At 48.6% G+C, this 493,495-nt stretch overlaps 1 protein-coding gene across 4 annotated transcripts; it reads left to right on the top strand.

Moving 5' to 3' along the window:
- Window positions 1-27,654: 27,654 nt before the first annotated feature.
- On the top strand, window positions 27,655-436,706 carry LOC119952085 (gamma-aminobutyric acid receptor subunit gamma-4-like). Of its 4 annotated transcripts, none has more exons than XR_005457758.1 (9): window positions 27,660-28,443; window positions 76,337-76,482; window positions 203,446-203,513; window positions 322,116-322,336; window positions 332,460-332,542; window positions 336,392-336,529; window positions 369,163-369,315; window positions 389,609-389,878; window positions 436,379-436,563. XR_005457758.1 is itself a non-coding variant. In XM_038775632.1 (9 exons), exons 1-9 carry the CDS (start codon window positions 28,391-28,393, stop codon window positions 436,655-436,657), a joined length of 1,341 nt encoding a protein of 446 aa, XP_038631560.1. In that variant the 5' UTR covers window positions 27,667-28,390; the 3' UTR covers window positions 436,658-436,706. The 4 variants fall into 4 exon arrangements, 2 of the variants coding, with proteins under 2 accessions (XP_038631561.1, XP_038631560.1); XR_005457757.1 differs by having other exon boundaries at window positions 389,609-389,922; window positions 436,379-436,542; XM_038775632.1 differs by having other exon boundaries at window positions 27,667-28,443; window positions 389,609-389,808; window positions 436,379-436,706.
- The last annotated feature ends 56,789 nt before the right edge of the window (window positions 436,707-493,495 follow it).

Genomic DNA, 493,495 nt, shown 5'->3' with positions numbered 1-493,495 from the left:
ATTTCCTTAGTTTCCTGAGGAAGTATAGGCACAGTTGTGCTTACTTGGTCATAGCATCGACGTGGGTGGACCAGGACAGATTTTTGGTGATGTGCAGCCCTAGGAATTTGAAACTGCTCACCATCTCCACCTCAGCCCCGTTGATGCTGACAGGGGTGTGTACAGTACTTTGCTTCCTGAAGTCAATGACCAGCTCTTTAGTTTGCTGGCATTGAGGGATAGATTGTTGTCGCTGCACCACTCCACTAGGTTCTCTATTTCCCGCCAGTATTCTGATTCATCGTTGTTTGAGATCCGATCCACTGTGGTCGTGTCGTCAGCAAACTTGTAGATGGAGTTGGAGCCAGATTTTGTCACAGAGTCACGTGTGTATAGGGTGCATAGTAGAGAGCTAAGTACACAGCCTTGCGGGGCCCTGGGATTGAGGACTGTTGTGGAGGAGGTGTTGTTGTTTATTCTTACTGATTGTGGTCTGTGGGTCAGAAAGTCGAGGATCCAATTGCAGAGTTAGAAGCAAAGTCTTACTGACCTCCTCATCTCTTACTGGCTGAGGCCTGAAGGACATAGAATCATAGAATCCCTACAGTGCAGAAGGAGGTTATTCAACCCATTAAGTCTGCACTGACACTCTGAAAGAGTATTCAGCCCAAGCTCACTTACCTGCCCTATCCGAATAACCCCTTAACCTAACCTTTTTTGAACACTAAGGGCAATTTAGCATGGCCAATCCACTTAACCTGCACATCTTTGGACTGTGGGAGGAAACCCACGCAGACATGAGGAGAATGTGCAAACTCCACAGAGACAGTGACCCAAGTCTGTAATCAAACCCAGGTCGCTGGCGCTGTGAGAAAGCAGTGCTAACCACTGTGCCACCGTGCTGCCCGTTAACTGCCTTACAATGCCTGTGGCTGCTGTTGAGGGACTCAACATAAGAGAAATATATTTTTGACCTCATAGAATTCCTACAGTGCAGAGGATGCCATTCGGCCATCGAGTCTGCACCGACTCTCCAAAGGAGCCCTACCTAGGCCTACTCCCCCGCCCCATCCCCATAACATCACCTAACCTTTGGACACTTAAGGGAAACTTTAGTGTGGCCAATCCACCTAACCTGCACATCTTTGGACAGTGGGAGGAAACTGGAGCACCCGGAGGAAACCACACTGACACGGAGAGAACGTGCAAAGTCCACACAGACCGTCATCCAAGATCGGATTCAAACCCAGGTTCCTGGCACTGTGAGGCAGCACTGCTAACCACTGGGCCATCGTGCCGCCCCTCACCCCTGTCTTGTTTTTCTGCTGCACAATGACCAACATTGTCATTGTAAACACACTTCAAAACCCGCAATCTTTACCACTTGGACATTCCCCTCCAAATCACTCACCATTCTGACTTGGAAATATATCGGTCATTCTTTCACTGTTGCTGAGTGAAAATCCTGGAAGCTCGGCCTGCACAGCACGTGCAGCAGTTCAAGGAGGCAGCTCACCACCAACCTCTCAAGGGCAAGTAGTGATGAGCAATAAATGCTGGTACGGCCAGTGATGCCAAATCACATGAAAGACAAATCAACCTTCGAGTAAAGATAGAGTCAGTTCTCTGCCCTTTGGTGACTTTTCAGCAGGGTCCTTCTTTGCTGGTCTCCTTCTGTCTGACTTGACTCACTGATTACTTGTTGCTGGTTTCAAAGTTGTATTGTTGATAAATGTTACAGATCACAACCTGGTTCCTAGCAGGTGATCATGTACGTAGGGCGGGGTTCTCCGGTCGGCGATACCAAAATTGCGTTTGCCGATCGGCCGGAGAATCCCCGTTCACGACCAAATCGGGGGCGACGCCGCTTTCGCGATGCTCCTCAGCTCCAAAGTGGCATACTCGGAGTGTACGCCGCATGCGCCGTATCGACGGCCTCAGGACATACCCTCCGATTGTCCACCCCCGACCGGCCAGGTTCCCGATGGCATTGGTCGCGTGTCGTCTTATCCTTCGGGAACACAGCGTGGCGGCTGCGGACTCAGTCCAGTGCTGCCACAGTTGGGGGTGGGCTGATCCGGGGCAGGAGGGACTTTGGCAGGGGCTGGGGGCACTGTTATGGGTTGGTCCGGTGCACACGAGCCGGCCAAAGGGGAGGCACTATTTCGCAGGCCGGGTCTGCGAGCGGCTGGCGCCATGTTGCACGGCTCGGCCACTGCAAGCCGCCACCATGCGCATGCACGGCCATGGGCCCGGCAATTCCCCAGGTCATATCGACAGCTAGAGCCGGGTGTTCTACGCTGCCTTGCTGCTAGCCCCCACCAAACGGAGGGTCGGTGGCCGTTTTATGCCATTTTATCTGTCGTAAAATGCCACCGTTCCCATTCTGGCGTGGGGCCATATCCTCAAAATCGGAGAATCCAGCCTTTGATTTCTATTGTCCATACAAATGGTTACTGACAACTTGAGTATTGACGCACGCTAGTGTTTAACTTTTATTCATTGATTTTTCCTTGTGATAGAATGGATTTCTCCGACCACCATTTCTGTGGAATTCCATTTTGTAAACAAGAGGTTTAGGGGCAGGATCCACCACTTGAGGCACGCCCGAATAGCAGCATGGCTCAATGTGACCAGTAGATGTCGGGAGATCCCACTTCCTGGATCTACCTGGCTCACCACACCTTGCGAGATCTAGGGGATCTCACAAAACGTCGCAGTGTGAATCACGCCATTGTGGCCATGATCACTTTCTGGCAAATTAGAGTGAGACAGTTAGTCAAAAATGGGGACCAGATGGAATGGCACTCGTGGTAGTCTCCTCTGAGTAGGGTGGTGCCCCGGTACGGCTAGTGCCACCTGGGCACCCTTGAGTGCCAGCCTGGCACTGCCAAAGTACCCAGGTGGCACTACCAGCTGGCAGGGCCATTGCCAGGGTTCCAGACTGGCACTGCCAAGGTACCAAGCTGGCATTTTTTGCTCGGCAGTAATCGGGCCAGGGTATGCCCTGAGCAGGTGTGTGGGGCATGTGGGGGGCCCGGGGACCTCCTTATAGTGAGTTGGAACTTGGGTTGGGTTCAAAGGTCGCAGCAGGGGTGTCCTGATCTCTCATTGCATTGAGGAGTTCCAGCAAGTGCAGCTCCTCAATGCAGAAAACAGGGGAGTTCCCTGTTGAGGACCCCGATCTACCTGGATTGGCGCTAGTTAGCGGGGTGTTTCTTGGTGCTCTGAGCACCAGGGTACACCCTGATAATCTTGTTCGCATTGGGACTCTGCCCCCATTCAGGTTGATCCTAGAAACTCCTTGTGAATTAGGCATGTGCAGTTAGTTGTTCAATGGTATCCATTAAATCCACAGAAAAGAGCTGTTGTATTCTGATGTCTTCTCAATAGGATATTCCAAAAGGATGGTGACAGTTTAATATTGCAACCAGGCAAGCAGGCTAATTTTCAACCTTGTATAGTTCCATGAGCTTTGGCAGAAGCAAAAAGAGGTCATCTGACCTGTCACCTCTATTTGTTTCAATGCAGCGTGTCCATTTTCAATTCTTGTTTTTAAAAGTAGCACAACAATTTCCCATAATGATGGCACTGCTGCCTCACGGCGCTGAGGACTGGGTTCGATCCCGGCCCCCGGGTCACTGTCCACGTGGATTTTGCACATTCTCCCTGTGTCTGCATGTGTTTCACCCCCATAACCCAACAATGTGCAGGGTAGGTGGATTGGCCACGCTAATTTGCCCTTAATTGGAAAAATAAAAAAAAACAGTTTCCCATAAATCCATGAATATAACTGCGTGGGTGTGACAACATCACCGTATAATAACTTTATAAAATGTAGGAAATGGATTAAATATTATTGAAATATTTATCTCTTATAATGAAGGCTCCCATAGAAGTTTCCTGGGCTGCCAAACACAAGATAGTGGAGAATGTTCTCTCTGTCAAGGACAGAGTCAAGGACTGTCTCTAAAACAGTCACTGGACCAGGACATCTCCAATCCTGACAGAGGGTGGTGGGGGATTGTGTGTGTGTGGATGTGTGTGGTGGTGAGGGCTGGAGGAAGGTGGGGTGGTTGCGCTAACCTCATGATCATGATCCATTTGTAAATAAACAGTTTTAAAGCAAGCAAAGACCCACAAGATGATTTAATGGCCGTCCTAAAGAAATAGGAGGGATTATCTCAAATATCTGTCCCTTTGTCAATGGACAATTGAATAAATCATAGGCATAAGACATCTATTATTGAAAGATATAAACAAAGTATTGAGAAGGAAAAAACACTTCTGATAGAAGAGTTTCCTGAGGAGTGCCAGTGCAAGGTCTAACAACTTGGTTTGCTCAAGAAGACTTTGGACAGGTAAGAATTACGTTTTTGAAGTGATCCCGCTGGCCAACTTTCTTCAGATGGAGGACAATTGGGAGAGAGAGCTTCCTACATCTTGGTTTGCTTGAGGAGATGTAGGGCAAATGAGAAGGAGGCTGCAAACAGAACAGACAAGAGATTGCCTCCCCAGCTGCAGAAATCATCCATCTGTTCGCCCTCCGCGACTGGTAAACCACCTTCACATGTCAGAGATCATAATGCCTTTCCTGTCCATTCACCTCATGCATCATATTCAAACTACTTAATAAACTATTCTAAAATTGTTGATGAGCAACACCAGGCATACCGACAAATGATGTGTCAACCTGGTGAAGGTACAACACAGGACTACTTGCGTGCCAAAGAGCATAAGCAACAAGTAGTAGACAGAGCTAAGTAATTCCACAACCAATAGATAAAATCACTGATCTGCAGTCCTACCACATCCAGTCATGAATGGTGGTGGAGAATTAAAGAACTAACTGAAGTAGCAGCTTCTACAAATATCTTCATCGTCAATTATTAGAATAATTGGGTGGTTGTTCTTGACTGGCGCAGACACAATGGGTGGTAGGGCCTTTTCTGTGCTGTGGACCGCTGTGACACTATAACCGTGATGTACCTTTAAGGGATCCACCTAAACTGCTGTGCATCTCCAGACAGGATGCAATTTATATAATTCATGGATAGATGATAGGAGCAGTCCGTATGACCAGATGTGTTACTCAACCATTCAGATATTATTTTATATAGTTTAATTTATTCATTATTAGCTAATTCAGTTACCAATCCTCTTGGTGTGGTTAATGTGTTTGTGCAATGTAGTTAATACAGCAGAGAATCCCAGCATATCAGTGTAAAAGACAACGCTGAGGCATTTGCAACAATCTTCAGCCAGAAGTGCCAAATTAATGATCCGTCTCGGTCTCCTCCAGAGGTCTCCAGCATCACACATGCCAGTCTTCAGCCAACTCCATGTGACATTAAGAAACAGCTGAAAGCACTGCTTGCTGCAAAGACTAAGGACCCTGACAACATTCGGACAGTGATAGAGAAAACTCCAGAACTAGCAGGGCCCTTAGCCAAGTTGTTCCATTACAGCTACAATACTGCCAACTATCAACAATTGCTCAGTCATGTCCTGTCCACAAAAATCATGATATATCCAACCTGACAAATTATCTGTCGGTCTATTCTCAAAAATCAGCAAATTGATGAAAAGGTACTAACAGTGCTATCATTGCAACATTTCTTTACCAATACACGGCTCAATGATGCTCGGATCAGCTCTTGACCTTCTTACAGCCTTCATCCAAATACAGAAACATATAAAATTGTGAAGGCACTTTACAGGATAGACACTGAGAGATTGTCTCCACTTGTTGGGGAATCTATAACGCAAGTCTCATGATAAGTTGTTGATTTAGAAGCCATAGAATCCTAAGAATCCCCACATTGTAGAAGGATACCGTTCAGGCCAGCGTGTCTGCACTGACCTTCTGAAAGAGTACACTACCTAGGTCCACTACGCCACCCGATCCCCTGTAGGGGATCAGGGCCAATCCACCTGACCTGCGCATCTTAGGGCTGAGATCACTCAAAGTGTTGTGAATCTTTGCAATTCTCCATCCACAAAGGGGCGTGGATGTTCCATTGTAGAATATATTGAAGACTGGGATAGACAGAATTTTGGTCTCTCAGAGGATCAAGGTAGGTCATGAGCAAGCAGGAAGCTAGAGTTAACATAGTAAATCAGCCCTGATCGATTGAATGATAGATCAAACTTGACAGGCCGAAAGGCTGGTTCCTGCTCCGATATCTTGTGATGTTATGTAAACAATCTGGGGTGAGATTCTCCGTCCCGCCACACCCGTTTTCTGTTGCGGCAAGCCCCCGCCGGCAGCGGATTCTCCGCCCCGGCAGACAGCCAATGGAATTTCCCATCGTGGGCACCTCCACGCCGCCGTGAAATCCGTGGCCATGAGTGCATTGCCGGCGAAATGGAGGATCCTGCCAGCGGAGAATCCATCTTCTGATTTACATCAATGAGATTGGAGTAACCACCGTTGACATTAACACCGGAGTTTGTGGAGTGTAGCACTAGGAAACCAGAATAAACTTGAAGTCAATGGGAATTTGGGAAAACTCTCCACTGATTGGAGACCAATCACCTCAGCCACAGAACATCGCTGCAAGAGTTCCTCAGATTAGTGTCCGTGCCCTGACCATCTTCAGCTGCTTCATCAATGACCTTCCCTCCATCACAAGGTCAGAAGTGGAGATGTTCGCTGATGATTACACAGTGTTCAGTGCCATTTGCGACTCCTCAGCCTGCATGTGAAGAACTTGGGCAGCATTCAGACTTGGGTTAATTAGTGGCAAGTAACCTTCGCGTCACACAAATGCCAGGCAATGACCATCTCCAATAAGTGAGAGTCTGAACACATCATTTTGACATTCAACAGTGAATGATTATGATCTGGAATGCACTCCCTGAGAGTGGTGGCAGTTTCAATAGAGGCATTCAAGAGGACATTGGAATATTGTCTGAAAAGGAAGAATGCACAGGGTGATGGAGAGTAGGTAGGGGAGTGGTCCTGGGTAAATTGCTCCTTCGAAGAGCTGGTGCAGACACAATTACTGAATGTCCTCCATCTACGATTCTGTGAACAGCAGTACCATCACTGAATTCCCCATCATCAAAATCCTGGAGGTCATCTTTGACCAAAAACTGAACTGGACTGGCTATATATATACTGTGGCTACAAGAACAGGTCAGAGGCTGGGAATTCTGTGGTTAGTATTGCATCTTCTGTCTCCCCAATGTTTGTCCAACATCTACAAGGCACAAGTCATGAGTGCGATGGAATACTCTCCACTTGCCTGGGTGAGTGCAGCTCCAACAACACTCAGGAAGCTCAATACCATCCAGGACAAACCAGCCCGATTGATTTGCAACCCATCCACCATCGTCAACATTCAGTTCCTCCACCACCGACACAATGTAGCAGCAATGGGTACCATCAACAAGATGCACTGCAGCCACTCACCAAGCCTACCTCCTTCCAAAGTACCTTCCAAACTCACCACCTCTACCATTTAAGAAGCAAGGACAGCAGATACAAGGGAACACCACTACATCATCACTTTCAAGTCACACCTAATCCCATCCTCGCTTGGAAATATATTGCTGTTCCCTCACTGTTGCTGGGTAAAATCCTGGAATTGTCACCCTAATGGCACTATACTACATGGCCTGCAGTGGTTCAAGAGGCAGCTCATTATCATTTTCTCAAGGACAATTAAGAATGGGTAATAGATGCTGGCTTAGTCAGAAATGCCTGCATCTCACAAATGAATAAGAAGTAATGTTAGTGCTGGAAAATGAAAATCTTTGAGAAGATGTTGTCATCCATCATAAATGGCTTTGTGAAGCTTTAATTTGTTCATGATTTCTAGTAAGAATATTAAAATGAAAATAAACAAAAGTTCTTTATGAGTTCAAAGTAATCGGGTAGATTGGCATCTTGAAAGCATGAACGCGAAGGCAGCAATGAGAAAGGCCATTGACCATTTGCTTTGCATCCTTTGAAATAAAATCTTGCCATAGGTAACCACTTTGACGTGGTTCTATTGGTTAATACCAACAGTGGACAGTTGAGAATTCTATGGATAAACCTGCCCTCATGTTGCCCGATATCTAATTGTACGAAGCATAACCATAAGTTGTGTCTGCAAATGAGTTGAACTAGATATGTGTGTCTCTCACAGATAGGATCCTTCAATCCTTTCAAAGACTTTTGGAAAGCATACTGTTTAAAATAGGCCCAGATATGAATAGTTAATCTGAACTATTTCACAACACATGAATGCATAGAGCAATAGTTATAATTAGATCCAATTCAATGAACACAATTTGTCACGGTATAAGGATATAAAATGATGAACATGTCAAGCTTCCCCACATCAGTGGATCATCTTAATTGACTTAAATGAAGTAATTCCTAATGACCCTCTTCATTCTCCTCTGGACTTGACCAAAACTTTCCTTTGCAGTTTTCTGTTTTTAGACTTTGACTCCAATGTTCCTTGTTTTGAAGATCAGAAGGAAAGGCCTACTAGACAACCAGTACTGAGGAGTCAGGATCAGAAATTACCCAACACAATTGAGGGTAGGTGTGTATTTATTACAATGGCAAGCTAACTGACATTTGTAACATTGATATCAGTGATTTTCTTTAACCTTGTGTGTGAATACACTTTGCTTTAAAAGTACAGTATTTAAATCTAACTAATTCTGTAGAAATGTGGTCAAAAATCCCAAAGCAAGAAAGTATAATATCCAAATGTATTTTAAGCATGCCTAATGTTTTATCTCTATTCCAAATGGTCTCCAATTGAAAAAGTCCTTTGCAAAATAATAATAATAATCTTTATTCTTGTCACACATAGGCTTACATTAACACTGCAATAAAGTTACTCTGAAAATCCCCGAGTCGCCACACTCCAGCGCCTGTTCGGGTACACAGAGGGGGAATTCAGGATGTCCAATTCACCTAACAAAACCATGTCGTTCGGGACTTGTGGGAGGATTTTGGAGCACCCGGAAGAAACCCACGCAGATATGAGGAGAACATGCAGACCCCGCACAGACAGTGACCCAAGCGGGAATCGAACCCGGTACCCTGGATTGGATTGGATTGGATTTGTTTATTGTCACGTGTACCGAGGTACAGTGAAAAGTATTTTTCTGCAAGCAGCTCAACAGATCATTCAGAAAAGTGGATCTGTTGGGGAGAGCTTGCAGAGAGTCGCCTCGCTCCGGCGCCATCTACAGTGATTCAACAGTGTTAACCGCGGTGCTACAGTGCCGCCCAGGTTTTTCTGCCAATCAAAGTGGAATGTTAATTCTGGGAAATGCATCACTGTGCATTCCAGACAAATACATTGTGAGTGTATTGCATTGTAAGTGCATTTCAAGTCTATAAATCTAATGTACATGAATTATGTGCTTCTTAAGAACATTGTAAACTATTCTGAAGCGTTGAAGGTGTGTTGAAGTTCATTGCATTATAAATATCATGTATTTTGTATTATAATTATAAGTGCATTGTGATTTCATGAAAAGGAATGCAAATCATGCAAGTATATTATGTGTATGTATTATGAATTTATTGTTAAAATGCATTCTAAGGCCCAAAATTCTAGTCGGTGTTGGAAATGTTGTATCCACCGGTGAACAGACGGAAAACTGCCCACTTATCGGGATATGTTTCTTCTGGTCAAGCTTTGAATCCACAAGGTAGTAAAATTCCCTCAGCACAGAAATGTTTGGAGAGAGCCAGCACAGAGGACATGCCCCCTTTTCTGTGGCACTAGTTGCCCTATTCAGGGAAGTGAGTTTTAAGTATCACAAAGATTTTCAGTTGTTAGTGAATCAGTGAGTGTATGTGATTGGGTGAGCAGGTGAATGGGTGGGTGGGTTAAGTTGGTAATATTACAATATCACTTTAAGGGAGAACATGCTAATAAGATGTGCAAGAGAGGTTTTTTACACAGAGGGTAGTGGATGCCTGGAACCCGCTGCAGGAGGAGGTGGTAGAAGTAGGTGTGATAGTGATGTTTAAAGGTGTCTTGACAAATACATGAATAGGATGGAATAGAGGGATACGAATCCTGGAAGTGTGGAAGGTTTTAAATTAGAAGGGCAGCATGGCCGGCGCAGGCTTGGAGGGCCGAAGGGCCTGTTCCTGTGCTGTAATTTTATTTGTTCTTTCTTTGTTCTTATGCAGCCAGAATGTAAACCGCGTAACCAGCCGGTATATTTCAGAGAAGCTTTGAGTTTAGCTAGCAACATGTGATGTGAATAAGTTGCAGCTTTGGTTTCCAGTTGACAATAGCTGATGAACCTTTAGCGGTAAATCTGTTTTGCTGAACAATCTTCAAATAAGCTGGGACAATGTTTACTTTACTAGTCCCGTGTGAAATTGGTAAGTTTTTTTTAAACAAACATAAAATACTACATGGTGAGCAGCAGTGCTTCCTCTGAAATAAAACAATGAGTTTTGATATCTGCACAAAGACTATGGGCGGGATTTACCGGCTGTTCATGCCGACGGGAAATCCGGTCCCGCGAGAGTTTCCCGGCGACGAGGGGTGTTATCACCAGGAAATCCGGAGTCGGTAGATCCCACTGGTGGGCCGCTTCCGCTGCCAAAAAACATGCGGTGGGCTGGTCAATAAATCCCACCCACTATCATTGAAGACCCCAGGAGGCAGAGTCCCTACACATGCAGTATTTGACAGGGCGCTGAGTACACGATTTTCAGGGTAGGTGGAATGGTGGTGAATTGGGAAATCCATTTTTAATTGGGCAGTTGGTTTTAATTTGATCTATGCAAGTTACAGGGCCATCACAATGTACTCGGGTGCCATTCCCACACAAATGATAAAGTCTAGGATTTTCCGAGCCTGCGGCGGGTCGGAGAATCGTCGGTGACGTGGGAAATTTCCGCCACGCCGCTCTGATGCCGGGACGCGATTCTCTGACGATCGGAGTATCGGCGGCAATCGGGCCTGCGTGGTCGACGCGGCGCCAGTCGGGGGCCGCTAAAAGAGGCCCCCGTGGCAATTCTCCGCCGTCGACCCAACGAATTCTGCCGAGCACCGCCGGCATGGTTCCAAACTTGTACCACCCGGCGGGAGCTGAGACCCGCAGCCGCGGTGGCTGTCCTGGTTGTGGGGGGGGGACCTCCACTGCGTCCAGGTCTGCAATCGGGGGCAACCGATCGGTGGACGCCCGCGATCTGGAGGGGGCCTACCTCCTTCCGCGTGGGCCCGCAGTAGGGCTCAGCCAAGTTGTCCTGCGCCGACACAGAGACAGCCACCACGTGCATCCGTTGGCACATAGACGGCTATCATGTGCATGCGCGGACACATGCCGGCAGTGCAGGGCTGTGTATCGGCGCTGGAGCAGTGCGCAGCACTCCGGTGCCATGCTGGCCCCCTGAGGGCCGCTGAATCGCTGGGCCAGTGCGCCCAAGCCTGCGGTTTTCTCCTTGACTGGCTGCGGGAAAGGAGATTCCCGCTACCGGCGAGTGAAGGTGTGCAGGAAAATGTGGCTGGTGGACAGGAGAATCCCGCCCAGTGTCTCTCCAGAAAGATAGAGGCCTGAATGAGAACCTCATGCTGAAGGCCCAGTCTGAAAATAAGGGGCAGGAATCTCTGGTACTCCAGCTGTATTTTCCTGGACACCGTGGCCCCGCTGCCAGCTGGATTCTCTGTTCCTGCCATCTGTCAATGGAATTTCCCATTGTGGCAGCACCACGCTGCTGGGAAACACGTTGCAGGCACAACGGAGAATCTTCCTGGCGGAGAATCCAGCCCAAGCTGTCTCTCCAGAAAACCTGCTGCCTGTGAGTATTGCATTTTCTGAACTACAGGGACCCTAAATGAATGAATTTACAAAGAAAGCCATTATTGGCTGCAAACCAAAGGCTCTAATCTGCCAACGTGCTGTGAGGAAAGTGTGCTAAAAGAATTACCATCTGAAGCAAAAACTGTTGACTCTTGACTTTCATTCTTCTTATCCTTTCACCCCTTTCCCACTCCCCCATCCCCAGAATCAGAATCACAGAATAATAAAGTGCAGAAGAGGCCAATGCTACAACCTACTAAACACAAACTAAACACAGCCAATGGTCATCTACTCAGTGAATTGCTACATTCACTTTGAAATGCAGATACGGCAAATCTGCATGGAAACCACAAGTGTTTAATGTGGTGGACACAAGTAGACCAGCAGGAGCAGGGTTACCGGTGTGTACAGAACATAAGAACATAAGGACTAGGAGCAGGAGTAGGCCATCTGGCCCCTCGAGCCTGCTCCGCCATTCAATGAGATTATGGCTGATCTTTTGTGGACTCAGCTCCACTTTCTGGCCCGAACACCATAACCCTTAATCCCTTTATTCTTCAAAAAAACTATCTATCTTTATCTTAAAAACATTTAATGAAGGAGCCTCTACTGCTTCACTGGGCAAGGAATTCCATAGATTCACAACCCTTTGGGTGAAGAAGTTCCTCCTAAACTCAGTCCTAAATCTACTTCCCCTTATTCTGAGGCTATGCCCCCCTAGTTCTGCTTTCACCTGCCAGTGGAAACAAGCTGCCCGCATCTGTCCTATCTATTCCCTTCATAATTTTATATGTTTCTATAAGATCCTCCCTCATCCTTCTAAATTCCAATGAGTACAGTCTCAGTCTATTCAACCTCTCCTCGTAATCCAACCCCTTCAGCTCTGGGATTAACCTAGTGAATCTCCTCTGCACACCCTCCAGAACCAGAACGTCCTTTCTCAGGTAAGGAGCCAAACCTGAACACAATACTCCATGTGTGGCCTCACTAACACCTTATACAATTGCAGCATAACCTCCCTAATCTTAAACTCCAGCCCTCTAGCAATGAAGGACAAAATTCCATTTGCCTTCTTAACCACCTGTAGCACCTGTAAACCAACTTTTTGCGACTCATGCACTAGCACACCCAGGTCTCTCTGCACAGCGTTGTCACCATACACAAGATCACCAAGATAACACCCGCAGCAGAAAAGGTTCAGAAATAAGGCACTGAGTCTGTCTTTGACCCATAACAGACATACCCAAGCAGATTTGATGCTGGAGAGAACTTCAGAGGTGATAATGTACAACACCTCACAGAAGGTATAATTCCATCGATCAACCGTTCCTGAAAGTGGAGTATGCTGGTCCAGAGAAGCTGTACAGAGAAAATGATGTGAAGCATATCGGCATTATACATTGTGTGTATCAGCACAGCAGCTGGTGCAGTTCTGTCATGTGCCTACTGCAAAATGATGACACAATTCGGCTATGCTTGTACGCAAGATGTTACATCTCGCTCTAAGGCGATGCCCACACAGGATTCAAAAATGAGAAGAATTTGTCAGACACAATGGATAATGGTTCGGCTGATGCCGAAATCAGGAAAGGCGACTGGGCAGAGAATTCATTCTAGCGCAGAAATCGTGGCGGGCGAAGGTTTCATGCCTAATTGTAATTCTCTGGTACCCAAACGGCGGCGTCAATTCGTTCTATTCCGCATGTACAGTGAGCACCGTTTGCATATCGTTAGTGGGTCTGACCCAGTTTCTCCAGGGCATCCACGAGTCTTCGCCTCCACTGGGGTGAATTCCCAGCTTCAAGGTTCACTTGTGTTTTTACAAATCGAGAAACAGAAACAGGCACCGTGGATGATGAGGGAGAGGAGTTAGGACACGGTGAAATGCAACTGTGGACTGCCGGTCCTGATAATGGCCGGGCTGGCAGGCGGGGGGGGGGGGGGGGGGGGGGGTGGGGGGGGGGTGCTGCCAGGGCCAGCTGGGAGGTGACAGGGTGAAGGGCCGTTGGGCATGACGCTGGGATGCTTTCCATTTATGGACCACCATTGCAAGACAGCCATCTAGCTGCGCACCCCACTGACCACCCACATTAGCCCAGGCTTCTGCAGAGTGCCAACGGCTATATGGGTGCCCCCATCTCATCATCGCCCGCACCCCAGGCCTGACCCTCCACCCCACCAACCCCGAACTCCACCCACCGCCATACCGCCCCCATCGGCTGCCCATGCCGGCAAGGCATCACGCAGCGTTCCCAAGGGCAACGCCCACATACACCTCTACAGAGGTGGTGCCGGGTGGGGGCCATGGAGCATATCGTTGGCAAGGGCAGTACCAGCCAATATTACTCCAGGTAGTAGGGACGGGCACCAGGGTTAACCATGGTGATGGCCAGGAGTGTGGGGATCATAGAATTTACAGTGCAGGAGGAGGCCATTCGGCCCATCAGGTCTGCACCGGCTCTCGAAAAGAGCACCCTACCCAAGCCTACACCTACACCCTATCCCCACAACTCAGCAACCCCACCCAACACTAAGGGACATTTTGGATACTAAGGTTAGGTGGATTGGCCACGCTAAATTGCCCCTTAATTGGAAAAACTAGTTGGGCACTCTAAAATTTAAAAAAAAAGGAAATCTGCCATCCTTATCTGGTCTGGCCTACATGATGGGCCAAATGGCCTCCTTCTGCACTGTCAATTCTATGATTCAATGATGCATGTGAATCCAGACCCACAGCAATGTGGTTGACTTTTAAATGCCCTCTGAGATGGCCGAGCAAGTCACTCAGTTGTAATCAACCATTACAAAATCACAAAAAAGGAATGAAACTGAACAGACCACCCAGTATTGACCCAGGCACTGGAAATGACAACGGCAAACCCAGCCCAGTCGACCCTGCAAAGTCCTCCTTACTAACGTGTCAAAGTTGGGAGAGCTGTCTCACAGACTAATCAAACACCAGCCTGGCATATTCATACTCATCGAATCATACCTTACAGACAATGTCCCAGACACCATTATCATCATTCCTGGGCATGTCCTGTCCCACCGGCAGGACAGACCCAGCACAGGTGGCGGCACAGTGGTGTACAATCGGGAGGGAGTTGCCCTCGGAATCCTCAACATCGACTTTGGATCCCATGAAGTCTCATGGCTTCAGGTTAAACATGGGCAAGGAATCCTGCTGATTACTGATGAATCAGTACTCCTCCATGTTGAACACCACTTGGAGGATGCACTGAGTCCATGTTCAAATGCAGAATGACCTGGACAATATCCAGACGTGGGCTGACAAGTGGCAAGTTACATTCGTGCCACACAAGTGCCAGGCAGTGACCATCTCCGACAACAGAGGATCTAACATTCGCCCCTTGACATTCAATGACATTACCATCGCTGAATCCCCCATAAGCAACATCCTGGGGGTTAACATTGATCATAAACTGAACTGGAATAGTCATATTAATATTGTGCCGACCGGAAAAGTTAAGAGGCTAGGAATGCCTCGCCGAGTAACTCACCTCCTGACTCCCCATCTACAAGGCACAAGTCAGGAGTGTAATGGTGGAATGGAATACTCTCCACTTGCCTGGGTGAGTGCAACTCAACAACTCTCAAGAAGCTCGACACCATCCAGGACAAAGCAGTCGACTTGATTGCCAATCCTTCCACAAACATTAAAAACCCTGCATCACCAATGAACAGTGCCAGCCATGTGTACCATCTACAAGATGCACTACAGTAACTCATCAAGGTTCCTTCGACAGCACCTTCCAAATCCAGGACCACTACGATCTAGAAAGACAAGAGCAGCAGATACGTGGGAACTCAATCAGCAGTCTGACAATAGGCAAGTAACCATCACATCTACAAGTCAAGAACCCTCAAATGAGTCTAGATCTCAGGGAGGCCATACCATCACAAGATCTGGGAGGTCTGTTTAACCACCCATGCATTACATAGATTCTTAAACACTTTTATTCTTAAACTCTTGAACAGAGATCAATTTTTTGGACAAATAGTTTTCACAACTACCCTCATGTATATGAATTTTCATTCTTAATGTTATCGTGGAAAAGAAGGGAAATTGTGATACAAATTTCCAATGCAGAACATAGAAGAAATCCCTCAGATCAGGAATCCTTGGAGAGACCTGAGACGAGAATCAACGCACAGGACATGCCTCCCTCTTTATTGCACTAGTTACCCAATTCAACAAAGTATTTAAGTATCCCAAAGTTTTACAGTGCGTTAGTGAAGGAGTGCATGTGTGTGATTGGGTGAGGTGGGTGAGTGGGTGAGGCTGGTGGTGTTGCAATATCACTTGATGAGAGAATATGCAATTAAGTAAGTAGCCAGGATGTAAGCCATGTGACCAGCAGACAGTGTTCAGAGGAGCTTTCAATTCAGCTCGCAGCATATGGTGGGAAATAATTGTAACTGTACTTTCCTGTCAACAATAGCTGTTGAATTTTGAAATGAAATGAAATGAAATGAAATGAAAAATGAAAATCGCTTATTGTCACGAGTAGGCTTCAATGAAGTTACTGTGAAAAGCCCCTAGTCGCCACATTCCGGCACCTGTCCGGGGAGGCTGGTACGGGAATCGAACCGTGCTGCTGGCCTGCTTGGTCTGCTTTAAAAGCCAGCGATTTAGCCCAGTGAGCTAAACCAGCCCTGACAGCTGAGCAATCCTGTACATCTTCCAATAAACTGCACCTATGTTTCCCGAAGGATATCCCGAAGCGTGGTACATTGGCGAGACCATGCAGACACTGCGACAACGAATGAACGGGCATCGTGCGACAATCACCAGGCAGGAATGTTCCCTTCCAGTTGGGGAACACTTCAGCAGTCAAGGGCATTCAGCCTCTGATCTCCGGGTAAGCGTTCTCCAAGGCGGTCTTCAGGACACACGACAGCGCAGAATTGCCGAGCAAAATCTTATAGCTAAGTTCCGCACGCATGAATGCGGCCTCAACAGGGATCTTGGATTCATGTCGCATTACATTCACCCCCCACCATCTGGCCTGGACTTGCAAAATCCTACCAACTGTTCTGGCTTGAGGCAATTCACACCTCTTTAACCTGTGATTATCCCTCTCTCAGAATCTGTAACGATTTGATTACCTGCAAATGCTCGCATTCCAAGCATTGTCCAGCATCTCTGACTTTGTCTATATAAATGTTTCTGGAACATACCTCTCCATTCACCTGAGGAAGGAGCAGTGCTCCAAAAGCTCGTGTTTGAAACAAACCTGTTGGACTTTAACCTGGTGTTGTAAGACTTCTTCCTCTGTTTCCTGTTTACCAGTCCTGTGTGGGATTGATAAGGTTGTATCAAGCAAACAGAAATACAACAGGTAGGTGGGTGGATTTGTTCAAAGGTATGTGAGGTGCTTGAGTGGGTAAGGTGAAGGAGTGGGTAGCTATGTCAGAGGGAGAATGAACTAGACAGGGGGCTGGTCCGATGGACAGGAGTAATAGTGTCTTGTCCGAGGCTAGTCAGACCAGATCAGAAAGGTGGGGGGGGGGGGAATTGTTAGGTGGTCAATGGGTACAGTAAGGGGTGCTGATCGGAAAAGTTTGAGGGATAGTTAGATTGTCAGGTCTGGGGTTGGTCGGGTGGTCGGGGGTTAGTCAAGTCATAGGAGGGGCGTGGGGGTGTGATTAGGAGGCCGCTTCTGAAGTTACCCAACTGTCTCACATCTTGAGGTTTACTATTCAGGTAAATCGTGCAGAACTGTCCAAAGTCCCTGATCGTAGCTCAGAGCTGAAGCCATGATCCCTGGGAGCAGCGGAATTGAGCAGAGGGTTCAACTTCCCAGACAATTCCTACAGATGTCCGTGAGTCAGGACTTCTGCAGGTTCACACCTCTGGTCACCGATGATCTGGAATATATTATAGAGGTATGTTGTAGACATCTGTAAAGAGACTGGGAGTTATTTTGGCTGAAAGATTAAAACAGGCATTAAATGGGTGCTGTGCTAATGTGAGATGCCCATTTTAAAGTCAAAGCCTGTCACACAATTTTGGTTCTAATTACTAATAACATAATTTAAATTTGCTTAAAAATGTTAAAAAATGAAGCCTGCAGGTTTTTCACTCAGCCGCTGATTAAATGTAATATTCATGAAAGTTCTCTCACTCACGTGTGCAGTGAGTGTGGCGTGTACTTTACAAAGAACAAAGAAAAGTACAGCACAGGAACAGGCCCTTCAGCCCTCCAAGCCTGCACCGACCACGTTGCCGTCTAAATTAAAACCTTCTACACTTCTGGGGTTCGGATCCCTCTATTCCCATCCTATTCATGTATTTGTCAAGATGCCCCACTGAGCCACAATGCCATGTTGCACAATAACTCAGCAACCAAGGGAGATTTCACAGAATTTCATAGAATTTACAGAGCAGTAGGAGGCCATTCGGCCCATCGAGTCTACACTGGCTCTTGGAAAGAGCACCCTACCCAAGGTCAACACCTCCACCCTATCCCCATAACCCAGTAACCCCATCCAACACTAAGGGCAATTTTGGACACTAAGGGCAATTTAGCATGGCCAATCCACCTAACCTGCACATCTTTGGACTGTGGGAGGAAACCGGAGCACCCGGAGGGAACCCACGCACACACGGGGAGGATGTGCAGACTCTGCACAGACAGTGACTCAAGCCGGAATCGAACCTGGGACCCTGGAGCTGTGAAGCAATTGTGCTATCCACAATGCTACCGTGCTGCCCTAATGGTGGTGCATGGGTTCCTGGGAAGCGCTGAAGGTTCTGCTGGAAGGGGGAATGTCCTGTGAGCACAGGGCGCAAAGGATCCTCCGAGTCCCCTTGTCCCCTCTCCTGCAGCAGCTGATGCTGCTGTATGTCCTCATGTTCGTCTCCCATTCATCCTCGAGAGAAAGCACACCCCTTCTGCTGGTAAATAATAAAGGTGCTATTGACACAGCACTCACTCCTTTTTGATGAAAGACAATTTCCAGAATAAATGTCACCTAAGTGGTGGTGAAGTTTTGATATAGTGGTTAGCACTGCTGCCTCACAAAACCAGGGTCCCAGGTTCCATTCCAGCCTTGGGTAACTGTGTGAAGTTCTCCCCCGGTCTGCATGGGTTTCCTTCGGGTGCTCAGGTTTCCTTCCTCAGTCCAGAGATCATGGATCACAGAATTTACAGTACAGAAGGAGGCCATTCAGCCCATTGAGTCTGCACCGGCCCTTGGAAAGAGCACCTCACATAAGCCTACACCTCCACCCTATCCCCGTAACCCTACCTAATCTTTTTGGAGACTAAGGGCAATTTATCATGGCCAATACACCTAACCTGCACATCTTTGGGCTGTGGGATGAAACCAGAGCACCAAGAGGAAACCCACGCAGGCACGGGGCGAATGTGCAGACATTCGCACAGACAGTGACCCAAGCCAGGAATCGAACCTGGGACCCTGGAGCTATGAATAAAATGTGCTAACCACTGTGCTACCGTGCTGCCCAGAGGTTTGCAAGTTAGGCGGATTGACCATGCTAAATTGCTCCTTAGTTTCCAAAGAAATGCCAGTTCGGTGGGGTTACGAGGATAAGTTGGGGAATGGGCCTAGGTAGAGTCTTCTTTCAGAGGGTCGGTGCCAACTCGATCGGCCGAATTGCCTCTTCAGCAGCATAGGCATTCTATGGATTCTATGTTTCAGAAGGTTTCTCAATTTGTTTACTCCCAGGATAGTTTGTCGCTGTTTGGAGAAGTGTTACTTGAAGTGTTAGCCACTTAAATGTCATATGGCCTCATTCATGAGCATTGGCAGGTAAGTAAGTGCCACTTACCTACAGCTGGCTTCTACTCTTTTATTAATGTGGTGTCTTGGATTGCACACTGGCTCCATCTTGGCCACATTAGAAGCTCATTAGTGCCTAAACAATCTATTGAAAATCACCCCCCAAGTATTCACTTCTTCTGTGATATGCTCCACATTGAGAGAGATGAAAGGCCTGAATATCTTTTGTCCTGCTGCTTCACTGGGCAGGCAGTCCACAAATGTGGATTTCACCCAGGGTTTCCAACAATGTAGCAGCAACACGGAGACATAGAACGGGATATTGTCTTTTGGGTTGGGGTCACAACTTTGGGGTCAAAGGGGAAGTGGATATTTCGCTACATGAATAGGCTACCTGCAACTTGTTGATGGGCAGACCTCCCCCCACCCCACTTAAGACAGGATAGTGCTAGTAAACCAGCACACTGGCTGGTGCTGTGAAACTGCGACCCGCCCCTCTGCAAGAATCACCCCATTTGGAGTAGAAATTCTGCCCACAATATCCAAGGAAATTCAGGTCTGGCAGCATCCCTGGAGAGAAAAGCTGAGCAAACATTTCGAGTCAATTTGATTCTTCAGAGCTGAAGAGGGGTAGAAATGTGATGGCTGATGTTGGAGGTGAAAATATTCACACAAAGGCCTTTGGATGAGTAAAGAAGCAGTTTATTATATCAGAATTCTGGGAGAAAGGCCTGGGGCTCCGCAGCCTTTAGACAGTACTCTTTCTCACTTAAGCTCAGGTTCACACGGGTTAATATACAGGTTCAACAGCAGCACGATGGCGCTGTGAGTTAGCCCTGCTGTCTCATGGCGTTGAGGTCCCAGGTTCGATCCCGGCTCTGGGTCACTGTCCGTGTGGAGTTTGCACATTCTCCCCGTGTTTGCGTGGGTTTCGCCCCCACAACCCAAAAATGTGCAGGGTAGGTGGATTGAACACGCTAAATTGCCCCTTAATTGGAAAAGAATGAATTGGATACACTAAATTAACAAAATATATGTATACAGATTCAAAAGCGAAATCAGTTTTTAATCTCATTTACATACAGCCAATCACCTTTATTCGTGTCACAATTCATTACATGCAACTAATTAGTCCTCCATTATCTCAGTCCGTGCCATAAATGGTTATTAGTTTGTAATCTACAGCCTTTTCCTGTTGTTGCTAATTCTTCAGCTTGTGGCTAGCCGGACAGAACAGGGATATCTGAAAGGCATTCAGACCTTGGGCAAAGTTTGTTAATAGTCCATTGTCTCTGAGTCCACACCTGGTGATGAGTCATTTGTTTTGCACACAGGGTTGTTATTCCAGTAGCAGACACAGAAAGTACATCGAAGTGCAGAGTTAGATACAATTTTCAACATAGTTAAGAATTAGTTATCTATTGTAAAAACAGGATTTCCCACCAATATGTCCCACAGTTGATATAATTGGAGAGGAGCGTAGAAAATGTGGAGCAGAATGGAAAGTCAGGGATAGATGAGAACTAGGAGACATTTGAAAATGCTGTCATTGACACAAGATGGTGGTTAATGACTGTATTGAAGACTAAAGAAGGTGTTAATGATGGCATAAAGGTAAGGTAGCACGGTAGCATGGTGGTTAGCATATATGCTTCACAGCTCCAGGGTCCCAGGTTCGATTCCCGGCTGGGTCACTGTCTGTGCGGAGTCTGCACGTCCTCCCCGTGTGTGCGTGGGTTTCCTCCGGGTGCTCCGGTTTCCTCCCACAGTCCAAAGATGTGCGGGTTAGGTGGATTGGCCATGCTAAATTGCCCGTAGTGTCCTAAAAAGTAAAGTTAAGGGGGAGTTGTTGGGTTACGGGTATAGGGTGGATACGTGGGTTTAAGTAGGGTGATCATTGCTCGGCACAACATCGAGGGCCGAAGGGCCTGTTCTGTGCTGTACTGTTCTATGTTCTATGTAGCAGAATATGTTACGAGCAGATCAAGGGTCAGCTCTTTGTGAAAGCAAAACAAGTTGAGAACTGTACCTGTGGAGGAATGTATTGGAAAAAAAAATCAAAATGGAGGAGAGTGTAATGATATGCAGACATGTAACAAATGGGTAATCAGAACAACACCAAACGGATGATTCTGATCAAGGTAGTGCAACAGATCCAGACGACGTCTACCTGGATAAAACATTCCGAGTAGGCATCATCACAAAGTGCGAAAACGCCATACGTTGCAAGTCAAATCAATCCTTGCCGTTGATTCCGAGGATGAATGGAACGCAGTGATGGATGTCAACCGATACCCCATCCAGTTCAAACTGGACACAGGTGCCTCTGCCAACCTGATCTCGAAGCTTGACTTCACGAAAATCAAGAAGGCTCCCAAAAACCTTCCAGCTGCCTGCAAACTCCAGGGTGATCTTACCCTGGGGGGTGCCCCCACGGTGGCCTGGTCCGCGATCAGGCGGTGGGCCTGTGCTGTGGGGGCACTCTTTTTCTTCCGCCTTCGCCATGGTCTTCACCATGGCAGAGGCGGAAGAAACCCCGTCCCCTGCGTATGACGTCAGCACCCACTGACGCTCCGGCGCATGCGCAGACTTACGCCGGCCGGCGAAGTCCTTTCGGCCCTGGCTGGCGTGACACCAAAGGCCGTTCACGCCAGCCGGCAGAGTGGGAACCACTCCGGCGTGGGCCTAGCCCCTCAATGTGAGGGCTTGGCCCCTAAAGGTGCGGAGACTTCCACACCTTTGGGGCGGCCCAACGCCGGAGTAGCTCACACCACTCCAACACGCCGGGACCCCATGCCCCACCAGGTAGGGGAGAATCCCGGCCCAGGTACCCGAAGATTGAAAAGGAGTGCTTTGGTCTCACCGGCATTTTTAAATTCCATGACTACGTCTACGGACTGCCAACATTCACCATTGAAACAGATCACAGACCTCTGGTCCACATCATCCAAAAGAACCTGAACAACATGATGCCCCGATTGCAGAGAATTCTGCTCAAACTCAGGAGGTACAATTTCAATCTTGTGTACACGCCTGGCAAAGAGCTCACCATTGCAGATGCATTGTCCTGCTCCATCACCTCACCAAGTGAGCCACTGGAGATCATCCAGCACATTGAATCACAGGTACAAATGTGCCCAAGCAACCTCCCAGCAACGGACAAAAAACTCGTTCTCATCAGAGAAGAGACGGTCAAAGAACCCCTGCTGCAGCGAGTCATCTACAACCTCAAGAATGGGTGGTCGAAAAGGAAATGCCCTCAATTCCATTACGTGAAAGACGACCTTATGCTGATCAACGGAATCCTGCTAAAGGTGGACAGAATAGTGATCCCGCTGCGTCTCAAGCACATGGTACTGCAGCAAATACACGAAGGGCATCTGGGCTTAGAGAAATGCAGACGCAGGGCCCTACAAGCCGTCTACTGGCCCGGCATCAACCAAGGACTTGGTCCTGGACTGCGAGACCTGTCAGAAGTTCCAACCAGCACAGAGTAAGGAGACGCTTCAACAACACGACTTGGAAACCATTCCATGGTCCCAGGTCAGCATTGACCTATTCCGCGTGAATGGTCGCGACTACATCCTACTCATTGACTACTTTTCAAACTATCCTGAGGTGCTGAAGCTGTCCAACCTCACCTTAAAGACCGTCATCAAAGAGACGTTTTCATGGCATGGTCTCCCAAATACTGCCATGAGCGACAATGGACCGTGCTTCCACAGTCGAGAATGGATCACGTTTGCTGAAGGCTACAACCTTCATTTACCTCCAGTCCGTACTACTCGCAGTCCAATGGCAAATTCGAAAAGGGGGTGCACAACTTATCCACAAAGCCTCGGACTCCGCCTCCAACATACACCTTGCGTTACTTTCGTACCGGGCGACTTCCTTATCAACTGGCATGTCACCAGCTCAACTGCTGATGAACAAGGACCTGAGAACAACACTTCCGGCCTTACACCTGCCCAACCCAGATCACCTACAGGTACTACAAAAGATGAGCTTATTAAAGACTACACATAACAGCTGGCCTGAGCAGGGCCCAGAACAAGGACTGGATTGGGAGAGAGTCACTGTCATGGGTAGAGTATTGTACATCGTTCAATAAATCCTTATTCCACAGACACTGGCTTCCTTAAGTTACTAAACTGGCGATGAGGACAAATGACAACTCCGCTCTCTCTTGGAAATTGCCAACTGTACCGGTGATCACTATCCCGAACCGTGTGGAAATAAAAGTTCAAGATGTCACTGTTCTGTAAGCTGGACATCACCGATGCAGGCCTGGAAGACTGGAGCTACTATGCTGAACACATGAGGCATTTCTTCAGGCTAATGGTACTTTGAGGGAAGAAAGTCAGAAAGTTATCCTCCTGCCTGCCTGTGGGGCCCTAACCTTTGTAATTATAAATAGTCTCACTTAACCGGCCACACAGAATTCCAAGTCGTTTGATTAGCTGGTCGCATTGGTAGCTGAACATTATGACTTTAAACTTTCCATGATCATGCATCGATTTTGGTTTAATATGGCGATGCGGTCTCCAGGTGAATTGGTGGCTGACTTATCTCATCTGCCTTAGGTGACTAGTTGAGCACTGCGAGTTCAGGCCGTCCCTCTCCAAAATGTTGAGGGGTAAGCTGGCTTGTGGAATAAACAATACAGCCATTCAGAAGAAGATGTTGGCTGAGTCCACCTTCGACTTAAAATGCGCCATCGAATTGTCACTGTCCTGTGCGCATGCAGAGAAAGGAGTGCAGGAACTGTGAGGGTCCATGGACTATGGCACCCATAGTTTGGCCCACCCAGACCTCAGGGCAACCCAGAGGAAATATTGCAGCTGGGCCAAGCACGTGGGAGCCACCGGGGTACCTCCGCTGAGGACAAAGGGGAGAGCCAACCATATTGTCAAATGTGCAGCTGGAGGACAGGTGATGGCCAGAGGAACCAAATTTGGCACAGAGAATATTATCCAAGACAGCCGGCTAGATCACCGCATGCCAGGGCCTTACACGTGGACCCTGGATGAGGAGGAGTAGTAGGATGCAGCTGAATTGCATCATGGCACCAAAGATAGTGCCAATCTGGGTCACGTTACAAGTAAATGCAGCCCTTAATGGCCATCTTAATAATAATAATAATTGCTTATTGTCATGAGTAGGCTTCAATAAAGTTATTGTGAAAAGCTCCTAGTCACCACATTCCGTCGCCAGTTTGGGAAGGCTGGTGCGGGAATTGAACCCTTGCTGCTGGCATTGTTCTACATTACAAGCCAGCTATTTAACCCACTGTGCTAAACCAGCCCCATGCAACCCATCTTTGTAGATCCATTATTTCAGATACTCTGTGGTTTATGAATGCAGAATTAAAAAAATAAGAATGGCAAAATAAAAGAAGAGGGAAACACAGGTAATAAACAGGAAGCACTCTTACTAGGTGTAGAGGGGTTAGACGTACATTGTGAGATGAGGTGGTTAGGATGAGGAACCAGGAAATTGTGATATGGTGGAAGGCATCAGAGGAATTGTGAATGGAGGTGGGAAGAGACTGGACAGGAAAGAGATAATAAGGGGGAGGTAGGAAGTCTAAATTTGGTTCACAGTTCATGTATCTAAACATACAAATGTGGTAAATAATGTTTATGCGATCCAGATGAAGGTAGGAACATGAGAATATGATGTTGTGGTCGGGTAGGACTTAGTACTAAATATTTCTGAATACAAGATGTTGAGGAATTGGAGGAAGCTACAGAAAGAAGGAGTGATAGCAGGAGAACTATTTGATGTTGGAGAGAGAGAATGTCCTGGAGAGCACAAGGAGAATCAAGAAAGAATCAGTAGTATTACGCTACCTGATGTATTCTATAGTGGGAATAAATTTGCAAGGGAATTGCAGAGAAGTGCATAAACTATAACATAGTAATCACATTATCCTAATATAGACTGAGATCATAATAGTATAAAGGGCAAAGATGGGGAAGAGTTTCAGAAGTGTGTTCAGGAGAGTTTGCAGGAGACTTTTCTTGATATGATACTCAGCCTATTGTACATAACAGTATGATATGGCACTCAGTGTCATTGTACACAAACAGTTTGATATGGCACTCAGTGTTATTGGATATAAGTGATATAACACTCAGTGTTATATAGAAACAGTGTGATATGGCACTGCGTTACTGTATATAAACAGTGTGATATGACACTCATTGTTATTGTACATAAACAGTGTGATATGGCACTCAGTGGTATTGAATACAAATGCTGTAATGCGGCACTCATTAATATTGTATATAAACACAAGGCAGCACAGTGGCGCAGTGGTAGCACTGCAGTCTCACGGCGCCGAGGTACCAGGTTCGATCCTGGCTCTGGGTCACTGAGCGTGTGGAGTTTGCACATTCTCCCTGGGCGCGATTCTCCGCCCCCCACGCTGGGTGGGAGAATAGCGGGAGGGCCTCCCGACATTTTTCACGCCCTCCCGCTATTCTCCCCCCCCCCCCCACGCCCGACCCACGCCATGAATCTACGCTCGCCGTTTTTTTACGGCCAGCGGCGATTCTCCGAGGCCAATGGGCCGAGCGGCCGGGCCTTCATGCCCGTTTCAACACGGCAGCAAACACACCTGCTCGCTGCCGTCGTGAAACGGGCGCCAGATGCCCGTTTGGGGCATCTCGGGGCCCGATTTGGACGGGAGCACCGTGACTGTACTCGGGAGGGGCCAGCATCCAAAACGGACGCACTCTTTCCCCTCTGCCGCCCGGCAAGATCAAGCCGCCATGTCGTGCCGGGCGGCGGTGGAGAAAGATGGCACCACGCATGCACGTGTTCGTGCCGTCTGCGTGATGAAGTCATCCGCGCATGCGCGGATTGGAACCGGCAACCCGTGCAGGCGCGGATGACTTCACATTCTCGGCACGACGAGGTCACGGCCGGGAAAGACGGTGGCCCGCTCCTAGTCCTAGGTGGGGGTGAATTAGGTGCGGGGAGCGGGCTCCGAGGCCGTCGTGAACCTCGGCCGAGTTCACGACGGCCTTCACGAATTCGGCCCCCTGCGGAGAATTCCATCCCCTATGTTTGCGTGGGTTTCGCCCCCACAACCCAAAGATGTGCAGGGTAAGTGGATTGAACATGCTAAATTGCCCCTTAATTGGGAAGATTGAATTGGGTAGTCTCAATTTATATATTTTTTAAATTGGATATATAAACACTGTGATATGACACTCATTGTTAATCTAAACAAACACTGTGATAAGACACTCATTACGATTACGTCCGGTGTGGAATGACACTCCACAATATGATATCTTATGTGATATGAAACTCATTATTACATACAGTGTTATATGATGCTCATTAATTTATTTCCCGTGTGATATGACACTCATTCCAATTATATCAAATGTGATATGACACTCAATATCATTATATCCAGTGTGATATGACACTCAATATTATTATATCCAGTGTGATATGACACTCAATATTATTATATCCAGTGTGATATGACACTCAATATTATTATATCCAGTGTGATCTGACACTCAATATTATTATATCCAGTGTGATATGACACTCAATATTATTATATCCAGTGCAATATGGCACTCAGTATTGTTATATCCAGTGTGATATGACATCAATATCGTTATATCCAGTGTGATAGCACACTCAATATTATTATATCCAATGTAATATGACACTTAGTATTGTTATATCCAGTGTGATATGACACTCAATATCGTTATATCCAGTGTAATATGGCACTCAGTATTGTTATATCCAGTGTGATATGACGCTCAATTTCGTTATATCCAGTGTGATAGCACACTCAATATTGTAATATGGCACTCAGTATTATTATATTCCGTGTAATATGGCCCTATGTTATTATGTAGAAGCAATGGGGTGATTATTTTAGAGCAATGTGCACATCACAATGTCTAGGTGAGTTCGCTCTCCCAGGAGCATGACTCGCCCAAGATAACAAATACTCGAAATGTGGGTACCTGTGGTCCACGATTGCCTGTCTATTAATTCATAAAATTACTCCTTGTGTTCACAAAGCAAAGCTAGTCAGAAGATGATGGAACAGCCCTTCCCCACTGACCCCAGCTGGACGTGGTATTGCCCTCAGCTCCCACACAGGGTAGCGGGCAGGACTCTGCAAGGAGAGGAGGCAAATTCTTAGCGCCAACGCCAGTGAAACTGACCCTCAGGAGGATGCTGCAATTTCACCTGGAATAGACGCCCAGTTTGGATCAGGACGCAGTCAGTCCAGACCTGGGCTGGGGAAGCAGCCGCGGAGGCATCCCAAAATCAACATGAACTCTCTCTGAATTTTCTGGAAGCATTCTCAGTGACGGGTTCGCGACATTAAAAAAAACGCACACACCAGGCAACGTCAGGCGGAGAAATGCAGAGAAAAGACAGACGTGTAATCCTTTCCTCACAAGAGTGAGCAGAGAGAGGGGGGCATTCAGACCTCTCTCTGCACTTAGTGAGGATCTGGGGGGGAAACGGAGATCAAAGCAAAATTTAGAGGACTTGGGAATTCCGAAGGACATATTTTAGAGTGGGAAACTGGAATTTAAACAGAAACCATTAAAAAAAAATCACCAAGCGGTGAGTCGGAATCATCTGTAATTCTTAAGTCCTATGTGGAGGAAAAGAAAACATTCCTGCTTAAACAAAGTTGGTTTCCTTGGCGAATGTTGGACGGTGATCAGTGGTGTGTCAGAGACTGTTCTTCTGGCGATTTAACTGCTGTTTGTGTTGCACTCGTTGAGATTTGTGCTGGAAGCCAGTCTGTGATTTGTTGAGACATCAGAGAGTTTCCAGCTTGTGGACCAGGCCAGAGATGTCCCCTAAAGTTTTCATTCTCCTCTGCCTTCAATCGGCCATTCAAGCGAGGTAAGTTATCATGGTGCCTGCGTGTGTGCAGTTTTTGTGTGTGTGTGTCATCTCTCTCACTCCCTGCCTCCCTCTGCCTCGCGTCTCTCTCTTTAATGGAACTTTCAGTTAATATTGCTGAAGTGATTATGGCACCGGTCCCTGACTTCTCCCAGCCCCCCTTTCTCGATGTCTGGGTCGGGCCACTCTCCTGGAGGGATTTCAGTTGCCGGGAATCAGCAGGAAGTGCTGGTCAACTTCAGGCGATGGACGTCTTAAAGGCACAGATCCCTCCAAAAAGATGCCAGTCAGGATCCCGTTGTGATTGGTGGCGAGCGGGTTCAGTGTGCAGACTTTCACAGTGCTGGGTGTCCTGCTTATTGTTTAACTCTTTTTAAATTAATATCAAAGCAGTCGTCCCATTGCTATGGTCACAGTGAGATGGGGGGCTCTGATTTGAAGCCTTTGCCTTGCATGCCCCTTTTAGGCAATGCTGCTTTCCAAGTTCAAGATCTCCCAGGATTTACCTGTTTTACATGGAACATAGAGTGCAGAAGGAGGCCATTCGGCCCATCAAGTCTGCACCGACCCACTTAAGCCCTCATTTATCCTTATCCCCGTAACCCAAAACCCCTCCGAACCTTTTTGGTCACTAAGAGCAATTTATCATGGCCAATCCACCTAACCTGCACATGTTTGGACTGTGGGAGGAAACCGGAGCACCATGCAGACACGGGGAGAACGTGCAGACTCCAGACAGACAGTGACCCAGCGGGGAATCGAACCTGGCACCCTGGCTCTGTGAAGCCACAGTGCTATCCACTTGTGCTACCATGCTGCCCTTTTTTGATCATCTTTCTGAAGATACAATTGTGGAATCGTGCAGAAATGACGGAGGACATTCGGCCCTGTTTGAAAAGACTGTCCAATTAATTCCTCTCCACCTGTTCTTTCCCATAACGCTGTGAATAATAACAATCTATATTAGTGTCACAAGTAGGCTTACATTAACACTGCAATGATGTTACTGTGAAAAGCCCCTGGACGCCACATTCCGGCACCTGTTCGGGTACACGGAGGGAGAATTCACAATGTCCAAATCACCTAACAAGCATGTCTTTTGAGACTTGTGGGAGGAAACCGGAGCACCCGGAGGAAACCCACGCAGACACGGGGAGAATGTCCAGACTCCGCACAGACCCAAGCTGGGAATTGACCTTGGGACCCTGGTGATGTGAAGCAACCGTGATAACCACGGTGCTACCGTGCTCCCTGCTCCAATAATATGTCCAATACCCTTTTGAAAGATATTATTGAATCTGTTTTCTTTTCACTAACAGGCAGTGCCGTCCAGATTAGAAACATTCGCTCAGTATAACTAATCCTGCTTATTGCCCCTCCTTGTCTTTTGTTAATCACCTTAAATCAGTGTCCTTCAATTGCTGTCACTGTACCCTCTGCCTAAAGAAAACATCTTATCTTTATTCATTCTATCAAAACAGCTTAAAGTTTTCAACACCTCAAGTAAATCTCCCTTGAAATATTTATGTTGCCAGAAGAGCAACCCCAGTTCCATTGGCAAGGTAGTGAACTACTTAGAGAGTGTAGTTTCAGGTGACACGGTAGTGGCTGTCTGCCAGCGCTGAGGTCCCGGGATTAATCCTGCTCTGGGTCACTGTCTGTGTGGAGTTTGCACATTCTCCCCGTGTCTGCATGCGTCTCACCCCACAACACACGAAAAAAGACTTGCAGAGTAGGTGAATTGACCATGCTAAATTGCCCCAAAATTGGACAAAAAGACTTGGATACTTTAAGTTGATAAAAAAAATAAAAAAATAAAGGTCAGTTTCCTCAATGTCGCCACACATGCATTAAGATTCATTTCCTCATTGTCACTACGCACATGTGAAGTGCAGTTTCCTCAGTCTCACTACACATATGTAAAGCATAGTTTCCTCAATGGCACTGAACATGTGTATGTGTAATTTCCTCAATGTCAATGCATACATGTAAAGTGCAGTTTCCGCAGTGCCGCTACACATGTGTAACATGCAGTTGCCTCAATGTCACTACATATGTGTAAAGTGCAGTTTCCTCAGTGTCACTACACACGTGTAAAGTGCAGATTCCTCAGTGCCACTACACACGTCTAAGTGCAGTTTCCTCACTGTCACTATAGACGTGTAAAGCGTAGTTTCCTCAATATCACCACACACATGTAAAGTATAGTTTCCTTAATGTCACTACACATGTGTAAGGTGTGGCTCACTCAATATCACTAAAGATGTGTAAAGTGCAGTTTCCTCAATATCACCACACACATATAAAGTGAAGTTTCCTCAATATCGCTGTACATGTGTAAACTGCAGCTTCCCTAATATCACTGCACACGTATAAAGTGCAGTTTCCTTAATGTCACTACACGTGTGTAATTGCAGTTTCTTCAGTATCACTACAAATGTGTAAAGTGCAGTTTCCTCAATATCACCACACACATGTAAAGTGCAGTTTTCTCAATCTCACTACACATGTGTAAAGTGCAGTTTCCTCAATGCCACTATACACGCGTAAAGTGCAGATCACTCAATATCATCACAGACGTGTAAAGTGCAGTTTCCTCAATATCACTACATATGTGTAAAGTGTAGATTCCTCAGTGTCACTACACACGTCTAAGTGCAGTTTCCTCAATGTCACTACACACATGTAATTGCAGTTTCCTCAACGTCACTATAGGCGTGTAAAGCATAGTTTCCTCAATATCACCACACACATGTAAAGTTTCCTTAATGTCACTACACATGTGTAAGGTGTGGCTCACTCAATATCACTACAGATGTGTAAAGTGCAGTTTTCTCAATATCACTATCCACGTGTAAGTGCAGTCTCCTCAAAATCAGTATACAAGTATAAAGTGAAGTTTCCTCAATATCGCTGCACATGTGTAAAGTGTAGTTTCCCTAATGTCACTACACATGTGTAAAGTGCAGTTTCTTCAATGTCACTACACATGTAAGTGCAGTTTCTTCAGTATCACTGCACATGTGTAAAGTGCAGGTTCCTCAGTGTCACAACACATGTCTAAGTGCAGTTTCCTCAATATTACTTAACGTATTTAAAGTGCAGTTTTCTCAATCTCAGTACACATGTGTAAAGTGCAGTTTCTTCAATGTCACTACACACGTGTAAAGTGCCGATCACTCAATATCACCACAGACGTGTAAAGTGCAGTTTCCTCAATATCACTACTCACGCCTAAGTGCAGTTTCCTCAATGTCACTACACATGTGTAAGGTGTGGCTCACTCAATATCACTACAGATGTGTAAAGTGCAGTTTCCTTAATGTCACTACACACGTGTAAAGTGCAGGTTCCTCAGAGTCACGACACATGTCTAAGTGCAGTTTCTTCAGTATCACTACACATGTGTTAAGTGCAGTTTCCTCAACATCACCACACACATGTAAAGTGTAGTTTCCTTAATGTCACTACACACGTGTAAAGTGCAGGTTCCTCAGAGTCACGACACATGGTTAAGTGCAGTTTCTTCAGTATCACCACACATGTGTAAAGTGCAGGTTCCTCAGTGTCACTACACACCTGTAATATGCAGTTTCCACAATGTCATTACGCACGTGTAAAGCGGCAATTTCTCAATATCACTACACAAGTGTAAAATACAGTTTCCTCAATGTCACTACGCACGTGTAAATTGCAGTTTCCACAATGTCATGAGCCACATGTAAAGCACAGTTTCTTCAATGTCACTATGCACGTGTAAAATGCAGTTTCCTCAATGTCATTACACACGTGTAAAGCGATGTTTCCTCACTGTCACTACCCATGTGTAAAGCACTGTTTCCTCAATGTCACTACGCACATGCAAAGCGTAGTTTCCTCACTGTCACTACCCATGTGTAAAGCACTGTTTCCTCAATGTCACTACGCACATGCAAAGCGTAGTTTCCTCAATGTCACTACCCGTGTAAAACACTGTTTCCTCAATGTCACTATGCACATGTAAGCGTAGCTTCCTCAATGTCACTACCCACATGTAAAGTGCAGTTTCCTCAATGTCACCACACCTCTGAGCTCCACTGTCCAGTATTCAATCATTAAACTTTCTGCAGCAGGGATTTTGTCACTGTTAGCTTTCCAACTCAATGATTTTGGTTTCAGAATCATTTTGCTGTGTGAAGCAAGAGCTAAGTGCAGGGCTGAATCTAAAGATGCAGGGCACACACCAGAGGTGAAGACAAACAGAAGCGTTCTCCTGAGGCCTTGAGCTGTGATCTGGGGACCTTGGTGTGAGAGCATGTCAGTGATGCTTCATACTCGAGAGCTACAGTGATCCTTAGTATCCCAGCTGGGACATCCAGGACTCCTGTTGCGTTTCCTATTTCTGGTTTCTGTGAGAGTGAGTGCACATTTGTGAGTGGGAGTCTATAAGTATACTGTAATATGTGTTTATATGTATATATTTTTATTCAATTATGGGATGTGGGCAATGCTGGCTGAGTGAACATTTATTACCTATCTATGATTGTCCTTGAAATAAGTGATTTGCTAGGTCGTTTCAGAAGGCATTAAAGATTCAGACACCTGGCTCAATGAGTGTGTGTTTTGAAGACAAGGATCTCAAACCTGAGATTAAAGTCATGGTTTACGGGACGACAGCATTCCCTGGATTGCTGTTTACTTCAGAGACTGGTTCAATCTGCAGCCAGCAGCTCAAAGCACAGGGGAGGTACCACCACTCAGTCATGGCAGGACATGCCCAGGAGGACAGTAGGAATACTTTTGCAATGTCCCCAAAGCATCATTGAAGACATCTAACATGATCCCCACTCCCTGAGTGTTCATGGCCTGTGACTGATCAAGCTGGAGAAGGTTCATTTAGGAAGGTACTGAACACATTTTGGTAGATCAAATCAGGGCAGGACCTACTCAGTTAATGGTAGGGAGTTGGGGAGAGTTACAGAACAAAGAGATCGAGGGACATAGGTTCATGGCTCCTTGAAGGTGGAGTCGCAGGTGGACAGGGTGGTGAAGGCGGCCAGGATTTAGAAAACTCCAAAGTATATCATGGAGTTCACCTGACCTCCAAATGTTTATCGATCTTGGTTACGATTAGCACAAGGGCCTGCCTTTCAGGTGGTATTCAATAGAGGCCTTAAGCACTTTTAATCAAAACAAGCTTTATTCTACAAATTTAGCTAACATTTTTATAAACATACACAGTAAGCATTTTTATCAAATACAAACATAAATACCCCACACAGCTACAGTAATCTATGTATAACCCTTCATGAATTCCCCCTTTAACTGTTCCAATTTAACAACGAGATCCCATAAACCAGAAACCCCTTTTCAAAGGTGTGGCCCAACACATGGCATTCTTACTATCTTTAAGGCTCGGTATGGATACACTGTTTCCTTTCCAAAACAGCAGGTTTGAATCCTTCCAGAAAACAATTATCACTTTTAAATTATCAAGTAATCTGGAAACAGCTTTTAAACTGACGATAGAGAGATACTTCTTTCCAACCTGTGCAATACAAAACCAGATCAAACTCAAAGCGACAGTAAAACTCAGAGCCACAGCCAGCGCCCAACTGAAAAACAAAAGTGAAAACTCAGTGCCTGGGGTGTGGCACATCACACTGACCAATCTGCTCAGCCAGTTAAACTGTGGGTTACCAATTACTGCTGAATTCTGTCACCTCTGCTATTTGCCAAAGCAGTGCTGGTGCTAGGTTGAGACCTCTCACATTCAGACTCCACTATCAGTGCCACAAGATCATCAGCACAGCCTGAGCTACATTTCAAAGTCTCAGAGGAGATGCCTGATCAAAACGTAATTGTTTGAAAGTTCAGAAAGCAGTGACAATGTGAAACCACTCAAGTGATCTGAGTTCTGATAGTGCACAGAGGTCTATGATGGTCGGAGCTCCTTTTTATCAGAGCACTTTCATAGAACATAGAACATACAGTGCAGAAGGAGGCCATTCGGCCCATCGAGTCTGAACCGACCCACTTAAACCCTCACTTCCATGCTATCCCCCTAACCCAATAACCCTTCCTAAACTTTTTGGACACTAAGGGCAATTTAGTATGGCTAATCCACCTAACCTGCACGACTGTGGGAGGAAACTGGAGCACCTGGAGAAAACCCACGCAGACACGGGGAGAACGTGCAGACTCTGCAGAGACAGTGACCCAGTGGGTAATCGAACCTGGGACCATGGCGCTGTGAAACCACAATGCTAGCCACGTGTGCTACTGTGCTGCCCAATTTTTATGCAAGATTTTTATGATCAGGCCTCTGTAAAATGGAGAGATCTGTGGTTAGGGTGCTGTGAAGGTGTGAGGCCCCTTGTGGTGGGATGAGCCGCTTTTAATCAGGGGTTTTTATGGGAGATGCCTGCGACAGTATTAAATCACTGAATGACAGGATGATATTACAGTAACTAGCACTGTTTGATGATCCAAGATGCTGTGATCAGGGATTTCTGATGCTGCAAGATGTATGGGATCAGAACTCTGTGAAGGTTTGAGTCTCTTTTTGAATAGAGTTCTGTGATGATGTAAGACACCTTATCGTCAGAGTTGTATGAGGGTGAGAAATCTTTATTGATCTGGAAATATCCATGAACCTCATGTGACAAAATGTATATTGTATGGTAAATGAAGGGTTAACAATTTGATGTGAATGCTTTCAACCCTACATGGAGATCGAGAGCGTTCATGCAAATCGCATGATATTTTAATTCTGGGAGTAGTTGATTGGGTGGGATAGAGAGCCGTCATGTTTTCAGAAACTCTGTAGATAGAATAATAACCTTAGTGTATTTTGTAATAGTTTGTAATATCTTAGTAAGTTGGTTCGAATCTAGTTAGTTGTAATGTTAATAGAGTAAACTTTGTTTGAAACATAGCTTGATGTACTTTATGAGAAAGTACACTTTGAAGCCACCCTCATCCACAAAGCAGGAACATCACATGGTACCAGGGGTGGATACTAAGACAAAAAGAAAGGTTCCGTGAAAGGAGAATTTTGAAAATAAAATAAAACTTGAAAAATTCAATAAGCACTGGCAGTTGCAACAAAACAAAACGTTTGAATGGTATGTCTTCCAGCAAAGGGCGCAAAAAGCAGGTGAAACACTTATGCTTCATCACAGACTGGAGACTTGAAGCACAGACATGTAATTTTTCCATTCTCCTAGACTCACTTCTGCTAGATCAGATAGTCTACGGAATAAAAAGGGAAAAGCTGCGGGAAGAGTATTGAGACAGTCTGATCTAATGTTAGAAGAGGCAATCAATTTGTGTAGAGCAAACAATCTTGCCAGAAATCAGTTCTCTGAAATGTTGATCGGTGAAAAAGGCGTGAAAACTAACACCGTAGCCGACGCCATTAATGCTGTGGCACAACAAAAAAAGAAACATGCTCCAGACAGCAGCCATAATGGTTAAAAATTCAAGTTAATGGCTCTATATCTTACTACATGAAGCATTTGTAACAAGATAGACAAGTCAGAGCCACAAATAGAGAAAAATGCAGGTTTGCTCAAATTGGTCAAAGATATATGGTTGGAAGGTGACCAAGATTGGAAACAAAATATTCCAGTTTACTTAACCTTTCACAAAAACAGGTAGAATGGAAAAGGTAGACCTGATAAAAAAGAATCTTGGGCCAGAAAATTAAAATTAGAAGTAGGCGGCATGGTGGCACAGTTACCACTGTTGCCTCGCAACGACAAGGACTCAAGTTCGATTCCAACCTTGGGTCACTGTCTGTGCAGAGTCTGCACATTCTCCCCGTGTATGCACGAGTTTCCTCCGGGTGCTCTGGTTTTCTCCCACAGTCCAAACATGTGCTGGTTAGGTAAATTGGCCATGCTAAATTGCACCTTTGAGTCCAAAACATTCAGTGTGGTTACGGGGATGGGGCGGGGGTGTGGGATGAGGTAGGGTGCTCTTTCGGAGGGTCAGTACGGACTCAATGGGCCAAATGGCCTCCATCTGCACTGTCGGGATCTTTTAATCTATTAAACAGTATGGGTGGAGGTTAGGAATAGCAAGCAGCAGAATCACTTGTGAGAGTAGCCCCTGTTAGCAGCTATTATATTGAACAGAATATAAGAAACAATCAAGCTTTTAATAACAGAAATGCACTAAATCAGGATGGGGAAATGCTTGAAACTTCATATAAATTAATCAAGTATAATTGACAAAGATAGTTTGGAGAATGAGTTCCTGGAATGCATTTGAGACAATTTCCAGATGAACCACCATGGAACCAACCAACGATAAGGCTATTTTAGATTGTTTATTGTGTAATGAAATAGAGTTAATCAGTAATCTCATAGTAAAGGATCCTCTGGGGAAGAGTCAAATTTATAAATTTGGAGAATGAAATATTTAATCCAAAACAAGACTCTGAAACATAAATAAAGCCAATTATTTAGGTATAAGGTGCAGTTTGGCACTCTTGGTTTGGAAAGTAGTTATTGAGATAGATGAATATAAAAGGAAGGCAAATTCCCAATGAAAATATACATTTTACAAAGAAGCAGTTGCATGGGTGAAGAGATCCACCTAAAGCTTAATGATGGAGGGACCAATTAAAAGAAGAGGTTTTATAATGTTGAAAATGAGAACTGAATTGATAGTGAGGATCTGATTCTGAGAAGATGCCAACCAGAAATATAAAGACAGAGATGGGGATTTTCCACTCCTGTTTCAGAGAGGCGGGTATGGTGGAGCATCAAGGGGGTGTCCCAAAATGGCTTTTACGCAGGTGGGATTTCTCCGCTCAGTTATTTATTTATTTTTATCATAGAATTTACAGTGCAGAAGGGGGCCATTCGGCCCATCGAGTCTGCACCGGCTCTTGGAAAGAGCACCCTATCCAAGGTCAACACCACCCTATCCCCATAACCCAGTAACCCCACCCAACACTAAGGGCAATTTTGGACACTAAGGGCAATTTATCATGGCCAATCCACCTAACCTGCACATCTTTGTGTCTGTGGGAGGAAACTGGAGCATCCGGAGGAAACCCACGCACACACGGGGAGGATGTGCAGACTCCGCACAGACAGTGACCCAAGCCGGAATCGAACCTGGGACCCTGGAGCTGTGAAGCGATTGTGCTATCCACAATGCTACCGTGCCTCCCGACCCTCTGCAAGTGACTGAATGGGGCTCATGCCATGCAATGACTGGAGCCCAATTTGAACACATTTAAACACAAATAGCGACCCTCCCTGCTGTAACACAGGAAATTCCCCACATCTCCCCCAACCCAGGCGGCCTGACGCCTGTTCGTGGCGTTTGCAACCGTTTTTTATAGACGGGGAACAGGTGAAGAGAAACCGCTGGGGTGCACAGGGACACCCCCCCCCCCCCCCCCCCCGCCGACAGGGGAGAGGGTCATGCTTGATCAATATCCTGGCAGTGCCTGGGAATTGACCCCTGGCACTGTCCCTACTGCCGGGGACGTTGTCCGGGTGCTGACAAGGTTAGTGCCAGGTGGCCTCCTATCTGGGAAGCTTCTACTCCATGAGTCCTACTGGGAGATCAATAATGCTTTTCCAACAACCCCCACCCCCGCCGCGCCACCCCCCTCCCCGCCTCATCAAAATCCAAAAATTCCACTTCAGTTGCCAATGGTGGGGGGGCCTTCAGTGCTGCTTTGCCCGCAGCTCTGCTTCCGCCTATAGTAGCTCTGGGTTGGGTAGAGTGTATCGGTTTGGCGACCGCCATTTCCTGTCTCCGAAGAGCTATTGCCGGGACCCCGGAGGCGACGTCCTTCGATAGTTTGGACATTTCAGTATCCACCTCTGATCCGGACCGGGCGCCTTGACCCAGATGGCTGGGTTCCCATACTGAGGGGCAGTTCATAGCGCAGAGGAGATGGCAATGCTGCAAGTTGGCGTCTTAAAGTGCAGGTGCTTTCACTGAACTCTCCCCTGAACCTGAGACTGGACCCGTTCTCTCCAGCGACAGTGATCCATTGCTTAAATTGCGGACATAAATTGCATCCCGAGAGAGAAACGTCCGCCCTAGCGTTCTAAAGTCTTGGTGCCTCTCTTGCATCTCCTGTTACACCTCCACTTTCCTACTGAGGCTCGGAAACGTGAAGCTCAACCGGGTTCTCAGTCCTCGACCCACCAACAGTTCCTCAGGAGCTATTCCCGTCGTCATATGCGGAGCCATAATTACAAAGGAACTGCTCCAGCTGCGTGACCATAGAACCCATGGATTTTTTTTATGGCTCTTTTGAAGGTCTTGCCCCACCAGGCAATTAGAGGAGGGATGGTATGGAGCAGTTTGAATACGCCAAATGCCATTTGGCTTCGTAAACGCGCCAAATTCCTATTTAGTGAACTGTGTCCCATTACCTGTTACCAAGACCTCAGGGATACCATTGGTGCTATATGAGACCTGGAGCTCTCTTTTCTGGCTCTGGACATTGTTGAGGCCATCTTTAGCCACTTTGAATGAGCATCCATGATACCGAGGAACATGGACCCCATGAATGGTCCAGCAAAATCTGCATTTAGACACACTCACGAGCGTCCTGGTCATTCCCAAGGGTGAAGGGAGGCCACCGGTAGGAACTTCTGATACTCCTGGCATGTCAGGCAGCTGTGCACAAACCTTCGCTATGTCCATCGATGGCAGGTAACCAGACATAACTACGGGCCAACATCTTCAACTTAGAGGCCACTGTGAAGTTGGCAAGGATTCCTGACCCTGTGGTGGGATAACCACACAAGCTCCCCACAATATGGTGCCGCCTTCTATGCTGAGTTCTGAGAACTTCTGGGCAAAAGGCCAGAAAATTATAGTCAGGGTCCGCCTCTCTCCGCCGCTCAACAGCATGAGGCAAAGCTTTGTTAATCCTGGATTTTGCTCCGTCCATGCGCTCATCTGAGTAACCGTCACTGGCAAACTGTCTATAAAGTTGAGAGTTGCACAACTTCATCCGCCACCGGTGGGTATGAGGCACTCATGGGCTGAGGGTGTCGGCATGGGCAATACCCGGGTGATGTAGAAATGAATAGCAGAAGCGCCCAATGCGGAATTCTAGCCGATGCAATGGGTGGGGCTCTCTTATCCTCCCTGAAAATGCTGAGCAAAGGCTTGTGGTAAGTCATAATGGGGACATGCCTCCCATAAACATAAGTGGAATTTATTGACACCAACAATAGCTGCCAAGCCCTCTTTCTCGATTTGAGAGTACCTGCATTCATAGAACAGTACAGCACAGAACAGGCCCTTCGGCCCTCGATGTTGTGCCGAGCAATGATCACCCTACTCAATCCCACGTATCCACCCTATACCCATAACCCAACAACCCCCCCCCCCAACCTTACTTTTTAGGACACTACGGGCAATTTAGCATGGCCAATCCACCTAACCCGCACATCTTTGGACTGTGGGAGGAAACCGGAGCACCCGGAGGAAACCCACGCACACACGGGGAGGACGTGCAGACTCCGCACAGACAGTGACCCAACCGGGAATCGAACCTGGGACCCTGTAGCTGTGAAGCATTTATGCTAACCACCATGCTACCGTGCTGCCCCCTGCTACCGTGCTTCCCCTGTGTGCCAGAGTATTTGAGAGAATGCAATGGGGTGTTCTGTGCTGCCATAGTAGTTATCCAGGTCTGGGAATGACTAGATCTTCTCACTGGCATTCTTTGAAGTCGGGACCCCTTTTATAGCCCAAACCTTATCTTCCATCTGATGTAGACCATCCGTTTTCACCTTGTAACCTAGATAGGTCACTGGTCTATCACGGAAAACAACCTTGCTCCTTTTTCATAAAAGCACATTACTGTGGATGCTTTGACGAAGGGTCATCTGGACTCAAAAAGTTAACTCCTTTATCTTCCTTCCAGATGCTGCCAGACCTACTGAGATTTTCCAGCATTTTCTCTCTTGCTCCTCTTTAGCCAAGCACCTACTTGGGAAAACCGCCAAAGTACTTCCCACAGGTTATCCATATGCTCCTTCTGTGTAGAGCCTGTGATGACCGCGTCATCCAGGTAGATGGCCACCTTCAACAGATCTTGCCAGATATTCTCTATTACCTGCTGGAAAATCACCGGGACCAATGAAACTCCAAATGGGAGGCCGGTGTATTCAAACAATCTGTGATGATTATGGTTGGATCAGCCACGAGCTCCACCTGTAAATAAGCATGGCTCATTTCAAACTTCATGAAGAAGCAGCCCCTAGCCAGTCTTGCATACAAATAGAACATAGAACATAGAATATTACAGCACAGTACAGGCCCTTCGGGCCACAATGTTGTGCCGACCATTTATCCTAATCTAAGATGAATCAAACCTATACCCCTTCAATTTACTGCTGTCCATGGGCCTGTCCAAGAGTCGCTTAAATGTCTCTAATGACTCTGACTCCACCACCTCTGCTGGCAGTGCATTCCACGCACCCACTACTCTGTGTAAAGAACCGACCTCTGATATCTCCCCTATACCTTCCTCCAATCACCTTAAAATTATGTCCCCTTGTGACAGCTATTTCCACCCTGGGGAAAAGTCTCTGGCTATCCACTCTACCCATGCCTCTCATCACCTTGTACACCTCTGCAGCAAAACCTCACGGCTCTTAAACTCAATTCCCCTGTTAATGAAAGCCAACACACCACACGCCTTCTTAACAACCCTGTCAACCTAGGTGGCAACTTTGAAGGATCTATGTACGTGGACCCCAAGATCCCTCTTCTTCCACAATTCCAAGAACATTTGACCCTGTATTCAGCTTTCAAATTCGACTTTTCAAAATTAATCACTTCACATTTATCTAGGTTGAACTCCATCTGCCACTTCTCAGCCCAGCTCTGCATTCTGTCAATGTCCTGTTGTAACAGCCCTCGATACTATCTACAACTCCACAAATCTTTGTGTCATCGGAAAACTTACTTACCCACCCTTCCACGTCCTCATCCAAGTCATTTATAAAAACCACAAAGAGCAGAGCTCCCAGAACAGATCACTGCGGGACACTACTGGTCACCAACCTCCAGGCGGAATACTTTCCATCCACTACCACTCCTCCACCCTCGGCATCTGGTACAAATTCAGGTATGTAGCTCTGTTAACAGTGAGCTTGAAATCTCTGCAGAGGTGGACAGATTTGTCAGGCTTCATTACCGGCACCACAGGTGTGACCCATTTTGCCAACTGCACCAGACATATGACCTCCAGATCCTGCAGGCGCCGATGTTCTGCCAGCTTGGCCAGCAATATGTGTGGGACTAAAATACCAGGGTTGCGCTTCAGGATCCACGTAGTAATGGACCTTGGCCCCCTTTGCCCTACCCAGATCCTCCTGGAGCACTTTAGGGTATTTGCTGGGCACATCGTACTGATTTCTGATGCCCATCAGAAAAAAGATGTTGACAGTTGACACAGAGGACTCACAACCACTCACATCCCAACAAATTGGGCCCCGGTCTCTGTAGCACAAACAAGGGAAGACGGACCGACTGTTGCCCATGCATTACCAGAGTTACACTGGTTCGCACCTTGTTCAAAGGCTCACCGGTATAGGTTCCTAATCTTGCTCTGAAGTCGTGTAATGTCAGGGGCATGATTCCCGCATGGAGACGCCGAAATGTGCGATGGTGCACAATGGAAACGGTCACTTCTGTGTCCATTTCCATTATCACGAGGTGACCTGCAACATGACCCAGATTGGTGCTATCTTTGGGGCTGTGATGCAGTTCAGCTACATTAAACAGTCCTCCCCATCTTGGAGCCCTTGTGCAAGGCCCTGGCTCGCAGTGATCTCGGCAACTGGTGGCTCTGACTATCTGGAGTTCTCTGTCCACACAGTTAACGATGTGGCCATCTCTCCTCTTCATCCTTGGGGGCGGTATCTCACCGGTCAGTGTTAGCTCTGGTGATCCTGACCGGCTGTGGAATTGTCTCTGAGGCTGTCCTTTCGGAGGCGGCCTGGTCAGACCGGCACTGTCCCATGGTGCAGAGGGAGTTCAGAATGAAGAGTAGGCCAGGGTGCGGTGCCATAGTCCACGGACCCGTGCAGCTTCTACACTCCTTTCTCTGCATGTTCTCGGGACAGCGAAAGCTCGATGGCCCATTTCAAATCCTAGGTGAGCTCTGCCAACAGCTTCCTCTGAGTGTCCGTGTTGTTTACGCCACACACTCGTCTCAGCTTAGTAACTGAGTAAGAGAACAGGTTTATTTAACTATTTACAATATTCGGCTCGCAACTCACTACCAGTACAGTACTTGTTGTGAGAACTAACCGCACCAGGCCTTGCTTTGGGCCAATTTTTCATTTCTAACAAGCTCCAGTTGGATGTGCTCTGCCCCTATCTGGGAAGCTCGTACTCCACGGGTCCTACAGGGAGATCAACAAAGGTTTCCCATGGTCCTCGTTGAGTTATAAGAATATGTTTAACACTTAACGTGTGCACATTGGACCAGGTAAGGGAATGTCTAAAGCTGCTAGGTTCTTTGGAGTGGAAAAATGCCCTTTTGGAGACCGATGGTGCCCTTTAGGATTGTTAAAATTAGATGTGAACGTGTGGAAGAAGTGTATAAACTCAAGATAGCTTGACAAGATAGCCGTGGGAAGCACGGTAGCATGGTGGGGGAAGCACGGTAGCATGGTGGTTCGCATAAATGCTTCACAGCTCCAGGGTCCCAGGTTCGGTTCCCGGCTGGGTCCCTGTCTGTGCGGAGTCTGCACGTCCTCCCCGTGTGTGCGTGGGTTTCCTCCGGGTGCTCCGGTTTCCTCCCACAGTCCAAAGATGTGCGGGTTAGGTGGATTGGCCATGCTAAATTGCCCGTAGTGTCCTAATAGTAAGGTTAAGGGGGGGGGGGGGGGAGTTGTTGGGTTACGGGTATAGGGTGGATACGTGGGTTTGAGTAGGGTGATCATTGCTCGGCACAACATCGAGGGCCGAAGGGCCTGTTCTGTGCTGTACTGTTCTATGTTCTATATAGCTGTCAAGAGAACTGTCAAGGCAGCTGTTAAGTTATCCTGTAAAGCAGTCTGCAGGTCAGTAAAAATCAGACCTTGTTATGTTACTCTATTGAAGTAACAGTGAGGGTTATCATTAAGGGATTATTCCCGCATGGCTGATTTTGAAACCAGTTATTATCACGGTGGGGTATTTGTCAGTTGACAGTTTGATTGACATCTCCATGTTGTTCTAAATTCTTTGAAGTGGGACGATACTTGTTTTCATTAGGTTTTATAAGAAGTTAAATGTAGTGAATGGGCTTGGACAATGGGAGTTTTGTTCCAACAGTGAATCTATCAATATACACTGAAGAATTTAATTTAATCTCAGCATGGATCTTGAGGTCTTCCCAGGTTGGGTACTGGGTGAACTGGCTTGGTAAGGGCAAAGGCTGGTGGGTGCGTGGGTAGGGGTTGGAGGGGGTGGTCATGCAGAAGCTTGATTATTATAACAAATATCTCGATCAGATCACTTCTCAGATTCTTATACTCAATGGAATACAAGCTCAGTTTATTCCAGATGCTTATCATCCCAAAACAACAAAAGACCTTTCATGCAATTGTGCATGGTACTTTACAGTAATATGATAAAGCAAATTTTGACACTGAACCACAGAAGGCAATATTAGGGCAGGCTTTGTGAAAGAGGTAGGTTTTAAGGAGTGTGGTAAAGGAGGAAAGTGAAGCAGAGAGGTGAAGAGGGGGAGGAAGGGTTCCAGAACTTGGAACCTTGGCGACTGAAGGCTAAAGGCAGTGACAGAACGGTGACAGAACGATTAAAATCAAGAATGTGGAAGGAGCCAGAAATATAAGAGTGTAAACATCTTACTTAGAGGGTTGTGGGAGCATATCAGAAAAGTTAAGAGGGAATGAGGCCATGGAGGGATTTTGAAAACAAGGATGAGAATTTAAAAATTGAGATATTGTTTCACTGAGAGCTAATGTGGTAAGTGAATGGTGCAGGCTAAGACAGGGGCAACAAAGCTTTGGATGACCTGAGGTTTATGGAGGTAGAATGTGAGAGGCTTGCTATAAATCTGTTGGAATCATTGAGCCTAGAGGTAGCGTTGAGATGGGAGAGGATTTCTGTAGCAGATCAGCTAAGGCAGCAGTGGATTCGGGGAATTTTATGGAGATGGAGATGTGTGATCTTGGACATGTTTGGATATGTCTTAGATATGTTGATGGTCCCTTCTCCTGGGGTTAAGTATGACACCAAGGCAGCAAACAGACTGCTGCCTGGGAGAAGGATCGAGCCAATGGATAGGGGATGGGTGATTGCAGTGGGGGACCAAAGACAATGGCGATGATGTTCCCAATATTTAATTGGAGGAATTTTCTACTCCTCCAGTACTGAATGTTGCTGATTTGGAGAAAGTGGAGGGTGGTCCTGGGAAGGTAGAGCTTGGTGTCGTCAGTGTACACAAAACTGATGGTGTTTTTTGGATGTTGTTGCCAAGGGACAGAATGTACATGAGAAATAGGAGAGGTCATGGATAGATTCTTGGGGGATACTACAGTAATGGTGCAGGAATGGGTGAGGAAATTGCTGCATGTGATAATCAGATTAAAATAAGATAGATAAGAATGGAACTCAGTGAGTGCAGTGCCACCCAGCCACATGATAGTATTGATGTCACGGTGCTGTAGCATATTGAGGAGGTAACTGAAGGGACAGAAGTGTGTTGTTTCTTTGCCTGCAAATTGGTTCATGCTCTGGAATCCTTCCGTGGGACTTTTCTGCCTGTTCCTATGATTTAAAAGGAAATTAGATAGATACATAGATACAGAGAAGATAGGAGCAGGAGGAGGCCATTTGGCCCTTTGAGCCAGCTTCGATCATGGCTGACCATCCAACTCAATAGCCTAATCCTGCTTTCTCCCCATAGCCTTTGATATCATTCTCCCCAAGTGCTACATCCAGCTGCCTCTTGAATATATTCAGTCTTTTAGCATCAACTACTTCCTGCGGTAATGAATTCCACAGGCTCACCACTCTTTGGGTGAAGAAATGTGTCCTCATCTCTGTCCGAAATGGTATACCCTGAATCCCCAGACTGTGACACATGGGGCGCGATTCTCCCAAAACGGGAGAAATCGTAAGGCTGGCGTCAGACCCGGGCGGGTTTGACGCCAGCGCGCCCCTTCCCGACCGGGAACCGATTCTGGTCCCCGGTCGGGGCTAGCAGCCCGACGCCGCAAGCTCCGGCATCACGGGCTTAACGAATTTCGTTAAGCCTGCTTGCCGGAGTTAGCGCCGGCTGACGTATCATATGACGTCAGCCGCGCATGCGCGGATTGGAAGACTCCAACCCGCGCATGCGCGGATGACGTCATCGCGTATTTGCGCGAAACCCGTGCATGCGCGGGCCGGGATGCCCCTCAGCCGCCCCGCGAATGGATACTGCGGGGCGGCGGAAGGACAAATAGTGCGCGGGCATCGGGCCCGCTGCCCGCGATCGGTGCCCACCGATCGCGGGCCCATGGCACCCTTGGCACGGCCGTGGTACTGCCGTGCCAATCGGTGCCATGGTTATAAAAAGCGAGTTGTTCCCGCCGTTTTTACGAACGGCCAGACCAGGTCTGTTTGCCGTTCGTAAAAACAGCGTAAAGGGCTGGGACTTCGGCCCATCGAACAGCTGTGAATCGCTGCCGGCCGTAAAAAAAACGGCGGCAGCGATTCGTGTCGGGAGTTGGGCGGGGGGGGGGGGGGAGAATAGCGGGAGGGCGGGAAAAATGTCGGGAAGGCCCTCCCGCTATTCTCCGACCCGTCGTGGGGGTCGGAGAATTTCGCCCATGGTTCTGGACACATCCATCATTGGTACCATCTTCCCTGCATCTACCCTATCTCGTCCTGTTAGAATTTTATTAGTTTCTAAGAGATCCCCCTCATAGGGTTGGCAGGAGAAGCTAAAGTGGAGATAGGATGTATAATCATCTGGAAAGGAATAATTTGATTAGAGATAGTCAACACATTTTGTGAAGGGTAGGTCGTGCCTCACAAACCTTATTGAGTTCTTCGAGAAGGTGACCAAACAGGTGGATGAGGGTAAAACTGTTGATGTGGTGTATATGGATTTCAGTAAAGCGTTTGATAAGGTTCCCTACGGTAGGCTATTGCAGAAAATACAGAGGCATGGGATTCAGGGTGATTTAGCAGTTTGGATCAGAAATTGGCTAGCTGATAGAAGACAAAGGGTGGTGGTTGATGGAAAATGTTCTGACTGGTGTCCAGTTACTAGTGGTGTACCACAAGGATCTGTTTTGGGGCCGCTGCTGTTTGTCATTTTTATAAATGACCTGGAGGAGGGCGTAGAAGGATGGGTGAGTAAATTTGCAGATGACACTCAAGTCGGTGGAGTTGTGGACAGTGCAGAAGGATGTTACAGGTTACACAGGGACATAGATAAGCTACAGAGCTGGGCTGACAGGTGGCAAATGGAGTTTAGTGCAGAAAAGTGTGAGATTATTAATTTTGGAAGGAATAACAGGAAGACAGAGTACTGGGCTAATGGTAAGATTTTTGGTAGTGTGGATGAGCAGAGAGATCTCGGTGTCCATGTCCATGGATCCCTGAAAGTTGCCACCCAGGTTGAGAGGGTTGTTAAGAAGGCGTACGGTGTGTTAACTTTTATTGGTAGAGGAATTGAGTTTCGAAACCATGAGGTCATGTTGCAGTTGTACAAAACTCTGGTGCAGCCGCATTTGGAGTATTGCGTGCAGTTCTGGTCGCCACATTATAGGAAGGATGTGGAAGCATTGGAAAGGGTACAGAGGAGATTTACAAGGATGCTGCCTGGTATGGAGGGAAGATCATATGAGGAAAGGCTGAAGGACTTGAGGCTGTTTTCGTTAGAAAGAAGAAGGTTAAGAGGTGACTTAATTGAGGCATACAAGATGATCAGAGGATTAGATAGGGTGGACGTTGAGAACCTTTTTCCTCGGATGGTGATGTCCAGCACGAGGGGACATAGCTTTAAATTGAGGGGAGATAGATATAGGACAGATGTCAGAGGTAGGTTCTTTACTCAGAGAGTAGTAAGAGTGTGGAATGCCCTGCCTGCAACAGTACTGGACTCACCAACACTAAATGCATTCAAGTGGTCATTGGATAGGCATATGGACGATAAGGGAATAGTGTAGAGGGACTTTAGAGGGGTTTCACAGGACGGCGCAACATCGAGGGCAGAAGGGCCTGGACTGCGCTGTAATGTTCTATGTTTTATGTTCTTAGGCCTAGGCAACACAGTAGACATTTTGTTTGTGGCTGTAAATACCAATTCACGAATGCTTACAATTCAATGCCTACATCTCCTTTGACCATTAATAACTTTAGAAAACTGTCCTTTCCCAAGGAGGTTTCTGAGTTGTATCGACTAATGATTAAGAACCAACTATTGACTTCCGCCAGGAGAATAACACTGTTTATCCCAAAGTCACCAGTGCTTTGAATATTTTTGCAACTGGATCCTCCCGGAAACATTTGCCATTTGAATAATTTCACCATTGTACTAACGCTGTCCTGAAATGTGTCTCAGACTTCTATTTCATTCCTGCTGCAAACATAAAGTCCTTGAGCGAAATAAATCACAGAATGAAGGATCAGCAGCAGGGTAGCATGGTGGTTGGCGTAGATGCTTCGCAGCTCCAGGGTCCCAGGTTTGATTCCCGGCTGGGTCACTGTCTGTGTGGAGTCTGCGCGTCCTCCCCCTGTGTGCGTGGGTTTCCTCCGGGTGCTCCGGTTTCCTCCCACAGTCCAAAGATGTGCGGGTTAGGTGGATTGGCCATGATAAATTGCCCGTAGTGTCCTAATAAAAGTAAGGTTAAGGGGGGGGTTGTTGGGTTACGGGTATAGGGTGGATACGTGGGTTTGAGTAGGGTGATCATGGCTCGGCACAACATTGAGGGCCGAAGGGCCTGTTCTGTGCTGTACTGTTCTATGTTCTATCAGTATTGACTCTGCCCCGCATAAAGTGAGACCAACATGAGTGCTGGTGGAAGGAACAAAGTGAAGGAAAAAAGTTTGTGTTTATGTAGCAACTGATACACCTAGAAACACCTCAAAGGCTCCATTATCAACAGATTACTTTGAAATTTGACAATGTGTTGGATATAAACCCCACTAAGCAGTCATCAAACAATCATTTTAGACATTTTGTGTTAATGGTTGAATATTGACAGACACATTGGGAGAATTGTCTGCCCTTTGGACCGTGACATGGGATCCTTGCCATTGATCCACTTTAATTCAGTTTACACTCTCACCCAAAGATTCCACAATTAGAAGCTATTATTCAATCGTAGAATGGGGCTCAAACCCAGACATTCTAACACGGAGAGGAGAGCTAAGTTCTCCAAGTATCGTCAAAGGTCCAGTCACACATCCATTTACTTCATAAAAGAATCAGATTCAAACACTTTGGAGAGAAGCTAGATTAGTCCTTCAGGATTTTGAGGGATTTTGACAGCATGAATGAAGAGAAACTATATCCATTGGTAGGACACAGATTTCTATAATTGGCAAAAGACCCAGGCGATGGGGGGGAATGAGAATTGTTTCAGCAGCAAGTTGTCGCATTTGGAATGCATTACCTGAATGGGCTCAATGGGCTGGATTTGACTGGCCACCTTTGGGAGGGAAAGCAGGTGGGTGGGCCCGAACATATGCTGCCAAGCCATTTGCGGCGCACCAGCTGTTGGTTTGTCCGCCTCACTCTGACCTTGAGTTAATGGGCAACGAGAAAGGTCTGCACCCAACTTGTAGCCGAGCAGGTTTGACCCTGTGGTCGACTGGCATGTACAAGGGGGCGAGGGCTTGCCTACTTTTCAGCATCCCCGGTGCTAATTAGAGGCCCCCTCCCCCAAAATTCTCCCTCACTGTGTCCACCCTACCCCTACTATCCTGTCCAACCTGTGCAGCATGGAGGATGGCACCATGCCAAAGGTCAGGGGAGGTCCTTAAATGGACAATTCACGGATCTCACCCTGCTGCAAATGAGAGTCGTATGCCATTGAGGAGGCCCAATGAAACTGGTGGTCTAGCTGAGGCCTGGGGGCACTGAGGGTCTCCAGTTTGGGCACCTGGTGGAGGGCTCCCTTGCTGGAATATCTGCTGGGACAGAACAGCTTCCAATCCTCTGATGTGTCGGCAGGCTCCTAGAGACAGGACTTTCACCTTTTTTGGAGCAGAAACCCTGATTCCAGGCTGTTAACAACCTGATTGACATTGAATCCCACCGGGGCTTGTGAAAATGGCCAGAGTGGCTATCCTGCTGGTGGATGGAGCCTCTGCCGCAGCCATTACATTCAACATTTGTGCAGTCAGGAGGACTGGGAGACTGAATCCCAGCATTGGAAAGATCCCACAGAAGGGCAGAGCATAAACCAAGGCCCGTGGAGCTGGAAGACTGCTTTGAGTACAAAGTAAAGGATCGTGATGGAGACAGACTCCTCGACATGTCGTGAACATCAAAGTAGAGGTTCAAGCTGCAGAGATAGATCAATGTGGAACCTTGAGTACAGTAGGGAAACAGTTAAGGAGAATAGAGATCAGCAAAGAGACTACATAACTTGACATCTATTATTAATGATACAAATCACTGTTCTGAGCCCATACATTTTTATGACTTGAAACTTTAATAAACAGCAACAATGACGAAACAAATTAATAGATGAGGGACCCAATGACAGCAGTTATTAAAGAAACTTTCATTTGTGTTAAGGCCAGTGAGTGGTACTCTTAATAAAGCCTGACAACCAATGACCCCATATTTTGAAGACAATTTGATTTGTTTTATTTTGAAACTGCAACACACGAGGCTGCACAGGAAGTGCTTTTGACACCCACAGCCAGATCCCAGCTGGCATCCGATTTCCAATCCTTTTATTGCTTCATTTGGAAATGAGTCACAGACTGTAAACGCTAAGGTATAGGGGCAGGAGAGATATGTCACAAAGAGTTATTTTCTCATTGCCATTAGTGAACACAGACACGTTCCCAATTTCAGTTTGAAATCTAACTATAAGGAGAGATATTGTAGGCCTCGTCAAAAAGAAAAAGGAGGCATTTGTCAGGGCTAGAAGGCTGGGAACAGACGAAGCCTGTGTGGAATATAGGGAAAGTAGGAAGGAACTTAAGCAAGGAGTCAGGAGGGCTAAAAGGGGTCACAAAATGTCATTGGCAAATAGGGTGAAGGAAAATCTTCAGACTTTTTACATGTACATAAAAAGCAAGAGGGTAGCCAGGGAAAGGGTTGGCCCACTGAAGGACAGGCGAGGGAATCTATGTGTGGAGCCAGAGGAAATGGGCGAGGTACTGAATGAATACTTTGCATCAATATTCACCAAAGAGAAGGAATTTGTGGATGTTTAGTTTGGAGAAGGGTGTGTAGATAGCCTGGGTAACTTTGATATCCAAAAAGACGAGGTGTTGGGCGTCTTTAAAAATATTAAGGTCGATAAGTCCCCAGGGCCTGATGGGATCTACCCCAGAATACTGAAGGAGGCGAGAGAGGAATTTGCTGAGGTCTTGACAGAAATCTTTGGATCCTCACTGTCTTCAGGTGATGCCCTGGAAGACTGGAGAATAGCCAATGTTGTTCCTTTGTTTAAGTAGGGTAGCAAGGATAATCCAGGGAACTACAGGCCTGTGAGCCTAACGTCAGTGGTAGGGAAATTACTGGAGAGAATTCTTTGAGACAGGATCTACTCCCATTTGGAAGCAAATGGACATATTAGCGAGAGGCAGCACGGTTTTGTGAAGGGAAGGTCGTGTCTCACTAACTTGATAGAGTTTTTTGAGGAGGTCACAAAGATGATTGATGCAGGTAGGGCAGTGGATGTTGTCTATATGGACTTCAGTAAGGCCTTTGACAAGGTCCCTCATGGCAGACTGGTGCAAAAGATGAAATCACACGGGATCAAGCGTGAGCTGGCAAGATGGATACAGAACTGGCTAGGTCATAGAAGGCAGAGAGTAGCAATGGAAGGGTGCTTTTTTGTTTGGAGAGCTGTGATGAGTGGTGTTCCACAGGGATCAGTGCTGGGACCTTTGCTGTTTGTAGTATATGTAAATGATTTGGAGGAAAATATACCTGGTCTGATTAGTAAGTTTGCAGACGACACAAAGGTAGGTGGAATTGTGGAAAGCGATGAGGGCTGTCACAGGATACAGCAGGATTTAGATCGTTTGGAGACTTGGGCGGAGTGATGGCAGAATGAATTTAATCCGGACAAATGTGAGGTAATGCATTTTGGAAGGTCTACTGCAGGTAGGAAATATACAGTGAATGGTATACAGCATGCTTGCCTTCATTGGCCGGGCATTGAGTATAAAAATTGGCAAGTCATGTTGCAGCTGTATAGAACCTTAGTTAGGCCGCACTTGGAGTATAGTGTTCAATTCTGGTTGCCACACTACCAGAAGGATGTGGAGGCTTCAGAGAGGGTGCAGAAGAGATTTTCCAGGATGTTGCCTGGTATGGAGGGCATTAGCTATGAGGAGAAGTTGAATAAACTCGGTTTGTTCTCACTGGAATGATGGAAGTTGAGGGGCGACCTGATAGAGCTGTACAAGATTATAAGGGGCATGGACAGAGTGAATAGTCAGAAGCTTTTTCCCAGGGTGGAAGAGTCAATTACTAGGGTTTAAGGTGTATAGGTTTAAGGTTTAAGGTGCGAGGGGCAAGGTTTAAAGGAGATGTACGAGGGAGGATTTTTACAGAGAGGGTGGTGGGAGCCTGCAGCTCGCTGCCGGGGGAGGTAGTGGGAGCAGGGACGATAGTGATTTTTAAGGGGCGTCTTGACAAATACATGAATAGGATGGGAATAGAGAGACATGGTCCCCGGAAGGGTAGAGGGCTTTAGTTCAGACGGGCAGCATGGTCGGTGCAGGCTTGGAGCAACGAATGGCCTGTTCCTGTGCTGTAATTTTCTTTGTCCTTTGTTGTTATACGCCACGGAGACCTCACCTGCAGACGTCCCGCCAATGACTGAGGAAGTAGGTCAGTTGCAGAACTTTGCAGCAACAACACCTGTAACCAATTTGTAAAGTAGGACTGGCGCTGCCAAGTTGTCTGCAATTAGCAGAGGAACATCAATAACAGTGCTACTCATGTCCCCACCGGCATTGACAAATGAAATAACTTTTTTTTTCTTTTTGAAACATTTTTCCCAATTAAGGGGCAATTTTGCTTGGCCAATCCACCACCCTGCACACCTTTGGGTTGTGGGGGTGAGACCCATGCATACACGGGGGGAATGTGCAAACTCCACATGTACTCGTGACTGACCCGTGAGGCAGCAATGCTAACTGCTGCACCACCGTAACAACTTACATTTATATAGAGCCTTTCGTAACCTCAGACCGGAAAACAGTTTGGGCGAGGTCTATCGGCAACACCCAAAAGGCAGCACCGGCATGGCGCAATGCGACCTGAGGCTGCTGGAAGATTCCTCTTTCGGGGTCTACCCTGCTCACCACACGCACCACGAGACCGAACACGATCTCACGAGATGTGAATCTCGCCCATTCGTCAGCAGGATCATGTTTAGCAAATCTGCATATTAGAGCGAGGCAGCTAGCCTCACTCTAATATGAATTCCCATGATCTACCCGAGACATGGGATCTAGGCGTCGGGGGGGCTGAGAGGTTGGGACGCCATTTTTAAATTGCATCTCAATCTCATCCTGCACGAAGGGTTCCGGTGAGCAGAACTCCTTAGTGCAGGAAATGGGTCTAAGTATGGCCTTGGTGGGGAGTTCCCCTAAAGGCCCCCATCTATCCGAATGGCCATTCGATAGCGCGGTGTTTCTGAGCGCTCCGAGTGCAGGAAAAGACCTGGCTAATCCTGCGCTATGGGACTCTGTTCACATTCGGGTAGATCGCGCATCTTCTTAGCTAATAAAGCTCTTTTGAAGCATAGTTATTGGTGTAATGTAAGAAATGTACACAGCTAGTTCTCACAAACATCGGTGAGTGTATAATCTGTATCACAGACAGTTGTTGAGAGTAACTGTTGACAAAAATACCAGCGAGATAATCTTTTAATTTCTTTGGATAATGTCATCTGGGAGAGCAGACATGGTCTCATTAAACATCACATCTGAAAATTGGCACCTCTGACAGTGCAGCACCCCTTCACGACTGATCCTTTGACAGTGCAACACTCCCTCAGTACTGACTGTCTGTTAGTGCAACACCTTTTCAGTGCTGATCCTCTGACAGTGCAGCACCCTCTCAGTACTGAACCTCTGACAGTGCAGCCCCCTTCACGACTGATCCTTTGACAGTGCAGCACTCCCTCAGTACTGACCGTCTGTTAGTGCAACACCTTTCAGTCCTGACCCTCTGACAGTGCAGCACTCTCTCAGTACTGACCTAGACAGTGCAGCACTCCCTCAATACTGACCCTCTGACAGTGCAGCGCTCCCTCAGTACTGACCCTCTGATAGTGCAGCATTCCCTCAGTACTGACCCTCTGACAGTGCAGCACCCTCTCAGTCCTGATCCTCTGACAGTGCAGCACTCCCTCAGTACTGACCCTCTGACAGTGCAGCACTCCCTCAGTACTGACCCTCTGACAGTGCAGCACTCCCTCAGTACTGACCCTCTGACAGTGCAGCACTCTCAGTGCTGACCCTCTGACAGTGCAGCACTCCCTCAGTACTGACCCTCTGATAGTGCAGCACTCCCTCAGTACTGACCCTCTGATAGTGCAGCATTCCCTCAGTACTGACCCTCTGACAGTGCAGCACCCTCTCAGTCCTGATCCTCTGACAGTGCAGCACTCCCTCAGTACTGACCCTCTGACAGTGCAGCACTCCCTCAGTACTGACCCTCTGACAGTGCAGCACCCTCACAGTACTGATCCTCTGACAGTGCAGCACTCCCTCAGTACTGACCCTCTGACAGTGCAGCACTCCCTCAGTACTGACCCTCTGACAGTGCAGCACCCTCACAGTACTGATCCTCTGACAGTGCAGCACTCCCTCAGTACTGACCCTCTGACAGTGCAGCACTCCCTCAGTACTGACCCTCTGATAGTGCAGCACTCCCTCAGTACTGACCCTCTGACAGTGCAGCACTCCCTCAGTACTGACCTTGACAGTGCAGCATTCCCTCAGTACTGACCCTCTGACAGTGCAGCACCCTCTCAGTACTGATCCTCTGACAGTGCAGCACCCTCTCAGTGCTGATCCTCTGACAGTGCAGCACCCTCTCAGTACTGACCCTCTGACAGTGCAACACTCCCCCAGCTTGGAGTATGTACCCGATCCTCGCAGTGAAATTTGAATCCACAAGCCCCAATGTAAGAGGTGAGTAACCCACTGACCCAGTACTGGGACTTCCTTGTGTCTCTTTTAATAAGAGACTGTTCGCAGAGAGAGTGTACAGTGCTGCTGGAGTGTGAGACTGTTCCCAGTCCTTGAATTCTGAACACCTGGGTCATCACAGGGTACCTCAACAAAGCCGAGAGAGGACTGACGTTGTTTTAGAAAATCTAGGGTTTGTGATGTTGGTCCAACTGCATCATCCAATTTATGGATGTTAATCCTTTTTGGAATGGCTTTGTGATGAGAGTCACTGACAAGGGCTAGAATGCATCTCTGTGCTTTAATTAAAACTCAATACGAGGTTGAATCATCTCACCACACAGCTAGAAATTATTTGCTAAATTATTCACTGTTAATTTGCACAGAATAATGAATAGTTACCCTCTTATTCTTAAAGACTTCATTCGTTTGCATTTCTTATCATGTTGCTTACGGCAATTTGGAGACGATCAGCTGCAAGGAGAAGTGTTATACTTACAGTTTTAATGACATTTTTATATTTACTCTTGAGATGTGAGCCAGCATTTTTGCCCTTCCCTAATTGCCCTTTAGAAGGTGGCCTTTATTACAATACAGGCGATATAATAAATTATTGTTGTTGTTGTTTACGGAACCGCACTCCTCCAGGCAAGTGGAGAATATTCCAACAAACTGCTGACTTGTGCCCTGTAGATGATGGACAGGTTTTGGGGAGTCAGGTGGTGAGTTATTTGCCACAGGCCTCCCAGCCTTTGACCTTCTCTGATAGCCATAGTATTTAAATGGCTAGTCCAGTTCAGTTTCTGGTCAATGGTAACCCACAGGACGTTGAAAATTGGGGGTTCAGCAATGGTAATGCCATTGAATGTCAAGGCAGATGGTTAGATTCTCTCATGTTGGAGATGGTCATTGCCTGGCACATATATGGCATGAATGGTACTTGCCACTTGTCAGTCCAAGCTTGGATATTGTCGAGGTCTTTCTGCATCTGGATGCAGTCTGCTTCAGTGTCTAAGGAGTTAGACAAATGGCACTGAACACTTTGTAATCATCAGCGAACATCCAACTTCTGACCTGATGAAGGAGGGAAGGCCATTGATAAAGAAGCTGAAGATGGTTGGACCAAGGACACAAGCCTGAGGAACTTTTGTCGTGATGTCCCGGGACTGAGATGATTGACCTCCGACCACCACAGCCATTTTCCTTTGTGCCAGGTATGACTGCACCCAGTGGAGAGTTTTCTCCCTGATTTCCATTAACTTCAGTTTTGCGAAGGAGCCTTAATGCCACACTTATTCAAATGCTGCCTTGTTGCCAAAGGCAGTCACTCTCATCTCACCTCTGGAGATGAGCTCTTGTATCAATATTTGAACTAAGGCGTTTTGTGTACAACATTTTCACATTGGCAACACTGTAGCTAAACTGGAACAGTTTGGCTGGGGGTGTGAAAAGACCTGGAGAAAGTCTTCAACCCTGTGGCCAGGATGTTGTCAGTGCCTTCAGCCATTTCTTGAAATCATGAAGAGCAAATTAAATTGGCTTTCCTTGCTGGTAGAACTTGCTGCAGTTTTCAGGAGGTTAGCCATGTGATCATCATACACTCCTGGAATGCTGGCAATGAGCATAGACTGTGAAAACAGCAATTGAGCACTACCACTCACTAGGAGCCTTCTGATTCTTGTCGAGCTGCTTTGAAGTCCGATTGTTCACGATGGAATTAACACAAAGACTTTTCCTCCAAATAATCCACTTTGATTCAAATTTTAAACACAAGGGATCAAGAAAGCAGAGCAAGTAAATGGCTTTCTATCACTTTTATTAAATAGTATGATGCAGAGTATGCCCAGTATGGAGGGGAGTTGGTGGTTTCTGGGTGGAGGGGAGTTGGTGGTTTCTGGATGGAGAGGAGTTGGTGGTTTCTGGGTGGAGGGGAGTTGGTGGTTTCTGGGTGAAAGGGAGTTGGTGGTTTCTGGGTGGAGGGGAGTTGGTGGTTTCTGGGTGGAGAGGAGTTGGTGGTTTCTGGGCGGAGGGGAGTTGGTGGTTTCTGGGTGGAGAGGAGTTGGTGGTTTCTGGGTGGAGAGGAGTTCGTGGTTTCTGTGTGAAGGGGAGTTTGTGGTTTCTGGGTGGAGGGGAGTTTGTGGTTTCTGGGTGGAGAGGAGTTGGTGGTTTCTGGGTGGAGGGGAGTTGGTGTTTTCTGGGTGGAGGGGAGTTGGTGGTTTCTGGGTGGAGGGGAGTTGATGGTTTCTGGGTGGAGAGGAGTTGGTGGTTTCTGGGTGGCGAGGAGTTGGTGGTTTCTGGGTGGAGGGGAGTTGGTGGTTTCTGGATGGAGGGGAGTTGGGGGTTTCTGGGCGGAGGGGAGTTGGTGGTTTCTGGGTGGAGAGGAGTTGGTGGTTTCTAGATGGAGAGTTGGTGGTTTCTGGGTGGAGAGGAGTTGGTGATTTCTGGGTGGAGAGGAGTTAGTGGTTTCTGGATGGAGGGGAGTTGGTGGTTTCTGGGTGGAGAGGAGTTGGTGGTTTCTGGGTGGAGAAGAGTTGGTGGTTTCTGGGTGGAGGGGAGTTGGTGGTTTCTGGGCGGAGGGGAGTTGGTGGTTTCGGATGGAGAGGAGTTGGTGGTTTCTGGGTGGAGAGGAGTTGGTGGTTTCTGGATGGAGAGGAGTTGGTGGTTTCTGGGTGGAGAGGAGATGGTGGTTTCTGGGTGGAGAGGAGTTGGTGGTTTCTGGGTGGAGAGGAATTGGTGGTTTCTGGGTGGAGAGGAGTTGGTGGGTTCGGGGTGGAGAGGAGTTGGTGGTTTCTGGGTGGAGAGGAGTTGGTGGTTTCTGGGTGGAGAGGAGTTGGTGGTTTCTGGGTGGAGAGGAGTTGGTGGTTTCTGGGTGGAGAGGAGTTGGTGGTTTCAGGATGGAGGGGAGTTGGTGGTTTCGGGCTGGAGAGGAGTTGATGGTTTCTGGGTGGAGAGGAGTTGGTGGTTTCTGGGTGGAGGGGAGTTAGTGGTTCCTGGGTGGAGTGGAGTTGGTGGTTTCTGGGTGGAGGGGAGTTGATGGTTCCTGGGTGGAGGGGAGTTGGTGGTTTCTGAGTGGAGGGGAGTTGATGGTTTATGGGTGGAGAGGAGTTGGTGGTTTCTGGGTGGAGGCGGGTTGGTGGTTTTTGGGTGGAGGGGAGTTGGCGGTTTCAGGGTGGAGTGGAGTTGGTGGTTTCTGGGTGGAGGGGGCTGGTGGTTTTTGGGTGGAGGGGAGTTGGCGGTTTCGGGTGGAGGGGAGTTGGTGGTTTTCGGGTGGAGGGGAGATGGCGGTTTCAGGGTAGAGGGGAGTTGTGGTTTCTGGGTGGAGAGTTGTTGGTTTCTGGGTGGAGGGGAGTTGGTGGTTTCTGGGTGGAGGGGAGTTGGTGGTTTCTGGGTGGAGAGGAGTTGGTGGTTTCTGGGTGGAGGGGAGTTGGTGGTTTCTGGATGGAGGGGAGTTAGTGGTTTCTGGGTGGAAGGGAGTTGATGGTTTCTGGATGGAGAGGAGTTGGTGGTTTCTGGGTGGAGGGGTGTTTGTGGTTTCTGGGTGGAGAGGAGTTGGTGGTTTCTGGGTGAAGGGGAGTTGGTGGTTTCTGGGTGGAGAGGAGCTGGTGGTTTCTGGGTGGAGAGGAGTTGGCGGTTTCTGGGTGGAGAGGAGTTGGTGGTTTCTGGGTGGAGGGGAGTTGGTGGTTTCTGGGTGGAGGGGAGTTGGTGGTTTCTGGATGGAGAGGAGTTGTTGGTTTCTGGAAGGAGAGGAGTTTGTGGTTTCTGGGTGGAGAGGAGTTGGTGGTTTCTGGGTGGAGGGGAGTTGATGGTTTCTGGATGGAGAGCAGTTGGTTGTTTCTGGGTGAAGGGGAGTTGGTGGTTTCTGGGTGAAGGGGAGTTGGTGTTTTCTGGGTGGAGAGGAGTTGGTGGTTTCTGGGTGGAGAGGAGTTGGTGGTTTCTGGGTGGAGAGGAGTTGGTGGTTTCTGAGTGGAGAGGAGTTGGTGGGTTCGGGGTGGAGAGGAGTTGGTGGTTTCTGGGTGGAGAGGAGTTGGTGGTTTCTGGGTGGAGGGGAGTTGGTGGTTTCTGGGTGGAGGGGAGTTGGTGGTTTCTGGGTGGAGAGGAGTTGGTGGTTTCAGGATGGAGGGGAGTTGGTGGTTTCGGGCTGGAGAGGAGTTGGTGGTTTCTGTGTGGAGAGGAGTTGGTGGTTTCAGGATGGAGAGGAGTTGATGGTTTCTCGGTGGAGAGGAGTTGGTGGTTTCTGGGTGGAGGGGAGTTAGTGGTTCCTGGGTGGAGGGGAGTTGGTGGTTTCTGAGTGGAGGGGAGTTGATGGTTTCTGGGTGGAGAGGAGTTGGTGGTTTCTGGGTGGAGGCGGGTTGGTGGTTTTTGGGTGGAGGGGAGTTGGCGGTTTCAGGGTGGAGTGGAGTTGGTGGTTTCTGGGTGGAGGGGAGTTGGCGGTTTCAGGGTGGAGGGGAGTTGTGGTTTCTGGGTGGAGGGTTGTTGGTTTCTGGGTGGAGGGGAGTTGGTGGTTTCTGGGTGGAGGGGAGTTGGTGGTTTCTGGGTGGAGGGGAGTTGTTGATTTCTGGGTGGGGAGGAGTTGGTGGTTTCTGGGTGGAGGGGAGTTAGTGGTTTCTGGGTGGAAGGGAGTTGATGGTTTCTGGATGGAGAGGAGTTGGTGGTTTCTGGGTGGAGGGGTGTTTGTGGTTTCTGGGTGGAGAGGAGTTGGTGGTTTCTCGGTGAAGGGGAGTTGGTGGTTTCTGGGTGGAGAGGAGCTGGTGGTTTCTGGGTGGAGAGGAGTTGGCGGTTTCTGGGTGGAGAGGAGTTGGTGGTTTCTGGGTGGAGGGGAGTTGGTTGTTTCTGGGTGGAGGGGAGTTGGTAGTTTCTGGATGGAGAGGAGTTGTTGGTTTCTGGAAGGAGAGGAGTTTGTGGTTTCTGGGTGGAGAGGAGTTGGTGGTTTCTGGGTGGAGGGGAGTTGATGGTTTCTGGATGGAGAGCAGTTGGTGGTTTCTGGGTGAAGGGGAGTTGGTGGTTTCTGGGTGAAGGGGAGTTGGTGTTTTCTGGGTGGAGAGGAGTTGGTGGTTTCTGGGTGGAGAGGAGTTGGTGGTTTCTGGGTGGAGAGGAGTTGGTGGTTTCTGAGTGGAGAGGAGTTGGTGGGTTCGGGGTGGAGAGGAGTTGGTGGTTTCTGGGTGGAGAGGAGTTGGTGGTTTCTTGGTGGAGGGGAGTTGGTGTTTTCTGGGTGGAGGGGAGTTGGTGGTTTCTGGGTGGAGAGGAGTTGGTGGTTTCAGGATGGAGGGGAGTTGGTGGTTTCAGGCTGGAGAGGAGTTGGTGGTTTCTGTGTGGAGAGGAGTTGGTGGTTTCAGGATGGAGAGGAGTTGATGGTTTCTTGGTGGAGCGGAGTTGGTGGTTTCTGGGTGGAGGGGAGTTAGTGGTTCCTGGGTGGAGGGGAGTTGGTGGTTTCTGAGTGGAGGGGAGTTGATGGTTTATGGGTGGAGAGGAGTTGGTGGTTTCTGGGTGGAGGCGGGTTGGTGGTTTTTGGGTGGAGGGGAGTTGGCGGTTTCAGGGTGGAGTGGAGTTGGTGGTTTCTGGGTGGAGGGGAGTTGGTGGTTTCAGGGTGGAGGGGAGTTGTGGTTTCTGGGTGGAGAGTTGTTGGTTTCTGGGTGGAGGGGAGTTGGTGGTTTCTGGGTGGAGGGGAGTTGGTGGTTTCTGGGTGGAGGGGAGTTGTTGATTTCTGGGTGGGGAGGAGTTGGTGGTTTCTGGGAGGAGGGGAGTTAGTGGTTTCTGGGTGGAGGGGAGTTGATGGTTTCTGGGTGGAGAGGAGTTGGTGGTTTCTGGGTGGAGGGGAGTTGATGGTTTCTGGATGGAGAGCAGTTGGTGGTTTCTGGGTGGAGGGGAGTTGGAGGTTTCTGGATGGAGAGGAGTTGGTGGTTTCTGGAAGGAGAGGAGTTGGTGGTTTCTGGGTGGAGAGGAGTTGGTGGTTTCTGGGTGGAGGGGAGTTGATGGTTTCTGGATGGAGAGCAGTTGGTGGTTTCTGGGTGAAGGGGAGTTGGTGGTTTGGGTGAAGGGGAGTTGGTGTTTTCTGGGTGGAGAGGAGTTGGTGGTTTCTGGGTGGAGAGGAGTTGGTGGTTTCTGGGTGGAGAGGAGTTGGTGGTTTCTGGGTTGAGAGGAGTTGGTGGGTTCGGGGTGGAGAGGAGTTGGTGGTTTCTGGGTGGAGGGGAGTTGGTGGTTTCTGGGTGGAGGGGAGTTGGTGGTTTCTGGGTGGAGAGGAGTTGGTGGTTTCTGGATGGAGAGGAGCTGGTGGTTTCTGGGTGGAGGGGAGTTGGTGGTTTCTGGTTGGAAGGGAGTTGGTGGTTTCTGGGTGGAGGGGAGTTGGTGGTTTCTGGGTGGAGAGGAGTTGATGGTTTCTGGATGGAGACGAGTTGCTGGTTTTTGGATTGAATATGGATCACTGCAATTATTTCAGTATTATCCAGGATTATACAGTAATCAAGAATGAAATGTAAAATGTGAAGAGTAAGAAACCGGTCCTGTCAAGGTAAGAGAAGAATGATAATTTGAAGCACCATTGCTGAAATATCCCAGTTGGGGAAGAGAAAGGAAAGAACAGCGACCCAGTTACCAATGTGTGTGAAAAAGAGGGAGGAAGTGGCCTGAGCAGGACTGGAGAAAAGATTGTTGCATCTAGCCCACAAAAAAGGCTGCCATGGCTTGAGCCCATGTGGGTGCCGAGAACAACACTTTCTCATTGAAAAAAGAGAATGAAGTTAAAGGAGAAATTGTTGAGTATGAGAACACACGCTGAGGCAGGCAAACAAGGGCGGTGCCTAATGTGGTTGGATCTCTGTTTGCAAAAGAAGCAGAGAACTCTCAGACTGACCATGGAAGTGTAGAGGGCTTGGACATACATAGTGAAGGGAAGACGGTCAGGCCCAGGAAAGTGGAAACTGTTGAAGTGATGGAGGGTATTGAAAAGTCACAGTAATAGATGGGAAGCGATTGCACAGGGAGAGAAAAAAGTAGAATAATGATACGATGAAATCAGTTAAGTGGGATATGGATAGGCTGAAGTGATGGGTCTCCATCTCCAAATGATGGGATAGTTTTGCGTATGGTTATTGGGAAGCGGGTGTCTGGGGTTGGTGGCTACAAGCTATGGAGGAAAGATCTACAGAGGAAATTATAACAGAAATGGCATTGGAAACAGTCGCTTGATGTTTATGTAATGGGGTCTGGTCCATGGGAGTTAGGAGGAAGTTTGAGAGAGTTGGCCTGTGCAAAGCAGAGGTTAGTTCACCAGACAACAACAGCGCTCTCCCAGTTTGAAGGTTTTGTGACAATGTTAATTTTGAGACTGAGAAGAAGGGGTTTAGCAAGTACAGAGAGGGACTGGTTGGAGTAAGTGAAAGGAGCAGAGAAAAATGTGACCAATGATGTCATGCCAACAATTCTCATTGAAAAGATCAAGAGCAGATATGAAAATAGATGACATACTAAATAGGTCAACAAACGAGGCTTCATGGGTTGAACTTAGAAATAAAAAGGGGCGGTCACACTACTAGGAATATACTACAGACCCCCAATTGTGAAAGGGAAATAGAAGAGCAAATATGCAGACAAATTTCTGCCTGTAAGAACTAGAGAGCAATAGTAGTCAGAGAATTTAACGAGCCCAATATCTGGGGAGGCAGTGGCATAGTCGCTAGACTAATAATCCAGTGACCCAGGATAATGATCTGGGGACCCGATTTCGAATCCCACCACGACAGGTGATGAAATTTAAACGCTATAAAATATCTGGAATTAAAAGGTGACAATGAAACCATTGTCGATTGTCGGAAAACCCCATCTGGTCCTTTAGGGAAGGAAATTTACCATCCTTACCTGGTCTGGCCTACATGTGACTCCAGACCCACAGAAATGTGGTTGATGCTGAACTGCCCCCTCAAGAGGAATTCGGGATGGGCAATAAATGCTCGCACAGCCTGCGATATCCACACCCCATGAAAGAATTTTTAAAAATCTGGGAATCAAACAATATAAGGGGAACTGAGGGAGAAAAAATTATGCAGTGTGTCCTGGAATTTTTTTTTCAACCAATCAGTGACAAACCCATCAAGAAGAGATACAATTCTGGACTGAGTCTTGGGGAATAAAAAAGGGCAAGTGGGTGAAGTGCCAGTTGGCGACCATATCGGGGACAGTGATCACAATTCAGTTAGACTCAGTATTTCCATGGAAAAGGACAGAGATAAAGCAGGAGTAAAACGTTTGCACTGGGAGAAGGCACATTTTGTAGAAATGTGAAGGGACTTGGCTGTGGTGAACTGGCCAGCCGTGCTGGAGGATAAATCAGTGGAAAACTAGTGGAAAGCAATAAAAAGCGAGATCCTAAATGTACAAAGTCGACATGTCCGTTTGGCACAGCCAAATCTAGACCCCCCCTGGTTATCGAGAGGAGAGCAGAAAAATAAAGTGTACAATAGGCATAAAGAACGAAGCACTGCACATAGCCTGGACGAGTATAGAACGTGCAGGGACAAAGTCAAAAAGGAAATAAGGAAATGAAAGAGAGGCCATGAAGGAAGGTTAGCAAGTAAAGTTAAAGAAAACCCAAAAATGTTTTCCCAATATATGAATGGTAGAAGGTTCGTGAAGGAAAAATTGGGACCGATCACATGTGAAGATGTGTGGTTGCAGAGGCTGTGGAAAAGGCTTTAAAATTATATTTTGTCATCCGTGTTTACAAAGGAAATGGATGATGCAGATATAGTAGTCCGAGGGGAACACTGTGAGAAACTGGATGGAATAATCATAAAGAGAGAGAACGTACTCAAAGGATTGAAATCCTCCTTGAAAGTTGATAAGTCGCCAGGGCCAGATAGATTGTTTCCAAGGCTACTGAAGGAGTTCAGGGAGGAGATAACTGATGCATTGAGGATGATTTTCCAATCCTTACTAGACACAGGGGAGGTACCAGAGGAATGGAGAAATGCAAGCGTGGTACCATGGTTTAAAAAGTGATCAAAGGAAATGCCGAATAATTGTAGGCCAGTTCATCTTACGTCGATGGTGGGCAAAATAGTAGAATCAATCCTTGGAGATAGGATCAACTGTCACATGGAAAGGCATGGACAAGCCAGGGATGGTCAGCATGGATTTGTTAAAGGAAGGTCTTGCCTCACAAATTTTATTGAATTCTTTGAGAAACTGTTGTTAGGTGAATTGGTCATTCTGAATTCTCCCTCAGTGTACCCGAACAGGCATCGGGGTGTGGCGACCAGGGGATTTTCACAGTAACTTCATTGCAGTGTTAATGTGAGCCTACCTGTGACACTAATAAAGATTAGTGCAGTGGATGTGTGGTGTACATGGATTTTAGGAAAGCATTTGACCAAGTCCCACATGACACATTAGCCAAGAAAGTGAAAGCCATGGGATACAGGGCAATGTGGCAAACTGGATAAAATGTTGGCTCAGTAACAGGGAATACAGGGTAATGGTAATGGCTGCCTTTGCAATTTGAAAGTTGTTTCAAGTGATGTCCACAGGGCTCAGTGTTAGGACTCTTACAGTTTGTGTTACATATTAATAATTTGTATGTGAACATGGGGAGCATGATTGTGAAATTTGCAGGTGACACAAAAATTGGCCGAGTGGTGGACAGTGTAGCGGATAGCCATTATCTCCAAAATGCTATCGATGGATTGGTGGAGTGGGTGATAAAGTGGCAGAAGGAATTTAACACAGTGATTAGGGAGGTCAAACAGTTGTAGAGAGTACACAATGAATGGGAATATACTAAAAGAGGTAGATGAAGTAAGTGATCTTGGCGTAGAGATACACAGGTCCCTGAAGGCAGCAGTTCAAATATACAAGGTTGCTAAGAAAGCATATGGAATGCTCTCCTTCATTGGCAAGAGGTATGGGATATAAAAGTAAGGATATAATGTTAGAATTGTATAAAACACTGGTGAGGCCACAACTAGAGAATTGTGCGCAGTTCTGATCGCCACATTACATTGCTCTGGAGAAAGACAATGGAAATCCCATCGGAGAGCAGAGTAAAACTCCTTAATGGTAAACAGTTCTGCTCGAGAAATGGCAGTGAATTAAACACGACCACAAAATGAAAATACTGCTGATGCTGGAAATTTGAAATGCCAGCAGAAAATGCTGGAAAAATGTGAAGATGTCAGGTCAATGAGCTTTCATCAGAACTGGGAAAAGTTATAAATGTAATAGGTTTGAAGTAGGTCAGATGGGGGAGGGTGGAAAGAGAACAAAAGGGAAGACCTGTGTGAGAATGGAAAGCAGGAGAAATTAAATGACAAAAGTATTGGTCATTCAGGGACAGGAAGTAATAAGCATAGAGCAGCATGGTGGCGCAGTGGTTAGCCCTGCTGCCTCACGGCGCCGAGGACCCGGGTTCGATCCCGACCCTGGATCACTGTCCGTGTGGTGTTTGCACATTCTCCCCATGCCTGTGTAGGTCTCACCCCCACAACCCAAAGATGTGCAGGGTAGGTAGATTGACCACGCTGAATTGCCCCTTAATTGGGAAAAAAAAAAAAGAATTGGGTACTCTAAGTTTATTTTTTAAAAAGAAGCAATTGGCATGTCTGTTAATGTTAGAATGAGAAATAGTTGCCACCTGAAACAATAATTATTTATGTAGCACCTTTGAAATAATAAACTGTCCCAAGGTGCTTCACAGGAGAATTATAAAACAAAGTGTGACACTGAACCATGTAAGGAGGTTTTAGGTCCTACTTGGTGGCTGAGGCAGCATGAAGGCACATCCACCAATGGTGCAGTGATCGAAATCAGGGAAACCTAAGACTCCAGAATGAGAGGAGTGCAGATATTGCGGAGGGTCATGGTGCTGGAGAGGATTGCAGAGATAGAGAGGGGAAAGGTCATGAAGGAGTTTGAAAGTGAGGTAAAGATTTTAAGTTCAGACCTTTTTGACCAGGTGCCAAAGTAATCAATGAGCACAGGGGTCATGGAGAGTAGGCCTTTGTATGAGTTAGGTTATGGGTTAGAACAAAGAACAAAGAAAAGTACAGCACAGGAATGGGCTGCTCATCCCTCCAAGTCAGTGCTGACCATGTTGCCCGTCTAACCTTCTACACTTCCGGGATCTGTATCCTTCTATTCCCATCCTATTCATGTATTTGTTCAGACGCCCCTTAAAAGTCACTATCGTACCTGCTTCCACCACCTCCTCCAGCAGCAAGTTCCAGGCACCCACTACCCTCTGTGTAAAAAGCCTCCCTCACACATCTCCTCTAAACTTTGCCCCTTGCAACTTAAACCTGTGCTCCTGGTAATTGATACTTCCACCCTGGGAAAAAGCTTCTGACTACACACTTTGTGGACTTCTATCAAGTCAGCCCTCAACCTCCGTCGTTCCAGTGAGAACAAACCGTGTTTATCCAAAGTCTCCTCATAGCTAATGCCCTCCAAACCAGGCAACATCCTGGCAAACCTTTTCTGTACCTCCTCTAAAGCTGACACATCCTTCTGGTAGTATGGCGACCAGAATTGTACTACATTCCAAGTGTGGCCGAACTAAGTTTCTATACAGCTGCAGCATGACCTGCCAATTTTTATGCTCAATAGATTGGAGAGTTTTGAATGCCTTTAAGCTTACGGAGGGTATAATATGGGAGACCAGCCTGGAGGACATTGGAATAGTCAAGCTTAGAGGTAACAAAGGCATAAATGAGGATATCAGCAGAATGGGCAGCACGGTAGCATGGTGGTTAGCATAAATGCTTCACAGCTCCAGGGTCCTAGGTTTGATTCCCGGCTGGGTCACTGTCTGTGCGGAGTCTGCATGTCCTTCCCGTGTGTGCGTGGGTTTCCTCCGGGTGCTCCGGTTTCCTCCCACAGTCCAAAGATGTGCGGGTTAGGTGGATTGGCCATGCTAAATTGCCCGTAGTGTCCTAAAAAGTAAGGTTAAGGGGGGGGGGGGGGTGTTGGGTTACGGGTATAGGGTGGATACGTGGGTTTGAGTAGGGTGATCATTGCTCGGCACAACATTGAGGGCCGAAGGGCCTGTTCTGTGCTGCACTGTTCTATGTTCTAATGTTAGAGGTGAAGATACGGAAATAGATGGTTTTATGTAACCAAACTCACAAACAGGCTAGCTTTGTCCTCAGATTGTTACAAGGGACAGAGATGAAGTCGGTAGCTGGGGGATGAAGTTAGACCTAAAACAATGACAATAATCTTACCAATATTTAAGTGGAGGAAATTTATTCTCCTCCAGTACTGAATCACAGAATCACAGAATAATACAGTGCAGAAGAGGCCCTTCGTCCCATCGAGTCTGCACCGACGAGTGAAAGACATCTGACCTGCCTACCTAATCCCATTTGCCGGCACTTGGCCCATGGCCTTGAATATTATGATGGGCCATGTGCTCATCGGTGGACTTGTTAAAGGATGTGAGGCGACCCACTTGTACCACCTTCCCAGGCAGTGGAATCCAGACTTTCACCACCCTCTGGGTAAAAAAGCTTTTCCTCAATTCCCCCCTAAACCCCCTGCCCCTCACCTTGAACTTGTGTACCCTTGTGATTGACCCATCAACTCAGGGGAACAGCTGCTCCCTATCCACCCTGTCCATGCTCCTCATAATCTTCTCTGCTCCAGCGAAAACAACCCAAATCTATCCAACCTCTCTTCATAGCTGAAATGTACCATCTCAGGTAACATCATGGTGAATTTCCTCTGCACCCGCTCCAGTGCAATCACATCCTTCCGATAATGTGGCGACCAGAACTGCACACAGTACTCCAGCTGTGGCCTCACCAATGTTCTATACAACTCCAACATGACCTCCCTGCTTTTGTAATGTCTGCTCAGTTGATAAAGGCAAGTGTACCATATGCCTTTTTCAACACCCTATTATATTGACCTGCCCTTCCACCTTCATAGACCTGTGGACAAATACGCCAAGGTCTCTTCCTCGGAGCTTCCCAGTGTGAGGCTATTCATTGAATACTTCCTTGTCAAATTACTCCTTCTAAAGTGTATCACCTCACTTTTCAGGGTTAAATTCCATCTTTCACTAATTTGCCAGTGACCCATCCCATCTATATCTTCCTGGAACCCAAGACACGCAACCTCACTGTTAACTATCCGGCCAATCGTTATGTCAATCCGCAAACTTATCGATCCTACCTCCCTTATAATAGGGGACCCAGCATAGATCCCTGTGGTACACCACTAGCCACTGGTTTCCAGTTACTAAAGCAGCTGTCTGTCATCACCCTCTGTCTCCTGCAGCTAAGCCAATTTTGAATCCACCTTATCAAGTACCTTGCATCCCATGTGCACTTGCCTTCTTTATACGTCTCCCATGTGGAACTTTATCAAAGGCTTTGCTGAAATCCATGTAAACGACATCAACTGCACACCCCTCATCTACACACCTGGCCACATGCTCAACAAATTAAATCGATGAGCTTCACTGGAAAACTATGAGTCATGTTTTTGAATTGATACATTCAGGGATGTGGGTGTTTGCTGGCGAGACCAGAATTTATTGCCCAATCCTAATTGCCCTTGAGAAGGGGTGGTGAGCTGCCTTCTTGAACCTCTGCATTCCATATGCTGCTCGGGAGGGAGTTCCAAGTTTTAGACCTTCAATAATGATGGAACGGCAATATATTTCCAAGACAGGATGGTGAGCGACTTGGAGAAAAATTTGCAAATGGTGGTGCTCCCCGGTATCTGTGCACTTGTTCTTCTAGGTGCTGTCGAAGAAGCCTCAATGATCCCACCTCCACTGCCTTCTAAGGCAAAAAATTCCAAAGTCATACAGCCCTCTGAGAGAAAAATTCTCAACGTCCTCAATGTTTATTTCCTCAACGTCAATTCAGTCATTCCGTCATTTCACCCCTCACACCCCTTCTACCCCACTGTCCATACAGACACAGAGGATTCAGAAGAAAGAGTTGAAATGAAATGAAAATCGCTTATTGTCACGAGTAGGCTTCAATGAAGTTACTGTGAAAAGCCCCTAGTCGCCACATTCCGGCGCCTATCCGGGGAGGCTGGTACGGGAATAGAGTCCAATGCAAACAAAATGTAGACGAATATATGGTTAAGTGCCCTTTAATTTTCCTTGAGGTACAGATGTCAATGCTGCAGCTGATTTAGGTGAGCTAATTTCTTGCATGGTATATACGATATTAAATTAAGAGAAGCTGGTTCACTGGCAGGTTTCTGATAGAGTTGTCTTCTCAAACCGGGCAATGCAATCATTAGAACATAGAACATAGAACGATACAGCGCAGTACAGGCCCTTCGGCCCTCGATGTTGCACCGACATGGAAAAAAACTAAAAGCCATCTAACCTACACTATGCCCTTATCATCCATATGCTTATCCAATAAATTTTTAAATGCCCTCAATGTTGGCGAGTTCACTACTGTTGCAGGTAGGGCATTCCACGGCCTCACCACTCTTTGCGTAAAAAACCCACCTCTGACCTCTGTCCTATATCTATTACCCCTCAATTTAAGGCTATGTCCCCTCGTGCTAGCCACCTCCATCCGCGGGAGAAGGCTCTCGCTGTCCACCCTATCTAACCCTCTGATCATTTTGTATGCCTCTATTAAGTCACCTCTTAACCTTCTTCTCTCTAACGAAAACAACCTCAAGTCCATCAGCCTTTCCTCATAAGATTTTCCCTCCATACCAGGCAACATCCTGGTAAATCTCCTCTGCACCCGTTCCAAGGCTTCCACGTCCTTCCTATAATGAGGCGACCAGAACTGTACGCAATACTCCAAATGCGGCCGTACTAGAGTTTTGTACAACTGCAACATGACCTCATGGCTCCGGAACTCAATCCCTCTACCAATAAAGGCCAACACACCATAGGCCTTCTTCACAACCCTATCAACCTGGGTGGCAACTTTCAGGGATCTATGTACATGGACACCGAGATCCCTCTGCTCATCCACACTACCAAGAATTTTACCATTAGCCAAATATTCCGCATTCCTGTTATTCTTTCCAAAGTGAATCACCTCACACTTCTCCACATTAAACTCCATTTGCCACCTCTCAGCCCAGCTCTGCAGCTTATCTATGTCCCTCTGTAACCTGCAACATCCTTCCGCACTGTCTACAACTCCACCGACTTTAGTGTCGTCTGCAAATTTACTCACCCATCCTTCTGCGCCCTCCTCTAGGTCATTTATAAAAATGACAAACAGCAACGGCCCCAGAACAGATCCTTGTGGTATGCCACTCGTAACTGAACTCCATTCTGAACATTTCCCATCAACTACCACTCTCTGTCTTCTTTCAACTAGCCAATTTCTGATCCACATCTCTAAATCACCCTCAATCCCCAGCCTCCGTATTTTCTGCAATAGCCGACCGTGGGGAACCTTATCAAACGCTTTACTGAAATCCATATACACCACATCAACTGCTCTACCCTCGTCTACCTGTTCAGTCACCTTCTCAAAGAACTCGATAAGGTTTGTGAAGCATGACCTACCCTTCACAAAACCATGCTGACTATCCCTAATCATATTATTCCTATCTAGATGATTATAAATCGTATCTTGTATAATCCTCTCCAAGACCTTACCCACCACAGACGTTAGGCTCACCGGCCTATAGTTACCGGGGTTATCTCTACTCCCCTTCTTGAACAAAGGGACCACATTTGCTATCCTCCAGTCCTCTGGCACTATTCCTGTAGCCAATGATGACCTAAAAATCAAAGCCAAAGGCTCAGCAATCTCTTCCCTGGCTTCCCAGAGAATCCTAGGATAAATCCCATCCGGCCCCGGGGACTTATCTATTTTCACCTTGTCCAGAATTGCCAACACTTCTTTCCTACGCACCTCAATGCCATCTATTCTAATAGCCTGGGTCTCAGCATTCTCCTCCACAATATTATCTTTTTCATGAGTGAATACTGACGAAAAGTATTCATTTAGTATCTCGCTTATCTCCTCAGCCTCCACACACAACTTCCCACCACTGTCCTTGACAAATAAAGGAATAGAGAGCAGCCTGAAGACTGTACCCGCTGCTGACCTTCTGGAATCTCCTTGTGTCTCTTGCAATTTCTCTCAAGTGGCTAGAAGTCTTGACTTGATGTATTTCACCTATTGTGTATTTCCCAGAAGATCTAGGGGTCACTTTGTGGCACCCATTGTTATAACCACCAGTACTTGAAATTTTAGACTGTCAAGAGTTTCAGTGACTGGTTTGTATTATAGGACATTTCTCTTCCTTCACACTCCCCCTCAGGGTGCTTTGTTTGTTTCTCACCTTCACATTGAAATTAGTCCTTGAATTTTTAAGCAGTTCAGATTGCAAAATTTCCAGTCGGTTTAAAATATATTTTCAAAAACAAAGGCGCCTTGCCTCATGACAGAGTAAATGATGAAGGTGGTGGATGGATTGCAATCACAGGGGATGCTTTCTCCTGGATGGTGTTAAACTTTCTGAGTACTGTTGGAGCTGCACTCATCCAGGCAAGTGTGGGGTGTCCCAACACACTCCTAATTTGTGTCTTGTGGATGGACGACAAGCTTTGGGGAGTCAGGAAATGAGTTACTCAGAATTCCCAGCCTCTTGCAGTCTAGGTATTTACATGGCTAATCCAGTTCAGTTTCTGGTGAATGGTAACCCCTCCAGGATGTGGATAGTTGGGGATTCAGCAATTGGCAATGTCATTGAATGTCAAGAGGAGGTAGTTGCATTCTCTATTGTCGAAGATGATCTTGTGTTGTGCGAATGTTACTTGCCATTTATCAGCCCAAGCCTGAATTTTGTCCAGGTCTTGCTGCATATGGACATGAACTGCTTGAGGGTCAGAGGAGTAGTGCATGGTGCTGAATATTGTGCGATCATCTCTGAACATCCCCACAGGAAGGTCGTTGCTGAAGCAGCTGCAGAAGGTTGGGCCGAGGACACTGAGGAACTCCTGCAGTGATGGCCTGGGACTGAAATGATTGCCCTCCAACAACCACAACCATGTTCCTTTGTACTTGGTATGATTCCAACCAGTGCAGCTTTCCCCCTGACTCCTACTCATTTCTTTTATCGGGGAATAGTCATAGAGTAATTTATGACACAGAAGCAGGTTATTTGACTCATCAAGCCTATGCTGGCCTGCATTTAGAACTCATTTCCCTCACTCTACCAGAGGGCAGCGGGGTCATCATGGCGGGAAGGTGGAGAAGTAAATTGAGAGGCTACTGGAAGCTCAGGGTTATACCTCCAGAGGTAATCTAAAATGTGGCCATCCAATCTATGTTTAGTCTCCCACGAATAATAATCTTTATTAGTGTCACAAGTAGGCTTGTGACACGAATAGGGAGAATTCAGAATGTCCCATTCACCTAACAAAAGCACGTCTTTCGGGACTTGTGGGAGGAAAACGGGGCACCTGGAGGAAACCCACGCAGACACAGGGAGAATGTGCAGCCTCCGCACAGACGGTGACATAAGCAGGGAATCGAACCCGGGTCCCTGCCACTGTGAAGCAACACTGCTAACCACTGTTCTACCGTGAGGCTCACTACAAGGATACAAAGATATGGAGAATGATTTGGCCTGCACAATTAGTTTGAGATTCTCGCAACAGGTTCTAACAACAATGGGTGGTACGGTGACGCAGTGGTTAGCGCTGTTGCCTCACAGCGGCAGATACCCAGGTTCGATTCTGGCCTCGGGTGACTGTGTAGAGTTTGCACTTTCTCTCCTTGCCTGCGTTTGTTTTTTCCCGGTGCTCCGGTTTCCTCCCATGGACCAAAGATGTGCAGGTTATGTGGATTGCCCCTTAGTGTCTAAAGGTTAATCGGGGTTACGGGGATATTGGGATTGACCCTCGGTAGGGTGTTTTTTCAGTGCAGACTTGATGGGCCAAATGGCCTCCTTCTGTATTGGTAGGGATTCTATGATTTTTCTTACAAGTTCATACAGACACCCTGGGCTGGATAGCATCCATCTCACTGAACTTTTGTTTTTTTATCCAAAGGTTTTCAGTGTCAAACTTGATGATATAGCTTACTTCCAATTTGCAGTGGGTGCTTTTAGCAGTTGAAAGTGTGACAGCCTAATTTAGGCACCAGTGTTAACCAGGAAGAAACTATATGTATATATGTTTTTAAAATCCTGGGTGCACCAGCTGCTACCTCAGTGGGGAGCTCTGAATGTGAGACTTCCAGTCGAACAAAGTGTGCTTTAATGAATATTCTATCACTTGACAGCATCAAAACCTCGTTAGTTGAATGAAAAGGCACATCAGCAATGCGTTGATGGAAAGGGCAGCGGAAGGAGATTGAATCATAACTTTGAAAAGGGAATCAGAACACATTTGAAGGGAGAAAAGTTTCACGGCTATGGGGAAAGTGTGGATGAGTTAAAATTATTGAGTAGCTCAGTCAAAAAATCTGCATGGACATGATGGTCTGAATGTGAGGCAGCAGTGCTAACTAACCATTGTGCCACCGTGCCGCCCATTGTTGCTGGAACTTGTTGCTGGAAGATGCTGTAATATGTAAATTAAAGTAACCAGTGTATGCGAAATGAGTTCCTGTTTTTGCAGGTATTCAATCAGAAGAGGGTTGATGATGCAGTGTAGGCAGCACCCACTCAGTGTTGGATCTATTCTATTGCTCCATGAATATTACAGTGGAAGCTGCTCATTTTGGTCATTCATCTCAATGATCATCTATAACTGAGAGGCGAACAATAATCTGTAACAGCAGCAGTGGCTCACTGGTTATCGTGCCATTCTCTGAGTTAGTCAATTGTACACTCATGACCCACACCAAAGACTTGGATACAAAACATAGGCTGATGTTCAGTGCAGTAGTGGGGAGTGCTGCACTCTCAGGGGTGATGTTCTTCGATGAAACTTTAAACTGAGACCTCGGGCTGGATTCTCCGGGCCCCAAGCTGGCAGCGGCATTCCCTGTTCCAGCCACTTGTCATTGGGATTTCCCATTGAAATACACCCCACTGTGGCGAGAAACCTGCGGGCAGGGGTGCACTGCCGGCGGGAAAAGAGATGGTCGGAGAATTCCATTCCTTGTCTGTTCTTTCAGATGGATGTCAAAGATCCCACATTACTATTTGAAGAGGAGCAGGGAAATCTCCTCAGTACCAATATTTATTCCTCAACTGGTATCACTATACAGAGTGCGTGGTGATTAATCTCATTACTTTTGGTGGGAGCTTGTTATGCGTAAATTGGCTGTGAAATGTTCCTGCATTACAACAGTGAATACATGTCATTGGCTAACATGACTAGAATTTCTCAACTGGGTCAAGGGTGGACCAGCCCGGATTGATTGAATAAATTACAGGTTAAGCACCACTGGGAAATATTTCCCCGAGTTGACAGCATAATGATAAAATACATCCATCTATAAATAAATTGTAACAAAAATGCTATTAATAAGAGGAATATGATAAATACTCGGAAAGGGAGTAATGCAGAGAGAAAAAACGCAGAGAAAGTGCAAAAAATATGGAAGGTGTAATTCTGTGATGTTTCTGTGCTTCTAAATATCCACTAATAGCCTATATCCAATTTGGAGCAATTTACCCTGAAGAATTCCTTATTAACTCCATCGAAACTCTTCATGACTTTGAACAAAGTGATTAAATTGTCTCTTAACCCTCTCCACATTAACCATGTTATCTTTGTGTTCGTCTAACATGACTTGCATTAATCAATCTGTCATTTGTACTTTCATTTGTTAGTATTGGATTATTGTCTCTGAACCTTTCCCCGCCATTGCTGTTAGGCAAACTGGCCAGTTGTTGTTGGGTTCCTCACTCCCTACCTTTCAAAGCAGGTGTGTAATATTTTGAGTTCTTCAATTCGCTAACCCCATCCCCATACCCAAGGAGGTTTAGAAGATTGTGAACAAGCCCTCCGCAATTTCCACCCTTGCTTCCCTCTAACCAAGGATGGATCCCATCCAGACCGGATGACTTTTCTACTTTCTCATCTTTATTTTGATCCCATCCAATGTCATTACTTCCTCCTGCTTTACTGTAAGATTGGCAGCAACAACTTTCCCAGTGAAAACAGATTCAAAGAGTTAATTTGTCTCACAGACATGTCCTTCCACAAGAGAAGCGCTTTGGTTCTGAATTGGCCAAGCCCTTCAGCTCTCAGCCTGGGTTAGCACTATTCCATCAGCAACCTGTTCCCTGCAGATACCCCTTTATCCCACACCCCCTCCAATCGCTCACACTTCCTCCCTTTCCCCCTCCACTCCCTCAACTCCTCCATCCCCCTCACCCAATCACACACTCAATCCCTCACTCTCCACTCTCCACTCTCAAGACCCTCATCCCTTCCACCCTCTCTCTCTCTCCCTCATCCTTTTCAGCCACTTGCTCTCTCACCCCTACTCCACCCCCATCTGCTCACTCTGACCTTACGCCTCAGCCTGAGACCAGTATCATTTCAGTGTCTTAAAGAATGGATTATTCCTTTGCTTTAATGGGGGTAAAGGGAAGGGGTGGGGTGTTGTCCCACATACAGGTTAATAATCTTGAGGAAGAATGTGAAGGCAGTAAAGAAAGTGTGCAAAGGGTTCATGAGCATGGTTCCAAGGTGAAGAAACTTTATTTGTATGGGCAGATTGGAGAAGCTTAAACTTTTCCCCTCAGAGAGGAAAAAGTTGAAAGGAGATTTTATAGAGGGGTTTAAAATTATGGGGGGTCTGGTGGTCTGGATACGGAGAAACCTTACCCATTGGTGGAATGATCGAGATCCAGAGGACACAGGGAGATGGTGGCACAGTGGTAATGTCACTGGGCTACTAATCCAGAGGCTCATGGGTTCAAATCCCACCGCACAGCTGGTGGAATTTAAATGCAGTTAATAAATATTGAATTGAAAGCTAGTCTCAAAAATGATGACCATGAGATTGTCATTGATTGTTTTAAAAACCCATCGGTTGAAAGGAAGGAAATCTGCAGTCCTTGTCTGGTCTGGCTTACATGTAACTCCAGACCCACAGAAAATGTGGTTGACTCTTAACTGCCTTCTGAAATGACCTCAAGTTTAGTCCAAGGGCAATTAGGAATGGTAACAATGGCCTTGTGATTGACACCCAGGACTCATGCAGTATGCATTTTGAAAACACAAATTTAAGCTGGTTGGCAAGAGAACCAACAGCAGCAAGAGGAAAAGCTTTCTTACGCAGCGAGTGGTTAGGATCTGGAATGGACAGCTTGAGATTGTGGTGGAAGCAGATTCAAGTACGGCTTTTGAAAGAATATTGGATAATTAGCAAAAGGGAAAAAATGCAGCGGATGTGGAAAAGGGAGGGGAGTAGGACTAAATGAGTTGTTCTTGAAGAGAGTTAGCACAGACATGATGTGCTGTAGCCATTCTATGAGCCATTGATGCATAGAGTGTCTCTTAAAATTGTTACTAGCCAATCAGGAAAAAGCAAAGACATTTAACTGAAGCAACGCAGTTTGTTTTTGAGCTGGAGTTGTGACTGCTGTCAGCAAGAATTTACTCCAAAAAAACTCTTCCGTTCCTAAAATATTCAATTTCCATCTCCGTTCACAGCAGCAGAATTGAAGATGAAGATGATGATGAGATCGGGGTGAACAAGACATGGGTTCTGGCTCCAAAATCTCAAGAGGCTGATGCAACACACATTCTGAACTCACTGCTGAGCGGGTATGACAACAAACTGCGGCCAGATGTTGGAAGTAAGTGAGAGACATGTTAGAACTGAGCATCAGGCAGACACACCCAGTTCTCATCCTATATGTAGTACATGGAGACAAGGAGCAGCATTCATACTGGGAGATTGATAGGCTTGACTGGCACAAAAGTAAAACAGGAAAGATGGCCAAACCAAGGCTTACAAGTAAAATTATGGACAATATTAGATCCAAGGAAGAGGCATAAAAATTGGCCAAGTAAAATAGCAGACATGAGGATTATGGAGAAGTTTAGAATTAGCAAAGGAGGGCCAAGAGATGTATTAAGAAGAGGAAAATAGAGTACAAGAGTAAGCTTGCAGGGAACATAAAAACCGATTGTAAAAGCTTCTGTTTATCCGGGAGGAGAAAAATGATTGGTGAAGCAAATGTAGGTCCCTTCAGTCAGAAACAGGGGAATTTATAATGAAGAACAAAGAAATGGGTGACCAACTAAATACACATTTTGGTCCTGTCTTCACAAAGGAGGACACAAATAACATATCAAAAATGTTGGGGAACACAGGGTTTGGTGAGAGGGTGGAACCGAAGGAGAAATGGGTTTGGGGAAATTGATTGGATTGAAGGCTAATAAATCCCCAGGGCCTGATAATCTACATCCCAGTGTATTTAAAGAAGTTACCCTAGAAATAGTGGCTGCATTGATGGTCATCTGGGATTCTATCTGGAACAGTTCCTGAAGATTGCAGGGTAGCTAATGTAACTCCACTATTTTAAAAGGGAGGTGGAGAGAAAACAGGGAATTATAGACCAGTCAACCTGATATTGGTAGTGGGGAAAATTCTAGAATCCATTATCAAATATTTTATAACAGAGCACTTGGAAATCCGTGGCAGGATCGGACAGCGTCAGCATGGATTTATGAAGGTGAAATCATGCTTGACAAATCTACTGGAATTCTTTGACAATGAGGGGGAGCCAGTGGATATGGTTCATTTGGACATTCAGAAGGCTTTTGACAAAGTTACATATTGGAGTTAACATGTAAAATTAAAGCACGTGAGATTAGGGGTAGTGTATTGAGATGGATAGAAAACCGATGGGCAGACAAGAGTAGGAATAAATGGGTGCTTTTCAAATGGCAGGCAGCAATTAGTGGGGTACCTCATGGATCAGTGCTGGGGCAACAGCTATTCACGATCCTCCGGGTGCTCCGGTTTCCTCCCACAGTCCAAAGATGTGCGGGTTAGGTGGATTGGCCATGCTAAATTGCCCGTAGTGTCCTAAAAGGTAAGGTTAGGGGGGGGGGGGGGGGGGGGGGGGGGGGGGGTTGTTGGGTTACGGGTATAGGGGGGATACGTGGGTTTGAGTAGGGTGATCATTGCTCGGCACAATATCGAGGGCCGAAGGGCCTGTTCTGTTCTATATCAATGATAGAGATGAGGGAACGAAATGTATTTTCTCCACATTTGCAAACGATACAAAGCTGGGTGGGAGGCTGAGCTATGAGGAGGATGCAGAGATTCTTCAGTGTGATATGGACAAGTTGAGTGAGTGGGCAAATGAATGGTAGATAATAATAATAGCTTATTGTCAGTAGTAGGATTCAATGAAATTGCAGTGAAAAGCCCCTAGTCGCCACATTCCGGCGCCTGTTCGGGGAGGCTGGTGTGGGAATTGAACCGGCGCTGCTGGTCTTGTTCTGCATTACAAGCCAGCTGTCTTAGCCCACTGTGCTAAACCAACCTCCATACAGTATAATTTGGAGAAATGTGAGGTTATACAATTTGATAGCAAAAACAGGATGGCAGAATTTTATCTGGATGGCTGTAAATTCGGAGAGAGGAATGTGCAACAAAACCTGGGTGTCCTCGTACACTAATCGCTGAAGGTAAACATGCAGGTGCAACAGGTGGTAAAGAAGGTAAATGGTATGTTGGCCATCACAGCGAGAGGATTCTAGTCCAGGAGCAGGGATATCTTGCTGCAATTATACAGGCAATTGTATAATGAGGCCACACTGAGAATATTGTGTGCAGTTTTGATGTCCTTCTCTGAGGAAGGATGGTCTTGCTATAAAGGTGCCAAGAAGGTCTACGAAACTGATTCCTGGGATAGAACAAAAGAAAGAACAAAGAAAATTACAGCACAGGTACAGGCCCTTCGGCCCTCCCAGCCTGAGCCAATCCAGATCCTTTATCTAAACCTGTTGCCTATTTTCCAAGGATCTACTTTCCTCTGTTCCCCGCCCATTCATATATCTGTCCAGGTGCATCTTAAATGATGCTATCATGCCCGCCTCTACCACCTCTACTGGCAAAGCGTTCCAGGCACCCACCACCCTCTGCGTAAAAAACTTTCCACGTACATCTGTGGATAGTGCTGAAGGATGTTATAGGATACAGAGGGACATAGATAAGCTGCAGAGCTGGGCTGAGAGGTGGCAGATGGAGTTTAATGCGGAAAAGTGTGAGGTGGTTCACTTTGGAAGGAGTAACAGGAATGCAGAGTACTGGGCTAATGGCAAGATTCTTGGTAGTGTAGATGAACAGAGAGATCTCGGCATCCAGGTACATAAATCCCTGAAAGTTGCCATCCAGGTTAATAGGGCTGTTAAGAAGGCATATGGTGTGCTAGCCTTTATAAGCAGGGGGATTGAGTTTCGGAACCGCAAGGTCATGCTGCAGCTGTACATAACTCTGGTGCGGCCACACCTGGAGTACTGCGTGCAGTTCTGGTCACCACATTATAGGAAGGATGTGGAAGCTTTGGAAAGGGTTCAGAGGAGATTTACTAGGATGTTGCCTGGTATGGAGGGAAGGTCTTACGAGGAAAGGCTCAGGGAATTGAGGTTGTTTTCGTTAGAGAGGAGAAGGCTGAGAGGTGACTTAATAGAGACATATAAGATAGTCAGAGGGTTAGATAGGGTGGACAGTGAGAGTCTTTTTCCTCGGATGGTGATGACCAACACGAGGGGACATAGCTTTAAATTGAGGGGTGATAGATATAGGACAGATGTCAGAGGCAGTTTCTTTACTCAGAGAGTAGTAGGGGTGTGGAACGCCCTGCCTGCAATAGTAGTAGACTCGCCAACTTTAAGGGTATTTAAGTGGTCACTGGATAGACATATGGATGAAAATGGAATAGTGTAGGTCAGATAGGCTTCAGATGGTTTCACAGGTCGGCGCAACATCGAGGGCCGAAGGGCCCGTACTGCGTTGTAGTGTTCTATGTTCTATGTTCTATCTCCCTTAAACTTTCCCCCTCTCACCTTGAAATCGTGACCCTTTGTAATTGACACCTCCACTCTTGGAAAAAGCTTGTTGCTATCCACCCTGTCTCCATACCTCTCATAATTTTGTAGACCTCAATCAGGTCCCCCCTCAACCTCCGTCTTTCCAACAAAAGCAATCCTAATCTACTCAACCTTTCTTCATAGCTAGCATCCTCCATACCAGGCAACATCCTGGTGAACCTCCTCTGCCCCCTCTCTAAAGCATCCACATCCTTCTGGTAATGTGGCGACCAGAACTGCACGAAGTATTCCAAATGTGGCCGAACTAAAGTCCTATACAACTGTAACATGACCTGCCGACTCTTGTACTCAATACCCCGTCCGATGAAGGCAAGCATGCTGTATGCCTTCTTGACCACTCTATCGACCTGCATTGCCACCTTCAGGGTACAATGGACCTGAACTCCCAGATCGCTCTGTACATCAATTTTCCCCAGGACTCTTCCATTGACCATATAGTCCGCTCTTGAATTAGATCTTCCAAAATGCATCACCTCGCATTTGTCTGGATTGAACTCCATCTGCCATTTCTCTGCCCAACTCTCCAATCTATCTATATTTTGCTGTATTCTCTGACAGTCCTCCTCGCTATCTGCAACTCCACCAATCTTAGTATCATCGGCAAACTTGCTCATCAGACCACCTATACCTTCGTCCAGATCATTTATGTATATCACAAACAACAGTGGTCCGAGCACGGATCCCTGTGGAACACCACTAGTCACCTTTCTCCATTTTGAGACACTCCCTTCCACCACTACTCTCTGTCTCATGTTGCCCAGCCAGTTCTTTATCCATCAAGCTAGTACAACCTGAATCCCATACGACTTCACTTTTTCCATCAATCTGCCATGGGAAACTTCATCAAACGCCTTACTGAAGTCCATGTATATGACATCTACAGCCCTTCCCTCATCAATTAACTTTGTCACTTCCTCAAAGAATTCTATTAGGTTTGTAAGACATGACCTTCCCTGCACAAAACCATGCTGCCTATCACTGATAAGTCTATTTTCTTCCAAATGTGAATAGATCCTATCCCTCAGTATCTTCTCCAACTGTTTGCCTACCACTGACGTCAAGCTCACAGGTCTATGATTCCCTGGATTATCCCTGCTACCCTTCTTAAACAAAGGGACAACATTAGCAATTCTCCAGTCCTCCGGGACCTCACCCGTGCTCAAGGATGCTGCAAAGATGTCTGTTAAGGCCCCAGCTATTTCGTCCCTCATTTCCCTCAGTAACCTGGGATAGATCCCATCGGGTCCTGGGGACTTGTCCACCTTAATGCCTTTTAGAATACCCAAAACCTCCCCCTTCCTTATGCCGACATGACCTAGAGTATTTAAACATCCATCCCTAGCCTCAACATCCGTCATGTCCCTCTCCTTGGTGAATACCGATGCAAAGTACTCATTAAGAATCTCAGTCAAAGAACATAGAACAGTACAGCACAGAACAGGCCCTTCGGCCCTCAATGATCACCCTACTCAAACCCACGTAACCCGTATACCCGTAACCCAACAATCCCCCCATTAACCTTACACTACGGGCAATTTAGCATGGCCAATCCACCTAACCCGCACATCTTTGGACTGTGGGAGGAAACCGGAGCACCCGGAGGAAACCCACGCACACACGGGGAGGACGTGCAGACTCCACACAGACAGTGACCCAGCCGGGAATCGAACGTGGGACCCTGGAGCTGTGAAGCATTTATCTCTGACTCCACGCATAAATTCCCTCTTTTGTCTTTGAGTGGGCCAATCCTTTCTCTAGTTACCCTCTTGCTCCTTATATATGAATAAAAGGCTTTGGAATTTTCCTTAACCCTGTTAGCCAAAGATATTTCATGACCCCTTTTAGCCCTCTACATTGCGCGTTTGAGATTTGTCCTACTTTCCCGATATTCCTCCAAAGCTTCATCAGTTTTGAGTCACCTTAATCTTCTGTATGCTTCCTTTTTAATCTTAGCTAGTCTCACAATTCCACCCGTCATCCATGGTTCCCTAATCTTGCCATTTCTATCCCTAATTTTCACAGGGACATGTCTGTCTTGCACTCTAATCAACCTTTCCTTAAAAGACTCCCACATTTCAAATGTGGATTTACCCTTAAACAGCTGCTCCCAATCCACATTCCCTAGCTCCTGCCAAATTTTGTTGTACTTGGCCTTTCCCCAATTTAGCACTCTTCCTTTAGGACCACTCTCGTCTTTGTCCATGAGTATTCTAAAACTTACGGAATTGTGATCGCTATTCCCAAAGTAATCACCGACTGAAACTTCAACCACCTGTCCGGGTTCATTCCCCAATACCAGGTCCAGTATGGCCAGAATTGGATGGCAGAACTAATGTATGAGGAGAGATTGAGTCAGTTAAGATTGTATTTGTTGGTGTTCAGAAGAATGAGGGGTTCTCATAGAACCTTATAAAACATTACCAGGACTAGACAGGTAGATGCAGGAAGGATGTTCCCGATGGTGGGGGTGTCCAGAACCAGGGGTCACAGTCTGAAGATATGGGGAAAACATTTAGGATTAAGATGAGGAGAAACTGTTCCACCCAGAGAGTGGTCGACTAGTGGAATTTGATACCAGAGAGTAATTGAGGACAAATCACTTTGTTTTCAAGAAGCAACTAGATATAGCACTTTAGGCAGAGGGGATAAAAGGATGGGGGGGGGGGGGGGGGGGGGGGAGAGGCGGGATCAGGCTATTGAGTTGGATGATCAGCCATGTTCATAATGCCTGGAGGAGCAGGCTCGAAGGGCTAAATGGCCTCTGATGGAACCATCAATTCACCAGACACGTGCTTTCAAATATGAACAGTGGTTTTAATCTACTTACTACAGACCCAGCCTGTTACCCGTTGATGAACTCTCGATGAACTGCAGGCTGACTCTGGACAAGGGTATTTATACAGCAGCACAGGGGGGAGGAGTCGTGGGCGGAGCCAAGGATGGAGCCCTGTACAAACTCCTGCGCATTCCCAGAGCTACTCCCCCTAGTGGTCGGATAATGCTACTGCACTTACAAAGGTATTGGTGAATACAGTGTGAATTACCAAGTTACATTCACCACAGCCTTCCGTTGCTCCTATTTTCTATTTTTCTATGACTGCAATTAGATTGTGTCCCCTTCTAGGTGAAGCAAAGAAAGAATGCAATGGAGCAGGGATAGAATACCAGGGCATGTGGAGGTACAAGCTGTGAAGAGTGTTCTGAAAAGTTCAAATTACACATTTGGAAACAAATTACACATCATAGCAACAAAGAACGATAAAGGAGGATAGAATAAACGTACTTTACACGAAGGGCGATAAGCATGCAGCATTCTTTCATGCAAACAGCTGTTTAAGGCAAATCTATGAGTTATTTCTTAAAAACAATTAGATCGTCACATTAAAGGTAGAATATCAGATGATGTGAAGAGTGAGGAGACTGGAATAAGACTGGGTGGGATATAAAATCATGTGGGGAGTGAGGGGGAGAGTGGGATTAGACTGGGTGGGATATTAAAGGTTGTGGGAGTGAGGGAGAGTGAGGGATTAGATTGGATAAAATATTAAAGGCTATGGGGATTGAGGGGGAGAGTGGTATTAAACTGAGTGGGATATTAAAGGGTGCGGGAGAGAGGGGAAGAATGTGATTAGATTGGGTGGGATGTTAAATGGTGTGGGGAGTGAGGGGTCGATGGTCATTAGACTGGGTGGGATATTAAAAGCTTTGGTGAGTGAGAGACAGAGTGGGATTATAGTGGGTGGAACAATAAATGATGCGGGGTGTGAGGGGGAGAGTGGAATTAAACTGGGGGAGCTATTAAAGTTATTGGGGAGTGAGGGGAGAGTAGGATTAGTCTGGGTGGTATATTAAAGGGTACACAGGAATTTAGGATTTAGGAGCACGAGTTGATCATTTGGCCCTTCATTCAATAAAATCATTTGGGTGGCCTCAATTCCACTTTCCTGCGATCAAACATTTATATAACGGCCTTGCAAACATTCACTGACCCAGCCTTCACTGCTCTTTGGGGAAGAGAATTCCACAGAGAGAAAACATTTCTCCACCTTATTGCTGAAGTCCCCTCACTCTAGTCTCTCCCACAAGAGGAAACATCTTCCAGGTCTGCCCTATCAAATCCCCTCCTTATATGTTTCAGTAAGATTATCTCTCATTCCTGTAAACTTCAATGGCCCAACCTGTTCAATCTTTCCTCATAAGATAAGACCTTCATCCCAGGAATGAGTTGGGTGAACCTTCTCTGAGTTTTTTCTAAGGCAATTTATATATATATATTTTATTTTCAAGTAAGGGGTCCAAAACTGTGGACCGTATTTCAGATGTTGTCTCGCCAAGCTGCAGTAAACCTTTTATATTCCATTCCCCTTGCAGTAAGCACTAACTTTCCATTTGCCTTCTGAATTACTTGCTGCATCTGCCAACTAAAGTTTTGTGACTCATGTACCAAGGCACCCAGACCCCTCTGTACCGTAGAGCCCTGCAATCTCTCTCCATTTAGATAATGAGTTGCTTTTCTATTCTTTCTGCCAAAGTGAACAATTTCATATTTTCCTACATTTTTCTCTATCTGCCAGATATTTGACCACTCTCTTAACCTATCTATATCTCTGTGTAAACTATTTTCCTCATTTTGACAACTTACTTTCTGACCTATCTTGGTGTTGGCCAGCAGTGGTTAGCATTGCTGCCTCACGGCACTGAGGACCCGGGTTGGATCCCGGCCCCGGGTCACTGTCCATGTAGAGTTTGCACATTCTCCCAGTGTCTGCATGGGCCTCACCCCCACAACCCAAAGATGTGCAGGGTAGGTGGATTGGTCATGCTAAATTGCCCCTTATTTAGGAAGAAAATTGTGTACTCTAAATTTATTTTTTTTAAACTTGCCGTTATCGGCAAATTTAGCGACCATACATTCAATCCCTTCATTCAAATCATTCATACAGATTGTAAATAGTTGAGGCCCCAGACCCCTGCGACACTGTACTAATTACAGCTTACCAACCCAAAAATGACATATTTATTCCTATTCTATGATTGTTGTTAGCTAACCAATCCTCTATCCTTTCTAATACATTACCCCTCCTCCTCCCACACCATGAGCTCTTATTTTGTGTGACAACTCAAAGTGGCACCTGATTTTTTTCGAATTCCAAATACACCACAACCATGCGTCCTCCTGTATCCACCTTGCTTGTTATTTTTTTCAAGAAACTTGAACACATTAGGTCAACGTGATTTCCATTTCACAATGGCATGCTAACTCAGGCAGATCCTACTATGATTTTCTGAGTAACTTGCTGGAACCTCCTTCATAATGGTTTCCAGCAATTTCCATATGACGGATGTGAGGATAACTGGCCTAGAGTTTATTGCTTTCTACCATCTTACTTTCTTGAATAAAGGTGTTACATTAGCTACTTTCCAATCCATTGAGACCTTTCCGGAATCTAAAGACTTTTGAAAGATCATAACCAATACCTCTGCTATCGATGCAGCTGTTTCTTTTAAGGCCCGAGGTTGGAGGTCATCTGGTCCTGGGGACATGTCAGCCTTTAGGTCCAATAGTTTTCTCAGCAACGTTTTTTTGGTTATAGTGTATGTTTTACGTTCTTCCTTATTGTTTATCTCTTGAGTTTCAAGTATCTTTGGTGACTTTTCTAAGTCTTCTACAATGAAGACAGAAAGAAAATATCTGTTCAGTGCCTCTCATTATTTTCTATTATCAATTCCTCAGATTTCCTCTCTAGAGGGCCAGCACAAGCTTTAGTTACCTTTTCCTATTTAAATACTTGTAGAGACTCTTACCATGGCAGCATGGCAGCACAAGCGGTTAGCACAGTTGCTTCACAGCTCCAGAGTCCCAGGTACGAATCCCTGCTTGGGTCACTGTCTGTGCGGAGTCTGCACATTCTCCCCGTGTGTGCGTGGGTTTCCTCCAGGTGCTCCGGTTTCCTCCCACAGTCTAAAGATGTGCAGGTTAGGTGGATTGGCCTGTTCACCATCCTTTAAGAAATGCACACAGTAAATATATTTTTTTGTTTCAGCAAACCACACACAAACAGGTATAATAATATCGTCCATTTTTGTTCTCCTTCCTCCAACTGGAATCCTCCTCGATTGACAGTCTTTTTGGACAAGAATCTGCATGATCTGTCCATTGCTCTACACCTCAGCATTTCCCTTTACAGTCAGATATCCAACACAGGAACATTGGGTATCACAGCTTTCAGGCTTTCAACTGCCTGTTGAAAGTCCGCTGTCCCTTGAAATTTTCGACGTTTCTTCGGCAATTCAATCAGTGGGGCAGTCACGCTCTAAAACTTCTTTTACACAAATGTTCGATCAAATCCACTCGTGCCAAGAAATCGCATTATTTCCCTTTGTCTCGAGGGTATCGAAAACTCTTTAAGGAAAGTAATTCGGGTTTTTCCAAATTCACTTTTGGCGAGGTTTATCACCAAACTCGCCTCCAGAAGTCGATCGAATAACTCCATCAGATGTTTCAAATGTTCTTTCCATGTCAGGCTGAAATTTACCAGATCGTCGATGTATACTGCACAATTGGGTAATCCTGAAACAACTTTGTTAGTTAACCGTTGAAATGTGGCTGGGGCGTTTTTCATGCCAAATGGCATAACTTTGAATTGGTATATACCATCTGGAGTCACAAAAGCTGAAATCTCCTTTGCCCTTTTGGATAAAGGTACCTGCCAGTAACATTTAGGTGAATCCAGTTTGTAAATAAAATCTGATTGTTCCACTTTCTCAATGCAATCCTCCAAACGTGGGATAGGATAAGAGTCCATTCTTGTAACTGCATTAGCCATTCTATAGTCCACACACAGTATTTGGGTACTGTCTGGTTTAGGTACCATCACTATGGGTGAGCTCCATTGGCTGCAACCCACTTTAATTATGCCATTTTTAAGCGTTCTCTCAATATCTTTGTTAACCAGTACCAATTGGAAAGGGATAAGTCTGTATGGATGTTGTTTGATTGGAACAGCATTTTCCACATCTACATCATGTATAGCCATTTTAGTACTTCCCAATTTTGCCCATGTGATATCAATAACTCTTTCAGGTCAGTTCGTTTTTCCTCTGGAAGAAAACTCAACAATTTATCCCAATTTTTAAGAACATCCTCATTTTCCAATTTAATTTGAGGTATGTCAAGTTAGCACGGTAGCATGGTGGTTAGCATAAATGCTTCACAGCTCCAGGGTCCCAGGTTCGGTTCCCGGCTGGGTCACTGTTTGTGCGGAGTCTGCACATCCTCCCCGTGTGTGCGTGGGTTTCCTCCGGGTGCTCCGGTTTCCTCCCACAGTCCAAAGATGTGCGGGTTAGGTGGATTGGCCATGCTAAATTGCCCGTAGTGTCCTAAAAAGTAAGGTTATGGGGGGGGGTTGTTGGGTTACGGGTATAGGGTGGATACGTGGGTTTGAGTGGGGTGATCTTTGTTCGGCAGAACATCGAGGGCCGAAGGGCCTGTTCTGTGCTGTACTGTTCTATGTTCTATGTCGAATTCACAATCATCTGGATTTGGTTCGTCACTTTCATCTGGATTTGGTCACTTTGAGTTAGAATCATTAAAACCTCCTTTTTCTCTCCTTCCCTGTGAAAGTACCTTTTAAGCATATTCACATGACACACTTGTTGATTCTTCCTTCTATCTGGAGTTTTACCACATAATTCACCTCACTTAATTTCCTTTCAATCTGATAAGGTTCACAAAACCTAGCTTTTAAAGGTTCACCAACCACTGGTAACAATACTAAAACTTTACCTCCACTGGCAAAACTACGAACTTTGGATTTCTTGTCCGCTATCCATTTAATCAGATTTTGTGCAACTTTCAAGTGTTGTCTAGCCAATTCACCTGCTCTATTTAATCGTTCCCTAAACTTTGACAGATAATCCAATAATGTAATTTCCGATTTCTCACTCACCAATTTTTCCTCAATCAATTTAAGTGGTCCTCTTACCTCATGACCAAAAATTAGTTCAAAAGGACTAAATTTGGTTGACTCATTAGGTGCACCCCTAATTGCAAACAGTATGAATGGAATTCCTTTATCCCAATCCTCTGGATAATTGTGACAATAAGCCCTCAACATTGTTTTTAATGTCTGATGCCACCTTTCCAACGCTCCCTGCGATTCTGGATGGTATGCAGTTGATTTAAATTGTTCTATTCCTAAGCTATCCATTACTTCTTTGAATAACCTCGAGGTAAAATTTGATCCTTGATCCGATTGTATTTCTGTGGGTAGTCCATATCTAGTAAAGAATTTAAGTAACTCCGCCACAATCTTTTTAGCTGTAATATTATGTACTGGAATGGCCTCTGGAAACCTAGTAGACACATTCATTATTGTCAAAAGATATTGATTCCCACTTTTTGTTTTAGGAAGCGGTCCTACGCAATCAATTAGGACTCTTGTAAAAGGTTCCTCAAATGCTGGAATGGGTATTAAGGGTGCTGGTTTCATCACTGCTTGAGGTTTCCCTCTCACTTGACATGTGTGACATGATTGACAAAATTTAACTACATCTTTATGTAGTCCAAGCCAATAAAAATGTTTCTGGATTTTAGCTTGAGTTTTCCTTATCCCCAAATGACCTCCCACTGGTACCTATGTGCAACTCACAACATCTCCTTTCTATACACGACCGGCAATACTACTTGATGAACTTCTGCCCACTTTTCATCCGCCTGCATATGTAAAGGTCTCCATTTTCTCATCAAGACATCACTTTTACGGTAATAACACTCTGGTATACATTCAGATTCCTCTTCCGTGTATGCTTTCTGATACATCCGTTTTATTTCTATATATTTTTGTTGTAATTCCACCAATTTTCCTGAACTAAAATCCGCCTCATCCTCCACCTGTTCATGTTCTTTTTCAACCATCTGATCAAAACTTTTTTCTGATTATTTCACTTCAACTTCATCTTCATTCTTTGATTTCTCCTCTTGTCTTAACCTGTGACTTTGCGACCTTGTTAGTACACAATCCGGAAAAATCCCAGGATATTCGTCCTTCAACACTTCAGTTGTCTGATTTTCCATTGGCTTATCAACCACAGTAGGCATCACTCCCACTTGTAATTATATCATTACCCAAGATAAACTGTATTCCTGGACAATATAGCTTCTCTATTACTCCTACTACCACTTTACCACCCTTCACTGCACTTTCCAACCTTACCGTATATAATGGAACACTACTCCTCTCACCCTGAATTCCACGTATTACCACCTTGTCTGGCAACATTCTTCCCAAACTACATAACTCCTCATCTCTTACCATTAAAGATTGACTAGCTCCTGTATCTCTTAAAATTGTGACTTCTTTACCTACTCCTCCTGATACACATGAGTAAACTTTACCCACACAAGTAAATTCTTTAAAGACATCTGGCACTTTCTTATCAATCACCTCTTCATAAGGCTGTACCATCTTTTGCACCTCCTTCGCTTTACTTGGGCTTTCCTTTACCACTTTCGCAAACCCCACTGTCTTATCCTATTTTATCACATCAGCCTTCCCAGTGCTTTTCTTCAACCACCAACACTGTGACTTTACATGGCCTAGTTTATTACAGTGAAAACATTTGAAACTTTTCATATCTCTTCTACCCTCCTGGATTTGTTTTTTTAATCTGCGGTACACTCTCCTTATTATCTCCCATCAGATCACCTTTACCTTTACCACTTGAGTATTTCTCATGTCCCCAGTTTCTATCCCTCACAGGCTGAAACTGATGTCGGAAACCAAGCTTTGATTTATTAACTAATTCATAATCATCTGCCATTTCTGCTGCTAACCTCACAGTTTTAACCCTCTGCTCTTCCACATGAGTTCTCAATTCATCAGAAATTGAATTTTTAAACTCCTCCAAAAGTATAATTTCTCTGAGAGCTTCATACGTTTGGTCTATTTTCAAAGCCCTTAGCCACCTATCAAAATTACTCTGTTTGAGCCTTTCAAACTCCATATATGTTTGACCAAATTCTTTCCTTAAATTTCTGAACCTTTGTCTGTAAGCTTCAGGCTTATGGGTTCATATGCACCCAAGATGGAATTTTCCACCTCCTTACATGTCCCAGATACCTCCTCTGGTAGTAATGCAAACAGTTCACTAGCTCTACCTACCAGCTTTGTTTGAATCAGTAATACCATATGTCCTGTGGCCATTTCATTTGTTTAGCTACCTTCTCAAATGAAATTAAAAAGTCTTCTACCTCCTTTGCGTCAAACCTTGGCAATGCTTGGACATATTTAAATAGGTTCCACCAAACCTTCGACTTTGATGCTCTTTCTCACTATCCTCATCACTATCATCCAACTGTACGTTTCTCTTTACGCCTGCCAATTTTAACTGACTGTCATGTTTCATGGCCATCTTCTGAAGTTCAAACTCTCTCTCTTTATCTTTTTCCCTGATCTGTATCTCCCTTTCTCATTTTGTTCTGCTAGGGCTATTCTTTCTTTTCTCCTTTCTTCTCTCTCCTTTTCCTTTTCCTCTCTCTCTCTCTTTCTTTTTCCTCTCTCTCTCTTTTTCCCCTCTCTATCTCTTTCATATTCAAGCTGCTTTAATTCTTTTTCATGTTCAAGTTGCTTAATCTGCAAGTGGATCTTTGCCATTTCTGAAGTCAGACTGTATCTCAGGTAACTTTAAATGCTTTGCCACCGCCTTAATTACCTCATCTTTTCGCATTTTGTCAGGTAATGTTAACTGCAATGTTTTTGCCAAATCTAACAGTCTGCTTTTAGTCTCTGTCCGTAAAGTACTGCACGTGACCGTCTCCACCCCCAAAAACATCTGAGCCTCTGAAAGAGCCATTGTCCACAACACACACCCCACTTAACTAAAATGCCACACCTGAAAAGCAACCACAATATGCTCACCCCTCACTGTCTCAGAGTACACTAGTGCCTTCTCCCTCTTTATTTTTTGTGTCACCCTTTGCTGATTCTTTAAATCAGACAACCTTCGAACCTATGTTATGGACCAGGGTTCAGAGAATCCCAAAGTGTATCACGGAGTTCAGCTGACCCATAATTTTTAATAGATTGTGGTGTGGGAACACACGGCTTACTCTACAGGTATGGTAAAGCAGAAAATGGACCCGTAGTTTTTTAAAACAAAACAATGTTTATTCTATGAACTCAAGTCAACCTTTCTAAAACAAACAGTGAGCATCTTTGCAACCAGTAAATCAAATACACCCCCCAAAGAATAAAACACTTAGTAATCTGTATGTTGTCCTTTTACACCCAAAAGACTTAACAGGAGCACATTAGGGTTTACATTCAAGACTGAAAACATTTATAATTCTTCTGAATTCACCAAGTGATCCATAGATAGTCTTTGGATGGCAGAGATCACAGCAGTGCAACTCACTTTTAACTTCAGATTCAGCTCACTGAAAAAAACACACACACCCAAACTTTCTCAAACTGAAACTAAAAAGCAGAAGTGGAGCTCAGCTCCACCCACACTCTGACATGACTCCAGTAACATGAGCAGCTCCATTTCTTAAAGATACGTTTCTTAAACACCTATTTCTAAAAGGGTACTCTCACATGATACTTATCACTATCTTTGCAGATTGGTGTTCCTTTAAATTTGGTACTTTCCTTCACATCTTTCTTCAGCCATGGATGATGCACCTTTCTCAAAGAGTTTTTCTTTTACACTGGGATAAATCTTTGCTGAAAGTTATTAAATATCGTCATAAAAGTCTGCAACTGTATCTCTACTATCCTACCTTTTAACCTTGTTTCCCATTTCACTTTTGCAAGCTCTGTTTTGATATTCAGGTTTAAAACATTAATCTCAGAGTCACACTTCGCTATTTCAAACTGAACATGAAACTATCATGTGAACGCTGTCAACTGGAGACTTCTCTACCAGAAGGCATTTTCCTCTTATTACTCGATAGCAGGTCCAGAATAACTTGCTCCCTGGTTGGCTCTGGAATGCTCCAAGATATTATCCTGAACAGACTCCTTGAACTAATTTGTCAGGCTTTCTTTACCAATCTGATTCGCCCAATCTACTTGCAGATTAAAGTCACTCATGATTATTGTGGTACCTTTCTTATGCACCCCATTTACTACTTCCTCTATACTCTGTCTGGCAATGTAACTACTGTTAGGGGTATACAACTGCCTCTGCATATCCTATTTCATATTACTACAAGCTAAGGCAGCGCTGTGCAACCTGCTGCCCTGAGAACCACGTGCAGCCCATCTGGGTTCTGAGTGCAGTCCACAAGACATTTCGTTGCCCATTGCTCACCCGCAAGTTTGACACATCCTGCTGATTTCCGCCCGCATAATTTTTCTTCCTAACGTTGTGACTGAAATGATATGCACGGAAAATAAGGGCTAGTGAAGTGAGGTGTGTGCTGATTGCATTAACTGTGAGAGACGTGCGCTCCCTCTGCATTTAAAGTGTGAATACTGATTTTGTTTCTCAATCACTTGAAGTCGATGGTAGTTCCATTAATACATAGGGGCTGGTTTAGCACACTGGGCTAAATAGCTGGCTTGGAATGCAGAACAAGGCAGCAGTGTGGGTTCAGTTCCTGTGCCAGCCTCCTCGAAAAGGCACCAGAATGTAGCGACTAGGGACTTTTTACAGTAACTTCCTTGAAGCCTACTTGTGACAATAAGTGATTATTATTAGGGGCTGGTTTAGCACAGTGAGCTAAATATCTGGCTTGTAATGCAGAACAATGCCAGCAGCGCGGTGTCAATTCCCACACCAGCCTCCCCGAACAGGCGCCGGAATGTGGCGACTAGGGGCTTTTCACAGTAACATCATTGAAGCCTACTTGTGACAATAAGCAATTATTATTATTATTATATTAATGATCAAGCATTTTCTACAACTTGGTTATGAAGTATTCGGCATGTACTCAATGTGTTTAATCTTCTTCATGAGGTCATAAGAATATAAGAACCTCGGGCAGGAGTAGGCCATCTGACCCTTCGAGCCTGCTCCACCATTCCATTCAATGAGATCATGGCTGATCTATTGTGGACTCAGCTCCACTTTCCTGTCCGAACGTCATAACCCTTTATTCTTCAAAAAACTATCTATCATTATCTTGAAAACTAGTGGAAACTTATGGTTAGTGAACAAGCCTGGTTTCAATCTTATGGCCCATTGAGATGAAGAAGAGCCACACATGCGGCCCACTCACTAGCCTAGGCTGCTCATCACCTGGTCGCTGCCGGCATGAACATCGCGAGACCGCTGCGTGTGGGGCCTGTGGGGGGCGGAGGGAGGATCAAGCACCAGGGGGGTGCTCAGGAGGGGTCTGACCCGCAATCGGTGCCCACCGATCATTGGGCCGGCGTCTCTGAAAGACGCACTCTTTTTCCGCCGCCCCGCAAGATCAATCATCCATGTCTTGCGGGGCAGCGGAGGGGAAGACGGCAACCACGTATATGCGGGTTGGCGCTGGCCAACGTGCGCATGCGCGGGTGACGTCATTTAGGTTCCGCCGGCCGCGTCATTCAGGCAGCGCCACTTTGACGCAAGCCGCTCCTAGCCCCCTGGGGGTGGGAGAATAGGGGGTGAGGAGCGGCCTCCGACGCCGGAGTGAAACACTCCGAGTTTCACTCCGGCGAGGCACTTTGTCTCCCTTTGGGAGAATCACGGCCCATAACTTTGTTTTTATTAGGAATGTGGAGGAATGTTAATGAACAAATGCACAGAGGTTTGCTGATGAACTTTTAGCACAAAGAATAAAGCATTTATTAAATAAGAAACTGAATATATTACACCAAACATAAAAGTTGGAAAGATCTCAATACAAACACAAGAAGATAATTCAAGATACTCCTTTACCCCACCAATATATTTACAGACTCATAAACCAGTGAAGAGTTACCCCTAACCTATTTCAAAGGCTTCTTGCTTGAGACTGGCACAGTTGCAATTTTGTTTATTTCTGGAGGATTCCTGAGCGCTCACTTGATGCTTCTCACCCAACTTATGTCTCTCTGCAAGTCACACAAAAACCCCACTCTAAACTTACTATTGCTTCAACTGCAGAGAAAGCAAATGAGTTTGCTGAACTCAGTGAGTGATAATAGCAAATAACTGCGGAAGCTCGAATCTAAAACAAAAACAGAAAATACTGGAGCATCTCAGAAGGTCGGACAGCATCTTTGGAGAGAGAAGGGAGTCTACTATTTGTCGAAGCTTTGACAAAGAGTAATTCAGACTCGAAACGTTAGCTCCATTCTCTCTCTACTGCTGTCAAACCTGTTGAGTTTGCTCAGTATTTTCTGTTTTTGTCTGTAAACTCAGTATTCCAGTAGCACCTCTGCTAAACTGGTCAATTTACTGAGTTCTATAACCAGTCAACTACTATCCCTAGTACAAAGAACAAAGAAAATTACAGCACAGGAACAGGCCATTCGGCCCTCCCAGCCTGCACTGATCCAGATCTTTTATCTAAACCTGTCGCCTATTTTCCAAGGTCTACTTCCCTCTGTTCCCCGCCCGTTCATATGTCTGTCCAGATGCATCTTAAATGATGCTATCGTGCCAGCCTCTACCACCTCCGCTGGCAAAGCGTTCCAGGCACCCACCACCCTCTGCGTAAAAAACTTTCCACGCACATCTCCCTATAGTCTTTCCTGTCAGAGAAGTTGGAATTCCCGTCCCATCTCTCTGACAAACACTGAACTTTCTCTTTTTTCTGTCTATTCCCTGTATCTGTGCCACTTGACAACTGCCGCTAAAAATATTTTGCTACTTTGTCTTTTACTCCCACAATGACTAAACTTTTAACCCATCTTTTTTTTAATTTCAGGGTTTGTGAAACCTCATTAAAATGTGTACATACAAACAAACCCACAAGACCTGGGGCGAGATTCTCCTCATGCCGACATCAAAATCGTATTCAGCGATTGGGCGGAGAATCTCTCTTGTCACCGGAATCAGGGGAGCGTCTGTTTTCAGATGCTCCGCCCCCTCCAAAATGGCGTCATCAGTGAGTATGGAACACACCGATGGGAAGGCCTCAGGACATCACCTGAAGGCCCTCGCCCAATGCTCGGCCCCTGATGGGCCGACCCCGATGGTGTGGGACACGTCTGCTCTGAGTTTTCATCAACCTCGCGTAGCGGCTACGGACTGTGTCCAGCGCTACCAAAGTCGGGGGGGGGGGAGTCGATCCCCTGGCTAGGGGGGACTTCAGAAGGGGCTGGGTGCACTGGTGGGGGGGGGGGGGGTTAGTCCGGGGGGTGGCGAGGGGCCGTACATGGGTGCACTATCTGGCAGGACGGGTCCATGCGCGACTGGTGCCATATTGTATGGCGCGACCGCTGCAGGTCGTTGCCTTGCGCATGCGCGGCCACGGACCCAGCAATTCTCCGGCTGTTTCTGTCAGGAATACTGGGGGTCCTTTGTGGCGCGGCTGCTAGCCTCCCACTGGGCAGGGCATCAGTGTGGGGACGGCGCCAACTTTTTCATTGTAAAACTAGACACTTCCTCCGGACATAGCCTCAAAACCGGAGAATCCAGTCCCTAACCTTTTCATCAGGAGACTATCGAGACTCTCAGGCACTAAGTCTCACACATAATCTCAGTGCAACTGAAACGTTTTAGCTTTCTTAGCACACAAATGATTAAGCATAAGATAATTCTACTAAAAAATCATATTTTCCATTACACTTCCCACAGAGGGAAAAATGAAAATATATCTTGAAAAGGTGTTTTCATTTTCTATTTAACAATTTCCTCATCACTATCTCTCTTATACAGACCTTACTCTAGCAATAACAATGTATATAACATCAATTATACAAGGATACTTGACTTTTTAATAAAAATTATATTCCATACAATTCTGTTCGATCTTGACAGCCATGTTCCTGTGCATTTAAACTGTTGATAAAGCATCTGCGAGGATATTGTCTCTCCCAGTTAAATGAATAATTTTCAAATTATATTGTTGTAGCATTAAATCCAGTAAAATAGTCTCAGATTCTTGACTGAAACTTTGCTAAAAAGGTGAAAGGATTGTTGTCCGTATAAATAACAGTCTCTAACATGCAGTTAGAATGTAGACTTCAAAATGTTGTTGAGCCAACACCAAATTCAAAGGGCTGAATTCTCCATTCTGGAGACCAAGTGTTGACACCGACGTGAAGACTGTGGAGTTTCACAACGGCAAGATCAGGTCCACAGCTACAGCAGGGCTGGTGGCCAGGACTGGAGACCAGTGCAGGAAAAAGATGCACAATCTCCTCAGGGCGACCAGGGTGAGTACTCAGTGAGAACACGCACCAAGCACCCTACGGGGGATGGCTGGACTCCCACCCTCAGCCACATGCCAGCACCCATGCCAGCCGCAATGGCCGTGTGCCCTGGCCACTGATGCCATCAGCTACCCAACCCCTGGACTGCATGCGCTGGACTGTCTAACACCGTCGTTGTTTGTGTTTTCCACACCCCCACCACGAACAAGGACGAGCACAGCTGCCAGGAGCGGGAGAAGACCGGAGGGGAACCACCTGACCTGCGTCCCTTCACTGTGCCCGAGCAGAGGGCACTAGACGTTGTCCGTGGCCCGGAGGAGAGGGAGATTGCTGACGCGGAGGTCGATGGCACGCAGCGAAGTGAGATCCCCCTGCCTGGTTGTGGGTCCCCACGACAAATGTGTGCCCAGCCGAACCCCCACACCCCAACCCCACTCACCCCACTCGCCAAATCCCCTCACCCCACTCCCCAACCCCCTCACCCCAGCCCTCACCACCTTGCGGCTCACCCGCACCCCGCTGTCTAACTATACATGCCATCTTGTATCTTACAGGAACAAACCAGGATGGGCTCGGCCCATCCGGGAACCCCCGCCCCCAGCCACTGCCAGAGCTGGTGCCCCCCAGAGAGCCGAGCACCGACGGGGAGAGCAGTCAGAACACCAGCCCTCTGCCTGAGACCCATGACACCCCGGAGTTCGGGTCAGAGGAGGTCACTGACTTTCCGTCACTGCTTTCTCCAACACTGTCCACCATCTCAGACACTGTCACCTCGGTTGGGCAAATTAGTGAAGAGACTCCTGGGACACTCACGGACATGGTTGGTCCGGTGCAGCAGGTGGAGATAGGAGCAGCCGAGGCGCCGGACAGTCGGAGGGCAACCTGGCCCCAGGGACCAGCTGCGGCCCAGATTGGTCTTGGGCTCCTGGAACATCCAGTCCCACCCACAGTGCAGGTGCAGGCAGAAACCCAGGGACTAGAGGAAGAGATGATGGCTGGCTTCCAACACCTGCAGGAGCAAGTGGAGGAGCAGGGAGTGAAACCACACCGGTGGCATCTGTGGTGGAGGCAATGGGGGCGATGGTGTTGGACATGGGTCAATGGTTGCAAGGCCAGTGGCATTCTGTGCAGGCGGGGCCAGGGCCCAGGTCAGGGCTTCCCTCTCACAGGCAATCATGTGCCGGAGCCAGCTGGATATTGCAGCGGCGCTCCTCAGCGTGGCCCAGTCACAGCTGCTATTGCTGAGAGCATCGGCGGCATTGCCCAGGTGCCGGCCGGTGTCTCACAGACACACAGGGACGTGGCCCACTCACTGGCTGATGTGACACAGACCTTCAGGGTGATGGCACAGTCCCAGGTGGAGATGGCCCACTCCCTGTGCTCCATGGCTTCAAACATTCAGACCCTTGTTGATACCAAAGCGGGCCTCCAGGACTGGCAGTGCCAAGTGGCGTGGGGGCCTCAGGGGATGGCTCTGCTTACACCCCTGTCCCATGGAGAAGCCCAGAGCCCACTGGGCACCACGGTGGAGGAGGAGGGGGTGAGACCCATGCTGGTGACCCCTGCAGGGGAGGTGCCAGAACACCGCAGCACCTCGGACTCCCCCCCCTCCTGTCCCTGGTGGGCAGCGGGCAGAACAGGGAAGCATCATGCCACCCGTGATGTCCGAGGAGCAGCTGGGGCGATCCAGGCCGGGCTGCCCCAGGACATGTGTGCCAACGGCAACTCTCGTCACAGGCCAGGAGTCACAGCAGTCAGCCTCCACTGCTGCTGTGCCGTCCGGGGAACCGCAAAGACATAGTGGTAGGGCCCATAAGGCCAGAGAGTTTGCAGGATGTAGCTTGGATATAGGGGCTAGGGCACAGACCGTACATACTTATTCAGAATAAACACATGTTCACACCGTTTAAACCAGCCTTGGTGCTCTGCCTAATGTGTATGGGGGGTGGGGTGGTCAGTGATGGCCACTGGGAGTGAGGGGTGTTGGACGAGTGAGGCCCAGTGGGTGGACCGTGCAGCCCCCCCCCCCCACTCCCACCTCCCCCAACCGTCCCCATCACTCCGTCCACGGTTCGACAGGACCATAGAACATAGAACATAGAACATAGAACACTACAGCGCAGTACGGGCCCTTCGGCCCTCGATGTTGCGCCGACCTGTGAAACCATCTGAAGCCTATCTGACCTACGCTATTCCATTTTCATCCATATGTCTATCCAGTGACCACTTAAATGCCCTTAAAGTTGGCGAGTCTACTACTATTGCAGGCAGGGCGTTCCACACCCCTACTACTCTCTGAGTAAAGAAACTGCCTCTGACATCTGTCCTATATCTCTCACCCCTCAATTTAAAGCTATGTCCCCTCGTGTTGGTCATCACCATCCGAGGAAAAAGACTCTCACTGTCCACCCTATCTAACCCTCTGACTATCTTATATGTCTCTATTAAGTCACCTCTCAGCCTTCTCCTCTCTAACGAAAACAACCTCAATTCCCTGAGCCTTTCCTCGTAAGACCTTCCCTCCATACCAGGCAACATCCTAGTAAATCTCCTCTGAACCCTTTCCAAAGCTTCCACATCCTTCCTATAATGTGGTGACCAGAACTGCACGCAGTACTCCAGGTGTGGCCGCACCAGAGTTATGTACAGCTGCAGCATGACCTTGTGGTTCCGAAACTCAATCCCCCTGCTTATAAAAGCTAGCACACCATATGCCTTCTTAACAGCCCTATTAACCTGGGTGGCAACTTTCAGGGATTTATGTACCTGGATGCCGAGATCTCTCTGTTCATCTACACTACCAAGAATCTTGCCATTAGCCCAGTACTCTGCATTCCTGTTACTCCTTCCAAAGTGAACCACCTCACACTTTTCCGCATTAAACTCCATCTGCCACCTCTCAGCCCAGCTCTGCAGCTTATCTATGTCCCTCTGTATCCTATAACATCCTTCAGCACTATCCACAACTCCACCGACCTTCGTGTCATCTGCAAATTTACTAACCCATCCTTCTACACCCTCTTCCAGGTCATTTATAAAAATTACAAACAGCAGTGGCCCCAAAACAGATCCTTGCGGTACACCACTAGTAACTGAACTCCAGGATGAACATTTGCCATCAACCACCACCCTCTGTCTTCTTTCAGCTAGCCAATTACTGATCCAAACCGCTAAATCACCTTCAATTCCATACTTCCTTATTTTCTGCAATAGCCTACCGTGGGGAACCTTATCAAACGCCTTACTGAAATCCATATACACCACATCAACAGCTTTACCCTGATCCACCTGTTTGGTCACCTTCTCAAAAAACTCAATAAGGTTTGTGAGACATGACCTACCCTTCACAAAACCGTGTTGAGTATCGCTAATCAACTTGTTCTTTTCAAGATGATTATAAACCCTATCTCTTATAACCTTTTCCAACATTTTACCCACAACCGAAGTAAGGCTCACAGGTCTATAATTACCAGGGTTGTCTCTACTCCCCTTCTTGAACAAGGGGACAACATTTGCTATCCTCCAGTCTTCCGGCACTATTCCTGTCGACAAAGACGACATAAAGATCAAGGACAATGGCTCAGCAATCTCCTCCCTGGCTTCCCAGAGAATCCTAGGATAAATCCCATCTGGCCCAGGGGACTTGTCTATTTTGACATTTTCTAAAATTGCTAACACCTCCTCCTTTTGAACCTCAATTCCATCTAGCCTGGTCGACTGAACCTGAGTGTTCTCCTCGACAACATTGTCTTTCTCCAGTGTAAACACTGACGAAAAATATCCATTTAATGCTTCCCCTATCTCCTCTGATTCCACACACAACTTTCCACTACTATCCTTGATTGGCCCTAATCTTACTCGAGTCATTCTTTTGTTCCTGATATACCTATAGAAAGCCTTAGAGTTTTCCTTGATCCTATCCGCCAACGACTTTTCGTGTCCTCTCCTCGCTCTTCTTAACTCTCCCTTTAGGTCCTTCCTGGCTAACTTGTAACTCTCAAGTGCCCTTACTGAGCCTTCATGTCTCATCCTAACATAAGCCTTCTTCTTCCTCTTGACAAGTGCTTCAACTTCCTTAGTAAACCACGGCTCCCTTGCTCGACAACTTCCTCCCTGCCTGACAGGTACATACTTATCAAGGACACGCAGTAGCTGTTCCTTGAAAAAGCTCCACATTTCGATTGTACCCATCCCCTGCAGTTTCCTTCCCCATCCTATACCTCCTAAATCTTGCCGAATAGCATCATAATTGCCTTTCCCCCAGCTATAATTCTTGCCTTGCGGTATATACCTATCCCTGCCCATTGCTAAAGTAAACATAACCGAGTTGTGATCACTATCACCAAAGTGCTCACCTACATCTAAATCTAACACCTGGCCGGGTTCATTACCCAGTATCAAATCCAATGTGGCCTCGCCCCTTGTTGGCCTGTCTACATACTGTGTCAGAAAACCCTCCTGCACACACTGCACAAAAACTGACCCATCTATAGTACTCGAACTATAGTATTTCCAGTCAATATTTGGAAAGTTAAAGTCCCCCATAACAACTACCCTGTTACTCTCGCTCCTGTCAAGAATCATCTTTGCAATCCTTTCCTCTACATCTCTGGGACTATTCGGAGGTCTATAGACAACTCCCAACAGGGTGACCTCTCCTCTACTGTTCCTAACCTCGGCCCATACTGCCTCAGTAGACGAGTCCTCAAGCGTCCTTTCTACCGCCGTAATACTTTCCTTGATTAACAATGCCACACCCCCCCCTCTTTTACCATCTTCTCTGTTCTTACAGAAACATCTAAATCCTGGAACCTGCAACAACCATTCCTGTCCCTGCTCTACCCATGTCTCCGAAATCGCCACAACATCGAGATCCCAGGTACCAACCCATGCTGCAAGCTCACCCACCTTATTCCGGATGCTCCTGGCGTTGAAGTAGACACACTTCAAACCAGCGTCCTGCTTGCCGGTGCCCTCTTTCGAACTTTTAACCCTATCCCTGACCTCACTACTCTCAACATCCTGTACACTGGGTCTACAATTTAGGTTCCCATCCCCCTGCTGAATTAGTTTAAACCCCCCCGAAGAGCACTAGCAAATCTCCCTCCCAGGATATTGGTACCCCTCTGGTTCAGGTGAAGACCATCCTGTTTGTAGAGGTCCCACCTACCCCAGAATGAGCCCCAATTATCCAGGAAACCAAAACCCTCCCTCCTGCACCATCCCTGTAGCCACGTGTTCAACTCCTCTCTCTCCTTATTTCTTACTTCGCTAGCACGTGGCACGGGTAACAACCCAGAGATAACAACTCTGTTTGTTCTAGCTCTCAGCTTCCACCCTAGCTCCCTGAATTTCTGTCTCAAATCCCCATCTCTCTTCCTACCTATGTCGTTGGTACCTATGTGGACCACGACTTGGGGCTGCTCCCCCTCCCCCTTAAGGATCCCAAAAACACGATCAGAGACATCACGAACCCTGGCACCTGGGAGGCAACACACCAACCGTGAGTCTCTTTCGTTCCCACAGAACCTCCTGTCTGTTCCTCTAACTATGGAGTCCCCAATGACAAGTGCTCTGTTCCTCTTCTCCCTTCCCTTCTGAGCAACAGGGACAGACTCTGTGCCAGAGACCTGCGCCCTATTGCTTACCCCTGGTAAGTCGTCCCCCGCAACAGTATCCAAAACGGTATACTTGTTATAGAGGGGAACGACCACAGGGGATCCCTGCACTGCCTGCCGGTTCCCTCTGCCTCCCCTGACGGTAACCCATCTACTTTCTTCTTTTACCTGAGGTGTGACTACCTCCCTATAACTCCTCTCAATAACCTCCTCCGCCTCCCGAATGATCCGAAGTTCATCCAGCTCCAGCTCCAGGTCCCTAATGCGGCTCTCGAGGAGCTGGAGTTGGGTGCACTTCCCGCAGATGTAGTCAGAAAGGACACGAGAGGTGACCCTTTCCTCCCACATTCTGCAGGAGGAACATTCAACTGCCCTAGCCTCCATTCCCACTGAACTAACTTCCCAACTACTGAAAAATAAAAAAACCATGTGTTGGACTGGTCAGCTCGCATGCAGGGATCACCCAGGTGGGAGGTGCTACTGTAGGCATGAGTCAGATATTGTCTAACGATGTGGAGCTCGGAGCTCATCGCAGAGCGGGCTGTCATCTTCCTCCATCCCATGGACCAGACCCGCTGTCACTGCCAACCCAGTGCCCCCAGCTCGTAGTGCTGCAGATTGTTATATAACAGGGGGGGGCATGCATGCGGGCGGTCTGGTGGTGTGGGAGGTTAAGGTGTTGGGTGGTGAAGGGGTGTGATATTGTGGTGTCCATGCCCTTGCCCAGCAACCCCCCTCCCCACTAGTTGGTGAAATATTGATTAATGTGTCCTGTGCGCACTGGCCCTGCCGATAGCGTAGTGCGGCCTCCCATGCATGGCCAGCCCCCATGTCCCGCTCATTGTCCCCCTCATTCTCGTTGCCTGACTAGGCCTGCCCTTGCTCCTCATCCTCCTCCAGCTCATCGCTCCTCTGCTGGGCTATATTGTGGAGGATGTAGCAGACCACCACAATGCGGCCAACCCTCCTAGCCTCGTACTGGAGGGGCCCTCCAGAGTGGTCCGGGCACCTGAAGTGCATTTCCAGGACCCCCAAGCACCTCTTGCCAACCCCCCTGGTCACACAATGGGCATCACTGTAGCGGTTCTCCGCATCAGTCTGTGGCCTCTGTCTAGGCGTCATCAGCCACAACCGCAACGGGTAACCCCTGTCACCCAGCAACCAGCCCCCGCAGCCCGGGGGGGGTTGTCCTTCGAACATGTCGGGGTTCACAGACTGTGTCAACACAAACAAGTCATGTACACTGCCCAGGTACCGAACGCAAACGTCCAGGATCCCATCTGGTAGTCACAGACCACCTGAACGTTCATGGAGTGGTCCCCTTTCCTGTTCGTGAATAGCGGCCTGTTATCCGCCAGTGGCCGCAGGGCTGCACGCACCCCGGGGCATCTAGGTGTCAGCAGCAAAGCCCACTGCCCGGGTATCCTGGTGGCCGCAGTCCACTAGGTACTGTATGTGCCGGTCCACAAGGGCATACAGGGTATCTGTGATGGCACAGATGCACCCGTGCACCGATGCCTGTGAGATGCCGGAGAGGTCTCCATTCGACGACTGGAATGACCCCGTCGTGTTGAAGTTGAGAGCAACCATCGCCTCGACGGCCACCAGGAGCGGGTGTCCTCCCCCATTCCCATCTGGTGCCAGGTGTGCCATCATGTGGCAGATATGTCTGACAATCTCCCTCCTCATCCGCAGTCTCCTCCTGCATGCCTGGTCCGGAAGGTTCTCAAAAGACATGCGGTCACGGTAGATGTGGGGCCTCATCCAGCGCCTCCTTGGCACAACCTCCTCCTCGGCTTGTTGGGCGGCCAGCCCTCTAGCCTGAGCAGCTGCCACCTGTCCCTCTGCAGCCCGCTCCTGCGCTGCAGCCTCCACCTCCTCTCTGAGCCGCCCCCGCTCACGCTGCCACAGGGCTGCCTGCAGGGCAGCAGCTGCCGCCACGGCGGCCAACATCATTGGTGATGACTGAATGCCATAATTATCTGCAGGGGTTGAGAGGAAAACAGGTCATCAGGGTGTTTACACCCGTGCCCAACCATGGGCTGTACAATGGCCTCGGTTGTCACCACGTGTCCCAACCACGCATGCCCCCCCCCCCACCCCCACACACCGACCCCGTCGGTGCCCCCGGTCCTGGCAGCCATCCCTGCTGCCAGGGGCACGATTTGATGGCATTGCCCTCGCTGAGGGCTGCTATCGGTGCGGCCCTGGGTTGTCCCTCGGAGGGTATTCGCAGTTGAGTGAGGTGGCTGGGGAGGGGGGAGGGCACTGAACCATACGGCTGTTTTCTCTGCGCCCACCCAGGAGCTGGTGTGGGTGGCCAGCAAGATGGCCGCTGTAATGGCGCTCGGGATGTGGGCATGGGCATCGCCCCTGTCCTGTTGCGGGCCGGCGGCTGCTTGGACTGTCCCCTTTCCCGCTCCTCCCCCAGCCCTGGCATGCTCCCCCCCACCGCCCTGCAGAAAGCATGGCCGGTGCCTGATCGGGGATCCCGCACTCTACCTCCTACCTCCTCTTGCAGCCGCCTCAGCCAGCACGCCATCTTCACGATTGTTTATAGGACATTAGAAACACGGCGTCGGGAAATCGCCCCAACTGAGGTGTAGAATCAATGATCACTGCGGCCCCAAAAAATCGGTCGTCGGGACAGATAATGAGATGTGTACTGTACTTCCAGGCCGCGCGGGGGTTGCCGTGATTTTGCTGATTTCGGGTGGGGGGGATCCGGAGAATGTCGATTCGGCGCAAATCCAGCGCCTTGCCCGATTTCGGCATCGGAGCCGATTTCCCCAGCCGATCGTGTTTCGCAATTTCGCCGTAATGTCACAGAGAATCCACCTCACAGTCTCTTTCCATAGTTGCAGACTCTTGTTGACAGACATACAACTTCCAAGAAAAGTAACTCATTGGCTGCACAATCCCTATCACATTGTCCTATAACCGCAGTAACACTGACATCGGTGGCATCAACAGTCAGTTTAAACAGTTGATCATAATTTGATGCTGCCAAAACCCGGTGCAGTAGTCAGTACAGCCTTCAACCTGTCAAAGGCATTTTGACACTGCTTTGTCCATTCAATTATCCTGCCCTTCTTCAACAGGCATGTCCGGGGAGCCACTACAATGCCGAAAATCAGAACAAACTTTTGATAGAATCCACTCATGCCAATTTTCTCAGAAAAATCTCTAATTTTGTCTTTGATACTGGAACATCCAAGATAACCCTTAGTTTTGCTTTTCTCGGGTTAACTTAGCCTTGTTCCACAGTGTGGCCCAAATAAGTTACTTTTGCTTTGGCGGACACACTTTTTGCCAAGTTTATGGCCAAATTGGCTCTTTGTAACCAATTAAACAACGTTCCTCCCAGGTTTGACTGAAAGTAACCAAATCATCAATATAAGCAACATATTGACATAATCCATCAATAACCTTGCTGGCTAGACTTTATAAAATTACTGGTACATTTGTCGTTCCACAAGGCATGGTTTTAAATTGATTTTTTTTTAAATTTATTTTTCTTTTCTATTTAAGGGGCAATTTAGAATGGCCAATTCACCTATCCTGCACATCTTTGATTTGTGGGGCTAGACCCACACAGACATGGGGAGAATGTGCAAACTCCACACGGACAGTGACCCGGGGCCCGATTTGAACCCATGTCCTCAGCGCCGTGAGGCGGCAGTGCTAGCCACTGCGCCACCGTGCCGCTCTATGGTTTTACATTGATCGAGTCCACCCGGGGTTACAAAAGCTGTTAATTCTTTGGCCATATCAGTCAGTGCAACTTGTCAAAATGCCTTCAATAAATCAATTTGCCTGTCCAATCTTCTCAATGAAAATTGCTAATCCTGGAATCGGGTATGAATCGATCTTTGTTACCATGTTAATTTTGCAACAATTTATATGTAATTGTTACAACCTGTCGAGTTTCAATACAATTACAATCTGTGAGTTCCAATTAGTGTGACTCAGTACAATAATGCCATTTTTCATCATGAACCTGACCTCTTCCCTCATTTGGGCTAGCTTCTCTGGATTTTAGTCTGTGAGGACATTGCTTTGTGGGTGAGGCGCCGCCTTCAACTCTGTCGCTATGATCCTCCGCTTTGCCGGAGCGCACCCAGGCTCGCAGGTTTCCCAATGCGTGGGGGTGGCCACAATGGAAACTTCATTGGCCGGCTGTGGGAATGAAGGATCCTGCTGCTGGCGGGGGCGTATCTCACAGACTAAGTAAGATCCACAGGAAAATGGGTCTGGTAGGATGGAGAATCCCACCCTAGATATATTCCCAAGCCTAGTCACACAAATCAAAAACTTTAAAAGTCACCTTGCCAGTTTTCTAGAATATAGCTTAATATTATACTGAAATCTCTCCAGTATTTAGTCTGATTACTGGAGGGGAAATTTTAGAATTTTTGTCTTCTGATTCTTTCTCAGATATTTTTATTTCACTCCCTACTTCGAATGCTGCAAATACACTCCTATCCGAACCATCTTCCCTGTTATCGTATTGTGTTAACATATTAACATGGCACATTTGCTGACTGTTCCTCCTTTCTGGAGCACTCACAATATAATTGAAATCATTGTGCTCTTTTTGATTTGATAAGGTCCAGTGAACCCCACTTTTAACAGTTCATCAGAGACGGTAACAACATTAATGTGACAAATCGAGCTTTGGCATTTTCATCTCTCTTCTAGCTTTCATTGTTTGCTGAGCGATTTTAAATGCCCTTTGGTCGATTCATACACTTTGGTTAATCTCTCGTGGAAATTTAACACATATTGTCAACAGTGTAATCTCTGAATTTAGTTTTAGAATTCTTTCCTTAATTCATTTAATGGGTCTCCTGACCTCATGCCCATAAATCAGGACTGACTCCCTGTTGATTCATTCAGGGTATCCCGAAAGGCAAAGAGCAAATTGGAATTCCATTACCCAATCATTTCGACATTCCTGAATCATAGTATTTACAGTGCAGAAGGAGGCCATTCGGCCTATTGAGTCTGCACCAGCCCTTGGAAAGAGCACTCTACCTAAGCCCACACCTCCACCCAGTCCCCGTAACCCAGAAACCGCACCTGACCTTTTGGACACAAAGGGGCAATTTAGAATGGCCAATCCACCTAACCTGCACATCTTTGGACTGTGGAAGGAAACTGGAGCACACAGAGTAAACCCATGCTGACACGGGGAGACAGTCACCCAAGGCTGGAATTGGACCTGGGACCCTGGAGCTGTGAGGCAGCAGTGCTAACCACTGTGCCACTGTGCCACCCAAAGTTTTATCGAATCATAGTCTTCAAAGTTTGAAGCCACCTTTCTAAACGTTCCTTGAGACTGTGGATGATTAGTTGCAGATTGAATTGTTTTATTCCCAAACTATTCATTATTTCTTTGAACATTTGTGACATACAATTTGAGTCCTGACCTGATTGTATTTCCTCATTAGCTCCAAATTAGCTCCATTTTTTTTAACAATGTCATGAAGTACTCATGACATTGTTAAAAAAAATGGAGCTAATTTTTCCACTTTTGCTGTAATTTCCCTCAAATACACTGCCTCAGGAAATCTTATTGAAACATGCATGACCGTTAAAATATATTGGGCTCGATTCCGGTGAGGGGCTAGTACCGGTACCCAACTGAAACTCCCGCCTCCCGTGCCGAAATCGGCTCGGTCCCGGGCCATGCATACGCAAAGCTGATGACCTACAGCAGTCACATTGTACAACATGGCATCGGTCGTGCGCAAACCCAACCTGCCATCAGCGCCTCCCAGCCCACACCCTGGTCACCCCCCAGGGCCGGCTCAAGGCACCGGCAACTCGGGCAGTCGCCCGGGGCGCCATGTGCTCGGGGGCGCCAGAGACTCGGGTCCCGCGCATGCGCAGTTGGGCCAGTGCCAACCAGCGCATGCGCGGTGGCCGCCCGCCCCCAGGGCGGCCCCCCGGCTCGGTCCGCCCCCCCGCTCAGTCCCCCCCCGCCCCCCCACGGGTCCCCCCCCGCCCCGCCCTCGGGTCCGCCCCCCCGCCCCGCCCTCGGGTCCGCCCCCCCTTCGGGTCCGCCCCCCATGTCCGCCCCCCTCTCGGGTCCGCCCCCCCGCCCCCCCCTCGGGTCCGCCCCCCCGCCGGTCCGCCCCCCCCTCGGGTCCGCCCCCCCCCCCGCCCCTCCTCGGCCTCGCCCCCCCCGCCCCTCCTCGGCCTCAGCCCCCCCCCCCCTCCTCGGCCTCGCCCCCCCCGCCCCTCCTCGGCCTCGCCCCCCCGCCCCTCCTCGGCCTCGCCCCCCGCCCCTCCTCAGCCTCGCCCCCCGCCCCTCCTCGGCCTCACCCCCCCGCCCCTCCTCGGCCTTGACCCCCCCGCCCCTCCTCGGCCTTGCCCCCCCGCCCCTCCTCGCCCCCGCCCCCCCCCCTCGGCCCCGCCCCCCCGCTCGGCCCCGCCCCCCCCGCTCGCCCCCCCCCCGCTCGGCCCCGCCCCCCCGGCTCGCCCCCCCCCGCTCAGCCCCGCCCCCCCCTCTCGGTCCCACCCACCCCTCCCCCTCGACCCCCCCCCTCAGCCCCCCCCTCGGCCCCGCCCCCCCCTCGCCCCCCCCCCCCCTCGCCCCCCCCCCCCCCCTCGGGCCCCCCCCCCCCCCAGGCGCCGAAGTTCAGCTTGCCCGGGGCGCCAGCAACCCTAGAGCCGGCGCTGTCACCCCCCACCAGTACCCCAGCCCGAGCAGAAGTTGTTCCCCCCCCCGCCAGAGGCATGGATCCTGGCCGAGTGTGGCGCTGCTGGACACTGTCCGCAGCCGGCACAATTCTCCGACCCAGAGCAGAGTCGGAGAATCGCCTGGGGCTGCCGAAAATCCCGCCCCTGCCGTGGTAGAAATTCTCTGCCACCCGGGAATTGGCGGGGGCGGTAATCCCGCCACGTCGAGTGGCGAGGCCCCTGCCGTGATTCTCTGGCACGTGATGGGCCGAAGCCCCGCCGCTGATGTTTGAACCAACTCTGGTAGCGGCGGGATCGGCGGCGCGAGTGGGCCTCCGGGGTCCTGGGGGGGGTGCCCCCACGGTGGCCTGGCCCGCGATCAGGACCCACCGATCGGCCGGCGGGCCAGTGCTGTGGGAGCACTCTTTCTCTTCCGCCGCCGCCACGGTCTCCGCCATGGCGGAGGCAGAAGAGAATCCCCCAGCGCGCATGCGCAGGTGATGACATCAGCGGCAGCTGCTGCCGACGTCACCACCGGCGCATGCGCGAACTGGCGAAGGCCTTTCGGCCAGCCCCGGCGCCGGGCGGCGGGCCTGAAATGCCGCTGGTGCCGGTTTTGGTGCCAGTCGGTGTGGTGCCAACCGCTCCGGCGCCGGCCTAGCCCCCAAAGGTGCGGAGAATTCCGCACCTTTGGGGAGGCCCGACGCCGGAGTGGTTGGCACCACTCCCCTACGCCGGGACCCATCGCCCCGCCAGGTAGGGGAGAATGCCGCCCCGGGTTCTTGACTGCTGGGATCACACGTGCCTTCGAGAAGTGGCCCATCACCAGCGGAGAATCGTGGGTGGTCTGGCCAATGTGTTGCCATCATCAATGATGATGCCAGTTTGGAGGGGGCGGAGCATGGTGGACCATGGTAAAGTCGGCAAATCCATTCTCCGTCCAATCACCGAACATAATTTTGGCTTCAAGCTACGGAGAATCCCGCCCAATGATTCCCACTTCTGGTTTTAGGTAGATGTCCTATGTAATCTATCAAGATCCTGCTATGCGGTTCTTCAAAAGCTGGTATAGGAATTAAAGGTGAATGTATTGAAGACTGGGGTTCTCCCACCACCTGACAAGTATAACATGCCTGGCAGAATTTAACCATGGGTGTGATTTAACCATCGCAATGCACCCAGATCCATTCCGGTTAAATAGCGGAAAAGGGCAAAATCGAGAATCAGTTTGCCCTCTTACCGGCCCCGGACCATGCCCAAATATGGCGAGCATATCATTAACCCTCATTTGCATTAATGTCTATCTCAATAGTGAGATTGAAGTCGAATGCAATGGCCTCCCAGGAACTAAACAGCCCCTCGGTAAGGACAGGCTTGGTCGGGCCGCTGATGCTTTCCAGGTTGAGGGTCGCCCCTGCGGCAGGGGGGATGAAGGGCTGTTTGTCTGTGACATCTTTCAATATTGTGACAGCTGTAAGCCAGCTTTATATCTTGTTAGGCCACCCTGGGCAAGTGTGCGGTCAATTCCAGCCCGACATGCCCTGGATTCATAACTAATTCTTAGAAAAATACCTGAAATCATTGGCCCTTGGCTGCCCAATAATTACAGTCATCAGGTTTGTATGTCAAACATGATTACTGTTTATTTATAACTAGAACCAGTCTGAAATATACAGTAAACACAACTGCCTAATGTCAAGATAATACCTGACTCCCCTTTAACTGCCCCACCCTCGACCCAGAAACACAAGTCGGACAACACAGAAGGAAAAATAAGAGTCCTTGCTTTAGATGATGAGTCCTTACAACACTTCCTTCACAGTTCGAGTGTAGATTAAAGTCTCTGGAATACAGCCAGTGCTGTCATCGAACAATGCATTGGTCTGCTGAAAATGCGGTTCCAGTGCCTGGATGGCTCTGGTGGTGTACAGCAATGCACCCCAGGCAGTTTCCTGCATCATAGTGGTCTATTGTGCCTTCACAGCCTGGCAAAGCAGCGGGGTGATATGCTGGAGGAGGAGGAACATGTGGCCTTGACTGAGGAGGGCTCGGAGGGGATGGAGGAGGAGCCTGGGGAGGACCCAAAGAGGAGCCGGAGGTCGGAGGACAGGCAGAGGCAAGAGTCCGGCATGCCCAGAGGACTAGGAAGGCCCTCATCCTCATCTGATTCTCATAGGACCATGCTTCATTCATCAGTTCACCCCATCCCTCCTTCCCCGCATTCCCCTCCGTCACATCCATCTCCCTCCTTCCTCCCCCTCCATTCCCTGACCATCCCATACCCGCCCCCTTCCCCATCTATCTTGTTCCAAGGCTACATTACATTACATTACCCCAGGGTGATTTGGCTGTGCTGGCACTGTCAGCGGGTCAATATACAAGGCAGGGGAGTGATGATAACTCACTGTGAAGTTAGCTCTGATGCTCCTCAGTTTATGCCAAAGTCTGACTCCTGTCTTTCTGCAGCGAGGGCACTCGCGCCCATCCTGCACGGGTTCTGCATCAGGGGTGTTTGATCTTGGACCACTGTGCCCGGGGAGGGAGCAGAGGGCAACGATGGGTGGGGGTACAGGAAGGCCCGCTTGAAGAATAACGTGACAGAGATTTCACATGTATCCGGGATAACATATTTTAATTTTGAACACTTGACATTTCCATTCCCTTAGTTGCAGATAATGCACCCCCTCCCACCCACACTCAGTGATCCTTTCTCTTTTTGATCTTTCTCAGTCTACTGGTACGCCTAGGTGTGCCTCCAGGATGCGCATCAAAGGTGGAGGCAGCCTGCTGCTTTCCACACCCTGTGGCCTTTTATGCCCTTGCTGGACATCCTCTGGAGGGTTTGGAGCCAGAGGACTCCAGCTGACTTACCGATGTCACTGGCATCACTGTGCTACCCTGTTCTGCCTGCTGTCATTGAGATGTGGTGTCAGGAGGATTTGGAAGAACCAGGGAACACTGTCGTCTCCTTGGGGGCAGGCTTTGGGTTGGCCTCCAACGCTTCCTCCTACGTGGGGCCTTGGACGTTTCCATGGGATGGAGGAGCAGCTGGATGATCTCCAGAGGCCTCTGAGTCACCTGGCCATGCTAGTCTTTGCAGTTCCCCATTGTCTGGCAGCACGGTAGCATAGTGGTTAGCACAATTGCTTCACAGCTCCAGGGTCCCAGGTTCGACTCCCGGCTTGGTTCACTGTCTGTGCGGAGTCTGCACGTTCTCCCCGTGTCTGCGTGGATTTCCTCCTACAGTCCAAAGATGTGCAGGTTAGGTGGATTGGCCATGATAAATTGTCCTTAGTGTTCAAAATTGCCCTTAGTGTTGGGTGGGGTAACTGGGTTATGGGGGTAGGGTGGGGGTGTGGGCTTGGGTAGGATGCTCTTTCTAAGAGCTGGTGTAGACTCGATGGACCGAATGGCCTCTGCGTCCTAGTGTTGACTCAGTAACTGGGCCACGCTCCGGAATGCCTCGGCAGTATCCACCTGTGCCTGGGATCTGTCCCTCAGTGACTGGGACATGATGTTGAGGCCCTCAGCCATGGTCATCACATATTGAGCCATGCCTTGGGAGTCACCATTATAGATGCTGATGTCGTGCTCCAGGCTTTCCACTGTGGTCGCCACCCTAGTAGTGTTGGCCTCAGTGCCACGCATTGTTGGCATCATCCCCTGTACCTGTAGCCTTTGGGAATCCTCCAATTGGCCTTGAAGTTGTTGAATGATGCTGACACCCTTTCCTGAATGTCACGAATGCGTCCTATCATCTGCATCAGCTCTGGGAGAACCTGGGTGGCACGGTAGCACAGTGGTTAGCACAGTTGTTTCATAGTTCTAGTGTCCCAGGTTCGATTCCTGGCTTCGGTCACTCTCTGCGCACGTTATCCCCGTGTCTGCATGTGTTTTCTCCGAGAGCTCCGGCTTTCTCCCACAGTCCAAAGACGTGCAGGTTAGGTGGATTGGCCATTATAAATTGCCCTTCGTGTCTAACGGGGTTAGGAGAGGTTGCTGGCTTAAATGGGGTGCTCTTTCCAAGGGCTGGTGCAGACCCGATGGGCCGAATGGCCTCCTTCTGCACTGTAAATTCTCCGTCTATGTGGTCAGTATGAGGGAAGGATCATTTTGTCTAACATGAACAACTCATTTGAGACAGGTCACCTGGGTGAAGGGGCAAAGGATCCTCACCTCTGTGGTGCAGGCTAACCTCGCTGTCAGTGACTGCTCTCTCAACCCCGTGATTTTCAAGTCCTATTCCTCATAGGGGATGGGGACTCGAATCTCCAGTACTCCACCCCGTCTTGGCCCTTTAGCGCTTATTGTGGGCCATTGAGATGCGCTGGTGTCAGGAGGGGGGGCGGACATTGTGAGTGCACGTTTGATGAAGCCGGGGGTCTATATCAGATGCATGTGTGAGCACCGCACCTGGACATGAAAGAGTTGTGCTGGTGGGTGCCAGTGGGTTCTGAGGAGCAAGCATGAAGATCACATGTGGGGACGGTGTAAGGTGTCAGCCAGTGATTTGTGAGTGGGCGGGTGGGTCGTTGGGAATTTGACGGGTGGCAGGCTGAACTGATGCCAGGAAAGCGGTGGCAACTTACCCGTGCAGCTCAGTGGAGGTCGCTTGTCTTCTCCTGACTTTGTACATGGTCCTTCTGGTCATGCGGCCCGCACTGACAGCCGCTGCTGCTGCCTCTCAGGCGGTATTAGTGAACCTGCTGCTGGACCCCGACCCCCTTGGGGGAACAGGATGTTCTGTGTCGCATCGACAGTGTCAAGAAGCCTTGCCAGGTGAAATTAATGAAATGAAATGAAAATCACTTATTGTCACGAGTAGGCTTCAATGAAGTCACCGTGAAAAGCCCCTCGTCGCCACATTCCGGCACCTGTTCGGGGAGGCTGGTACGGGAATTGAACCGTGCTGCTGGCCTGCCTTGGTCTGCTTTCAAAGCCAGCGATTTAGCCCAGTGTGCTAAACCAGCATCTCCAAAGCGAGGTGCAGGTCTGCAAAATGCTGTACTTGTGTGTTGACTGGGAGTGAGTGCTCACAGGGAGAATTTAAAAAGCAGATGACCCTTGTTAGCGGCGAGACAGCTCAGCGCGGGTCTGACGAATCAGATGCTGAGACAACCAGTATTGGCGGGAAGTTTGTGGGGACTCCCTTCTGACACTAAGTGCCAATAAATGCGGGCCGTGATCTCACCAATACGGCCATCGAGAAACACCCTGCCAATAGTGCCCAAAATCACACCGAGTAATGTTTCCTTTAAACCACCCCATGTCTTTATGCAATCCCCGCCAATAAAAATGTTTCATTCTTTCAGCCTGTGTTTCCTAATACCCAAGTGACCTATCATTGGGATTTCATGAGCCACTCGTAAAATGTTGCCACGACACTCAGGTGGAACTATCCAGCAGAGGGCAGCAGAGCAGAGCTACTGATCAGCTGTTCTGGGGAAATTTGCATACGTGCAGTGCGGTCAGCCTAAGTTGAAGGTGAATCTGCGAAGGGGACCCGAGGAGTTCGAGTGAAGGCAATCATCCAGCAGAGGGCAGCAGAGCAGAGCTACTGATCAGCTGTTCTGGGGAAATTTGCATACGTGCAGTGCGGTCAGCCTAAGTTGAAGGTGAATCTGCGAAGGGGACCCGAGGAGTTCGAGTGAAGGCAATCATCCAGCAGAGGGCAGCAGAGCAGAGCTACTGATCAGCTGTTCTGGGGAAATTTGCATACGTGCAGTGCGGTCAGCCTAAGTTGAAGGTGAATCTGCGAAGGGGACCCGAGGAGTTCGAGTGAAGGCAATCATCCAGCAGAGGGCAGCAGAGCAGAGCTACTGATCAGCTGTTCTGGGGAAATTTGCATACGTGCAGTGCGGTCAGCCTAAGTTGAAGGTGAATCTGCGAAGGGGACCCGAGGAGTTCGAGTGAAGGCAATCATCCAGCAGAGGGCAGCAGAGCAGAGCTACTGATCAGCTGTTCTGGGGAAATTTGCATACGTGCAGTGCGGTCAGCCTAAGTTGAAGGTGAATCTGCGAAGGGGACCCGAGGAGTTCGAGTGAAGGCAATCATCCAGCAGAGGGCAGCAGAGCAGAGCTACTGATCAGCTGTTCTGGGGAAATTTGCATACGTGCAGTGCGGTCAGCCTAAGTTGAAGGTGGTTTGTGGAGAGGCTGTTGGCAAGTGACAGTTAAACCCGAAACACTTCGTGAGTGTTTCCCACCCTACCTCCTCCTCTAACCAACCCCCCCACCCTACGGTGGTTGGGAAGCGGGAGTAGGGGCCTGTCGTGAAGGTGAGTGAGTGCCTTTAAATTTGCTTACCTTTGAGCGGGAGCAGGGTTTGAGGTAATATCAGGTAAGCTCTTCCTTTCTTTTTCTTTTTCTTGTTATTTTTTAAATCTAGAGGTGATGTCAGGGAAGGCAGTACAATGCTCCTCCTGCAGAATGTTTGAGGTGAGGGACGCCGTCAGTGTCCCTGCTGATTTCATCTGTGGGAAGTGCACCCAACTCCAGCTCCTCAAAAACCGTGTTAGGGACCTGGAGCTTGAGCTGGATGAACTTCGGATCATTCGGGAGGCAGAGGGGGTCATAGATAGGAGCTTCAGGGAAATAGTTACACCAAAGACTGGAGATAGATGGGTAACTGTAAGAGGGACTGGGAAGAAGCAGTCAGTGCAGGGACCCCCTGCGGTCGTTCCCCTGAGTAACAAGTATACCGTTTTGGATACTTGTGGGGGGGACGACTTACCAGGGGTAAGCCATGGGGTACGGGCCTCTGGCACGGAGTCTGTCCCTGTTGCTCAGAAGGGAAGGGGGGAAAGGAGTAGAACATTAGTAATTGGGGACTCAATAGTCAGGGGCACAGATAGGAGATTTTGTGGGAGCGAGAGAGACTCACGTTTGGTATGTTGCCTCCCAGGTGCAAGGGTATGTGATGTCTCGGATCGTGTTTTCCGGGTCCTTAAGGGGGAGGGGGAGCAGCCCCAAGTCGTAGTCCACATTGGCACTAACGACATAGGTAGGAAAGGGGACAAGGATGTCAGGCAGGCCTTTAGGGAGCTAGGATGGAAGCTCAGAGCGAGAACAAACAGAGTTGTTATCTCTGGGTTGTTGCCCGTGCCACGTGATAGTGAGATGAGGAATAGGGAGAGAGAGCAATTAAACACGTGGCTACAGGGATGGTGCAGGCGGGAGGGATTCAGATTTCTGGATAACTGGGGCTCTTTCTGGGGAAGGTGGGACCTCTATAGACAGGATGGTCTACATCTGAACCTGAGGGGCACCAATATCCTGGGGGGGAGATTTGTTAGTGCTCTTTGGGGGGGTTTAAACTAATTCAGCAGGGGCATGGGAACCTGGATTGTAGTTTTAGGGTACGGGAGATTGAGAGTATAGAGGTCAGGAGCACAGATTTGACTTCGCAGGAGGGTGCCAGTGTTCAGGTAGGTGATTTGAAGTGTGTCTACTTCAATGCCAGGAGTATACGAAATAAGGTAGGGGAACTGGCAGCATGGGTTGGTACCTGGGACTTCGATGTTGTGGCCATTTCAGAGACATGGATAGAGCAGGGACAGGAATGGTTGTTGCAGGTTCCGGGGTTTAGGTGCTTTAGTAAGGTCAGAGAAGGGGGCAAAAGAGGGGGAGGTGTGGCGCTGCTAGTCAAGGACAGTATTACGGTGGTGGAAAGGATGCTAGATGGGGACTCTTCTTCTGAGGTAGTATGGGCTGAGGTTAGAAACAGGAAAGGAGAGGTCACCCTGTTGGGAGTTTTCTATAGGCCACCTAATAGTTCTAGGGATGTAGAGGAAAGGATGGCGAAGATGATTCTGGAAAAGAGCGAAAGTAACAGGGTAGTTGTTATGGGAGACTTTAACTTTCCAAATATTGACTGGAAAAGATATAGTTCGAGTACATTAGATGGGTCATTCTTTGTACAATGTGTGCAGGAGGGTTTCCTGACACAATATGTTGACAGGCCAACAAGAGGCGAGGCCACATTGGATTTGGTTTTGGGTAATGAACCAGGCCAGGTGTTAGATCTGGAGGTAGGTGAGCACTTTGGAAACAGTGACCACAATTCGGTGACCTTTACGTTAGTGATGGAAAGGGATAAGTATACCCCGCAGGGCAAGAGTTATAGCTGGGGGAAGGGCAATTATGATGCCATTAGACATGACTTAGGATGTGTTGGTTGGAGAAGTAGGCTGCAAGGGTTGGGCACACTGGATATGTGGAGCTTGTTCAAGGAACAGCTATTGCATGTTCTTGATAAGTACGTACCAGTCAGGCAGGGAGGAAGGGGTCGAGCGAGGGAACCGTGGTTTACCAAAGAAGTGGAATCTCTTGTTAAGAGGAAGAAGGAGGCCTATGTGAAGATGAGGCGTGAAGTTTCAGTTGGGGCGCTTGATATTTACAAGGAAGCGAGGAAGGATCTAAAGAGAGAGCTGAGACGAGCAAGGAGGGGACATGAGAAGTCTTTGGCAGGTAGGATCAAGGAAAACCCAAAAGCTTTCTATAGGTATGTCAGGAATAAAAGAATGACTAGGGTAAGAGTAGGGCCAGTCAAGGACAGTGGTGGGAAGTTGTGTGTGGAGGCTGAGGAGATAAGCGAGATACTAAATGAATACTTTTCGTCAGTATTCACTCAAGAAAAAGATAATATTGTGGAGGAGAATGCTGAGACCCAGGCTATTAGAATAGATGGCATTGAGGTGCGTAGGGAAGAAGTGTTGGCAATTCTGGACAAGGTGAAAATAGATAAGTCCCCGGGGCCGGATGGGATTTATCCTAGGATTCTCTGGGAAGCCAGGGAAGAGATTGCTGAGCCTTTGGCTTTGATTTTTAGGTCATCATTGGCTACAGGAATAGTGCCAGAGGACTGGAGGATAGCAAATGTGGTCCCTTTGTTCAAGAAGGGGAGTAGAGATAACCCCGGTAACTATAGGCCGGTGAGCCTAACGTCTGTGGTGGGTAAAGTCTTGGAGAGGATTATAAAAGATACGATTTATAATCATCTAGATAGGAATAATATGATTAGGGACAGTCAGCATGGTTTTGTGAAGGGTAGGTCGTGCCTCACAAACCTTATCGAGTTCTTTGAGAAGGTGACTGAACAGGTAGACGAGGGTAGAGCAGTTGATGTGGTGTATATGGATTTCAGTAAAGCGTTTGATAAGGTTCCCCACGGTCGTCTATTGCAGAAAATACGGAGGCTGGGGATTGAGGGTGATTTAGAGATGTGGATCAGAAATTGGCTAGTTGAAAGAAGACAGAGAGTGGTAGTTGATGGGAAATGTTCAGAATGGAGTTCAGTTACGAGTGGCGTACCACAAGGATCTGTTCTGGGGCCGTTGCTGTTTGTCATTTTTATAAATGACCTAGAGGAGGGCGCAGAAGGATGGGTGAGTAAATTTGCAGACGACACTAAAGTCGGTGGAGTTGTAGACAGTGCGGAAGGATGTTGCAGGTTACAGAGGGACATAGATAAGCTGCAGAGCTGGGCTGAGAGGTGGCAAATGGAGTTTAATGTGGAGAAGTGTGAGGTGATTCACTTTGGAAAGAATAACAGAAATGCGGAATATTTGGCTAATGGTAAAATTCTTGGTAGTGTGGATGAGCAGAGGGATCTCGGTGTCCATGTACATAGATCCCTGAAAGTTGCCACCCAGGTTGATAGGGTTGTGAAGAAGGCCTATGGTGTGTTGGCCTTTATTGGTAGAGGGATTGAGTTCCGGAGCCATGAGGTCATGTTGCAGTTGTACAAAACTCTAGTACGGCCGCATTTGGAGTATTGCGTACAGTTCTGGTCGCCTCATTATAGGAAGGACGTGGAAGCTTTGGAACGGGTGCAGAGGAGATTTACCAGGATGTTGCCTGGTATGGAGGGAAAATCTTATGAGGAAAGGCTGATGGACTTGAGGTTGTTTTCGTTAGAGAGAAGAAGGTTAAGAGGTGACTTAATAGAGGCATACAAAATGATCAGAGGGTTAGATAGGGTGGACAGCGAGAGCCTTCTCCCGCGGATGGAGGTGGCTAGTACGAGGGGACATAGCCTTAAATTGAGGGGTAATAGATATAGGACAGAGGTCAGAGGTGGGTTTTTTACGCAAAGAGTGGTGAGGCCGTGGAATGCCCTACCTGCAACAGTAGTGAACATGCCAACATTGAGGGCATTTAAAAATTTATTGGATAAGCATATGGATGATAAGGGCATAGTGTAGGTTAGATGGCCTTTAGATTTTTTCCATGTCGGTGCAACATCGAGGGCCGAAGGGCCTGTACTGCGCTGTATCGTTCTATGTTCTATGTTCTATGTTCTATCACTTGATGAACTATTGCCCAATTGAGGTGGTCTCCATTTCCTCGTTAGCACTTTGCTTTTTAAATAATTTACATAGAATTTACAGTGCAGAAGGAGGCCATTCGGCCCATCGAGTCTGCACCGGCTCTTGGAAAGAGCACCCTACCCAAGGTCAACACCTCCACCCTATCCCCATAACCAAGTAACCCCATCTAACACTAAGGGAAATTTTGGACGCTAAGGGCAATTTATCATGGCTGATTCACCTAACCTACACATCTTTGGACTGTGGGAGGAAACCGGAGCACCCGGAGGAAACCCACGCACACACGGGGAGGATGTGCAGACTCCGCACAGACAGTGACCCAAGCCGGAATCAAAGCTGGGACCCTGGTGCTGTGAAGCAATTATGCTATCCACAATGCTACCGTGCTGCCCACTTAATTCTGATTCAGTTTCTGAGTAGCTCTCTCAACTCAGGATCATTTCTGCTGAAGACGGTGGGCTGAACATGTCAGCTTCATTGTCTTTACCCTCCCCCTTTTTATGCGGGATTTGAAAAGTAGTATCGGATACTGAATTTCTACTTCATTTCCATTTCGCGTAGATTCCTCCTCTTCCTCTCTAATTTTATGGGCCTGAGATCTGGTTCCAACACAGTCAGGGAACAATCTAGAATGTTCGTCCACTTGCATTTCTTTCACTTCCACAGGTTGAGCCAACACCCTCTGTGAGGAAAATATTTTTGAACCACACTGTTCATTCCCCAAGATAAAATCAATTCATGCTGTTGGAGTTTTACTCCAACCGCACAATTCTCCATTTACTAAATCACTCTGTAATCCGATTCTATTTAATGGAATTGATTTATAACATCTGTGGATGCTTCCAATTAATATTCTTTCCTTCATTAATCCCTCTGGAAGACAAATTGTATCATCAGCCAGCATCAGTGGCTGACTTGCTGCAGTGACCCTCAATATCTTTATTTGTTTGCCCCCCTTGATAAGAACAATAAAGGAATATATCTACTCTATGAAAAAAAATCTTAGACCCTTCCATAATTTGCTTTTCCACATTTATTGGACTAGTCTGAGGAATTATCCTCTTCAGATAGTCAGAAGCTTTTTCTTCCCAGGGTCAGTTACAAGGGGACAAAGGTTACAGGTGCAAGGGGCAAAGTTTAGAGGAGATGTGCGAGGGACGTTTTTTTTACACAAATGGTAGTGGGTGCCTGGAACTCGCTGCTGGAGGAGGTGGTGGAAGCAGGTATGATAGTGATGTTTAAAGGTATCTCGACAAATGCATGAATATGATGGGAATAGAGGGATACGGACCCCGGAAGTGTAGAAGGTTTTAGGTTAGATGGGCAGCATGGTCGTCGCAGGCTTGGAGGGCTGAAGGGCCTGTTCCTGCGCTTAGCTTTTCTTTGCTCTTTCATTGATAGATTCTGAGCCTTCCCTGTGCACCTGCACTATGGCTACTGTTTTGCCAGTTGTCTCCTTCCCTAAGTTAGTTTTTCCTAAAGGTTTGTTAAGCATCATCATGACTGAATAGGGGCGGCATTCTCCCCTACCCGGCCTGACGGATTGTGCCGGCGTAGGGGAGTAGCGCCAACCACTCAGGGGTCGGACTTCCCCAAAGGTGGGGAATTGTCCCCACCTTTGGGGGCCAGCCCCGCACTGGAGCGGTTTACACCAGAAGACTGGCGCAAAAAACCGGCGCCCCCGGCAGCGGGGCTGGCCGAAAGCCTTTCGCCGTTCGGCGCATGCGCCGGCAGTGACGTCAGCGGCAGCTGGCCGCTGACGTCACTGCCGGCGCATGCGCGATGTCGGGTTCTCTTCCGCTTCCGCCATGGTGGACGCGGAAGGAGAAAGAGTGCCGCCAGGGCACTGGCCCGGAGTCTGAGCGGGGGCCCCGATCGTGGGCCAGGCCACCGTAGGGGCACCCCCCGGGGTTTGATCGCCCCCCCGCCCCCCCAGGACCCCGGGGCCCGCTCGCGCCGCTGATCCCGCCGTTCCAGAGGTGGTTCAAACCTCGGCGGCGGGAGAGACCTACCAGCGGCGGGACTTCGGCCTATCCTGGCCGGAGAATCACCACAGGGGCCTCTCCGATCGGAGTGGCGAGATTCTTGCCGCCGCCACTTCCCGGGTGGCGGAGAATCTCTGCCACAGCGGGGGCGGGATTTTCGGTGGCCCCAGGCGATTCTCCGACCCTGCTGGGGGTCGGAGAATTTCGCCCATGATCCTTTTCACATATGTAACAGTCTGTGTGATATCAAGGTATCAGCCAAACCTTCAGCTTCTCATATCTTTCAATCTTGCCGATCATTTAAAAAAGTTGTAATGGTTACTGGAATGCTATTTTGGAATTCTTCTCTGATTATAATTTGATCAAAACCACTGGTCCGACAACATTTCTTTCTCCTTAGGAAATTCTACAAATGCAGCATGGTAGCATGGTGGTTAGCATAAATGCTTCACAGCTCCAGGGTCCCAGGTTCGGTTCCCGGCTGGGTCACTGTCTGTGCGGAGTCTGCACGTCCTCCCCGTGTGTGCGTGGATTTCCTCCGGTTTCCTCCCACAGTCCAAAGATGTGCGGGTTAGGTGGATTGGCCATGCTAATTGCCTGTAGTGTCCTTAAAAGTAAGGTTGGGGGGGGGGGGGTTGTTGGGTTACGGGTATAGGGTGGATACGTGGGGTTGAGTAGGGTGATCATTGCTCGGCACAACATCGAGGGCTGAAGGGCCTGTTCTGTGCTGTACTGTTCTATGTTCTATGCTTGATTCAGCTTTTTCTTTAAAGTCGGATATGTCAACTGATAGGCTTTAGGGACAATCTCATAAGCATTGAGTAGTAGTACCCTTCTCTCTGTTTCATAATTTGCAGATTGCTCTTCTGACAGACTAGTGTACACATTCACAGCTGTACCTGCTAGGATATTATATCCGATACTACTATACCTGCATGCTTACCTGATGTATGAGGACACCCAAGTCTCGTTGGCCCCTCTCCTAATTTATGGCCATTCAGATAATAGTCTGCCTTCTCGTTTTTGCAACCAAAATAGATAATCTCTCATTTATCCAAATAATACTGCACCTGCCATTCATTTGCCCATTCACTCAACTTGTCCAAATCACACGGAAGGATCTTTGCATACTCCTCACTGCTCACCCTCCCACCCAACTTGGTGTCTTCTGAAAATTTGGAAATATTACATTTTGTTCCCTCATCTAAATCATTAATATGTATTGTGACTAGCTGGGGTCCTAGTACCGATCCCTGTGGTACCTCATTAGTCACTGCCTGGCAATTTGAAAAAGACCCATTAATTCCTACTCTTTGTTTCCTATCTGCCAACCAGTTTTATATCCATCTTAATACACTACCCCTAATCCCATGTGCTTTGATTTGACATGTTAATCTCTGAAGCGGGACTTTGTCAAAAGCATTCTGAAAGTCCAAATATACCACAACCTCTGGCTCCGCCTTGTCAACTCTACTCGCTACATCCTCGAAGAATTCCAATAGATTTGTCAAGCATGATTTCCCCTTCATGAATCCATGGTCACTCTGTCCGATCCTGCCACTGTGTTCTAAATTCCTGGCTATAAAATCTTTGACAGTGGATTCTACAATTTTCCCCACTACCGACATCAGGCTTACTGGTCTATAATTCCCTGTTTTCTCTCTCCCTCCCTTTTTAAATAGTGGAGTTACATTAGCTACCCACCAATTTGCAGGAACTGTTCCAGAGTCTATTGAGCCTTCCTTATGTACTCTAGGATGTAGATTATCAGGCCTTTGGGATTTATCAGACTTCAGTCCCATCAATTTCTTGACACCATTTCTCTACTAATATTTATCTCCTTCAGTTCCTCCCTCTCCCTGCATTCCCCAATATTTCTGGTATCCAATTGGTGTCTTCATCTGTGAAGACAGAACCAAAGCATGTGTTTAATTGCTCAGCCCTTTCTTTGTCCCTATTGTACATTCCCCTGTTTCTGACTGTAAGGGACCTATATTTGTCTTCACCAATCTTTTTCTCTTCCTCCACCTATAGAAACGTTTACAGTCAGTTTTTATGTTCCCTGCAAATTTCCCTTATACTCTATTTCACCTTAATCTTGGTCTTTCTTTGCTGATTCCTAAATTAAGCTCAATACTCAGACCTGGGGCGGGATTCTCCCCTACCCGTCGGGGCGGGCCGTACTGGCGCCGAGGATTGGCGTGAACCACTCCAGAGTTGGACCGCCCGGAAGGTGTGGAATCCTCCAGATCATGCCGGCCGGCGCGAGTTGGCGCATGCGCGGGAGCGCCAGCATGTGCTGGCATCATCCCAGCGCATGCGCAGAGGGGTTCTTCTCCGCGCCAGCCATGGTGGTCTGTTATACAGGCCGGCACGGAGGGAAAGAGTGCCCCCACTGCACAGACCCGCCTGCGGATCGGTCGGCCCCGATAGGCCACCGTGCCCCCCCCCCCCCAGGGCCGAATCCCCCCATGCCCCCCTGAGGACCCCGCAGGCCGCCCGCAGAGCCAGGTCCTGCCGATACGGACTTGGTGTACTTTACGCCGGAGGGACTGGCCGAAAACAGGCAGCGACTCGGCCCATCACGGGCCAGAGAATCGCCAGGGGGGCCACTGCCAAAGGCCCGCGACCGGTGCGGTGCCATTCCCACCCCCACCGAACAACCGACGGCGGAGAATCCGGCAGCCGGCGGCGGGGCGGGATTCACGCCGCCTCCCGGGGATTCTCCGGCCCGGCGGGGTGGGGGGGGGGGAGGTCAAAGAATCCCGCCCCTGTTGTCTTTCTTGTCAATTTGTATGCTTCTTCCTTGAATTGAATACTATCTCTAATTTCCTTTGTCAGACATGGATTGGCCACCTTTCCCATTTTACTTTTGTACCAGACAGGAATAAACAATTGTTGCAGTTCCCCTATGTGCTCCTTGAATGTTTGGCATTGCCTATTCGCTGTCATCCCTTTAAGTAGCACTCCCCAATCGATCAAAGCCAACAGACACCTCATAACATCGTAGTTTCCTTTATTAAGATTCAGGACCCTAGTTTCAGAATCAACTACCTTACTCTCCATCTTGATGAAATATTCTATCATATTTTGATCGTTCATCTCTAAACAGTGTTGTACAACTAGATTGCTAATGATTCCGTTCTCATTACGCCAGCGTCGGATGGCCTGTTCTCTTGTTGGTCCAGAAAACCATCCAATGTACACTCTGCTAATGTAGCACAGGGCTAAATTGCTGGTTTTTGAAGCAGACCAAGGCAGGGTAGCAGCACGGTTCAATTCCTGTACCAGCCTCCCTGAACAGCCGCCGGAATGTGACGACTAGAGGCTTTTCACAGTAACTTCATTTGTAGCCAACTTGTGACAATAAGCGATTTTCATTTCATTTTTTTTCATTTCCAGGAATTCCTTCTCTATGGTATTGTGGCTAATTTGATTGGCCTAATCTACATGCAGATTAAAATCTCCATGATTACAGATGTTCCTTTATCGCAAGCGTCTCTAATTTGTATGTTTAATGCCATCCCAACATTATCATTGCAGTTTGAGAGTCTATATACTACGCCCACTAATCTTCTTTTGTCCCTTGGTGTTTCTCAGCTCTACCCATACAGATTCCAGATTAGCAGACCTAATATCCTTCCTCACTATTGCGATAATTTCCTCTTTAACCAGCAGTGCCACACCACCATCTTTTTCTATTTGGCTGTCCTTCCTAAATACTGTACAACTAGATTGCTAATGATTCTGTTCTCATTATGCCAGCATCGGATGGCCTGTTCTCTTGTTGGTCCAGAAAATACACCCCTGGAAGTTCAGATCCAAACCCTGGTCACCCTGCAGCCATGTCTCCGTAATCCCGATTATATCATATCCGTTCACGTCTATTTACGCGATGAGTTCATCCGCATTATTGCACATGCTCCGCAAGTGAAGACACAAAGCCTTTAAGCTTGTCTTTTTAACATTACTTGTCTCGCTCTCAATATATTTCACTGTTGGCCCTGTTTGAATCTGAGTCTTGGTTTCTTTGTCGATCACTTTTCTTATTAACATTTCTGTCTTTTGCTTTTGTCCTTGTTTCTACCTCCTCTGACTCCATGCATAGGTTGTCATCACCCCACCATTTTAGTTTAAACCCACCCTTGCAAATATTTTAAAAAGAAAAAAATAAAGAGTAAAATATTTTTTTCACAAGAAAAATGAACAATACAGTATTACACCAAACGAAAAGGTTGGAAAGATCTCAATACAAACTCAAGGAGGCAGTTCCAATTCGTACTATTCCTTAACCCATCAATATATTTATGGAGACATCACAGAATTGTTGAACCACAGAATCTTCGCAGTGCAGAAGTAGGCTAAACGGTCCATCTAGTCTGCACTGGCTCTCTGACGAAGCATTGTACCTAGTCCCAATCCTCTGCCTTATCCCCGTAACGTTGCACACTCTCTTTTCAGGTAACAATCAAACGGATCATATTGATCGGACCAGCCTTCACCTCTCTCCCAGGAAGGCTGTTCTAGACTCCAACTGCCTCCTGGATGAATTATTTTTTCCCTCACATCACTTTGGCTCCTTTGTCAATTATTTCATCCTGTAGCCTCGGGTTCTTGATTAACTTTTGAGTGGGAACAGTTTCTCACTAGGTACCCTCCCCATCTTGAATATCTTGTATCTTGAATACATCAAATCTCCACTCAACCTTCTTTTCTCCAAGGAAAACAGACCCAACCTCTCCAATATAGCATCATAGCTGCAGTTGTATGTCCCTAGAATCATTCTCCTCTTCCTCAAGAAACTTTAAAAAAAATACTGTTCAGGGAATGCTGAGCCAGCATTTATTGGCCATCTCTCATTACCCTTAAACTGAGTGTCTTGCTTGGCCATTTCAGAGGGCAGTTAAGAATCAACCCCTTTGCTGTGCGCTTGGAGTCATCTGTAAGACGTTATGGGTTTTTGCAACAACCAACAATGGTTTCAGAGTCAGCATTAGACTTTTAATTCCAGATTTTTCGTAAGTGCTATTTTATTTAATTCTATTGAATTAATGTTCCACCATCTGCCAGAGAGGGATCTGAACCCAGGTCCCTAGCGCATTAACTGAGTTTCTGGATTACTCGACCAGTGATAATCACTGTCCCACTGCCTCCCCCATGCTGAACTCGGTATCCAGATGAGGCCTAATTAGTGTCTTATACAAATACAACATGGTAGCACAGTGGTTAGCACAGTTGCTTCACAGCGCTAGGGTCCCAGTTTCAATTCCCGCTTCGGTCACTGTCTGTGCGGAGTCTGCAAGTTCTCCCCGTGTCTGCGTGGGTTTCCTTTGGGTGCTCCGGTTTCCTCCCACAAGTCCTGAAAGACATGCTTTTGTTAGGTGAATTGGACATTCTGAATTCTCCCTTTGTGTAACCGAACAGGCGACGGAATATAGCGATGAGGGAATTTTCACAGTAACTTCATTGCATTCATAATGAAAGCCTACTCGTGACAATTCTAAAGGTTATTATTAAAATAGTAAGAGGCGTATTTAAGGTAAATTGCCAACATTTTTAAAAATTCATTTACGGATGTGGGCATCACTGGCTATGCCAGCATTTATTGTCCATCCCTAGTTACCATTCAGAAGGTGGTTGTGAGTTGCCTTCTTGACCCGCTGCAGTCCTTTATGTGTAGGTACACCCACTGTGCTGTTAGGGAGAGAGTCCAGATGGTGGCTTCCCAGTTATCTGCTGCTCTTGTCCTTCTAGTTGGTAGTGGTCATGGGTTTGGAAGGTGTTATCTAAGGAATTTTGATAAGTTACTGCAGTGCATCTTGTAGACGGCTGCCACTGTTCAACGGTGATGGAGAGTTTGAATGTTTGTGGAAGGGGAAGCAATCAAGCGGGCTGCTTTGTCCTGGATGGTGTTGAGCTTCTTGAGTGTTGTTGGAGCTGCACTCATTCAGGCAAGTGGAGAGTATTCTGTTAAATTCCTAACTTGAGCCTTGTAGATGGTGGACAGGCTTTGGGCGGTCAGGAGATGAATTACTCGCCGTAGGATTCCTAGCCTTTGACCTGCCCTGGCAGCCACACTATTAATGTGGCTAGTCCAGTCCAGTTTCTGATCAATGGTAACCCCAGGATGTTGGTTGTGGGGGATTCAGCGATGGTAATACCATTGAATGTCAAGGGGCAGTGGTTAGATCCTCTCTTGTATGAGATGGTCATTGCTTGGCACTTGTGTGGCGCGAATGTAACTTGCCACTTGTCAGCACAAGCCTGGATATTGTCCAGGTCTTGCTGCATTTGGACATGGACTCCTTCATCATCTGTTTGCGAATTATGCTGAACATTGTGTAGTCATCCACAACCATCCCCACCTGACCTCATGAAGGAAGGGTGGTCATTGATGAAGCAGCTGAAGATGTTTGGGCCGAGGACACTATCCTGAGGAACTCCTGCAGTGATGTCCTGGAGTTGAGATGATTGACCTCCAACAACCACAACTATCTTATTTTTTGCCAGGTATGACTCCTACCAGCAGAGAGTTTTCCCCCTGATTCCCATTGACTCCAGTTTAGCTAGGGCTCCTTGATGCCATACTCGGTCAAATGCTGCCTTGATGTCAAGGGCAGTCACTCTCAGCTCACCTCTGGCATTCAGCTCTTTTGTCCGTACTTGAACCAAGGCTGTAATGAGGTCAGGAGCTGAGTGGCCCTGGTGGAACCCAAACTGAGCGTCTGTGAGCAGGTGATACATAGATACATAGAAGATAGGAGCAGGAGGAGTCCTTTTGGCCCTTCGAGCCTGCTCTGCCATTTATCACGATCATATCTGATCCAACCCTTATCCTGCTTTCTCCCCATAGCCTTTGATCCCATTCTGCCCAAGTGCTATATCTAGCCGCCACTTGAATATATTCAATGATTTGGCATCAACTACTTCCTGCGGTAATGAATTTCACAGCCTCACCACTCTTTGGGTGAAGAAATGTGTCCTCATCTCTATCTGAAATGGTTTACCCTGAATCCTCAGATTGTGACCCCTGGTTCTGGACACACCCATCATTGGTAACATCTTCCTTGCATCTACCCTGTCTAGTCCTGTTAGAATTTTATAAGTCACTATGAGATCCCCCTCATTCTTCTGAACTCCAGCGAGAACAATCCCAACAGCCAATTTCTCCTCATATGACAGTCCTGCCATCCCTGGAATCAGTCTGATTAACCTTTGCTGCATTCCCTCTGGAGCAAGAGCATCCTTCCTCAGAGAAGGAGGCCAAAACTGCACACAACACTCCAAGTGTGGCCTCACCAAGGCCCTGTACAATTGCAGCAACACATCCCTGCTTCTATACTGGAAACCTCTCACATTGAAGGCCAACATACCATTAGCCTTCTTTACCACCTGCTGCACCTGCATGCTTACCTTCAGTGACTGGTGCACAAAGACACCCAGGTCCCGCTGAATACTCCCCTCTCCCAATTTACAACCATTCAGGCAGTAATCTGCCTTCCTGTCTTTGCTTCCAATGTGAATAACTTCACACTAATCCAAATTATACTGCATCTGCCATTGCTTTGCCCACTCGCCCAACCTGTCCAGATCATGCTGTAGGATCCCTGTATCCTCGTCACAGTTCACCCTCCCACCTAACTTGGTATCATCTGCAAACTTTGAGATCTTACATTTTGTTCCCTCATCCAAATCATTAATATATGTTGTGAATAGCTGGGGTCCCAGAACCGATCCCTGAGGCATCCCACTAGTTAGTGCCTGCCAATTTGAAAAGGACCCATTAATTCCTACTCTTTGTTTCCTCTCCACCAACCAGTTTTCTATCCACCTCAATACATTTCCCCCAAACCTGTGCGCTTTAATTTTGCACAATAATCTGTTATGCGGGACTTTGTCAAACGCCTTCTGAAAGTCCAAATACACCACATCGACTGGCTCTCCCTTGTCAACTGCACGGGTTACGTCTTCAAAGAATTTCAGCAGATTTGGCAAACATGACTTTCCCTTCATAAATCCATGTTGACTGACTGATCCTGCCATTGCTTTTCAAATGTTCCGCTACAAAGTCCTTGATAATGGATTCAGAAACTTGCCCACTACCAATATTAGGTTTACTGGTCTATAATTCCCTCCCTTTTTGAATATTGGAGTGACATGAGCTACCCTCCAATCTGCAGGGACAGTTCCAGAGTCTATAGAATCCCGGAAGATAACCACCAATGCATCCACTATTTCCAGAGCCACCTCCTAAAGCACTCTGGGATTCTGATTATTAGGCCCTGGGGATTTATCCACCTTCAATCCCATCAATGTTCCCAGCACCATTTCTCTACTAATGTTGATCATCCTCAGTTCTTCCCTCTAACTAAACATTTCATTCTCCAACATTTCTGGTGTCTGATTTGTGTCCTCATTTGTGAAGACAGAACCAAAGAACGTATTCAGATGCTCAGCCATTTCATTGTCCCTTAATATACATTCCCTTGTTTCTGTCTGCCAATCTCTTTCTCTTCACATATCTCTTAGTGTCAAGACTTTATGTTCCGTGCAAGCTTCCTTTTGTATTGTACTTTCCCCTTCTTAATCAATCCCTTCGTCCTTCTTTGCTGAATTATAAAGTGCTCCCAATCCTCAGACCTATTATTTTTCTTGGCCAATCTGTATGCTTCTTTCTTGGATTGGATACTATTTCTAATTTCCTTTTTAAGCAATGGATTGGCCCTCTTACCCATTTTCCTTTTGTGCCGGACAGGAATGAACAATTGCTGTTGTTACCCCATGCGTTCCTTGAATGTTTGCCATTACCTATCTACTGTTACTGCTTTAAGTAACTCTCCCCAATCTATCAAGGCCAACTCATGCCTCATATCTTCATATTTCCCTTTATTAAGATTCAGCATCCTAGTCTCCAAATCAACTACTTCATTCTCCATCTTGATAAAAAATTCTATCATGTTATGGTCGCTCATTCCAAAGGGGTCTCGCACAGCCAGATTGACAGTGATTCCCTTCCCATTGCACAATACCCAGTCTAAGATGGCCTGCTCTCTAGTTGGTTCCTCCATATATTGGTCAAGAAAACCATCCCATATACACACCAGGAATTCCTCCTCCACGGCATTGTGGCTAATTTGATTTGCCCAATCTATGTGCAGATTAAAATCACACATGAACACCGATATTCCCTTATTACATGCATTTCTAATTTCTTGTTTAATGTCATTCCCAACATCATCACTGCAGTTTGGGATTCTATATATGACACCCACTAATGTTTTTTGCCCCTTGGTATTTCTCAACTCGATCCATACAGTCTCCCCATTGTCAGAGCTAATATCTTTTCTCACTATTGTGTTAATTTCCTCTTTAACCAGCAGCGCCACACCACTACCTTTTCTTTTGTGCCTGTCCTTCCTAAATACTGAAAACCCTGGGACATTCAGTTCCGATCCCTGGTCACCCTGCAGCACTGCCTCCATAATCCCAATTGCTGAGTAAATGCCGCTTGATAGCATTGCTGGTGACTTCTTCCATCACTTTGCTGATGGTGGAGAGTAGACTGTTTGGTCGATGATTGGCTGGGTTGGATTTGTCCTGTTTAGAACATAGAACATAGATCATTACAGCACAGTATGGGCCCTTTGGCCCTCGATGTTGCGCCGACCCGTGAAACCATCTGAAGCCTATCTGACCTACACTATTCCATTTTCATCCATATGTCTATCCAGTGACCACTTAAATGCCCTTAAATTTGGCGAGTCTACTACTGTTGCAGGCAGGGCGTTCCACACCCCTACTACTCTCTGAGTAAAGAAACTGCCTCTAACATCTGTCCTATATCTACCACCCCTCAATTTAAAGCTATGTCCCCTCGTGTTGGTCATCCCCATCCGAGGAAAAAGACTCTCACTGTCCACCCTATCTAACCCTCTGACTATCTTATACGTCTCTATTAAGTCACCTCTCAGCCTTCTCCTCTAACGAAAACAACCTCAAGTCCCTGAGCCTTTCCTCGTAAGACCTTCCCTCCATACCAGGCAACATCCTAGTAAATCTCCTCTGAACCCTTTCCAAAGCTTCCACATCCTTCCTATAATGTGGTGACCAGAACTGCACGCAGTACTCCAGGTGCGACCGCATCTAGTACAGGCCACGTCTGGGCAATTTTCCACATTACCTGGTAGATGCCAGTGTTGTAGCTGTCCTGGAACAGCTGGGCTAGGAGTGCGGCAAGTTCTGGAGCACAAGTCTTCAGTACAATTTCCGGGATATTGTCAGTGCCCATAGCCTTTGCAATATCCAGTGCCTACAGCCATTTCCTGATATCACGTGGAGTGAATTGTATTGTCTGAAGACTGACATTTGTGATGCTGGGAACCTTCAGAAGAGATCGAGATGGATCAACCAGTCGGCACTTCTGGCCGAAGAGTTTTGCAAATGGGGATATTTGTGGAGCCTCCTCCTCCAGTGAGTTGTTTCATTGTTCACCACCATTCATAGCTGGATGTGGCAGGATTACAGAACTTAGATCTGATGCACTTGTTGTGGAATTGCTTAGCTCTGTTTATTGCATCTTTTCTCAAAAGTAGGGGAGTCTAAAACTAGAGGGTATAGGTTTAAGGTAAGAGGGGAGAGATACGAAAGCGTCCAGAGGGGCAGTTTTTTGGCACAAAGGGTGGTGAGTGCCTGGAACGAGCTGCCAGAGGCAGTAGTAGAGGTGGGTACAGTTTTTATTTTAAAAAGCATTCAGACATTTATATAGGAAAGCTGGGTATGGAAGGTTATGGGCCAAATGTGGCCAACTGGGACTACCTCAGTCGTAAGAACTGGACGGCATGGACAAGTTGGGCAGAAGGGTCTGTTTTCATTCTGTAAACCTCTAATCAGATCTCCTTACTTTGCACCCAATGCCCCTATTAATACGCCTAAAGCACTGTAGGTTTTATTAATTAATCCATCAATAGTCCCTGCCCTCTTCAACGACTTACTTATACATAGAACCAAAGTCCCCCTGTTCCTGCACTTCCTTTAAAGTTCTCCCTTTATTTTATACTGTCCCCATGCTCATCCAAAATGAATAACCTCACACTTTTCTGCATTGAACTTCATCTGCCACGTGTCTGCCCACTCCACCAGTGCCAATGACCGTTTGAAGATCAAGACTATCCTTACAATCATAGAATCCCCACAGGACAGAAGGAGGCCATTTTGCCCATCGGGTCTGCACCGACCCTCCGAATGAGCACCCCACCCAGGGCTACACCCTCATTCTATCCCCATGTCTGCGTGGGTTTCCTCCAGGTGCTACAATTTCCTTCCACAGTCCAATGATGTGTCAGTACAGTGGATTGGCCATGCTAAATTGCCCCTTAATGTCCAATAGGTTAGTTGAGGTTACTGGGTTAAGGGGATACGGTGGAGGAATGGCCATAAGTAGGGTACTTTTTCCGGTGCAGACTCGATGGGCCGAATGGTCTCCTTCTGCACTGTAAATTCTATGATTCTATGATTCCAAGAGCACCTGTGCTAATCTGATTACTGAGTTCTATAACTGACTGTTCAGTCAACTACTATCCACAATAGCCTTGTAATCTTTCTTATCAGAGCTTAGAATTGCTGTCATCTCTAACACGCAACAAATGTTTTCCGTTATCTGTCTTTTCTCTGTGTCACTTGACCACTGTCGCTAGGCAACAGTAATGCTTTCTCTACTTTGTCTTTTTCTCCTCACAGTCACTGAATATTTAATTTTACTCACTTTCAACCCATTCCTTTAACTTCAGGAGGTGTAAGGCCTCATTAAAAATGTGTGCATATAAAGAAACCCAAATGACCTGGGGCAGGATTCTCCGCCCACATCCCTGTGAGCAGCGGATTCTCCATTCTCGCAGCTGACCAATGGGGTTTCCCATTGTGGCCACCACCACGCCGTCGGGAAATCCGTGGACGTGGGTGCGCTGCCGGCGAAGCGCAGGATCCTGCCGATGGAGAATCCCGCAGCTGACTTTTTACTCAGGAGTCCATCCAGGTACCAAGGCTCACAAACAACTTAAATGAAACTGAAACCATTTTACCTTCCTTAACACTCAAATACATGTATACTGATCAGAGAATATTCATCATATTCAACTTAAAAATAAAAAATTGTAAGGACAATATTTATTTCTATCTGTGCATCAATTCATCCATTTTGTTACGAGTGCAGATTCAGATGCAGAGGGCTGGATTCACTGTTTTTGAGACTGAGTGTTGAATCCAACAAAGGAACTGTGGCGTTTTACTACAAAAGAATTGGCGCCGAACCCTCACCGATCCTTCGACTGGTGGGGGGCTAGCAGCCGCACTGAGTAAAACTCCTGGCTCCCACGATATAAACAGCTGGTGAATGGCCGGGTCCGTGGCCGCGCATGCGCACGGTGACGACCTGCAGCAGTCGCGCCGTACAATATGGTGCCGGACCTGACCTGCCAGATAGTGTCCCCCCTGGCCACCCCCCACCAATCCCCCTCGTCTCTGTCTGCAGCCGCCACACTGGGTTCCCGACCACTGAAACTACAAGCGCCAAGGGAACTCGGCCCATCAGGGGCGGAGCATCGGGATAGGTCCTTCAGGTGATGCTCCAACAACGTTCCAATGGCGTGCGGTGCGCGACGCGATGACACCATTTCAGAGGTTACGGAAGATACAAAACCGGTGTCAAACTGGCATCGCTCCTGATTTGAAAGAAAAGAAAAAAGAAAATTACAGCACAGGAACAGGCCCTTCGGCCCTCCCAGCCTGCACCGATCCAGATCCTTTATCTAAACCTGTCTCCTATTTTCCAAGGTCTACTTCCCTCTGTTCCCCGCCCGTTCATATATCCGTCCAGATGCATCTTAAATGATGCTATCGTGCCCGCCTCTACCACCTCCTCTGGTAAAGCGTTCCAGGCACCCACCACCCTCTGCGTAGAAAACTTTCCACGCACATCTCCCTTAAACTTTCCCCCTCTCACCTTGAAATCGTGACCCCTTGTAACTGACACCCCCACTCTTGGAAAAAGCTTGTTGCTATCCACCCTGTCCATACCTCTCATAATTTTGTATATTTTGTAGAATTTTGGGCATCAAAACGGATTCTCTGCTCGATCGCCAATTACGAAATCGGCGTTGAGGAATGGTGAATCACGCCCAGAATTTTTCACTCTGTCATTTCATATTTTTTGCCATCTCTGGGCTTATGATAGTCCGCTTCGCTGGGACATTCTGAAGTTTGTATTCTCTGTCCGTATCATTAGCCAAATTGCTACACTGCTCTATTACATCACTGTTTCCTTTTGATTTACTAAGCGTGCAAGTCAGTGGTTGCATCGCTCCTAACTTGGTACGAAAGGGAAAATGCTGGAAAATCACAGCAAGTCCGGCAGAAAAGAGCTAATGTTTCGAGTCCGATGACTCTTGTCAAAGTTAACAGACAGAGAGAGTGGGAAATATTTATACTTGGTGTCGGGATAAGGCTATTGGATCACATGAGAGGCCTCTCGTGACATTTGCAATGCTTAAACAGATATTGTGATCTGGATCTCACCCTCACTGAGCGTGATCCGGTCTGCATATTTAAATATGCGGGATTCTCACGGCAGCCGGGCCCTAACAACCAAGCCTGCCAAACCTCATCAGGGCACCATTTAGTACCAGTTTCCATAAACGTGGACCAGTCATAATGGCACCTGGGAGTGTCACCCAGGCCATCAGAGACCCCCGGTTGGTGAAGGACATGACAGGGTGGCACCATCTGGCACCTTGGCACTGCCAGCCTGGCACTCTGGCAATATCAGGGTGGCACTGCCAGAGATTGGGTCCGGGAGGGGACTTAGCAGGTGGAGGGGTTTGAGAGGGTGTTCCCGGGGCCTCCCTTAAGATGGAGGTGGGGGGAGAGAGGGTTTTAAAACAGGGGGTGGGGCTGAAGGGGCGTGGGAGAAAGATCGGGCAGTCAGACAAAATGGCACCCTCTTCTGCAAGGAGCCTTGCCTGCTGGTCTTTCCAGCAGGAAATGACTCCAAGTACGGCCTTAGCGGGAGAAACTCCCTGAGGCCTGAATAAACGGCAAAGGGGCGTTGAGTAGCGGGATGTTTCTCGGTGCTGAGGCTGCTAAGAAACACCCACTCCCCGATAGGCACCTAAAACCGGACATATATTTTATTCCGTTGATTCGCACCCTCTGTCTTCTCTTGTATAATCCCTTCCTCCCACTAGTTACTTTATCACCCTCTCTAGCGGACGAGCAATACTACTTTAGCACCCTCTCTAGCATCCGAGCAATACTACTCACCAGAATATTGGTCCCTAGTTCAGTCTATGTTGTGGACCATGACAACTGGATTCTCCCCATCCCACTCGCAAACCGCCATCTTAAGCTCTGACGCTGGGTGGGCAATACAGCCATCTGGACTCCCACTATTGGCTGCAGAGAACTGTGTCTGTCCCCCTGACTATATTACCCCAGCTACCACTATGCTTCTGTTTACTCTCCCCACTGGAATGACTTCTTGTACCAGGGTGCCATGGTTAGTTTGGCCATCCACCCTCAGCCCCTGCTCTCATCTATACAGGTTAGAAAAACATCAAACCTGTTGGACAATTATAAGGGCTCAGGCTCCTCTACCCCCACCTCTTGATCCCATTACCTGACTGACTCGCAGTCACATCTTCCTGTCGCTGACCACTGACCAATTTAGGTGACTCTGTCCTCAGTGTCCAGATAACATTCCCCCTCCCTGATGCATCATCATGTCGGCTGCTCAGCCTCCAGAGCAATGACTCTGAGATGAAGCTTCTCGAACCGGGGATATTTACTGAAGATATATTTGTCCTGGATTGCGATGGCTCCAGGAACACCCACGTGCTGCTGTGGCAACGCATCACCTGCCCTTCTATCTTTATTATGTGTTAATTAAGTTATTTTTCCTCAATTAAGAATGAATAAACCTTGCTCCCAGTAAGCTTTACTACTGCCAGTATACCTTACTGCTACAAGCTTATAATTATTCATACATTACCTGAGCTCTGAAATATAAATGAGCCAATCACTTGCATGTTTCCCTTTGCCATCGCACTCTGAATTTCTCACAATGCGGATGGTCCACAGGCTTTGTTTACCAGCTTTCAACTCTTTCTAGGTTCACCCTCCCTCCGTCTCTCTCCATCTCTCTCCCTCCCTCCTTCCCGCTGCCCCCTCCTTTCCCTCTCTCTCCCTTCTTCTCCTTTTCTCTCCATCCCTCTCCATCACTCTCCCTGTTTTTCCTCTCTCTCCTGCCCTCAACCTCTCTCTCTCCTCTCCAACTCTCTCCCTGCTTTTCCTCTCTTTCCTTCCTTTCCTTCTCTCTCTTCCTTGTTTCTCCTCTCTTCCCTCCCTCTCTCTCTCCCTCTCTCCCTCTCTCTCCTTCTCTCCCTCACTCACCCTGTTTCTCCTCTCTCTCCCTCCATCTCCCTGCATCTCCTCTCTTTCCCTCCCTCTCTGCTCCTCTCCCTCCCTCTCCCTCCCTGCTTCTTCTCTCTCTCCCCCTCTCTTCCTCCCTCTTGTCCATCTTTTGAACGGGGCAAAAAATATTTGTCAGAGTGGTATAGAGACCACTAATGTTGGGAATAGCATTAGACAGGACATCAGAGATGCATGTGATAAAGAAATATCTGTGATTATGGGTGACTTTAATCTGCATATAGATTAGATGAGTCAAATTAGTCACAGTCCAAAGAGGAGGAATTTCTGGAGTGTATACGGGATGGCTTTCTGGACCAATATGTTGAGGAAGCCATCTTGGACTGGGTGTTGTGCAAGGTGAAAAGATTAGTTGACTTTCTAGTTTTGAGAGAACCCTTGGGAATGAGTGACCATAATATGATACAACTCTTTATCAAGGTGAATAGTTAGGTAGTTGATTCTGAGACCAGGGTCCTGAACCTCAATAATGTTAACTATGATGGTATGAGGCATGAGCTGGCTATGATGGACTGGGAAACATTACTGAAAGGAAGGACAGCAGACAGGCAATGGCAGGCATTCAATGACTGAATAGCTAAACTCCAATAGTTGTTTATTCCTATTTGGCGCAAGAGGAGAAAGGGAACTTTGGCTTACAAGAAAATTAGACATAGTATTAAATTTAAAGAAGAGGCATACAAATTAGCAAGAAAAAGCATTAGATCTGAGGATTGGGAACACCTTAAAATTCAGCAACAGCAGACCAAGGGATTGATTAAGAAGAGGAATATACAATATGAAAGTAAGCTAGCGGGGAACATAAAAACTGACTGTAAAAGTCTCTATAAGTATGTGAAGAGAAAAAGATTGATAAAAACAAATGTAGGCACCATGCAGTCAGGAACAGGGGAATTCATAACAGGGAACAAAGAAATGGCTGAGGAACTAAACTCATACATTGCTTCTGTCTTCACAAAGGAAAACATGAATAATGTACCAGATGTTCTGAGAAACACAAGTTTTAGGAGAGAAATGGTTCTAGGAATATTAATGGGATTGAAGACGGATAAACCTCCAGGGTCTGATAATCTTCATCCCAGATACTTAATGAAGTAGCGTAGAAATAGTAGATCCATTGGTGGTCATTTTCCAAAACTCTTTGGACTCTGGAATCGTTGAGCTTCCCCGGTCGATATTTGATGTCGTAATTGTAGGTGGAGAGTTAAATCCTCCACCGAAGAATTTTGTCATTTTTAATTTTGCCCCTTTGCGAGTTGTCGAATATGAAGGCGACCGACCGTTGGTTGGTAATGAGGGTGAACCTCCTACCTGCGAGGCAATGCCTCCAGTGTCGGATAGCCTCCACGATGGCTTGTGCTTCCTTCTCGACTGAGGAGTGTCGGAGTTCTGAAGCGGATGGGGTACGGGAGAAAAATGGAACGGGCCGCCCTGCTTGGTTTAAAGTTGCTGCTAGCGCTACCTCTGAGGCGGGAATGGGACGTTTCGGTGTGACCAGTTTGGCGTAGCCAATTCGACGGAGGAATTATTCGGCGCGGGACGTTTCGGCGTCAGATATCGTGTTTGTGCACCAAACCGGGTCTTTTAAAGAAAGGCACCAACATTAAACCAGTTCGCCAGTGATCTACACTGCTGTCTGACTTTACACAGCCGGTGTTACTGAAGGTATATATAATAAATCTTTTAGACAAGTATAGTGCTTAAATAGAAATTAAATAGAAATTAAATAGAATAAAGTGTGGAGGCGGCTCACTGTCTGCACGGATCCCGGCTGAGTGTGGGGGCGGCTCACTGTCTGCACGGATCCCGGCTGAGTGTGGGGGCGGCTCACTGTCCGCACGGATCCCGGCTGAGTGTGGGGGCGGCTCACTGTCTGCACGGATCCCAGCCGAGTGTGGAGGCGGCTCACTGTCCGCAAGGATCCCGGCCCACTGTGGGGGCGGCTCACGGTCCGCAAGGATCCCGGCCGAGTGTGGGGGCCGCTCACTGTCTGCACGGATCCCGGCCGAGTGTGGAGGCGGCTCACTGTCCGCACGGATTCCGGCCGAGTGTGGAGGCGGCTCACTGTCCGCAAGGATCCCGGCTCACTGTGGGGGCGGCTCACTGTCTGCACGGATCCCGGCTCACTGTGGGGGCGGCTCACTGTCCGCACGGATTCCGGCCGAGTGTGGGGGCGGCTCACTGTCCGCACGGATCCCGGCCGAGTGTGGAGGCGGCTCACTGTCCGCACGGATCCCGGCCGAGTGTGGAGGCGGCTCACTGTCCGCAAGGATCCCGGCTCACTGTGGGGGCGGCTCACTGTCTGCACGGATCCCGGCTCACTGTGGGGGCGGCTCACTGTCTGCACGGATCCCAGCCGAGTGTGGAGGCGGCTCACTGTCCGCACGGATCCCGGCTGAGTGTGGGGGCGGCTCACTGTCTGCACCGATCCCAGCCGAGTGTGGGGGCGGCTCACTGTCTGTCTCTATCCCGGCCGAGTGTGGAGGCGGCTCACTGTCCGCAAGGATCCCGGCCCACTGTGGGGGCGGCTCACTGTCTGCACGGATCCCGGCCGAGTGTGGGGGCGGCTCACTGTCTGCACGGATCCCGGCCGAGTGTGGGGGCGGCTCACTGTCTGCACGGATCCCGGCTGAGTGTGGGGGCGGCTCACTGTCCGAACGGATCCCGGCCGAGTGTGGACGCGGCTCACTGTCTGCACGGATCCCGGCCGAGTGTGGGGGCGGCTCACTGTCCGCACGGATCCCGGCCGAGTGTGGGGGCGGCTCACTGTCCGCACGGATCCCGGCCGACTGTGGAGGCGGCTCACTGTCCGCACGGATCCCGGCCGACTGTGGGGGCGGCTCACTGTCCGCACGGATCCCGGCCGAGTGTGGGGGCGGCTCACTGTCCGCAAGGATCCCGGCCGACTGTGGGGGCGGCTCACTGTCCGCAAGGATCCCGGCCGAGTGTGGGGGTGGCTCACTGTCCGCACGGATCCCGGCCGAGTGTGGGGGCGGCTCACTGTCCGCACGGATCCCGGCCGAGTGTGGGGGCGGCTCACTGTCCGCACGGATCCCGGCCGAGTGTGGGGGCGGCTCACTGTCCGCACGGATCCCGGCCGAGTGTGGAGGCGGCTCACTGTCCGCACGGATCCCGGCCGACTGTGGAGGCGGCTCACTGTCCGCACGGATCCCGGCCGACTGTGGGGGCGGCTCACTGTCCGCACGGATCCCGGCCGAGTGTGGGGGCGGCTCACTGTCCGCAAGGATCCCGGCCGACTGTGGGGGCGGCTCACTGTCCGCAAGGATCCCGGCCGAGTGTGGGGGTGGCTCACTGTCCGCACGGATCCCGGCCGAGTGTGGGGGCGGCTCACTGTCCGCACGGATCCCGGCCGAGTGTGGGGGCGGCTCACTGTCCGCACGGATCCCGGCCGAGTGTGGGGGCGGCTCACTGTCCGCACGGATCCCGGCCGAGTGTGGAGGCGGCTCACTGTCCGCACGGATCCCGGCCGAGTGTGGAGGCGGCTCACTGTCCGCACGGATCCCGGCCGAGTGTGGAGGCGGCTCACTGTCCGCATGGATCCCGGCCGAGTGTGGGGGCGGCTCACTGTCTGCACGGATCCCGGCTGAGTGTGGGGGCGGCTCACTGTCCGCAAGGATCCCGGCCGAGTGTGGAGGCGGCTCACTGTCCGCAAGGATCCCGGCCGAGTGTGGAGGCGGCTCATTGTCCGCACGGATCCCAGCCGAGTGTGGAGGCGGCTCACTGTCCGCAAGGATCCCGGCCCACTGTGGGGGCGGCTCACTGTCCGCAAGGATCCCGGCTCACTGTGGGGGCGGCTCACTGTCTGCACGGATCCCGGCCGAGTGTGGAAGCGGCTCACTGTCTGCACGGATCCCAGCCGAGTGTGGGGGCGGCTCACTGTCTGTCTCTATCCCGGCCGAGTGTGGAGGCGGCTCACTGTCCGCAAGGATCCCGGCCCACTGTGGGGGCGGCTCACTGTCTGCACGGATCCCGGCTGAGTGTGGGGGCGGCTCACTGTCCGAACGGATCCCGGCCGAGTGTGGAGGCGGATCACTGTCCGCACGGATCCCAGCCGAGTGTGGGGGCGGCTCACTGTCTGCACGGATCCCGGCCGAGTGTGGGGGCGGCTCACTGTCTGTCTCTATCCCGGCCGAGTGTGGGGGCGGCTCACTGTCTGCACGGATCCCGGCCGAGTGTGGGGGCGGCTCACTGTCTGCACGGATCCCGGCTGAGTGTGGGGGCGGCTCACTGTCTGCACGGATCCCGGCCGAGTGTGGACGCGGCTCACTGTCCGCACGGATCCCGGCCGAGTGTGGAGGCGGCTCACTGTCCGCACGGATCCCGGCCGAGTGTGGGGGCGGCTCACTGTCCGCACGGATCCCGGCCGAGTGTGGGGGCGGCTCACTGTCTGCACGGATCCCGGCCGAGTGTGGGGGCGGCTCACTGTCCGCACGGATCCCGGCCGAGTGTGGAGGCGGCTCACTGTCCGCACGGATCCCGGCCGAGTGTGGGGGCGGCTCACTGTCCGCACGGATCCCGGCCGAGTGTGGAGGCGGCTCACTGTCTGCACGGATCCCGGCCGAGTGTGGGGGCGGCTCACTGTCCGCACGGATTCCGGCCGAGTGTGGGGGCGGCTCACTGTCCGCACGGATCCTGGCCCACTGTGGGGGCGGCTCACTGTCCGCACGGATCCCGGCCGAGTGTGGGGGCGGCTCACTGTCTGCACGGATCCCGGCTGAGTGTGGGGGTGGCTCACTGTCTGCACGGATCCCGGCCGAGTGTGGGGGCGGCTCACTGTCCGCACGGATCCTGGCCCACTGTGGGGGCGGCTCACTGTCCGCACGGATCCCGGCCCACTGTGGGGGCGGCTCACTGTCTGTCTCTATCCCGGCCGAGTGTGGGGGCGGCTCACTGTCTGTCTCTATCCCGGCCGAGTGTGGGGGCTGTGTAAAGTCAGACAGCAGTGTAGATCACTGGGCAGCTGCTTTAATGCCGATGTAATTTCATTTTGTACAAAACAATTCGGAACTTCAACAATGAACATTCCTGCAACGTAAGAGATTTTCATTTTACAAATGGCAATTTCAGGGCGTAAAATTGCTGTCATATTGTGTTGAGGATAGGTGAAAGAGGGTGAATGAGCTGGGGGATCTTCCATTCGGCTCCACCACCCGCACCTCCTCCTCTTCCTCTCCATCGATCCTGTCCTGATTCTCCACATTGATCAGCTTTCTGTAACACCGCAGTCAGACAGCAGTGTAGATCACTGGGCAGCGGCTTCAATTATGGACGTCAAAATGTCCTGGCGCCGAAACGGCTGCGCCGAATAGTCCAATTATTTCCCTGACGCCGAATCGGCCACGCCGAATCAGCTACGCCAAATGGGCTACACCAAAACGTACCAAACCCCTCTGAGGCATCGCTCTCAACCTGAAAGGGAGTGGATGCACCCACCGCCCGCATGGCTGCTTTGGCGATGTCGTCCCTGATGCAGCTGAAGGCCTGGCGCACCTCAGCAGACAGGGGAAATAGTGTGGCCTTGAAGAGTGGGCAGGCTTTGTCTGCATATTGGGGGACCCACTGGGCGTAATACGAAAAGAGCCCTAAGCACCGTTTGAGGGCCTTGGGGTCATGGGGGAGGGGGAGTTCATGCGGTCCGGGTCTGGGCCCAGGACTCCGTTCTCCACGACGTAGCCGAGGATGGCTAGTCCGTTTGTGCGGAACACGCATTTATCCTTGTTATATATAAGGTTTAATTTTTGGGCCGTCTGGAGAAAACGGTGGAGGTTGGCGTCGTGGTCCTGCTGGTCATTGCCGCAGATGGTAACATTACCCAGATACAGAAACGTGGCCCGCAGCCCGTACTGGTCTACCATTCGGTCCATTGCTCGTTGGAACACCGAAACCCCGTTAGTGGCGCCGAAGGGAACCCGGAGGAAATGAAAGAGGCGGCTATCGGCCTCGAGCGCCTTGTAGTGGCGGTCCTCCGGTCGGATTGGGAGCTGGTGGTATGCAGACTTCAGATCCACCGTGGAAAATACCCGATATTGGGCGATCTGGTTTACCATGTCTGAAATTCTGGGGAGGGGATACGCGTCTAGGAGCGTAAAGCGATTGATGGTCTGGCTATAATCGACGACCATGCAGAATTTTTCCCCGGTCTTGACGACCACCACTTGAGCTCTCCAGGGACTGTTACTGGCCTCTATGATCCCCTCACTGAGCAGCCTTCGGACCTCCGTTCTGATAAATACCCTATCCTGCAGGCTGTATCGCCTGCTGCGGGTGGCTACTGGTTTGCAATCCGGGGTGAGGTTGGCGAAGAGAGGGGGGGGGGCGATGCGCAGCGTGGCGAGGCTGCAGATAGTGAGTGGGGGCAGGGGCCCGCCGAAGCTGAGGGTGAGACTCGAGATTACATTGGAAATCCAAGCCTAAGAGGAGTGGCGCGCAGAGGTCGGGCAAGACATACAGTTTAAATTTAGAATAGCTAGCGCCTCGAATCGTTAGTGTTGCTGTCGTGCGGCCTTGGATTTGGATGGAATGGGAGCCCGAAGCGAGGGCGATAGTTTGGTTGGCGGGATAAATAGGGAGGGAACAGCGTCTTACCAGCTCTGGGTGTATGAAGCTCTCTGTGCTCCCGGAGTCGAAGAGGCACGACGTGTTGTACCTGTTGATCTGGACCTCTGTCATCGAATTTCTCAGATGCTTGGGGCGAGATTGGTCGAGGGTAACCGCGTTGAATTGCGGGCCGCATGGTGGCTGCCCGGGGGAGTCGAATTCTTCTGATCGGGCGTCCTGTTGAGTAGGTGCCGCTGCGTTCTGGCGAGCTTGATGCAGGAACACTGCACTGAGTTGCGGGCCATGTGGTGACTGCCCGGGGAGGTCGTACTCCTCCGATGAGCTGTTTGAGTCTGGGGATGCAGCTAGGGCCCGTGGATTGCACGTGGAGGGTGGTGATGAAGATGGCGTCCAAGATGGCGGCCCCCATGAATCGCACATGGCTGGCCGCATGGTGGAGAAATCTCCACCATGCGGCCAGCCATGTGCGATTCATGGTGGCGGCCCCGCATGGATTGCACGTGGCGGGAAGGGGCGGAGCTTGAGCGTAGGCCGCAACGTTTTGGGCCCCGCGGGCCTGTTGGTGCTGGGGGCGATGTTTTTGGACTGTTGGGGTGTTGAGGGCTGGGGCACTTCTGCCGAGGCACACTCTAACATAGTGGCCTTTCTTCCCGCAGCTGCTGCAGGTCGCGGATCAGGCTGAGCAGTGCTGCCGCGGGTGCTGGCTTTGTCCACAGAAGTGGCATGCTGGAGCAGTTGAATAACTGGTTTGGCGAGCTGAGTAGCTGGCTGGGGGAGCTGAGTAATTATCTGAAGCAGCTGGATAGCTTGAGTAGTTGACTGGGATAGTAGGGCGACCGGCTGTGGCAGCGCGATAGCTGGGTGGCCTTGCGGCACAGGCTTGGGGGGTCCTCAGGTCGGGGGCCCATGCGGGGTTAGCGGGGTCTGCGGGAACCGAATTGAGGCTGTGGAAGGAATCTTCCATTGTGATAGCAGCCTCTACGGTAGTCTCTAAGCCCTGGGCCCCATTTTCTAATAGTCTCTGGCGTACATAGTTAGATCGAAGGCCCGCTACAAAAACGTCCCGCACAGCAAGCTCCCTATGTTCGGCCGCGGTTACGGCTTGGTAATTGCAGTCATTTGAGAGATTGTTCAACTCGCGTGCAAATTCAGCCAAAGTTTCAGTAGACCGTTGTCGGCAAGTCGTGAACACATGGCGGGCAAAGACCTCGTTCATGGGCCTAATATACATTTTGTCCAAAATCGCCAGCGCTGCAGTGTAGGAACTGGCTGGATTTAGTTGTGTCGAAATTCTGTGGCTTACCCTCGCGTGCAGTAGGCTGAGCTTTTGTTCCTCCGTAGTTTCAGTGGTGCTGATTTCGGCCAGGTAGGCCTTAAAACATTTCAGCCAGTGGCAGAAGGTTTCTTTCACCTCTGCATCCTGCGGATCGAGTTCTAGACGTCCTGGTTTTAGAACAGATTCCATGCTTTACTTCGGCAGCTTCTTAAGTGTATAAATTGATGGAACCATCAATTCAGCGAACACGTGTAGTTGGATCTGAACAGAAGCTTTAATACACTTACAACAGAGCCAGCCTCTGTTGAACTTCAGATGAACTGCAGGCTGGCTGTAAGGCACTGATCGGACCCAGGGGGAGGAGTCCTGAGCGGAGCCAAGGGAGGAGCCCAGTACAAACTCTCGCGTACTCCCAGAGCAACTCCCCCTGGTGGTCTGATAGTGCAACTGCACTTACAATGGTGGATAGTGAACATATATACACGGAGTTATATTGGCAACTATATACAGCATTGATCTGACAACGGGTAGATAACGAACATATATACATGGAGTGATATTGGCAACTATATATAGTGTGAATCACATTCACCACAGTTTGTTTAGACTTTCAGAAGGCTTTCGACAAGGTCTCACATGGAAGATTACTATGTAAAGTTAAAGGTAATTGGCTTGCTGGTAGTGTCTTGAGATAGTTAGAAAGCTGGTTAGCAGACAGGAAGCAAAATTTTGGAATAAATGGACTATTTTCTGATTAGCAGGCACTGACGAGTGGGGTATCTCAGGGATCTGTGCTAGGACCCCAACTATTCACATCATATATTAATGACTTGGACAAGGGTACTAAATATGCTATCTCCAAATTTGCAGATGACACAAAGTTGGGTGGAAGGGTGAGCTGTGAGGAGGATGCAGAGATGCTTCAACAGGAGTTGGACAGGCTGAGTGAGTGGGCATGTGCATGGCCGATGCAGTGTAATGTGGATAAATGTAAGGTTATCCGCTTTGGTAGCAAAAATAGGAAGGGAGATTATTATTTGAATGGGTGTAAATTCAAAAGCGGCAGGATAAGTCCGTGGTCTGGCCACGTTCAGATGGACAAAATTCACTCTGACCTTGATTTTCTGAATAATCCCAGTAATTTGGGGATCATTTCTGTGATCAGCTGCCAATTTAATCACCATATCTTAAATGGGAGAAACAAATCATCTCCTCATTGTTCTGCACTAATGGGGATGTTTCGTATAGGCACAATGTATTAGGCAAGCTCTGATATCTCACCCTGTGTGAGCCTCAGTAGGGAATAGCCAAAGTCATTTGTATGGAAGCTCTGTTTGATGAAACCACAAACACGTTCCTTATTAAATACAAGCATTGCACACAGTAGCTAGGGATTTGTCGAACATTACTTTTGACTCTTGAGATACTGAATACTCATCTTTAACTCTGCCACATTTTATTCACACTGACATCTAAGTTCAGCTACTAACATCTCCTGGCATTTGAAGAGTTCAGCCAGGAATTACCTCGAGAGTTCTCCCGATCAGATGCCGTGACTGATAGACACATGAAGTTTGTCAGGCACGGACGTTTCATTATGAGGTATGCAAGACACAAATCACAAACACGTAGCCATCCATTCATCTCCATTGTATAAGTTCCCTTCTCAGTCACTATATTGGTAACTAGCCAGCCCTTAAATACACAAGAACACAAGAATTAGAAGCAGGAGTAGGCCACCGGGCCCTTCAAGACTGCCCGGCCATTCAATTTGAACGTCTATCTCCATCTCAACTCCTTTTCTGTGCCATTTCCCCATAGCCCTTTATTCTCTGATCTAGCAAATATTTATCCATATATAAATAAATAAGTATTTCTATTGATCCAGACTCCACCACCCTCCGGGTAAGAGTGTTTCAAAGATTCACTGCTCTCAGCGAGAAGAAAGTTCGATACTCTCCCACGAGTGAAAATATCTCACCATCTGCTTTGTTAAGCCCCTTCAGGATCGAATATAAAAAAAGAACAAAGAAAATTACAGTACAGGAACAGGCCCTTTGGCCCTCCCAGCCTGCGCCGATCCAGATCCTTTATCTAAACCTGTCACCTATTTACCAAGGTCTACTTCTCTCTGTTCCCCACCCGTTCATATATCTGTCCAGATGCATCTTAAATGATGCTATCGTACCCACCTCTACCACCTCCGCTGGCAAAGCATTCCAGGCACCCACCACCCTTTGCGTAAAAAACTTTCCACGCACATCTCCCTTAAACTTTCCCCCTCTCACCTTGAAATGGTGACCCCTTGTAATTGACACCCCCACTCTTGGAAAAAGCTTGTTGCTATCCACCCTGTCCATACCTCTCATAATTTTGTAGACCTCAATCAGGTCTCCCCTCAACCTCCGTCTTTCCAATGAAAACAATCCTAATCTTCTCAACCTTTCTTCATAGCTAGCACCCTCCATACCAGGCAACATCCTGGTGAACCCCCTCTGCACCCTCTCTAAAGCATCCACATCTTTCTGGTAATGTGGCGACCAGAACTGAACGCAGTATTCCAAATGTGGCCTAACCAAAGTCCGATACAACTGTAACATGACCTGCCGACTCTTGTACTCAATACCCCGTCCGATGAAGGCAAGCATGTTTGAATAAGGTCACCCTTGTCTCTTCTAAACTTCAAGGAATACAGACCCAGACTATTTAGCCTCTCTTGATAGGACAACCCTCTCAACCCAGGAATTAGCCTGGTGAATCTCCTTTAGTCTGCCTCCAATGTAACTATATCCTTTTTTGGGTAAGGGGACCAAACTTTACGCAATATTCCAGGTGAACACTCACCAGCACCCTATACAATTGCAACATAACCTCCCTATTTTTAAACTCCAATACAGTTGCAGTAAAGGCCAAAATACCGTTTTCATTCTAAACTACTTGTTGGACCTGCCTGCTAGCTTTTTGTGATTCATGCATTAGAACACCTAGATCCCTCTGAACTTCATTCACCTGCAGTCACCACCGGATAATAATCTGCTTTTTGATTCCTCCTACCAAAGTGCACAATACCCCACATTACATTCCATTTGCCAGGTTTTAGCCCTGACATCCAATCTATCTATAATCTCATTGTAGAATCACAATAACCTCATCACAACATGCCTTTCCACCTATTATCGTATCATCGGCAGATTTGAAAACCTATATTCTGATCCTTCCTCCAGGTCATTAATGTAAAAAGTGAACAATTGCGGGTCAAGTATTGATCTCTGCGGTACTTCACTAGTTACATTTCCCCACTCTGAAAATGATCCATTTATTCCAACTCTTTATTTTCTTTGTGATAGCCAGTCTTCAATCCATGCGAACACACTTCCTCCAATTCCATGAGCTTTAAGCACCAGACTCTTATGCGGAACCCTGTCAAATGCCTTTTGGTAATCCAGATACACTACATCGGTGGCAGGGGAAGGAATGAAAGGTCAAGGTCCACGGATCCCCAAAGCAGGTAAGTCTGGGGTCTTGAGCTGGAGAATTTGGAGTGGTTCAGGAGAGCAGGGGTTTAAGGGAGGGAGCTTCTGGGAAGGTAAAGGGTAGGTCAACTGAAGAGGGCGGTTCCCAGTGAAGAATGACCCCCTCATCCCATCTTTTCAAAAAACGTCTTCCTGTTCCTGCCCTGTTGCCCACACCAAACGTTTTATGCCATGAGTGGTGTATTATTAGGTTCAGTTGGCTTGATACAAAGTCAATGGGCCCCTAATTATTAATTTAAATATAGCAGGCAAGCTGCCAATTCCATTGCCCGCTCACCCCTCTCCCCAATATTACGAGCAGCGGGTTTTGGATTGGATGGAAAATGGTGGGGTGGGCACCCACCAATTTTCTGTGCCCCCACCCCACTCCCCAGAAAATATGACCACCCAGGGGCATGTAAAATTAAACTCATCATCCCTGTATGTACAGAAACCACAGGAGACATCAGTTGAATTTCCAGAATCCATTTTGTGAGAGTAGAGAACCTATTATTCCACATTGTTTCTTTTTAGAAGTACAGTAATTATCTTTACGAGCATGAAGTGACAGCATTAGGTCGCCCTATAACATAGTTACTTAATTATGGTGGATGTTTTCTCTTGTGAGTAGGGTATCACCTAACCTGAGGTCTGCGCTTATTAAACACAATTTTTCATCTGAGATGTTGATATCTAACTTTGACTTTCATGGTGGCACAGTGGTTAGCACTGCTGCATCACAGTTCCAGGGGACCCAGGTTCAATTCTGGCCTCGGATGACTGTATGTGTGCAGTTTGCACTTTCTCCCCGTGTTTGTGTGGGTTTCCTCTGAGTGCTCTAGTTCCCTCCCACAGTCCAAAGATATGCAGGTTAGGTGGGTTAGCCATGCTAAATTGCCCCTTAGTTTCCAAAAAGGTTAGGTGGTGCTACGGGGATACAGTGGAGGCATAGGCTTAAGTAGGCTGCTCTTTCAAAGGCCAGTGCAGACTCGATGGGCCAAATGCCCCCTTCTGCTCTGTGATTCTATGATTCAATGCTTATGAATGGTGTTTTCAATGCTTTGAAAAATTACAGGCGGGATTCTCTCACCCCGGGGCTGGGCAGTGGAGAATTGGCACCATTGGCTCCGGCGCGGTCGGTGTGTCACCGGTCGGGGGCCCCTCTACGGGGTCCCCCCCGGCGATTCTCCGCCCGGGATAGGCCGAGCGGCTGTAAAACCCGAGTCCAGCCGGCGGCGTTCTAACCTGGTCTTACCCGGAGGGACCTCGGCGTGGAAGGATCCGGGGCGGCCTGTGGGTTGTCAGGTGGAGTCCGACCCTGGGTGGAGCCTCCGCTCTGGCCTGGCCCGCGATCGGGGCCTATCGATTGGCGGGCCGGCCTCTCGGGCTTGGGGCCTCCTTTGTTAGGCACCAGCCCCTGTAGCCCTACAACATGTTGCGTCGGGGCCTGCGCGGAGAAGGGAGACACAGCGCATTCGCGGAAATCGCACCGGTCCCACTTCGCATGTGCAGACCCACGGCGCCCATCTGACGCCGGCATCGGCAACTGGAATGGTCTGGGTCGCTCCAGTACCGTGCTGACCTCCTGTAGTGCGTCAGAATTGCTTGCTCGTGAGGCCATGTTGACGCTGTTGTGAAACGCGATGGCGTTTACGATGGCGTCAACACTTAGCCTCAGGATCAGAGAATCCAGCCCTACATGTTCCATGTGATGGTTTGTGAACCACACTTAACAATGATCATTGCTCCTTCTGTGTTGCTTGTAACAAATAGATGTTATCAAAAGGGTCCTTTGCTTCCAACGTGCCATCAGATTTCAAAAGCACTCCCTAGCCTTAGTGGTGTAGTTCTGAATTTCAGTGTTTCGATTCACAGTTACTCTCATTGGTCTGTGTAGGGCTGTATGAGAGTGTTTGAGTTGGAGTTTGTTGTGTGAGAGAGTTTTATGGGTTAATGTAATTTAAGGGTTGTCACCTTTCTGAGGGTTGTCTGCTCTGTGAGCAGCTAGTTAATTAGACAAACTGGCTCAAACTGGAAACTTGATTCAGGGAACCTGAAGACAGGCCATCTTCAGTGCTCCTTTTGTCTGCACTGGAGTGCTGATACGGCTGCATTAAAGTGCTTAAGTTGGCGTTTTGTGAGTGGGTGAGTTCAGTGAAGAGGGAGGGAGGTGATCCATCTGATGCACGATTAATAACTCTCGAAGCGAGATTGGAGTACAATTGAAGGCTTTATTGAGCTAGATGTTTCCCCCAGCAGCGCAGGTACAGAATGCAGCAGCCAGGGAGACACAGACTCTTATACTCCGCCTTACTGGGCGGAACCAGCAGGCAGGCTTCACCAATGATCTTGCTGTCTCAGTTACCTTCCACACCAATGATCTTATAGCATCAACCTAGGTACCGTAATACCTCTAATACCGACTACCACATTCACCCCCTGTTAAAAAAAAGAGGTGGTGGTGGTGGTTTCGCGTTATACAGTGGTAGAGGTTGTGGTGGTACCTGTCGATGGTACAGTGTTTTTCCTTATTACATGTCACAACTATTTACGGTATTCATTTACATGCACATATCAAAATGCAGCAATTAGTTGATCAGGTGTGCTGGTCGTCCTCTGTGATCGTCGCAGTTTCGGCCATGATGCAGGCGCCGGCTTGGGCATCCGTGACTCCGGGAGTGTAGCTTCTTCAGCATCATCACCCCTGGGTGGGACCAGTGGAAGAATTGATCCACCTGGGAAGGGGGCAGCCGTGGGGTGCGCAGTGGGAGGGAGGGTGGGGTTGGTGGGGGTGGGGATACAGCGGCTGCCAGGTCCCGCAGGGAGACCATATCATGCCGGCCATGGGGTACGCCATGTAGGCGTATTGAGGGTGAGCATGAAGGAAGTGGACCCTCTTGACCAATGGGTCCGACTTATGCGCCCAGACGTGTTTGCGGAGCAGAATGGGTCCAAGAGCTGCCAGCCAGGTTGGGAGCGAGGTCCCAGAGGAGGACTTCCTAGGGAAGACAAGGAGACATTCATGAGATGTTTCGTTGGTTGTGGTACACAGCTGTGATCGGATGGAGTGGAGTGCATCGGGAAGGACCTCCTGCCAATGGGAGACTGGGAGATTCCTGGACCGAAGGGCCAGTAGGACGGTCTTCCAGACCGTTCTGTTCTCCCTCTCCACCTGTCCATTTCCCCGGGGGTTATAACTAGTCATCCTGCCTTTGCTGATCAGGAATTGATGCAGTTCGTCGCTCATGAAGGAGGCCCCCTATCGCTGTGTATGTAGGCGGGGAAACCGAACAGGGTAAAGATACTGTGGAAGGCTTTTATGATGGTGGCTGCGGTCATGTCGGGGCAGGGGATGGCGAATGGGAACCGGGAGTACTCGTTAATCACGTTCAGGAAGTATGTGTTGCGGTCGGTGGAGGGGAGGGGCCCATTGAAGTCCATACTGAGGCATTCAAAGGGGCGGGAAGCATTTTCCCAGGTGCGCTTTCTTTGGCCTGTAGAAGTGTGGCTTGCATTCCGCGCAGAATTGGCAGTTCCTGGTGGCGGTCCTGACCTCCTCGATGGAGTAGGGCAGGTTGCAGGTCTTGATAAAATGGAAGAATCGAGTGACCCCCGGGTGGCAGAGGTCCTCATGGAGGGCACGGAGTCGGTCCACTTGTGCGTTGGCACATGTTCCGCGGGATAGGGGATCAGGAGGCTCGTTTAGCTTCCCGGGACGATACAAGATCTCGTAGCTGTAGGTGGAGAGCTCGATCCTCCACCGTAAGATCTTATCGTTCTTTATCTTGCCCCGCGTTGCATTATCGAACATGAAAGCTACCGACCATTGGTCAATGAGGAGCATGAATCTCCTGCCGAACAGGTACTGCCTCCAGTGCTTCTACACTGGCCTGGGCCTCCTTTTCAACGGAGGAATGACGGATTTCTGAAACTTGGAGGGTGCGTGAGAAGAAGGCCACAGGCCTGCCCACTTGGTTGAGGGTGGCCGCCAGAGCTCCGTCGGATGCGTCGCTCTCGACCTGGAAGGGAAGGGATTCATCGATTGCGTGCATCATGGCCTTTGCGATGTCCGCCTTTATGCGGCTGAAGGCCTGGCGGTCCTCTGCCAACAGAGGGAAAACCATGGATTGGATTAGTGGGCGGGCCTGGTCCGCGTAATTGGGGACCTACTTGGCGTAATATGAAAAAAATCCCAGGCAGCGTTTCAGGGCCTTGGATCAGTGGGGGAGGGGAAACTCCATGAGGGGCGCATGCGTTTGGGATCTGGGCCTATAACTCCGTCATGCACTACGTAGCCGAGGATGGCTAGACGGTCGGTGCTGAACACGCATTTGTCCTTGTTGTAGGTTAAGTTAAGGATTTTTGCGGTATGGAGGAATTTTCAGAGGTTGGTGTCGTGGTCCTGCTGGTCGTGGTCGCAGATGGTGACGTTGTTGAGGTACGGAAACATGGCCCGCAAACCTTACTGGTCAACCATTCGGTCCATCTCCCTTTGGAAGACCGAGACTCCATTTGTTACACCGAAGGGAACCCTTAGGAACTGGTAGAGCTGCCCATCTGCTTCGAATGCAGTGTATTTGTGGTCATCCGGGCGGATGGGGAACTGGTGGTAGACGGATTTGAGGTCCACCGTGGAAAAGACCTTGTACTGTGCAATCTGATTGACCAAATCAGATATGCAGGGGAGAGGGTACGTGTTGAGCTGCGTATACCTGTTCATGGTCTGACTATAATCGATGACCATCCTGTGCTTCTCCTCGGTCTTCACAACCACTACTTGAGCTCTCCAGGGGCTGTTGCTAGCCTCGATAATACCTTCCTTCAGTAACCGCTGGACTTCTGACCTAATGAAGGTCCGGTCCTGGGCACTGTACCGTCTGCTCCTGGTGGCGATGGGTTTGCAATCCAGGGTGAGGTTCGCAAAAAGGGAAGGTGGGTCGACCTTGAGGGTCGCGAGGCTGCAGACAATGAGGGGGAGTATAGGGCCGTCAAATTTAAAGGTTAAGCTCTGGAGGTCACATTGGAAGTCCAATCCCAGGAGAGTGGAAGTGCAGAGGTGAGGGAGGACATAGAGTTGGAAATTCTTAAATTCTCATCCCTGGACCGTGAGGTTAGCTATGTCAAAGCACTTGATCTCTACAGAGTGAGACCCGGAAGCCAAGGAGATTCTTTGATTAACTGGGTGTATGGGAAGAGAAGAGCGCCTTACCGTGTTAGAACATAGAACAATACAGCGCAGTACAGGCCCTTCGGCCCACGATGTTGCACCGACATGGGAAGTCAAAAACTAAAGGCCATCTAACCTACACTATGCCATTATCATCCATATGCTTATCCAATAAACTTTTAAATGCCTTCAATGTTGGCGAGTTCACTACTGTTGCAGTTAGGGCATTCCACGGCCTCACCACTCTTTGTGTAAAAACCTACCTCTGACGTCTGTCCTATATCTATTATCCCTCAATTTAAGGCAATGTCCCCTCGTGCTAGCCACCTCCATCCGCGGGAGAAGGCTCTCACTGTCCACCCTATCTAACCCTCTGATCATTTTGTATGCCTCTATTAAGTCACCTCTTAACCTTCTTCTCTCTAACGAAAACAACCTCAAGTCCATCAGGCTTTCCTCATAAGATTTTCCCTCCATACCAGGCAACATCCTGGTAAATCTCCTCTGCACCCGTTCCAAAGCTTCCACGTCCTTCCTATAATGAGGCGACCAGAACTGTACGCAATACTCCAAATGCGGCCGTACAAGAGTTTTGTACAGCTGCAACATGACCTCATGGCTCCGGAACTCAATCCCTCTACCAATAAAGGCCAACACACCATAGGCCTTCTTCACAACCCTATCAACCTGGGTGGCAACTTTCAGGGATCTATGTACATGGACACCGAGATCCCTCTGCTCATCCATACTGCTAAGAATTTTACCATTAGCCAAATATTCCGCATTCCTGTTATTCTTTCCAAAGTGAATCACCTCACACTTCTCTACATTGAACTCCATTTGCCACCTCTCAGCCGAGCTCTGCAGCTTATCTATGTCCCTCTGTAACCTGCAACATCCTTCCACACTGTCTACAACTCCACCGACTTTAGTGTCGTCTGCAAATTTACTCACCCAACTTTCTGTGCCCTCCTCTAGGTCATTTATAAAAATGACAAACAGCAACGGCCCCAGAACAGATCCTTGTGGTACGCCACTCGTAACTGAACTCCATTCTGAACATTTGCCATCAACCACTACCCTCTGTCTTCTTTCAGCTAGCCAATTTCTGATCCACATCCCTAAATCACCCTCAATCCCCAGCCTCCGTATTTTCTGCAATAGCCGACCGTGGGGAACTTATCAAACGCTTTACTGAAATCCATATACACCACATTAACTGCTCTACCCTCGTCTACCTGTTCAGTCACCTTCTCAAAGAACTTGATAAGGATTGTGAGGCATGACCTACCCTTCACAAAACCATGCTGACTATCCCTAATCATATTATTGCTATCTAGATGATTATAAATCGTATCTCTTATAATCCTCTCCAAGACTTTACCCACAACAGACGTGAGGCTCACCGGCCTATAGTTACCTGGGTTATCTCTACTCCCCTTCTTGAACAAAGGGACCACATTTGCTACCCTCCAGTCCTCTGGCACTATTCCTGTAGCCAATGATGACATAAAAATCAAAGCCAAAGGCTCAGCAATCTCTTCCCTGGCTTCCCAGAGAATCCTAGGATAAATCCCATCAGGCCCCGGGCACTTATCTATTTTCACCTTGTCCAGAATTGCCAACACTTCTTCCCTATGCACCTCAATGCCATCTATTCTAATAGCCTGGGTCTCAGCATTCTCCTCCACAACATTATCTTTTTCCTGAGTGAATACTGACGAAAATTATTCATTTAGTATCTCGCTTATCTCCTCAGCCTCCACACACAACTTCCCACCACTGTCCTTGACTGGCCCTACTCTTACCCTAGTCATTCTTTTATTCCTGACATACCTATAGAAAGCTTTTGGGTTTTCCTTGATCCTACCTGCCAAAGACTTCTCATGTCCCCTCCTTGCTCATCTTAGCTCTCTCTTTAGATCCTTCCTCACTTCCTTGTAACTATCAAGCGCCCCAGCTGAAACTCCACGCCTCATCTTCACATAGGCCTCCTTCTTCCTCTTAACAAGAGATTCCACTTCTTTGGTAAACCACGGTTCCCTCGCTCTACCCCTTCCTCTCTGCCGGACTGGTACGTACTTATCAAGAACACGCAATAGCTGTTCCTTGAACAAGCTCCACATATCCAGTGTGCCCAACCCTTGCAGCCTACTTCTCCAACCAACACATCCTAAGTCATGTCTAATGGCATCATAATTGCCCTTCCCCCAGCTATAACTCTTGCCCTGCGGGGTATACTTATCCCTTTCCATCACTAACGTAAAGGTCACCGAATTGTGGTCACTGTTTCCAAAGTGCTCACCTACCAGATCTAACACCTGGCCTGGTTCATTACCCAAAACCAAATCCAATGTGGCCTCGCCTCTTGTTGGCCTGTCAACATATTGTGTCAGGAAACCCTCCTGCACACATTGTACAAAGAACGACCCATCTAATGTACTCAAACTATATCTTTTCCAGTCAATATTTGGAAAGTTAAAGTCTCCCATAACAACTACCCTGTTACTTTCGCTCTTTTCCAGAATCATCTTCGCCATCCTTTCCTCTACACCCCTAGAACTATTAGGTGGCCTATAGAAAACTCCCAACAGGTTGACCTCTCCTTTCCTGTTTCTAACCTCAGCCCATACTACCTCGGAAGAAGAGTCCCCATCTAGCATCCTTTCCGCCACCGTAATACTGTCCTTGACTAGCAGCGCCACACCTCCTCCTCTTTTGCCCCCTTCTCTGCGCTTACTAAAACACCTAAACCCCGGAACCTGCAAAAACCATTCCTGTCCCTGCTCTATCCATGTCTCTGAAATGGCCACAACATCGAAGTCCCAGGTACCAACCCATGCTGCCAGTTCCCCTACCTTATTTCGTATACTCCTGGCATTGAAGTAGACACACTTCAAACCACCTACCTGAACACTGGCACCCTCCTGCGAAGTCAAATCTGTGCTCCTGACCTCTATACTCTCAATCTCCCATACCCCAAAACTACAATCCAGGTTCCCATGCCCCTGCTGAATTAGTTTAAACCCCATGGGGTGCATGGAGCTCTCTGTGCTCCCGGAGTCGATTAGGAGGATGTTTTGTGTCGGTTGATGAGCACGGTCAGCGTCGCGGTCGAGATTGTTCGGGGCTGAGACTGGTCCAGAGTCACCAAGGCGAGTCGTGGTAGAAGCTGAAGATTTTCCTTGGGCGGTGTGCGGTCATCTGAATCGGAGTCCTGAGTCTTCAGCCAAGGTGGCACGCCCATGGGTCGCACATGGCTGGGGGTGGGCAAAATGGCGGTGCCCATGCATCGCATGTGGTCCCTGGGGAACAAGAAGCCCACACGTGGCTTCGGAAATTGAAGATGGCGGCGTCCACGGGCCGCACGTGGCCTGCAGAGAGAGTTGTGGTGGCGACCCCGGTTCGTCTCCGGAGACAGCGGCGACTGCCCGGGCCTGACATACTGCCACGAAATGCCCCTTTTTGCCACAACCTTTGCAAAATAGAGGAGCAGCCGGGCAGCTTTGCCAGGGGTGCTTGGCTTGTCCGCAAAAATAGCAGCGGGGCCCCCCGGGGTTGCTTGTGGGGGGATGGGGGCTGCATCGGGGTCGGCTGCGGGTGGGTTCCACGCTGCCCATGTGGCTGCCGCGCGGTCGGGGTGTACGCGCGGGCGTTGCGGAAGGCCACATCTAGGGAACTAGTGAGGGCCCGTGCCTCCTTGAGGCCTAGTGTCTCTTTCTCCAGCAGCCGCTGACGGATTTGGGAGGACAGCATACCTGCAACGAATACGTCCAGGATTATAGGTTTGGCGTGGTCATTGGCTGAAACTTGCGGACCGTCATAGTTCCTGCCTAGTACCAGAAGTGAGCGGTAGAATTCATCTAGCGATTCCCCTGGGATTTGTCACCTTGTCGCTAGCAGATGTCGGGCGTAAACCTGATTTACTGGGCGAATGTCCTCAAAATCGTCCGCATCCTCGATGAGCGTGGAGATCTCTGGGCTCACCCTCGAGTGGAGAACTTGCAGTTTCTGGTCCTCCATGGGTGTAGATGTGGCCGTCCTGAGATAGCCGTTGAAGCACGCCAGCCAGTGTTTGATGGTTGCCGCTGAGTTTGCAGCGTGGGGGCTAAGTTGCAGACACTCCGGCTTGATGGGGAGCTCCATTCTTCAAAATCTAGTCCAATAAATTGATGCACGATCAATAACTCGAAGCGAGATTGGAGTACAATTGAAGGCTTTATTGGACGAGATGTTTCCCCCAGCAGCACAGGTACAGAATGCAGCAGCTAGGGAGACACAGACTCTTATACTCCGCCATACTGGGCGGAACCAGCAGGCAGGCTTCACCAATGATCTTACTGTCTCAGGGACATCCCACACCAATGATCTTACAGCATCAACCTAGGTACCATAATACCTCTAATACCGACTACCACTGCTTCCATTTGTTTTTACCTTTCCTCAGCATCCTGCAGTTGGCACCTTACTTTGCTACAGGGGAAGAAGCTGATTTGTGAGTAACTGGTCAGTCTTCTACTTATTCTAATAAACAGTTTTTAATGTTAGCGCACAGCCTGTCAGCTTGTCCAAGTGGAATGTGTATCCTGTAGTATGTGGGGAGATTTGGATGCACCATATTTCACAATTCTGGTCGCCACACTACCAGAAGGATGCGGAGGCTTGGAGAGGGTGCAGAGGAGGTTCACCAGGATGTTGCCTGGTCTGGAGGGTGTTAGCTTTGAGGAAAGGCTGAATAGACTCGGACTGTTTTCATGAGAAAGATGGAGGTTGAGGGGTGACCTGATAGAGGTCTACAAAATTATGAGGGGCATGGCAAGAATGGATGGGCAGGCACTCTTTCCAAGGGTGAAGGGGTCAGTCACCAGGGGGCATAGCTTTAAATTCCGTGGTGCAAAGTTTAGAGGAGATGTGCGAGGCAGTTTTTTTTACGCAGGGGGCGGTGAGTGCCTGGAACGCACTCCAGGGGAGGTTGTGGAGGCAGATACGTTAATGGTAATCGAAAGGCATCTTAACAAACACATGGATAGGATGGGTACAGAGGGATACGAGCCAAGGAAGTGCTGAGGGTTTTAGCAAAGGTTGGTGTCATGGCCGGTACAGGCTTGGAGGGCCGAAGGGCCTGTTCCGGTGCTGTATTGTTCTTCGTTCATGTGTACTGAATGAAATGAAATGAAATGAAATGAAATGAAAATCGCTTATTGTCACGAGTAGGCTTCAATGAAGTTACTGTGAAAAGCCCCTAGTCGCCACATTCCGGCGCCTGTCCGGGGAGGCTGGTACGGGATCACATCTGCAGAAAGTGTTACCAGCTGTAGAAGTTTGAGCTCCAGGTTTCAGAACTCGAGCGGCAGCTGGAGCCACTATTGTGCATCAGCGAGAACTACACGGATCGCACACTTTTGGAGGTCACACTGCAGGTCAAGAGCATGTAGGCAGAGAGGGAATTGGTCAACTTTAGGACGTCTAAGAGATCTGAGCAGGTAGAGGAGGAGTCCCTTGAGTCTATCTTGCTTGCTAATTGGTTTGCCATTTTCGATACCGGTGAGGGTGATATTTCCCAGGGGAGTGCAGTCAGAGCCATGGGTGGCTCAGCTGCACAAGAGGGATGGAACAAGAGTTCAATATGATAGGAGATTCCACAGACAGAGGATCAGAAATGCCTTCCTGTGGCAGTAAATGGGACTCCAGGGTGATGTGTTGCCCCCTTGGTGCCAGGGTCGAAGATATCGCATAATAACGGCAGGACATCCTTCTGGGGCAGTGTAAACACCTAGAGATTGTGGTCAACAATGGTTCAAATGACATCGGTAGGAAGAGAGCTGAGGCACTGAAAGAACATTTTCGGGAGTTAGGCAGGAGATTAAAAAGCAGGACCTCAAGAGCAGTGAGCTCAGGATTACTCCCAGTGCCACACATTAAGCATAGGAATTGGAAGATTAAGCGATTGAAAACCTACATGGTGAATTGGTATAAGAGAAAGGGGGCCAGATTTCTGAGACTCTGAGGCAGGTGGGACCTGCACAAATTGGACACATTATACCCTAACAGGACCAGGATGAATACCCTCAAAGGGAGATTGCTCGTGCTGTAGGGGAGGGTTTAAGCAAGATTGTTCTTGTCGTGGGAAGCTGAGGATTTGGAGTAAGGAAGAAAGTAATGACATCTAAAGCAGGGCATATATATGAATGCATGGAGAATAGTCAGTCAGATTGGGGAGTTACAGATGCAGATTTTGTTGTAGAAATATGATGTTGTGACGATAAGAGAGACCTGGCTGAAGGAAGAGCAGGGCGGGTTGTTAGATATTCCTGGATACAAAGATGTTCATAAAAGAACAGAAGTGAAAAAAAGGAAGAGGGGTAGTGGGCTCAGTTCAGGAAAGCATTGTGGTGTTGAAAAAAAAGGGTCTCCCAGAGGGTCCAAGGGCAGAATCAATTTAGCTACAACTAAGGAACAAAAAAGGGTGCAATTACGTTGCTCGATGTAGTCCATAAACCAACAACTGTACAGGTGCAAATCTTCAGGGAAATTACAGAGGTTCAAACATTATAGAGTAGTTTTAATGGGGACTTTAATTTTCTAATTCTAGACTGGGATAGAGGTGTTGTATATCAGGTTATAGTTGTTGGTTATTTTTTGGGCTGGAAAAAATTTGTAGTGATGCTCTCCGGGGGTCGGCATGGGGGCTCTTGCTTTTCCTGATATATATATTAATGATCTAGATCTTGGTGTGCAGGGGGCGGTTTCAAAGCTTGCGGATGATACAAAGCGTGGGAGTATTGTAAACTGTGACAAGGACAGTGTAGATCCTCCAAAGGACATAGACCAGTTGGAGGAGTGGGCAGATAGGTTGACAGCTGAAGTTGAATGCGGAGAGGTGTGGGCTGATTCGTTTTGGTTGGAAGACGATGGAGAGACAATATAAAATAAAGGGTAAAATTCTTAAGTTTGTGTAAGAGGAGACAGACCTGGGTTTATGTGTGCATAAGTCATCAAAGTTGGCAGGACATCTGGGCAGTATGAAGTATACAATGGATCTTAATTGACAGGATGTGGCATGTGGAGTCCCACAGGGGTCTCTACTTGGGCCTCCACTTTTTACAATTTACATCAATGACTTTGATGATAATATTCTTTATGTTCATTGCCACAAGTAGGCTTACATTAACACTGCAATCGAGTTACTGTGAAAAGCCCCTAGTTGCCACATTTGGGCGCCTGTTCGGGTACACAGAGGGAGAATTCAGAGTGTCTTTCGGGACTTCTGGGAGGAAAACGGAGGAAACCCACGCAGACACGGGGAGAACGTGCAGACTCCACACAGACTGTGACCCAAGCCAGGAATTGAACAGAGCTGTGAAACAACAGTGCGCTACCGTGCCACCCACATGAGGGGAGCAAAGGCATGGCAGATCAATTTGTAGACAGCACTGAGATAGGAAAGTATGTTGTGAAGAAGAGTTTGCAGCTAGAAATAAGTACGTTAAGTGAGTGGCAAAAATCTGGCTGATGGAGTATAATGTAGGAAAATGTGGTTATTCACTTTGATAGGAAGAATAATAAAGCAGAATATTTCTTAAATGGAGAACAACTGCAGAACCACAAGCTGCAGCGGGACATTGGTATTCTAGTGTATGAGCCAGAAAATGTTAGTATGCAGGTACAGGAAGCAATCAAGAAGGCTAATGGAATGTTATCCTTCATTAATTGAGGAATTGAACACAAAAGTAAGGATTTTATATTTCAATTATACAGGGCGTTGGTGAGACCACATCTCGGAAACTATAAGCAATTTAGGTCTCTCTATTTAAGGAAGGATGTAAAAGCTTTGGAGCCTGGCCAGAGGAACTATACAGATTGAGAACTGGGATGGACGGGTTGTCTTATGCGGAAAGGTCGGGCAGGCAGGGCTTGTTTCCACTGGAGTTTAGAAAAGTGAGGGATGACTAGATTAAAATGTATAAGATCCCGAATGGTCTTGACAGGGCGGATGTGGAAAGGATGTTTCCTCTTGTGGGCAAGTCCAGAACTAAGGGGCAGTGTTTTAAAATTAGGCGTAGCTATTTTGGGAGAGAGAGGATTAGATTATTTTTTCTCATAGGGTTCTGCGAGTTTGGAACTCTGCCTCATAAGGTGGTGGCGGATAGATTTTTGCAATCAAAGGTTATCGGGCTTAGAGGAGGATGTGGAACTCAAAACACAAACAGATCAGTCATGATTTTATGGAATGATGGAGAAGGTTGATTCTCCTGTTTTGCACAGAACATCTAAAAACCCTTTGGGAAACAGAAACCATTATGAAAATTTATGCGCAAATATATACCAAAGGTTACATTCCAAATAACTTGAGACATTCATTATTTATTACCCAACAGAGAGTATCACTTTAATACTCTTAAATTAATGAGTCATCTCATTACAGTGATCTTGAAAAGTATAGTAGATTAATAATCATATATTTATCGCAAAAATTGGTGAAATACAATCTGTATTCAGACCTGAAGCAGGAATAAGCAAATGAATATTTAACCTAAGAACTATTATCTATATATCTGGAAGGAAACAAGAATATTTGCATATTCCTCATTGACAATGAAAATGTGTTTGATCATGTTTATCACCGAAGATAAACAGGCTGTTGCTGAAATGTGGAGGGTGGTGGGGAGGGCGAGGGTGAGGGAGGGGGTGCGGTGGAGGGGCGAGTAATGTTCTGGTTGCAGTGGGTACAGAGATTCACCAGCTCTGCTTTGAAAATACTTGCCTGAATTCAGTGGAAGGCCAACCTGCAGAGTGATGTAGGGCTAGACTATTTCCCTTTTTTCCAGAACCCAATCATAGAACATAGAACAGTACAGCACAGAACAGGCCCTTCGGCCCTCGATGCTGTGCCGAGCAATGATCACCCTTCTTAAACCCACGTAACCCGTATACCCGTAACCCAACAATCCCCCCATTAACCTTACACTACGGGCAATTTAGCATGGCCAATCCACCTAACCCGCACATCTTTGGACTGTGGGAGGAAACCGGAGCACCCGGAGGAAACCCACACACACACGGGGAGGACGTGCAGACTCCGCACAGACAGTGACCCAGCCGGGAATCGAACCTGGGACCCTGGAGCTGTGAAGCATTGATGCTAACCACCATGCTACCGTGAGGCCCCCGTGAGGCCCTCATTTCTTCTTCACTCCCAGTCTGGTTTATGTGGAGGTTTGCAGTAGGTGAACCATGTCTCACAAGAGCTACTGTATTCAGTGTTCCTTCTGAGACCAGGCATTTATTTTCGAGATGTCTTTGAAGAGTAGCCACATGTCCTTTGAATCTTTGAAACCCAGGAGACTGGAACACTTTCATCAGATATAAAGAAGAATTGCATCCAACTGCATCTTTGGCACTGTTATGGTGAATAATGCCAGCTTGCATTCAAGGAAGAGCATAGGAATTGGACAATTGGGTCAGCACGCAAGATAGCACATAAGTGTCAAAGTTATTGGGCGGGATTCTCTGTACGGGAGACTAATGTTCTCCCACCAGAGGAGAATTTTTACCAATTTACGTTCCACCTGGGAGCGCAAATCAGGAAACAGTTTAGTATCTCTCACCATGCAAATTTATGCATGGCGAGGAATAGGAGGGATCCTCGAGGCAATCCCGCTATAGGGCTACCATTTTGAGCAGACAGCCCGATAACATAGAACAGTACAGCACAGAACAGGCCCTTCGGCCCTCGATGTTGTGCCGAGCAATGATCACCCTACTCAAACCCACGTATCCACCCTATACCCGTAACCCAACAACCCCCTCTTTAACCTTACTTTTTAGGACACTACGGGCAATTTAGCATGGCCAATCCACCTAACCCGCACATCTTTGGACTGTGGGAGGAAACCGGAGCACCCGGAGGAAACCCACGCACACACGGGGAGGACGTGCAGACTCCACACAGACAGTGACCCAGCCGGGAATTGAACCTGGGACTCTGGAGCTGTGAAGCATTTATGCTAACCACCATGCTACCGTGCTGCCCGTCCAGCAACTGGCCACCATCCCCTGCACCGCATATCAGCAAAACCCCTGCCTCCTTCCCCCCACGTCTGCATCGTAGAGCAGCCCCCCACCACCAGATTTTCTGGGTTCCTTCCTCCCCAAGTACAGTGGTAACCTGACTCACCCTCCCCTCTCAGGAACTCCCTAACTACAGATATCCCCCCACAGCAACCCCACTAATAGCAAGACCCCCCTCCCCTCCCCCGAGTACTGCTTTAATTGGGGTTGGTGTTTGATGAAGCGGAGTTGATGTTTTATGGTGCGGGGTTGGTGTTTGATTGAGTGGGGTTGGTGTTGATGGAGTGGGATTTGTGTTTAATGGAGTAGGACTTGTGTTTGATAAGGCGGGGTTTGAGTTTGAAGATTGGGTTGGTGTCTGATGAAGCAGAGGTGGTGTTTGATTGAGTGAAGTTGATGCTTGATGGCGTGAGGTTTGGTTTTGATGAAATGGGGTTGGTGTTTGATGGAGTGGGGCTGGTGTTTGATGGATTGGGATTCGTGTCTGATGGAGTGAGGTTTTGTCTGATGGACAATTTATTGAGTGGGGTTGGTGTTTATGGAGTGGCATTTGTGTTTAATGGAGTGGGACTTGTGTTTGATGGTTTGGGTTGGTGTCTAATGAAGCAGGGGTGGTGTTTGATTGAGGGAAATTGGTGTTTGGTGGTGTGAAGTTTGATTTTGATGAAATGGGGTTGGTGTTTGATGGCATGTGTTTGATGGAGTGGGGTTGGTGTTTGATGACATGAGGTTTGTGTTTGATGGAGTGGGTTGGTGTTTGATGGCGTGAGTTTTGAGTTTGATGGAGTGGGTTGGTGCTTGATGTGTTTTTCGGGGCGGGATTGTTGTTCGGCTGAGTGGGGTTAGTGCTTGATGGAGTGGGGTTGGTTTTTGATGGGTTGGGGTTGGTGTTTGATGTGATTGATGTGGTGGGATTGGTGTTCAGCTAAGTGGGTTTGGTGCACTGCCAGCAAAGGTGGTGGAGTCAGAGTCATTAGGTATATTTAAGCGACTCTTGGACAGGCACATGGACAGCAGTAAATTGAAGGGGTGGAGGTTAGGTTGATCTTAGATTAGGCTAAATGGTCGGCACAACATTGTGGGCTGAAGGCCTGTACTGTACTGTTCTGTAGAACATAGAACATAGAAAAATACAGCACAGAACAGGCCCTTCGGCCCACGATGTTGTGCCAAACTTTTGTCCTAGATTAAGAACAAATGAATCTACATCCCATCATTCTACTGTAATCCATGTACCTATCCAATAGCCGCTTGAAGGTCCCTAATGTTTCCTACTCAACTACTTCCACAGGCAGTGCATTCCATGCCCCCACTACTCTCGGGTAAAGAACCTACTTCTAACATCCTCCCTATATCTTCCACCACTCACATAACATTTATGGCCCCTTGAAATGGTTTGTTCCACCCGGGAAAAAGTCTCTGACTGTCTACTCTATCTATTCCCCTGATCATCTTATAAACCTCTATCAAGTCACCCCTCATCCTTCTCCGTTCTAATGAGAAAAGGCCAAGCACCCTCAACCTTTCCTTGCAAGACCTACTCTCCATTCCAGGCAACATCCTGGTAAATTTCCTTTGCACCTTTTCCAAAGCTTCCACATCCTTCCTAAAATGAGGCGACCAGAACTGCACACAGTACTCCAAATGTGGCCTGACCAAGGTTTTGTACAGCTGCATCATCACCTCACGGCTCTTGAATTAAGTCCCTCTGCTAATGAATGTTAGCACACCATAGGCCTTCTTCACAGCTCTATCCACTTGAGTGGCAACTTTCAAAGATCTATGAACATAGACCCCAATAGCTCTCTGCTCCTCCCCATTGCCAAGAACCCTACTGTTAACCCTGTATTCTGCATTCATAGTTGTCCTTCCAAAATGGACAACCTCACACTTTTCAGGGTTAAACTCCATCTGCCACTTCTCAGCCCAGCTCAGCATCCTACCTATGTCTCTTTGCAGCCAACAACAGCCCTCCTCACTATCCACAACTCCACCAATCTTCATATCGTCTGCAAATTTACTGACCTATCCTTCAACTCCTAAGTCATTAATGAAAATCACAAACAGCAGGGGACCCAGACCTGATCCCTGCGGTACGCCATTGGCAACTGGGCTCCAGGCTGAATATTTGCCATCCACCACCACTCTTTGACTTCTATCAGTTAGCCAGTTCGTTATCCAACTGGCGAAATTTCCCACTATCCCATGCCTCCTTGCTTTCTGCATAAGCCTACCATGGGGAACCTTATCAAATGCCTTACTAAAATCCATGTATACTACATCCACTGCTTCACCTTCATCCACGTGATTGGTCACCTCTTCAAATAATTCAATAAGACTTGTGAGGCAAGACCTACTCCTCACAAATCCGTGCTGACTATCCCTAATCAAGCAGTGTCTTTCCAGATGCTCAGAAATCCTATCCCTCAGTACCCTTTCCATTACTTTGCCTACCACCGAAGTAAGACTAACTGGCCTGTAATTCCCAGGGTTATCCCTATTCCCTTTTTTGAACAGGGGCACGACATTCTCCACTCTCCAATCCCCTGGTACCACCCCTGTTGACAGTGAGGACAAAAAGATCATTGCCAACGACTCTGCAGTTTCATCTCTTGCTTCCCATAGAATCCTTGTATATATCCCGTCAGGCCCGGGGGACTTGTCTATCCTCAAGTTTTTCAAAATGCCCAACACATCTTCCTTCCTAACAAGTATCTCCTTGAGCTTACCAGTCTGTTTCACACTGTCCTGTCCAACAATATGGCCTCTCTCATTCGTAAATACTGAAGAAAAGCACTCGTTCAAGACCTCTCCCATCTCTTCAGACTCAATACACAATCTCCCGCTACTGTCCTTGATCGGACCTACCCTCGCTCTTGTCATTCTCATATTTCTCACACATGTGTAAAAGGCCTTGGGGTTTTCCTTGATCCGACCCGCCAAAGGGTTTTAATGCCCTCTCATCTCTCCTAATCCCTTTCTTCAATTTCCTCCTTGGTATCTTGTATCCCTCCAGCGCCCTGTCTGAACTGTGTTTCCTCAGCCTTACATAAGTCTCCTTCTTCCTCTTAACAAGACATTCAACCTCTCTTGTCAACCATGGTTCCCTCACTTGACCATCTCTTCCCTGCCTGACAGGGACATACATATCAAGGACACGTAGTATCTGTTCCTTGAACAAGTTCCACATTTCACTTGTGTCCTTCCCTGACAGCCTATGTTCCAAACTTATGCACTTCAGTTCTTGTCTGACAGCATTGTATTTACCCTTCCCCCAATTGTAAACCTTGCTTTGTTGCACGCACCTATCCCTCTCCATTACTAAAGTGAAAGTCACAGAATTGTGGTCACTACCTCCAAAATGCTCCCGCACTAACAAATCTATCACTTGCCCTGGTTCATTACAAAGTACCAAATCCAATATGGCCTCCCCTCTGGTCAAACAATCTGCATACTGTGTTAGAAAAGCTTCCTGGACACACTGCACAAACACCACCCCATCCAAACTATTTCATCTAAAGAGTTTCCACTCAGTGTTTGGGAAGTTGAAGTCACCCAAGACTACTACCCTGTGAATTCTGCACCTTTCCAAAATCTGTTTCCCAATCTGTTCCTCCCCATCCCTGCTGCTATTGGGGGGCCTATAGAAAAACTCCCAACAAGGTGACTGTTCCTTTCCTATTTCTGACTTCAACCCAGACTACCTCAGTCGGCAGATCCTCCTCGAACTGCCGTTCTGCAGCTGTCATACTATCTCAAATTAACAATGCCACCCTCCCACCTCTTTTACCACCCTCCATAATCTTATTGAAACATCTATAACCAAGAACCTCCAACAACCATTTCTGCCCCTCTTCTATCCAAGTTTCTGTGATGGCCACCACATCGTAGTCCCAAGTACCGATCCATGTCTTAAATTCACCCACCTTATTCCTGAAGCTTCTTGCGTTGAAATATACACACTTCAACCCATCTCCTTGCCTGCAACTACTCTCCTTTGTCAGTGTTACCTTCCCCATTGCCTCACTACACGCTTTGGCGTCCTGAATATAGGCTACCTTAGTCGCTGGACGACAAATCCGGTTCCCATTCCCCAGCCAAATCAGTTTAAACCCTCCCGAAGAGTTCTGGAAAACCTTCCTCCCAGAGGGAACCAGGTGCCCCTCTGGTTCAGATGCAACCAGTCCTGCTTGTCCAGGTCCCACCTTCCCCAGAATGCGCTCCAATTATCCAAGTACCTGAAGCCCTCCCTCCTGCACCATTCTTGCAGCCACGTGTTCAACTGCACTCTCTCCCTATTCCTAGCCTCGCTATCACATGGCACCTGCAACAAATTAGAGATGACAATTCTGTCTGTCCTGGCTTTTAACTTGCAGCCTAACTCCCTAAACTTGTTTATTACCTTCACAACCCTTTTCCTGCCTACGTTGTTGGTACCAATGTGCACCACAACTTCTGGCTGCTCACCCTCCCCCTTAAGGATCCTAAAGACATGATCCAAGACATCCATGGCCCTGGCACCTGGGAGGCAACATACCTTCCGGGAGTCTCGCTTGTGACCATAGAATCTCCAATCTATTCCGCTAACCATTGAATCTCCTATTACTATTGCTTTTCTATTCCCCCCCCTTCCCTTCTGAGCCCGAGAGAGAGACTCAGTGCCAGAGACCTGGCCACTAGGGCCTTCCCCCGGTAGGTCATCCCCCCCCTCTCTCTCTCTCTCTCTCCCCCCCCCTCCCCCCCCCCCCCCCCCCCCCCCCCCCCAACAGCATCTAAAATGGTATACTTGTTTTGAAGGGGAACGGCTACGAGGGATCCCTGCACTGTCTGCCTGTTCGGTTTCTTTCCCCTGACTGTAACCCAGCTACTCTTGTCGTGTACCTTGGGTGTGGTTACCTCCCTGTAACTCTTCTCTATAACCCCCTCTGCCTGCCGGATGATCCGAAGTTCATCCAGCTCCAGTTCCCTAACATGGTCTCTGAGGAGTTGGAGTTGGGTGCACCCCGCAGGTATAGTCAGCGGGGACACTGGTGGTATCCCTCACCACCCACATCCTACAGGAGGAGCATGCAACTGCACTAGCCTCCATCCCCTCTTCTCTGACAGAATATAGCTGCCCTGTGCACCAACTAGAACTCCGCCCTCTGACTCTGCTCCCAGTCAGCTGCACGTTCTATAAACTCTTGGCTCCCTTCTCAATTTTTGAGGGAATGTGGGAAATTAAATGAAAAGGAGCACCTTACTCCCTCCTCACCTAACTCCCTCAGTCACCAAAGTCTCACTATAGCACTCAAATGCACCCAAAATCAGCACTCCCTCAGTCACCAAACTCTCACTATAGAACTCAAATGCACCCAAATTCAGCACAGTGCAAAACCTATGTTCTATGTAATTTCAGTAACGGTCATCACTTAAGTCCTAACGGGAAGGAATGCTGTCCCCCTTACCTGACCTGGCCTACACCTGACTCTGGACCCACAGCAATGAAATTGACTTGGTGCTCTCTGAAATGGACTCACAAGTTAGCCCACCTAGACCCAATCTCCCACCCTATCCTGCAATCCAACCAAGGGAAACTTTAGCATGGCCAATCGACCTAATCACATCTTTGGACTGGTGTTCAGTTCAAGGAAAATTGGGAATGGGCAACAAATGCTGGCTTTTCCAAAGATGGCAACACATTATGAAAAAAATAATCAAATAGGGAGTGAAACTGTCAGAAGAGTATAATTGAAATGGGCAGAAGGAGCTGTTGCCTTGACGATCCAACATAAGGCACAATGGTACATCTTAGTAGTGCTGCCTCACAACACCAGGGACCCAGGTTCAATTCCTGTGTTGGGTGACTGCGTGGAGTTTGCACTTTCACCCCATGTCTACGTGTGTTTCCTTCGGGTGCACCGGTTTCCTCCCATAGTCCAAAGATGTGCAGGTTAGGGAAGGTTATGGGGATAGGTCAGGTAGACTCATTGGGCTGAATGGCCTCCTTTTGCACTGTAGGGATTTTATGGAGTAGGCGCTTCAGAGTTGTTAGTTTGAAGTTACTAAAAAATATGAGGAACTTCAGTGGAACACGGATTAAATCGAGGCATTTGCTCTGGGGAGCAACTGGCAATAACCTAGTTCTGACTTTGGGCTTTGAAACTAATTAGATTTGACATATTAGGAAAGGAATTGCCACTTGAAGTAGATGCTGATGTCTGGAAGGCCATTTGATTCTGAACATCTGATGTCCGATGGCTCCCAGCCTCAAATCTCTTTCATGTACTCCTGACTTTAGAAATGATGGACGCTTCCTTGGAATCATCTCCACCCCTTTAGGATTCTTTCTGATCTTTGCTCTGTACAGTCCCGCAGAATTGGATGTTATGGTTGACAGCTTGCCACAGTGATAATGATGAATAAATGTCGAACAAGAAATCTCCCTGTAACTATCCCTTATTAGCTGGGAGCAGAGTTTCGCCTTTGAGTCACAGATGTGAACATCTGGTTTCCAATTAGGCCCCTATGTGTCTTGAGGTCATGAGATGTTACGTACAAGAGTAAGACATCCCTGCCACACTGAAATTAAATAAACTGCTGGATCTCATAAGCTTCCTGAAGTTTCTGTTACCCTTGCCGTTGCATCGCAAAGGACAACAGGAAAATGTGTCACAAAGCCCGCTGATGGTATCTGCGAGGGTACCCCAACTTGAAACACCGCTTTGTGGGGTGTACAGCTTTCGTTTTGGAATGGTGTGAGGAGTCACGTAAAAACCCCAGCGTGAATAACCACCCTAGTCTTTGTGTAACAATAATGAAAAACTATTCATTAAATGACTAGGACCACAAGACAATTAAATATCACGACACATGCATACAGTTTATGTAGAACGTACCCATTGTTCAAAAATATGTCGACAATCCCTGAACTCCTTAAGATTTCCCCTTTCCCCAAACAACATCCACATTAAATAAATCTGTAAGTCAAATCCAGCTTAAAAACATCATTTCCTGGTCCAGCAAATATATTTACTGGGTGGCACGGTAGCATAGTGGGTAGCACTGTTGCTTCACAGCGTCAGGATCCCAGGTTTGATTCCCGGTTTGGGTCACTGTCTGTGCGGAGTCTGCACGTTCTCCCTGTGTCTGCGAGGGTTTCCTCTGGGTGCTCCGGTTTCCTCCCACAAGACCCGAAAGATGTGTTGTTAGGTAATTTGGACATTCTGAATTCTCCCTCGGTGTACCCAAACAGCTGCCGGAATGTGGCGACTAGGGGCTTTTCACAGTGACTTCATTACAGTGTTAATATAAGCCTACATGTGACAATAAAGCTTATTATTATTATTAGTACTGCCTTTACGAAGGTTTCTTCACGGCCTTGCCTCCAAGACATAGATACAGGCCTAAACTCCTGGCTGTGAGTTGTGGACTGGGCTCTCAAGCTGTTGGATGTAGAACTGGCGTGTCTGCTTCTGAGGGTGCCAGCAGTTGTACAATTTTCCCCTCTTGATTCTTCATTCTGTGTATTCCGCTGCCTGCCTCTCTCAAATTCCTTGACTCTAGAAATTAGCGTGTGTATACCTCAAATGATCTGTCGGTCATCTACGGTACCGACGGTCATCTATGATATCGATGGTCATCTGTCGGGCAGCATGGTAGCATAGTGGTTAGCACAATTGCTTCACAGCTCCAGGGTCCCAGGATCGATTCCCGGCTTGGGTCACTGTCTGTGCGGAGTCTGCACGTTCTCCCCATGACTGCGTGGATTTCCTCCGGGTGCTCCGGTTTCCTCCCACAGTCCAATGATGTGCAGGTTAGGTGGATTGGTCATGCTAAATTGCCCTTTGTGTCCAAAATTTCCCTTAGTGTTGGGTGGGGTTAGTGGGTTATGGAGATGGGATGGAGGTGTGGGCTTGGGTGGGGTGCTCTTTCGAAGAGCCGATGCAGACTCGATGGACCAAATGGCCTCCTTCTGCACTGTAAATTCTATGATTCTATGATTATGTGATCTAGGTATACTGTTTCTCCGAAAAGGGCAATCTATACCTGATTCTGTCTAGATCCCTGCTCATCTCGTTGCTTGGAAAGTCGCATCTCCTCCTGCCTTTTGGAATGCTGGCTACTGCTGTCGCTGGGCAGATATCTATCTGTTACTGGGTAGATTGCATCTTAGCATGCCTGTTCGCGGGCAGATCATGACAGTGGTCGAATTGAACATAAAAATGACCCAGGATGAAAAACTATGCTGACCAAAGGGAGCACAACATAGTCTATGGATCAACCTTAACCCAAATACATTTTCACAGATGTTCAGGCTCAGAACAACCTTACTTCATGCAAATTAAACAGCAGAAAACAGGAGCATGTAGGATAGCAGGATATGTTTAAGAATAGGAAAATAGAAGAGTGATTAAATATCAATCCAAAATCCAGATACATCACCAGTTCATATTTCGCAATTAAAATCTGACAAATTACATTGTATCATTAAATAATTACATGACGCTGATGGAATCTGAAATTCAAAGATAATTTTACAAGCGTTTATTCAACATTATAAAGCAGGGCCATGTGTCAGGAACACCAACAAATCTGTTTTATCTCTAACCTGAGTTAACACACATCTAGCTCTTTGGCAACAGTTGTAAATGCTCCTTAAATAATCTTTTACACAGGTATCACCTTTTCCAATATAATTTATCCTGGTTTATTGCTAATTCCTAGTCCAGGATGTTAGGTGGGTCAGGGCTGGAGGCAGAGCAGATGGTGGAATGGGTTGGGGGAGGGGGGTAAATTAATTTGAAATACACTTGTGGACCTATTTTCATGACCCATGGATCCATAAGATGCAAATCCTGTTCCCTTGATCCGCCCACCACTCCATCCAACTAAACCATTGTTCACCCTAATTGCCCTTACTGGACTCCATGATAACTGACTTTCTTAACAACTCCCTCTCCTCAGGTACTGTCCCATCCTCCCTCCAACCTGGGTCATCAACCCAGTCCTCAACAATCCATCCTTAGTCCCTCCATCCTTGCAGACACGTACACAATCTCCAATCATCCTTTTCTCTCCAAAATCCTTTAAGTTGTTACCATCTCCACAATTCATGCCCATTTTCCTTCCAGAACCCTGGGCGGGATTCTCTGACCCTCCGCGCTGAGATTGCACCCGGCGGGGGCGCAGAGAATAGCCGATCACGCCGGAAATCTGGCGCGACGGCGCTTCCTCGGACCCGCCAGTCCCATGCGCGCAGTCGACGCGTTGCCGGTCGGGGGCCATTGGAACGATTCTCCACGGTCGACCATCCAAAGTCCCACCAGCATGGTTTACATGCGTTACCACCTGGCGGGAGCTGGGACCCACGGCCGCGGTGGGAGGTCCTGGTGGGGGGCGGTGGATATTTGACTCCAGGGGTGGCCAGGTCCGTGATCGGGGGCCACCGATTGGCGGGCCATCGCGATCTGGGAGGGACCTACCTTCCTCCGCGCGGGCCTGCTGTGTGGCTCCGCCATGTCAGCGGCACCTGCGCCGAGGTGGGCCGCCGCGCACATGCGCAGACCTGCTTGCAGTCACCGTGTGCATGCGCGGCCGCAAGGTCTGGCTCGCAGGGCCTCGCCAGCAACCAGAGCTGAGGGACGCACGCCGGGGCTCCGCTAGCCCCCTGGAAAACAGAGAATCACCCTGGATCTTCGAGGAAAAACGAGAAAAAGTAATTCTCGCCCGTTTTCCGGCAGGTGTGAAACTTAGATGGAATCCCGCCCCCTATATTGTAGTCCCGCCAATCAGGTTTCCATGCCTGTCACAGTACAAAAATGGTTCTGATCAAAGTCGCAATGACATCCTTGTCACCATGGTGACCTATCCCTCCTAATAAAAGCAAATTACTGGGGATGCTGGAATCTGAAACAAAAGAGGAATTGCTGGAAAATCTCAGCAGGAGTCTCCGAGTACCTCTCCCATCACCCATGGCACCTTCCCATGCAAGCACAGAAGGTGTAACACCTGCCCCTTTACCTATTCCATGCTTAACAGCCCAGATCCAAAACACTCATTCCAGGTTAAGCAGCGTTTCACTTGCATCTCTTCCAATTTGGTCTACTGCATTCGCTGCTCCCAATGTGGTCTCTTCTATATCGGAGAGACCAAACGCAGACTGGGTGATCGCTTTGCTGAGCATCTTCGGTCTGTGCACATTCAGGACCCTGACCTTCCTGCTGTTTGCCACTTTAACAAAAGATCCTGCTCCCATCCCCACATGTCTGTTCTTGGCCTGCTGCAATATTCCAGTGAAGCTCAACACAAATTGGAGGAACAACATCTCATCTTCCGGTTAGGCACGCTACAGCCTTCCGGCCTGAACATCGAATTCAACAACTTCAGATGATCAGCTCTACCCCACCTCGACCCATTTATTTTCGTCCAATTTCATTTTAACTGTCTTTTACCATTTCTTTCTTTCTTAATATATATTTAATTCCCCCCCCATCTTATCCACCTTTCCTTCACCTTTCTCCTCTTTGCTTCCCCCTTCCCCTCCCCCCACACCTACAGTTCATCCTCTGATGTTAGTTTCTCTGCTGTTTGACCTTTCACATCTTTTTTCCTCTCTGGGGACTGCCATTAACACTCTTTCCCTTGGTTTCTGTGGCCATTAACACCCGGTTTCCCTGGGTCCTGTGGCTACGACTCATCTTTCATTCTCACTCTACAGTATAAATATTTCCCACTTTCTCTATCTGCTAGCTTTGACAAAGTGTCATCGGACTCGAAACATTAGCTCTTTTCTCTCCCTACAAATGCTGCCAGACCTGCTGAGATTTTCCAGCATTTTCTCTTTCGACCGATCCCTCCTCATCCTTCTTAACCTGTCTGCAACCTTTGATACAGTTCACCACACAATCCTCCTCCAGAATCTATCTTTCATTGGTTTCCATTGTTTTGATCTTTGTAGAGACATGTAACTCTTCTTTTTTTAAAAGTGAAAGTCAGAAATCCCAGGCATTTATTAAAGGAATGAAGTTAAAAGTTTTCACCATTTAAAACAGAAGAATCCTTAATATTAAAGAGTCAAACAAAGCAAGTACGCAATAATATCGTTGATATCTCCAATACCCCAGCATCCAGAATCAATACAAGTTTAACATGTATCAACAAAAAAAATTGTGGTTGTATAGAAACTATAAATTACATATTAAATGGCACCTGTAACTAAGACAGATTTTATAAATTGGTTCAGCAGTGCACTATATGCCATCAATATCAGTCACAAAACTCTTCAAAATCCTGCCTTCCTCATGATGAATTTCAGCTCCTTTTCTTCTCGGATTTAACCTGATCCTCAGGTGACAGCAGTGGACAACCTAGTTACAAAGGTATGGTCTTCACCACAAATGGCTCAGGTTGGTGAAACCTCCCCAACCAAACTGGATGGTATTCGTCCAGCAATGCCATCACCAATTAACAGCAACAGCAACTCTGTCCTTACAATTCTCAGATTCTGGACCTCATCTTTTCAGCCTACCTACTCTGCACCGCTGGACTCTCAAAATGGTGCTTCTGAGCTTGGATGGCTCTTTGTTCTTTTATTCTCAACGAGTTTCGGTCTGCTCAAAAGTTTCAGTTTCCTGTAGGGTCTGCTTCAAAAACACAAGGTTGGCAACAATAAATTTGTTAACAACATTCTTACCCAGAGTGTCACATTCGGTAGTAGGGAAGATGCTGGAATTTATCATCAAGGAAGAAATACCGAGGCCTCTGGATATAAATTGTCCCATTGGGCAGACACAGCATGGGTTCATAAAGGGCAGGTTGTGCCTAACTAATTTAGTGGAATTTTCTGAGGACATTACCAGTGCAGTAGATAATGGGGAGCCAATGGATGTGGTATATCTGGATTTTCAGAAAGCCTTTGACAAGGTGCCACTCAAAAGGTTGCTGCATCAGATAAAGATGCATGGCATTCAGGGTAAAGTAGTAGCATGGATAGAGGATTGGTTAATTAATAGAAAGCAAAGAGTGGGGATTAATGTACGTTTCTCTGGTTGGCAATCAGTAGCTAGTGGTGTCCCTCAGGGATCCGTGTTGGGCCCACAATTGTTCACAATGTACATAGATGATTTGGAGTTGGGGACCAAGGGCAATGTGTCCAAGTTTGCAGATGACACGAAGATGAGTGGTAAAGCGAAAACTGCAGAGGATACTGGAAGTCTGCAGAGGGATTTGGATAGGTTAAGTGAATGGGCTAGGGTCTGGTAAATGGAATACAATGTTGACAAATGTGAGGTTATCCATTTTGGTAGGAATAACAGCAAACGGGATTATTATTTAAACGATAAAATATTAAAGCATGGTGCTGTGCAGAGAGACCTGGGTGTGCTAGTGCATGAGTCACAAAAAGTTGGTTTACAGGTGCAACAGGTGATTAAGAAGGCGATTGGAATGTTGTCCTTCATTGCTAGAGGGATGGAGTTTAAGATTAGGGAGGTTATGCTGCAATTGTATAAGGTGTTAGTGAGGCCAAACCTGGAGTATTGTGTTCAGTTTTGGTGTCCTTACTTGAGAAAGGACATACTGGCACTGGAGGGTGTGCAGAGGAGATTCACTAGGTTAATCCCAGAGCTGAAGGGGTTGGATTACGAGGAGAGATTGAGTAGACTGGGACTGTACTCATTGGAATTTGGAAGGATGAGGGGGGATCTTATAGAAACATATAAAATTATGAAGGGAATAGATAGGATAGATGCGGGCAGGTTGTTTCCACTGGCGGGTGAAAGCAGAACTAGGGGGCATAGCCTCAAAATAAGGGGAAGTCGATTTAGGACTGAGTTTCGGAGGAACTTCTTCACCCAAAGGGTTGTGAATCTATGGAATTCCTTGCCCAGTGAAGCAGTTGAGGCTCCTTCATTAAATGTTTTTAAGGTAAAGATAGATAGTTTTTTGAAGAATAAAGGGATTAAGTGTTATGGTGTTCGAGCCGGAAAGTGGAGCTGAGTCCACAAAAGATCAGCCATAATCTTGTTGAATGGTGGAGCAGGCTCGAAGGGCCTGAGGCCTACTCCTGCTCCTAGTTCTTATGTTCTTATGCAATGACATCTCTTCCTTTCACACAGCATTATCTTAGGATCTAACTTTTCCCTCCAATTTCTTATCTACATGCTACATTTTGATAAAATCATCTGAAAACACATCATTAACAGCACCCAGCTGTGCCTCGCCATCACTTCTCTTTACCCTCCCCTGTCCCCTATTTGTGACAATTAATATTGAATGAGCTGCAGTTACCTCAAACTATATGTTGTCTTTAGTTCCTGTCATAAACTCTGTTCCCTATCTCCTTGATGTGTTGGGTATGCTGGGTGAGGACTACGTTTACCAGAGCAGTGAGAGAGACAGGCTACCAACATTTGGAGAAGTACAACTCAATTTTGTTTAACTAAGAGCTGTTAAACATACTTGCACTGTGGGTCGACACTATGTTAGTTTGACTGAAGACCTATGCCTAACCTGACCAGCCTATACTGCTAGCACATGGTATATGTTTGTGCTACTGATTACGGGCTCCGGCTGTCTCAGAGGCTGCATCCCGAATGATCGGGAAAACTAGTGCCTCTGGCTTTATAGTGATCGTGCCCTAACTGGTGATTGGCTGCTGTGTTGTGTGTGTTGATTGGTCTTTCAATGTGTCAGTCAGTGTGTGTCTATGCACCATCATATACTTGTGTGTATATTATGACATCTCCCTTTTAAAAAAAAAATATGTGTCCGTGGCAATAAATAGTGTGGTATGTGAATGTTCCCGACTCAGTAGGGAATATGTGAGCATATTTACAGGGCTATATACAAAATTGCTAACATATTTACGCAGGAAGGTGTCTCGTGCAGATAGACTGTATGTAACGTAACACGGAACATGAATAACAGTATGTGCAAACTCGTGAATAAATAAACAGGATAACGAAACCATCAGTCCATGAGTTTAGAGAGTTCATAAATCCAGGCAGTTCATAAATTCAGTCTCTGTGGCGGGCGACGAATTCTGGTTGACCAAAGGAGCATTTGGCCCTGTTGAGGCAGAGGCCATGCTCATGGATTCTCTGGAAGACGCGTTGGAGGCAATCAATGTGTTCCTGCGGGGTGGTAGACCAGAAGATGATGTTGTCTACATAGACCCGCACCCCTTCGATGCCCTCCATCATTTGCTCCATTATTCGGTGGAACACCTCCAAGGCTGAGGTGATGCCAAATGGGATCCGGTTGTAACAATACCAGCCAAATGGGGTGTTAAAGGTGCAGAGCTTCCGACTGGATGCGTCAAGTTGAATCTGCCAGAACCCCTTGGATGCGTCCAGCTTTGTGAAAAATTTGGCGCGAGTCATCTTGCAGCTGAGTTCTTCGCGCTTTGGGATAGGGTAGTGTTCCCTCATAATGTTTCGGTTCAGGTCCTTGGGGTCGATGCAAATGCGTAGTTCTCCGGATGGTTTCTTAACACACACCATGGAGCTGACCCAGTCAGTTGGTTCTGTTACTTTAGATATGAGGCCCTGGTCCTGGAGGTCCTGCAGCTGCTGCTTGAGGCAGCCCTTGAGTGGGGCCGGTACCTGGCCAGGTGCGTGAACCACAGGCATGACATTTGGTTTTAAAAGAGTTTTGTACGTGTATGGGAGTGTGCCCATGCCCTCGAAGACACTGTGATATCGAGTGATGATGTTCTTCAGTTGTGTTTGAAAGTCGACGTCCGGTGATGCTGAAGCCTCAGCGGGTGACATGGAGTGAACCCTTTGGACGAGGTTTAGGATCCTGCACGCCTGAGCACCGAGCAGGGAAGCTTTGGTGGACCCTACAATCTCGAAGTGCAGGGTGGCCTTTAAGGAACGGTGCGACACCACAAGCTGGCATGAGCCACTAGCAGCAATGGCATTGCCATTGTAGTCGAGAAGCTGGCAGGCGGATAGCAGGATGGTAGGCTTAACGTGGAGGCTGTAGCGGTCCGACCGTGAAATGAGGTTGGCTGAAGCGCCGGTGTCCAGCCGGAATCGGATGCGAGAGTTGTTGACCGTGAGGATGGCACACCACTCATCGTCCGGATCAAAGCTCAGCACTGGGAAGGACTTAGCTTTTTTCTTCTGAAGCACCTTGTGCTTGGTGATGATGCCCACCCGGAATGGTGATTTGAGATCATCGGTGTCAGGGTCTGGAACCATGTCGGGGTCGGAATCGGTGACCGGTGGTTGTACGGTCCGGACATCCCTGCACAGCTGGTGGGAGCGAAGAGAGGTAGTTGTTTCAGCAGACCTACATAGGGCTGCATAGTGGCCAAGCTTGCCACACTGGATACAGTGTCGAGATTTCACGGGACATTCCACGTCGTAACGTCTGATCGCTCAGTGCGCCACCACGCTTGCGCAGTGCGGTTGTACGTAGTGCGTGCCTGTGCAGTTCGGACTTTGGCTCACCGTCCCCTCGGTCATTGCGCGCATGCGCGGGAGCCCGAGAAAAGCGTGCAAAATGGCCACCTCATCCAGGCTTAGGCCCTGGAGCTGTTTTACAGCCTGCACCCGCTCTGCTTCGTGAGGGCCTTGCCGCGCCGTCTCAGCCGTTTGAATGTGCGAGTATCGGTTAGTGGCGTGCTCATGCAGAACGTAGGTTTCGATGGCTATAGCGAGGGTGAGTTGTTTAACTTTGAGGAGCTGCTGGCGTAGGGGGTCCGAGTGCACTCCGAAAATGATCTGGTCGCGAATCATTGAATCGGAGGTGGAGCCGTAATTACAGGATTGCACGAGGATGTGAAGATGGGTGAGGAAGGATTGAAAAGGTTCATCCTTACCCTACAGATGCCGTTGAAAGACATAGCGTTCAAAACTTTCGTTGACTTCGATATCACAGTGGCTGTCGAATTTGAGCAGGGCTGTCTTGAACTTGGACTTGTCCTCACCTTCAGCGAATGTGAGGGAGTTGAAAATATGGATGGCGTGGTCCCGGCCATGGAGAGGAAGAGAGCAATCTTCCTGGCGTCTGAGGCAGCTTCCAGATCTGTAGCTTCGAGGTGCAGTTGAAACCTTTGTTTAAAAATCTTCCAGTTCGCACCGAGGTTGCGAAGCGGTGGGGGAGGGCGGACGCTGTCCATACTATCGGATGGCTGATCGCTGGTCGAAGGCAGATTATTTGAGTGTAGGTCCATCAAACTCTAACATCACGTACTGGTACCATGATGTGTTGGGTATTCTGGGCCTGCGAGGACTGCGTTTACCAGAGCAGTGATAGAGACAGGCTACCAACACTTGTAGAAGTAAAACTCTATATTATTTAACTATGAGCTGTTAAACATACTTGCACTGTGGGTCGACACTATGTTAGGTTGACTTACGGCTAACCTGACCAGAATATACTGCGAGCGCATGGTAAATATTCGTACTACTGATTACGGGCTCTGGCTGTCTCAGAGGCTGCATCCCGAATGAGCGGGAAAACTAGTGCCCTCTGGCTTTATAGTGGCCGTGTCCTGTCTGATGATTGGCTGCTGTGTTGTGTGTATCGATTGGTCTTTCAGTGTGTCAGTCAGTGTGTGTCTCTGCACCATCATATACTTTTGTGTATATTGTGACACTCCTGACTCCATTAGTCTTCCAGTTAAATGCCTGAGGTTGAACCAGATGGTTTGTCACCTTGCATCCTATTTGACCCTGAGCTAGATTTATGGCCTGATCACGGGCAGCACGGTAGCATTGTGGATAGCACAATCGCTTCACAGCTCCAGGGTCCCAGGTTCGATTCCGGCTTGGGTCACTGTCTGTGCGGAGTCTGCACATCCTCCCCGTGTGTGCGTGGGTTTCCTTCAGGTTCTCCGGTTTCCTCCCACAGTCCAAAGATGTGCAAGTTAGGTGGATTAGACATGATAAATTTGCCCTTAGTGTCCAAAATCGCCATGAGTGTTGGATGGGGTTACTGGGTTATGGGGCTAGGCTGGTGGTGTTAACCTTGGGTAGGGTGCTCTTTCCAGGAGCCGGTGCAGACTCGATGGGCCGAATGGCCTCCTTCTGCACTGTAAATTCTATGATCACCAAGATCACCTCATTTCACTCTCATAACTTCGCTGTCCTCGCCAGTGCTTCAGTTCATCCGCTGCTCAAGCTCCCATCAATGCTTTTATTACCTCTACACCGACTGGACCAAAGGTGTCCCACTTGCACCCTCCATCAACTCTAATCCGTCCAAAACGTTTCTGCATTTATCCTAACACAGACCCATTAACCTCCATTGGCTTCAAGTCTGGGAGCTCGATTTAAAATTCTGATTTAAAATTTCTAACTGCTCTCCGGCGCTCCGAGATCTCTGCACTGCTCCAATTCTGGACACGTACACCTCGATATTTTTACACCTCGATATTTTAATTGTTCCACCATTAAAAGTCCTACTTTCAGTAGTTTAAACATTCAGCTCTGAAAATCTCTCCCTGAATTTCTGCACATCTGCAAATCCTCACTTCCTTGAAGATGTGCCTTAAATCTACCTGTTAGGCCAAGCTTTCCTAATCAGATCCTAATATCTTTCAACTTGGTGACAAATCTGATAATGCTCCTGAGAATTGTACGGAGCTATCTTGCTGTATGAAAGGTAATTGGTGTGATATACTTGTGGTGTTATTTAGGCTACTGCTTTGCTGTAGCTGCCCAGTGTCTTGGTATATCTAAGATCTAAGATTGAGTAACTGGGCAGAGCATCACAGCAAATTCAAATCAGGTCCGTGTTATAAGAACATAAGAACATAAGAACTAGGAGCAGGAGTAGGCCATCTGGCCCCTCGAGCCTGCTCCGCCATTCTTAATCACCTGTTGCACTTGTAAACCAACCTTCTGTGACAATCTGCACACCAACACTAACTGGTTCTTCACTTCCCTGGTGCAGGATACCAAGACCAACTGCATTGTTTTGCTGGTAAAGTTGTGAGGAATATGGCAGGAACGAGTGCTGGAATGTAAGAGTGTTCTGGTGTGTATGTCTCCGTTCCAGACTGCTCTTGTACCTACATACTCCTGCCTCAGAATGATGCATCAGTTGACGCACTCAGAATTGCTGCTATCTCAAAGTGAGCTGCAGTCTGACTGGACAAGTGAATGAGGAAATGTTCACTTCCTGAGGTGTGGCAGATGGAAGGACTTGGTTGTCTTTAGAGTCAATCTTAATCCCTCTTCCTCACTTGCACTCCTTTAGAGTGAATGAGGGATTAAAAAAAATATATTTCACAAGGCGTGTGTCATGCGAACAGCCAGCATTCCCCCCCCCCATTCGTAATTGCCCCCAAGATGGTGGTGATGAACTGTTTTGAACAACTGCAAAATAGTGTAGGTACACCCATAGTGCTCTTATGAACTCCCAGGATTTTTACCCAGCGACAGTGAAGGAACAGCAATATATTTCCAAGTCAGGGTGGTTTGGGGGAACCTCCAAGTGGTGGTGCTCCCATGTGTCTGCTGACCTTGTCCTTCTAGGTGGCAGAGGTCAGGGGTTTAGAAAGTACTGCCAAAAGTGGCTTGCCGAGTTCCTTCAGTGCACCTTATATATGGTACACACTGCTGCCACTGTGTTTGGTGGTGGAGGGAGCGAATGTTCAAGGTGATGGATGGGGTTCCAATCAAGTGGGCTGCTTTGCTGAGAATATTATTGAGGTTCTTGAACGTTGTTGGGAGCCACCCTCATCCAGGCAATTGGAGAGACTGCCATCACACAGCTAACCTACACCTTGTCGAATGTGGACATGCTTTGGGGAGTGAGGAGATGAATTACTCAACACGATGTTTCCAGTCTCAGACTTGCCCTTGTAGCATCAATATTTCTATTGGTAGTCCGGTTCAGTTTCTGGCCAATGGTAACGTTATGGAAATTGTGGAGGATTTGGCAGTGATACTATTAAAGTAATGTGGTCATGGCCTGCCACTTGTATGACATGAATGTTACTTGTCACTTATTTGTTGAAGCTGATTAATATGTTTTTCATAGATTCCCTACAGTGCAGAAGGAGGCCATTCAACCCATCTAGTCTGCATCAGTCCTTGCTCCGATAGAGCACCCTACCTAGGCCCAATTCCCCACTCCTAGCCCCGTAACCCAACCTAACTTTTTGGGCAATTTAGCATGACCAATTCACCTAATCTGCACATCTTTGGACTGTGGGTGGAAACCAGAGCCCCCGGAGGAAACCCACGCAGAGACGGGGAGAACGTGCAGACTCCACACAGAGAGTCACCCGAGGTCAGAATCAAACCTGGGAGCCTGGTGCTGTGAGGCAACAGTGCTAACCACTGTGCCACCATACGGCCCTGTTTTCAGTGAGAAGGTTATGCAATGGTTAAAGCAAGAAGCCATTATGTTCCATTTCGCGAACATCAACCACTGTGACGCAAGCAGCTTATTTGGCGAATATTTGGAGATCAGCTTGCCATCTCAAACAAAACTACTTCAAAAGGTCTATTTTGCAAATAGGAAAGGTCACTATAAAACTGAAACATTATTACTTCCATTAATCTAACAATTCAAATAACACATTTGGAAAGGGAATCAGAGTCTTGGGGTCAAAAGCTGTAAAGTACAAAATCTAATGCCTGGTTATACACCAGCTGTTTCTCAATAACTGAGCTCCTTTTCCCTGCAATATTCCAGTGAAGTGATTGTCTGTGGTTAAATTGCAGACGCAAGTCTTTAATCATGTCCGCAATGGTAGAAGATCTCCCTGGCTATGTGCTTTAAACTGGGACGGTAGCTACAATCGGCAAAAGTTCCTGCGCATTGGAATTGGAATCGAGCCACTCTGCAGCAGATTTTGGAACCAAATTTGTCTCCTTTCATCCTGCACCCTTATTTCAGCAAATTCTATTCACTCAAAATTGTCTGTTCCTCCATCAATCAGACTGGTCTTTCAAAACAGATTTATAAATTAGACTTTCTGGTTTGGAGATATGGGGTGAAATTCTCCGACCTCCAGCAGGGTCGGAGAATCGTCTGGGGCCGCCGAAAATCCCGCCCCCGCCGTGGCAGAGGTTCTCCGCCACCCGGGAAGTGGCGGTGGCGGGAATCTCGCCACTCCGATCGGCGAGGCCCCTGCGGTGATTCTCCGGCCCGGATAGGCCGAAGTCCCGCCGCTGGGAGGCCTCTCCCACCGCCGAGGTTTGAACCACCTCTGTAACGGCGGGATCAGCGGTGCGAGCGGGCCCCGGGGTCCTGGGGGGGGGGGGTGCCCCCACGATGGCCTGGCCCACGATCAGGGCCCCCCGCTCAGATTCCGGGCCAGTGCCCTGGGTGCACTGTTTCTCCTTCCGCGGCCGCCACGGCCTCCGCCATGGCGGAAGTGGAAGAGAAACCCACATCGCGCATGCGCCGGTGGTGACGTCAGCGGCAGCTGGCCGCTGACGTCACTGCCGGCGCATGCGCCGACCGGCAAAAGCCTTTCGGCCAGCCCCGCTGCCGGGGGCGCCGGTGTTTTGCGCCAGTCTTCTGGTGCCAACCGCTCCGGCGCGGGGTTGGCCCCCAAAGGTGGGGAGAATTCCCCACCTTTGGGGAGGCTCGACCCCTGAGTGGTTGGCGCCACTCCCCTACGCCGGGACCCTCCATCACGCCGGGTAGGGGAGAATCAAGCCCAGGGTTTGGCCACCAGGAGCCAATCTCACCTTCGCTCTGTCTACCACACACAACATTACAAAGATTCTATCTGTAAAACAACACCTGACACACTCGCTGTTGGACAAAAGCAAAATGGTGCAGATACCGGAAATCTGAAATAAAACCAGACCATTCTGGAAATACTTAGCAGGTCATGTGGAGAGAGCAACAGATTTTACATTACAGGTTGATGATTGTCCATCAGAACTGGAAGATTTGCAACTCCAATAAACATACTGATTGGTCAGGAAAGAGCACATAAAATTAGGTGCGTGAACGAAAGTGAATGAAAAACTGAAAGTAGCTCTGACTGTGAGGGCACAAGACACTGACAGACTTAACAAAGACAATGTAAACTCAATCTTCTCTTTTCCTTCATTGATATTTCATGGTGTGTTCTGCCCAGAAATCTCCTCTTTTGTTCCCTGTAAGCTCCAAATACCCTGCCCTACAGGCAGGCTTACTTCTTACTCCTTCCTATATCCAAAAAGTATATTCCAACTATTCCAGCATCTTCAACCAGGAGCCCATCACCTTCTTATAGATATAGAACAGTACAGCACAGAACAGGCCCTTCGGCCCTCGATGTTGTGCTGAGCCATGATCACCCTACTCAAACCCACATATCCACCCTATACCCGTAACCCAACAACCCCCCCTCCCTGTCCTTCCTCAGATAGTGTACAGATTTTAAAAATTCAAAATTTGGCAAATTTCTTGTTTCGACTTTCATAGACTCATAGAATTTACAGTGCAGAATGAGGCTATTCGGCCCATTGAGTCTGCACCGGCCCTCGGAAAGAGCACCCTACCCAAGCTCACACCTCCACCTTATCCCCGCAACCCAGTGACCCCACCTAACCTTTTTTGGGCACTAAGGGTGTCATAGTATACATCCATGTATATGATGGAGTGCAGACAGGCAGTGATTGACACAAGGATGACCAATGAGCACACAGAACACAGCAGCCAATCACCAGATAGGACACGACCACTATAAAGCCAGAGGGCACCAGTTTTCCCGTTCTCTCGGGATCCAGCCTCTGAGACAGTCAGAGCTCGTGAGCAGCAACTAGAACAAACACCATGTGGTAGTCAGTTAGTCTGGTCAGGCTAGCCTCAGGTCTCCAGTCAAGTCAGCATAGTGTCAACCTTCAGTTAAGCATGTAATATAGTTAGATGTTAAATAAAATCGTGTTGCATCTCATCAAGTGTTGGAAGCCTGTCTCTCTCTCTACATTGCATCAAACGCAGTCCACAAAGACCCAGCTTACCCAGCACATCAGAGGGCAATTTAGCATGGCCAATCCACCTAACCTACACATCTTTGGACTGTGGGAGGAAACTGGGGCTCCCGGAGAAAACCCACATACACGGGAGAATGTACAAACTCCGCACAGACAATGATCCAAGCCGACAATTGAACCTGGGGCTGTGAAGCGACAGTGCTAACCACTGTGCTACCGTGCCGCTCTCACTTTGAGTGACCTCATTGTCTCTCTTACCAAAGCAATATAGCGCTGGGCCCGACAACTTTTTGGAATCAAATAGAAACATTTCTGGAAAAATCCGTACCAAGGGAATATCAATGTAGGACAATGTTTTCACAACAAAGATGCCCTTCGGCAGGAATGGCTATGGCTCCAAAAAGCATAAGTGCTTGTTGAAGCTATGAGAACATGGTCAGGCTGATCTGATTCTGTCAACATGGGCTCTGTTTGTCAGTGAGCGATTTTAGTCATCTGAGGCACCTTCTTCTTCGGGACCTTTTTGTCAAGAATATAAAACTTGAGGTACAAAATTAGATTGCAAATTAGAACAAAGTTACTTAAACTAGGATGATCTAGAAGTTTTGGGAAAGAGTCAGAAGAGGATCATCAAAATGATGGCTGTTTTAAAAAAAACCTTGGCTACCTAGTCAACTTGAAGAGTTGGGTCTATGTACTTGAGAAAAGAGCCAACTCAGAGCCAATTTGACTAAGGTTTCCAAAATGATGAAGGGGCCAATGTTTACATTGATGAATTATTTCCATTGGGTAGCTGAAGGTATCAGGGATCATGTGGAAGAAATTATGGTGAATTTGTGGAATTTGTAGCTGCTGCTGAATGTCCACTTGCCGGGCAATGACCAATCACCTCTTATTCCCGAGAGCCTGCCTATCATCTAGACTGTGGAACCATGCTTTTCCTCGTGCACTATGGGAGTTGTAGTACACAATAGTGGAGTGGGGGAAGGCTGCACACGGTACCTGGATCTTGGGGTCAGCTGTAGTGCTGCTTTGTGGACCCAGGTCAGGTGTTGGCATGTCACCCTGGAGGTCAGAGTTGGAGCATTGTGCATGTCCTCAATACGGTTGGATGCGTGTATTGGTCCAGCCTGTGAAACAGGCCCATGTGACCTGGGATTAAATTAAAAGGCCCCAAGTGACCCAGCTTTATCTGGAAACAGGCTGCAGTAGATCGAGTGTAAATTGATAGGGCAGTAATTGGTCAGAATACCTTTGCCCTTGGCAATTATTCCGCATTATTGGGTAGATGCCAGTGTTGTAATTGTACTGGAACAGCTTGGCCACAGGTGAGGCTAGTTCTGGAAGTCTTCAGTGCTGCAGCCAAGATGTTTTCAGGACCAATAGTCTTTGCAGTATCCAGTACCTTCAGCTGTTTCTTAATGGCAACAAGAAAGATTTGAATTGCACCATGGCAGGTGGTGACATTTAAATTCAATAAAAATCTGGAATTTAACGATGACCATGAAACCATTGGCAATTGTTGCAAAAATCCATCTGGTTCACTAATGTCCTTTGGGGAAAGAAGTCTGTCATCCTTACCTGGTCTGGCCTACATGTGCCTCCAGATTGATAGCAATGACTCTTAAATGTCCTCTGAAATGGCTCAGCAAGCTACTCAGTTCAAGGGCAATTAGGGATGGGCAATAAATGTTGGCCAACACACATGAAGTGAACTGAATTGGCTGAAGACTGACACCTCTGATGTTGGGGTCCTCAGGAGGAGGCTGAGACGGATCATCCACTCACACCTTTGGCTGAAGGCAGCTGCAAATCCATCTGCCTTTTGCACTGATCTGTTGGGCTCCTCCATCACTGAGGATGGGGATATTATTTGTGGGTTGATTAATTGTCCACCACCATACATGATGGGGTGTGGCGGCACTGCTGAGCTTCAATCAGATCCACTGGTTGTGGGATTGTTTAGCTGTGCCTATTGTATTTTGCATCCACTGGCTGGCATGCAAGTAGTCCTGAGTTGTAACTTCACCGACGCCAAAATCGGGAAATGCGATTAGGCGGAGAATCGATTCTGATGCCGAAATCCCGGCGGGCACCAATTTGACGCCAAATTAAAATTTGTTCCGGAACCCACATACAATAAACGCCGTTTCACATCATTAGTGGGCCTGACCCAATATTCTCTTGGGCTTCCACGATTCTCGGTCTCCGATGGGCCGAATTCCCGAGGATGCAATTCACTTGTGCTTTTAAAAATTTTGGAACCAGCCTTGTGTCTGCTGAGGGAGAGAGAGGGGATTACGAAAGTGTCCAACATTGCCATAGTTTGTTGACTGTTGTGCCGCTGGCTGGGGGGCTTCTGCCAGGTCCAGGGGGAATTGCGGGATGTGGCCAGGAGGTGGGCTGTGGGGTCGGGATGGTGGGCACAGAGCACCATTGTTGCAGCCTACAAGGCAGCCATGCAGCTGCGCATGCCGCTGATTGCCCACTGTGAATGTAGGGCCATAGGTCATATGGATGCCCCCCTAGGGCAACCTAGGTGCCCTCTGGCCCCAGCCGACCCATCAGCTGGATGGGTGCACTCCAGAGCAACCAGTGCCAGCCTATTAGCTGGGATGAGTGTGTGTCGGGATTGCAATGTGTATCTGCGGCTGCAGCCTGTCAGTTTCCTGAGTGTCAGTTGTGAATCCGGCACTGTTTCTCATTGGAATCGATTGTGTCTCACATGGTGCCGGCGCTAGCCACTCAATGGTCGCTGAATCGGTCCAGATGTGGCGCCAGGTTTGCTGTCCTGGAGCTCCATGAATCCTGCATCTCAGGAATGGAGAATCTAGCCCAATAGTTTTTACTATTTTTAGAAAACATAGATGAATAGAGTCACAGAACTGTCAATTAGTTTTTAACAATAAAAATAAACAATTATTAAACTTGAAAAGTTTTAATACCACACAATATTCCTTCACTCCTACTTATCTTCATAAATGTACGTTGATTTTAAGGACAGCACAGGTTACAGAATATATCTTATGATTTAATGTTCTTAATAAATACACAGTCCCTGTAACCAAACAGGTTAACTGTGGACAGACACACCCCATTCTGAAACCAAATGGCAGATGCCACCCCAATCAAACTTCTGTGGATTTCTTCTCAAATCCCCCCATGATTACACCGTGAGCCACTGTCCTTCCTAGATGCTGGCTTTCATGCCGGTGTTCCCCAAACAACACGCTTCTGAAAAGACATGTCTTAGAATCTTGTTCCAAACAATGCTTTCCCTCAATTGATTTCAGCAAGGATCCACTTCCAATATTTCCAACTCTCCTTTCAGTGTTCCTCTATCCACAATCATTTTCGGTGTCCAGCCACCAATAGAACACAATTGTTACACAGGCTGTAGTAAAATATCACCGCCCTGAGGATCACATCAGCTTGTTGGCTTCTCACTGTCCAATTTACCAGGTCTGCATTTTTCTACTCTGTCTTTAACTCCAATGAACAGTACCATGTTCAAATTTCAGTTCCTTTTTCCCCTTTGACTTCAATCTTTCTGGGGCCTCTCTTTTCATTTCCTGGTTTCTAGAACTATCTGCTATAGCTTGCTGGGACTTGCTCTTTTTGGATTACTCCACTGCTTTTATGCTTCTGGCAGGACTGTGAGAATTGTTTCCTCTCTTAACTGCAAAGCTCCTACTGCCTTGGGTCTAGTTAAAACTAAACTGAAAAATTCTTTTAAACTCAGCAACAGCCCAGTACTTCACTAAACTCTGTTTTTAATGTTGTAAGCTCTCCAAACACGATATACACACACCGTTTAGAATTAAACCAAACCCCCACACATGCAAGCACTTTTGTTCAACACAAATCTAACTGGAGTTTTACCCTTTCGTAAATTAAATTCACTTAACTCTATACCTTATTTCTATATTCCATAGAAGCATAGGGTCCCTACTGTACAGAAGGAAATCATTCAGCCCATCAAGCCTGCACTGACCCTCTGAAAGAGCACTCTACACAGGCCCTGTCCCACTCCCCTGCCCCATCCCTGTAACCCCACCTAATCTGCACATCTCTGGACAGTAAGAGGAAACCGGAGCACCAGGAGGAAACTTACAGAGAGACGGGCAAAACGTGCAAACTCCACATCGATAATCACCCAAGGCTGGAATCAAACTGGGTCCCTGGCACTGTGAGGCAGCAATGCTAATCACTGTGCCACCATGCTGCCTGTATATAAATATATAATATATACAATATAAAAATAGATTACTTAAAACTACGTCTGCTTCCTGACAGCACCTCATTTGTAGATGTGCCCAATGCAGTTCCTGGCATGCCCTCCAGCAGTCTTCATTGAACCAGGGTTGATTGCTTTGTTTGATAGTTTTGGTGGAGTGGGGGACATACAGGTCCCTGAGGTTACAAATTGTGGTGAATACAATTCGACTTCTGCTGTTGGCATCGCAACTATATGGAAATTTGTAGATTGCCCAGCTGGTCTTCCCTTCAGCAACATATTTACATGGATAACCTGACATTAAAGGTTCTATCATTGAATTCCAGGCTCTGGTGTTTTCTATATTCGCTACAAATATGACATTTTGTCAGAGTTGTTTCCGCCTGTCCTTGTGCTTTAGCTGGACGTATGGATGTCAAGCAATGGAGTGGGAGTGCAGCTAAAGAAATCCACAGCTATTATTCCTGCTTCTAGCCAGTTGTTTGGCAACGATAATGTTGATTCCATTTGGACAAGGGAGACTGTTTTTTGGAGGTTGAGACAATTTCCATGGAATCCCACTGCAGACTAGTCCATTTATGTATCGATACTTTGAGTATCCCACCACTGAATTAATACTTCTCATGGATGTGTTAATATTTGGTGTGCAGGTAATGGGGAAAGGTCCTTGTCTTTTCATAAAAGCGACCAGAGACCGACTGAGTATTTCCAGCATGCTCTGTTTTTATTGTGAACAATGTTTCTCATTAAAGAAACTAAAAACAAATGCATTGAATTGGTCACAATCCGTCAGGTTCTTTTGAATGCTCTCATGCAGGCATATGTATTTTTTTTCTCTCATTTGTTCAAAACACCTGTCAGATGTAATAAGCTTCTCAATTAACCAGATGAGATTTCTGGAATGTGAACTCATTACTAAATGGCTAAAGGCAGCGTGTGGGGAATTTCAGTTCTATGAAAGCTCCCGGCATCACAAGCCTAGTCTTCAGCTCATTCTCCTTCATTGACCAACGCAGCAACAGGGTTTAGAGTTAGTGCCAGCACAAGTGAAACCACAGGGTCAGTGTATTATAATCAGAACTGGCAGTTCATGGCCTGTCACTGTCCATTTCCTCCGAAATCATTGATTCTCGCATATTGATCCTGGTCACATATTCAGAGGAACAGATTTGCTCTCATATGTCGCCTTTCGGGAGCAGCACGGTAGCACAAGTGGATCGCACTGTGATTTCACAGCGCCAGGGTCCCAGGTTCGATTCCCCGCTGGGTCACTGTCTGTGCGGAGTTTGCACGTTCTCCCCGTGTCTGCGTGGGTTTCCTCCTCCGGTTTCCTCCCACAGTCCAATGACGTGCAGGTTAGGTGGATTGGCCATGATCAATTGCCCTCAGTGACCAAACAAGATTAGGAGGGGTTATTGGGTTACGGGGGTAGGGTGGAAGTGAGGTCTTAAATGGGTCTGTGCAGACTCGATGGGCCGAATGGCCTCCTTCTGCACTGTATGTTCTATGTTCTTTCTTAACCACAAGACATCCCCAAAATCCTTCACAGCCAATTATGTACTTCCGAAGTGTGGTGACTATTAGAATGAAAATGGCAGCCAATATGCGCAGGGCAAGTTTCCAGGTAATATATTTTGTCATGTTGGTTGTAGAATAAATGTGTTCCGGGACAAAAGGGAAAACTCCCCTGTTCCTCTTAGAATAGTGTCAAGGAATCTTTTACATCCACCTGACAGGGCAGACAAGGGGCTGAAGAATACATGCATATTCCTGTCTAGGTGGGCGCCTAAAACAACAGGCGCATCTTCATGGGTGGCACAGTGATTAGCACTGCTGCGTCACAGCGCCAGGGATCCGGGTTTGATTCCAGTTTTGGGTGACTGTGTGGAGTTTGCATGTTCTCCCTGTGTTTGCATGCGTTTCCTCTGGGTGCTCTGGTTTCCTCCCGTAGTCCAAAGATGTGCATGTGAGGTTGATTAGCCATGATCAATGGGTTACGGGATAGGGTGGGGGAGTGGGCCGAGGTAGAGTGCTCCTTCAGAGGGTCAGTGCAGACCTAATGAACCGAATGGCCCTTCTTCTGCACTGTAGGTATTCCTTGGATCCTATGGATCCCTCCACCTTCCCATCCACCCCAGCGATCATCCCCAGGATACAGGGGGTGAGCAGGTGCTGAAATCGGCAACCCACCCAGCATATTTCAATGAATAATTAAGGGTCAATGATGCTTACCAAGCCTATTACAGCTGATAATATGCTAACCACATCATAATATGCTCAGCAAGAGCAGAAAGCCTGTTGTTTTTCATGAACTGTTTAAAGGGTGTGAAGGAAGTGGGGCTTTTCAGGGCTATCCTTTGGAACCAACAAGTCCGGAGAACCCTGAATGTACAGGATAGGATAAGGGGAAAAAGGAAGGTTATGGCAGATACAAGGTCTCAAAACAGTGGAAGCCCTAGAGGAGTATAGAAAGTGCAGGAAGGTACTTTAAAAATGTGTAGGAGAGTAAAGAAGGGGCGTGAAAAACCCCTGGCAGGTAAAATAAAGGACAATTCCAAGGCATTTTATAAGTATATTAAGGGCAAGAGGGTAACCACGAAAGGATGCGGGCCCATTCGGGAACAAAGTGACAACCTGTGTGGGGAGCCGAAAGATGTAGGTGAGGTATTAAATGAGTATTTTACATCTTTATTCACTATGGAGAAGGGCAATGTAGGTATAAAAAACAGTGAGGGGGACTGTGATATAACTGACCAAATTAGCATTGGAAGGGAGGAGGTTTTAGAGGATTTAGCAGATTTAAAAGTGGATATGTCCCCAGGGCCCAGATGAGATGTATCCCAGGCTGCTGTGTGAGGCAAGGGAGTTGATTGCAAGGACTCTGACGCTAATCTTCAAATCCTCTCTCGTCACAGGAGAGGTTCCAGGGGACTGGAGGACAGCTAATGTTCAAGAAGGGAAATAAGGGAAAATACAGATAATTACAGGCCTGTGAGTCCAACGTCAGTGATAGCGAAATCATTGAAAAAAATTCTGAAGGACAGAAGTAATCTCCACTTGGAGAGGCAAGGATTAATCAAGAGTGATCAGAATTGCGTTGTCAGGGGCTGTCCATGTCTAACAAGTTTGATTGAATTTTTCGAGCAGGTGACTAGGTGTTTAGTTGAGGGCAGTGCAGTTGATGCAGTCTGCACATACTTCAGTAAGGCTTTGACAAGCCCCACATGGGATACTGATCAAAAAGGTAAGAGCTGATGGGTTCCGTGGAAATTTATCAAATTTAATCCAAAATTGGCTTTGTGGCAGAAAGCAGTGTGGGATGGTTTTATGTTGTTTTTATGACTGGAAGCTTGTGTCCAGTGGTGTGCTGCAGGGATCGGTGCTGGGTCCCTTGCTGTGTGGTGTACATTAATAATCTGGATGGGATGTGAGGGATATGATCAGTAAGTTTGCAGATGACACAAAAATTGGTGGTGTGGTAAATAGTGAGGAGGAAAGCCTTAGATTACAGGATGCTATAGATGGCCTGGTCAGATTACAGGACAGTGGCAAATGGAAAATAACCCTGAAAAGTGTGAGGTGATCCATTTTGGAAGGACAAACAAAGCAAGGGAATGAACGGTAGGATGCTAGGACGAGGACCAGAGGGACCTTTGTGTACATGTCCATAGTGTGGAGATGCCGGCGTTGGACTGGGGTGAGCACAGTAAGAAGTCTTACAACACCAGGTTAAAGTCCAACAGGTTTGTTTCAAACACGAGCTTTCGGAGCACGGCTCCTTCTTCAGGTGAATGGAAAGGCTTGTTCCAGAAATGTTTATATAGACACAGTCAGAGATGCCCCGGAATGCGAGCACCTGCAGGCAATCAAATCATCAAAGATGCAGAGAGAGAGGTAACTCCAGGTTAAAGAGGTGTGAATTGTCCCAAGCCAGTTCAGTCGGTAGGCCTCTGCAAGTCCAGGCTTGTTGGTGGGGGCCGAATGTAATGCGACATGAATCCCAGATCCCGGTTGAGTCCGCATTCATGCGTGCGGAACTTAGCTATAAGTTTTATGCCAGATTCATCACTCGCAATCACAAGGCAGCCTCAAACGTCACCCAAGCACAACGCAACGCCATCCGCACTCTCAAGACCAACCGCAACATCGTCATCAAACCAGCAGACAAAGGAGGGGCCACCGTCATACTGAACAGAACAGACTACTGCAAAGAAGTATACCGACAACTCGACAACCAGGAACACTACAGGCAGTTACCCGCAGATCCAACCAAGGAACACATCCGCCAACTCAGCAGACTGATCAAGACCTTAGATCCAGACCTTCAGAACACCCTACGTGCTCTCATCCCACGTAATCCCCGCATTGGAGATCTCTACTGCCTCCCGAAAATACACAAGGCCAACACACCAGGCCGTCCTATCGTTTCAGGCAATGGGACCCTGTGTGAGAACCTCTCTGGCCACATCGAGGGCATCTTGAAACCCATCGTACAAGGTACACCCAGCTTCTGTCGCGACACGACGGACTTCCTACAGAAACTCAGCACCCATGGACCAGTTGAACCAGGAACATTCCTCGTCACAATGGATGTCTCGGCACTCTACACCAGCATCCCCCATGACGACGGCATTGCTGCAACAGCCTCAGTCCTCAACACCGACAACTGCCAATCTCCAGACGCAATTCTGCAACTCATCCGTTTCATTCTAGACCACAACGTCTTCACCTTCGACAACAAATTCTTCATCCAGACGCACGGAACAGCCATGGGGACCAAATTTGCACCTCAATATGCCAACATCTTCATGCACAAGTTTGAACAGGACTTCCTCACCACACAGGACTTTCAACCGATGCTATACACCAGATACAACGATGACATTTTTTTCCTTTGGACCCACGGCGAGACATCACTGAAACGACTACACGATGACATCAATAAGTTCCATCCCACCATCAAACTCACCATGGACTATTCTCCAAATTCAGTTCCATTCTTGGACACACTCGTCTCCATCAAGGACGGTCACCTCAGCACCTCGCTTTACCGCAAGCCCACAGATAATCTCACGATGCTCCACTTCTCCAGCTTTCACCCGAAACACATTAAAGAAGCCATCCCCTATGGACAAGCCCTCCGTATACACAGGATCTGCTCAGACAAGGAGGAGCGCAACAGACACCTACAGATGCTGAAAGATGCCCTCGTACGAACGGGATATGGCGCTCGACTCATTGATCGACAGTTCCACCGCGCCACAGCAAAAAACCGCACCGACCTCCTCAGAAGACAAACACGGGACACCACTGACAGAGTACCCTTCGTCGTCCAGTACTTTCCTGGGGCGGAGAAACTACGACATCTTCTTCGCAGCCTCCAACACATCATCAGCGAGGATGGACATCTTGCCAAGGTCATCCCCACACCCCCACTACTGGCCTTCAAACAACCGCGCAACCTCAAACAAACCATTGTTTGCAGCAAATTACCCAGCCTTCAGAACAGCAACCACAACACCACAAAACCCTGCCAGGGTAAACTCTGCAAGACATGCCAGATCATCGACATGGACACCACCATTACACGTGGAAACACCACCCACCAGGTACGCGGCGCATACTCGTGCGACTCGACCAATGTAGTCTACCTCATACTCTGCAGGAAAGGATGTCCCGAAGCGTGGTACATTGGCGAGACCATGCAGACACTGCGACAACGAATAAACGGGCATCGTGCGACTATCAACAGGCAGGACTGTTCCCTTCCAGTTGGGGAACACTTCAGCAGTCAAGGACATTCAGCCTCTGATCTCCGGGTCAGCATTCTACAAGGAGGCCTTCAGGAGACGCGACAACGCAAAATTGCTGAGCAAAAACTTATAGCTAAGTTCCGCACGCATGAATGCGGACTCAACCGGGATCTGGGATTCATGTCGCATTACATTCGGCCCCCACCAACAAGCCTGGACTTGCAGAGGCCTACCGACTGAACTGGCTTGGGACAATTCACACCTCTTTAACCTGGAGTTACCTCTCTCTCTGCATCTTTGATGATTTGATTGCCTGCAGGTGCTCGCATTCCGGGGCATCTCTGACTGTGTCTATATAAACATTTCTGGAACAAGCCTTTCCATTCACCTGAAGAAGGAGCCGTGCTCCGAAAGCTCGTGTTTGAAACAAACCTGTTGGACTTTAACCTGGTGTTGTAAGACTTCTTACTGTACATGTCCATAGGTCATTGAAGGCAGCAGGACAAGTACGTAAGGTGGTTAAGGAGGCATATGGGGTACGTGTCTTTATCAGCCGCGGTATAGAATATAAGAGCAGGGAAATTATGAAGGAGCTTTAGAAAATGTTTGCTGGGCACAGCTAGAGTACTGTGTGAAATTCTGGTCACCACACTGTAGGAAGGATGTGATTGGACTAGAAAGGGTGCAGAGGAGATTCACCAGCATGTTGCCTGGGCTGGAACATTTCAACTATGAAGGGAGCCTAGCTTGGCTGGTATTGTTCTCCTTAGAGCAGAGAAATTTAAGGGGGAACCTAATTGAGGTGTACAAAATTACGAGAGATATAAATTGGGTGGATAGGAAGAAACTGTTCCCCTTAGTAGTGGGGCCAATAACCGAGGGGCATTGATTTAAGGTAATGGGCAGGAGATTTACAGAGAATTTGGGGAAAAACATTTTCACCCAGAGGGTGTTGGGAATCTGGAACACAGGTAGAGTCAGGAAGCTGCATAATATTTGTTACAATCCTGGGCATGTGCGCAATCAATTCCAGCACCGCAGAAGTCTCAACACAAGTGAATGAATCAATAATTTGTATATTTTATTGAGATCTTTGACCCTCAACTGCTTCATGACTGAAGGCATCAGATTTGTAAGCAAAACACAAAATAATTGTGTTAAACAAGAGTTAAACATGTAATGGTGATAATAGAACAACGTTCTGCTCATCTACTTACTCACCTAACACCTTCCCACCCTCCAGCCACATGCGCAAGAAAGGCACACTGTGGGGAAGGAGAAGAATCAAAATAATGGAGATTAAACGGGATGAGAGATGTGGGGCGCGATTCTCCGCCCCCCACGCCAGGGGAAGAATAGCGGGAGGGCCTCCCGACATTTTTCACGCCCTCCCGCTATTCTCCCCCCCCCCCCACGCCCGACCCACGCCACGAATCGCCGCCCGCCGTTTTGTACGGCGAGCGGCGATTCTCCGAGGCCGATGGGCCGAGCGGCCAGGCCTTCACGCCCGTTTCAACACGGCAGCAAACACACCTGCTCGCTGCCGTCGTGAAATGGGCGCCAGATGCCCGTTTGGGGCATCTGGGGGCCCGATTGGCACGACAGTACCACGGCCATGCTAAGGGGGGCATAGGCCTGCGATCGGTGCCCACCGATCACGGGCCGTGCGTCCATAACGGATGCACTCTTTTCTCTCCTCTGCCCCGCAAGATCAAGCCGCCACGTCTTGTGGGGCAGCTGAGGGAAAAGACAGCAACTGCGCATGCGACAGTCGTCAAGGCCATGCCCCCGTGATGCACGGGGCTGCACTCCTAGCCCCGCCCAGGGGGGAGAATCGACACCGGAAGTGGGCGTGAAGGCTGCCGTGGGTCACGGCCTGTCCCACGGCAGCCTTTACGATTCTCCGCATTTGCGGAGAATCTCGCCCGTGAATCTTGGCTGCTGAGGTAGTGGTCTTTGTAGGCGGTGATGTTCTCAGGATGCCCCTGTTATTTTGAAATTGTGCCCCCTAGTTCTAGACTCCCCAGTGTGTCAGTATGTCACAGTAAAAAGCTCCAAACACAAAAATTAAAGAAGAAACTGTGAAGATCAGGTGCCATCTAAGAAATTGAAGAAAAAAAGATAACGTAACATTCTTGGGATAAATGACAAGATCAAATGGAAACTATTGGAGTGTGGGTATTATGGTGAATGGTCACAAAATAAACTTCAAATTAGACACTGGAGCAAAGTTTCAATTCTTTTAGACACATAACAATGGCTGAAGCCAGAATTCTGCCAGCCATTGACCGTAAGATTCCAGTGTCCACAGTCAGTTGAAAGTTGAGTGCTAAACTTCAGTAAAAGGAAGAGAAATCGCAGAAACTTTGATGTTGCCCACAACCAAGAATGTTCATTGTTTAGTTGAAAAGCTTGCACCAACCTACAATTTATGTGCAACAAAGTTGATTAATTCAAAAGCCCACAAAGTCAACAGAGTTTCAAAACTATCCCGAGGTCTGAGGAAGACTGAAACCGGGAGTGGAATTTCCCGGCCCAGGCCATCGGGATTGACCAGTGTCCCCAAAGTCCATGGACTTTTGGCTAGCTCACTGCCTCCACAGAAAATCCCAGCCCAGTACTCTGAAGCAGCAACATCATTGGAATCATGTGAAAACCTTGGGAAAAGCAGAAGATTTCCCATCAACAGCTGGTGAAGAAGAGCAGCTTGCAACAAGCAAGAAACTGATTGACGAACATGTCCAAGGAAAACAACAGCAGATGCACGGTCACGCATTCCTGAAGTCTGAACAGAAGGACATAAATTAAATCGAAGATTTAAGGTCATATACTTGATTGACTATAAAATTTCTACCAGCAACAATAAAAAGCCTTTAACCTGGTGTTGTAAGACTTCTTACTGTGCTCACCCCAGTCCAACGCCGGCATCTCAACACCATAGCAACAATAAAGATCCTGAACAAAATCCAGCAATCCCAAAAAGCTAGAATGAGAGAATACTGTAAGCATGGATGGACAGGATATGTTCCAAACAACACTATGTTGAAACAATAATGTGACAACACAGACATCTCAGTGTTGTAGACGACTTGCTCATTTATAATGAGAGGCTGTTCGTACCAAGAGTCTTCATACTCTAGATCCTTTCGAGAATACACTTGGGGATCACAAAGTATCATGCTCAAGGACAAAATTCAGTCTAGTCACCAGAGATTTCAAAACCACTAGAGGAAATAATTTCAATTGTGCCCATTGCCATGAACAAAAAGAGCCACTGGTGTCCTCATTCCCATCAAGACCAGGAATATTTTGAAATTGACCTTAAATTAACATTCCTCATGGTTATTTACTATTACTCCAGATGGATTAAGGTTTTGGGCAGCAAGGTAGCATGGTGGTTAGCATAAATGCTTCACAGCTCCAGGGTCCCAGGTTCGATTCCCGGTTGGGTCACTGTCTGTGTGGAGTCTGCACGTCCTCCCCCTGTGTGCGTGGGTTTCCTCCGGGTGCTCCGGTTTCCTCCCACAGTCCAAAGATGTGCGGGTTAGGTGGATTGGCCATGCTAAATTGCCCGTAGTGTCCTAATAAAAGTAAGGTTAAGGGGGGGGTTGTTGGGTTACGGGTATAGGGTGGATACGTGGGTTTGAGTAGGGTGATCATGGCTCGGCACAACATTGAGGGCCGAAGGGCCTGTTCTGTGCTGTACTGTTCTATGTTCTATGTTCAATGTTAAACGTCTTCCAAAACAGTCATAAATTCACTCAAATAAATGTTGCCACACATGGCACTCTCGATCTTCTTAGTTCAGACAATGGCCTAAAGTTTGTGAATGAAGGCTTCAAGAAGTTTACAGAAGACTATGGTTTTGTCCACACAACTCATTGACCCAGGGTCATGTAAGCAAATGGAGAGGCCAGAGGTGGAATAAGAACAGTCATAGCCATGTTGAAAAAGAGTGATGATATCAACTTAACACTATTCCACACCACTTTGGAATGCGTTGACTCCGACAGAGCTTCTGAAGGGAAGAAGACTACAGACTCAACTTGCTGTCATAGAACCATAGAATTTATAGTGCAGAAGGAGGCCATTTGGCCCATTGAGTCTGCACCGGCCCTTGGAAAGAGCACCCCACTTAAGCCCACACTTCCAACCTATCGCCGTTCCCCAGTAACCCCTTTTTTGGTCACTAAGGGCAATTTAGCATCGTCAATCCACCTAACCTGCACATCTTTGGACTTTGGGAGGAAACTGGAGCACCAGGAGGAAACCCACACCTGGAGCTGTGAAGCACCTGTGCTAACCTGTGTTACCGTGCTGTCCTTTCACATACACTCACCTGGTGTTCAAAAACAACTGAGGAGGAAAATCGTGAAAATCAATTCCGAGACCATGTAGCAGAGTGGCCCAGCGGAAGTATGCTGGGCCCATAACCCAGAGGTTGATGGATTGCAACTATTCACTCCGGGTGGCATAGTGGTTCGCATAGCTGCCTCACTGCGTCAGGCACCCGGGTTCAATTCCGGCCTTGGGTGACTGTCTGTGTGGTTTTTGCACGTCCTTCCCATGTTTGCGAGGATTTCCTCCGGGTGACCACAAACAATCCGATTTAAGACCCCCGCAGATGATAACAGATTCTTGTGAATCGTTTTTGTACTTTCTCCAATGCCTTCCTTCAGTGCAGCAACCAGAATAGTACTCCAGCTGAGGCCCAACTGGTCTTCAAAATTCTGAGGGGCACGGACAGACTGGATAGTCAGAAGTTTTTTCCCAGGGTGGAAGAGTCAATTACTAGGGGACATAGGTTTAAAGGGCCAAGGGCAAAGTTTGGAGGAGATGTGCAAGGGAAATTTTTTTACACAGAGAGTAGTGGTGCTTGTAACTCGCTGCTGGAGGAAGTGGTGGCAGAAGGTACAATAGTGGCGTTTAAGGGGCGCCTTGACAAATACATGAATACGATGGGAATAGAGAGATACAGGCCCCAGAGTTGTAGAAAGCTTTAGGTTAGACAGACAGCATGGTCGGTGCAGGTTTGGAGGGCCGAATGGCCTTTCCCTGTGCTGTACTTGTCTTTGCCCTTTGTAGTGTCTTATATAGGTTTTGCTCTTGGTCTCCACATGCAGCACGGTAGCACAGTGGTTAGCACCATTGCTTCACAGCTCCAGGGTCCCTGGTCCGTTTCCCGGCTTAGTTCACTGACTGTGTTGAGACTGCATGTTCTCCATGTGTCTGCGTGGGTATCCTTCGCGAGCTCCAGTTTCCTCCCTCAGGTCCCGAAAGACAAGCTGTTAGGTAATTTGGACATTGTGAATTCTCTCTCTGTGTACCCGAATAGGCGCCTGAATGTGTTGACTGGGGGTCTTTCAAGTAACTTCATTATGTTGCTAATGTAAGCCTGCTTGTGGAAATAAAGATTATTATTTATTTATTAACTAATAAAGCCTTGGATACTGTCTGCATTTTCCATGTTCTTCCTACCAAAATCAATCGCTTCACATTTCTTTGCATTGAACTTCATCTGCCACCTACCTACAGAACTTGAAAAATGACGAATGGCCAGGGCTGTCAGGCCAGTATTGTGCGAGTGGAACCAATCCATGAGCTGTCTCCAGGTCCATACTGGCTCTGGTCTCAGTGGGCGGCATGCCCGACCTCAGTGGAATTCAGCTGGTGGAAGCATCTTGCCCACAATTAGTCTCTTAAGCAACCCTAATGGCTACATGCCACTACCAGGTATGGAGCCACTGCCACTTTGCACTTGATTCATAGAATCATAGAATTTACTGTGCAGGGGGAGGCCATTCGGCCCATTGAGTCTGCATCCATTCTGGAATGAATGCTTACGAATGGAAGTGGTCTGGAGCCATAGCCCTCTGTGTTAAAATTCCAGAAGCTGATTTGCTATCAAGACCAGGTTAAATGAAGTACATAGAGGTAAATCTGTAACGTGACAGGAGTGCAGACTCTGACACCCAGAATTACTCGGAATCACAGGGATCAGGTCCGATGTGTACGATTGACCTTCAAATTTAGATGGAGATAAAGGGTTTTCAGGTGTAAACATTACTATTTGTTGGACGAAAAAGAGCGTGGGGAGTGGGTGGTTGAAATGATGAGGGCCGGGGAGTTGTGAATCAGGTTTGAGTACGGGCCAAATGCGGGCAAGTGGGACTATCTTAGTGATAGAAACTGGGTGGCATGGACAAGCTAGGCCGCAGGGCCTGTTTCAATGCTGTAAACATCTGAGTTCTGCAGTCCTCCCATATCCAGGAAAGTTTGCCGCAAGTAACTTACCTCCTGACCCCCCCAAAGCCTGTCCATCACCTGCAAGGCATAAGTCAGGCATGTGATGGAATACTCTCCACTTGCCTGGATAAGTGCAGCTCCAACAACACCGAGGAAGCTCAACACCATCCAGGACAAAGCAGCCTTCTTCATTGGCACCTCATCCACCACATTAAACGTCCACTCCCTCCACTACTGACGAACAGTGGTAGCAGCGTGTACCGTCTACAAGAGGCACTGCAGGAACTCATCAAGATTCCTTCAACAACACCGTCCAAACCCAAGGCCTCCATCACCTACATCCTTTAGAGAAGGAAATCTGGGTCCTTATCTGGCCCGGCCTACATGTGTCCAGGTCCACAGCAAAGTTGTGGACTCTTAACTGCCTCCTGAAATAACCGAGCAAGCCATTTAGTTCAAGGGCAATTAGGGATTGCCAATAAATTTGGGGCTAGTCAGTAACACCAACATTCCATGAATAAAAAAAAACCTAGACGAACAAAGGCAGCAGACCCATGGGAACACCACCACCTGGAGGTTCCTCTCCAAGTCACACACCAGCCTGATATGGAAATATAGAATTAGGACCATTGAATTCCTACAAAGCAGATGGAGGCCATTCGGCCCATTGAGTTTACACTGACCCTCTGAAAGAGCACCCCACGCAGGGCCACAGCCCCACCTCAGCCCCGTAACCCAACTTAACCTGCACATCTTTGGACACTAAGGGGCAATTTAGCATGGCCAATCCACCTAACCTGCATATTTTGGACTGTGGGAGGAATCTGGAGCACCCGGAGGAAACCCAAGGAAACACGTATATCGCTGTTCCTTCACTGCCCCGGGTCAAAATCCTGGAACTCCTTTCCTAACAACTGTGGATGTATTTACATCACATGGACTACAGTGGTTCAAGAAGGCAGCTTACCACCACCTTCTCAAGGGCCATTAAGGATGGTCAATAAATGCTGGCCTAGCCAGTAAAGCTCACATTCCATGAAAGAATTAAAAAATTGAATGGGATAGTGTGTGTAGAAGTGATGGTGAATCGTACAGTGTGGGGGCCAATTAGACTGTGTGGAAGGTGGTTTTACACAGTGTGATGGAGGAAATCGGACAGTGGATGGTAGTGAAAACCTCCATTGAGGGACAGCATAGTGGCACAGTGGTTAGCAGTGCTGCCTCACGCCAGGTACCCAGGTTCAGTTCCAATCTTGGATCACAATATGTGTGGAGTGTGTACGTTCTCCCCGTGTCTGTATGGGTTTCCTCCGGGTGCTCCACTTTCCTCCCACAGTCCAAAAATGTGCAGGTTAGGTGGATTGGCCATGATAAATTGCCCCCTAATGTCCAGAAATTTGCAGGTTAGGTTATGGGGTTAGAGCGGAGTGGACAGGGGTAGAATGCTCTTTTGAAGGGTCGGTGCAGACTCGATGGGTCAAATGGCCTCCTCTGCACTTTAAGGCTTCTATGATTCTATGATCAGCCAATCCTATCTCTCACATGCAGGTAACTCCAGATGACCTTTCCTTCTAATCCGCACATTATGAAATCACCTATGGTTCTGTGCTTATCTCCTTTTACCTGTCGGGTTTCCCAGAATTCCTGGTTAAAAATCCAACACTCATACAGGTATCCTCCTTCAAGATTTCTGCCAACTGCTCTCCACCCCACCGCCAACAACCTCAGCTCGCCCCCCGAGAACGGAATGCATTTTTTACCTCCCATTCCCTGGAGATTAAATTAACCCCCAAATTTCTGAAATGAAGATGGAGGAAGTAAGCAACTGTAGTAAGATGGGGATTTAGAGCTGAAAACAAACAGAAAAGAAAAGTTCCAATGACTATAGGAATATAAATCAAACAGAGAGCAGGCAGCTTAGATTGAAAAACAAGAGAGAAAAAAGAATGATGTGTGGGCTGGAATCTGAATGTGAAGATCCCAATCATCCATCAAACAAAACCTTTCCCTTCAATCCCAAAGAGGAGTCAAGTAAATAATTAGCATTTTAATAGAACCACTCACATCCTCCCGTAGCCAAAGCCTCTTATAGCCCATTATATGTTCTTGAAGTATGGGCTTTGCAAGCAAATTCAACAGCCGTTTTGTGCACAGCAAGATCCCACAAAAAATGTCAAGGTAAATGTGACGATGACCAAGTAATCTGTTTTACTCAGTTCGTTGAGGGATACATTTTGACAAGGATGGCAGAAAGAACTCCTCTAATCTTCCTCCCATGGTGCATTTGGGATCATTTACTTCCACCTGAGAGGGCAGATGAGGCATTGCTTTGAATCTGAAGCTCGGTACCAATGGCAATACGGCATTGCAATGTCTGGCTTGTATGCTCAATCTTCAAGTGGGACATGAATCCGTGACCTTCAAATTCAAAATCAGTTACTGAAATATGTCACTAATTCAAATAAAAAATGGATTTCTGTAATGATCCAAAATCAGTCTAATGCAGCCATGTTGAAATATAACTGATACTTTTGCTAATTGTAGTCCTCAATGTGTTTTTATTTTTCAGTCAAACCGATTGTTATTGACGTGGACATTTATGTGAACAGCATTGGCCCAGTATCTGTTATTCAAATGGTAAGTGAAACATGGCAAAGGTGTGTGGACGCTGTTTATAAGGAATGTTTTTACACTCAGCATGAATCAACCAGTACCCAGTGTCTGTTCTGTACTCAGTGTGGATCAGACACTCTGCTCTGTATTAAGTGTGGATCAGACAGTGTCCAGTGTCTCCTCTGTACTCAGTGTAGATCAGACAGTGTCCAGTGTCTCCTCTGTACTCAGTGTGGATCAGACAGTGTCCAGTGTCTCCTCTGTACTCAGTGTATATCAGACAGTGTCCAGTGTCTCCTCTGTACTCAGTGTAGATCAGACAGTGCCCAGTGTCTCCTCTGTGCTCAGTGTGGATCAGACAGTGTCCAGTGTCTTCTCTGTATTCAGTGTGGATCAGACAGCGTCCAATGTATCCTCTGTACTCAGTGTGGATCAGACAGTGTCCAGTGACTCCTCTGTACTCAGTGTGGATCAGACAGCGTCCAATGTCTCCTCTGTACTCAGTGTGGATCAGACAGTGTCCAGTGACTCCTCTGTACTCAGTGTGGATCAGACAGCGTCCAATGTCTCCTCTGTACTCAGTGTGGATCAGACAGTGTCCAGTGACTCCTCTGTACTCAGTGTGGATCAGACAGCGTCCAATGTCTCCTCTGTACTCAGTGTGGATCAGACAGTGTCCAGTGACTCCTCTGTACTCAGTGTGGATCAGACAGCGTCCAGTGTCTGTTCTGTACTCAATGTGGATCAGACACTCTGCTCTGTACTCAGTGTGGATCAGACAGCGTCCAGTGTCTGTTCTGTACTCAATGTGGATCAGACACTCTGCTCTGTACTCAGTGTGGATCAGACAGCGTCCAGTGTCTGTTCTGTACTCAATGTGGATCAGACACTCTGCTCTGTACTCAGTGTGGATCAGACAGCGTCCAGTGTCTGTTCTGTACTCAATGTGGATCAGACACTCTGCTCTGTACTCAGTGTGGATCAGACAGCGTCCAGTGTCTGTTCTGTACTCAATGTGGATCAGACACCCTGCTCTGTACTCAGTGAGGATCAGACAGTGTCCAGTGTCTGTTCTGTACTCAATGTGGATCAGACACTCTGCTCTGTACTCAGTGTGGATCAGACAGTGTCCAGTGTCTTCTCTGGATTCAGTTTACATCAGACAGTGCCCAGTGTCTCCTCTGTACTCAGTGTGGATCAGACAGTGTCCAGTGTCTCCTCTGTATTCAGTGTACATCAGACAGTGTCCAGTGTCTCCTCTGTACTCAATGTGGATCAGTGTCCAGTGTATACTCGGTACTCAGTGAAGATCAGACAGTGTTGAGAGTCTTCTCTGTACTCAGTGTTGTTCAGACAGTGTCTGCCCTGTAATGAGTGTGGATCAGAGTGTCTTCTCTGTACTCGGCATGAATCAAAGTATCCAGTGTTAGCTCTGTAATCAATGTGAGTCAATCAGTGCCCAGTGTCTCCTCTGTACTCAGTGAGGATCAGACAGAGCCGTGTCTCTCCTCTGTTCTCAGTGTGGATCAGATAATATCCAGTGTCTGCCCGGTGAGGATCAGACAATGTCCAGAGTCTCCTTTGTACTCAGTGTGAATCAGACAGTGTCCAATGTCTCCTCTGTACCCAGTGAGGATCAGACAGTGTCCAGTCTCTGCCACACGGTACCCAGTGTAGATTAGACAGTGTCCGGTGTCTGCCCGGTACCCAGTGTAGATCAGACAGTGTCCAATGTCTCCTCTGTACCCAGTGAGGATCAGACAGTGTCCAACGTCTGCTCTGTACCCAGTGTAGATCAGACAGTGTCCAATGTCTCCTCTGTACCCAGTGAGGATCAGACAGTGTCCAATGTCTCCTCTGTCCTCAGTGTAGATCAGACAGTGTCCAATGTCTTCTCTGTACCCAGTGAGGATCAGACAGTGTCCAATGTCTCCTCTGTCCTCAGTGTGGATCAGACAGTGTCCAGAGTCTGCCCGGTACCCAGTGAGGATCAGACAGTGTCCAACGTCTGCTCTGTACTCAGTGTGGATCAGGCAGTGTCCAGTGTCTGCTGTGTATTCAATGTGGATCAGAGAATATCCAGTGTCTGCTCTGTGCTCAGCATGGATGATACAGTGTCAAATATCCGCTTTACACTCAGTGTGGATCAGAGAGTGTCCAGTGTCTCCCCTGGCTTGAGTAGTCGCGGAGCAAATTATAATGTAACAGATCGTGTAGGAGTTGGGCACTTTCTTATCTTTGACTTAAGTGTCTATCAATTTGAAAATGTTCTGCCATGGATGTTGCTGAAGTGGGTGTTGCTAACAGGGTGGTGGGTACCTCAGAGGAGCATGCTGAATAATCAGACCAACAGATTATCACCTTCATCAATCAGTTTAAGGACTGAGCAAGAAACATCAGAACAACCGAGACAAAGGGGGAATTCTGGTCAGAGACAAATAGAGCAAAAAAAAGGTTGAATTATCAAATGGAGAATAGGCAACAGAAAAAGGGAAGTATTTTTGAAAATAATGGGCTGGATTCTGCGATCGCCGACGCTGAAATCGCGTTCGGCGATCGGCTGGAGAATCCACTTTTACGCTGGAATCGGGGGTGGTGCCATTTTTGGTGTCAGAGGGTCGTGGGTCTTTGAGACTCTCTTCCTGAGAAGGAACTGGAAACAGAGTCTTTGAATATTTTTGAAGCAGAGGTAGGTAGATTCTTGGCAATCAAGGGTTGAAGAGTTATCGGGGGTAGGCAGGAATGTGGAGTTGTGGTTACAATCAGGTTATCTTTGAATTTATTGAATGGTGGAGCAGGTTCAAGGCGCCTCCTCCTGCTCCTAATTCAGATATTCCCATTTAATGATTTTAAATACCACTTTCTAAACCAGACAGATTAAGTGGCAATGTATTAACAATTATCACATTGTTAAAAAGTGAAGTACCAACCCTATTTTTTGGTAGTGAGTTTAACACAGAAATTCAACTTAAAAAGAACAGGCAGGCAGAAGGTCCTTTCCATGGGGCTACCGTCAGATTGAGGGGAATTATCCAGAAATTCCTGGGCTACCTCTTTATCACCACAAATGTTACATTAATAATGGTGATCACCATTAAACATCATTAAAGGTGCTAATTCTGGGTCATCAGCACAAAGAAGATATTTTGGCTGAAACGTATGATGCATGATCAATTGCACAGAGATGAGAGTTGAATACAACTGAGGCTTTATTGCTCTAAGATGTGTGACCTCCTACAGCAGCTGGCGAAATGGCTGCTGTGTGGGGAGCACACATATTTATACTCCGCCAACTGGGCGGAGCCAGCAGGCAGGGACTACCCTCGTACCTTTAGTACAGGGTCTTACCACAAAGCTCCCAATATATACAACAGTGGTATTACCACATTCACCCCCTGTTAAAACTGAGCCCAGCGGGGGTGGCGGAGAACTATATACAGAACAAGTTTAATATACAGAGGCAAAATTTTTTTTTTTGAAGTCCAATACAAGGTGGTTCGACTGTCCCGAACCAATAACAGGTTTAGCCGGTCCGGGGCCTTGATGTGACGTTGGGAGCGACGCAGTGGTGGCAGCGATTCCAGTGTTGGTCTGGTTCTCGGTGACTCCGGGAGCGTAACGAAATCCTCTTCATCCTTGGGCGTGGGCAGGGGGAGGACTGATGGTCCTGGGGGGATTGCTGCTGGGTGAGCCGGGGGTGGGAAGGGTGGCGTCAGGCCGGAGGGGTGTGTACGCGTGGAACCTGCTGGTGCCAGGTCCCTGAGGGAGACAGTATCCTGGCGGCCGTCGGGGTACGCCACGTAGGCATACTGGGGGTTAGCGTGCAGTAAATGCACCCTTTCAACCAACGGGTCCGCCTTGTGGAGTCGCATGTGTCTACGGAGGAGTACGGGCCCTGGAGCTGTGAGCCAAGAGGGAGCGACACCTCGGATGTGGACTTCCTGGGAAAGGCAAAGAGACGTTCATGGGGTGTGTCGTTAGTCGCAGTGCTTGGGAGCGACCGAATGCAGTGCAGTGCATCGGGGAGGACTTCCTGAGGAAATACGTGTTTCGGTGGGTGGAGGGGAGGGGCCCTTTGAAATCCATGCTGAGGCATTCAAAGGGGCGGGAGGCCTTCACCAGGCACGCGCGGTCCGGCTGGTAGAAGTGTGGTTTGCACTCTGCACAGACCTGGCAGTCCCTGATGATTGCCCTGACTTCCTCGATGGAGTAGGGTAGATTGCAGGCCTTTATGAAGTGGTACAACCTTGTGACTCCCGGGTGACAAAGGTTATTGTCAGGGTCCGGAGTCAGTCTACTTGTTCGCTGGCACATGTACCTCGGGATAGGGCACCTGGGGGTTTGTTGAGCTTACCGGGGTGATACAAAATCTCGCAGTTGTAGGTGGAGAACTCGATCTTTAACCTCAAGATTTTATCGTTCTTGACCTTGCCCCGTTGTGTGTTGTTAAACATAAAGGCTACCAACCGTTGGTCAGTGAGAAGGGTGAATCTCCTGCCGGCCAGGTATTGCCTCCAATGCTGCACAGCTTCAACGATGGCTTGGGCCTCTTTTTCGACGGAGGAGTGCCGAATTTCGGAGGTATGAAGGGTGCGGGAAAAGAATGCCACGGGTCTGCCTGCCTGATTTAGAGTGGTGGCTAGAACGACGTCTGATGCATCCCTCTCCACTTGAAAGGGTAACGTCTCATCTGTTGCATGCATCGCGGCCTTGGCGATGTTGGCTGAAATACGGGTGAAGGCCTGTTGAGCCTCGGCCATCAGGGGGAAAAGGGTGGACTGGATGAGTGGGCGGGCCTTGTCCGCATAGATTGGGACCCAGTGGGCGGAGTAAAAAAAGAACCCCAGGCAGCGCTTGAGGGCCTTGGGGCAGTGGGGAAGGGGGAGCTCCATGAGGGGGCACATGCGGTCGGGATCGGGACCCAGAACTCTGTCTGGACCACATAGCCGAGGATGGCTAAGCAGTTTGTGCTGAATACGCACTTCTCCTTGTTACAGGTGAGGTTTAGGAGAGTGGCGGTGTCGAGAAATTTGGCAAGGTTGGCATCGTGGTCCTGCTGATCGTGGCCGCAGATGGTGACATTGTCTAGGTACGGGAAAGTGGCCCGCAGCCCGTACCGGTCGACCATTTGGTCCATCTTCGTTTGGAAGACTGAGTGATGCCGAAGGGAACCCAGAGAAAGTGGTAGAGGCGGCCATCTGCCTCGAAGGCAGTGTATGCCCATACACTGCCTTCCAAATGGGGAGCTGGCAGTAGGCCGATTTTAGGTCTACGGTTGAGAAGATCCGGTGCTGTGCAATCTGATTGACCATATCAGATATGCGTGGGACGGGGTACGCATTGAGCTGCGTGTACCGATTGATGGTCTGGCTGTAGTCCACGACCATTCGGTGTTTCTCCCTAGTTTTCACCACTTGGGCTCTCCAGGGGCTGTTGCTGGCCTCGATGGTGCCTTCCCGAAGCAGCCGTTGGACCTCTCCTTGACGAAGGTCCTGTCCTGGGTGCTGTACCGTCTGCTCCTGGTGGCATTGGGTTTGCAATCCGGGGTTAGGTTTGCGAATAGGGAAGTGGGTCAACCTTTAGGGTCGCGAGACCGCACACGGTAAGGGGTGGTAGGGGCCCACCGAATTTCAATGTTAGGCTCTGGAGGTTACACTGGAAGTCCAGGCCGAGTAGCAGGGCAGCGCAGAGGTTGGGGAGGACGTAGAGCCGGAAGCGGCTGAATTCTACGCCCTTGGGCCGTGAGCGTGGCTATGCAGTACCCCCGGATCGCCACGGAGTGGGACCCGGAGGCCAGGGAGATTCTCTGATTGGCGGGGTGTACCGCGAGAGAGCAGTGCCTAGCCTTATCTGGATGGATGAAGCTTTCGGTGCTCCCCGAATCCAGCAGACAAGAGGTCTCATGCCCATCGATCTTCACGCTTGTCGAGGCGGTGGCCTGATTGTGCGGACGTGACTGGTCAATCGTAACCGTGACGAGTCGCGGCTGGTCGTCGCTGGTGTCGGACGATGGGGAGCCCAGGGGGCACGGGTCCTGGAACGATGGTGCCACTCATGTGCCGTGGGGGTGACAAGATGGCGGCACCTGATGATTTTGGGGAAGATAAGATGGCGGCGCCCTTGGGCCGCACATGGCAGGGGTTGAAAAAGATGGTGGCACCCATGGCCCACACATGGTCCGAGGAGGGGAAGTTGGCGGTGCCCACTGGCCGCGCGTGGTCCAAGGTGGGGAAGATGGCGGCGCCCAGTGGCCGCGCGTGGTCCGAGGAGGGGAAGATGGCGGCGCCCACTGTGAGGGGGGTCGGGGCGATAGCGGTGACTGCGTGGGCCTGGCACACCGCAGCGAAGTGCCCCTTCTTGCCGCAGGCCTTGCAAAGAGCGCTGCGGGCCGGGCAGCGTTGGTGGGGGTTGTTTCTGTTGGCCGCAGAAGTATAATCGGGGGCCCCCGGGGTTGGCTGGTTGGCGCATGGCACAGGCGTAGGATTGGCTAGGTGAGGCCCCCGGTGGGGCGGCCGCCTGTGCAATCACGATGTGGAGGAGGGGTGGGCCGTGTGACTGGGGTGTAGGCCTGAATATTGCGCGAGGCGACCGTCATTGATAGCGCCAGCTTTTTGGTTTCTGCGAGGTCGAGCGTGGCCCCCTCTAAAAGTCGCTGGCGTATGAGGTCTGACCCTATCCCCATAACGAAAGCGTCCCGCATGAGGAGGTTCAAATGTTCCGTGGCTGTGACGACCTGACAGTCACAGTCTCTGACCAGAGGAATTAAAGCACGCCAGAAATCCTCTACAGACTCACTGGGGAGTTCACTACTGGTAGAGAGTATGTGTCTGGCGAAGAGCGTGTTCGTCCGCTGGGCGTAATTCTCTTTCAGTAGCGCCATGGCTTCCTCGTAGGTCGGCGCGTCCTGGACAAGAGGAAATACGTTGGAGCTCAGCCGTGAGTAGAGTATCTGGATCTTCTGAGCTTCCAGGATTGGTTCTGGCGCAGACCTGATGTCAGCTTCGAAACAAGCTAGCCAATGTTGAAAGTCCTTTTTGGCGTCGCTTGATTGTGGATCCAGCTTCAGGCAATCCGGCTTGATGCAGAGGTCCATCTTCTGAAAATCTTAGAGTAATAAATTGATGCATGATCAATTGCACGGAGACGAGAGTTGAATACAACTGAGGCTTTAGTACTCTCAGATGTGTGGCCTCCAACAGCAGCTGGCGAAATAGAACATAGAACATAGAACGATACAGCGCAGTACAGGCCCTTCGGCCCTCGATGTTGCACCGACATGGAAAAAATCTAAAGGCCATCTAACCTACACTATGCCCTTATCATCCATATGCTTATCCAATAAATTTTTTAATGCCCTCAATGTTGGCGTGTTCACTACTGTTGCAGGTAGGGCATTCCACGGCCTCACCACTCTTTGCGTAAAAAACCCACCTCTGACCTCTGTCCTATATCTATTACCCCTCAATTTAAGGCTATGTCCCCTCATGCTAGCCACCTCCATCCGCCAAATCAGATATGCAGGGGAGAGGGTACGCGTCGAGCTGCGTATACCTGTTCATGGTCTGACTATAATCGATGACCATCCTGTGCTTCTCCTCGGTCTTCACAACCACTACTTGAGCTCTCCAGGGGCTGTTGCTAGCCTCGATAATACCTTCCTTCAGTAACCGCTGGACTTCTGACCTAATGAAGGTCCGGTCCTGGGCACTGTACCGTCTGCTCCTGGTGGCGATGGGTTTGCAATCCAGGGTGAGGTTCGCAAAAAGGGAAGGTGGGTCGACCTTGAGGGTCGCGAGGCTGCAGACAGTGAGGGGGAGTATAGGGCCGTCAAATTTAAAGGTTAAGCTCTGGAGGTCACATTGGAAGTCCAATCCCAGGAGAGTGGAAGTGCAGAGGTGAGGGAGGACATAGAGTTGGAAATTCTTAAATTCTCATCCCTGGACCGTGAGGTTAGCTATGTCAAAGCACTTGATCTCTACAGAGTGAGACCCGGAAGCCAAGGAGATTCTTTGATTAACTGGGTGTATGGGAAGAGAAGAGCGCCTTACCGTGTTAGAACATAGAACAATACAGCGCAGTACAGGCCCTTCGGCCCACGATGTTGCACCGACATGGGAAGTCAAAAACTAAAGGCCATCTAACCTACACTATGCCATTATCATCCATATGCTTATCCAATAAACTTTTAAATGCCTTCAATGTTGGCGAGTTCACTACTGTTGCAGTTAGGGCATTCCACGGCCTCACCACTCTTTGTGTAAAAACCTACCTCTGACGTCTGTCCTATATCTATTACCCCTCAATTTAAGGCAATGTCCCCTCGTGCTAGCCACCTCCATCCCCGGGAGAAGGCTCTCACTGTCCACCCTATCTAACCCTCTGATCATTTTGTATGCCTCTATTAAGTCACCTCTTAACCTTCTTCTCTCTAACGAAAACAACCTCAAGTCCATCAGCCTTTCCTCATAAGATTTTCCCTCCATACCAGGCAACATCCTGGTAAATCTCCTCTGCACCCGTTCCAAAGCTTCCACGTCCTTCCTATAATGAGGCGACCAGAACTGTACGCAATACTCCAAATGCGGCCGTACAAGAGTTTTGTACAGCTGCAACATGACCTCATGGCTCCGGAACTCAATCCCTCTACCAATAAAGGCCAACACACCATAGGCCTTCTTCACAACCCTATCAACCTGGGTGGCAACTTTCAGGGATCTATGTACATGGACACCGAGATCCCTCTGCTCATCCACACTACCAAGAATTTTACCATTAGCCAAATATTCCGCATTTCTGTTATTCTTTCCAAAGTGAATCACCTCACACTTCTCCACATTAAACTCCATTTGCCACCTCTCAGCCCAGCTCTGCAGCTTATCTATGTCCCTCTGTAACCTGCAACATCCTTCCACACTGTCTACAACTCCACCGACTTTAGTGTCGTCTGCAAATTTACTCACCCATCCTTCTGCGCCCTCCTCTAGGTCATTTATAAAAATGACAAACAGCAACGGCCCCAGAACAGATCCTTGTGGTACGCCACTCGTAACTGAACTCCATTCTGAACATTTCCCATCAACTACCACTCTCTGTCTTCTTTCAACTAGCCAATTTCTGATCCACATCTCTAAATCACCCTCAATCCCCAGCCTCCGTATTTTCTGCAATAGCCGACCGTGGGGAACCTTATCAAATGCTTTACTGAAATCCATATACACCACATCAACTGCTCTACCCTCGTCTACCTGTTCAGTCACCTTCTCAAAGAACTCGATAAGGTTTGTGAGGCATGACCTACCCTTCACAAAACCATGCTGACTGTCCCTAATCATATTATTCCTATCTAGATGATTATAAATCGTATCTTTTATAATCCTCTCCAAGACTTTACCCACCACAGACGTTAGGCTCACCGGCCTATAGTTACCGGGGTTATCTCTACTCCCCTTCTTGAACAAAGGGACCACATTTGCTAGTCCTCTGGCACTATTCCTGTAGCCAATGATGACCTAAAAATCAAAGCCAAAGGCTCAGCAATCTCTTCCCTGGCTTCCCAGAGAATCCTAGGATAAATCCCATCCGGCCCCGGGGACTTATCTATTTTCACCTTGTTCAGAATTGCCAACACTTCTTCCCTACGCACCTCAATGCCATCTATTCTAATAGCCTGGGTCTCAGCACACTCCTCCACAATATTATCTTTTTCTTGAGTGAATACTGACGCAAAGTATTCATTTAGTATCTCGCTTATCTCCTCAGCCTCCACACACAACTTCCCACCACTGTCCTTGACTGGCCCTACTCTTACCCTAGTCATTCTTTTATTCCTGACATACCTATAGAAAGCTTTTGGGTTTTCCTTGATCCTACCTGCCAAAGACTTCTCATATCCCCTCCTTGCTCGTCTCAGCTCTCTCTTTAGATCCTTCCTCGCTTCCTTGTAACTATCAAGCGCCCCAACTGAAACTTCACGCCTCATCTTCACATAGGCCTCCTTCTTCCTCTTAACAAGAGATTCCACTTCTTTGGTAAACCACGGTTCCCTCGCTCGACCCCTTCCTCCCTGCCTGACTGGTACGTACTTATCAAGAACATGCAATAGCTGTTCCTTGAACAAGCTCCACATATCCAGTGTGCCCAACCCTTGCAGCCTACTTCTCCAACCAACACATCCTAAGTCATGTCTAATGGCATCATAATTGCCCTTCCCCCAGCTATAACTCTTGCCCTGCGGGGTATACTTATCCCTTTCCATCACTAACGTAAAGGTCACCGAATTGTGGTCACTGTTTCCAAAGTGCTCACCTACCTCCAGATCTAACACCTGGCCTGGTTCATTACCCAAAACCAAATCCAATGTGGCCTCGCCTCTTGTTGGCCTGTCAACATATTGTGTCAGGAAACCCTCCTGCACACATTGTACAAAGAATGACCCATCTAATGTACTCGAACTATATCTTTTCCAGTCAATATTTGGAAAGTTAAAGTCTCCCATAACAACTACCCTGTTACTTTCGCTCTTTTCCAGAATCATCTTCGCCATCCTTTCCTCTACATCCCTAGAACTATTAGGTGGCCTATAGAAAACTCCCAACAGGGTGACCTCTCCTTTCCTGTTTCTAACCTCAGCCCATACTACCTCAGAAGAAGAGTCCCCATCTAGCATCCTTTCCGCCACCGTAATACTGTCCTTGACTAGCAGCGCCACACCTCCCCCTCTTTTGCCCCCTTCTCTGAGCTTACTAAAACACCTAAACCCCGGAACCTGCAACAACCATTCCTGTCCCTGCTCTATCCATGTCTCTGAAATGGCCACAACATCGAAGTCCCAGGTACCAACCCATGCTGCCAGTTCCCCTACCTTATTTCGTATACTCCTGGCATTGAAGTAGACACACTTCAAACCACCTACCTGAACACTGGCACCCTCCTGAGAAGTCAAATCTGTGCTCCTGACCTCTATACTCTCAATCTCCCGTACCCCAAAACTACAATCCAGGTTCCCATGCCCCTGCTGAATTAGTTTAAATCCCCCCAAAGAGCACTAACAAATCTCCCCCCCAGGATATTGGTGCCCCTCAAGTTCAGATGTAGACCATCCTGTCTATAGAGGTCCCACCTTCCCCAGAAAGAGCCCCAGTTATCCAGAAATCTGAATCCCTCCCGCCTGCACCATCCCTGTAGCCACGTGTTTAATTGCTCTCTCTCCCTATTCCTCATCTCACTATCACGTGGCACGGGCAACAACCCAGAGATAACAACTCTGTTTGTTCTCGCTCTGAGCTTCCATGCTAGCTCCCTAAAGGCCTGCCTGACATCCTTGTCCCCTTTCCTACCTATGTCGTTACTGCCAATGTGGACTACGACTTGGGGCTGCTCCCCCTCCCCCTTAAGGACCCGGAAAACACGATCCGAGACATCACGTACCCTTGCACCTGGGAGGCAACATACCAAACGCGAGTCTCTCTCGCTCCCACAAAATCTCCTATCTGTGCCCCTGACTATTGAGTCCCCAATTACTAATGTTCTACTCCTTTCCCCCCTTCCCTTCTGAGCAACAGGGACAGACTCCGTGCCAGAGGCCCGGTACGGGCTTACCCCTGGTAAGTCGTCCCCCCCACAAGTATCCAAAACGGTATACTTGTTACTCAGGGGAACGACCGCAGGGGGTCCCTGCACTGACTGCTTCTTCCCAGTACCTCTTACAGTTACCCATCTATCTCCAGTCTTTGGTGTAACTACTTCCCTGAAGCTCCTATCTATGACCCCCTCTGCCTCCCGAATGATCCGAAGTTCATCCAGCTCAAGCTCCAGGTCCCTAACACGGTTTTTGAGGAGCTGGAGTTGGGTGCACTTCCCACAGATGAAATCAGCAGGGACACTGACGGCGTCCCTCACCTCAAACATTCTGCAGGAGGAGCATTGTACTGCCTTCCCTGACATCACCTCTAGATTTAAAAAAAACACAAGAAAAAGAAAAATAAAGGAAGGGCTTACCTGATATTACCTCAAACCCTGCTCCCGCTGAAAGGTAAGCAAATTTAAAGGCACTCACTCACCTTCACGACAGGCCCCTGCTCCCGCTTCCCAACCACCGTGGGGGGGGGGGGGGGGGGGGGGGGTTGGTTAGAGGAGGAGGTAGGGTGGGAAACACTCACGAAGTGTTTCGGGTTTAACTGTCACTTGCCAACAGCCTCTCCGCAAACCACCTTCAACTTAGGCTGACCGCACTGCACGTATGCAAATTTCCCCTGAACAGCTGATCAGTAGCTCTGCTCTGCTGCCCTCTGCTGGATGATTGCCTTCACTCAAACCCCTCGGGTCTCCTTCGCAGATTCCCCTTCAACTTAGGCTGACCGCACTGCACGTATGCAAATTTCCCCTGAACAGCTGATCAGTAGCTCTGCTCTGCTGCCCTCTGCTGCTAAATGGCTGCTGTACGGGGAGCACACATATTTATACTCCGCCTACTGGGCGGAGCCAGCAGACAGGGACTACTCCCGTACCTGTAGTACAGAGTCTTCCCACACATCTCCTAATATATACAACAGTGGTGATTACCACAACATAAGACTGTTATTTAATTAACAGTGATCGGTAAGATGATAGTTGACTGAGACAACTGTTCACTGTCCAGCCTACCTGAAGAACACAAATTCATCACACACAATCTCTCTCACACACATCAGATTTGTATTGGCAGTTTTGTAATTCTGAGGTTGGAAGGCCAATCAATAAACTACAGCCGACACTTGTTTACAACATTCAACGTTTGACGAATCTTAGAGCTCCCTCACATAAGCTTGAGCCAGATTCGAGCAGGCTAATACCTGGCTTTGAAAGAGACAGGGAAGACTGGTGTGGACTACAATTAGGTTTTAAAAGTAATATCTTTTCCTTTGGTTTGTCACAGACAATTGGGTGTTGAACAGTTAATGAATCAATCTTTGCCTTGTTCTGACAGTTACAGAGGATCATTCCTGCAACCTGAGATGGGGACGGAGACCAGTTTAACACAACAGAATCACAGAATTGTCTATGGTACAGAAGGAGGCCATTTGGCTCATCGTGTCCGTACCAGTTCTCTGAACAAGCATCATGGGCAGGATTCTCTCAGCCCAGGCCGGGTCGGAGATTTGCCGGGGACGGGCGCGAATCGCGCGTCACTGCCCCGACGGCAGTCCGCCGATTCTCCAGAGAGCGGAGAATCTCCGCCATTGCCGCCGGCGCGGTTGGCGCGGCGCCGGTCGGGGGCTGCTCCTCCCGGCGATTCTCAGCCAAGGGTGGGCCGACTGGCCATACAAAAAAAAACCCGGGTCCCGGCGACGCCATTCACACCTGGTCTTACCGAGCGGGACCTCGGCATTAATGGATCCGGGGGTGGCCTGGTGGGGGAGGGGTGGGGGGGGGGGGGGGAAGCGGGGTCCGACCCTGGGGGGGGGGGGGGGCTCCTCTGTGGCCTGGCCTGCGATCGGGGCCTACCGATCGGCAGGCCGGCCTCTCGGGCTGGGGGCCTCTTTTGTTCCTCGCCGGCCCCTGTTGCGTCGGGGCCAGCATTGAGAAGAGAGCCACCAGGCATGCGCACAATTGCGCGGGTCCCACTGTACATGGGCACGTTGGCGTCGGCCCGACTCGCGGCGCCCAACTGACGCCGGGATCGGCAGCTGGAGCGGCGTAGGTCACTCCAGTGCCGTGCTGGCCCCCTTTAGGGGTCAGAATCGCTGATCCTCAGGCCATGTTGACGCTGTCAAGAAAGGCGATGGCGTTTACGACGGCGTCAACACCTGGCCTCAGGATCAGAAATTCCTGTCCCCTGATCCAATGCCAATCCCCTGCCTTTTCCACGTACCCCTGCACATTGTTTCGATTAAAATAATCATCTAATGCCCTCTTAAATGCCTCGATTGAACCTGCCTCAACCACACTTTCAGGCAGTGCATTTCAGACCCGAACCACTAGGTATGAAAAAGTTTTTTTTATCACATCACATTTGCATCTCTGCTCAAAGGTGACACTTTTGATGGTACTGCACTCACTGTTCAAGACTCTGGACTGGGAACAACAATTTTCTGACTCCGAGGTGGTAGTGCGGCCCACAGACCCAGGACCTATCAGGAAGAAAAACAGAAAATGCTGGGAAGCTCAGCAGGTCTGGTGGCATCTGTAGAGAAACAGCGTTAATGCTAAGATTGAACCATCAACTGTTCAACATGAAATCGTCTATGCTAAATTGCCCTTAGTGTCCAAAAAGGTTGGGTGGGGTTGCTAGGTTACGGGGATCGGGTGGAGGTGTGGGCTTGGGTGTGTGCTCTGTTTCTCTATAGATGCCAAAGGAAAATATATTACTTTAAAAACCTAATTGTAGTCCACATCAGTCTGCCCTGTCTCTTTCAAAGCCATGTATCAGCCTGTTCTAGTCTGTATGACTTCTTCAAAGCTGAAGAGAGATAGAAATGCGATAGACTTTATTTTGTCGGAATATTTTGTCGGAAAAAGGGAAGGGAAATCGTGGAGCATAGAATCAGAGAAAGTTATGTGTAGAAGGAGTCTGCACTTGCCCTTGGAAAGAGCACCCCACACCTCCGCCCTATCCCGTAACCTAGTAACCCCATGATGCTCGATCAATAACTCCAGAAGCGAGATTGTAGGACAATTGAAGGCTTTATTGAACTAGATGTTTCCCCCAGCAGCGCAGGGACAGAATGCAGCCACTGGGGAGACACAGACTCTGATACTCCGCCTTACTGGGCGGAACCAGCAGGCAGGCTTCACCAATGATATTACTGTCTCAGGTACCTCCCACACCAATGGTCTTACAGCATCAACCTGGGTACCGTAATGCCCCTAATACCGACTACCACATTCACCCTCTGTTAAAAAAAGAGTCCGGCGGAGTTGATGGTCTTGCGTTATACAGTGATAGAGGTTGAGATTATGGTGGTACAGTGTTTTGCCCTGTTACATGTCACAACTATTTACAGTATTTATTTACATGTACATCAAAATGAAGCAATAAGTCGATCGGGGGCCCTGGTCGTCCTCTGTGAAAGTTGCAGTTTCGACGGTGATGCAGGTGCCGGCTCGGGCATCCGTGACTCCGGGAGCATGGCTTTGGCTTCTTCGCCCCTAGATGGGACCGGTGGGAGAACCGATCCACCTGGGAAGGGGGCGGCCGTGGGGTGCGCCGGTGGGAGGGAGGGTGGGGTTGGTGGGAGGGGGTGTGGGTGGGGATCCAGCGGGTGCCAGATCCCGTAGGGAGACCGTATCCTGTCGGCCGCCGGGGTACGCCACGTAGGTGTACTGAGGGTTAGCATGGAGATGGACCCTCTCGACGTATGGGTCCGACTTGTGCGGAGCAGGATGGGTCCAGGAGCTGCCAGCCAGGTTGGGAGTGAGGTCCCGGAGGAGGACTTCCGAGGGAAGACCAGGAGACGTTCATGGGGTGTTTCGTTTGTCGTGATACACAGCAGTGATCGGATGGAGTGGAGTTCATCGGGGAGGACCTCCTGCCAGCGGGAGACTGGGGGATTCCTGGACCGTAGGGCCAGTAGGACGGTCTTCTGTTCTCCCTCTCCACCTGCCCGTTCCCCCGGGGGTTAGAACTGGTCATCCTGCTCGAGGCAATGCCCTTGCTGAGCAGGAATTGACGCAGTTTGTCGCTCATGAAGGAAGACCCCCTATCGCTGTGCATGTAGGCGGGGAAACCGAACAGGGTAAAGATACTGTGGAGGGCTTTTATGACGGTGGCTGTGATCATGTCGGGGCAGGGAATGGCGAATGGGAACCAGGAGTACTCGTCAATCACGTTCAGGAAGTACGTGTTGCGGTCGGTGGATGGGAGGGGCCCTTAGAAGTCCATACTGAGGCGTTCAAAGGGACGGGAATCCTTTACCAGGTGCGCTTTCTCTGGCCTGTAGAAGTGCAGCTTGCACTTCCCGCAGATTTGGCAGTTCATGGTGGCTGTCCTGACCTCCTCGATGGAGTAGGGCAGGTTGCGGGTCTTGATAAAATGGAAGAATAGAGTGACCCCCGGGTGGCAGAGGTCTTCATGGAGGGCTCGTACTCGGTCCACTTGTGCGTTGGCACATGTTCCGCGGGATTGGGGATCAGGAGGCTCGTTTAGCTTCCCGGGACGATACAAGATCTCATAGTTGTAGGTGGAGTGCTCGATCCTCCACCCCAAGATCTTGTCGTTCTTTATCTTGCCCCGCTGTGCATTATCAAACATGAAAGCAACCGACCGTTGGTCAGTGAGGAGGGTGAATCTCCTGCCAACCAGGTAATGCCTCCAGTGCCGCACAGCTTATACTATGGCCTGGGCCTCCTTTTCAACAGAGGAATGACGGATTTCTGAAGCATGGAGGGTGCGTGAGAAGAAGGCCATGGGCCTGCCCGCTTGGTTGAGGGTGACCGCCAGAGCTACCTCGAATGCGTCGCTCTTTACTTGGAAGAGAAGGGACTCGTCGATTGCGTGCATCGTGGCCTTTGCGATGTCCACTTTTATGCGGCTGAAGGCCTGGTGGGCCTCTGCCGATAGAGGAAAAACCGTGGATTGGATCAGTGGGCAGACCTTGTCCGCATAATTGGAGACCCACTTGGCGTAATATGAAATAAACCCCAGACAGCGTTTCAGGGCCTTGGAGCAGTGGGGGAGAGGAAACTCTATGAGGGGGCGCATGCGTTCGGGATCTGGGCCTATATCTCCATCATGCACTACGTAGCCGAGGATGGCTAGACGGTTGGTGCTGAACAGGCATTTGTCTTTGTTATATGTGAGATGAAGGATTTTTGCGGTATGGAGGAATTTTTGGAGGTTGGTGTCGTGGTCCTGCTGGTCGTGGCCGCAGATAGTGACATTGTCGAGGTACGGAAACGTGGCCCGCAAACCGTACCGGTCAACCATTCGGTCCACCGCCCATCTGCTTTGAATGTAGCGTGCTTGCGGTCGCCTGGGAGGATGGGGAGCTGGTGGTAGGCGGATTTGAGGTCCACCATGGAAAAGACCTTGTATTATGCAATCTGATTGACCAAATCAGATATGCAGGGGAGAGGGTACGCGTTGAGCTGCGTATACCTGTTGATGGTCTGACTATAATCGATGACCAGCCTGTGCTCTCCCCGGTGTTTACAACCACTACTTGAGCTCTCCACGGGCTGTTGCTAGCCTCGATAATGCCTTCCTTCAGTAACCGCTGGACTTCCGACCTAATGAAGGTCCGGTCCTGGGCACTGTACCATCTGCTCCTGGTGGCGACGGGACTGCATTCCGGGGTGAGGTTTGCAAAAAGGGAAGGCAGGTCGACCTCGAGGGTCGCGAGGCTGCAGACAGTGAGGGGGGTATAGGGCCGCCGAATTTAAAAGTTAAGCTCTGGAGGTCACATTGGAAGTCTAATCCCAGGAGCATGGCAGCGCAGAGGTGAGGGAGGATGTAGTGTCAGAAGTTTCGGAATTCTCTTCCCTGGACCTTGAGGATCACTACACAGAACCCTTTGATCTCTACAATGTGAGACCCGGAGGCCAGGGAGATTCTTTGGTTAACTGTGTGTATGGGAAGAGAACAGCGCCTTACCGTGTTGGGGTGTATGAAGCTATCTGTGCTCCCGGAGTCGATCAGGCATGATATTTCGCACCCGTTGATGAGCACGGTCATTGTCCCAGGTGGGTGGAGCCAGAAGCGGATTCTCCCAGGGTTCCATGCCTGGTCTTAAAGGGGACATCACCTTGGATGATGATAAGGGTACAGTAATACAATAACCGTTCATCACATTCACTCCCTGTTTAAAAAAACAAAGTCTGGCGGGGGTGAAGTGGAATCACAAGTCCATTCATTTCAGCGGCCTGATCGTCCTCATCGTCCTCATCGACCTCCTCAGCTCGGGCGGTGGTGCGGTGGACATGAACGTCTTAGTTGAGGGTACATCCGGGAGCACGGTGGTTGGAGCTTTGGTCCGTGTCGGGGTAGGGAATCGGGATGCAGGGGAAATAGTTGGGGCTGTGGGTAGTGGTGCCAGCGCCGGCAGGGGGTGTAGAGTGGCGGGGCACTAGAGGGCGCGCGGTCGGTGTCCACCAACGGGGAATGGGACCGGGGGGAGGAATTAGTGGGGGAGGGAGTTGCCGGATCCCGCAGGGGAGCCGTGAGGGAGGGGGCATCTGTAGTGGGGGAACCAGCGGGTGCCATATCCCGGAGGGAAACCGTATCTTGCCTGCCGTCGGGGTACTCAACGTAGTCGTATTGGGAGTTTGCATGTAGTAATCGGACCCCCTCGACCATGGGGTCCGTTTTATGACTCCTCGCGTGCCTCCGGAGAACAGGTCCTGGAGCCGTCAGCCAAGGTGGAAGCGAGACCCCGGACTTGGACTTCCTGGGGAAGACAAACAAACGGTTCGAGGGGTCTCATTCGTGGCCGTGGAGAGGAGAGACCTAATGGAGTGTAGGGCATCAGAACCTCCTGCCAGCGGGTGGTTGGGAGACTTCTTGATCATAGGGCCAGAAGGACAGCCTTCCAAACTTTTGCGTTCTCCCTCTCCACCTGCCCGTTTCCCCGCGGGTTATAGCTGGTCATTCTGCTCGAGGCGGTGCCTTTGCTGAGCAGATACTGACGCAGTTCATCACTCGTGATGTACCCCGGTCGCAGTGGATATAAGCGGGGAAACCGAACAGGGTGAAGATGCTGTGCAGTGCCTTTATCACTGTGGCCGAGGTCATGTCGGGACAGGGGACGGTGAATGGGAAGCGGGAGAACTCGGCGATGACGGTTAGGAAGTAGATATTGCAGTTGGTGGACGGGAAGGGGCTCTTGAAGTCCACACTTAGTTGCTCAAAGGGCCCCGAGGCCTTCACTAGACGAGCCTTGTCTGGCCGGCAGAAGTGTGGTTTGCACTCCGTGCAGATCTGGCAAGCCCTGATCATGGCCTTGACCTCCTCGGTTGAGTAAGGTAGGTTGCGGGACTTGATAAAGTGGACGAGCCGGGTAACCCCCGGGTGACAGAGGTAATTGTGGATGGCTTGCAGGCGGTCCTCCTGCGCATTGGCGCACATGCCGCGGGACAGGGTATCTGGGGGCTCGTTGAGCTCCCCTGGGGAAGTCCGAGGGGGGCTCGCAGGGTCCGCGGGGTATGTGCCTAAATTATGTTGGGACACTTCCAGCGAGGTGGCGAGCGTTAGCGTGTCTTGGAGGTCTTTTTGCCCCGTTTTCGAGTAGTTGCTGCCGGATGTAGGTCGAATGGATGCCGGACACGAAAGCGTCTCTGATGTGCAGGTTCATATGGATTTCTCCCGTCACATCCTGATGATTAGAGTTCCTGGCGAGCACGGTGAGTTTTTCTACGAATTCGGCGCCAACCACTCCGGCACCAACCTAGCTGCCGAAACTTTGGAGAATTCCTCACTTTCGGGGGTCGTTGATGCTGGAGTGCTTGGCGCCGGCTTTCCCGCCGGTGTGAGGACTTAGTCCCCAGAAGGGAGAATCTGGCCCAAAGACTCTGAACAGACAGTGACCCAAGCCGGGAATCGAACCTAGGACCCTGGAGCTGTGAAGTAACTGTGCTAACCACTGTGCTACCGTGCCAGCTTGGGTAGGGAGATGGTAGGGATAGGTTAAATACCAAAGATGCCATTAACAAACTGCAAAGAAATAGTAATGGCAGTGTTACAAAAGCGAGCATTGGCCCAGTGTAGGTGCAAACAGCAAAATAAATGTCAGCAGTGTGTTTGAAAACAAGAAGATAATAACAAGATACAAACTGATGGGGTGTAGATTAATTTGTTCTTAATCCAAGACAAAAGTTCGGCACATCCTGGACCAAAGGGCCTGTTCTGTCCTGTATCTTTCTATGTTCTATGGTGCTTGGTGGTGAGAATCAAAATGGAGGACTAAAAAGGTGGTCTGAAGTAATTGAACACAATTTTGAGTCCAGAAGGCTGTGAAGTGCCTCATGAAAAAATGAGATGCTGTCCCTCCAGTTTGTGTTGGACCTCACTGCAACATTGCACCAGGCCAGGGACAGAAATGTGAGGCAATAACAGAAGATGCAGCATAGGGCAGCAGGGTAGCATGGTGGTTAGCATAAATGCTTCACAGCTCCAGGGTCCCAGGTTCGATTCCCGGCTGGGTCACTGTCTGTGTGGACTCTGCACGTCCTCCCCCTGTGTGCGTGGGTTTCCTCCGGGTGCTCCGGTTTCCTCCCACAGTCCAAAGATGTGCGGGTTAGGTGGATTGGCCATGCTCAATTGCCCGTAGTGTCCTAATAAAAGTAAGGTTAAGGTTGTTGGGTTACGGGTATAGGGTGGATACGTGGGTTTGAGTAGGGTGATCATGGCTCGGCACAACATTGAGGGCCGAAGGGCCTGTTCTGTGCTGTACTGTTCTATGTTCTATGCTGGACAATCCCAGCAGGTCAGGCAGCATCTATGGAGAGAGAAAGGAGCAACATAGTGAATTGAAATGGCAAGCGGCAGGAACGCCTGTAGACTGGTCAAAGATGCTCCACAAAGCATCAGCCACCTGTAATAATGTGGATATGGGAGGCAAAGGGTTAACAATTTCATGTAAACACTTCTTATTGGTGATCTCAGATGCTGATCAAGAGCAGTCACATATATATATTATATATATATGATGTGACGACCCTCGATTCTGGGAGAATCTGTTTAGGCGTGAGAGCGATTAGTTGTGTATTTGAAAGTTCTGCAGTTGGAGTCATGGCATAGTTTATTTTAGCAACCTTGCACTTAGGAGTATGTTCAAATCTAATTTAAGTAGTGTTGATAAATCAGCTTTGTTAATTTATTTAGCTTGATGTTCTTTGTTCAACACGATGCACCCAAGACATCCAGTCAAGGAAAACAGAGAACATCACACCACCCAGTCCGTGTTCAGTTGTCCCAATGTAGGGGGAGACCACATTGTGAGCAGTGACTAATTTAAAAGAAATACAAGTAACCACTGCTGCATCTAAAAGTGTGTTTGTGTCTATTTCAATATGCGGGGTGTGTTGCTGTTAATTTTTGGGAGCTGGCTTTTACTGTGATGTCAGCAGATTTTTTACTGCTTATTTCTGTGAAGAAAAGCACTGAGTGGATTTTACTGCTTATATCTGTGAAGAAAATCAGAGTGGAACCTCTTCAATCTTGCTGGGGAAGCTCATTCCCCGTTCTGTTATCTTCAGCACAATCCCCATACAAATTCACCCATCCACCTCTTCTTATCTCAGCTATTCAGTCAGATCCTCCTCTTTCCGCTTAACAAGGTTGGAGCCTGTGGTCGCAGCTGTCTCTGTGATGTTAGTGTCGATTTTCCATCACTTCACAGCTGATAGCAGTTGATCTGTCACTAACTCTGTGGCCAATTCATGGATGAAAGTGAAAACTGGAATAGGACGATAAAATATGGTCCAATATTATGAAATGATTGAATAGAGTTTGCCAATGGTGTACTTTCCAGTCGGAATCTTTATCTTTAGGTTCCCTGACCTAAAGGACATTAATGAAGTTTTAACATCATCTGACAGTTTCATAGTGTTGCCATCTTTACTTTGGGGTGAACCACAAGCTGTTTCTTATATCGACCAAATGACTACACAACCAATATGTCAGCTCAAAAACACAGTTTATTAATAACACAAGACTTGTATCTCTATGCAATAACACACGCGGCTCCGTACTAAACTACACCTAACGACTAAGATGACCTTTACTTAACTTCGAGTGACCGGCACTTTGTGAGATATGGCCTTTATCCAGGTCCACGTGGTCGGTTTGGAAGTTGTTGGGTTCGTCTCAGCTGGGCTTGTCCTTCAGGAATGGTCGCGGGTCCTTGAACTTGGTTGTTCTGCTGCAGTTGGTCGCACACAGGCCGGTCCCAAAAGAGGCAGATGTCTAGGGCGCAGGGCTTTTTATCCTTCATCTCTTTTGCGCCCTTTTGGGCGGTCCTTGCTCCAGGTCCAATGGATCGATAGGGTTTAGATCACCCTCATCGATCTTAGCCAATTAGGGGCGGATACTTCGATAGCTCGGCGGGTCCCAGCTATCATTGTCCCAGGCACGTAGGCCTTTCCAGATAAGGGAGGGTGGCGCCGGTTAATCTGCTACTGTTGTAACTCCTGGGCGAAATGGTGATCAACTCTTAATGGATGCAAGTTTCAGCCAAGTCTGGTTTCTTTGCGTAATACACAGAGGCTGTGTACCTGTCTGTGTCCCAAATTGACCACAATTCCCATGGCCCTTTGCAGGTGGCCATTTTACGTGACTACAATAGTCACTTTTATTAAAAACTCAATTAAAATCTTTATATTTGTGTGGTGGGATTTGAATTCAGGTTATGTGGAGCATTCTTCCAGTAATCCTACATTTTAACTGGGAGTTCAGGTGCCAGTCTTGTGACTCAGTTTGTTAATGGTTACCCAGTGTGAGCTTACAGAGCAGAAAGGTCGCACGTTTGAATGCTACATGGTCCTTTTTGTTTGATTTATTATTTTACATGTGGCATTTCCCATCTGACGTTCCCTGTGTTTTGAATCAGGAAAGCGTACAGTTTCAGAGCAGGATAGTGAATCGAGCTCTCTCGGGGATAATGCTGTCAACTGGTTATCAGCCCCATGTGGCAGAAGGGACCAACATGAATAATAAATGACCTAGATTTACACAGCTCAAAGACTGAACTAACTCAAATCTACAATATGTGACTGTCATTTATTTCATATAACAGTAATGGCATATACAGCCACTGGTTTTGTGAGAAAGTGCCTCCCCATTTCAAATCAGGACACATATTTTGCACAAATGGGAGATTGGAAATCTGGAATTTTCTACCTGGGCAGGGGTAATTTGGATCATGGATTGTCATTAACTAAGGATATTGGGTGTGCAGCAGAGTTAGATAAATGGAGATGCAGATCAGCCATGATCGAACTAAGTGATGGAGAAAGCTCTAGGTGCTGAATGGCCTTTCGCTCTTCCTGTGTAACAGATTAGAGGGGCTGAATGGTCTCCCCCCGTTCTTGTGTAACGTGATTAGAGGGGTTGAATGGCAACCCACCTGTTCCTGTGTAACAGATTGGAGGGGCGAATGGCCTCCCCATTCATGTGTAGCAGATTAGAGGGGCTGAATAAACTTCCCCTCCTTTCCTGTGCAACAGATGAGAGGGCCTGAATGGTCTCCTGCTTGCATCTACAACAGATTATTGGGCAGGAATAGGCTAACTATGTATGTAAACACGGTTAAGAGACAATGGGTGGGATTCTCTGATCCTGAGGCTAAGTGCCTCACAGTGCCGCGTTTCACAGCGGCGTCAGCATGCCCTCGGGAGCAACAATTCTGACCCCTACAGGGGACAAGCATGGCACTGGAATCACCCACGCTGCTCCAGCTGCCGATGCCGGCGTCAACTGGGCGTCGCGGGTCTGTGCATGCGAACTGCGACCGGGGCCAATGTACGCATGCGGCGTGGCTCCCTTCTCCGCGCCGGCCCCGACGCAACATGGCGTAGTGCTACAGGGGTGGGCGCGGAGCAAATGAGGCCCCCAGCCCGCGAGGCCGGCTCGCCGATCGGTGGGCCCCGATCACGGGCCAGACCACAGCGGAGGCCCACCCCGGGGTCGGAACCCCTTCCACCCCCACCAGGCCGCCCCCGGATGCATGCATGCCGAGGTCCCGCCGGGTAAGATCACACGTGGACGGTGCCGGCGGAACTCAGATTTTTTGTGCAGCCGCTCGGCCCGTCCCGGGTGGAGAATCGCCAGGGTGGGGGGGGGGTGGGGGGGGGGGGTGGGGCGTAGAGTGGTACCCTACCAGCGCCAATGGCGCCGGTTCTCCGCTCTCTGGAGAATCGGTGGACCGCCGTCGAGTCACTGTCGTGCGATTCTCCGGCCCGGCGTGGGCTGAAAGAATCCCGCCCTTTGAGTAGAGAGCAGGAGACACTTCCTTTCAACGCAGGATTGTGAGTTTGTTGTGCTCTTAGTGTTAATGACAAAGCGAGAGCGTGGCCATTTAAGAATGTGTCGCTCAGAGTTGCATCCGGGGGTCCAGAGTTCTGTCCCGAGACTGGCCGTACAATTCCGTATTTCCTGAACAGATTTCCCCAGGGAAAGCTGCCAGTGCTGGTGGCTGATGATGGCTTCTGTGTGCAAGAAAGTTAAGTGATTGCTTGTGATGAATGAGGGAAAGAGGAAAAAAGGGATGTGGAAATTTGACAGGAAAGCGGGATAAGGATGCAGCTCATGTGGAGCGTAAACACCAACATGGGCCGTTTCGGCATTGTAACTTCTGTTTAATTCTATATCAAAATTTATCAGCGGGATTCTCCATTCCGGGGACTAGGTCCCCACGCCGGCAGGAAAACCGGCGCCAACCACTCCGGCGTCAACAGCCCCCGAAAGTGTGGAATTCTCTGCACTGCCGGGGGCCAGGTGGACGCTGGAGGGGTTGGCGCCACTCCAGCCGGCGCCGAAGGGACTGCGCAGGTTCGCGCGCACGCCGAAGGGCCAGGGCGATCTCGCGCATGCGCAGACCATCCGCTGTATTTTGGCGCATGCGCGGGAGGGTTCTCCTCTCCGCGCCGGCCATGGCGGAGCCCTTGAGGGGCCGGCGTGGAATGTAGGAGTGCCCCCACGGCACAGTCCCGCTGGCAGATCGGTGGGCCCCAATCACGGGCCAGGCCACCGTGCCCCCCCCCCCCGGGATCGGTCCCCCGGCTTACCTGCCAGGTCTCACCGTGTGGGACCATGCCTAACCCACGGCGGCAGGGCTGGCCAAAAACAGACGGCCGCATCGGGGCCCAGAAGTTGCCGGGGGGCCCACTGCCAACGGCCCCCGACCGATGTGGCGTGAACCCTACCCCAACCCGAAATCCGGCGCCGGAGAATACGGCAGCCGTCATCGGGGCAGGATTCGTGCCACTCTCCCCCCCCCCCCCCCCCCCCCCCCCCCCGGAGATGCGCCAACCCGGCGGGTGGTGGCGGCCCTGAGAGTTTGGGGCCAGTGGAGACGGTATGTGGGAGCAGTGGGAGCATCGGTCTGGGCCCAGTTTGCCTCGGGGAGTATGGACTGGGGGTTCCGGTTATGGCGGAGAGCAGTGATTGAGGGGATGTGGGATATGTTCATAGAGGGGAGCTTTCCAGGTATGAGGGCGTTGGAGGAAAAGTTTGGGTTGGCGAGGGGAAACAAATTCAGGTACCTGCAGGTGCGGGACTTCCTTCGTAAACAAGCGTCAACCTTTCCATTCCTACCGCTAAGGGGGATTCGGAACAGGGTAGTTTCTAGAGGGTGGGTAGGAGAAGGGAGCGTCTCGGACATTTATAAGGAGCTTATGGGGTCGGAGGAGATGCAGACCGAGGAGCTGAAGCGCAAGTGGGAGAGGAGCTGGGAAGTGAGGTAGAGGATGGTCTATGGGCAGACGCGTTGAGTAGAGTCAACACTTCTGCAACATGTGCCAGGCTCAGCCTGATACAATTTAAGGTTGTTCACCGGGCTCTCATGACAGTGGCCCGGATGAGCAGATTCTTTGGGATGGAGGACAGGTGCGCAAAATGTGTGGGAGGATCGGCGAACCAGGTCCACATGTTCTGGGCATGTCCAAAGCTTTGGGGATTTTGGCAGCGGTTTGCGGCTGTCATGTCCACAGTGTTAAAAACAAGGGTGGCACTGAGTCCAGAGGTGGCGATTTCCGGGGTGTCAGAAGACCCGGGAATCCAGGAGGAGAAAGAGGCAGATGTTCTAGCCTTTGCTTCCCTGGTAGCCCGGAGGGTTTCATGTATATTGTTTATTTTGTTGTTGTCACTATGCCAAAAATACCTCAATAAAATGTTTATTGAAAAAATATATATTTTTGATAGCCTTCCTCACTGTCCACAATACCATTTATTTTAGTGTCATCTGCAAACCTACTGATCATGCCTTGCATGTTCTCATCCAAATCATCGATATAGATACCAAACAGCAATGAGCCAGCACTGACTTCTGAGGCACACCACTAGTCACAGGCCTCAGTCTGAAAAGCGCCCTACCACAATTACCCTCTTCTTCCGACTATCAAGCCAATTGTATATCCAATTTGCCAGTTCTCCCTGGATTCCATGTGATCTAACCCTTCCTGAGCAGCCTACCATATGGAACTTTATCAAAGGCCTCACTGAAGACCATATAGACTACGTCTGTTGCCCTGCCCTTATCACCCTTCCTGGTTACTACTCACAAATTTGTAAGGCATGATCTACCATTCACAAAGCGTGCTGATTACTCCTAATCAAACCCTGGCCGGGATTCTCCCCGACCCAGCGGGGTGGGGGGTCCTGGTGTAGCGGAGTGGCGCCAACCACTCCGGCGTCGGGCCTCCCCAAAAGTGCGGAATTCTCCGCACCTTTGGGGGCTAGGTCCGCGCCGGAGTCCACAGCCTCCACCATGGCCGACTGGTGCCAAAATTGGCGCCAACGGCCTTTGACGCCCGCCCCCGGCATCGGGGCTGGCCGAAAGGCCTTCGCCGGTTCGCGCATGCGCCGGTGAGTCAGCTGATGCTGACGTCACCACTGGCGCATGCGCGGTAGGGGGGTTCTCTTCCACCTCCGCCATGGTGGAGGCTGTGGCGGCGACAGAAGAGAAAGAGTGCCCCCATGGCACTGGCCTGCCCGTCGATCGGTGGGCCCCGATCGTGGGCCTGGCCACCGTGGGGGCACCCCCCGGGGTCCGATCACCCCGCGCCCCCCCCCAGGACCTCGGGGGCCCAATCGCGTCGCCGATCCCGCCGCCACCAGAGGTGGTTGAAACCACGGCGGCAGGAGAGGCCTCCCAGCGGCGGGACTTCGGTCCATCGCGGGCCGGAGAATCGCCGCAGGGGGCACGCCGATCGGCAGGGCGTGATTCCCGCCCCCGCCAATTCCCGGGTGGTGGAGAATTCCGGCCATGGTGGGGGCGGGATTTTCGCCGGTCTCGGGCGATTCTCTGACCCTGCGGGGCGTCGGAGAATTTTGCCTCCTGTCTTTCCAAATGCCTGTATATCTTATGCCTCAGAATTTTCTCTAGTAATTTACCCACCACAGATGTTAGGCTTACCAGTCTATAATTCCCAGTATTTTCCTTTGCAGCCCTTCTTAAATAAGTGCATAACATTTGCTACCCTCCAGCCTTCTGGTGCCTCACCCGTGGCTAACGATGATGCAAATATATCAGCCAGGGCTCCCGCAATTTCTTCTCTAGCCTCACGCATTGTTCTTGGATATACCTGGTCAGGGCCAGGAGATTATCCACCTTGATACATTTTGATAAGTCCATCACCTCCTCTACTGTAATGCAAACTGTCCCCAAAATATCGCCACTAACCTTCCCAAGTTCCCAAGTCTTCATGTCTTTCTCCACGGTAAACACAGAGGAGAAATAGTCATTGAGAACCTCACCATCTTCTGCGGTTCCACATATATGTGCCCAATTTGGTCCTTGAGAGTTCCTATTCTCTCTCTAGTTATTCTTTTTCCTTTAATATACTTAAATAATGCCTTTGGATTCACATTAATCCTCTCGGCCAAAGCTACCTCATGCCCCTTTTTTGCCCTCCTAATTTCCTTCATGAATATACTCCTGTATCCCTTGTACACCTCCAGGCAATTCCTTGATTCCAGCTGCTTGTTCCTGAGCCATGCTTCTTTCTTTTCCTGGCCAATATGTTTTGTCATCCGCGGTTCCCTACTCCTGCCAGTCTTGCCCTTCACCCGAACAGCAACATATAGACCCTGAACTCTAGCTATTTCACTTTTAAAGGCCTCCCACTTGCCGGAGGTCCCTTTGCCCTCAAACAAGCAACTCCAATCAACCCCCGCAAGCTCCTGCCTAATTTCATCACAATTTGCCTTGCCTCAATTAGGAACTTGCACCTGTGGGCCAGTTTTGTCCCTTTTCCATAACTACTTAACATTTTTTAAAATAAATTTAGAGTATCCAATTCATTTTTTCCAATTAAGGGGCAATTTAGCATGGCCAATCCACCTAGACTGCACATCATTGGGTTGTGGGGGTGAAACCCATGCAAATACGGGGAGAATGTGCAAACTCTGCACGGACCCAGAGCCGGGATCGAACCTGGGACCTCGGCGCCGTGAGGCTGCAGGGCTAACCCACTGTGCCACCGTGCTGCCCACTACTTTAAAATTAATAGAACTACGGTCACTAGTCCCAAAGTGGTCCCCCGCCATCACTTCAGTCACTTGCCCTGCCCTATTTCCCAAGAATAGATCAAGTTTTTACCTTTCCTGAGTAGGACCCTCCATGCCTGAGGAAACTTTCCTAAATACACTTAACAAATTCCACCCTATCTAAGCCTTAACACGATGGTAGTCCCAGTCTATGTTAGGAAAATTAAAATCCCCTACTATGACAATCTTATTAGATGTGCAGGTTAGGTGGATTGACAGTGCTAAATTGTCCCTTGGTGAGGGTACGGGGAAGGGAAGTGATCCTGGGTAGGGTGCTCTTTCAGAGGGATAGGCAAGAACCGAAGGGCCAAATGACCTCCTTCTATGATTCTATGATAAGGGCCATTCGTGATCAAGGTACAGAATGACCTGAGTACCAATGAGCTCGTGAGATAAAGAGATTTCTACAGTTACTTCAGTTTTCCCTGATTCCTATTTGTGGCTCAGTTAGTCGTACTCTTATTTCTAAGTCATAGACCTTGGTTTTGGATCCCACTCCAGCAACTTGAATACAAAATCCAGGCTGACACTCCAAATGCAGTACTGAGGGAGTGCTGCACTGTCAGAGGGTCAGTGCTGAGAGAGTGCTGCACTGTCAGAGGGTCAGTGCTGAGAGAGTGCTGCACTGTCACAGGGTCAGTACTGAGAGAGTGCTGCACTGTCAGAGGGTCAGTACTGAGGGAGTGCTGCACTGTCACAGGGTCAGTACTGAGGGAGTGCTGCACTGTCAGAGGGTCAGTGTTGAGGGAGTGCTGCACTGTCACAGGGTCAGTACTGAGGGAGTGCAGCACTGTCAGAGGGTCAGTACTGAGGGAGTGCAGCACTGTCAGAGGGTCAGCACCGTAGGTGCGCTGCACTGTCAGAGGGTCAGTACTGAGGGAGTGCAGCACTGTCAGAAGGTCAGTGCTGCACTGTCAGAGGGTCAGTGCTGAGGGAGTGCTGCACTGTCAGAGGGTCAGTGCTGAGAGAGTGCTGCACTGTCAGAGGGTCAGTGCTGAGAGAGTGCCGCACTGTCAGAGGGTCAGTGCTGAGGGAGTGCCGCACTGTCAGAGGGTCAGTGCTGAGAGAGTGCTGCACTGTCAGAGGGTCAGTACTGAGGGAGTGCTGCACTGTCAGAGGGTCAGTACTGAGGGAGTGCTGCACTGTCAGAGGGTCAGTGCTGAGGGAGTGCTGCACTATCAGAGGGTCAGTGCTGAGGGAGTGCTGCACTGTCAGAGGGTCAGTGCTGAGGGAGTGCCGCACTGTCAGAAGGTCAGTGCTGCACTGTCAGAGGGTCAGTGCTGAGGGAGTGCAGCACTGTCAGAGGGTCAGTACTGAGGGAGTGCAGCACTGTCAGAGGGTCAGCACCGTAGGTGCGCTGCACTGTCAGAGGGTCAGTACTGAGGGAGTGCAGCACTGTCAGAAGGTCAGTGCTGCACTGTCAGAGGGTCAGTGCTGAGGGAGTGCTGCACTGTCAGAGGGTCAGTGCTGAGAGAGTGCTGCACTGTCAGAGGGTCAGTGCTGAGGGAGTGCTGCACTGTCAGAGGGTCAGTGCTGAGAGAGTGCTGCACTGTCAGAGGGTCAGTGCTGAGAGAGTGCCGCACTGTCAGAGGGTCAGTGCTGAGGGAGTGCTGCACTGTCAGAGGGTCAGTGCTGAGAGAGTGCTGCACTGTCAGAGGGTCAGTACTGAGGGAGTGCTGCACTGTCAGAGGGTCAGTACTGAGGGAGTGCTGCACTGTCAGAGGGTCAGTGCTGAGGGAGTGCTGCACTATCAGAGGGTCAGTGCTGAGGGAGTGCTGCACTGTCAGAGGGTCAGTACTGGGAGAGTGCTGCACTGTCAGAGGGTCAGTGCTGAGGGAGTGCTGCACTGTCAGAGGGTCAGTGCTGAGGGAGTGCCGCACTGTCAGAGGGTCAGTACTGAGGGAGTGCCGGACTGTCAGAGGGTCAGTGCTGAGGGAGTGCCGCACTGTCAGAGGGTCAGTGCTGCACTGTAAGAGGGTCAGTGCTGCACTGTAAGAGGGTCAGTGCTGCACTGTCAGAGGGTCAGTGCTGAGGGAGTGCTGCACTGTCAGAGAGTCAGTGCTGAGAGAGTGCTGCACTGTCAGAGGGCCAGTGCTGAGAGAGTGCCGCACTGTGAGAGGGTCAGTGCTGAGAGAGTGCCGCACTGTCAGAGGGTCAGTGCTGAGGGAGTGCCGCACTGTCAGAGGGTCAGTGCTGAGGGAGTGCCGCACTGTCAGAGGGTCAGTGCTGAGAGAGTGCTGCACTGTGAGAGGGTCAGTAGTGAGAGAGTGCCGCACTGTCAGAGGGTCAGTACTGAGGGAGTGCAGCACTGTCAGGATCAGTGCTGAGGGAGTGTTTCACTGTCAGAGGGTCAGTGCTGAGAGAGTGCAGCACTGTCAGGATCAGTGCTGAGGGAGTGCCGCACTGTCAGAGGGTCAGAGCTGAGAGAGTGCTGCACTATCAGAGGGTCAGTGCTGAGAGAGTGCTGCACTGTCAGAGGGTCAGTGCTGAGAGAGTGCCGCACTGTCAGAGGGTCAGTGCTGAGGGAGTGCCGCACTGTCAGAGGGTCAGTGCTGAGGGAGTGCTGCACTGTCAGAGAGTCAGTGCTGAGAGAGTGCTGCACTGTCAGAGGGCCAGTGCTGAGAGAGTGCCGCACTGTGAGAGGGTCAGTGCTGAGAGAGTGCCGCACTGTCAGAGGGTCAGTGCTGAGGGAGTGCCGCACTGTCAGAGGGTCAGTGCTGAGGGAGTGCCGCACTGTCAGAGGGTCAGTGCTGAGAGAGTGCTGCACTGTGAGAGGGTCAGTAGTGAGAGAGTGCTGCACTGTCAGAGGGTCAGTACTGAGGGAGTGCAGCACTGTCAGGATCAGTGCTGAAGGAGTGTTTCACTGTCAGAGGGTCAGTGCTGAGAGAGTGCTGCACTGTCAGGATCAGTGCTGAGGGAGTGTTTCACTGTCAGAGGGTCAGTGCTGAGAGAGTGCTGCACTGTCGGAGGGTCATGACTGAGGGAGTGCTGCACTGTCAGAGGATCAGTGCTGAGGGAGTGTTGCACTGTCAGAGGGTCAGTGCTGAGAGAGTGCTGCACTGTCAGAAGGTCAGTGCTGAGGGGTGTCGCATTGTCAGAGGGTCAGTGCTGAGGGAGTGCTGCACTGTCAGAGGGTCAGCGCTGAGAGAGTGCTGCACTATCAGAGGGTCAGTGCTGAGAGAGTGCTGCACTGTCAGAGGGTCAGTGCTGAGAGAGTGCTGCACTGTCAGAGGGTCAGTACTGAGGGAGTGCTGCACTGTCAGAGGGTCAGTGCTGAGGGAGTGCCGCACTGTCAGAGGGTCAGAGCTGAGAGAGTGCTGCACTATCAGAGGGTCAGTGCTGAGAGAGTGCTGCACTGTCAGAGGGTCAGTGCTGAGAGAGTGCCGCACTGTCAGAGGGTCAGTGCTGAGGGAGTGCCGCACTGTCAGAGAGTCAGTGCTGAGGGAGTGCCGCACTGTCAGAGGGTCAGTGCTGAGAGAGTGCTCCACTGTCAGAGGGTCAGTGCTGAGAGAGTGCTGCACTGTCAGAGGGTCAGAGCTGAGGGAGTGCTGCACTGTCAGAGGGTCAGGACTGAGAGAGTGCCGCACTGTCAGAGGGTCAGTGCTGAGAGAGTGCCGCACTGTCAGAGGGTCAGTGTTGAGAGAGTGCTGCACTGTCAGCGGGTCAGTGCTGAGAGAGTGCTGCACTGTCAGAGGGTCAGTGCTGAGGGAGTTCCGCACTGTCAGAGGGTCAGTACTGAGGGAGCCCCGCACTGTCAGAGGGTCAGTGCTGAGGGAGTGCTGCACTGTCAGAGTGTCAGTACTGAGGGAGTGCCGCACTGTCAGACAGTCAGTACTGAGGGAGTGCTGCACTGTCAGAGTGTCAGTACTGAGGGAGTGCTGCACTGTCAGAGTGTCAGTACTGAGTGAGTGCTGCACTGTCAGAGGGTCAGTGCTGAGGGAGTGCTGCACTGTCAGAGGGTCAGTACTGAGGGAGTGCTGCACTGTCAGAGGGTCAGTGCTGAGGTAGTGCCGCACTGTCAGAGGGTCAGTGCTGAGGGAGTGCCGCACTGTCAGAGGGTCAGTGCTGAGGGAGTGCCGCACTGTCAGAGGGTCAGTGCTGAGAGAGTGCTGCACTGTCAGAGGGTCAGTGCTGAGGGAGTGCCGCACTGTCAGAGGGTCAGTGCTGAGGGAGTGCCGCACTGTCAGAGGGATACGGCACTCGGAAGACCCGAGGGTTTTGGCAAAGGTTGGTATCATGACCATTACAGGCTTGGGATGTTCCTGGGCCGTATTGTTCATTCAATAAAATAAAGAGAGACAGTGAAAGACAGATAGAACGAGAGAAAGGAAGAGTAGAAGACAGAAAAAGAAGGGAAAACAGCAAATTAAAAAGTGGGAGAGAAGCAGAGAAATGTGCCCAGAGCAAGCAAGAATTATTGTCAGATTGCAACTCACGCTCAAACCTGTCCACCTCAGCACTGCTCTATACTTCTAGCCGAATCTTAAGACTGGCCTTCCCAAAAATGCAGCGCGCAGTATCCCTCAGATAACGGAAGGAGGTGGCACAGTGTTTAGCACTGCTGCCTCACAGCACCAGGAACCCAGGTTCAATTCCTCCCTTGTGTGACTGTGTGGAGTTTGCACATTCTCCCTCTGTCTGCGAGGTTCCCTCTTGCTGCTCCGGTTTCCTCCCACAGTCCAGAGATGTACAGGTGAAGTGGAGTGGCCCTTAGCGTCCAAACATATGCCGGCAGGTGGGGTTATGGGAATGGGACAGGGGAGTGGGTCTAGATAGCGTATTCTTTCAGAGGGTCGGTTCAGAATTGATGGGCCAAATGGCCTCTTTCGGCACTGTGGGAATTCTATGATTCTAACTCAATTAGGGAAGATAGGCCATACCCATTTTTTAAAAGGTAAGTTTAACTGTTCAATGGGAATGTTGGTCAAGGAGTAAATGAGTGAGTGAGGAGGGAAGATGGGTGGGGTAAGTGGGTAGGGGTGACTGAGGAGGAAGATTGCTGGCAGGGCTGGCCGGTGGTTGAGTGGGTAGTTGGGTCGACAGATGGTTAGGTTAGGCTGGGAGGAGTAGTCACGTTCTGGGCTAGCTAGGCCAGGTTGGATGGATAATCAGGTGTTGGGGACTGTAGCAGTGGTCAGGGGCTGAGTCAAGTGGCCGAGGCAGTAGTCGAGGTAGTCTGGGGGTAGCTGGGCATCGGAGGGTTAGTGAGGTAGTCGCGGCAGTCGGGGAGGGTGGTTGAGAGTCAGAGGGCTAGTTGGGAGTTGGGTCGCAGTCAGAGAGAAGTTGGGAGCAATGTTGTTAGTCCGAAGGTTGGGGTGTTAGTCAGTAGGGATGTTGGGAATCAAGGGGCTCGTTGGGAGGTTGGGGTGATAGTCGGGGAGTAGTTGAGGGTCAAGGTTTACTCAGGAGGTTGGGGTGGTAGTTGGGGGGTGTTTGGGGGGTCAGGAGTTAGTCATGTGGTCAGGGCGGAAGTCGCCGATAATTGGGCGTCAAGGGATTAGTTGGGTGGTCACGGCAGTAGTCTGGTTAGGTCAGGTTGTGGAGGTTAGTCAGGGGTTGAATTTGAGTGAAAAAACATTTTTCTCTCACCGTCAGAATTTCACTCGTTGTGACTTATTTTTTCATGTCAGGTTGTATTTTAGGATTATCATTTATCTGTTCTTTGAAGCTCCTTATTGTAGTTTTCACCAAGAGGTCAAGGGGTAGCTCTGCTGAAACTTATCTCAATGAGCTTCTTTCATTGTTCCTCTGGGACTGAGCTCCCCTCCTTTTCAGTCTCTCAAGCTGTATACACTGTTTGTGACACTGTCCATCTCTCAGTTTGCATATGGTACAATAATCAGCTTCCAACTAATTGACAGCTTCAGCACGATGCGTCACTGCCACACTACTTTCACTTCTGCCCTTCCATTTCCCCAAAGTGGTTGCACATTATTTCTGATTGAGAGAACATCTGGTGACTTTTCAACATACACCTGAAATCAGAGGTGACCAAAATAGGCACCGACCTATTAATAAGGGAAAGTGTTGCCTCTGGCTGACAATACCCAAGTCTGCCTTTGCTCTGTACTCATATCACAAACGCAAATTCTCGAACACCATTATCACAAACATAGGATAATAATAATAATCACTTATTGTCACAAGTAGGCTTCAGTGAAGGTACTGTGAAAAGCCCCCAGTTCCGGCGCCTGTTCGGGGAGGCCGGTACGGGAATTTAATCCGCACCTCTACCTCGTTCTGCATTACAAGCCACTGTTTAGCCCACTGTGCTAAACCAGCCCTGGGATAGAAACACGGTAAAGTGGGAAAGGAAGGTTATGTGGCACCACATTTGGGGTTAGAGGCCAGTAGGGAAAGGGGAGTCTGGGCGATTTGATATCTTGGGGGTGTTGCTCGTTCTGGGTGAATGTGCTTTACACTCAATTTGGCTCTGTTTCGTTCCTTAGCTGTGGAGTCGCCAGGTATCGTCAAGATACCGCCACAAGTTTCAAGTTCAAGTTCAAACCAATAAATCCATACACCAGTTAGTAAGTTCAAACAAGACACGTTTATTATAATACAGTAATCTACTAATCATGCATATAAAACTATAAGACTAGGCTAATCCTACCACTAACAGGCCAATACTTATCTGGATAGGGGGACTGCCGGATCAGGGAACACCGACCTCTATCTTTGTCCTGGGTCTGCAGGCTTCCAGTAGTTATGGACTAAAGGGGGTCAGGAGTGTCTACTCTCGTAGCGTGCGTTCTATGACACTTACGTGATGGCGGCTGCTGTCCAGACCTCTCCTCCTCAAGGTTCTTCTGCTGCAACGGTGTTCTGCTGGGAGGGCTGGCTGGTCAAGGAGAGGCTGGCAGAGAGAGAGAGCTGGGGTCGCGGTCTCTGTCTTATACCTCTCTCAGGGTCTCGCGCCCACCTGGGCGGACCCTCTCTACTCTCGTAATCGATTGATTTGAATTTCCCAATAACAGGGCAGTCCTTCGATCACTGGGCGGTTCTTGGGACTTATTGTTTTGGACTTCTCTTGGCGTTGAGAAGTCTAGCCTTCTATTCAATGTATCGATTTGCGTTAACTTGTTTACATTGTACCTGGGGATCACCCGGTATCGCCTCATTAGTATGCTAACTTGTTTTCTTTCACAGTGCTGCCTGATTTCTGCAGCAGTCAGAACTGGTTTCTGCAGCAGTCAGAATACACAAGCGCTTTTGCAAGCTGCTTGCTTTTGCAGCATGTCCATTTTCCCTGCATTCCTTGTAATCTTCCATTTTGTGGTGGGCAGTGGCCACCCCAGGTGGCTACAGGGGAAGAGAACTAACAGTGGAAGACACTGGCAAAGAGAGGATGAAGAGAGGAAGAGCAGTGGCGGTGTCTGAGACGGAGCAGTTGAACTTCAGTAGAGAAAGGGAAAAGATCCATGAGAAACAGAGACAGACAGAGAGAGAGAGAGAGACAGAGGGAGCGATTCATCAGCCATGCCACGCTGGTCGAGAGAGCGAGCGGGCCGGTAAGATAGCAGCAGAGGCTGAAATCGAGAACAACGGCAGGCGCCGATCGATTTTCAATCTAACCGGCCCGCTCCCGTTGGCAAGATCCAGATCCCGTCGCAGCGTGGCCAGAAACCAATAATAATCAATTAAAACCAATTTCCCTACCACTAATGGGAAGAGCGCCCTATCGGATGGCCTCCCATGATCTAACCGCCTCCCCAATGAGCGGTCACACGTGCGCCGTTCAGTACACCTATTTAAAAACGTGAAGCCAGCAGAATGGCTGCTGTGGGGATCCGGGGAGGTGAGTAGCCATCTTAGAAATTGGGCTGTCAGCCAGGGGCACCACTGCCCCAGTGCTTGAGGAGGATGTGGGAGGATGGTCGATCATGGGGGTTGGGGGGTCCTCCCTGTTCTGGGGGAGGGGTTACAGCGCCGCTGGGTCCACCATGCCACCTCCACAGATTGCACATACTCATAATGGGAGCAGCTCCAGGTGCTACCTATCTGCTCCACCAAACACCCCCGCGACAGAACCCCATCCGTGGTAATATGGTGATGGTCACTTTAATTCCCACTGACCATGGTGGCCGCTGACCAACGCTGAAGGCTATTGTTACTGAGGAATTGGCAATTCTGGTAATGAAAGCACTTTACACTCCCGAGTGGATTCGGGTGGGTACACGTGTCATGAAGCAGGCAGCTGTTACTGCCCAGCATCCCAATCGGGCAGTAAGGCCTGGACATTCATTCTGAACTCCAGAGGCAGCAGCCAACATCAGAACACCCAAGAGCTAGGCCTCAGCACTGGGGACATTCCCGCGACCAAAGAGTGGGTGTGTGGACCGGGGAGGGAACCAGCACCCAGTCCAGGTAATGTTTCCAGTGGGTGTCTGGAGTTCAGTGCCCAGGAGCCACCACTGCGCTGGGGGTGCATGCCCAGGACGTGTTGCATGGCACCCTGAGGAATCTGAGGGTACTGGGCTGGAAGCCAAAACCAACTGTCAGTGTCACACCCACTCCAATTCCTTACAGATAATTAGACTATGGATGATATCTTGGACCATGCAGAAGCTGCCCTCATGGTAGGCCAAGCGGCTAGATATCGGAGAAGTCAGCAGCAGCAGTGTCGATAGAGGGCTGAGGTGGCGGCCCATGTGCAGGCCCTCGTCCTACACCCTGAGGCTTGGCAGGGACCCAGAGAGGGAGGCCGGCGCTGGCCCAAGGTGTATAGGTGTCGCTGGTCCTTCGAACAGATGATGAACAGCATGTACCGCAGGAAGCTCAGCCTCAGCAAAGAGAAGGTGTGGTGCTGGTGCCATGTCCTTGCGGACTTGGCGCCACTTTGAGGAGGAGGATATCTGCTCCCGGTGGCCGTCAAGGTCACCACAGCCCTGAGCTTCTCTGCCTCAGGATCATTCCAGGGCCATGCCATCAGATGGAGAGTGTAGTGATTTCTGCATATTTTACTACATGATTAGTTAATGTGCAATCAGTACAGTCAGATGATCACTAGATGGCAGCACTAACAGGAACTATATAAGGAGTTTCCCGATCTTTCTTCGTGTTAGTATGTGTGTATTGCGGGGAGCTGTCGGGCATGGTCCCAGCAAATCAGCTGGAAGGACAGTCGTTGAGGCGTAAAACCTGTGGGACATCATTAAGTGGCCTAATTAAAGTTGGATACCGGTGACGGCATCGCCGGGCCGGCAGTCAGGAAAAACCCGGCAATTCCCGCTCATTACCAGACTTAGAACGAATTTGGTTAGATGCCGCCCAGAAACAGATACAGACACAGAGATAGACAGAGAGACACAGGGACAGATAGAGAATATGATTACAAGAGAGTGAGAGAGGTATTGGAAGCTACAGATGATAAAAGATCTCCCATCAAATGGAAGCAATTGGAAAGAAGTCACAACTGGGCGAGATGTCTCATAAAAATTGGAACACTTACCTTTTGAACGGCACGGTGGCACAGTGGCTAGCACTGTTGCTTTATAGCTCCAGGGTCCCAGATTCAATTCCCGGCTCGGGTCACTGTCTGGGTGGAGTCTGCACGTTCTCCCTGTGTCTGCGTGGGTTCCCTCCAGGTACTCCGCTTTCCTCCCGCTAGTCCCGAAAGACGTGCTGTTAAGGTCATTTGGACATTCTGAATTCTCCCTCTGTGTGCCCGCTGTCCAGCAGCGGGATCCTCCATTGCTGCAGCCAGCCAAGGGGCTTTCCCATTGTGGCCACCCAACGCCGTTGGGAAACCAGCGGACGTGGGTGCACTGCCGGTGACTAGGTGGGCAAGGTAGCATAGTGGTTAGTGCAGTTGCTTCACAGCTCCAGGGTCCCAGGTTCAATTCCCAGCTTAGGTCACTGTCTGTGCGGAGTTTGCACTTTCTCCCCGTGTCTGCGTGAGTTTCCACCGGGTGCTCCGGTTTCCTCCCACAGTCCAAAAATGTGCGGGTTAGGCAGATTGGACATGCTAAATTGCCCTTAGTGTCCAAAAAGATTGGGTTGGGTGGGGTTACTGGGCTACAGGGAGAGGGTGGACACGTGGGCTTAAATAGGGCGCCCTTTCCAAGGGCCGAAGCAGACTCAATTGGCCAAATGGCCTCCTTCTGCATTGCAAATTCTATGATTCTATGATTTTGTGGATAGTTTATATGTGTGATATATTTCTTTAAATGTGTTTATCAATCTACTTTGTGATGATGAATTAGAAGTGATCAATATGTGGAACATGATTACGATTCTGCAAAGAGTAGCTTCAGTAGAAAGACACTGATATTTATTGTGATTTTCTAACCAGAAATGACTAAACTAGCAGACCCTATGGATATATGGTAGATGGTTCTTCAAAAAGATTTAGATTGTAATAAAGCATACTGTGTTGTAAATTCTGAATGTTGTCAATGACTGACAACTGGCCCGGTATCGAAATGAACTTTGGACTTACTGAGCATACAGATGAAAAAAGGGCCAACTATAATCCCTGGTCTGTATCTCAACTATCCGCAGTGCTGACTCTATTGGACAGGGGCTGGTTTAGCTCACAGGGGCTGGTTTAGCTCACTGGGCTAAATCGTTGGCTTTTAAAGCAGACCAAGCAGGCCAGCAGCACGGTTCAATTCCCGTACCAGCCTCCCCGGACAGGCGCCGGAATGTGGCGACTAGGGGCTTTTCACAGTAACTTCATTGAAGCCTACTTGTGACAATATGCGATTTTCATTTCATTTCATTTCATTGCAGTGAAGCACCTGGTATCAGTGTCCTTGAGGTAAGAGGGTGAAAATGAAGCAGGAGTGTCTCCTTGCAATCGAATTGGTCTGTTGCTGCTGATAGCTTGATGACTGATGGTCTGAATATTTGGCTTAATTTTCAGTGAAGGGATTCCTGGTTGCTACGTTAAGTAACATGAGTGTTAGCCATGGGGTCTGCAACTCAGAGTCCCCATGGCCTCACCCGAGTACGATCTCCCTGGATGAGGAGGTGGAGCTACCCCTTTAGGCCAAGGACCTCTGGGACATAAATACCCCAGCCCAAGTTTGGGGCGGCCACGGGAGACCCTTCGGGGAGTGGGAGGTGTAATATAATAGATCAAATAAATTTGAGTTCTTCTTAGTCATTGCTTCCGTTTGGTCGCTCGCCTGGAAATTTACATTGGCGACAAGGGTCAAGTGGAGCTGCAGGAAATGCCACTTCCTTTGGACCAGGCCCACCTTGACTCGGCCTCATGAGGCCTCCATCCAGGATCAGGGTATGCCACTAATCGGAAAGTTAGAGGCATTGGACGTTAAGACAGGTGACTGGACCCAATATATCGAGCGAATGCTCTACTTCTTTCGTCTCAATATTGTTGGCGATGTAAGACAAATGGTGACCTTCCTGTAACATCTACAGTACCATCAGTGGTTTAACTTTCCCGGATTCGCCCAACACCCGCCAATTTGCGGAGTTAGTTTCCTTGGTAAGCAACAATTTTCATACTAAACCGCCGCTGATAGTCCGCCGCTTCCGTTTTCACACCGTCGTCCAAAACCAGGGAGAGTCTGTGACCGACTTCTTGGCCCGTTTATGAAAATTCGCCCAGTTCAGCGAGTTCGGCTCAAACTTACCTGAGGCTTTCAGAGACCGGTTGGTCTGCGGCATCCGCGATGCAGCGACTCGAGAATTTTTGCTGGGGGAAACATACCTCGACTTGAAGAAGGCAACCAAAATGGCCTTGTTCCGAGAGGGTGCAGAACGCAGCGTCTCGGAGCTTCGCGGAATGGTCATCCTCAGCCTCGGGTGCCCCGCTAGACATGGGACACCCCCTACCCGTGCTGTGGTTCAGGACTCCCGCCATTGGGAACGCACACTTAGAGGCCAGGGCCAGTGTCAGCATTCTCACAGCAGGAGACGCTGACACTCCCCCATGCCAGAGACTATCGACCTGCGGGATGGATGCACCGCTACCCGGAGAAACTGCCGAAACAGATACCAGCGGGGAAGCCCGCCTGCCTGAGGCTACACCCGCGATGACTGTCCCAGGGGACGGGCCCAATTCATGGAATACCAGGCAGAGAGTGCCCATTATCTCTACTGTATCTCTGCACTATGGGTGGCACCCATCCAGGGGACAGTCCGAATCAACGAGTTCCCTATCCAGATGGAGATTGATATCGGGCCGCAGTCTCAGTACTCAACCACGGAGGGGATATCTTCACCACATTCGACATGGGTCGCGCTTACCTATAATTAGTTTTGGACCGGCCTCACGGAAGTACGTGACTACCAATACACACGGGTCTGTACGAGTGCAGCAGATTGCCTTTTAGAGTCTCCTCCTCGTGTGTCATATTTCAGCAAGGAATGGAGAATATTCTCCGAGGTTTGCCGTAGGCCGCAGTTTACCTGGACGACGTGTTGATTACCGGTTCGTCCGACCAGGAACACATGAAGAGCGACATTGTTTTAAGGCAGTCGGGGTCTGAGTACGGCGTAAAAAGTATATATTTCACACAAAAGAGTTGGTCTACTTAGGTTACGGGGTGGACCAGAATGGCTTGAAGCCAATGGATGACAAGGTGCGAGAAATCTGGCAGCCCTCATGCCAAAGGAACTGATGGAATATCTATTCATGAGATTCTTGACCCTATGCATAACATTATGAGGGCCATAGATAGTGAAGACAGGAAGAAACATTTTCCCTTGTTCAGGGTTTTTCAAAGTGCGGATTGTGACCCGCCCATGGATCACGGCATTCTCATGGTGATCCTGATCACAAGAGATTCGCCCAAAGCCACTGCAGCCTTTTAAATGAGAAAAAAAAGGCTGTGTGCACTCTTCTGGCCAGAAGTGGAAGCAGTGGGCAGGACACAGGCAGGTCACACTTGATATAAAGCACCATCTATATATGTGCTTTTAGCACCAAATCACAGAGGGGAGCTTCTTCCATTTTCTAGCTGCTAGCAAACAACGCGAGAGGACTGTGAAAATGAATCGTTTTCTTACAAGTAAGAGACACAAAAAGCAGAGTATCAATTTGTCAGGTTTTCACAACTGAATCTGCTGGAGAGAGCTGCTCAGAAGAGTCCACGACAGGACAGAGCAGTGCTCTGTACGGAACTCCAGGGCCTCTGGTTAACAGCCTACAAAGAAAAAACTTAACTTGGGAACAAAGCAGTATAAAGATGATTTCTTGAGTTATGGTTTTGTCAATGCAAAGCCGAGTTGGATGCGGGTACTGCCGTCTCGGTGGTGCTGCACCACATGTTCGACCGGATCTGACATGGGGTGAGTCAATTGTCATTGGCTGCTACAGCCTCCCACTTCGTCATGTACATGGGGGAGCATTTGGCGATAGTGGGTTCCACGCTCACCCCATCAGTCCGTGTGCTTTCCCCTCATTGTGGTACCGGGGGACGGTCCCAACCTGCTGGATCGGGATTGGTACCATTTGCGGATTGACTGGCAAAGCATCCTCCAAGTGGAGACGGGGGGGGCTTATATTTCGTACTGCGTCACGAAAATCCAAGTGGATCCGCAGGCCCAGTCCCGTTTTTTTCATGCTGAATATACTATTGTCGGTAAGGTTGAGGCCACACTGCAGCAATTGGAGACCTGTGGTATAATTCAACCGGTTTGTTTCGCTGACTGGATGGCGGCGGTGGTTCCGATGATGAACTGGATCGGACTTTCCGCCTTTTTGGCGATTACCAGTTAACCGTCAATACGGCTTACCATTTAGACCAATTCCCACTACCTCGAATTGAAGATCTCTGCACCTTGTTGGCAGGTGGCTCTATGTTTACCAAGTTAGATATGGGTAATTCTTATTTACAGCTTGAATTGGACTAGGCCTCGAGAAAATATGTTACTGTCAATCCGCATAAAGGATAATACGTGTACACCCAACTCCCATTCAGCGTCTCCTCAGCATGCTCTGTGTTCCAATGCTTAATGAAAGGCATTTAACAAAGTCTCCCGCATGTTTCTGTCTATCTTGATGATGTATTGATCAAGAGAGCCCTGGAGAGTGAGCCCTGGAGAGTGAGAGTGAGCAAGGGTATTGCGGAGATTTTTGAAATATGGTGTCCGCCTGCATAAGGCGAAATGTGGCTTCAGTGCGAAGGAGGTTGCGTATCTGGGCTACCTTGTCGACCGGGATGGCCTGCACCCAGTCGCCGACAAAGTAAAGATGGTCAACATGGCCCCCGCACCACATACATTGTGGAACTTCGCCCTTTCTTCGGGCTGATCAATTATTAAGGCCATTTTATTCCGGACTTGGTGATGGTCCTGTCCCCCCTTCACTTTCCTCTACAGAAACGGCGGCCTTGTGTTTGGGGCAATGAACAGGAGGCCGCTTGCCAGTTGGTGAAGCAGAAGTTGGTCTCATCAAAAGTCTTGACCCATTTCGACACAACTAGGCTCCTGTATCTGATGTGTGACACATCGTCATACAGCATCGTGCTGTCCCCTCCCAGCGGATGGGTGACAGCCACGGACGTACAGTCGCTTTTGCCTTCATGTCGTTGACGGCTGTGGAGCGTAACGATACGCATATAAAGAAAGTGAAACTGGTGGTCGTGTTTGGAGTCAAACGTGCTCATCAGTGCATTTATGACATCCATTTTTTCATAATTACTGATCATAAGCCACTGCTTGGCTGTTTTGTGAAGATAAGGCAGTGCCGTCGATCACATCTGCCCAGATTCAGAGGTGGTCTCTGCTGATGGCAGTGTACCAGTATTCGTTCGAGCATTGTCTGGGAGCGCCGATAGCGAATGCGGACACGTTGAGTTGTCTTCCCCTGCCCGTGGTTTTGGTGGATCCACTCACGGGCGATGAAATTGTTGCGGTGCTAAATTTCATGGACACTCTGCCCATGACGGCTTCCTGTATCCGCGAGTGGATGGAGGTCGCCCCAGTGCTGGCTAAGGTCTGATATTTGATTTTGTATGGTGGGCCCTATCGACAGCTTCCAGTAGATTTGAAGGCCTTTTCCACCAAGATTTTGGAGCTCACCGTCGAGGATGATAACCTCCTGTGGGGCACGAGGGTCGTCATTCCTGTGAAGGGTAAGCTTTGGGTCTGAAAGACCTTCATGCGGGACATCCGGATGTCTCCAAAATGAAAGTGCTGGGAAGAAGTTACATCTGGTGCCAGGTACCGATGCAAACTTTATGTGGTGGCCTACCGCTGCTCCGTTTGTCAAGAACATCAAAAGCTTCCGTCAGTTTGGGGTAACATGGACGTCCCAGGCCTCGCCTTCACGTACATTACGCTGGCCAGTTTTTACGATCCGTGTTTCTCATCTTGGTGGATGCACACTCAAAGTGACTGTCCATCGCCCCTGAGCAAAGAGTGAATGGTTGTACACTTCGTTTTCATCCCACAGCATACTGGAGGCACTCGTTACCGACAACGGGGCCTCATTTACCAGTGAGGCATTCATTTGCTGCATTCACGAAAGCTAACAACACCGCTCGGGAGGCTCCTCGGGGGAACTCTGCCCCGGTCCCGCCGATTGCTCTGCTTGAAGGGCCTGTGCCTCCGCTGCCTCGTCTTCTTTTTCTAGTACTACGGAGATGCTTCATCATCTGATTCCGATATGGAGACAACGATCTCTGGGGTCTCTTACTCAGACGTTGTAGTTCGCCCGCCTTCTGATGGTACTCCACCCAGATGTTCCAGCCACAAGAGTAGTTCTCTGGCTAGGTATACAGCGGCTGACCCGGTCTCACCTCCTGGCAACGATGTGCTGATGCCAAAAGAGTCTGTGTCACCCGTCGCCCGCTGGAGCTCCACCGGTTTCTTCTGCTTCTTCCTCGTCATCTTATTTTTGACTTCTTCTTCTCCTCGTCATCATCAATCCCCTTGGGGATCTTCGGACTTTGGCAGGGAGGTGTGGGATAACCTGCACGGGACACACGGGGCGGAGTCGATTGTTTTCTCCGTGTGGCTCGAGGAGTATGGACCGGGATTCTCCGACCCTGCGCCGGCAGGGGGCTGTGAGAATCGTGCCACGTCACACGACGCCAGCCCGCCAATTCTCCGGCGCTGATTCTTGGGCGCCCGCGGGATCGCCGCTGCGCCGGTCAGGGGCCGTTGAAAGCACCCTCCCCCCCGGCGATTCTCCGGGCCTCGACAGGCCGAGTCCCCCCGGCGTGGGTTACGTATGTTCTGGCTGTGAGGGCTGTCCTGGTTGGGAGGGGGGGGGGGTCTGACCCGGGGAGGGCCTCCACGGTGGCCTAGCCCGCGATCGGGGCCTAACAATTGGCGGGCGGGCTAGTTCCATGGGAGGCCTATGTTCTTCCAGGCCGGGCCCCTGTATGGCTCCGCCACATTGCCTGGGGAATGGCGCGGAGACGGGAGCCCACGCGCATGCGTGGACTCATGCCGGCCGCGGCGTGCATGTGTGGACTTGTGCCGGATGTGGCGCACCGTCTTTCGGGTGTCGGAGCTGCGGACACCACTCCGGCGCCGTACTAGCCCCCTGGGAAAGGTGGATAGCTGCCACTTGAGGCCCGTTGATGCCGGAGTGGCTCGCGCCACTTTTCACGCCGGCGTCAGAACTTAGCCGCGGGATTGGAGAACCCCGGCCATGGGCTCCTCCACTAACTACGGGGCTGATAACCATGCTGCATAAAAGGTCGGCCAGTCAGGAACCAATGAACACAGAGAGAGAACCAGGTGAGGTATAACTGGGCCTCATGTAAATAGTTGTCCTTATAAATAAATGTCTTTACTCGTCAAACGCTCTTCACCTTTATTAAAGATACAAATGCTTGTAATCATTATATCTGCTATTCCAGTGTAATTCTGAATTTGGACCCATCATAATTTAACTGTTCAATTACATTTAATTTCCATGGATTTTGCTTTGTATTGAAGTACAAGGTACATAAAGCGAAATCTTGTTGTCAATTTATTCAAGGGAGATGTATAAAGAAGGCTAATTTGACACAGTGGATTCAGAATATGCTTAGTTGTAGTAGGCAGAGGGTGATGACAGACGGTGGTTTTAGTGATCCAGTGGCGTACCACAGGGATCTGTGCTGGGTCCCCTATTGTCATTTAAATAAACAACATAGAGGGGGTGGGATGAGTAAGTTTGCTAATGACACAAAACTTGGCCGGGTGGTTAACAATGAGGTTGAATGTCTTGGGTTATAGGAAGATATAGACGGAATGGTCAAATGGGCAGAAAAGTGGCAGACGGAATTTAACCCTGAAAAGTGTGAGGTGATACACTTTGGAAGGAGTAATTTGACAAGGAAGTATTCAATGAACGACATGAAACTAGGATGTTCTGAAGAATAAAGGGATCCTTGCGTGTTTAACCATAGATCTCTGAAGGCAGGAAGGCAGGTTAATAGGATGGTGAAAAAGGCATATGGGACACTTGCCTTCATCAATCGAGGCATAGATTACAAAAGCAGGGAGATCATGTTGGAATTGTAAACAACTTTGGTGAGGCCACAGCTGGACTATTGCGTGCATTTCTGGTTGCCACATTATAGGAAGATTGTGATTGCACTGGAGGGGGTGCAGAGGAATTTCACCAGTATGTTGCCTGGGATGGAATGCTTAAGTTATTAAAGAGACGTTGGATAGTCATGGGTTGTTTTCGCTGGAGCAGAGAAGACTGAGGGATGACTGATCGAGGTGTACAAGGTTATGAGGAGCATTTACAAGGTGGCTAGAGAGCAGTTGTTTCCCTCAGTTGAGGACTCAAGTTCAGTGCGAGGGGCAGGAGGTTTAGGGGGATATGAAGAATAATCTTTTTACCCAGAGGATGGTGACTATCTGGGATGCACTGCCTGGGAGGTTGGTAGAGGTGGGTTTCCTGACATCCTTTAAAAAGCATCTGAATGTCCACTTGGTACATCATAACATTCAACCTGATGGGCCATGTAGTTGGACAGACGGTCAGGTATTTATCCGCATATCGGTGCAGACATGCTGGGCCGAAGGGCCTGTTCTCTGCACTGTGTGATTCTGTGATTCATTTGTTTGGGGGGGGGGGGGGGGGGAATGTGTCATTCAGTGCTTGTCAGAATACAATCTGTGGCCAGAATCTCTTTTATATTGTGCACACATTTTTTAGAATCAGATAGAGCGATATCTGAGGCTAAGGTAATCAATTGTCTTCTGTACATGGCGAGGTTAGAGTGGGAGCTCGGGCTAATTGTAAGATAGTTGTGGCACAAGCTATATTTTCCAATAAATGTTCTGGAAACATGGAATGTTATTCATCATTCGATGTGACTCCAATGTAGGAGATGTTCAATTATGTTCCTGTACACATTGAGTGCTGGCTGAAGCAGTCATGTGTCATTGTGATTTTAAATTCATGTACGGCATGGCAAAATGGAGGTCAGGCCCGTAGTTGGGTGACCCAAGGGAACTCTCAAACAGAAACCCGATTAAAAGCTGACAACATGTGAAAGCAAGTTACCCATGGGCCAGTTTTGATCCCAACTTCTACTGACTCCCTCTTAACAAATGCTATCATTGCTTTTTACCCCTATTCTGAAATGTTCTTTCCATCTTCTTCCTCCCAATACTCCTACCCCAAAATATCATCGCCTCTGCTGAATTCCCCCCTTATCCTCTACCAAGGGTTGCCAACTCTGGCGGGTCATATTCCCGGAGGCTTCACAATATGACATCCCAGGTCTTAAACAAAATCACATGGTTGAAAAGCTATTCACAATAATAAACAGAAATGTTAAAGAAAATGAAAAAGCACCTTTTTCAATAACCCTATGATTCCATGCCCCCACCCCAGGTTGCTTGAGGAAGAGTCCAGGAGATTAATGTTTAAATCCTGGAGAGGGACAGTGGTTAGCAGTGGTTAGTACTGTTGACTCACAGCGCCGAGGACCCAGGTTCGATCCTGGCCCCGAGTCACTGTCCGTGTGAAGTTTGTACATTCTCCCCGTGTCTGCGTGGGTCTCACCCCCACAACCCCAAAAGATGTGCAGGGTGTTAAATCGCTCCTTCATTGGAAAAATATAATAATTGTGCACTTTAAATTTAAAAAAAAATTAAATCTTGGAGACTCCACGGCAGATCTGGAGGGTTGGCAACTCTTAGAGCTGGGTCATTATAACATAGATATAGAATTTACAGTGCAGAGGAGGCCATTTGGCCCATCGAGTCTGCACCGGCTCCTGGAAAGAGCACCCTACCCATGGTTAAAACCTCCACCCTATCCCCATAACCCAGCAACCCCACCCAACACTAAGGGCAATTTTGGACACTAAGGGCAATTCATCATGGCCAATCCACCTAACCTGCACATCTTTGGACTGTGGGAGGAAACCGGAGCACCCGGAGGAAACCCATGCACACACGGGGAGGATGTGCAGACTCCGCACAGACAGTGACCCAAGCCGGAATCGAACCTGGGACCCTGGAGCTGTGAAGCGATTGTGCTATCCACAATGCTACTGTGCTGCTATACAATGCAGGTCAGCACCAAGGCTGCAAAGACTGGACAAGAGGAGGAAATAAATGTAGACGTGACGATCAGGTGGCATCTTGGGTCAGGTTGTAAAAGTCTGTAGAATGTTGGAGGAATGGAAAAAAAAAACAAGGATTGCAGTTTGGGCCTTGAAAAGCTTTTTCAAATGTTCATCTGCTGTCACGTAAACTTTAATATTTTAATGCAAACAGTTTGGCAGCTGTACCAGAGGGACATTTTTTTTTCACAGACATTCTCAACAACCTGCTGAAGTGTTCGTGGAAATGGTTGTTAGGGCTTCCTCATTATTAATATTGAACCCACCATCAAACATCCCATTTTCATTAAAGCAGATAATAAATGCAGTTGGTGTTAAATTGTGTCTGAGTGATTAGCAGCAGCATCATCGAGATAATAGGATCACTCAGAAGTGGACTTAATCATTCTTACTCTTGCATGAATATAATTTTAATCAATGCCATATCAAAGAAACCAAAGATACTGTTTTTTTCCTGGTGAACTCACTTCATGACATGAATTTTAAAATGTTAATCTCCTAACCCGAGGGCAAAGATTACTCAGAAATGCGTGGAGTTTACAGCAGAAAAACAGGCCATTCGGTTTATCCAAGAGTTAATGCTTCACATTAACTGGGCACCACAGTATAGGAAGGATGTGAATGCACTGGAGGGGGTGCAGAGGCAATTCAACAGGATGTTGCCTGGTTTGGAACATTTAAATTATGACGAGAGGTTGGATAAGCTTGGGCTGTTTACGCTGGAGCAGAAAAGGCTGAGGGGCGACCTGATCGAGGTGTACAAGATTGTGAGGAGCATGGACAGGGTGGGTAGGGAACAGCTGTTCCCCTTAGTTGAAGGGTCAGTTACGAGGGATCACAAGTTCAAGGTGAGGGGCAGGAGGTTCAGGGGGGATTTGAGGATAAACCTTATTACCCAGAGGGTGGTGATGATCAGGAATGCACTGCCTGAGAGGGTGATAGAGGCAGGTTGTCTCATATCCTTTAAAAGGTACCTTGCTGAGCACTTGGCATGTCTTCATATTCAAGGCTGTGTGCCATGTGCTGGAAAATGGGATTAGGTAGGTAAGGCAGGTGCTTTTCATGTGTCAGTGCCGACCCGATCAGCTGAAGGACCTCCGCTGTACTGTATTATTCTGTGATTCTGTGATCCTCAGCTCACTCAGCTTCAGCACATCCCATCAACATTTCCTTTTATCCCATTCTCCTTCTACTGTTTATCCAGCTTCACATTAAAAGCATCAACTCTGCTCACCTCAACCACTCCCTCTCGCAGTGAGTTATTCATTCTAGCCCCTCGGGGAAAATTAGTTTCTCCAGAATTCCTGATTGTATTTAGTAGCGACCCTCTTATATTTAAGGCCCCTAAGTTTTGGCCTTGCCCATACTCATAGAATCATAGAAACCGTATAGTGCAGAAGGAGGCCATAGAACATAGAACAGTACAGCACAGAACAGGCCCTTCGGCCCTCAATGTTGTGCCAAGCCATGATCACCCTACTCAAACCCACATATCCACCCGATACCCGTAACCCAACAACCCCCCCCCTTTAACCTTACTTTTTTTATTAGGACACTACGGGCAATTTAGCATGGCCAATCCACCTAACCCGCACATCTTTGGACTGTGGGAGGAAACCGGAGCACCCGGAGGAAACCCACGCACACAGGGGGAGGACGTGCAGACTCCACACAGACAGTGACCCAGCCGGGAATCGAACCTGGGACCCTGGAGCTGTGAAGCATTTATGCTAACCACCATGCTACCCTGCTGCCCAATCTAGATAGGCCATTCAACCTATCGGGTCTGCTCTGAAGTAGCATTCTATCGAGGCCCAATCCCCCGCCTAAGGGAAATTTATCCTGGTCAATCCACCTAACATGCACATCTTTGGACTGTGGGAGGAAACCGGGGGAAACCCACACAGATGCGGGGAGAAGTCCATATGTCACACAGACAGTCGCCCAAGGCCGGAATCAAACCCAGGTGCTGTGAGGCAGACAACCACTGTGCCACCCCATAAGTTGGAACATTTTTCCTACACACCCTTCACCATTTTAAAGGTCAGGTCACTGAGCCCGATTTGCAAAGTGTGACTGGGAAGAATTCTCTCTTCTAGATTAAAAAAAAAGCCCAAGGCAGTTCAGTCTCTGCTGATAGTTCTAACCTCACAGCTCTGAATTTGTGAAATAACTCCTCTCTTCTGGAGTCAAGCCATTCTCGTCCATCTCTTTCATTATTGTTGTTACTTTGCTGAATTAATGAAAATCCACAGCACAGGAAAGTTTGAAAAGAGTTAGAGTGAAGCTGACATCAGGCGATGATGTCAAGCGGAGTTTGACTTTATAAAGCCTGGGAATGGCAGAAGTAAAGGAGGAACGGTTGAGGGAGGAAAAGGGTTTGAAGTACTGGCCTCACTATTCGCCTCTTCATGGGGCAGGGTGGTTGAAGATGTGAAAGCTGGGAATGGCTTTTCAGGACTGGCATGATGCAGTAGCCCAAAGGTTCCAAGTAGAGAGACAGGAAACTTCATTCACTTATTTTAAATTGACCCTCCACTGAACAATTTCCACTGTCTCTCTCAGTGCTCTGCCCAGCATGGCCTTCTGCTCAGTTTCACCCCCCCCCCCCCCCCCCCCCGGTCCCCCAATCACAGTCTCCTTCTCATCCCCGCCATGACTTGTTTATCACTTGCCCTAATTGCTGTGTCACATTCACCCCACCTCCCCCATGATGATTGTTGACCTCCTACCCCGTTGCCTCAATAAAGTAATGTTGCCACAGTCCCAGATGGCCATAGACTGCTTTCTCCTTTGAGGGGGGAAGTGATTGGTGGCGATTCAACTGGAGGATTACCACACCTCAGGCGAGGGAAGAGGTTGAGAAGGCAATGTCTTCATGAACAACCTCAACCAATATGGGAATTGAACCCGCACTGTTGGTGTTGATGCACTTCACAAACCAACCTTCCAGCTAACTGAGGTAAGTCAGCCCTTTTTTATGCTGTTAGTGTCAGTTTTGTGGGCAGCACGGTAGCATGGTGGTTAGCATAAATGCTTCACAGCTCCAGGGTCCCAGGTTCGGTTCCCGGCTGGGTCACTGTCTGTGCAGAGTCTGCACGTCCTCCCCGTGTGTGCGTGGGTTTCCTCCGGGTGCTCCGGTTTCCTCCCACAGTCCAAAGATGTGCGGGTTAGGTGGTTTGGCCATGCTAAATTGCCCGTAGTGTCCTAAAAAGTAAGGTTAAAGGGGGGGGGGGTTGTTGGGTTACGGGTATAGGGTGGATACGTGGGTTTGAGTAGGGTGATCATTTGCTCAGCACAACATCGAGGGCCGAAGGGCCCGTACTGCGCTGTAACGTTCTATGTTCTATTATGTGGCACATACTATTTACCATTTATCAGCCTTGGACTAAATATTGTCCAAGTCTTGTTGAATGTGGGCATGGACTGAGGAGTCACAAATAGTACTGAATACTGTGAAATCTTCAGCAACAATCCTCACATTGACTTGTTGATGGAGTGGAGGTCATTGAAAATGAAATGAAAATGAAAATGAAAATCGCTTATTGTCACGAGTAGGCTTCAATGAAGTTACTGTGAAAAGCCCCTAGTCGCCACATTCCGGCGCCTGTCCGGGGAGGCTGGTACGGGAAGCTTTGGATTGATGAAGCTTTTGGAGATGGTTGGGCCTGGGACACTCCCCAAGGAACTCCTGTAGTGATGTCCTGTGGCTGAGATGATTGACCTCCAACTACCAGAACTATCTTCGTTTGTACCAGGTATGACTTCAAACAGTCAAACAGTGAAGGATTTTCCCCCAATTCCCATTGACTCCAGTTTTGCTGGGGCTCCTTGATGCAATGCACAATCAAATGCTGCCTTGATGTCAAGGGCAATCACTTTGACTTCATCTCTGGAGTTCAGCTCTTTCGTCCATGTCTGGACCAAGGTCCTAGTGAGGTTATGTGCTGAGTGGCCCTTGCGGAACCCAAACTGAGCGTCCGTGAATAGGTTATTGCTGAGTAACAGCAGCTTGATAGCACTATTAATGATCCCTTCCATCACTTTGCTGATGACTGAGAGCGACGGGCTGGTAATTAAGCAGATTTGATTTGTGCTGCTTTTTGTAGATGGGAGATATCTGGGCAGTTTTCTACTTTGTTGAGTAGATGTCCATGATGTAGCTCCTCTGACACACATTTGCTTCAGTGTAACAATTGGGATGTTGTCAGGGACAATAACCTTTGCTTTAACCATTGTCATTAGCCATTTTAGATATGATATGGAGGGAATCAGAGAGAGAGAAAAACACAAACTAGGAGTAAGGAGTAGTCAGTGTGGGCCTGTATTGTGCACTGATCCTGGGATCTGGTAGATTTGGTGCTGAACCTCATCTCTCTGAAGCTGCAGTCTGAGTCGGTGGGATTGAATGTGATATGGCTTTGGTTTTATTTATTATTTTAAAACTTCCTGAGTTTATAAAAGTTAAAAGAACTTCCTTTGGAAGGTACTGGTGTTTTTATTACATCAGTCGTATTTTATTGTGATCAATACTGCAGGAATATTGCAGTGGTTTTTATTTACACATTACTCATCCCAATTCATTCTATTGTTTTGTGTTCTTTGAACTTTAAATGATGTTATTTATCAATTTTATTTGTGTTGGCCTTGGTGATGCTGAATCACTGGGCGAAAGTAAATGTAATAACATTATCAAATATTGGTTAAGGTCATCTGATCAAATGTCATGTAATTAAGCATCACAGAAGAGTGCCACGTGATTAAATGTCAATGTTAAAATCTCCAGGAGTATGTTGTAATAGATTTGGTCACCTTAGTGTTAAAGGATGTTGTGATAATGAATCTGATTCTCTGAAATTCAGAAACTGACTCAGCTGGACACCAGAAGTTACATCTCACAATCCAACTACACATTGTAGCGGAAGAGTTCCGTGTTGAGCTAAGTGATTCTGGCGATTTCACTTCCCAATTAAATTCCCAAGTGTGAAAGAGGCATAAGCCAATGGTCTGTGACAATCTCTTCTGTTCCTGGCAGAACAAAGCAAGGTTGGAATTCCCCCGTGTGCTGCATACTGTAGTTTCTGACACATCATTTACTTGGTTGAGGAAAGATAACGTGAAAGAATGCTGCAACAATTTTAGACCCAGGCTGTGCAGCTACCTCTGTCATTTTCTCTCTACATTTCTCTTCCTTCCTTTCTCCTGATCAGTCTACTCTCCTCTCACTAACATTATCTGCCTTTCATTCTCCTCTTCTGTTTGTATTCTCCGTCACTCTCTTCCTCTCTCTCCCCTTCCTTCCACCATGGGAACACCACCACCATCTGGAAGTTCCCCTCCCAGCCACCACCATCCTGACTTGGAAATATGTTGGCCGTTTCTTGACTGTCACTGGGTCATATTCCTGGAACACCCTCACTAATAGCACTATGGTGTATCTACACCACATGGACTGCAGCAGTTGAAGAAAATTGCTCACCACCGCCTTCTCAGGGGCAATTAGGGTGGGAAATAAATGCTGGCCTAGCCAGCGACATCCACATCGCTTGAAAATTAATTTAAAAAATTCTCCCTTTCTCTCCTTCCACCTTTATTCCTATTTCATTGTCCCTTCCTCCCTCATTTTGGCATCTTCCTCCCTCCTTTCACTGTAAGAAGTCTCACAACACCAGGTTAAAGTCCAACAGGTTTATCTGAAATCACAAGCTTTCAGAGTGCTGCTCCTTCATCAAGTGAAGTGGAGGTAGATTCACAATCACAACATATATAGGCAGAGACACAATTGCAAGATAATTACAGATTGGCTTGCATCTTTGTAGAAACTTGATGTCTGTTTCGATCCTTGAGATCCTCTCCAGGATCGAAACAGGCATCAAGTTTCTACAAAGATGCAAGCTAATCTGTAATTATCTTGCAATTGTGCATCTCCTATATATGCGGTAATTGTGAACCTGCCTCCACTTCACCTGATGAAAGAGCAATACTCCGAAAGCTTGTGATTTCAAATAAACCTGTTTGACTTTAACCTAGTGTTGTGAGATCTCTTACTATTCCCACCCTAGCCCAGCACCAGCATCTCCACATGATGGTTCTTTCACCATGTTCCACCTCTCACTTTCCCCCATTGTCTCCCTCCATCATACTCCCTCTCCCATTCTCCTTCTCTTATTCTTCCTCTTCATCTTTTTCCCTTTCTCTCTCTGTATTTCCCATTTTCTGTCCCTACCTGTTCTCCTACATTCCCTCCATCTTTAACAAAGAACAAGACAGCGCAGGGACTGGCCCGTCGGCCCTCCAAGCCTGTACCGGTCATGATATCACCCTTGGCCAAAACCCTCAGCACCTCCTTGTGCCGTATCCCTCTATACCCATCCTTTCCATGTGTTTGTCAAGATGCCTTTTGAACGCTGTTAATGTATCTGCTTCCACAACCTCCCCTGGCAAAGCGTTCCAGGCGCTCACCACCCTCTGCATAAAAAACCTCTGCGCACATCTCCTCCAAGCTTTGCCTTAAATGGACCTTAAACCTATGGCCTCTGGTGACTGACCCCTCCATCCTGGGAAAGAGTGCCTGCCCATCCACTCTATTAATGCCTTTCATAATCTTGTAGACCTTTATCAGGTCACCCCTCAGCCTCCGTCTTTCTAATGAAAACAGTCTGCGTCTATTCAGTCTCTCCACATAGCGAACACCCTTTAGACCAGGCAATGTCCTGGTAAATCCCCTCTGCACCCTCTCCAAAGCCTCCACATCCTTCTGGTAGTGTGGCGACCAGAATTATGCGCAATATTCCAAGTGCGGCCTTACCAAGGTGCTATACAACTGAAGCATGACTTATCAGTATTTATACTCGATGCCCATTCAATGAAGGAAAGCATTCCGTTTCCTTCCCTGACTAGATTGTCCACTTGTGTTGCCACTTTCAAAGATCTGTGGACCTGCACGCCCAGATCTCTCTGACTTTCTATATTCATAAGAGTTTTGCCATTTACGGTAATGTTAGACCTACCAAAATTACCTCACATTTGTCCGGATTAAACTCAGTTTGCCATTTCCCTGCCCAAGTCTCCAACCTATCTGTTGCTGTATCCTCTGACAATTCTCAACACTATCTGCCACTCCACCACCCTTGATGTCATCCGCGAATCAGACCAGCTACATTTTCCTCCAAATCATCCCACTTTCTTCATTATTGTTTTTGTGGTGAATGTAACTTAGTAATTCACACTGTATTTACCAATACAATTGTAAGCGCAGTAGCGTTATCCGACCACTAGGGGGAGTAGCTCTGGGAATGCTCAGGAGTTTGTACAGGGCTCCACCCTTGGCTCCACCCACGACTCCTCCCCCCTGTACTGCTGTATAAATACCCTTGTCCAGAGCCAGCCTGCAGTTCATTGAGAGTTCAACGGGTAACAGGCTGGCTCTGTAGTAAGTAGATTAAAACCACTGTTCATATCTTAAAGCACGTGTCTAGTGAATTGATGGTTCCATCAGTTTTCCTCTTCCTCACTGGGCTAATTTTCCTTATCTCTATTTTATCAATCTTTCATTAATGATTGGTGATTCCTTTTTTGTCCAAATTCAACTTCAAACTACAGACTCTTCCTGCGTTCCCTGAATCCTATCTTGTTACAACCCTGTGAAGAAATTACCAACAAGATTTCACTTTTTTGTCATTTTTACATTAACATGAATTATAACCAATGAAAATTACACATAAGATGAAAGGCAAATAATAAATTAAATAAAAATGTATATATTTAATTTTAAATAGTCAATACCACAAAGATATATCTTACACAACTACAAGCACACACATACAAGCACACACATCGCTCTGCAGATATATGGGGCGCGATTCTCCCAAACCGGGAGAAATCGTAAGGCTGGCGTCAAACCCGGGCGGGTTTGACGCCAGCCCCCCCCCTTCCCGACCGGGAACCGATTCTGGTCCCCGGTCGGGGCTAGCAGCCCGACGCCGTAAGCTCCGGCATCACGGGCTTAACGAATTTCGTTAAGCCCGCTTGCCCGAGTTAGCGCCGGCTGACGCGTCATATGACGTCAGCCGCGCATGCGCGGATTGGAAGACTCCAACCCGCGCATGCGCGGATGACGTCATCGCGTATTTGCGTGAAACCCGCGCATGCGCGGGCCGGGATGCCCCTCAGCCGCCCCGCAAATGGATACTGCGGGGCGGCAGAAGGACAAATAGTGCGCGGGCATCGGGCCCGCTGCCCGCGATCGGTGGGCACCGATCGCGGGCCCATGGCATCCTTGGCACGGCCGTGGTACTGCCGTGCCAATCGGTGCCATGGTTATAAAATGCGAGTGTTTACGGCCGTTTTTACGAATGGCCAGACCGGGTGTGTTTGCCGTTCGTAAAAACAGCCATAAAGGGCTGGGAACTCGGCCCATCTATCAGCTGTGAATCGCTGCCGGCCGTAAAAAAACGGCGGCAGCGATTCGTGTCGGGAGTTGGGCGTGGGGGGGGGGAGAGAATAGCGGGAGGGCGTCGGAACAGCGTAGCCGTAAAATTTTACGAGCCACACTATTCTCCGCACCGTCGGGAGTGCGGAGAATCTCGCCCACGATACCATGTGTAATTCTAAAGTCTGTAACTCAGCCTCTGGTACATGAGGGGCTGGATTCTCCGCCGGTGAGACCCTCCGTTTCGCTGGCATCAGACTCACGCCCACGGATTTATCGGCAGCGTGGGCGTGCCCACAATAGGAAACCCCATTTGGCCAGCTGCTGAGATGGAGAACCCCACTGCCGGTGGGGGCACGCCGCACCAGAAAACGGGTGCGGCAGGATGGAGGATCCCACCCAATATCTCTCATTTTCCCAGTCAATTTGATTTGGCCATTCAATCACAGTCACTGGCAACTATATTCAATCCGAGGTCACTGGAGAACTCCTGCTTCTGCAGAATCACCTTAACAGTCTTGATGGCACAGATTCAGCAGAGACTCCTTTAACAGATCCTTTAATAACCCCTGTTAAAAAGTGTAAGAAGCTTTCACAAAACTGAGACTGCACAATGAAATTGGCCAATACACAATCTTTGCTCTGACCCTTTCTTTAGCTTACTGTGCTGTTTAGCTGTATTACACGTATTCAGCTCCTTGTAAATGTACTTTCTCGGTTCTGTTCTCTCCTCTGCTGCAGCTCTCCATTGTCTGCGCTGTTCACATGCCGGTTGTTTGTTAACTTCCTGTTGGTACTGCATCCAGGTCAAAGATCGGCAAGTCACATGGACCATTATTCTTTATCATCCAAGAAAATTATAGTTGATCCTCTTAAAAGTCCTTTCCAAGCATTCTTAAAAACAATTGATAATTTCATAGCTTTTTTAAAGACATTGCAATGTTTCCTTCATTCCTGAACTTCTTATGGGTTAAATATTGTCACACTCTTTTGAATTGAGGCTCATCATACCATTTTAATACTAATATGCTCCTCATTGGGGATTCCAGTCACTCTCTAGAGCTCCTGATCACCCACTAGGGATCAGGATCACCAACTAAGAATCCTGATCACCCACTGGGGATCCTGACCACGCGTTGAGAATCCTAACCACTCACTGGGGATCCTGACCACCCGCTGGGGTTCCTGACCAATCATTGGGGATCCTAACCCCTCGCTGTGGATCCTAACCCCTCGCTGGGGATCCTAGTCCCTCATTGGGATCCCTGATCATTCACTGTGTATCCCAGTCCCTCAGTGGGATCCCTGATCATTTGCTGAGTATCTCAGTTTCGCACAAGAATCCGAGTCCCTCACTCGGGATCCTGATCAGGGATTCCAGTACCTCACTGGGGATCACTGCCCACTGCCCCTCAATTTATTAAAAAAATATCATCAGAGTAAAGCACTGCAGCAAGCCAGCGAAAGCTCAGTCACTTTTCTTTGAAACTGTCCTCATTTCCTCCATATAATGCTTTTTTTTCATGAAAATGCAGAATAAAATGTGATTAAAATGTGGAAATGGAACCATTTTCCCATTATAGCACTGTGCAGTTCTGGTACCTCATCTCTGTCTGTTCCCTGAGACTGAATGGCATCTCTTTAATGGGACTTGTCGCTGCTTTAATCACTTCTTACCATAATTAAGAGCAATCGTGTTCCACCAGACTTCAGTACAACGATGTGCTTTATGAAGAACATCTCACTTTGAATTAATCTAACACAGCAAGACTATTCCAGTGTGTGTGTGTGTGTGTGTGTCGAGTGCCCTCTCTAGTTCATCAAGTGACCGCAGAAACAGAGGGGTGATTTGCTGGAAATGAGAATTGACACATTGGCACTCTGGGAGGTGAGACCCTCACCTGCACATCTTCAGCAAGCTCAATAACTAAGTTTCATTGCAATGTCACAGTTTATGGCAAACCCGAAATATCAGCATCATTTCACAGGTTAGATACTATTCAGGTTTTCTGCTGTGAAATCAATATTGCCTCTCTATTTTATCAACCTCAATGCAGTCAGCTCTCCTCTGAACGTTGCCCTCTTGTCTTTCCTGAGCTCCAAATAGCCCCGCATCACGGGCTGGATTCTTCACCCCGCCACGCCCCATTTCTGTCCCGACCCGCCAGCGGGATTCTCCGTTATGCTGGCCGGTCAATGGGGTTTCCCATTGTGGAGCAGTCCGACACCATCGGGAAACCCCCAGGCGCCGGCAAAACAGAGGATCCAGCCGGCGGAGAATCTTTCTCCTCCATGCTTTCTCATCATCAGTCCATCTCCAAACTTAAATCATTCTTTCCCTTGAGCTATGGGCGGCATGGTGGCGCAGTGGTTAGCACTGTTGCTTCACAGCGCCAGGGACCGGGATCAATACTCGGCTTGGGTCACTGTCTGTGCGGAGTCTGCACGTTCTCCCCATATCTCCGTGGGTTTATTCCAGGTGCTCCGGTTTACTCCCACAAGTCCTGAAAGATATGCTTGTTAGGTGAATTGGGCATTCTAAATTCTCTCTCGGTGTACTCAAACAGGCTTATAAAAGCCAAACTTGACAGTACCCAGCCACAAACTAAACCTCAACTCATCTACAGGCCCTTCCAGCCTTGATAGAGTTCATAGGCCTCAGAATCCTCACTCAAAAGAAGGTTTTGTGTATGATGCACCAGAGACTTCATTGGTGTCCAACAAAGCATTTATTTACAAAGATCTACAAGAGCAGCAGCATGTCTGCAGCTAGTTCTAGAATATCTCTCCCTCAGAGAACCCCTTCCACTGGGGTGCTTCGCTCTCCTCTGAATCTGGTTACCCAGTCCAGCCTTGTTCTGCTCTGTTGCCCTTAAAGGGACGATCACCACAATTTGCATTTATAAAGTACCCTCCAAAACCTCAGGACAATCCAAAATACTCCAGAGCCAATAGTGTAGTCACAGTTATAACGTAGGGAATAGTGGAAACAGCAATGTGATAACAGATAATCAGTCTTTGTTTTTTTTATCATGTTGATTGGCCAAGACTGCAAGAAGAGCACCCCTGCTTTAAAGAGAAAGTGTGGTGGAAATACAATCTCTAGCGCTAAGGCAAATTGGGTGATATTAGATCAACAAGAAGGATAAGAGCAGTTCTGATATAGATATTCAAAAGTATGATAGCTTTTGACAGAGTCGATAAACTCTTTCCAACTGGCAATCGTCTTGGGAGCTGGAGGTCAGAGATTTCAGATAACGGGAACAAATATAGAGAGGAATGAGGAGAAAAGCAGTTATGCAGAACTGTCCAAAAGGCTGGAACGGATTAGAACATAGAACAGTACAGCACAGTACAGGCCCTTCGGCCCACGATGTTGTGCCGACCATTTATCCTTGTGATCTGGATTGTGATGTGGTTGCACGTAATAGGTGAAAAATAAATATTATTAGCAGAGTGGCACTGTCAGTGTCAAAATAACATTATTTTACTGCCATTCGCAGTACACCCGAATTCAAAAGTATAATTTCTTATCGGCGGTAAGAAAGCAACTTGTGTTTACATCATGCCTTTAGTGGATAAGGTGACCCAATGTGTGATGTTCTCTGCTATGTTTACATCATGCCTTTCGTGGATAAGGTGACCCAATGTGTGATGTTCTCTGCTGTGTACATCAGGATGTCTTGAGACCGTAGTGTTAATAAAGAACATCAAGCTATGCGACTGAACAAAGCTGATTTATTTACACTACTTAAATTAGATTCGAACAAGTCAGCAAGTTACAAGTTATTAAATTAAACTAGACGATATCTAACTACCGAACTCTACACTATGCAACTGATCTATCTCACGCCTAAACACCTTCTCCCAGAATCCCAGGAGTCACATGAATTTATATGACCTCTCCTTATCTCCATCTGAAGAAGTATCAACATCATATTGTTAACCCTTTGTATTCCTTATGATACATATTCTTACACAATGCATGTTGCCTCAGTACAATTGTGGGCCAGACTGCGCTCTGCCAGGCACGCACCGACCTCAACACGTGTAAAATTGCTCGAGATGACATGGATGCCCTGCCGTCATCATGTACCCAAGCAATATTGAGGTTGGTGGACCTGCCCATGCGTTGCCGCCACGCCCGCCGATAATTAAAGGGCCAATTAAGGTCATTAAAAAGCCTATCAACCTCAATTTTATGTTGCCCGTGCAATTTTCTGCTTGTCGCATGGGCAAAAAAGAGACACATGCGTTACGTTGTTATCAATTTGTCACCCAAAGGGGTGATAAAAGGTCCTTGGAGCACAAATGCGATCATGCTTTTTTGTAATTTTGTTGCTGTTATATTTCTGAACTTTGCCAGATTTTCTCCTGATTGCACTAGCTTTCTAAACTGGTTCACCTACAAATCTGTGTCAAAGCTCGAACAAAATAGATCAATCTGTACAATCCATGGGGAACATTGACATTTACAAAATATATAATTGGCCTTGAAAATCCATGGCCATTTGGCCTTCATAATGACCCTTCATTATGTCATTGGACGTGTCCCAACTGACCCAGCAGTAGAAGCGTAATATGCACAGAGCCCTGCATCATTAAAAACTGTTTGTTTAACAATCCAAATTTTAGTTGGATTGGATTTGTTTGTTGTTGCGTGTACCGAGGTTCAGTGAAAAGCATTCTTCTGTGACCAGTTGAAACAGATCATTTAGTACATGGAAAGAGAAGAAAATACATAATAGGGCAACACGAGGTACGCAATGTAAATACATAGACACCGGCCTAAGACCATAAGACCATAAGACATGGGAGCAGAATTAGGCCACTCGTCCCATCGAGTCTGCTCCACCATTCAATCATGGCTGATATTTTCTCATCCCCATTCTCCTGCCTTCTCCCCAAACCCCCTGATCCCCTTATTAATCAAGAACCGATCTATCTCTGTCTTAAAGACACTCAGTGATTTGGCCTCCACAACCTTGTGCGGCAAAGAGTTCCACAGATTCACCACCCTCTGGTTGAAGAAATTCTCCCTCATTTCTGTTTTAAAGGATCGTCCCTTTAGTCTGAGATGGTGTCCTCTGCTTCTAGTTTTTCCCCAAGTGGAAACATCCTCTCCACATCCACTCAATCGAGGCCTCGCAGTATCCTGTACGTTTCAATAAGATCCCCCCTCATCCTTCTAAACTCCAACGAGTACAGACTCAGAGTCCGTAACCATTCCTCATACGACAAGCTCTTCATTCCAGGGATCATCCTTGTGAACCTCTTCTGAACCCTTTCCAAGATCCTTCGTTAGATACGGGCCCAAAACTGCTCACAATACTCCAAATGGGGTCTGACCAGAGCCTTATACAGCCTAAGAGGTACAACCCTGTCTTGTATTCTAGCCCTCTTGACATAAATGAAACATTGCATTTGCCTTCCTAACTGCCAACTGAACCTACACGGTAACCTTAAGAGGATCGTGAACGAGGACTCCTAAGACCCTTTGTGCTTCTGATTTCCTAAGCATTTCCCCATTTGGAAAATAGTCCATGCCTAAATTCCTCCTTCCAAACTGCATAACCTCACACTTCACTGCCCACTCTCCTAGCCTGTCCAAGTCCTTCTGCAGCCTCCTTGCTTCCTCAAAACTACCTGTCCCTCTAAAGATCTTTGTATCATCTGAAAACTTAGCAACAGTGCCTTCAGTACCTTCTTCCAGGTCATTAATGTATGTTATGAAAAGTTGTGGTACCAGCACCGACCCCTGAGGCACACCACTACTCACCGGCTGCCATCCTGAAAAAGACCCCTTTATCCCCACGCTCTGCCTTCTGCCAGTCAGCCAATTCTCTATCCATGCCAGGATCTTATCCTTAACACCATGGGCTCTTAACTTATTTCACAGTCTCCTATGCGGCACCTTGTCAAAGGCTTTCTGGAAATCTAAATAAATCACGTCCACTGGGCATCGGGTGAAGCATCCAGGAGTGTAGTAGTATCTGATCAGTCCGTAAGAGGGTCATTTAGGAGTCTGATAACAGCGGGGAAGAAGCCGTTTTTGAATCTGTCAGTGCATGTTCTCAGACTTCTGTATATCCTGTCCGATGGAAGAAGTTGGAAGAGTGAGTAAGCCGGGTGGGAGAGTCTTTGATTATGCTGCCCGCTTCCCCAAGGCTGCGGAAGATCTGTGGCAGATGTTGGGTAGGGCATGTAGACTTTTGAGGCATAATTTAGAGCTACTATATACAAATTGAGTCAGTGAAGGTTTTAGTTAAGGTCAGTTCATAGCCGAAAATAATGGAGAGGGTCATAGGTGGAGAAAATCTTGAAAGCTGAACAAACTGGCTTTTGGCGAGGATGAAGAACATGTTCCCAGCTTTGCTCTGACCATCTTCATTGAAAATGGCTTTGATAGAATTTTTGGTTCATAGAATTATTCATAGAATTTACAGTGCAGAAGGAGGCCATTCGGCCCATCGGTCTGCACCGGCTCTTGGAAAGAGCACCCTACCCAAGGTCAACACCTCCACCCCATCCCCATAACCCAGTAACCCAGTAACCTCACCCAACACTCAGGGCAATTTCGGACACTAAGGGCAATTTATCATGGCCAATCCACCTAACCTGCACATCTTTGGACTGTGGGAGGAAACCGGAGCACCCGGAGGAAACCCACGCAGACACGGGGAGGATGTGCAGACTCCGCACAGACAATGACCCAAGCCGGAATCGAACCTGGGACCCTGGAGGTGTGAAGCCATTGTGCTATCCACAATGCTACCGTACTGCCCATTTCTGACGCCATCAAACTGTTACTCCGAGATAGACGGTTCAAGGGGCACATGGTTGATGAGAATAGTGCCTGGAGGAAACAGACCAATGGGTTTCCCCAGGGACCTGTTCTAGCCCCAACCCTTTCCAACCTCTACCTCAACGATCAGCCTACAACCCTCCTTATGCTGACGATATCTGTTGTGCCTCTCAGGCTCAGATATTTTCTGAACTAGAGACAATATTAAACAATGATGTTGAAAAGCTATTGTAGGACATGACCATTCAGCCCATCTGCAACAAAACAGTCTCAAGTATACTCCACCTCCACAATGCCAGTGCCAAGAGGGAACTCAACATCTTCTTGAATGACAAGAGACTGAATCACAAACGACATCCCGTTTATCTTGGTGATGCCCTTGAATGAACACTGACATACAAAAAAACATCTGAGCAAAACGGCAGCAAAGATCAAAACACAAAACAACTTCCTCAGCAAACTTGCTTCGCTCTTCATTTGGTGCAGATGCTCGAACCTTAAGGACCTTAACTCTTGCCATTGTCCACTCGACCGCAGGGTATTTTGCAGCAGTATGGTACTACTCATCCCACACCATTCATGTAGAAACTCAGCTCAACATAACAATGCGTATTGGATTGGATTGGATTGGATTTGTTTATTGTCACGTGTACCGAGGTAGAGTGAAAAGTATTTTTCTGCGAGCAGCTCAGCAGATCATTAAGTACATGGGAAGAAAATACATAATAGGGCAACACAAGATATACAGTGTAACGACATAAGCACTGGCATCGGATGAAGCATACAGGGTGTAGTGTTAATGAGGTCAGTCCATAAGAGGGTCATTTAGGAGTCTGGTGACAGTGGGGAAGAAGCTGTTTTTGAGTCTGTTTGTGCATTTTCTCAGACTTCTGTATCTCCTGCCCGATGGGAGAAGTTGGAAGAGTGAGTAAGCCGGGTGGGAGGGATCTTTGATTATGCTGCCCGCTTTCCCCAGGCAGCAGGAGGTGTAGATGGAGTCAATGGATGGGAGGCAGGTTCGTGTGATGGACTGGGCGTATCATCTCGGGCCCTTCCAATCAACTCAATTCCCCTGCCTCCCAGCCCTGAGCAACATCCCACCCCCTCACATGAGGAAGGCGATTGCAACTAGAAAGCTCCTGGGGAAGTTTTACATCAAGCCAAGCCGCTGCACAAGGACCTGACCAATCCACCTGCTGTTCACCTCCCATTGTGAGTGGCACAGTAGCATAGCGGGTTGCACTAATCCTTCACAGCACCAGGGTCCCAGGGTCAATTCCCGGCTTGGGTCACTGTCTGTATGGAGTCTGCACGTTCTCCCTGTGTCTGTGTGGGTTTCCTCCAGGTTCTCCGGTTTCCTCCCACAAGTCCTGAAAGATGCGCTGTTAGGTGAATTGGGCATTCTGAATTCTCCCACCATTTACTGGAACATGCGCCGGAGTGTGGCGACTCGGGGCTTTTCACAGTAACTTCATTGCAGTGTTAATTTAAGCCTACTTGTGACAATAAAGATTATTATTATCAGGCCAACCTGTATGGCTAAGACCACCGTGTCAAGGAATAACAGCAGAGGCCCTGTGGCAGCAGGAATGGAACCAAAAAGCCACTATTGAAAACCATTTCCTCGTCACAGATCCCACAGTGGCCCACCCAGCTCCAACCTGTCACGCCAACATTGGGCACTCCTCAACCATTTCCGCACTAGCCAAGGCATGTGTGCAGCAGATTGGCACAAGTGGGGCATTGCAGGGAACGTGGACTGCAGCTGTGGTGCACCTCACAACATTGAAGACTGCCCCTTGAAAAAATTTAGCGGAGGGCAGAGAGCTCCATTGGCTACCGGTTTAGCTCGCTGGGCTAAATCGCAGGCTTTTAAAGCAGACCAAGGCAGGCCAGCAGCACGGTTCGATTCCCATACCAGCCTCCCCGGACAGGGGCCGGAATGTGGCGACTAAGGGCTTTTCACAGTAACTTCATTGAAGCCTACTCGTGACAATAAGCGATTTCCATTTTTCATTTACTGCAAAAGCTATTGCCTGGCATCGTGAATATTGCACATGCTAATGAGACAATAGCCAAAAAGCTGCAGCATTAACACCAAAATCATTTCCATATTGTTCGTCCTGTTTGCTTTTTCCTTCAGAATAGTCCAAAATTCCTGGAGGATACCACTGGACCGCGTGCCCAACATCCTCTCTCCTCCCCCCCCCCCACACCCCCACATCCCCATCCCCGACCCACAGTGCTGACCCAACCAACAGGCACATTCCGCAATGGGCCATCCGTAATTGGCCCTCCAGCGTAATATTGGGCAGGATCGACCAGTTGCATTGCGCCCGAAAAGCAGCTTGGTGCAACGCAACCCATTTCCGGGATCTACCCGACTGGCCATGCTTCACAAGTTCGAACGCGATCTCGCAAGATGCTGTGACATAAATCCTGCCCATTATGGGTGGGATCACTTTCTGGCAAATCTGCACATTAGAGTGAGACAGTTTATCTCACTCTAAGATGCGTTCCTGAGATCAGGGCGGCACAGTAGCATTGTGAATAGCACAATCGCTTCATAGCTCCAGGGTCCCAGGTTCGATTCCGGCTTGGGTCACTGTCTGTGCGGAGTCTGCACATCCTCCCCGTGGGTAGGTGGGTTTCCTCCGGGTGCTCCGGTTTCCTCCCACAGTCCAAAGATGTGCAGGTTAGGTGAATTGGCCATGATAAAAATTTCCCTTAGTGTCCAAAATTGCCCGTAGTGTTGGGTGGGGTTATGGGGATAGGGTGGAGGTGTTAACCTTGGGTAGGGTGATCTTTCCAGGAGCCGGTGCAGAATCGATGGGCCGAATGGCCTCCTTCTGCACTGTAAATTCTATGAATAATTCTATGAACCAAGGCATGAGATCTAAATCCCTCACATTGGAGACCTCAGGTGAGCACCATTCAGTGCTGGTCTCCACAAACCGGGATCAGATGGAATGGCACTTGTGGGGGTTCCCAGAGGATCGGAGGCCCCCAGGTGCACTCCTTCTTGGCGCCTGCCTTGTACTTCCAAGGTGCCCAGGTGGCACTGCCAGTCTGGAACTGTCAAGGTGCCAAGCTGGCATTTTCTGCTCGGCAGAGGTCAGGCCGGAGTGCCTTATACTGAGTTGGGACTGGGGTCTGGGGGGTCATATTTGGGGGTCGTGTCAGGGGCTTGAACGATCAGGATTGCATTTAAAAATGGCTTCCCGATCTCTTGCTGCAGTTTGGAGTTCCGGCGAGTGGAGCTCCTCAGTGCAGAGAACAGGGCGAAGTGCGGCCTCGTTGGGGAGTTTCCCGCTGAGGCCCCCAATATACCCGGAGGGTGTTTCTCAGATCTTGGAGCACTGGGAAACACACAGCTAATCTTGCACTACTCTGTTCCCCACTCGGGGAGATTGGACCCTTTGTGTTTTTTTGGGAACGTTAAGCAGAAGTGGGTTTTACATCCTCTCCTGCCCAGCATGTTCCCGGCACTCATGAAATTCAGCCCATGTATATAACCTCGAGAAGCAGATCATTACAACATCTGACAGTAATGGGGTCATGAATCTCAATAGAGCCTGTTTAATTCAAGACACCTTGGGCGGGATTCTCGGGGCCCCCAGCTATTTCTCAGCGGTATACCGTTCGCCGGCGGCGGGTTTCTCTATTCCTGCCGCTTGCCAATGGGATTTCCCATTGAAGCCACCTCACACCGCCGGGAAACCCGTGGCTTGGGTGCGCTGCCAGGGCCGGCCCAAGGCACCGGCAACTCGGGCAGTCGCCCGGGGCGCCATGTGTTAGGGGGCGCCAGAGACTCGGGTCCCGCGCATGCGCAGTTGGGCCGGTGCCTACCAGCGCATGCGCGGTGTCCACCCTCCCCCAGGGCGAATCCCCCCGCCCGCCCGCCCCCCCCCTTCCGTCCGCCCACCCCCCCCTTCTGTCCACCCTCGGGCCCGCCCCCCCCCTTCCGTCCGCCCTCGGGCCCGCCCCACCCCTCCGCCGCCTCAGCCCCGCCCCCCCCCCCCCGCCTCGCCCCCCCCCCCCCCCCCCCCCCCCCCCCCCCGCCGCCTCGGTGGGTGGTCAGGAAATCTGCACAAAGAGTGAGAATCAAGTGGCGTGGATGTCCTGGGATCTGGTCAGTCTATCAGGAAGAATCTGGGATCAGGTCAGTTAATTGAGGTTGGGGGTGGTTGGCAGGGTGTCTGGGTCGGAGTGTTGAAGAAGGGGCTCAATAACATGGCAGGAGGTGATCATTAACGATGAGATGGGGTCAGTGTAATGTGGAGAGGATCAGCTTAAAGGGGTAAGAGTCAGTGTAAGGGTAGGAGGGGGTGGTGTTTGGTGTCTAGGACCAGTAAGTGTAATTGGTGGAGGGGCCAGTCATTGTATTGTGGGAGGGTTAGGATCAGTTGGGATGAACTGTGCATGAGGAGCTGATAGGACTGGTTAAAGTGCAATTTAGTTCCTTTCCTCTATCTAACCCCTGCCTCGGCCCCGCCCCCCGCCTCGGCCCCCCCCCCCCCCGCCTCGCCCCCCCCCGGCCTCGGCCCCACCCCCCCGCCTCGGCCCCGCCCGCCCCTGCCTCGGCCCCGCCCGCCTCGGCCCCGCCCCCCGCCCGCCTCAGCCCCGCCCCCCCCGCCCGCCTCGGCCCTCCCCGCCCCCGCCCCCCTCGGCCCCGCCCCCCTCGCCCCCCCCCCCCCCCCCCCCCCCGAAGGGCGCCGAAGTTCAGCTTGCCCGGGGCGCCAGCAACCCTAGGGCCGGCGCTGTGCGCTGCCAGCGGGAACAGAGAATGCCAACGGCCGGAGAATTCTGGCCCAGGTCAATTGTGCGCCATGAGATCTTTCACCAAGACACCCCATCTCACCTGCTGACCTTTGCTGCCATTTAGGGATCTGGGGCTGGATTTTCCGACCCACCGCCTGGTCGGAGAATCACCGGGGGCCGGCGTGAATCCCGCCCCTGCCGGCTGCCAAATTCTGGCAATTCTCCGGCCCGTGATGGGCCAAAGTCCCGCTGCTGTTATGCCGGTCCCGTAGGCGTCAATTAAACAAGGTATTTACCGGTGGGACCAGGCGTCGTGGGCGGACTCCGGGGTCCTGGGGGGGCGCGGGGCGATCTGGCCCTGGGGGATGCCCCCACAGTGGCCTGGCCCGCGATCAGGGCCCACCGATCCATGGGCGGGCCTGTGCCGTGGTGGCACTGTTTTCCTTCCTCGTCTGGCATCAACCTCTGCGATGGCCGACGCAGAGGTGACCCCCTCCCTGTGCATGCGTGGGGATGATGTCAGCAGCCGCTGACGCTCCCGCGCATGCGCGGACTTCTGCCGGCCGGGGGAGTCCCTTCGGCCCCGGCTGGCGTGGCGCCAAAGGCCTTTCCCGCCGGCCGGCGGCGCGCCAACCACTCCGGCGCAGGCCTCGTCCCTAAAGGTGAGGGCTTAGTCCCTAAAGGTGCGGAGGTTTCCGTACCTTTGCGGCGGCCTGGCGCCAGAGTGGTTCATGCCACTCCTTCCCGCCGGGACCCCCCGCCCCGCCGGGTAGGGGAGAATCCAGCCCCTGATATTCAAGACAGTCCACTCTGTTGTTGTGAATCACTAGCTTTCGGAGCGCAGCTCCTTTCTCAGGTGAATGAAGAGGTAGGTTCCAGAAACATATATATGGACAAAGTCAAAGATGCAAGACAATACTTTGAATGCGAGTCTTTGCAGGTAATTAAGTCTTTTCAGGTTCAGAGGGAGCAACTGGAGGGATTAAAGAGGTGTGAATTGTCTAAAGCCAGGACAGTTGGTAGGATTTCGCAAGCCCAGGCCAGATGGTGGGGGGTGAATTTAATGTGACATAATCCAAGGTCCCGGTTGAGGCTGTACTCAAATGTGCCGAACTTGGCTGTAAGTTTCTGCTCGACAATTATGCGCTGCCGTGCGTCCTGAAGGCCACCTTGGAGAATTGATATGCATCATGGAACTGGTGAATCCTGCAAAGAATGAATACCGATCAGTCAGTGAGAGAGGGCCCTTGCAGGAATATGTAATAATAATAATAATAATATTTATTAATGTCACATGAAGACTTACATTAACACTGCAATGAAGTTACTGTGAAAGCCCCTAGTTGTCGCATTCCGGCGCCTGTTCGGGTACACTGACTAAGAATTCAGAATGTCCAATTGACCTAACGGCACGTCTTTCGGGACTTGTGGGAGGAAACCGGAGCACCTGGAGGAAACCCACGCTGACACGGGGAGAACGTCCAGACTTCGCACAGACAGTAACCCAAACCTGGAATCAAACCTGGGACCCTGGTGCTGTGAAGCAACAGTGCTAACCACTTTGCTACCGTAATAGGGATGTTCCCAGTCCAGGCCATTATTGTGGAAATCCAGTATGGAGATGCATTCTTTCCTGGGTAAGGAGCATTGAGCAGATATTTTATCTTGCCATTCTCCAGTTTAATTCGATTTATGGTCTTATTCCAAGGTTAGAAGATTTCTGGAAATATGAGGCCCTCCTGTGGAAGCCATTGTATAAATTCTTACTCTTCCAGGGGTCAGATGACCCATGTATATTGTCATTTGCTTCTCCGATGGTGCATGGACCATGTCCCCACAGGCCATAAACAGTAGATGCTTCTGAACACAGTCAAGTTTATACCTGGAGATCTTACTAATACTCTGAATGGAGAAGCACCGTGGAAGTTGGGAGATGTATGGTGACTGACATTGGTGTCCTTATCTCGAAGTACCATCTTCACCTGATGAATGCAGGATCCCATCATTCTAACGAACACAATCTCATCCAGCATCTCATTCTTCAGCATGATGTAGAAAACAATATCACACAGTGTGATCATTCTGCCCTCCGCTGTCTTGGGCAGTATATTCATATTCATATCTCAGGGTTACGGCCTTATTGAATATCCATTGGGTTTAATCCTTCAGCTGCTTGATCCTGGGCCTGACCTTGAGCAACTATTCTCCATTCTGTTTTCATCCCATCTCAGTTTCCTCCTCGTGATGTAGAAACATGAATATTCTGGATCCAGGAAATGCTTCGAAGTAACATCCGGATTGCTGCTGAATCTCACTGTGATGGTCTTGTCGCCATAGTGAGATAATTGGAAAATAATGTGGAACATCAATGAGCATTCCTGCCGTTCAAACCCATCAGGTTCTGTGTTTGAGTTTCGGCCCAAGTTCCTCTGACCTTTGGGAGAACCTCATTCTCAGTTATTCACATGCCAGGATTCGCCACTTGCCGCCCCCTTCCCACTCAGAATTCTTCATCAGCTGTAAGGCGATGAAAAAGACTTAATAATGTGACTGGGCAGGAATCATAAAGGCAGAATTCCCCCATGACTGTTGTTCCCCATTATCCTGCTTCCTGTACCACGGGGCCATGGATAGTTTGCTCATCCACCCTGGAAACCTTTCCACATCTGCACGGGCAGTAAGCAGGTCATAACAGCGGATATGGGAAAAAGTGAGAGTGCTCCAGTGCTGCACCACCCCCTCACTTGCAGTCACACCCTCCTCCCGCTGATCATTAAGCTAGTCTGCTCTATTCAATCAACCAGTCAGCAGCTCAGAGAGGCTAAAAATGGATCGCACGAGAAGCATCAAATAGAGGGTGACAACAAGTATTTCCAGTCAGTGTGAGTGGGGCAAGCTCACAAATTGCAGACACAATGTATCCGGCCATTCAGCATGTTTAGCTTTACATTAATCTATTTTCAGCGGTGGGACTTCGGCCTATCGTGGGCTGGAGAATCGCCACGGGGGGCCTGCCCAGTGAGCTAAACCAGCCTCTGGGTTCCTACCTCCACCTGCTGTACCGGATCAGCTGTGGGGTGCGCACCAGATCCCAGACTGGTGCCCCAGGGTGTCTCGGGCTGTGGGTGGAGGGCTCCCTTCACTCCCCGGGCCTCTTCCATGCTGCTCTGCACTTGGGGTTCGGGTTGGTGTTGCGGTTGAGGTCGGGGCGGGAGACATCAGACAGGTTTGCCTTATCACCAGGAGATCTTGAAACACACAAGACATGAGGCATGATTCGATCGCGGGTTGGGGGTGGAGGGGGGGGTGTGAGGGTGGTGATGGGGATTGTGGGGGTGGTGGTAGGAATGGCGACACACGTGTTATGGGGAACTGCAACTCAGCAGAGTATCACTTGTCCTTCCGATACCAACAGTCTCGCCGACTGCCCTCTCTCCCGGCCTACCGATCAGATCCAGTGCCCACTGCTCTGCTGCGGTGAGGAGCCGCAGGTCTGGCAATCCCCCTCCAGTCTTTTCCAGCTGGACGCACGCAGCACAGGGGGTGGATAGCTGGTGGCCTTCGAGGCAGGGCACTCAGCCATGGCGGCTGGTGGTGCAGATGGGGGTTTGGTCGCCCTCCGGGTTGGGAGGGGAGGGGGCACGTGTGTTTCGGATGACTGTTAGTGGCAGGAGCACTGTACTGCCTATTCACCCTGGCCACCCAGAGGAGCTCGTGCAGTTTTTTTTCGGCACTGTTGGCCGGTCCTGGTGGTGTTGCCCATGGCGTGCACCTATGCCACCTGTGCCCAGGCCCAATGCATGGTGGTTGGTGGCAATCTCCTTCCCACACTGGGGTACAGGGGGCATAGGTGCACGGTGGTTGGTGGCAATCTCCTCTCCTCCACGACGTCCAAAAGGGTCTCGAGTTTAGCATCAGTGAACCGGGGTGCTGCTCTCCTTCCTGCCATCTTGTTGGCTGGGATGAGTGAGTTTGGGGAGTGGACTGCTTTTACACGGCTGCAGCCTCTCGAGTGTCAATCCCGAGTCCGGAGAAACGGACACCATTTTTCATTGGAATCGATCATGTTCCACGTGATGCTGGTGCTAGCCCATCAACGGTTGATTAATTGCTCCGGGAGCGGCGTCAATTTTGATGTCGTAGAAATCCACCGATTCTGTCTCGGTGTCAGCACCTAAGTCTCTGAAATGGTGAATGAAATGAAAAATGAAAATCGCTTATTGTCACAAGTAGGCTTCAATGAAGTTACTGTGAAAAGCCCCTAGTTTTGGGCTTGCCCCTGGTTTTAATTCAGCACAATAAACGGTAGGTAAATAAATAGCAAATGAATGCTGAAATACTGGCATCTGATTCTATAATGATGTCCTGATGGCGCCTCCAACTGAATAGTTTTAAAAATTGAATGAATATCCATGACAGCACCACATGATGATGGTCCTGATGATGAGGCAGCACGGTAGCATTGTGGATAGCACAAGCGCTTCACAGCTCCAGGGTCTCAGGTTCGATTCCGACTTGGGTCACTGTCTGTGCGGAGTCTGCACATCCTCCCCGTGTGTGCGTGGGTTTCCTCCGAGTGCTCCGGTTTCCTCCCACAGTCCAAAGATGTGCAGGTTAGGTGGATTGGCCATGATAAATTGCCCTTAGTGTTGGGTGGGGTTACTGGGTTATGTGGATAGGGTGGAGGTGTTAACCTTGGGTAGGGTGCTCTTTCCAGGAGCCGGTGCAGACTCGATGGGCCGAATGGCCTCCTTCTGCACTGGAAAATTCTATGTAATCTATGTCCTACACATCCTGCCTTTAACTCGATCTTCACTCTGACTCTGCCATGTGGGACCTTGTCAAACGCCTCAGTACAGTCCATATAAACATGTTAATAAACTCTCTCAATGAAGAAAAATGTTGTGACTTGGTTTCTGCGTCTCCAACCGGTGTGCATCTTGCTCACAGGTGGATTGATCAACATTGACAGGACACAAGAGAGAAATATTTTAGTTCCCTGGGAGTTTTGGGGCACGATTCTCCGACCCCATGCCGGGTGGGAGAATCGCAGGAGTGCCGGGCAAATCACACCACGCCGCCCTGGCACCCCCACGTGATTCTTCCCCCCCCCCCAAAACGGCGTGTCGCGTTTTGCGACAGGCCGCTCGGAGAATTGCTGCTCCGGTCGAGCGGCGATTCTCCGGCCCGTATGGGCCGAGCGGCCTGCCGAATCCGATCGGTTCACGCCGGCGCCAACCACACCTGGTCGCTGCCGGCATGAACATTGTGCGACCACTGCGTGTGGGGCCTCTGGGGGCGGAGGGAGGATCGAGCACCCGGACGTGCTCAGGAGGAGTCTGGCCCGCGATCGGTGCCCACAGATCGTCGGGCCAGCGTATCTGAAAGACGCACTCTTTTCCCTCCGCCGCCCCGCAAGATCAATCCGCCATGTCTTGCGGGGCTGCGGAGGGGAAGACGGCAATGCTCAGGTTGGCTGGCGCCAAGCCACACGTGCGCGGGTGACATCATTTAGGCGCCACCGGCTGCGTCATTCAGGCCGCGCCGCTTTGACGCAAGTGTCAAGGCCCTGAGGCCCTGCGCGCCTTGCAAGATTGATGCGCCGCCGCTCTTAGCCCCCGGGGGGGGGGCAGTATAGGGGGCGAGGAGCGGCCTCTGACGCCGGAGTGAAACACTCCGTCGTCGGCACTTTGTGCCCTTGGTGTCCCGAGAGAAAGATAAATGGAATAATATCTCTGATGCAGTTGGAATGCCGGCCGGGGGAGTCCCTTCGGCCCCGGCTGGCGTGGCGCCAAAGGCCTTTCCCGCCGGCCGGCGGCGCGCCAACCACTCCGGCGCAGGCCTCGTCCCTAAAGGTGAGGGCTTAGTCCCTAAAGGTGCGGAGGTTTCCGTACCTTTGCGGCGGCCTGGCGCCAGAGTGGTTCATGCCACTCCTTCCCGCCGGGACCCCCCGCCCCGCCGGGTAGGGGAGAATCCAGCCCCTGATATTCAAGACAGTCCACTCTGTTGTTGTGAATCACTAGCTTTCGGAGCGCAGCTCCTTTCTCAGGTGAATGAAGAGGTAGGTTCCAGAAACATATATATGGACAAAGTCAAAGATGCAAGACAATACTTTGAATGCGAGTCTTTGCAGGTAATTAAGTCTTTTCAGGTTCAGAGGGAGCAACTGGAGGGATTAAAGAGGTGTGAATTGTCTAAAGCCAGGACAGTTGGTAGGATTTCGCAAGCCCAGGCCAGATGGTGGGGGGTGAATTTAATGTGACATAATCCAAGGTCCCGGTTGAGGCTGTACTCAAATGTGCCGAACTTGGCTGTAAGTTTCTGCTCGACAATTATGCGCTGCCGTGCGTCCTGAAGGCCACCTTGGAGAATTGATATGCATCATGGAACTGGTGAATCCTGCAAAGAATGAATACCGATCAGTCAGTGAGAGAGGGCCCTTGCAGGAATATGTAATAATAATAATAATAATATTTATTAATGTCACATGAAGACTTACATTAACACTGCAATGAAGTTACTGTGAAAGCCCCTAGTTGTCGCATTCCGGCGCCTGTTCGGGTACACTGACTAAGAATTCAGAATGTCCAATTGACCTAACGGCACGTCTTTCGGGACTTGTGGGAGGAAACCGGAGCACCTGGAGGAAACCCACGCTGACACGGGGAGAACGTCCAGACTTCGCACAGACAGTAACCCAAACCTGGAATCAAACCTGGGACCCTGGTGCTGTGAAGCAACAGTGCTAACCACTTTGCTACCGTAATAGGGATGTTCCCAGTCCAGGCCATTATTGTGGAAATCCAGTATGGAGATGCATTCTTTCCTGGGTAAGGAGCATTGAGCAGATATTTTATCTTGCCATTCTCCAGTTTAATTCGATTTATGGTCTTATTCCAAGGTTAGAAGATTTCTGGAAATATGAGGCCCTCCTGTGGAAGCCATTGTATAAATTCTTACTCTTCCAGGGGTCAGATGACCCATGTATATTGTCATTTGCTTCTCCGATGGTGCATGGACCATGTCCCCACAGGCCATAAACAGTAGATGCTTCTGAACACAGTCAAGTTTATACCTGGAGATCTTACTAATACTCTGAATGGAGAAGCACCGTGGAAGTTGGGAGATGTATGGTGACTGACATTGGTGTCCTTATCTCGAAGTACCATCTTCACCTGATGAATGCAGGATCCCATCATTCTAACGAACACAATCTCATCCAGCATCTCATTCTTCAGCATGATGTAGAAAACAATATCACACAGTGTGATCATTCTGCCCTCCGCTGTCTTGGGCAGTATATTCATATTCATATCTCAGGGTTACGGCCTTATTGAATATCCATTGGGTTTAATCCTTCAGCTGCTTGATCCTGGGCCTGACCTTGAGCAACTATTCTCCATTCTGTTTTCATCCCATCTCAGTTTCCTCCTCGTGATGTAGAAACATGAATATTCTGGATCCAGGAAATGCTTCGAAGTAACATCCGGATTGCTGCTGAATCTCACTGTGATGGTCTTGTCGCCATAGTGAGATAATTGGAAAATAATGTGGAACATCAATGAGCATTCCTGCCGTTCAAACCCATCAGGTTCTGTGTTTGAGTTTCGGCCCAAGTTCCTCTGACCTTTGGGAGAACCTCATTCTCAGTTATTCACATGCCAGGATTCGCCACTTGCCGCCCCCTTCCCACTCAGAATTCTTCATCAGCTGTAAGGCGATGAAAAAGACTTAATAATGTGACTGGGCAGGAATCATAAAGGCAGAATTCCCCCATGACTGTTGTTCCCCATTATCCTGCTTCCTGTACCACGGGGCCATGGATAGTTTGCTCATCCACCCTGGAAACCTTTCCACATCTGCACGGGCAGTAAGCAGGTCATAACAGCGGATATGGGAAAAAGTGAGAGTGCTCCAGTGCTGCACCACCCCCTCACTTGCAGTCACACCCTCCTCCCGCTGATCATTAAGCTAGTCTGCTCTATTCAATCAACCAGTCAGCAGCTCAGAGAGGCTAAAAATGGATCGCACGAGAAGCATCAAATAGAGGGTGACAACAAGTATTTCCAGTCAGTGTGAGTGGGGCAAGCTCACAAATTGCAGACACAATGTATCCGGCCATTCAGCATGTTTAGCTTTACATTAATCTATTTTCAGCGGTGGGACTTCGGCCTATCGTGGGCTGGAGAATCGCCACGGGGGGCCTGCCCAGTGAGCTAAACCAGCCTCTGGGTTCCTACCTCCACCTGCTGTACCGGATCAGCTGTGGGGTGCGCACCAGATCCCAGACTGGTGCCCCAGGGTGTCTCGGGCTGTGGGTGGAGGGCTCCCTTCACTCCCCGGGCCTCTTCCATGCTGCTCTGCACTTGGGGTTCGGGTTGGTGTTGCGGTTGAGGTCGGGGCGGGAGACATCAGACAGGTTTGCCTTATCACCAGGAGATCTTGAAACACACAAGACATGAGGCATGATTCGATCGCGGGTTGGGGGTGGAGGGGGGGGTGTGAGGGTGGTGATGGGGATTGTGGGGGTGGTGGTAGGAATGGCGACACACGTGTTATGGGGAACTGCAACTCAGCAGAGTATCACTTGTCCTTCCGATACCAACAGTCTCGCCGACTGCCCTCTCTCCCGGCCTACCGATCAGATCCAGTGCCCACTGCTCTGCTGCGGTGAGGAGCCGCAGGTCTGGCAATCCCCCTCCAGTCTTTTCCAGCTGGACGCACGCAGCACAGGGGGTGGATAGCTGGTGGCCTTCGAGGCAGGGCACTCAGCCATGGCGGCTGGTGGTGCAGATGGGGGTTTGGTCGCCCTCCGGGTTGGGAGGGGAGGGGGCACGTGTGTTTCGGATGACTGTTAGTGGCAGGAGCACTGTACTGCCTATTCACCCTGGCCACCCAGAGGAGCTCGTGCAGTTTTTTTCGGCACTGTTGGCCGGTCCTGGTGGTGTTGCCCATGGCGTGCACCTATGCCACCTGTGCCCAGGCCCAATGCATGGTGGTTGGTGGCAATCTCCTTCCCACACTGGGGTACAGGGGGCATAGGTGCACGGTGGTTGGTGGCAATCTCCTCTCCTCCACGACGTCCAAAAGGGTCTCGAGTTTAGCATCAGTGAACCGGGGTGCTGCTCTCCTTCCTGCCATCTTGTTGGCTGGGATGAGTGAGTTTGGGGAGTGGACTGCTTTTACACGGCTGCAGCCTCTCGAGTGTCAATCCCGAGTCCGGAGAAACGGACACCATTTTTCATTGGAATCGATCATGTTCCACGTGATGCTGGTGCTAGCCCATCAACGGTTGATTAATTGCTCCGGGAGCGGCGTCAATTTTGATGTCGTAGAAATCCACCGATTCTGTCTCGGTGTCAGCACCTAAGTCTCTGAAATGGTGAATGAAATGAAAAATGAAAATCGCTTATTGTCACAAGTAGGCTTCAATGAAGTTACTGTGAAAAGCCCCTAGTTTTGGGCTTGCCCCTGGTTTTAATTCAGCACAATAAACGGTAGGTAAATAAATAGCAAATGAATGCTGAAATACTGGCATCTGATTCTATAATGATGTCCTGATGGCGCCTCCAACTGAATAGTTTTAAAAATTGAATGAATATCCATGACAGCACCACATGATGATGGTCCTGATGATGAGGCAGCACGGTAGCATTGTGGATAGCACAAGCGCTTCACAGCTCCAGGGTCTCAGGTTCGATTCCGACTTGGGTCACTGTCTGTGCGGAGTCTGCACATCCTCCCCGTGTGTGCGTGGGTTTCCTCCGAGTGCTCCGGTTTCCTCCCACAGTCCAAAGATGTGCAGGTTAGGTGGATTGGCCATGATAAATTGCCCTTAGTGTTGGGTGGGGTTACTGGGTTATGTGGATAGGGTGGAGGTGTTAACCTTGGGTAGGGTGCTCTTTCCAGGAGCCGGTGCAGACTCGATGGGCCGAATGGCCTCCTTCTGCACTGGAAAATTCTATGTAATCTATGTCCTACACATCCTGCCTTTAACTCGATCTTCACTCTGACTCTGCCATGTGGGACCTTGTCAAACGCCTCAGTACAGTCCATATAAACATGTTAATAAACTCTCTCAATGAAGAAAAATGTTGTGACTTGGTTTCTGCGTCTCCAACCGGTGTGCATCTTGCTCACAGGTGGATTGATCAACATTGACAGGACACAAGAGAGAAATATTTTAGTTCCCTGGGAGTTTTGGGGCACGATTCTCCGACCCCATGCCGGGTGGGAGAATCGCAGGAGTGCCGGGCAAATCACACCACGCCGCCCTGGCACCCCCACGTGATTCTTCCCCCCCCCCCAAAACGGCGTGTCGCGTTTTGCGACAGGCCGCTCGGAGAATTGCTGCTCCGGTCGAGCGGCGATTCTCCGGCCCGTATGGGCCGAGCGGCCTGCCGAATCCGATCGGTTCACGCCGGCGCCAACCACACCTGGTCGCTGCCGGCATGAACATTGTGCGACCACTGCGTGTGGGGCCTCTGGGGGCGGAGGGAGGATCGAGCACCCGGACGTGCTCAGGAGGAGTCTGGCCCGCGATCGGTGCCCACAGATCGTCGGGCCAGCGTATCTGAAAGACGCACTCTTTTCCCTCCGCCGCCCCGCAAGATCAATCCGCCATGTCTTGCGGGGCTGCGGAGGGGAAGACGGCAATGCTCAGGTTGGCTGGCGCCAAGCCACACGTGCGCGGGTGACATCATTTAGGCGCCACCGGCTGCGTCATTCAGGCCGCGCCGCTTTGACGCAAGTGTCAAGGCCCTGAGGCCCTGCGCGCCTTGCAAGATTGATGCGCCGCCGCTCTTAGCCCCCGGGGGGGGGGCAGTATAGGGGGCGAGGAGCGGCCTCTGACGCCGGAGTGAAACACTCCGTCGTCGGCACTTTGTGCCCTTGGTGTCCCGAGAGAAAGATAAATGGAATAATATCTCTGATGCAGTTGGAATGCCCATTAAACAATAGAAAAGCTCACTGACTGTCAGTGTCCTTGTCAGTTGTACACCTCTTTTACTGAACTTCTCCTGTAGTTGGGAATTACATAGAATTACAACACTGAAACAAATTGTTTGGCTCGACCAGCAGTTTTCATTTCGCAGAGTTTCTTGTACATTTTGCACTTCGCTTTTATTTTCAAACTCATTTCAGAAAACATTGCAGCTTGGTGTTTATCTGATGACCTTTACAGAAACAACTTCCAATTATTGTCGTTGTTCCTTAAATCGATTTAGTTGAGGTTTTCCATGTTCAGTAATTTCAATCAATGCAGTGCAAGGAGCGAGGCCTCAATGCAGCAAATCTTGGCTTCTCCCGGGACTGCCCAATTTGAAGTTAAATCTACATGTTGTACACACTGATGCAGTCTGGCAGCTGTATCCTCCTACCCTTGATCAATATGTCCAACTGAATGATGGTGGTTCTGTGAACCAATCACAAACTCATGATTCAGCTTTCTGGGAGAGGCCCACATCTTTGACACAAACTGGGTTCGGAGAGTGTTATATTGCTGTATTGTTTGTGTAGAACTTGGAACTAATTGTTATGAATGCTGGTGCCACATTCAGGGTAGAACTACAGTCACCTGTCCAAGCATTTTGAGTCTAAATGTGTGATTATTTCCAACCTCTGGAAATTAAAAGGCACAATGGAACGATTTCTAAAACAGAAAATCTGACTGCAAATATTTGAATTTGATATATCTTCATTGTGTTGCAAATCATTGTCTTATTGAGGAAAACAAAATGGTGGCTGCAACTGGCACTTTCCTCCAATCATTTGCCTGCTGTCAACTCATACATTGCCCAATTTCCTCAGTTCACTTTAACAGCTTGCAGAATGTGGTCCTATTTCTCATCTCCATGCTGCATCTCAGAGGCATCATCTATAAATGCAAGATCAGTCTTCACATGTAAGATGGCAACATCCAGCTCTCCCTTACCACCACCTCTCTCGACACATCCATGGCAAGACTTTAGTCCATTTCAATGATTAGACTGGTTCTCCAGCATCCAGTACTGGATGAGCAGCAATTTCATCCACAAACTCTATTCCCTAGTTACTGACTCCAGCCCTCTCCCTGACAACTGTCTGAGACTGAACTAGTCTGGGTTCTGTATCCGACCCTGAGATGACTTTCCCACCACATATCCAGTCTATCATGAAGACCACCTGTTGCCACCATTTTAAGATCAGCCAATGTTGCTCATCTTCTGCTGAAACCCTCATTCATGCCTTTGTCGGCTGTAGACTTTGTGGTGTTCTTTGTGTTGCTTATTTCAGGATGGTATAGTGTTCACAAAATAGCTTTCAACTTAAACAAAGCTATGATTGTATTTGTACTCCTAAACTGGGATTCAACACTTCATCCTTAAGAATACATAACTGATCAATAACATCTAATTACATTCATCTACTGCTAATCTCACTACTGGTATAAACTATAGTCTAACCTTACTCGCACTATCTGCTCTTATGACCTTCACTAGCTATCTCCTGCATACACTCCTCCCCTAAGGTCTAGCATATAGTTGTATCTGCAGCTCCCTCTAGTGCTTACTCTTGACACGACATTAACCCTTGTAATGCTGATATTTATGATAATACCACAGACATGACTGTTCCAAAATGGACCTGAGCACCTTCCCACATTCTACTCTCCGTAAACTTGAGATCATTTACTTCCAATTTTTAAAAAGACATTCATGTTTTCAAATCCCTATGTGGCATCAAGCATCCTTTCCTACTTATGTAAATCTGTATGAGTGAAGGTCAGAAAAAACAGAAAAACCTTACCCCATGGGCTGCAATTTTGTTAAGAAGTCAGTTATGTGTTCCTCTGTCAACAGCCTTTTCAAAGTCCAAGTGTACATGCTATATTCTGATTACATATTTTCTTTCTGATGTATATTTTCTAGTTATAATTAATGATTTAAAACTCGGCTGAATTCTGATGTGAAACTGTGGAGGCATAGAATTACTGTAGTCATGTAAAAGTAATTGAGAGATGGGGGATTTCTGTTCAAGGTCTCCTTTGATCGATCAAGTGTAGAAAGCAGTTACAAAGACCAAGGGAGCATAGAACTCAATTGGGGATTAATCCAAGATGTGAAATTCACATCTGGAATACTATCCGCAGTTTTAGTCTCCACATTTCAGAAAAAATATACTTGCATTAGAGGCCGTAGAGCGAAAGATCACTATATTGGTCCCTAGGACTAGAGGGTTGTCCTTTGATGAAAGGCTGAGTAAATTGTGTTTATATTCTTTGGAATTTAGAAAAACCTACACAATTCAGAGATGGCTTGTTAGGTCTTACATTTCCAGATGATGTTAATACCAGACAAGCCGATGCCTGATTTGGAAACCTTGGAGGAAAGTTGCTGAATAAATTCACAGGATGGACTTTTGGCACAAAGAATTAAATATGTATTAAGAAAGAAACTGAACTTTATTCTATAAAGATAAAAATGTTGGAAAGATCTCAGCACAAACACAGAAAGACAAATCACACTATTCCTTTACCCCAGAAATATCTTTACTGACACATGAACCAGTGAAGAGTTACCACTAATGTGTCACAAAGGCTTCTCACTTGGGACTAGCATAGTTGCAATTGGTTTCTTCTGGTGAATTTCTTAGCTTCTCACACAACTCCTATCTCCCGATGAGAAAAGTAAAAACCTCACTCTGAACTCACTATTTCTTCAACTACAGAGCCAAACAAACTAGTTCCGTAAATTCAGTCTTCCAGCAGCAACTGTGCTATACTGATCACCGAACTGAGTCCCATAACTGACTATTCAGTCAATTACTGTCCCCAACAGCCTTGAAGTTATTTTCTTATCAGAGATCTCCTGTCCTCTCTCTCTGATGAACTCTTGTTTTTCCCACTTGTCTTTTGTCCATGTCACCTAACCTGCTAACCACTGTCGCTGGTAACAGTAAAGCTTTTTCTACTTTGTGTTTTTCGCCAGAATCACCAACTTTAACCCCTTTTACCTCATGTATTTAACGTCAGTGGATGAACAACCTCATAACAATGCATATGTCCACAAATATCAACCAAAAAAAATTAACTTTTTAGTATTGAGTTTACCAAGGCTCAAAAAGAATCTCAGTGAAACAGAAAACATTTTTGGTGGGATTCTCAGCACTAAGTGCAGTCCAATCATTCAAGCATGTGATTTCAATGCACTTACCTCACTTTGATGTGGTCAATGGTTACAAACATCGGGGCTTCAACACTTAGGTCACTGAATCAGTAAAGGATATGAATGGATCAAAGCTGCAGATAGTTTTAGGAGGCGTCAATCAGAGACTACTATTTGAAATGGCTTGTAGCTAGTGGATATATGGGTCCAGAGGCAGGCACCATTGTGTTGGAGGAATGGACACATGTAATTGAAAGGTACTTATTACAGCTATAATTCATCCCACTGCCCCTGTCTGGATTACTCTCTAGGGGTAATCCTGGGGGTGGCGAAGGGCAGGTGTGGGGGTGAGTCTGTGTATTGAGGGGGGAGGGGCAGAGGGTCCCAGTGGGGTGTACCCCTATTACTGGGGTCCCTATAGGAGCCCCCCGGTTAGAGAGGTCCCTGTGGAGAGGGGGTCGAGTCAGCCCTGTATTTGGGAGTAAGGGATCAACCAGGCAATCTGGGACTGGGGGGGGGGGCTGCTGTGCGGTGGGGGTGAGGTCAGGGTCAATTTGTGGTGGCGGAGAGATGGGGGCCAATGTGCAGAGGGAGGGAGGGGGGGGTGGCTGGCCGAGAGACCCACGCAAGATGGCGGGCCGATAACGGGATTCGCTGGTAATTCTTCGTATTCCATGCCATGCATACCTTTGCATGCCGTATAACACTGAATGTCATCCTGCTTTACGACCCCAGGGAGATTGTAAAACTGGTGCAAGTCAGCTTCAGTGGGAGAACATAGAGCTGGATTCTCCGTTCTGAGGCTGTGTTGACATCAGCGGATGATATGGAGATGCCGGCGTTGGACTGGGGTGAGCACAGTAAGAAGTCTTACAACACCAGGTTAAAGTCCAACAGGTTTGTTTCAAACACGAGCTTTCGGAGCGCAGCTCCTTCCTGAGCGGAGGAAGTGTGGCATTCAACACCTGCACCGATTCAGCTACTTTAAATGGACTAGCACTGTCACCATGTGGAACGCAGTCAATTCCATGGAAAATGATGCTGGATTTGCCGGGTCTGTGATTGGCACTCGTGAGGCTCACACGCCGCAGCCGCACACACACCGTGCCAGTCAACAAGATGGCTGGAACTAGAACAGCGCCACGGTTCAGGGACGCTGAACTAGACACCCTCATGGACGCCGTGGTGGGGAGGCAGATGACCCTGTATCCTGGCCCGGGAGGAAGGCCGCCAGGCACTACCATTCGCCATGCCTGGGCACAGGTGAGAGAGGCGGTTTGTGCCGTGGGCAACATTCCTCGGACTGCCATGCAGTGTCGGAAGAAGCTTTACAACCTTCTCAGGGCGACCAGGGTGAGTTGGCTGCTCCGTGCCCCTGGCACTAACCCCGCCCCCCTCACACACCCGTAACCCCCCCACCCCCCCCCCCCCCATCTCCCCCCGAGGATGACCGAACCCCCACCCTGCCCCACATGCCAGCACCCATGCCAGCCGCCTAGACCGGGTGACCTGGCCACTGAGGCCACCATCTACCCAACCCCTGGGCTCCATGCATTGGACCGGCTGACGGTGTCGATGTTTGTGTTTGCCCCCCACCCCTCCAGGAGAAGGCTGCGCACAATCGCCGGGAGCGGGAGAAGACCGGAGTGGGACCACCAGAACTATGGCCCCTCACCGTGCCCGAGCAGAGGGCCCTGAACATGGCCGGAGGACCAGAGGAAAGGGATGTCGCAGGAGTGGAGTGCGGTCACGGACGAGCAAGTGAGACTCTGCTGAGTAGCGGTTGCCCATGACACAAGTGTGGACACCCTCCCGCTGGTCCGGGCTGGCTGGGGGAGATGGGAGAGGGGGGGGGAGTGGTGCAGGCCCTGTGCGTGGATCGTGCTCCCTCCACCCAGACATTCATGACCCTGACCGTCCCAAGCAACTCCACCCAGGCATTCGTGCGATCTTGAAATGTAAAGGCAGGGCACACCCAGGTGGAAGGTGCTACCAGAGGCATGTCAGACATTGTCATACGATGAGGAGTACCAGAGCGCATCGCAGAATGGTTTGTCATCGTTCTCCATCCCGTGGACCAGACCCGCTGTTACTGCCAATCCAGGGCCTGCACCTCATAGGGGCTGCAGGTATGTATAACAGAGGGGGCTGCAAGCGGGGGGGGGGGGTGGTTTGGCGGGGTGGGAAGTGAGGGGGTGTGGGTTTGGGATGTGGTGTCCGTGCCCCTGGCCAGTGCCCTCCACCACGTCCCTCCTCGTCGGTGAACCTGGAGGCGACCAGAATGTCCCGTGTGCGTTGGCCCTGACGATAACGTCGTGCGACCTCCCTACCTGCCGGGCCCCATGTCCTGCTTATTGTCCCCCTCCCCCGCAACAGCCTTGTCGGATGACGATTGTCCTGCCTCCTCATTTTCCTCCTCCAGCATATCGTTCCTCGACTGTGTGATGTTGTGGAGGATGCAGCAGGTCACCATGCTTCAGGCAACCCTTTCAGCCTCGTACTGGAGGACCTCTCCAGAGTGGTCCAGGCACCTGAACCGCAATTTCTAGACGCCAAAGCACTGCTCGATCACTGCTCGAAGCCATGGTCGCTGCATGGACGTCGGTTTAGCGGGTGTCCACATAGATCTGTGGCCTCTGGATAGGTGGCATGAGCCTCGGCAACAGCAGGAGCCCAAACCTTCAGCTGGGGTGTGTGCCATAATGAAGGTGTCGTGCACACTGACAGGATGTCTGGCGCAGAGGTGCACGAAGCACAGCTGATGGTCACAGACCAGCTGGGCGTTCATCGAGTGGTACCCGCTTCAGTTAGTGTACACGGGCCTGTTATCCGCAGGGGCCCCTAGGGCGACATGCATCCCGTCGATCGCCCCCTGGACCCGGGGCATCCCAGCTTTGGCGACGAACCCCACTGCCCCGGGCATCCTGGTGGGCTCGGTCCACATGTAAATGGATGTACTGCTCCACCTGAGCATATAGGGCCTCCATGATGGCGCGGATCAACCTGTGCAATGAGATCCCAGACAGGTCCCCAATTCAGCGACTGTAAGGACTCAGTTGCGTAGACGTTCAGGCCGACCATCACCTTGATGGTCAACGGTAGCAGGTATCCTCCCCCATACCCCTGTGGTGCCAGATGCGCCATCATATGTCTCACTGTCTCTCTGCTCAGCCGAAGTCTCCGACGCATGCCCAATCAGGCAGGTCTTCGAATGACAGGCACTGCCGGTACACACAAGGCCTCATGTGGCGCCTCCTTGACACCTCCTCCTCCTCAGCCTGTTGGGCGGTCTCCAGCCTGTGTGGCTGCCACCTGCCCCTCTGCATTCTGTTCCTCTGCATTCTGTTCCTCTGCAGGCCGTTCCTCTGCAGGCCGGTCCTCTGCAGCCCAGTCCTCTGCAGCCCGTTCATCTGCAGACGGGTCTTCTGCAGCCTGTTCATCTGCAGCCAGGTCCTCTGCACCCTGGTCCTCTGCAGCCAGGTCCTCTGCAGCCAGGTCCTCTGAAGCCCGGTCCTCTGCAGCCAGGTCCTCTGCAGCCCGGTCCTCTGCAGCCCGTTCATCTGCAGACGGGTCCTCTGCAGCCTGTTCATCTGCAGCCAGGTCCTCTGCAGCCAGGTCCTCTGAAGCCCGGTCCTCTGCAGCCAGGTCCTCTGCAGCCCGGTCCTCTGCAGCCCGGTCCTCTGCAGCTCGTTCATCTGCAGCGAGGTCCTCTGCAGCCCGGTCCTCTGCAGCTCGTTCATCTGCAGCGAGGTCCTCTGCTGGCCGCTCTGCTGCTGGCCGCTCTGCTGCTGCCCGCTCCACTGCTGCAGCTACCCCCTCCTGTCCGAGCAGCACTTGCTCACGCCACCCTAGAACTTCTCACAGAGTTGTGACCATCACCAGCGTGGTCATCAAACTCCATTGTCTGCAGGGAATGAAAGGCCAAGATGGTATCTTGGCACATACTCCCGTGCCCAGCCAGGTTCAATGGTCTAAACAGTGGCCCTAGTTGGCACTGCGGGCTCCGGCTCCACATGCCCCCCCCCCCCCGCCATTCCCTTACCCCTGCCTCGCCGGTATCCGGCACCATGTCGGCCCATCCCTGCTGCCTGGAGTACCGTTGGCTGGCACTGCCCTCACTTGGAGTTGCCTTTGGTGTGGCCCTGGGTGGTCCCCAGTGGGTGGCGGCCGGTTAGGCTGGATGTTTGCAGGAGGTAGGGTGCGCTGTGGCGAGGGGTGGGGTGCGGGAGTGGGTGCACCTATATGGCCGATGTCACTGTGTAGAACCAAGGACCAGGGTGGATGATCAGTGGGTGTGCAGCAAGGTGGCTGCTGTAATGGTGGTGGGTCCATGGGCACCGCCCAAGTCCTGTCGTGGTGGGGATGTGGGGGTGGGGGGGGGCACACCGCTGCTCGGTCTGTTTCCCCACCTCTCCTGGCCCTGGCAGCGCATACCCGCACCCCAGCCAGCATGGCCAGTGTCCTCTCTCTCGCTCAGCAGTCATGACGCCAGGTTAATGGCTTTTGAGACCACAAGTGAACCATGCTTTCAGGAACTTAGTCAAATACCGGATTAATGTCAAGGGCAGTCATTCTTGCATTAAGCTCTCTTGTCTATTTTCGGACCTCGGTTAAAATTAGTGTCGGTGAGCAGGCTATTTCTGGGTCATCGTGATAGTAAGATCAATTACACCTTACATCATTTTGCTGATGATGGAGAGTAGACTGATGGGGCGTCACGTAGTTGGATTGGATTTATCCACTTTTTCTTTACCTGACATATGTGGGCAGTTTCCCAATTTATTGGGTAGATTTTGTTTAATTTATTATTTGATGAGAATTAGGCGATACAAGCGTGGTCAGCCTCTATGGCCCACTCCAAACAGGCCCTAAACTAGACATTTCCGACACAAAAACTGGTTCACTGTCAACATGTTACTGTGTAACTGAAGTCAGAGAAGGAAAAGAGGGATATTGTCATTCCATAAAGAGAGGTTAGTAAACACGATGGGATGTATAACAATCAATGACAGATTCATGAATGGAAATCCTGAAACAAATGGGCAATCTCAAAATTGACAGAGTAATGTCATCATTAACAGTGAGTAATCTCACCATTGACAGAGAAATCTCATCACACAGAGAGTAATCTCATCATTGACACAGAGTAATGTAATCATTGACCGAGTAATCTCAGCATTGACAGAGAGTAATCTCATCATTGACAGAGAGTAATCAGATAATTGACAGTGAGTAATCTCATCATTCACAGTGAGTAATCTCATCATTGACAGAGAGTAATCTCATCACTGACAGTGAGTAATCTCATCATTGACAGTGAGTAATCTCATCATTGACAGTGAGTAATCTCATCATTGACAGTGAGTAATCTCATCACTGACAGTGAGCAATCTCATCATTGACAGTGAGTAATCTCATCACTGACAGTGAGTAATCTCATCACTGACAGTGAGTAATCTCATCACTGACAGTGAGTAATATCATCATTGACAGTGAGTAATCTCATCATTGACAGTGAGTAATCTCATCATTAACAGAGAGTAATCAGATAATTGACAGTGAGTAATCTCATCAGTCACAGTGAGTAATCGCATCACTGACAGTGAGTAATCTCATCATTGACAGTGAGTAATCTCATCATTGACAGTGAGTAATCTCATCATTGACAGTGAGTAATCTCATCATTGACAGTGAGTAATCTCATCATTGACAGTGAGTAATCTCATCACTGACAGTGAGTAATCTCATCATTGACAGTGAGTAATCTCATCACTGACAGTGAGTAATCTCATCACTGACAGTGAGTAATCTCATCACTGACAGTGAGTAATATCATCATTGACAGTGAGTAATGTCATCATTGACAGTGAGTAATCTCACCATTGACAGAGAAATCTCATCACACAGAGAGTAATCTCATCATTGACACAGAGTAATGTAATCATTGACCGAGTAATCTCAGCATTGACAGAGAGTAATCAGATAATTGACAGTGAGTAATCTCATCATTCACAGTGAGTAATCTCATCATTGACAGAGAGTAATCTCATCACTGACAGTGAGTAATCTCATCATTGACAGTGAGTAATCAGATAATTGACAGTGAGTAATCTCATCATTCACAGTGAGTAATCTCATCATTGACAGAGAGTAATCTCATCACTGACAGTGAGTAATCTCATCATTGACAGTGAGTAATCTCATCATTGACAGTGAGTAATCTCATCACTGACAGTGAGTAATCTCATCATTGACAGTGAGTAATCTCATCACTGACAGTGAGTAATCTCATCACTGACAGTGAGTAATCTCATCATTGACAGTGAGTAATCTCATCATTGACAGTGAGTAATCTCATCACTGACAGTGAGTAATCTCATCATTGACAGTGAGTAATCTCATCACTGACAGTGAGTAATCTCATCACTGACAGTGAGTAATCTCATCATTGACAGTGAGTAATATCATCATTGACAGTGAGTAATCTCATCATTGACAGTGAGTAATCTCATCATTGACAGAGAGTAATCAGATAATTGACAGTGAGTAATCTCATCATTCACAGTGAGTAATCTCATCACTGACAGTGAGTAATCTCATCATTGACAGTGAGTAATCTCATCATTGACAGTGAGTAATCTCATCACTGACAGTGAGTAATCTCATCACTGACAGTGAGTAATCTCATCATTGACAGTCAGTAATCTCATCATGGACAGTGTGTAATCACATCATTGACAGTGAGTAATCTCATCATTGACAGTAAGTAATCTCATCACTGACAGTGAGTAATCTCATCACTGACAGTGAGTAATCTCATCACTGACAGTGAGTAATATCATCATTGACAGTGAGTAATCTCATCATTGACAGTGAGTAATCTCATCATTAACAGAGAGTAATCAGATAATTGACAGTGAGTAATCTCATCAGTCACAGTGAGTAATCGCATCACTGACAGTGAGTAATCTCATCATTGACAGTGAGTAATCTCATCATTGACAGTGAGTAATCTCATCATTGACAGTGAGTAATCTCATCATTGACAGTGAGTAATCTCATCACTGACAGTGAGTAATCTCATCATTGACAGTGAGTAATCTCATCACTGACAGTGAGTAATCTCATCACTGACAGTGAGTAATCTCATCACTGACAGTGAGTAATATCATCATTGACAGTGAGTAATGTCATCATTGACAGTGAGTAATCTCACCATTGACAGAGAAATCTCATCACACAGAGAGTAATCTCATCATTGACACAGAGTAATGTAATCATTGACCGAGTAATCTCAGCATTGACAGAGAGTAATCAGATAATTGACAGTGAGTAATCTCATCATTCACAGTGAGTAATCTCATCATTGACAGAGAGTAATCTCATCACTGACAGTGAGTAATCTCATCATTGACAGTGAGTAATCAGATAATTGACAGTGAGTAATCTCATCATTCACAGTGAGTAATCTCATCATTGACAGAGAGTAATCTCATCACTGACAGTGAGTAATCTCATCATTGACAGTGAGTAATCTCATCATTGACAGTGAGTAATCTCATCACTGACAGTGAGTAATCTCATCATTGACAGTGAGTGATCTCATCACTGACAGTGAGTAATCTCATCACTGACAGTGAGTAATCTCATCATTGACAGTGAGTAATCTCATCATTGACAGTGAGTAATCTCATCACTGACAGTGAGTAATCTCATCATTGACAGTGAGTAATCTCATCACTGACAGTGAGTAATCTCATCACTGACAGTGAGTAATCTCATCATTGACAGTGAGTAATATCATCATTGACAGTGAGTAATCTCATCATTGACAGTGAGTAATCTCATCATTGACAGAGAGTAATCAGATAATTGCCAGTGAGTAATCTCATCATTCACAGTGAGTAATCTCATCACTGACAGTGAGTAATCTCATCATTGACAGTGAGTAATCTCATCATTGACAGTGAGTAATCTCATCACTGACAGTGAGTAATCTCATCACTGACAGTGAGTAATCTCATCATTGACAGTCAATAATCTCATCATGGACAGTGTGTAATCACATCATTGACAGTGAGTAATCTCATCATTGACAGTAAGTAATCTCATCATGTACAGTGTGTAATCTCATAATTCACAGTGAGTAATCTCATCATTGACAGTGAGTAATCTCATCATGTACAGTGTGTAATCTCATAATTTTCAGTGAGTAATCTCATCATTGACAGTGAGTAATATCATCACTGACAGTGAGTAATCTCATCATTGACAGAGAGTAATCTCATCATTGACAGTGAGTAATCTCATCATTGACAGTGAGTAATCTCATCATTCACAGTGAGTAATCTCATCATGGACAGTGTGTAATCTCATCACTGACAGTGAGTAATCTCATTATTGACAGTGAGTAATCTCATCATTGACAGTGAGTAATCTCATCATTCACAGTGAGTAATCTCATCATTGACAGTGAGTAATCTCATCATTGACAGTGAGTAATCTCATTATTGACAGTGAGTAATCTCATCATTGACAGTGAGTAATCTCAGCATTGACAGTGAGTAATCTCATCATTGACAGAGAAATCTCATCACTGACAGAGTAATCTCATCATTGACAGTGAGTAATCTCATTATTGACAGTGAGTAATCTCATAATTGACAGTGAGTAATCTCATCATTGACAGAGAAATCTCATCACTGACAGAGAGTAATCTCATCATTGACACAGAGTAACGTAATCATTGACCGAGTAGTCTCAGCATTGACAGAGAGTAATCTCATCATTGACAGAGAGTAATCTCATAACTGACAGTGAGTAATCTCATCATTGACAGAGTAATCTCATCATTGACAGTGTGCAATCTCATCATTGACAGTGAGTAATCTCATCATTGACAGAGAGTAATCTCATAATTGACAGTGAGTAATCTCATCATTGACAGAGTAATCTCATCATTGACAGCGTGCAATCTCATCATTGACAGTGTGTAATCGCATCATTGAAAGTGAGTAATCTCATCATTCACAGTGAGTAATCTCATCATGGACAGTGTGTAATCTTATCATTGACAGAGTAATCTCATCATTGACAGTGAGTAATATCATCATTGACAGTGAGTAATCTCATCATTGACAGAGAGTAATCTCATCACTGACAGTGAGTAATCTCATCACTGACAGTGAGTAATCTCATCATTGGCAGTGAGTAATCTCATCATTGACAGTGAGTAATCTCATCATTGACAGTAATCGCATCATTGACACAGTGTAATCTCATCATTGACAGAGAGTAATCTCATCATTGACAGTGTGTAATCTCATCATTGACAGTGTGTAATCGCATCATTGAAAGTGAGTAATCTCATCATTCACAGTGAGTAATCTCATCATGGACAGTGTGTAATCTCATCATTGACAGTGAGTAATCTCATCATTGACAGTGAGTAATCTCATCATTGACAGTGAGTAATCCCATCATTGACAGAGAGTAATCTCATCATTGACAGTGTATAATATCATCATTGACAGAATAATATCATCATTGACAGAGAGGAATCTCATCATTGACAGTGAGTAATCTCATCATTGACAGAGAGGAATCGCATCTGTCTGAGAATATGCACGAACCGACTCTAAAACAGCTTCTTCCCCACTGTCACCAGACTCCTAAATGACCCTCTTATTGACTGACCTCATTAACACTACACCCTGTATGCTTCAACCGATGCCAATGCTTATGTAGTTACATTGTATATCTTCTGTTGCCCTATTATGTATTCTCATGTATTTTCTTGAATTTTGTTTAATTCCCTTTTCTTCCGTGTACTGAATGATCTGTTGATCTGCTTGTAGAAAAATACTTTTCACTGTACCTCGGTACACGTGACAATAAACAAATCCAAATCCAAATCATTGACAGAGAGTAATCTCATCATTGACAGAAAGTAATCTCATCATTGACACAGAGTAATATAATCATTGACAGAGTAATCTCATCATTGACAGAGTAATCTCAGCATTCACAGAGAGTAATCTCATAATGACAGTGAGTAATCTCATCATTGAAAGTGAGTAATCTCATCATGGACAGTTTGTAATCTCATCATTGAAAGTGAGTAATCTCATCATTCACAGTGAGTAATCTCATCATTGACAGAGAGTAATCTCATCATTGAGAGTGAGTAATCTCATCATTCACCGTGAATAATCTCATCACTGACAGTGAGTAATCTCATCATTAACAGAGAGTAATCTCATCATTGACAGTGAGTAATCTCATCATTGACAGAGAGTAATCTCATCATTAACAGTGAGTAATCTCATCATTGACAGAGAGCAATCTCATCATTGACAGTGAATAATATCATCACTGACAGAGAGTAATCTCAGCATTGACAGTGAGTATTTGCATCATGGATAGTGAGTAACCTCATCATTGACAGAGAGTAATCTCATCATTAACAGATTAATCTGATCATTGACAGAGAGCAATCTCATCATTGACAATGAGTATTTGCATCATGGATAGTGAGTAACCTCATCATTGACAGAGAGTAATCTCATCATTGACAGATTAATCTGATCATTGACAGAGAGCAATCTCATCATTGACAGTGTGTATCTGCATCATGGATAGTGAGTAACCTCATCATTGACCGTGCCTAATCTCATTACTGAATGCCTGCCACCCGTTTTCCTCATTTTCTCCCTCAGATGGGACTACATTCGGGTTCGGCTCTGTCTCCTCCTGCTTGTACATTTCCCATATTTACTTTTCCAAATCCCAGATGTCTTCAAAAATGTAATGAATTATATTTTACACAATTTTCGCCTCTGTGGAGTTAATAATTTGCAAATATTTTTCAGTTTGTTTCGTTGGTTTCGTATTATTTGTGTTCACTCATGCTTTGTGGACGAGGAATTTAATCTGTTTTATGAGCACAGTTGCAAATTACAGCTGCAGGCAGGTCTGCTATCTGGGAAATTAGGTTCAACAACATGACAATTAATGATGTAATAGGCACTTTTTGTTGGAGTGTAATGAAGTAGTACAGACTGAGACTTAATATTGAAAATGTTCATGGCATTTATTTTTTAGTTACTATTGCAAGAATTTTACATCACCTTCCATTCTTTTTCCTGGCTACCTCATTTAAGGCATTAGATTAATTTGTATGCCTTAGCAGTGGCTATCAGTGAGTTTTTGATCAAAGGCCTGCATCATTCCTGAGCCTGGTGCGGAATGCAATTTTCATTCAACTCATGCATTTTGGTGATGGAATTGATTACTAGGTGATGTTTAAGGATGTAACTTGGAATCTACTCAAAGCCTCCTGAGTGCAAGTCCACTGAGGCTAATCTTAGGGCTTGTGAATATCTTGATGGTTCCACTGTTAATGTTAAGAGAAATCTGTGATAGTTATTAGTTTCATTGAACATATATAAATAGTGGATAGATGAGACACGGGGTGAGTGGGAGGAGAATTGTGAGACTGAACAAGTCAATAAGCTCCCTCAATGAAGAAAAACTCTGGGTCTTTGTTTCAGCTTCACCAACCATCTTTGACCTTATTAACAGTGATTATCCAGCAGCTTTGAAAGGCAGATAATGTGGTTTAATTCCACATTGTCCATGAAAGAGGTCACCAATGATATTGCTGCTTAAAATTGTTCTTATTGAAAAAATATCCATTTGTTTTGGGGAGGAAATATGTCAGAATAAATGTATATCATTCAGGTCATAGTGTCTCAAGAGGATGCATTTCAGTGGAACTGAAGCCGGGCTGATACATGAGATAGTAAAGGGATGATTGGTCACATAATGTCCCCGAAGGTGTTTCTACATTAATCAAACAGAGCCTCCACTGTGTAATGAGTAACTCTGATTCACGATCAGTTCAATGTCAAAGCTCCTAGCATCTTTCCCCAAACACCAGGTTGATTCCATCATTCATGCTGTCAGTTTGTCTTTGATTTTGGTGCAGAAAGCAGTTGACACCTCAGATTTCCTTCTCTCGCCGATGTGCGCACACAGCTGGCAGCTGAAGCTGATACAGTGATGAGGAACTGCCATGAATTTTGTAACATTGATTGTCCTTGCGTACACACTGAGTTTTCATACAGCAGGTCCATAAAATACACATACACCCAGTACAAGTCAATCATTGTGACATTGATGGTACGGTAATTCGCACAATTGTCTGAGCACCAGGAACCTGGGTGCGATTCTGGCCTTGGGTGACATTGTTGAGTTTGCATGTTCTCCAGTTGTCTGCGTGGGTTTTCTTCGGGCGCTCAGTTTCCTTCTGCAGTAGGCAGCACGGTAGCACAATGGCTAGCACAGTTGCATCACAGCTCCAGGGTCTCAGGTTCAATTCCCGGCTTGGAACACTGTCTGTGCTGAGTCTGCACGTTCTCCCCGTGTGTGCGTGGGTTTCCTCTGGGTTCTCCGGTTTCCCCCCACAGTTCAAAGACGTGGATTGGTCATGATAAATTGCCCTTAGTATCCAAAAAGGTTGCACTGGGTTACGGCGATAGGGTAGAGGTGTGGGCTTCAGTGGGGTGCCCTTTCCAAGGGTCGGTGCAGACTTGATGGACCGAATGGCCTCCTTCTGCACTGTAAATTCTATGATTCTATGAGTCCAGAGATGTTCTGGTTAGGTGGCTCAGCCATGCTAAATTGCCCTTTAGTGTCCAGGGATGTGTTGTTTAGGTGGGGTTATGGGATAGGGTGGTGGAGAGGGGTGGAAGTGGGCCTAGGTAGAGTGCCCTTTCAGAGGGTTGGTGCAGAATTGATGGGCTCTGCTGGGATTCTATTTATGAAAAGCTATGGCAATGAACTTCAGTATGGGATAGTTTGATGTCATCTATTTTGGACCCCATCTGAGCTTATTCTAAGTGGTGAGGTACTATTGTGGATGAACAGAGAGATTTAAGATTCCAAGCACACAAACTCTGAAAGGCCACTGAACAAGTGCAAAGAACAATCAAAATATTGAATGGAATTTTGGCCATTATCTCAAGGGGCAGGAATGCATATGACCATAAGAATTAGTAAACAGGATTAGGCCATTCTCCCCTTGAGACTGCTCCACACATCAATAAGATCATGGCTGATCCGATGTCGACATAAGTCCACTTTCCTGTGTTCCCCCCTAACCCTTCACTCCCCTGTAGATCCAAAATCTACCTCCCCCTGCCTTGAATATATTCACTCAGCAATCACTGCTCTCTGTGGAAGAGTATTCCAGAAATCAACAAAATTCCTCTATCTCCATCTCACATGGGAGACCTATCATTTTGAAACTGCCTCTCATTGTAGAATACCCCATGAAGGAGGGACATTCAGCCAGCATCTGCCCTATGTGGGCCACTGTAGAATATTTAATAAGATCAACTCTAATTGTTTTAAACTCCAATGACTACATCCCAACCTACTCAACATTTCCATATAAGGCAGCCTATTAGAATCATAGAAACATTACAGCACAGAAGGAGGCCATTCGACTCACCTTGTCCATGTCAGCCCAAGGACGTCCAAATGCCCTTTCCCGCACCTGGTCCATAGCCCTGTAGCTAAGAGCACTTGGTGGGGGGGGGGGGCACGTTAGCACAGTGGTTTGCACAGTTGCTTCACAGCTCCAGGGTCCCAGGTTCAATTCCCGGCTTGGGTCACTGTCTGTGTGGAGTTTGCACTTTCTCCCCGTGTCTGTGTGGATTTCCTCTGGGTCCTCCCACAGCCCAGAAATGTACAGGGTACGTGGATTGGCCAAGCTAAATTGCCCTTAGTATCCAAAAAGTTTGGGTTGGGTTCGGTGGGGTACTGGGTTACTATGATAGGGTGGGGGTGTGGGCTTGGATAGGGTGCTCTTTCCAAGGGTCGGTGCAGACACGATGGGCCGAATTGCCTCCTTCTGCACTGTAAATTTTATAAATTCTATTAAGGTGCAGATCCAGGTTCTTTTTAAAAGACTTTAGGATCTCTGCTTCCACCACCAACTCAGTAGCGAATTCTAGATTCCTGATACGCTCTGTGTAAAAAAAGCTCTTAAGACCATAAGACATAGGAGCAGAATTAGGCCACTTGGCCCATTGAGTCTGCTCCGCCATTCAATCATGGCTGATATTTTCTCATCCCCATTCTTCTGCCTTCTCCCCATAACCCCTGATCCCCTTATTAATTAAGAACCTATCTATCTCTGTCTTAAAGACACTCAGTGATTTGGCCTTCACAGCCTTCTGCGGCAAAGAGTTCCACAGATTCACCACCCTCTGGCTGAAGAAACTCCTCCTCATCTCTGTTTTAAAGGATCGTCCGTTTAATCTGAGATAGAACATAGAACAGTACAGGCCCTTCGGCCCTCGATGTTGTGCCGTGCAATGATCACCCTATTCAAACCCACGTATCCACCCTATACCCGTAACCCAACAATCCACCCATTAACCTTACACTACGGGCAATTTAGCATGGCCAATCCACCTAACCCGCACATCTTTGGACTGTGGGAGGAAACCGGAGCACCCGGAGGAAGCCCACGCACACACGGGGAGGACGTGCAGACTCCACACAGACAGTGACCCAGCCGGGAATAGAACCTGGGACCCTGGAGCTGTGAAGCATTTATGCTAACCACCATGCTACCGTGCTGAGATGGTGTCCTCTGGTTCTAGTATTTCCTACAAGTGGAAACAGCCTCTCCACGTCCACTCTATCCAGGCCTCGCAATATCTTTTACGTTTCAATAAGATCCCCTCTCCTCCTTCTAAACTCCAACGAGTACAGACCCGACCTCCCTTTGACAAAGCTGTGCTGACTCAGCCCTATATTACCATGCACTTCCAAGTGCTTCGTGATCTCATCTTTAATAACAGACTCTAAAATCTTACCAACGACCGAAGTCAGGCTAACCGGCCTATAATTTCCCATTTTCTGCTTCTCTCCCTTCTTAAACAGTGGTGTTACATTTGCCACCTTCCAGTCCTCTGGGACCCTTCCTGCAAGATCATCACTAATGCCTCCACAATTTCCTCAGCTATCTCTTTTAGGACCCTGGGCTGTAGTTGATCCAGTCCAGGTGACTTATCCACCTTCTGACCTTTCAGTTTCCCTGGAACCTTCTCCTTAGTAATAGTCACTGCACTCACCTCTGCCCCCTGGTTCTCCTGGAGCTCTGGCATCCAACTGGTGTCTTCCACCGTGAAGACTGATACAAAGTAACTGTTCAGTTCATCTGCCATGTTTCCTTTGTTTCCTATTATTACTTCTCCAGCCACATTTTCTCGTGGTCCATGTCTATTTTTGCCTCTCTCTTCCTATCTTCCTTTATATTACTAGGTAGCTTGCCATCGTACTTCATCTTCTCCCCCCGTATTGCTTTTTTAGTTGTCCCCTGCTCGATAGGACATATATCATTGGATATTTAGATCCCAGCCCTGATCCCCTTGCAGCAACGTCTCTGTGATGCCCACAACATTGTACCGGCCAATTTCAATGTGCGTTTCCCTTGTTCCGTGTACTGCGCGCATTTAAGTACAACACCCTCAATCCTGCATTGGCCAGCTCCCTTTTCACACTCTCCTCAGTCACTGTACCCTGTACTGTGGCCCTTTTTGATTTTTGACTGTGGCTTTCTCTTTCTTGCACTTTCCCCCTTACTGCTTTTTGTTTCTGGCCCCGTTTTACTTCCCCCCGACTTCCTACATTGGATCCCATCGCCCTGCCACATTAGTTTAAACCCTCCCCAACAGCTCTAGCAAACACCCCCCCCCCCTCCCACCCCCCAGGACATCGGTTCCAGTCCTGCCCAGGTGCAGACCATCCGGTTTGTACTGGCCCCACCTCCCCCAGAACTGGTTCCAATGTCCCAGGAATTTGAATCTCTCCTCTTGCAGCATCTTTTGAGCCACGCATTCATCCTATCGATCCTGACATTCGTACTCTTCCTCATGTCCCACCTACACCTTCTGCCACTTATCTTGTATCTATTTCCCCTGGTTCTAGAATTTTTATCCAGTCCATGCTATTTCTTCCACTCACAATTTTGTAAACCTCAGTTAAGTCACCCCTCAGTCTTCTTTGATCCACGGAAATAACCCCAACCCTATCCAATCTCTCCTCGTAGCTACACTTTTCATGCCCTGGCAACATTCTTCTAAACCTCCTCTGCCTTCTCTCCAGAAAAATAATGTCCCCCCTGTAATGTGGTGATTAGAAATGGACACAATATTACAGTTGTGGCCTCAGCAGTGTTTTATACAATTCCAACATTATGTCCTGATTTTTATATTCAATACCTCTGCCAGTGAAGGAGAGCATTCCATATGTTTTCTTATCCCAGGAATCAGTAGCGTGAACTTCCTCTGGACTGCTTCCATTGCAAGTATATCACTCCTCAGTCATGAAGGCCCGAATTCTCAACACCACCAGTCAGCTCTCCCCCCAGCTCCCCCCCCCCCCCCCCCCCCCCCCCCCGAGGGGAAAGCAGGCGATGACCACTTTACCTTACCTTTACCTCATCATTCCTTCAGTAAGGAGACCAAAACTATGCACAATAGTCCAGATGTGGAAGCAAAGGGTGCAAAGTAGATTTACCAGGATGCTGCCTGGTTTGGAGGATAGGTCTTATGAGGAAAGGTTGAGGGAGCTAGGGCTTTTCTCTTCGGAGTGGAGGAGGATAAGAGGCAACTTAGTAAAGGTTTATAAGATGATGAGGGGGATAGATAGAGTGGACGTTCAGAGACTATTTTCTTGGGTGGATGTAGCTGTTACAAGGGGGCATAACTAGAAGATTCAGGGTGGGAGATATAGGAGGGATGTCCGAGGTAGGTTCTTTACTCAGAGAGTGGTTAGAATGTGGAATGGACTGCCTGCTGTGATAGTGGAGTCGGACACTTTAGGATCTTTCAAGCGGTTATTGGATAGGCCACATGGAGCACACCAGAATAACAGGGCGTCAATGATAGCTTGATCTTGGTTTCGGACAATGCGCGGCACAACATCGAGGGCCGAAGGGCCTGTTCTGTGCTGTACTGTTCTATGTTCTATGTTCTATGTGACCTTCCCAACAACCTGTACACTTCCCAACTTGTTTACTCCACATTATTTGCTAATCTGCATGCTAGCTTTTTACAATTCATATACAAGAACACCCAGACATCCGTTGTCCACTGTGTGAAGAAGTGTGTTCTGACATCATCCTGAGTAGACTAGTTCTAATTTTAAGTTTGCTCCCCCTTGATGTTGACACCTCCACAGAGGAAAGAAAATCCCTCTACCGACCCTATCAATTTCATTCCTCACCTAAAACACCTCAGTTAGATCCCTTCATATTCATATCTAGATGCTGCGACTTGTCATTGTGATTTAACCTTACTCACCCTGGTATTATTCTGGTGAACCTAGCATCACTCGCTTCAAGGCCAAGTTAATGGCAGGTAATTATGCAAAGGGGAAAGGCAGACAAGTGGCAGATGGAATTTAATTTAGAAAATGGGGCGGTGATTCGGCAGAAGGGATAGTGTGAAGACCCAGGAGGCTAGAGAAACATACATAGAAACATATATAAAAAATAGAAGCAGGAGGGAGCCATTCGGCCCTTTGAGCCTGCTCCATTCATTATGAACTGAAGAAGGAGCCGTGCTCCGAAAGCTCGTGTTTGAAACAAACCTGTTGGACTTTAACCTGGTATTGTAAGACTTCTTACTGTGCTCACCCCAGTCCAACGCCGGCATCTCCACATCATGGCATTCATTATGATCATGGCTCATTATCGAGTTCAATACCCTGATCCCACCTTTCCCCCATATTCCTTGATCCCTTTAGCCCCAATAGCTATATCTAATTCCATCTTGAAATTACACACATTTTGGCCTCAACTACTTTCTGTGATAGTGAATTCCACAGATTCACCACTCTCTGAGTAAAGAAACTTCTCCTCACCTCTTATCGTCAAACTATGGTCCCTAGTTCTGGATGCCTCCACCTTCAGAAACATTCTTTTTGAATCTACCCTGTTTAATCGTGTTCGAATTTTATAAGTTCCTATGAGATTCCCCCTCACTCTTCTAAACTCCAATTAATATAATCCTAACCAATTTAGTCTCTCCTCATATGACAGTCCCGCCATCCCAGTAATCAGCCTGGTAAATCTTCGCTACACTCCGACCTGTGAAACCATCTGAAGCCTATCTGACCTACACTATTCCATTTTCATCCATATGTCTATCCAGTGACCACTTAAATGCCCTTAAAGTTGGCGAGTCTACTACTGTTGCAGGCAGGGCGTTCCACACCCCTACTACTCTCTGAGTAAAGAAACTGCCTCTGATATCTGTCCTATATCTACCACCCCTCAATTTAAAGCTATGTCCCCTCGTGTTGGTCATCACCATCCGAGGAAAGAGACACTCACTGTCCACCCTATCTAACCCTCTAACTATCTTATATGTCTCTATTAAGTCACCTCTCAGCCTTCTCCTCTCTAACGAAAACAACCTCAAGTCCCTGAGCCTTTCCTCGTAAGACCTTCCCTCCATACCAGGCAACATCCTAGTAAATCTCCTCTGAACCCTTTCCAAAGCTTCCACATCCTTCCTATAATGTGGTGACCAGAACTGCACGCAGTACTCCAGGTGCGGCCGCACCAGAGTTTTGTACAGCTGCAGCATGACCTTGTGGCTCCGAAACTCAATCCCCCTGCTGATAAAGGCTAGCACACCATATGCCTTCTTAACAGCCCTATTAACCTGGGTGGCAACTTTCAGGGATTTATGTACCTGGATGCCGAGATCTCTCTGTTCATCTACACTACCAAGAATCTTGCCATTAGCCCAGTACTCTGCATTCCTGTTACTCCTTCCAAAGTGAACCACCTCACACTGTTCCGCATTAAACTCCATCTGCCACCTCTCAGCCCAGCTCTGCAGCTTATCTATGTCCCTCTGTATCCTATAACATCCTTCAGCACTATCCACAACTCCACCGGCCTTCGTGTCATCTGCAAATTTACTAACCCATCCTTCTACACCCTCTTCCAGGTCATTTATAAAAATGACAAACAGCAGTGGCCCCAAAACAGATCCTTGCGGTACACCACTAGTAACTGAACTCCAGGATGAACATTTGCCATCAACCACCACCCTCTGTCTTCTTTCAGCTAGCCAATTACTGATCCAAACCGCTAAATCACCTTCAATCCCATACTTCCTTATTTTCTGCAATAGCCTACCGTGGGGAACCTTATCTTTTTTACTTAAAACTAAACTAGAAAGCAAACAAATAACTATCGATCAAACTATTAAATAAGAGAAAGATAATTACTGATATCTATTAACTTCTTCGCTCTAGCTCTGTACTCTCTGCACTCCAGCCACACACTCCTCTCGGAAAGAGAGAAAACATTTATATAGGTCCTGGTAGTGTGGCCATCTAGTGTTCAGTTGCATGTACTAGCTTAACATAGTCTGATCATGTATTACTACATACAGAGATCACTGCATCCCCTTTTTAAAAACATTTTCTTGCTTATCCATAAGAAAATTTAAATGAGAAATGCAGTGGTTTGCACAGTACAGCAAACACGAGAATAATGTTAAATTTCATAGAGTAAGTCAATTTGGCCTTCTTCTCCTTCTTGTCAATCTTCTTAATTTCAATGGTGAGGAAGAAGTTTTAACTCCACAGTATAAATATTTCCCACTTTCTCTGTTAGCTTTGACAAAGAGTCATCGGACTCGAAACGTTAGCTCTTTTCTCTCCCTACAGATGCTGCCAGACTTGCTGAGATTTTCCAGAATTTTCCCTTTCGTTTAAGAAGTTTTAATGTTCTTGCTCAGTGATGAAGTGGAATGTTGTTGTTCAACATTTCTTAAAACAGATTGATGTAAATCAAGATCAGGAAAAACTGGTGTGTGAACCTTAACTTGAAGAAGATCATGATGATTTCTTCTGATTAACATGTCATCTGAAGTTTTTATGATATAGGTGAAACCTGTCTAAGAACTGGAGCAGTATCTGACCAACCTCCTTCAGGAAGTCTGATGCGAACATTATCATCGACTTCAAGAAATTGCAGATTCTTGGCATGCCAATTCTGGTTCTGATGTTGATGATGCAGTTGTTTCACAACATTATGTTGCTCAGGATCAGGAATATGTCGCTGAGGTAGTGTTGTTCTGATGTTCCTGTTAAACAACATTTGTGCTGGAGATAATCTTGTGGTCAGAGGTGATCATCCATAAGTTAACAAGGCTAAGTCAAAGTCAGTTTGTGAGTCTCTGGCTTTACTTAATACTGCTTAATTATATGAACGCCTTTCTCAACCTTTCTGTTAGATTGCGGGAAATGAGGGCTTGAGGTGATATGCCTGAAATTGTATGTCATTGCAAATTCCTTCCATTCCCAGCTGGTGAAACATGGACCATTATCAGACATTATGGTTTGAGGTATACCATGTCTAGCAAAGATGCCTTTGCATGCCTTAATAACATTTGTGGATGTGTCCTCATTCAGTTTCATAACTTCCAGAAAATTTGAATAATAGGGCAGCACGGTAGCTCAAGTGGATAGCACTGTGGCTTCACAGCGCCTGGGTCCCAGGTTTGATTCGCCGCTAGGTCACTGTCAGTGCGGAGTTTGCACGTTCTCCCTGTGTGTGCATGGGTTTCCTCTGGGTGCTCCGGTTTCCTCCCACAGTCAAAGACATGCAGGTTAGGTGGATTGGCCATGATAAATTGCCCTTAGTGACCAAAAAAGGTTAGGGAGGAAGTAAGGGCTTCAATGGGTCGGTGCAGACTCGATAGACCAAATAGCCTCCTTCTGCACTGTATGTTCTATGTTCTATGTAGTCAATGACTAAAATGTAATCTCTGCTATATGAATGAAAGATCGATACCTACTTTCACCCCTGGTGATAATGTAATATCATGTTGTTGCAATTTTTCCTTGCACTGTTGACTTTGATGTTTCTGGCAGGTGTAACAGGAAGTAATCATGTCTGTGATGTCTTGTTTAATACCGGGCCAATAAATTAATTACCTGGCTCTGCGTTTACATTTCTCTATGTCTAGATGACCTTCGTGAAGTCTAATTAGCATTTCTGACTTCATACTCTCTGGAATGACCAATCTGTCATGTCGCAGTAGAATACCATCTAATATCGTTAGTTCATACTGTATACTCTGGTATTGTGGCCATCCATTCTACAAATGATGGATTCAGAAAACCATTCCTCCACTATTGTACTGTGACTAATTTGAATCACCTAATCTATATGCAGATTAAAGTCACCCATAATCACAGATGTTCCTTTAACACATGCATCTCTGATTTCCTGTCTAATGCTATTCCCAACATTACCACTGCAGTTTGGTGGTCTGTACAACAACCCTACAAATGTTTTTTGCCCCCTGGTGTTTCTTAACTCAACCCATACAGATTCCATATCGTCTGTGCTAATACCTTTCCTCAATATTGTATCGATACCTTCTTTAATCAATAATGCAACTCCACCACCTTTTCCTTTCCTTCTGTCCTTCCTAAAAACGGAATAGTTCAATGTTTGGTTCCGATCCTTGATCACCTTGGAGCCATGTCTCCGTAATCCCAATTATATCATAGCCCTTTACATCTATCTGCGCAATTAAAATTCATCCATTTTATTTTGAACGCTCCGAGCATTCAGGTACAAAATCTTAAGCCTAGTCCTTTTAATGTTCCTTGACCGGTCCCTGCAAGGTTTAGAGGAGATGTACGAGGCAAGTTTTTTTACACAGAGGGTAGTGGGTGCCTGGAACTCGCTGCCGGAGGAGGTGGTGGAAGCAGGGACAATAGGGACTTTTAAGGGGCATCTTGACAAATACATGAATAGGATGACCCCGGAAGTGTAGAAGATTTTAGTTTAGACAGGCAGCGTGGTCGGCACAGGCTTGGAGGGCCTGTGCCTACCTGTTCCTGTGCTGTACTTTTCTTTGTTCTTTGCACTATTTCTTACAGTGTCATTATCTGATACTAGCCCTTGGTTTTTCTGCCAATCAGTTTTCAAATTCTCTTGCTGTGTTTTTCCCTTGTTCTTGATTCCCCCTGCTCTGAATCCTTACATAGGGTCCCACCCCCATCATATTAGTTTAAACCCTCGCCAACCGCTCTGGCAAGTAACCCCCCCCCCCCCCCCCCCCCCCCAGCCAAGGACATCAGTCCTGGTCCCACCCAGAGAACGTAAGCAAACAGAGGTTTACTCGGGTCAAAGGAAGTGGCCGCTATGACGGCGTACACACACTATAAGTCCCAGTCAGGAATGCTGGTCCCCATCTGGGAAGGCTTTTACAGAGCAAGGTAATGAGTCCCGCCCACTAGCGAGTAAGCTTGTTTTCCAGGAGTCCAATAGGGAGTTTGATTTGTGTATCGCCATAGCCCTTGTCTCCTTGTCAGGTGTACTACAACCCTCCATCACCTCAGTCCGAAGGTTCCCCTTCAGTGGCAAGCCTTCTTCACCACTTGGCACTTGGCTGCGCCTCTGCCAGTGGTGGGGCCATGTCAGGGGGTGTGTATCGAGTCATGGATCACCCTTTCTGTGATGAATGACGGAGGGACACTGCCAGGGCCTTGGCTTCAATTGCAGCATTGTCAGGAACTGTAACTTCCGTGTCTATGCCCATGGCCAAGTAATCGTCATCCTGTCAGCCTGGATAATGTCCCACGGTGGTTTGTGCCTCTTGACTGTATGGCAGTACAAGGGATGGTGGACGCACTGAAGTGCTTTATCCCATTGGCACACATAAATTATTGGAATTCCACATGAGTGAACGGGGTCCCGTTGTCCGAAAATAAGTAGATCAGGTAACGTAAACAAAATACTGCTTAATGTTTTGGACTCAGCCTTATTATGATAAGTTGTTCTTCCGAGGGACAACATAATGCATACTAGAGTTGTTTTTAAACCAAGGGCAAAACATTTGTATTTCCTCTTGCATATGTTCTAAGGTTTTATCTCTTTAACATTGTTTATTTCACACTATAAATATAATGGTTTTTAACTGTATAATTCAGAGTACTGTGGAATGGCTACTCAGCCAGACTATGGGCCTCTCCGCAAATATTTGTGTCAAATAAATTCCTGAATCGAAGCCTCGAAGTATTTGTCTTTATTATAATTTCCACGGCAAGTTGGTAGTTGGCATCCGCTGTACGTCCAGCCATTTCAGATGGGCATCCATGAGGTCCAGGAATAACGGCCCCATGAATGTCCTGGTGAAGTTGACATGCAAGTGCATCCAGGGGCGCCATGGCCAATCCCAAGAATGGAGCAAGGCCGATGGAGGGAGCTTCTGGTGTTCCTCACAGGCCGAGCACCATTTTACCATGCGCTAGATGTCGCCATTGATTCCAAGCCAACATACATCGCTCCTCGTGAGTAGCTTCATCTTCGACGTCCCAAGGTATCCACTTTGCAGGTCCTGCAGGATCGTGTGTTGACCCGGCCATGGGACAATCATGTGAGCTCCCCATAGGAGAACACCATTCTCCATAGAGAGCTCCTGCTGCTCAGTGATGTAGGCTGTCACGCTGTTGGGGGACTTCTCTGCAACCCGCTGTGTAGAATGATGTGGTGTAGTTTTAACAATGTGGGGTCCCTCTGGGACAACTTATGGATCTACATGGCTGTCACGGGTAGAGTGTACATAAAGTTCTGCGTTGCCACAACTTTGTCCATTATTTGTTACTGTGGCAGCATGGTGGCAGAGTGGTTAGCATTGCTGCCTCACAGCGCTAGTGACCCGGGTTCGATTTTGACTGAGGGCGACTGTCTGTGTAGAGTTTGCACATTCACTCTGTATCTGCGTGGGTTTTCTCTGGGTTCTCCGTTTTCCTCCCATAATCCAAAGATGCGCAGGTTAAGTGGATTGGCCGTGCTAAATTGCTCCTTAGTGTCCAAAGGTTAGATTGGGTTGAGGGGCAGTTGGCCTAGGCAAGGTGCTCTTTCAGAGGGTTGGTGCAGACATGATGGTCCATATGGCCTCCTTTTGCACTGTTGGCTGAATTCTGGGATTCTGGTGGAATGGGGGGGGGGGGGGGGGGGGAGTAGGCAGCAGGAGTAGACTGAGGGCATCAGCGATTTCTCACTGTACACCAGGGTGATGCTCAAATGACAAAGTCCAGTGCCAAATCTGCACTGAGGCTAAGGGAGGAATTTCCTTGTCCACCTTGAAGAGGCCCAGCAGGGGCTTATGATCATTCATAAAGAAATGGCACCAGTAGACACAAGGGCAATCCTCATTTTTCTATACGTAGTGACGCTACGTATCAACCAGGGTCCAAGATACATATGCTATTGAGCATTCTATACGATCGTCCCACCGATGGGATAATTGCTCCAATGTCACAAGCGGAGGCATCGCACATGACGGCGAGTGTTCTTGAAGGGCTGTAATGTGTCAATTGCTGGGAAGATAGTAGCTGTCTTTTTACTCTTGCAAAGGCTTCCTATAGTGGTGCTCCCCATAATCCTAGCCCTATCTTTGGTTCTTTTTCAGCAGCATGTGTAGGGGTGGCTAAGTTTGGTATAACTTTCCCATAGTAGTTCACGAGCCCCCAAAACAACCTCAATTCAGTCATGTTTTCTGGTTCCGAGGCTCTCTTAATGGCCTGGATATTTTCCTGTTTTGATCTCCATTACCAGGGATTACCGTTGATTTGAAATCTAATCCTAATTGGTGCAATTCAGCTGCATTGGGTCATTCTCCTTGGGCTGGGCCAAGTGCAAGGTCTTGGCTCGGGAAGGCTTTGTCATTTGGCCAGGGCTATATGTTTTTTGTCAATTCTGGTTGCCTTGGTTGCCACCCGTTCTATGACCGCAAATGTGGCAATGTCACTGGTACACCCCACCACCCTCCGATGTGGTGTCCTGCTGGTCTGTGGTGGCCCCTGACCATTAAGGCCGGATGGAACATTACATACTTGGTTGCTGCTTTGGTTACGATTGGATCATGGGGTTTATCCAATTCTGTAGACCCTGTGGTCAATTGAATCCTGAAGCTCCTGAACCCTTTGTCAGCATTCCCGCATGATAGGGCTAGTTCAGTGGCTCATTTCAGGTCGAAGATTGGCTCTGCCAATAACTGCCTCTGGGTTACCACATTGCTGATCCTGCACACCAAACAGTCCCTTAACATCTCGGTGAGGAATGGACCAAACTCACAATCTCTTGCCAGCCTTTGGAGCCATGTCAGAAATTCTGTCACTGACACCCCCGGGGCCACGTTAAACTGACACAGTTACATAATCACTGACCGTTTGAGCTCATACTGATTGGCCACCAACTCCACAAGGTCATTGAAGGACTTCGAGGTTAGGTGGGATAAGATGGTGTTGTTCTTCTTGGAGCAAAGGAGATTGAGGGAGATTTTATAGGAGGCCACTTAGTCCCTTAAGTTATGCTATATATAGCATAACTTAAGGGACTATGATATATCATTCAATTAGATTGCAGCTAATAAGTACCTGACCAATTGTGCACCTTCTCTATTCCTGGCTACTCTGAGCCAACCTCACAAAAATCTAACTCGATTGTTCCTGCTCAACATTTGTTAGCTGAAATCCCTAATAGATACTGTAAGCAACATGAGTCATAGAATTATATCATAGAATTTACAGTGCAGAAGGAGGCCATTTGGCCCATTGAGTCTGCACCGGCTCCTGGAAAGAGCACCCTGCCCAAGGTCAACACCTCTACCCTATCCCCATAACCCAGTAACCCCACCCAACACTAAGGGCAATTTATCATAGCCAATCCACCTAACCTGCACATCTTTGGACTGTGGGAGGAAACCGGAGCACCCGGAGGAAACCCACACACACACGGGAAGGATGTGCAGACTCCACACAGACAGTGACCCAAGCCAGAATCGAACCTGGGACCCTGGAGCTGTGAAGCAATTATGCTATCCACAATGCTACCGAGCTGCCCCAGGAGTCCTTCCTGTATATCTCTGCTTCGCTATATTATGTGTAATGGTCCTTCCTATCTATTCCCTGTTTATTCTGTTCTTTCTCCTTTCTTTTATTTTTGCAGTTACATTTTTGATCCATGGATGATTTATGGAATGTGCCTTTAAGGCAGCCTGCTTCTTTCATTCAAGCAGGAAAAAAGCCAGAGCCTGTGCCTTTAATTCAAGAAGAGGCTTTCAGCAGCACGAGAGGTCACTGTGTTCGTCTGTGCTGATTCAAACTGGAGCTGTGGACTGTCCAGATTGACAGAGATTGGCTAGGTCTTGACTTAATTGATTTGGCCGATAATTAATTAATTGACCCAAAAGGCTGTGTTCTGCCCGGTAACAGGTGGTGATTGGATATGATGCCACAGGAAGACTTTTCAGAGTCCAGAGATTCCAGTTTGGTTTCAGTTTTGATACTGTCAGCCTGATGAAGAGATCTAACTAACTCTCTCTCTCTCTCTCTCCAAAAGAGATCTGACTAATCTTCACCAGAAGGTCACAGTGAGGGCCGACTCTCTCTCCAGCCATTCTCTTGAGACTGCAGAGGCCTGAAGTCAAACCACAAGCTGAAAGCAAGGTTTGATATGAACAAAAGTGTCTCTACAGAGAGATAAGTTCTGAATGCGAACCTTGTGCTGAAGGTCAGCTTGATGAGAAATAGGGGGCTGGATTCTCCGAGCCCGCACCGGGTTGGAGAATCGCCGCGGGGGCGCACGAATCCCACCACGCTGCTCCCACGCCAGGCTGCCGATTCTCTGGCGACTGGAGAATCGGCACCAATCGCGCCGGCACGATCGCCGCTGCGCCGGTCAGGAACCATTGAAAGCAGCTCCGCACTCGACGGGTCGAGTGCCCGCCAAGTTCCGCCGAGTCCTGCCGCGTTCGTTCGTGTATGGTCCTATCAGACGGAACCTCGGCGTTCTGGTGAGGGTGCGTGGGAACCACCTCCGGGGGGGGCCTCCACGGTAGCCAGGCCCGTGATCAGAGGCTAACAATCAGCGGGTGTGCTCATTCTGGGGGGGCCTATGTTCCTCCGCATCAGACTCCTGTAGGGCTCCGCCATATTTCCCGGGGGCAGGTGTGGAGATGGCTGCGGCACGCATGCGCGGACCCACGCCGGCCGTGGCGCGTGCATGGGCGGACCCGTGCCTGCCTTATAGGGCCGGCTTTTGGGGCCGGAGCAGTGCTCAGCATTCCACCTCAGTTCTAGCCCCCGAGGAAGGGATGAATGACTGGGCCCTGGAGGCCTGTTATGCCGGCGTCACTCATGTCGGTTTTGACGCCGGCATCGACACTTGGCCAGGAATCCCGGTCAATATGTATTTCCAGAAAGCCTGCTGCCTGTGAGTATTGCATTTTCTAAGCTACTGGGACCCTGAATGAATGACTCTCCAACAAAGACTATTACCGGCTGCAAACCAGAGGCTTTAACCAGCAAGCATGCTGTGGAGAAAGTGTGCTAAAGAACCACCGGAGCAAAGACCTTTTGATTTTCTTCCTCATTATTTTTCACCCCTCCCCCCCCCTGTGTATGTTTGTCTTGTGTGCGTGGGTAGCGGATAGGACAGTTAAAGTGGGCAATAGGTATTAGCTTGTCATTATTCAGTTGTACTTACTGCATATTTTGTGATAAGCAGTAATAAGCAGTAATTGTGTTTAAACTTACAAACCTGGTGACTGTAATTATTGGGCAGCCAAGGGTCAAAGACTTTGGGTATTTTTCTAAGAAGTATTGGTTAATTCACTTGTGTTGTGACTCTGGGATGAGTGGGGCTGGAACTGACCGTGCACTAGCCCAGGGTGTTGTAACACAAGCAGCACTGCAGTGTGTCAATGTCAGAATGTACTTGCCGTGAAGTGATGTACTTTGTTCCATGGTGAATTATGTCTCTCTCCTTTAGCTGATCTTCTATGAAACAGGTTCTCACTAATGGGTGGCCCTGGGTTTTCTTCACAGTGTGACAGTTAGATTTATGAGTGACAATTTGCAGGATCGACGTAGTTTAGTAACTGAAGCTCTGAGTCATATGATGGGATGCTAATCTTGAACTCAGAGACTGAGGCCGTGATTCTCCCAAAGGGAGACAAAATGCCGAAGCCAGAGTGAAACCCGGAGTGTTTCACTCCGGTGTCGGAGGTTCTATTCTCCCACCCCCAGGGGGCTAGGAGCGGTGGCGCATCAATCTCAGGCGCCGGGCCTTGACGCTTGCATCAAAGCGGCACCGCCTAAATGACGCGGCCGGCGGCGCCTAAATGATGTCAGCCGCGCATGCGCGGTTACCGTCTTCCCCTCCGCTGCCCCGCCAAGACATGTCGGAGTGATCCTGCGGGGCGGCGGAGGGAAAAGAGTGCGTCTTTCAGAGACGCCGGCCCGATGATCGCTGGGCACCGATCGCGGGCGATACCCATCCTGAGCACCACACAGGCCCCACACGCAGCGGTCGCGCGCTGTTCACTCCGGCAGCGACCAGGTGTGGTTGGCGCCGGCGTGAACCGGTCGTATTAGCCAGGCCGCTCGACCCATCCGGGCCAGAGAATCGGCGCTCAACTGGAGCAGCGATTCTCCGAGCGGCCTGTCGCAAAACGCGACACGCCCTTTTGGGGGTGGGTGGGAGAATCGCTTGCGGGTGCCAGGGCGGCGTGGCATGATTCGCCCAGCACTCCCGCGATTCTCCCACCCGGCGTGGGGTCAGGGAATCGCACTCTGAGCGAGGCACCTGGCTGTCCTTATTCGAGCAAAACCCAATTAGTTTGATAAACTGACTTGATTTAAAAAGTGGAGTTCAGAGTCACACTACCTATCCATTATCAGGGTGGTGTTTGTCTCTCAGGGGGATCCTGCTCAAAGGATCGATTTGGAGTCTTTACCCTTTACCAACATAGTTTAGTCGTGCAAAATTGCCACTTAGTGCCCAAAGGTTGAATGGGTTTCTGAGGATAGGGCGGGGATGTGGTCATAGGTAGGGTGCTCTTTTGGAGCGTCGGCGCACTCGATGGGCTGAATGGCCTCCCTCTGCACTGTAGGGATGCTATGATTCTATGTGTTATGGTGTGTCAACATGTATGTGACACAGAAACAAGGAGAAACAGAAGTCAGTCACCCTTGCAGCTTACAGGCAAAACTTTCTAACTCTTTCTCTCTCTCACTTGTTGGGGGAAAGCTCAGCAGAATCCAATGTCTCCAAACTAACTGCTAAACTGCTAAAGTCAGCTCTACTACAATCATCCAACTTAATGGCTGCAATATTTCATCATCAGGGGCTGGTTTAGCACAGGGCTAAAGAGCTGGCTTTGAAAGCAGACCAAGGCAGGCCAGCAGCACGGTTCAATTCCCGTACCAGCTTCCCTGAACAGGTGCCGGAATGTGGCGACTAGGGGCTTTTCACAGTAACTTCATTTGAAACCTACTTGTGACAATAAGCGATTTCCTTTCTGCACTCATGGAAAAGCCAAAGACCGATTTATATATTTCCATCTTTTACCTGGACTTTTAACCTTTCTTTTCTGATCAGTGTGTGAATGCGTGTGTTGTGTTTTTATTATTTTCTCGGGTTTTTAAAAACTAATAAACTTACTCATTCTTTGACTCCAGAAAATGGTTAAATTGTGTCCTTCTAAAAAGTAAAAATATTTGGACTGGGGAAAGGTATCCAAGGGGGAAGAGATCCCTTTTATATTAACCTTGTTGCGACCAACTGAAAGGGGAGGAGGGAAGGAGAGAGGAGGATGGTGGTGTTCGATAAAGAAGGGGAGTCAGCTAATTCTTCCTCACACTTTTTAACAAATTGGAGAATTTGTCTGGGGACCAGCTGTAATAATTGAGATACAATGATAAAGAAATTATTGAACCGCTATATGTTATATAGAACCGGGAGTCATCATTATTGAGCAGAAATGTAGCTTGCAGTCCAGGCTGATAAAACTGCTGACCAGCAGTCCAGTAATGTAGTCAGACGTTAATTTCCATCCCTATTTTCAGGATTAGGAAATCTGAAGACAGAACATTACATAACCCTAAATGCAGATGCCAAGTCTCTTCACCGTGAGGAAAGTCCCTCAACCACTCTTAGACAGAATCAAGAGGGAGATTGAACACACTTTATGGGTGGCACGGTGGTACAGTGGTTAGCACTGCTGCTTCACAGTGCCAGGGACCCGTTTTCAACTAAAACCTTGGGTGACTGTGTGGAGTTTATACATTCTCCCCGTGTCTGCGTGGGTTTCCTCCAGGTGTTCCGGATTCCACCCACAGTCCAAAGATGTGCAGGTTTGGTGGATTGGCCGTGAGAAATTGGGCGCGATTCTCCGCAACCACGGTGGGTGGGAGAATAGCGGGAGGTCCGCTCCCGCACCTCCCGCTATTCTCCCACCCCCCCAAAATGACGTGTCCGGTTTTGCGACACACCGCTCGGAGAAACGAGGGCCGCCGTTTTTCACGGATCGGGGATCGAGCACCACGACCGTGCTCGGGAGGGGGCAGGCCCGCGATTGGTTCCCACCGAACGTCGGGCCAGCGTCTCAAGGGGATGCACTCTTTCCCCTCCGCCGCCCCGCAAGATCAAGCCGCCACATCTTGCTGAGGGGAAAGACGGCAACCGCGCATGTGCGGGTTTGAGCTGCCCAACCCGTGCATGCGCGGCTGACGTCATTAGGCACCGCCGCGGCGTCATTCTTGGCGCGCCGGGCCTTGAAGCCAAGGACAAGGCCCGGCGGCCAAGTTTCCCGGTACGGCCCTCCTATCCCTCCGGGGAGGGGAGAATAGGGGGCCGGGAGAGGCTTCCGACGCCATCGTGAACCTCTCCTTGCGGAGAATTCCGCCCTTCGTGTCCAAAGGTTAGGTGGGATTATGGGGTGACAGCATCGGGAAGACTCCCCTGCCTAATGCCTAGGTAGGGTGCCCTTTTAGAGGGTCGGTGTATACTCAATGGACCAAATGGCCTCCTTCTGCATCGTAGGGATTCTATGATTCTGTGTCAGAACAAGAAGTCATCTCTCCAGTACCAAACTGACAGTGGTTTTCAGGAATAGTCACAGTACAAAATCTAGTGGTTCATTTAGAATCTGTGTGGATTTAACTCAATTAAACAAGTCAATAGAGCGCATGATCCACACAATGGCATCCGTAGATGAAAGTCTCACCAAATTAGCAAAAGATGCCCTCTTCACAAAATTAGATTTGAACAGTGGTTTTTAGCTGTTGCCTCTGGACAAAGAATCTGGATCCGTAACTATTTTTATCAAGCCATTTATTCATTATTGTTTTAACAAGTTACCATTCAGAATTGCTTCTGTACCCGAGATATTCCAAAAAACGATATCTCAGACCCTGAAAGGCACAGAAAGAGTAATTTGCATTATGGATAATGTTCTGTACAAAAGAGGTTCATTGAGAGAGGAACATGATCATTGCTTGAAAGCCTACATGAAGCAGGTTTGACATTGAATGACCAATGTGAATATGCAAATCCATAGAATCACTACAGTGCAGAAGGAGGCCATTCGGCCCATCGAGTCTGCATTGACCCTCCGAATGGGCCCACTCTCCTGCCCTATCTACATAGAACATACAGTGCAGAAGGAGGCCATATGGCCCATAAAATCTGCACCGACCCACTTAAGCCCTCACTTCCACCATATCCCTCTAACCCAATAACTCCTCCAAACCTTTTTGGTCACTAAGGGCAATTTATCATGGCCAATCTACCGAACCTGCACATCTTTGGACTGTGGGAGGAAACCAGGGCACCCGGAGGAAACCCATGCAGACACTGGGAGAACGTGCAGAGTCCTCACAGACAGTGACCCAGTGGGGAATCAAACCTGGGACCCTGGCACTGTGAAGCCACAGTGCTATCCACTTGTGCTGCCGTGCTGCCCTGCATGACCGGGAGGAAACTGGAGCACCTGGAGCAAACCCACGCAGGCACAGGGAGAATGTGCAGACTCCGTATAGGCAGATGTCCTTGTCACTCAGCCCAAACCAGAGATCCATAGAAAGGTTATGGTAAGAGGCCATTCAGCCCATTGTGTCTCTGCTGGCTAAAAAAGAGGAAAAGGGAGCTAACCGCTCATTCTAATCCCACTTTCCAGCTCCCTGTCCTTGCAGGTTATAATACTGCAGATACAGATACAGGTACCTTTCAAATTAGTTGAGCATTTCAGCCTCAATCGCCAACTTAGGCAATGAATTCCAAAGCACCCTCTGGGTGAAAAGGTTTTTCCTCCCGTCCTCTCTAATCTTTCTACCAATCATCTTAAATATCTTTCCACTGGTAATTGACCCCTCGGTTGACCCCTCGGCTATTAACACTTTCCTGTCTACCCTAGGCTCCTCATAATTTTGTACATCTCAATTAGTTCACCCCTTAGTCTTCTCTGTTCTAGGGAAAACAACCCTAGCCTATCTATCTCCCCCTCACAGCTGCAATTTTCAAGCTCTGGCTGCATTCTTGTAAATCTCCTCTGAACTCTCTGCAGAGCAAATGTCCTTCGTGTAATGTGGTGACCATAGAACATAGAACATAGAACAGTACAGCACAGAACAGGCCCTTCGGCCCTCGATGTTGTGCCGAGCAATGATCACCCTACTTAAACCCACGTAACCCGTATACCCGTAACCCAACAATCCTCCCATTAACCTTACACTACGGGCAATTTTAGCATGGCCAATCCACCTAACCCGCATATCTTTGGACTGTGGGAGGAAACCGGAGCACCCGGAGGAAACCCACGCACACACGGGGAGGACGTGCAGACTCCACACAGACAGTGACCCAGCCGGGAATCGAACCTGGGACCCTGGAGCTGTGAAGCATTGATGCTAACCACCAGGCTACCGTGAGGACCAGAACCGTGTACAAAGCTCTAGCTCTGGCCGAATCAATGTTTTATACAGTTCCATCATTACATCCCGGCTTTTGTATTCAATAACTCACCCAATAAAGGAAATAATTCCATCTGTTATCTTGACCACATTGTCCACCTGTCCTGCCACCTTCAAGGACCTGTGGAATGCGCTCCAAGGTCTATTACTGCCTCAACTCCCCTCAATATCTTCCTGTTTATTGAGTATTTCCATGGTTTATTTGCCCTCCCCAAATGCATTACCTCACACTTTTCCAGGTTGAATTCTGTTTGCCAGAACGTATTTGCCCGCTGAACGTATTATCCCGGAGTCAACATCTGTCCTCTTCACTAGCAACTACATGGCCAATTTTTGTGTCATTTGCAAATTTCCCAATCACACCTGCCACATTTGTGTCAAAATCATTAATATATATAATAAACAGCAAAGGACCTCAATTCTGAGCCTTGTGGAACACCACTGGAAGCCGCTCTCTAGTCACAAAAACCTTCATCGGCCAATACCCTGTCACTGAGCTACTTTTGGATCCAACTCACCACCTTCCCCTATATCCCATGTGATCTCACTTTTCTAACCACGTAGGACTTTGTCAAATCCTTACTGAAATCCGTGTAGACAACAACCATGACACTACCCTCATCGATCCTCCTTGTAACTTCGTTACAAAATGCTATTAGGTTAGGAAGACACGATCTTCCCCTGACAAAACCATGCCGGCTATCCCTGATCAGTCTGAGCCTTTCCAAGTGACATTTTGGTTGTCCACGCGGCGGGAAATTCTGATGCACGCTGGCACATGAGTTTCCTGGCGACGAGGGCTGCTGCCATTGGAAATCCCATTGACAATGGCAGGATGGATATAATCCCACTGGCAGGCTGCCTGCCCTACTGAAAGACATGTGGTGGGGTGGTCGATAAATCCTGCCCTTTATCCTTTCTCTCAGAATTGTTCCCAATAATTTGCTTAGATTGACTAGATTATAATTTTCTGTAATTTTTTCCTTTGCACCCTTTTTAAATAATGATATAATGCTCGCAGACTCCAATCCTCTGTGGTCTTACCTGTATCTCATGAGGATTGGAAAATTCTACTCGGAGCATCCGTTATTTCCTCCCTGGTATCTTTCAGCAGCCTAGGATATAATCCATCCGGCCCTGATGATTTATCCACCTTTAAGGTTGTCAGTCTCTCCAGTACTTCTTCTCACTGTGCTAATCTAACAATTCACAATCCTCCTCTGTAACTAGAATGCATGAATCGTCTCTCTCCTTAGTGAAGACAGAGACAAATTATTCATTGAGATCCCTGCCCACATATTCTGAACCAACCCACAAATTATCATGTACCCCCCGCGCCGGGCTGGAGAATTGGAGCAACCGCACCACGACGCCCCAATGCCGCCACGCGATTCTCTGAGGTGTGGAGAATCGGCACCATTTGCACTGGCGCGTTTGGCGTGGCACCGGCCGCGGGCCACTGGATCCGGCGGGGGCGCCGATTCTCCGGCCCGGATGGGCCAAGTTACCGCTCCGACACAACGGAGTCCCGCTGGCGCCGTTCACCCCTGGTCCCCTATCTTTTCCTTTTTGAAAAAAATCTTCATTGTCACAAGTAGGCTTACATTAACAATGCAATGAAGTTACTGTGAAAAGCTCCGAGTCGCCACATTCTGATGCCTGTTCGGGTACACTGAGGAAGAACTTAGAATGTCCAAATTATCTAAAACGTGTCTATCGGGTCTTGTGGGAGGAAACCGGAGGACCCGGAGGAAACCCATGCAGACATGGGGAGAATGTGCATATTAGACACATATCATCCTCATTCACCTGAAGAAGGAGCCGTGCTCCGAAAGCTCGTGTTTGAAACAAACCTGTTGGACTTTAACCTGGTGTTGTAAGACTGCTTACCATATTAGACACAGACATTGACCCAAGCTGGGAATTGAGCCTGGGATGCTGGCGTTGTGAAGCAACAGTGCTAGCCACTGTGCTGCGATGCCGCCTTAGTAATTCCCTTCCTATTAATGTACTTGAAATACATCTTTGGGTTACCTTTTATGTTTGCATAACCTCTCTTTGCTTTCCTAATTTCCATTTTTACTTCACACCTGTACTTCTATATTCCTCTAGGTTTGCTGTAGTATTAAGCTTTTCTGACTGTCTTATGCTTTCTTTCTCTGCTTTTTCGTACCCTGTATGCTTCTGTATAACCAGGGGGATTCCAGATTTGGCAGTGACACCCTTTATCGTTTTAGGAACATGTCTACAGTATGTCAGTAGAATCTCTTTTGAATGCCTCCCACTGTTTTGACATTGTTTTTGACATACGCTCAGGTTCCCCCAAACATCAAGGAGTTTTAACTCCTTAGATTTGGTGCATTTTTTTTAATAAGCTTGAAAGTCGGTCTGATTGACAGCTGTGGCTTGCTGGGAGACAGGGAAGGCTACAGGCAGGGCTATGATCCGGAATAGATAAAGTTTTGTGCTGCTGGGATAGTGACCATGAGGCCGAGGGTGAGTAGTTTCTTCTTCTTTGATCGTGGGATGTGGGCATTTGTTGTCAAGAGTCAACCGCATTGCTGTGTGGGTCTGGAGTCACATGTAGGCCAGAACCGGGTAAGGACGGCCTATTTCCTTCTCTGAAGGACATCAGTGAACCAGACGTGTTTTTACAACAACCAACAATGATTTCATGGTCACCGTTATACTTTCAATTCCAGATTATTATTGAATTGAAATTCCACCATCTGCAATGGTGGGATTCAAACCGGGATCCCAAAGCATTACCGTGGGTCTGTGGATTACTAGTCTAGCGAGAATACCACTCACGCCACTATCTCCGCCATACCTGTTGGTTTGGAAACTTCGGGATAATTGTGTGGGAGCGGAGCTGATGCAAGATCATGTACTGCAGTGAGGGACTGGGGCTACATCAGTGATTGTGGGGGTTGGGGGTCAGTAATCGGGGGGTGGGGTGCGGGGGATTCTGATGAGGGTAAGTTTAAGGTGTTGGCGATGTGGTGGTTTGGGGAAAACTGTGGGATGTGGTGAGTTGTTTATCAGTCAGCTTGTTGAGCTTGGAACCATCACTGTTGTTCCTCCTGGCTCACACGCAGTTCTGTAAAGCAAGATCCAGAAAACACAGCCAAATGTAGTCAAAAATCAAAGCACTGTTAAACTGGAAACACACAGACACCTATGTTCTATGTTCTTCCAACGGGAGTCTATGTTCTTTGAAATCCATCTTCTGAGACGAGATTATTTGACTGTCTCTTAAACCACCTCTGTTAAAATCAGAAATATGCAGGTTAGACTAGGGTTAAATTCCTGTTTCAGATTTTACATCTTTTAATTTCCCAATCAACCAAAAGCACTAGTTTTGGATATGAGACAGTAGCTAAAAGGACAGGGCTAATTGTATTCACTGTTATTTATGGGTAGGAGGCACAGTCACCTTTGGCAAGCGACAGATGGATTGTTAAGCTGAAATAACCACAGGTTGTTGTCCTTTTACATTGTTCCACAGTTAATTTCAGGAGAATGGTGTCTCACCTTCAATCTAGAACTAACTGTTTTCACCCATTAGTCATCCATTAAATTCACCACCGAAAGTTAAGTCGTATCATTTGGTTTAATTACCCTTTTAACAATGTGACGTGCTAATTACTGCCAGCCTCATTCTTTCAGATGTTGAATTTTGGAGATTTTCAAAATGCCGAATTCTCCCATGCATTGATGCTGCCTGAGCATTTCTGGCAATTTATCCATGGCCCTGGCAGAATGAGCTGAAATCAGCCTCCACCATTTGCATCATGAATCTGGCTCGCAGCCCCGATTAGAAAGTCACAAAACTGGAGGAGGTCCATCTTACTACTGGCATGAACGATGAGTGAAAGGAGAGTGTCCCAGGTCTGGGGTTGTGTGGTTTTAAACAATGCCTTGTGTTGCAGGAGTATACCATCGATATCTTCTTCGCACAGACTTGGTATGACAGGAGGCTGCGTTTTAACAGCACACTGAAAGTTCTGACCTTGAACAGCAACATGGTGGGGCGTATCTGGATCCCAGACACCATATTCCGAAACTCAAAGCGGGCGGATTCTCATTGGATCACCACGCCCAATCAGCTGCTGCGAATCTGGAATGATGGCAAGATTCTCTACACTCTCAGGTAAAGTTGCCAACTCTGGGGTTGTGTGGTTTAAACAATGCCTTGTGTTGCAGGAGTATACCATCGATATCATCTTCGCACAGACTTGGTACGACAGGTGTCATAATATACATCTATGTATATAATGGAGTGCAGACAGGCAGTGATTGACACACAGGATGACCAGTAAGCACACAGAACAGAGCAGCTAATCACCATACAGGACACTACCACTATAAAGCCAGAGGGCACTAGGTTTCCCGCTCTCTCTGAACCCAGCCACTGAGATAGTTAGAGTTCATGAGCTAGCCAGTGCAAACACCATGCGGTAGCTAGTAAGTCTGGTCAGGCTAGTACTAGGTCTCTAGTCAACTCAGTATAGTGTCAACCCACAGTTTTTTTTAAATCATAGAATTTACAGTGCAGCACTCGGCCCATTGAGTCTGGAGAGAGCACCCTACCCGAGGTCAACACCTCCACCCTACCCCCATAACCCAGTAACCCCACACAACACTAAGGGCAATTTTGGACACTAAGGGCAATTTATCATGGCCAATCCACCTAACCTGCACATCTTTGGACTGTGGGAGGAAACCGGAGCACCCAGAGGAAACCCACGCACACACGGGGAAGATGTGCAGAATCCACACAGACAGTAACCCAAGCCGGAATCGAACATGGGACCCTGGAGCTGTGAAGCAATTATGCTATCCACAATGCTACCGTGCTGCCCCAGTTGAACATGTACAGTAGTTAAGACGTTAAATGAAATCGTGTTGCATCTTATCAAGTGTTGGAGGTCTGTCTCTCGCTACACTGCATCAAGTGCAGCCTACGTCGACCCAGCCTGCCGAACACATCAACAGGAGGCTGAGTTTTAACAGCACACTGAAAGTTCCTTGAACAGCAACATGGTGGGACGCATCCAGACACCATATTCCGAAATTCAAAGCTGACATCACATGGCTGTCCCACTGCCCCAGCCCCACATTCTCACCACTGGTCTCCTGACATGACATTCCAATTAGCATGACCAGTCAGAAGGTGAATAGACAAGTGAACTGAATGATTGTTGATTTTCAGTCTTTCGTCCCATGTTCAATACATCTTGCAAGGGCTGAAAGAAAATGAGAAAATACAATTTACTGGACTGGACCCATACGGAAAAATCAATCTCATTAAAAGTCAAACCATGATTTTTAATGGTTTGTAATTTTTCATGCACTTGCTATAAATTAGCTAATCCATGTTTTTCAGGGATCAAAGCCCAAACAAATTTGAGAATCAAAATATAATTCCTATATTCACAGCAAAAACCCTCAATTCATTATTCATTAATAAGCAGAATGCAGGGGTCAACCTTCAGAGTGAACATTGAATAATTGTGTCCTCAGTCATCACACTCAGCCTTTCTGGAGAGAGGAGGGGAGGGGAGGGGAGGGGAAGCTTCGGCCTGGCTAATCAAGCCCTTGTGAATACTTATTCATTGCAATGCCCCTGCACGAAATCGAGAGCTGGAGATCACCAGCATGACATTTACCACCGACGCAGGCCTTCCCTTCCCCAGCCCCCGAGCATGCAGCACTGAAACCACAGGTCCAGCTGGTCCATTGCTTCTGGGATGTTGAGGAAGATTGTTCACACAGGTAACCTGCTGGGTTGAGTCTGTGATTAGGCCAGGACATCCTGGGGCTTTCCAAACCTCACAGTAAATGATGGCAAGGTCAGAGTTGGGAGAGGGAACGAATCCAGTGACTGATCTCCCAGGCCTGAGGTCAGGAGGAGCTCCTTAATAAATGCAGAGGGAGAGAGAAAGTGAGAGAGAGTATGTGGGCACTGCTTCCTCATTACCTTGTGGATTCTTTTAAAAGCTGTGTGCTGGGCAGGCCTGTTTTAATTAAGAGTAAACCAACAAATTTGTACTTTCTAATTGATGGAGTGACAGACTTCTTTAGATTTCACAAATAATTTGTTTCATGTTGTGTGAACCCAAATCAATTGCTCCTGTCAACCCCTCGAATAGAACATAGAACATTACAGTGCAGTACAGGCCCTTCGGCCCTCCATGTTGCACCGACCTGTGAAACCACTCTAAAGCCCATCTACACTATTCCCTTATCATCCATATGTTTACCCAATGACCATTTGAATGCCCTTAGTGTTGGCGAGTCCACTATTGTTGCAGGCAGGGCATTCCATGTCCTTACTACTCTCTGAGTAAAGAACCTACTTCTGACATCTGTCCTATATCTATCTCCCCTCAATTTAAAGCTATATCCCCTCATGCTAGACATCACCATCCAAGGAAAAAGGCTCTCACTGTCCACCCTATCTAATCCTCTGATCATCTTGTATGCCTCAATTAAGTCACCTCTTAACCTCTCTAACAAAAATAGCCTCAAGTCCCTCAGCCTTCCCTCATAAATATTCCCTCCATACCAGGCAACATCCTGGTAAATCTCCTCTGCACCCTTTCCAATGCTTCCACATCCTTCCTATAATGCGGCGACCAGAATTGCACGCAATACTCCAAATGCGGCCGCACCAGAGTTTTGTACAGCTGCAACATGACCTCATGGCTCCGAAACTCAATCCCTCTACCAATAAAAGCTAACACACCGTTCACCTTCTTAACAACCCAGAACAAAGCAAGGGCCTGTGATGGGCTGGATCACACTAAAACATTGTTGGATAGTGAAGCTCTCTGATCTGATTGACCAATGGTGACACAGCCAGTCACTATGGACACATTGTTCGAGTGCAGCACTGTCACATTGATAAGATGCCCCTTAAACGTCACTATCATACCTGCTTCCACCACCTTCTGGCAATGAGTTCCAAGCACCCTCTACTGTCTGTGCAAAAACATCTCTCGCACATCCCCTCTAAACTTTGCCCCTGGCACCTTAAAACTATGCCCCCGAGTAACTCACTCTTCCACCCTGGGAAAAAGCTTCTAACTATCCACTCTGTCCATGTCCCTTATAATTTTGTCAGCTGCCCCTGCTATATGAGAATAAAACACTCAACTCGATTGCTACCAAGCCGGAAAGGTTTTGGGTTTCCAGTACGGAGAGACCCAGCTCCAAATTCCAGCCTTTGTCTCGTCTGTATGATCACGGCCTGTGGTGGGGTTGCAGAATGGAGCCAGGAGAGACCGATCTCAATAATTCTGGACGAAGGAAAGGGAAAAAGGCTCCTGCTCCTGATAGAGTGAGTCACTGTGCCTATGCAAGTTTGTGTGTATTAAGGTTTGTGTCGAAATGTGTAAGTGTATGTCAAAGTGTGACTATGCGTTGTCATTGAGTGTGTTTGTGTTGCCTCTGTTTGTTTGTATGACTCATCTCTGACCCTATATGTGACTGTATATGTATCAGTTTGTGTTCTGAGTCTGTGTGTGTGCGTGAGCCTATGTCTCTGACTGTGTGTGTGAGAATATGTCAGTTTGAATGTACCTCTATATTTGTGTGCTTATATATGTCATTTTACTTGTTTGTGTGTTAATGCCTTTCTGTATATGTGTATCGCTCTCTGTATGTGTTTGTGTGTGGGCCTGTGTATGTTGTGTGTCTCTGTATTTATGTGCGTCTCTCTCACCCTGTGTATTTGTGTGTCTCTGTGTATTTGTGTGTGTGTGTCTCTCTCTGTATTTGCCTCTATAAATTTGTGTCTCTGTATTTCAGAACATAAGAACATAAGAACAGGAGTAGGCCATCTGGCCCTTCGAGCCTGCTGCACCATTCAATGAGATCATGGCTCATCTTTTGTGGACTCAGCTCCACTTTCCGGCCCGTACACCATAACTCTTTATTCTTCAAAAAACTATCTATCTTTATCTTGAAAACATTTAATCATAGAATCATAGAATGATAGAATTTACAGTGCAGAAGGAAGCCATTCGGCCCATCGAGTCTGCACCGGCTCTTGGAAAGAGCACCCTACCCAAGGTCAACTCCTCCATCCTATCCCCATAACCCAGTAATCCCACCCAACACTAAGGGAAATTTTGGACACTAAGGGCAATTTAACATGGCCAATCCACCTAACCTGCACATCTTTGGACTGTGGGAGGAAACCGGAGCACCCGGAGGAAACCCACGCACACACGGGGAGGATGTGCAGACTCCGCACAGACAGTGACCCAAGCCGGAATCGAACCTGGGACCCTGGAGCTGTGAAGCAATTGTGCTATCCACAATGCTACCGTGCTGTCCATTAATGAAGGAGCCTCTACTGCTTCACTGGGCAAGGAATTCCATAGATTCACAATCCTTTGGGTGAAGAAGTTCCTCCTAAGCTCAGCCCTAAATCTACTTCCCTTTACTTTGAGGCTATGCACCCTAGTTCTCCTTTCACCCGCCTGTGGAAACAACCTGCCCGCATCTATCCTATCTATTCCCTTCATTACTTTATATGTTTCTATAAGATTCCCCACCCAGCCTTCTAAATTCCAACACGTACAGTCCCAGTCTACTCAACCTCTCCTCGTGTGTGTGTCTTTCTCATTCTCTGTATTTCGAACATAGAACATACAGTGCAGAAGGAGGCCATTCGGCCCATCGAGTCTGCACCGACCCACAATCCCTCACTTCCACCCTATCCCCATAACCCAACAACCCCAGCTAACCTTTTTGGACACTAAGGGCAATTTAGTATGGCCAATCCACCTAACCTGCACGTCTTTGGACTGTGGGAGGAAACCGGAGCACCCGGAGGAAACCCACGCAGACACGGGGAGAACGTGCAGACTCCACACAGACAGTGACCCAGTGGGGAATCAAACCTGGGATCCTGCCGCTGTGAAGCCACAGTGCTATCCACTTGCGCTACCATGCTGCCCTTTGTGTGTGTCTCTCTCTGTATCTGTATGTGTGTCTCTTTTTCTCTGTATTTGTGTAAGTGAGTATATGTGGCTGTGTACTAGATCCTGATTTGCTGTGGCATCTCACTCCCGAGATCTCAGTCACTGCGCCTCATGGGAATGGCTCCTGAAAAGGGGTCTATATCTTCAGGTGAGATTTGGATGGTGATGTGTTGGGTAAGCTGGGTCTGCGAGGACTGCGTTTACTGCAGTAGTGAGAGAGACAGGCTTCCAACACTTGAAGAAATGCAACTCAATTTTATTGAACTCTTAACTATCGTACATACTTTAATTGTGGGTTGACACTATGCTGACTTGACTGGAGACCTGAGGCTAACCTGACCAGACTATCTTACTGCCACATGGTGTGTGTTCTAGTTGCTGCTCACGAGCTCTGACTGTCTCAGAGGCTGGATCCCGAGAGAGCGGGTAAACTAGTGCCCTCTGGCTTTATAGTGTCATGTCCTGTCTGGTGATTGGCTGCTGTGTTCTGTGTGTTCACTGGTCATCCTGTGTGTCCATCACTGCCTGTCTGTGCACCATCATATACCTGTGTGTATATTATGACAGATGGTAAAACTGCTATGACACTGCAGTTAGTCAGAAATGCAGCAGAGACTCCCTCCACGTGTAAACAGGGCACTCCCCGTAGCCCAGACAAAATTACAACAGCAATAGTCAGAGAACATTTCAGGCAAGAAAATATACTTTCAGTATTCTTTCTCCAAGTAATTGTTTCTTGATATAAGTACCTGTAGCTCAATTTATTCGCAACCATTAGATATAACTCAGTATCACACAATCCCAGTCTCAACCTGATCCACATAAACAGATCTAGGACTTGGTTATTGAAGGCTTGGACAAAGAAGGACGTATTGGAGCATCTCAACAGAGGAGAGCAAGATAGAGAGGCTGAGAGGTTTCCAGAAAGAATTCCAGTGCATGGGCCCTTGGCAGCTGGTGGGTGAATACAGAACTAGGGGGCATAGCTTCAAAATAAAGGGAAGTAGATTCAGGACTGAGCTTAGGCGGAACCAATGGGTGGAGCAATCACAATTGAGAATGTAAAAAAGGTTAGAATTCAAGGAATACCGATATCTCTTAGAGAAAAGCCAGAGCAGATGACAGAGAGAGGTGTCAGACCACAGAGGAGTTGACAGAGATAGGGGTCAAACCAGAGCAGAGATCAGACCAGATAGATCAGACCAGACGAGACAGTAGATGACCCAGATAGGGATCAGATGAGCCAGGAGATGACAGAGACAGGGGGCCATACCAGACAGGAGATGACAGAGACAGGAGTCAGACCAGACACGAGATGATAAGATGGGGATCAGACAAGGCAGGAGATGATCGAGGTTGGGGTCAGAACAGACAGGAGATGACAGAGATGGGGGTTAGACCTAAGAGGAGATCAGAGATGGAGGTCGCACCAGACAGGAGATGACCGGGATGGGAGTCAGACCATAAGAACATAATAAGAACATAAGAACTAGGAGCAGGAGTAGGCCATCTGGCCCCTCGAGCCTGCTCCGCCATTCAATTAGATCATGGCTGATCTTTTGTGGACTCAGCTCCACTTTCCGGCCCGAACACCATAACCCTTAATCCCTTTATTCTTCAAAAAACTATCTATCTTTACCTTAAAAACATGTAATGAAGGAGCCTCAACTGCTTCACTGGGCAAGGAATTCCATAGATTCACAACCCTTTGGGTGAAGAAGTTCCTCCTAAACTCAGTCCTAAATCTACTTCCCCTTATTTTGAGGCTATGTCCCCTAGTTCTGCTGTCACCCGCCAGTGGAAACAACCTGCCCGCATCTATCCTATCTATTCCCTTCATAATTTTAAATGTTTCTATAAGATCCCCCCTCATCCTTCTAAATTCCAACGAGTACAGTCCCAGTCTACTCAACCTCTCCTCATAATCCAACCCATTCAGCTCTGGGATTAACCTAGTGAATCTCCTCTGCACACCCTCCAGCGCCAGTACGTCCTTTCTCAAGTAAGGAGACCAAAACTGAACACAATACTCCAGGTGTGGCCTCACTAACACCTTATACAATTGCAACATAACCTCCCTAGTCTTAAACTCCATCCCTCTAGCAATGAAGGACAAAATTCCATTTGCCTTCTTAATCACCTGTTGCACTTGTAAACCAACCTTCTGTGACTCATGCACTAGCACACCCAAGTCTCTCTGAACAGCGGCATGCTTTAATATTTTATTGTTTAAATAATAATCCCGTTTGCTGTTATTCCTACCAAAATGGATAACCTCACATTTGTCAACATTGTATTCCATCTGCCAGACCCTAGCCCATTCACTTAACCTATCCAAATCCCTCTGCAGACTTCCAGTATCCTCTGCACTTTTCGCTTTACCACTCATCTTATTGTCATCTGCAAACTTGGACACATTGCCCTTGGTCCCCAACTCCAAATCATCAATGTAAATTGTGAACAATTGTGGGCCCAACACGGATCCCTGAGGGACACCACTAGCTACTGATTGCCAACCAGAGAAACACCCATTTATCCCAACTCTTTGCTTTCTATTAATTAACCAATCCTCTATCCATGCTACTACTTTACCCTTAATGCCATGCATCTTTATCTTATGCAGTAACCTTTTGTGTGGCACCTTGTCAAAGGCTTTCTGGAAATCCAGATATACCACATCCATTGGCTCCCCGTTATCTACTGCACTGGTAATGTCCTCAAAAAATTCCACTAAATTAGTTAGGCATGACCTGCCCTTTACGAATCCATGCTGCGTCTGCCCAATGGGACAATTTCTATCCAGATGCCTCGCAATTTCTTCCTTGATGATAGATTCCAGCATCTTCCCTACTACCGAAGTTAAGCTCACTGGCCTATAATTTCCTGCTTTCTGCCTACCTCCTTTTTTAAACAGTGGCGTCACGTTTGCTAATTTCCAATCCACCGGGACCACCCCAGAGATTTCCCAGTCCTCTAATCTCCCAGCAATCTTTGCCACTTTATATGCTTTTTCCTTCAATTTGATACTCTCCCTTATTTCCTTAGATATCCACGGTCGATTTTCCCTCTTTCTTCCGTCCTTCCTTTTTGTTGGTATAAACCTTTGCTGAGCACTGTGAAAAATCGCTTGGGAGGTTCTCCACTGTTCCTCAACTGTTCCACCATAAAGTCTTAGCTCCCAGTCTACCTTAGTTAGTTCTTCTCTCATCCCCTTGTAATCTCCTTTGTTTAAACACAAAACACTAGTATTTGATTTTACTTTCTCACCCTCCATCTGTATTTTAAATTCCACCATATTGTGATCGCTCCTTCCGAGAGGATCCCTAACTATGAGATCATGAATCAATCCTGTCTCATTACACAGGACAAGATCTAGGACCGCTTGTTCCCTTGTAGGTTCCATTACATACTGTTCTAGGAAACTATCGCGGATACATTCTATAAACTCCTCCTCAAGGTTGCCTTGACCGACCTGGTTAAACCAATCGACATGTAGATTAAAATCCCCCATGATAACTGCTGTACCATTTCTACATGCATCAGTTATTTCTTTATTTGTTGCCTGCCCCACCATATCGTTACTATTTGGTGGTCGATAGACTACTCCTATCAGTGACTTTTTCGCCTTACTATTCCTGATTTCCACCCAAATGGATTCAACCTTATCCTCCATAGCACCGATGTCATCCCTTACTATTGCCCGGATGTCATCCTTAAATAATAGAGCTACACCACCTCCCTTACCATCCACTCTGTCCTTCCGAATAGTTTGATACCCTCGGATATTTAACTCCCAGTCGTGACCATCCTTTAACCAGGTTTCAGTAATGGCCACTAAATCATAGTCATTTACGATGATTTGTGCCATCAACTCATTTACTTTATTCCGAATACTACGAGCATTCAGGTAAAGTACACTTATGTTGGTTTTTTTACCTCTGTTTTGAATCTTAACATCTCCAGTTTTATTCCTTTTGTTATTACTGGGCCTATTCACTGAGCTCCCCTCAGTCACTGTACCTTGACCAGACAGGAGATGACAAAGATAGGGGTCAGACAAGGCAGGAGATTGAATAGGAGAATAAAGCTTTTTTTAAATGTGGCCATGTGGAGCAAAGAGGTGACAGTGAATAGGATTTGATGCAAGTTAGATTTTGGGCTGCAGAGCTTCAGTTGAACTGACGTTAATGAAATGTGGAAGATGGAAAAGCATTACAATAGTCTCATCTGGAGATAGTAAAGAGACTGATGATGGTTTTAGTAACAGATGGGTTGAGACAGGGCAGAGATGAGCAAGATTACTGAAGTGGAAAAATATGCTTTGGGTAAGAGCACACTGGCCTGGAATATTAGGTCCACTTCAAATATAACACCGATGTTGCGAAATCTGGTTCCGTCTACGGCAGTTGCTAGTGAGAGGAATGAATTTGATGGCAATGAAATGGAGTTTGTGGCATGGACGAGAGAGAATACACGAAATTCTTTCATGATGGGACGAAGTACGGTGGTGGGTGCCTGTCACCTCATTAATAATTCACAGGCGGGCAGCAGAGTGGCGCAGTGGGTTATCCCTGCTGCCTCACGGCGCCGAGGTCCCAGGTTCGATCCTGGCTCTGGGTCACTGTCCGTGTGGAGTTTGCACATTCTCCCCGTGTTTCCGTGGGTTTCGCCCCCACAACTCAAAGATGTGCAAGGTAGGTGGATTGGCCACGCTAAATTGCCCCTTAATTGGGAAAAAATGAATTGGGTATTCTAAATTTTGAACAAAAAAAAATAATTCACAGGCGAGTTCCCCTCTGACTCTCCTCGTCTGCCCGCCATCAGCTGCCAGTTTCAAAGGTCATATTTAAATACTAGTCCAGCGTACTTATATCATTCTCTCCAGACCACCTGCCTTCACCACACAATGCTGAATCTCAGCAACCAAGAGGAAAAAGGCTAACAGCCTCAATAAGAAGTCACAAGATTGGAAAGTCTGACGGGGTTCCGGTGGGCAGCTGTTTTATGTGTATTCAGGTGATACCAATTAATAAATTGCGGATGACGGACCCACCATTAACCTGCCTTTGGGATACCTGCATTGCAGTTTTACACCAGCCGGGTTGTCAACTTTTTGGTTCCTTCCAGGTTCTCTGCGCCCGTCCATCACCAAACCAGCTGTGGCCCGGTTACGAGGACTCCAATCCATGACTTCAGTCTGTCCAGTGTTTACTTGGAGGATTTTTTTATTTGAACTGCTGGTATGGTTGATGGAAATAATGTATTCTCTCCGTTTTCCAGGCTCACAATCGAGGCAGAGTGTCAGCTCTATCTACAGAACTACCCCATGGACGAACAGTCCTGTCCTCTGACCTTCTCCAGCTGTAAGTGTCATTGACAATTCATCCAAAATCCCAAACCCAATCACAGCATCTACACTGCAACCGTTAACCGTTAAAGGGGCTGTTTAGCACAACGCTAAATTGCTGGCTTTGAAAGCAGACCAAGCAGGCCAGCAGCACGGTTTGATTCCCGTAACAGCCTCCCCGAACAGGCGCCGGAATGTGGCGACTAGGGGCTTTTCACAGTAACTTCATTTGAAGCCTACTCGTGACAATAAGCGATTTTTCATTTTTTTCATTTCAACTGGGGCTTGCTGTATCATATTACCTCTCTCATAGATAATAGGTTAACTTTCTGATTCGTTCTTCAGCCAAGATCAGAAATGGGGGATGGTTTGCGCTCATCAGACCTCGAGACAACCCAGTTTCTCCAGCAGATTATTTCCTGGGCTTTTCTACTTAGCTGCACCAAATCAACAGCCTAATTCGGCCTTGTCTCGGAGGGCTGCTTTGTGGCAATGTTAGGTGCTGGGAGGATTTGGGGTGGGTGTACTCTGTTCTGCTCAAGTTTAAAAGCTGCAACCCACATCCCTGATCCCATGCTGACTGGAATGGGAATCAAATCCATAACCTTTCTGCTTAGAAATGGGAGCACTCTATCAGTCAAAACTGCTCAAGAGTAGTGGGATCGAAAGTTAATGAGCTTGTTACGTATTACCATCGCACCAGCTGTAAATGAACAGAAGTTCACCTCCCCGAATACAGAGTTGAGAGAACCTTGTTTCCCTGATTGGGACATAGATGTTTGGAAAAATGCAATGGATACTTTTGGGTTGTGAAGGGGAGGATACTGAAACAATCCTTGATCTCAAATCGTACAGGAGTGTATCAGTGATCAGCATCAGCGGGGGATTGACCAATACCAGGGCGTGTGAGCAGGTCTAGAGGATGAAAAACAGGCTCAAGGTTTCAGAAGGTTTGATGGGGTTTGAAACTCGCCTGAGGCAATAGTGAGTTGAAAATCCCATTCACACCGACTGAAGACTGTAGAAGGGTAACTGGGGCAGGGCCCAATGACAAGAGGGTGATTCACTCTTACCCATTTTATTCAAATACTTTCAAGAGCAATTTCACCTCTGTTAACTTGTTTTAATCTGGCACTGAGGGAGATATAGAGAAAGACAATATAAAACAGGGGGTGAAACATCCCAATAAAAATACACACAGAATCGTAGAATAGAATCATAGAATCCCTACAGTGCAGAAGGAGGCCATTCAGCTCATTGAGTCTGCATCAACCTTGGAAAGAGTACCCTAACGAGGCCCACGCCCCGACGCCTTAACCCAGTAACCCCACCTAACCTTTTGGATATTAAGGGGCAATTTATCATGGCCAATCCACCTAACCTGCACATCTTTGGACTGTGGGAGGAAACCGGAGCAGCCAGAGAAAACCCATGCAGACACAGGGAGAAAATGCAAACTCTACCCGAGGCCGGAATTGAACCCGGGTCCCTGGAGCTGTGAGGCAGCAGTGCTAACCACTGTGCCACCATGCCGCCTTAGGATGGGGGAATAAAATTGGAGCTGTAATCATATTTCCATTGATATTCTACTGTATTAAGTTTCAGATACATTCCCATACAGACAGCAAATTATACAATTTTCAGAGAATTCTACAGTGCAGAAGGAGGCAATTTGGCCCATCGAGTCCGCACTGGCTCCTGGAAAGAGCACCCTACCCAAGCCTCCACCCTATCCCTATTAGCCAGTAACCCCACCCAACACTAAGGGCAATTTTGGACACTAAGGGCAATTTAGCATGACCAATCCACCTAACCTGCACATCTTTGGACTGTGGGAGGAAACCGGAGCACCCGGAGGAAACCCACGCACACACAGGGAGGATGTGCAGACTCCGCACAGACAGTGACCCAAGCCGGGAATCGAACCTGGGACCCTGGAGCTGTGAAGCAATTGTGCTATCCACAATTCTACCGTGCTGCCACAGAGAATTCCGCCCCTGATGTCTGCAATTGGACGGTGAATGTGGAGGCAACCAATTAGGAGCCCGCCTGACGGAATGTGGTGTTGAAAGGTGCCTTGATGGCATGAGTGGGCTAAGGACTCGCATATGGTCTGGATACAACCTGTTAACTCTGTTCCTCTTGTCCTCAGCTGTTGTCTATTTCTCGCGTTTTCTGTTTTCTCGCGTGGTTCACGCCACTCCGTCCCGCCGCGACCCCCCGTACCGCTGGGTAGGGGAGAATCCCGGCCCTGATGAGTTGCCATGGTGAGCGATCCACTGAGAGGATCCACAGCACTGGCCAGATGGCATCCCCACCAGGACAGGTGGGCACTGCCGGAGAAGAAAGAGACCGAGGCTCTCACGAAAGTCTCCCCTTCAGTGGTGAATAAGACAAAAAAATACTGTGAGGGGTTTCCTGGTGGAGAATGAGGAATGCCTGAGGCTCCAGAGGAATGCCTTAGGCTCCCTGATGCTGTCAATAGTTCAGTCACCTCCTGGCGCGAGGTTGCCTTCACAGCTTTGCCAGGGTCCTGATGGAGTGAGCGGCTCATGCCATGCGAGGAAAATTGCAGCACTGGGGTAAATTGCCCTTGATTGGGGCGAAGCTGGTTTCACTGCCTGTGTGTCTCTGTGCACCAGACCACCAATTTCCATCCCACCCTAGCCCTGGGAAAGTTGCCTAAAGGTGGGACAACAATGCAGTTTGTGGTTTCTGACACCCAACCTACAACTGCCCTTCCCACAGCCCCCAAACCCATTTCAATGAAACACAATGTTTCAGCAGTGGCTGCCGGACATGCTGAGTATTTCCTGCATTTTCTGTTGTTATTTCGCATTTCCAGCATCTGCAATATTTTGCATTTGTATTACTTGATCAAGAGCTGGGCTGACTGCTGTTAAACATTGAGTTGTTCCCCAGCAGGAAGGCAGAGAATCGGCAGCAAGACTTGTCCCCAAACTAGAACAAAGGGACATTTGCAAAATCACTTCAAAGCAAATTATAAATCACAGCGCCGCACCCAATCCAATTAGATGACTAGTTAATGACCCAAGACCTGAATCTAAATGAGCTCGTAATGCCATTGTGTCAACTCGATTCCATCATTCACTCACATCTTTCACTGACCCTGAATAACCAAGCCACCAAGGTGTAAAGTGAACTATTTATTAAATGGACCATCATTTGAATAACATCAAATCGCTGGATATTGCAGAGACACAGGGTTCAGATCAAACAACTGAAGCCATTCTCGACCAGAGCTGTTCCTTATCCACATGTGGCTAATTTGGAAATCCAGATGTGGCTAATTGCATCTCAGATCATTAAATAAAAGCATGTAATACACACACTTCTTGGACATATGGGACAGGTATTCTCGGCCCCAATGGGGTGGATGTGGAGATGGGCAAATGGGTGGGCACTAAAATTAGCTCCAACCGATGACGTGCTGGTTAATGCCATCATTCTGACCGCTGGCATTTTTGCTCGGGAGTGTGGAAGGCGGAACGCAGCAACCTGCCTGATTCAGAAGGCCATGTCAGGCCACTCGAGCAACATCACTAAAACAGATGTCCGGTCATTCTCATGTTGCTGTTGGTGAGATGTAACAGTTTTCAAATTGGCTGGCACACTTCCTACATTAACAAGGGCAAGAGTTCAAAAGGACTTAATTGCTGTAAAGTGTTTTGGGACACTGTTAGTCAATGGGGTAGAAATGCATTAACAATGATTTACAATTAGTAGGGAGCCTCTTTCTTTCGGCTGTGGTTGTGCATTACACTCATGGAGCACATGTTCCTGAGAGCGTGGTGTGTTCTGTTTAGTGACTGTACACAGTGACCCTGCCTCCTTGTGCCTGCAGATGGATATCCAACAGATGAAATAACATACAGATGGAGGCAGTATTCGATTGAAGTGGCACACCAGCGATCCTGGAGGCTCTACCAGTTTGACTTTGTTCGTCTCAGGAACACGACAGAACTGCTTAAAACCATAGCAGGTGAGAACTATTGGAACATTGGGAGTTTTGCTACATTTGAAATGTGAGTTGAGAATCTGTCCATGCTGTGTCCATACTGAATTTAAGCCACACAGGTGGTCCGCAGGAACACATCCCACCTGCCACATCAGTCTGAGAAGCTATCGACAAAGACACTCTGGATAATGGAGTAAATTGTGAAAAAAACCCTGGGCTGGATTCTCCCATTCTGGGGCTTTGTCCCCACACCGGAGTGGGGACGGTAACATTTTACGCCAGAAGAAATGGCACAAAACGGCCACCGATTCCCCATTTTGCTGGGGGCTAGCAGGAAGGCAGTATAGAGCACCCAGCTCTAGCTGCCGATACGGTCCGGAGATTTGCCAGGGTCATGGCCACGCATGCATGCACACGGTGGTGGCCTGCAGCAGGCGCACCGAGCAATATGGCGGCGGCCGCTCGCGGACCCGGCCCGCAAAATAGTCCCCCCCTTCAGCCGGCTCGCACACCCCAGACTACCCTCCCCCCCCCCCCACCCCCCCCCCCCCCCACAGTGCTCCCAGCCCCTGATGAAGTCCCTCCTGCCCGCGGATCGGCCCTCCCCTGACTGACCCGGTGCTGGACTGAATCCGCAGCTGCCACACCGACGTCCCAACGGATGAGACCACACAAGTCCCGCGCCGTCGGAAACTCAGCCTGTTGGGGGAAGAGCATCGGGGAGCGTGCCTCAAGCAATGTCCTGAGGCCATTGATACTCTCTGAGTACGCTGCTTTGGAGAGGGCGGAGCATTGAAAAAGCAGCTCTGTCCCCGATTCAGTAGGGAACTTCGATTCTCCAGCTGCTTGCCGAATGCGATTGTGCCGTCGGCAACCGGAGAATCCAGCCCCCCATCCCTGTACCACTAAGAGGAGTCACAGCCACCATTCGATGCCAAGACCATTGTGGTCCACAATAGACAGAAGTAATTTGGACTCAGCAACCTAGAGATCCAGCTGTAGATTTGATATTAAATCAGGGCATGTTGCTTATAATATGGAGCTTTGCACCAAAAATATAGGAAAACCGAAACAGGCGTGTAGAGTGAGTGGATCAAAGACCAGTGAAACTCAATATTGGGAGGTGTCAGATGCCCATCATGGTGGGGAGAAAGGAAAAGGAAGCCACCTTTTCCATTGAAAACCTAACTGGAACAAAGGATAAAGCTATCTGGGAATGCAGCTTCTTAAATTGCTAATTTAACAGATTGGCAAGAACACAAAGGCCTGATGGTCACTAACTTTGACATTTTTCTGCCATCGGAACAGAGGACAGGTCGCAACCCTTATGACATCAGTTGGCCGCAGAGCATTGACATCTTATGGAGGTGGCAAATTGAGAGGCCATCTCCACATCACTGTCAATGAAGGATGGTGGAGTCAGGGTCTGGGCTCAAGGTGCCAAAAAGTCATAGACATCTGCAGCACAAAAAAGGCTCATTGTGTCTGTGCCAGTCAAAAACACACACCTAAGTATTCTAATCCCATTTTCCAGCACTTGGTTCATAGCCTTGTATGTCTTGGCATGACACCATGCTTCTAGATTTTTTCCAGTGTCACCAGCCAACACCTCGAACATATGCCATCCAGCAATACATCCAGGAGGTCATGGAGGCCATCTATTCCAGAAAAGATGTTCAAGAATGGAAATGTGTAAGGTTTCACCAGGATTGCCAATGGTGCAGGGGCTGTGCACCGTGCACATGGATGTCTGCAATCTCTTATCGTTATGTGGAGGGGTACAGGGAGTGCAAGATTTACCATTCTACAAATTGCATCGGGACAAAACTTTGAGAATCTATCACTGAATTGGGTGCCTGGCATGTTCTCACCTCTGAGCGATCTTGCTGGATATGGAGTTACTGGGCAGCAGCTACCCCAACAGCAGTGACGGGTAGCCATTCAGGTAGCAAATGGGGGAAAAGTTTCCAATGCCACTATGTTTCTCTCAATGTCAGGCAGGCCCCTCACTGAGGCTGGAGCCTGGCAGGTAGCTGGAGGGAGCATGGGAGGCCAGGAGGCCATTGGTACATCTGCTCAATCCACTATCACAGAACCATGAGGATCAGAGGGCCACAGTTACAGACACAAGCAATCCTGCGGCGGGGAACCCCCTCCATACTAATAGTCTTGACAGATGTGGCCATTAAGTTTCATTTTGACTTCAGAGAATGCCACCGTATTAAGGTGTGATGCTATACTTGCCCCAGCAGTGCCCATCTCTGAAGATCGTCCAATACTTTGGGACAGCTGATTGAGTTCTGATGGCAGGAATTTCCCCTCCCCCACAACCTTGTGAGGGGTATAGAGTGTAGACAGGTAGAAACTTTTCCCCTTGATGGAGGGATCAGTAACTAGGGGGATGAAAATTGCTTATTGTCGCAAGCAGGCTTCAAATGAAGTTACTGTGAAAAGCCCCTAGTCGCCACATTCGGGCGCCTGTTCGGGAAGGCTGCTACGGGACCGAGTGGATAGTCAGAAGCTTTTTCCCAAGGTGGCAGAGTCAATTACTAGGGGACATAGATTTAAACTGCGAGGGGCGAAGTTTAGAGGAGATGTCGAAGGGAAACTTTTTACAGAGGTTAGTGGGTGCCTAGAACTCGCTTCCGGGGGAGGTGGTGGAAGCAGGTACGATAGTGACGTTTAAGGGGCGTCTTGGCAAATACATGAATAGGATGGGAATAGAGGGATACGGACCCTGGAAGTGCCAAAGGTTTTAAGTTATACGGGTAGTATGGTCGGTGTAGGCTTGGCGGGCCGAAGGGCCTGTGTCTTTGCTGTACTTTATTTGTTCTTTGTTCAACTTAATACAGCCATGTATAGCACTAGATTAATGAACCAGCTGGAGCTGAATTCAAATCCCCACAAGGCGAGTGGTGACCATGAGCTCAATAAATTGTAGCAGGCACTAGATAATAGTAGCCATGAAAACTGCTGTACTGTCATATAAGTAACTCATTCACTCATGCCCCTCAGGCAAGTAAACCGCTGTTGTTTGCTGCTCTGCACGGGTCCCAGAATAAATGGATAACGCTCACAGCAATCAATAAATGTTGTTCTGTCGTGTCTCTTGGCCAAGATAAATATAAATAACCCAATAACTCTGGAATTAGTACAGGAGGTGAAATGTGTTATAAATGTCCAGGATGAAATTCCAAACTCTTCTCCATCAGGGCCACGTTTCCCCAGAAAATGAATGTGCCCAGTTCTGGCCCTTGAAGTTGATTGTTCACATTAAAGGAAAGAAGGAGCATACATTTATATTACAACCTGTCTTAAATTATTTCTGTTATATCATTCCTCCATCAAGAATTGCTGCAGTGTCAGTTTCAGATGAGACATTAATCGGAGACACCAGCCGATCCCATGGATGTAAATTATCCCAATGCAGTAAACTAGAATAACAGGGGAGTTCTCACAAGTATGCACTCAAATGCTTGGCTCTCAAACAGCATTACATTGTTGTTTATGGGGGCTTGCTGTGCGCACAATATCCTACATTATAATAGTGACAAGACTTGAGATATTCTGAATGTGGAAAACTCAAATTTTTTATTTTAATTTATAGCTCTGTAGTAGTATTAAATTATTACAGAATTGACAGAGAAATAAAATAACTCAACAAGTTGCGCTGAAATTACCCCCAAATTATTGTAATATATCTGGGTGTTAGCAGAGTGAGAGACAAAATATTGAAAATACATACAAATAGCTTTTGAAGTTAATTCAATGAGTATTTGCTTGGAAATTCAACATGTCAGCTTCATCAGTGGGTGCATGTGTACATCGGTCAGTGTCAGTGTATTCCGAGTCTGTGTCTGTCAGAGTCAGCGTATTCTGGGTCAGTGTACACCTTTCAGGGTCAGTGTATATCTTTCAGGTAAGTGTACATCTATCAGGGTCAGTGTTTATCTGCCAGGATCAGTATATTTCTGATTAGTGTATACCTGTCAGGATCAGTGTATACCTATCAGGGTAGGTGTACTCAGGATCAGTGTAATCATCTCAGTGCATATTTATCAGAGTCAGTGTACTGATGGTCAGTATGTAGCAGTCTGGATCAGTGTATTCAGGGTCAGAGTATACCTGTCTGGATCAGTGTATTCAGGTTAGTGAAACCTGTCTGGATCAGTGTGTTCAGGTCAGCGTATATCTGTCTGGATCATTATATTCAGGTCACCGTATACTTGTCTGGATCAGTGTATATAACTTAAGTAGTAGGGAAGATGCTGGAATCTATCATCAAGGAAGAAATAGCGAGGCATCTGGATAGAAATTGTCCCATTGGGCAGACGCAGCATGGGTTCATAAAGGGCAGGTCGTGCCTAACTAATTTAGTGGGATTTTTTGAGGACATTACCAGTGCGGTAGATAACGGGGAGCCATTGGATGTGGTATATCTGGATTTCCAGAAAGCCTTTGACAAGGTGCCACACAAAAGGTTGCTGCATAAGATAAAGATGCATGGCATTAAGGGTAAAGTAGTAGCATGGATAGAGGATTGGTTAATTAATAGAAAGCAAAGAGTGGGGATTAATGGGTGTTTCTCTGGTTGGCAATCAGTAGCTAGTGGTGTCCCTCAGGGATCCGTGTTGGGCCCACAATTGTTCACAATTTACATAGATGATTTGGAGTTGGGGACCAAGAACAATGTGCCCAAGTTTGCAGATGACACTAAGATGAATGGTAAAGCAAAAAGTGCAGAGGATACTGGAAGTCTGCAGAGGGATTTGGATAGGTTAAGTGAATGGGCTAGGGTCTGGCAGATGGAATACAATGTTGAGAAATGTGAGGTTATCCATTTTGGTAGGAATAACAGCAAACGGGATTATTATTTAAATGATAAAATATTAAAGCATGCTGCTGTGCAGAGAGACCTGGGTGTGCCAGTGCATGAGTCACAGAAAGTTGGTTTACAGGTGCAACAGGTGATTAAAAAGGCAAATGGAATTTTGTCCTTCATTGCTGGAGGGATGGAGTTTAAGACTAGGGAGGTTATGCTGCAATTGTATAAGGTGTTAGTGAGGCCACACCTGGAGTATTGTGTTCAGTTTTGGTCTCCTTACTTGAGAAAGGACGTACTGGCATTGGAAGGTGTGCAGAGGAGATTCACTATGTTAATCCCAGAACTGAAGGGGTTGGATTACGAGGAGAGGTTGAGTAGACTGGGACTGTACTCGTTGGAATTTAGAAGGATGAGGGGGGATCTTATAGAAACATTTAAAATTATGAAGGGAATAGATAGGATAGATGCAGGCAGGTTGCTTCCACTGGCGGGTGAAAGCAGAACTAGGGAGCATAGCCTCAAAATAAGGGGAAGTAGATTTAGGACTGAGTTTAGGAGGAACTTCTTTACCCAAAGGGTTGTGAATCTATGGAATTCCTTGCCCAGTGAAGCAGTTGAGGCGTCTTCATTAAATGTTTTTAAGGTAAAGATGGATAGTTTTTTGAAGAATAAAGGGATTAAGGGTTATGGTGTTCGGGCCGGAAAGTGGAGCTGAGTCCACAAAAGATCAGCCATGCTCTCATTGAATGGTGGAGTCGAAGTCCCGACGTCATCACGCAATGTTTTCACGCCGGCCAACACACCTGCTTTTCATGCTCGTCAACCAGTCGTGCTGGCTAACGAGAGCATCGAGGAGGTGAGCGCACCGCTCAGCGCACAGCTCAGCGCACTGCTGGAGTCTGGCCACAACGGGGAAGGCATCCCCGAGAACGGGAGGGGGGTCCAGAGCGGGGGTGGAGTGTGGGAGACTGAGGGGGGGAGTGTGGGAGACGGAGGGGGGGTGTGGGAGACGGAGGGGGGAGTGGGAAACTGAGGGGGGGAGTGTGGGAGACGGAGGGGGGAGTGGGGGAGACTGAGGGGGGGAGTGTGGGAGACTGAGGGGGGAGTGTGGGAGACGGAGGGGGGTGTGGGAGACGGGAGGGGGGAGTGGGAAACTGAGGGGGGGAGTGTGGGAGACGGAGGGGGGAGTGGGGGAGACTGAGGGGGGGAGTGTGGGAGACTGAGGGGGGAGTGTGGGAGACGGAGGGGAGGAGTGTGGAAGACGGAGGGGGGGAGTGTGAGAGATGGAGGGGGGAGTGGGAGACGGAGGGTGGGAGTGTGGGAGACGGAGGGGGAGGAGTGTGGGAGACGGGGGGGGGGTGGGAGACTGAGGGGGAGTGTGGGAGATGGAGGGGGGAGTGTGGGAGATGGAGGGGGGAAGTGTGGGAGACTGGGGGGGGGAGCGTGGGAGACGGAGGGGGGGGAGTGTGGGAGACGGAGGAGGGGTGTGTGGGAGACTGAGGGGGGAGTGTGGGAGACGGAGGGGGGAGTGTGGGAGACGGAGGGGGCGAGTGGGGGAGACTGAGGGGGGAGTGGGGGAGACTGAGGGGGGAGTGGGGGAGACGGAGTGGGGAGTGGGGGAGACGGAGGGGAGGAGTGGGGGAAACGGAGGGGGGAGTGGGTGAGACGGATGGGGGGAGTGCGAGTGGGGGGGTAGGGAGAGAGTGAGCGAGTGACTCGTCCAACCCAGGTCACAAAATGTCTGCCACCATGCCATGGAGTGCCAGTCACGAGGACATGGCCGCTGGTTGCCCCTGTGGCTTACGGCCACAGGCCACTGACGCACCGGTGAGGAGGACGTAGTTAACTGCCTGTTGGATGCAGAAAGTGACACCAGGGGTTAGGCTGCCCGCGTGTCAGCAGCGCGATCAGGCCACCGGGACACACAAGTATCCCGTGACAGGCGGCTGCCGAGGTGTCGACTAACCTCCGTCTAACATGTCCCATTTCTCTGCCCCCCACCACCCTTCTGTAGGTTAGCACAATGTCTGTGAACAGAACGGCTATGTTCAGCGCAGTGGTTGGGGCCGCTGCACTGCATTTGGAGATGCAGCAGCATCCACAGCCCACAACCCGCAGCGGATGCAGGGCCAGATGCGGCAGCAGAGGGAAGGGCCGAGGAGTTGCCAGTCGTCGAGCAGCATGGGGGGGGGGGGGGGGGGAGGGGAGGAGGAGGAGAGAGTGAGGGTGTCGGAGGTGACGACCGAGACCGAGGCTGTACCGTGCCCGGATCTCTTTCCTAACAATGACGGACATCACCTGCAGGAGGAGACTCCGGCTGAGTAGGCGGACGGTGACACATATCTGTCACCTCGTGGCGCACCTCGCCCCACGTGGAACGGGGTGAGGACACGCGATCCCGGTTGCCGTCAGGGTGACGGTCGCTCTTAACTTCTATGCGACCGGCTCCTTCCAGTCTCCGAGCGGGGACCTCTCCGGGATCTCCCAGTCATCGGTACACAGGTGCATCCGGGATGTGACCGATGCCCTCTATGCCATCGCGGTCCGCTACATCACCTTTCCCGAGGACCGAGTAACTCAAGACTCACGAGCTTGTGGATGTGCCAGCGTGGCCGGGATACAGATGGTGCAGGGGGCAATCGATTGTGTTCACGTCCCCATGCGCCCGCCTGCAGGGGACAGGGAGGTCTTCACAAACAGGAGCGGGTCATACTCCATGAATATCCAGGTGGTATGCGACCCCCACATGAGGTTCATGAACGTCTGTGCAAGGTTCCCAGGGAGTGTGCATGACTCCTACATACTAGCGCAGTCGTACATCCCTGCAATGTTTGAGGGACGTTCCCCCCCGGCTGAGGGGCTGGTTGCTGGGCGACAAGGGTTATCCGCTGAGGTCTTGGCTGATGATGCCTATACGGAGGCCTCAGACCAATGCGGAAACCCGATACAACGAGGCCCATGCAGCAACCAGGGGTGTGGTGGAGCGCTGCCTTGGGCTCCTGAAGATGAGATTTAGGTGCCTGGACCGTTCCGGAGGGGCCCTGCAGTACCAGCCCGACAGAGTCGCTCGCATTGTTGTGGTCTGCTGTGCGCTGCACAACATCGCGATGCAGAGGAGAGATAACCTGCTGCAGGAGGCGGAGGGAGAAGCCAGTGGCAGTGGTGCCAGCACAGTGGAGGAGGAGGAGAGGGAGGAGGAGGAGGCTGGCGGAGTGGCGGGCGCAGCATGCAGACACGACCCAGGTGCTGGTGATGCCCAGGAGGCGGCATGACGGACCCGGCGAGGATGGCGGGGACGCAACGCCATGGTGGCAGCACGGTTCACGCGTCGCATGCGACGTACCCGCTGAAAACCAAACCACCACCTGCATCGCTAGTCGTGCAGAGGGTCACCACACAACTGCCATCACCACAACCCCCCCCCCCCCCCCCCCCCCCCCCACACACACACACACACACACACCCTCTCCATGTACACTGCTCCACTTCGACATCACCCTTACCACTGCGGCACAACGGTACGGCACAACATTGATGGCTGTGTCAGCGGGTGTGATCAGTGCCATGTGGAATGATGACAGCCCGCTCTGCGATGAGCTGTGAGCTCAGAATCGTTAGAGAGAGTCTGACCCACGGCAATAGCTGAACCATCCACCTTGGTGGCCGCTGTGTTCGTCACGGACACTCCATCACATGCCCGCGTGGGCTAGCTGTGGGAGGGGGTGGGGGAGGGACTACACACCCAGCACCGAAGTTTCACCGCTCGTCAACCCCAAGGACACTCGGTCACCATCACGATCCCTGTGGCTGTGGAACAGTCACACGGTATTACAAGTAAGGTGGAACATTGCGTTTAATGTTAACAATAATTTACAGATGCCCTAGCCCTACAACTAAACTGTGCCCTTCACCCGTGTCAACTTACTCAGTGTCTATCTTAGTTGCCTTACGGGCCCTACCACTACGTCTAAGTGATTCCCCAGATGATACAGCAGGAGTGGAGGAGGATTGCTGCGAATCGCCCCCTTCGACTTGTTTCTCCTTCGGCAAGCGTTTCCTGGGGCGACCCAGCCTTGATGGGCCAGGCTGCTCTGCGGGCGTCTCGGGTGACATTGTGCCACCCTGCTCTGCCCGCTGCCCACCCTATGCACCAGGGATGGGATGGGGGGAGGCCGAGCATTCCGGGGCGTCCCGTGATGGAGTTAATGGGATGGCCCCCGAAACCTCCTCCCTCGGGGAGCCTGGTGGCCCCTGGGCCTCACTGTGGGTCAGAGTTGCGAGCGGGGAGGTGCCCCATCGCGCCACCGACACCTGACGCTGCCAGTCCTGGAGGCCTGAAACGGTATCCACCAGGATCCGAAGGTATGCAGAGACGGAGTCCAGGGAGTTAGACATTCCCGCCAGGGGCTGTGCGATCTCAACCTTGAGTGCACAACGCCATCCAGCACGTGTGTCAGGCGGTTGATGCTCTCCGCGACTGACTGCTGGGACTGTGCCATCGAGTGCTGTGACTGTGCCATGGCATGCTGCGACTGGGCCATGACCTGCTGAGACTTGGCCAATGCCCGCAGCGTGCCGGCAATGTCGTGTTAGCTCTGGCGCATTGCTGCCTGTGAGAGGGCAGCCCTGTCCAGGGCCGAGGATGACGCGTGCACATTAAGCCCAACGCCTTGCAGAACCTGACCCATTGCCTCCACCTCGGATGCCACCTGTGCGGTGTCGGCCTGGGTTGCTGCCATGAGCGGCATCTCCCCCTTCACCTGGATGCGGTTCGACTCCTCTAACTGCGTCTGCAGATGCTGGAAGACAGCCCTCATCCCGTCATTGTGTTCCTGGGTTTCTTGATGCATCGGCTGTGCGGGTGGGTTGAGTAACTCCAGGAACTCGGAAAATGTCTGGGAGCCAGCTGGATGCTGGGCCTGGCCTGCCCACCGCCAGTCCAGGCCCTTGGCTGCTCCGACCTCCACCTGCTGTACCTGCTCAGCTGTGATGTGTGACCCAGACTGTGACCCAGGAGCCTCATCACTAAATAGGCCAACCGGGGTGAGTGTCTCTGGGATGGTGGATGGTGTGGGAGATAGCTGTGCCGCAAGCTCGAAGTCGTCTTGGGTGGACGCCTCCTCTGTGTCATCGGCCCGCTGAGAGGCCGCAGGGCGTTCGCGGGCCATTTGTCTCTCTCCCTCTATCGCCGCCCTCTGGGTGTCCTGCTCTACAGATTCGGTGGGGGAGGATGGGACTCCGCCCGCTGATCGGGCACCCTCTGTCGTGCGGCCCTGGGTGCGGTGGGGGCAGATGCCTGTCTCCGCCCGGAGGCAGACGGAACCTGGTCGTTCGGCATCACGTCCTAGGGAAGAGAATGAAACGGGTTATTTAGAGACGCTTGGCCGGGCGCTGGACGGTCCCAGTGGGCAGAGTGTGGAGGGGCAGAGGATGGGGATGTCCCAGTGGGCAGGGTGTGAAGGGACAGAGGATGGGGGAGGTGTCCCAGTGGGCAGGGTGTGTGATGGGACAGAGGATGGGGGAGGTGTCCCAGTGGGCAGGGTGTGAAGGTGCAGAGGATGGGGGAGGGGGGGGTGTTTGTCATGCAGGGTTGTCTCACTTGGTGCAGCTCCGCCAACCTCGCATTGCGTGACCTCCCGGGTGGCAGATCCCCAAACAAGGTGCAGTGCCCTCTGCTCAAACGTGGTGAGGGGGTGCAGGATGGGCGAACCCCCTTCAGTCTTGTGCCGCTCACGGTGGTTGTGAGCGGTCTTGTCCTGTTGGTGGGGGGAGGGGGGAATAGGTAGATCATTACAATACGCCAGGTATCAGCAGGCCGTTCAGATACTGGCACAGGTTGGGGGTCAAGTTGTAACAAGACCATTGCATCTCTCCACGGGGGCCAGAGCGTTGGGGCTGTGACTACTTAGTGAACCACCCTCCACTCACTCTGCCCCAATCCCCCTCCACCCCCCGTGCCAGGTGGGGAGGTGGGTGATTAAGTAAAGGAGGGGGAGGGATGGTTGTGACCCGGGGGCACCCTCTTGGCACTTACCCTGGCGAGGTCGTGCAGCTTTTTGCGGCACTGCTCCCCAGAGCGAGGGGTCTGCCCCACAGCACTCATGGCAGCAGCCACCTCTCGCCAGGCCTGGCGCACCGCGCTGGCAGGGTGGCGATTCCCTCTTCTCAGGCGGATGATGCCCCTCCTCTGCTCAACTTCATCGAGCAGCATCTCGACGTCAGCCTCTGTGAACCTCGGGGCTCCCCTCCGTGGCTCCAACATCTCTGGCCTCCCTTTGCTGTGCGCGCCCGCGCCTTTTTACGACGTCGGGCGCCGTCACGTGGGCGTGTTCGTGGCGCGTCGCCGCGTTCCGACGTCATCTGGCACGTAATTGCCGCGGCCCCGTTCCTAGCCCATTTCCCGGGCGTGAATACCTCGGGAACGGGGCCGTGTAGGGCTGTCGGCAAAGTCAGCCGTTTTCACGGCCGACTTCGCGATTTTCCGCGGGTGCGGAGAATCGCGCCCCATATATTCCAATCAGTATAGAGCTGTCTGGATTGGTTTATTCAGGTCAGTGTATGTTGTCTGGCTCAGTGTATTCAGGGTCAGTGTATACCTGTCTGGATCAGTGTATTCATGGTCAATGTATACCCAGAGCAGTGTATATCTATCAAGTTCTGTATATTCATGGCCAGAAATGCCTCACACAGGCAAACCTTCAGCAGCCCCACATCCAACGTCTGCATCGAGTCTATAAAAATGATGAACACAAGCACTACTGTGCTCGAGGGTACAGAGTAACTGGTGAAACTCAAAAGCTGCTGAGCAGCAACATCGGGCTGGGAGGCATGTTTTTATAAGGAGCTGCTGATTGTATGTAGTCCACCCACCACAACCTTCTATCCAATAATTGATAGAAATGAACGGTTAAGGTAGCTGGGATAGAAAGGTGACATGAGCCCTTTGCTGAGCTCCTCATCAAAGGCTCCCACATCCCATCAAAGTCTCTGCATCAAATTGAGCAGTTCATTTCATGGGATGTGGGCGTCTCTAGATAGACCAGTGTTCATTTCGCATTTCTAATTGACTTTGAGAAGGTGGTGGTGAGCTGCCTTCTTGAACTGCTGCAGTCCGTGAGCTGTGGGTACACCCACTGTGCTGTCTACAGGGGGAGTTCCAGGATTTTGACCTTGCCATAGTGAAGGAGTGGAATTTTCAGCTGACAGCGTTCCCATGTGCCAGCTGTCCGTGGAGAGTTCCTGCAGTGCCTCTTGTAGATGGTACACGGGGCGGCATGGTGGTGCAGGGGTTAGCACTGCTGCCGACGGCGCTGAGGACTCGGGTTCGATCCTGGCCCCGGGTCACTGTCTATGTGGATATTGCACATTCACCCCTTATCTGTAAGGGTCAGTGGTCAGTGTATATCTGCCAGGGTCAGTGTATTCTGGGTCAGTGTATATCAGTCAGGGTCAGTGTATGCTGGGTCAGTGTATATCAGTCAGGGTCAGTGTGTTCTGGGTCAGTGTATATCAGTCAGGGTCAGTGTGTTCTGGGTCAGTGTATATCAGTCAGGGTCAGTGTGTTCTGGGTCAGTGTATATCAGTCAGGGTCAGTGTGTTCTGGGTCAGTGTATATCAGTCAGGGTCAGTGTGTGCTGGGTCAGTGTATATCAGTCAGGGTCAGTGTGTTCTGGGTCAGTGTATATCAGTCAGGGTCAGTGTATTCTGGGTCAGTGTATATCAGTCAGGGTCAGTGTATTCTGTGTCAGTGTATATCAGTCAGTGTGTTCTGGGTCAGTGTATATCAGTCAGGGTCAGTGTATATCAGTCAGGGTCAGTGTGTTCTGGGTCAGTGTATATCAGTCAGGGTCAGTGTATATCAGTCAGGGTCAGTGTGTTCTGGGTCAGTGTATATCAGTCAGGGTCAGTGTATATCAGTCAGGGTCAGTGTGTTCTGGGTGGTATATCAGTCAGGGTCAGTGTATATCAGTCAGGGTCAGTGTATGGGTCAGTGTATATCAGTCAGAGTCAGTGTGTTCTGGGTCAGTGTATATCAGTCAGGGTCATTGTATTCTGGGTCAGTGTATATCAGTCAGGGTCAGTGTATTCTGGGTCAGTATATATCAGTCAGGGTCAGTGTATATCAGTCAGGGTCAGTGTATTCTGTGCCAGTGTATATCAGTCAGGGTCAGTGTGTTTGGGTCAGCGTATATCAGTCAGGGGTGTGTGCTGGGTCAGTGATATCAGTCAGGGTCAGTGTGTTCTGGGTCAGTGTATATCAGTCAGGGTCAGTGTGTTCTGGGTCAGTGATATCAGTCAGGGTCAGTGTTGTTTGGGTCAGTGTATATCAGTCAGGGTCAGTGTGTTCTGGGTCAGTGTATATCAGTCAGGGTCAGTGTATTCTGGGTCAGTGTATATCAGTCAGGGTCAGTGTATTCTGGGTCAGTATATATCAGTCAGGGTCAGTGTATATCAGTCAGGGTCAGTGTATTCTGTGTCCAGTGTATATCAGTCAGGGTCAGTGTATTCTGGGTCAGTGTATATCAGTCAGGGTCAGTGTCTGGGTATATCAGTCAGGGTCAGTGTGTTCTGGGTCAGTGTATATCAGTCAGGGTCAGTGTATTCTGGGTCAGTGTATATCAGTCAGGGTCAGTGTATTCTGGGTCAGTGTATATCAGTCAGGGTCAGTGTATTCTGGGTCAGTGTATATCAGTCAGGGTCAGTGTGTTCTGGGTCAGTGTATATCAGTCAGGGTCGGTGTGTTCGGGTCAGTGTATATCAGTCAGGGTCAGTGTGTTCTGGGTCAGTGTATATCAGTCAGGGTCAGTGTATATCAGTCAGGGTCAGTGTGTTCTGGGTCAGTGTATATCAGTCAGGGTCAGTGTGTTCTGGGTCAGTGTATATCAGTCAGGGTCAGTGTGTTCTGGGTCAGTGTATATCAGTCAGGGTCAGTGTGTTCTGGGTCTGGTGTATATCAGTCAGGGTCAGTGTGTTCTGGGTCAGTGTATATCAGTCAGGGTCAGTGTGTTCGGGGTCAGTGTATATCAGTCAGGGTCAGTGTGTTCTGGGTCAGTGTATATCAGTCAGGTCAGTGTGTTCTGGGTCAGGGTATATCATTCAGGGTCAGTGTGTTCTGGGTCAGTGTATATCCGTCAGGGGTCAGTGTATAATCATCGGGTCAGTGTGTTCTGGGTCAGTGTATATCAGTCAGGGTCAGTGTGTTCTGGGTCAGTGTATATCAGTCAGGGTCAGTGTGTTCTGGGTCAGTGTATATCAGTCAGGGTCAGTGTATATCAGTCAGGGTCAGTGTATTCTGGGTCAGTGTATATCAGTCAGGGTCAGTGTGTTCTGGGTCAGTGTATATCAGTCAGGGTCAGTGTGTTCTGGGTCAGTGTATATCAGTCAGGGTCAGTGTATATCAGTCAGGGTCAGTGTATTCTGGGTCAGTGTATATCAGTCAGGGTCAGTGTATTCTGTGTCAGTGTATATCAGTCAGGGTCAGTGTATATCAGTCAGGGTCAGTGTATTCTGGGTCAGTGTATATCAGTCAGGGTCAGTGTATATCAGTCAGGGTCAGTGTATATCAGTCAGGGTCAGTGTGTTCTGGGTCAGTGTATATCAGTCAGGGTCAGTGTGTTGGGTCAGTGTATACAGTCAGGGTCAGTGTATTCTGGGTCAGTGTATATCAGTCAGGGTCAGTGTGTTCTGGGTCAGTGTATATCAGTCAGGGTTAGTGTATATCAGTCAGGGTCAGTGTGTTCTGGGTCAGTGTATATCAGTCAGGGTCAGTGTGTTCTGGGTCAGTGGATATCAGTCAGGGTCAGTGTGTTCTGGGTCAGTGTATATCAGTCAGGGTCAGTGTGTTCTGGGTCAGTGTATATCAGTCAGGGTCAGTGTGTTCTGGGTCAGTGTATATCAGTCAGGGTCAGTGTGTTCTGGGTCAGTGTATATCAGTCAGGGTCAGTGTATTCTGGGTCAGTGTATATCAGTCAGGGTCAGTGTGTTCTGGGTCAGTGTATATCAGTCAGGGTCAGTGTGTTCTGGGTCAGTGTATATCAGTCAGGGTCAGTGTATTCTGGGTCAGTGTATATCAGTCAGGGTCAGTGGTTTGGGTCAGTGTATCAGTCAGGTCAGTGTGTTCTGGGTCAGTGTATATCAGTCAGGGTCAGTGTATTCTGGGTCAGTGTATATCAGTCAGGGTCAGTGTGTTCTGGGTCAGTGGATATCAGTCAGGGTCAGTGTGTTCTGGGTCAGTGTATATCAGTCAGGGTCAGTGTGTTCTGGGTCAGTGGATATCAGTCAGGGTCAGTGTGTTCTGGGTCAGTGTATATCAGTCAGGGTCAGTGTGTTCTGGGTCAGTGTATATCAGTCAGGGTCAGTGTATATCAGTCAGGGTCAGTGTATATCAGTCAGGGTCAGTGTGTTCTGGGTCAGTGTATATCAGTCAGGGTCAGTGTATTCTGGGTCAGTGTATATCAGTCAGGGTCAGTGTATTCTGTGCCAGTGTATATCAGTCAGGGTCAGTGTGTTCTGGGTCAGTGTATATCAGTCAGGGTCAGTGTATTCTGGGTCAGTGTATATCAGTCAGGGTCAGTGTATTCTGGGTCAGTGTATATCAGTCAGGGTCAGTGGTATTCCTGGGTCATGTTATACTCGAGTCAGGGTCAGTGTGTTCTGGGTCAGTGTATATCAGTCAGGGTCAGTGTGTTCGGGTCAGTGTATATCAGTCAGGGTCAGTGTGTTCTGGGTCAGTGTATATCAGTCAGGGTCAGTGTATTCTGGGTCAGTGTATATCAGTCAGGTCAGTGTGTTTCTGGGTCAGTGTATATCAGTCAGGGTCAGTGTGTTCTGGGTCAGTGTGTTCTGGGTCAGTGTATATCAGTCAGGGTCAGTGTGTTCTGGTCAGTGTATATCAGTCAGGGTCAGTGGTTCTGGGTCAGTGTATATCAGTCAGGGTCAGTGTGTTCTGGGTCAGTGTATATCAGTCAGGGTCAGTGTGTTCTGGGTCAGTGTATATCAGTCAGGGTCAGTGTGTTCTGGGTCAGTGTATATCAGTCAGGGTCAGTGTGTTCTGGGTCAGTGTATATCAGTCAGGGTCAGTGTGTTCTGGGTCAGTGTATATCAGTCAGGGTCAGTGTGTTCTGGGTCAGTGTATATCAGTCAGGGTCAGTGTGTTCTGGGTCAGTGTATATCAGTCAGGGTCAGTGTGTTCTGGGTCAGTGTATATCAGTCAGGGTCAGTGTGTTCTGGGTCAGTGTATATCAGTCAGGGTCAGTGTGTTCTGGGTCAGTGTATATCAGTCAGGGTCAGTGTAGTTCTGGGTCAGTGTATATCAGTCAGGGTCAGTGTGTTCTGGGTCAGTGTATATCAGTCAGGGTCAGTGTGTTCTGGGTCAGTGTATATCAGTCAGGGTCAGTGTGTTCTGGGTCAGTGTATATCAGTCAGGGTCAGTGTGTTCTGGGTCAGTGTATATCAGTCAGGGTCAGTGTGTTCTGGGTCAGTGTATATCAGTCAGGGTCAGTGTGTTCTGGGTCAGTGTATATCAGTCAGGGTCAGTGTGTTCTGGGTCAGTGTATATCAGTCAGGGTCAGTGTGTTCTGGGTCAGTGTATATCAGTCAGGGTCAGTGTGTTCTGGGTCAGTGTATATCAGTCGGGTCAGTGTGTTCTGGGTCCAGTGTATATCAGTCAGGGTCAGTGTATTCTGGGTCAGGGTATCTATCATGTCAGGGTCCAGTGTGTGTTCTGGTCAGTGTATATCAGTCAGGGTCAGTGTGTTCTGGGTCAGTGTATATCAGTCAGGGTCAGTGTGTTCTGGGTCAGTGTATCAGTCAGGGTCAGGTGTGTTCAGGGTCAGTGTATATCAGTCAAGGTCAGTGTATTCTGGGTCAGTGTATATCAGTCAGGGTCAGTGTATTCTGGGTCAGTGTATATCAGTCAGGGTCAGTGTGTTCTGGGTCAGTGTATATCAGTCAGGGTCAGTGTATTTTGTGTTCTGGGGTCATGTGTAATCAGTCAGGGTCAGTGTATCTGGTCAGTGTTATATCAGTAGGGTCAGTATGTTCTGGGTCAGTGTATATCAGTCAGGGTCAGTGTGTTCTGGGTCAGTGTATATCAGTCAGGGTCAGTGTGTTCTGGATCAGTGTATATCAGTCAGGGTCAGTGTGTCTGGGTCAGTGTATATCAGTCAGGGTCAGTGTATTCTGGGTCAGTGTATATCAGTCAGGGTCAGTGTATTCTGGGTCAGTGTATATCAGTCAGGGTCAGTGTGTTCTGGGTCAGTGTATATCAGTCAGGGTCAGTGTATATCAGTCAGGGTCAGTGTGTTCTGGGTCAGTGTATATCAGTCAGGGTCAGTGTGTTCTGGGTCAGTGTATATCAGTCAGGGTCAGTGTGTTCTGGGTCAGTGTATATCAGTCAGGGTCAGTGTGTTCTGGGTCAGTGTATATCAGTCAGGGTCAGTGTATTCTGGGTCAGTGTATATCAGTCAGGGTCAGTGTGTGCTGGGTCAGTGTATATCAGTCAGGGTCAGTGTGTTCTGGGTCAGTGTATATCAGTCAGGGTCAGTGTATATCAGTCAGGGTCAGTGTATGCTGGGTCAGTGTATATCAGTCAGGGTCAGTGTATATCAGTCAGGGTCAGTGTGTTCTGTGTCAGTGTATATCAGTCAGGGTCAGTGTATTCTGGGTCAGTGTATATCAGTCAGGGTCAGTGTGTGCTGAGTCAGTGTATATCAGTCAGGGTCAGTGTATGCTGGGTCAGTGTATATCCGTCAGGGTCAGTGTATTCTGGGTCAGTGTATATCAGTCAGGGTCAGTGTATTCTGGGTCAGTGTATATCAGTCAGGGTCAGTGTGTTCTGGGTCAGTTTATATCAGTCAGGGTCAGTGTGTTCTGGGTCAGTGTATATCAGTCAGGGTCAGTGTATATCAGTCAGGGTCAGTGTGTTCTGGGTCAGTGTATATCAGTCAGGTCAGTGTGTTCTGGGTCAGTGTATATCAGTCAGGGTCAGTGTGTTCTGGGTCAGTGTATATCACTCGGGGTCAGTATGTTCTGGGTCAGTGTATATCAGTCATGGTCAGTGTGTTCTGGGTCAGTGTATATCAGTCAGGGTCAGTGTATTCTGGGTCAGTGTATATCAGTCAGGGTCAGTGTGTTCTGGGTCAGTGTATATCAGTCAGGGTCAGTGTATTCGGGGTCAGTGTATATCAGTCAGGGTCAGTGTGTTCTGGGTCAGTGTATATCAGTCAGGGTCAGTGTATATCAGTCAGGGTCAGTGTGTTCTGGGTCAGTGTATATCAGTCAGGGTCAGTGTATTCAGTCAGGGTCAGTGTTCTGGGTCAGTGTATATCAGTCAGGGTCAGTGTATATCAGTCAGGGTCAGTGTGTTCTGGGTCAGTGTATATCAGTCAGGGTCAGTGTGTTCTGGGTCAGTGTATATCAGTCAGGGTCAGTGTATATCAGTCAGGGTCAGTGTGTTCTGTGTCAGTGTATATCAGTCAGGGTCAGTGTGTTCTGGGTCAGTGTATATCAGTCAGGGTCAGTGTGTTCTGGGTCAGTGTATATCAGTCAGGGTCAGTGTATATCAGTCAGGGTCAGTGTGTTCTGTGTCAGTGTATATCAGTCAGGGTCAGTGTGTTCTGGGTCAGTGTATATCAGTCAGGGTCAGTGTGTTCTGGGTCAGTGTATATCAGTCAGGGTCAGTGTGTTCTGTGTCAGTGTATATCAGTCAGGGTCAGTGTATTCTGTGTCAGTGTATATCAGTCAGGGTCAGTGTGTTCTGTGTCAGTGTATATCAGTCAGGGTCAGTGTGTTCTGTGTCAGTGTATATCTGTCAGGGTCAGTGTGTTCTGTGTCAGTGTATATCAGTCAGGGTCAGTGTGTTCTGGGTCAGTGTATATCAGTCAGGGTCAGTGTGTTCTGCGTCAGTGTATATCAGTCAGGTCAGTGTGTTCTGTGTCAGTGTATATCAGTCAGGGTCAGTGTATATCAGTCAGGGTCAGTGTGTTCTGTGTCAGTGTATATCAGTCAGGGTCAGTGTGTTCTGCGTCAGTGTATATCAGTCAGGTCAGTGTGTTCTGTGTCAGTGTATATCAGTCAGGGTCAGTGTATATCAGTCAGGGTCAGTGTGTTCTGTGTCAGTGTATATCAGTCAGGGTCAGTGTATATCAGTCAGGGTCAGTGTGTTCTGTGTCAGTGTATATCAGTCAGGGTCAGTGTATATCAGTCAGGGTCAGTGTGTTCTGGGTCAGTGTATATCAGTCAGGGTCAGTGTGTGCTGGGTCAGTGTATATCAGTCAGGGTCAGTGTGTTCTGTGTCAGTGTATATCAGTCAGGGTCAGTGTATTCTGGGTCAGTGTATATCAGTCAGGGTCAGTATATTCCGGGTCAGTGTATATCAGTCAGGGTCAGTGTATTCTGGGTCAGTGTATATCAGTCAGGGTCAGTGTATATCAGTCAGGGTCAGTGTATATCAGTCAGGGTCAGTGTGTTCTGTGTCAGTGTATATCAGTCAGGGTCAGTGTATTCTGGGTCAGTGTCTATCAGTCAGGGTCAGTGTATTCCGGGTCAGTGTATATCAGTCAGGGTCAGTGTATTCTGGGTCAGTGTATATCAGTCAGGGTCAGTGTATATCAGTCAGGGTCAGTGTATATCAGTCAGGGTCAGTGTGTTCTGTGTCAGTGTATATCAGTTAGGGTCAGTGTATTCTGGGTCAGTGTATATCAGTCAGGGTCAGTGTATATCAGTCAGGGTCAGTGTGTTCTGGGTCAGTGTATATCAGTTAGGGTCAGTATGTTCTGGGTCAGTGTATATCAGTCAGGGTCAGTGTATTCTGTGTTAGTGTATATCAGTCAGTGTCAGTGTCTTCTGTGTCAGTGTATATCAGTCAGGGTCAGTGTATTCTGGGTCAGTGTATATCAGTCAGGGTCAGTGTGTTCTGGGTCAGTGTATATCAGTTAGGGTCAGTATGTTCTGTGTCAGTGTATATCAGTTAGGGTCAGTATGTTCTGTGTCAGTGTATATCAGTCAGGGTCAGTGTATTCTGGGTCAGTGTATATCAGTTAGGGTCAGTATGTTCTGGGTCAGTGTATATCAGTTAGGGTCAGTATGTTCTGTGTCAGTGTATATCAGTCAGGGTCAGTGTGTTCTGGGTCAGTGGATATCAGTCGGGGTCAGCATGTTTGGGATCAGTGTAGGTCCGTCAAGGTCAGTGTGTTTGGGGTCAGTATATATCAGTCAGGGTCAGTGTGTTCTGGGTCAGTGTATATCAGTCAGGGTTAGTGTATATCAGTCAGGGTCAGTGTGTTCTGGGTCAGTGAATATCAGTCAGGGTCAGTGTGTTCTGGGTCAGCCTACTTAATGCCCTCCATACTAGGCAACATCCTGGTAAATCTCTTCTGCACCCTCTCTAAAGCCTCCACATCCTTCTGGTAGTGTGGCGACCAGAATTGAACACTATACTTCAAGTGTGGCCAAACTAAGGTTCTATACAGCTGCAACATGACTTGCCAATTTTTATACTCAATGCCCCAGCCAATGAAGGCATGCATGCCGTATGCCTTCCTTACTACCTTCTCCACCTGTGTTGCCCCTTTCAGTGACTAGTGGACCTGTACACCAAGATCTCTCTGACTGTCAATACTCTGGAAGGTTCTACCATTTACTGTATAATCCTATCCGCAATTCCACCAACCTTTGTGTCGTCCGCAAACTTACAAAGCAGACCAGTTACATTTTCCTCCAAATCATTTGTATATACTACGAACAGCAAAGGTCCCAGCACTGATTCCTACGGAACACCACTAGTCACAGCCCTCCAATTAGAAAAGCACCCTTCCATTGCTACTCTCTGCCTTCTATGACCTAGCCAGTTCTGTATCCACCTTGCCAGCTCACCCCTGATCCCGTGTGACTTCACCTTCTGTACCAGTCTGCCATGAGGGACCTTATCAAAAGCCTCACTGCAGTCCATATAGACAACATCCACTGCCCTACCTGCATCAATCATCTTTGTGACCTTCTAGAAAAACTCTACCAAGTTAGTGAGACACGACCTCCCCTTCACCAAACCGTACTGCCTCTCGCTAATACGACCCCTCGCTTCCAAATGGGAGTAGATCCTGTCTCAAAGAATTCTCTCCAGTAATTTCCCTCCCACTGACGTAAGGCTCACCAGCCTGTAATTCCCTGGATTACACTTGCTACCCTTCTTAAACAAAGGAACAACATTGGCTATTCTCCAGTCCTCCGGGACATCACCTGAAGACAGTGAGGATCCAAATATTTCTGTCAGGGCCCCAGCAATATCCTCTCTAGCCTCCTTCAGTATTCTGGGGTAGATCCCATCAGGCCCTTATCCACCTTAATATTATTCAAGGCACCCAACACCTCATCTTTTGGATCTCAATGTGACCCAGGCTATCTACACACCCTTCTCCTGACTCAACATCCACCAATTCCTTCTCTTTGGTGAATACTGATGCAAAGTATTCATTTAACACCTTTCCCATTTCCTCTGGCTCCACACATAGATTCCCTTGCCTACCCTTTAGTGTGCCAACCCTTTCCCTGGCTACCCTCTTGCTTTTTATGAACGTGCATAAAGTCTTGGGATTTTCTTTAACCCTATTTGCCAGTGACTTTTCGTGACCCGTTTCAGCCCTTCTGACTCCTTGAAAATGAAATGAAATGAAATGAAAAAATGAAAATGAAATGAAAATCGCTTATTGTCACGAGTAGGCTTCAATAAAGTTACTGTGAAAAGCCCCTAGTCGCCACATTCAGGCACCTGTCCGGGGAGGCTGGTACAGGAATCGAACCGTGCTGCTGGCCTGCTTGGTCTGCTTTAAAAGCCAGCGATTTAGCCCAGTGAGTTAAACCAGCCCCTTGCTTCATTCCTTCCTACTTTCCTTACATTCCACACAGGCTTCGTCTGTTCCCAACGTTCTAGCCCTGACAAAAGCCTCCTTTTTCTTGTTGACGAAGCCCACAATATCCCTCGCTATCCAAGGATTGTGAAATTTGCCATATTTATCCTTCTTCCTCACAGGAACATGCCGGTCCTGAATTCCTTTCAACTGACATTTGAAAGCCTCCCAAATGTCAAATGTTGATTTCCCCTCAAACATCCACCCCCAATCTTGTTCTTCAGTTCCCGACTGATATTGTTATAATTAGCCTTCCCCCAATTTGGCACATTCACCCGAAGTCCACTCTTATCCTTGTCCACCAGCACTTTAAAACTTATTGAATTGTGGTCACTGTTCCCGAAATGCTCCCTTACTGAAACTTCTACCACCTGGCTGGGCTTATTCCCTAATACCAGGTCCAGTACAGCCCCTTCCCTAGTTGGACTATTTACATATTGTTTTAAGAAGCCCTCGTGGATGCTCCTTACAAACTCTACCCCGTCCAAGCCCCTAGCATTAAATGAATCCCAGTCAATATTCGGGAAGTTAAAGTCTCCCATCACAACAACCCTGTTGCTTTTACTCCTTTCCAAAATCTGTCTACCTATCTGCTCCTCTATCTTCCACTGGCTGTTGTGAGGCCTGTAGTAAACCCCCAACATTGTGACTGCACCCTTCTTATTCCTGATCTCTACCCATATATCCTCACTGCCCTCTGAGGTGTCCTCCCGTAGTACAGCTGTGATATTCTCCCTAACCAGTAGCGCAACGCCTCCACCCCTTTTCCCCCCCCCCCCCTCCCTCTATCCCGCCTGCAACATCTAAATCCTGGAATGTTTAGCTGCCAATCCTGTCCATCCCTCGACCAGGTCTCTGCAATGGCAACAACATCATAGTTCCAAGTACTAATCCAAGCTCTAAGTTCATCTGCCTTACCTGTTATACTTGCATTTCTATTACTGGCTCTATGTTCTAAAACATATGCACTTCAGGCCACCAGGCCCCCTGTTTTCAGCAACATCTGCTTGTCTGCTCTTCATCAGAGCCATAGTGGCCCTATTTCCCAGTTCTCCCTCAATTTTTTCACCTTCTGCCCTATTGCAATCGGTGCCCACCCCTCGAACATACTAGTTAAACCCTCCTGTGTGACACTAGCAAACCTCCCGGCCAGGATATTTATGCCTCTCCAGTTTAGATGCAATCCGTCCTTCTTATGCAGGTCACACCTGCCCCAGAAGAGCTCCCAGTGGTCTAGATTACTGAAACCCTCCCTCCCACACAAGCTGTTTGGCCACGTGTTTAGCTGCTCTATCTTCCTATTTCTAGCCTCACTGGTACGCGGCACGGGGAATAATCCTGAGATTAAAACCCTAGAGGTCCTGTCTTTTCACTTTCTGCCTAGCTCCCTGAACTCCTGCTGCAGGACCTCATCCCCCTTCCTGCCTATGTCGTTAGTACCAATATATACCACGACCTCTGCCTGTTTGCCCTCCCCCTTCAGGATGCCCACTACCCGTTCTGAGACATGCTGGACCCTGGCACCAGGGAGGCAACATACCATCCTGGAGTCTCTTTCATGCCCACAGAAACGCCTATCTGTGCCCTTGACTATAGAGTCCCCTATGACGATTGCTCTTCTGCGCTTTGACCCTCCCTGCTGAACATCAGAGCCAGACGTGGTGCCACTGCTCTGGCTGCTGCTGTTTTCCCCTGATAGGCTATCCCCCCGACAGTATCCAAAGGTGTATATCTATTCGAGAGGGGGACAACCACAGGGGATTTCTGCACTGACTGCCTGTCCTTTCTGGTGGTCACCCATTTCTCTGCCTGCACCTTGTGTGTGACCACATTTATATAACTGCTATCTATGACGCTTTCCGCCTCCTGCATGCTCCTAAGTGCATCCAACTGCTGCTCCAACCGAACCATGCGGTCTGTGAGGAGCTCTAGTTGGATGCACTTTCAGCAGATGAAGCCATCCAGGACGCTGGAAGCCTCCTGGACCTGCCACATCTCACAGTCAGAGCACTGTACCCCTCTAATTGATATTGCGTTAATTAATTAGTAAATTAAATTTACATTTTTTTAAAAAAGTTACTGTTAACTATATGTTTCTGAGCACTAGATTTCTACTATAAATGTAAAAGATAAATACAGTACACTCCGCTCTCTGGCTTAGATACCCCTCTAAATTATGAGTAAGTAATTAATTAATTATGTTTAATTAATTTAACAATGTTTAATTTTTAAATTTAGTGCAGATTCCCTATCAGCCAATCAGGTCCCAGCTTTCCTGTGACGTCACTTTTCAGATTCCCCCCAAGTCGGATCACTCAGAATAGCAGAATATCTATCACTTACCTGTTCCCAAGCTGCTCCCCGGCTCTCTCTCTCTCTCGCTCCCGGAAATGAAAGCCGCTGGAACCTGGGGGTAAGATTTATCACCTACCTTCCCAGGGTGCTCCCTGGTTTTCTCTCTGCTTCCCGGAGTGAACTCTGGATCTCTCCCTGCTGATGACCAGTTACAAAGCCAAAAGAATAAAACAGAACAATAAGGGAAACAGCACCTCCTCCCACTCCGCACCGAATTACCATAGTGCCCAAATTACCAAGTTCCAATTCCCACTCTGACTGTGCTCACTCACTCAGGCTGTATCTCCTTCACCAAGCTTCGGTTAGGGTCAGTGTGTTCTGGGTTAGTGTATATCAGCCAGGGTCAGTGTATATCTGTCAGGGTCAGTGTGTTCTGGGTCAGTTTATATCAGTAAGGGTCAGTGCTTTCTGGGTCAGTGTTATATCAATAAGGGTCAGTGTGTTCTTGGTTAGTGTATATCATAGAATCATAGAAATTACAGTGCATAATGAGGCCATTCGGCCCATTGAGTCTGCACCGGTCCTTGGAAAGAGCACCCTACCTAAGACCATACCTCCACCCTATCCCTATAACCCAATCTAATCTTTTTGCACATTAAGGGCAATTTAGCATGGTCAATCCACCTAACCTGCACATCTTTGGACTGTGATGGTCAGTGTGTTCTGGGTCAGTGTATAATGAGTCGGGGTCAGTGTGTTCTGGGTAAGTGTATATCAATAAGGGTTAGTGGACTTCCGGTAGCGGCAATGACCAGCTGAGCCGCACTTTCGGAGGCTCCCGAAAAAAACGGACTTCGGGGCTTTTTTAAAGGCACCCAACGGAGCTTGAGAGGCAAATCCCGACGGGGGAAGAGGCCAGGAGTCGCCCCAGAGGTCCTATGATGCAGACCAGGAGCGGAGCAGGGAGAGAATCGGGAGGAAAAACTCTTGGAGAACATCGGGACCCGAAGGACAAAATGGCGCCGGCGAAAGTTTTGAAGAACTGAAGAACGACTCTGCTGCGCTGCTTCCAGGATCTGAAAGTGGAGCTGCTGGAGTCCATCAAGGTAACCAACAGGGAACTGATGGAGACCCAGACAGCCCAGGGGGCTACGATCCGGGAGCTGCAGCAGCAAGCCGCCGAGAGGGAGGACGAGGTCGTGGCCGTGGTGGGGAAGGTGGAGGTGCACGAGGCGCTCCATAAAAGATGGCAGGAGCGGTTCGAGGAGTTGGACAACCGGTCGAGGAGGAAGAATTTACGGATCCTGGGCCTCACGGAGGGGCTGGAGGGGTCCGACCTAGCGGCCTATGTGGTGATGATGCTGAACACGCTGATGGGGGCTGGGTCCTTCCAGGGGCCCCTGGAGTTGGAGGAGGCCCACAGAATTCTGGCTAGGAGGCCAAAGGCGAACGAGCCGCCGCGGGCGGTGTTGGTGAGGTTCCACCGGTTCGTGGATCGTGAGTGTGTGCTCCGGTGGGCCAAGAAGGAGCGGAGCAGCAAATGGGAAAACACGGAGGTGCGGATCTTCCAGGACTGGAGTGCAGAGGTGGCAAGGCGGAGGGCCGGGTTTAACCGGAAGAAGGCAGTGCTCCACAGACGGAAGGTGAAGTTTGGAATGCTGCAGCCGGTGCGTCTGTGGGTCACCTACAAGGATCGGCACCACTATTTTGAGTCCCCGGAGGAGGCCTGGGCCTTCGTGCAAGCCGAGAAACTGGACACAAACTGAGGGTCCCCTGGATGGGGGATGCTGTAGAATACTGTATTTATTTATACTGTATGTGTATTTGCGGGGTTTAGGGTATGATGTGGGGTGGCCGTAGGATGGGTGGGGTGATGCCGTGCGGGTGTTTTCTTTATGGGTTTTCCAGCAGGAGCTGGGTGGACGGGTTTGGACTGAGGGGTAAACGGGGTGTTTGGGGAGCTGGTGGGGGGGACTGACAATGGGAGTGGCTCTGGAGGAGGCGGGGCCCAGTAGGGCGAAAGCGCGGGCTTTCTGCGGGGTCCCCGCGCTGGGAGAGGGCGGGGTCGGGGTTTTCTTTTCCCGCGCAGGAGCGGGGGAGGGTGGACTGGTTGATGGGCACTATGGAGGTGGGGCAGTCCCACGTTGGGAGGAGCCGAAAGTTGGGCGGGAGCCGCCGGGGTCAGCAGAAGACAGCTGGCTCACGGGAGTGCTATAGATGGGGGGGGCGCAGCTAGGAGGGGTCCTAGCCTGGGGTGGGGGGGGGGGGGTTAACCGGGTTGCTGCTGAAACGGTCAGGAAGGAGCTGGAGGTCGCAGGGGGTGCTGGAGGGGGGGAGGTGCCGCCGTGGGAAACTGGCAGAGCGTGGGACGCTGGCCGGGGGTGGGCAAGGGATGGGGTATGGCTAATCGGCAGGGGAAGGGGGCAGGGAGCCCTTGGATCCGGCTGATAACCTGGAATGTGAGGGGGCTGAATGGGCCGGTCAAAAGGGCCCGAGTAGTTGCGCACCTGAAGGGACTGAAGGCGGATGTGGCCATCCTCCAGGAGACCCACCTGAGAGTGGTGGACCAGGTCTGGCTGAGAAAGGGGTGGGTGGGCCAGGTATTCCACTCAGGGCTGGACGAGAAGAGTAAAGGGGTGGCGATCTTGGTGGGGAAGAAGGTGTCGTTTGAGGCGTTGAAGGTGGTGGCTGACAGTGGCGGGAGGTACGTGATGGTGAGTGGCAAGCTGCAGGGGGAGTGGATAGTGTTGGTGAATGTTTATGCCCCAAATTGGGACGGTGCGGGGTTCATGCGGCGTATGCTGGGCCGCATTCCGGTCCTGGAGGTGGGGGGCCTGACCATGGGGGGAGACTTTAACACTGTGCTGGATCCCCCATTGGATCGATCCAAGTCCCGGACGGGTAGGAGGTCGGCGGTGGCTAAGGTGCTGAGGGGATTTATGGACCAGATGGGGGGGGGTGGACCCTTGGAGGTTTGCGAGGCCAAGGGCCAGGGAATACTCGTTTTTCTCCCATGTACATAAGGCCTACTCGAGGATTGACTTTTTTGTCCTGAGCAGGGGGCTGCTGTCGAGGGTGGAGGATGTGGAATACTCCGCCATTGCCATTTCGGATCATGCCCCGCACTGGGTGGACCTCGGGCTGGGGGAAGAGAGGGACCAACGTCCGTTCTGGCGCATGGAGGTGGGGCTGCTGGCAGAGGAGGAGGTGGCCGGGAGGGTCCGGGGGTGTATTGAGAGATACCTCGAGGCCAATGATAACGGGGAGGTTCGGGTGGGGACGGTCTGGGAGGCATTGAAGGCGGTGATGAGGGTAGAATTGATCTCCATCCGAACCCATAGGGAGAGGGGGGAGCAGAGGGAGAGGGAGAGACTGATAGGGGAGATGGTGCAGGTGGATAGGAGATATGCGGAGGCCCCAGAGGAGGGATTGCTGGGGGAGAGGCGTAGCCTTCAGGCCAGATTTGACCTACTGATAACCAGAAAGGCGGAAGCCCAGTGGAGGAAAGCACAGGGGGCGGTGTATGAACACAGGGAGAAGGCGAGCAGGATGCTGGCGCACCAGCTCCGGAAGCGAGACGCGGCCAGGGAGATTGGGGGAGTGAGGGATAGCGCCGGGAAGGTGGTGCGGAGGGGGGTAGAGGTCAATGGAGTCTTCAGGGACTTTTATGGGGAACTGTACCGGTCTGAGCCCCCGGTGGAGGAGGGTGGAATGGGGCGCTTCCTGGACAGGTTGCGTTTCCCGAGGGTGGAAGAGGAGAGGGTGGAGGGACTAGGGGCGCCGATCGAGTTGGAGGAGGTTGTCAAAGGGATAGGGAGCATGCAGTCGGGGAAGGCGCCGGGGCCGGACGGGTTTCCGGCGGAATTCTATAAAAAGTATTTGGACCTGTTGGGCCCCCTGTTGGTCCGGACCTTTAACGAGGCATGGGAGGGGGGGGCTTTGCCCCCAACTATGTCGCGGGTGTGATTTCCTTGATCCTGAAGCGGGACAAGGACCCTCTGCAGTGTGGATCATATAGGCTGATTTCGTTGCTGAACGCCGATGCTAAGCTGCTGGCAAAGATCCTGGCCATTAGAATAGAGGATTGTGTGCCGGGGGATCATACATGAGGGCCAGACGGGGTTTGTGAAGGGAAGGCAGCTGAACACAAATGTGCGAAGACTCCTCAATGTCATTCTGATGCCGGCGGTGGAAGAGGAAACGGAGATAGTGGTGGCGTTGGACGCGGAGAAGGCCTTCGATAGGGTGGAGTGGGAGTACTTGTGGGAGGTGTTGGAGAGGTTTGGGTTTGGGGAGGGGTTTATTCGGTGGGTGAGGCTGCTCTACAAGGCCCCGATGGCAAGTGTAGCCACAAATAGGAGGAGGTCGGAGTACTTTTGGCTGCATCGGGGGAAGAGACAGGGGTGCCCCCTGTCCCCCTTGCTCTTCGCGCTGGCAATTGAGCCCCTGGCCATGGCATTGAGGGAGTCAGGGAACTGGAGGGGCATGGTGCGGGGTGGGGGGGAGGAGCATCGCGTGTCACTGTACGCGGACGACCTGCTGCTGTATGTGGCGGACCCGGGGGGTGGGGGGGGGGGGGGGTGCCGGAGGTGATGAGGATCCTTGGAGAATTCGGGGGTTTCTCGGGGTATAAGCTGAACCTGGGCAAGAGCGAGGTGTTTGTGGTGCATCCACAAACATCATTGTGGTGAGGGGGATCAAGAGGAGGGGATTGGTAGGCTCCCACTGAAGCAGGCAGGGAAGAGCTTCAGGTACCTTGGGGTCCAGGTGGCTGGGAGTTGGGGGGCCCTGCACAAGCTCAACCTCACAAGGTTGGTGGAGCAGATGGAGGAGGAGTTTAAGAGGTGGGATATGTTACCGCTGTCACTGGCGGGGAGGGTGCAGTCCGTTAAAATGACGGTGCTCCCGAGGTTTTTGTTCTTGTTCCAGTGCCTCACCATCTTTATCCCAAAGGCCTTTTTCAGGAGGGTCAACAGCAGTATCATGGGATTTGTGTGGGCGCATGGGACTCCAAGGGTTCGAAGAGTGTTCCTGGAACGAGGCAGGGATAGGGGGGGACTGGCATTGCCCAACCTCTGTGGATACTACTGGGCTGCCAACGCAGCAATGGTGCGTAAGTGGGTAATGGGCGAGGAGGGGGCAGCGTGGAAGAGGATGGAGGCGGCGTCTTGTGTGGGCACGAGCCTGGAAGCGCTAGTAACGGCGCCGTTGCCGCTCCCTCCAACGAGGTGTACCACAAGCCCGGTGGTGGTGGCTACCCTCAAAATTTGGGGGCAATGGAGACAGCACAGAGGAGAAATGGGGGGCTCGACGGAGGCCCCGATACGGGGGAACCATCGGTTCGTCCCAGGGAGCATTGATGGCGGATTCCGGGGCTGGCACAGGGCAGGGGTTAGGAGGTTGAGGGACCTGTTTGTGGAGGGGAGGTTTGCGAGCTTGGGGGAGTTAGAGGGGAAGTTTGGGCTCCCCCCGGGGAACATGTTTCGGTACATGCACGTTAGGGCGTTTGCCAGGCGGCAGATGGAGGGGTTCCCCTTGTTGCCCCCACGTGGGGTATGGGACAGGGTGCTCTCGGGGGTGTGGGTTGGAGGAGGGAGGATTTCGGACATATACCGGGTAATGCAGGAGGTAGACGAGGCCTCGGTGGAGGAACTGAAGGGTAAATGGGAAGAGGAGCTGGGTGAGGAGATTGAGAAGGGGACGTGGGCGGATGCCCTGGAGAGAGTGAATTCCTCCTCTTCCTGTGCGAGGCTTAGCCTTATACAGTTCAAGGTGCTGCATCGAGCCCACATGACTGGGACAAGGATGAGTAGGTTTTTCGGGGGTGAGGACAGGTGTGCTAGGTACTCGGGGAGCCCAGCAAACCACGCCCATATGTTTTGGGCGTGCCCAGCGGTGGGGGAGTTTTGGAAAGGGGTAGCAAAGACGGTGTCGAGGGTGGTGGGATCCAGGGTCGAGCCAGGCTGGGGACTCGCAATTTTTGGGGTTGCAGTGGAGCCGGGAGTGCAGGAGGCGATAGAGGACGGGGTCCTGGCCTTTGCGTCCCTAGTAAGAGGTCCCTGGCCTCTTGCTCCAGTGGAAGGATGCGAGGCCCCCCAGCATGGGAGTCTGGATCTCGGATATGGCGGGGTTCATTAAATTGGAGAGGGTGAAATTTGCCCTGAGGGGATCAGTGCAAGGGTTTTTCAGGCGGTGGCAGCCCTTTCTGGACTTCCTGGCGAAACGGTAGGGAAATAGGCCGACAGAAGCAGCAACCCGGGGTGGGGGGGGGGGGGTAAGGATGGGGGGGAGGGAGAACTGTACACATGGGTTTGTGGAGGGTGCTATCTCTCTCCCTTTTTTTTCTCTTTTCTCTGTCTTTTGGTTTCTATTTTTTTTTCCTTTTGTTTGAAGTTGCTCTTGCAGCTGGGGGGCATTGTTTACAGGGTGTCACCGCCGGTGTATGTTAATAGAGTTATGATGTTTATATTTTGTATTTTGTAAAAACTTCAATAAAAATTATTTATTAAAAAAAAATAAGGGTTAGTGTATCTGTCAGAATATACTTGTCAAGGTAGGTATATCTATCAGGGTCAGTGTATTCTGCGTCAGTGCACATCTTCCAGGTCAGTATATTCATCATCTCTTTAAACTGGTGCCAAGTCTCAGACATGAAACGTGGATCTTTGTTTAAGTTTGTCCGTCCATCCAAATCTCATATTTGAAGCTTGCAACATTTGACCCTTTCCTTTACAGTGTGAATATGGCCAGTGAAAAACCAGTCCACATGATAGTTTTCTAGCTGACAGGTAAACACTAAGCTGAATACATTAGGTGGGATTCTCTAATAATGGGGCTATGTCCCCATGCCGGCGTGAAATCCGGCGCCACCCACTCTGGCGTCAACGGTTCCCGAAAGCGAGGAATTCTCCGCTTCCTAGGGGGCTGGGTTGCCGCTGGAGTGGTCCCCGCAGCTCCAGCCAGCGCAGAACGGCCATGCGAGTTCGCACATCGCAGCGTTTTTCTGCGTATGCGCGCTACGGCCGGTGTATTTCCACGCGTGCGCGGGGGTTCCCTTCTCCGCGCCAGCCCCCGGGCAATATGGTGGAGCCCTACAGGGGCCCAGCGCAGATTAAAATAGGAACCAGCCTGCCCGCTGATCGGTAGGCCCTGATCGCAGACCAGGCCATCATGGGGGCCCCCGCTGGAGTTGGATCACCCCGCTCCCCCATCCAGGACGGCCCCTGCAGACTCACCTTCCAGGTCCCGCCATGTGGGACCTGAGTAATCCATGCCGGCGGTATTACCCGGCCCATCGGGGCCCGGAGAATCACAGGTGGCGGCGGCTGCTGTCAACGGCCCATGACCAGTGCAGCGGGAATCCCACGGGCGCCCGCGAATTGGCGCCGGACAATAGGGAAGCTGGCGTTGGGGCACCGGGTCGGAGAATCCTGGCCATTGATCCTGACAGATATACACTGACCCTGACAGGCATATATTGACCTAAGTACCCTGACCCTGAAGGATATTCACTGATCCCGAGTACACGGACCCTGACCCTGAATGCACTGACCTTGACAGATATACAATGGCTCTGAATACGTTGACACTGACAGACATACACTGACCCTGAATACACAGGGCGCGATTCTCCGCTGCCCACGACGGGTCAGAGAATAGCGGGAGGGCCTTCCCGACATTTTTCCCGACCTCCCGCTATTCTCCCCCCCCCCCCCCCCCCCACGGCCGCCCCACGACACGAATCGCTGCTCGCCGTTTATTACGGCGAACAGCGATTCTCCCTTTGCCGATGGGCCGTTTTCACGAACGCAAACACACCTGCTCTCACCGTTTGTGAAAACGGCCGCAAAGTGCCGTTCCGGACAACCATGGCACCGATCGGCACGGCCGCACCACGCCCGTGCCAAGGGTGGCATGGGCCCGCGATCGGTGGGCACCTCTTTGTTCCTCCGCCGCCCCGCAGGGCGGCTGAGGGGCATGACGGCCTGCGCATGCGCGGGTTTGACGCATATGCGTGATGACGTCATCCGCGCATGGGGGCGCGGAGGCTCATGGCAGCCTTTACGACTCTCCGCATTTGCGGAGAATCGCGCCCACAGACCGTGACAGATATGGCTGTGAATACGCTGACCCTGACAGATATACACTGACCCTGACAGATATACACTGACCCTGAAAACACTGACCTGACAGAAAACAACAGCTCTGAATACACTGACCCTGACAGGCATACACTGACCCTGAACGCTGACCTTCCATGCAGTGACTCTGACAGATCAACAAACATTGTAAATGTTTAAATGAGTGGACATGAGCAAATCCTCATAGTCAAAGCTGCCAACAATGTGATCAGTGTTAAAACTGGAAAATCAGTCAGGAAATCAGCTGAGAATGTGAAAGGCCTTTGAGAGCTTGACAGATCTGAGATCCTGAGAAAGAGTTATCATGTGATGGGTCTTCAGACATCCTGCTCTAATTGGACTTCGGTGAGCACTTAATCGAAAATGTGAAATTTGGATTCATACGTGACAACGATCATTTAGATATCAGAAATGATATGGAATGTTTGTTCTGAGCACTTAGAATGCAGAGAGATGACCAAATTAATTCTATTCTTCATTCTTTTTGATCAGGGGACTACACTCTGATGATCGTTTACTTTGATTTAAGTCGAAGAATGGGATATTTTGCTATACAAACCTACATTCCCTGTATTCTAACTGTTGTCCTATCATGGGTCTCATTTTGGATCAAGAGGGATTCAACTCCTGCCAGGACCACACTTGGTAAGAATATGACATTGACAAGGAAATATGAATTGTAAAGGATGGCTAATGTGGAGGATGAGATAATGTGAGGCAATGAATAAAGGGGAGAAAATCTTCCTTTAGTATATGACATATGGAGTCAGTGGACATTAACACTCTTCACTCTGGATAGATTGGCAATCAGCCCACATTTTAGAGAGTCACAGAAGGTTCCATGTTGACATCCATTATTCTAATTAGGAATGAAATAAATGTGACAATGTCTTTGATGAAGTGCCAAGTTAGAGATTGATTGAATAGATTGCGAGACACGCTATTTCTGGTGCTCTTTTGAAGTGTGTTGTATCTTGACTGAGCAGCATGATTCTCCCTGGAGTTCAATCAGCAAGGACAAAGTATTTTATTGCCCAGTTGTATTTGCCCTTGAGAAGGTGGTGGTGAGCTGCCTTCTTGAACCCCTGCAGTCCCTGTGGTATAGGTACATGCACAGTTACGAAGGGAGTTCCAGGATTTTGACCCAGCCGCAGTGAAGGAACGGCGATATATTTCCAAGTCAGGTTGGTGAGTGACCTGGAGGGAAACCTGAGTTGCTCATGGATCAGTTTGGAGCAGCTGCTTTTTAACCACGTACATACTTGATTTGAATATTGGTACAGAAGCATTGCTCTCCAGGTTTGTAGATGATACCAAGCCTGAAGAGTCCGGAAGGAAATGGAAACAGACAATCAAATCTGCGTAGAATTCGGGTCAAAACTGATGAGATGGAGATGTGGATAAATGTGGGAAGATGCGATTGTGAAAAGATATTTAACACTGATGACACAAAACTGGAGTTAGATTTGGGAGATTGGATAAAGGGACCTGTCAGAGGACAGAGGGCTGCAGTAAAGGGATGAACCATAACTTGGGCTTTATAGATGGAGGAATGGTAAACAGAGCATCAATTCAATCCTAACCAAAGAATTAAGGAGCGGTCACACACAGTAAGATTCTTCTTATCTCTCGCTCAAAGATCAGAGGCGGGATTTCTCCTGTGCGCCCACCAGCGGGAAAACCGGCACAAACCACTCCGGCGTCAACAGCCCCCAAAGGGACTGCGCAAGTTAGCGCATGCGTCGAATCTGGCATGGCGTGACCTCGTGCATGCGCAGAACCGCCGGCGTATTCTGGCGCATGCACAGGGGGTTGTCTTCTTTGCGCCAGCCATGGCGGAGCCCTACAGGGGCTGGCGCGGAAGGGAGGAGTGCCCCCATGGCACAGGCCCGCCCACTGTGGAGGCCCCCCCGGGGGTCGGATCCCCCCGCGCCCCCCCCCCCCTCCCCCCCCCCGAGGACCGCACCAGCCGACTTACCAGCCAGGTCCCGCCATGTGGGACCATGTCTAATCCACACCGGCGGGACTAGCCAGAAACGGACGGCCGCTCAGCCCTTTGGGGCCCGGAGAATTGTCGGGGGGGGGGGGCGTGCTGCCAATGGCCCCCGACTGGCGTGGCGTGATCTCTGCCCAAAAACTGGCACCGGAGATTAAGGCAGCCAACGTCGGGGCGGCGGGGCAGGATTCATCCGTCCCCCCGGGGATTCTCCGACCCAGCAGGGGGTCGGAGAATCCCGCCCCTGGTCTCAGCCCGGTTGACTAGATAGACGAAGCACTGTTTGTTTCTTTAAGAACTCATCCTGGTACATTTACACAAAATTAAATCGAAAAGCTATGTGAATACATTCAAATATCCTTGAGACACTGAAGAGTGAAAGCAAACGCTTCAAAATAATAGTGACTCCAGATTTACAAGTTAAAAGGGGCCTCACGGTAGCATGGTGGTTAGCATCAATGCTTCACAGCTCCAGGGTCCCAGGTTCGATTCCTGGCTGGGTCACTGTCTGTGTGGAGTCTGCACGTCCTCCCCCTGTGTGCGTGGGTTTCCTCCGGTTTCCTCCCACAGTCCAAAGATGTGCGGGTTAGGTGGATTGGCCATGCTAAATTGCCCGTAGTGTAAGGTTAATGGGGGGATTGTTGGGTTACGGGTATACGGATTATGTGGGTTTAAGTAGGGTGATCATTGCTTGGCACAACATCGAGGGCCGAAGGGCCTGTACTGTTCTATGTTCTAAAAGTCATTTCAACAAAAGGCCTTTTTAAAAGTAATTTTCACGAATGCTTCAAGGGTTCTCTGACGGCTAATACTCTTCTCTCTAATCAGTCAAATGGATCACGTTCTTCAGGGAATTCTTATCTGTGTTTAGCCCCTTTCTTAGTTTTATTGATCCTTGATTCGATCAGGAAAGTATCAGTCACTTAACAGGCAATTGGTTAATTAAACATTAACCAATTACTCCAAATTAATGATTTTTCCTACGACTCTTGTCCCACGTTCAAACTCCCTTTGTCATGTTTGGTCTCAGTTACGAGATTGTTCGTTGACTGTACCCTCATATTGCTTATTTGCAGTACATTATTCACAACAGTTGAGACAGTCATGGTCAGTATTCAAAAGTTCAGCCAACTTTATAACTTACTCATATTTCTACAAATTCAATAATTTTCAAGAAACATTTTATTTTCCAGTATATTTTAGCTAATATTTTAAAGGACCGCCCCACTATAACTGTTGAATCCAACACACACCTTAGAATAGATCTTTTGGTTTACGGGGCTGTTTTGGTGGAGGACTTTGGCTATTTTGGAGGAGGAGACAGAGCCGTTAGAAGGGATCAAGACATAGTGGGAGGAAGAGTTGGGTGAGGGTATGGAGGAGGGGTTCTGGTGTGAGGTGCTCCAGAGGCTGAACCTTTTGTGGGAGGTTGGGGCTGATACAGATGGTGGTGTCTAGAGCACACCTTACAAGGGCGAGGATGAGCTGGCTCTTTGAGGGGGTGGAAGATGTGTGTGAATGTTGCAGGGGTGGGGGGGGTGGGGGGGGCACAAACTATGGAATCGTTGTTATTGATATGGGGATTGACATTACATTCGTGACTGATTGGTGTTTATTGTTTGGTATGAATTTGGAAGAAAATGTGAAAAAGGAGGAGAATAAAAAATATTTTAAAAAATGAATAGATCATTTGATTTGGTTAGTGTTCAATAACAGGAGAGTTCTGACTGTGAATTAGGCGAGAGTGTCAAGAATAAAAGATTGACTAGGGTAAGAGTAGGGCCAGTCAAGGACAGTAGTGGGAAGTTGTGCGTGGAGTCCGAGGAGATAGGAGAGGTGCTAAATGAGTATTTTCCGTCCGTATTCACACAGGAAAAAGTTGTCGAGGAGAATACTGAGAATATAGGCTACTAGACTAGAAGGGCTTGAGGTTCATAAGGAGGAGGTGTTAGCGATTCTGGAAAGTGTGAAAATAGATAAGTCCCCTGGGCCGGATAGGATTCTCTGGGAAGCTAGGGAGGAGATTGCTGAGCCTTTGGCTTTGATCTTTAAGTCATTTTTGTCTACAGGAATAGTGCCAGAAGACTGGAGGATAGCAAATGTTGACCCCTTGTTCAAGAAGGGGAGTAGAGATAACCCCGGTAACTATAGACCAGTGAGCCTTACTTCTGTTGTGGGAAAAGTCTTGGAAAGGTTTATAAGAGATAGGATGTATAATCTTCTGGAAAGGAATAATTTGATTAGAGATAGTCAACATGGTTTTGTAAAGGGTGGGTCGTGCCTCACGAACCTTATTGAGTTCTTTGAGAAGGTGACCAAACAGGTGGATGAGGGTAAAGCAGTTGATGTGGTGTATATGGATTTCAGTAAAGCGTTTGATAAGGTTCCCCATGGTAGGCTATTGCAGAAAATACAGAGACATGGGATTCAGGGTGATTTAGCAGTTTGGATCAGAAATTGGCTAGCTGATAGAAGACAAAGGGTGGTGGTTGATGGGAAATGTTCAGACTGGTGTCCAGTTACTAGTGGTGTACCACAAGGATCTGTTTTGGGGCCGCTGCTGTTTGTCATTTTTATAAATGACCTGGAGGAGGGCGCAGAAGGATGGGTGAGTAAATTTGCAGATGACACTAAAGTCGGTGGAGTTGTGGACAGTGCAGAAGGATGTTACAAGTTACAGAGGGACATAGGTAAGCTGCAGAGCTAGGCTGACAGGTGGAAAATGGAGTTTAATGCAGAAAAGTGTGAGGTGATTCATTTTGGAAGGAATAGCAGGAAGACAGAGTACTGGGCTAATGGTAAGATTCTTGGTAGTGTGGACTAGGAAAGAGATATCGGTGTCCATGTCCATAGATCCCTGAAAGTTGCCACCCAGGTTGAGAGGGTTGTTAAGAAGGCGTACGGTGTGTTAGCTTTTATTGGTAGAGGAATTGAGTTTCGGAGCCATGAGGTCATGTTGCAGTTGTACAAAACCCTGGTGTGGCCACATTTGGAGTATTGTGTGCAGTTCTGGTCGCCGCATTATAGGAAGGATGTGGAAGGATTGGAAAGGGTACAGTGGAGATTTACAAGGATGTTGCCTGGTATGGAGGGAAGATCTTACGAGGAAAGGCTGAAGGACTTGAGGTTGTTTTCGTTAGAGAGAAGAAGGTTAAGAGGTGACTTAATTGAGGCATACAAGATGATCAGAGGATTAGATAGGGTGCACATTGAGAGCCTTTTTCCTCGGATGGTGATGTCCAGCACGAGGGGACATAGCTTTAAATTGAGGGGAGATAGATATAGGACAGATGTCAGAAGTAGATTCTTGACTCAGAGAGTAGTGAGGGCGTGGAATGCCCTGCCTGCAACAGTAGTGGACTCGCCAACACTAAGGGCATTCAAATGGTTATTGGATAGGCATATGGATGATAAGGGAATAGTGTAGATGGGCATTAGATTGGTTTCACAGGTCGGCGCAACAACGAGGGCCGAAGAGCCTGTACTGAGCTGTAATGTTCTATGTTCTATGAGGCAGGTATGAGGATCGAGAACGAGCCTCAGCCCTTGCAATTGTCCAATTGGTTTAAGGTTTTGCAGCATATGTGGATGATGGCGGGGACTTGATGTGCAGTTTTGTTCTCCTTATCTAAGAAAGAATATACTTACTATGGGGGGAGTGCAGCAAAAGTTCATCAGAATGATTTCTGGGATGCCAGATTTGTCATATGAGGAGAGATTGGTTTGACTAGGCCACTATTCACTGGAATTTAGAAGAATGAAAGGGGATCTCATTGAAAGGTATAGAGTTCTGACAGATCTGGACAGGCTGGATGCAGGGATAATGCTTCCTCTAGCTGAGGGTGTCATAGATTATCATAGACTTTTGTAGATTATCTAGACTTTACAGTGCAGAAGGAGGCCATTCGGCCTATCGAGTCTGCACCGGCTCTTGGAAAGAGCACCCTACCTAAGGTCAACACCTCCACCCTATCCCCATAGCCCCATAACCCAGTAACCCCACCCAACACTAAGGGCAATTTTGGACACTAAGGGCAATTTATCATGGCCAATCCACCTAACCTGCACATCTTTGGACTGTGGGAGGAAACCGGAGCACCCGGAGAAAACCCACGCACACACGGGGAGGATGTGCAGACTCCGCACAGACAGTGACCCAAGCCGGAATCGATCCTGGGACCCTGGAGCTGTGAAGCAATTGGACTATCCACAATGCTACCGTGCTGTCTAGAGCAAGAGGTCACAATCTCAAGATGCGGGTAGGCCATTTAGGATTGAGATGAGGAGAAATGTCTTCACTCAGAGGATGGTGAACCTGTGGAATCCTTTACCACAGAAGGCTATGGAGGCCAGGTTACTGAATATATTTAAGATTTAGATAGATTTCTAGACTCTAAATTAATCAAGGGGTATGGGGAGAGTGAAGGAGCATGGTGTTGAGATAGAGGGTCTGCTTTGATCAGATTAAATGACGGAGCAGCCGCGAAAGGCCAAATTAGCTTCTCCTATTTTCTATGTTTCTATGGTGGGTAGATGAATAAAATGATCATGGCACCATGACACAAGGAGCCAATCAAGTAGAAGGAGTTAGAGGAATGTAATAAAGGAGACAGTGTAGTGGGAGGGATAAACACTGTTCCCTGCAGCCAAGAACGAGGGTCTAGAAGGCTTTGTTTTTTTGCCTCGTGTCAAGATTTAGGACATCTGCTCAGGGCTCCATATAACTCCATAGAATCATGACAGTGCAGAAATAAGCCATTTGGCCCATCGAGTCTTCACCAACCCTCTGAAGGAACACCCTACCTACACACACTCCCCCATCCTATTCCCCTAACCCCACCTAACTTGCACACCTTTGGACACTAAGGGGAAATTTAGCATGGCCAATCCACCTGACCTGCACATCTTTGAACTGTGGGAGGAAACCGGAGCACCCGAAGGAAACACACGCAAAGACAGGGAGAAAGTGCAAACTCCACGCAGACAGTTATGAAAGAGCGGAATTGAACCCGGGTCCCTGGTGCTGTGAGGTAGAAGTGCTAACCACTGTTCCACCATGCCGTTGAGAGGAACTTGCTGTTGGAGGGGGAGGGAGAGAGCAGGCTATACTAGATCTGGTAGTGTGCAACAAGACAGACTTTATTGGTAAAGGTGCTCCTGGGTAGCAGCGATCATAACATGAATGAAGTTCACATTCAGATTGAGGGAGAGAAGATTGGGCCTAAGACTAGTGTTTTAAACTGAAATAAGGGTGATTTCTGAGAGTATGGGTCAGAGCTTGCTAAAGTGAACTTGGAAATTGGGTTAAGGGGTAGGCCAATAGAGGTGCAGCAGCAAACATTTAAGGGGAGATTTCATAAAACTCAGCAAAGATACATTCCAATGACAAAGAAAGACTCTTAAGGGACGGGTGCACCAACTGGTGCTAGCTAAGAATCAAATTGAATGAAAAAGCGCATGATTCTGCAAAGTTTAGTGGTTGGTCAGAAGATTGGACAGAGTATTAAACACAGTAAAGAATGACTATAAGAAAAATAAGAGGGATAACTTAGAGTACAAGAGAAAGTTAACTAAGAAATATAAAAACTGGCATTTAAAAAAAGAAAAGAGTAACTAAGTGAACGTTGGTCCTCTCGAGAGTGAGTCTGGGAATTAATTATGCAAAATAAGGAAATGGCGGTGAACTAAACAGACATTTTTATCTGTCTTCACTGTAGAGGATACATGAAACATTCCAGAAATAATTGTCAATCAAGAGTCAAAAGAGAGGGAGGAATTTAAAACTATCATCAGGAAAAGGGTTCTGAGAAAATTATTAGAGCTAAAAGATGATAAGTCCTACTGGTCTTTATCCTAGGGTCTTAATACAAGTGGCTGCTGAGGTGATAGATTTATTGGCTTTAATTTTCCTAGGCTTTGGAAATATTCCATCAGGTTGGAAAACAGTGAATGTAACTTCTATTCAAGAAAGGATAGAGACAGAAAGCAGGAAACTACAAACTAGTTAGCTTGGGGAAATGAAATGAAAATCGCTTATTGTCACGAGTAGGCTTCAATGAAGTTACTGTGAAAAGCCCCTAGTCACCACATTCCGGCGCCTGTCCGGGGAGGCTGGTACGGGAAATGCTGGAATCTATAATTAAGGAGGTAACATTGGGGCACTTAGAAAAACTCAATGCAGTCAGACAGAGTTTTGTGAAAGGGAAATCATATTTGACTATTTCATTAATTTAGTTATTTGAGAAAGAAACAGGTAACATGGAAGAAGGGAACCTATCGATGTGGTGCACTTAGATTTCCAGAAGGCATTTGACAAGGTGCCAGATCAAAGGCTACAGCATCCAATAGGAGCTCATGTTGTATGGGGTAATATATTGGCATGGAAAGAAGATTGGTTAGTTAGCAGGAAACAGAATGGGTCAGTTACAGGTTGACAAGCTGAAACTAGTGGGTGCCACTGGAATCAGTAGTCTCCAACTATTTATAATTTATATCAATGATTTGGATGAAGGAACCAAATGTACTGTTGCTAAATTTGCCGATGATACACACAAGTAGGTGGAAAAGTGAGTTGCCAACAGGATATAAGGGTCTAAAAAGGGATAGGGACAGGTTATGTGAGTGGGCCACAGTGTCAGTCAGTTTTCTCATTTGTACCTCTCTCTAGTTCCGAAGGAATGTCATATTGGACAAGAAACATTAGGAGGGATTTTACACCTGCATTTGCTGCAGGCACACATGTCGATGTGGATGCAAAATCCCACAAGAGCCAGAAACCAAGAATCTCACCCACGAGATTTCAGGCTCTGATTTCCTCCCCCATCCTCCTCAATGAAATAACAAAGTCCCCACCCAGGAAGGTCAGGAACCTCATTTCAATGCATTTGAATACATTTAAGTATTGTTAGCACGCTTTCCCGCTGTAGTGATCCCCCCAAGCCCCTCCGCATTGGAAATTCCACCCTCGCTGACGTGATGGCAAGTCGCCGAGATTTACAATAGGGTTTTCAAAATTTGAACCAACCGGAGGGAATCCGCCGGGGGCGCACAGGCAAATATAGCCCCGGGGGAGAGGGGGATCCTGCCTGGGCAATACCGTGGCACTGCCCTTCAACACTGCCTTCTGGCACTGTAGCACCTCCCTCTTACATGGCATTCTGGAAATGCCCCCTGGCGCTGCACTCTGGCAGTGCCATGGGACAGTGCTAAGAGGCAGTGCCGGGGAGTTCCATGGGGTGGGAACTCGCCTATATGGGGAGGAAGGCATGTGCATGGAGGGGGGAGGGTCCCATGTGGGAGGGTCTCTCTGTGTCCATGGGGGATGGGGGGGGGGTTTTCTTCGTTCATTTTGGTTCCGGAAATTGGGGGCACTCTTTGAAAACGGCGCTCAGATCTGCAGAAAGCCGATGGTGCTGGCTCTTTCTGGCCACACCCCGCCAGCGTGGGACACACCTCCAGCATTTTTCTTGTAAGTACTGGACAATATGGAGAGAACAGCTGGTGAGATTCACACCGCTTTCCTCGCCAGGTCCAGAAATAAGGAAAATTCCGCACAGTATCTCTGATTCTCCACAGAGGCGGCCTGACCTGCTGAGTTTTGCAGCATTCTCTGCTTTATTTCTGTGCTAAGTGACCGGAGTACAAATTCCAGACTGGCATGTCAATGCCAATCGTGACGGTGCTTTGCACTTCTTGGAGCTGGTTTAGCACACGGCTAAATCGCTGGCTTTTAAAGCAGACCAAGGCAGGCCAGCAGCACGGTTCAATTCCCGTACCAGCCTCCCCGAGCAGGCGCCGGAATGTGGCAAATAGGGGCTTTTCACAGTAACTTCATTTGAAGCCTACTTGTGACAATAAGCCATTTTCATTTAATTTCATTTCATTTGGAGCTGCCATTTTTTTGATCGGAATGAAACTGATGCCCTCTGAAACAGTGTAAAAAAAACCCATGATGCTATTTTGAAAATAAGCAGGGGTATTTCTCAAGTGTTCTGGTCAATATTTGCCCCTTAATCGACATCACACAAACAATTGTGGTTTGCAGATACTGGAGTCACTAATTGACTGCCATGTTTGCTGTAATGCAAAAGGAACTCCGTTTCCAAGATGTACAGGTTAGGTGGATTGGCCATGCTAAATTGCCTCTTAGTGTCCAAAGATGTGCAGGTTAGGGTATGGGGATGGGATGAGGGAGTGGGCCTAGGTAGGGTGATCTTTTGGTGTGTGTCGGTGCAGACCCAATAGGCTGAATGGCCACCTTCGGGCAGCAGGGTGGCACAGTGGTGAACACTGCTGCCTCACAGAGCCTGGATCCCAGATTCAACTCTGGCCTTGGGTGACTGCGTGGGGTTTGCACGTTCTCCCCGTGTCTGCGTGGGTTTCCTCCGGATGCTCCAGATTCCACCCACAGTCCAAAGATGTGCAGGTTAGGTGGATTGCCATGCTAAATTGCCTCTTAGTGCCCAGATTGTGCAGGTTAGGTTACAGGGCTATGGGGATAGAGTGGGGTGCACATGGGTAGAGTGCTCATTCAAAGGGTCAGTGCAGACTTGATGGGCTGAATGGTCTGCTCCTACACTCTCGTGATTCTCCGATTCTGCACTGTCGGGATTCTATGATTCAAAAGTACCGTATTGGTTGGGAAGCATTTTAAAATACCCTGCGGTCATGACTGACTCTCTTAGAATAACTCAGGGCTCTTTGCGAACCATCTGGAACTAAACCTGGGTCCATTACCCATGGAGTCTAGCTGCGCCCACATAAACTACAACCCTATCTTCATGGTTTCAGACAACCTGGTCAACTTTGAGCAACTTGTCTGAGAGGGTTGGTGAACCCAATCTTTCAGCACTGTTTATTCTAAAGCTTCCCAAAGGTCAAGACATAAGGCCAAAGTTAGGATGGGAGTGTTGGTTAAACCCTGGGTTTACCACATTATCGGAGTTTGCACTTATTCTCCCGCAACAGTGAGACTGATTGATGGGACTGAGCTTCAGCGCAGAGTGTGAAGCAAATATTTAAATATGCTTTTGCCACAGCTCCTCAAATGATTAATGACCCTGTGGTGCAGTGTGCACACTAGTCAAATATGCCACCTCAGCCACTTGACCCAATAAAAAAATCTTGCCTAATCTCCACTTACTCCTTCCTTGCTGTTTATACCTGAAACTCGCAGCAGTTCAGGATATGTTTGATTCGAATGTACTTTATTTGTCAAATTCACGCCAGTCTATTTGAATTTTGTCCAACAGTGTACAATATGTAGAAACAAGCTGAGAATTGAATCAATATCAAGTGGGGTTAGACTGTCACCATTGTACTCGTCAATGTTCTATTTGATTAAAATCTCAGTCTTTTCGCTTTTCTACTTGCTGAAGTGGTGTTTACCGCTTTTCTTTTGCCCTTAATGAAATCCCATTTCTAATGTGGAATATATCATGTTAAAGTTCCAGGCTGTTTGTTGATGATTGTACAGTGTTCATTCAACTCCTCAGATACTGAAGTGGTCCGTGCCCAAATGCAGCAAAGCCTGGATAACGTTCAGTATATGACAAGTAATATTCACACTCACCAAGTGCCTGGTGATGACCATTATCAACAGGGAGATACTCCCGCTTCATCATGACCATCATGGAGTCCCCCACTATCAACATCCTGGGCCTCAGCATTGAGCAGCCACGCAAATGCCATGACTATAAGAGCAGTCAAAGGCCAAGAATTTTGCAGCAACTAACTCACCTCCGGACTGCCCAAATACTGTCCACCATCTACAAGGCAAAAGTCAGGAGAGTGATGGAGCACTGTCCACGTGCCTAAATGAAACAAGGTCAACACCATCCACAGCAAAGCAGCCTTCTTGTTTGGCATCCCCATTCGACAGCTTAAACATTCATTCCCCCCACCACCAGTGAACAGTGACAGCGACAGTCTCGTTTGACAGAACCGGTCAAATAAATGTCCTCTACCACGTGGATGGGCACGGACAGCAAATGCATGGGGACCCCCGCCACCTGCAAGTTCCCCCATCAGAACAGATCATCCGGACTTGTAACCATATCGATGTAGCTTCATTGTGGCTGAGTCAAAATCCTGGAACTCTCTTCCTGACAGTACATGGGCAACAAGAGGAAGGCCCCCTCCCACCTGCTCAAGAACAACGAAGGATGGATAATAAATGATGTCCTGCCAGCTGTGGCCATACACCAAGAATGCATAAACAGCATCTGTGTATGAAACCATCCCTTCAGTGCATCATTGCCCTTTATTTTCAATGCTTTGTGTAACAATGGGTTTGACATTCTTACCTGCTGGGTCAAGGGACTGAGCAGGAGTGAGAAACAGTGCGGATCGAGGCAGACCCGGCCAGGTGATAACAGCGGATAAGAGAGAGGAGCTTCAGAGTGAGATTCAGCGCGGATCGAGGCAGACCCGGTCAGGTGATAACAGCGGATAAGAGAGAGGAGCTTCAGAGTGAGATTCAGCACGGATCGAGGCAGACCCGGCCAGGTGATAACAGCGGATAAGAGAGAGGAGCTTCAGAGTGAGAAACATCGTGGAGAGAGGAGGACCTGGCCAGTTAAAACAGCGGATAAGAGAGAGGAGCTTCAGAGTGAGAAACGGCATAGACGCGAGGCATACTGAATGATGAAGTAGGTTCGAGAGGCTAAATTGTCTGCTGCTACTCCTAGTTCTGATGTTCCAAGAAAGAACTATTCTGTCTGATTTCACCGTCCAGCTCTTGGTCTGTAACCCTGTAGATAACAGCACCTAAAGCACAAATCTGGTGTTCTTGATTAATAAGGGGATTTCTTGATTAATGTGGAGATCAGGGGTTATGAGGCAAAAGCAGGAAAATGGGATGAGGAACATATCAGCCATGATTGAATGGCGGAGCAGACTTGGCCTAATTCTGCTATATCTTATGGTCTTCTGGAGAGGTGGACCCGGCCAGTTAAATCAGCGGGAAAAGGGAGAGCGGCTTCAGAGTGATAAACAGCGTGGAGAGGTGCGGACCTGGCAAGTTAAACAGTGGGGGTAGGGTGGGCGAGTAAGCGAAAGGTGCTGTGGGCATGGGAAGATCCCACCATAACCAAAGTGGGAAAAACAACCGTAAGTTCATTGGTTGGTAAATAACTGGTAATTCCATAGAATGATCGATTTACCACAGTACAGAAGGAGGCCATTCAGCCCATTGAGTCTGCACCAACCCTCTGAAAGAGCACTCTACATAGGCCGACTGACTCCCCTGCCCTAACCCTGTAACTCTATCTAACCTTTGGACACTTATCGGGCAATTTAAAATGGCCCATCCAGCTAACCTGCACATCAGTGGGGGTATAGGGGGAATGTAGTCATAATTGGGGATAGTATAGAGGAGTATAGACCCTGTTCCTTGTGACCAGGATCGAGAGTACTGGAGGTTGTGTTGCCGACCTGGTGCCATGGTTTGGGATATCTCACATGGGCTGCAGAGGAACTTGGAGTGGGAGGATAAAGATCCAGTTGTCGTGGTCCACGTAGGCACCAACGGCATTGGTAGAACATGGATAGAGGTTCTGCTAAAGGAAAATGAGCAGCTAGGGATTAAATTTAAAAAGCAGAACAAAAAAGCTAATATTCTCTGGATACTACCTGAGCCACGAGCTAATCGTCAATAAGATTAAAGAGGTAAACAAGGTCAATAAGATTAAAGAGGTAAATGTGTCGCTCAAAGGTTGGTGTCGGAGAAATGAGTTTGAATTCATGGGACATTGGCACCAGTACTGGAGAAGGTCGGAGCTGTTCCGATGGGACAGTCTTCACCTGAATCATGTTGGGACCAGAATCCTGCCAAATCACATAACTAGGGCTGTAGATTTTAAACTAAATAGTGTGGGTGGGGAGGGGGGGGGGGGGGGTGAGAATGTTCAGTTGCACGGAAAATTAGAAAAACACAGTTAAAGCAGAAGGTAGGAGTGGAGGTTAATGATGGGACAGAATGTGCAAATGTCATATTGCACCAAGGAATCCGAAAAAGCAGGGAAATTTCAGAATGGAACAAATTTCTTGGCTTTGTGTCTGAATACACAAAGCATTCGGAACAAAATTAATGAATTAACAGCGTAAATAGAGATGAAGGGGTATAATTTGGTGCCGATTACTGAGATGACAGGTCCAGGTCTGGGAATATAATACCCAGTATTTAGGAAGGATGGGGAGGAAGCAAGGGATAAGAGCTGTAGTGAGAAATGATATAGACACTGGAGATCAAGATGTCGATTCAGGCAGCACGGTGGCCTAGTGGTTAGCACAACCGCCTCACGGCGCTGAGGTCCCGGGTTCGATCCCGGCTCTGGGTCACTGTCCGTGTGGAGTTTGCACATTCTCCCCGTGTCTGCGTAGGTTTCGCCCCCACAACCCAAAAATGTGCAGAGTAGGTGGATTGGCCACGCTAAATTGCCCCTTAATTGGAAAAAATAATTGGGTAATCTAAATTTATTTTTAAAAAAATTTCGATTCAATCTGGTGAGAAATAAGAAATAACAAGGGAAAAAAGTTGCTGGTAGGTGTAATATATAAGTCCCCAAATAATAGTTCTGCAGTGGGGCACAGTTTAAACCATGAAAGACTGGGCTTGTAAGAAAGGTATAGCAATTATCATGGATGATTTTATTATGCACATGAACTGGATTCATCAGATTGGGAAGGGTGGCCTCAAGGGAGAGTTCATTAAATGTATGAGAGATTGGTTCGACAACGCATTGGTTCACAAAACAGTCAGAGAGCAGCTAGATTTCATATTGCGTAGTGAGGTAGGATTAATTAATGATCTCATAGTTCCGGGGAACAGTGATCATAACATGCTAGAATTGCAAATTCAGTTTGAGGGCAAGAAACTAGAGTTCCACACTCATGTTCTGGAGTTAAATAAAGGTAATTATAGACATGAGGACACATTTAGCCCTTGTGGGCTGGGTACAAAGGCCAAAAGGTAGGACAGTTGACGAGCGGTGGCAAATGCTTAAGGAGATGTTAAATTTCTCCCAACCAAAATATATTCCAGAGGGGAAGAAGGATTGTAAGATGGGGAGAAAACATCCATGGCAAATCAAGGAAGCTAAAGAGGGGCAGCAGGGTAGCATGGTGGTTAGCATAAATGCTTCACAGCTCCAGGGTCCCAGGTTCGATTCCCGGCTGGGTCACTGTCTGTGTGGAGTCTGCACGTCCTCCCCCTGTGTGCGTGGGTTTCCTCCGGGTGCTCCGGTTTCCTCCCACAGTCCAAAGATGTGCGGGTTAGGTGGATTGGCCATGCTAAAATTGCCCGTAGTGTCCTAATTAAAGTAAGGTTGGGGGGGGGGGGGGGTTTGTTGGGTTACGGGTATAGGGTGGATACGTGGGTTTGAGTAGGGTGATCATGGCTCGGCACAACATTGAGGGCCGAAGGGCCTGTTCTGTGCTGTACTGTTCTATGTTCTATGTTCTAAAGATAACAGAAAGTCAAAAATTAGAGCACACCATATTGCAAAGGTCAATGGCAGCCTGGAAGATTAGGAAACATTTAAATATCAACAGAGTTACTAAAACAGAAATAAAAATGGAAAAGGTAAATTATGAAAGAAAACTAATGCAAAATATTAAAAACTATCGTAAAAGCTTGTATAAGTATATAAAAGGGAAGTGAGTATCTAAAGTGGATGCTGGTCCCTTAGCAAATAAGACTGGAGAATTAATAGTAGGGAACACAGAAATGGTGGCGACACTAAACCAATATTTTCCCTCAGTTTTCACTGTGGAGGACACTATAGTAACAGGTAATGCAGAGGTAAAAGGGAGGAATTTAGAATAATCATCATCAACAGGAAAAAGTACTGAGCAAACTATTGGTATTGAAGGAAGACAAGTCTCCAGGGCCTGATGGCCTACATCCTGGGAAGTGGCAGCGGAGATGGTTGTTTCATTGGTTATAACATTCCAAAATTCCCTGGATGAGGGAAAGGGTCCAGTGGATTGAAAAATGTTAATATTCAAAAAGGCAGAACGTAGGAAATTATAGTTAGTTTAACATCTGTCATTGGGAAATTGTTAGAATCTATTATTAAGCAAGTAATGTCAGGAAATTTGGAAAATCAAAACACAATCCATCAGAGTCAGCGTGGTTTTATGAAGGATAAATCATGTTTGACTAATTTGCTCGAGTTCTTTGAAGATGTAACAAGCCAAGTGGATAATAGGGACCCTAATAGGGACCCTATAAGTGTAGCATATCTTGACTTCCGGAAGGCATTTGGTAAGGTGCCGCAGAGAGGGATGGAGTTCCACATGGATAAGTGTGAAAATATCCACTTTTGTTGGGAAAATGGAAAGGCAACTTATCACCTGATTGGAGAGAAACTTCAGAGTACAGAGGGATCTGGGTGTCCTTGTTCATGAATCGCAGAAAACTAGTAGGCAGGTCATAAGGAAGGCAAATGGAATTTTAGCATTTATTGCTAAATGAATAGAGTATAAATGTCGGGGAGTGTTGCTGCAACTGTACAAGGCATTGGTGCCACTGCACCTGGAGTATGGTGTACAGCTTTGAACCCCTTACTTGAGGAGTGGTGTAGTTCCATTGGAGGCAGTTCAGAGGAGGTTCACAACATTGATGAGGGGTTTGCTTTATGAAGAATGATTGAATAGGTTTGGCCTATGCCCTCGAGTTCAGAAGAATGAGAGGAGAACTAATTGAGGTATATAATAAAATAAATATATTGTCAAAGTAGACTTAGAGAGGATGTTTCCACTTATTGGACATTCTAGCCATGATGTGGAGATGCCGGCGTTGGACTGGGGTGAGCACAGTAAGAAGTCTTACAACACCAGGTTAAAGTCCAACAGGTTTGTTTCAAACACGAGCTTTCGGAGCACGGCTCCTTCTTCAGGTGAATGGAAAGGCTTGTTCCAGAAATGTTTATATAGACACAGTCAGAGATGCCCCGGAATGCGAGCACCTGCAGGCAATCAAATCATCAAAGATGCAGAGAGAGAGGTAACTCCAGGTTAAAGAGGTGTGAATTGTCCCAAGCCAGTTCAGTCGGTAGGCCTCTGCAAGTCCAGGCTTGTTGGTGGGGGCCGAATGTAATGCGACATGAATCCCAGATCCCGGTTGAGTCCGCATTCATGCGTGCGGAACTTAGCTATAAGTTTTTGCTCAGCAATTTTGCGTTGTCGCGTCTCCTGAAGGCCTCCTTGTAGAATGCTGACCCGGAGATCAGAGGCTGAATGTCCTTGACTGCTGAAGTGTTCCCCAACTGGAAGGGAACAGTCCTGCCTGTTGATAGTCACGGGCTATCGTGCGACTATCAACAGGCAGGACTGTTCCCTTCCAGTTGGGGAACACTTCAGCAGTCAAGGACATTCAGCCTCTGATCTCCGGGTCAGCATTCTACAAGGAGGCCTTCAGGAGACGCGACAACGCAAAATTGCTGAGCAAAAACTTATAGCTAAGTTCCGCACGCATGAATGCGGACTCAACCGGGATCTGGGATTCATGTCGCATTACATTCGGCCCCCACCAACAAGCCTGGACTTGCAGAGGCCTACCGACTGAACTGGCTTGGGACAATTCACACCTCTTTAACCTGGAGTTACCTCTCTCTCTGCATCTTTGATGATTTGATTGCCTGCAGGTGCTCGCATTCCGGGGCATCTCTGACTGTGTCTATATAAACATTTCTGGAACAAGCCTTTCCATTCACCTGAAGAAGGAGCCGTGCTCCGAAAGCTCGTGTTTGAAACAAACCTGTTGGACTTTAACCTGGTGTTGTAAGACTTCTTACTGGACATTCTAGGGGTTGGTTTAGCACAGTGCTCCAAACAGCTGGCTTGTAATGCAAAACAAGGCCAACAGCGTGGGTTCAATTCGAAAAGGCGCCGGAATGTGGCAACTAGGGTAACTTCATTGAAGCCTACTTGTGGCAATAAGCGATTATTATTATTATTAGAATGAGAGATCATAGTTTTAGGTTAAGGGGGAGCAGATTTAAAACAGAGATGAGGAGAAATTACTTCTCTCAAAGGGTCGTACATCTAAGGATTTCACTATCCCGAGTGTGGTGGATGCCGGCACATTGAGTAAATGTAAGGATTAGATAAAAAGATTATTAATAGTAATGGGTTGAAGGATTATGGACAATGGACAGGAACGTGGAATGCTGCCAAGAGATCAGCCATGATCGTATTGAATGGCGGAGTGGGCTCGAGGGGTTGAATTGCCTACTCCTGCTCCCAGTTCTTATGTTCTCTTTCTGTGTAAAAAGGAAAATATAGCTATTGTTGCAGAGAGTCTAGAGGCCAATCCTGATTTTCACTGCTTAACACATTGGTGAGGAACAGTGTCAAAACTATTGATTAGGGAACTGATAAACTAAACCAGCAACATAATAATAATCGCTTATTTTCATAAGTAGGCTTCAATGAAGTTACTGTGAAAGGCCCCTAGTCGCCACATTCCGCCGCCTGTACTCAATGGGTTTCCATTTAATTTATATTGGTAACCTAACCGATAGAATTAAACACATCAACGTGGGGCCTCACGGTAGCATGGTGGTTAGCATCAATGCTTCACAGCTCCAGGGTCCCAGGTTCGATTCCCGGCTGGGTCACTGTCTGTGTGGAGTCTGCACGTCCTCCCCGTGTGTGCGTGGGTTTCCTCCGGGTGCTCCGGTTTCCTCCCACAGTCCAAAGATGTGCAGGTTAGGTGGATTGGCCATGCTAAATTGCCCGTAGTGTAAGGTTAATGGGGGGATTGTTGGGATACAGGTTACGTGGGTTTAAGTAGGGTAATCATTGCTCGGCACAACATCGAGGGCCGAAGGGCCTGTTCTGTGCTGTACTGTTCTATCTATAGGAAGCTGGTTGGGACGACATGTGTTTATCATCATGAATGACTACCTGAGGCTTAAAAGAATCTAAGACTAGGTTATAGCTGAATGTGCTCTGTCACTGGGAGCCTTGTGTGCTGGGAGGTAACCCATTGAGACTCTACCCACATTCACCCTCAAAACTATGCCCACCATCATCCCCAAAAGTGCACCCACCGTCACCCCCCAAAACCTCACCAACATTCACCCCCAAAACTGCACCCACAATCACTCCCAAAACTGTGCCAACATTCACCCCCAAAACCCCGCTCACATTCGCACCCAGAATTGCACCCACATTCAACCGCAAAACCTCACCCACATTCATCCACAGAACCCTGCCCAAATTCATCCCTAAATCCATCCACATTCACCCCCAAAACTGCACCCACATTTACACTCAGAATTGCACCCACATTCACCGACAAATACTGTGCCCACATTCACCCCAAAAACTGCGCCCTCATACACCCACAGAGACTCCGCCCACATTCACCCACAGAGACTCCAAGCATATTCACCCACTAGAGACTCCAAGCATATTCACCCACAGAGACTCCGCCCACATTCACCCACAGACTCCGCCCACATTCACCCACAGAGACTCCGCCCACATTCACAGCACAGAGACTCCGCCCACAGTCACCCACAGAGACTCCACCCACAGTCACTCACAGAGACTCCACCCACAGTCACCCACAGAGACTCCGCCCACATTCACCCACAGAGACTCTGCCCACATTCACCCACAGAGACTCTGCCCACATTCACCCACAGAGACTCCGCCCACATTCACCCACAGAGACTCTGCCCACATTCACCCAGAGACTCTGCCCACAGTCACCCACAGAGACTCCGCCCACAGTCACCCAGAGACTCTGCTCACAGTCACCCACAGAGACTCTGCCCACAGTCACCTACAGAGACTCCGCCCACAGTCACCCACAGAGACTCCGCCCACAGTCACCCACAGAGACTCTACCCACAGTCCCCCACAGAGACTCCGCCCACAGTCACCCACAGAGACTCCGCCCACAGTCACCCACAGAGACTCCACCCACAGTCACCCACAGAGACTCCGCCCACATTCACCCACAGGGACTCCGCCCACAGTCACCCATAGAGCTCTTCCCCGAGACTCTGCTTATGTTCTCGTGCTTCTCATTGTCCGCCTCCCTGAGACTTCGTGCAATGACTGCGCATCATCCATTCTGTTCACTGAAAGTGCCTCCCTTCCCCTTGGCCGTCCACCCACAACCCCCCCTCACACTGGCCTCAGGTCTGCTCCAGCGCAATGCCGACAGTCCCCTTACAGCTAGGTATTAGACTTTCATTGGGATTTGAAGCATGTCATGGTTCAGTATCTCTGCCACTGCATCAGCCAGCACTCATTTTTATCAATTCATATTTGGACCATGGACATCAATGGCAATTTTTTGGCCATTCCCAGTTACCCTGACTGTGTGGCTTTCTGGGTCTGTGCAGGCGGTGGTCAAGATTCCATTTGAAATGAAATGAAAATGAATGAAAATAGCTTATTGTCACGAGTAAGCTTCAATGAAGTTACTGTGAAAAGCCCCTAGTCGCCACATTCCGGCGCATGTCCGGGGAGGCTGGAACAGGAATCGAACCGTGCTGCTGGCCTGCTTGGTCTGCTTTAAAAGCCAGCGATTTAGCCAAGTGAGCTAAACCAGCCCCTTGGCATGGGACTAGATTCACATAAAGACCAGGACAGCTAATGCGACAGATTGCCCTCCCTAAAAGACATTTGTGAACCCATTGGATTTTCCAGGCAACGTTTATTTTACTGACACAGGATTTGAACTCATACTTTCTGGACTTTTAGTACTGAGGGCTGTGCATCACCCAGACGTCCCACACCAGCTAAAAAAATGCAACTGTATGAATTAAAACTGGGAGCTCCTTATTCCCTGACTGTTTCATTGAGTCACTGGCTGAATTAATGAGGTACAGCATGTGGGAACCAGGAAGGTTTAGCATCAAGATCAAAACTTCCAGCTCTGTAAAAATCTGCATTAATTATTTTGTTTGTGTTTTTCAGGAATCACCACTGTGTTGACCATGACAACACTCAGCACTATCTCCAGGAAAGCATTGCCCAAGGTCTCCTATATCACTGCCATGGACCTCTTTGTCTCGGTCTGTTTCATCTTTGTCTTTGCTGCGCTCATGGAGTACGCCACCCTCAACTACCTTGTAGGGACCAAGAGACCCAACCTCACAAAACGCAAACTCAAACCTGTACGTGTCTAATGACCTGACGTCTGATTTCTTCACCAAACAGCGCTTTGTTCCCAAGTAATTTCTATGGGCAAGTGGATTGATAGATCTATACTTGAAGAACTTAAACCAATTGTGAGTGACCGAGTTGGCTTTGGTTAGCTTGGGGCTGGAAGGTTCAGTGGCTGTCAGCGGACAGTTTTCAAGTCTGCACACATGCATGTTGGCGCCAGGGTCTGGGGAAGGGACAAGTACAGATGGTGCCAAACAGTAGGGCTTCTGAACCCGATCTGTAAGTTGTAAACGGTGCCTCATTGTTCAGACTAGACTGAGCGAGCTGCAAACGTGACAGACCGACTTAAATACAAAACATTTGTCAGGTCGAGAGTTCTGATTTTATAAAAATCCAGTCAGTCAATGTCGATTCCGCTGAGCTGCTGCTGCTTCTGATCTTCGGCTCTGTGGTTCCGATTTGTTTTTTGAAAAGCCAGTAAGAAAGCCACAAAGCTGCCCAAAGATTAGCAACAGCTCAGCAACTGTAAGGCAAGAGCATCAGATGGAGTAAGTGTGTGTTTAAGATTTAAGAGAGTGTGTGTGTGTTTAAGAAAGAGTGTGTTTGTTTAATAGAGTGTGTGTTTAAGAGAATGTGTGTGTTTAACAGAGTGTGTGTTTAAGAGAGTGCGTGTTTAAGAGAGTGTGTGTTTAAGAATGTGTATGTGCGCGTGCGTTTTAGAGAGAATGTGTGCTTAAGAGAGAGCGGTGTGTGTGTTTAAGAGAGATTGTGTGTGTGTTTAAGAGAGTTTGTGTGTGTTTAAGTGTGCGTGTATAAGAGAGGGTGTGCATGTTTGTGTGTGTTTAAGAGAGAGTGGGCGGGACTCTCTCAGCCCGGGGCCAGAGAATCGCCGTGACCGGCACGAATCGCGCCACTCCGTCCCGACGCTGGGACGCAGAGCGGAGAATCGGTGCCATTGGCGCCGGCGCGGTCGACGCGATGCCGACGGGGGGCCGTTCTATGGGCCCCCCCTTGCGGTTCTCGGCCCGGGATGGGGCGAGTGGTCGTATCAAAAAACCTGAGTCCTGCCGGCGCCGTTCTAACCTGCTCTTAGCCGGCGGGACCTTGGCGTTGAAGGGTCTGGGGGTGGCCTGTTGGGAGGGAGGGTGGTCCGACACCAGTGGGGGGACTCCGCTGTGGCCTGGCACGCGATCAGGGCCCACCGATTGGCGGGCTGGCCTCTCGGGCTGGGCACCTCCTTTCTTCCGTGCTGGCCCCTGTAGTCTTCCACCATGTTGCGTCGGGGTCGGCGCAGAGAAGGGAGCCACTGCGCATGCGAGCGTTGGCAGAGAATCCCGCCCAGTTTGTCAGTTTAACAAAGTGTTTGTGTGTTTTTAAGAGTATGTGTGTTTAAGAGTATGTGTGTGTTAAAGAGAATGTGGCCGGGATTCTCTGATCCTGAGGCTAAGTGTTGACGCCATCGTAAACGCCGTCTCGTTTCCCGATGGCGTCGACAGATGACCTCAGGATCAGCAATTCTGGCCCCTCCAGGGTGCCAGTACGGCACTGGAGCGACCCACACCGCTCCAGCTGCTGATCCCAGGCACAGCAGGGTCTGCGCATGCACAGTGGCACCGGCGCCAACACGCACATGCGCAGTGACTCCCTTCTCCGTGCCGGCCCCGCGCAATATGGCATTGAGCTACAGGCAGCAGCGCTCTGCGGAGAATCGTGTCCCGGCGTCGGGCCAGCATATCGCAATTCGTGGCGATTCTCCAGCCCGGCCCTGGGCTGAGAGAATCCCGCCCTGTATGTTTAAGACTGTGTGTGTTTAAGAGAGTGTGTTTGCGTATGTGTTTAAGAGAGTGTGTGTGTGATAGAATATAGAACATAGAACGATACAGCGCAGTACAGGCCCTTCGGCCCTCGATGTTGCACCGACATGGAAAAAAAAAACTAAAGGCCATCTAACCTACACTATGCCCTTATCATCCATATACTTATCCAATAAACTTTTAAATGCCCTCAATGTTGGAGAGTTCACTACTGTTGCAGGTAGGGCATTCCACGGCCTCACCACTCTTTGCGTAAAAAACCCACCTCTGACCTCTGTCCTATATCTATTACCCCTCAATTTAAGGCTATGTCCCCTCGTGCTAGCCACCTCCATCCGCGGGAGAAGGCTCTCGCTGTCCACCCTATCTAACCCTCTGATCATTTTGTATGCCTCTATTAAGTCACCTCTTAACCTTCTTCTCTCTAACGAAAACAACCTCAAGTCCATCAGCCTTTCCTCATAAGATTTTCCCTCCATACCAGGCAACATCCTGGTAAATCTCCTCTGCACCCGTTCCAAAGCTTCCACGTCCTTCCTATAATGAGGCGACCAGAACTGTACGCAATACTCCAAATGCGGCCGTACTAGAGTTTTGTACAACTGCAACATGACCTCATGCTGAACCAATGGCTCCAGAAGCGAGATTGGACGACAATTGAAGGCTTTATTGTACTAGATGTTTCCCCCAGCAGAGCAGGTACAGAATGCAGCTGCTGGGGAGACACGGGCTCTTATACTCCGCCTTACTGGGCGGAACCAGCAGGCAGGCTTCACCAATGATATAGCAGTCTCAGGTACCTTCCACACCAATGGTCTTACAGCGTTATCCAGGGTACTGTAGTACCCCTAATACCCACTACCACATTCACCCACTGTTTAAAAAAAAGAGTCCAGCAGGGTGGTGGTCTTGCGTTATACAGTGGTAGAGGTTGAGGTTATGGTGGTACCCAGTAATCATTAGCACAGTGTTTTGCGTTGTTACATGCCACAACTATTTACAGTATTTATTTACAGTCAGAATGAAGCAATTAGTCGATCGGGGGCCCTGGTCATCCTCTGCAATCATCGTAGTTTCAGCAGTGATGCAGGCGCCGGCTCGGGCATCCGTGGCTCCGGAAGCATGGCTTCAGCTTCTTCGGCAGCTTCATCACCCCTGGATGGGACTGGTGGGAGGACTGATCCACCTGGGGAGGGGGTAGCTGTGGGTTGCACCGGTGGGAGAGAGGGGGGTGGTGGTGGTGGGGGGGTGGGTCGGGACCCAGTGGGCACCAGGTCCCGAAGGGAGACCGTATCCTGTCGGCCGTCGGGGTACGCCACGTAGGCGTATTGAGGGTTTCCGTGAAGGAGGTGGACCCTCTTGACCAATTGGGTCCGCACGTGTTTGCGGAGCAGAATGGATCCAGGAGCTGCCAGCCAGGTTGGGCGCAGGGTCTCGGAGGAGGACTTCCTAGGGAAGACAAGGAGACGTTCGCGAGGTGTTTGGTTGGTCGTGGTACACAGCAGTGATCGGATGGAGTGGGGAGCATCAGGAAGGTCCTCCTGCCAGTGGGATACTGGGAGATTCCTGGACTGTAGGGCCAGTAGGACGGTCTTCCAGACCATTCTGTTCTCCCTCTCTACCTGTCCATTTTCCCCGGGGGTTATAATTGGTTGCCCTGCTCGAGGCAATGCCCTTGCTGATCAGGAATTGACGCAGTTTGTCGCTCATAAAGGAGGACCCCCTATCGCTGTGTATGTAGGCGGGGAAACCGAACAGTGTAAAGATACTGTGGAGGACTTTTATGACGGTGGCTTTTATGACAAAGCCTTTATCAGGTACGCTTTCTCTGGCCTGTAGAAGTGCAGCTTGCACTCCGCGCAGATTTGGCAGTTCCTGGTGGAGTAGGGCAGGTTGCGGGTCTTGATGAAATGGAAGAATGAGTGACCCCTGGGTGGCAGAGGTCCTCGTGGAGGGCCCGGAGTCGGTCCACTTGTGCGTTGGCCCATGTGCCGCGGGATAGGGCATCAGGAGGCTTGTTTAGCCTCCCGGGACGCTACAAGATCTCATAGTTGTCGGTGGAGAGCTCGATCCTCCACCATAAGATCTTATCGTTCTTTATCTTGCCCCTCGGTGCATTATCGAACATAAAAGCAACCGACCGTTGGTCAGTGAGGAGAGTGAATCTACTGCCAGCCAGGTAATGCCTCCAGTGCCGCACAGCTTCTACTATGGCCTGGGCCTCCTTTTCAACTGAGGAATCATGGATTTCTGAAGTGTGGAGGGTGCGTGAGAAGAAGGCCACGGGTCTGCCCGCTTGGTTGAGGGTGGCCGCCAGAGCTACGTCGGCCGCGCGCTCTCGACTTGGAAGGGAAGGGATTCATCGATTGCGTGCATCGTGGCCTTTGCAATGTCCGCTTTGATGCGGCTGAAGGTCTGGCGGGCCTCTGCCAACAGGGGAAAATCTGTGGATTGGATTAGTGGGCGGGCCTTGTCCGCATAATTGGAGACCCACTGGGCATAATATGAAAAAAATCCCAGGCACTGTTTCAGGGCCTTGAAGCAGTGTGGGAGGGGAAACTCCATGAGGGGGCGCATGCATTCTGGATCAGGGCCTATATCTCCGTCATGCACTACGTAGCCGAGGATGGCTAGACGGTCGGTGCTGAACACGCATTTGTCCTTGTTGCAAGTTAGGTTAAGGAATTTTGCGGTATTAAGGAAGTTTTGGAGGTTGGTGTCGTGGTCCTGCTGATCGTGGCCACAGATGGTGACGTTATCGAGGTACGGAAACGTGGCCCGCAAACCGTACCGGTCAACCATTCGGTCCATCTCCCGTTGGAAGACCGAGACTCCATTTGTGACACCGAAGGGAACACTTAGGAAGTGGTAGAGCCGCCCATCTGCTTCAAATGCAGTGTATTTGCGGTCGCTAGGCGGATGGGGAGCTGGTGGTAGGCAGACTTGAGATCTACCGTGGTAAAGACCTTGTATTGTGCAATCTGGTTGACAAAATCAGATATGCGGGGGAGAGGGTACGCGTCGAGCTGCGTATACCTGTTGATGGTCTGGCTATAATTGATGACCATCCTGTGCTTCTCCCCGGTCTTCACAACCACTACTTGAGCTCTCCAGGGGTTGTTACTAGCCTCGATAATACCTTCCTTCAGTAACCGCTGGACTTCCGACCTAATGAAGGTCCGGTCCTGGACACTGTACCGTCTGCTCCTGGTGGCGACTGGTTTGCAATCAGAGGTGAGACTCGCAAAAATGGAAGGCGGCTCGACCTTGCTGCAGACAGTGAGGGGGGTATAGGGCCGCCGAATTTAAAAGTTAAACTTTGGAGGTTACATTGGAAGTCTAACCCTAGGAGCGTGGCCGCGCAGAGGTGAGGGAGGACGTAGATGCGAAAATGTTTAAATTCCCTTCCCTGGACTGTGAGGTTCACTACGCAGAACCCTTTGATCTCTACAGAGTGAGAGCCGCCAGGGAGATTTTTTGATTAACTGGACGGATGGGAAGAGAACAGTGCCTTACCCTGTTGGGGTGAATGAAGCTCTCTGTGCTCCCGGAATCGATCAGGCAGGATGATTTATGCCCATTGATGAGCACGGTCATCGTCGCGGTCACGAGCATTCGGGGCCGAGACTGGTCCAGGGTCACCGAGGCAAGGCGTGGCAAAAGCTGGAAATTTTCTTCGGGTGATGTGTGGTCATCCGAATCGGGGTCCTGAGACTCCAGCCAAGATAGCGGCGCCCACTGGTCGCACATGGCTGGGTGTGTGCAAGATAGCGGCGCTCAGGGCCCACATGTGGCTCTGGGAAAGGAAGATGGCGGTGCCCGCTGGCAGCACGTGGCTCGTGGAGAAGGTTGGGGTGGCGGTCCCGTTTCGCCTCCCGGAGATCGCGGCGACAGCCTGGGCGTGGCATACCGCCACGAAATGGCCCTTTTTGCCGCACCCTTTGCAGGTGGAGGAGTGGGCCTGGCAGAGCCACCGGGGGTGCTTGGCTTGCCTGCAAAAATAGCAGCGGGCCCCCCCGGGGTTGCCTGGTAGTTGTGCAAGCTTCCGGGTGAATGGGGGATACATCGGAGTCGGCCGCGGGGGTTTTCAACGCTGCCCAAGGCGTTGCCACACGGTCGGGGACGTACGGGTGTTCCGGGAGGCCACAGCCAGGGAGCTAGCAAGGGCCCGTGCCTCCTTGAGGCCTAGTATCCCTTTTTCTAGCAGCCGCTGGTGGATTTGGGAGTACAGCATACCTGCAACGAATGTGTCCCAGATCAAAAGTTCTGTGTGGTCACTGGCTGAAACTTGTGGGCAGTCACAGTTCCTACGTAACACCTGGAGCACACGGTAGAAGTCCTCAAGTGATTCCCTGGGGATTTGCCGCCTCGTCGCGAGCAGATGTCGGGCGTAGACCTGGTTCACTGGCCGAATATAGTGTCCTTTCAACAGGGCCATCGCGGCCTCCGAAGTTGTCCGCATCCTCGATGAGGGTGTAGATCTCTGGGCTCACCCTCGAGTGGAGAACTTGCATCTTCTGGTCATCCATGGGTGTAGCTGTGGCCGTCCTGAGGTACCCGTTGAAGGTCGCCAGCCAGTGTTTGAAGGTTGCCGCTGCGTTTGCCACGTTGGTGTTGAGCTGCAGACACTACGGCTTGATTCGGAGCTCCATTCTTTAAAATCTAGTCCAATAAATTGATGCTCGATCAATGACTCCAGAAGCGTGATTGGAGACATTTGAAGGCTTTATTGTACTAGATGTTTCCCCTAGCAGCGCAGGTACAGAATGCAGCTGCTGGGGAGACACGGACTCTTATACTCCACCTTACTGGGCGGAACCAGCAGGCAGGCTTCACCAATGATATAGCAGTCTCAGGTACCTCCCACACCAATGGTCTTACAGCATTATGCAGGGTACCGTAATACCCCTAATACCGACTACCACATTGTGTGCATGTGTGTGTTTAAGAAAGTATGTGTGTTTAAGAAAGTGTGTCAGTTTAAGAAAGAGTGTGTTTAAGAATGCGTGTGTTTAAGAGTGTGTGTTCAAGAGAGTGTGTGTATTTAAGACAGCGTGTTAAGAGAGTGTGTGTGCACGTGTGTTTTAGAGACAATGTTTGTGTGTGTGTTTAAGAGAGTGCTTAAGAGACTGTGTGTTTAAGAGTGTGTGTTTAAGAGAGAGTGTGTGTGTTTAAGAGTATATTTGTGTATGTGTTTAACAGTAATGTGGGGGTTGTTTAAGGAGCACTTGCTGTGAGTGCTGGATAGTTTTGTCCCACTAAGACAAGGAAGGAATGATAAGGTGAAGGAGCCTTGGATGACAAGAGAAGTTGAGCTTCTAATCAAGAGGAAGAAGGAAGCTTTCGTAAGATTGACGAAGCAAGAATCTGGCACGGCTTCAGAGGGTTACAAGGTCGCCAGGAAGGAACTCAAAAATGAACTTAGGAGAGCTAGAAGGGGGAAAAGGCCAAGCGGGAAGGATCAGGGAAAACCCCAAGGAGTTCTACACTTATGTGAGAAATAAGAGGATGACCGGTGTGAGAGTAGGGCCAGTCAGGGATAGTGGAGGGAACTTGTGGCTCGAGCCTGAGGAGGTAGGGGAGGCCCGAAATGAATATTTTGCTTCAGTATTCACTGGAGAGAGGGACCTTGTTGCTCATAAGAACAGCATGAACCATGTTAATAGGCTCGAACAGATTGATATTAAAGAGGATGTGCTGGACATTTTGAAAAGCAGCAGGATAGATAAGTCCCCTGGGCCAGATGGAATATACCCAAGGTTAGTGTGGGATGCAAAGGAGGAGATTGCTGCGCTGTTTGCAATGATCTTTGCGTGCTCACTCTCCACTGGAGTAGTACCGGATGTCTGGAGGGAGGTGAATGTTGTTCCCCTGTTCAAGAAAGGGAATAGGGAAATCCCTGGGAATTATAGACCAATCAGTCTTACATCTGTGGTGCGCAAAATACTGGAAAGGATTCTGAGAGATAGGATTTTCGCTTATTCAGAAAAACATAGTTTGATTAAAGATAGTCAGCCTGGCTTTATGATCATGCCTCACAAGCCTCATTGAATTATTTGAGGATGTGACGAGACACATTGATGAAGATCAGGCAGTTGATGTGTATATGGATTTCAGTAAGGCATTTGATAAGGTTCTCCATGTTAGGCTCTTTCAGAAAGTTAGGGGGCATGGGATACAGGGAAACTTGGCTGTCTGGATACAGAATTGATTGGCCGAAAGAAGACAGCGAGTGGTAGTGGATGGAAAGTATTCCGTCTGAAGGTCAGTGACCAGTGGTGTCCCGCAGGGATCTGTTCTGGGACCTCTGCTCTTTGTGGTTTTAACAAATGACTTGGATGAGGAAATGGAAAGGTGGATTTGTAAGTTTGTCGATGGCAGGAAGGTTGGTGGAGTTATGGATAGTGTCGAGGGCTTTTGCAGGTTACAACAGGGCATTGACAGGATGCACAGCTGGGCTAAGAAGTGGCAGATGGAGTTCAACCTCGATAAATGTGAAGCAATTAATTTTGGAATTTGAATGCTGAATACGGGGTTAAAGGCAGGATTCTTGGAAATGTGGAGCAACAGAGGGATCTTGGGGTCCACGTGCATAGATCCCTCCAAGTTGCCACCCAGGTTGATTGGGTTGTTAAGAAGACGTATGGTGTGTTGCCTTTCATTAACAGGGGGATTGTGTATAAGAAACGCAAGGTTTTGCTGCAGCTTTATAAAACCCTGGTTAGACTACACTTGGAATATTGTGTCCAGTTCTGGTCGGCTCATTATAGGAAGAATGTGGATGCTTTGGAGAGGGTGCAGAGGAGATTTACCAGGATGCTGCCTGGTCTAGAGGGCATGGCTTATGAAGAAAGGTTGAGGGAGCTAGGGCTTTTCTCACTGGAGCAAAGAATGCAGAGAGGTGACTTGATAGAGGTGTACAAGCTGATGAGAGGCATGGATAGAGTGGATAGCCAGAGACTTTTCCCCAGGGCAGAAATGGCTGTCATGAGGGGACATAATTTTAAGATAATTGGAGGAAGATATAGAACAAAGAACAAAGAAAATTACAGCACAGGAACAGGCCCTTCGGCCCTCCCAGCCTGCGCTGATCCAGATCCTTTATCTAAACCTGTTGCCTATTTACCAAGGTCTACTTCTCTCTGTTCCCCACCCATTCATATATCTGTCCAGATGCATCTTAAATGATGCTATCGTACCCACCTCTACCACCTCCGCTGGCAAAGCATTCCAGGCACCCACCACCCTCTGCGTAAAAAACTTTCCACGCACATCCCGGAAGTAAGGAGTCTGCACGTCCTCCCCCTGTGTGCGTGGGTTTCCTCCGGGTGCTCCGGTTTCCTCCCACAGTCCAAAGATGTGCGGGTTAGGTGGATTGGCCATGCTAAATTGCCCGTAGTGTCCTAATAAAAGTAAGGTTAAGGGGGGGTTGTTGGGTTACGGGTATAGGGTGATCATGGCTCGGCACAACATTGAGGGCCGAAGGGCCTGTTCTGTGCTGTACTGTTCTATGTTCTATGTTCTATCTCCCTTAAACTTTCCCCCTCTCACCTTGAAATCATGACCCCTTGTAATTGACACCCCCACTCTTGGAAAAAGCTTGTTGCTATCCACCCTGTCCATACCTCTCATAATTTTGTAGACCTCAATCAGGGCTCCCCTCAACCTCCGTCTTTCCAACCAAAACAATCCTAATCTACTCAACCTTTCTTCATAGCTAGCACCCTCCATACCAGGTAACATCCTGGTGAACCTCCTCTGCACCCTCTCTAAAGCATCCACATCCTTCTGGTAATGTGGCGATGTCAGGGGAGATGTCAGAGGTAGGTTCGTTACACAGAGAGTGGTGAGTGTGTGAAATGCACTGCCAGTGGAGGTGGTGGAGTCAGAGTCATTAGCAACTTTTTTTCTATTAAATTTAGAGTACCCAATTATTTTTTTCCAATTAAGGGTCAATTTGTCATGGCCAATCCACTTAACCAGCGCATCTTTTGGGTTGTGGGGGTGAAACCCAGGCAGACACGGGGAGAATTTGCAAACTCCACATGGACAGTGACCCAGGAACGGGATTCAAACCCGGGTCCTCAGCGCCGTAGTTCCAGTGCTAACCACTGTGCTGCCCTGTCATTAGGGACGTTTTAGCGACTCTTGGACATGCACATGGACAACAGTAAATTGAAGGGGTGTAGGCTGGGTTGATCTTAGACTTGGATAAATGGTCTGTACAACATCGTGGGCCGAAGGGCACTGTATTGTTCTATGTTCTAGAGTGTGTATTTGAGAGAGAGTGTGTGGGTGTGTTTAAGAGTGTGTGTGTTTTAGAGAGTATGTGTTTTAAGAGATAGTGTGAGAGTATGTGTGTGCGTGTTTAAGCGTCTGTATGTGTTTGCGAGTGTGTGTTTAAAAGAGAGTGTGTGTGTGTAAGAGAGTGAGAGAGAGATTTAGATTTAATGTCACGTGTACTGAGATACAATGAAGAGTTTTGCTCTGCATACAGTCCAGGCTGATCGCTCCACACATGAAAACATAGGACATACGATAAATACACAAGGATACATAATGAAAATACATATACATAAACAGCGGGTGAAGTTTATAATGCTACAACTGTAGAGAAGATGCGGAGGAAGATCAGTTCAGTCCACAAGATTAGTTCAGATCCTAAGAGAGTCGTTCAAGAGTCTGGTAACAGCAGGGAAGAAATTGTGTTTTTGAACCTGTTAGTGCGTGTTCTCAGACTTTTGTTTCTCCTGCCCAATGGAAGCGGTTGGAAGAGAGAATAACCCAGGTGGGAGCGGTCTTTGTTTATGCTGCCCTCTTTCCCAAGGCAGCAGGAGATGTAGATAGAGTCAATGAATGGCAGGCGGTCTCATGTGATGGATTGGGCTGTGTTCACGACTCTCTGATGTTTTCTTGCTGTCTTGGGCCGAGTAGTTGCCATACCAGGCTGTGATGCAGCCAGATAGGATGCTTTCCATGGTACATGTATAGAAATGCTGACTTTCATTAATTTCCTGAGGAAGTAAAAGTACTGTTGTGCTTTCTTGGTCGTAGTGTCGATGTGGGTGGACCAAGAAAGATTGTTGATGATGTTTACACCTTGAAATTTGAAGCTGTCCACCATCTCCACCTCGGCAGTAGCATTGATGCAGACAGGGGTGTGTACAGTACTTTGCTTCCTGAAGTTGATGACCAGCTCCTTAGTTTTGCAGGCATTGAGGGAGAGATTGTTGTCGTTGCACAATATGACCAAGTTCTCTATCTCTGTTCTGTACTGTGACTCGTCATTGTTTGAGATTCGACTCACTACGGTCATGTCATCAGCAGACATGTGGTTGGAGTTGGAGCCAAACTTTGCTGCACAGTCATGTCTGTATAGGGAGTATAGTAGGGGGCTAAGAACGCAGCCTTGCGGGGCCCCGGTATTGAGGACTATCATGGAGGAGGTGTCATTGTTTATCCTTCCAGATTGTGGTCTGTGGGTCAGGAAGTCGAGGATTCAGTTGCAGAGGGAGGAATCAAGTCCTATGGTTTGGAGTTCAGATATGAACTTGGCTAGGATTATGATGTGGGCAGCACAGCAGCACAGTGGTTAGCACAGTCGCTTCACAGCTCCAGGGTCCCAGGTTCGATTCTCGGCTTGGGTCACTTCTGTGCGGAGTCTGCACATCCTCCCCGTGTGTGCGTGGGTTTCCCCCCGGTGCTCCGGCTTCCTCCCACAGTCCAAAGATGCGCAGGTTAGGGGGATTGGCTGTGCTAAATTGCCCTTAGTGTCCAAAAAAAGTTAAGTGGGGTTACGGGGATAGGGTGGAGGTGTGGGGATAGGGTGGAGGTATGGGCTTGGGTCTTTCCAAGGGCTCGATTGGCTGAATGGCCTCCTTTTGCACTGTAAATTCTATGATTCTTTGAAAGCAGAGCTGGAGTCAATGAACTGGAATTTGACGAAGGTGTCAAGATGTTCCAGGGATGAAAGTAAGGCCAGGGAGTTAACATCTGCTTGGACCGATTGGGGCGGTATGTGAATTGCACTGGATCAAGGCATTCTGGGAGTTCAAGTGTCTCATGACCAACCTCTCAAAGCACTTCATAATAATAGAAGTCAGGACCACGGGTCGATAGTCTTTGAGGCACGTTGCCTGGTTCCTCTTTGTCACCAGTGTGATGGTGGTCTTCTTGAAGCAGGTGGGAACCTCGGAGCAGAGAAGGAGAGGTTAAAGATGTCCGTGAACACACCCGCCAGTTTGTCCGCACAGGATCTGAGTCTCCGTCAGGACGCGTTGCTTTCCATGATTTTACTTTACTGAAGGCCGACCTAACTTCTGAGAGTGTGACGGTAGGTATGGGTGTGTCCGAGGCTATAGGGGCAGGTGACATTGGTTTGTTGCCTACCTGCTTGAAACAAGCATAGAATGCATTGAATTCATCAGGGAGAGGTGCTCTGCTGCCGGAGATTCTACTCAGCTTTGCTTTGTAACCTGTTATATTGTTTAAGCCTTGTCACAATCTGACCAGAGCCCGTGTCGTTAGTCTGTGACTCTAGCTTAGTTTGATTTTCTCTTGGAGTCCCTGATGGCTTTACAGATGTTGTACCTGGATTTCTTGGATATCAGTCACCCGCCATGGACGCCTCAGGCCTGGACTTCAGTAGGGAGTGGATCTCCCAGTTAAACCATGATTTCCAGTTGGGGAACGCACGTACTGCCTTCTTCAGAACGCAATCTTCTGCACACTTACTGATGAAGTCTGTGAAGGAGGGTGTGTGCTGATGTTGAAGAGAGAGAGCGAGTGTGTATGTATTTAAGAGAGCGAGATCAAACGGCCACACTGTGCCCGGAAAGCAGCCCGCTGTGGCGCCATGTGGCCAGTAGAAGCCGGGAGACCCCGCGATGCACATCCTGCGTATTGTGGGCAGGATCAATTTCTGGAAAATCTGCATATTAGAGCGAGACAGCTTGGGGATCTATCCCCTTTGCCTCAGAGACCTCGGGCCTCCCAGGGTATCGGGGTCCCCCAGGTGTATGCCCTTTGGGCAGGGTAGCACCCTGGTACTGCTGGTTCCACTTGGGCACCCTGGCAGTTCCAGCCTGGCACTTTGGCAGTTCCACCTGGGTGCCAGCCTGGTACTGCAAATGTTCCCATGTGGCAATGCCATGGTACCAGGTTGGAACTGCCAAGGTGCCAAGCTGGCATAACCTGCGCGGTGGCAATCAGGCCAGGGTGCCTGCGGAGGTGTTTGAGGGGTGTGGGGGCCCGGGGTACCCCGCACAGTGAGTTGGGGATTTGGGAGGGGGTGGGGGTGGAGGCATCTTGCGCCACGTCCGGGGCTCCAGAGATTTAAAAATGGCGCCCCGATTTCGTGCTACACTGGGGAGTTTCAGCGAGTGGAGTTCTTCGGTGTATAAAACAAGGCCACATGCGGCCTCAGCCGGTGACGCCCCTTAATTAACGCAAGTGGTCAGATAGAGGGCCTCGGCGCTGCGGGTACCGGAAAACACATGGCTAAACGCGCTCACCATGGGACTTGGATTGCATTTAGTTGAATCACACCCAGTGTCTGTGTTTAAGAGGGTGTATGTGAGGAAAAGAGAGTGTGTGTGTGTGTGTGTGTGTGTGTGTGAGAAAAACGAGTGTATGTGTGAAAGAAAAAGAGAGTGTGTGCATGATAAAAAGAGTGTGTGTGTGAGAGAAAAGGAGAGAGTGTGTGTGAGAGACAAAAAGAGAATGAGTTTGAGAGAAAAAGAGTGTCGGCTGGATTCTCCGTTCCTGAGGCTGTGGTGCAGGTAGCAGAGGCGGTCTGTGCCACCAGCAACACCATCCAGAAAGGCTAGCAGTGACCTCAGGGCGGCCAAGGTGAGTACGCAGCATTATGCCCTGGCACTAATCCACACAGCCGTAACCTAACCTCCCCCCCCCCCCCCCCCCCTCCCATCCCCGCCATCCGGAGGGTGGCAGAACAGCCACCCTACACCAGCTGCCAGCAGCATACCGGTCGCCATGGCCGGATGTCCTGTGCAGAGAGCCACCAGCTACCCACCCCCTGGGCTGCATGCATCAGAGTGTCTAACACTGTCCTTTTCTGTTCCCACCGCCCCAGGAGACGGCCGCCCATAACCGCCGGAGGGGGGAAGAAAACTGGAGACGGACCGCAGGACCTGCGGCCAATCACGGTGGCAGACCAGAGAGCCCTGGATGTGGCTGGTGGCCCAGAGGAAAGGCTGGTCGCCAGGGTGGAGGTCGGCTACGGGGAAGTGAGACCCCACTGAGTTGTGGTTCACCGAGACATATGTGTCAACCCCCAAACATCACCCCAGACCACCCTCACCCCCACCCTCACCCCCACACATCCCTCACCCCCACCCTCACCCCGACACTGCCCTCACCCCAACATCACCCCAGACCACCCTCACCCCCACCCTCATCCCCGCACCACCCTCACCCCCACCCTCACCCCCACACCATCCTCACCCCACACCACCCTCACCCCCATCCTCACCCCCACCCTCACCCCCACACATCCCTCACCCCCACCCTCACCCCCACACCATCCTCACCCCACACCACCCTCACCCCCACCCTCACCCCACACCACCCTCACCCCACACCACCCTCACCCCCACCCCCACCCTCACCCCACATCACCCTCACCCCCACCCTCACCCTCACACATCCCTCACCCCCACCCTCACCCCTACACAGCCCTCACCCCAATATCACCCCACACCGCCCTCACCCCCACCCTCATCCCCACACCTCCCTCACCTCCACCCTCACCCCACACCTCCCTCACCCCACACCACCCTCACCCCACACCTCCCTCACCCCACACCACCCTCACCCACACCCCACACCACCCTCACCCCCAACATCATCCCCACACCACCCTCACCCCAACCATCCCCACACCACCCTTACCCCCAACCATCCCCACACCACCCTCACCCCACACCACCCTCACCCCACCCCACCCTCACCCACACGCTCAGCCCCACACCACCCTTATCCCCACCCTCACCCCACACCACCCTCACCCCACCCCACACCACCCTCACCCCCACCCCACACCACACCACCCTCACCCCCACCCCACACCACCCTCAGCCCCACCCCACACCACCCTCACCCCCACCCCACACCACCCTCACCCCCACCCCACACCACCCTCACCCCCACTGTCATCCCCACACCACCCTCACCCCCACCCCACACCACCCTCACCCCCACCCCACACCACCCTCACCCCCACTGTCATCCCCACACCACCCTCACCCCCACCCCACACATCCCTCACCCCCACCCTCACCCCCACACCATCCTCACCCCACACCACCCTCACCCCCACCCTCACCCCACACCACCCTCACCCCACACCACCCTCACCCCCACCCCCACCCTCACCCCACATCACCCTCACCCCCACCCTCACCCTCACACATCCCTCACCCCCACCCTCACCCCTACACAGCCCTCACCCCAATATCACCCCACACCGCCCTCACCCCCACCCTCATCCCCACACCTCCCTCACCTCCACCCTCACCCCACACCTCCCTCACCCCACACCACCCTCACCCCACACCTCCCTCACCCCACACCACCCTCACCCACACCCCACACCACCCTCACCCCCAACATCATCCCCACACCACCCTCATCCCAACCATCCCCACACCACCCTTACCCCCAACCATCCCCACACCACCCTCACCCCACACCACCCTCACCCCACCCCACCCTCACCCACACGCTCAGCCCCACACCACCCTTATCCCCACCCTCACCCCACACCACCCTCACCCCACCCCACACCACCCTCACCCCCACCCCACACCACCCTCACCCCCACTCCACACCACCCTCAGCCCCACCCCACACCACCCTCACCCCCACCCCACACCACCCTCACCCCCACCCCACACCACCCTCACCCCCACTGTCATCCCCACACCACCCTCACCCCCACCCCACACCACCCTCACCCCCACCCTCACCCCTACATAGCCCTCACCCCAATATCACTCCACACCGCCCTCACCCCCACCCTCATCCCCACACCTCCCTCACCTCCACCCTCACCCCGCACCTCCCTCACCCCACACCACCCTCACCCCACACCTCCCTCACCCCACACCACCCTCACCCCCACCCCACACCACCCTCACCCCCAACATCATCCCCACACCACCCTCACCCCAACCATCCCCACACCACCCTTACCCCCAACCATCCCCACACCACCCTCACCCCACACCACCCTCACCCCACCCCACCCTCACCCACACGCTCAGCCCCACACCACCCTCATCCCCACCCTCACCCCACACCACCCTCACCCCACCCCACACCACCCTCACCCCCACCCCACACCACCCTCACCCCCACCCCACACCACCCTCACCCCCACACCACCCTCGCCCCCACTGTCATCCCCACACCACCCTCACCCCCACCCCACACCACCCTCACCCCACCATCATCCCCACACCACCCTCACCCCCAACATCATCCCCACACCACCCTCGTCCCCACCGTCATCCCCACACCACCCTCACCCCCAGCGTCATCCTCACACAGCCCTCACCCCCACGCAACCCTCACCCCCACCATCACCCCCACACCACCCTCACCCCCACCATCACCCCCACACCATCCTCACCGCCACCCTCATCCCCACACCACTCTCACCCCCAACATCACCCCACACCACCCTCGTCCCCACCGTCATCCCCACACCACCCTCACCCCCAGCGTCATCCTCACACCACCCTCACCCCCACCGTCATCGCCACACAGCCCTCACCCCACGCAATCCTCACCCCCACACCACCCCCACACCCACACCACCCTCACTTCCCCCGGCCCAGGGTCTAATTATGCTTCATGTCTTGTGTCTTGCAGAGCCTGCTGATGATGACGCGTCTCCTCCAGTGTCCCCTGCCCCCAGCCAGTGCCACAGGCCAACACCGCACAGATGGCATCCGCGGTGGAGAAATTGAGGGCGGAGGTTGTGGCTATGGATCAGCATGCCCAAGGCCTGGGGCATTCTGTGTAGGCGCTGGCTGAGGCCCAGGACAGGGTTTCCGCCTCACAGGCAGCCATGTGCGAGAGCTGCCAGGGAATCGCAGCGACACTGTTGAGCGTGGCCCAGTCACAGCAGGCTGTGGTTGAGAACGGCAGCAGCATTGCCCAGGCTCTGGCCGACGTGGCACAGATACAAAGGAAGGTGGCACAATCCCAGAGGGAGGTGGCGCAGTCACTGGCTGATGAGACAGAAAGAATGTGGCACAATCAATGGGTGATGTGGCGCAGTCCCAGATGTTGATGATCCACTCCCTGTGCTCCGTGGCTGCAAGCATGCAGACCCTGGTCGAGACCAGAGCGGATCTCCAGGGCTGGCAGCGGCAGGTGGCAGGGGAGCCTCAGGGGTTAGCTCCCCTTGCACCCTTTCCCATGGAGTACTCCGGGGGCTGCCGGACACCCCAAGGGAGGAGGAGGTCATGGGGCCTGTGCTGGTGACTCACACAGAGGAGGTGCCAGGATACTGCAGCACCTCGGACTCCCCCCCTCTAGTCCCTGGAGCACCTGGTGGGCAGCAGGCATCATGCCACCTGGGACACCCGAGCAGCAGCCAGGCCCATCCAAGTCCAGTCGCCCCAGAAGGCATCCGCCAACGGGGACCCAGGTTGCAGGGCAGGAAGGCCGCCTCCACTCCCATTGTACCGTATGGGGATCCACCTAGATGTAGCGTTAGCGTCCATAAGGCCAGAAGGTTAGGTTAGCATGTGTGCAGGGCACAGTTTAGTTATCAGGGCCAGGGCATGACTCTGCATATATGTTGTCACATTAAACACCTGTTCGCACTGTCTCGGCGCTCTTGTCAGATTGGTGTGAGGGGTGGACTGGGTCTGGGCTGGCCAGAGAGGGGATTGAGGGGGGGTGGGGGAATGAGCGGACGTTCTCAGTGGCCTGGGCTCCCCAACCTCCCCTTGCCCCCCCCCCCCCCCCCCCCAACGACCCACACCACCGTCAACCCAGGGATTCGATGGCACCATGTGATGGAATGGCCAGCTCGCAGGGATCTCCCAAGTGGATGGTGGAAAGTGCTACCGTGGGCAGGAGTTAGATGTTGTCATATGATGCGGAGCACCAGAGCTCATCGCAGTACAGGTGGTCATCATCCTCCATCCCATGGATCAGACCCAGTGTTACTGTCAACCCAGCACCCGCGTCCTGTAGTATGGCAGGTATGTATCACGGCGGGGGTTGAAGGCGAGGGGGTGTCCAAGGGGGGAGGGGGTGCTGGGGGTGTGGGGGGCGGGTGTTTGGATGCGGTCTCTGTGCCCCAGTCCAGTTCCTGCCCCGCACCAGTCAGTGAATTTGGTGGCAAACAGATTGTCCCGTGCGCTTTGGCCCTGGCGCACACGTCATGTGGACTCCCGTGCCTGCCTGGGCCCCATGTCCTGCTCATCCTCACCCTCCCCCACATCCTCCTCATCGGATGAGGACTGTTGTTCATCCTCCTCCTCCAGAACGTCACCCCTTTACTGCGCCATATTGTGGAGGACACAGCTGCCCAGGCATTCTGGTGTGCTCGGTCCTCATCGAAGTGGATGTGTTGTGCCGACTGGGCATATAGGGCCTCTGTGAAGGCGTGGCTTCATCTGTGCACCAAGGTATGTGGGGTCTCCATTCAGCGCCTGGAAGGACCCCGTGGCATAAAGGTTTAGGGCATCACCTTGACGGCCACATGGAGTGGGTGTCTACCTCTCCCCCTCTCTTCACCCCCTCCCCTCCATTCCCCACGATGCCAGGTGCACCATGATCTGGCAGATATGTTGCATCGTCTCACTACTCAGCTGAAATCTTCAAAGGCATGCCCGGACCAGGCAAGTCCTCGAAGGCAGCCGCTGCCAGTACAGATGAGCCCATCATGCGGCGCCTCCTTTGCACTTCCTCCTCCACCTCCTCGGCCTGTTAGGTAGCCAGCTCTCCATTCTGGGCGGCCGCCTCCTGTTCTTCTGGGGATACTCTGCAGCTTCCTCCTCCTCGAGCAGCTCCAGCTCATACAACTGCAGAGCATCCCCCAGGACTGCATTGATGTGGAGGAAGTACGCCATTGCTGGTTGAATTCCAATATCCATTGTCTGCAGGGGGTGAAAGGGCGACATGTTGGCAGGTGCATACCCTCGTGCCCAACCAGGTCCAATGGACTACATGGTGGCCCTGGTTGGCACTACGGGGATCCACTTGAGAGGTGTGAAGTGCTCACTCAACTACAATTCTCTGTTCGTAAAAGCCTTCAGTCGCACGGCCAAAGGCCTCCCCAGTCAGTGGGAGTTATGGATGGTCAGTGAGTCAGGCGAGGTTCAGGATTACATGATCCAGGAGTTGGCATGGCGGACCTGTGGGTTCCGAGGCACCCATCTCCCCTGCACCCCAAGCAAAGTCCATCCCAGTCCATGGGCGGCCTGAGGGTTCAATACTTTCCATCGACAGTGAAGACTCACTTTTTTCAATCATTCAGCTTTGTTGCTCAAGAGTCATTTGATCTTTCTACCATGTGAGAATACTACTAAAATGGTATCCAACCACGCCCCTTGTATGAAATAATTACATTGAATGATACCAATGTGCAGGCAGGAGAAGGTCTTCTATTTTTATAGAATGGAAAAGATTTTGGGTGGGATTCTCCATCACTGTTGCGGCGTGCTCCCACCAGGAGCAGGATTCTCCGTCCCACCAGCCCGCCAATGGGATTTCCCATTGTGGCGAGCCCCACACCATCAGGAAGTCCCCGAGTGTGGGTGCCAGTGCAGCGGAGAATCCCGACAGCAGAGGAATAGCTCCTTGCGCAGTTTCTCTGGATTGAAATTGTTGAATCTTTTCCCCAAATATGAATTCACGGTCACCATGTCCATATGGTGCAATGTGCAGAACATGTTAATGAGGCTGAGGTAGTCTCTGGAATCAGTGTTATCCTCTGCACAGTTAATTTGATATTTTCCTGTCAAATTAATAATATTGCGCAATGCTATTAAAATAAAAAATTTGCACTCTCTGGTTTGTTTCATAGTCACAGAAGGATCACACAAACTAACTCTGCATTATATTGTTGCCGAACTTTATGACCCATGCTGCATATATATTGGACAATATCTGTAACCAGACACCAACAATGGGCATTATCATTTTACTAAGACCTTTCTGTGATTGGTGAATTGACTGGAGAATCTGGAAGGGGGTGCGGGGGGGAAATCGCACATGATTAAGATTAAGGTGCGGGGGGGGGGGGGGGGGGGAGAATATAGGATCCAAAAACAGGTGAAGCATCAGGGCCCATGATTTCGCTCCCAGGCCTGATTGGCATATATGTGTATGCAAATATGCACACACACACACGCACACATACACAGGTATGAACAAACACAAGAGATTCACAGGGCTGGTGCTGTGATTTTCCAATAATCACTTCCCAAATTATTCCTTCTGAACAACAGTTAGCACCAGGTACCGGGAAAGTTGGTATTGTACCCTTTCCAAATGGTCAGGGAGATTGCTCGTAAACACAATACAATACCGCAGGGAGATAAACTGTACCTAAGCATGGTGGGGGAGGGTTGGTGTGACAAATCTCGTGCCAGATTTGCACCTGTTACTTCTTTATTTTTGATGGAATATCACCTGGGATTTAATTAGTTGGTGCATCTTGAAGATGCCAGACTCAGTGAAGGTATCAGAGGTGAAACACAGTGGGTCTTCACTCCCCCACATTATAGAACGAGGCTATCATCTCTGGGCCAGCTGGTTAGTTATTCTTAAGTATAAATAAATCTTGCAATGTTAATTCCACAGTTAAATAAATACGCAGTAATTAATTACATAATAATTTGACATTAAGCTACAAATTAGAATCATAGAATCCCTACAGAGCAGAAGGAGGCCATTCGGCCCATCAAGTCTGCACCCACCCTTCCAAAGGTCACCTTATCCAGCTCCAACCCCCTGCCCCCGGCCCAACCCTATCCTTATAAATCTAACCTGTACATCCCAGGACATTAAAGAAATCCAACAGAGACTGTGGATCTTTCCACACAGTCACCCAAGGCGGGAATTGAACCCGGGTCCCTGATGCAATGAGGCAGCAATGCTTACCACTGTGCAACCGTGCCGCCCAATCTGGACCCAATTGTCTAAGAATTTCCCACAGCCACAGCCCTACTCAGCTGTTTCACTTGATACATGTGAGAAAAAGTGTAAGGACGGCAGGGAGTACAACTTGAATGATAATCATGGCACTGTGAAGCAGGAAGCAGTCCAAGGGATAAGGGAGCAGAGTAAAAATAGAAAGGCTGTGAGATGATACGCATGTGCTCATCAATGTATATAGTTGTTCATAAATGTATATAGTTATCGGTACAACCTCCGGCCAGCAGGTGGCGATAGAGATCCACCATGTGATTGGAGGAATTTTGCAATTAGTAGTAAGTCATACAAATGGATAGTCACACTAAAAGTAGCTCCAGGAGAATTCACTGAATTCATTTATTTTGTTACCATTTGTATCATAGTTCGTTAGTTATCTTTCCACGTGTCGATCATGTTAATAAATGACATTGCTGGTCAAAGAACTAGATGTTCTGTGTGCATCCGTACTATGGGCACAACACAGAACATAACATGGTACCAAGTGTGTAGAACAATTGAAGATAACTATGGAGAAGACCGGACGAAGCAGGCTAAAGAAAGAAAAAAGAAAATTCTTCCGCCTACCTAGTAAACTACTGGCAACTGGAACTATATCTAGGCATGGTGGGGGAAGGTTGGTGTGACAAATGTCATGCCAGATTTGTACCTGTTACCTCTTTATTTTTGATGGAACAGAACCTGGAATTCAGTTAGTTGGTGCATCTCGAAGATGCCAAGCTCACCAAAGGCATCAGAGAATGTTATGTGTGTAATGTAGATGGGAATTGGCGTGTGTTTAGGCAGCAATTCAGATTCTATGTTGTGACCCTTGGCCTACAGGCACAGCCTGACGAGAGGAGGGTTGTGTTGCTGCTCACAGTAGCAGGTCCTCAACCAACAGACATTTCTGATACCTTCGCATTCGACAGCGAAGCAGAAAGCAAGACCTTTGATGAAGTATTAAAGTATTTTGATCGCTATTGCTCCCCGAAGAAAAATGAAACATTTGAGCGTTACATCTTGCACGTGCACTCAGACTGCGGGTGAATCTTTCGATATTTTTCTAACCGACTTGCGGTTGAAGGTGCCGCCGTGCAATTTTAGTCCTTTAAAGTCGTTGATGATCCGTGATCAGATAGTGTTTGGGATACCAAATGACAAGGTACGTGAGAGGCTATTAAAGGAAGATGAACTTCAACTAGAAAACGCTGTCAATATTTGTCATGCCTCGGAGTTAACTGCACAGCAGATTAGCACGCTCAATCTGAAACATTTTGATGCCAATGTGGCAGAAGACGTCAGCATCATAAGCACTGTGACACAGTCAAAAAAGAAAAGTGGTCTCAGTGTAGGTGGTCATTTTGAGCGGCCGACCAGATCTGCCATTTTGAGCCAGCAATGCGGCAATCGACATCTGCCATGGCAATGTCCCGCACTTGGAAAGGCGTGCTACAAGTGTGGAACTACAAATCCCTTTGCTATGCATGTCTCTCACGTCCAGCAGTCGACCAAACAGGAACAGCATCGACGACCTGACTACTGTGGACATAATTTCGACTGAGGACACGAGTAGTCCAAACAGCCAAAATGGCAAATTTTTCCTTACCATCTTCAGCCATAGTAATGGGGATGCTAATACCATAAAAGATAGGTGGATGATCCCGTTGATGGCCAATGGCACGCAAATCAAACGTAAGTTTGACACGGGAGTGAGGGCCAACCTTATCACCCTGCTAGCGTTAAAAGGACTAAACATTAAACCCAAAATGGTTCATCGATCAGTACTATTGAAGGACTATAACGGTCATCAGATCACAGTGTTAGGATTATGTGAGTCCGCAGGAACAGTCAAAGACAGAATATGTATGATTATGTTTTCCATGGTGGAGACAGAGCGCAAATCACTCACAGGAGTGGAAGCTTGTGAAGCGCTTGGGGTCGTTAAGTGCTGAAAGTATGATACCTAACCAACATGCATTCGTGGAATTCATCATAAAGGACTTTCCAGAGATATTCAAAGGATTTGGCACCTTGCTGTTCACGTACCACATCCAGCTGAAAGAGAATGTGAAGCCAGTCGTACACACGCCGAGACGTGTATCTGCTGCACTGAACGACAAACTGAAGGCTGAGTTAGACAGAATGACGGCTCTCGGACTCATCAGACGTATAGAGGAATTTACAGACTGGGTTAACTCCATGGTGTGCATCAAAATGCAGAATAATGACCTGCGGATATGCATGGACCCCAAAGACCTGAACCTTAACATCAAGAGAGAGCACCACCTGAGCCCGAAGAGGGAGGAAATAACATGCACGATGGCTGGAGTGACATGTTTCAGCAAGTTGGAATACGTCTGATGACATCTGGCAGCTCAAGCTGGACAAGCGAGCACAAAGCTGTGCATGTTTAACACATCCTTGGGGCGCTATTGTTTTCTGAGGATGCTACTCGGCATGATTTCTGCGCCAGAAATTTTCCATCGTGCCACAGAGCACACAGTTGAAGGGCATCAGTCATCTGAGTCTATGTGGATGATGTAATAATCTGGGCTCCCCATGAGATGAGCATGACAGAAGGCTTCTCAGGGTCTTACAAAGGATTTTTTAAAAAAGCCTGAAGCTTGATAAAGCAAAATGTCAAATTCGTGTTGACAGCATCACCTTCTTGGGGGACAGGCTCTCTGCACAAGATGTAGCTAGATAGTGAGAAAATAAAGTGCAATTTTTATGATGCCACGTCCCACAAATAAGAAAGACATCCTGCGGATACCAGGGATGATCGCCTTTGTTGGTTAATTTATTCCCAACCGGGCATCTAAAACCTCTCACCTCCGATATACTGCAAAAAAGGACGCAGTGTTCCAATGGTTTTCCGGACTTGAGCAGGAGTTGCAAGCATTGTATATTTCGCTGACTACTGGCAATAGTTCTCGCGTTCTTTAATTCTGCGGAAAAGACCAAAATTTCAACTGATGTGCCTAAGGATGGCCTGAGTTTCTCCGATTTCCTCCCACAAGTCCTGAAAGAAGTGGTGTTATGTAATTTGGACATTCTGAAATCTACCTCTCTGTACCCGAACAGGCGCCGGAGTGTGGCGACTAGGGGATTTTCACAGTAACTTCATTGCAGTGTTAATGTAAGCCTACTTGTGACAATAATAAGGATTATTTATTTATTTCTGACAGGGCTGGACAGACTGGATGTAGGGGTGTTGTTTCCTCTGGCTGTGGGGGGTGGGGGGTGGGGGGTTTAGAACAAGGGGTCACAGTCTGAGGATACGGGACGGCCATTCAGGACTGAGATGAGGAGGTCTTCACTCAGAGGGTGCTGAAACTGTGGGGGAATTCTCTACCACAGAAGGCTGTGGAGGGCAAGTCACTAATGTACTTAAGAAGGAAATAGATTTCTGGGACGGAATTCTCCGACCCCCTGCAGGGTCGGAGAATCGCCCGGCGCCAGCGTCAATCCTGACCCCGCTGGAATTCTCCACCACCCGGGAATCGGCAGGAGCAGGAATCACGCCGCGCCGGTCGGCGGGCCCCCCACGGCGTTTCTTCAGCCGAATTCCCGCCGCTGTCAGGCCTATCCCGCCAGCGTGGATTAAACTACCTCTGGTGCTGGCGGGAGCAGGCGGCGTCAGCAGGCGCAGGGCGATCTGACCCCGGGGGGTGCCCCCACGATGGCCTGGCCCGCGATCGGGGTCCATCGATCGGCGGGCGGGCCTGTGCCTCGGGGGCACTCTTTTTCTTCCACCGCCGCCACAACCTCCACCATGGCGGAGGTGGCAGAGACCCCCTCCACCGCGCATGCGCCGGGGTGACGTCAGCGGCCGCTGACGCTCCGGCGCATGCGCGGATTAACGCTTGCCGGCGAAGGCCTTTCGGCCAGCCGTTCACATCGGTCGGTGGGGCGGCAAAGGCCGTTCACATCGGTCGGCGGAGCGGGAGACACTCCGGCGCGGGCCTAGCCCCTAAAGGTGCGGAGAAGTCCGCACCTTTGGTGAGGCCCGACGCCGGAGTGGTTCTCGCCGCTCCGGTACGCCGGGACCCCCCGCCCCGCCGGGTAGGGGAGAATCCCGGCCCTGAACTCTAAAGACATCAAGGGGTATGGAGAGGGCACGGGAGTATGGCATTGAGATAGATGATCAGCCATGATCATATTGAATGGTGGGACAGATCAAAGGGCCAATTGGCTCTATTTTCTTGCCCCTATTTTTGATGTTTCTAATCGATCACCTTGTATTAGCCCCTTAGTCACAGGCTCAAAATTCCCCAGCACAAGAAGAGAATCAGGAGCAAATGGGTGACTTGGCCTGCTGTTACAATCATTCCGCTTGCAGGTACACCCAGGATAAACAACAACTCCTGCCCTCCACAAATAATCTCATACCTTGACAAAACAGCTAATGGCAAAGAGTCTAATGTCCTCATCTACCTGTTTTCAAGGGCAATTATTTGCCTCCTGCTCCATTACCGAAGCTTTTATCCGCTACAGACCCATTAATCATCATTTGGAGCCTCATACAGACTCATGTCTTTTTCTCATTTGTACTGCAGAGAGGACCATCAGGAAGATGGATGCTGCATTATTTGCAATCTCTGTTCTTGCACACAGTCAGGAGAGGAGGGGAAGACGATGCAAGCAACATCAGGCATGTCAAACACAGGAAATTCACTCTCTGGAGCAAGGGGCAGCAGGGCCCCATCCACATACTGAGGTTGAGGCTCCCAGAAACATCATTCATCGGCCCATTGCAAGACCCAGGATGTGAACGCCACACATGTCTTTCCTGCAGATGAGCGAGAGACCCTGTCATTGATGCCTCCATCTTGTGGCCATATTCTCCAGGACTTGTTGCAACAGGGACTGGGAGGACATCCGAGATGGCTATGTAACTCACCGCAACCCTGAACGTCTCTGCCAGTGGCTCTTTCCAGGGCTCAACTGGGGACTTCTGTGAGCTCTCGGGCTTCTGCATATAAATGGATCTTGGAGGTAACAGATACTCTTTTTGCCAATGTCCACAATTACTTACTCTTTGCAAGAGTTTAAACAAGCCAACAAGCTAGGGCACTTGGCTTTGCAGCTATTTCCAGCTTCCAATAGTGCAGGGTGCCATCAACTGCACTTATGTGGCTCTATGCTCTCCCTGGCAGCAGGCACTCCAATACTTCAATAGCTTCTACTCGCTACATGAGAAGTTGATGTGCAGCCACAACAAGCAAATCCTACAAGTTTGCACAAGGTCTGCTGGTCAATGATTCCGATATCTTGAGCAGATCGCAGATCCTGGACATCTTTGAAGGATGGCACAGCATCCAGCATTGATTCCTCAGGAACAAGGGTTACCTATAAAGAGCGTGGACGATGACATCGTCCGGAGACCACAAGCAGTCTCGGAGAGAAGGTACAACAATACTCATGCCGCTACCCCAATAAAGGTGGAGCACACTATAGGCATTTTAAAAATGTGATTTCCATACCTGGACAGATAGAATCTTAGAATAGAATACCTACAGTGTAGAAAGAGGCCATTTGTCCCATCAGGTCTGCACCGACCTTCTGAAAGAGAACCTACCTAGGCCTACTCCCCCACCCTATCCCCAGAACCCCATCTAACCATTGAACACTAAGAGGCTAATTTAGCATGGCCAATCCACCTAACCTGCAGATTATTGGACTGTGGGAGGAAACTTGAGCACCCGGAGGAAACCCACATAGACACAGGGAGAATGTGCAAACTCCACACAGACAGTCACCCAAGGCCAGAATTGAACCCGGGTCCCTGGCGCTGTGAGGCAGCAGTGTTGACCACTGTGCCACTGTGCCACCTTTGCCCGATCTAGTGGGTCACTTCAGAGCAGTCTCCAGAAGGTCTCACGGATTATCGTAGCTTGCTGCACATTTCACAAGCAGGTGATGTAAAGGGCAGGGAGAAGCTTCAGGTGTTCTCCAATGAGGAGGACAAGGAAGCGATGAGGGCGGTCAAGTTGACGAAGCCAAGGCTGTAAGCAAAGAGGTCATACCACAGGCCACACGAGGCAGGCATGCACGTGAGGCCCTCACAGGTACCAGGAGGATGGGCAGAGTGAATGGTACTGATTTTCCTCCAAGACCAGTGCCCTCCATCATGGACCCACATGAACACAAGCGTGGCTATCCTCACTTTTCGGCCATTCACTTAATGCTGTTTATGCAGTGCTTAGCACTGCTGCTTCACAGCTTCAAGGACCTGGGTTTAATTCCAGCCTCGGGTGACTGTGTGGAGTTTGCACTTTCTCCCCCGTGTGTGCATGGGTTTCCCCCGGGTGCTCCGGTTTCCTCTCAGGGTTCAAAGATATGCAGGTTAGGTGGATTGGCCATGATAAATTGCCCTTTGTGTCCAAAAAGTTAGATTGGGTTACAGGAACAGGGTGGAACCAAGGGCTGGTGCAGACTCCGTGGGCCGAATGGCCTCCTTCTGCACTGTAAATACTATGATTCTATGCATATTTGCACATGAGATGCACATTGTCCTGATCCTTTGAAGACTCCCAACTAGAGTTGGTTGTCCTGGAGACAGACGCCGCCTTTTGAAAAAAATGAATGAAATGAAAATGAAAATCGCTTATTGTCACGAGTAGGGTTCAATGAAGTTACTGTGAAAAGCCCCTAGTCGCCACATTCCGGCGCCTGTCCGGGGAGGCTGGTGCGGGAATCGAACCGTGCTGCTGGCCTGCCTTGGTCTGCTTTAAAAGCCAGCGATTTAGCCCAGTGAGCTAAACCAGCCCCTTTTCCAGTGTCTCTCACGCCTCCCAATTGCCATGGCAGCCTACAAGAAGCAACAGCTGTCTACTATCCTCACTGGCTCCTCATCTCTCCAATGTCACCAAGCTCTGCCATGAGATCAAACAGCAGCAACTGAGAGGCAATACCCAGGCCAATGCTGCCAAGTACGGAATGCAGGTTTCCAGAGAATGATTTAGACATGCCTGTGACCTCCAGGTCTCCTTGTTCTCAATTACAATGACATCTGGCACTTGCAGTTAGGGATGCTGGCCTGCATTATTCCTCACCTATTGATGGATGTGAACCATCTGAGGCTAACGAGTTTTTAATTGTTGTCTGCCACACATGACAACATTTCCTCTTGAGCAAAGACAATCCACCATAATGGGGATCCCTGGGGATCAGCAGAAAACCCAAATATCATAAAGCCATCAAGGTTGCTTTCACTTGCTTCGACCCAATGGCTTCCCTCAGCAGAGGTTCGATCCACCATATGTGGCTCGAGAACGCTGAGCGCAACATCTCACCATTTCCAATCACTGACTGCGGCCAGTGCTGAGGCCGCACTGCATCCCGATGAATAGAGACTTGCTGCTGCTAGGCAGTCAATTGAGAGGTAAACATTCACGAGGATATAGGCCATGACCATATGGTGACAGATCAGTCCACGCACATTGAGATGGAAATATTCTCACACTTATTGCTGAGTGTGTGCATTCAGAAACCCAGAAATGCGATTGGCACACCGGAGGGCAGATTTATCCACAGGAGCTCTGAGGACGGACTCCTAGCTTGGAAACCCTGCCACATTACAGAGAGTACATGAATTTCCGGTACACGTGGCCCTTCTGTTTACAAACATTTTCAAACTCATGGAACCCATACAATCCGTGCAGTGCAAAAAGAGTCCATTCGGCTTCTGAAAGAACCCCCTTCCGAGGCACATTCCCCCACCCTATCCTTGCCACCCCACCTAACCTGCGCATCTTTGGACTGTGGGATAAAACCGGAGAATCCGGAGAAAGTCCACACAGGCTTGGGGACAACAAATGCCACACACACAGTCACCCAAGGCCGGGATTGCCCTTTCCAGAAAGCAGAAGAGCTGGGAGTACACCTCTGCCACAATATTAAGCAATGCGTGACCTTGTAAAGCATGTGAAACCAGGGGCGAAATTCTCCCCTACCCGGCGGGGCGGGGGATCCCTGTGTAGCGGAGTGGCGCCAACCACTCCGGCGTCGGGCCTCCCCAAAGGTGCGGGGACCCGCTCGCACCGCCAATCCCACCAGCACACAGGTGGTTTAAACCATGTCGGCGAGATTGGCCTGTCAGCGGCGGGACTTCGGCCCATCGCGGGCCGGAGAATCGCCACGCCTGCCGATCGGCACGGGGGGCACGCCGACCGGCGGGGCGTGATTCCCGCTCCCGCCGATTCCCGGGTGCCGGAGAATTCCGGCCACAGCGGGCGCGGGATTTACGGCGGCCCCGGGCGATTCCCCGACCCTGCGGGGGTGGTCGGAGAATTCCGCCCCAGGGGTGCGGGATTCTCCCCTACCCGGCGGGGCGGGGGGTCCCGGCGTAGCGGAGTGGTGCCAACCACTCCTGCGTCGGGCCTCCCCAAAGGTGTGGAATTCTTCGCACCTTTAGGGGCTAGGCCCGCGCCGGAGTGGCTTCCGCTCCGCCGACTGGCGGCAACGGCCTTTGATGCTACGCCGGCCGGCGTCGGGGCTGGCCGAATGGCCTTCGCCGGCCGACGCGAGTCAGCCGCATGTGCCGCATGTGCCGGAGCGTCAGCAGCCGCTGACGTCACCACCGGCGCATGCGCGGTACGGGGGGTCTCTTTCGCCTCCGCCATGGTGGAGGCCGTGGCGGTGGCAGAAGAAAAAGAGTACCCCCACGGCACTGGCCCGCCGTGGGGGCTCCCCCCCGGGGTCTGATCACCCCCCCTCCAGGACCCCAGGGGGCCCGCTCGGGCCGCCACTCCCGCCGGCACAGAGGTGGTTCAAACCACATCGGTGGGATTGGCCTGTCAGCGGTGGGACTTCGGCCCATCGCGGGCCGGAGAATCGCGGCGGGGGGCCCGCCGACCATTCCCACTCCTGCTGATTCCCGGGTGGCGGAGAATTCCGGCCACGGCGGGGGCGGGATTTACGCCGGCCCCGGGCGATTCCCCGACCCTGCGGGGGGTCGGAGAATTCCGCCCCAGTTCTCTAACAAGGGAAACTTACATGAAGGATGATGCACCAGCCATGGGAAGGGGAACACATCGGTGAGCGATGAAAGCAGAGCACATAGACGAAAAGGCACCATTACTGTACTAATGGAATTGGCTCCATGTGAACTGAACCAGGACAAGTGCCCTAGTGGAGAGGATAAAGAGGGCAGTAGTTAAGGAAAAAGAACAAAGAACAAAGAACAGTACAGCACAAGAACAGGCTCTTCGGCCCTTCAAGCCCGTGCCGACAATGCTGCCCGACTCAACTACAAACTTCTACACTTCCTGGGTCCCTCTATGCCCATCCTATTCATGTATTCGTGAAGATGCCCCTTAAATGTCACTATCGTCCCTGCTTCCACCACCTACTCCGGCAGCGAGTTCCAGGCACCCACTACCCTCTGTGTAAAAAACTTTCCTCGTACATCTACTCTAAACCTTGCCCCTCGCACCTTAAACCTATGCCCCCTAGTAATTGACCCCTCTACCCTGGGGAAAAGCCTCTGACTATCCACTCTGTCTATGCCACTCATAATTTTGTCGACCTCTATCAGGTCGCCCCTCAACCTCCGTCGTTTCAGCGAGAACAAACCGGGTTTATTCAACCGCTCCTCACAGCTAATGCCCTCCATACCAGGCAACATCCTGGTAAATCTCTTCTGCACCCTCTCTAAAGCCTCCACATTGTTCTGGTAGTGTGGCGACCAGAATTGAACACTGTACTCCAAGTGTGGCCTAACTGAGGTTCTAAAGAATTCAAACTAGTAAGAACCATGGCTGGTTGGGGGGGGGGGGGGGGGGGGGTGATTTGTTGAAATAGCGTGAAGATAAAAAATATATGAGAGTAGTGGCTGGAAAATGCAAAGAAATTTGACTAACATAAAAGTTCAGGGAACATACAATTGTAGGCACAAGTATAAAATGACTGTTAAAGTGTGAGGAGCAATTAATGAAAACAAATTTAATTACACGGCCTCCGAACCAAAACAAGGCAACTGGAGGCAATAATTCATAGTGAGGAGCCAGATGTGCTCATGAAACATGATTACATAAAGATCAGAACTGGCAATTAAATACTGTAGGATAGGATGTATTTTGAAAGGTTGGGAAAAGGGGTGGCTGCACTAATTAGAGACAACATCGTGACAGTAGAGAAAGGGGCTTAATCGACATTAAGAGAGACCCAGAGGCAATATGGAAAGAGATAAAGATAAGATATGGTCCAAAACTGAAAATTAATCCTGTTGAATGGAACCTTAATTGTAACAAGGTTAATTTTGTGTACAAATAATATTTCAAATGCAGAGTGCACATCACAATAATGGAAAAGCTACTGAGGGAAAAAGAAATCCATAGTGGGAGGCAGCATGCTGCAGACACACAATTATATTCAGAGGAGGCAGCATCTGATGAAAGGAATGGTTCCCCCATCCTATTTTTGTGTGCATGTATATGCAGTTAATAGGCAAAGAACAGTACAGCACAAGAACAGGCCCTTTGGCCCTCCAAGACTGTTCCAGTCAAGATACCGACCTAAGCCAAAACCCTCAGCACTTCCTTATGCCATATCTCTGTATACCCATCCTATCCGTGTATTTTTCAAGATGCCTTTTGAACAGCATTAATGTATCTGCTTCCACAACCCCCCCTGGCAGCGCATTTCAGACACTCACCCCCCTCTACGTTAAAAACCTGCCGCGCACTTTGCTCCATGGACCTTAAACGTATGCCCCCTGGTGACTGACCCCTCCACGCTGGGAAAGAATGCCTGCCCATCCACTCTATCCATGCCCCTCATAATCTTGTAGACCTATATAATGTCACCCCTCAACCTCTGTCTTGCTAATGAAAACAGTAAGAGTCTATTCAGCCTCTCCACATAGCTAACACCCTCCAGACCAGGAAGCATCCTGGTAAACAGAGTTACAGTTAATTGTTAATAATATTAATAGAGTTGGACATGGCATCACACATCAGCCTGTATATCTTGTAGCAGCATTCTACATACCACCTCATAGTGAAGGAAGAATTATAGGCAAATGCATGAAAAAAACATTGAATAATAATCATGGGAGATTTTATATACATACAAAGACACTAGTGAGAAAAGAGAAAGGGGTTGCAATATACCTGTTTTGTGTAAGAAGTGTTTTGACACCCTGGGCTCGTGCACGGTTAATTCCAGCCCCACCGACCCCAAAGTCACAATACAAGTAAATTAACCAATAATTCATAAAGAAAATACCTGAAATCTTTGGCCCTTGGTTGCCCAATAAATACAGTCACTGGGTTTGTAAATCTAAACACAGTTACTGTGTTTATAAGGTTAAGGTGAAAACATAAGAGTCCTTGCTTCAGATGACGAGCTCTCCAATACACTCACTTCTCAGTATGAGTGTGGATTAAAGTCTCTGGTCTACAGCATGTAAAGAAGAAAAGAAAAGAAAGAAAAAGAAAATTGCGTATTGTCACGAGCAGGCTTCAAATGAAGTTACTGTGAAAAGCCCCTAGTCACCACATTCCGGCGCCTGTTCGGGGAATCAAACCGTGCTGCTGACCTGCTTGGTCTGCTTTTAAAGCCAGCGATTTAGCCCTGTGCTAAACAGCCCCAGTTGGAAGAGAAAATAACCTGAGTGGGAGGAGTCTTTGTTTATGCTGCCCGCTTTCCCAAGGCAGCGGGAGGTGTAGTAGGAGTCAATGGATGGTAGGCGGGTTCGTGTGATGGACTGGACCGTGTTCATGACTCTCTGAAGTTTCTTGCGGTCCTGGGCCGAGCAGTTGCCATACCAGACTGGGAGGCAGCCAGATGGGATGCTTTCTTTGGTGCATCTGTAAAAATTGATGAGAGTCAAAATATTTAAAATATATTAAAATATTAAATATTAAAAAGTATATTGCTAAGAGTCAAAATATTTGAAACAATCAGTAATAAAGTTCAGAAGAAATATACGCTGAACAAAAACAAATGCAAATTAGCTAATATTGATTCAGCATGGATGAATAAAGAGAGAAGGGTAAAATAAAACTAGAGAGAATGTTAGCTCTAACTACATGAACAACAAAAGTGAGGATAACAAAAGTAAATTTGAAGCAGAAAATAAATCAAAAATCAATTAGGAATGCAGAGAAACGAGGAAATTAAATTGTGAAGCAATATAAAAAGCAATGGTGAAGCATTCTACAAATATACACAGGTAAATGACAAATGAAAAATCAAAATAGCAGTAGGGTCTCTGAGGGAAAAACACAATAAACGCACAGTGGAAATTGTGGAAATATAGATCAACAATATTGCCTCATAATGTTAGACAATAAAAAATCCATTTCAGATATAAATGGAGGAGGTAGGCTGCATAAAATCCTGGATAGATTGTCTCTGCATCTTGGAAGAGTTTCAGACAGTTAGCTCAGTTAGCTATCTAGTGAGAGTGCAGTTCAGAATGATGGCATCAGCATGGGTTCAATCCCCATACCGGCTATGATAGTAGGGAGGACTGTCACCTTGCCTTGCCCAACATTTGATGTGGAGCGGGTCTCAAGCTATATATAATGGATAGAGTTGCCTATGGTCACTCATGGACTAATGGCTGATTGCCTGGCAAGAATATAGAACATAGAACATAGAACAGTACAGCACAGAACAGGCCCTTCGGCCCTCGATGTTGTGCCGTGCAATGATCACCCTACTCAAACCCACGTATCCACCCTATACCCGTAACCCAACAATCCCCCCATTAACCTTACACTACGGGCAATTTAGCATGGCCAATCCACCTAACCCGCACATCTTTGGACTGTGGGAGGAAACCGGAGCACCCGGAGGAAACCCACGCACACACGGGGAGGACGTGCAGACTCCACACAGACAGTGACCCAGCCGTGAATCGAACCTGGGACCCTGGAGCTGTGAAGCATTTATGCTAACCACCATGCTACCGTGCTGCCAAAGACACTATCAAAGACACTATTGCATATATATAGACATTCCTGAGAAAGGGGAATAATGCCAAGGGCTTCCAGTCCATTAACATAATTCTGACATTTAAAAAGGGGAGCTGGAACAAGCCCAGGGAATTATTAAGCAATTAGCTTATCATCGATGGGAGGGACAATAGTTAAATTATTATAGCGGGAGGCAGTGGCGTAGTGGTATTAACGATGGACTAGTAATCCAGAGATTCGAGAGTCCTGCTCTGGGGACTTGGGTTCGAATCCCACCATGGCAGATGGCGAAATTTGAATTCAATAAAGATCTGGAAATAGAGGTCTAGAGGTGACTATGAAACCCTTGCCGATTGTCGTAAAAACCCATCTGGTTCACTAATGTCTTTTAGGGAAGGAAATCTGTCATCCTTACCTGGTCTGGCCTACATGTGACTCCAGAGCCACAGCAATGTGGTTGACTCTTAAATGCCCTCAGGGATGGGCAATAAATACTGGCCCGGCCAGCGACGCCCACATCCTGTGAACAAAAAAAAAAAATCAAAGGTAGAAATAAGAGGTGGGATACTCCTAGCCATGTGTTTCTCAGCAGCAGGAGGCAGCATACAGTTTGCTGACATGGAGATTCTCTGCTCCTGCTGTTGTCAATGGGAATCCCTACTGAAGCCACCCCATGCTGCTGGAAAACCCACAGGTGCTGGGTGCACTGCCGCTGAAACTAAGGAATCCCGCTGCCAGCAAACAGCCAGAGAATTTCAGCCAAGATCTCCAAACTATATATACAGTAGAGAATGGTCAAGTCAGATTTCAAAAGTAAAGATCTTGCTTGGCCAACCTTATTGACTTCTTTCAAGGATCAATAAAGAGTAAATAAGGGGAATGTCGCTGATGTGATATTTTCAAAAGGCCTTCAATAAGATATGGATTTTGTGCTCGTCTCCAATTTGAAAGTTCTTGGTTCAAGTTCCACTCCAGAAATGTGAGCTCAAAATTCAGGCTGACACCCTAGCGCCAGTGCTGCAGTTGTGCTACACAGGCAGGGGGCAGCAGTGAGGAGGTGTTGCACTATTGGAGATGTTGGGGTGAATTCTCCACTGGCAGGATTCTCCATCCCGCCAGCAGGGCACCCCCCCCCCCCCCCCCGCTTTCCACCCCATCGGTTTCCCAGCGGAGTGGGGAGGGGACAAGAGAAATCCCATTGGCCAGCGGCAGGAACAGGAATCCCGCTGCAAGCGAGGGTGCGCTGCCGAGAAACACGCAGCTGGAAAGGCAGAGAATTCACTCTGTTGTCTTTTGGATGAAGCATTAAAATGAGGCCCCATCTGCCCTTTCATGCAGAAGACCTCATGGTACTACTTAAAAAAGGGCGGACGATTGCCAGGTAGTGTTCTGGCTAAATGTGTTTGTCGTTGTCTCTATGTTATCTCCACTGTCCATGGAAGACAGTGCCTGATGAGTGCCTGAGACTAGTTCATGATGGATGTGATTAAGATAGGTTAATAAATTGCTTATTGTTCTTGGTTGTGAGGAAAACAAGAGTCTGAGCCCCAGCACAATACTATTATAGTCACCTTTTACCTCTATTGTGTGAGTACCCTTTGCTTCAGAAACATTTCAGTGTCACTGTTTGCCATATTTCTCAATGTAATGTTACTGTACTGAAATGGGGAATCTCCTGCTGCAGCTCAGGATAGAGTAGAAATTGCTTGTGCCCATTTTTGGTTTCAAACACGAGGCTTGAATCTGACTAAAAATAGGTTGATGGGCTTTATCGCCTTTACATGGGCAAGCTGAGTGTGCCTAATGAGTATCTTTACAGGCAGCTCAATTCTTCACTAAATTGGCCATTTTCATCCTTGGCACTGTTTGGAGGTGTGTGGTTATCATAGATTATCATAGAATTTACAGTGCAGAAGGAGGCCATTCGGCCCATCGAGTCTGCACTGGCTCTTGGAAAGAGCACCCTACCCAAGGTCAACACCTCCACCCTATCCCCATAACCCAGTAACCCCACCCAACACTAAGGGCAATTTTGGACACTTAAGGGCAATTTATCATGGCCAACCCACCTAACACCTATGCCTGAGTTCAATCTCCTGATCTGCCAACCAAATCAAAGAGGTGAGATTGCTACGCATGGAAACAAGTTCTGGGGAAATCTCGTCCCCGCTGCGCTGAACATAATTGATTCCTCAATTACACACTTAGAGCAGAAAGGTCTGGGATAGTGGGTAGCTATCACCCTGGTACCTTGGACCATGCTGTCTGTAAGCGAAGACCTCTTTTCAGGCCACCCCCACTTGCTGTCTGTTGGCGCCACCCACTGCTCCAGGCACAGAGGGATCTTCCCACTGTGCAAGAGGTTGGGTGGCTTCATCAGATTGAAAGATATCGGCCATAGTGTCCTCCCCAATGATCCGACCCCCCGCCCCTGCAGATAATCCAACAGTGTCAGAAGCTTTTTCCCAGGGGAGAGGGGTCAATTACTAGGGGGCATAGGTTTAAGGTGCGAGGGTCAAGGTTTAGAGGAGATGTGCGAGGGAAGTTTTTTTGCACAGAGGGTAGTGGGTGCCTGGAACTCGCTGCCGGAGGAGGTGGTGGAAGCAGGGACGATAGTGACGTTTAAGGGGCATCTTGACAAAAAAATTAAGAGGATGGGAATAGAGGGACACGGACCCAGGAAGGGTAGAAGGCTTTAGGTGAGACGGGCAGCATGGTCAGTGCAGGAGGGCCGAAGGGCCTGTTCCTGTGCTGTACTTTTCTTTGTTCTTTAGTGCCTCATCCTGACCTGATATCCTCCCCCACCAATGTCTAAAACTCCACCCTTATATCTTGTTCACTTACTTCAAAACTTACCTTTCCCTTTTTTCAAAATAAATTTAGAGTACCCAATTTTTTTTTTTCCCAATTAAAGGGCAATTTAGTGTGGCCAATCCACCTACCCTGCACATAAGAACATAAGAACTAGGAGCAGGAGTAGGCCATCTGGCCCCTCGAGCCTGCTCCGCCATTCAATGAGATCATGGCTGATCTTTTGTGGACTCAGCTCCACTTTCCGGCCCGAACACCATAACCCTTAATCCCTTTATTCTTCAAAAAACTATCTATCTTTACCTTAAAAACATGTAATGAAGGAGCCTCAACTGCTTCACTGGGCAAGGAATTCCATAGATTCACAACCCTTTGGGTGAAGAAGTTCCTCCTAAACTCAGTTCTAAATCTACTTCCCCTTTTTTGAGGCTATGCCCCCTAGTTCTGCTGTCACCCGCCAGTGGAAACAACCTGCCCGCATCTATCCTATCTATTCCCTTCATAATTTTAAATGTTTCTATAAGATCTCCCCTCATCCTTCTAAATTCCAACGAGTACAGTCCCAGTCTACTCAACCTCTCCTCATAATCCAACCCCTTCAGCTCTGGGATTAACCTAGTGAATCTCCTCTGCACACCCTCCAGCGCCAGTACGTCCTTTCTCAAGTAAGGAGACCAAAACTGAACACAATACTCCAGGTGTGGCCGCACTAACACCTTATACAATTGCAACATAACCTCCCTAGTCTTAAACTCCATCCCTCTAGCAATGAAGGACAAAATTCCATTTGCCTTCTTAATCACCTGTTGCACTTGTAAACCAACCTTCTGTGACTCATGCACTAGCACACCCAAGTCTCTCTGAACAGCGGCATGCTTTAATATTTTATCGTTTAAATAATAATCCCGTTTGCTGTTATTCCTACCAAAATGGATAACCTCACATTTGTCAACATTGTATTCCATCTGCCAGACCCGAGCCCATTCACTTAACCTATCCAAATCCCTCTGCAGACTTCCAGTATCCTCTGCACTTTTCGCTTTACCACTCATCTTAGTGTCATCTGCAAACTTGGACACATTGCCCTTGGTCCCCAACTCCAAATCATCAATGTAAATTGTGAACAATTGTGGGCCCAACACGGATCCCTGAGGGACACCACTAGCTACTGATTGCCAACCAGAGAAACACCCATTTATCCCAACTCTTTGCTTTCTATTAATTAACCAATCCTCTATCCATGCTACTACTTTACCCTTAATGCCATGCATCTTTATCTTATGCAGCAACCTTTTGTGTGGCACCTTGTCAAAGGCTTTCTGGAAATCCAGATATACCACATCCATCGGCTCCCCGTTATCTACTGCACTGGTAATGTCCTCAAAAAATTCCACTAAATTAGTTAGGCACGACCTGCCTTTTACGAACCCATGCTGCGTCTGCCCAATGGGACAATTTCTATCCAGATGCCTCGCAATTTCTTCCTTGATGATAGATTCCAGCATCTTCCCTATTACCGAAGTTAAACTCACTGGCCTATAATTTCCTGCTTTCTGCCTACCTCCTTTTTTAAACAGTGGCGTCACGTTTGCTAATTTCCAATCCACCGGGACCATCCCAGAGTGGTTGGTAGTGGGCAAGGGATTTTGGCAGATCAGCAACTCATCCTCCTGACTTCACAACCACAGCTCCTTCAACATTGACATTTCAGTGGCTTCTGCAAAATCAGGAGGCGCAGGTCTGATCCTCCTCCAACTCAGAACCACCAAACTCCAGCAAGATGGCCAAAAAGAGCCAATAGTCCCATCATTTGCATATATAGGAAACCTGACATCTACTCCAGGTGTCCTGGGGACACCTGAAAAATGGGCCCAACAAATCTAGCAGCAACGTAGGCCTGGACCATCCCACTGCAAAATCCGTGATTGGTACCAATGTCTACTCGGCACAAAAATATCAAATTGAGTCACTAGTTTGTTTGATTGTGTACATCAGCTTTCAGACTGAATAAGGTACTGCAAGTGTCAACTCCCCCCCGCCCCCCATAGTGGGACATTGTTGGGGGTGAGGTTAACTAACAATTTACACTACCTAGCTTCAGGCTCGCAGGATCATGGTTTCTGTTCTCTGGAATATGGGTGGGACTAGAGGCCAACAATGGGTGAGTTTAATCATGCAGTGTGTACACAGGGTGGTTGCGGGGCTGTGGAAAGTAATCCTGTTTCCATTGAATCCCACTGAGAATGGGGAAATCTGCACTTTAGGAAGGGAAACATCAATTTGCCCATCAGCAAATCTCCCTCCATTCAAAAGGGACTCAGTGAAAGGAGGTAAGGTTAAAAAGTAAGGAAGTGTATTGGCTGTGGGTTTCAATGGTTCAAAGAGAGGAAGATGGTGATTTAACAATTGAAATCATGTATCACCCAGGAATAACATTATGGGTTCATTAGAGACAGTGTAGGATGAGTCAAAAACTCTCAGCCAAAGGGTTAATCAGAGAACTTCAGCACACAGTTCGTCAGAGACAGAGTGAAATAGGGACCTTCAGCATCAGGTTAATTAGAGTCAGCCCCAGGTTAATCAAAGACAGTCAGCATGGGGTGAATCAGAGAGAGTGTGCAGGAGGGAAATCAGAAAGAGAATGCATGGGGCTAATCAGAGAGAGTTAACATGTGGTTAAACAGAGAGAGTCAGCACAGGGTTAATCAGAGAGAGTCAGCACGGGCTTAATCAGAGAGATTCAGCATGGGCTTAATCAGAGAGAGTCAGTATGGTGTGAATCAAATAGAGTCAGTACGGGGTTAATCAGAGAGAGCCAGGGTGGGGTTAAACTGAGAGAGTCAGCATGTGGTTAATTGGAAAGAGTCAGCACAGGGTTAATTAGAGAGTATCAGCAAGAGGTTCATAGAATCATAGAATTTAAATTCTATGATTCTATGATAATCAGAGAGATTCAGCATGAGAAGGCTGCGGTTGTTGGGACTGTACTACAGACCTCCCAACAGCACGCGTGAGATAGAGGTACAAATATGTAAACAGATTATGGAAAGATGTAGGAGCAACAGGGTAGTGGTGATAGGAGATTATAATTTTCCCAACATTGACTGGGATACACATAGTGTCAGAGGTTTAGATGGAGCAGAATTTGTAATGAGCATCCAGGAGGGTTTTCTAGAGCAGTATGTAAATAATCCAACTCGGGAATGGGCCAGACTGGACCTGGTGTTGGGGAATGAGCCCAGCCAGGTGGTTGAAGTTTCAGTAGGGGATTACTTTCGGAGTAGTGATCACAATTCCCTAAGTTTTAGAATACTCATGGACAAAGACGAGAGTGGTCCTAAAGGAAGAGTGCTAAATTGGGGGTAAGCCAACTATACCAAAATTCGGCAGGAGCTGGGGAATGTGGATTGGGAGCAGCTGTTTGAAGGTAAATCCACATTTGATATGTGGGAGGCTTTTAAAGAGAGGTTGATTAGAGTGCAGGACAGACATGTCCCTGAGAAAATGAGGGATAGAAATGGCAAGAATAGGGAACCATGGATGACAGGTGAAATTGTGAGACTAGCTAAGAGGAAAAAGGAAGCATACATAAGGTCAAGGCAACTGAAGACAGACGAAGCTTTGGAAGAATATCGGGAATGTAGAACCAATCTGAAACGAGGAATCAAGAGGGCTAAAAGGGATCATGAAATAGCTTTAGCATACAGGGTTAAAGATAATCCCAAAGCATTATATTCATATATGAGGAGCAAGAGGGTAACTAGAGAAAGGGTTGGCCCACTCAAGGACAAAGGAGAAAATTTATGCGTGGAGCCAGAGAAAATGCGTGAGATTCTTAACGAGTACTTTCCATCAGTATTCACCGAGGAGAGGGACATGACGGATGTTGAGGTTAGGCATAGATGTTTGATTACTCTAGGTCAAGTCGGCATAAGGAGGCCGGATGTGTTGGGTATTCGAAAAGGTATTAAGGTGGACAGGTCCCCAGGTCCGGATGGGATCTATCCCAGGTTACTGGGGGAAGTGAGAGAGGAAAAAGCTGGGGCCTTAACAGATATCTTTGCAGCATCCTTGAACACAGGTGAGGTACCGGAGGACTGAAGAATTGCTAATGTTGTCCCCTTGTTTAAGAAGGGTAGCAGGGATAATCCAGGTAATTATAGACCAGTGAGCCTGACAGCAGTGGTAGGGAAGCTGCTGGAGAAGATATTGAGGGGTAGGATCTATTCCCATTTGGAAGAAAATGGGCTTATCAGTCATAGGCAGCATGGTTTTATGCAGGGAATTACCAACTTAATAGAATTCTTTGAGGAAGTGACAAAGATGATTGATGAGGGAAGGGCTGTAGATGTCATATACATGGACTTCAGTAAGGCATTACATAAAGTTCCCCATGGTAGGCTGATGGAAAAAGTGAAGTTTCATTGATCCAGTGTGTACTAGCTAGATGGATAAAGAACTGACTGGGCGACAGGAGACAAAGAGTAGTAGTGGAAGGGAGTTTCTCAAAATAGAGAACTGCTACCAGTGGTGTTCCACAGGGATCCGTGCTGGGACCACTATTGTTTGTGATATACATAAATGATCTGGAGGAAGGTATAGGTGGTCTGATTAGCAAGTTTGCAGATGACACTAAGATTGGTGGAGTAGCAGGTAGTGAAGGGGATTGTCAGAGAATACAACAGAATATAGATAGATTGGGGAGTTGGGCGGAGAAATGGCAGATGGAGTTCAATCCAGGCAAATGCGAGATGATGCATTTTGGAAGATCCAATTCAAGAGCGGACTATACCGTAAATGGAAAAACCCTGGGGAAAACTGATGTACAGACAGATCTGGGTGTTCAGATCTATTGTACCCTGAAGATGGCTGCGCAGGTCGATAGAGTGGTGGGCAGCACGGTAGCATTGTGGATAGCACAATCGCTTCACAGCTCCAGAGTCCCAGGTTCGATTCCGGCTTAGGTCACTGCCTGTGTGGAGTCTGCACATCCTCACCGTGTGTGCGTGGGTTTCCTCCGGGTGCTCCGGTTTCCTCCTACAGTCACAAAGATGTGCAGGTTAGGTGGATTGGCCATGATAAATTGCCCTTAGTGTCCAAAATTGCCCTTAGTGTTGGGTGGGGTTACTTGGTTGTGGGGATAGGGTGGAGGTGTAGGGTAGGGTGCTCTTTCCAAGAGCCGGTGCAGACTCGATGGGCCGAATGGCCTCCTTCTGCACTGTAAATTCTATGATTCATACAGCATGCTTCCCTTCATCGGAAGGCGTATTGAGTACAAGAGTTGGCAGGTCATGTTTCAGTTGTATAAGACTTTGGTTCGGCCACATTTGGAATACTGCGTACAGTTCTGGTCGCCACATCACCAAAAGGATGTGGATGCTTTGGATAAGGTGCAGAGGAGGTTCACCAGAGTGTTGCCTGGTATGGAGGGTGCTAGCTATGAAGAAAGGTTGAGTAGATTAGGATTATTTTCATTAGAAAGACGGAGGTTGAGGGGACCATATTGAGGTCTACAAAATCATGAGAAGTATAGTCAAGGTGGATAGCAAGAAGCTTTTCCCCAGAGTGGGGGACTCAATTACTAGGGGCCACGAGTTCAAGGTCAGAGGGGAAAAGTTTCAGGGAGATATGTGTGGAAAGTTCTTTATGTGAGGATGGTGCGTGCCTGGTACGCATTGACGGCGAAGGTGGTAGAGGCGGGCACGATAGCATTATTTAAGATGAATCCAGATAGATACATGAATGGGCAGGGATATAAAGGGATACAGATCCTTAGAAAATAGGCGACAGTTTTAGATAGAGGATCTGGATCTGGAGGGCCGAAGGGCCTGTTCCTGTGCTGTAATATTTCTTTGTTCTTTGTTCTTTCTTAATCAGACAGGTTCAGCACCAGTTTAATCAGTGATTCAGCATGGGGTTACTCAGAGAGAGTCAGCAGAGGGTTAAAAAGAGAGAGTCAGCACAGGGTTAATCAGAGAGTGTCAGCACCGGGTTAATCAGAGAGAGTCAGCACGGGGTTAATCAGAGAGAGTCAGCACGGGATTAAGCAGAGAGAATCAGCACGGAGTTAATCAGAGAGAGTCAGCACGGTGTTAATCAGAGTGAGTCAGCACGGTGTTAATCAGAGAGAGTCAGTACGCGGTTAATCAGAGAGAGTCATCACGGGGTTAAATAGAGAGGGTCTGTATGGGATAATCAGAGAGAGTCAGCACGGTGTTAATCAGTGAGAGATAGCACGGGGTTAATGAGAGAGTTAGTACAGGATTAATCAGAGAGAGTCAGCACGGGGTTAATCAGAGAGAGTCAGTATGCGGTTATTCAGAGAGAGTCATCATTGGGTTAATCAGAGAGTGTCTGTATGGGATAATCAGAGAGAGTCAGAACGGTGTTAATCAGAGAGAGGTAGCATGGGGTTAATCAGAGAGGGTCTGTGTGGAATAATCAGAGAGAGTCATCACGGGGTTAATCAGAAAAGGTCTGTATGGGATAATCAGAGAGAGTCAGCACGGTGTTAATCAGCGAGAGATAGCACGGGGTTAATGAGAGACTAAGTACAGGCTTATCAGAGAGAGTCAACACAGGGTTAAACAGAGAGAGCCAGCACGGGTTTAATCAGAGAGAGTTATTTTGGGGTTAATCAGAGAGAGTCAGTACGGGGTTAATTAGAGAGAGTCAGCACAGTGTTAATCAGAGAGGGTCAGCACGGTGTTAATCAGAGAGAGTCAGCACGGGGTTAATCAGAGAGAGTCAGCACGGGGTTAATCAGAGAGTCAGCATGTGGGTTAATCAGAGAGAGTCAGCACGGTGTTAATCAGAGAGAGTCAGTACGCGGTTAATCAGAGAGAGTCATCACGGGGTTAAATAGAGAGGGTCTGTATGGGATAATCAGAGAGAGTCAGCACGGTGTTAATCAGTGAGAGATAGCACGGGGTTAATGAGAGAGTTAGTACAGGATTAATCAGAGAGGGTCAGCACGGGGTTAATCAGAGAGAGTCAGTATGCGGTTATTCAGAGAGAGTCATCATTGGGTTAATCAGAGAGGGTCTGTATGGGATAATCAGAGAGAGTCAGAACGGTGTTAATCAGAGAGAGTCAGCACGGGGTTAATCAGAGAGAGTCAGCATGGGCTTAATCAGAGAGAGTCAGCACGCGGTTAATCAGAGAGTGTCATCACGGGGTTAATCAGAGAGAGTCAGTACAGGGTTAATCAGAGAGAGTCATCACGGGGTTAATCAGAGAGAGTCAGTACGGGGTTAATCAGAGAGAGTCATCACGGGGTTAATCACAGAGGGTCTGTATGGGATAATCAGAGAGAGTCAGCACTGTGTTAATCAGCGAGACAAAGCATGGGGTTAATGAGGGAGTTAGTACAGGATTAATCAGAGAGAGATAGCATGAGGTTAATCAGAGAGTTGGTACAGGGTTAATCAGAGGCAGTCAGTATAGGGTTAATCAGAGAGAGTCAGCACGTGATTAATAAGACAGATTTAGCACAGGGTTGCTGAGAGAGAGTCAGCCCGGGGTTAATCAGAGACTGTCAGAACGAGGTTAATCGGAGTGAGTTAGCGCGGGTTAATCAGAGATAGTCAGTACAAGGTTAATCAGAGAGAGTCAGCACAGGGTTAATCAGAGACAGTCAGCATGAGCTTATTCAGAGAGAGTCAGCAGGGGTTAATCAGAGAGTCAGCAGAGTGTTAATCAGAGAAAGTCAGCACAGGGTTAATCAGAGAGAGTCAGCACGGGGTTAATCAGAGAGAGTCAGCACGGGGTTAATCAGAGAGAGCCAGCACGGGTTTAATCAGAGAGAGTCATTTTGGGGTTAATCAGAGAGTCATCACGGGGTTAATCAGAGAGAGTCAGTACGGGGTTAATCAGAGAGAGTCATCACGGGGTTAATCACAGAGGGTCTGTATGGGATAATCAGAGAGAGTCAGCACTGTGTTAATCAGCGAGACAAAGCATGGGGTTAATGAGGGAGTTAGTACAGGATTAATCAGAGAGAGATAGCATGAGGTTAATCAGAGAGTTGGTACAGGGTTAATCAGAGGCAGTCAGTACAGGGTTAATCAGAGAGAGTCAGCACGTGATTAATAAGACAGATTTAGCACAGGGTTGCTGAGAGAGAGTCAGCCCGGGGTTAATCAGAGACTGTCAGAACGAGGTTAATCGGAGTGAGTTAGCGCGGGTTAATCAGAGATAGTCAGTACAAGGTTAATCAGAGAGAGTCAGCACAGGGTTAATCAGAGACAGTCAGCATGAGCTTATTCAGAGAGAGTCAGCAGGGGTTAATCAGAGAGTCAGCAGAGTGTTAATCAGAGAAAGTCAGCACAGGGTTAATCAGAGAGAGTCAGCACGGGGTTAATCAGAGAGAGTCAGCACGGGGTTAATCAGAGAGAGCCAGCACGGGTTTAATCAGAGAGAGTCATTTTGGGGTTAATCAGAGAGTCAGCACGGGGTTAATCAGAGAGAGTCAGCATGCGGGTGAATCAGACAGAGTCAGCACAGTGTTAATCAGAGAGAGTCATCATGGGCTTAATCAGAGAGAGTCAGCACGGTGTTAATCAGAGAGAGTCACCACGGGGTTAATCAGAGAGAGGCAGCACGGGGTTAATCAGATAGAGTCAGCACGGGGTTAATCAGAGAGAGTCAGCATGGTCTTATTCAGCGAGTCAATCGGCGGTTAAACAGAGATAGACAGTACGGTATTAACCAGAAAGATTTAGCATGGGGTTAATCAGCAAGAGTCAGCACACTGTTGATCAGAGTTAGTACAGCGTTAATCAGCGAGAGTTAGTCGGGGTTAAACAGAGAATCAATAGCGGATTAACCAGAGACAGTCAGTACGGGATTAATCAGAGAGAGTCAGCATGTGGGTAATAAGACAGATTTAGCACAGGGTTGCTGAGAGAGAGTCAGCCTGGGGTTAATCAGAGGCCGTCAGTACGAGGTTAATCAGAGAGAGTTAGCGCGGGTTAATCAGAGATAGTCAGTACAACGTTACTCAGAGAGAGTCAGTACGGGGTTAATCAGACAGAGTCAGCACGAGTTAATCAGAGAGAGTCAGTACGCAGTTAATCAGAGAGAGTCAGCACGGGGTTAATCAGAGAGAGTGTACGGGGTTAATCAGAGAGAGTCAGCACGGGGTTAATCAGAGAGAGTCAACACGGGGTTAATCAGAGAGAATCAGCATGCGGGTTAATCAGAGAGCGTCAGCACGGTGTTAATCAGAGAGAGTCAGTACGCGGTTAATCAGAGAGAGACAGCATGGGCTTATTCAGAGAGAGTCAGCACGGGGTTAATCAGAGAGAGACAGCTTGGGGTTAATCAGAGAGTCAGCACAGGGTTAATCAGATAGAGTCAGCACGGGGTTAATCAGAGAGAGTCAGCATGGGCTTATTCAGAAAGTGAATCGGCGGTTAAACAGAGATAGACAGTACGGTATTAACCAGAAAGATTCAGCATGGGGTTAATCAGCAAGAGTCAGCACACTGTTGATCAGAGTTAGTACAGCGTTAATCAGCGAGGGTTAGTCGGGGTTAATCAGAGAATCAATAGCGGATTAACCAGAGACAGCCAGTACGGGATTAATCAGGAAGAGTCAGTACGGGATTAATCAGGAAGAGTCAGTATGGGATTAATCAGGAAGAGTCAGTATAAAATTAATCAGGAAGAGTCAGTATGGGATTTATCAAACAGAGTCAGTCAGGGGTTAATCAGAGAGTGTCTGCACAGGGTTAACCAGACAGTCAGCACAGCGTTATTCAGAGTATGGGCTATCTTGTCGTCACCTCCCTCTCTCCTACCCTCTTGTCAAATTGATCTTTTTCTGATTGGTACTTTAGGAGTCGTGCGCACCGGGTGTGGAACCTTGCTTCACCACCATCACCATGAACAACCTGGCACAGTGGCAAGAACCAGAGGACGAGCTGCCTGATGACTGTTTGGAGGGGAAGGACTGTCGATCCTTCTTCTGCTGCATCGATGATTGTCAAACTGGCACCTGGCGGAGGGGACACATCCGCATTCACATCTCCCGGCTGGATGTCTACTCCCGGGTTTTCTTTCCCACCGCCTTTCTACTTTTCAATCTTGTCTATTGGATATCTTACCTCTACCTGTGACCCATTGCCCTGGCTAAATTAATTCTACAATAAAAGATCTCCTGCTAAAGTTTTGACTCTCTTGTTTGTCTCAGTCCCTTTCTTGAAAAAGCTATATAAAAAATATGAAGGTGGAAGGCCGAGATGGAAATTCTTTCATGTGGGTTGAAGAAGAAAATAGAGGCCACTGTGAAGTATAAACACTGCCATGGGGGAGTTGGGCTGAATGGACTCTGTAATCCTGTGTGATGCTCTGGGTTGGGGTTTAAAGCAATACCCTCCCCTCCCCTACATTGCCTAACCGGTTAGATGGGTAGTGAGAGGTAAGGGTTATTCAGCAACATTACCACACCATGTTCTTTTCTTTACCAAACACCCTATATAAGGGCACCTTGCGGCTGGGGCTAACTGGTTGCTGATCCGGAGCAGAAACTGTTGATCCATTTACCAGCAACCATTCAAAAGATTCCTCTCTACAGCAAAAAGCCCCAGTAACACTGAGGCCAGATATGGCAAGTCAACTAAGGGAGTATAGCCATGGGAGCCTCGGTATCTCACAGTCACAATACTTTGCATCGGTATTCACCAAGGAGAGGGACATGATGGATGTTGAGGCTAGGGATGGATGTTTAAATACTCTAGGTCATGTCGGCATAAGGAAGGGGGAGATTTTGGATAATCTAAAAGGCATTAAGGTGGGCAAGTCCCCAGGACCGGATGGGATCTATCCCAGGTTTGTGAGGGAAGCGAGGGACGAAATAGCTGGATCTTAACAGATATCTTTGCAGCATCCTTGAGCACGGGTGAAGTGCTGGAGGACTGGAGAATTGTTAATGTTGTCCCTTTGTTTAAGAATGGTAGCAGGGATAATCCAGGGAATTATAGACCTGTGAGCTTGACGTCAGTGGTAGGCAAACTGTTGGAGAAGATACTGAGGGATAGGATCTATTCACATTTGGAAGAAAATAGACTTATCAGTGATAGGCAGCATGGTTTTGTGCAGGGAACGTCATGTCTTACAAACCTAATAGAATTCTTTGAGGCAGTGACAAAGCTCATTGATGAGGGAAGGGCTGTAGATGTCATATACATGGACTTCAGTAAAGCATTTGATAAGGTTTCCCATGGCAGGTTGATGGAAAAAGTGAAGTCGTATGGGGTTCAGTGTCTGGGAGTTCAGGTCCATTGTACCCTGAAGGTGGCAGCGCAGGTCAATAGAGTGGTCAAGAAGGCATACAGCATACCTGCCTTCATCGGACGGGGTATTGAGTACAAGAGTCGGCAGGTCATGTTACAGTTGTCTAGGACTTTGGTTAGGCCACATTTGGAATACTACATGCAGTTTTGGTTGCCACATTACCAGAAGGATGTGGATGCTTTAGAGAGGGTGTAGAGGAGGTTCACCAGGATGTTGCCTGGTATGGAGGGTGCTAGCTATGAAGAAAGGTTGAGTAGATTAGGATTGTTTTCATTGGAATGATGGAGGTTGAGGGGAAACCTGATTGAGGTCTACAAAATTATGAGAGGTATGGACAGGGTGGATAGCAACAAGCTTTTTCCAAGAATGGAGGTGTCAATTACAAGGGGTCACGATTTCAAGGTGAGAGGGGAAAAGTTTAAGGGAGATGTGCGTGGAAAGTTTTTTACACAGAGGGTGGTGGGTGCCTGGAATGCTTTGCCAGCGGAGGTGGTAGAGGCGGGTACGATAGCATCATTTAAGATGCATCTGGACAGATGTATAAACGGGTGGGGAACAGAGAGAAGTAGACCTTGGAAAATAGGCAACAGGTTTAGATAAAGGATCTGGATCGGCGCAGGCCTGGAGGGCCGAAGGGCCTGTTCCTGTGCTGTAATTGTCTTTGTTCTTTAGAACATAGAACATAGAACGATACAGCGCAGTACAGGCCCTTCGGCCCTCGATGTTGCACTGACATGGAAAAAAACTAAAGGCCATCTAACCTACACTATGCCCTTATCATCCATATGCTTATCCAATAAACTTTTAAATGCCCTCAATGTTGGCGAGTTCACTACTGTTGCAGGTAGGTCATTCCACGGCCTCACCACTCTTTGCGTAAAAAACCCACCTCTGACCTCTGTCCTATATCTATTACCCCTCAATTTAAGGCTATGTCCCCTCGTGCTAGCCACCTCCATCCGTGGGAGAAGGCTCTCGCTGTCCACCCTATCTAACCCTCTGATCATTTTGTATGCCTCTATTAAGTCACCTCTTAACCTTCTTCTCTCTAACGAAAACAAGTCCATCAGCCTTTCCACATAAGATTTTCCCTCCATACCAGGCAACATCCTGGTAAATATCCTCTGCACCCGTTCCAAAGCTTCCACGTCCTTCCTATAATGAGGCGACCAGAACTGTACGCAATACTCCAAATGCGGCCGTACTAGAGTTTTGTACAACTGCAACATGACCTCATGGCTCCGGAACTCAATCCCTCTACCAATAAAGGCCAACACACCATAGGCCTTCTTCACAACCCTATCAACCTGGGTGGCAACTTTCAGGGATCTATGTACATGGACACCGAGATCCCTCTGCTCATCCACACTACCAAGAATTTTACCATTAGCCAAATATTCCACATTCCTGGTATTCTTTCCAAAGTGAATCACCTCACACTTCTCCACATTAAACTCCATTTGCCACCTCTCAGCCCAGCTCTGCAGCTTATCTATGTCCCTCTGTAACCTGCAACATCCTTCCGCACTGTCTACAACTCCACCGACTTTAGTGTCGTCTGCAAATTTACTCACCCATCCTTCTGCTTTCTTCTTGTTCTTTGTCCCATTACTGTACCCCTTTGGAAGAGTCAATATTGCAATCTGAATTGGTGAGAGGCGTGAGCTCCTGGTGAACCTATGGGTTTTCATTCGAAACATCAAGAGCCTAAAATAAAAGTAAAATACTGCAGATGCTGGAAATCGGTAATAAAAACAGAAAGTGCTGATAAATATCAGTAGGCCTGGCAGCATCTGTGGAGAGAGAGTCTGCATGGACTCAAAAAGTTAACTCTGTTACTCCCTCCATAGATGTCCCGAGGATTTCCAGTATGTGCCTAATTTTGTATTGAAGAGCCGTGAGTTGGAGTCAGAGAATGGGGAAGTGTTACATTCTGAAGTGATTGAGTATTTCTGCCTGTTTACACACATCTCCAACACGTCTGGAGTACACGGGGGAAGAGCAACATCCAGAGAGCTGGATTCTCTGCCGGAGGGATGCTCCGGTTTTCCGGCGCCCGGGGGGTTCCCCGACGGCGTGGGGCTGCCTGACAATGAGAAACCCCATTGACCGGCCGACGTAACGGAGAATCCCGCTGGTGGGTGCAGAAATGTGGCACGGAGGGGCGGAGAATCCAGCCCAGATTGTAGACAGAGGAATTAGAGAAACCTAGAATGTAGAATTGGGAACGACACAACATTCAGGATGAGTTTGGGATGAGGAATCACTCGATGAGCCATATGGTCTCCTTTTGCAATGTATGGATTCCACGATAAAGATTCCTGCACTGATTCTCTCATTAAAACTGTGATGACTTGTTTTGATTAATTCCATGCTGTCTTATTTTTATTGACCCCGTACTGACTCTAGTTGATTAACCCCGTATTGACTCTCTTATTAACTCCAAGCTGACTCCCTGATTAACGCCATTCTGACTCTCAAATTAACCACATAATGACTGTCTATGATTAACCCCGTACTGACTACCTCTGATTATAAGAACATAAGAACTAGGAGTAGGAGTAGGCCATCTGGCCCCTCGAGCCTGCTCCGCCATTCAATGAGATCATGGCTGATCTTTTGTGGACTCAGCTCCACTTTCCGGCCCGAACACCATAACCCTTAATCCCTTTATTCTTCAAAAAACTATCTATCTTTACCTTAAAAGCATTTAATGAAGGAGCCTCAACTGCTTCACTGGGCAAGGAATTCCATTGATTCACAACCCTAAGGGTGAAGAAGTTCCTCCTAAACTCAGTCCTAAATCTACTTCCCCTTATTTTGAGGCTATGTTCCCTAGTTCTGCGTTCACCCGACAGTGGAAACAACCTGCCCGCATCGATCCTATCTATTCCCTTCATAATTTTAAATGTTTCTACAAGATCCTCCTATGCATACAAAATGATCAGAGGGTTAGATAGGGTGGACAGCGAGAGCCTTCTCCCGCGGATGGAGGTGGCTAGCACGAGGGGACATAGCCTTAAATTGAGGGGTAATAGATATAGGACAGAGGTCAGAGGTGGGTTTTTTACGCAAAGAGTGGTGAGGCCGTGGAATGCCCTACCTGCAACAGTAGTGAACATGCCAACATTGAGGGCATTTAAAAATTTATTGGATAAGCATATGGATGATAAGGGCATAGTGTAGGTTAGATGGCCTTTAGATTTTTTCCATGTCGGTGCAACATCGAGGGCCGAAGGGCCTGTACTGCGCTGTATCGTTCTATGTTCTATGTTCTATGTTCTATGTCTGCAACCCCTGTGCTGAATGTTACGTTCTGGTGCTTGGCTGGCTGGAATTAATGCACTACAGAACGTTTAGTTTGTGACTAATTGAATGTTTATTACTAAACAATAACGTGGGTCTGATAATAGTAAAACTATCAAAATCTACTAACTACTATATTAGTATTATTAAATTATCTAAGAGCTAATACAAATGCAACTATCCACTATGACAACTATCTCCAGATTCCCCCAGATACAGTGTCACTTGGTTGTCCTTTACCGCCAGCTACTGGTTGGAGGTCATATCTATTAATACTTACATGACTGCAGGGCAGCAGGTTGGTGCAATGGTTAGCATGGCGCCGAGGTCCCAGGTTGGATCCCGGCCCTGGGTCACTGTCCGTGTGCAGTTTGTACATTTTCCTATGTTTGCGTGGGTATCACCCCTACAACCCAAAGATGTGCTGGGTAGATGGATTGGCCATGCTAAATTGCCCCTTAATTAGGGAAAAATTAATTGGGTACTCTAAATTTATATATTTTTTAAAATATTTACCTGATTGCTTATACATATCATCACATCCCCTTTGCTTTGAAAATGAACAATATTTACATACATTATTTAAAATTAATATACAATACCTATGCTATGCATAATGCTTCAATTATTTACATGTTTAAAATCCATCACAATCTGTCTGGCTTTCTTCTGTGACTTGTCGACCTTCTAAGCACTGGTTGAACTTATGAGTTTGACTGGTTCTCAACTGTTTCTGAAGATGGTACTTGCTGTGTTTCTGTGCTTTGCACATCTTCAGCTTGTTCTGTTTGTGTGTGCTGAGGTAGCATTTGTTCAATTGTCCTGAGATTGCTTTTGACATCATCTGATGGTTCTGAAACAAGGGGTTGCTGAACCGTCAGCAAGGCTCTCCTGTTTTTTCCTTGAACTTGCCCTTCATCGGCGCCGGTGATGTATGCCTGCTGACCTGATGGTTGTATTACCTTTTGCACACTTCAACCATCCACATCCATCAGGAACTTCTACCCTAACTGTATCATTCTTTGCTAATGGTTGCAGACATTTTGTCGATAATACCTCTTCTGTCTCCTATTTTGAAATGTGAGCTTCTTCACAAGTTTCCGATTAGTTGGGGTTCCTGTGAGAGATATGGTAAGGTAGTTCTGAATTGTTGATTCATTAGCAATTGTAAAAGGTGATTAGCTCTATAGCTAGGTAAGGCAAGATAAGGATCTTCCTGACTGTACATAGCTTTTTTGAGCAGCTGCTTCACAATGTGAGCACCTTTTTCAGCCTTCCAATTGGAGTGTCAATAAAAAGGACTAGAATATGCCGAAAATCATAGCTCTGTGCGAACTCTGTGCATTCATGACTGCTAAAACATGGGCCATTGTCGCTCATGACAAATTTGAGGTATCACATGGTAAGCAAAAATGTCCTTGGCATCAAACATGATGATACACCTAGCTATTGAGTTTGCGAGTTGTACCACTTCTGGAAAGTTGGAGAAATAGTCGATCACTGACAGGTATTCTTTTCCTGCCAGATGGAACAGATCCATTCCCAATTTCTGCCATAGAATCGTAATTATTTCGCCCAGTTGCATGGGTTCTTTTTGTTGTTTGTACTGAAATTTCTGACAAGTTGCAGTTTTCTATCATGATCTGAATGTCTTGATTGATGCCTGGACAGTATACCGTGTCTCTATCTCTTCATTTGCATTTTTCTATGCCTTAGTGCCTCTCATGAATCTTCTGTAGAATCATAGACCTTAGAGATTGTAGTATGGCAATTCTGTTTTGTCTGAGCAAAAAAACATTGGCTGCACTTAGCTCCGCTCGAATGTTGTAATATTTGGAACAGGATTCTTTTGGCCATCCCTCAATGAGATATTTTATGATTCTCTGTAACATTTCATCTTTGTTGGTTTCTTCTCTGATCAATTTTCATTTCTCATTCGATACTGGAAGAGTTTCCGGCACAAGAATCACGTGTACTTGCACATCCTCATCCATGCGTTGTTCTTCCATTATATCCGTAGCTCAAGAGAGTGCATCAGCCACTATGATATGTTTTCTTGGAGTATATATGAGATTGAAGTCGTACCTCTGTAACTTCATCACATACGTTGTATTCTTGGTAACATCTCATTTAGATTTTTCTTTATTATCGCTACAAGTGGCCTCTGATCAGTTTCAACTAAAAATGTTGGTAGGCCATATAGGTAATCGTGGAATTTGTCTAAGTTTATCAGAGCTAAGCGTTTTTTCTCGATCTGAACATATTTATGCTGTGTCAGTCATTGACCTTGAAGCAAAGGCAATTGGAAGCCAATTTTCATTATTGCCTTGCTGCAATAACACTACTCCCAACCCATCTTTCGACACATTTGTCGACATTTTTGTCTTCTTTGTAGAGTCAAAAAATGTCAGCACTGGAGCTATTGTCAATGCTTCCTGTAGCATTCGCCGCTCTTTCAGGCCACTGGAAAATAGTATCCTTTTTGATAATTTCCCGCAAACATGTCATTTGTGCTGATAAATTAGGAATAAATTTTCCTATGAAATTTATCATACCTAGCACCCTGAGGACTCCTTTTTTGTCTGTTGGACAGGGCATGTTGAATATCGCCTTGTCCTTCTCCTGGTCTGGTTGTTTACCGCGAGCAGACAGTTTGTCTCCCAAGAATGTAATTTATTCGACACCAAACCGGCATTGGGCTTTATTTCATCTGAGACTATGGGCGGGATTCTCCGCTGCCTGATGCCGATATCGTAATTGGCAATGGGGCGGAGAATCCCTTCTGATGCACAAATCGGGGGAGGCGCCGGTTTGACGCCGGTTTTTGAATCTCCGCCCCCTCTAAAATGGCATCATCATGTCGCGGGCCGCACACTGTTGGAACGGCGTTGGCGTGTCATCGGAAGGCCCTCCCCCGATGCTCCGCTCCCGATGGGCCGATTTCCCAACTGCGTGGTTGACGTGTGGTCTGCGCGGTCGGGAACCCGGCGTGATGACTGCGGACTATGTCGAGCGCCGCCACAGTCGGCTGGCAGCCGTGCCGCTGGCCAAGAGCGCTTCTGTGAGAGCTGGGGGACTAGTGGGGTGTGGCCAGGGTATGGCCAGGTGGTGGCCTGTGGGGCAGTATTTGACAGATTGGTCCACGCATGGCCTGCGCGTGTTATACGGCACGACCGCTGCAGGTCATTGCTGTGCGCATGCGCGGGGCCATTCTCCGGACATTTTTGGTGTAGGAGCCGGGGCTAGCCCCTCACCAGTCCCGGAATCGGTGAGGGTTCGGCGCCAATTTTGGCATCGTACAACGCCCAGGAATTCTCCATTTCAGCCAGCACACAGCCGCTGAAACGGAGAATCTAGCCCCATACGTTTTTATGCTTCTCAGCACTTTGATAAGCATTTTGTCGTGCTCTTATTTTGTTGAACCTCAGACGATGATATAGAACATAGAACATAGAACGATACAGCGCAGTACAGGCCCTTCGGCCCTCGATGTTGCACCGACATGGAAAAAAAAAACTAAAGGCCATCTAATCTACACTATGCCATTATCATCCATATGCTTATCCAACAAATTTTTAAATGCCCTCAATGTTGGCGAGTTCACTACTGTTGCAGGTAGGGCATTCCACGGCCTCACCACTCTTTGCGTAAAAAACCCACCTCTGACCTCTGTCCTATATCTATTACCCCTCAATTTAAGGCTATGTCCCCTCGTGCTAGCCAGCTCCATCCGCGGGAGAAGGCTCTCGCTGTCCACCCTATCTAACCCTCTGATAATTTTGTATGCCTCTATTAAGTCACCTCTTAACCTTCTTCTCTCTAACGAAAACAACCTCAAGTCCATCAGCCTTTCCTCATAAGATTTTCCCTCCATACCAGGCAACATCCTGGTAAATCTCCTCTGCACCCGTTCCAAAGCTTCCACGTCCTTCCTATAATGAGGCGACCAGAACTGTACGCAATACTCCAAATGCGGCCGTACTAGAGTTTTGTACAACTGCAACATGACCTCATGGCTCCGGAACTCAATCCCTCTACCAATAAAGGCCAACACACCATAGGCCTTCTTCACAACCCTATCAACCTGGGTGGCAACTTTCAGGGATCTATGTACATGGACACCGAGATCCCTCTGCTCATCCACACTACCAAGAATTTTACCATTAGCCAAATATTCCGCATTCCTGTTATTCTTTCCAAAGTGAATCACCTCACACTTCTCCACATTAAACTCCATTTGCCACCTCTCAGCCCAGCTCTGCAGCTTATGATCTATCATCTATGTACACTCTGATGCCTGGGATTCCTTCTACGATGTGTTCCATTGCTGAAATAATACCAAATGGCATTCTGAGAAAACAGTGTTGTCAGAATGGAGTGTTAAAGGTGCACAGCTATGTACTCTCCTTATCCAAATTGAGTTGCCAAATACCATGTGATGCATCTAGCTTGCTAAAGCATGTCGCACTCCAACATAATCTCTTCTCATTTCGGAATTGGATAATGCTCCCTCTTTATGTTTCATTGAGATCTTTGGGATCCATGCAGATTCTCAGGTCATTATTTTGTTTCTTCATGCAGACGGTGGAGTTCACCCAATCCATTGGTTCTTCAATTCGTTTTATCACCCCCAGATTTGTCATCCTGCCCAGTTCATTTTTTAGTTGATACTTCAATGGAGCTGGTACTCACCTTGGATCATGTATGACTGGTTGCGCATTCTCTTTCAGTTGGATCTGGTACGTGAATGGCAAAAACTCTGAATCCTTGGAATATTTCTGGAAATGCTTTAAGGATTGAATCCACTGATGGACTTTGCATGGTTACAGCACAGTCAGCACTGTGTACTCTTTTTACCAATCCGAGTGCTTCACAGGCTTCCACTCCCAGTAATGATTCACGCTCAGCTTCTACAATGAAAATCTTCACCTCATGCATTTTATTCTTTACACTGACCTTTAGTTCGCATACTCCTAGAGTGTGAATTTCTTTGCCGATATAATCCTTCAAAATTATCATTTTATTCAAAACATGTGGTTTAATTTTCATTTCTTGCGTATCCGGCAAAACTTATCAGATTGTCCCTTGCTCCCGTGTCGAGTTTAACATTGACTAATAGAACATAGAACAGTACAGCACAGAACAGGCCCTTTGGCCCTCGATGTTGTGCCAAGCAATGATCACCCTACTCAAACCCACGTATCCACCCTATACCCGTAACCCAACAACCCCCCCCTTAACCTAACTTTTTAGGACATTACGGGCAATTTAGCATGGCCAATCCACCTAACCCGCACATCTTTGGACTGTGGGAGGAAACCGGAGCACCCGGAGGAAACCCACGCACACTAATGTTTTATTAATCATCAAAGGAACTGTCCAGTTATCTCTTTAAACAGTATTTGCATTACTATTGCTGCAAATTTGCTTCAAAGACTTTTTAACATGTACCCATTGTAATGCTTATTCTCCCTCATTCTCCCTCAACAATCTTTCAAAACTTTGTCATTGCTAATCCCAAACACAATCTGTTTGCAGATCATGGACGCTTGCAAAGTCGCAAAGTTACATGTCTGAGCCTTTAACTACACGTCTGTTGAGAAGCTGTCGAACGATTCACCTGCCTGTTGTGTTCCCGTGCGAAAAACATATTATTCAAACGTTTCTTTTTTTTTGGTGTGCTGTGTCGATTGAATTTTTATACCACGTCATCAAAGTTATTTCCATCAGCTTCGTTATCGAATGTGAAGCTGTTAAAGGTTTCTATCGCCTGTGGACCTGCTACGGTGAGCAGAAACGCTATTCTCTGTTCATCAGGCTGTGCCTGAAGATCTAGAGCTGCTACGTAGTGTGTGAATTGCTGTTTAAAAGCAGGCTAATTTGCATCTATATTACTAGTCACTCGAAGCTGGTGTGTTGTCTTTAACCCTTCCATCATTGACTTTCATGACTAGCAGGCATTGAATTATATTCTGTCAGTACGCTACGTGGTTAGTAGAATTTTTGTTTTCTTCTTTGTTATCTTGGTTCTCTGGTCTTATTATAGCTTCAGAACCAATACTGGTACCATGTTATGTTCTGGTGTTTGGCCGGACGGAATTAATGCACAAGAGAACGTCTAGTTCATGACTAGTTGAATATTTATTATTAAACATGGGTCAGATAACAATGAGAGAACTATCAAAATCTACTACTATATTACTATTAAATTATCTAAGACCTACTTCTAGTGCGACTATCCACTATACGACTATCTCCAGATACCCCTAGGAAACAGTGTCACGTAGTTATTCTTTACTGCCACCTGCTGGTTGGAGGTCGTATCTATTAATATTTACATAATTGCTTATGCATATCATTACACTGAATGGGTCAAATTAACCCAGTTCCGACTGGCTATGATTAACTCCACCCTGAGATGCTCGAATTAACCCTGTGCCGACACACTCAGTAACACCCTGCTGACCCTCTCTGATTACCCTCATCATGTTTGACTTCGATTAACCCTTACTGTCTATCCATGAATAACCTATCTCACTCCCTCCAATTAAGCAAGTGCTCTCTCAGTGATGAGCTCTCTGATAAACACCAATCTAACTCTGATTAACCCCATACAGACTCTCGCTGATTAACCCTGTGCTGGTTCTCTCTGATCAAAATCATTCTCTCTGATTAACCCCATACTGACCGTTCTGCTCAACGCCATGCTGAGGGAAGCGCGGCCACACAGCGGCTTCCAGGTTCGATTTCTTGCTAGGTCACTGTCTGTGCGGAGTCTGCACATTGTCCCCTTGTCTACGTTGGTTTCCTCCAGGTGCTCTGGTTTCCACCCACAGTCCAAAGATGTGCAGGTGAGGTGGATTGGTCATGATAAATTGACCTTAGTGACTAAAAAGCATAGGGGAGATTATTGGGTTATGGCAATAGGGTGAAGTGAGGGCTTAAGTGGGTCGGTGCAGACTCGATGAGCCAAATGGCCTCCTTCTGCACTAAATATTCTATGTCCTATGTGCTACAGCGCCAGGGTCACAGGTTCGATTCCCCACTGGGTCACTTGCCTGTGCGGAGTCTGGACGTTCTCCCCGTGTCTGCATGGGTTTCCTCCGGGAGCTCCGGTTTCCTCCCACAGACTAAAGACGTGCAGGTTAGGTGGATTGACCATGCTAAATTGCCCTTAGTGTCCAAAAAAAAGTTGAGGAGGGGTTATTGGGTTATGGGGATAGGCTGGAAGTGAGGGCTTAATGGGTCGGTACGGACTCGATAGGCTGAATGGCCTCATTCTGCACTGTATATTCCATGTTCTATTAGCCCAGTGCTGACTCACTCTGACCAACACCATTCAGACTCTTCTTCAGTAACCCCGTGCTGACTCTCTTGGATTAACCCTGTGGTGACTTTCTCTGCTTAACACTGTGCTCTATCTGATTAACCATTTGCTTCCTAAAATGAACCTCGTACTAACTCTGGTTAACCACGTGCTGACTCTCTCTGATTAACCACGTGCTGACTCTCTCTAATTAACCACGTGCTGACTCTCTCTAATTAACCACGTGCTGACTCTCTCTGATTAACCACGTGCTGACTCTCTCTGATTAACCACGTGCTGACTCTCTCTGATTAACCCCGTGCTGACTCTCTCTGATTAACCCCGTGCTGACTCTCTCTGATTAACCACGTGCTGACTCTCTGATTAACCCCGTGCTGACTCTCTCTGATTAACCCCATGCTGACTCTCTCTGATTAACCCCGTGCTGACTCTCTCTGATTAACCACGTGCTGACTCTCTGATTAACCACGTGCTGACTCTCTCTGATTAACCCCGTGCTGACTCTCTCTGATTAAGGAAAGGTTGATTAGAGTGCAGGACAGACATGTTCCTGTGAAAATGAAAGATAGAAAAGGCAAGATTAGGGAACCATGGATGACGGGTGAAATTGTGAGACTAGCTAATATGAAAAAGGAAGCATACATAAGATCGAGGCGACTCAAAACTGATGAAGCTTTGGAGGAATATTGGGAAAGTAGGACGAATGTCAAACGTGCAATAAAGAGGGCTAAAAGGGGTCATGAAATATCTTTGGCAAACAGGGTTAAGGAAGATCCCAAAACCTTTTATTCGTATGTAAGGAGCAAGAGGGTAACTAGAGAAAGGATTGGCCCACTCAAAGAAAAAAGAGGGAATTTATGCGTGGACTCAGAGGAAATGGGTGAGATTCTAAATGAGTACTTTGCATTGGTATTCACAAAGGAGAGGGACAAGACGGATGTTGAGGCTAGGGGTGGATGTTTAAATACTCTAGGTCAAGTTGTCATATGGTAGGGAGAAGTTTTGGGTATTCTAAAAGACATTAAGGTGGACAAGTCCCCAGGACCGGATGGAATCTATCCCAGGTTCCTGTGGGAAGCGAGGGTTGAAATAGCGGGGGCCTTAACAGATATCTTTGCAGCATCCTTGAGCACGGGTGAGGTCCCGGAGGACAGGAGAATTGCTAATGTTGTCCCTTTGTTTAAAAGGGTAGCAGGGATAATCCAGGGAATTATAGACCTGTGAGTTTGACGTCAGTGGTAGGCAAACTGTTGGAGAAGATACTGAGGGATAGGATCTATTCACATCTGGAAGAAAATAGATTTATCAGTGATAGGCAGCATGGTTTTGTGCAGGGAAGGTCATGTCTTACAAACCTAATAGAATTCTTTGAGGAAGTGAAAAGTTAATTGATGAGGGAAGGGCTGCAGATGTCATATACATGGAGTTTAGTAAGGCGTTTGATAAGGTTTCCCATGGCAGGTTGATGGAAAAGGTGAAGTCGTATGGGGTTCAGGGTGTAACCCCGTGCAGACTCTCTCTGATTAACCCCGTACTGACTCTCTCTGATTAACCGCGTGCTGACTCTCTCTGATTAACTCCGTGCTGGCTATCTCTGATTAACCCCATACTGACTCTCTCTGATTAACCCCGTACTGACTCTCTGATTAACCCCATACTGAGTCTCTCTGATTATCCCAGTCCTAACTCTCTCTGATTAAGCCTAACATGGTGCTGACTCGCTCTCTGATTAACCCCATGCTGACTCTCTCTAATTAACCCTGTGCGTACTCTCTATGATTAACCCCATGCTGACTCGCTCTGAATTACCCGTGCTGACTCTCTCTCAGTAATCCCGTGCTTATGGTCTCTGATTAACCCAGTACTGACTCTCTATGATTAATCCTAATCCCATGCTCTGAATCTCTTTGATTAACCCCGTGATTATGGTCTCTGATTAACCCAGTACTGACTCTCTATGATTAAACCTAATCCCGTGCTGAATCTCTTTGATTAGCCCCGTGCTGACTCTCTCTGAAGAACTCCGTGCTGGCTATCTCTGATTAACCCCATACTGACTCTCTCTGATTAACCGCATGCTGACTCTCTCTGAGTAACCCCGTGCTGACTCTCTCTGATTAACTGCGTGCTGACTCTCTCTGATTAACCCAATGCTGACTCTCTCTGATTAACCCCGTGCTGACTCTCTCTGATTAACCCAGCACCGACTCTCGCTGAGAAACCCCATGCTGACTCTCTCTGATTAACCCCGTGCTGACTCCCTCTGATTAACCCAGCACCGGCTCTCGCTGAGAAACCCCATGCTGACTCTCTCTGATTAACCCCGTGGTAACTCTCTCTGATTAACCCGGTGCTGACTCTCTCTGATTAACACAAATCCCGTACTGACTCTCTCTGATTAACCCCGTGCTGCCTTTCTCTGACTAAGCCCGAGCTGACTCTGATTAAGCCAGTACTGACTCTCTCTGATTAACCCCGTGCTGACTCTCTCTGATTAACCACATGCTGACTCTCTCTGATTAACTCCGTGCTGACTCTCTCTGATTAAATCCGTGCTACCTCTCTCTGATTAACCCTGTGCTGACTCTCTCTGATTAACCCCGTGCTGACTCTATCTGATTACCCACGTGCTGACTCTCTCTGATGACCCTAATCCCGTCCTGACTCTCTCTGATTAATCCCGTTCTGACTCTCGCTGATTAACCCTGTACTGACTCTCGCTGATTAACACCGTGCTGACTCTCTCTGATTACCCCCGTGCTGTCTCTCGATGATTACCCCGTGCTGACTCTCGCTGATTAATTCCGTACTGACTATCGCTGATTAACCCCGTACTGACACTCGCTGAATCACCCAGTACTGGCACTCTCTGATTAACCCCGTGCTGACTCTCTCTAGTTCACCCCGTCCTGTCTCTCTCTGATTGACCCCGTGCTAACGCTCTCTGATTAACTCCGTACTGACTCTCTCTGATTAACCCCGTGCTGACTCTCTCTGATTAATCCCGCGCTGACGCTCTCTGATTAACCCCGTGCTGACTCTCTCTGATTAATCCCGCGCTGACTCTCTCTGATTAATCCGTGCTGACTCTCTCTGATTAACCCCGTGCTACCTCTCTCTGATTAACCCCGTGCTGACTCTCTCTGATTAACCCTGTGCTGACTCTCTCTGATTAACCCCGCACTGATTCTCTCTGATTAACCCTGTGCTGACTCTCTCTGATTAACCCCGCGCTGATTCTATCTGATTAATTCGTGTTGACTCTCTCTGATTAACCGCTTGCTGACAATCTCAGATTAACCCCGTGCTTAATCTCTCAGATTAACACCGTGCTGACTCTCTCTGATTAACCCATGCTGACTCTCTCTGATTAATCCCGAGTTGACTATCTCTGATTAATCCCATGCTGACTCTCTCTGATTAACCCCGTGCTGACTCTATGATTAACCCTGTGCTGACTCTCTCTGATTAACCCCGTGCTGACTCTCTCTGATTAACTCCGTGCTGACACTCTCTGATTAACCCCTGTTGACTCTCTCTGATTCACTCAGTGCTGACTCTCTCTGATTAACCCTAATCCTGTACTGACCGTCTCTGATTAACCACGTACTGACTCTCGCTGATTAACCCCATACTGACTCTGTCTGTTTAACCCTGTGCAGTCTCTCTCCGATTAAACCCATGCTGACTCTCTGTGAATAACCCCGTGCTGACTCTCTCTGATTAACCCCGTGCAGACTATCTCTGATTAACCCCGTGCTGACTCTACCTGATTACCCACGTGCTGACTCTCTCTGATGACCCTAATCACGTCCTGACTCTCTCTGATTAATCCTATTCTGACTCTCTCTGATTAACCCCGTACTGAGTCTAGCTGATTAACCCCGGTACTGACTCTCTCTGAATAACCCTATGCTACCTCTCTCTGATTAACCCCGTGTTGACTCTCTCTGATTAACCCTGTGCTGACTATCTCTGATTAACCCCATGCTGACTCTCTCTGATTAACCCCGTGTTAACTCTCTCTGATTACCCCCGTGCAGTCTCTCTCTGATTAACCCAGTGCTGACTCTCTCTGATTAACCCCGTGCTGTCTCTCTGATTAACCCCATACTGACTCACATTATCCCAGTCCTGACTCTACCTGATTAACCCGAATCCAATTTTGTCTCTCTCTGCTGAACCCGGTACTGACTCTCGCTGATTAACCCCATTCTGACTCTCGCTGATTAACCCCATACTGACTCTTGCTGATTAACACCGTGCTGACTCTCTCTGATTACCCCCGTGCTGTCTCTCGATGATTAACCCCGTGCTGACTCTCGCTGTTTAATTCCGTACTGACTCTCTCTAGTTCACCCCGTCCAGCCTCTTTCTGATTGACCCCGTGCTGACGCTCTCTAATTAACTCCGTACTGACTCACTCTGATTAACCCCGTGCTGACTCTCTCTGATTAACCTCGCGCTGACTCACTCTGATTAATCCGTGCTGACTCTCTCTGATTAATCCTGTACTGACTCTCTCTTATTAACCACGTGCTGACTCTCTCTGATTAACCCCGTCCTACCTCTCTCTGATTAACCCCGTGCTGACTCTCTCTGATTAACCCTGTGCTGACACTCTCTGATTAACCACATGCTGATTCTCTCTGATGACCCTAATCCCGTGCTGACTCTCTCTGATTAACCCCGTGCTGACTCTATCTGATTAATCTTAATCCCATGTTGACTCTCTCTGATTAACTCCGGTACTGAATTCGCTGATTAACCCCGTTCTGACTCATGCTGATTAAACCCGTACTGAATCTCGCTGATTAACACCGTGCTGACTCTCTCTGATTAATCCGTGCTGACTTTCTCTGATCAACCCTGTGCTCACTCTATGTGATTAACAATGTGCTGACTCTCTCTGATTAACCCCGTGCTACCTCTCTCTGATTAACCACGTGCTGACTCTCTCTGATAGACCCTGTGCTGACTCTCTCTGATTAACCAAATGCTGACCCTCTCTGATGACCCTAATCCCATGCTCACTCTCTCTGATTAACCCCGTGCTGACTCTATATCTGATTAACCCTAATCCCATGTTGACTCTCTCTGATTAACCCCGGTACTGACTCTTGCTGATTAACCCCGCACTGAATCTCGCTGATTAACACCGTGCTGACTCTCTCTGATTAACCCTGTACTGAATCTCACTGATTAACACCGTGCTGACTCTCACTGATTAACCCCGCGCTGACTCTCACTGATTAATCCGTGCTGACTCTCTATGATTAACCCTGTGCTGACTCTTGCTGATTAAACCCGGTACTGAATCTCGCTGTTTAAACCCGGTACTGAATCTCGCTGATTAACACCGTGCTGACTCTCACTGATTAACCCCGCGCTGACTCTCTCTGATTAATCCGTGCTGACTCTCTCTGATTAACCCCATGCTGACTCTCTCTGATTAACCCCGTGCTGACTCTCTCTGATTAACCCCGCGCTGACTCTCTCTGATTAACCCCATGCTGACTCTCTCTGATTAACCCCGTACTGACTCTCTCTGATTAACCCCATGCTGACTCTCTCTGATTAACCCCGTGCTGACTCTCTCTGATTAACCCCGTGCTGACTCTCTATGATTAACCCTGTGCTGACTCTTGCTGATTAAACCCGGTACTGAATCTCGCTGTTTAAACCCGGTACTGAATCTCGCTGATTAACACCGTGCTGACTCTCACTGATTAACCCCGCGCTGACTCTCTCTGATTAATCCGTGCTGACTCTCTCTGATTAACCCCGTGCTGACTCTCTCTGATTAACCCCGCGCTGACTCTCTCTGATTAATCCGTGCTGACTCTCTCTGATTAACCCCGTGCTGACTCTCTCTGATTAATCCGTGCTGACACTCTCTGATTAACCCCGTGCTTACCCTCTTTGATTAACACCGTGCTGACTCTATCTGATTAACCCCATGCTGACTCTCTCTGATTAATCCTGAGTTGACTCTCTCTGATTAACCCCATGCTGACTCTCTCTGATTAACCCCATGCTGACTCTCTATGATTAACCCCGTGCTGACTCTATGATTAAACCCGAGCTATCTCTCTCTGATTCACTCCGTGCTGACACTCTCTGATTAACCCTAATCCCGTACTGACTCTCTCTGATTAACCCCGTACTGAGTCTCTCTGATTAACCCCGTACTGACTCTCTCTGATTAACCCTAATCCCGTACTGACTCTCTCTGATTAACCCCGTACCGAGTCTCTCTGATTAACCCGGTCCAGACGCTCTCAGATTAACACCGTGTAGACTCTCTCTGATTAATCCCGTGCTGACTCTCTGATTAACCCTGTGCTGACTCTCTCTGATTAACCCCGTGCTGACTCTCTCTGATTAACCCCATACTGTCTCTCTCTGATTAACCCCGTACTGACTCTCTCTGATTAACCCCGTGATGACACTCTCTGATTAACCGCGTGCTGACTCTCTCTGATTAACCCCGTGCGGACTCTCTCTGATTAACCCCGTACTGACTCTCTCTGATTAACCCCATGCTGACTCTCTCTGATTAACCCCGTGCGGACTCTCTCTGATTAACCCCGTGCGGACTCTCTCTGATTAACCCCATGCTGACTCTCTCTGATTAACCCGTGCTGACTCTCTCTGATTAACGTTAGGAGCATGTGGGTGAAATTCAATAGGAAATTAGGAAAGCAAATGGAGGTCTGAAACCCAAAGATGTTTATAAATGTATAAAAAGCAAGAGTATAATGAAGAAAAGTCGGGAGACCAAAAAGGTAACTGGTGCATTGAGGTGAAAGCTGTGGGCATGGTTCTGAATTACTCTTTCTTCCCTGAAGAGGGGGTGAGAATGCAGACTAAACTGTTGCGAAAAAAGGAGGAGTGTGAAACATTTGATGTGTTAAACATAGATCGGAATTTCAGGCCCTGCTCGACTCACCAGGGAAACCTGCTGCTATGCAGTCAGAAAACTCCAGCCATATTGAGTAAGCTAATATTAAGGAGTTAGGTCTCATTGAAAGTTGCGATATCAAGGTAAAATATATCCCAAGCTGTGAAAAGGAGCGTGAGGGGAAGTAGCAGAACTTCAGAGTATTTTCCAATTCTCTCTGACTCTGGCAGAATGCGAGAGGACTGGAGGGCAGCAAACATTGTACTGTTGTTGATAAGGATGGAAAGGATAGACGAACAGTCAGCAGAACCCCCCAGTGCAAAGTAAACGTTGGAAAATATTCTGAAGATACAATCCTGCGTATTTTTTCCCTGCTGGAATGGCAGGAGCATTTTAGAGTCAGGAATTTTCCATTCCCCCCTGTGCTGGGTTTAATTGAGGGTGACGGGGAAGGGGGGGTGCAATGTGAAGGGAGTGAAAGATCTGTTTCTCGCTAGCGTAATATGATGACAGGAGCATGCTTCCCTGCTGCATCCCGTTGATGAATGCCTGACTGGAATTTTTCCTTCCTGCCCAGTCATCCACGTCACCAGTAGGATATCACACTGGTCCAGAAGACATCTCAACCAGTGTGGCGTGCACATGTCAGGACTTACCTGAATAGGCATGGGTCAGCTTCCAGAGTTCAGGATGGAGGACCCCATTGACCGTGAACTATGGAATAGGTGGATGGTACATCTGACCATAACAGCTTCCAAGAGGTGGATTATCAAGCTACAGGTGGAGGCGGGTGGGGGGGGGGGGGGGGGGGGGGGGGGCTGGTTTATCAGGGGTGAAAATGCATGGGTGCGAAGAGAGGAAAGGGATTCAGAAGGATGTGTCTGTGTCAACGGGTGAGTGCTGGAGGGCACAGAGAGTGTTGGTGATAGGAAGGGTTAAGAGGGCAGTGGGAGCAGTAGGAGGGTAAGGGTTTGGTAAAGACAAGTGGAGGAGTGCTGAGGGGATGCAGACGGCAAAGTGGATCCTGGGGGTTGGCAGAGTGTGAGGGCTGGCTGCTCGAGATGGTAGGGGACATGGACATTCACCTGCATGGGGCAGTGGATGATGGGAGTTGGTTGAACGATGTCACTCGGGGTGGTGATAAATAGTTAAGGAGGGGAGGGTGTGGGTCACACGGAGAGGGAAAAGGTATTTGATTGCGCCTGGAAGGGAACAACAACCATGGTTGCTCAGAACGATATGACGACTAGCTTGGTGATGCTGTGTTGGGGGTGAGGGGAGCTGCAGCTCCTCTCAACTGGGTAACTAATGGTGGGCGCAGCATGTGGCATTTACGATGCTCGCGCACAGGGACAGATGAGCTTGGGAAGGGCAAAGGCTTATGGACTACAGCATCAAACCTCATTGAAGTGCAAGTGGATTATATTTCCTAAAGTGTCATAGTGCGTCTCTCCAACCACATGTTAAATGAAAGCTTGTCTACCTTGCATTCCCTACCTCTTCCCAGTCATCAGCAGTAGAGGCGGAGACAGCTTGCTGACCATTTTGCCCAGTTGTCTTTGACCTTGGCGACCGTCCTCTGGAGACCCAAGACTTGGAGGGTCCGCGCATGCTTTGGCTGTCCTGATATGGTGCAGCTGCTTCCTCTATAGTCACGAGGAAGAGGCTCTGAAGGGGTCACAGGCAAAGGGAATTCCAAAAGGTCAGAGAGTATGGAGTGGCCGGTCCCCAGGGGTCTCCAACAACTGCTTCTCCTAACCCTTTCGATGCACGAGCTCTTGCCTGACTCCTTGAGGAGAAGGGGTATCTGGAGGGTAACCTATTCCTAAGTGTGCACATCACCAAAATCTGCACTGCTCCACCCCACATTGACGCTGCCACCAAGAAAGCACAACAGCGCCTACACTTCCTCGGGAAATTAAGGAAATTCAGCATGTCCACACTGACTATTACCAACTTTTATAGATGCACCTAGAAAGCCTCCTATCTTGCTGCATCACAGCCTGGTATGGCAATTGCTCGGCCCTAGACCGCAAGAAACTTCAGAGTCGTGAACAGAGCCCAGTCCATCACACAAACCTGCCTCCCATCCATTGATTCAATCTACACCTCCTGCTGCCGGGGGAAAGTGGGCAGCATAATCAAGGATCCCTCCCACCCGGCTTACTCACTCTTCCAACTTCTTCCATCGGGCAGGAGATACAAAAGTCTGAGAACATGCACGAACAGACTCAAAAACAGTTTCTTCCTCGCTGTTACCAGACTCCCTAAACCACCCTCTTATGGGCTGACCTGATTAATACTACACTTCTGTATGCTTACCAATGCCTGTGTCTATACATTTACATTGTGTTGCCCTATTATGTATTTTCTTTTTGTTTTATCTTCTTTTCATGTACTAAATGATTTGTTTGAACTGCTCGCTGAAAAATACTTTTCACTGTACCTCGGTACACGTGACAATAAACAGATGCTCCATCCCCTCTCGTGTAGTCATTGCAAAATCTCATCGATGGCTACAGTGATGGAGTGCAGGACGGAGCACATCGCTGGCAGAAACTGGCCTTTCTCCAGGATTAGGTTCTCCTTGGCATCTGCCACCCTCCCCATGGAGACATTGTTGCGTGCGCATGTCAGCACCACTTCATCAGACAGCAGGCAGACTGACTCCTCCACTTTATGTTCAGGGGTTCCGCCACCTCTGTCTGATGTTCCCCAGCCTCCCACAGTCGCCCCAACATCTCATGCAGGGCCCATCCTAGAGGCTCATCATTCAACTAGGGCATAGTGGATGCCTCTTCCCTGCAGTCCTCTGAGTGTTGATGAGTTCAGCTGTCTCTGCCGCCTCCTGTGGCGGGCACGTGTCCATATGGTGACCACCAGAATGTGGGATCAAGCCTGAATTACTTCTTGTACCCACTGGGGAGTGTGTCTCTGTACTGCTGGAGTAACTGCTGGATAGGGCATCCTCTTTTGCTTTCCCCTCTTCCTGACGAAGAAAGAGTGACGGCATGAGCTGCCTCCAACATGGAGGAACATATGATCCTTAGGCTTCAATGTAACATGCATGAATACTTATTGGTTGGTGGATGCTCACCCACCTCTCCATCTCTGAAGGTTGGATCTGGTTCCTCCCCTGCAGCTGGATAGCCCACAGACCAGTCCAACTCTGCAGGCTTGGTCTGGCTCCTCCCCTTCCAGCTGGATTGCCCACAGACCAGTCCAACTATGCAGGCTTGGTCTGGCTCCTCCCCTTCCAGCTGGGCTGCCCGCAGACCAGTCCATCTCTGCAGGCTCGGTCTGCTTCCTCCTCTGCCAGCTGGGCTGCCCGCAGACCAGTCCATCTCTGCAGGCTCGGTCTGGTTCCTCCCCTGCCAGCTGGGCTGCCCACAGACCAGTCCAACTCTGCAGGCTCGGTCTGGTTCCTCCCCTGCCAGCTGGGCTGCCCACAGACCAGTCCAACTCTGCAGGCTCGGTCTGGTTCCTCCCCTTCCAGCTGGGCTGCCCGCAGACCAGTCCATCTCTGCAGGCTCGGTCTGGTTCCTTCCCTTCCAGCTGGGCTGCCCACAGACCAGTCCATCTCTGCAGGCTTGGTCTGGTTCCTCCTCTGCCAGCTGGGCTGCCCGCAGACCAGTCCATCTCTACAGACTCGGTCTGGTTCCTCCTCTGCCAGCTGGGCTGCCCGCAGACCAGTCCATCTCTGCAGGCTCGGTCTGGTTCCTTCCCCTTCCAGCTGGGCTGCCCACAGACCAGTCCAACTCTGCAGGCTCGGTCTGGTTCCTCCCCTGCCAGCTGGGCTGCCTGCAGACCAGTCCAACTCTGCAGGCTTGGTCTGGTTCCTCCTCTGCCAGCTGGGCTGCCCACAGACCAGTCCAACTTTCCAGACTCAGTCTGGTTCCTCCCCTGCCAGTTGGGCTGCCCACAGACCAGTCCAACTCTGCAGGCTTGGTCTGGTTCCTCCCCTGCCAGGTGGGCTGCCCGCAGACCAGTCCATCTCTGCAGGCTTGGTCTGGCTCCTCCCCTTCCAGCTGGGCTCCCCGCAGACCAGTCCATCTCTGCAGGCTCGGTCTGGCTCCTCCTCTGCCAGCTGGGCTGCCCACAGACCAGTCCAACTCTGCAGGCTCGGTCTGGTTCCTCCCCTTCCAGCTGGGCTGCCCACAGACCAGTCCATCTCTACAGGCTTGGTCTGGTTCCTCCTCTGCCAGCTGGGCTGCGCACAGACCAGTCCATCTCTACAGGCTCGGTCTGGTTCCTCCTCTGCCAGCTGGGCTGCCCACAGACCAGTCCAACTCTGCAGGCTCGGTCTGGTTCCTCCCCTGCCAGCTGGGCTGCCCGCAAACCAGTCCAACTCTGCAGGCTCGGTCTGGTTCCTCCCCTTCCAGCTGGGCTGCCCACAGACCAGTCCATCTCTACAGGCTCGGTCTGGTTCCTCCTCTGCCAGCTGGGCTGCCCACAGACCAGTCCAACTCTGCTAGCTCGGTCTGGTTCCTCCTCTGCCAGCTGGGCTGCCCACAGACCAGTCCAACTTTCCAGACTCAGTCTGGTTCCTCCTCTGCCAGCTGGGCTGCCTGCAGACCAGTCCAACTCTGCAGGCTCGGTCTGGTTCCTCCCCTGCCAGCTGGGCTGCCCGCAGACCAGTCCATCTCTACAGGCTCGGTCTGGTTCCTCACCTTCCAGCTGGGCTGCCCACAGACCAGTCCAACTCTGCAGGCTCGGTCTGGTTCCTCCCCTGCCAGCTGGGCTGCCCGCAAACCAGTCCAACTCTGCAGGCTCGGTCTGGTTCCTCCTCTCCCAGCTGGGCTGCCCGCAGACCAGTCCAACTCTGCAGGCTCGGTCTGGTTCCTGCCTTGCCATCTGGGCTGCCCACAGACCAGTCCATCCCTGCAGGCTCGGTCTGGTTCCTCCTCTGCCAGCTGTTCTGCTTGATCCTCAAAGTCAGTAATGTTCTTGAGGTCAGCCCGGCTCCCTCCACTCTTCTCTCCTTTTCTCCATTTGGGCCTCAACGTCTCCCGAGCAAAGAGAGAAGATGAGGTTGAGAGCCATTGGGTTTCTCGTGCTTCCAGTCCCACTGGATTGTCTGCTTGATGCCCTTTGGGGTGCCCATAAGGATTCCCTCCAGAGCAGTGAGCCTATACAGGTCAAAGGGTAAGGCTTACAGAGGCATATCATTAGTGTGCTTGCTGGTGTCCTCAACACCCCTTTTCTCCAGGCAGCATCAGAGCTCTCTGTATGGAAGTGTCAGGTGTCCACAGTGGCCTTGCCACCTACAGACTAGATCCCCTGCAGTGGAACTATGAGGCATAGCCTTATGTGTGGGCCACACAGATGGTATGCTTGTCACTGAGGCTGATGTTCCCTCATTCAGTGAGGTGAGTGTGAGCAGTTAAGTTATCCTTCCAGTTATCCTTCCAACAAAAAGGAAGGATAACTTTGGACATCTTAGGACTTCCAATATCTGTAATGATAAGAAAGTTAGCATTAAGGCACTTTACCTGAATGCTCGTAGCATTTGTAACAAAGTAGACGAACTAATGGCACAGATCATCGTGAATGATTATGATGTGGTAGGCATCACAGAGACATGGCTGCAGGGGGTTCAGGACTGGCAGTTAAACATCCAAGGATATACAACCTATCGAAAAGACAGAGAGGTGGGCCGAGGGGGGTGGGGTTGCCTTGTTAGTTAAGAACAAAATTAAATCTATGGCACTAAACGACATAGGGTCGGATGATGTGGAGTCTGTGTGGGTAGAATTGAGGAACCACAAAGGCAAAAAAACTATAATGGGAGTTACGTACAGACCTCCTAACAGTGGTCAGGACCAGGGGCGCAACATGTACCGGGAAATAGAAAAGGCATGTCAGAAAGGCAAGGTCACGGTGATCATGGGGGACTTCAATATGCAGGTGGATTGGGTAAATAACGTAGCCAGTGGATCCAAAGAAAAGGAATTCATGGAATGCTTACAAGATGGCTTTTTGGAACAGCTTGTCATGGAGCCCACAAGGGAGCAGGCTATTCTGGACCTAGTGCTATGTAATGAGCCAGACTTTATAAAAGATCTTAAAGTAAGGGAACACTTAGGAAGCAGCGATCATAATATGGTTGAGTTCAGTCTGCAGTTTGAAAGAGAGAAGGCAAAATCGGATGTAATGGTGTTACAGTTAAATAAAGGTAATTACGAGGGCATGAGAGAGGAACTGGCGAAAATCGACTGGAAGCAGACCCTAGTGGGGAAGACAGTAGAGCAAAAATGGCAGGAGTTTGTATGCATAATTGAGGACACTGTACAGAGGTTCATCCCCAAGAAAAGAAAGATTATCCGGGGAGGGATTAGACAGCCATGGCTGACAAAGGAGGTCAGGAAATGTATCAAAGAAAAAGAGAGATCCTATAAAGTGGCCAAAAGCACTGGGAAATCAGGGAAGGCTACAAAAACAAACAGAGGTTAACAAAGAGACAAATAAGGAAGGAGAGGATCAAATATGAAGGCAGGCTAGCCAGTAATATAAGAAATGATAGTAAAAGTTTCTTTCAATACATAAGAAACAAACGACAGGCCAAAGTAGACATTGGGCCAATTCAAACTGATTCTGGAAGGCTAGTGATGGGAGACGAGGAAATGGCTGGAGAACTTAATAAGTACTTTGCGTCTGTCTTCACAGTGGAAGACATGAGTAATATCCCAAAAATTATAAAGGGTCAGGGGGCTGAGTTGAGTATGGTTGCCATTACAAAAGAGATGGTGCTAAAAAAGCTAAAAGGTCTTAAAATTGACAAATCTCTGGCCCCGATGGGCTACATCCTAGAGTTCTGAGGGAGGTGGCTGAAGAAATAGCGGAAGCGTTGGTTGAGATCTTTCAAAAATCACTGGAGTCAGGGAAAGTCCCGGACGATTGGAAGATCGCTGTTGTAACCCCCTTGTTCAAGAAAGGATCAAGACAGAAGATGGAAAATTATAGGCCAATTAGCCTAACCTCGGTTGTTGGTAAAATTCTAGAATCGATCGTTAAGGATGAGATTTCTAAATTCTTGGAAGAGCAGGGTCGGATTAGAACAAGTCAACATGGATTTAGTAAGGGGAGGTTGTGCCTGACGAACCTGTTAGAATTCTTTGAGGAGGTGACAAGTAGGTTAAACCAGGGAAACCCAGTGGATGTGGTCTATCTGGATTTCCAAAAGGCCTTTGATAAGGTGCCACACAGGAGGCTGCTGAGTAAGGTGAGGGCCCATGGTGTTCGAGGTGAGCTACTGGCATGGGTTGAGGATTGGCTTTCTGACAGAAGGCAGAGAGTTGGGATAAAAGGTTCTTTTTCGGAATGGCAGCCAGTGACCAGCGGTGTCCCACAGGGTTCAGTGTTGGGGCCGTAGCTGTTCACCATATATATTAATGATCTGGATGAAGAGACTGGGGGCATTCTAGAGAAGTTTGCCGATGATACGAAGTTAGGTGGTCAGGCAGGTAGTGCTGAGGAAGTGGGGAGGCTGCAGAAGGATCAAGACAGTTTGGGAGAGTGGTGCAGGAAATGGCTGATGCAATTCAACGTGAGAAAATGTGAGGTCTTGCACTTTGGAAAAAAGAATCCAAGCATAGACTACTTTCTAAACGGTGAGAAAATTCATAAAGCCAAAGTACAAAGGGATCTGGGAGTGCTAGTCGAGGATTCCCTAAAGGTAAACATGCAGGTGGAATCCGTGATTAAGAAAGCGAATGCAATGTTGTCATTTATCTCAAGAGGGTTGGAATATAAAAGCAGCGATGTGCTACTGAGCCTTTATAAGGCTCTGGTTAGGCCCCATTTGGAGTACTGTGTCCAGTTTTGGGCCCCACATCTCAGGAAGGACATACTGGCACTGGAGCGTGTCCAGCGGAGATTCACACGGATGATCCCTGGAATGGCGGGTCTAACATATGATGAACGGCTGAGGATCCTGGGATTGTATTCATTGGAGTTTAGAAGGTTAAGGGAAGATCTAATAGAAACTTACAAGATAAGACATGGCTTAGAAAGGGTGGACGCAAAGAAACTGTTTCCGTTAGGCGAGGAGACGAGGACCCGTGGGCACAGCCTTAGAATTAGAGGGGGTAAATTCAGAACAGAAATGCGGAGACATTTCTTCAGCCAGAGAGTGGTGGGCCTGTGGAATTCATTGCCGCGGAGTGCAGTGGAGGCCGGGACGCTAAATGGCTTCAAGGCAGAGATAGATAAATTCTTGATGTCGCGAGGAATTAAGGGCTACGGGGAGAATGCTGGTAGGTGGAGTTGAAATGCCCATCAGCCATGATTGAATGGCGGAGTGGACTCGATGGGCCGAATGGCCTTACTTCCACTCCTATGTCTTATGGTCTTATGGTCTTAATTGTTCACCTGCTTCTAGCACTAGTTCATATGCACTCAATATGGTTTTCCTCACCTGAAAATGAAAAATGAAAATCACTTATTGTCACAAGTAGGCTTCAATGAAGTTGCTGTGAAAAGCCCCTAGTCGCCACATTCCGGCGCCTGTTCGGGTAGGCTGGTACGGGAATTGAACCGTGCTGCTGGTCTGCTTGTGCTGCTTTAAAAGCCAGTGATTTAGCCCAGTGAACTAAACCAGCCCCTTGGTGGGCCATTCCCTCCTTCAACGGTGGGTAAGTTGATGTCTGAATCCTTTTCAAATATCATGCCCGGGTATGAAAGATATGAAGTCCTCACACAAAATGTCAGCAAGCCCCTCACTGTATAATTAATTATGCCACCGCTTTGTTGTTGGAAACTATCCCAGCCCTGCCATGGGCCTGAGGGCCTAGATGGAAACTTTCACCCTTGTTATCTACTGGGTGGGCTTTCTGGAGGTTCCTGCCTCTGTGCTGCCCAACCAATCAGAGACGGCGGTGAGATGAAGCATCCATTATGTTAACAGAAATATTTCTAATTGGAGGTCATAGAGGTCATTGGCATGGAAACAGGTACTTCGGCCCAACTTGTCAATGCCGCCCAATTTTTACCACTAAACTAGTCCTAATTGCCTGCATTTGGCCCATAACCCTCTATACCCATCTTTCCCGTATAACCGTCAATGCTTTTTAAAAGACAAAATTGTACCGGCGTCTACTACTGCCAGTTCGTTCCAGACACTCACCACCCTTTGTGTGAAAACATTTCTCCTCTGAACCCTTCTGTATCTCTCCCCCCTCACCTTAAACCTCTGCCTCTAGTTTTAGACTCCTTGACCTTTGAGAAAATATGTTGACTATCTACCTTATCAATGCCCCTCATTATTTATAGACCTTTATAAGATCACCCCAAGCCTCCTACGCTCCAGGGAAAAAGTTCCAGTGTATCCAACCTCTCCTTATAGCTCAAGTCATCACGTACTACCATCCTAGTAAATCTTTTCTGTACTTTTTGTAGTTTGATAATATCCTTTCTATAATAGGGTGACCAAACTGTACACAGTCTTCCAAATGTGGCCTTACTAATGTCTTGTACATTGTAAAGGGACCCCATCATGGGTTTGGATGTGCCAGCTGGACATAGATTTTTGAGGTTGCAGCAGCCACTAGAATGGCCGGGAGAATTGGGAAGGCTGCCACGTGGTTTTGTGTTGTCGGATTTGAGGGGCTGCAGTGAGTTAATCTTTCCTAAGGAAGGGGGAAGAGTAGAATCTCTCTAACTAAGCAGGCGTGCTTGGAAGTGGCCAAGACTGTCATCCACAGGAATGTGCACTCTCCAGTCTGGAGAATCCAGGACCTCAGAAGGACAGGAAAGGTTAGTGGCAGAGCAATTAAGGTGTCAAGTCCCACACTGACATGCCCAGCATTCTTCTATGCCTCACCACACAGAACAATGCACCAAATGTCCACGATCCTCTCATTCCCCTCTCTCCACGCTCCTCAAAGCCTCTCTGAACAGCCCACAAACACACCTATCCCTAACGTTTTGCCCTCTTGTAGCTATGCTTCCCAATTGCCTTCCACAAATAGTGTTCTCTCCTCTCCAGGTTAGATCCAGGAGGGGTGAGGGGGCTTCGGAGGTAGTAGAGGAGGTGATCCTCCAGTGACAGACGCCTTGATGGGCCTGCTCCACTAGGAAGGAGGTATTGTTCCAGGAGGCTCCAGCGCACAGCAGCAACAACTGTGACAGCCTGAAGCTCCTGGGACACTGGTCCTCAGACTTGGGAGAGCTGCTCCTCCATCTGTAGTTACAGAACAAAGACATCAGGGGGTGGTTTAGCTCACTGGGCTAAATCGCTGGCTTTGAAAACAGACCAAGGCAGGCCAGCAGCACGGTTCAATTCCCGTACCAGCCTCCCCGAACAGGCACCGGAATGTGGCAACTAGGGGCTTTTCACAGTAACTTCATTTGAAGTCTGCTTGTGACAATAAGCGATGTTCATTTCATTCATCTAGGGGTACAGATTCATAGCTCATAGTTATGAAGATGATAACTGGTGCTGCCACTGATGTCACTCCTACTGCTGGCAGTGTTTGGCAGCGACTCTTGCCCCTCAGCTAAAGTGTAGGTGAATCTGTATAGGCTGACCCTGTGCTATGTTGCAGGTTGGCTGCAGGACAGTATGGCTGTGACAAGTGAAGTCCATTCTTAATGTTAGAATAGCTGTGACAGCACTGTCTGAGAGAGGGTGTATTTTAAACAGCTGCTTCTCAATGGGCATGCCGAGAGCTCTTTGGTGTGACTGGTCAAAGGCTCCCTAGCTTGTATGTTTCACTGAAGCTGCTTTTCATACTGTGCACTCAGCCAAGTAATCCTGGTCAGTTTCAGGCACAGAGAGGGCTTTAAAAGGCTCTTAGTTGCCTTTTTCATTGGCTCAGGTTCTTTGTCACTGTTATGGGTCTGGACCAGAACCCCAATTATTGTTAAGATCCCGGACGAGAACCCAACTATCTGCATTTGGTAAAACAGTTTGATAACACTGACCAGTAGACATCTTTCATGTTGAAGTAAGCTTTAATTTGAACACAGAATAAAGCACATTAGCAACAAGGAAATGGCTTTATAGTTAACAAATACAAGATGTTAACTTGCTTCCTGAAACTTGCCTCTACATTCTAATTGAGCAAACTCATATGCCACTTATATATACAGTTAACAAGCAGGTTTTACTTGCTTATTAGGTGCAGAGTCCTTGGAGAGAGAAACCTTTTAGGACCAAACTGAAAACTTTCTGCTCAGTTTGGAGCACTGGAAAAAAGCTCCCTTTTCCAGACAGACCTGCTCACTCCTATTAACTACACACGCTTCGCTCAAAGCACACAGCATTAGAACATGGAACATACAGCGCAGAAGGAGACCATTCAGCCCATCGAGTCTGCACCGACCCACATTAAGCCCTCACTGCCACCCTATCCCCGTAACCCAATAACCCCGCCTAACCTTTTCGGTCACTAAGGGCAATTTACCATGGTCAATCCACCTAACCTGCACGTCTTTAGACTGTGGGAGGAAACCGGAGCACCCATAGGAAACCCACGCAGGCACGGGGAGAACGTGCAGACTCCGCACAGACAGTGACCCAGAGGAGAATCGAACCTGGGACCCTGGTGCTGTGAAGCCACAATGCTATCCACTTGTTCTACCGTGCTTCCCTTCTTTTATCTCTGGTTACAAGATGTGCATTGATTTGTTTGGCCAGCTCAACAATCACAATATTACATTAGCTATCGATCTGCAAACAGGTAAAGTGGCTTTTCATATGTATTAACAAAATACTTCCCCTGCACAAATCACTGATTAGTTCACTTTTAGTCGCAGCTGTAGCAGACATGCTGGATGCATTTTAACCTCAGTTTTAATAACATTGCTGCAAAAAGTACGAACTATAAAATATGACCATTTCCCACATTCATCTCAGTCACCATATCCAAGGAAGACTCACTGTGAGACTGGAAACTCACCCCAGAGAAAGCTGGAAGGAGGGGACAATGTAGAAATCCCAAGTTCACACTGATTGCAGGGATTTAACCACGCAGCGTGTACCTGAACCCAGGCCCACTTGACTGGAGAAATCCTGCCATATCGTTCATTATTTAGAATAGCCCAAATAGATCAATCAGCATGATTTATTCAGAGAAGATCACATCTGACTAACTTGATTGAATTTTTTGAGGAAGTAATCAGGAGGGTCGATGAGGGTCACACGTATATAATCAACATGGATTTTTATCAAGGCATTTTGTCAAGATCTCTCAGAGCACACAGTGCCGTCAAGTAAGTGGGATACAAGAGTAAGTGGAAAGTTGCATCCAGAAATGCCATCATGGTAGCAAACAATAGAACATAATGGTTGAAGCTGTTTTTGTGACTGAAAGTCTGTTTTTAGCAAGGATTGGATTGGATTGGATTTGTTTATTGTCACGTGTACCGAGGTACAGTGAAAAGTATTTTTCTGCAAGCAGCTCAACAGATCATTCAGTACATGGGAAGAAAAGGGAATTGAACAGAATTCAAGAAAATACATGAGAATACATAATAGGGCAACACAAGATATACAATGTAACTACATAAGCATTGGCATCGGATGAAGCAGACAGGGTGTAGTGTTAATGAGGACAGTCCATAAAAGGGTCATTTAGGAGTCTGGTGACAGTGGGGAAGAAGCTGTTTTTGAGTCTGTTCGTCCGGATTCCAGAGGACCCTGCCCTGGGACCCCTGCTGTTAATCAGTGATTTAGACTTAAATTAAGGGTGTATGGTTGAGGAGTTTTCAGATGATACAAACATTTTCCTTGTGGTTAACAGTGAGGAAGGTAGCTACAGCCTGCAGGAAGATATCAATGGGTTGGTCAGGTAGATCGAAAAGTAGCAAATGGAATTCTTTGGGGAGTGCAAACAAAGCAAGGGAATACACAATAAATGAGAAGTTTCTGAGGAGTGCAGAGGAACAGAGGGGCCTTAGAGTGCATATACATAGATTCTTGAGGTAACAGAACATGTAGACTGGGTTACACTAATGGCATACAAGTGGTTTCCCATATTAGATATCGAGAAAGGTTATACTCGAACTTGATAAAGCACTAATTAAAGCACAGATCCAGTACTGTTTACAAGATAACACTAAAGTTGTAGTGCCAGAGGGCTGGCTGAAAACTAACGTTACATAACATTATATTTAATAGGGCAGGTAGAATATGCGCAGCAAATTATGGACAAGCCAGTTTCATGTCAGTAGTAGGAAAGATAATGGAACCCCTGCTTGTAGAGAAAATAGAAAACATCTCAAAATCCCAACAAATAATGAATAATCAGCATGTATTTCAGAAGCAAAAATATTGCTTGAGTAAACTCATTGAATTATTTCAAGAGGTGACAGAGGAAATATACAAGGAGGATATAATAGATGTAATTTACCTGAAGCTTAGATTTCCAAAAGTGTTTCAGTGAGGTAAATTCATATTTTGCTTCTGTCTTCACAAAGGAACAGTAAGAAGTCTTACAACACCAGGTTTGTTTCAAATCACTAGCTTTCGGAGCGCAGCTCCTTCCGCGGGTGAATGGAGAGGTAGGTTCCAAAAACATATATGTAAACAAAGTCAAAGATGTAAGGCGATACTTTGAATGCGGGCATTTGCAGGTAATTGTCTTTACAGATCCAGAGAAAGGGATAACCCCAGGTTAAAGAGGTGTGAAGTGTCTCAAGCCAGGACAGTTGGTAGGATTTTTGAAGCTCAGGCCAGATGGTGGGGGATGAACGTAATGAGACATGAATCCAAGGTCCCGGTTGAGTCCGTACTCATGTGTGCGGAACTTGCATATATGTTTCTATAAGATCCCCCCTCATGTCCTCTACGCCACTCTGTATCCTCCCATTTATTGTGTAATCCTTTTTTTTTGCTTTGTTTGATCTCTCCTCACACTTCTCGGGGTTGAATTACAGACGCCACAATTTTGCCCACCTGACCAGTCCATTGATTGTTTCCTGCTGTTATGTCAATAAGATATGCAACAAAAATTGAATCTTTATTTGTTTTTCTATTTTAAAATAGACTATGCTGAACCACAAAATTGTCTCTACACATCACAGAGCTCACATGATTGGCCATCTGCTCTGGAAGCTTCCAACAAGAACATAAGAGTTCCGCTCCCACCTTTGTGGATTCTCACACCCCATTGTAAACCCACGTTAAAATAATGAAACTAGGTGACTAACAAACAAACTGACTCCCCAGCTGGGACGATAATGAAGAAGAGATATCAAAACCCGTTATACCTGAATAACAGCCACCATTTTGCTACTAAGGGACAGCACGGTAGCATTGTGGATAGCATAATTGCTTCACAGCTCCAGGGTCCCAGGTTCGATTCCAGCTTGGGTCACTGTCTGTGCGGAGTCTACACATCCTCCCCGTGTGTGCGTGGGTTTCCTCCAGGTGCTCCGGTTTCCTCCCACAGTCCAAAGATGTGCAGGTTAGGTGGATTGGCCATGATAAATTGCCCTTAGTGTCCAAAATTGCCCTTAGTGTTGGGTGGGGTTACTGGGTTATGGGGATAGGGTGGAGGTGTGGGGTTGGGTAGGGTGCTCTTTCCAAGAGCCGGTGCAGACTCGATGGGCCGAATGGCCTCCTTCTGCACTGTAAATTCTATAATGGATTTTGACCACAAGCACAGAAACTGATTGTTAGATGACAATTAACTGAACCATGTCCCACACTTCTTAGACTTTTGGATCATTTCAATATTATCGACGAGATTTAACAGAAATTTAAACAGAGTCCCACGTTAAGCGTGTTTAGCCATGTTTCCCGGCTTTCGCAACACAGAGAAATACCATGCCATTAAATGGGACTCGGTTTCATTCTGGGGTCCCGGTGAGGATCGGCCATGCTAAATTGCCCCTTAGTGTCAAAGGATGTGCAGATTAGGCGGGGTTATGGTGTTACGGCAATAGGGCAGGGGAGTGGGCCTAGGTGGGGTGCTCTTTCAGAGGTTTGGTGGCCGAATGGTATCCTTCTGCATTGTAGGGATTCTATGGAAAGCTGGATAAATGTATCAGGGCAAAGGTTGTGTTGATAGAGTGAGATGAGGCAGGGTGGGAAGAGGCTTGAATAGAGCCGAAATATCGGTCTGGACTTTTTGAACCACATGACTTGTATTTTGTTTGTCATGTCCACAGGTCATGACAGATATAAACAGTAGTCTTTCTTCATGATATCAAAGAATATAGAACATAGAATAGACAGTGCAGAAGGAGGCCATTCGGCCCATCGAGTCTGCACTGACCCACTTAAGCCCTCACTTCCACCCTATCCCCGTAACCCAATAACCCCTCAGAACTTCTTTTGGTCACTCAGGGCAATTTATCATGGCCAATCCACCTAACCTGCACGTCTTTGGACTGTGGGAGGAAACCGGAGCACCCGGGGGAAACCCACGCACACACGGGGAGAACGTGCAGACTCCGCACAAACAGTGACCCAGCGGGGAATCGAACCTTGGATCTGGGACCCTGGCGCTGTGAAGCCACAGTGCTAATCACTTGTGCTACCATGCTGCCCACATTTGATTTTGTCAGATACTTTTTGAGAACTGGCCCTTTGAGCAAAACGACTTAATTTGCCTTTAAGCAAAAGTCTATGGAACTAGTTTACCAAATAGGAATCTGGGTTAATGCTGCTGGAAACAGCTGAGTGCTATATATAGCGCTGTGCCTTTGGGGTATCTTGTTTGAACAGCAGCTCCTGATGGCAGATCTTACTTTTAAAAAATTAAATAAATGCCTGATGCTTGAGCTTTCCATGTTGCTGTGTTTGATGGATGAGGTTAGATTGTTCAGGGGAGCTTCCTTACCCCCAGGCAACAGCTCAATTCAATCTCTGTCAGCAAATACAGACTGTTTGCAATCAATACGCAGCACAGACCCCTGGGATTTATTTGGTCAGCCTGGAATTGCAACCCCAGTGAGGGTCAGGCCCTATCACATTTAACATGGCCACTCCTCTGGGAATGCTATTTGTCTTTTGCTGGAATCTGCACCAAGTTTGATTTCACATCAGTTTTGTGCACATTCAACTTCTGTATCCTCCCGATAGTTGTAAATGGATTACCATTTACAGAGTGAATAAAAATAATCTGAAGACTCCATACTATGAAAGAGGAATGTCAGGAAGGATGTGATCCTTCAGACCATTCAGGAATAGTTTGATCTATCTTTCCAAAATTACACTTGTCCACAATCATTTACCATCATTTTAAACATTCCCTTATACAGCTGCACTGGCCACTTCAAAGGAGCTTTCACCTTAATGCTTTTGTTTTCATCGACTTAATGCATGAACTTAAGTGGTCAAGTGAATCCTTGATAATTGAGAGGGGATTTCAGTCACATATTGGTGAAAATACATTTCAATTAAACAATCGTGTAACATTTTGAAATTTTCGATCCCTATTACGGCAGCATAGTGGCACAGTGGTTAGCACTGCTGCCCCACAGTGCCAGGGACCTGGGCTCAATTCGAGCCTTGGGTGGCTGTCTGTGGAGTTTGCACTTTCTCCCCGTGACTGAGTGGGTTTCCTCCGGGTGCTCTGTTTTCCTCCCGCAGTACAAAGATGGGCAAGCTAGGCGGATTGGCCATGATAAATTGCCCCTTAAGCTGGGTAAGGTGGGGTTATTGGGTTACGAGGATGGGTTGGGATTGTGAGCCTAGGTAGGATGCTCTTTCAGAGGGTTGGTGCAGACTCCATGTGCTGAATGTCCTCCTTCTCCATAACAGTGATTCTATTCTATTCTACAATTCTACTTCCAAAAGTTAACCCTTCCTGGACTATGGTGATGCTTGCTCCTGCTGACAGCCATGACCCAGCAGCAGACCTCTGCGTCTGAAGGAGTTGAAGATCTAATCAAGAAGCTTACATGCATAATCTAGACTGACACATTATTCATTATTGCAGTGGAGAGGGAACAGCACTCTTAGAGGTGTAGTAACCCAAGAAATACGAAGGTTCATTCTAAAATCAAAAGTAAAGCTACACCCGTGGCGCACAACACAAGTATCCCTACTCAGAATCAACTGAACACCTGGTCTGGGACGGTATTTAAAGAGCTCGGTAACAAGTCCCTGCTGCCTGCTGGACAGGCCTCCCCCCCCCCCCCCCCCCCCCCCCCCCCCCGCTACCATGGTAACACACACTCCATGAGCCCGACAGGGAGATCGATGAGTGATTCCATTTGGTCCTCGTGAGGGGCATTTAGATGCAATATTAAACACTGGCAGGTGAAGGTAAAATATACCATGGTCATAATTCTGAATCACAACACAATAGTTCTCTCCGTTGTCTTTCAACATCGACCTATCAAGTTTTCAATTCAACAAGATTGACCTTTCAACACCGTGAAAACAAATGATTTGGTCATTGATAACATTGTCATTTGTGGGAGCTGGCTGCTCATAAATTGACTGCCACATTTCCTCTATTACAACAATGACTACACTTCATTGCCTGTAAAGAACTTTGAAATGTCAAAAATACATGAATGACGCAATACAAACGTAAGTGTTATTTTTTCTTAATTCCTGTCCTGAAAATAGCGAGTCACTGATAGATTTATGCTCTTCCTGGTTTCGTTTGTCAAACAGCATCGTATTGACTTTCATGACTCAAATTCATCAGTTTTACAACCCTGGCCTTTCAGCTGGTTCTATACCAAGGGAATCAATATCCTCAGAACATTCTTAACTCTTCACTCGAACTTCCAAAAGGGTTGAGAGGCAGCAGCTGAACAAAAGGAAGATTTGTGATTATATAACACCTTTCATGACCAAGGATATCCCCAAAGTGCTTTACAGCCAACGAGGCACTTTTGAAGTGTGGTCACTGTTGCAATGTATGAAATTCAGCTGCCAATCTGTGCACAGCCCGATCCCATAAACAGAAATGTAGTAATGACCACATCATCGTTTTTTGTGATGTTAGTATAGGAATAAATGTTGGCAAGAAATATTAGCTCTCCTTCAAAATATTGCCATGGGATCCTTGATAACCTCCTGAGAATGCAAACAAGGCCTCTTATGGGGCTGGATTCTCCGCCCCACCACATTTCTGTTTCAGCATGCCGGCGGGATGCTCCATTACGCTGGCTGGTCAATGGGGTTTCCCATTGTGGGGCAGCCCCACACTGTCGGGAAACCCCCAGGCTGCCAGCAAAATGGAGCATCCCGCCGGCGGTTTAGGGGCTGGTTTAGCACACTGGGCTAAATCGCTGGCTTTTAAAGCAGACCAAGGCAGGCCAGCAGCACGGTTCAATTCCCGTACCAGCCTCCCTGAACAGGCGCCGGAATGTGGCGACTAGGGGGTTTTCACAGTAACTTCATTTGAAGCCTATTTGTGACAATAAGCGATTTTCATTTCATTTTTCATTTTGGAGAAAACAGATTATCTCATCTGAAAGACAGCATCTCGGCAGTGCAGCACTCCCTGAGTACTGCACCGGGATGTCAACCCTTATTTTTGTGTTCAAGTCACCAGAGTGTGTTTCTTCCAAATGTCCCCAGATAGGCTAGGATTCCTGGTAAAATTTGTCGGCCTAGCCTTTGGCATCCAATGAAAATCCAGCGGTGGAATTCTCCGTTCTTGAGACCGTGTTGCCGCCGGGGCGGGATTCATGGACTTCTATGACAGCAAAACCGGCGCTGCACCTGGACCAATTCAGCGACTGTTAAGGGGCTAGCACTGGCACCACACGGAACACAATCGATTCCAATGAGAAATGGTGTTGGATTCGCCTGATTTGCAATGGACACTCAAGAGGTTGACAAGCTGCAGCTGCATAAACACACTTCACTCCCCATGCACACCATCCCAGCCAACAAGAAGGCAGTAAGGAGAGTGGCACCCCATTTTACAGATGCTTGAAATCCTGCTGGATGTCGTGGAGGAGAGGAGGGCGACCCTGTACCCCGATTCGGGAAGGAGGCTGCCAGGCACCGCCGTTCCCTGTGCCAGGGCTCAGGTGACAGCAACAATATCACCCAGACCGGCCGGCAGTGCCAGAAGAAACTGCACAACCTCCTCAGGGCAGTTGGCAGCCCTGTGCCCCTGACACTGACCCCCGACCCACATGTCCACATAACCACTGGGAGCGGGAGAATACTGGAGGAGGATTGTCCTCACCATGGCACAGCAGAGGGCCCTGGATGTGGTCAGTGGGCCTGAGGAAAGGGAAGTCGCTGGGGTAGAGATCGGCCTCGGGCAAGAAAATAAAAGCCCGCTTGGTTGCGGTTCCCCTCCCACACCACCCTCACACCACACTGACTTCACCCTCACCCACACCACCCTGACCTCCCCACACTCACCCTAACACCCACACCACCCTCACAGCACACCCACACCGCCCCTACTCCCCCACTTCACCACCCCCACACACCCCGGCCTGCGGTCTAATCATGCATCTGGTCTTGTGCCTTGGATGACCTGCTGGTGATGGGGCGGGTACTTCTGGTGACTCCTGCCCACAGCCACAGTCAGAGCCAGAGCCCTGGGTGCCGAGCAGAGACGAGGACACCGACACTGTCAGGAGCCATAAACCCGAGAACCAGCACATCCCAGAGCTAAAGTCTGGGGATGACACAGATTTTGGTCACAGCTGTTTCCAGCACCCTCCAGAGACACTCACCTTTGTTGGGCACTTTAGTGAAGAGGCCCCTGCGATGCTATTTGGTGCTCACCACACAACTAGTCCGATACGTAAGGTAGAGGTAGGAACCCCCGAGGAGGTGGGAACTCCCGAGGAGGTGGACGATCAGAGGGCTGCCGCTCAGATGGGTTTTGGGCTTCTGGAACGGTCAGTCCCTTCGCTCGTCGAGATTGTTACAATGTAAAAAAATTAATTTATGGTGTGTAGGCATCGCTGGTTCGGCCAGCATTTATTGCCCATCCCTAACTGCCCTTCAGAAGGTGGTGGCGGGTTGCCTTCTTGAATCGCTGCAGTCCTTGAGATGTAGGTACATCCACTGTGCTGTTAGAGAATTTTTCCCAGTAACCGTGAAGGAACGGCGCTATATTTCTGTCAGGGTGGTGAGTGACTTGGAGGGGAACCTCCAGGTGGTGAGGTTCCCAGGCATCTGATGCTCTTGTCCTTCTAGATGTTAATGGTCCAGGTCTTGCTGCATTTGGACATGGACTGCTTCATTATCTGAGGAGTCATGAATGGTGCTAAACATTGTACAGTCATCTACAAACATCCCCACTTCTGACCCTCCGATGGAAGGGAGGTCATTGATGAAGCAGCTGAAGATGGTTGGGCCTCGGATACTGTTAATGGTCATGGGTTTGGAAGGTGTTGTCTAAGGAATCCTGGTGAGTTACTGCAGTGCATCTTGTAGATGGTACAAACGGCTGTCATTGTCTGTCGATGGTGGAGGGCTTGAATGTTTGTGGAAGGAGGAGCAATCAAGCGGGCCGCTTTGTCCTGAATGATAAAGTTTCCCATGGCAGGTTGATGGAAAAAGTGAAGTTGTATGGGGTTCAGGGTGTACTAGCTAGATGGATAAAGAATTGGCTGGGCAACAGGAGACAGAGAGTAGTGGTGGAAGGGAGTGTCTCAAAATGAAGAAAGGTGACTAGTGGTGTTCCACAGGGATCCGTGCTTGGATCACTGTTATTTGTGATATACATAAATGATCCGGACAAAGGTATAGGTGGTCTGATTAGCAAGTTTGCAGATGATACTAAGATTGGTGGAGTTACAGATAGCGAGGAGGACTGTCAGAGAATACAGCAAAATATAGATAGATTGGAGAGTTGGGCAGAGAAATGGCAGATGGAGTTCAATCCAGACAAATGCGAGGTGCTGCATTTTGGAAGATCTAATTCAAGAGCGGACTCTGTGTTCAATGGAAGAGTCCTGGGGAAAATTGATGCACAGAGAGGTCTGGGAGTCCATTGTACTCTGAAGGTGGCAACGCAGGTTGATAGAGTGGTCAAGAAGGCATACAGCATGCTTGCCTTCATCGGACGGGGTATTGAGTACAAGAGTCGGCAGGTCATGTTACAGTTGTATAGGACTTTGGTTAGGCCACATTTGGAATACTGCGTGCAGTTCTGGTCGCCACATTACCAGAATGATGTGGATGCTTTAGAGAGAGTGCAGAGAAGGTTCACCAGGATATTGCCTGGTATGGAGGGTGCTAGCTATGAAGAAAGGTTGAGTAGATTAGGATTGTTTTCGTTGGAAAGACAGAGGTTGAGGGGGGACCTGAGAGGTCTACAAAATTATGAGAGGTATGGACAGGGTGGACAGCAACAAGCTTTTTCCAAGATTGGGGGTGTCAATTACAAGAGGTCACAATTTCATGGTGAGAGGGGGAAAGTTTAAGGGAGATGTGCGTGGAAAGTTTTTTACGCAGAGGGTGGTGGGTGCCTGGAACGCTTTACCAGCGGAGGTGGTAGAGACGGGCACGATAGCATCATTTCAGAGGCATCTAGACAGATATATGAACGGGCGGGGAACAGAGGGAGGTAGACCTTGGAAAATAGGCGACAGGTTTAGATAACGGATCAGGATCGGTGCAGGCTGGGAGGGCCGAAGGGCCTGTTCCTGTGCTGTAATTTTCTTTGTTCTTTAATGTCGAGCTTCTTGAGTGTTGGAGCTGCACTCATCCAGCCAAGTGACTTTTGCCTTGTAGATGGTGAATAGGCTTTTTGGGGGTCAGGAGGTGAGTTACTCTTCCTACGATTTCTAGCGTTTGATCTGCCTTGGTAGCCACAGTATTGTTGTGGCTAGTCCCGTTCAGTTTCTGATCAACATTAACCCCCAGGATGTTGATTGTGGCGGGTCAGCAATGGTAATGTCATTAAATGTCAAGGGATGTTAGTTAGATCCTCTCTTGTAGGAGATTGTCATTGCCTGCCACTTGTGCAGTACAAATGTAACTGGCCACTTATCAGTCTAAGCCTGGATTTTGTCCAGGTCTTGCTGCATTTGGACATGGACTGCTTCATTATCTGAGGAGTCACGAACGGTGCTGAGCATTGTACAGTCATCCACAAACATCCCCACTTCTGACCTTACGATGGAAGGGAGGTCATTGATGAAGCAGCTGAAGATGGTTGGGCCTAGGACACGATCCTGAGGAAATCCTGCAGTGATGTCTTGGAGTTGAGATGATTGACCTCCATCCACCTCGACCATCTTCCTTTGTGCCAGGTATGATTCCAACCAGTGGAGAGTTTTCCCCCGATTCCCATTGACTCCAATTTAGCTCGGGCTCCTTAGAATCATAGAATTTACAGTGCAGAAGGAGGCCATTCGGCCCATCGAGTCTGCACCGGCTCTTGTAAAGAGCACCCTACCCAAGGTCAACACCTCCACCCTATCCCCATAACCCAGTAACCCCAACCAACACTAAGGACAGTGTCATACTGCGTCAAATGCTGCCTTGATGTAAAGGGCAGTCACTCCATCCTCACCTCTGGCATTCAGCTCCTTTGTCCATGTTTGAACAAAGGCTCTAATGAGGCCAGGAGCTGAATGACCCTGGCTGATCCCAACTGAGCATCTGTGAGCAAGTTATTGCTGTGTAAGTGCCACTTGATAGCACTGTTAATGACTCCTTCCATCACTTTGCTGATGATAGAGAGTAGACTAATAGGGCGGTAATTGGCTGGGTTGTTTTTGTCCTGTTTCTTGGGTACAGGCATACCTGGGAAATTTTCTAAATTCTGGGTAGATGCCAGTATTGTAGCTGCAGTGGAACAGCTTGGCCAGGGGTGCAGAAAGTTCTAGAGCACAAGTCTTCAGTACTATTGCCAGAATATTTTCAGGCCCATATCCTTTGCAGTATCCAGGGCCTTCAGCCATTTCTTGGTATCAGGTGGAGTGAATCATATTGGCTGAAGACTGACATCTTGACGCTGGGGACTGCCAAAGGAGGCCGTGATGGATCGTCCACTCAGCACTTCCGGATTAAGATTGTTGCGAATGCTTCAGCCTTTTTTTTTTGCACACATTTATTTTCTTTTCCAATTAAGGGGCAATTTAACATGGCCAATCCACCTACCCTACACCTCTTAGGGTTGTGGGGGTGAAACCCACGCAAAGACAGGGAGAATGTGCAAACTCCACACAGACAGTGACACAGAGCCGGGATCGAACCTGGGACCTCGGCGCCGTGACGCAGCAATTCTAACCACTGCGCCACCATGCAGCCTGTCTTTTACACATGTGATGGGCTCCTCCGCCATTGAGGATGGGTATATTTGTGGAGCCCCCTCCTCCAGTGAGTCGTTTAATAGTCCACCACCATTCACAGCTGGATGTGGCTGGATTACAGAGCTAACCTCTTATGCATTCTTCATTGAACGAGGGTTAATACCCTGGCTTCGTGGTAATGATAGAGTGGGGGATATGCCGGGTCATGAGTTTTCAGATTGCGATTGAATACAATTTTGCTGCTGCAGTTGGCCCACAGCGCCTCATGGATGCCCAGTCTGAGTTGCGAGATCGGTTAGAAGTCTACCCCATTTAGCACAGTGGTAGTGCCCCACAACATGATGGAGGGTATCCTCAATGTGAAGACAATGTGAAGAGATGCAGTCACAGAGCCAGGAACCACCTTAGGGGTTGTTAATGAGCATCCGGCACCTGCAGGTGGTGCCTGGAATGCACGCCACCCAGGCGCACAGGTGGGTCCGCGGTGGAGGCCTTGGGAGTTAGGGTTTCTGCCATGGATCAACATAGAACATACAGTGCAGAAGGAGGCCATTCGGCCAATTGAGTCTGCACCAACCCACTTAAGCCCTCACCTCCATCCCATCCCTGTAACCGAATAACCCCTCCTAACGTTTTATGGGCACTAAGGGCAATTTAGCATGGCCAATTCCACCTAACCTGCACGTCTTTGGACTGTGGGGGAAACCGGAGCACCCGGAGGAAACCCACGCACACATGGGGAGAACGTGCAGACTCCACATAGACAGTGACCCAGCCGGGAATCGAACCTGGTTCCCTGGCGCTGTGAAGCCACAGCGCTAGCCACTTGTGCTACCATGCTGCCCATGTACAAGGCCTGGGGCAATCTGTGCAGGTGGTCGCCAAGACCCAGGACAGGGTGCCCTCTAACAGGCAGCCATGTGCCAGAGTCACCTGGACATTGCAATGGCACTCTTCAGCGTGGCCTAGTCACAGCGGGCCATGGATGAGATCATCGGAAGCATTGTCCAGGCATGGCCGACATGGCACAGGCCCAGAATAGGATGGCCCAGTCACTGGATGAAGTTGTCCAGACCCAGAATGTGGTGGCACAGTCAATGGATGATGTGGCACAGTCTCAGATGGAGCTGGTCCATTCCCTGTGCTCCATGTCCGCGAGAATGCAGACTCTAGTCGAGACGGCAGTGAGCCTCCAGGACTGGCATGGCCAGTTGGCGGGCGAGCCTCCGGGGATAGCCCCGCTCACAGCCCCGACTATGGAATAGCTCAGGGGCCATCGGGCACCCCGAGGGTAGAGAAGGTGATGGGGCCCGTACCGGTGACTCTCGCAGGGAGGTGCCAGAACACCATAGCACCTCAGACTCCCCCCCCCCTCCCCTCCTGTCCCTGGTGCAACTGGTGGGCAGCGGGCAGGACAGGGTGGCATAATGCCACCTGGGACACCCGAGCAGCAGCCGTGCCCATCCAGGCCCGGTCGTCCCAGAAGACGCATGCCAGATCGCAAGGCGTGAATCACACTGGGACACCATAACTCCTGATCTGGCGATCCATCTAGGCATAGCGTTAGGGCCCGTAAGGCCAGAAAAGTAGACATCAGTTAAGTTGGCATGGGTTCAGGGCACCATTTAGTGATAGTGACTCGGGCACGTGTTTGTACATATAATTTCCCATTAAACACCTGTGCACAATGTTACAAACTGCCTTGGAGCTCAGTCAGAAGGGTGTGCGGATGGGCTGGTCTGGGCTGGCTGCAGAGGGGGCACAGCCAGCATTCACCGCTGCTGTGTCCCACGCCATCACCCCACCGCCCCCTCCTCTGCCACCCCAAGGATCTGATGGGACCGTGTGATGGAATGACCAGCCCACATGCAGGGATCACCCAGGTGGACAGTGGAAGTGCTACCTTGGGCAGAAGTCAGACATTGTCAAATGATGCAGAGCACCGGAGCTCATCGCAGAGCGGGTTGCCATCATCCTCCATCCCATGGGCGAGACCTGCTGTTGCTGCCAACCCAGGGCCCTCGCCCGCTATGGAAGCAGGTATGTATCGCAGAGGTGTTGCAGGCGGGAGGAGGGGGGGTGGGGGTTGGGGGGGTTCGGCCGGGGGTGGGGTGGGGTGCGGTGTCCGTGCCCCTGGCCAATCCCCTCCAATTCGTGAATCTGGAGCCGATCAGAGCGCCCCATGCGCTTTGGCCCTGACGCACACTTTGTGCAGCCTCCCGTGGCTGACTGGGTCCCATGGTGGTAGTTTCTGGACACTGGGGGGGTCACTCCAGCTCCACGGCTCATCATCCCCCATCACCAATTCCACACCCCCCTTGTCCTGACAGGGCCTCCCACCCCTAGCCAACCCGGTCAGTGTCAGGGCCAGCAGCCCACAGTCACGCCTCTCCATGTCCTATCTCCTCTTTCTCCCTTATCAGCCACAGCGCTAGTTTCTCAATTTTTAAAAGCACAAGTGAACCTCATCATCGGGAATTCGCTCCTGTGGTGGAGGAGAATCGTGGAGGCCCTGGAGAATACCAGGCCAGGCCCGCTAATGATATGCCAATGGCGTTTACTGTGCGTGCCGAGTGGATCGCATTGATGCCACTTACAAGGCAACGGAGAATTGCGAATTGGCATGAAACCGGCGTCTGCAGCGATTTCGGCATCAAAACCAATTCTCCGCCCAATCACGTTTCCCGATTCCGCAGACGGCCGATTGAGAATCCCATCCCAGAGCTTTCTGCTCCAAAATGGACACTGGAACATGGAAGGGTTTCAAGCTTGAGATCACAGTGAAGAAACGCTCTGAAAAAACGTAGACAGATAAGGTAGGATTATTGTTGAAGAATAATATGCAACAGATGGAAAAATGGGAAGGGAGGGTGGAGCAACACGGAACAAAAAGCTTAAGAGAGTTGAAGAACTTAGAATGTTGGAATTTAGTTAACTTAATGTTGAAGTAGATATTAAAGACAGTAGTTTAATATTGCTATCCAGTAATGAATTGATCCCTAGTGTTAGAGAAGGTCCATTATTGCAATATTAGTGTTTGGCGACAGTTAATATTCAGTAAGGAATCTATTCCTGGCTTTTGAGTAAGTTTATCATTGTAATATTAATGCCTATTTCATGGTTTACTGTGCATGCTCTGTGGTAAACAAAACCAGTCAACCCAGGGAGATGAAAATGTCCTTTGACACCAGCCCAGTGATTAATGTTGAACAGTCTTACTGCAATTCGCTGATAGTATATTTGTTGTAACATTTAGACTATTTGTTTTTAAATTTCTGTTTGTATTATTCCTTTTTTTTTTAAATCCCAATGTTTGATGAAATACTGACCAATGAGATGGAACTTGGATTCCGTAAAATAAAGGAACATGAAACATTTTAGGATTGCATTATTTACAGCTCATAGCAGCAAAGTAGTTTTGTTGTCCCTGAAGGATTAGTTGGAGTGTGTCGCACAAATAAACCAATCCCTTGGGTAATTCGGAAGTAATGCAGCTGAACCATTCTTCCTCATTGCTTCATTTCACAGCACCTGAACTATGAAACAGTGCAGTTATCAGGTGTGGTTCAGTGGTTAGCACGCTTACCCCTCAATCAAGAGATGTGTGCTCAAGCCCCGCTCAACATAGACTCCAGCCTTGCTGTTGGGTGGGCCACCTTTCGTTGATTTGGATTTGTTTTATTATCATGTGTACCGAGGTACAGTGAAAGTATTGTTCTGCATACAGTCGAGACAGATTGCTCCATACATAAAGTACATAGGACATACATAAATGCAGAATTTAAATACATAGACACAGGCATCGGGTAAAGCATGCAGGAGTGCAGTACTACTCAGTAGAGAAGATAAGAACATAGAACATAAGAACTAGGAGCAGGAGTAGGCCATCTGGCCCCTCGAGCCTGCTCCGCCATTCTATGAGATCATGGCTGATCTTTTGTATACTCGGCCCGAACACCATAATCCTTCATCCCTTTATTCTTCAAAAAACTATCTATCTTTATCTTAAAAACATTTAATGAAGGAGCCTCAACTGCTTCACTGGGCAAGGAATTCCATAGATTCACAACCCTTTGGGTGAAGAAGTTCCTCCTAAACTCAGTCCTAAATCTACTTCCCCTTATTTTGAGGCTATGCCCCCGAGTTCTGCTGTCACCCGCCAGTGGAAACAACCTGCCCGCATCTATCCTATCTATTCCCTTCAACATTTTATATGTTTCTATACGATCCCACCGCATCCTTCTAAATTCCATGAGTATAGTCCCAGTCTACTCAACCTTTCCTCAAAATCCAAACCCCTCAACTCTAGGATTAACCTAGTGAATCTCCTCTGCACACCCTCCAGTTCCAGTCCGTCCTTTCTCAGGTAAGGAGACCAAAACTGAACACAATACACAGATATGTGAAGAGATCAGATCAGTTCATAAGAGGGTCATTCAGGAGTCTGGTAACAGTGGGGAAGAAGCTGTTTTGAACGTGTTAGTGCGTGTTCTCAGACTTTTTCATCTCCTGCCCGATGGAAGAAGTTGGAAGAGTGAGTAACCCGGGTGGGCGGGGTCTTTGATTATGCTGCCTGTTTTCCCAAGGCAGCAAAAGGTACAGACGGAGTCAATGGATGGGAGGCGGGTTCGCGTGGTGCACTGGCCTGTGTTCACAAGATGTTACACCAGGGTTTCTTTGCCCTCAGATAAATATGAACCCATGAAATGGAAGATTTCATCGATCAATATTCATCCTTCAGACATCAACAAAGCATATTCGCTGACAAGAAATGTTATGTCCGAAATCCTCTGGCCATTGGAATTCACTCTTCCCGTCGGCAGAGCACCCCTGCCCATGGGTTTCCTGGCAGTGTCAGGTGGTTTCAATGGGAAATCTCATTGACAAACGCCGAAAGTGTAGAATTTGGCCGTCAGCGAATGGCAGCGAATTTGGCCGCCGAGAATCACACACCAGGGGACTGGAGAATCCCGCCCTATATAATTAATCAAATATGGAATATATGAAATATATGGAAAATACCAAAACTTTAAAAGTAATAGAGTATTCATTACAGTCAGCATGGATTTCAAAAAGGAAGGTATTGCTCAATTAAATTTACTCAATTCTTTAAAAAAAATAATGGAACAACGAGATAATAAGAACATAAGAACATAAGAACATAAGAACTAGGAGCAGGAGTAGGCATCTGGCCCCTCGAGCCTGCTCCGCCATTCAATGAGATCATGGCTGATCTTTTGTGGACTCAGCTCCACTTTCCGGCCCGAACACCATAACCCTTAATCCCTTTATTCTTCAAAAAAACTATCTATATTTACCTTAAAAACATGTAATGAAGGAGCCTCCACTGCTTCACTGGGCAAGGAATTCCATAGATTCACAACCCTTTGGGTGAAGAAGTTCCTCCTAAACTCAGTCCTAAATCGACTTCCCCTTATTTTGAGGCTATGTCCCCTAGTTCTGCTTTCACCCGCCAGTGGAAACAACCTGCCCGCATCTATCCTATCTATTCCCTTCATAATTTTAAATGTTTCTATAATATCCCCCCTCATCCTTCTAAATTCCAACGAGTACAGTCCCAGTCTACTCAACCTCTCCTCATAATCCAACCCCTTCAGCTCTGGGATTAACCTAGTGAATCTCCTCTGCACACCCTCCAGTGCCAGTACGACCTTTCTCAAGTAAGGAGACCAAAACTGAACACAATACTCCAGGTGTGGCCTCACTAACACCTTATACAATTGCAACATAACCTCCCTAGTCTTAAACTCCATCCCTCTAGCAATGAAGGACAAAATTCCATTTGCCTTCTTAATCACCTGTTGCACCTGTAAACCAATCTTCTGTGACTCATGCACTAGCACACCCAAGTCTCTCTGCACAGTGGCATGCTTTAATATTTTATCATTTAAATAATAATCCCGTTTGCTGTTATTCCTACCAAAATGGATAACCTCACATTTGTCAACATTGTATTCCATCTGCCAGACCCTAGCCCATTCACTTAACCTATCCAAATCCCTCTGCAGACTTCCAATATCGTCTGCACTTTTCGCTTTACCACTCATCTTAGTGTCATCTGCAAACTTGGACACATTGCCCTTGGTCCCCAACTCCAAATCATCAATGTAAATTGTGAACAATTGTGGGCCCAACACGGATCCCTGAGGGACACCATAATAGTAATGCAGTAAACATAAAATACATCAAACGTCCTTCCTTGAGCTGTCACACAGTACACTCATTTTAAAAAAAATTAATTTATAGTACCCAATTATTTTTTCCAATTAATGGCAATTTAGCGTGGCCAATCCACCTACACTGCACATCTTAATAATAATAATAATAGCTTATTGTCACAAGTAGGCTTCAATAAAGTTACTGTGAAATGCCCCCAGTCACCACATTCCGGCACCTGTTCGGGAAGGCCGGTACGGGTTTGGGTTGTGGGGGTGAAACCCAGGCAGACAAGGGAAAAACGTGCAAACTCCACACGGACAGTGACCCAGAGCCGAGATTCAAACCCAGGTCCTCAGCGACGTCGGCAGCAATGCTAACCACTGTGCCACCGTGCTGCCCTACGTAGCGCACTCATGACTGTGGTCAGAACATATAGAGTCAGAGGATAAGGAGCTGAATCGATAGCAAACTGATTACAAAACAGTAAAGAGGGAGTCAGGGCTAAGGGAAGTTGTACCAACTGGAAAAGGAATAGAAGTGGTGTTCCATTATTGATCATAGAATCATAGAATTTACAGTGCAGAAGGAGGCCATTTGGCTCATCGAGTCTGCATCGCCCCTCAGAAAGAGCACCCTACCTAAGCCCCACCTCCACCCTATCCCAATAACCCAGCAACCCCAACTAAGCTTTTTGGACAGTGAGGGCAATTTAGCATGACCAATCCACCTAACCTGCACATCTTTGGACTGTGGGAGGAAACCGGACCACCTGGAGGAGTCCCATGCAGACATGTTGAGAACATGCAGGCTCTGCACAGACAGTGACCCAAGCCAGGAATCGAACCTGGGACACTAGAGCTGTGAAGCAATTGTGCTAACCATTGTGCAACCGTGATGACAGGAACTTGTAATCAGATATATAATTTCAACCTTTGTAAATGACACCTTATTACATGATGCAGTAAATATTAAAGGAAGGCATAACAAATGCAAGAAACCGTTAATAAGCTTGCAAAATGGATATGTGAATGGCAAACAGATTTTAGAGTTTAACAAAAGAGAAAGATTTAAGACAATAGTGAGAGTTTTGAAAGGCCCTCAAGTAGTAACTGTGAAGTGGTAGATTATGTAAATGCAGAAATTAGACAATTAAAGGGTCCTTCCTGTTTGTTTTTGATTATTCACTGTTTATGCCATTATTTCCCCTTTCTTTTATTTTTGCCATTACATTTTTGAACCAATGAATGTTTCATGGACCTGTGACTTTAATGCAAAGCAACCTGCAAGCAGCCTGTACCTTTAATTAGGCAAGTGATTGCTGATTGACCAGTGTCAATGATGACTTGGTCCGATTGATTTGGCTGGTTGCCAATGACTGGGTCCAAAAGGCTGTGCTCTTGGTGCCAGATGGTAATTGGATCTGATCCCACTGGAATGTTCTGAGAGTCACAAGATCCTAGTTTTGTTTCACTTCTGATTCTGCAGCTTGGATGGAGGGTTCTAATTAATTCTCCAGAAAATATCTGACTAATCCTCTCCATAAGGCCACTAAGAGGGCTGATTCTCCTTGAAGTAAGTCTGGGTGTCATTGTCTTGAACCTGCAAAGAACATAAGAACATAAGAACATAAGAATTAGGAGCAGGAGTAGGCCATCTGGCCCCTCGAGCCTGCTCCGCCATTCAATTAGATCATGGCTGATCTTTTGTGGACTCAGCTCCACTTTCTGGCCCGAACACCATAACCCTTAATCCCTTTATTCTTCAAAAAACTATCTATCTTTACCTTAAAAACATGTAATGAAGGAGCCTCAACTGCTTCACTGGGCAAGGAATTCCATAGATTCACAACCCTTTGGGTGAAGAAGTTCCTCCTAAACTCAGTCCTAAATCTACTTCCCCTTATTTTGAGGCTATGCCCCATAGTTCTGCTGTCACCCGCCAGTGGAAACAACCTGCCCGCATCTATCCTATCTATTCCCTTCATAATTTTAAATGTTTCTATAAGATCCCCCCTCATCCTTCTAAATTCCAACGAGTACAGTCCCAGTCTACTCAACCTCTCCTCATAATCCAACCCTTTCAGCTCTGGGATTAACCTAGTGAATCTTCTCTGCACACCCTCCAGCGCCAGTACGTCCTTTCTCAAGTAAGGAGACCAAAACTGAACACAATACTCCAGGTGTGGCCGCACTAACACCTTATACAATTGCAACATAACCTCCCTAGTCTTAAACTCCATCCCTCTAGCAATGAAGGACAAAATACCATTTGCCTTCTTAATCACCTGTTGCACTTGTAAACCAACCTTCTGTGACTCATGCACTAGCACACCCAAGTCTCTGTGAACAGCGGCATGCTTTAATATTTTATCGTTTAAATAATAATCCCGTTTGCTGTTATTCCTACCAAAATGGATAACCTCACATTTGTCAACATTGTATTCCATCTGCCAGACCCGAGCCCATTCACTTAACCTATCCAAATCCCTCTGCAGACTTCCAGTATCCTCTGCACTTTTCGCTTTACCACTCATCTTAGTGTCATCTGCAAACTTGGACACATTGCCCTTGGTCCCCAACTCCAAATCATCAATGTAAATTGTGAACAATTGTGGGCCCAACACGGATCCCTGAGGGACACCACTAGCTACTGATTGCCAACCAGAGAAACACCCATTTATCCCAACTCTTTGCTTTCTATTAATTAACCAATCCTCTATCCATGCTACTACTTTACCCTTAATGCCATGCATCTTTATCTTATGCAGCAACCTTTTGTGTGGCACCTTGTCAAAGGCTTTCTGGAAATCCAGATATACCACATCCATTGGCTCCCCGTTATCTACTGCACTGGTAATGTCCTCACAAAATTCCACTAAATTAGTTAGGCTTGACCTGGCCTTTACGAACCCATGCTGCGTCTGCACAATGGGACAATTTCTATCCAGATGCCTCGAAATTTCTTCCTTGATGATAGATTCCAGCATCTTCCTTACTACCGAAGTTAAGCTCACTGGCCTATAATTTCCTGCTTTCTGTCTATCTCCTTTTTTAAACAGTGGCGTCACGTTTGCTAATTTCCAATCCACCGGGACCACCCCAGAGTCTAGTGAATTTCGGTAAATTATCACTAGTGCATCTGCAATTTCCCTAGCCATCTCTTTTAGCACTCTGGGATGCATTCCATCAGGGCCAGGAGACTTGTCTACCTTTAGCCCCATTAGCTTGCCCATCACTCCCTCCTTAGTGATAACAATCCTCTCAAGGTCCTCACCTGTCATAGCCTCATTTCTATCAGTCGCTGGCATGTTATTTGTGTCTTCCACTGTGAAGACCGAACCAAAAAACCTGTTCAGTTCCTCAGCCATTTCCTCATTTCCCATTATTAAAACTCCCTTCTCATCCTCTAAAGGACCAATATTTACCTTAGCCACTCTTTTTTGTCTTATATATTTGTAAAAACTTTTACTGTCTGTTTTTATATTCTGAGCAAGTTTGCTCTCATAATCTATCTTACTCTTCTTTATAGCTTTTTTAGTAGCTTTCTGTTGCCCCCTAAAGATTTCCCAGTCCTCTAATCTCCCAGCAATCTTTGCCACTTTATATGCTTTTTCCTTCAATTTGATACTCTCCCTTATTTCCTTAGATATCCACAGTCGATTTTCCCTCTTTCTTCCGTCCTTCCTTTTTGTTGGTATAAACCTTTGCTGAGCACTGTGAAAAATCGCTTGGAAGGTTCTCCACTGTTCCTCAACTGTTCCACCATAAAGTCTTAGCTCCCAGTCTACCTCTTCTCTCATCCCCTTGTAATCTCCTTTGTTTAAACACAAAACACTAGTATTTGATTTTACTTTCTCACCCTCCATCTGTATTTTAAATTCCACTATATTGTGATCGCTCCTTCCGAGAGGATCCCTAACTATGAGATCATGAATCAATCCTGTCTCATTACACAGGGCAAGATCTAGGACCGCTTGTTCCCTCGTAGGTTCCATTACATACTGTTCTAGGAAACTATCGCGGATACATTCTATAAACTCCTCCTCACGGTTGCCTTGACCGACCTGGTTAAACCAATCGACATGTAGATTAAAATCCCCCATGATAACTGCTGTACCATTTCTACATGCATCAGTTATTTCTTTGTTTATTGCCTGCCCCACCATCTCGTTACTATTTGGTGGCTGATAGACTACTCCTATCAGTGCCTTTTTCGCCTTACTATTCCTGATTTCCACCCAAATGGATTCAACCTTATCCTCCATAGCACCGATGTCATCCCTTACTATTGCCCGGATGTCATCCTTAAATAACAGAGCAACACCACCTCCCTTACCATCCACTCTGTCCTTCCGAATAGTTTGATACCCTCGGATATTTAACTCCCAGTCGTGACCATCCTTTAACCATGTTTCAGTAATGGCCACTAAATCATAGTCATTTACGATGATTTGTGCCACCAACTCATTTACTTTATTCCGAATACTACGAGCATTCAGGTAAAGTACACTTATGTTGGTTTTTTTACCTCTGTTTTGAATCTTAACATCTCCAGTTTTATTCCTTTTGTTATTACTGGGCCTATTCACTGTGCTCCCCTCAGTCACTGTACCTTGTACTGTCACCCTTATGGATTTCTGACTATGTCTTCTCTGCCTTGAACTTTTCCCCTTACTTCCTTTTGTTTCTGTCCCTGTTTTACTGCCTTCCAACTTCCAGCATTGGTTCCCATCCCCCCTGCCACATTAGTTTAAACCCTCCCCAACAGCTCTAGAAAACACCCCCGCTAGGACATCGGTTCCAGTCCTGCCCAAGTGCAGACCGTCCGGTTTGTACTGGTCCCACCTCCCCCAGAACCGGTCCCAATGCCCCAGGAATTTGAATCCCTCCCTCTTGCACCATCTCTCAAGCCACACATTCATCCTATCTATCCTGACATTCCTACTCTGACTAGCTCGTGGCACTGGTAGCAATCCTGAGATTACTACCTTTGAGGTCCTACTTTTAGTTTAACTCCTAACTCCCTGAATTCCGCTTGTAGGACCTCATCCCGTTTTTTACCTATATCGTTGGTGCCTATGTGCACCACGACAGCTGGCTGTTCACCCTCCCCCCCCCAGAATGTCCTTCAGCCGCTCCGAGACATCCTTGACCCTTGCACCAGGGAGGCAACATACCATCCTGGAGTCTCGATTGCGTCCACAGAACCGCCTGTCTATTCCCCTTACGATCGAGTCCCCTATCACTATAGCCCTGCCATTTTTCTTCCTGCCCTGCTGTGCAGCAGAGCCAGCCACGGTGCCATGAACCTGGCTGCTGCTGCCTTCCCCTGGTGAGCCATCTTCCTCAACAGTATCCAAAGCGGTATATCTGTTTTGCAGGGAGATGACCGCAGGGGACACCTGCACTGCCTTCCTACTCTTGCTCTTTCTTTTGGTCACCCATTTTCTATCTCCCTCAGTAACCTTCACCTGCGGTGTGACCAACTCGCTAAACGTGCTATCCACGACCTCCTCAGCTTGAAGTCAAACCATGAGTTGGAAGCAAGGGCTGATGTGGAATAAAGTGTCTGTGCAGGAAGATATAGGCCTGAGTGTGAACCTGGAGGTGAAGGCCCAGTTTGATTAGAAATAAAGGGTCTCCCCAGAAAGCCTTCTGCCAGTGATGACTAAATTCTCTATCCTGAATGAATGAATCTACAAGGAAAACCATTACCAGCCATAAACCAAAAACTTTAATCAGTGCGCGTGCTGCAAGGAAAGCGGGCTGAAGAAGCAATTTTTGAAGCAAAGATTTTTATTGTTTGACCTTCAGCCTTATTAGGGCAGCACGGTAGCACAGTGATTAGCACTGTTGCTTCACAGCTCCAGGGTCCCAGGTTTGATTCCCGGCTTGGGTCACTGTCTGTGCGGAGTCTGCACGTTCTCCCTGTGTCTGCGTGGGTTTCCTCCAGGTGCTCCGGTTTCTTCCCACAAATCCCAAAAGACGTGCTGTTTGGTGAATTTGGCATTCTGAATTCTCTCTGTGTACCTGAACAGATGCCGGAGTGTGGCAACTGGGGGCTTTTCACAGTAACTTCATTGCAGTGTTTATGTAAGCCTGCTTGTGACAATAAAAGATTATTATTATATTATTATTATATTATTTTACCTCTCTCCCCATGCTTTTCTGTCTTGTGTGTGTGTGTGGGTATAGGATGGAACAGTTAAAGGAAAAATGAAAATCACTTATTGTCACAAGTAGGCTTCAAATGAAGTTGCTGTGAAAAGCCCCTAGTCGCCACATTCCAGCGCCTGTTCGGGTAGGCTGTTACGGGGGTAGTAGGTTAGTTTGTGGTTATTCATTTGCATTTACTGCATATTTCATTTTTATTCATCTTACAAATAAACAGTAATATGTTTCAACTTACAAACCTAGTGACTATAATCATTGGGCAGCCAAGGGCCAAAGACCTCAGGAATGTTTAGAAGAATTATTGGTTTATTCACTTGTGATGTGACTTTGGGGCTTGTGGGGTTGAAATTGACCGCGCACATGCTCAGGGTGTTGTAACAACAAGCATGTGGAAAAGGCAAAGTGATTTTAATGGGAGATTCTGCCTTTTGGTTTGATTGGAATAAGTCGACCAGAACAGTCAGAACAATAATGAATTCCTTGAATGTGTTCAGGATAATCCTCTGCAGCAATAAGTCCTGGAACCCACAAAGGCGAATGTCATATTAGATTCAATAATGAGTAATAAGCCAGATGTAGCTATAACAACCTAATGGCCCATGAATAATGGTGATTATAGTATGTTCAAGTTCAAGATAGTATTTGAAAGGAAGAAGCATGAAAGTGTTACCAAGACAACTTCGACAAGGTTGACTTCCAAGAGAAGAGACAGAAAATGGGGACAATCATCAATGGTATTACGATCCCACACCACACCCCAACATTGGCTAGGATCCTGCACTGAAACCCCAGTATTTTAGTTTATTTGTAAGACTATGCTGAAAGCATGATTCACTCCAGGAATGGTTGCATGAAGAAATAGGGCATTTTTAAAACAAACTTTATTATGAATAAAATATTAAACTTTTTTTTAATTTCACACCCAAGTTTCCCAGAACTCGTCTTAAGCCACCAACACCGGGGGCGCGATCCTCCGAGGCCGTGCAGGTTGGGAGAACAGCCAGTTTTTCACGCGTCGCCGGTCTGACGCGCTCCCGCGATTCTCCCAAACGGCGAAATAGGTCCCGTCGTGTTCCGCGCGGCGCAATCCGGAGAATCGCCTGAGGCACCAAAAAATGGCGATTCTCCGGCACCCCCACTATTCTCGTCGTCAGCCAGTCGTGCTGGCTGACGCTAAACAGTGAGGAGGTGAGCGGACCGTCCCGGAGTCTCCGCAAACTGAGGAAGGCTTCCCCGAGAATACTGCAGCCAGGGAGTGAGTGGAGGTGGGGGGGGGGGGAAGGGAGTGAGTGGAGGTGGGGGGGGGGGAAGGGAGTGAGTGGAGGGGGGAGAGGGTGTGAGTAGAGGGAGGAAGGGAGCGGGAGTGAGTGGAGGTGGGGGGGGGAGAGGGAGTGAGTGGAGGCTGGGGGAGTGGGGGAGGAAAGAGAGTGAGTAGTGGGAGGGATAGGGAGTGAGGGAAGGTGGGGGGAGTGATTAGAGGGGGAGCGGGAGTGAGTAGTGGGGGGAGAGGGAGTGAGTGGAGGGGGAGAGGGAGTGAGTGGAGGTGGGGGGGGAAGGGAGTGAGTAGTGGGAGGGGGAGAGGGAGTGAGTGGATGTGGGGAGGGGTAGGAGGTGGGGGAGGGAGAGGGGTGAGTGTGGGGAGGGGTGGGAGGTGGGGGGGGGGAGAGGGGGTGAGTGGAGTGGGTCGTCCACCCCCGGATGCAACATCTCAGCCGCCCTGAGAGGGGGAGGGGGGGGGCAGAGGGAGTGAGTGGTGGGGGGGGGGGGAAAGGGAGTGAGTGGAGGAGAGGGTGTGAGTAGATGGAGGAAGGGAGAGGGAGTGAGTGGAGGTGGGGGGGGGGAGGGAGTGAGTAGAGGTGGGGGGGAGGGGGAGTGAGTGGAGGCTGGGGGGGTGGGGGAGGAAAGGGAGTGAGTAGTGGGGGGGAGAGGGAGTGAGGAAAGGTGGGGGGAGTGAGGGAAGGTGGGGGGGAGTGATTAGAGGGGGAGAGGGAGTGAGTAGTGGGAGGGGCTGGCCGCGTGTCAGCAGCGCGACCAGGCCACCGGGACACACAGGTATCCCGTGGCAGGCGGCTGCCGAGGTGTCGAATAACCTCCGTCTAACATGTTGTTTCTCTGCCCCCCACCACCCTTCTGTAGGTGACCATAATGTATTCGAACCGAACGGCGATGTTCAGCGCAGTGGTTGGGGCCGCTGCCCTGCAGTTGGCCATCCAGCTGCGTCGACAGCGACATCCCACAGTGGATGCAGGGGCAGCTGCAGCAGCAGAGGGAATGGCCGCGGAGTGGCCCGTCGTCGCCGTACAGGCCGCAGGCACTCATGCCCGGTATGTCCAGGAGGATGCCGAGGGGAACATTGCCCCCCAAAAGCTGAGGACGGCACAGGATGCGGGCACTGATGTCGAGCAGCATGGGGGAAGGAGTAGGAGGAGACACTGATGGTGGAGCCAGGGCACCACAGGCGGCAATCGAGGCCGAGGGTTTACCCTGACTGGATGACTTGGAGGCACTAATGGACATCACATGCAGGAGGAGACTCCGGTTCAGCAGCCAGACAGTCGCACATATCTGTCACCTCGCCCGACGTGGATCGGGAGGAGGACACGCGATACCAGTTGCCGTCAAG

Source organism: Scyliorhinus canicula, chromosome 17 (genome assembly GCF_902713615.1).
Source record: "Scyliorhinus canicula chromosome 17, sScyCan1.1, whole genome shotgun sequence".
Lineage (NCBI taxonomy): Eukaryota > Metazoa > Chordata > Chondrichthyes > Carcharhiniformes > Scyliorhinidae > Scyliorhinus > Scyliorhinus canicula.
The sequence above is the reverse complement of the archived record's forward strand: the minus strand, read 5'-3'. Positions and strand labels throughout refer to the sequence as shown.

Bases quoted from the DNA above. Each gene is read 5' to 3' on its own strand.
- LOC119952085 (XM_038775632.1), top strand. From the start codon at position 28,391: ATGTCCCCTAAAGTTTTCATTCTCCTCTGCCTTCAATCGGCCATTCAA. The intron at 203,514-322,115 runs GTAAGTGAAACA...CTTGTGTTGCAG, and splicing joins CAGTATCTGTTATTCAAATG to GAGTATACCATCGATATCTT. The intron at 336,530-369,162 runs GTGAGAACTATT...CTTTTTGATCAG, and splicing joins ACTGCTTAAAACCATAGCAG to GGGACTACACTCTGATGATC.